This window comes from Schistocerca cancellata, chromosome 1 (assembly GCF_023864275.1).
Source record: "Schistocerca cancellata isolate TAMUIC-IGC-003103 chromosome 1, iqSchCanc2.1, whole genome shotgun sequence".
In the NCBI taxonomy this organism is placed as follows: domain Eukaryota; kingdom Metazoa; phylum Arthropoda; class Insecta; order Orthoptera; family Acrididae; genus Schistocerca; species Schistocerca cancellata.
Genome location: NC_064626.1, coordinates 622189834 through 622766549, shown reverse-complemented (window position 1 = coordinate 622766549; position 576716 = coordinate 622189834). Strand labels below are relative to the sequence as shown.

Genomic DNA, 576716 nt, shown 5'->3' with positions numbered 1-576716 from the left:
ATTCAATTATTTTAATGATAGTGCTTATTAGAACACAGAACTGCTTATTATCTATGCCTCGAAGTGAAGACATTACGATCTATGACTAAGGAATGACGTCATTGTTCAAAGCCGACGGGTTGTATCCCCTGCTGCACTAGACCCGACAACGCTGTGTTCACTAATCCCTGTATCCATTTTGATGCTCGTTATTTAACTAAGGATTATTTGTTGCTAAGAGGTCAAGTGTGTTTCCACAACCGTTTACTATTCGCTTGGGCTCATGAATTAACCGCTCGAAATAAATTTCAGAGAATGAGTTTAGCACAAATTTCAGATGATGTTTTACGCGTATCTCCGGAATTAAACATATTTTCGCCAACATATCGAGGGTAAGTTAAAGTCACCACCAACTATAATCGTATGAGTCGGATACATGCTTGAAATCAAATTCAAGTTTTCTTTGAAACTTTCAGCAACTGTATCATCTGAATTAGGAGGTCGGTAAAAGGACCAAATTATTATTTTATTCCGGTTGCCAACAATGATCTCTGCCCAAACTAACTCACAGGAAGTACGTACTTCGATTTCGCGACAAGATAAACTACTTCTAACAGCGACAAACACGCTACCGCTAACCGTGTCTGGCCTAACCTTCAGGAACACCGGTAGGTTCTTCGCAAAAATTTCGGCTGAGCTTATCTCCGGCTTTAGCCAGCTTTCAGTGCCTATAACGATTTGACAATCAGTGCTTTCTATTAGCGCTTGGAACTCGGATGCTTTACCAACACAGCTACAATTTACAACTGATCCTCTGTCGACTGATCGTGGTGTTTATTTCCTCATAAGATGTCGCTGTTTCTTTGTACGCATTTTCAGCTGCCGACGATCATTTTATAGGGCTGTTGTGAATAATATTATAATTTCCGAACCGTAATTGGGTTTGAACTTCGTAAACAGCAGGCATCGTACTCTTCTGGAAACCTATGTAGTATTCGTGTTACAAAGAATCGATGTTGTTTTTGGTGTGCAAAGTAGTTGTTTTATCATCTTACAGTTTGTCACCGTAGTTTACCGGAGAGAAACATGTATGGAGAATGTATTTCATGCGCTGGAAATATATTTTTTACATTGGAGTATTAACAGCATTGCATTGCACACGAATAATAGGTCAGAAACCGCACTGCTCCAGCGTTATAGCGTGTTTAAGTGCAGAACCGTGTGGCCTTTGTAATGCGTAAGTTTATGTTCCACGATCATTTCTCTCATGCCAATACTTAACATTGATCCCCGACTCTAAAACAGAACCTCAGAACTGATAGCACAGTCGATTTACGTAAAATGCTTCAAACTCCGTCCGTCTGGAGCTCCATCACACATAAATCAAACGTTTCTTCTTAACCGTCCGTGTTGTCACCACAACACTCCGATACCTACTTCACACCGATTGTTGTAACGGGACTTCCTCCTCTAGCATTACTTTTCCTCAAAGGTAGTTGTCGATATCAGTATTATTTTTCGAATTCTGGACAGGTCAGTATTATCTCAGTTGCTTTTCTGAAAACTTTCATGTAAGTTTACACACTGTATGTTATATTTCAAGCTAAAATTTATGAAAAGGAATTACTTTATAAAATAATTTCGTTTCGATGTTACAATCGATAAGTTCTAGCTCTGAATGTACAGTTAAAATTATTTTTCCTTTAGCAATTGAATTGCGAATTATTTGCGCACTTAAAATTTCTGTTATTAATTACGCAATCCTGTACTGTTTACTATGCTTTTTGTTGGATTCATTTATGAAATAATAATCGACGTTAATAACGCAACGAAAACTGGTAGGAATTCATTTGTTAAGAAAGACGGTAAATCCTTTGGAATATTGTCATTTCCGCGAAGTGTGAGAGTCGTAAGCTTGCTTCTGATGTAATCAGACGTAATCTTATAAAGGGTGTTACAAAAGGGTACGGCCAAACTTTCAGGAAACATTCCTCACACACAAAGAAAGAAAATATGTTATGTGGACATGTGTCCGGAAACGTTTACTTTCCATGTTAGAGCTCATTTCATTACTTCTCTTCAAATCACATTAATCATGGAATGGAAACACACAGCAACAGAACGTACCAGCGTGACTTCAAACACTTTGTTACAGGAAATGTTCAAAATGTCCTCTGTTAGCGAGGATACATGCATCCACCCTCCGTCGCATGGAATCCCTGATGCGCTGATGCAGCCTTGGAGAATGGCGTATTGTATCACAGCCGTCCACAATACGAGCACGAAGAGTGTCTACATTTGGTACCGGGGTTGCGTAGACAATAGCTTTCAAATGAAAGTCAAGAGGGTTGAGGTCAGGAGAGCGTGGAGGCCATGGAATTGGTCCACCTCTACCAATCCATCGGTCACCGAATCTGTTGTTGAGAAGCGTACGAACACTTCGACTGAAATGTGCAGGAGCTCCATCGTGCATGAACCACATGTTGTGTCGTACTTGTAAAGGCACATGTTCTAGCAGCACAGGTAGAGTATCCCGTATGAAATCATGATAACGTGCTCCATTGAGCATAGGTGGAAGAACATGGGGCCCAATAAAGACACCACCAACAATGCCTGCCCAAACGTTCACAGAAAATCTGTGTTGATGACGTGATTGCACAATTGCCTGCGGATTCTCGTCAACCCACACATGTTGATTGTGAAAATTTACAATTTAATCACGTTGGAATGAAGCCTCATCCGTAAAGAGAACATCTGCACTGAAATGAGGATTGACACATTGTTGGATCAACCATTCGCAGAAGTGTAACGGTGGAGGCCAATCAGCTGCTGGTACGGAAACAACTGGTTCTCCCGTAACATTCTCCATACAGTGACGTGATCAACGTTACCTTGTACAGCAGCAACTTCTCTGACGCTGACATTAGGGTTATCGTCAACTGCACGAAGAATAGCCTCGTCCATTGCAGGTGTCCTCGTCGTTCTAGATCTTCCCCAGTCGCGAGTCATAGGCTGGAATGTTCCGTGCTCCCTAATACGCCGATCAATTGCTTCGAACGTCTTCCTGTCGGGACACCTTCGTTCTGGAAATCTGTCTCGATACAAACGTACCGCGCCGCGGCTATTGCCCCGTGCTAATCCATACATCAAATGGGCATCTGCCAACTCCGCATTTGTAAACATTGCACTAACTGCAAAACCACGTTCGTGATGAACACTAACCTGTTGATGCTACGTACTGATGTGCTTGATGCTAGTACTGTAGAGCAATGAGTCGCATGTCAACACAAGCACCGAAGTCAACATTACCTTCCTTCAATTGGGCCAACTGGCGGTGAATCGAGGAAGTACATTGCATACTGACGAAACTAAAATGAGCTCTAACATGGAAATTAAGCGTTTCCGGACACATGTCCACATAACATCTTTTCTTTATTTGTGTGTGAGGAATGTTTCCTGGAAGTTTGGCCGTACCATTTTGTAACTCCCTGTATAATAGGTGCGAACAATGTAATTTCGGCCTTGTTAGTGTGAAAAATCAAAATACTCTATGGCAATTAAATTGTAAGATAATCGGTGGAAAATATATTTATATAAACATTCTGCAACAACTATCTTCCAATTTATTTATTTCGAACCAACAGTGAGGACTTAAAATTTGAGATTTTAAGCTTCAAGTGTCAGAGCCCTAGACAACAAGAACTGGAACCATCTTTACATGACAACCTAAGTAAAGTAGAAAGTTTATTGTAACCTTCACCCCTTTCAAATCTTCATAAAAGGCTTTGCTTATTACAAGTGTGGTTGTCGGTTTTATTTCATTGATTTTTGAAATTTATGAACGAAGTAAATTTCGATCACGTGGAGCAAAACTGAAGGCTGCCCAATAAAGGATCTTTATACCAACAGCAACGATGCACTACCAATATAATGATGGACCGGATCTAATGAAAGTGAGAAGGTCTTTACAACTACAACCAGGGATATCAAAAAGGATAAGGAGGTTAATTTGAATGTTGCCTCATGTGCTTGTTAACAAAATGAATAGGACGGAAAGCAAAAGTGAGGTAAAAATAAAAGCTACAGGATCCAGTTGGGACATACTTGAACCAAGAGAATCGTAGACAGTAAAGAAACAGTAAACACTGATGTTTTGCTATTAATTCTGGCAAAACTAGAGGAAATGAAGACAGATAACAATAGCAAAGTTAGTGCAGTTAATGAGCAGTTAACTGAAATAAGAACAGATAACAGTAGAAAATTTACTTCACTACAAGGGCAATTAAATGACTTGAAACCTGAAAATACTAGTAAAATGGACAGGGTTCAAGATAAGAGAGATCAACTTAGTAATCAAGTTTCAGAGTTAATGGGTTGTCAGAGCGGTTAAAAGGTGCGAATCAAAAGTTGGTCTTTTAGAAAATAAATTTATGGTTTTAGAAAATGAGCTTGTGGCTGAGTCAGAGAAACAATCAAAGAATGTTGGTGACATCAGAATTCAACAGCAGGCCACAGCAGAAAAGCTGTGTGAGATGGGAGCTACCATCCAACAAAATGTCGCTAATTTAAACCAAAAAAAATTCAAATGTAGAAAACAATATGCAAAATAAAGTAAATGTCTTAGATCAAAAAAATTTCAGCAGTTCAGGAAAGTTCTATTAACATAAATCTGTGTGTAAACAATGGTATTCCGTGGTTCAACACTCCTATCAAACGTTGTCCATCAGATAATTTACATCCAGTGGATTTTCTGCACCACTGCAGAGATAGCTTTGTGACAGGCATGAATGACAATCGAAAAATTAAATTAGTTAAAAGATTTCTTGAAGGCAAAGCTCTGTCATGGGTAAATTTAAATCAGTGGGAGACATACCAGAGTTTCGAGAAAACTTTTTTAAATGTTTCGGTCGGAAGCAGAACATGGAAGAATCAAAAGTGAATATTTCAATGGTCTTAATTATAAGAATACGAATGGCACTGCGAAAGAGTTTTGTAAGAACCAACTTAAAAATTAGCACATTCTGACAAATCATTTGAGGAAATGTCTTTGACAGATGCACTTAAAAAGAGATTACCAGAAAGATTGCTGTGGGATTTAGTAGACGGACCAGATGATTGTCCTGAACAGTTTTTACGATATGTTGACAGGCTGGCCGACAGAGGTGGCCGAGCGGTTCTAGGTGCTACAGTCTGGAACCACGTGACCCCTATGGTCGCAGATTCGAATCCTGCCTCGGGCATGGATGTGTGTGATGTCCTTAGGTTAGTTAGGTTTAAGTAGTTCTAAGTTCTAGGAGGCTGATGGCCTCAGAAGTTGAGTCCCATAGTTCTCAGAGCCATTTGAACCATTTTGTTGACAGGCTGGATAGGGCAACAGAAAGAAGTATGTACCATAATAATACGAATGATAGAAATCACAATAGGAGTAATCACAGAAACAGAGATAATGGTAACTTCCATCAGGATCAAAGTGTCAACAGTGAAAGAAATTCTGAACAGCTGCAGGATATCAATAATGGGAATAACCATGGGGGTTTTAATAGAAGAAGCAATCAAAGAAGTAAGTACTCAGGAAAGAACAGTTTGCCTAAATGAAAGTCCACAAGTTTGGGTTCAAACGGTTCAAATGGCTCTGAGCACTATGGGACTTAACTTCTGAGGTCATCGGTCCCCTAGAACTTACAGCTACTTAAACCTAACTAACCTAAGGACATCACACACACCCATGCCCGAGGCAGGATTCGAACCTGCGACCATTCCAGACTGTAGTGCATAGAACCACTCGGCCACCCCAGCCGGCACAGTTTTCAGGGGAGGAAACATAATAAGCACAGGACCCCCAAGTTACACTTACAATTAGAACACAATAACAGTGTTAATGATATGGCACGTTGTTGTTGTTGTGGTCTTCAGTCTAGAGACTGGTTTGATGCAGCTCTCCATGCTACTATATCCTGTAGAAGCTTCTTCATCTCCCCATAGCTACTGGAAACTACATCCTTATGAATCTGCTTAGTGTATTCATCTGTTGGTCTCCCTCTACAATTTTTACACTCCACACTGCCCTCCAATACTAAATTGGTGATCCCTTGATGCCTCAGAACATGTGCTACCAACCGATCCCTTCTTCTAGTCAAGTTGTGCCACAAACTCCTCTTTTCCCCAATTCTTTTCAAAACCTCCTCTTTAGTTATCTGATCTACCCATCTAATCTTCAGCATTCTTCTGTATCACCACCACATATTGAAAGCTTCTATTCTCTTATTGTCCAAACTATTTATCGTCCATGTTACACATCCTTACATGGCTACACTCCATACAAATACTTTCAGGAACTGCTTACTGACACTTAAATATATACTCGATGTTAACAAATTTCTCTTCTTCAGAAACATTTTCCTTGCCATTGCCAGTCTACATTTTATATCCTCTCTACTTCGACCATCATCATCTACATTTTATATCCTCTCTACTTCGACCATCATCAGTTATTTTGCTCCCCAAATAACAAAACTCCTTTACTACTTTAAGTGTCTCATTTCCTAATCTAATTCCCTCAGCATCACCTAACTTAATTTGACTACATTCCATTATCCTCATTTTGCTTTTGTTGATGTTCATCTTATATCCTCCTTTCAAGACACTGTCCAGTCCTTTCAACTGCTATTCCAAGTCCTTTGCTGTCTCTGACAGAATTACAATGTCATCGGCGAACCTCAAGGTTTTTATTTCTTCTCCCTGGATTTTAATACCTACTCCGAATTTTTCTTTTGTTTCCTTCACTGCTTGCTCAATATACAAATTGAATAACATTGGGGAGAGGCTACAACCATGTCTCACTCCCTTCCCAACCATTGCTTCCCTTTCATGCCCCTCAACTCTTATAACTGCCATCTGGTTTCTGTACAAATTGTAAATAGCCTTTTGCTCCCTGTATTATACCCTGCCATCTTCAGAATTTGAAAGAGAGTATTCCAGTCAACATTTTCAAAAGCTTTCTCTAAGTCTACAAATTCTAGAAATATAGGTTTGCCTTTCCTTAATCTATCTTCTAAGATAAACCGTAGGGTCAGTACTGCCTCACGTGTTACAACATTTCTACGGAATCTACATCTACATCTACATTTATACTCCACAAGCCACCCAACGGTGTGTGGCAGAGGGCACTTTACGTGCCACTGTCATTATCTCCATTTCCTGTTCCAGTCGCGTATGGTTCGCGGGAAGAACGACTGTCTGAAAGCCTCTGTGCGCGCTCTGATCTCTCTAATTTTACATTCGTGATCTCCTCGGGAGGTATAAGTAGGGGGAAGCAATATATTCGATACCTCATCCAGAAACGCACCCTCTCGAAACCTGGCGAGCAAGCTACACCGCGATGCAGAGCGCCTCTCTTGCAGAGTCTCCCACTTGAGTTTGTTAAACATCTCCGTAACGCTATCACGGTTACCAAATAACCCTGTGACGAAACGCGCCGCTCTCCTTTGGATCTTCTCTATCTCCTCCGTCAACCCGATCTGGTACGGATCCCACACTGATGAGCAATACTCAAGTATAGGTCGAACGAGTGTTTTGTAAGCCACCTCCTTTGTTGATGGACTACATTTTCTAAGGACTCTCCCAATGAATCTCAACCTGGTACCCGCCTTACCAACAATTAATTTTATATGATCATTCCACTTCAAATCGTTCCCCACACGTACTCCCAGATATTTTACAGAAGTAACTGCTACCAGTGTTTGTTCCGCTATCATATAATCATACAATAAAGGATCCTTCTTTCTACGTATTCGCAATACATTACATTTGTCTATGTTAAGGGTCAGTTGCCACTCCCTGCACCAAGTGCCTATCCGCTGCAGATCTTCCTGCATTTCGCTACAATTTTCTAATGCTGCAACTTCTCTGTATACTACAGCATCATCCGCGAAAAGCCGCATGGAACTTCCGACACTATCTACTAGGTCATTTATATATATTGTGAAAAGCAATGGTCCCACAACACTCCCATGTGGCACGCCAGAGATTACTTTAATGTCTGTAGACATCTCTCCGTTGATAACAACATGCTGTGTTCTGTTTGCTAAAAACTCTTCAATCCAGCCACACAGCTGGTCTGATATTCCGTAGGCTCTTACTTTGTTTATCAGGCGACAGTGCGGAACTGTATCGAACGCCTTCCGGAAGTCAAGAAAAATAGCATCTGCCTGGGAGCCTGTATCTAATATTTTCTGGGTCTCATGAACAAATAGACCGAGTTGGGTCTCACACGATCGCTGTTTCCGGAATCCATGTTGATTCCTACATAGTAGATTCTGAGTTTCCAAAAACGATCCAAACTGATCTTCCCCAAGGTCGGGTTTTACCAGTTTTTCCATTCTTCTGTAAAGAATTCGTGTTAGTATTTTGCAGCCGTGACTTATTAAACTGATGGTTAGGTAATTTTTCACATCTGTCAACACCTGCTTTCTTTGGGATTGGAATTATTATATTCTTCTTGAGGTCTGAAGGTATTTGGCCTGTCCCATACATCTTGCTCACCAGATGGTAGTGTTTTGTCAGGACTGGCTCTCTCAAGACCGTCAGTAGTTCAAATGGAATGTTGTGTACTCCCAGGGCCTTGTTTCGACTTAGGTCTTTCAGTGCTCTGTCAAACTCTTCACGCTGTATCATATCTCCCATTTCATCTTCATCTACATCCTCTTCCATTTCCATAATATTGTCCTCTAGAACATCTCCCTTGTATACACCCTCTATATACTCCTTCCACCTTTGTGCTTTCCCTTCTTTGCTTAGAAATGGGTTTCCATCTGAGCCCTTGATATTCATACAAGGGGTTCTTCTTTCTCCACGGGTCTCTTTAATTTTCCTGTAGGCAGTATCTATCTTACCCCTAGTGAGATAAGCCTCTACATCCTTACATTTGTCCTCTAGCCATGCCTGCTTAGCCATTTTGCACTTCCTGTCGATATCATTTTTGAGACGTTTGTATTCCTTTTTGCCTGCTTCATTTACTGCATTTTTATATTTTCTCCTTTCATCAATTAAATTCAATATTTCTTCTGTTACCCAAGGATTTCTACTAGCCCTCGTCTTTTTACCTACTTGATCCTCTGCTGCTTTCACTACTTCGTCCCTCAAAGCTACCCATTCTTCTTCTACTGTATTTCTTTCCCCCATTCCTGTCAACTGTTCCCTTATGCAGTCCCTGAAACTCTGTACAACCTCTGGTTTAGTCAGTTTATTCAGGTCCCATCTCCTTAAATTCCGACCCTTTTGCAGTTTCTTCAGTTTTAATCTACAGTTCATAACCAATAGATTGTGGTCAGAGTCCACATCTGTCCCTGGGAATGTCTTACAGTTTAAAACCTGGTTCCTAGATCTCTGTCTTACCATTATATAATCTATCTGATGCCTTCTAGTATCTCCAGGCTTCTTCCATGTATGCAACCTTCTTTCATGATTCTTGAACCAAGTGTTAGCTATGATTAAGTTATGGCACATGTATCTGAAATTGAACAGAAGGAACATAAAATTTCTCATTTATGTTTTGATCAAAAGTTTTAGTGTTCTGTGTTTAATTATAGTAATGAGAATTTTGGTGTCGTATGTACTAATGATTTCTTCTCTTGGATGTTGTTGATGTATTTAAATCAGGTGATGACTTAACTGGATCTGAACTAGGTGATATTTTTTATGTAGATGTGAATGAGAGCTATGAAGTAACTGAGGCTGGTAAATCTGAGGCTGATTGCTTATTGCAGATGAATGTAGGTGAGGTAACTGATTTTTATATAGCTGAGATTTGTAGCATCAGTGATGTTGCTGATGAAGTAATTGTGGAGAAATATGATGATGATGAATATCAGATACCAGTATTTGTGAGTTCATGAATAATGAAGTTTCAGAGTTATTCCTAAATGATGTTGACAATAGTGGTAAGGTAAGTGATGTATTTTATGTTGTGAGTGTAGGTCATGGAATACCAATCTAGTCAAAGTAGTTTTTCATTAATGTCATGCAGAGTAATAATCCAGACAGTGAAGGTGAGGTATCTGTGAGCCTGGAAAATAAAGGTGAAAAACTTTTGAAGTTTGTTTGGAACTAGATTGATGATAACTTAGATGAAGGTGTATTCTGGAAAAAGTTAGCTGTGGTTAGTCAGAATTTGTATCCCAATTGGAGGAATGAAGTGAAAGAGGATCTAAGCAGGAAGTTTAATTTTGACGGCAATGTGTTTTGTGTACCTTCTGTAACAAGTGATATTAGTTGTGCCATGGAATCTATTCATTGTGTTTAACCTTTACCTGCTGCCACGAGCAACCAAAGTTATGTTATGATATCTGTAAAGTCGATAAAATCATGTGAAGACAGTGTGCATGTAGTATTTGATGAAATTTAAAGTGATCTTCTGCATGAAGCGTCTGTCAACAGAGAAGATGATTCAGATTTTTGGTATCCTTACATTAAAATTAAGACTCATCAGTGGGAAGACAACTGTTTGATTGATACAGGTAGCCCGATTTGTGGTATATTTGAGCAATTTAGAGACAAGATCAAGTATAGTAAAAATTTTGTGGAAATGCCTATTGTAGGTGTAAAGATAAGAGGAGCTACAGGTAAGCAAAGCAAACTGGTAAAATCTCAGGTACTTTTAACATTTAGTATAGAAGATAAGAACTTTAAACATGGATGCTTTGTGATTCCTAGTCTGGAAGAAAATATAATTCTCAGTATGGATTGGATACTGAAAGTTGGGGCTTGATTTGGGTGGTGTGCTAAAGAATTGTTTATTTTGGAACCTAAAAGTAGTAGCTGCTGAGAATTCTTCCGGTATGGCCATGGTCCAGGGAACTCTTCTATCCCTGATGTTTTGTCCAAAGCTACATTGGACATTTTCGAGGTGCTGCTGGTTCTGCTGAGTCTTGCCGACTGACAAGTTGGACAGTGAAGAATGGCCTAAATACCTTGGAAAGTGGGTGTGGTAAGGATTTTACGTGATAGCAGAGATGAACCTTGTCAAGGATAAAATTTAGGCAGTTCATCGACGTCCCACTCATCAGTCGGCAAGACTAAGCGCAACCAGGAGCACCTCTGAAGATGCCCAATGTAGCTTTGGACAAAACGTCAGGGATAGAAAAGTTCCATGGACCATGGCCATACAAACTGCAACAATTCTCGGCAGATGAAACATCCAGTCATGAAAGCCTTCATTGTATGACTAAAAGTAGCACTTATGTGAAAACTAATTTTTGTATCTTAAACTGTGGGAATAGTTATAACTATCTGCAAAATATTGTGAACCAAGGTGAGTACTAGATGTTTTCTAACGAAATAAATTTTGTGAGATTGAGGATCAGAATTTTGAAAGTTTATTAGATTCTAAAGTGAGGGAACCAAAAACTCTTGAAAGACTATCAGTGCACACTTTACATTAGCAACCACTGACCTTTCTTTCTCAAGCTGTGTAATACATCATTTTCAAAAAGGAAAGATGTAGAGAAAAAAATCCAGAAAATGGAAACATAGGGAGTAATTGAGTAATCGAGAGAAGTAGGAGTGCTTGCAATAATCCTTTTGTTGTGGTAAGTAAGAGAAATGGAGGAGTGAGAATTGTTTTGGATTCTAGACATCTTAGTAAGTTTATTATCAAAGAGAATGACCATGCTGAGAACGTGGATGAGCTGCTACACAAATTTGATTACGTAAAATTCATCAGTAATTTGGACTTGACATCTGGATTCCACCACAGCCCACTTGAAATTAATTCTAGTAAGTATACTGCATTTTTGTATGGAGGTAAGTATTTTCAATACTGTGTAGTGCCACTTGGGGTAAACGTATTTGTAGCTGAATTCATAGGAGCTCTGGATTCTGTCTTGGGAAGTGCAGTTAGTTAATTAATTATATATCTTGATGACATTTTGTTCACTGAAAAGACTTAGAAACAACATTTGGATCTTTTAAGAGATGTGTTTTCAAAATTAGATTCAGGAGGTATGGCTAAAAATAGGTAAGTGTAAATTTGGTATGGAAGAAGTTAAATTTTTAGGACATGTTATATCTGAAAAAGAAATTGCACCTCATAAAGAGAAACCTGATGCCATTGCTAATTTTTATCCTCCTTGCAAGTAAAAAACATCTTAAATAATTTTTTGGGTGAACAGGATTCTATAGAAAAATTTGTAGCAGACAAGCTTTGAATACTTCATGTTTGTGGTACTTTTGAAGAAGACTGCTGTTTGGGATTGGAATGAGGAATGTCAGGATGCTTTCAATGAGACCAAAGGATAGTTGGGTCAAAGTCAGATATTGTTCAGCCTGGATTTGTCTCTTCCTTTTTGTATTATGACAGACAGTAGTGATGTTGGTTTGGGTGCTCATTTATTTCAGGAGCTTCAGGCTGAAAGTGATATTCAGTATAGTTCACTTTCATTTGCTAGCAGAGTATTGCAGAAGCATGGAAAGATGTACTCTGCAACTGAGAAAAAACTTTTGGATGTACATTAGGCATTCAACAAGTTTAAAAATTATTTACTAGGTCACAAAGTCATCATCTATACTGATCACAAAGCATTATGTTTTCTCCAGGAGTGTAAGCTGTACCATAACAGAATTACTTGTTGGGCCTTGTTTTTACAGCAGTTCAATTATGAAGTCAGATACATTAAGGGCACAGACAACGTAGTTGCTGATGCTTTGTCCAGGCTACCTTTAGGGAGTGACTCATGTAACAACTTTGGAGAAGGAGTTTAAAATTATGTACTTGAGAGGTATAAAAAAGGAAAAAGAGATCTAGAAAATTTATAAAGACGTCTGCAGGTATCAAAATCATGATCAAAATTAGAAACAGGTAAAGAGCATGTTGGATAAGAAAGAAGGAGAAAAGACTGAACACTATTATAAGGTACACAAGTGTATTTTATTCAGGAGACATAAGGCTGTCTCAGATGATTGGAAACAACGTTGGCCAGAACAATGTATTGACATTTAAATACTTATACATATGAAAGTCTTGGTCACTGTGGGTCAACCAAATGTACACAAAAGATTCAGGAAAACGTATATTTTTATAACATAGGAAGGAGGCTCAAGAAGAAGAATGCCAGCTGTGACAGATGTGAAAGATTGGAGGTAAGTAACCAAACAAGTAGAGCTCAAATGCAAAACATACAGCCTAATAGTAACCTAGACCTCGTGTCTGTGGACGTCTATGGACCTTCACCTAAGTCTAAGAATAGATTTTGTTATGTTTTTGTGGTGTTTGATGGTTTTTCGAAGTTTATAAAGTTGCCTCCTCTTAAGAAACCTAGCCGTAAGCAAATCATTTCAAAGTTTGAAAAAACATATTTTCATCAGTTGTGCATTCCTAAAACATTTTTATCTAACAGTGATACTGAGTTTACATCACAAGCTTGGAAAGATTTTGTTGACCATGCAAAAATAAGGCATATTCTAATCTCTGTGTACCATCCTTTGGGTAATCGTGCAGAAAGGTATATGAGAGAAATAGGAAGACTGTGTAAAACATATTGTAGTAAGAATGATATGAGTTGGATAGATGTCAGTGATTTTGAGGATATTATGAACAGCTTACAACATTCTTCAACAGGTTTTTCACCATTTGAAATCATGTTTAATCACAGACAAGCTAACTTTATTTCTGAGAATGTTGAGTTTCCACCATGTAAAATTCTGTCACCGCAAGAGAGAGAAGAATGTGACATAGAGATGATGAAAAGCAGGGAGATAGCAAAAAGTACAGACATGATGATAAAGGCAGATTTTCTAAGTTTGAGGTAGGAGATCTTGTGCTGGTGAAAGCTAAAGAAAATCTAAAGTGCTAACATATGAGATAAAGAAATTCTTCATTATCTATAAAGGACCATGCGAAATTCTTGAAAATCTGCATCCTAATGCATACTGACTAGTATACCCTAAATCTAAGAAGTTGTTTGCCTTAAGTAATATCAATGAACTGAAAGCTTACGGACATGTTCCGTAAGTATATAATTTTTTTGTCTTTCTCCTTTGTTAGGAATGTAGTATGAAGATTATGTGATTTCTAAGGTTCTGTCTTAGCTATTGTCTGTGTTTAAGTCTAAGCCACGCTATATTTGCAGGTTCATACAACTACCTAATTTTATTTTTTGATAGATTTGTGCTTTAGATTTTGATACATATATGCCATGTGACTATATGGGTAGATTCTTTTACAATTTTGAAATGTAACAATGCCATTACAGATCCAGTGATAGATTTCTTATTTTAGAATGCTATTAATGTTAAACATTATTATTATTCTTGTGTACTCTGCAGAGATTGATTTAATTTGTGTGTCAGGAACTCTTTTGGGTGAAGTTACGGGTGTTGTGGTAAATTGAGTGAAAACTCATTTTATTCGTGTGTTCTGTAAATATTAGGAATAGTATCTTGAAATTCCATATGTGCAAACCAAATACATGTATATGTTAAACACAGAATTCTAATGTCAGTAAATCATGGACTATGGTCCATACCTCATATTGTAGGCATTTGTCAGGCGCTGCATCAGTGCAGTCCAGCTTGTCTCCCTTGTTTACAAAATTTCTTTTAATCTGCTAATTGCCAAGTGAATGTTACTTTGAGATATCTTTAGTATATATCTGTATATTCTCTTACTAGATCGTTTTTCATTGCATTTAGCTCAGTTTATTAATGAATCTTGAATCTTGAATCTTGAATCTTGAATCTTGTATCATATGTGTGAACACTTTTTAATCTATTGTGAGGTAAACCCTGAATACTTATTTTTTCAGTATAGATAGACAAGACATATGCTGTGTGATGTGAGGGAGATATTGAACAGCATACTTAGTATATAAAACAATGTTTCAGGATCAATGTGAAAGTTAGACATGAAATTACCTATCAGTTTGAGCATGTGATGAGAAATCTAGGGAGGAAACTGAAAGATGTGGGTGGATTTACTCCCACACTCGTGTATGGCTGCACCCTTGTTGGTCCACTCGACTTTCAAAAGATTATAGATGCTGGGTAATGTAATCATGCATCTGTACAGCAGTCTTGTGTCTGAAATTTGTAAATTTGTTAGCTAAGAAATTATCTTATATGCAAGATTCTTGCATTTATATAAATTTCAAGGAACTATTTGTTTAGAAAAGAAGCCACTGCTATGAAAAGTGATATTCCACATAAATGTACATTTTTTCAAGTAGTGGGATTAACTTCCCAATACATTGTGTAACTTTAAATCTAGTTTGACTTGACTTGGGTATAATGCTGTGCAAGGTTGACGTACTATCACTGATGATTTGTTATACTCAGCACAAATGTGAAAACTTAAAAAGTGCAGGGGTATGTTCTATGAACCAAGTCATAAATAATTATCAGAACCTGATAAAATTACGCATTTCAATGAACTTTCTTGTCTCAACACTCAGTATGTATTTTTTAAAATTTTAAATGAATCTTTAAGCCTTCTGTGTATGTAGGTTAGTTTGTATGAACAATTAGTAAATAGTGTGGAAGACTTTTATGTTTGTGATCATGAATTGTGTATAGACTATATAATAAGACATATACTTTTCTGATTTCACACACTGATTTTGGTCCTCATGCTACTTGATTATGTCAGCATGTCTGATTACCTGTATTTATCCTGAGTACTCCATTACTGTATCTCATTGAAACTTGAGTTGTGTGCAAAGTCATGCTTAAATCTGTTTTGGGTACCCCTGGTCATCGCAGTTTTGTATATGTGTTTGTGTGTGTGTGTGTGTGTGTGTGTGTGTGTGTGTGTGTGTGTGTGCGTGTGCTCAGGCAGTGTGTGCAACTATTGATTGAGCCTAGAGGCTTCCTCTAATTATTCTTCACATATGATTGAACTTATTGATGTATGATTATGAACTTTACTCACTTTGTTGTGTTGAAACATTTCTGCTGCTGTGTACCCAGTGGGGTCTGGATTCAAGGGTCAGTCCCCACATCGTAAGCATATGCCCTAATGTTTTTTCATTATTTTTGCTTTTCATGAGTCAACATACTCTGGTTTATGTGGTTGATTGATTTTGTGCTATACTCCTGCTTGCAAATGAGTATATTCTTCTGGTCAGTACCTGTCATGAGTTTTTCGAGTCAGCCTACTCATCATAGACTAAGGCTCTGAAACTTTTTGCTTCTCTTTTGATGATTTTGAAGGTATGACATTATAGATGTAAACTTCCAATTTGTAATTCTAATACTTTACATTGCCTCTGCATTTATTTCTATAGTTTACTGTTGTAATGCTGTAGTTTTGACTTTGTATCATTTATCTTGGGACAGAATGTTCCACATATCTGAAAATTTGAGTGCCATGTCCTCATATATGTATAGATTTTGACTTGTGTGGTATATATTTTTCATACATTTCCTGTAATATGTTAGGTATCAGATATTTCTATACATCTGAATTCTGGTTAATATGCTTTTACTTGCAGTATTTACTATGTTTGCAGGAACAATCTTTCCATTTTGTATTACATTCATTTTCATTAGGTTATTATGGTAACATTTTTTTACAATAATTTATTATTCATTTCTATGTAACATTAAAATACACTTAAACCTCATTCATTGCAATGCTGAAAGAGACTTAAAGATTACACTAGATTACACCATTTTGTATGAAGCCAGATGTGTTAGAGTGGCTTCAAGTGAATTTTGTCCATAATTTTGGAAATCATCACCATATGGTAATTTTGCTGTTTCACTACTCAGGTTTGACACTTACTTGAACTACACACAAATTGTAAGCAAGAAGAACTCTATTTGTTGTAATCAGAAATTTGTCAGATGCTCTGTATTTCCTTCTATACCTTTTGCAGTTTTTTGAAAGTTAACCTATACTTATACTCATATGGAAGTGATGATCATACAACCTAAAATTTTCCATCCATTTTGGAATTTAACTTCTACAATCTGTATTCTATCTTTTGGCATCACTTTGTACACTGTTTGGCAAACCTTATCATCGGTCACAAAATATTGTAAACATGTTGTTTCCATATTATGTGAGGGGGATGTTGTAACATGACATCATTCTCTAGCATTACTTTACCCCAACGGTAGTTGTCGATACCAGTATTATTTTTCGAATTTTGGGAAGGTCAGTATTATCTCAGTTGCTTTTCTGAAACTTTCATATAATTTTATGCATTGTGTGTTACATTTCAAGCTAAAATTTATGAAAATTAATTACTTCATAAAATATTTTAGTTTTGGTGTTGTAATCGATAAGTACTTGTTCTGAATATACAGTTAAAATTATTTTTCTTTTAGAAACATTTGAAATTACAAATTATTTGGGCACTTAAAATTTATTTTATTAATTACACAACCCTGTGTTGTTTACCATGTTTATTGCTGGATTCACTTATGAAATAATAATCGAAATTAATAATGTAATGAACTTTAGTAGGAATTCATTTGTGAAGAAAAATTGTAAAGCCTTTGGAACATCGTTACTTCTGCAGAGTGTGAGAGTCATAACCTGCCTCTGATGTGATTGGACATATTTCTGTATAATAGGAACGAACAATGTAATTTCGGCATTGTTAATGTGAAAAAGCAAAATATTGTATTATTAAATGTGAGAAAACCACTAGAAAATATATTTATGTAAAAAATTCTGCAACAACTATCGTCCAATGTATTTAGTTAAAACCAACTGTGAGGACCTGATGTGAGATTTTCAGCTTAAAGAGTCAGACCCCTAGACAAGAAGAACTGGAGCCATCTCAACCTGACAAGCTAAGTAAACTAGAAAGTTTATTGTAATCATTGATCCTCGCAGATCTTTATAAAAGACTTTGCTTATTAATTACTTGGACTGGAGATTGTTTAATGCAGACAATAGAGGGAAGAAGGAAGGAGGGGGGAGATTACAGGGTGCTAACCTCCTTGACATGCATGCATCTGGAAAGATCTTGTGCACTTGGATGGGTGCCATGAATAAGATTCATGCAGAACAACTGAACAGCAGTTATGGACACAGCTTGTTCTGTTCCTCCACAAGAGTGGAATTTAGTGGGTATAGTATCATCCCACTTTTGGTCACCTGCATATTAAATCTCCCACTGTGCTGCAGCGAGCATTGGTCAAAGACAATACAGGGAGATCTTTCAATACCCAACTTCTTCTTATGAATGTGAGAATACTCTGTGACTCCCATCCACAAAGGGAAAGATGGCAAATTATAATTGTAAATTCTGCACTATGATGGAAGTGCTAGAAATACGTAGGTAAATTAGCTGCATTGGTGTAGGAGGCTGTCTGGTTTACTTTAGTGTATATGTCCAAGAATTAATAATGAACAGATGAACTGCACAGTCATCATTCACAATCTAGTATATGGTACACACAAGTAGTGGAGGGGCGGTTTAGTGATGACTGGGAGCATGCAACCATGTCAACAGTTGGTGTTGAAATTACAGAAAAGCTGATAAAATTGCTTAAACTGATTGCACTACCAACTGTGATGCTTAATACAGTACACTGCCCCATATTGATGGTGTCTTTTCCATCACATCCATCCACAGGTCTGCTGATTATTACCATTTAATGATTGAATGACACCACTTATCTGAGATGGAGAGGGTCTTGGTCCAAGCAACAACTTCTGGCAATGGCCAGCACCTAAATAGTAATCGCATACATGACTGAAATATGAAGAATCAATGTTCTTGGTCTCCTTGAAACAGAACACTGAGACATTTGATACCCTGTCACTGTGGAAGCCGAGATTAAATGTAGAGATCATCACCTTTGGACAGATGTTTTGAAATTCTTCATAATGCCGCAAACTCATCCAGTTTCCACACTTTGCAAAGTCTTCCACATTTTTGTCAAAAAAAAAAAAAAAAAAAAAACCAACCTCTGCCCCTGTCTTTTATTGCATACATCCTGTATCTTGTGAGAGCAGGATAGTTTACACCATGTGATGTCCAACTTTCTGTGTGACCAATGGACTGAAACGTGTTAGTGAGGGATTTCGAGAGAATTAACTGGGGTGTGTAACTTAGCAGGGAACTTCTCTTACTTGTGGAAATCATGTGGATTTATGCTGTAAATCGAAAATTGGAAGAAATCGTGAGAATACAGCAGATAAGAGATACTGTGACGAAAGGGGAGTTGAAAGGTGAGCTCTATACTGTTTCTTCTAATGCTGTGGTCAAACAAATTACAATTTCTAACATATATTTCGTTAAGTGCCTGCAATGTGAAAATTAGGGACTAATGCAAAGTTTTCTACAGAGAGACAATCTGTGGCACAAATTCCGTTTCTTTTTTTTCTCGTAAATAAGAGATAACATTCTTCCATGAGTTTTGTGTGCCTATAAATGGATGGACTGATATCTTAATGTTGTAGTTGTGGGGTCTTCAGTCCTGAGACTGGATTGATGCAGCTCTCCATGCTACTCTATCCTGTGCAAGCTCCTTCATCTCCCAGTACCGACTGCAACCTACATCCATCTGAATCTGCTTAGTGTATTCATCTCTTAGTCTCCCTCTATGATTTTTACCCTCCACGCTGCCCTCCAATGCTAAATTTGTGATCCCTTGATGCCTCAGAACATGTCCTACCAACTGATCCCTTCCTCTAGTCAAGTTGTGCCACAAACTTCTCTTCTCCCCAATCCTATTCAATACCTCCTCGTTAGTTACGTGATCTACCCACCAAATCTTCAACATTCTTCTGTAGCACCACATTTCGAAAGCTTCTATTCTCTTCTTGTCCAGACTATTTATTGTCCATGTTTCACTTCCATAAATGGCTACACTCCATGCGTATACTTTCAGAAACGACTTCCTGACACTTAAATCTATACTCGATGTTAACAAATTTCTCTTCTTCAGAAACGCTTTCCTTGCTATTGCTAGTCTACTTTTATATCCTCTCTACTTCAACCATCATCAGTTAGTTTGCTCCCCAAATAGCAAAACTCCTTTACTACTTTAAGTGTCTCATTTCCTAATCTAATTCCCTCAGCATCACCTAACTTAATTTGACTACATTCCATTATCCTCATTTTGCTTTTGTCGATGTTCATCTTATATCCTCCTTTCAAGACACTGTCCATTCCGTTCAACTGCTCCTCCAAGTCCTTTGCTGTCTCTGACAGAATTACAATGTCATCGGCGAAATTCAAATTTTTTATTTCTTCTCCCTAGATTTTAATACCTACTCCAAATTTTTCTTTTGTTTCCTTTACAGCTTGCTCAATATACAGATTGAATAACATCAGGGAGAGGCCACAACCATGTCTCACTCCCTTCCCAACCATTGCTTCCCTTTCATGCCCCTCCACTCTTATAACTGCCATCTGGTTTCTGTACAAATTGTAAATAGCCTTTCGCTCCCTGTATTTTACCCCTGCCACCTTCAGAATTTGAAAGAGAGTATTCCAGTCAACATTGTCAGAAGCTTTCTCTAAGTCTATGAATGCTAGAAATGTAGGTTTGCCTTTCCTTAATCTTTCTTCTAAGATAAGTCGTAAGGTCAGTATTGCCTTACGTGTTCCAACATTTCTATGGAATCCAAACTGATCTTCCCCAAGGTCGGCTTCTACCAGTCTTTCCATTCATCTGTAAAGAATTCGCGTTAGTATTTTGCAGCTGTGACTTATTAAACTGATAGTTCAGTAATTTTCACATCTGCCAACACCTGCTTTCTTTGGGATTGGAATTATTATATTCTTCTTGAAGTCTGAGGGTATTTCACCTGTCTCATAGATCTTGCTCACCAGATGGTAGAGTTTTGTCAGGACTGGCTCTCCCAAGGCTGTCAGTAGTTCAAATGGAATGTTGTCTACTCCCGGGGCCTTGTTTCGACTTAGGTCTTTCAGTGCTCAGTCAAACTCTTCACGCAGTATCGTATCTCCCATTTCATCTTCATCTACATCCTCTTCCATTTCCAAAATATTGTCCTCAAGTACATCGCCCTTGTATAGACCCTCTATATACTCCTTCCACCTTTCTGATTTCCCTTCTTTGGTTAGAAATGGGTTTCCATCTGAGCTCTTGATACTCATACAAGGGGTTCTTCTTTCTCCACGGGTCTCTTTAATTTTCCTGTAGGCAGTATCTATCTTACCCCTAGTGAGATAAGCCTCTACATCCTTACATTTGTCCTCTAGCCATGCCTGCTTAGCCATTTTGCACTTCCTGTCGATATCATTTTTGAGACGTTTGTATTCCTTTTTGCCTGCTTCATTTACTGCATTTTTATATTTTTTCCTTTCATCAGTTAAATTCACTATTTCTTCTGTTATCCAAGGATTTCTACTAGCCCTCGTTTTTTTACCTACTTCATCCTCTGCTGCCTTCACTACTTCATCCCTCAGAGCTACCCATTCTTCTTCTACTGTATTTCTTTCCCCCATTCCTGTCAATTGTTCCCTTATGCTCTCCCTGAAACTCTGTACAACCTCTGTTTCTTTCAGTTTATCCAGGTCCCATATCCTTAAAATCCTACCATTGTGCAATTTCTTCAGTTTTAATCTACATACAGTTCATAACCAATAGATTGTGGTCAGAGTCCACATGTGCCCCTGGAAATGTCTTACAATTTAAAACCTGGTTCCTAAATCTCTGTCTTACCATTATATAATCTATCTTAATAGTAAGACTAAATGATGGCTAAGACTATATGATGGCTTGAAATAAGCATATAGATGTAAATTTAGTCATATCTTAATAGTAAGACTAAATTTACATCTATATGCTTATTTCAAGCCATCATATAGTATGTGAAGGAAGGTATCCTGTACCACTACTAGACATTCCTTTTCCTATTCCACTCGCAAATATAGTGATGGAACAAAACTACCTGTATGTCTCACTATTTCTCGTATCTTATCTTTGTAGCTCTTTTGCGGAATGTATGTTGGCGGTAGTCAGCTCCAAATGTGAGTTCTCAATAATGTTCCTCGGAAAGAACATTGTTTCCCTCTAGCTATTACCATTCAAGTTCTCTAATCATCTGCCAACTAATCTGGTGGGATCCAATAGGAACACGTCTATATGGCTATATTCTGAGAGAAATCTGGGTCTGCACATTCGTACACTTTTGGTAAGTGGCAGTCAGTAGGCAGGTAATTTGTTATTCTCACTGCGTCAGCCTTTCCAGAATATTTAAAAAACACATCTCAGAATGTTTCGGTTTCCAGGAGTGATGAGGGGAAGCATATTGTTCAGCGTCCTAGTATTTACCCCGAGTGACATTTAAATACTCAGTCCTTCTGAGGATCAATTTTTGGGAGTCTGGACTCATTAACAACTGTCCGGCAAGTCGAGCGGTTTGTTGTTGGCTTGGACCAGTAAAACCCCTGACTTCCAGGTGGGGATTCACGATCTTGTGACAGCCGTTCACACGCGACATAGTGGCAGACGCGCATCAGAGGTGGACAAGAGAGTGAATCATCCCACTGCTCCCATACACCGAGATTTACTTCCACCAGTATGACAAGCACAACTGAGAGACAGAACACAGTTAACGTTGAATGCCTTGAGCTATTTACCAACAGTTTCCACCTATTTTGGTATCCGAGGAAGTGAGTATCTAGCCCATGGGAAGCCTCCAGAGATGTCACAGAAGCATCTGTAACAGTTGCTGAAATTAAAATCTTCTGGGTTATTAGGCCACGTCATATTTCTTGTAAAATGATTGATGTTTTGACCCCTCTGCTGGGATTTTCCTCGGGATCATCTGGTGTCCACTAGTGCTAGAACACTGTCAGAGATGAGTGTCACGTCCTCTTATAAAGGGGAGTTTTCTCGCGCTCATGCTGGAGAAGTGATAGTATTGGTGGGCCGTAGTCATAGGCTAATATTCCCCCTCTGGTGCAGAAGAAGGGGAATTGTTGCCTAAACTCCTGTAACAGTTACCTGGCAAGAGTAATCCAATTGTAGGATAAAATTACTCATCTTGAAATGGATGCTCATGCTCAAATTAATTAATTAGCCTATCAATTTGATATGAATGATACAGTGCCAGGTGGGTGGAAGCAAGGTCAAGAGTACCACGGTTATGATTTGAGAGTTGCAGCGGTAATCAGGCGTTTTTTCGTTGTGGTGAGATGGCCATCATAATAAAATCAGATGTATGACAGAATTTATAAAGTGGTACGTGGTATAAACCTGATACTTACAACTTCTCTGTGCTATTACCTTAAGATACTTCATTGTGGCGAAGCATTTCATTACTTTAAGAGGGTTAGAAAGTCAGGAGACATCTTTTGACAGGGGTGCATCTTAGCAATCCATCATGAGCCGAAAATGTCTAATATTGTAGTAGTGTGATGCACGATATGGTAGATAAGAACAGATTTTTCTACCTGATGAGAGAATACTTAGAAGAAATATTGCCTATGGCATTTGTTGTACAGGATTTTCACAAAAAGTAACGATGCTTTAGCAATGTGAAAATGTGTGTGTCTGTCTGTTTCCTTTTAACTTCGAAAATAACTAGTATAAGCCGAAGGAATCTACATTTCACGTGAGAAATTCGAGTTGCATTGACAAAGCAACGTCCCTGTTATGGATTTTTTAAACTAATAAGTCTATGTCAGAGATAAAACTATTGTATACCTCCCAGCCACTCGTACTTGAACCACAGCTCGCGTTAGCCAGTGGCATGAGTTGTCAGGAGGATGTCACGCAACAGTACGTCATGGACTAGCTTGACTTGTGACAGGCAGCAGCTCCTCAGCTGGCCAGGTCTTCAGGTGCACAATGCAATCGGTAGATTGCCCTGGACTAGGCTGGAGGTGACTGGTCAGTTTTCTTTTTCATCTTGACAGACTATGTTCACATAAGATAATGAGCACTACATTCATAAAAAAATATCATACAATAAATTCTCATGCTTCTGTTGGCCAGTACACAACATGTGAATCTTAAATAGGTGTAAGTGTGTGTCATTTGTAAATGATGTTGCTTCATGAGTCCTGTATATAGGAGCAGGATACTAGAGGCGGAGTGGAAACCGTGGGTTCCTGTTGTAATATTATTATTACCCATCCTTATGTTCCTCACAGCAGCAGCTATTTACTTATAGATTGGCAGGAGGCTACTCCCCTGTACTTCAGTGAAAGATTGCTGTCCCATCATTATTTCCCACACAGGGCTGTTGGCTGGAGCAATTTGCTAGTGTTAGACTAATTGCGAAAATGTCCTCTCCACACATAGCAGTAATTCACTTGTAGATTGGCAGGAGACTGCTCCCCTGTACTTCATTGACAGCTTGTTGTCCTATTATTATTACCACCCATCCTTCCCATAAACAGCTACTGACTAGGCTGGCCAGAGCAACTCTCCTGTGACTGATTAATAGTGAAAATATACACTCCACATCTAGCAGTTACTGACATAACTGGATTGAGCTACTGTCTACTGACCATAATGACAACTCAAATTATTTAAAGAAACAATATACCACAATGTGTACAAAATAAAAACTCATGTCCATCCTAGCCAGCTGCCCAGCACAAACTGATCCCTTCTCCCGCCAATTTCCAGATGGGGACAGGAGGGGAGGGGAGGGAAGGGGGATTGGGGAAGGACCAACTGTGCCCTCTGGTGGTGGTGTTGTGAACTAGATCAGGAGGTTTTCGAACCTCAAGGTGAACACATAAAATTTGATATTCCCACCAATAAATTTAAATTTTGTACCTTTTTTGCCTTTCCCACTGAAATTTCAATTTCCCGCCATTTCCAGGAGTCGGGATGGAGGGGGGTGGGAGGGGGGTGGAGGGGAACCAGACATGTGCCAGCTGGGAAATACCCATGACATCATCAGGGGGTGGGTGTGATTAATTAATTAATTTTATATCAATTTGATCTGAAGTGGCGTATAACAATAGGTTAAGAACATGTCAATCAAAAGAGAAAAATAGGCTAAGTGTCGATCGTAAATTTGGCAACCATGCTGAGTGGGGTGACACTGCCATTTCATCTTCAATAAATATGGCAACAGTGCAGAGTGGGGTGATACGAAACTTTCCCCACTGCTCTGCTTAACTATATCACAGGGATGGCAGCAGCACAGCGAAACCAACAACAGCATAATTTGCTTCATAATTTTTATGGTCAGATTGTAATACATACATTGTGTGCACAATGTAGTATATTTAATTAGTAGTACTAGTAGTAGTAGTAGTAGTAGTAGTAGTAGTAGTGGTAGTAGTAGTAGCTTACCAGAATGCAAGATAGAACTAATTAGCTAATTAGCAGATAGTACTCAAATATAGAACTATTTCAATGCAACAGCAGCTAAAACTACAAGAAGTGTAGCAGTAGCAATAGGTACTGCCCATCATCCCGCCATTTCAGCCATTTGATGTGGCTCAAACAGACTGGGAAACATACTAAAAAATCTTTGCACTGTATTTTCAAGCAAGTGTGATCAGCAGTGGGACTTTATGCTGGCTACAAATCCTCAGTAATTAATTTCCATTGTTGAAAAGTTGGGCTTACTGTCCGATCCATCAATGATACTATTCACTGAGTATATATTCTCCTTGTTGTCTGAACATTTTTCCAACAAAACGCATATGGAAGTGACAAGGCATAGCAAGTGAGATGCTGTAATTTATGTAGCTTTGATTGTGGAACTGCAGGGTTTACATCGAAAATGTATGTTTATATGTGATTATGTTGATTTGTGATAAAGTGATTCAATTAGCCTTGTATAAGAAGGACTGCATGTAAGCTTTAATACAGTCAGACCCCTCCCTGGCATAAATGCTGTGAACTGGAAGTTGTAATACGATTTAGTATTTAGTGAGGGGACACTCTATGAGCTGTTCAATACTGTCCAAGATATGTTTTCGGTATACGACCTGATCCACATTATACAGGAGACAGTATGTTATGAAACGTCTTTTGCTTCATAATTTTTATGGTCAGATGGTAATACATATGTTATGTGCACAATGTAGTATATTTAATTAGTAGTAGTAGTGGTAGTAGTAGTAGCTTACCAGAGTGCAAGATAGAACTAATTAGCTAGAACCTGTAATTGCCAGTAATGTGTTATTTCGAAAACAGCAATTTGATAACTGTAATGGGGAAATTAATTATGAAACTTCTGAAAACAACAACTGAAGATGTCATGATAATGTCTGCATCGAATTCCAGCTTGTAACCACGGTCTAACATAACAGTCGCAACACTCACTGCTGTAAAAATTATTACCAATTGACAGCTGGAGTGACACTAGCTCTTCAAGCACCGAGAAAGCAGAACATCTGATGAGGCATAAGCATAATATTTGTTTTACATCCGTTTCCTACGTGATTTACGAAATATTTGAATTTTTTTTTTTTTTTTTTTTTTTTTTTTTTTTTTTTTTTTTTTTTTTTTTTGCCCCCTCCAAGCGTTTGTCTATACATACACAGATTCACACATAAGAAGCAAAGACATACACCTCTACATGCAAAAGAGATTGACACCCCATTTGTCATTCCATAGGCCTACTGTGTTTTAGTCATCGTCACCTGTTGCCACAATTATGATCTACATCTTTATATTATTCTAAGTGGGACATGCTACTGCCAAATAGTAGGAGAAATATGGTGTGTGTGTAAACCCCAAGTCCTCAAAGCCAATAATACTGCTAGAAGTGCTGTCATATGTTACATTTGCCATTATAGACATTGCATCCAATGACATATTCACTATTTTATCAGTATTGGAGAAATGCTGTACCTTCTACATGAAAAGGCGAAATATATTGTCACTTATCCCACATTTTATTTGTTTGCTTCCACATAGCTCTGTAATGTATGCACTGATGGAAGCATAAAACATTCTGACAAAACCTGTATGTCTGAGTGCTATAATATAATAAATTTAGAGCAAACAGCTCATTTATGTCTTTCTGTTTTGAAGCACATTCCTCCTTCAATGGCATGCTAAACTGGCTTAACAAGTCAAGGGCATCTTTTTTTAAATATGATATCGAGATCCTATAGTCTTCAAAATTTGTTTGTCCTTCACTTGATCCTTCTGATACAGTTTCTGTTGCTGTCTGTTCTTAAAATAGGCACTTTCTTTATCCCGTAATAGTTTTGCACGAACTCTAGTGATCTGCACATTCTGACTGTAGGCAGCCGCAAAACACGCAGTAAATTCTGTGCTGCCTCACTCCTTCCACAGTCCAAACGAATGCATATCACTCATTGCAAAGCAAGGGTGTTTGAAACAAAAGTACAGGATTCACAAAAGGTAGACTGTATTTGGACATTACACTGTGAGACACAGCTACAGAATGTTCACACTGCTTGGCAGTCGTGGCCTGTCTCCCTTGTCCTGGCCAGTTCTGGCTGTGCATTGTGTGGACAGGCGGGCTGAAAAAATCCTTACCTGTAGTGAGCATCCGGTCACTGCTGTGCCCTTGTGGCATGTTGCACCAATACAGAACATTCCCCACACCTAATTTATATAAATTACACAAATACAAATAATCACATTGCAGCACAAGTTACACCAAAAAATCAAGGAATTAAAATGATTGAAGAAATTGGTCCACTGTAAACAAAAGAAAAACTTCAGTAGTAATTTGATTGTTGTGTGCACTAGATTCTATGTTTCCTGTGGAACAACATGGATCTTCGACAGTGGTCGTTTATAAGTTCCCGTTGCTGTGTGCACTGAAACAAGTTGTACCATACCAACAATGACCCCAGACCATCACACGAGGGGTAGCAAATTGTCTTCCTTCAGTAGGACCAATGTACTTGACTGTAGATTGTCCTTTGTTGATCACCACTCAGTTCTCTGTTATAGTTGTGATAGGTAATCCCTTGACCCCCCCTTTCCAGGTGTGCTGCTTGCAATGCTGCATGAGCTGCCATCTTGACAATGTGGATGATGGCTCTGAAAGTAAACCTGGCTCTGGGATAGTTGTTAAGGGTTCACCAAGAAAATGGCATGGAGTAAGGTATGAGAATTCATCTAGGTTGTCAGGAGGCTTGCTAACAGCAGCTGAGATCCTACATGCAACAAACAAAGATGCTCACTCATGATTATTAGTTTAATGACATGGTGCTTAGGAGGAAGAATCATGGGGTGCTTCTGACTGTAAGAAACTATTGATTGTTCCAATCTGCTGCCCATCCTTAACAATTGTTCCTTGTCCAGAAAGGGTTCAGTTTGCATTTCTTGGGAATTGGTCGGCCATGTTGTAATTCTTCAGTTACCTTGTTATAATCTTGCTGTTGCACCATTCTAATGACTGCCTTTGGTTCAAATGGCTGTGAGCACTATGGGACTTAACTTCTGAGGTCATCAATTGACTGCCTTTGATGCTATGTGAAGTTCTCCTGCTGTTAGGTTCCCACTATGCCTCTAGGTGGGCTGTCAACTAAGATTGTTTATACAGGGTGTGGCAGCATTTATAGTAGGATATTAAAAACACACCATCAGGCAGTAACAGTAATTTATTTATTACCTCTTATGTCAATTAATAGGTGAAGGTTTGCCATTTACTAATATGTAAGTCATTGTCCTTTGTGTGGATTACTTTTTGAATATGACTCCTGTCAAATGATGCCCCCTCTGCACAACACATTCATCTAGGTGGCATTGGAAGCTTTCCATAACTTAGCATAACGTATTCCCTGGGACGTTGCTGACAGCAATTCTGATATGATCCTTCAACTCAGGAACGGTGGCATAACGTGTTTGGAACACTTCTTGCTTCAGGTAGCTGCAAAGGAAAAAGTCTGCACATGAAAGGTCAGGTGAGTGAGGTGGCCAGGAAATGTCACCGATAGGGGATATTACTCTACCGGGAAATGTCTGTTGCAAGAAATCCATGCAAATTCTGGCTGTATGCAAGGTCGCTCAGTCTTGTTGAAACCATAATTGTTCCACATCCACATTGACCATCCTAATTGGGGAAGATCAAAGTCTTGCAGCACCTTTGGGTAGCATTCACTGGTGACAATTACAGCCACACCACTGTCATCCTCAAAGAAGTAAGGGCCAATAATCACGAAGGAAGCAACTCCAAATCACATTGTGACACGAGAACTGTGCAAGGGCTTCATGTGCAGTTCATGCGGGCTTACATCACTCCAATAACACATATTCTGTTTATTCACTGAACCACATAACTCAAAATGAGCTTCATCTGACATCAGGATGGTGGGCAACATTTGTGGATTTTGGTGAAGGAGACCATGCATGGTTAAGCAGAACGTTTTGCATGAAACCCAATCACGAGGCCTAATTTTGCCTTTGCAGCTTATATGGGTGAAAATGGAGATCTTCGTGCAATATTCTCCTGAATGAGAGATCAGACATATGCACAGCTTGCACATGATGACAAGCAGATCTTTTTGGGCTACGCAATAGTGCAGCATTGTCCACAGCTTCTGGTGTCCACACAGTTCTTTCACTTTCTTCCCATTTGCCATTGCAAATTTCTTTTTTGTGTCCATCACTATATATATTATAATTATATTTCTCATCTTCTTTATTTATTTATTTATTTATTTTCTGTCCATATAACAAAAAGTTTTCAGACATTGTCAGGAAAATTTAGATTACATTACACATATACAGTAAAATATTTACATTCTTTCATAACAACATATGGATCAGACACATGTCTGTACACATTATTTTTCAAAAAGGCACTACAAGTAGATAACTCTATAGTGTAACACAATTTAGCTTATATTTATAATAGTACAGTACACATAATACAGTGTATAATTACATTCTTTCATACCACTGACAGACCGGAGACATTGTTTATATACACTGTTTTCCAAGATGGTACTACAACTTAAAGTCCTCTATAGAGTAACAACACTTCTCTATTAATAATTGCTTCAGTCTACTCTTTAGCATATTTAGATTTACTTTCATGAGTTCACAGGGTAGTGCATTGTAGAAAATTGCTCCCACTCTGTGTGGGCTGTGGTCCGTTGCCTTTTTATTGGTCACAATTCTTTGAAAATTTTCCCTTCCCCGTGTATCATAGTTGTGTACGTTGCTGTTTCTCATATTAAATTCAGGATTTTGTTTCATGAACATGACTGTCTGCAGTATATACATGGAGTACACCGTAAGAATTTTATATTTTCTAAAGATGTCTCTACAAGGCTCTCTCTTCTTTACCTTGGCTACCATTCTTACTGCCTTTTTTTGTAATTTAAAAAGGCTATCTATATGAACTGCTGATGCCCCACCCCATATCTCAGTACCATATTGAAGGTGTGGATGAATTAACCCAAAATATATTTGCCTTAAAGTATCATGGTCCAAGAAGGCTGAGACCCGTTTTAGTAGATACACATATCTAATGATTTTCTTGCAAATATTATCTACATGGTCTTTCCGTGATAAGTGTTCATCAACAACGATGCCCAAAAATTTATGTGAATTTGCATGTGCAAGACCCAGTGGGGATGTAAATACAGTATCAGTTATGGCGGCATTATAACTGTGGATGAACTTCATTATTACCGTTTTGTCTTTATTTCCAAGAAGCTTGTTTGCTGTAAGGTATGCGGACAGAGTATTGAAACTGATCTCGGTACTGTTAGCTGCAGACTGCATATCACTGCCACAGCTGATGAAGGATATGTCATCAGCATAGCTTACAACCATGCAATTTTGGGGTTCAAATAAGTTATTTACATACATAAGGAACAGAAAAGGCCCTAGTATGCTTCCTTGAGGCACGCCACGTTGAAGTGTCCTGAAGTTTGATTTGGTTGTTAGGAGCTGTTCATTATTTTGATAAGTTAGCTGTACACACTGTTTCCTGCCTTTCAAATAGGAGGTAAGTAGTTTCAAGGCTAGTCCTCTCAACCCGTACTCTTCTAGCTTACACAGAAGAATGGTATGATTCACAGTATCACAGACTTTACTCATATCTAGGAAAGTGCCTATTACCTTGTCATTTTTGTCCAGCTTATTTAATATTTCATGTATAAAAGATGCTACTGCTGTTGTAGTAGATCTCCCTTTTCTAAATCCATATTGTAGGTTGTTTAACAGATTGTGTTTGGTGAAATATGATTCAACTTGATTTAGTATTACTCTCTGTAACAATTTGCCTAGTTCTGAGGTTAATGATATTGGCCTGTAGTTTTTAGTGTCAGTTTTTAATCCCTTTTTATGCACTGGTATAATTTCAGTAATTTTCAAAAGGTCAGGGAATACTCAATTTCTGAGGGAGGTATATATCAAGTGAGTCAGGGGTTTCACTAATTCATCCCTGCATTCCTTTAGCAGTTTAGATGAAATGTCATCCCAGCTACAAGACATTTTTGGTCAAAACACTGATATGATTGCTAGGACATCCCTCTCAGTAACGCCGTGGATATAAAAGGACTGGCTAGATTTTCCAAGACTAAAATTTTGTGGCTTGACATGAGCTTCATTTGTGCCAACTGTACTGAACTTTTGTATAAATTTCTCACACACTTCTTTTGGGTCATTTATTTCTTCACCATTTTCTTTTAATGTTATGTTGCTGTGTTCATAGTAATTCTGTTTCCCACTTTCTTTATGCATTTTTTTCCAGGCAGTTTTACTGATACAGCTAGAGTTCCTTATTTCAGAGGTATATTTCTGTGCTTTTAGTTTAGTCAAGGACTCTCTGTATATTTTTCTGAGCAGTTTATATTTTGTTGAGAAATATTGTAGTTTAGTATCTCTAAAAACTATGTAGCAATCTTTCATTTTCTCCCTCAGTTCAATTATTTCAGAAGGGAGATTCTCGGGAGCCATAGTAAGGGCTCTGAGATCACAAATGTAGTTCTCTAAGGAGTTTACATTTACTTACTCTTTTCCTACATTTGTGAGAACATGGTCAACACATGTCTTCGTATTTGCAGTGACTCTTGTAGGTTCTGAGTTCATTTGTTTAAAGTTATAACACTGTAATACATCCATATAGTGCAAATAGTTAACACTGTTATTTAATGAGTCTATGTTGATGTCTCCAGCAAGCAACAAGTGTTTTTATACATTGCTGTCCCCTCCAGCAAGTCCTCTAGGCAATTTAGAAACTCTTCTGTGTTACTTCCAGGTGACCTATACAATGCTGCTATAATAAGGCTGTTGTTTCCATACTTCAGGTTTACTGCTGCAACCTCAAATACCATTTCAGTACTCAGATCATCTATCCATTTAACTTCTGTTAATTTTGCAAAAATATGACTGTGGACTTTTTTTCTCCATTCCAATTGTAGATACAAGCAGCCAACTCCAGGGAATACCAGTGCCTCTCAAGATGATATACGAGGGCTATCCACAAAGTACATTACGTTTTCATTTGTGTCTGTTAGGGGCGGGGCTAGCGCGGCCATCTTGGTGTCATGGCATTCCGCCGCTCAGTCGGCATCCTGCCGTGCTAGTGAGAGGTTCGTGTTGTACTCCGTTGAGTTACTGTGACAGTTTGAAATGTGAGCGTTAATTGAAAATGCCGCGAAGTGTGAAGTGCGTGCTGTAATAAGGTTTCTGACTGCAAAAAACTGTACTCCAATAGAAATCTATCGACAGCTTTGTGAAGTGTATGGGGACAACATAATCACTGAAGGTGGAGTGCGTCAATGGGTCATAAAATTTGAAAATGGTCGAACTAACGTTCACGACGAAGAGCGAAGTGGAAGACCTAGCATAGTGACTGCCGAACTTGTTGAAAACGTCGATGCCGCGGTCTGTGAAAACCGTAATTTCACAATAACGGAACTCTCTATGAGTTTTCCACAAATTTCACGAAGTTTGTTGCGCAAAATCATTACCGAAAAGCTTGGTTACCACAAGTTTTGTGCAAGATGGATACCAAAAATCTTGACAGAGATTCACAAAAATCAGCGAATGGCTGCAGCGTTAAAGTTTTTGGACTCTTACAAGAAAGATGGCGACTCATTACTCGATCGCAACGTTACTGGTGACAAAACATGGGTTAAGCATGTGAACTGCGAGACAAAATTGCAGTCAATGCATTGGGGCACACAAATTCCCCCCAAAAACCCAAGAAACTCAAGCAAACAATGTCGGCAAGGAAGGTGATGGCGACTGTCTTTTGGGACAGAAAAAGTGTGATTTTTGTGGAAAGAGGCACTACAATAAACTCTCAAAGGTATTGCCAAACTCTGCACGACCTCAGAAGAGCAATACAAAACAAGTGCAGGGGAAAGTTGGGCTCAAAGATCTTGCTGATTCACGACAGTGCCCGGGCCCACATGGCAAATGCCACTCGTGAAGTTCTCGAATCTTTTAACTGGGAGTTGTTTCCTCATCCACCGTGCAGTCCCGACCTGGCACCGAGTGACTTCCACTTATTCCCAGCAATGAAGAAGTGGTTGGCTATGCAGCATTTTGATGACGACGCTCAGCTTCAAGAAGAGGTATCCACGTGGTTGAAGGCGCAGGCAGCCGAATTTCACAATGAAGGAATTTCCAAGCTCATCCATCGTTACGATAAGTGCCTTAATTTAAAAGGCAACTATGTAGAAAAGTAGTATTTAAGTGTGGCTTTCATCTGCATATAATAAAAAAATTTCAATACTTTATTTACTTTTAATTCCAAAATGTAATGTACTTTGTGGATAGCCCTCGTAGAATATGAAGGATTATTCTTAACTTGGTTCAATTTCACTTTAATAAAAATACTTAATATTGTTATTAAGTCTTCTCTTATTCAGAGACATATATGATACAAAACATTTGTAGCCCGTCATACACTGAGCAGTACAGCTTCATCAAATATCTACATACGAGTGAGTGAAACAAAATCATGAACAAAAAAGTGAATGATGTTTTACAGTTATTTCTCTGCACTTTATTGCATATTCATAACTAATGTCTTTGCTGATGCTTATAGTTGGCTTTTGATTATATCTTTATCATTGTTTTATTTTTTAAATAAATTTTACCATGTACCTACAGAGCTTCCCAATATTTACAGTCAAGCGATAGGAACAGAATGGGCACAATTAACAGTACAAGCATGTAACTCAGCAAAAATGAAATAATGTGCATGAACACTAGACTGGAAAAAGGCCAAATAAGTAATAGTATGGCATATAATCCCAAAATGTGATAGGGCAAAAATTATGCTCTCTCATATGAAGAGCTGAGTCCTCTCACCTATGAACAAATAGTAAATAACAGGAATGCATAGAAACCACTGTCTCTCAGAAAATTGGAAAGCATGAAAGATGTGATGAGCATGTGTAACTCAGAACCAACTGACAGTGAATCAAGCAACTACAGTGCAACAAAAAGTCTACAACTGCTCTATGTCTAAATGTGGAGCGGAACCACAAAAAATATGACATGGAGAACATACATGGAGAAAGGCTACCAAGTTGAGCACTAAAACACAGGAAATGAAATCCTGAAAACAAAACACCCTCATCATTTAAAAGTGTACTATCTTGCCACTGTTAAGATGAAATCATTATATAAAACAAGCTTATACCTCATCACCACTGTGCATCCTATTGTGAGAGGTGCAAGTTACAATGAATAGATGTAAACAGTGTAAATTTACTACAGAGTGCCTTAAGCAAGTACAACAGGAAACAGCTTCTAAAGTAATATTACTAGAGATTGTTCTGATCTGATAAGATTTGACACAGTAACAGTTTGTTGGATGTACAAGCCACACCTTCATAGCCATTGATTTGTCTGTCCTAAATTGGGTAGCACTGATGTAACCTGGAAATGATGGTATGCGGGTGCTGCCACTTGTGACTTGCCTACTGGTCTAGAGAACCATATCTGTGAATTTCCAATGTCAACTGTCTATTGAGTGATTGAATAGTGTCCTACAAAGCACCCGGCAGAAGAAGACAAAGAAATTGTGATACTGTCACGTGGCTTGTGGAGTTGAGCTAGTGCCAGTCATAACATCAGAGTATCTGACAGATGTGGCACCACCATATACCACAACAGCTGCAGCAAGCATAATGTGCTGCAGACATGTTGGAAACTTGGCAAACCATAGCACTCTGTTGTGTGCTGGTGGCTGGATTGAATTAATTACCACAGAACAAATAGATTCAATAATCTTTGTTCTGGGCAATATGGTATATGTGTATTTCATTCATTGTTAACTCAGCTTTATACTCTCCTAAAGGACTAATTGGAATCAATATCCAATAGGTTATAGGCCGAGAAAGAGATTAGTGAAGTTTCCACATCAATAAAGTAGCATCTGTTCAGAAACTGAAAATCAAAAGAACAAGTATTTGCATGGTATCAATAGTTGAGATTGTGATTTTTACTTGTGAGTTTGTAGGGACTCCATTCAGGAAGTACTCCAAATAATGTTGTGGCACTCCATTCATTGATGCACTTGTTTTATTTATCACAGTCTATAAGCTTCAATTTCACTCAGACTAGTGTGGATAGCAAGCATGGGAGCGGCTAATCAACTGAACAGAAGACAAAGATAAAGGATAATATACTTCATTGAAGAACTATGATTTCTGATAGCAAAATGTCCCACACAGGCCTCCCCATTTAGTGTGGAGTACTAGGGCAGGAGCATAGGTATCTACATTAGTTGAGGATGCAGTCATTGAAGTGAGATGTTAGTCGAGGGGTATGCCCTTGCCGGAATTGTGGGTGGTTGTCTTGTGGAGGGAATGGTGTACCTGGTGGTGGAGGTGGAGAAGCAGGTGGCAACAGCTCTAGCAGTGTCACTGAACAACAATGTGTCTTTGAGTACTGCTGAGCATCAATAGATGGGAAAATGCTGTCCGGGTCCTGAGCATCAGCAGTTTCCTGTAGATTACAGACAAGTTTGAGTCAGTGTACTGAAACAATTATAGGTTTAGCATCAGGGAGTACATCAAAGGTGTTAATTCCTCTATTTAAAACTTTGTGAGGGCCCGAGTATGGTGGCTGCAGAGCTGCATGTACTGTGTCATTATGCAGTGTTGCAAACCTGCAGTTTTCCAGGGGCTTATGAATGAAACTATCATAAGTTCTGTGGTGATGAGCAGGTGATGTGCTAATGTGTGAGATGTGCTTTTTCACATGGCTGACTACAGTAGGCTACTGATTGGTGATTGGAAGTTCTGTAGGCTTGAGAAACTCCACCAGTAGGTTCAATGGATCTCCATATAAAATCTCTGCCCATGATGCCTGCATGTCTTCCTTAAAAGCCGAACGACCACCCCCCCCCCCCCCCCCTGCTTCTGTACACTCATCCCTGTGGCATGTTAATGCAGCCTTTAAAGTGTGACCCATTGCTCTGCAGGTGACAGGCAATGGTGCAATAGCTTTTCACTCTGCACAGTAGTTTGCATATTTCTGACAATGAGGTTGACTCAAACTGGTGGTCCTGGACTGTGGTTATTGTGGCTGGACATCTGCAGGGTGAGACCTGAAGTTGCACAAAGGCTTAGTTGTGGTTTCTGCCATAATATCTGGTATGGGCTCCACCTCTACCCACCATGTAACATGGTAGATTGCAGAGATGTGTTTATATAATATGGACTCTAGGGAACAGACTAACTAGGTCCTGGTGAATGTGCTGCAGTCTTTCGTATCTCCAAGAGCTGGATTTGCAAAGCACCCTGTTTTGCATCACTGGTAGTCTTCACAAGCCTTTGTCCATAGTTTGCAATCACATTTCATGTGTGGCCAAACTAAACGGTCTGTCACTAGTTTGTTGTAAGATCGAGTTTTGGGATGTGACAAACAGCGGAGACTGCAGAAAAAGTGATGTTGTACTGAATGTGGAACCAGTGGGTGAAATCTCCCTTGTAATACATCACACCAGATCTGTTTCTCAGATCCAGAAAGATAGCACTATTTGAAAATCAAACCAGTTGCTTGATCCTACAGTAGTGCCTGGATTTGTGGGGCATCTTCTTAAGCTGAACTGAGGTCATCATTCATATTTGTAGACAAAGCATTTATTCAAAACAAGTGGTCCACCAGTAAGTTCTCAACATCCTTGATGTACTGAACATTGCTGGAAAATTTGGTGATGTAGTGAATGTGTCAACAACACTTGCGTGGCAGTCATTACTTGGATTTTGTATGGCATCCATGAGTGGGTGATGGTCTGTATAAATAGTAAACGGCCTAACCTCCACCTCCAATTTGAATTGCCAAACAGCCTTGTACAGCCAAAAGCTCTGGGTCAAATGCAAACCATTTGCATTGTAGGGGTGCGAGAGTACGTTTTGTGAAAAAAATTGTAATGGCTGCTGATGTCTGTTTACCAATTGTTGCAATACTGCTGCAACTGGTATTTCTCTGGAATCAGTTGTGATTGACAAGAAAGGATTCTTGACAGGGTGAGCCATGGTAACAGCTTTTTGTAGGTGCAGTTTGACATTATTGAATACCGTTTGCATCTTTTGTCCATGTAAAAGCTTTCTTGCTTTCTTGCTTTCTTGCTGGTGCGCCAGTAAGCGGAACTTGTACTTTGACAAGTCTTCTATAAAAGTTAATCGCTCCAAGAAATCTTCTAAATTACTTATAATTGCTTGGACATGGATCCGTTTTGCTGTAGGGCAGATTCTGGGCTGATTGAAGGAGTAACCAAGGAATGTAACCTCTTTCTGTTGGAGATTACATTTTTCACTACACATGTCGAAAGATAATATGCATCAGCCCAGTTCCCAGAACTCCTGAAGATAGACATTGACTCTGGATATTGTATCACAGGCACAGTCCCTGTTACTCTTCAGGGATGTCACTAAACCCACCCAAAGATGTAAACAACCATACATGAGCAGCACCTATTAGACAGAGGGGTCCGACAGCCAATCAGTTCCAGTCATTACACACAGGAAGGAGGTACATGACTCATGTTGTCTGTAATTCACCATGCCTAGATGGTCAATACTGCAGTTTGACCATTTCTGCATTGTTACTTTGTGCCAGGAACGGCTCTCAACACTTGAAGCATCCAGGCGTCTCAGAATGAACCAAAGCGATGTTGTTCAGACATGGAGGAGATACAGTGAGACAGGAACTGTCGATGACATGCCTCGCTCAGGCCGCCCAAGTGCTACTATTGCAGTGGATTACCACTATCTACAAATTATGGTTCAGAGGAACACGGACAGCAATGCCACAATGTTGTATAGTGCTTTTCGTGCAGCCACAGAATGTGGTGTTGTGACTCAAATTGTGCGCAATAGGCGGCATGATGCACAACTTCACCCCTGACGTACATGGTGAGGTCCATCTTTGCAACCACGACAGCATGCAACATGGTACAGATGGGCCCAGAAACATGTCAAATAGACTGCTCAGGATTGGCACCACATTCTCTTCAATGATGTGTGTCGCATTTGCCTTCAACCAGACAATTGTCGAATATGTGTTTGGAGGCAACTGGTTAGGCTGAACGCCTTAGACACACTGTCCAGTGAGTGCAGCAAGGTGGGGTTCCCTGCTGTTTTGGGGTGGCATTATGTGGGGCCGACGTACGCCGCTGGTGGGCATGGAAGGCACCATAACGGCTGTATGATACGTGAATGCCATCCTCTGACTAACAGTGCAATCATATTGGCAGCATATTGACAAGGCATTTTTCTTCATGGATGACAATTTGTACCTCATCGTGCACATCTTGTGAATTACTTCCTTCAGGATAATGACACCGCTCGACTAAAGTGGCCAGCATGTTCTGCAGACAGAACCCTATTAAACGTGCTGGGATAGATTGAAAAGCACTGTTTATGGATGATGTGACCCACCAACCATTCTGAGGAATCTATGCCAAATCATCATTGAGGAGTGGGACAATCTGGACTAACAGTACATTGATGAACTTGTGGATAGTATACCATGAGAAATACAGGCATGCATCAATGCTAGAGGACATGCTACTGGTTTTAGAGTTACCAGTGTGTACAGTGGTCTGGACCACCACCTCTGATGGTCTCGCTGTATGATTGTACAGCATCCAATGTGTGGTTTTCATGAGCAATAAAATAGGCCGAAATGATGTTTATGTTGATCTCTATTCCAATTTTCTGTGCAGGTTCCGGAACTCTCAGGACTGAGGTGATGGAAAACTTTTTTTGTTGTGTGTATTTATCACAACATGATGCTCTTCTAGACTATCAAAGATACGACTGAGATGTATTTCACGTTCTTGGAGTGATAATGAGAAGAACAAGATGTCATCAAGGCACAAAAGGCAGAATGGGGAACTGTAGTTGTATCTTGGCTATAAGACTCTGCCGTGTTTGGGCAGCATCTTTTGTTAGCTGTAAGGCCTCCTAAAGAGAAATACATGTAATCTGAATGATGTTATGCAGTTTTGGGTACACCTTCACTATAGGAGTCTCTGAATACGCTTTTCTGCTGTCTAAGACGTTGAAGGTGGTAGCACTAGCCAAAGCACGTGAAAAGTCCAGTACACTGAGGTGACAATATTCATGGGATAGCAATATGCACATATGAGAATGTAGGATTCCTTGGGGAATCTCGATGATAAAATCTTCTCGGGTTGACAGCTGAGTCAATGCATTGTTCTTCAGCAACGTTTCAGCAAGTTTTTTACTTGCCATCTTCAGGTCATCTTCACGTCTCGTCCAGATCTTTATAGCTTCTGGACCATGGACTTCTCTGCATCCTCATTGCCAGTCAGACCAATCAGGTGCGAGCAGAATCAGCGCGGCAGCATTTGGTGGGAGGAAGCTGTGGGTGCCAGTTCCTGACATCTTGTCTTGGTGTGGTCTGTTTATTCCATCTTTGTGTTTCGCTGACACAGCGGTTGTTTAGGAGTCTTGTTGAGTCATTGAAGTAGTGCTGATTTTGTGGTATCAAATTTTTTAACAGCCAGTGAGGCATGTGTGATATTGCTGATAATTTGAGAATAATGTGCAATACTGCTTAATAAGATCACAAATTTGGATGAGTCCACCATGATGCCATAGCTTTGTAAAATCAGTTCAGCAATTTGAAACCATGGTACAGCGTGCTAAGTTTTGAAAGCTGGCAATTTAGGAAGGCAACAGGACTTAGTGGAATGGCATTGAAGTCTGGATTAAAGTGTGAAGGCACGTTCAGTCTAAGCTCGTGGCACATTTGTGGAGTGGAAGCAAAATTTGAACACATCTCATGAGGTCCAGCTGGTTGGGATATGTACTGTGCATGAATGGATTTGTCAGGGGCAGAACTGATTCAGAAGTATTCTGAGTTGTACGTTGTTGATAAGTAGCACAAAGTTCTTCTGTTGTGACCTTGCCAAGTAGGTCTGTATTGCACGAATGTTGGCCATGTCTTTGCCCACCATCTGCATGGTTTTTGAAATGTTGCTTTGGCACAACACTTTCATTTTTCACTTCTACCGTGTGCTGTGCAAGAGGCTAGAAAATGTTTGTCTTTGCACTGGAGAATGGGTTTCTTTGAAGTACTTGTGTGAATAACAGGTGTTCCTGTACATTATCTGTGGCTGGTGAGGCGATGTAGCTGCAGAACTCTCTTTGAAGGTGGAGTCTACCTTGTTGCATTTTCTGGGGTCAGCACTGTAGGGACATCATTCAAGAAGTACTCTGAATAATTTTATAGTACTACATTCATTGATGCACTTCTTTTGTTTATCACTATGAATACACTTCAGTTCCACCTGGATTAATGTGGAAGGCAAACATGGATGCAACTAGACAATTGAACAAAATACAAATATAAGAAAAAGTGCATTATTAAATTAAGGACTATAATCTCTGATAGGAAGAGTTCCCACAAGTTACTGTGTTTCATCTCTTTGAGTGTGGTTTAATCATATTTTTGTTAGGAAAATTTTAAGATTTATTTGTTGAACTAGCTGAATGCATCTGAGATGGTTTTGGATGGACAATCACTGTGACTACTTATAACATTTCCTGGTAAAACATACTTTATAGCTGTGTAATTACAAAATATATATATATATATATATATATATATATATATATATATATATATATATATATATATATATATATAGGCACTGATTACGTCCATGGACTATGAATAATAATAGAATAGAATAGATTAAGTAATGGATCTGTGAAATAATATCTGTGTCGGCGATTTCTGAAACTGCCACCAAAAAGAATAGGTATCTTTCATTTCTCAAGATTGTAACCAGGACGCCATTAGGTGCTGATTATAAAGAAACATGTGTGAGCTTGCTATTATTCGATTTTTATTTAATGAGATCTCGCATGGTATTGTTAGAAAGCTTGTCTGGTATTTTACCCATTTATTTAAGACATTTTTAACTTTTTAAGTAGTTTTTGTGTTGCAGAGCAGCGACACGGCAGAACGAGCCGTGACAGATTCAAATCTAATAAAAAGGGCAATCACACCACAATAAGCGGTCAGTTAAAAAGTGAATTTAAAATTATTTCTTACTGCAGTTCAAGATCGGAGTACAAAGCAGCAGATTTTATGTTGTGTTTGACAGGCAGACGTGGGCTGCTAAGATTGTAAACTTTAACAGTGTAATTTCATGTTTCAAAAGGAAATCTTGCTATGCAAAAATTCTGGACTGATAAAAGTTATAGAAAAATCATTTTCTGGTTAATAATGGTAGTCTTATGCTCTAGTGTTAGCTGAGGCACTGATTAATAATTAATGTTGACTAAAAATCCACTGCAAGGTTTGAGGTTCTTTAAGCATTGCGTATGGTAACTTCATTATTTTTGATAACAGAAATAATTTCAGAACGTTTTTACGATAGTCGTAGCAGAGATGGATATTGTTGTGCATTCAATTGAGTCACAGTAACTAAACTGTTCATTTAATAAGAAGCCAGTTCCAGTATAATAATAATTAATCTCATTTGTTTGCAACATACAATTAACCGAAGTAAACCAGTGTACAGAAAAAATAGTGCAGTGCAAAAGACTTTCAAGATAGCGACAACTACAGTTATTTATCGGGGAGTTAATAATATGGTTTGCACAACTTTTAGACCAAGGGCTGATAGGGAATTTGACAAAGGAAAAAGTGGACCCACAAATGTTGGGTATGGCAATGAGTGCCATATGCCTTAGGAATCATTTGGGATCAGCCATTATGCAAATAAGGGAGGTTTCTTCCAAGGGTGAAATTTCATTAAAAAACCATTTTTGAATGAGTAAAATCAGTTTTTAATTCCTTTGGAGCCACATTTATGGGGGAAGCAGCTTCATGCAAGAAAATTAAAAGCCTTTTAGCTTTTGGAACTAACATGTACGCTGGTATGACAGTGTGCGTGTAGGGTGTTTCCACATTTAAGTTGACTTAAGGGATTGGTGGTGAGGAAATGTAGGTGTAAGTAATTGATGTTTGTGGAACCCCAGCTTTGGATTAAGTTTGTCATCATGCAAATGTGACTTTCAAGATGGTGGCAAGTGCAGTTATTTGTAGGGAGAAGCTAGTGTTATCCATAACTTATCAGTAAGCTTTGGATTTTACTTGAGTCTCCCTTATTCATATGGAAGTTAATATGGTCACACAGCTTTTAGCCGCAGAGTTTATATTTATGTTGATGAAGAAAAAAATGGACCCACAGGTGTTGAGTATGGAAATGGGTATCTCATAGAAATTGTTTGGAAACACTCAATACATTAATAAGGGAACTATCTTCAGAGGACAAAACTCTTTTTCGAATGAGTAAAATCAATTTTGTATTTCCTTTGAGCCACATTTCTGCCTCTATACAAAAATCTAATACATGTACCCGAGATGCCATGTGTAACAGCGCCTCTCGGTGTTGAAAAAACAAAAATAGCTCCCATATTAGCTCCCACGTCCTTAAAATATCAATTCACAAAATGACCCAAGTCTGTCCAGAAGTAGTAATTACGAAAAATAAATAAAAAACAAATAAATATAGGGAAATATCTAGTATAGAAAGCAAAAGAAAAGAAAAGGAAAATTTAATTATAAATTTTAGAAACATGGGAAGGGGGAAAAACAGTAGAAAATATTGAAATGTTAGTTATTCCAATACGTAAGAAAATCTATTATAGTCATAGAACGTAGGTCCGAGACACGAAAGATAATGTTTATTGAAGTATAAACACAGTCTAACATAACAGTCGCGACACTTCGCCTCGGTTTTGTTGCCTAATGGGCCAGCAGTGCCCCAAGCGGCCAGTAACTTAAACTGTGAGTTCGGCGCGATCGTAAAAGCGAGTAGTGGTTGCTTATTTTGATTTCTACAATGGTTTTTACAAGCGAGAGCGTTTCTAGCGCCATAAATTGCAGCAGCAACAGGAATAAGACACCACAGCTGCCTTTTTTAGGCTTTTAAGGATCCTGAGAGGTATATACCATCATGTTACTAAACTGTATTGTCAGGATTCACTTGCAAACTACAGGGTTATTACAAATGATTGAAGCGATTTCACAGCTCTACAATAACTTTATTATTTGAGATATTTTCACAATGCTTTGCACACACATACAAAAACTCAAAAAGTTTTTTTAGGCATTCACAAATGTTCGATATGTGCCCCTTTAGTGATTCGGCAGACATCAAGCCGATAATCAAGTTCCTCCCACACTCGGCGCAGCATGTCCCCATCAATGAGTTCGAAAGCATCGTTGATGCGAGCTTGCAGTTCTGGCACGTTTCTTGGTAGAGGAGGTTTAAACACTGAATCTTTCACATAACCCCACAGAAAGAAATCGCATGGGGTTAAGTCGGGAGAGCATGGAGGCCATGACATGAATTGCTGATCATGATCTCCACCACGACCGATCCATCGGTTTTCCAATATCCTGTTTAAGAAATGCCGAACATCATAATGGAAGTGCGGTGGAGCACCATCCTGTTGAAAGATGAAGTCGGCGCTGTCGGTCTCCAGTTCTGGCATGAGCCAATTTTCCGCGGTCTACGCATGAAACTTGCCCGCACGCGTTCAACCGTTTCTTCGCTCACTGCAGGCCGACCCGTTGATTTCGCCTTACAGAGGCATCCAGAAGCTTTAAACTGCAGATACCATCGCCGAATGGAGTTAGCAGTTGGTGGATCTTTGTTGAACTTCGTCCTGAAGTGTCGTTGCACTGTTATGACTGACTGATGTGAGTGCATTTCGAGCACGACATACGCTTTCTCGGCTCCTGTCGCCATTTTGTCTCACTGCGCTCTCGAGCGCTCTGATGGCAGAAACCTGAAGTGCGGCTTCAGCCGAACAAAACTTTATGAGTTTTTCTACGTATCTGTAGTGTGTCGTGACCGTATGTCAATGAATGGAGCTACAGTGAATTTATGAAATCGCTTCAATCATTTGTAATAGCCCTGTACATGTGTATTAATGATTAATGTTTCGTTTTAGGAGCAGAAAATGGCTACTTAATAGCATATGAGAAGACCTTATGAAAAAAGACCCAGTTTACCTGTATAATAATATTAGGTTTTGTTCGCTACATTTCGAACAAAACCAGCTAATGAACGCAGACAATAATAAACCCATGTGGAATGCGGTACCCATGCTGTTTGACATCCCAAATAAGCCACCTGAACTGACGATGAAGGGGAAACTGCCGCAAAGATTCGACAATCCATCTAAATCTGTAAAACAGTCGTATGACACAGAAGCAGCCAGTTCAGCTCTCCATGTATCAGTGCCAGAATCGTGTGAATCGTCAACACAGACCTGCTTTAACGTCGAAGTGGTTAGATTAACTGCGGTTATCCGTGTCTTACAAAAGCGTAATGTTTGGTTTGTATTTCATTCACTTCTATTGTTAGTCACTTAATTTTCCTTGCTTCCTTCATCTAATGACATTATTTTGCTAGCACCTTGTTCACTGACAGATTGTTTGAAAATTATTCAGATAATTGGTTTTGCGTGAAATGTAATGCAATCAGCTCATTATAATGTTTTCAACGTATTTCTCTCACTATTTAGCAGTTACTTATCCCGTTTAGAATAAGTTACTAAATAATAAAAAGGCACTTAGAGTAAATAAGGTCAAGGATGAAAAGGTGTTGAAGATCAAGAGGGGGTGTGATCAATATTATGACTGGTGTAGAAGTACAAGTTCTCAAGTATTTAAAGACATGCTCACAGTGAAAAAGAAAAGATTAAGACAGGCCTTAAAGGAAGCTAGGTGTAAAAAAAATGAAGATATGATACTAACATCTGAATATAAGACACGTGCAATGTGGAATATCATTAACAGTCAGTGCAACAGGAAAATGACTTCACAGGCTGAAAGCAGTAATCTGAATGCTGCACAGTTAAATACATTCTTCACTGTGAAGGTGCAAGAAATAATGAAGGTGATTGGCACTTCCAATATAGCTACTGACCATAAATACTACTTGAGAAACACCACAAAGCCTGGAAGAACATTTAGCTTTAAACTGGTCAAGGTACAGGATGTTACTAATATACTGAGGAAAATTAAGAACAGTTTTGGTAATGACGTTTATGGTTTAAGTTCAGCCATGTTAAAGTGCGATTCAGTTCAACTGCCAGAATTGAAAACACATGTAGTAAATACATGTATTTTGGAAGCTCAGTTCCCAAAGGCACTAAAGTTTGTTAAAGTCACTCCAATACACAAAAAAGGCAGCCTCTCAAGTTGTCATAATTTGAGGTCTGTTTCAATTGTGCCAATCTTGTCTAAAGTGATAGAAGCTATATTAAATAATCAAATAGTAAAATACTTTGAAGAAAACAAAATCTTCACTGATAGTCAATTTGGCTTTAGATCAGGGTTAGGAACTGTTAAATCTGCCTTATCACTTTTAACACAGTGTGTGAAGCAACTAGAAAGCAAGCTAGTGGTTCAGAATAAATTCTTTGATTTATCAAAAGCTTTCGACACTGTGTCTCATGAAATCTTATTGAACAAACTGCAATTCTACGGCTTTACAGGAAGTGCTCTGGAATTGATAAAATCTTATCTAAGTAATTGAGTGCAGAAGGTGGTTTTTAATGGTGCAGAATCAGATTACTTACCTGTGGGCATGGGTGTCCCACAAGGTTCTGTACGCGGCCCAATTCTATTTATTATTTATATAAATGACTTACCATGTAACATAGTTGGGCCATCAACTAGGACTTACTTATCTGCAGATGATCTTGCAGTCTGCATAACTGCAGATACAGCACAGAAGGTGAAATATGAAGCAGACCAGTGCACTATCGAAGTTGAAAATTGGTGTAAAGCTAATTCCCTTTGTGTCAAACAGAAAAAAATACAAGGCCTGTATGTATCGTGGAATAATAACACTGAACTTGAGCAGAGCTCAAATGCTGTTAATTTCCTTGGAATCTCAATTGATTCAAAATTATCCTGGGGTAGCCATATAGAAAAAGTGGGAAGCAGCATTAGCAAAGGAATATTTGCTCTAAGGAAGCTGTTTCTTTGTCTAAACATGCCAGGACTTAAAGTGGTTTATTTTACTTTAGTACACAGTCACATTTCCTATGGTAAAATACTGTGGGGACATCAAAGCAAGGCAGCTAATGTCTTCAAACTACAAAAGAAGGCAATAAGACTGATATGTAGCTTGGCACCCAGAGCTCACTGTAGGCCAAGCTTTAAAAAATTACAGATTATGACCCGGGCGTCAATATTTATACTACAGTGTGTAATGCATATTAAGGAAAACGATCCAAGTTATCAACAGTATGACATGCGACATAATTATAACACAAGAAACAAGCAGGATCTAGTTTCTTTCCGATGTAACTATTAAAAAACACAAAAGTGCTTCTTATACAAGTCCATAAAATTTTTTAATGCCATACTCCAACATATCAGGGATCTTCCAATTCAACAATTCAAAAAAAAGTAAAAGAATTTCTTCTTGAGCTCACCATTTATGAAACTGATGAATTTTTAAGGGAGGCAAAGAATATGGTATGACTACACTTTGTGACCAGTTTTTATATGCTTCTGTATATATATATATGAGTAAGTCTGTAATTGGCTAAATTTACTAAGCAATATAAAATTGTATCAGAAGTTTCTCTGTTTTGTATTTGTGTGAAGGTACCATAATTATTTGTGTAATATTTATATTGTGTAATATTTTCTTGTTTTTGTAATTATTTGTGTAACGTTTATACTGTGTAATATTGACTTTTGTAATGCCTCAGATGATCTCTGATGTCTCTACAACAATAAAAATCAATCAATCAATCAATACTTGTGGCAACAGGCGACAGTGACAAACACAGTAGACCTACAGAACGATAAATCAGCTGTCGGTCTCTTTTGCATGTAGAGGTACATGTCTGTGCTTCTTATATGTGAATCTGTGTGTTTATATTCTTTTCATATCAACGTGGTAAGCTGCAATTCTATCCAACGTCACAAGTGTTCCTTCACGATGTGTTGTAGCTTTCCACTGGATTCATGGTTTATTTCTATACTTGCGCTTATTTTAGAATCATTTTTAGAAACATATATGCCTTCTGATACTATACGAACCCTTGGAGGCAAGAAAATAACTCAAATATTTCCTAAATTACGAAGGAAATGGATGCAAAACAAACATTATGTTTACGACGCGTCTGACGTTCACCTTACTCGCCGCCTGGAGCGCTAGTGTCGCTCCATCTGTCAAACGATAACAACTTTTACACCAGTGAGTGTGGCGACTGTTATGTTAGACTGTGGTATAAATAGCCATACGTTGTAATTACGATACTCCAGTCTCTAGTCTGTTCTACTTTGGAAGTTATTTAGGACATACAGCTTTAGAGAACAACAATTGGGACTTTATTAAACAAGGATCAAGAATAGATCGTGACGAGATTTGAGGATTGTCAATTCAAGACTTTAATATTGATATTTATCAGATTTGATAAACGGGAAGGTGAATAGTAATCTCTTTGGCCTTAATGTCAATTCATGTGAATATATAAATGCTTTACTGAATTGAGAATTTTAACTGGATTCGGACTTTGAATTGTGATAGTGGGAAACTTTAACTTCACACGACTAGTGATCATAGTTAATGACAGTTTGCGGATATTAAATAGAAATAATTTATTTACCGAGAGTGACAGGATATTATGTAACATCTCAGATGCTAGCAGGAATCCTACATAATCTGGATTTACACTAGCAAGTCGCTTGCAGAAGTTATTGCTAGCCGCCTGCAGCTGAGTTTACACAGCAGCGCAAGAATTAAGGAAGATTCTTCCGCAAGTTCTTTGGCAAGAAACTTGCATCAACAACTTGCTGATACTGTTTACATATGCTTTCAGTACCACTACGACTGTCAGCCAAAGTGTAAAATGAGAAGTAGGTGGGTGAGATATGCTGCAGCTCTTGTAATTGTAATGCAAACATGAGAAAGAAAAAGAGAAGTATTTGGGTTAGAGAGTAGATAATGAGAAGATCGTAAAATGGTGCTGTAAGAACCTTTTGCAAGAACTTAGTATCGAGAGCATGGATACTTTTGAAAACTTTTGAAGAATGTCCTCAAATGATCTGGAGTATTTGTTGATGTTAATAGCGCCCGTCATATCAAAACGTGTCACAAACTTTGGTACTGCTATTTCAGCAAAGGAACGTTTGATAGTCACTCTATGATGTATAGCTACCGGTGAGCTATGAATAACATAGACATTTCATTTATTTATGTGAAACATACAACCAAAAAAAGTTTGAATTTTGAAATCTTTTCTTTGTAGGAGACTCTTACAAGTCCCTAATGTACTTGTTTCATATTCCCGTCAGCACGATTTCTCTGATCATACCCGATGTATGTAGAGCCATTTTTAACGTCTTGAAAAGGGAAAATTATTTGAAGGTATGTGAAAACACAACAATGAAATTAAATTTTTATTGAAATAAACTGCATTTTACAGAGTTATATGCTTATAAAAATGTTTTTTTTTCTAATGCTCAAAAAACAGAAAGTGACAAACTAAGTAAATAGAACATGTAATAATTACGTATCGTCTTTTTCTAGACTCCTAAAACAACAAGCGAGTGGATGCAGGTGACAAAGGGGTTGTGTCTTCAATTTATGCTACTTTCTGTGTACTTCTTTTATATCAACGAGATTTCATTTAATGCGCTCATCTTCTTAGCTCTATCCTTAAAGTCTCAGTTATGCACGTACCGTATTTCGGGGTAGCTCTTCACGGGTACAATAAAATGTTCTGTATCCTGCTTCACCCATTCCCGTTTCTCCTCCATTTCTGAAATTTGTTTGCATATAATACATAAGAGGGTTGCATAAAATTAAGTCACCACATTAAGTAAAATTTTAAATATGCGTGTCATGCAGACGACATACTTACTATAACTTGTGTTTCCTACTTACAGGAAATAGAAATAAATCCTAAAAGCTGCAAGTTACTTGAAGATACTTCTTGCATGGTGTTCACACTGCAAGTGGAAAACGTGCCGCAAGTCACTTTCGCAATAAATTGCTACAGTCGCAAGTCGACTTGGCGATATGTTTACACTCGCAAATCGTGCGGCAAGTTCCTCCGAGCAAGTTAATTGCTGCAATAACTTGCTAGTGTAAACCGAGCATTAGACATCTAATTAAAGAACTTCTTTGAATGAGATCGTTTGAGTGAATCTATTTATTAATAATTATTGTCAATAAACTGACATTGTTAATTTGAAACATAATACAAGTGTTGAACATTAATTTAACTTAGATTAATAAACATTAAGGTTACGTGATCTATGCCAAGAACAAACTAGCGATTCGTAACTAAAACAACTGAATGAAAGGTTAAAGTATCGTCGTCTGTAAACATTGGTAGTAAAGCTACTGAAGATTTTTCCTCTCAGAGTTGGGAAGACTATATGTGTAGTGACCCACATTTAACATTGGGTTTTAAAAGTAATCAAATTGATACTTAGCTAGGACAATATCAAATAAAAGTAAAACCCTTCAATGGCAGTAAATGTGTAAAAAATAAAATTAAACTTTCACTTATGAGACGAAAAATAGAAAATAGAAAAAGAGCTCCTACATGTATTTGGCGCCCTACAACGCAGGGCTCGAACAGAAGATTGGTAGAGCAAGATTTGAAGTTGCTACGGGTATTTAGGTTCTCTTATTTGGAAGAAGCACGTCATAGGCAGTTTGTTTCACAGGTTGCTGTTGAGTGCGAGAAACGTGGGTCTTTCCAACTGCTGAGGGAGACAGCTGGCAATGCAGAGGACGAGACCGTGCTAACAATAGGCGACAGCGCTGGACTTTGAGTCTATGAGAGTGCAGCCAATCACAACGCAGCTGATCTATGGAACCACGAAGGTACAGCCGACTGCTGTGCCACAGTACTTATCTCTACAAGAGTCTACTACTGCTATTACTAAGGAAAAGTGTCGACCTCAGCTATTTGATTATTATTTTATCCAAGGAAATCTTGATAGGGACTGTTTCTTTGTGTCACCTTTTGTAGTAGTGCTGTAGTGTAGGGACAGAAGTATATTTTTTTAAAAAGCGTGTGACGATTAATATTGATTTTTGTAAATGGCTAGGAGACGTAGAAATAAAATGGATGATGTGGAAGATTTACACTTAGGGGAACCTGATGTATAGAGAAACGTGGTAGAGGGATTAGATCCTGTTGATTCACAAGTAAACATTAGTGATTCAAATATTGCTCAGAATATAGAGACAACTACTGATGTTAATGTGAACTTGGTGGAAGCGCAGAAAAGGGGTACTGTGTTTGGTGATGGGAGTACATCTCAATCCAGTAATACCAATACTTTAGATGCTAATATGTTAATTAATATTCTTGCACAATTTAAAGAGGAATTGGCAAAAGATAGTAGATTAAAAGAAGCAGAGTGTTCTGCAAAAGAAGCAGAACATTTTGCTAAATTAGAGGAAAATATTTTAAAAGAAAATAAAAAGTTATCCGATAAATTAGACACTGTAGAATCACATTTTAAGAAAAGATTTGAAAAGGTTCAAGATGACATACAAGAGATTACTGAAAAGTACGATACCTTAAGTATTAAAGTTACACGTTGCATGGGGGCTTAATTAAAATAAATAAGAATGCAAATACTTTTTTTTGTAGCTGTATGTCCGATTACGCTGTTTCGTAAACGGCTGGCCCTGACTAGTTTTTGTACGCAATCTGACTGCATGTAACAACCACAAAGAATGAAATGAAAATTTCAGTTAATACACTTAATTAATTAAGTCCCCAGCAACTATAAAACCTACGAAGCCAACATAGCACAAGTGTAGCTGTTCTGTGTGTGGTAGTGTGACTCAACGCACATCTGGCACGGTTCTTCTTCAACAAAACAAGAATTTTTAAATACCAATTATACTGACGTGATAAAAGAAAATTAGAAATACTATAATTGCGTAAGGAAAGCAGAATTACACTCTAATACAAGAACGCAAGCCAGATGCTTTGTTGACTGAACCTGTAATGGCACATTATTCAGGACACACAAATAATAAAAGAATAAAAGAAAATACCTCCATATATTGACGAAATGCACTCTGACCATTACAATATCTCCATTAGAACAACATCTGCTATCTCTCCCATCAAACCAATGCATAAAACATGGAACAACACTCTCCACTACCACATCTCACTCTAACTTCAGCTACAAGCAGTGTCCACCACAACTTCTCGGCAAGCACTCTTGCCGCTACGTCTCAATAATCACTGCCAGTGGAGGCGGCGGAACAATGCTCTCTGGCTCGATTTCTGGCGCTGTGGCTCAGTGTAGCCACCTTTCAACATTTATAATCTAATCTAGATCAGATCTTAAATAATGGTAATAACTTGACTGATAGAATGAATACGTTCGAACTTAATACTAAAGAAGCCATTGATAATTATTTAGAGGAACAATCAAAGAGTGCTGAGGAGAGACTATCCCAATGGTTCGAAGAAAAATCCTCCAAAGTTCCTAATCAGGCTTTTGATATTGTAAATGATATTCAACAGTCATGTCAGGAAATTATTAATGGGTATAAGGAAGAATTTAAGATAATAAAGGAAAAAGCGTTAGAGGAAGTTTCAAAACAACAATTAAAATCAGATTCTAAAATTTCTAGTTGTGAAATTCGTATCGAAGGGATGGACAGATTGGATAGCGGAGTGATGCAAATCGATATCCATTCTGGTCACGATTTTAATTCTAGACTGAAGAAGGGTAAAATTTGGCAGGGAACTGTATGAAAACGACGAAATGTCTGGCTGGGATTCAGAACCACGAATGCAGCGGAGATATTTGCCGAACTTGAGAGTTGAAACCCGTATTTATAAGAGTAGACAATTCCCTACATTCTCAATCGAGAAAAATAGTGTTCATATACACCCTACGGTATTCATTAATAGTTTTAAGCGAGTATTTCCTCAAGGTTGGACAGAAAAAGATAAAATACAATTTATTGTGTCTAAAATGGTAGGAGAAGCGGCGATATGGGCTAATGACGTAAGCGAACGATGCAGTTCATGTCAAGAATTTGAGAGACTTTTTCTAGCAAAATTCTGGTTGTATAGAAAACAAGAGAGATTACGAAACGAGTTTTATAATCCCGAGATGTTCGATCCAAAAAAGGGTACTCTTAGGAACTATTTTGAAAAATACATAAATAAGACAAAATTTTTGTATAATCGTATTTCATATACAGAAGTAATAAATATTTTAAGATCTAGGTTGCCGATTTACATTTGAGAACGACTAGTAACAGTGCCAGATGACGATCTTGATTATTTTTTGTCTGTGGTAGATGAAGTAGGTATGTTATTAGAAGATGCTAGACACCAGAATAATAACAATAATTATTACCAATTTAATGCAGATGGTAGTAATGGTAACAACCACAACTATAACAATAACAACTTTGTTCGTGGAAATGGCAATCGAAATGGTAACAATAATAACAATAGAAGGCAAAATTCTAATTCTGGGCAGGTGAATAGATATTCTTTTGGGAATAATAATCCAAATTTTGGTAATAACCAATATTACAGTTCTGATAATAATTATGGGCATAGGAATGGTAATAATACATCGTACAATGTCTAGAATAGTAAGCGTAGATTTGTAGAAAATCAATCGCATAATTTTAATAGAGTAGACAATATCTCTGCACCAAATACATCTTGGATGCGAAATCAAATTGTACAATGGGAAGAACCATATAGTGATAATAGTAATAATAATTTCAGAACCAATACGAATAGTGCTAATAATTCGATACCATTACCCGACAGAAAAAGCTTTAATAATCCAGGTACTTCAGGTAACAGTCAACATACTGTGAGGATTGTTGAAGTACATGACGAACCCAAGATTACAACTGAAATTAGAGAGGTAAACTAGATCCAGTCAGCTTAGGTCGGTTGACTGGAGAGAAGCAGGAAAGCAAATTGTGTAATGCGTGTATGCTCAGATATAATAATGAGAATGATAATAGAGAAGAACTATTAAAGACATTGTCCGAAGGTAAATAGAGAAACCTTACTAGCCACAGTGGAGGTAAAAGTTGACACACTTCCTGTGCAGATATTAATAGATACAGGCTTTTCAGTAAATATCATGAGTTATAGTTTTTGCAAGCAGATTTGCCAATGTAAGATGACGCGGACTTTACTGGTCTTGGGTTGCATGATCTCAGGGGCTTTTAGTGCAAAGGCACAACGTGTTAGGATACAGGTACAGGTATAGTTTATGATCCAAGATGATCGACTAATATGCGGCTTCTTGGTTGTGGAGAAACTTTCAATACCATGTACCATGGGATTTTCTACGAAATCACAGTGCAAACCTAGATATTAAGGAAGGTACATGTAAGTTGGAAATAATTGATAAATTTGTTGAATTAAAATTTATGAAAAGATTTGATATTCATGGAACATACTGTAATAGCTTTAACATAAAATGTATGAATAATGACATTGTACTGCAAGAGTGTGATGATAATTGTGAGGGTCAGATAAGTGAAGTCAGTGAAAGTATTATTAACGATAAGGTATCTGAATCCAAATATCTCATGGAAATTCAAAGACAGGATTTACATAAGGGTCTATCCTCTTAAGAATTTTTGTAAGGTAAATTACTCTATACCTTAGTCGAAGAGAGAAGGTGTCCAGAAAGAAATCAGAAAGATGCTAGAATGGAATACTACTGAGCCTTCTAGTTCTGAATATTGTAGTCCATTGTTGGCGGTAGAGAAAGCAAATGGGGATCTGAGGTTGGTTTTAGATGCTCGGGATATCAACAAAATTCTGATACCAGTTAGAACCCGACCTGAAAATCTCGAAGAATTTGTCAAGAAATTGTACTACTGATTCTAAGGATGCTTTTGATAATATTCGCGATTCCTCATTACAAGCAGAAATTACTGAAAATCTCGAAGAATTGCTGCAGAAGTTCTATGGAGTCTCTTTTCTAACTTCTTTGGAACTCTGCACTTCCTACTGGCAAACAAAAATTACGGAGGAATCACGCAAATACACGGCATTTGTTTTCGGTGGCCGATGCTACCAATTTAAAGTCATGCCTTTTGGACTAAATATTAGTGGAGGAGTTTTTATAGCCACTCTAGATACAGTCTTAGGACCTGAATTACTCGAAGCAGTAACTGTATATGTGGATGACTTATTGATAGATACCCGATCTTGTGAAGAGCATTTATATTTATTGAATAAGGTTTTCGAAAGATTTAAAGAATATAGAGTTACTGCAAATTTAATGAAGTCAAAATTCGGGAGAAATAAGACAAAGTTCTTGGGGTATATCATTTCACCAAGTGGCACTATCCCCGATCCTAAGAAGTTTAAAGAAAATTCCTTATCCTAAGTCTAAGAAGCAGTTGAAGTCATTCTTGGAATTGGTTTCATTTTTTCGGAAGTTCTTAGCAAACCAAATTCTTAATAGTGAGGTATTATTAAAATTATTACGAAAAAATGTGTCAAGAAATTGTACTACTGATTCTAAGGATGCTTTTGATAATATTCGCGATTCCTCATTACAAGCAGAAATTCTAAAGCATCCTGACCTGGAAAAGGATTTTTGTATTGCAGCTGATGTGTCAAACACCGGACTTGCTGGTGTTCTGTTTCAAATGGAGAATGAGGATGATCCGAATACTATCTGGATAATCAGCTTTGCGAGTAGAATTCTGTCAGCATGTGAACGGTCATATAGTACTACTGAATTGGAAGTTTTGGCTGTTGTCTGGTCGTTAAAGAAATTAAGATATTTTATTTATGGTTTACAGACCATCTAATGTGTGTCATTCTTACTATCCAGTAATATGTTACGTGCCAGGTTGACTCAATGGGTATTACTATAGCAAAAGTATAAGATCGATGTCAAGCATGTAAAAGGTCGAGACAATGTAGTAGCAAATGCGTTGTCCCGACTGCCTAAAGGATTACAAGGAGATAATTATGATGATAGTAATAACAATTTTAAATTACTTTTTATTAAATCAACGCCATACAAAAAAGAATTCGAAGAAATGTGTAAAAACATCACTGAATTACAGTATGCCGATAAGAAGTGAAGCAATATCATACGATCTTTGAAACAAGCGAAGGGTAAAAGCACAAATAACAATAAATATCAGCTGGTCGGCGAGACCTTATACTATCGTAAAAATAAAGATTCCAACTGGTTAATATCTATACCTACTGGGTGTTTAACCACTTTTATTTGGTATACTCACTTGGTTTGGGGACATGTGGGTGTAAAGAAATGTGGGTATAAATTATTTTAATAATTTTTACCCGAACTTAAAGAAATCCGCTATACAATTTTTATCTAGGTGTGTTCTATGTCAAAAGACCAAACCAGTTAATGTAAGTCATACGGTAGAATTCCAATTATTCCATCTAGACCATTAAAACTGATTTCGTGTGATGTAATCAGGCCGTGGACGATCGTCAAGGGAATTTTTCGATATGTAATAGGTTTCTACGACGTATTTTCAAAATATATTAAGTTGTATCCTTTAAGAACTACGAATGTACGATCTATGTTCAGCATATTAGTTAAATGAATATAGTAATTGTGTGGGAAAACCAGAGAGAATAGTTACCGATAATGCATCATATTTCATTAGTAAATGTTGGAAGAAAGTAATGTCTGAACAGCAAATCCGAAATACTTTTTTCTCCAAACACAGACCTCAAAGTAGCCCGATAGAGCGTGTGTTTAAGGAGTTAAATAGATTTATGAGTACACATATATCCAAGAACCCTGTAAAATTGATTGAGATGTTATCAGTTTTTGAAACTATACATAACGACCTACCACATCTCTCTACCAAATGTATGTCTAACGAAGTATTTTTAGGGAAACAGGACTCTGGAGAGTGGTTGTCAACTCTTCCAACAATGACTGAATCTCCTATGAAGAGAGAAGATCTATGTATTTAGAGTAGTCCACCAGTCATACTGCATCAAGCTTGTATTAGGAAAAGACAATTTGACAAAACAGTGAAACCTATATCTTATTATAAGATTGATGATAAGGTATTAGTCTGTAAATATCCGAAGTCGTCGATATGGAAGAAAATCGATAGGAAGTGGAATTTGTTCAGCGGATCATATCAAATAATAGACTAACCTTTTCCATGTAGTTATGTATTAGCTGATGAAAAGAACCGTGTGAAAAAGAGTATTTATCATCATGCGGATGTAAAGAGATTTATTTCAAAGTAATAATTTTAATAATTTTTAGATTAATATTCTTTTTGTTGTTGAATGTCAATTATGTTTGAAGAAGTTATTTGATGTGCCTGCAACTTTATCCTACAAATAAAATTTTAATTTTGAAAAATATTAGTTGTGTAGGTAGGCTTTCCGCCTATTATAGATACTAGTTTTGTTCTGAATATAGAAAGTAGATTTGTTTGAGGATTATCATTATTAGAGGCAGGAAGGCTTCATGCATTTGGAAAAAAAATTATTTGATGATTTGTGTTAAATTTTCTTTAAATATTATTATGTGTAGGAAGACTTCACGCCTTTAAGAAGATTGATTTGAGAATTTATCTGAAGTTTTATTTAAAGGTTATTAAATGTTGTTTGAGGATTTGAAGAACACTAGTTGTAGGAAGGCTTTGCGCCTTTGGAGAGACTTGTTTAAAAAGGATTTGTTTAAAGGTTATTTTTTTTAAAAGGCTTTGCGTTTTTAATTCATCTTGTTTGCTGTGTTAATTTTAATACTTAGATGATACTAAGTAAAGGTGACACAACGAAATATCTCAACAGTATTTCTGATGGGTAGGAAGGAGTGTTTTCACATGATTGTCGACTTCTCTTGTGTAGTCCTTTAACAAGAATGGTTCAGTAAAAGGGGAACTTTGTGTGTTGAAAAAAGTGTTGTGTGAAGTGTTAGTGATCCAAGATATTAGTGAGGGGTGAAGTAATTCTTCATATGAAACTGGTAAACACTTAAAATGCAATTTCTTCATGAGTACAGTAACTTAAAACGATTTGGACTCAGGAGTTGGAATACATAGAAGGTACTGGAAGCATATAGACAATTGTGTGATTAACTGATGGCGTCTGACACGTAGGTTGAACTGAACAATGCTATAAACGTGGGGGGGGGGGGGGGGTGCATTCAAAAGAATATATTATATAACAGAATGTGCATGAATTAACTTAAAGTCAATGGAATTCGTCGAGCTTACTGTTCCAGTATAAAAACTAGCAGTAGTATTATTATGTTGGTAATCAATGTCGAAGATGCAGGTTTAACGGTTGGATGCAGCAGAACGTCGGACTTGAGGATGTAAGTCTCAGTCGCAAGCTAAAAGAAGAAGCGGCTGAGTGAAGAACCAAATCGTACAACGCTGCCTGGTACGATTTGGTGCACTGGTAGCATCTCTTTGGCGTGTTTCGTCAGTTGATGTCAGCGTATACTGTCTGTATCAAACAATGGTATACAGACAATTGTAAGTCTCGGTCGCAAGTTAAAAGAAGAGGCGGCCGAGTGAAGAACCAAATCGTACAATGTTGCCTGGTACGATTTGGTGCAGTAGCAGTTTCCTTTGGCGTGTCTTGTCATCAGAAGAAGATTCAAGAAATTGTTGAAGATCAAGTCTTGTAAAATTTGTTTTCGATAGAGTCATGATGTTTTTAAACAGAGCAGTGCGCTTAGGCTCTTTAGAATATAAGTGATATATTTAAATTGTGGAAATGTGCAGTGGCAGTTCGGTTAGGACAAAATTATTAATTTCACTATATAATATGTCTTGAGATATTTAGTGGGCAAACCTGTTAAGCCCGTCTAAATTTTAATGTTTGTCAAACATACTGTAACAAAATTTTGTATGATGTGCATGGAGTATGAATGAAAGAAAAAAGAAAGAAAAGTCACACCATTTGCTAGGACAATGATAAGCAAAGGCAGTTTACGCTTATCATAGTCCTGGGGGGGGGGAGGGGGCGATGTAACACCTACAGCGCCTCTCCGTGTTGAAAAAACAAAAATAGCTCTCAAATTAGCTCCCATGTCCTTAAAATACCAATTCACAAAATGACCCAAGTCCGTCTACAAGTAGTAATTACGAAAAATAAATAAAGAACAAATAGAAGGTATTATCTAGTATAGAAAGCAAAAGAAAAGAAATGGAAAATTTAATTATAAAGTTTATAGACATGGTAAGGGGGAAAAACCGTAGAAAATATTAAAATATTAGTTATTCCAATACGTAAGAAAATCAATATTATAGTCATAGAACGTAGGTCTGGGACACCAAAGATAGTGTTTATTAAAGTATAATTAGCCGTACGTTGTAGTTACGATACTCCAGTGTCTAGTCTGTTCTAGTTCGGAAGTTATTTAGGACGTACAGCTTTAGAGAACAACAATTGAGATTTTATTAAAGGGGGATCAAGAATAGATCGTGACGAGAATGTTTTTGAGGATTGTCAATTCAAGACTTTAATTTGGACAATTATCAGATTAGATAAACGAGAAGGTGAATAGTAATCTCTTTGGCTTTAATGTCAATTCGTGTGAATATTTAAACACTTTAGTGAATTGAGAATTTTAACCGGATTCAGACTTTGAATTGTGATAGTGGGAAAATTTAACTTCACGCGACTAGTGATCATAGTTAATGACAGTTTGCGGATATTAAATAGAAATAACTTATTTACCGAAAGTGACAGGTTATTATCTAACATCTCTGATGCTAGTGGGAATCCTACTTAGTAGTGATGGGCTAAACTGCGATTTTCCGATATTAGTGATTTCTGTGAATGCTACTTTTCAGTATCTGTTATTCTTAACTGTGATTTGTCGCAGTTAAGAGTCGCAGTTAATGAACATAGGTCGTGTATCTTTCCGCCACTGTTATTTCTGCTACTTCCGCGATTTATGCTACTTCTGCGATTTCTGTGACTTCTGCTACTTCTGCGATTTCTGCTACTTCTGCGATTTCTGTGACTTCTGCTACTTCTGCGATTTCTGTGATTCCTGCGATTTCTGCGACTTACTACCGTATGAAAAAGTTACATCTGTCAACACAGAAAATTGCATCTCAACAAACCTGTCATTGGCAAGTATGTTTTACGTTTTTTCTACCGTTGGCTTTAATTGTGTATTAAAGAAACAACTGTGAAAATATTAATAGTATAATTAATATGTAAGTAGCCGTACAGTACCGTAATAGTTCGCATTTAGAAAATGAATTCTAACATATTGTTATGTTCACAGGTACCTGAACTACATTTCAGTCACTCATTTATTTATTTATTTATTTAGCATATGGCAAGTACAAATCACGTATGAAAAATCTAAAAGTACATAACACACAAAACAGTTACAATATCACAAACAAACATCTAGGTTAGAAATATAATCGATTGCACTGTTAGTCGCATCCATGAAGTCCCTTGTTGGCCCAGGGTACGCCCTCAGAGGGCATTCTACCACGATATGGTGAACTGTCTGCCTGTCAGCGCAGCAGTCGCACTGTGGTGATGGCACTATGCTCCATTTGTACAAGGAGTCCGCACAACGACCGTGGCTCATCCTGATCCTGTTAAGGGTAGACCAGATTTTGCGGGGCAAGTCAAAGCCCCGAGGTCTGTTAGATGTTCCCAATAACGTGTTAACCTGAGGCAGTGTCTTTTCCTCCCATTCTTCTCTCCGGCGGTCCTCAAGAATAAAAGCGTTCTTTACCAGATCTTTGGCACTTGCGAGAGGGGGGTGTCTGGATTTCAATCTATTTTGCTCAATTCCATTACTCAGGGTGTGGATAGGAAGATCTGGGCTATTTTGGATTTTTCGACACTCCCTGACAAGTGCGTGTTCTCTGCGCAACTGTGGCTGCGGGATATGGCTCAATACAGGCAGCCATTGGACAGGAGTTGACCTGATCGTTCCAGAGATAATCCTCATCGTTTAGTTGAAGACTGCATCCACCTTCTTGATGTGAGCACTATTTAACCATATTGGGGAACAGTACTCTGCTGCAGAATAGACAAGTCCTAGTGCAGAGCTACGCAGAACGGAGGCAGTGGACCCCCAACTAGTGCCACAAAGCTTTTGGACAATGTTGTTTCTAGTTCTGACTTTTTCAGCAGTGTTTACAAGGTGTTGTTTATAGCTCAATGTTCTATCGAGTGTCACGCCCAGATACTTTGGTGTTCTATTATATGGAAGAATGCCGCCATCAAAGCGGATCTTGAGCTCTTTGTTTGCTAATTTGTTATTCAGGTGGAAACAAGTGGCCTCTGTTTTGGATGGGCTGGGTTGGAGCCTCCAGTCACGGAAGTATTTTCCTAGAGTGGTCAAATCGCTGGATAGTGTGATCTCAGTTTCCTCCATCACTCGATGTTGTGTGGCCAAGGCCCAGTCGTCCGCATATCCGAACATTTTGGATCTCGTCCTAGGCATATCGGCTATATACATGCTGAAAAGCAGTGGAGCCAGTACTGAACCTTGGGGCAGGCCATTATTAAGTTTCATGAATTTACTTCTGTTGTTACCGATGACAACCTGGAATGGTCTATTGCAGAGCATTTCGTTGATAAGGTTAGCCGTTTTTAGACATGGCACGATGCGGAGGAGCTTATAAATCAGGCCCTGTCTCCAGACAGTGTCGAACGCCGCCGTCAGGTCAACAAATACCACTGATGTTTTTTGCTGTCTTTGGAAGCCTGCCTCGATGTAGGTTGTTAGAGCGAGGACCTGATCCGTGCAGCTTCTTTCGGCTGGAAGCCCGCCTGTTCTACCGGTACAGCCTCCAGGATGACTTCGCTCATTCTGTTGTACATAAGTCTCTCCAGTAATTTATAGATCGTACTGAGTAAGGCGATTGGGCGGTAGCTCTGAGGTTGGTCACTCGGTTTGCCCGGTTTTAATATGGCAACAATTTTAGCCTTTTTGAGAGTGTGCAGAATTTTTCCAGTTTGCAACACGTTAGAGAAGAATCGCGCAAGCCATAATCTTGCAAATTTACCACAGTGGAGCAGAAATTCTGGGTGAATCCCATCAAACCCTGGGGCCTTTCCTGGTTTTATATCGTTCAGGGCCATATTTAACTCTTCGACTGAAAAGGGTTGGGAATAAGATGTATTGTTCTCTGCTGTCGATTTCAGCTCTTTAAGCTCCTTTTTAATTTTTATAGTATGGGCTCGTTCCTTTGGGGCCCTGGACGTCTTGCTGATGTGAACCGCAACTGTATTTGGGGACATAGCACTGGTCATTCGCAGATTTTTACCTCCACCTCCAAGTCTCCGAAGCAAAGACCACGCCCTTCTGCATGATCTTGTAAAATCCATTTGTTCCACGGTCTCCATCCACTTAGCACGAGAGGTTAGTTTCTAAGCGTTTCGATGGACTTAATTACTTCAGTGAGATTGTTCTTGCAAATGTGATATTCATTATAGCAAATATTAGCAATCTACTCTGTCAATTATATTGCTAGTAATTAATGACAGCAAAAATTGTTTAATAATCCTTGTGTTTTTGCAGACACAGTTCTGACTCTGATTACTGGTTGCTGTACGTATCTATCCACATCAAGGCTGTTTTTGAGAGAGACTCGTGAAGATTCAAGACAGCTCTTAGAGGATTTGCGGTTTAAAAGTGAAATAATTGTGAAATAAGTGTGTGAATGATTGAACTGTGTTTTATTGAAGTTGTTGTGCAATTTTAAAGGAATAATAAATGTCAAATACAGTGAGTGAATAATAAAAATCTCATTTTCCACATGTTCAAGCCGTCCTATACCCATAATTTTCCGCCACTTACTTATTGGTAAACACTTGTTGGAGAGTGACATGCCGCCCCCCCCCCCCCCCCTTTTCTCCACAATCTTGGTGTGACACTGACCTGTAACTTATCCCAAAGTCTACAATATGCATTTTGAGGCTGTTGATATGAAAGTGGGAAGTACAGATCTTCCAGTTAAATCAGGAATAGCTTAAGTGCATTACTTGAAAGTAACACAGGAAAAGCTTACTTATGTAGGTGGTAGTAGTGTCGGCAAAAAGTTCTTGTGTGTGAAGTTGCCATGTAGAACACCAGGTGTAAAACTTTTCTCCCAAGTCTTGAACTATGTCGGAACAAAAGTGAGGCATTCATATGACTGTTTTCATTTCTCTACACTTGTACAGATGTCTGAGTTCTGCTGTGTTAACATTGCAAAGTCCTGTAGGCATGTGGAGTATTAACCAAAACTGTCATATTGGAAGCAGAATCAAACACATTTGTTACATTACTTGATATTTTCAGGAGAAAAAGGCAATGTTGCTTCTTATTAATATAATACATTCAGAGTCGCAGCAGCATTTGACCAACCATAACTGATGCTGAATGTGCATGTTGTCATATAATATGAAGGGCTTATTTCAATAGTGGTACAAGTCCATTACCTCCACTTTTCTGTTTATAATGCTTCTGAAATTAGTGATCCAAACAAACATAAATAAAGGTTCATCTCTAGCAAGAAGCCATATGCTTGAATATTTCTGGTATCTCAAATGCAGATTTGTCAGCGCTCATTTAACTTTACGACTCTGTATCTCAAAATGAACAAAAATGGACTTGTACCACTATTGAAATAAGCCCTTCATATGCACACACAGCACATCGATCTCGTGAGGCACAAGGCTCTCATAACGAAGTACGTACGTCGGTCAACAGATGACACTAGGAAAAGTATGTTAACTGCGCTTTTTAGTTGCTACTTGCGACTTTTAGTTGCGATTTGTCACAGAAATCGCAGTTTGACTCGGTAGCGAATAGCGTAGTATGAACTTTGCTCAACAGATGGCAGTGCTAACTGCGCTTTTTAGTTGCTACTTGCGACTCGTGGTTGCGACTTGTCACTGAAATCGCAGAAAGCAGTGCTAAATTCGACCAATAGATGGCTCACGTCTTTGAATATGAAATACTACTTGCGACTGCTAACTGTGACTGAAATCGCAGTTAGATTCTGTAAAGTTGCTACTGTGATATCTGTGACTTCTCAGTCACTGTGATTTCTAACAGATACGCGATTTCCTGCCCACCACTACTACTTAGATCTAATTAAAGAACTTCTTTGAATGAGATCGTATGAGTGAATCTATTTATTAATAATTCTTGTCAATAAACTGGCGTTGTTAATTTGAAACATAATACAAGTCCTGAACATTAATTTAACTTAGATTAATTTAACTTAGATTTATTTACGTTAAGGTTACGTGATCTAGGCCAAGAACAAACCTAAAACAATTGAACGAAAGGTTGAAGTATCGTCGTCTGTAAACATTGATAGTAAAGCTACTAAAGATTTTTCCACTCAGAGTTGGGAAGACTATACGTGTAATGACCCACGTTTAACGTTGGGTTTTAAAAGTAATCAAATTGATACTTCGCCGGGACAATATCAAATAAAAGTAAAACCCTTCAATGACAGTCTACGTGTAAAAAATTAAGTCAAACTTTCACTTTATTAGACGAAAACAGAAAAAGGGCTGCTACACATGCCAGCTCACATTAAATTATAAGTAACATTGTGATATCTTGCAGCTGGAAACACATCCATTACTGCAATACATGTATCACATTCTGAAAAGAACTGTTTCTAAATTTTTATGTGAAATACTTGGATGCTGTCTACAATACACTGAAGGTGAAGAGGAAAGCAAGGCTTTGCCTCAGCGAGTCTGCTTTGTTTCTATCATTAGAGTCAGGTACCAAATCATGAGTTATAATCCATCCCCACAACTTTAATTCCTCCAGTGCCTCATCTTGTACCTCCCAAGCTCCATATAAGTTCTCCTGCATAACCTGTGGGAGTGGCACTCCTGGTGGAAAGGGTATTGTGGGGGCATGGCTTATCCACAGCTTGGAGGATGGTTCCAGAATGAAATTTCATTCTGCAACAAAGTGTGCTCTGATATTAAACTTCCTGACAGGTTAAAACTGTGGACCAAACCGAGGCCAGAACCCAGGACTTCTGTATTTCACAGGCAAGTGAGTCCAGCAGACAGTTTTAATCTGACAGAAGTTTGACATCAATGCACAATCTACTGTAAAATGAAAATTCAAAACAACCCCCCTCCCCTCCCAGGCTGTGGTTAAGCCATGTCTCCATGCCAAGCAATATCCTTTCTTCCATGAGTGCTAGTTCTGCAAGACAAGGACTTTTGTGTAGTTTGAAAGGGAGGAGATAGTGTACTTGTGGAATTAAAGCTGTGAGGATGGGTCATGAGTTGTGCTTGTGTAGCTCAGTTGTTAGAGCACTTGCTCATAAAAGGTACAGGACCCAGGTTTGAGTCCAAATCCAGCACACACTTTCAATATGCCAGTAAATTTTATACCAGCACACACTCTGCTGCAGATGATGATGATGATGATTTTGTTTGGTTTGTGGGGCGCTCAACTGCATGGTTATCAGTGCCCATACGAATTCCCAACCTTGGCTCAGTCCAATCTCACCACTTTCATGAATGACGATGAGGACAACACAAACACCCAGTCATCTCGAAGCAGGTGAAAATGCCTGACCCCACCAGGAATTGAACCCAGGACCCTGTACTTGGGAAGCGAGAATGCAACCACAAGACCACGAGCTGTGGACTCTGCTGCAGAGTCATAACTCACTCTGGAAAAAATCTGAAGGCTGTGGCTAAGTCACGTTTCTTGCAGGAGTGCTAGTTCCTCACTCTCCTGTGAAAGGCAAGAGTCCCATATGTGAATTCCTGTCTGATACACAGTTTTAACCTGCCAGCAAGTTATCAAGTCTGTGCACACTTCACTGGCAAGTGAAATTTCGTTATGGATCCTATATTACTTCATTACAAATAAGTGATTATAAGGAATTGCTGAATGCTACAATGAGATTCCTATTGCACTTTTCAAGAACATTTTGCCACTTTGCAAAGTATTTTTTCTATTTAGTTGAAAACAAGGTTCATTTGTTTCTCCTGAAACTAACTTTTCACATACATAAACAAATGATTCAAGACATGTACTGTCCAATGAACAAGAGCGTAATGAGTGCAGATCCATCTAGTGGCTGTTGTTGAAGAACATATGCAGTGGTGGTGCAAGCAACTACATCCAAGAAAATTAACTGCCTTTCAACTTTCATAACTTATGTATAAGTTGGCACAACAGTGTGTTTCCATATGTAAGTTCATGTATAGGAGAGCTGATGAGGACATGCATGTGTAAGCTATTCATGCTTGTGGAAACCAGCCTTTTCTGGAGGTACTGTGGCTCTGCATCTTTCAAAAATGTACTTTGACTAAAAATTTTGGAGATACCTTATTACATTTCATTGTTTTTAGTTGAATCTCTTATTTGACAGGCTTATATTAAAATGCAAGGCCTATGAATATGTGCTTTTTCAAAACACCAGCACATTGAGGATCTTCCAGAAATGTGTCAGGCCTGAAACAACTTGTTGTAATTAAATGTCAGGTAATGAGAAATCAGAGGTTAATGCCTTCGGAAGATCTATAACAAATTATACAGTTACAAGTTGCCAAAGTTCACTGTGATGCATTGGATACAGGTGTGGAGTTATGAAGTCTAAAGCTCCAGATCTGCAGCTTGCTGTCTGCAAATATTTTTTTATTCACCTTCAGATTTCTAAGAGATTCTGATGCTTTATTATTAATTAAATAAAAGTCTGTAGTGTATAATTCAATGTTGTGTACATATAAAAGTGCTTTCTCTCATGAATGAACTGCCACTGTCAGTAATTTACAAATTAAGCATGAAACATGCAAATGCAAGTAACTATTCAAAATCCACTGACCAACTGGCAAACCAAGCTATCACTCAGAATTAAAAGCATGGAAAAAATGGACACATCTGAAAAGGGATTAAAAAGTAACTTAGTCTCCGTCATGTATAAAGTATAACAGAAAAATCATAAGGTAGTTATTTTAGGAGAATTCTTTTCCAAACAAGAAAGTCTTTGATTTCATTTTACAAAAAAATTTAATTGGATAGATACAAAATTGACTCACCAAGCAATGGCAGAACACACACATAAAAGAAGATTATAACTAGGCAAGTTTCCAGAGCCAATGGCTCCTTCTTCAGGAAGAAGGGTTGAAGGAAAAGAAAGTGGGATGAACCACGGGTCAGGGGAGTCTTACTGCATGGGATGAGAAGGAAAGACTGATTGTTGGGGACTGCATCAGATGAGATTTGGAAACCTGAGAGCTTAAAGGTGGAAGACAGGGTAATATGCAAGAAAGAGATTACTGGTTAAACATAATGCCTGAGTTAATAAGAGTGAAAAGCTAAGTGCATTGTACTATGATGGTTCAGATGGCTCTGAGCACTATGGGACTTAACGTCTGAGGTCACCAGTCCCCTAGAACTTAGAACTACTTTAACCTAACTAACCTAAGGACATCACACACATCCATGCTTGAGGCAGGATTCGAACCTGCGACCATAGCGGTCGCGCGGTTCCAGACTGTAGCGCCTAGAACCGCTTGGCCACTCTGGCCGGCGCATTGTACAATGAAAAATGTAGAAAACTAAAATGGAGTGAAGAAAAGAGTAGTTACTGTGAAGAAATGCTGAAAGGGAGGAAATTAACATAAATTAAGGGCAGATGCCTGGCAAGAATCAAGGACATGTTGTAGTGTTAGTTCCCACTTGTGGAGTACTGAAACTGGTGTCTGAGGGAAGAATCCATATGGCACACATGTGGTGAAACTGGCACCGAGGTCACAATTGCCATGATTTGCAACAAGTTAGTGTGTGGTGCCAATAAACACCTTCTGCGTATGCCCATTCATCCTAATTGATAAATTGGTGGTAGACATTCTGATGTAAAAAGCCAAACAGTGTTTACATAACAGCTGGTATATGACATGTGTCATTTCACAGGTGGCTTTCCCTTTGATAGTACATATTTTGCCAGTTACAGGGCTGCTATAGGTGGTGGTAGGAGGGTGCATAGGGCAAGTCTTGCAGTGGGGATGGTCACAGGGAGATGGGTGCAGAAGGAGCATAGGGTTTATTGGATGGATCAGCAGTACCAGGATTGGATGTCAAACATTTCCTCCCATACAGTCTTGGTATTTGATACTAACATATTTGTTTGGAAGCAGATGTTTTACAGCAATACACCACCATTCTCACCTCAGTTTTCACAGCATGTAATTACCCCACAAGCCCAGTTCAAAAGCAGATTTTCCAGACCATCACATCCAATCCTAGTACTGCTGATCCCTCCAAGAAAGAATCATTGGAGCACACCACTGGTGACTCAGCATTATCCTGGTCTGGAATGTATTAGTCTGCTATTTCGACAGGGCCATGACTTCCTAAAATCATGCTCTGAAATGAGATCCATTATTAGTGAGATTTTGCCCACCAAACCTAGAATAGCTTTTCATTGCCCTCCCAGTCTCCACAATATCCTTGTCAGACCCTATGCTCCTTCTGCACCCATCTCCCTACCCTATGGCTCCTACACCTGAGACCGTCCCCACTACAAGACTTGCCCTATGCACCCTCCTGCCACTGCCTGTAAATGCCCTGTAACTGGCAAAACATGTAGTATCAGAAGGAGAGCCACCTGAGAAATGACACATGTTATATACCAACTGTTATGTAAACACTGTTCAGCCTTTTACATCAGCATGACTGCCACCAAATTATCAATTAGGATGACTGGGCACAGGCAGAAGGTGTTTATTGGCAACACACAATAACCTGTTGCAGAGCATGCACTACAACATGACAATTGTGACCTTGGTGACTGTTTCACCACATGTACCATCTGGATTCTCCCCCCAGACACTGGTTTATCAGAACTCCGCAATTGGAAACCAGCGCTACGACATGTCCTTGGTTCTTGACACTCATCTGGCCTTAATTTACTTTAATTTCTTCAACTTCAGCATTTCTTCACAGTTACTACTCTTTTCTTCACTCTGTTTCAGTTTTCTCCATCTTTCATTATCTTACCTGTCTATTTTTCACCGCCCCCTCCGAACTCTGTTATGTATGATGCACTTAGCTTTTCACCCTTATTAACACATGCATGATGTTTAAGCAATAATCTCTGTCTTGCATATTACCCTGTCTTCCACCTTTAAGCTTTCAAATTTTGCCCATTTTAGTGTCCAATAATCAGTTTTTCCTTCTCATCCCATGTGGTAAGTCTTCCCTAACATGCTTTCCCAAAATCTACACTTTTTTTCTAGACCTCACCAGTCCTTTAACTTCACCCTCCTTCCTTCCCCTTCGACCATTCTGCCTGAAGGAACCACTGGCTCTGAAAGCTTGCCTAATTATAACCTTCTGTTATGTGTGTGTTCTGCCACCAGTTGTTGAGTAAATGCTGTATCTATCCAATTAAATTATTTTTCAAAAATTGGTTGTTTCTATTTCATTTGATTTGATTTGATATTTATTTGGTCTTGTTGACTACATATTGTACAAGTAATGTACTATTAATATACGGCAGCAGTCCCTCACCATCACCCCAGTCAACTGGAATATGTGTGCTCATGGCAGGTTACTCTTCCATCAGTGCAACTGTTGCCCTTTCTGGCATATGATGAATCAGCTGCAGATTGGTGCTCCTAAGAGACACGGTTACACCAACATTTGCAGGTTTTTCATGTGGGCGATGCAAACTTGTGTAGGGTTTTCATTATTTCCTGGTTTTCATTGCCCATGTAACTGTTGCTGTGCCAACCAACTTGTGCCTTTGCAAGAAATGGCCAGCTTACCATTTGTCAAAATGTGCAAGCTTCTCTCAACCTATTATGCTGACAAAACGCATTTCACTGTGACACATATAGAATTTTATCATTGTCAGAAATGCGAAAACCAATCTTACGGAGACTGGGCTGCAGAATTAATGCATCAAGCCATCTTTGTAAATTTGTCACCAGCATCCATCATGAATCCTTTGCTGAACACATGCTGCATGATATTATCCATCTGGCCCCATATAGGGAAGTCTGCAAAAGGCAAAGTCCTGAATTTGAATCAAGATCTAGCACACAGTTTTAATCTGCCAGGTACCCTCGTATGAGCACATGTTCCATTGCAGAGTCCAAACGCATTCTGGAAACAACCTCCCAGGTAGTAGCTAAGCCATGTTTCTGCAATGTCCTTTCTCCCAGGAGTGGTAGTCCTGCAACCTATGCTGTTTGGAAGGTAGGAGATGAGTTATTGGCAGAATTAAAGCTGTGAGAATGGGTCATGGGTTATGATTAAGTAGCTCAATCTGTGGGGCATTTGCCTTTGAAATACCAAGGTTCTGGGTTCAGTACTGGTCCACCACACACTTTTAATACACCAAAGTTTCACATCTGTGTGAATTTCAATATAGAGTGAAAATCCATTTTGGATTGATCTCCCAGACCATTGATAAGCCATGTTTCCACAACATCCTTTCTCCTATGAGTGGTAGTTCCATAAGTTATGCAGGAGATCTTTTGCAAAGTTTGGAAGGTAGGAGATGAGTTATTGGTGATATTATAACTGTGAGGACAAGTTGTGACAAATGTTGGGTAGCTTACTCTATTGGTAGAGAATTGGATCACAAAAGGTACAGGTCCCAGGTTCAAATCCTGGCCTGGCACACAGTTTTAATCTGCCAGGAGGTTTCATATGAGAGCACGCTCTACTGCAGAGTCAAAAATTCATTCCGAAAATGGCTAAGCTGTGTCTCTGCAGTTTCTTTTAGACCAGGAGTGGTAGTCCTCAGGAGAACTTCTGTGAAGTTTGCAAGGTAGGAGATGAGGTACTGGGAGAATTACAGCTGTGAGGACAGGTTGCAAGTCATACTCAAGTGAGGTCCTGGGATTCAGTCCTGTTCAAGCACACTGTTCTAATCTTCAAGTAACATTGTATTATTTGACATGATGTACAGATTCAAAAAATATTGTAACTGAGAGTGTGGAATTCCGATTCTCATCTTTCTACAAAGCAACTAATGTTGTGAAGGCATTTTTCATTTCAGTATCATGATGAAAATGTTTTATTCAGTGTATTAATTTAAACTGTGCCTTTAAAGATTTGAAGCTATTGTTGACCCTAATTAAAATCCTTTGAGGCATGTTTAGCAAGTAAGTGTAATGTGATCATAAAAGGCTGTGGCTTGCAGGAACATGGTAGTACATAAACTCATTTCACAGTATCCAGTTGCATGAAAGATGTTGGTAAGAAATCCTGTCAAGTGCAAGATACATGCTGTGATCCGCTTCCTACTTGAAGAAGATACTATAACACATATTGAATTTGTTTGTGAATCATATCAGTTTACTGCAAAGATATTTTGAACAGAACTAGTGTGTTTAAGTAGCCTAGGGAATTTAGTGGAAGCAGAGAGATATTACTGATGAACAGAGAATGAGAAGACCATCCACTTTAGTGAAAAAATCAAGGAAACTGTTCATGCAGACTGGTGATTGGCAGTGGATGAAATTTCTTGCAACATGAATTGGAAGTTGAACATTGTCTGAGCCATATTATGACTGGATTGTGGATGGCTCATTACATACCTGAGACAAAAACACAGTCACCTTAGTGGTGTCATATCAGTTCTGCATCTGCCAAATAATTCACAACAATTTCAGAAAAAAGAATAATGGCCTTATTGTTTTGCGACCAAAAAGGCATCATTTTGGTCAAATTTCTGCCTCAGGAGGAAGCCATCAGTGCACAACTATATTGTGAGGCCCATAAAACTCAAAATGAACATTCTAAACAAAAGAAGAAGAATGCACATGCGAGGAGTGTGCTTGTTGCATGACAATGCCTGTCTTAACACAGCCTTAGCCAGCAAAGTGCTCTTGGTCTCTTTTGGTTGGAATGTTTGGTAAAACCCCCATATCCCCTGACTTGGCACCTTCAGATTATCATTTTTTCAGCTCTCTGAAGGTGCACTTGAGTGGAATTAAATTTTCAACCAACTAGCAAGTGCAGAAAGAGGTTTTGAACCTGGTGAAGGAGGTGGTGGGGGAATTCTTCACAGAGGGCATAAATAAACTTGTACCACAGTTTGCCACATGCATTAGACAGGATGGCAATAATGTGGAGAAACAGTCAACAAGTGTATAAACAATATCCTGTGATTTCTTTTTCAAATATTATTTTTCTAAAAAAATATAAAAATCTAGTTCACTCACTTTCTGAACTTGCCTTTTATGTAAGTACAACAGTCCCTGAGTAATGATTGCTCTGCATAGTAGTACAATATTTGATTACAAAATTAAGTATAATACTGGTAAAAGAACACTATACTTATGGCACCTGTGACCTGCCAGAATACTGACTACATAACTCTAGTGATAGAAACAAATCAGACTCGCTGAGGCAAAGCCTAGCTTTCCTATTTACCTTCAGTGTATTGTAGACAGCATCCAAGTATTTCACATAAAAATTTAGAAACAGTGCTTTTCAGAATGTGATACACGTATTGCAGTAATGAATGTGTTTCCAGCTGAAAGATATCACAATGTTACTTGTAATTTACTGTGAGCTGGCATGGCATTTCAGGTACATGTGTGGCGCCAATGAAATTGAAACCAACATCGATATGCACTCATCTTTGGAGTCTAAGCATTATCTTTGGCTGTTCTGCCATGTTCAGTTCAGTTCTTTGTGATCCTTGTATGTGTTAAGGTTAATAAATGAACTATTGCTAAATGGGTGTGATTATTGGTGCAACCAACCCAGTTATCCTCCTCACTGGTGACCTCAAGTTGCAACATCTTCCATTTTTGACGTTTTACTGTGTCTGTGACCTCCGCGTTAGTTATTTTCGAATGTATTACATCGACACAGCATTCGAACAATGACTTCAGCCCAGCGCCTAATGCCGGATTTTGCAATTGACATGCATTGGGTTGTGGGTGATGTACACCCGCCAGGACTGCAACATGATGCCCCTCACTTGATGATTTCGCTGATTTCGCCGGACATTTTTGAGCCTGCAACAATAAGTGAGGTTAGGAGTGCGCATGACTCCGGCTATCAAACATCTTTGTTCCTGCCACATGTGCCCTCCCTCCTCGACTGTGCAGTTACCTCTTACGGATCTCCATGCAGTGCAGGACCAATGCCGATTTCTGCAAATGCTTCGTCGGACAACCTACTACCACCAATACAACGACCTGCCACACCGCAATCCGTGCAGTACCATGCAGATACCTGCCACATGGCTGGAATTGCTTCATTCACAGGTCTACCTCCTCAGCATCCGACCACGCCCGCGCCTGCCTTGGTTCAGCATCAGCACATGCCTTCCTACTTCGATACCATGGCCTGCAACATGAACAATAATTTGTTATCTGTGCCTGACCTTCACCTCCATCCCACTGCTACACCTCAGTGTTTTGTGCCATGACATTCACCTTATCTGCACACCGTTTTGAGTGGAGTGACTACGAACAGTGAACATTCACACATTCCATTCCACGTTCGACATCATTTCCCACACTGTGCTTCTGGACAGCCCGCACCTCCACAGCCTCCCTGCAACACAAGTGGCCCCGGCTCTGATCATACGTCGAGCTTTCCGCGGACTAACTCACGTTCTCAAACTTTGAACTTTTTCTCACCTGTCGCCCCCGCGCCGGCTCCAGTCGAGCTTCCGCTACCATTCTCGGCACATCTCGGTGCCTCATCCTTGCCGGTCTTCCACAACGCGTCAATCCGAACACACCCGCAACGTGTTGAGCTTCCGCAACAGCAATCAACACATTACGGTGTCTCACCCACGTCGGCCTTCCGCGTCACAACAGATCACGCTCAACCAGAACATGTCACCTTCACGCTGCCACCCGAACAGCCATCGTTGCCACATCCCCTGGAGGCACACTCTCCTGGAATACTACAGCAACAACAGCTCGATTCAGGCAGCGCCCTGACAAACTCAAATCAACCTGTTCTTCCGAACATTCTACAACGCTTACTGACGCTGTCATCGTTTAATCCCGACAGAGCAATAACCTGATTCAGAATTGTGGACGAAGTGTTCGACCATTACAAACTCGACGAGTCAACCAGGTTTCTGTGCCTCCTCACCCACCTGCACGACCAGGAGGACTTGATTGCTGATCTGGTCGATGCCCCGGACTCATCTACCCAGTACACTCTAGCCGAAAAGACAGTTCTACGTCGGCTTGCACGCTCACCTGAGGCAGCAATACGGCAAGTGTTCCACATCCAGCAACTAGGCAATGACAAACCTTCCCAGCTCTGGAGATGGCTACGTGCCCTGGTCAGCGCCGATCTACTGTCTGACACAGCTCTCCTCGCCATCTGGTCAGATAAACTATCTCCTCACATCCGCTTTGCTCTGGCTCAAAGGTCCCCTGAACCTGTCGAGCAAAGAATGACAATTGCTGACAAGCTACACGATGCACCACTGCTCTATTTCGCCAGCCACTGCCTACCTGACAAGTCTCAGGTTCAGGCTCATCGCCCTGCGTCTGTACGTGGCCGGGGCCGTAGTGTGCCAACCGTTCCGGTCGCTCCGGGAAGCAGTAAACAAGTACCTGGGATGTCACCGGCTCAGCCCATGGTCATGCCCCCTCCTGCAACCAAACCTGGTGTGACCACTATACCTCGGCCACCGCCACTGTCAATGAATATTCTGCAGGAAATGCAACCACACTACCCATACTGTTACTTCCACACACGGTTTGGTGAGGTGGCACGTAACTGCAGACCACCCTGCTACTTCCCAAACGCCAATTGCAGGTAGGTCCGGGTGACACCTCCTGTGCGCAACATGACAGGCACCCCCCAGTGCTCCATTCTGTCTGGGAATGACCAGATAATTGCGGGCGACTTTACATTAAAGACATTGCGTCGGGATACCTTTTCCTAGTGGACACAGGCGCCAATGTTTCGCTGCTGCCTACGTCCTTAGCGTCGTCGAACATCCGCCCTCATCATACTTCACTGCAAGCCGTGAATTCAACTCAACTACAATGCTCGGGTTCAACTTCCCACATCGTCTCACTCTCCAAAAACTGCAAACTCGAGTGGACTTTTTTAGTGTGCGAAATTGACGAACCTATACTAGGCAGTGACTTCTTGTGACACCACAAACTTTCACCGGACCTAGTGCAAAACACCATGTTTCATCATCTGTCCAAGACTCACTTCCCCTCTGCTCCGTCGAGCAAACCCCTTCCCCCCCCCCCCCCCCCCCCCCCCACTCCCACCCCCCCACCGTGACACATCGGTCCGGGCTCATCTCATCTGTACATACTTGTCTCTGCTCTGTCGACGACGTTACGAGAAACCACGCACTAGTGCCTTGTTGAGCTTGAACACGTCGCTCGCCTATGCAAGGAAAACTTCGAGCTCTCCCTCCAGCTCCACAAAACACAGCTCCAGCTCTCGGATGCAGCAAAGGAATTACAGACACTACAGCGTGTGGCAGGTGGCAGCTGACGCTAAATAACGAAAAGTGTGAGGTGATCCACATAAGTTCCAAAAGAAATCCGTTGGAATTCGATTACTCGATAAATAGTACAATTCTCAAGGCTGTCAATTCAACTAAGTACCTGGGTGTTAAAATTACGAACAACTTCAGTTGGAAAGACCACATAGATAATATTGTGGGGAAGGCGAGCCAAAGGTTGCGTTTCATTGGCAGGACACTTAGGAGATGCAACAAGTCCACTAAAGAGACAGCTTACACTACACTCGTTCGCCCTCTGTTAGAATATTGCTGCGCGATGTGGGATCCTTACCAGGTGGGATTGACGGAAGACATTGAAAGGGTGCAAAAAAGGGCAGCTCGTTTTGTGTTGTCACGTAATAGGGGAGAGAGTGTGGCAGATATGATACGCGAGTTGGGATGGAAGTCATTAAAGCCAAGACGTTTTTCGTCACGGCGAGATCTATTTACGAAATTTCAGTCACCAACTTTCTCTTCTGAATGCGAAAATATTTTGTTGATCCCAACCTACATAGGTAGGAATGATCATCAAAATAAAATAAGAGAAATCAGAGCTCGAACAGAAAGGTTTATGTGTTCGTTTTTCCCGCACGCGGTTCGGGAGTGGAATGGTAGAGAGATAGTATGATTGTGGTTCGATGAACCCTCTGCCAAGCACTTAAATGTGAATTACAGAGTAGTCATGTAGATGTAGTAGAAGGACAAAGCAAAGTCATTAATTGCACTGAATCTGCTAGCAATCCCAGCAATCGAGCCTCCATGTGTTTACCTCCCGCTACCCCTCTCACAACTGTGCTATCAAGACTGCCATAACGTTTACTGACAGTTCCGCAGGGCCACACCCTCCTAACACAGCAGCATTTGACACTCGGCTGGATACAAGTGCGCATGTACGACGAGCGTCACATGTTCCCGAACTGACGGCTCCTACCCCGCCCCTTGTGGACAGCACCTCAAACTATGCAACTTCAGCTCCTGTGCACCGCCGTGTGACTGCCACTGCCACCGCCACCACAACAGTGCAATCGTGCCAAGCGTTTCGCCCATGACCGTGCTGCCACAGGCTGCGCCCTCAGACAATGGACTCACTAACGGCTCACAAGCTCTACCGAGCTCACCCGACCACGATGCCACTGCTTCGGGCTGGCAGCCATCTTGTCGCATTGACTCCTGGTACACTTTGCTGCCTCAGCTCTCATTGGATCTGCCAAGTGGCTCCAAACACCATGACCACACCTCACCTGCCCCTCCCCTGCCACACATTGTAAACAAACCACCTCCCGTGCCGCTGGCAACATTTCCGTCGTCACCAACGGCACGGTTCACAAGCTTCACTTCACGCCAGGTTCCCCAATCTCCAGTAAACCACATTGACTTTGTCCCAAGCGCGTCTCTGACCTTAAAAATCAGATTTCTGAACTACTAAGCTCCGGCGTCATTGAACCCTCTGCCACTAGCTGGTCTATGCCCATACAAATGACACCCAAGAAAGACGGGTCCTGGTGCATGTGCGGAGACTACCGACGACAAAATGCATGAACAATTATGGACACCTACCCCATACCCAACATTGCCGACTTTACCAATTCCCTCGCAGGTGTGACCACGTTCTCTGCCATTGATTGCAAATGGGCCTACCACCAGATCCCCATGGCACCCGAAGACATCGAGAAGACAGAAATCACCACTCCAGTCGGATTATTTCAGTTTCGATTCATGCCCTTCGGTCTGAAAAACGCAACCCAGACCTGGCAATGCTTCATCAACGAAGTGCTATTCGACCTAAAATTCTACTTTTCATATCTTGATGACATTCTTGTATTCAGCTCCTCCGTCGAGGACAACATTCGACATGTGCAAAGTGTTATGAACACTCTCGCAGCAGGAGGCACCGAGACCAATCAGGACAAATTGCAGCTACATCAACCCGTTGTCACTTTCCTTGTTTTTCGGGTCTCTGCCAGCGGCATTTCACCGCCACCTGAGAAAGTACAAAAAATGCTAAACCTACCCAGACCTTCATCATTCAAAGAGCTCCGGCGCTTTCTGGGGATGGTTAATTATTATCCCCGACATCTACCTGAGGCTGCGGAGATTCAGGCTCCACTGACGGATGCCTTGCAGACACCAACACTTCTGGATCTTGGCCCCTTCCACAGACCCCTGCTGTGACTGACTCTTCCACTGCCCTCAAAAATCTTCTTGCCGAGGCCTGCTCCATCCCACATCCTCATCCCAATGCGCAGCTTTTCATCACCACAGACGCAAGCGATACTGCCATTGGCGCTGTCCTTAGTCAAACAATCAGCGGGCAAACTTCGCCTCTGCAGTTCTTCCCGCGCAAGCTCACTAATGCACAACTGAAATATTCCGCGTTTAACAGGGAGTTGCTTGTGGTCTACGAAGCGATGAAGCATTTTAAGACTGACGTTGAGGGATGCCTTTTCTATGTTTTAACAGACCACAAACCCCTGGCTGCGGTCATTACAATCCGCCAGCTGAGCTGCCTCCTCACTGCTTCAGATACATGGACTTCATATCTCAGTTCATCACCGATGTCAGACACATAAAGGGTGCTGACAATATACTTGCTGATTTCCTTTCATGAGTCGACACCGTCCATTCGCTGTTAGACCTCTCTGAACTGCCTAACCTCCAACCCACTGATGAGGAAACACAAAACCTGATTTCAGACTCTACTTCTTCACTACACTTCATCCGCACCACCTTCCCTGGCATTTCTGGTGAGATCTGGTGTGACGACAGTACAGGCACGTTATGCCCCCTCATCCCAACAACGCTCCGTCGAGCTGTCTTCAACGCATTGCATAATTTAGCCCACCCTGGTGTTCGTGTGTCCGCCTGCCTCGTAGCGGAGCGCTTTGTGTGAAGAAATGTCAACAAGGACTGCCAGCAATGGGCATGCTCCTGCGTCATGTGCCAATGCTGCAAAGTACAAAGTGCACAAGCACACTTCATCCCCCCCCCCCCCCTCGGTGCCTTTTCGATCCCTCCTGGGCGTTTCCAGCATATTCACATTGACATTGTCGGCCCTCTCTCCCCCTCTAACAGCTTTCGTTATGTTCTCTCGTCTATCGACCAAACAAATTGCTGTGTCGAGGCTGTCCCCCTCCCCAATATTATGGCAGAAACTGTTGCTCAAGCTTTCATTGAGTCGTGGGTATCATGTTTCGGATGTCCAGCTATCATCACGACTGACAAGGAAACACGATTTGAGTTGGCCCTGTTCAACAGGATTTGTAACATTTGCGGCATCCAGCGCATCCCTACCACAGCATATTACCCGCAAAGTAATGGGCTAGTCGAGCACTGGCACCGCACTTTCAAGGTGGCTCTTCGATGCCACGAATCTCTATGGATGGAGGCCCTTCCCCTTGTGCTACTCAGCACTCATGCAATCTATAAGGAAGACCTCAAAGGCACAATAGGCGAGGTCGTATATGGCCAGAACATTGCTCTCCCTGGCGAACTTGTGAGCCCTTCCACTTCTCTCCCTTGGTCTGACTTACCTTCATTTGTGGACCATGTCAGATGCCACCTCATCAGCCTCCATATCCCTCCGCCCACCAGCCATTCCTGCCCTAAGGTTCACGTCCCGAAGTCTCTGGACAATTGCAAGTACGTCATACTCCGAGATGACACTGTCCATGCTCCCCTCCAACCTCCACACACCGGCCTGTACCGAGTTCTCCGGCGCTCAGCCGACACCTAAGACATCTAGGTGAAAGATTCAGCTGTTACTGTCTCTCTCAACAGACTTAAGCCTGCTCATGTCAAGCGTTCTTCTATCCCCCTTCAGGCCACGACCACACCACTCACTGTCGTGGCTCACGACACTCCGACCACTCCCTCCACGTCGGACTTACACACTCGATAGAGTGACTTCCAGCTCCAATTGTCGAGCTCTCCTCCGACCTCACCCTCTACTCCGGTCTCACGTACTCCATCGAGTGACCACATGGTCCCCACGTTGAGCTTACCTACGACCACACCCTTGCTGCCGGGCCCTTCACCGGTCCCTTCGAACTCTCCACCATTGCCTACCTCGCCCTCTCGAGGTTTCTCACACCCCCCTGTCTTGAACGTGCCCTTGCTCGAGGTGTTTGTGCCTGTCCCTCCGGACATAATCCATGACATCTCAATAATACTGTGCAATTATACACTGTTAGTCATGTGTTTCTCTTCATCCAGTGCTCATGACACAACCTCTGCCATTCCCTGCCACCTGGTGAAATGTGTTCCCCTCCCGCCCAACGTCGACCTGGACATGCTTCGTGTGTTCACCACACCCACTGGAGACATCGTCGTCATCGCTCCGTTCCACTCGCAAACCGCTGGCCTACCTGTCACCACACGACCAGCACAATGACTTCCACGTTCGGTGGCCGAAATGTCCTTCACGACATCTACCCACACAGCTCCCCGACAACACTGTCGAGCTGACCATGGTCCGGCTTCCGCGGACCAGCCCTGCAGATGCCATAGTCCCCCCCCCCCCCCCCCCCCCCCCCCAGCCTCTCAAGAGTACTCCGTACTGCCGATGAAATTGACACCAACATCGATATGCATCCATCTTTGGACTCTAAGCATTATCTTTGGCTGTTTCGCCATGTTCACTTCGGTTCTTTGTGATCCTTGTATGTGTTAAGGTTAATAAATGAACTATTACTAAATGGGTGTGATTATTGGTGCAACCAACCCAGTAATCCTCCTCACATGTATTAGATTTTTGTATAGAGGCAGAAATGTGGCTCAAAATAAATTCAAAATTGATTTTATTCATTCGAAAAAAAGTTTTGTCCTCTGAAGATAGCTCCCTTATTAGTGTATTGGGTGTTTCCCAACAATTTATATGAGATACCCGTTTCCATACTCAACACCTGTGGGTCCATTTTTTCTTCATCAACATCAATATAAACTATTTGGCTAAAAGCTGTGAAAACAATTTAACTTCCATATGAATAAGGGAGACTCAAGTGACATCCAAAGCTTACTGATAAGTTATGGGTAACACTAGCTTCTCCCTACAAATAACTGCACTTGCCACCATCTTGAAAGTCACATTTGCATGACGACAAACTTAATCCAAAGCTGGGTTTCCACAAACGTCAATTACTTACACTTACATTTCCTCACCACCAATCCCTTAAGTCAACTTACATGTGGAAACAACCTACACGCACACTGTCATACCAGCGTACATGTTAGTTCCAAAAGCTAAAAGGTTGTTAATTTTCTTGCATGAAGCTGCTTCCCCCATAAATGTGGCTCAAAAGGAATTAAAAATTGATTTTACTCATTCAAAAATGATTTTATAATGAAATTTCACCCTTGGAAGAAACCTCCCTTATTTGCATAATGGCTGACCCCAAATGATTCCTAAGGCATATGGCACTCATTGCCATACCCAACATTTGTGGGTCCACTTTTTCCTTTGTCAAATTCCCTATCAGCCCTTGGTCTAAACGTTGTGCAAACCATATTATTAACTCCCCTGAGAATAACTGTAGTTATCGCTATCTTGAAAGTCTTTCGCACTGCACTATTTTTTCTGTACAATGGTTAACTTTGGTTGATTGTATGTTGCAAACAAATGAGATTAATTATTATTATACTGGAACTGGCTTCCTATTAAATGAACAGTTTTGTTACTGTAACTCAATAGAATGCACAACAATATCCATCTCTGCTACAACAATCGTAAAAACATTCTGAAATTAATTCTGTTATCAAAAATAATGAAGTTACTGTATGCAGTGCTTAAAGAACCTCAAACATTGCAGTGGATTTTTTGTCAACATTAATTATTAATCAGTGCCTCGGCTAACACTAGAGCATAAGACTATCATTATTAACCAGAAAATGATTTTTCTATACCTTTTACTAGTCCATAATTTTTGCATAGCAAGATTTCCTTTTGAAACATGAAACTATTTTAACTTTGACACTGTTAAAGTTTACAATCTTAGCAGCCCACGTCCGCCTGTGAAACACAACATAAAATCCGCTGCTTTTTACTCCGATCTTGAACTGCTCTAAGAAATAATTTTAACTTCACTTTTTACCTGACCGCTTATTGTGGTATGATTGCATGATTGCCCTTATTATTAGATTTGAATCTGCCATGGTGGCGGCTCTTTCTGCCGTGTCGCAGCTCTGCACCACAAACACTACTTAAAAAGCTGAAAATGTCTTAAATAAATGGGTAAAGTACCAGGCAAGCTTTCTAATAATACCATGCGAGTTCTAATTAAATAACTATATTTAAAACTCGAATACTAACAAGCTCACACACCTTTCTTTATAATCAGCACCTGATGGTGACCTGCTTACATTCTTGACAAATGAAAGCTACCTATACGTTAAACATAGCGTCACACGTTTCTCCTCTCTACATGATTCCAAGAAGACAACAACGACATTATTATTCTTACACTACTATTTATACAATGGCTGATTGTCATGAAATCTCTGAGTTTTTCTTTACTAATTCTTTTCGGTGGCAGTTTCGGAAATCGCTGACACAGATACTATTTCACAAATCCAGTACTTAATCCTTGACAAATACAAAATACAACATAATTGTCTCTATTCTGTTATTGTTCAGAGTGCACATATGTAATCAGTGCCTATATATAAATAAAATTGTAATTGCACAGTTATAAAGTATGTTTTACCAGGAAACATTATAAGTAGTCACAGTGGTTGTCCATCCAAAACCATCTCAGATGTATTCAGCTAGTTCAACAAATAAATCTTAAAATTTTCCTAACAAAAATATGATTAAACCACACTGAAAGAGATGAAACTCAGTAACTTGTGGGAACTCTTCCTATCAGAGATTATAGTTCTTAATTTAATAATGCACTTTTTCTTATCTTTGTATTTTGTTCAATTGTCTAGTTGCTTCCATGTTTGCTATCCACATTAATCCAAGTAGAACTGAAGTGTATTCATAGTGATAAACAAAAGAAGTGCATCAATGAATGTAGTACCATAAAATTATTCAGAGTACTTCTTGAGTGATGTCCCTACAGTGCTGATCCCAGAAAATGCAACAAGGTAGACTCCAACTTCAAAGAGAGTTCTGCAGCTACATCACCAACACCAGCCACAGATAATGTACAGGAACACCTGTTATTCACACAAGTACTTCAAAGCAACCCATTCTATAGTGCAAAGACAAACGTTTTCAAGCCTCTTGCACAGCACATGGTAGAAGTGAAAAATGAAAGTGTTGTGCCAAAGCAACATTTCAAAACCCATGCAGATGGTGGGCAAAGACATGGCAAACATTCGTGCAATACAGACCTACTTGGCAAGGTCACAGCAGAAGAACTTTGTGCTACTTATCAACAACATACAACTCAGAATACTTCTGAATCAGTTCTGCCCCTGACAAATCCATTCATGCGTAGTACGTATCCCAACCAGCTGGACCTCATGAGATGTGTTCAAATTTTGCTTCCACTCCACAAATGTGCCACGAACTTAGACTGAACATGCCATCACACTGTAATCCAGACTTCAATGCCATTCCACTAAGACCTGTTGCCTTCCTAAATTGCCAGCTTTCCAAACTTAGCATGCTGTACCATGGTTTCAAATTGCTGAACTCATTTTACAAAGCCATGGCATCATGGAGGACTCATCCAAATTTGTGATCTTATTAAGTAATATTGCACTTTATTCTTAAATTATCAGCAATATCAAACATGCCCCACTGGCTGTTAAAAAATTTGATACCACAAAATCAGCACTACTTCAATGACTCAACAAGACTCCTAAACAACTGCTGTGTCAGCAAAACACCTTCTCAACTATGGTGACATCTGCGAGAGGCTGTCCCTCTAAGCATCATGTTGGACAATACTCTTTGGACAGTATGGTTTCTGAAACTACCCCCAGTAATTCAATGTGCATTTTTCTCAAAGGAACATGATCTGAAAGACAGTAATCTGTGTTCAGCTGATAGACTTTATGCTATCCCACAACAACAACACAGAGCAGATAACCGGAAATATAATGTTTCCTGTGCAAATTTATCAGCTGTATGGAGCTGTCACCAAACATGCAGGGGCTCTTAGCCCCATGCACTCACAAACACTGCTGACAGCACCTGACTGCTGTGCACTGACCTGCAGTCAGCTGGAGAAACCATGTCCACACTGGCTGTCAACACTTCACACGCCAATGAGATAGTGAGAAAACAATGGTGCTGGTTCCATGCCCATTTCAGCAAGAGAGCATGCAACTGCTCCCAACCATACGATTCCCTGAAACTTCAAAAGTAGCTCACAATAGCACAATAGCCACTCTTGATCACAACAGACAAAATAACCACTTAAGGATTGGGAGCAAGACCAAACCAGTTTGACTGCCCCAGCAGGACCGGATATAAGCTTTATGTGTGGGACTACACCTCTAGCAGACTCTTCCTAATAGATGCCAGCTGCACAGTGAGCCCCATACCTGTCATTCATTTAAACCAATGCATGAAATGTCAGAAGCACAACTAAATACCACCAATGACACACACATCAAATATTTCAGAACTGTGGAACAGACAGTAGATATAGAGCTACATGAAACAAATACTTGGCAATTCATTAAAGTAGAAGATGTGTGTGACTCTATAATGGGGGTGGACATTCTAAAAAAATTCCACCTTTCCCCCAACTTAGGAGAGGGGTTTCTTCATCAGACGATTAGTGGAGAACCCATGTGTCAGTACACTAGCTTCCCACAAACAGGTAAAACAATTACTACCCTTCTTGATATCTGGAGGAACATGACCTCCAGAACTTGATCATGAAATATGAGGAAATTAAAAGGGAGAGTGTTTCTGTTCTCACTGAAAAGTCTGTACTAAGGGAAAAATTGCATCTGTTGGTGGCAAACCTTGGCAACAAATGAGCTCCTCTTGCACAATTACAACAGCCGCAGCAGTTACAATGGCATCATATACACCCTCAGAATCAGCTAGTTTTTCAGTAATTGCATCATCAGCAACAACAGGAGAAGCAGCACCCACTGCTGACTCCACAGAAAGAGGATTCAGAATATGCAACCTACACATCACCGAGTGCCCTGGTCAGCACAGTTTACAATACTCCCACTGTGCATGCTACCTTCACCAGTGACACCCCTATCACTCATGCAGAGTGCGAGCAAACCACAAAACGTAGACTGATTCATGACACTATGCGTAGAATTGATAACGTGCCTGGACAGTCAGTTCTTTACAAAGCATAGTGTCTGGCGCAATATAGACTATGCGCCACTAAAAACATAACAGATGAGATGCTATGTGTTGATATAGTCAGGCCATTAGAGAGTTTATGGGCTTGACCCACCCACTTAGTGATTAAGAAAGATGATTCTTATAGACTCTGTGGCGACTATCATCTGCTGAGTACATGTGCGATACCAACCCCAGTTCCAAACATACAATGAGGTAACAAAAGTCATGGGATAGCTCCTAATATTGTGTTGGACCTCCTCTTGCCTGGCACAGTGCAGCTGCTCAACATGACATGGACTCAACAAGTTATTGGAAGTCCTTTGCAGAAATACTGAGCCATGCTGCCTCTATAGGCATACATAACTGCAGAAGTATTGCTAGTGCAGGATTTTGTGCATGAAGTGACATCTCGAATATGTCCCATAAATGTTCAATGGGATTCAAGCCAAGTGATCTGGTTGGCCAAGTCAACAGGAATAGTGGATTCCAGCTCAGCACCATGTGGAACACAACATTATCATGAATAAGATGAGAGCACACTGCTGGATGCAGGTCAGTGGTGGCAGATGGAATAAATGGACCGCACCAAGACAAGATGTCAGGAACTGGCACCCACAGCTTCCCCCCACCAAATGCTGCCGCGCTGATTCCGCTCGCACCTGATTGCCCTGACTGTAAATGAGGATGCAGAGAAGCCCATGGTCCAGCAGCTGTAAAGATCCAGACGAGATGTGAAGATGGCCTGAAGATGGCAGGTAAAAAACTTGCTGAAACATTTCTGAAGAACAATGCATTGACTCAGCTGTCAACCCGAGAAGATTTTAACATCGAGATTCCCCAAGGAATCCTACATTCTCATATGTGCATATTGCTATCCCATGAATATTGTCACCTCAGTGTACTGGACTTTTCACATGCTTTGGCTGGTGCTACCACCTTCAACGTCTTAGACAGCAGAAAAGCGTATTTACAGATTCCTATAGCAAGTGATGGTGTACCCAAAACTGCATAATAACACCATTCAGATTACATGTATTTCTCTTCAGGCCTTACTGCTAACAAACAATGCTGCCAAAACATGGCAGAGGTTTATAGACAAGATACAACTACAGTTCCCTTTCTGCCTTATGTGTCTTGATGACATCTTGGTCTTCTCATTATCACTCCAAGAACATGAAATACATCTCAGTCATATGTTTCATAGTCTAGAAGAGCACCATGTTGTGATAAATACACACAACAAAAAAAGTTTTCCATCACCTCAGTCCTGAGAGTTCCAGAACCTGCACAGAAAATTGGAATAGAGATCAACACAAACATCATTTCCGCCTTTCTTAATGCTCGTGAAAACCACACATTGCATGCTGTACAACCATACATTGAGACCTTCAGAGGTGGTGGTCCAGACTGCTGTACACACTGGTACCTCTAATACCAGTAGAATGTCCTCTAGCATTGATGCATGCCTGTATTTCTCATGGTATACTATCCACAAGTTCACCAATGTACTGTTAGTCCAGATTGTCCCACTCCTCAATGACGATTTGGCATAAATTCCTCAGAATGGTTGGTGGGTCACATCATCCATGAACAGTGCTTTTCAGTCTATCCCAAGCACGTTTAATAGGGTTCATGTCTGCAGAACATGCTGGCGACTCTAGTTGAGCGATGTCATTATTTTGAAGGAAGTCATTCACAAGATGTGCACAGTGAGGGTACAAATTGTCATCCATGAAGACAAATGCCTTTTCAATATGCTGCCAATATGGTTGTACTATCAGTCGGAGGATGGCATTCACGTATCGTACAGCCGTTACGGTGCCTTCCATGTCCACCAGCGGTGTACGTCGGCCCCACATAATGCAACCCCATAATAGCAGGGAACCTCCACCTTGCTGCACTCACTGGACAGTGTGTCTAAGGCGTTCAGCCTAACCGGTTGCCTCCAAACACATATTCGATGATTGTCTGGTTGAAGGCATATGTCACACACATCGTTGAAGAGAATGTGGTGCCAATCCTGAGCAGTCCATTTGACATGTTGCTGGGCCCATCTGTACCATGCTGCATGGTGTCGTGGTTGCAAAGATGGACCTTGCCATGTATGTAGGGAGTGAAGTTGTGCATCATGCTGCCTATTGCATACAATTTGAGTCATAACATGACATTCTGTGGCTGCACAAAAAGCACAATTCAACAGGGTGGCATTGCTGTCAGTGTTCCTCTGAACCATAATTCGTAGATAGTAGCACTTGGGCAGCCTGAGCGAGGCATGTCATCAATAGTTCCTGTCTCACTGTATCTCCTCAGTATCCAAACAACATCGCTTTGGTTCATTCTGAGACGCCTGGATGCTTCAATTGTTGAGAGCCCTTCCTGGCACAAAGTAACAATGCAGAAATGATCAAACCGCAGTATTGACCATCTAGGCATGGTGAATTACAGACAACATGAGTCATGTACCTCCTTCCTGTGTGTAATGACTGGAACTGATTGGCTGTTGGACCTCCTCTGTCTAATAGGTGCTGCTCATGTATGGTTGTTTACATCTTTGGGTGGGTTTAGTGACATCTCTGAAGAGTAACAGGGACTGTGCCTGTGATACAATATCCACAGTCAATGTCTGTCTTCAGGAGTTCTGGGAACTGGGGTGATGCAAATCTTCTTTTGACGTGTGTAATGAAAAATGGCATCTCCAACAGAAAGAGGTTACATTCCTTGGTTACTCCTTCAATCAGCCCAGAATCTGCCCTACAGCAGAAAGGACCCATGTCCAAGCAATTATCAGTAATTTGGAAGATTTATTGGAGCTATTAACTTTTACAGAAGACTTTTGCCTCATGTTGCCAAAGTACAAGTTCCGCTTACTGGCGCACCAGCAAGAAAGGAAGAAAGATTTCACATGGACAAAAGATGCAAACGGTATTCAATAATATCAAACTGCACCTACAAAAAGCTGTCACCATTGCTCATCCTGTCAAGAATCCTCCCTTGTCTATCGCAAATGATTCCAGAGAAATACAAGTTGCAGCAGTATTTCAACAATCGATAAACAGACAACAGCAACCATTACAATTTTTTTCACAAAACTTACCCTCGCACCCCTACAATGAAAATGATTTGCATTTGACCCAGAGCTCTTGGCTGTTACTATTTACACAGACCATCACCCACTCATGGATGCCATACAAAATCCAAGTAATGACTGCCACCCAGGTGTTGTTGACACATTGACTATATCACCCAGTTTTTCAGCAATGTTCAGCTCATTAAGGATGCTCAGAACTTACTGGTGGACCACTTGTATTTGATTTTCAAATACACTTTCTTTCTGGATCTGAGAAACAGATCTGGTGTGATGTATTACAAGGGAGATTTCACCCACTGGTTCCACTTTCAGTGCAACATCAAATTTTCTGCAGTCTCCGCTGTTTGTCACATCCCAAAATTCGATCTTCCAACAAACTAGTGACAGACCGTTTCATTTGGCCACACATGAAATGTGATTGCAAACTTCCCTAGAGTCCATATTATATAAACACATTTCTGCAATCTACCATGTTACATGGTGGGTAGAGTTAGAGCCCATACCAGATATTATGGCAGAAACCACAACTAAGCCGCTGTGCAACTTCAGGTCTCACCCTACAGATGTCCAGCCACAATAACCACAGTCCAGGACCACTGGTTTGAGTCAACCTCATTCTCAGAAATATGAAAACTGTGCAGAGTTAAAAGCTATCACACCATTGCCTGTCACCTGCAGCGCAATAGGTCACACTTTAGTAAAGGCTTCATTAACATGCCACAGGGATGAGTGTACAGAAGCACGGGGGAGGGGGGGGGGGGGGTCGTTCAGATTTAAGGAAGACTTGCAGGCATCATGGACAGAGATTTTATATGGAGAGCCATTGAACCTACTGGTGGAGTTTCTCAAGCCTACAGAACTTCCAATCACAATCAGTTTCCTACTCTAGTCAGCCATGTGAAAAAGCACATCTCACACATTAGCACATCACCTCCTCATCACCACAGAACTTACAATAGTTTCATTCATAAACCCCTGGAAAGCTGCAGGTTTGCAATACTGCATAATGACACAGTACATGCAGCTCTTCAGACACCATACTCTGGCCCTCACAAAGTTCTAAATAGAGAAATTAACACATTAATGTACTCCATCATGCTAAACCTATAACTGTTTCAGTACAATGACTAAAACTTGTCTTTATTCTACAGGAAACAGCTGATGCTCAGGACTGGGACAGCATTTTCCCATCTATTGATGCTCAGCAGTACTCAAAGACACATTGTTGCTCAGTGACACTGCTAGAGCTGTTGCCACCTGCTGCTCCACCTTCACCACCAGCTGCACTGTCCCTCCACAAGACAACCACCCACAATTCCGGCATAGGCACACCCCTCGACTAACATCTCACTTCAATGACTGCATCCTCAACTAGTGTAGATGCCTACGCTTCTGCCCCAGTACTCCACACTAAATGGGGAGGCCTGTGTGGGACCTTTCACAATCAGAAATCATAGTTCTTCAATGAAATATATTATCCTTTATCTTTGTCTTCTGTTCAGTTGATTACCTGGGCACATCTATTCATTGTAGCTTGCACCTCTCACAATAGGATGCACAGTAGTGATGAGGTATAAGCTTGTTTTATGTAATGATTTCATCTTAACAGTGGCAAGATAGTACTCTTTTTAATGATGAGGATGTTTTGTTTTCAGGATTTCATTTCCTGTGTCTTTGTGCTCAACTAGGTAGCCTTTCTCCATGTGTTTGTATGTCCTCCATGTCATATTTTTTGTGGTTCCACTCCACATTTAGACATAGAGCAGTTGTAGACTTTTTGTTGCACTGTAGGTGCTTGATTCACTGTCAGTTGGTTCTGAGTTACATATGATCATCACATCTTTCATGCTTTCCAGTTTTATGAGGGACAGTGCTTTCTATGCATACCTGTTATTTACTATTTGTTCTTAGGTGAGAGGGCTCAGCTCTTAATATGAGAGAGCATAATTTTTGCCCAATCACATTTTGGGATTACTGAGCGAGGTGGCGCAGTGGTTAGCACACTGGACTCGCATTCAGAAGGACGACGGTTCAATCCCGCGTCCGGCCATCTTGATTTAGGTTTTCTGTGATTTTCCTAAATCACTCCAGGCAAATGCTGGGATGGTTCCTCTGAAAGGGCACGGACGATTTCCTTTCCCATCCTTCCCTAATCCGATGAGACTGATGACCTGGCTGTTTGGTCTCTTCCCCCAAACCAACCAACCAACGAACATTTTGGGATTATATGACATATTATTACTTATTTGACCTTTTTTCAGTCTAGTGTTCATGCACATTATTTCATTTTTGCTGAGTTACATGCTTGTGCTGTTAATTGTGCCCATTCTGTTTCTATTGCTTGACTGTAAATAATGGGAAGCTGTGTAGGTACATGGTAAAATTTATTTAAAAAATGAAACAGTGATAAAGATCTAATCAAAAACCAACTATAAGTATCAGCAAAGACATTAGTTATGAATACACAGTAAAGTGCAGACAAATAACCGTAAAACATCATTCACTTTTTTGTACATGATTTTGTTTCACTCTCTCGTATGTAGATGTTTGGTTAAGCTGTACTGCTCAGAGTATGACAGGCTATGAGTGTTTTGTATCATATATGTCTCTGAATAAGAGAAGACTTAATAACAATATTAAGTATTTTTATTAAAGTGAAATTGAACCAAGTTAAGAATAATTCCTTCATATTCTATATCATCTTGAGAGGCACTGGTATTCCCTGGAGTCAGCTGCCTGTATCTACAATAGAAATGGAGGAAAAAAAATCCATGGTCATATTTTTTGTAAAATTAACAGAAGGAGAAGCTTTCAGAAGATGAGAAATATAATTAAAATATATATAGTGATGGACACGGAAAAAGAAACTATGCAATGTAAAGTGAATGAACAATAACAAAATTTTGTACACACAGAACATTTCATAATAATATAATTGTACTAATATTTTCTTTTCATTGGAAGTGAAAGGACCATTACCAATCACTTCCTTTAATTTTTCTTCCTTTAATTATTTTTTTTATTATAATACAAAGTCTTTTGTGAGTGTGAAGATTTGACACTATGTGTACAGTTTTTGCATTTTAGTGGGCTGTGCAGACATGAATTACGGTATGTTCTGTCTGCTATTGCTTCATGTTTTGGAGGTAACTGTCTGTAGTGTGATGAAACAATGTCAAGTGAGATGGTTCATCACTAGTAGCTGCTAACTGTTCTATGTTAGTTGACTTTGAGATTGTGTGTTTGTGGTAACAGATAGACTTTGCAACAGTTTTCAATTGCAATTGTAGTTCTTGGACATTATACAACTCATTAGTTGTGCATGAAGACCTGACTTAGTTAAATTGACTGGTATCATTTACTCATTTGTTATGGCTCATCCAGTGTCAGAACAGTTACAGTCTCAGTTCATGTAACAATGGAGACAGATTCACACCTTCTCTCATCTGATTCAATGTGTGGCAGCAGTGTTACTTCAGGTACGGGATATTTCATCACAGCTTCTGCTTCCATTTTGACTCTTACAATGTACCTCTAACATTCTCTTCTGGCAGCTTACCTGTCCTGATGCCACCTCATCCCCAGCATAGAAAACATGGACTCTGCCTCCTCAAGAGTGTGACAAAACGTTGTATTCATGGATTGCTTTCCTTGAACAGCTGACACACTTCCTTCAAGCCTCTGTGTGCTCCATAGATTGTCTTCAGGCCTCTTTTGGGAGACCGGCTCCCTGCACTACCCCCCTTGGCTCCAGTGCTTCCACAAACAAGAGGGCACACTTATCTGTTGACACTAGGAAAGTACTAGATGTTTAAGTTTTGAGCAAATTTTGTCATAGTTGTGTGGAGGGGATTCCAGATAGTGAACACAATATGAACTATAAAGGCTCATGTAGAGGTACAGAAGTGCAGAGATTTGTCAGCTTGTTTACCAGATCAGTTGGCTCCTGTAACCTGTTATATGTGAAGTATCTTGGTGACAGTGACAGTAAAGCTTTCCTTGAGGACAAAAAATGTGCCCCATATGGAACTGACGTTACTGTGCAGAAGTTAGAATGTGGGGGACATGTATAGAAAAGACCTGGCACTAGACTTAGAAAGCTGAGACAATATTTGTCAGGAAAAAAATTATCTGATGTGAGGAGAAGGTGACTGACTGATGCAGAAATTGAGAAGCTACAGATTCATTATGGCTTGGCAGTAAGAAGGAATACAGGGGACTTCAAAAACATGAAGCCAGTAAGTAGTTCAGGCCTCATACACCCACAAAATGTCCTCATACAGTAACCCTATCCACAACTCTCTGTATGTCCATCTTTTTAGTGATGGTTGTGGGACTCAGCTGTTTGATGGAGAATATCAAATTAAACGCCTTTCAGCCATCAATTTTCAACCTTATTTTATTGGGTAACCAGTTTCAGTGTTTTACTATGCCATCTTCAGGCTGCTGACTGATGTGTGGGAATAATCTACCTCACTTGTGATCAAAACAGGGACCAGCAGTACTATTATTAGTAGATATTTGTTGCAGTGATCACTTCAACCATCATCTGCCAACCAATTAGCCTGATTTTATTAGCAATGAATCTATGGAACTGTCCCATTGCCAGCTATGATACATCAAGTCTCTGTACATCCATCTTTTTAGTGATAGTAGTGGGACTCAGCTACTCGATAGAGGATATCAAATTAAACGCCTTTCAGCCATCAATTTTCAACATTACTTTAATGGGCAACCAGATTCATATTTTTTACTACACCATCTTCAGGCCCCTGGCCGACATGTAGGAATAATCTACCTTGGTTGAGATCAAAATAGGGGCCAGGTGATGGTTGAAGCAGTCACTGCAACAAATATCTACTAATACCAATATTGCTGGTCCCTGTTTTGACAACAAGTGAGGTAGATTATTCATACACATCAGTCAGGGGCCTGAAGATGGCACAGTAAAATGCTGAAACTGGTTGCCCATTAAAATGAAGTTGAAAATTGATGGCTGAAAGTCATTTAATTTGACATCCTGTATCCACAACTTATCTCCAAAGGGAAATGAATCAATGAATCATGGTGTGGCTGCCAAAGGTCAATTGCTGGTGGTGAAGAATATCACTATAGAAATTACCCACCAATCATTGTAATGGAAATCATCAAACCTACATTTAAGGTGTTACAGAGCATTAAATGGAAAGGCTGGGGGATGAGGAGGTAGGTGTAATACAACAGTTCTAAGCATAATTTTACTGTAATGACCATCCAAACTTTTAAAAACAACACAAAATAATTGATTTAGAACAATATGCCAAAAAAAAAACTTTACAATGAAGCTTTAACGCTTAATCTTGACCAAGAAAAACTTTACAGCCAGAAGTGAATATAACACCTGCATTCATCCTGTCAAAAATACTGCAGTTCCTCATTTGTCTATCACTGCTCAATGCAAACTGTTAAAAAAGAAAACACAACTATCAGAAGTTGTCTCTGGACAGGACATGAAAATACGAATAGCATGACAAGTTTCTGGACTCCACCTACCACCGAGTTCTCTGAACCACATTGAGCACACCCGGTATTGAGATCCCTGGGCGATGACCGTTCCAATCACCACAGCTCACTATAGCTCAAAAGGTTAATGATCAGTACTATCCTCAGTGTCACCAATACCGACCAAAGGCGTTGTCTCTCTGGAACATGTCGTGTAGCAGGTGACGCAATCTGGGGCTCTGCTCCTCCGTCTCGCTCCCTGGTTGCAACCGTTCCCCCTGTAGCTGGCGCCAGCCACCCCTCATGGCAGTCGACAGAGGGCAACACCTGAGTGGCGCTGGTCACTACACACTGTAGTATCAGTGCAGGAAGGTAGCGTGTGGCATTCAAAGGCATTGCACATGTGGCGATGATACCATCAACGCAAGGGACTTTCAAACTGAAAATTCTTGAGGAAACATCTTCATGAGGGTACCCAAACCCAAATAAGAGTTTTAATCAACTTGTATGGGAAAGACTGCCAAAAACCATTTTTGTGGGAAGCAATGCACTTGCTGCTGGTGTTTCATGTTTTAGTGATGGTGTGCAAAGCAGGAAACATGTTCTAGAGAACATAGAAACTAAGACCCCAGTAAAAGCTTTGTACGTGATAGACATAATGTGTGTAGTGAAAGCAGATAAATAATTTTTGGAGGTGACAAAATCAAGAAGAGTGCACTATAGGGATGTGAAAAGGAAGAAAACTGATATAGAAAACAAAGAAGAACCTGTGTATGATGCTGGATAGTTCTAACAGAATGCTAAGTACAAGCAGAAACTTTAATGGGCATTTTCCAAAGGCCTATTACTTTTAAACATCGTATGCTTATAAAACACACCCTCCTTAATGGAAAACTCTAGAATTTTGGAAATCTTTAAAAAAAGTGATATAAATTGAGATAATTAACTACAAATATTGAGTTTTGCTCTAAACATTAAGTTTAAAATATAAGTGCTAATTCATTTTTCATCAATTAAATAAATTCTAGAGTTTCAAACACCAGCAAGTATAATTTGTAAGGCCTGGAAAATTCATCGAAGAAGTTCTCTTACTTCTGAAGAAAAGTGTACCTGCATCATCTCAGGCATCCAAAAATTAGTGAAAAAATGAAGAGATTTCACATATAAAAAATTATTTTGGTATGTTTTGGAACTTTGACTACTATGAGTGTGAATCCTGAATCCTTCCTGGTCATGATGAAAAACTTTTCTGAATTTATTTGGAAAATTTTTTACAGTAGAAATTAAACTGTTCTGTGGTACCTCTCCTGCTCCCAGTCAACCAATTTGTCATCCTACCCCTTTAAGTCAGTAGCTATGTAGTATAACAGTGTGACTCAAACATCCAAAATACTGTCATTGTCTTTGGTGTCAAGGCTTATCAGGTCAGGATAATCTTTAGTAGTATTACTTCAGAAGTTGCTTTCTGTTGTACTTACTTGAGGTACTGTGTAATGAAGTTCTGTTGCTCTTTTGGCTACATGGACAGAACTTGACTCCTTCCCTTGCTAGCCAAATACTGAAATACAAATTTGTGCCTTCGCCAAGATTTTATCTTTTACTTCACGGTTGAGTATCACCACAACAGTATATGTCTGAGAGTTTAGTTGTGACAGCAGATGCCCTTGGTGGATACTTTTCATTCTAACCTAAGGGCATTATGCTCAAGGTATGGAGTTCAACAGACAAATGATAATCTTAGTCATGCAAGTTCGAAAATTAAACAACATTGTACTCAGTAAATTAAAAATGATTTGTGTCATAGATGAAATGTTGGTCATGCATTTGTATTTACTCTGATGATATGCGCTGAACAAAAATGAAGAGTCAAACAAAAAACTGTGCCCAGTTCTTGGAAAAGAGCACAGGCCACACCCTTATACAAGAAGTATAACAGAAGTGATCCACAGAACTACCATCCAAATATCCTTGACATTGATTTACTGTAGAATCTTACAACACATTCTGAGCTCAAACATAATGAGGTATCTTCAACAGAATGACCACCTCCACGCCGATCAGTGTAAATTCCAAAAACATCAATCGTGGGAAACCGAACTCGCAGTTTTCTCACATGACATAGTGAAAGCTTTGGATCAAGGCAGTCTTGATTTCTGAAGCACCTATGACTCAGCACCACACCTATGCTTACTGTCAAAATCTTGATCAAATGGGACATCAAGTGAGATTTGTGACTGGATTGAGGACTTGTTGGTAGGGAGGACACAGCAAGTTATCATGAATGGAGAGTCATTGTCATATGGTGAAGTAACTTTGGGTGTGCTCGAGGGAAGTATGTTAGGGTTGTATATTAATGACCTTATGGACAATATTAAGAGCAAACTCAGACTTTTTGCAGATGAAGGAATTATCTTTAATAAAATACTGTCTGAAAGAATTGCATGCATATTCACTCATATTGTGATAAGATTTAAAAGTGGTGCGAAGATTGGCAACTTGCTTTAAATGTTCATAAATGTAAAACTGTGCACTTCACAAAATGAAAAAATGTAGTAAAATGAGAAAATGTAGTATCAATGAGTCAATATCAAAGTCAGCCAACTCATACAAATACCTGTGTGTAGCTCTTCGTAGGGATATGAAGTGGAATGATAACATGGGCTCAGTTATGGGTAAAGAAGGTGGTAGTCTTCAGTTGATTGGCAGAATACTGGGGAAGTGCAATCAGTCCACAAAGCAGATTACTTACAAATTTCTCATGCGACATATTCTAAAATATTGTTCAAGTATATGGGACCCATACCAAACAGGACTAATGGGATATATTTAGCACATACAGAGAAGGATAGCACAAATAGCCATAGGTTTGTTTGATCCACAGGAAAGTGTCACAGAGATACTGAAGGAATTGAACTGGAAGATTCTTGAAGATAAACATAAACTATCTGATGGAAGTCAATTAACAAAGTTTTGAGAACCAGCTTTAAACGGTGATTCTAGGAGTATACTACAACCCTCACATATCGTTCACATAGGGATCATGAGGATACGATTAGAATAATTAGTGTATGCACAGAGGCATTCAAACAATCATTCTTGCTGTGCTCCATGTCTGGATGGCGTGGGAAGAAAGCACCTCACAGTGGTTTGCAGACTATACATGTAGATGTAAATGCAGAAGACAACAAGAAGTGTAGTTATCAGAATTGCATGCACTTTCTTCACTGCCAGAAGGCACTCATCACATAAGCATTTGAAGAAGGTATGAGATTAAGAATATCTTGATACCCTGATGTATGTCATCTACATGTTTTTCAAACAGTCCAAGAGAAGCTACAAAAAGATCAGCATCTGTGGGGTTTGTTCTGCCTTGATATCAAAGTGAAAGCCCACAAAGTGAACCATACTGAAGCATTTTTGAGGGCTACAAAGTGTACCTGAATTTAATATGTTATCATGGAACCATTCAGTATAAATAAATTAGGTATTATAGTAGTGTAGATAGTAGTTCCACATTGCTAATGAATTTTTTGAGTACAGGAAAAAAATTGTATGTAAAATTATAATGACTTAGAGAAGCATTCTACTTTATCTAGTGAATTACCTTTAGATGAATATAAAATATAGGACAGTGCACATAAACCACAGAAATTTACATACCAATATGGTTAGCTTCAATCTGCGACTATTTGCTGATAATACTGTAGTGTACAGTAAAGTATCGTTGGTCACTGAATGACTATTGAAGGATACAGCATGACTTGGACAGAATTTATATTTGTTGTGTTACTCTAAATGTGGAAAAATGTTAATTTAATGTTCATATACAACATTAGTAGTGTGCTGCTCGACAGAGTCACATTGATTGAATCCCTTCATGTAATGTTGCAAAGCAACATGAAATGGAACAAGCACATAAGATCAGTTGTAGGAAAAGGGAATGGTTTTGGGAGAATTCCAGGAATCTGTAAGTCATCTACAACGGAGAGTGCAACGAGAGTATTTTTGTGACCCATTCTTGAGTACTGCTAGAGTGTTTGGGATCCCTTCAAGGTCAGATTACAGAAAGAAACCAAAAAGGTGCACTGGTAAATTTTTACCATTAGGTTTGTGGCAGAACTGCCAGAAAATATTAATATCTTTGCTTTTTTGTACTTCATTTTACTTACTTTGGTTGTTGACTAGTTGGTGTGAGACATTCGTCATGACTGTTACCGTGATTGTCGAAAACTATTTCTTTGTGTTTTGATTTATCTTGTGCCAATAAAAATATTACATTGTGAAAGTAAATGGTGTTTTCTGTGTTATAAGTATAACACTCGCCATACTGGTGACAATACGTCCAATTCGACAATGTGGCCGTTTACTTCGACATCACCACATCGCTCACCTTCCACTCCTTTTGGACTACAACATGATACTAATGGTGCCTTTACACTGCCTTTCCATGGTTTCCTATGCACAATGCCACCAACAACTATGATAAAATTGGAAGATGAGTACAACGCCGTGGAGTTTTCTCCGTCATCAACAATGCCGTTGTGGACTCTTTCAACATCGTCAGTGATGTCACCTGCTATGAAATCTTTATCTACTTTCGTCTATAACAAACCAATCATGAGTGCGGTGCCTAAATTTGTGACTCACAGTGCATCGTATATACAACCTCCTGTGACATGTAGTGTGCAACAGTGCCCCAACACTATGAACCTCACAGACTTTACGAGCCCACAGATCACTTGGAGCTCCCCATATATTGCTAATAAATCAGTTTTGGACACTTTCTCTCCCCACCCACTACAAGACTCACTACAAAAACAGATGGGTGCAAATTTCAGTGGCAACAATTACTGGTTGGACAGTCGTCCCGCCCCGATTGTTTCCGCAGCCCTGGCTGCGGCTGCCACGCGAGCCGTGTTTAAACCAGCCGCTGCAAGTGACAGCTTCATAAACACTCCGCCATTCCCGTCCACTGTGCTATCAAGTTTGTTACATCCACAAAACAAGAGTGAGAAAATTCCTAAATTACCAAGGTTCACGATGGACAATCCGCATACGTGGTTTATTTTGGCAGAGACTATATTCACCACCATAAACATTGATTCAGACAGTGCTAAATTTATTGTGCTTATTAATGCCCTAGAGGACCATGCTGAGTGGTTACAGGACTTAGTGCTGTCGGCGGCCCCCACAAATCATTACGAACTGGCAAAACAACAGATCTGCGAATGTCTAGCTAAGACTATGCAAGAGTCTGTTTTATACATACTAAAAGATGTACATCTCAAAGACTTGACTCCTTCACAACTGTGGCGACTTATCAGAGCAGTCTTTGATAGCAAAACTATGCCAGATGAAGCTTTACTGTCTTTCTGGGTTGCGAAGCTGCCGCAAGCTATCCAACTGCAGCTCTTATCACACGATCAGGAACCTCTACAAGCGAAATTACTGCTGGCCGACGCCACATATAAGATAATCAACAGCAGTAATGACAGTGGCACATAAAGTGCCCTCCGCCACACACCGTTGGGTGACTTGCGGAGTATAAATGTAGATGTAGATGAAGAAAGTTATCTACGTGTGCCCCCCTCGATATTACGCCTCCCCTGTGTGGCAGAGGCCGATCTTTCAAAAACAACAGACAGAGTACACCAGCTGAGCACCAGATTCCACACCGTCCTTCACCATCCCATACCACAGCTTCAAGTGACGTCCTTCAACCGGTAACAACACAGGATCAGCAAGTTTATCCTCTCTGCTGGTATCACTCTGTTTATGGTAATACAGCCAGGAATTGCCGCTCACCCTGTGCAATACGCCCAAACACGCACGGCGGGCCGCTATAGGTGCACGGGTCCACACTGTGACGTCAAGTCGCCTAACAGATCACAGGCTAGTACTTCCAAATTATTCTCTCGGACGTTTGTATATCCAGGATATAGCTTCTCAGAAATGGTTTTTAGTGGACACTGGTGCTGATGTGAGTGTCATTCCACGTTCAATGGTCACTTCTACAATCACACATTCGCCTCACCAAATCAGAGCAGCCAACAATTCCTCATTAAAGGTTTATGGTGTAACGCAACTTGACATTCACTTTGATGATACACATAATTATGAATGGACATTTTTGGTAGTAGAAATCGACAAGCCAGTATTAGGATTGGACTTCTTAACTGCTCATAACTTTTCTTTGAACTTAATTACATCTGCCCTCTTCTATGCCGACGGAATGCAGCTTGAATACGTACTGTCAACAAGACAAAGAAACAGTTTCTAATCTATCTGAGGAGGTGAAAGCTGCCATAGTGAACTTAGTTATGCAATGCCTTGAAATCGACCAACTGTCTGAAGACAATGCAAAGCTACGTCAACGTTGTGATGTCCTGACAGATGAATTGCGTGGGTTTAGAGAGGAGATCAAGATTAAAAGTAATAATACGCACGAAACGACACAGGACCTGCATACCACACTGCTGTTTATACGCAGCCACAGCAGCGCCTGCCACGACCCGGACAGCGAAGACGGCAACCTGTCCAGCAACCCCACCTGTCCAGCAACCCCCCACCCTGCACTTCACTGTCCGCCTTTCATCAAAACACAGAAGTGACGGCTGTTACAGGCGACGCTGCACATGTGCGCGCAATGGTTCCTTCGTGCAATAACACCATAGTCAATGGAACCCCACCGGCTGTCGCACAGCGCAGCTCCGCGGACAACACTGCAGCTTTCACATATTTCAGGTTAGTTCCCTGTCATACTTACCGCGCACCGACGATAACGTCGCTCCTTCCTGCATCCCTCCACATATTTCGGCCACACCTATTCACAAAATCAAGGTCATTACTACGGGCATCTGTCACAGGCTTAGCACAACTGAGGGACTGCCTGTCCATTCTCGCCCCCAACACCTCAATGCAAAAAAACTTACCGCTGCCAAAGAATGTATTAATGAACTTTTACACTTGGGTGTAGTCCATCCCTCGGCCAGTACGTGGTCTTCCCCAATACATGTCGTTCCCAAAAAGGAAAATTCCTTTCGACTCTGTGGAGACTATAGGCGTTTGAATGCCAGAACAATACATGATAACTACCCTGTCCCACACCTCCACGATTTTTCAGAATCCATGTTCGGTGCCAATTTTTTCTCTGTGTTAGACTGCATAAAGGCATACCATCAGATTCCAGTGCACCCAGAAGATATCCCCAAAACCACTATCATCCCCCATTTGGACTATATGAATATTTGTTTATGCCTTATGGATTGAAGAATGCTGCCCAGATCTGGCAAAGACTCATTGACACCATTCTACGTGGCCTTAATTTTTGCTATGCCTACCTAGACAACATTATTATTTTCTCCACAACTGCCGAAGAACACAAACACCTCCAACAAGTTTTTGATAGATTGGCACGACACAAAGTTGAGATTAATCATGACAAATCCCAACTGGAGAAGCCAGAGGTTATTTTCCTGGGGCGTTTGGTCAATAATGAGGGCATTCGTCCCACCTCAGATAGAGTACAACAAATACTTGACCTTCCCCTCCCTCAAACCTATAAAGAGTTATGTAGATACCTCAGAATGGTAAATTATTTTAGACTCCACATTCCACATGCGGCATCTCTTCAAGCCCCTCTCACTGAGGCCTTAAAGTGAAAGAATACCACGGGTGACAGACACATAGAATGGGATCAGACCATGCAGCGAGCCTTCGACTCACTTAAGTACACCTTGGTGACTGCTACTACCCTGTCTCACCCTCACGCTGACGCCTCCCTGACAATAACCACAGACGCTAGCAATAATGCCATTGGTGCAGTTTTGTAACAGACCCTACCAACAGGTACTACACCCCTGTGTTTCTTTTCAAAAAAGCTCACCAAAACGCAAAGAAAGTGGTCCGCATTTGATGGTGAACTTTACGCCATTTATGAGGCCATAAAGTACTTCCGTACAGATATTGAAGCCCGACTTGTGACAGTTTACACAGATCACAAGCCCCTTGTCGAGGCTCTCTGCAAACCAGCATTAATGTACTGCCCAGAAGGTTTCGCCATATGGATTTCGTATTACAATATGTTTCAGACTTTCAATATATCAGAGGTAATGACAATGTTGCACCAGACTACCTGTCATGCCTGTCCTCCCTGAAGACAGCTATTGATCCTTTAAACCCATCTTTTATTCTACATGTTTGAAAGTTTTACAGTGTGTAGATATATACTTTAGGAACAATGTTTTCATTTCTCCACATAATTTGCGTCCCTCTCAACTGCCTTACACCATCTTAGAACCAGCGCCTGTCTACCTGCACAGTAAAATTCTGGACCATCCTGTTGGAGCCACTGTTTGGCAGCATGCGCAAGGGACTCATCATGTTCAAACCTTGTTCCACGAAGAGAGTCTTTCAGTTTCCCAAAGAGATGATAGTCACATGGAGCCAGGTCAGGACTGTAAGGCGGGAGTTTCAGTGTTGTCCATCCAAGTTTTGTGATCGCTTCCATGGTTTTTTGACTGACATGTGGCCGTGCACTGTCGTGCAACAGCAAAACATCCTGCTTTTGCCGATGTGGTCAAACATGACTCAGTCGAGCTTGAAGTTTCTTCAATGTCGTCACATATGCATCATCGGAATTTATGGTGCTTCCACTTGGCATGATGTCCACAAGCAAGAGTCCTTTGGAATCGAAAAACACCGTAGCCATTACTTTTCCAGCAGAAGGTGTAGTTTTGAATTTTTTTTTCTTGGGTGAATTTGCACGATGCCACTCCATTGGTTGCCTCTTCGTCTCTGGTGAAAAATGATGGAGCCGTGTTTCATCACCTGTCACAATTCTTCCAAGAAATTCATCTCCACCATTCTCGTACTGTTCCAAAAGTTCGCTGCATACCGTTATTCTTGTTTTTTTTGTGAGCCACTGTCAACATCCGGGGAACTTACCTGACACAAACCTTTTTTATCGCCAACACTTTCAGTATTCTGCAAACACTTCCTTCCCCTGTCCCAACATAGCATGACAATTTGTTCACTGTGATGCGTCTGTCAGCAGTCACCAATTCATTAACTCTCAGCACATAGTCTGGAGTGTGTGCAGTACGAGGCCTGCCACTGCGAGGACAATCCTGAATATTGTTGGTCCGTTACCGATATCTAACAACTTCCGTACCTTACTGACCATGATAGATCATACCACACATTGGGCCGAGGCTATTCCCATCGCAGACATTACAGCCGACACTGTAGCTAATGCTTTTGTCCACCATTGGCTTTCTCATTTTGGTTGTCCTACTTCACTTACCACAGACGAGGGGAGAGAGTTTGAATCTAATCTGTTTAATCGCCTCTGTCAACTGTGTGGTATCAACAAATTCAGAACTACAGCCTATCACCCGCAATCTAATGGCCTAATAGAATGATGGCACCTCTAACAACGCTAACAAGGTCAAAATTTATTAATGATTGTGGTGTTGCTCACGCTGCTAAATACTGCATTTTCGGGCAACAACAAAGTTATTATGTGGCAGGTGTCATTAGAGCACAGTTAATAAAGTCATTTCATGTAATAATGAATAAATTAGGCACTCATCTTTTTGTGTTTCCCACGCTGGTCTCATTGTAAAATCAAGGCTCAATCGTCGAAAATCTAGGTGGTGGTGATTTCAAGCTCGGATGCAAAGAGGCCTAGGTTTTATTCTGCTATATTCAAAAGTTTTGTAGATGCGCTTCACAAACCATTCTTGAAGATTAAAGCTTTCAAAGTTAGCACAATGGTGATGTAAAAAAATAATCAGCACTCTGAATTTAAGTTACACTTCCTTTTTATTGCTTTTGTTGCAATATCACGTAACACACAAAACATCACTTCACAATACAAAACATACTTGAAAACATATTCCTCACTGTTAAAGTTCACATTTTATAAGCTGACTACAATATGCGTCTTTTCAAGATGACATCCAAGACTTGACTTTCTCAAGGTCTGACTCTCTAACAAACTGCATTCGCACCCAAAAATCAAGAGTTACAAGTACGTCAAAGATCATAGTGACAAAAGAAAGAAATACATAAGAATAATATCATTGCAACATAAACATACTGATGTATCAAAGTACCTCTACATTAATGAAATCAAATCTGAATGTTGTCTCAGAAACAAGTTAACTACTTTACAGAAACACAGTAGAATATTGCTGGTATCGAGAGGTTCAGGTGAGCTGCCATAATGGTTACGTAATTCAAGTACCATTACACACCATACCCTGAAGGTAGCTCTCATGTGTCATTCTTCCTCTTGGACTGAGGCACTCCCCTGGGTCCTTTTAGGTTTGAGGACTATTTTCAAAGAAGACCTTAAAGCGTCAGTTGCTGAGATGGTATACGGAGAAAACCTCACACTTCTGGCGGATTTTCTTGATGATCCTCCTCTGCTTCCCAAGGATCATCTTCCTGAGTTGGTACGACAGGTTCGACAGCATATCACCAAGTTACGTTTCCCGCAACCTTGATCACATGCTACCTCTCCAGTTTTCATTCACCCACACCTCAGTTCTTGTAACTAGGTGATGCTTAGAGAAGACGCCGTGCGTCCACCCCTTGCTCCACCCTACAGTGGCCCATACAGGGTCCTGTCATGCTCTGAAAATACTTATACGATCCTCTTTAAGAACAAACCATCTGTCATGTCCATTGTGCACCTGAAACCAGCATGGATCTTTAACGACACCGACATACACAATAATGAATTTGTTTTGTAGGAAACTTCAGAGGCCTGTCCTCTCCCTTCTCCACAAGCTAATCAAACACTCTCTGCAAGTCAAGGTCCCCCTCTTCTATACTTCACGCCTCCGAGTGCCAGCAGTAATGAATTAGTGTTTCAAGTGAACTTGAGTGACTATGATGTGGACTCTATAAAAATACAACTTGTGGACACTTTTCTTTTTTTATTTGAAATTCAAATTAATTCTGTGCCATCTGACCAGAAAGACATTAAGCTATTACAGTGCTTCAATGTGGCTCCTGGTACTTCACAAAATGACATTTCAACCTATGTAGACTCCAATAAGGTTTTATTTATAAGAGTAACCCCCCCTTCTACTTCATCTTCCCCAAATCCTCCTACCCCTATTGCTATCACCTGTGCTGGGCGCACTGTACGGCCACCTCTCAGACTTCAAGATTACGTCATGCCTTAAATATTTACCTTCCCTTTATCACTTTCTCCTCATCACTCCTCCTATGTGCTCCGCGCTCCTTGGGGGAGGGGGGTAGGGGGGGAGGGGCGAGGTGAGGAGGGGAGGGGGGGCTCTGTGGCAGAACTGCCAGAAAATATTAATATCTTTGCTTTTTTTGTACTTCAGTTTACTATTTGGTGTGAGACATTCCTCATGACTGTTACCGTGATTGTCGAAAACTATTTCTTTGTGTTTTGATTTATCTTGTGCCAATAAAAATATTACATAGTGAAAGTAAATGGTGTTTTCTGTGTTATAAGTATAACACTTGCCATAGGTTCAATCAACACATGAGTATAACAGAAATGCTCTGTGGACTCAAACAGAGATCCCTAGAGGGTGAAGATATTCTTTTCATGGAACATTATTAAGTAAGTTTAGAGAACTGGCATTTGTGACAGACTACAGAATGATTCTAATGCCATAAATGTACATCTTGTATAAGGACTGCAGAGACAAGGTGAGAGAAATCAGGGCTCCTATGAAAGCAATTGCTTTTCCCTCATTCCATTTGTGAGTTGAATAGGAAAGGGATTGACTAGCAGCTGTACACAGCATCATATGGTGGCTTGCAATGTTTGTAGATGTAGAATTTTATGACACCAAAGATGTATGGTATTATTTGCATGGCAATGGACTCATTGATACTTATTCCCTATTCAAGTGGTATGAGTGGAACAAGCACATGAAATTATTTGCAAAATGGATGAATGAAATACTTCCATTAAACAAACAATGGAAAATCAAGGAATGTAACAATATTATGAATTTAGGGAGAATTCCAGGAAACTGCATTTCGTCCACAAAGAAGAGTGAAAAGAGAGTACTTGTGTGACCCATTCTTTAGCACTGCTAGAGTGTTTGGGATCAGATTATAGAAAGACATCAAAGCAGCTCAGAGGTATGTTGCTAGATTTTTACTATTCAGTTCAATCAACACGTGAGTGTAACAGAAATGCTTTGTGGACTCGAATATGAGATCCCTGGAGCATGAAGATGTTCTTTCATGAGACATTATTGAGACAGTCTGGATAATTGGCATTTGTGATATTTACAGAATGATTCTAAGGCCGCAAATGTTCATCTTGTATAAGGACTGCAGAGACACAATGAAAGAAATCAGTGCTCCTATGAAAGCAATCATTCTTCTCTCATTCCATTTGTGAGTGGAACAGGAAAGGTATTGACTACCAGTTGTACACTGCATCATGTGGTGATTTGCAATGTATGTAGATGTCACCTACCACCTTCCGAAGTCCCAACGTCCACCCACAGAGGAGCATTCTCCTTGTGACACAGTACCACTCAGGACTGGAGCAACTGAAACACATTCTCTCGCAGCGTTTCGACTCCCTCTTATTGTGCCCTGAAATGAGGAATGTCCTACCTACTACCCCTCCCACCCCTCCCATAATGGTATTCTGGTGCACACTGAACCTACAAACTATCCTTGTCCATGCCCACATAATCCCTGCTCCCAACACCTTGCCTTACGGCTCATATCATGTAATAGACCTAGATCCAAGAACTCTCCTATACATCCTCCCATCACCACCTACTCCAGTCCAGTCACAAGCATCACCTGTCCCACCAAAGACAGGGCTACCTATGGAACCAGTCATGTGATCTACAACCTATGCTGCAACCACTGTGCTGCACTCTACATGGGTATGACAACCAACAAGCTGTCTGTCTGCATGAATGGCCACTGACAAACTGTAGCCAAGAACCAGCTGGACCAAGCCATTGCTGAGCATGCCACCCAACGTGACATTATTCATTTCAATTTTTGCCTCACAGAATGTGCCATCTGGATCCTCCCCATCAGCACCAGCTTTCCTGAATTACACAGGTGGGAACTCTCCCTGCATTATATCCTATGTTCCCACAAATCTCCTGGCCTCAAGCTTCATTAGTTATTGTCGTTACCAATCTAGCTCCTTTCCTGTTCACATTACAGCAGTACGCAAACCCCCTATTCCACTAATGCACTCTCAGACATTTTATTTCTCTCCTTTTCCACTGCCCCTCCCCCCCTCCCCCTTGCCCTCTGTCTAACTTCCCGACTGCAACTAGCTGCCCTACTGTCTCTCCAACTCTCCCTTGCATGCTCCCACAAGCACCACTTTACTGTCCTGCACTCCTACCCTACTATCCTTCCTTGCCCCACCACCCATATGCCTCTCACTTTCTGACAGTCTTTTTGTTGTACCTCTCTGTGATTCAGCATCTCTGCTCTATGGTGAGTTTCAATTAATCATAAATATTCTTGAAAAAGGTAACACATATGTAAAGAAAAGAGCAGACAAATTACTTATGCAATGTAAAAATAATGAAAATTGCGTGATAGAAACAGTGGTCAAAAATTAGGAATATCATTTCAGAGGCTACTTCTAGGGTTTTCACGGGCCAGTTCACTTGCTGCAAGAGTTGTGGAAGTTGCATTGTAATCTCAGGAAGAAATACAACATAACATTATTCATTAGGATGACAATTTCTTTGACTACAATAACTGAAATGAATGTATGTATAAATGCCACTTTCCATCAAATAACAACTTTATTTGAATCATGTAATAAGACATTTTAATCTTGTAGATCCATCTTTAGCTGCTTCTTTCCCTATGGCATCAACATATGTATTTTTTAAATAGTTTTTGAACCAGCTGTTAAGAGTACAGATATTGTAGTGTATGACAAGGGTAAACTATAGTAGCACTGTTTTATGTTTTTGGTAGAAACATTTCTTACAAGGGTTGTCCTGCAAACTAGCTCCAGAGCTACAGAAAATGGTGTAATGTAACAAGATAATAATACAGCACATGACTTAAGGATATTACACATTTTAAACGTGTCAATAAACCAAAGATGGCAGCTGTGTACACATATCCTGCAGTTAAAATGCTCACTACAAGTAAAGGTATAAACATACACAGTATGTGACACTGTTACATATTAGTCTACATATATTTCTATTATTCTGAAAACCATATGTACAAACATATACCTGTTTAGTAGTCTTGTTCTTTAAATAGATAATTTTTATTTGCTCTCAAATATGGCTGTTTCAAAGATGGCAAACACAACATTTTCAAGTCACTGAATTACATGTCACACATTACGTCATAACTCTTACCATTACTGTACCCTTTACTCTTTTCCTATTGTCTTTAATAATTGGTGTTTTGTCACTGTTGAGCAGGTATTTGGTAGTAGAATAAGGCTACCTCCTGTAATTTGTTCCAATCCTTAACTCCTCTCCCAGATCAGAGTATTTACTTGCATTGTTGTTCCATGATTTCACACCTACTTTGAACCGATGGTTTCCCTTCCATTATACAGGGCCTCTCTCCTAAGAGTTGTCGAGCATATTTTTTCTGGAGCTCCAGCAGCAGATACTGCAGTTTCATTTTTCCATTGTGTGGTTGGAGTCAACCCAAATAATTAGTGCTCATCACATCTGTCATGTGACTCCCAGTGTTGACGCAAAGTGTTGGTTTGTTTCTCTTTATGAACAAAGCTCTTTTTAAAGCAGAATTTCATGTGTCCTTTCAATAACGCATTCCCAGATCAGTCTAGTATGATATTTGTTTTATCAGTATGTATTAACACGGACAGTAACTCAATGAATAACCAGTACTCCACCAGCAACTGCGCTGGCATGGCCCATGCTGACTGCTGCTGCCAAGTAGGTGGAGTGCTACTGAGTTACTGCTAGACTGTTGTTTATTCTTCATGTTTGACTGTCACTGTTAATATGTATCAATAAAATGAATATTGCGCCAGACTAATTTTGGAGCACTCAGTCAAATTAGCATATAAAATTCCATTTTAAAAATAATTTTGTTTGTAATGGGAAACAAACTGACGTTTTCTGTTGATACTGGGCATCGCATGAAAGACAAGATAAGCAGCAATTTTCTGGGTTGACTCCCTCTACATATTGCAAAAATAAAACAAATATCTGCTGAAACATTTGAGAAAATATGCCTGATGACTCTTAGGAGAGACACCCAGTGTACTCAGCCAGTGACTGGTGACCAGTTGTTGTCCAGTGTCTTCACATGCATTCTCACTGACTATGTTTACCCCAGGTTTAGCTCTCAGTCTTCTTTGCACAAAACTTTCCCATCTCAATTTCTTAATCATTCTGGTGACACTACTTGTTCTTCTGTAATTTTCCATCATCTAATTGGCTTTGTCACACTCTTTTTCTCTGCCTTTGACAGGCATCTTTGTTGGGGACCTCTTATCCCCACGGCCTACTTCAACTCAGGATTTTACACTGGACATCCATGTTTTCTCCTCTGAACCCTTGCTTGCACCCTTCAGAACACTCATTAACATGTGCAGAGACTTATACGCCTTGTTTACTTTTGAGCCTATTTGTAGTCCCCAGTGTAGTTTCCCAGCACTTAAGTGTCACACCCAGGTATCAAACTGTTGGTCTGCTGTGATGACATCAGGTCCCAGTTTGTACTCATATCTTATAGCACTCCTGTTATTTGAAAAAGTCATTACTTGACTCCTCTCAGCATTTGCCAACATCCCATTTCTCTGGATTTAGTTATTGATAATTTGGCAACGTCTAGATCTTTCTGCAGAATCTGTCTTCTTTAAGTTTTTTATTTACTTGTGAACTACTACATAATCATCAATCTTAACTCTGGGTTAATCCCTCCTCCAGTATCATTGACATAAATCAGGAACAGCAATGGCCCTAATTTACTGCCTTATGGTACATCTCTATCTTTGCTTTGTTTGATGTGAAGTCTCCTACACCCATTTTCTGTATTCTGACCCACAGACATTCTATCACCTAACATACTACTCTTTCATCAAGACCAAGCCCATGGAGTTTTGTTAGCAGTACCATGTGATACACTCTATCAGAAGCTTTGAAAAGATCATAGGCTATACAGACACATTGCTCTCTTGTGTCAATCACTTCTCATGTGTTCTGCTGAAAACCAGCAAGCTGTGGCTCATGTGAGAATCCTATTCTGAAGCCATGACTGTTACTATACCACCACTCTACTTCCTACAAACATTCTTGTATACAAGAGCTATTCAAGAAGTAAGGTGACGTTTCAAATTGCATGGGCAATGTACATTTGATTATTGATCTTTTTTTTTGTTACATTGGTACACATGTCCTGAAAATATGTTCACAGCTTCAAGTGTACAGCGTACTTCATTTGCTTTTGACAGATAGGAAGGTTAGACTTGTTTTAGTGTGCTTGGCAGTTTTCGATTATTATAAAAAATGGAACAAAGAATTTGCATCAAATTTTGTGTGAAAAATGGAATCAAGTGCTTTAAAACACTTGAAATGTTGACAGTGGCATACAGTCAGTCTGATCTAAGTAAAAAAAAGATGTTTACAAGTGATACAATCTTTTCCAAGATGGCTGAGAAGATGCCTATGATGAACCTCGCTCTGGACACCCCAGCATATCAACAACGGATTCCAAAATTGTTTTGGAAAATCATCAAATTACCATAAGAGAAGTTGCTGAGGATGTTGGCATGTTGGTCAGCTCATGTCATACAATTTTTTGGATGTTTTGGGAATCAGACATGTGTTAGTGATGTTTGTTCTAAAACTTCTCAATTTTGATCAGAAGAATCGTCGCATGAGCATCGCTCAGGATCTCTTAAATGACCTCAACGATGATCCTGATTTTCTCAAAAGGGTCATAACTGGTGACAAAACAAGAGTTTATGGCTATGACATTGAAACCAAAGCCCAATCATCCCACTAGAAGCACCCCAGAGAGCCAAGATTGAAAAAAGCATGACAAGTTTGATCAAATGTCAAAGTTTTGCTCAATTTTTTTTCAATTAACATGGCGTAGTGCATCATGAATTTTTGCCTCATGGTCGTACCATCAGTAAGGAGTATTACTAGGGTCACTCGAAAAGAAATGCACACTATATTTTTTAAAATCCATCTTTTATTCTACATGTTTGAGAGTTTTACAGTGTGTAGATATATACTTTAGGAACAATATTTTCATTTCTCCACATAATTTCCATCCCTCTCAACTGCCTTATGCCATCTTGGAACCAGCGCCTGTGTACCTGCAAAGTAAAATTCTGGACCGACCTGTTGGAGCCAATGTTTGGCAGCATGCACAAGGGAGATATCAATATCATCTTCAAACCTTGTTCCACGAAGACAGTCTTTCAGTTTCCCAAATAGATGATAGTCACATGGAGCCAAGTCAGGACTGTAAGGCAGGTGTTTCAGTGTTGTCCATGCAAGTTTTGTGTTCGCTTCCATGGTTTTTTGACTGACATGTGGCCATGCAGTGTCGTGTAACAGCAAAACATCCTGCTTTTGCCGATGTGGTCGAACATGACTCAGTCGAGATTGAAGTTTCTTAAGTGTCATCACATATGCATCAGAATTTATGGTGGTTCCACTTGGCATGATGTCCTCAAGCAAGAGTCCTTTGGAATCGAAAAACACGGTAGCCATAACTTTTCCAGCAGAAGGCATGGTTTTGAATTTTTTTCTTGGGTGAATTTGCATGATGCCATTCCATTGATTGCCTCTTCATCCCTGGTGAAAAATGATGGAGTCATGTTTCATCACCCATCACAATTCTTCCAAGAAATTCATCTCCACCATTCTCATACTGTTCCAAAAGTTCACTGCACACCATTTTTCTTGTTTCTTTGTGAGCCACTGCCAATATCCTGGGAACCCACCTGGCACAAACCTTTTTTAACGCCAACACTTTCAGTATTCTGCAAACACTTCCTTCCCCTATCCCAACATAACATGAAAATTCATTCACTGTGATGCATCTGTCAGCAGTCACCAATTTGTTAACTCTCAGCACATTGTTTGGAGTGTGTGCAGTATGAGGCCTGCCGCTACGAGGACAATCCTCAATATCGCCATGCCTGTTTTCATCACATAGCCTGCTTGCCCACCGACTAACTGTACTGCGATTGACAGCAGCATCTCCATACACCTTTTTCAACCTCTTGTAGATGTTTCCCACTGTCTCATTTTCACAGCACAGGAATTCTATGACAGCATATTGCTTCTGACGAACGTCAAGTGTAGTAGCCACCTTGAAGACATGCTGTGACGGCGCCACTCACAGGAACATAATTTTTTGTGGATAAGACGCAGCAGTGTTACAATTACAATGTTTCATTGGTCTCAATGCCTTCTCTGCTCCACAGTCCAAAACACGTTACTCGACCAGGTCCACGATATTTGTTAAATAGGTTGCTTTTTTTTACCCATAGCCGTTTTTTACATATTACACACTAACATTCCGTAGCTAAATGATAGCGTGGCTGACTGTCGTGAGAGGGGACTGAACTAAGTTTGAAAACAAGTGGGAAGGATGTATCTACATACTGTAAAACTTTCACACATGCACAATGAAAACTGTATTTTTACAAAAATAGTGTGCATTTCTTTTGGAGTGACCCTCGTACTTTGATGTTATGCCCTGTTTGTGAGAAGCAATACACAAAAAATGTCCGGAATTGTGGAGAAAGAATTCACGGCTTTTGCATCACGACAGTGCACCTGCTTATTCATCATTGCTTGTGAGAGACTTTTTTGGCCAAAAACAACATGGCAATCATGGCTCAGCCACCATATTCACCAGATTTGGCCCCCTGTGACTTTTTCCTGTTACCAAAACTGATGAGACCTATGAAAGGATTACGGTTTTCAATGATCGAGGAAATAAAAACTTCATCACTGGAAGTACTCAAGACTGTACCAAAAAGTGCTTATGGGAAGTGCTTCAAGGATTGGAAGGAGCATTGGCACAAATGTATTGTATCTGAGGGGGACTGCTTTGAAGGTGACAACATGAATATTGATGAATAAATAAATATTTTTTCATGAAGATATATAGTCACACTACTTTTTGAACACACCTTGTATATTTATTGTTGATCAATCCTAATATTTTACTTACATTACAGGTAAGAGTAATCAGTCTTAGTTTTTGCTATTGTCCCTTGCTCGTTTTTCACTTTTATACAGATATTATAGGAGCCCACTATTATTTATACAAACATCAGGTAGGAATCTTCATAAAGCACTATGCTGTAACCCTGGATTGTTAGTATTTTACCATTTGTTTTGTTCACCCTTACAAGGTTGCTTTGTTCTGTCACAAGGAGGTCTTTTCTACTTTTTTTTTTAAAAAAAAACCTTATCCCCTTCAAAATACTCTCCACTACAACTAATACATTTGTCCCAAGGGTACTTCCACTGTTGTCAGGCAAGTAAGGTGCACAGTCCAGCAGAACCATGCCATTTTTTGGCAAAAATTGTCTAACAGAAATGACTGTGCATGCAGGTGCATTGTCGTGATGGAAAAACCAGTCTCCTGTCTGCCATAAAGCGGGTCTTTCTGATGAACAATCTTCTTAAAACTCCCAGATAAAAGGTTTGACTGATGCTCTTACCTGGAGGAACAAACTCTGAATGAACTATGTCCTTGGCAGCAAAAAAGCAAATCACCATTGTTTTTATGTTTGATTTGACTTGATGACATTTTTTGGATAGGATGATGATGATGTCTTCCATTGGCTTGACTATTCCTTTGTTTCTGGGTTTTAACCATAGCACCATGACTCATCACCAGTAATGACATTTGACAGAAAATCTGGATCTGTTTCAAGCTGTTGTTTCCAAGCACAACATGTTTCAACTCAATGTATGTCAGTCAGAACCAAAGGAACAAAGTTGGCAGCAACCCTTTTCATTACCATATCTTCTATTAAAGTTCACTGAACAACAAATTATTTAAAAACACAACTACTGATGTCACAAGGAAAGTGGTACCTGAATACAAATATACTGGATCCAAAATTGTATAGTGTATGATTCACATAAAATCATTTTGTGACTGAAGGTGATATTATTCAAACTTCCATGAAAAAGACAACGTTCTTCTTGCAGAAGACAGTTATTTGGCAACTAGAGAGCTGGTATATCAGACAGCAGAACATCCAGGATTACAACATTTTAAGCTCTCACAAAGCTTAGCTGTATTATCAGACCCTATAAAAACTGCAAATAAATTTAATTCATGCTTCACATAGGTAGTAGAAAACATCATACAGCAAAACTCACAGTGTGCAGTAATAAATTAGTTCAGATGTACATCACATGATAAGACTCTCTTCCTATAGGTAACTAGTAAGAAAGAAGGTGTTCTTATGAAGAGTATTCATGCATGTACCTTTTTTGAGATTTAATTTTTGAATTGAAAAGACAGCTTTTTTATGTAAACTACTGTATTTGTAACAGCTGTACAGTTTACAATCATCACATTCATTCATGTTGTCTCATCTCATCTTCTCATAAAACTGACTTGCCCCACAACAGTTTGTATCTATTGTTGTAAGAATCATAAACATCCTAGTTTTATTCTGTGTTCTTATGAAGAGTATTCACACTTGTACCTTTTCCGAGATTTAATTTTTGAACTGAAAAGACTTTGCTTACAACTTTTTTGTATGTAAACTACTGTATATTTGTAATACCTTTGTAACTGTGTACAAAAATGATCAATAAAACAATACAACACTCCGCACAATGACTCTGCTACCTCATATATCTTACATTAGGACTAAAGATATCAGATGAGAGAGATTAGCACAAATGAAGAAGCATACCAACAGCTATTTTTTAATATGTTTGTCTTACCTCATTCCTTGTTCAGGAAAGAGTTACAAATGGCTGTGAATTACTCTCTATTATGCAAAACAAAAGAAAAATCGGAGTAGGAATTACAATCCATGGAGGAGAAATAAAAACTTTGATGTGTCCGATGACATTGTAATTCTGTCAGAGACAGCAAAGGACCTGGAAGAGCAACTGAACGGAATGGACAGTGCCTTGAAAGGAGGATATAAGATGAACAACAACAAAAGCAAAACAAGAATAATGGAATGTAGTCGAATTGAATCGGGTGATGCTGCGGGAATTAGATTAGGAAATGAGACACTTAAAGTAGTAAAGGAGTTTTGCTATGTGGGGAGCAAAATAACTGATGATGGTTGAAGCAGAGAAGATATAAAATGTAGACTGGCAATGGCAAGGAAAGTGTTTCTGAAGAAGAGAAATTTGTTAACATCGAGTATAGAATTAAGTGTCAGGAAGTCGTTTCTGAAAGTATTTGTATGGAGTGTAGCCTTGTATGGAAGTGAAATGTGGATGATAAATAGTTTGGACAAGAAGAGAATAGAAGATTTCAAAATGTGGTGTTACAGAAGAATGCTGAAGATTAGATGGGTAGATCACATAACTAATGAGAAGATATTGAACAGAATTGGAGAGAAGAGAAATTTGTGGCACAACTTGACTAGAAGAAGGGATCGGTTGGTAGGGCATGTTCTGAGGCATCAAGGGATCACCAATTTAGTATTGGAGGGCAGTGCAGAGGGTAAAAATCATAGAGGGAGACCAAGAGATGAATACACTAAACAGATTCAGAAGGATGTAGGTTGCAGTAGGTACTGGGAGATGAAGAAGCTTGCACAGGATAGAGCAGCATGGAGAGCCGCATCAAACCAGTCTCAGGACTGAAGACCACAACAACAACATACATTGTGAACTCATAAAATACATTTGTAGCTGTAGACATGGTATATTAGATTATGTGTACAAGCAAATTTCTCTTAAATAACACTACTACTTAAATAAAGACATAGCAATTTTGTCTCTCCAGCTTTGGTTCAACAATTTATTGATTTAGAATTGGGAGCTTGATAGGTTAATGTCTGTTTCATTAAAATGTACATAAGAATCTGATCTCAGAACATGATGTTCCCTGGTTGATGTAAATTCCTTCATCTCTGCCTGATACTGAAGTGTTTTCCTGATTTATGTTACTAGCTGGTTTAATTTTGTCCTTTACTCTCATGTAAGTCTTTGTAGAAGACAAATATATGTTGATTTCCCCCCCCCCCCCCACCCCCACCCCCAATCCCTCTCTCTCTCTCTCTCTCTCTCTCTCTCTCTCTCTCTGTGTGTGTGTGTGTGTGTGTGTGTGTGTGTGTGTGTGTGGTATGGTCTGGACTCTGTGTTAATACGGAATTCTTCAGTAGTAACTGGTAACACTAAAACCTCTAACAACACATTTTCAGCATTCACAAAATACAACAGAATGGGCTACTGGTCCTCACGTTAAATTAAAATTTTCCACTTCTGTCTTTGTCAGTCCCATCACATACTCTGACAGATAACAAGACTGGCCTCTTTATCAGCTGGACCCACCATAAGTGTTCCCCTAACCCTGGTGTGGCTGAGAGCTGTGATGTATGACATATCACTGTACATACACAGCTACTGATTGAATTGCAATGCTATTCCATTGATCACTCACTCTTTCCTCGTGTCTGAGAATACTACTTGCTTGCTGGCATGTAAAATTGCAACCATCTACCTATTACATTAATGAAGTACTAAATAATTATAATTATTTATCTATATTGAATTAAATTCAGAAAGCTGTTACAAAATCTTATTGTTTGTCTTTCTTTCTTTACATGTTAACAATGGACTGTTGTTGTTGTTGTTGTTGTGGTCTTCAGTCCTGAGACTGGTTTGATGCAGCTCTCCATGCTACTCTATCCTGTGCAAGCTTCTTCACCTCCCAGTACCTACTGCATCCTACATCCTTCTGAATCTGCTTAGTGTATTCATCTCTTGGTCTCCCCCTACGATTTTTACCCTCCACGCTACCCTCTAATACTAAATTGGTGATCCCTTGATGCCTCAGAACATGTCCTACCAACCGATCCCTTCTTCTGGTCAAGTTGTGCCACAAACTTCTCTTCTCCCCAATCCTATTCAATACTTCCTCATTAGTTACGTGATCTACCCATCTAATCTTCAGCATTCTTCTGTAGCACCACATTTCGAAAGCTTCTATTCTCTTCTTGTCCAAACTATTTATCGTCCATGTTTCGCTTCCATACAAGGCTACACTCCATACAAATACTTTCATAAATGACTTCCTGACACTTAAATCTATACTCGATGTTAACAAATTTCTCTTCTTCAGAAACGCTTTCCTTGCCATTGCCAGTCTACATTTTATATCCTCTCTACTTCGACCATCATCAGTTATTTTGCTCCCCAAATAGCAAAACTCCTTTACTACTTTAAGTGTCTCATTTCCTAATCTAATACCCTCAACTTCACCCGACTTAATTCGACTACATTCCATTATCCTCGTTTTGCTTTTGTTGATGTTCATCTTATATCCTCCTTTCAAGACACTGTCCATTCCGTTCAACTGCTCTTCCAAGTCCTTTGCTGTCTCTGACAGAATTACAATGTCATCGGCGAACCTCAAAGATTTTATTTCTTCTCCATGGATTTTAATACCTACTCCGAATTTTTCTTTTGTTTCCTTTACTGCTTGCTCAATATACAGATTGAATAACATCGGGGAGAGGCTACAACCCTGTCTTACTCCCTTCCCAACCACTGCTTCCCTTTCATGTCCCTCGACTCTTATAACTGCCATCTGGTTTCTGTACAAATTGTAAATAACCTTCCGCTCCCTGTATTTTACCCCTGCCACCTTTAGAATTTGAAAGAGAGTGTTCCAGTCAACATTGTCAAAAGCTTTCTCTAAGTCTACAAATGCTAGAAACGTAGGTTTGCCTTTCCTTAATCTTTCTTCTAAGATAAGTTGTAAGGTCAGTATTGCCTCACGTGTTCCAGTATTTCTACGGAATCCAAACTGATCTTCCCCGAGGTCGGCTTCTACTAGTTTTTCCATTCGTCTGTAAAGAATTCGTGTTAGTATTTTGCAGCTGTGACTTATTAATCTGATTGTTCGGTAATTTTCACATCTGTCAACACCTGCTTTCTTTGGAATTGGAATTATTATATTCTTCTTGAAGTCTGAGGGTATTTCGCCTGTTTCATACATCTTGCTCACCAGATGGTAGAGTTTTGTCAGGACTGGCTCTCCCAAGGCCGTCAGTAGTTCTAATGGAATGTTGTCTACTCCAGGGGCCTTGTTTCGACTCAGGTCTTTCAGTGCTCTGTCAAACTCTTCACGCAGTATCGTATCTCCCATTTCATCTTCATCTACATCCTCTTCCATTTCCATAATATTGTCCTCAAGTACATCGCCCTTGTATAGACCCTCTATATACTCCTTCCACCTTTCTGCCTTCCCTTCTTTGCTTAGAACTGGGTTTCCATCTGAGCTCTTGATGTTCATACAAGTGGTTCTCTTATCTCCAAAGGTCTCTTTAATTTTCCTGTAGGCAGTATCTATCTTACCCCTATTGAGATAAGCCTCTACATCCTTGCATTTGTCCTCTAGCCATCCCTGCTTAGCCATTTTGCACTTCCTGTCGATCTCATTTTTGAGACGTTTGTATTCCTTTTTACCTGCTTCATTTACTGCATTTTTATATTTTCTCCTTTCATCAATTAAGTTCAATATTTCTTCTGTTACCCAAGGATTTCTACTAGCCCTCGTCTTTTTACCTACTTGATCCTCTGCTGCCTTCACTACTTCATCCCTCAAAGCTACCCATTCTTCTTCTACTGTATTTCTTTCCCCCATGCCTGTCAATTGTTCCCTTATGCTGTCCCTGAAACTCTGTACAACCTCTGGTTCTTTCAGTTTATCCAGGTCCCATCTCTTTAAATTCCCACCTTTTTGCAGTTTCTTCAGTTTTAATCTACAGGTTATAACCAATAGATTGTGGTCAGAGTCCACATCTGCCCCTGGAAATGTCTTACAATTTAAAACCTGGTTCCTAAATCTCTGTCTTACCATTATATAATCTATCTGATACCTTTTAGTATCTCCAGGGTTCTTCCATGTATACAACCTTCTATCGTGATTCTTAAACCAAGTGTTAGCTATGATTAAGTTGTGCTCTGTGCAAAATTCTACCAGGCGGCTTCCTCTTTCATTTCTTAGCCCCAATCCATATTCACCTACTATGTTTCCTTCTCTCCCTTTTCCTACACTCGAATTCCAGTCACCCATGACTATTAAATTTTCGTCTCCCTTCACTATCTGAATAATTCCTTTTATTTCATCATACATTTCTTCAATTTCTTCGTCATCTGCAGAGCTAGTTGGCATATAAACTTGTACTACTGTAGTAGGTGTGGGCTGCGTATCTATCTTGGCCACAATTATGCGTTCACTATGCTGTTTGTAGTAGCTTACCCGCATTCCTATTTTCCTATTCATTATTAAACCTACTCCTGCATTACCCCTATTTGACTTTGTGTTTATAACCCTGTAGTCACCTGACCAGAAGTCTTGTTCCTCCTGCCACCGAACTTCACTAATTCCCACTATATCTAACTTTAACCTATCCATTTCCCTTTTTAAATTTTCTAACCTGCCTGTCCGATTAAGTGATCTGACATTCCACGCTCCGATCCGTAGAACGGCAGTTTTCTTTCTCCTGATAACGACGTCCTCTTGAGTAGTCCCCGCCCGGAGATCTGAATGGGGGACTATTTTACCTCCGGAATATTTTACCCAAGAGGACGCCATCATCATTTAATCATACAGTAAAGCTGCATGCCCTCGGGAAAAATTACGGCCGTAGTTTCCCCTTGCTTTCAGCCGTTCGCAGTACCAGCACAGCAAGGCCGTTTTGGTTATTGTTACAAGGCCAGATCAGTCAATCATCCAGACTGTTGCCCTTGCAACTACTGAAAAGGCTGCTGCCCCTCTTCAGGAACCACACGTTTGTCTGGCCTCTCAACAGATACCCCTCCGTTGTGGTTGTACCTACGGTACGGCTATCTGTATCGCTGAGGCACGCAAGCCTCCCCACCAACGGCAAGGTCCATGGTTCATGGGGGGGGGGGGACAATGGACTAAGAACAATAATAACATTTGTGACTACTCTGACTGCGATACTGTAACAGTGCAGCTTATTCAAACAATGTGTAATTCTATCTGACTGTCATGTCTCACAAAACAACTGCACTTTTTCTGTTACATGCCTCAATTATTCAATTGTCTTACCCTCAAGTAAGAGTGCCTATGTATAAAGTGCACTAACCACAAATTTATTTATTCATCCATAAACAATTCAAATGGTATGGATGTTGTCAACACTTAAATACATAAAATACAGGTACAGAGATACATAAACATACACAATTACACACGCAAATAGATGCACACATTTCTTGTCTTACTGAGTTACACATTTGGAGATTGTATTTCACTGATCTACTGAGCATATTGTAAATTGCCTCTTAATTACAGTAATTAATAATTAGCACAATTGTAAACAAAGTTTACACATAATATTAAAAATCCTTTACAGTATAAAAACACTTTTCTAACAAATAATTTTTAGGGTATTTCTGAAGGCATGTATTTCACTTTTGTCTTTGATCTCTTGTGGTAATTTATTGTATAGTTTAATTACATTATACGGTACACTATTTTGGGCTTTTGTTTTGTTATTTCTATTGAGATGTAAGTGTTGGCTGGATCTGGTTCCATGTTCCTGTAGAAACCTGTTCTTGGGTACTGATCATCTCCTTTTTTTTTTTTTTTTTTTTTTTTACTTTTTTATTTTTTTTTTTTTTTTATTTTAAATGTGGATCACTGTTTGCAAAACGTACTCACATGGAACAGTTAAAATTCCCATTGACTTAAACAACTCAGTGCAGTGACTTCTCTCACCACTTTTTGTCGTAATATGTTCAGCCCTTTTTTGTAGCTTAAAGATTGTTTGTCTGTTCTGCTCATTTGTTACCCAGAACATTATCCCATAACTCAACACAGAGTGAACATATGCAGAATATGTCGTTCTGGCGCATGAGGTAAAACACACTGAATTTACTATTCTCAGTGCAAGGCATGGTGAAGCTGTTCATTTACCAAGAGCAGTAACATGCTCAGTCCATTTTAGTTGTGCGCCAACATGCATCCCTAGACCTTTGTTTTGATACACATTCTAAGAGCTCATCTTTCCCTTTTAAAGAGCTATTTTTGGGTTTTCTTCTTATGTGGAAACTAATACTGTTGGCGTGTTTGTTTTTTCTTTACATTTAAAGTTAATTTGTTGTTGTCTACCCATCTGCATACATGCAAGAGTGTTTCTTCAGCTTTGTTCTTTAGCACGCTTGGTGACGTTTCACCGATTAGAATGTTACTGTCATCAGCAAACAATACTGTCCCACTGTGTTTGACACTCTGGGGAAAATCAGTGACATATATCAAGAAGAGTATTGAGCCAAGCAGTCTTCCTTGGGGGACTCCAATATTAATGTATTCTGGGTGCGAGAGATATTTCAAGGTACGATTAGAGTTTGTTTGAGAAATCTCTACACACTGCACTCTATTTTTAGGTATGAATGGACCACTTATTTGCTACCCCCTTATACCTAGAGTTTCCAGTTTATTTAACAGAATTGTGTAGTCTACTGTATTGAAGGCTTTGCTGAAGTCAAGGAAGATGACTGTGGTATGATCTCCTTTATCTAGTGCTTCCAGAACAGCATGTGTAAAATGTGCTATAGCTGATTTTGTGCTTTTACTGGACCTGAACCCAAACTGTTATTTACACAGCAAATTGTACTTTGCCAAGTATCCTAGGAGTCAAAGTTTCATTCTGGTTTCTGTTACTTCTGAAAATTATGACAGTAAAGAGATAAGCCAGTAAATTTATGTATTTTTGGGGTCTCCTTTCTTATGTAGGGGCAGGAGATTTGCATGCTTTAGTGTCTCTGAGAAGCAACCTGTTGTGAATGATTCATTTATGATGTGTGATATAGGATCTTTGATACTGTCTATATCTATACAGTCCTTCAGCAAGCACATAGACACTTCATCTATATCTGCTGAGGTTTTACTTTTTAGGCTCTGAACAACTTTGTTTATTTCTTCTGAAGTGGTGGGTCGCAGCATCATTGTGTTTGGAACATAGTTCAGTGTTTGTATAGGTTGTATTTTGTCAAATCTGTGTTGTAGCTTGGTAGCTATACTGCTAAAATATTGATTTCCAAAGTTTGCAATTTTTATTGGATCATGTTTTGTGGTCCATTGTGCTGTAATTGTGTGTTTACTTGTTTCGTCTTTTTCCTATTTCTCTCCTATTTGGTGACATTCCAGGCTACTTTTATTTTATTTTCTGCTTTTTCTATAATTTAATCATTTTGAGATCTCTTTACTGTCAGTAAAACTTTTCTGTATATGATTTTGTACGTTTTGTAGTATTTTTGATATGCAGTGTCATTTTGGTTGTTTTTTATGTTGCTGAAGTGTCTGAATGTTACAAAGGATTTCCTTGTTACGTCAGCCAACCAGTTACTTTTGTTTTGTGTTTTAGTGACTCATTGTAATTCTGGGAACTCTTATTTAAACCTGAATTTAAATTTCTATAGAAACTTTGCAAACTTCCTTTCTGTACTAGTCTCCATGTATACTTCTTCCCATGTTTCATTATTCATTTGCATGGTAAATTAAACCTTTTTTTGCTTAGAGAAGACCATTCTGTATGTATTTTACTTTTGTTTTCTACACCTATGTTTAATTTTAAGAGCTGACTGGAATGATCTGAAAGGCCCAGGTTACCTAAAACATCACAATTTTCTTTTACCCAGTCAGTTAATATATGGTCAATGATCATGCTGAATGCTTACTTACCCTTGTGGCTGTGTTAATCAATGGTGATATTCTAAAGCTGAACATAATGTTCAAAAATGTGTTGCAGAACCCATTTGGGTTCAATGTTGATGTTTAAATCTCCATAAATGAGGATTTTGCCCTTCCATTACTTGGGTTAGTTTCACTATGAATGTGTCTATGTCACCATTGAGAGGACGGTAAGTACATAGTACAGTTAGTCTTTGGAATGTATGTGGCTTTCTTATCTCTATAGCTGATATATCCAGAAGTTTTTCTTCTCTTCATGAAATTATGTCCTTTCTAATTTTATACATAATCCCTCCCTTTTCATATATACATGATCCGCCACCTCTCATAGTGGTTCAATTATAATGCCATGCTAGATTATATGAGCTTAGACCAACATGTGTCATTTCGGATCCCTTACTCCAGTGTTCTGTTATGCAAACAAGTGAACTATCAATAGCCTGCAGTTCCCTTCTAACTGTTGCAATTTATTTCTTATGGACTGGTTATTTTGATGGAGAACTGAGAAACACTGAGCACTTCTTATCATGGAGCATTCTCATTTTCCTTGTATTCCTCTTAACAAGTCATTTGGATGATGAGGAGCTACAGTTTCCTTGTCATTCACTTCACTATCCACTGTTGTTTCTGCTGACTCCTTGGAAATTTTTGTATGTTTTGTTATTACTGCTGATGGTTCTATCACTGCTACTTTTTTCAGGTGTTTGTGTTGTTCCTATTGGGTTTGGCATTGGCTTTGAGACTATGGGTTTGGTTTTGAAGTTATTTTGGTGTTATTTAAATTTCTTTGGTTATCAGGTTCGCCAGATATTGTTTACTCAAGGTGTAGTCCATGTTGTGTGTGGAATCTACATCCTAAATCACTCATGTCAATTCATTTCACATTTTTAAAATGCCTGCAGATTTTACCAAATTGATTATTGGCACACTGTCTCTCTTTATTAACACAATTGCCAAATGAGATCGTAGTGATGTGGAATGTTCACAATTACGACATTTGTATGTGCAAGATTTTTCAGACGCTGTTTAAGATCACTCATAGCGTGCCATTTTGTTTATGTATATGTCATTTTTTTAATATCACCAAGTTAGGCTCCCGGTTTCAATATACCATAACGAATATATGTTAGTTTCTTCTCTTAGTTTATTTGCAAGACCATGACAATGGCTCTCTGAAAGCACAGTTTGCTATTGGATTTTACACTCTGGAAGTCATTTTGTGTCATTTCACTAAACACTTCAGCACAACTTTGGGATCGACAGATTTGCACTGTAAAATTTTACACTTGGTTTCTTATTTGTCAGCATTGACAAACTTTCTTCTCCTGCTTTATTCACATTGTCCTTTTCCTCTTTACCTCATTCATGAGAACTGTATAGGACTGAATTTCCACATTCGCCAGTAGAAAGTACTTGAAATAAGTTTTCGGGTACAAAGCCTACGTTGCTTTCAGAGTTTTTTTCAATCTAACACTTTTTTCTTGCTGCTATTGTACGTCATGTTGTTCCCCTTTTCTGTAAAGGTTGCACTATCATGTGGGAATTTCAGCATGCTCAGTTCACTTTTTTCGAGCTGTAATTTCAAAACACCCATTTTTAAAGTATCAATAATAAACTCTTACACTAGTTATGTGTTCATTTAGTTTGCTAATTTCGTGGTACAGTTTTCATATGGTTTCTTTTTAACAGCAAAATTGACGTTATTTTGGGAAAGACATATGCTTAGCTTATACCCTTGCTGCCATCTTACAATTGTCAGTCCATACCTATTCCTTCACTATTGCTTCAGCTAACACAGTGATATGCGGTGTTGTCAGACATCCAAGTCAGCAGCACCTATATAAAATAAACAGCGAGCTATGTGAGAAAAAATCTTTGATCTGTGCAAGAAAATGACCCAGATTATGAGCTATCAGTACAATATCATAATGAGGCAGTAAATGAATAAGTGGTTGGATAGTATCTGATGCAGCTGCGGTGTTTAATGCTTTGAGTGGGTCATATGTGGAGTAACACTTGTATGTGGCAACAGAGTGATATAATGAACATTTATTTTGGTTTTGTTTAATTAAACAATGCTTTAGCTCATATAATGTTAGTTTGTTATATGATTGTTGAATTAAACTAAGAGTACACTGTGATTTTTCTTTACATGTTTACTTTGGAAACAAAGAGAGCTATTCTCTACATGTGTACAAAGAACACCACACATCTGCTTATGTTATGAAAAATTGTGTCCCCGCTACAGGGTTAATGTAATACAGCAGGTATCAAAAAAAGGTTCATAGTAAAAAATGTAACTTTATTCCAAGACTTTGATAAAATACAGAAATAAAAAAGAAATTTCAAAATTAAACTTACAAAAATAAACACTTTTCCATTATTTAAGTAGTTCCTATCTGCAGTAAAATGATTACACCACTGCAGTCACAAAATGTTTTATCTTTTTGATCAGGTATACACAGAAATAATGTGATTACTATACACCAAATGCAACCTGAGCTAATATTACAGATATATAGTTAAGACACAGGAACTATGAATTCTCAGTCCATACAAACTGGGGCAATCAATTTTATGTAAGTTAATTTCATAATAAAGAAGAGATTCCTCGAACTGAAAAAATAATGTGTACTGTATTAGCTATATACCTTACAGCAGCAATAAACACGGTCAGAAAAAAATAATATATGTAAAAATCAAGTATTATCATTGATGTTTCAGACTATTAAAATACACTCATGTTATAACATAAGCAAATAATCAGAATAACATTGACATCTTTTTTTTTTTCATTTATTAGTTCCCACATGCACACAAGCTCATCCTCTGCTGTACACATATTGTATGCCCACTTCTGTCAAACATTGAATATAATTATGAGCTACATACGCTACCTCTTCTATTATATTTAATAGCTGATTAACAAGCACTGCAATCATGGTAGATAATGCAATAAGTGGTATGAAGAAAACTGAATACTATACATACAATTACTGTAGCTTCCAAGCTACTATACAAACAGTTTGAATGAAAATTCTATCTGTAAATAGTCTTCATGGCTTTACCGCTGGATGACATTGCAAGGCTGAACCACATGAAGATGTCAGACAGTTGCTCAGAGGAAATATTGTGGAATTTGCACATCATCCAGCGGCAAACTCGTGAAGACTAGCTTGAAGCTGGAAAGCTTGAAGAGTCACAAAATATCTCTTTTAATCACAATGAAATATTTGCAGTACTTTATAATGATGAAAGGAAGCTAACAGGGGATATAAATATGAGTATTAAATAAAATTAAAAATAAAAATCTCCCTTATTACCAAGCCTGTGTCTTGAGTTGCAAATGAGGAAGAAGAGAAAGGAGTAAGAGTTGGGAACAACCTTCTTAAAATGTAGGATCTATCTACATTCTAGCAAGCAACAAGAGGTCCTTGAGCAGTTATAAGACAGGATCACTGGTCTCAAAGGCAGAAAGTAGGATATATTTCAGTGATACATAAAAAAGGAGCGAAAGATGAGTGTAAAAATTATAGGGGAATAACAGTGACCAATACCTTCAGTAGAGTATATGGAAGAATTATTAAATATTTGTTAGAACAAGAATACAAAGAAAAGGAGGCTGAAGAACAAGCAGGTTTTAGAGCTGGAAGATCAACAATTGATCATATCTTTTGCCTACAACAAATTATTGAAAAAAAAAATGGTTCGGGCACAACCTATACATTTAGTATTCATAGATATAGAAAAAGCCTATGATAGTGTGCCTTTATCCAGTTTATGGAAAGCTTTAATATCAATAGGAATAAATCCAAGAATAATTAAAGCAATTCAAAATTTATATCAAAATTCTATTTCAAAAATAAAAATTGGTAAATATCTATCACATGGATTCCAAGTCACAAAATACATAATACGTCAAGGATGTAGCATCTCACCTACATTGTATAAAATATATACAGAAGTAACTTTACAGAATTGGAAGAAAAAATGTCACGCTATGGGAATACCAATAAATGATAGAACAATATACTCGTTACAATTTGCAGATGACCAACTGATTATAGCCCAAGACTATGAGGACATAGAGTATATGACCAGAAAATTGATTCAAGAATATAAAAAATCAGGTCTAAATGTAAACATGAATAAAACAAAGTACATGGCAATTGGTGGAGTGAATGGAGACTTAATATTAGAAGAAGGGATGGGAACAATAACAGCTACTGAGGAATATAAATATTTAGGTGTGAAAATTACAAATGATGGGAAACAGGACAAAGAAATTAGATCAAGAATAAATTCTGGAAAGACGACAATCTGTTTACTGAATGGAATTCTCTGGGACAAACACATAACAACTGATAACAACATAAGGATTTTTAAAACAATAGGTAGGAGCATTATTACATATGGTTCAGAAGTGTGGACAACAAAATGGCACATGAAATCAAAATTATTAGCCACAGAAATGGATTTCTGGAGACGTTCAGCAAGAATATCAAGACGAGAAAGAATAAGAAATGAAGTAATCAGAGACAAGATGAAATGTAAAAATTCAATTATTGATTTCATCGAGCACAAACAACTTAAATGGTATGGGCACATCAGACGAATGGAACAGGAAAGGCTACCAAAATGCATAATCGACTGGGTACCAATTGGAAGAAGAAAAAGGGGACGACCACCTGATACATGGAAACAGGGAGTTCAGTCAACAATGAGGAAGAACAACATTCCTGAAGATTTATGGACAAATAGAGAAGAGTGGAGAACAATAGTTAGTGACTTACTGTAATCTAGAATAGGTGCTGGAAAAATGTACTCACATTGTAAATCCAGAATAATAATAATAATGAAACTACATGATAACCAAAGGGAAAATGGCCATCTTATTTATGCAGGAAAACCACTGAGAGGCATTATTTTGAAATTTCTCATGTGTAATAAAAAATTATCTCCCCTCATAATAAGAAGAGAAAAATGAGAAAGTGAAAGTTCAAAAAATGTAGTACATTATGCTTAAATATGAGGGTGGATCAAAAAATAATGCCTCCTGTATCATAAATAATTTGATAATGAAAATATAATAGTGGAATTAGTACAGATCATAGCCAGAACTCCTCTCCACATGATACTATCATTCAACATAGACACCATGCATTTGCACTTTTGCCCCAGTATTGAGCCCAGGCATCCAAACCAGTTTGTAAAAATTCAGAGTTTTGCTTCATGACTCAAGATTTTAAAGTTGTTTTGATCTCGTCCATGAAGGACGTGTATGAGGATGCTGTAATGAACATCAGCAACGTGAGTATTTGGGTGAATTAGTTTGGCAACAGAGAAACGGACATTGCAGATGAACCACACAATGGCTGGCCCACAGCATCCGTCACAGATACCAATCGAGGACGTGCTGATAAAATGATTCAAGGAGACAGACACATCAGAGTCCACAATCAACAGCGAAACATATGCAAGTACATTTAAGAAACTTGAGGTGGAAGTAACACACACACCAAACATAATTTTTCACAACTCAAGTGATAGGAAGAATTGGCTGGTGTCTCATGCACTGCACAGCTCTGATTTGATCCTGTCCAACTTCTACCTGTTTGAACCTATGAAAGACAACCTACATGGTTACAGATTCAGTGATGTGGATGAGGTTAAAATAACTTTAAAATGTTGGTCAAGAAGCAAAACACTGAATTTTTTGCAAACTGCAACAAGGGTTCGATGGCCCAAATGTGTACAGATGCAAGGTGACTATGTTGAACAGTAGTGTTGTGTAGAAGACATTTAAGGCTATCATCTGTATTTAATCTGCTATTATGTGTTCATTATTATTTTTTTATCACACAGGAGATATTACTTTTGGATCCAACCTTATAGAAAATGAAGTAACAAAAAACACACAACTAAATATTATAACATAATTGGAAAATTTCAGAGCACATGTAGACATTATAAAAAATATTAAATAAATTATGAATGTTAAAGTAAACAACAAAAAGATGAGATTGGCTATCATTATTACCTGTACTAAATTCTAATTAAATCTATGTCTTAAGAAAGCACACAATTATCACAAAAGTTATAAAATACAATACTTAGGCAGACTTAAAAGAACACAAAAAGCTAATGAAAATTTTTAAATAGAATGAAATAATCAAAAGCAAAAAAAAGGGAATAGCTCTTACAGGAATAAAAATGAGTGCAGAAAATAAATTATCCAGTATATAAACAAATGATTATAGTAATAAAGTGCAATGAAAAATCACATTTTGTTGCAAACAAGAAAAACTCACAAACATTACATTAAGTCATTCGTGTGAGAACCGTAATAATAAATTTTATAGTTACCATGAAACAGCCATTAACTTTTACATATACGAAGACAAAACTACCATAATTTAAATAACATTAAACTAATAATACTTATCTTATGAAATGCTAGAAAAAGTTTTAAACATTTAAATTGTCCAGAACTAATGTGTTAGATTATTTTCACAGCAATTAAATTTTACAAAAAATTGCCACTTCCATAAATTCTGGAAGTAATTAAAACACTGAAAATAATTGAATTACTTTTCAAATCATCATAACCAAAGGCTATAAAAATTACAAAAGAATGTAACTGATAAAGCTATATACTTTACCCAGGCAAAAGAACAAAATATTTCAATATCTTTACAATAATCCCTCTCAGCTGTCTCTAAAATGCTTAAAATTTTTTTAACAAAATTTAATTTAATAAATGCCGTATAGAGAAGTAAACATCAAAAGGGATTTAATGAAAATGGCAGATCTGTTTCAGAATTAATTAACTTAAATAACAATGTTAACTTAGGTTGACTTCAAAATTGTAACTGTATATAGAAAAATAATCTAGTTGTAGCATTAAATCTAATCCACAAAACAGATTCACACAAAACCATTAAAATAATGTTCATGGAAGCAATTTCTCAGCCCTTTAAGAAAATAATTCACATATAAGGCCACATTGGCTGTGTCCTTTGAAAAAATATATACAGGAAAGGATACAAAATGAAAAAAATTCAACAATGCAAAATGTTACCAATAATGTCTGAAAAAAAAAAATGCAACAAAGTACACAGTTAATCTTTCTACATTTTCCAAACACCTGCATATGTATAAAACAAATAAATCTCTAACATAAAAATATTAGGGAAACGTCCCGTGTGGAACATAAATAATGATACGAGGCGAGACATCCCATTCACCAAAACAAGAGGCTTTGAGCAGCAGACAGTCACAATAAGAAAGAAACAAGTACACAAATACACACACACACACACACACACACACACACACACACACACACACACTGACATAGATCATAAATTTGGTAGCTAAACAATGGTATTCAAAAACTGATTTCTATGAATAAATGCTCCACAGATTTTCAATCTCAAGATTTTAATGAAATGAAGGTCACTATGAATGTTGTTCTACCATAGCTATCGACATAACATCCAGTAGCATATGGAAGTTATGCAATTTCAAGACAGCTCCATAATGTAATCCAGCCCACTAAACAAAGAACTTTGTGGCCTAAAGACAAATCTGGTCAATGGCACTGAAGAAAGTTGTCAATGTGGCAAGAAATCTATGAAGGATTCATCCAAGAATGTCACCATGAAAATCTATGTTCTCAAACGTGTTTTGCATTTATTTATTGTGCAATGGTTCTTCAGCACTAAGAAAGGATGTCTTTTATCTTACTCTTGTTCTTAAAAATGACAGTCGGTAGAATAAAAATAGAAAAATCTGCAAAAGAAACTAAATTTAATATCAAGTTCACAGATCCACCAAATATTTTAATAAGGTACTAGAAAGTTCAAGATGGAATACACAGGATGGAAGAAGATAACTACTCACAAAAAGCTGAGTAATTGAGCAGTAGGCAGACACACAAACAAAACTGAAAACATTGCTAAGCTAATTAGGGTAAAAAGAAAAATCTACATTAGTGGTATCCCAGTAACTAATACACAAACATAAATACGCTACAATCGTCTGGACCAGGACAATCAGACTGTACAAGTATGTGTGATTTTGGGAGAAAGGAGAGGCAGGGAGGAGGGGTATTAGATCAATCAATTGAACAAGATTGTCCAAAAGATCTGTAATGTTTTTAGTTTTATTTGTGTGCCTGTCAACTGCTCAATGTGTCGACTTTGTGATGAGTTGTTAGCTTCACTCATTTCATTGTTAATATTTTTTGTTAAAATAAAAGGAATGTACTGAAAATAAGAAACAATTAAGGTTAGTAATGTTAAGACTAAGCTTTATTAAAAATGTGAATTTCTTAATAACAGAAAATCCAGCATGGAAACATCAAACACAATTACATAAGATTAATGATGAAAGGCAAACAGACAACCAAATAAAATCAAACAATCCTCTAGCTCTGAAGCCAAAGCACCACACATTTTCCAGTATAAAATATACAAATCCACATCTCCAGCTGCATTAGCACATACTGTCTATTACTGGTTGTCCAGCTAAGCATGGGAAAGAGGGCGAGGGGTTAGACAAGAAAGAATGTGGAGTGTAGAATTGGGAGATGTATAGGAATTATTTAAAATGGCTTGTTATAAAATACAACATTGGTGGATGAAGATAGGTTTTTGGGTGGATAATCCTCATACTTCATTGTGATAACAGATAGTCATCAAACCACTAAAGATGGATGCAGTTGAGGTATGTTTGTATGAGCTCAAGCAATATCAGCCAATTTGGTAACTTCTGCTTCCAAATGCGTATGGGACACAAATTGATGCTTGGCCCATAGTGGAAAAACTTTTCACATAGGATGGATAGAGGTTCTGTTTTCAGTAGGCCTGTTTGGTGTGGAGAAAGGCATTAACACAGAGGTCCCTCACCTCACAAGGTAGGTTACGGAGCTAACAAAGACCATCTGAAACATGTTTGTGAAGAGCTGCAGAGCTGTTCTACATTTTCAATATCAAAATCCTACATTTTCAATATCAAAACCCATGACAATGAAATACCTTGCTCTTTCCATCAGAACCTCAACAGCTTCTCCTAAATCCTCTTCACAATGTCTCCTCAGTGAAATGACCAACCTCCCCACTTAATGTCTGTATGAAAATATTTATTTAATATACCAATACAACCTCAACTTTGGCAGAAGTCAGTTGTTATACATCACCTGTGTGTGCCCATTTGCAGTGAGAAGTAAACAAAATATCCAATATCCAAATATGTTCATAACTCCTCAGGAACTTCGGCGGACAAACATGATCCTATACAGTCAGTTCAGAAACAGATTTTCGGTGTTATTTGTTCTTTAATATCATAATCTCATAAGTAGTCTGTGTAATCTCTGCAAAATAGCTACTGACAGTACAGTACTCTACCCAGCACCTATTTCCACACAGGTCTTGAATAACTTATACAAGTCATGTCATGGCTTAGACTACTACTTGTCGTGCCTTGATATAAAAGACCTCCTATCCAAAATCACACCTGCAATCCACAGCTCCTGAGAGACACTATTTGCTACTCATATACTTCCATTTACTACTGTAAGCCCACAATACCACACAAAACTTTGTCCTTCTGCCCCTTCCAGATGCCCAATCCTTACCTCTCTCCCAAACCAACCCGCTCAGACAGCTGTCCATGAATAGTCAGGGTTACCATTGTGTGTATGTGCATGTGGGTTTTGCTTTTAGCGGACTGTTTGTTTACAATCAAATATGTATATTGGAAACTAGGTGACAGACCATAAGCTTTTATAGTAATTGTAATATTATATCAGTCTTTATATCTTGTAAATTTTCACACAATCATCTGAAAAGCCTGTCAGTTGCCTCCTTCAGGCCAGAAATGAGAATAAAGTGAAGTTGGTGGAACCGTCCTCATGTGCTCTGTGGTGAGAGCACAAGAAAACTTCAGATTAATACTACAAACAATGTAGGGAAATGATAGATTGCTACTGATCATAAAGATGACATGTTAAGTAGCAGACAGGCAAAACCAAAAGGCACTTATACATTAGCTTTTGGCCACAGCCTTCATCATAAAAGGAAACAAACATTCATTCATACAAGTAAGCACACCTCATGCACACAACTACCATTTCTGGCAGATTGGACCGGAATTCTGGAATTCCAGTCCGAGCTGCCAGACATGGTGGTGATGTGTGCATAAGGTGTGCTTACTTGTGTGGATGAATGTGTTTTTCTTTTTTTGATGAAGACTGTGCCCGAAAGCTAATGTATAAGTGTCTTTTGGTTTTGCCTGTCTGCATCTTAACATATCATCTTTACAGAAAGTAGCAATCTATCTTTTCCTTACATTACTGATATTCCAACCTGGAGTTTCCACTGTTAGATTAATATCATAGTAATCCAAAACACCCTGTAAGTTACACATCAAAATTTTCTGTGGGCAAGCAAAAAAATACCATCAATGTATTTTTCTGATGAGTACTCTACATAGAATACAGTATTATGGTATATGACTTCCATCTCTGGTACAACATTTTATTTATTTTACATTGTGTTTTGGGACAATAACTTCTAAAAACTAAACAAGAACTAAAATATTTAAGATTTCATTAACAAACCACTGGTCCACTGTATCATCCAAGATGTAACATAAAATAAAAAATGGGAACTAATTAATTGTCATATTTTGTACTAAGGTTGAGACTTAAATCTAACTGATGTGACTTAGGGCTACAAAGAAGATCATGTTTTGCAATACACAAAATAATGTCCTAATTTACCTAGTTCAGAAATATCATGCTGTAAAATGGCAAGAGGGACAAAATAACTATGAACAACCAACAGAGTTCACTTTGTCATAGTTTTTCTGCTTGGAATTCAACATCAAAGAAACGACCATAAACTTTTGGAAAAAGTCTAAAAACTAAATCTGTTAGGCTATACATAAAATACTGGACTAATTATAGAAAATCTACTGGCAAAATCTTAAATGTATTCCTTTATATTCCTTATTACCTAATTACTATTCAGGGCTGGAAATTTATCATATCGCTTAACCAGATCACAAATTCACTTGATGTGAAATTCTACTTCCTGGTATTATAAACATGTCCCATTCGAGCTGACATCCTGGTTCTGGTTGGAAAACACAGGAATTTTAACGTTATCTTAAGCAGAACTTTTTTAATACTGTCCCTATTGGCCAGATTTGGGTCCAAGTGATTTCGATCTTTGCATGTACATGAAAAAGTGCATAGACTCCTAAAGCTTTGATCCAATAAATAGCTTCAAGATGTTACTGTGGATTAGCAATAAATTCAGATGGCACTAAATTTTCAGAGAAACATTGTCAACTAGTAGAGATATCATAAATGGTAAACTCTTAATTGACACTGTAGAAAAGTAATACAAAGATGATGGTTTCAGATTTTTCTAACTACATATTTATTTACAACTGCAGCATTTTATTGATAGTGTATTGAAGGTAACTTCCTGGAACTCCTCATAAGAAAACAACAAACAAATGTTAGTTGCTCTCATTGTTATTTTCTAAAGGAGAATATTTGTAAGATAGTTATCTCTTATGGACATTTCTAAGAACTGCATAACAGTGAGTTATGAAATTATAAACTAATTATTTCTAAAAGCCTACTAATGAATATAAAACTATGAAAACCATGTAGTCTTCCTCCTCCCCAACAAATAATTTTAGTTGCTTTTTAGTTCCTCAATACACTATGCCACCACAACTCATGAAATTAGTGCGTGAATGTTATGTATGAAAACTAATTACTATTTGGCAAAATACCAAAATGTGCTGTGCTGACATGACATGAAGTATTTACAAGTTCAAGAAAAATAAAAAACATGAATACTGAAAAAGTCATTACACTATTCTTGCTAGATCACTTTGATTTTTTTTTTTTCACTATACTAACAGAGGATACTGAATAAAAAAAAAACAGCATTGTGGGAATGTTCACAAAAGTAAACATTAGATGCTCCCCAGAAAAACAACACATACAAATTACCAAGTTTTGCAAATTCCATTTTATGAGGGAAATGAGAAACTTAAACTTGAGCCTGGATACATTCACTGTTTACTAAAAATACTACTGATAAAAAGTACTATCTACCAGTTGATGGAACTAAAAACACTTTATCATGGCCAACACATGCATAATTTTAAAAATTAATTCATCTAGAAAAAAAATACTGATATGAAAGAAAGAAAAGAAAGGGCACCTAACAGGTCACATTTGTCAGCCGAAATTAAAAAAAAAAAAGGGCAGAGAACACACATGTAAGAAATGAAAAATATGGACAAAAAGATGGTACAGGTGTGAGTGGAATTGATGGTGGAAGGGGAGCTAGTAGGAAAGCTATTATTGATGGCTCATTATTAGTAGTATGAATATTTGCTGATAATCTAGCACCACTGTCAAACTCTTTTCTACAACACATCTTTTACCAGAGAGCTTATGACAATTGTTACTTTGCATGAGTACCTGTAATCCTTCCTACTTTTTTTCTACTTTGGTTGAACTACAGTCATGCTTTATTTATGAAACTGCAACATTTTTCCCAGGCAAAGGAGGAGACTTAAATTCACTCACTAATTTCAGAAGTGATATACACACAGCCATTGGAGATGCACAATATAATGGTGACATGTAATACCTTGAATTAGAAAAAAAAATCACTAGCACAACATTATTTCACATGAAAATGGCAGAGGCTGATATTTCAATAGTGGGCTTGTAAATACAGTATTTGTACAGCTAAATGTGATGATCATGCCTTTTGAAAAGAAAGGATGCCATCTCTCTTCTAGACTTTTAGAACTATATTTAGTGACAGAATGTGATAATAAAAAAGAATCAAAATTTTACTAATAAACTTACATGTTGATAAGAGACAAAATAACATTGTTTCCTGGGCTGAGACTAATAGCTGCCTGTTTCAGTTTAATGGATAACTTATTACCAATCACTCTATCCAAGCACATCTGATGGGCTGACTCAAATCTCCAAACTGCCGTAGGCTTCTTCCCATTCTCTGTCATTTGCAGTTAGTACAACCCATAGTGCACTGCTTGAACAAGGCAAATATCTGATTTAGATTCAATGTGCTTCTTGAAAAAAGGAACAGCTAGGGATGGTATACCAGCTAAATTAAAGGCAGCTGACTCTCAGAACAACTGAAAAGTTACTTTATAACTATTAGATATTACAGAAATCTGGAAAATGGTGTTGTAAAGACACCTGAAGACAGAAGATGATACATGAGCAAGAGGATGGGCACATAAAGACAAAGTATCATTCTGATAAAATTTTTACATCTTCAGGGGAAGTCTGGAGGCAGCTTGTGAACATGACAGTTCTACTATGGCCATGTATTGAAAATCCAGCTTATGGAAATATAAAAACTATGTTATGGGAATGATGCTGAAAATTTCAACATTTCATTCTTTAGAGCAATACAATACACCAAGTTCTCTGCTCAATATTCCTATCAAATTCCTACACTTAATCCTATGAGAAAGTAGAACTAGCAGATGCATACCATAAAATTATTGTATATCTTCATAAATTTGTTCCTTAGGAAGATGTAACAGTGTGTTAAAAAAATTACACTGTAGTGCACAAAGGATATTTACTGATAAAACTGGCAACTGACTGGTTCCTACAGTAGATAAGAGAAACAATGAAGTTGAAGCATTTATCAAATCCACTGTATGAGGCACCAAATATGTAAGGTCTTGTTCACCATCTTAATACAAACAATGTCACAAGTGTCTGTCAGAAACAATAACCAGTCAGGACAAAAAATATAAAAGAATACTAAAGGAAATATCTGCTACACTTGACTGATAACACATAAAATACACCATTTCTTGTTATCTGAAATACACAGTCTTCAATGTAACACTGCCATTTTTAAAATCTGTCTCTTTTCAGTTGACATTATAAACCAGAAAACAATAGTTTCATCTATTAGAGAATAAACTATAGTGAATTTTGCAGATTAGAAAATGTTACTGATAACAGAAGTGCTTTTTCACTTATTTAATCTGTCAGACATTGACCATCAAAGGAAGTTGTACTCTCCAAAACCATATGTCCACAATTAAACTTCAAAATGCAATTTATCATGAGTAATATAATAAATATACTTTACTCTAAGGCAGCACATTATGGTAAACATTTTATTGGACTGTTGAGTGTTTTATGAATACTGTAGAAACCACCTGAGAAAATTCCATAAATGAATAAATCTCACACTTCTTTCTTCCTGTGGTATTGATAATAATGTACTCGCAAACAACTCTGATTTTTCATTGTTCTACCACAAATGCTACATATGAAACACCCTTGTGCACTGTGTGCATCGCGCACATGAACTTTCAGGTTGAACTTGTTTGTAAATTGTTTCTCGCACCACTGACAGCTATACTTCTGTGGCCACACTAGAAAGAAAATAAAAGAAGGAAATTAATACAATAACTAAGGGGCCAACACTAACAAATAAAAGTAATTGTATAAACAAAAACCATATTTAGACAGAGATAGAAGAGTACAGGAAAGTATGAATCTATCACAGTTCAACCATGCAGGTCCAAAACCAACATATTTTTGAATGTAAGAGATTTCAATATTTGCAGTCAAAAATGAATGGAGACAATTATTTTCTCTTGTCCAATAATTCCACTGATCTAAATGCTCAAGATTACTAATCACCCTGAACAATCCTCACATTTTGTGTTCAAAAGTTATCACTGTTTGCCATTTATCTTCCAGTGACTATCTTTCATTGCAAATCTATAAGGATGCAGAATAAGGACAAACAATGGAAATGTTCAAGGGACATTAAAGATGGACAAGAAGTCTACAAAAAAAGGTTTTATTGAAGTACTCACTGTTATACAGGAAACACAACCAGCAATAGGAGATTAATTTTAAATAACTTTTCATGTCTCAGATTATTACATACTTTTAAACTAATCTCTACAAATACACAGTATCTTTATTTCATTAAATACATGTCAAACTCATAACACTATTACAGTAAAGATGAAGAAAAATAATATTGCAATTTGTAGACATAAAATATTTAAAAGTGTGTTCTGAAGGAATGAGACACAAAATTCAAAATCACTAGAAGCAAAGCAGCTATTGATGTTCCTAATTTAAAGTGTATTTTAAACATTTGTACATGGCTGGAGTAGCAACCATAGAATGAAATCTTCTCACAGAAATAATGAACAGCCAGTCAGTTGCAAACTGGAAGGTTTATTAAAACCATTTTACCATGGTTTCAATGTTTATAAAAACACCTTCTCAGAAGGAAATATTGATATCTGTACTACATGTTGTGACAGAGGTATGTTAAAATATAGCCAAAATACATCAGTCAAATATAATATTAGAATTAAAAATATGCACTTGGTTTTTATCATTTGATATTTCCTTACCAATGTAAAGCTAGTGCTAGTGCTCTAGTCAAATAAATGACAACAGCCATGTTGTGCATGTTTTAATTTATTACAGAGGTGAAATTTCATATTCGAGTGACACCTTTCAGCTATACTTTAATGGACCTCTGCCACGTTGTGTAATCCAGTTGTTAATATGTCCTTCTGAACAAGACATTTTGTTAAATGTTGAAACCATGGAAACGGGTTTTAATAAACCTTCCAGTTTGCAACTGGCTGTCTGCTTACTATTTCTACAGAAAGATTATACAGCGTAATGTGAACAATAATCCATGCATTGAACTGGAGGGACATTTCCTTCTCATCTATAGGAGTGGATTATCTTTTTAAATACATATTTAAAAATGATCAACACCATACAAAAATTCAATCACTTTATTTAGTCTTCCATCATACTAGCAATTAAATTACATCTTCACAAAAGACATTTGGAAAAATGCGTGTTTTTTGAATTACAGAAGTCTAATGGTCTTACTCCAATACACTAGTGGTGAGAGTTTTGGAAATTACATTTGTTCATTACATATAAATAGACAGCTTTGGAAATAATCATTGTTACTGTGCTTTCCTATGTAAACTACAGCACATGATGAATCATATATATGGACATACCACAGAGAAAATGAAGGCCTAAAATTAATATTGTTCATTTTTGGTACTAAAAATGACAGAATAAAGAGTTTCTGAGATAAGCATACAATAAATAAGATCATGTTACAAATACTATTACAACATTTTAGGAAAGAGCGTATCAAAATTGAAATGCTGCACTATTGCTGTTCTTCATCATAAAAATGTATAATTCTGAGACATGAATTACATGTCAGCACAAAAAATATATTTTACATTAAAATACATACATAAAACAAACCATATTAAATCATATTATTGATTCATTAAAAATTTTTTCCAACATTAGCAGTTCTGCTTGCAAAGCAATACTATAAAAATGGTCGTAGCTTAAAATATTTTATCAGCCACCGAACACTTACCGGTAGATGTTAATGTAGCATTATGTGAAGCAAACCTTAATTTCTTGTACAAACACAGTATCCATCCAACAAAAGCCATGTACTTATCTCATATTGACAAAGAATCAATATAAAAGAGACTACAATAGTGTTTGAAATAAATAATAATATATTACTGACAATATATTTTATTGGCATAATTATGATTGTAACTTTTTCAAGATAGCGCTCTATTGTGTACAAGTGTAATTCCAGAAGCAGAGTCATTATGCTTCTCATGAAATGCTGATTCTAGACAATGTATTACGTTTTTTTTTTTTTACTTTTTGATTCATGATAATCTTAGAGTAACTATTTATAAGAGTAACCATTATCCCTGAGAAAATACTTATTATAAAAGGATAAAAATGAGAATGATGTGGCAACTAGTCACAACTGTGTTGAATGGATAGCTTATTTTCCTGTTATTTATCTGCTGGACAGCAAAAATTATTAATGTGTTGGAGGTGTGACTGGGTGTCGTCGTTGTATTTTCATATCGTAATGGTGTCCTCAGGCCATCAAGGATAACACAAAAACTTGAGCACTCTCAGTGCTCAGCGCATGGTATTAGACCAATCATCTTTCTCTACTTTACATTAAGCACAAATTGAACTAGGCAAAAAACAATGTTTGAGGTATGTTCAAACAAGTTTTCTGTGAGAAAGTTCACAAAAATAATTTCTCTTCATACTGGATTGCTAAATACTCTTAAAATTGTTGGCAAATTATTTTTGCTGTGTACATTGTCACACTAAATGTTCATGTACAATTATTGAATGGATGAGTCCAATGTAATGGAGAACAATCAGAGCATACGTACTATGAACAAATAACAACAGAATACCACAATAAATAGGAGACATGAGAGGAGACCAATCTACAGAAACAAGTGGTAGAAAGTTGCAATGTTTCATGGTCCTAAAGCAATTGATTCCTTTCATCTAATTCTCCACTTAATATGGTGTAGTTATGAGTGTCTAGCAGGTTAAAAATACCCTTATGCTGTTTTAGCACACTAATTCCCATGTTGTTCAGCCGGCCACTATCTTAAAATAATGAGGGTGGTTTGAGAAGTTCTTGGGATCACCATGAGAGGTCAGTGCTAGCAAAATGAGTTGTTCACATGATATTCATTGGACTGCTGCCTGTAAACATTTGCCACCTCAGTGCTCTTGGAAGAGAGCTGTTGTGGTGATGTGGCTCTGTTGTTGTTCCTGTGTAGTGATTTGTGAAGATGGAAAAAATCGAAATTCGAACAGTGATTAAATACTTAATAAAGAAAGGTATGAAAGCAAAGGACATTCATGCTGATTTCCAGAATACACTGGGGGACTCTGCTCCTTCATATTCAACTGTGGCCAAGTGAACAAACGAATTTAAATTTGGTCGAGGGAGCTTAGATGATGATCCGCGCAGTGGTCAGCCAAGATGTGTCACTACTCCAGAAATCATTGCAAAAGTGCACAAAATGGTCATTGAGGATCGCTGATTGAAAGTATGTGAAATTTCTCACACTTAACACGTCATCTGAAAGGGTATATCACATTTTAACTGAAGAATTAGAAATGAAAAAAATTAACTGCAAGATGGGTGCTGCAAATCTTGATGCTGGATCAGAAATATGTGCCATCGCTATGGCAAAATTACACGAACTAAGGTATGAATTGTTGCCACACCTGCCTTATCCACCTGACATGTCTCCCTCAGATTTCCACCTTTTCCCAAAACTGAAAATGTTTCTTGGTGGATGAAGATTCACTTCAAATGAAGATATGATAGCCAGAGTTGACAGCTATTTTGCAAGCCTGGAGGAAACTCATTTTCGAGATGGGATCAAGGCACTGGAACATCATTGAACTAAGTGCATTAATCTACAAGGAGACTACATTGAAAAATAAAAAAGTTTTAGTGATGTACATTTTTTTTTTTCTGTTACACCCCGAGAACTTTTCAAACCACCCTCGTAAAATTAAACTAATACCCCACTGGAAAACAAAAACAATCCAAAATAGTTGCGCCACTTTCAGCTAAGTCTGTGTGCCTTGGTTACTTCAGTAGGAGTGCTTCTAGTTGCAGCTTCTCTTGTTTGGACTTAAGGGAATGAACTGAGAGATGAATGGTAAAAATGCAATAGAAGAAACAATTCTGTACAACCCCCTCCCGCCCTCACATTGCATTCTCCATATCCACTTATTAAATTTTCACATAGGTTTTAAACAAACTACTTAGTATACAAAAACTCAAAATTCTAAATCAGCATCAGTATCTTTGGTTTGCGGAGACAATGCACACCGACAAGATGCAAGTCATAAGACAACATTGGTGATACAATATCACAATTTCTTTTTGATGTGCAGACCTGTCTCACTTGGTTAAAGAATTGCATGAACATATTGAACTTAATACAGTATGCGCCCAATCCAAGGAAAGTAAGCTTCAAGATAGGTTTCATGGACATTCTGGAAAATTTAGCACAATTGTCCAGCAAATCAACTGAGCATTTATGAAACATGGGAGAAAGATCTGTCTGCAGCCAAGATTATCCAACAAATTTCATGGAACTTTGTGTGGGTGATGAAATAGTATGACTTAGTCTCTCTCCAGTGGTTTTCTATCACCCTGTTTTTGAGCCAATCAAAATTTTTGCAATTCACTGAGCTAAGATGGAGTTATAGGAATTATAAATGAAACTAGTAATCTACCCTCACATTTTTTATGCTTTCTGTTATTTTTGCATCTGTTGTCTCTATCTATGGCATTTTAAATGAAAATCATCATAAATATCAAAGACACTTTGGGAGTTCACAACACATGTGTGCTGACATGGACCCTATCTGCATAACAATGTGTCATTTTGATGGCAAGGTTTGGACACTTTGAAGAAGAGAATTTCAGTTCTTGACACACACACACACACACACACACACACACATTTACAAACAATATCAGAGTAATGATCTGATGGATAACTTGAAATGGTAGTCTACCATGAAAATGACAGGTAACTGAAAGAGGACATGGGCTATGGCAAGAAGCTAGTAGTTGATGAAAAAAGAAAGGGAACAATGTCTCTAGAGAGAATGATGGTGAACAGAAGATGGACAGAGTTGTAAGAAGTTAAACAAAGGGATTAGAGAAGCAAGGAATGTGATACCTCATGTAAGACAAGAACTGGGTGTTGTAAAAGTGAAATGAGAAAGGAATGGTTAAGATATTTTGGAAATTAGTATATACATGAGGGACAAAAAAAATGTTTTAGTATTATTACTCTCATTATATTTACCTTAACCATAGCTTTGATGTCATTTCTTTTTCTGTTCACTCTAACATATAAGGCAAACTTCTTCAGTCTCTTGTTGAGTTTTTACACCAGTCCCTTCACCAAAAGTGGTTCTGTACACCATCTATATCATGTCTACAGTTTCTGGTTCCATCTCTAGTTATCTGCCCACATCCTCTGTAGTATTTCGCTCTCCTGCATGCTGTCAATACCCCCTCTCCTCACCCTTTTTACCATCTACTCGCAATTCTAATTTACCAATAACATATGAGTGGAATACTTTAGATGAATTATTCAGATAAGAAAAATATATGTCTATTGGCTATAGGTGAATTCAACTTTTCCAAAATTAGAAAATCCCAACAAGTGCTTGATGCACTTTTCAGAAAATAACATACATTTTTAATTTTAACTTCTTTCAACAACCAATGAATAAGTGATTTACAATTATGTACATTTTTGTATAAGGAAGGGCAAATGAAGTTAGGATTTATTTTTACAATGACAAGATAATTAAGACAGAGCATAAGCTTATGGTAACGAGTGCATATGAAGATTGGCCATGTTCAAGTCAAAGGACAATTATCTCATTCACCAAAACTGATTTATGACAAAGCAAGATGGGGATTTGAACTCTCTTTATTATCAATGTGGATCTTGTGCCTTTTGCCACTCCTGTAGAAGTCACTCTTAAATTTATAGTTATCTTTGATGTGTTCACTGTCAAAGGGACACTAAAGCTTTCCAACTTGTACTGTGCTATTATCACTGAATGGTAAATTTAAATATATAACATGAGTCTTAACTGTCTTCATATTATATAAATAAAGGAAGAGAATATTATCTTAGAAATACTGTATCTCATATACAAGTAGATACTACTTATATAAGCATAATATGTTTTATTACAAGCAAAGATATACCTTTCAGCAGAAATAAACAGAAAAAAGATAGTGCCAGTAAGATGTCATGATCAGTAATTAAAACATAAACAAAAACTAATTAAAAATACTTCTGTTACTAATAGGAGAAATACTAGTTTCTTTTTTAAATATCAATGGCATTCCCTCCTCCTAATCCATAAAACAGAATTTTAATTCTGATTTTTTTTTGTACTGTTGTTAGTTATTCTTTAGCCAAGGATTCCCTTTGTTGTTTCTGTCAGATCTCACTCCTCATGCTAAGCATTCAATACACAACCAGCCCACCTACTGTGTGTTTCATTAGAAGCAATGTGTGCATTTGTTACACACCATATAGGGCATTTTTCTGTTGTATTTATTTTCTTCAGGTACTTTTTTTCTATGACACGAAAACAAAAAATAAATCTACAGTTGTGAACAAATATTTGATTTGCACTGAGTATTTTGAATCTAAAACTGCTCATGGAAGCTAAAGATTTAACTTCATTTTACAAAATCTATTGTCATCTATGTGACGGTTCTATTACACTATTGCTATATTATGGGAGTTCATTCTTCCCCCTATAGTCTATATTTTTTCGCTCTCTACTCTCTCCACACACACACACACACACACACACACACACACACACACACACACACACACACACACACACACACACACATTCATTTTGTTTATATATTGAACAGATACACACATATATTTAAATACAAGCATACAACTTGATTGTAGAAATATTAAACTTTTTGCCAGTCTTCATTTGTTGCCACTGCCTACAACTTTATCATATTGCAGTCTACATTGTTCTTCTGCTTGTGGCATTAGAAATCTTTTCCGGTTCACATTATCTTTGTTATGATATCGATACACATGCATCCGCAAACAGCTCTTATTTTTTACTACCCGACCACACTCTTTACATGTAAATGGCCCTTGCTGAGTATGTGCATCACGCATGTGGATTGTAAGATTCCACCTGTATGTAAATAGTCTTCCACACAAGGGGCATCTGATCTGTCTCATAACACCATTATACCACAGAAGATCTGGAAAAAAAGAAGATCTGAATGTAATTATCTACTGTGATCTGTAATGATGTTTAATTGCTAAACAAGACAGAAAATCTTGGTACTGGTTTTGGCAATAAATCATCCATGATGAGGATATGGTGATTTAACCATGTACTTTGATAATCTGAATATACTAGCAGAACAAAGGCACTGTGCACCACACAAAATATTGTCATGATAAAACTGATCCAATTCTTTCACAGTTACAAGAGCTTATCCATAAAAATATCAGTCTCCATCTTTATGATTTCTGTATATGTGGAATACACAGAGGAAATATATACTACTACTTCTTTTGCAGTAAAAAACAATTGCTATGCAACATGCTCATAACCCAGCATTTCATGCATCATTCATTCTCAGTAAATTTATTGACATTTGATTAAGCTAACTACTCCATCCTAAGATATTTGCTTATAACACACACTCTATTAAATCCACAAATGAGTAAAAATCATGCCACATACAATGTGCTCAAATGCTACTTGTTCATTTAGCAACAAAAGGAAACAATGTTTACACATGAATAATGTAATATCACATATTATCAGTTATTCTGCTGCAGAATACACCCACAAACAGAAAGTTGGCAACAAGGCAAGAACAATAAAACAAAACTGTACCAAGAAAGAAAATCACCTTTTAATTCATATATTGTTATGGTGTGTGTGTGTGTGTGTGTGTGTGTGTGTGTGTGTGTGTGTGTGTGTGTGTGTGTGTGTGTATTCTAATGTGTTTAATGCAGAATTTCTCACAAAAACAAATACAATGTTTCCAAATCGAACAATGTTTGTTTACAAAATTAGGACATTTCCTTTATCGTAATTTAGTATTCAGAAGGTGGTCAGCCCGCGCTCCTCTTCTGCCAATATCTCAGCTTCTTAAAAACTTTGCTTCTTCTTTACTTTACCCAATGATAATCTTTTGCAGTTCATAATACATTAAAACCACAGAACATACATATCTGAGACTAAACTGGTCAGCTGCAGGGTGATATTTCTTGTTTTCCAGTTGCTAAAGTTAAGAGATTTCTACTACATGTTTCCTCGGCTTTTTTATTTTCCTTAGTTCCACTATATTCAGTAAAAATATGTCTCATGTACACTAATAAAGCATTATTGTCTGTAACATAAGAATATTTAACAGCACTTTTCATCTGAGCAAAGCAGATATAGAAAACATCCATACAAAAACTTACTAGTACAAAGAAAAACAGAATTTTGATACATACCCAGATGGGGTATAGTAATTTTAAGACACAGCATTTTTTGTAATTGCATATCAGACTCTCGTCTCTCCCCTCCCTATAATAATAATAATAATACTAATAATAAAGAGGTCATTAGGATATGAAAGGATATTGAAAGGGAGCACTACATCATTATCCTTATCCCCTGTGGCCACATGGGAATTTGAGCCGCACTCCTGAATGCAAGTTCAGTGTGCTAACAACTTTGCAACCTTACTTTCACTTATAATCAAGTATGTCTACAGAAATTCTCTGTTAGAAAAAATGATAAGCCTACTATCTTAACAATCTAATTAATCTTTCCTTCCCATCCCGTACGGTAAGTCTCCCCTGACCTGTGGTTCTGGGTGACTTTCTTGAAGTCTACGCCTTTCCCTAAACCTCTCCAGTCCTTTTCCTTCACCCCTCTTGCTTCATCTTCAACCCTTCTGCCTGAAGAAGGATCTACTGGCTCCGAAAGCTTGCCGATTACAACTGTCTTCTATGTCTCTGTTCTGCCACCATTTGGTGAGTAGATTTTTTATCTGTCCAGTTAAATAATTGATCTTAGTGTTTTCTATTGCGAAGGAATTGGGTATGTTGATTATTTCTTCTGAAGAAACTTCAAAAAGGTATATATGACAAGTTAAATCTTTAATTTTCATATGACACTGTGTCTTGTGACATCATTTAAACTAATTTATTCAGAAATAAACTGTAATGAAGGCAGTCACAGATTTCTATGGATTTTCATAAACACAGTTTGTAACTACACTACTTTCCATTTTTTTTCCTTTTGTTAAGAACATATTGTCGGTGTATTGAACTTGTCTTTATCCATTTCTAAGAAATATATGATGCCAATAATGTAATGTAGTTGTAAATAACAGCACATTGCATCTATTTGAATGTTTGTTCAGTACTATTATGAGAGTAACACTTCACAACAGTTGTGCTATTTAACAAAATTTCGCACTATTTCACAGAAATTTGTCAGATTTATCAGCTCAGCCTCATTAAAAAACATTTTCCTGATTTGTATATAAATTATGTTGTGGATTTCTTTGCTGGTCATGATTCTATCATTACATTAGCATCATAATATGAAATTTCCATTCTGGTACAAATCACACTCACACATTACCAAATACTTGTACTAATGTTAGATTTATAATATTAAAATAATAAATGTATTTTCTCCGCTTTCAGCTCTCCGGTTTCCTGTCATCTCAAGAACCACTGGCAGTTGAAGCACCAGGCAGTGTACCATAGTAACAAAGATCATATTTGCAGTTTCTTAACAGAACAAAACTTTTAAATATTATGCAACCACTTATGCACTCAATAGTTGGTAATCACTTAAAATTTGTTCAAAATATTCTTAATACTCATACAAGTGTACCTACGGTTGAGTCATTACATTTCTTTCTCCACATCTTTCACACATGCATTTTATAGGGCACTCACTTATAAATCTGAAGTACTTTTGTAACTATGGTTTAGGAAGATATTACACTATTTAGAAGGGGGAATACTTGTTCAAAGCTAAGCAGATTGTTAAGTAACTGAAGTTACCAATTCCACAGACAGAAAAATTCTGTTCTACATTTAGAAATTTGTCAGTAACTGTTCAGCATTCTGTTACTCAATTTTCAAAAGTGTGCATCCCCTGTTGCGAATATCTGGTAGACAGAAAGCACCTATATACATCCATTATTTATCCTGCATTACATTGTTACATTCTTGTGTTTTGTTTGGAATGATTTAATATTTGAGAATGGTTTATTAAAATTTCATCATATACCATTTAAAAGAAAAAGCATATCTCTTTCAATGAAAATCATAATTATAACACAACAATGTTTGCCTTGGCTTTTCAATACACATTCATTACTTTCCAAACTCAATGTCGATTTACAATAAAATATTACAACTCAAAAGTACAATAATAAAAAGCCAATAAAAGCAAAAGAGCTTTTAGTGATGATATAAAGGTTGTTACCTCAAAGTTACAAAACTGAAGTACCAAGAGCAGCACAAAATCTGAATAAGGTGATATATTAGAATGAGAAAATACTCTTCATTGGGAGAAACTGGCTTCAAAATCTGAACCAGTTGATTTAATTTAGATTCTGACTGTACTTACAATAATGTCAAGTAGAGTCTGCAATGGGTTTTTCCAAAAATGGTTACCACTAGGCCATTAAACTACTGTTAATTATCCCCTTTCAATAACATAAGTGTTTCATTATTTGAAATCACGAAGAAACCAAAAGAGAGCAACTTATGATAAAAGAAAGATTGGGTTTTTGAACAAATCTTCAATTCTTTGAAAACAATATGAGAAAATGGAAAACCAAAGGATGGCCGTCATAATATGTTTGATGTATAGTGATTTACCTATCGGTAAATAACAACTTCCTCTCTTTACTACACTGTATCATTGGAAATTTGAAAGGTGCTTTGACCTGATCTTACCTGACTATATGGTGACTAAGTAAACTATTGAAAATTTCACCTCAATAGGTTTGACACGACTCACTAGTGCATGTCCTTTGATCACAGAAGAGAACCCGACTTTTAAACACATACATCCCAGTGACATTTTCAACAAAACGTAATTCCTGGACTCACAAAGAAAGATATTGTGATGGAGAAAATAAGAGAAGTGAAGTGTACTGAATTTGGAGTATCACCAAGATAATATCAAGTCTTAAAAAAATGAAACTAGTTTTAAGAATGAAGAGTAAGATGGAGACAAAGCAAATGAGAAAATGACAGGCAAGTAAGAAATAAAACTGCAGGAAAAAAGGTTTAAGCTCTGTTGCACACTGAAAATCATCCACCTCAGTGGTTAATTTTGATTTACTAGGACCATTACCAGTAGATGACTTCTAAATGGGGTGGATAGAGATTTGATTCGTAACATACAACCTATGACACCAGTAGAAATGATAGAAAGAGAACACATTAGAGAACTAGAATGAACAGGTGATGGGATTGACTGTGACTGAAGCACATATGTTGAAAATGCTCAAATTCCTGATAGTCTATGCAGTGCAAGAAGGGTAGAGAAAATTTCAGTAAGCTGTGATACACAGGTAAAAACTCATGGAGGAATACAAATACACATTGTACATGGTAACTGTGTGTATTATTTTACTTTTTCTGGAAGTATACTTTATTTTACAATAATGAAGAGTGAATTAAGAATAAAAATACATATTTCTTCTGTACGAAAACAGTGACCATGCTTACATCACACTTTCTTGAGTCATTCAGTACAGATCTCCATGAGTCATTCACTGTTTTGTATCTTCTTTGTTGTTTTCTCTCTTGCTCTAATACATTATGCAACCAACAAACCATGTGCTACTGCTTCTTTTTCCATCCTATCTTTGTTCACTTCCATGACTTTGAAGTTTACTTTCTTCAATATGTTCAGCCACTTTGTGCAGAAACATACACAATAAATTAACCAAAGACTTCCCTATATAGTCAGTTTCATTTTTGGTTGGAGAATTGAAAACACTGTCTGAAACAGTTATTAATTATGACACATTACTGTGTGATCAATCTGTTGAAACCCATTTATTTTGCAATCAGTTTTTGACTGGCATAAATATGCAGTCAACTGCCATGATAGTATCAATAAATGTATACTATTCTGCAAATGTAAGAAGTAAAGCTGTGAGGACGGGTCATGAGTTTTTCTTTGAGTAGTTCAGTTTGTAGAGCACTCGCCTGCAAAAGGCAAAGGTCTTTCAAGTCTTGGTCTGGCACACACTTTTAATCCACCAGGAACTTTCATATCAGTGCACACTCCACCGCACAGTGAAAAATTCTGTGTACTCTGCTTCTTTGGTGTAGGCTGTACCAAGTAAAACAGAACACTTGGAAAATTTGACCAAGCTGACACTCAATTTTTTACTGCAGCCGTTACTTCCAAAAGAAAATCTATACTGCACTCTCAGGCAGAATTATATCTTCTGCCACAGGAAGATCCTGAATTTCTGGACCACACTTAGGGTTCCACATCACGTTGCTGTTGTTCCAAAAAGGAATTATCACTAAGCCATTTTATATGCTCTTTCACAAATTTTTGCAATTGGTAATAACTTTGAGTTCAATATATCGCAAAAAATTTCTTCTTTGCTAAAGAAACACCATTAACAAATCTGCCATTGTCTATAGCTCCTCGCACTCCTATACTGATAAAACAACTGAGGTGGCTTATGAAACTGCATGTCATGACTCTCTTTTATTCAGTTTTATTAACACTAAAACACAAGTCCCATCTTGTCAGCAGAGGGGAAGTCATGTTATGCAATACATGCAACATACAAGTTTAATGGTACAGAACTGAGGTGCAGCTCAGAAAATGCTGCAAGTCACATTAATTGGTAGTGCCTATGGTGTCAGTGTTGAGATTATTAGAAACACAGCACTAGTTCAAAATGCAAAAGACAGGAAATGAAGTCAGCAGTGTCCTTGCTGCAGAAACTGTCTCAACATTCACTTCAAGTGATGGAGAGGAGCCACAAATAACCTAAATCTGGATAGCTGATTGCATCTGAATCCTGCTCCTTCCCATACTCAGTCCAATATCCCAACCACTGTGTTACATTCCTTAGCACAAAATTCCAAGTATGGAAAGAAGTGTGAAATTTTGACACAAGAGAATGTGTTACAATACATGGGTAAAATTAAAATAAAACATTGCAATACAAAGGCAAAGGAAATGCTTAACATCATTAAACAAATAGCAGCTTTAACTGAAAATACAAAAAAATAAAATATAAAAGAAAGAAAAAAGATAATGTTGGGACATAAGAAGAAACAGCATGTTTCAGATAGCAACACAAAGAAGGGATGTTATGTTGTTTTTGCCTATCATTAATAATGTTGGGCACATGACTTATTTTCAGCAGATCTAAAAAGCTCATTTTATTTTTATCTTGTTTCGCTCTTTTTCTACATAATTCTTGTAAGTTTGACACACTTTTTGGTTTTCCATTCTCTTATACTTAATGAACAGCTAGCACACATATTTTAACCAGACCCCTACCTATTTTCAGCTCATCATTTACTTTTTGATTCCATACCAGAAGTTTTTACTCTTCTTGCTGTGTGTAAGCTTTTTTGCATTGAAGGTGAATGCACAAGAGGCTTCAACTCATTTAACTTCATCAGCAGATATTAGATCAAATTTGTGTTTTAAACTTTTGCTTTTTTATTAAATAATGTAACATTTCTAAAATTTTAAAATTACTTTTATTTCTTTTGTTATTCTTCAAACAAAATAGCAGATCTCTGATGAATAAGTGGGTTTTGAAATCTTTAATTTGAAAACTGGTAGGGGATTGATTTTCTTAATTATGCCTAGATTTGCCCTATGTCATATTGTTCTATAGGGTGTGGCACAGGAACTTCCTTATTTGAAACGTGCAACACACAGCAGCTGTTACTCATTGTTGCGTGGGTTTCAGTGCAATCAAAAGTGTGAGACTTAATGTCTTTTTTAAGATTAGTTCAGTAACAACCATGTAGTGGGCAAGAGAGGAGCGCGTGTGTGCATTGCGGCCTACTTTTCAAATAGATGTTTGGTCGTCAGAACTCAGCGTGCATTCAGGAAACAGTTCAACATCACACCTGCAGGTCATGTGCCTGATGGAAAATCAATCGATATGTGGGTAGACACCATTATGGATACTGGAAGTGTGCAGAAAAAGAAACCAGAACTTTCAAGAACGACCAGAATGCCTGACAACATTGAGAGGGTAAGGATGCCGATTTTGAATTCCCCAAGCGATCTGCACACAAACATGCAGCTGCCCTTGCAATTTCTGAATGCACAGTGAGACAAATTCTTCATGAAGAGTTGAAGTTTCATCCATATAAGCTATCAGTAGTGCAGACACTTCATCCGCGTGATTCTTTTTCATGAAAAAATGCGTGTGAAGCCTTGATGAATGAACTGCCTCATGACGCCTTACTGTTCTTCAGCAACAAGGCACATTTCCATTTGTCTCGCTGTGTGAATAAACAACATATGATGCAGATTTGAGTGACCCGAACACCCGAGAACTTCATGAGCATATAGAACATGTGAATGTTTGGTGTGGTCTATCTAAAGTTGGCATTATTCGCCCATGGTTTTTGAAGAGAATGATAAGGCAGTGACGGTCACTTCTGAGCATTATGTTCAGATGATTGAAAACTTTTTTTCTTGAACTTGAAGAAATGGATGTGGGTGATGTCTGGTTCCAACAAGATGGCACCACAGCTCACACATCATGAACATCGATGATCATGTTGTGTGAACAGTTACCCAATCATCTCATCTCTTTGAGGGGCAATATCCAGTGGCCAGCACACTCCCCAGGTTTAGTGCCATATGACTTTTTCTTATGGGGCTATCTCAAATCCTTGGTGTATACCAATTGTCCGCAGACCCTAGCTGAGCTACGGAACAATATTCGTGTTGCTATTGCCGAGATCAACAGAGACATGTCAGAAAAAGTGGACCGAAACTTCCAATTTCGATCCTCCAAATGCATCAAGCAGAATGGAGGCCATCTTCAAGATATTCATTTTCAAAACTTAATGGAACAAAACTTTAGATGTTACTCTTTGTGGAAAAAAAAATTAAATTGATGTTTCTAATACTTCTTGATTAATGATTTTTTTTTTAAATAAGGAAGTTCCCATGCCATGCCCTGTATTTGAATGATTAAGAGGCTCAAATTTTCTGAGAAGTGAACAAGTTCACTAAGACCTGACAGTGAAGAATGTCACCTATCTTCATATTAATCCTTGAGGAAGTGTCACAGGATTACGAAATAAAGTTGTAATGCAGTAGCCTTTATGTAAAAAGAAAAAAAAAACAATGTAATTCAAAAAAGAATCACAGTTTAATTAATTTCATTTCACATCAAAGGAAATAATACAATGATCAAGAGAATATAAATATAAAAAAGTCAGAATGCAACAGATTTTACGGTAAGATACTATGAATGCTCTGATTACTATGGCAACTAAAAAATAAGTACATATTTGGGGTTACCACAGTGTTAAAAATTTCCTGCAATTTTGTGATGATAATTTTGTATCTACTAAATACAAACAGTTCCACACATCATACTCATCTACATACTCCAACTATATCAACGTGAAACTGAAGATTACAAAAAAATGCTTCCTACAGCTGCCTCCAGACAAAGGGAAGTTGGCAAAAGCACTTGATTAAATGATATGTTGTTCTCAATATGTTTAGGCAGTATTTTACAGTTTCTTCTACATAAACATCCTGTTACAGAAAAGGCGCAAAGGTCATTATATCAATTCATTTGATGTAGTTTCATTCTTTTTACAACTTGATGGCTCAGTTAAATCCTTATTGTGCTGTCTGTATAGATGAGTTCGTAAACTACTCTTGTTCTTCATTTTCTTGCCACAGTGAGGACATATATGAGGTCCTTGGTGACTGTGTACATCACGTATATGGATTGTCAAGTTTCCTCTGTAGCCAAATTGACGATGACAGTAAGGACACGAAATGTTGTTATTATCAAAACCCCCGTATTTCCATTTTACACCTGCAGAAATGCATAAGAAGCATACAGTAAAACAAATTATGAAACAGTTACAGCAATAACACTATTTACAAATGTAAATGACAATTACTTTATCAAACTTGTACACAGAAAGGTGAGAGACAGGATAAAAAAATATTGATCACATCAAGACACAAAGTCACTGCAGCTCTCATAAAAAATCATAAGAGTTACTATGTTAATTGTTACATTCAGAATTTCATATTAATTGTAATACAAACTAATATTGTAAAAAGAGATTTTCCTTTCTTAAATACACAAATGACACTAAACAATAAAAGTGGTTCTAAACAATGATATTTAAAATCCATTAATAGCTAGCAAATTTTGCAACTGAAGGTTTATTTGATGCCTTCACACCTACAGCAGAAAGTTAGACCGTCTGAAAAGAAAATATATAAAAGAAATATACACACAAGCAATTACTTGAACTCTTGACATACATATTTCAGTGCGTTTGTACATATGCAGTATGGAAATATGAAATTCCAGATGGAAATATGAAATTCCAGATATCACTGTTGTACCATTAATATTAAACACCTAACCAGGTGGAATCAGGATGGATGAGAAGCAAAGAAAATACATAGCAATGGACGAACAAAAGTTATTTCCAGGATGAATCAATGTGGCAACACCAAATATACAAAGTACTTCTGAAAGAAAAAAATGTACATGGTGGCTGGATTACATGGAGGTGAAATTCCACCATTGTTTAGTGTTGCACGTTCACCTAGAGCACCTAAGTATGCAAAGTTTCCCTTTTTGTATATCAGTGCAGTGTGACTGAACATAGGTAACAGGTATGTATAAAAGGGAGTGCATTACCTACTCTTATGTATTATACATAACAATAGTAGAGAGTGAGGGGGGAGGGGGGGAGAGGGATGGGGAGGGAGGGAGACAGAGAGAGAGAGAGAGAGAGAGAGAGAGAGAGAGAGAGAGAGAGGTGTATATGATCACGCAAATTGATTGCCAAGAGGTTTGTTGAAGTATTTTTGAGACAATGTTTATGGAATGGATAGGAGGTGTTGCTAAATTTTTAAATTACTTTTATGTGAGTGTTTGATGATTTGATAAACTGGGGAAATATAGAAAGTCCAACCAGATGTAAGTCTGCAGTGGTGAAGATGACTATTTATCCAATAGAAGTTTAGCTGCTATTAGTAGATTCAAAAAGTATATATTTATGATAATTTTTAAATATCTTTATTAATTTGTTGAACATCACAAAATTGATGTGATGGAGGTAAAACAGTAGCAGCTGGAATGTAAAAAGGAAATCAGCCTTAAGCAAAATTTGTACCTTGCAAACTTTCCAAGAACACTTGCAGTTTTCAATTAACCTTACAACCAGGATGTGGTGCTGCTTCATGGACACATTTACTTTACTAACCTTTTATAGTATTGACATTCATCTAACACTTAACAATGAAGGATTTACAAGTGGATATATGCATCAATGCGGACTATTATCCTCAAATACAATTACTACTACTACTGGTATCTGCAGATATATGTACATCTGGGCACATCTGTACCTGCGGATACTATTAATTGCTTGTTGTCCTAGCAGAGACACATCACATTTATCAGCATGGTACATCAGTTGCTTTTTGGTATAATTTGCAGTCACTGTGGATTGTTCTTCTAAGTCATTATTTTTATGATTTGTGAATACAGATCTGGCTGACAACTGTACTATGAATGGTGACTGGTGATGCCACAAGCTCTGCAATACTACTGGTTATGCTCAAAATCTGTAGACTTTAAAATGGGATATTGTATTTATTTGGCATTGCAAATTATGTGGGTTAATGCAGTTTTGTCGGGAGCAGTACAGTTTATCATTAATTTATGTAAACTAATTACTGAGGTGGGTGTTTACCAATGCAAGCTATTAAAACCATTAGATGCTGTATACTGGGAGTTTCAGGAGGAGTTAGCGTATTTTAAAAGATTATGTATAGCCATGTGTTCTGTTTGCAATGTTTTTCAAAATTCAAGACAATGAAGGTGATTAACATATTGTTACTTGTATTTATTGTCCATTTCTTTTCACAACTCATCTTAAAAAGGGTGCTCAGAACCTTAATGCATTTTGCCATTGCTTTATTGGCAAAAAGAAATTCTTTTTAATTTAGTCAAGCGAACGAACATTTCTCTAGTGCAGTAATGTAGAGAGCCAGAATTTGGCTGAGCAGCAACAACATTTCAGTGCATCTGAAGTCTGGGCATGTTTATTTGTTGGGTGCAGCATACATTGCAATATTGATGTCAATACTGTTTACTGATGAAAGACAAAAGATATCAATAGTTGTCAGACCTTTTTATTAATAATTATATTGTTATTATGTGTCTAATTAAAATTGCAATATATTGTATATTATTCAGGAGGTAAAAAAGTTCAGCAGAATCTGTATCATATTGAATTAGTGCACTTGATTGAGTTAAAGCAGATTCCATGTAATAACAATATCACCATAATAAATCTAATATTAATCACATGATTCTTGTGTAGAAAGTTCATTACAGTTCATAACAATGAAACTGAATGTCTGTTACCACAATGACTTTCCACAGCTCAGTGAATATATCAAACATGAAATGCTACAGGACAAAATGTCAGGTGTGTAACTAGTAAGGATCAGTCCTTCATGGCGGAAGTCACAATTTGTTACTGTCAAACTCCACCTCCTCCTCAATCCAATTCTAGATTGCTGTCACTCCCTCTTGTAACATACCTCATATGCCTATGAGAATGATGATAATTTATATGTACCAGTGTTAAGTACATTGGTTTAGCATAATTTCTAAGATATTTTGTGCCATGCAGCTGCTTTAAAAGCAATAAGCAATAACAACAACAAATTCTCATAACTTTAACAGAATCTGTATTTATGCAATGTAAAATCAAAGTGTGCATTCATCACTATCAGTACTGCACTTAGTATAATGACTGCAAACGCAAGTCTGCAGCCTAACCATTCATCATAGCAGAGGTGTAGAGGAGTCAACAGGAGAGAATATTGTTTCTTTGTTATTTACTCCTAAGTTGTGAGTCTGATATTTTCTTTTACTTTTCTTTTTACTGGGGAGTGAAGGGGTTCTGTCTTTCCCTATCACATTCCATGGATTGGCTGCTTCTATTGGTTTACTCCTGAACTAAGTCAAAATTGTTGGCAGGAAGTGCAATCAGAATATTGGTTTTCATGCCACATTATTCTACAAAATTTTGTTTACAAATGGAATTGACACATAATATAAATTCTTTTGTTAAAATGTTTTTATTTCTTTATTTATTGGGTGGTTATCAGTTCACTTTCTCTATTATCGCCAGTCTCCTCAAGCCACTACTTCAGTTACTTCACGTCTATTAAATTTTGACTCTGTACAATTATTTATTATTATTATGCGGTCACTATATCATGGCAGTTTTGGATGGGGAGTGTTTTGAACAGTGGTTGCGTAAGGTATTAGTAGAGGTTTAGGCTAAACTACCACTGCCACCCACTGCAAACAACTGCACAGTAGCCACTAACGAATAATTTGTATACTCCAATTTACGTTGCCTTATGGAGTGCTTGTTTTCTTTTCTCATTTTCAGACGAGTGAAAAGACTAATAGCATAAAGAGATTCAAATGCATCTCTCACCACAACAAAGTAATTAGCAAATCCTATGATCTTTACATTAGTTCTGCTTCTGTGGAAGCACAGAACACAGACATAGGATGGCAGCCCTTCAAGAGGGAGGCAGGGCTTATTATCCCACACTGCTCCTCACCCCTCAGGCAGTCCCAGTTCTCATTTGTTTATGGTCACTCCTGACTGCCATGATATACTGTCAGCATAATACTTCCCTCTTATTGTAAACACACTGAGCAGGAAAAGTATATGTGACTTCAAATCTTTTACCTTAAGTCAGCATTTTTCATTGTATTTTTGTCACAGTTAGTTCACCAAAGGAATAGCATCAACTACTGTTCTGTAACAGTTACTACACATCGTAATATTCTTTGTCTGTTAACAAATGTATACATCTGCAATTAGCAAAAAAATTCGATTGAAAATTTTGTTATTTTGTGTATATCTGCTATTTTTAGATACACTTTAACTGCAGTTCTCCTACCACATGCCTGTACATAACATGCCCCTCTACAACAAAATGCTTCTGCCATAGCCCTCACACTGGTTTGCACACTATAGATGCAGATTTGAATGTAGTGGGTGCAATACAAATAATGGAAGACGAAAATAACCATTAACACAGCAAAGGTGTAGAGATGTTGACGCGCACATAAACAGGATTGTAAATGTTGCTGAACTTTCCAACAATGTCCATCTTCACAGCTAACTGACTATCTCATACCTTGCCTCACACTGCTACCTGTCCATATTTCTTATCTCCACCCCCTTCTTGCCCTCCCCACTTTGTTGTCTTCTCTTCGCTCCAACTGACACTATCGCTCACCCCAGCAGAGCTGCAGCAATGGGACAATGTGGCCAGCTGGTACAACATAGCTTTGTGTGTGTATGAATGTGTGTTTCTGTTGGTAATTTAACGCTGAAGAAGGACATTGCCCAAATGTTTATCAGTGTTTTCAATCTTGCTTTATGTGCTCATCACCAAGTAAATGGTGAGTTACATTTATTCCTTCAATTAGTTGATTTACAGACCCTACCAACATTATTTTCTCTAACATATCAAACTCATATAAATCATTTCAGGGCTCAGTGCTGGAAATAGGTACTGAATAAAACATGAGATTATCAAGAGTGGAAAGTAACAATGAAAGAAAAAATAAATATGGGATAGTGATAAAAGAATTTGCGAGGAAGAAGAATACTTCTGTCCTCAAGACATTTTTCCAAAATAAACCAAATAGACTTCAAAAGATGCAAACATGCAAAAATGAAATAACCTATATTTTATAAAATAATGAACATATTTCACAGTAACTGCCAGTCCTTAACAACTTTCAAACTGCAAATGATCATAAACTTACAAGATGCAGAATAGAAAGTAGAAACAAAAGTTGAAAGAAACACACTCTTCAAACAGAGTGTCAGAAATGTAGATTATGAATATTTATTATGAACAGTGAAATACACTATATTAAATTAGACATCAAATTCTACATCTTATAGAATGAAGATATACATGAATAGACAAAAATGCCAATTATTTAACATATGCACTACCACAAAAACAGATGTACCTAGAAAGAAAAAGATAAAAATCTCAAACAGAATAAGGCAACTATGAAAGAGAATGTAAGAGTTTTAAGTAAATCATAATAAGAACATGAAAGAATATACTGAATTTATGAAAATCATTTAAAAATGATTTCAATAGTGTGTGAAAAGACACAACAAAAATTTGGTAAAAGAGACAAGTGCGTGCAATAAAAATATAAAGAAATGGAAACAGGAACAGAACCGATAAAGAAGTGAAGTAAAGAGGATCCATATATGAAAAATTATTCTTAACAGTCCTAGGTGATTTTTTCAGATAGCTTAAACTGGCTAAAAGGAGAAGCAATGCACGTTAATGCAACATACCTGAGCCACATTTGTTTTGCTGAAGGCATTATACTTACTGCTTCTAGCACAACTGACTTTCACAACAAATGGAAGAACTAAGTGGAACAAGTTTGAAATTAAGACAAAAATCGTTTATAATAAGATATCAACTGTCTTTCTATGGACATATTAAAAGTATGGAATCAGAGAGGCTCACCAACAAGATTCTTCTCTTCCAGGAGAACAGGAAGACACAAGTTCCATGGGTGAAAGAAGTACACTGGGATCTAGAAAAATGTGATCATGGCAGAAGAAATTGTGACAGGCAAATCTTTAAGAAAAAGGTTGCAGAGGTGAAGGATTTCTTCGAGGACAAAACGAGGAAGAACAGAGTATTCTTGGCAGAAGAACGTGCACGAGTGAGCCAACGGATGAAGGAGTACTGGCGAAAGAGGAAGGAAGAGAACTTTAGAAAGTGAGGGAAGTTGTGTAAACGCACTCAGGGAATTAAAGGTTTTAAGTTCTGTCTTTTATTTCCTTTCAAAATGCATAAAGTACATATCACACATAAACAACCTTAGGCCTAATTTTTCGGGTATACAAGTTTTGATTTTTTAACATTAGTTTAACTGCATTAAGTTACTATATTAAGAGTATACACATATACTGGTGTTCCACATAACTTTAGTGACTCTTGTGATCTGCAGTTAATAGAATATTACTGTTATTGCCTAGATAAATTTTGTAAAAATATTGTAAACAACCATGAGCGAGAAGTGTTTGAGCTGCTGTAGGAAAGTCAGTTCTGGGGTTCTGTGCAGCTGTAGTGACAGATGGTTACACTGGGCTGAATGTAGTGGAATGGGAATCGGGGAAGTAAATGGGTCTCTTCCATGGTATTGCAGATAATGTTCAAGGGATAGGAAAATAGTGGAACAGGAAGGGAACATTAGAGCCCTTCAGGCTGAACTGCATAGTGCTAGGGAGGAACTGTTGAGGTTAATGGGGGAGAAGGGTGAAGACAGGTGGGAAGTGGTAGCAAGGAAGAGGGGCCACAGAAAGAGAACAATATCTAACAGTTTCATCATTGGCACAAACAACAGATTTGCCTTGCTACCTTAGTCAACTAAGGAAGAGGCTCAAGTAGATGCAAGTGTAGTCAGCACTCAACAGACTTTTACTAGGAAACCAACTGTTGCAAAAAAGTAGAAAGTAGGAAGAATGTTTTGTTGTTAGATAGTAGCCATGGAAGACATGTGGGCCAGATCTTGCAGGAAAAATTAGGTGACAGGTACCAGGTCACAAGTATTTTCAAGCCCAGTGCATGTCTTAGCCAAGTGATAGAAGATGTAGGATCATTGTGCAAGGGTTTTACAAAGGATCATGTTATGGTAGTGGGTGGAGCAGGAAACTGTATTGATAGGGATCAGGGCTACAATATTGAGCGTGACCTGGTAAAAAAAGCATCTGCAATTAATGATACAAATGTTGGCTACGTTCCTGCTTTCTTGCAGTATGATCGGCCCCAACTGAACAGCTCTGTCACGAGGGTCAATATGGAGCTAGATCAGCTGCTTCAGGCAGCTACTTTTTCAGGCATAGGTTCGGTTCCTGTTGATGGTATTAGTAAGTAGGTGGGACTTCACAAGACATGACCTGCATCTCAATAGGAAAGAAAAGGGTAAACTGGTTATGACGATAGCAAAATTTTTAAGGGGGGGGGGGGCACTGAAACTCATGGGAGTACTTTTTGTAGGCTAAGATCAGTGTCCAATCATCCTACATTGATTGAAATTAAGCTTAACGAGAAGTTCAGACAGGCGGGTACTAGAGATGTGAAAATATCACGATTCCCACTACAGTACAGTGAAAAATAATGTTAGTATGTCACAAAAGTCACATAAAAACACATTGAAAAATAATGTTAGTATATTGCATTAGAATATCAAGGGGTTAAAAAACAAAGTAGATGAGCTTCTTGTTTGTTTAGAAGATTTAGAAACTGCGGGTGGAATAGGTGGACTATGCCTGTCTGAACATCGTACAGTCACAGGTATGGAAATGGAAAATGTAGGTGGATATAAGTTTTCAGCACATGTAAGTAGAGAGACTATGGAGAGAGGAGGAGTTGCCATATATGTTAAAATCTGTCATAGTGTGAAAAATTTGGAAACTAAAAAAAATTGCATAGAGCAACATACAGTAGTACCTATGTAATTTGCATGTGAGCTTAAACTAAATAATGGCACTTTTATAATTGTAGCCGTGTATGGGTCTCCATTGGGAAATTTTCAAATATTTTTGAAAAACTTGGATTCTTTATTGCGGTATCTGTCAGACAGAGGAAAGCAAATTATTATCTGTGGGGATTTCAATGTACATTTTCTGAAAGAGTCTGATATAAATCTTGACCTTGGAGTATTACTTGGTTCTTTCAATCTGATATCAGTTATTGATTTTCCTGCTAGGGTGCTACAGGAAGGCAGCACACTGATAGATAATGTATTCATAGACCAAGATAAATTTAATCAAATAAAAACTGTTCCTGTTAAGAATGGTCTGTCTGATCATGATTTACAGTTAGTTACAGTATACGATATAGCTCCAACCGAGCTAGGTTAATAGTAGGCTCCTTTTACCAACCTCCCGACTCAGCAGCATTAGTGGCAGAACAACTGAGAGAAAATTTGGAATACATTTCACGTAAATTTTCTCAGCATGTTATAGTCTTAGGTGGAGATTTCAATTTACCAGATATAGACTGGGACACTCAGATGTTTAGGACGGGTGGTAGGGACGGAGCATCGAGTGACAATATACTGAGTGCACTATCCGAAAATTACCTCGAGCAATTAAACAGAGAACCGACTTGTGGAGATAACATATTGGACCTACTGATAACAAACAGACCCGAACTTTTCGACTCTGTAAGTGTAGAACAGGGAATCAGTGATCAAAAGGCCATTGCAGCATCCCTGAATATGGTAGTTAATAGGAATATAAAAAAAGGTTTATCTGTTTAGCAAGAGTAATAGAAGGCAGATTTCAGACTACCTAACAGATCAAAACGAAAATTTCTGTTCTGACACTGACAATGTTGAGTGTTTATGGAAAAAGTTCAAGGCAATTGTAAAATGCGTTTTAGACAGGTACGTGCCGAGTAAAACTGTGAGGGACAGGAAAAACCCACCGTGGTTCAACAACAAAGTTAGGAAACTACTGCGAAAGCAAAGAGAGCTTCACTCCAAGTTTAAACGCAGCCAAAACCTCTCAGACAAACAGAAGCTAAACGATGTCAAAGTTAGAGTAAGGAGGGCTACGTGTGAAGCGTTCAGTGAATTCGAAAGTAAAATTCTATGTACTGACTTGACAGAAAATCCTAGGAAGTTCTGGTCTTACGTTAAATCAGTAAGTGGCTCGAAACAGCATATCCAGACACTCCGGGATGATGATGACATTGAAACAGAGGATGACACGCGTAAAGCTGAAATACTAAACACCTTTTTCCAAAGCTGTTTCACAGAGGAAGACCGCACTGCAGTTCCTTCTCTAAATCCTTGCACAAACAAAAAAATGGCTGACATCGAAATAAGTGTCCAAGGAATAGAAAAGCAACTGGAATCACTCAACAGAGGAAAGTCCACTGGACCTGACGGGATACCAATTCGATCCTACACAGAGTACGCAAAAGAACTTGCCCCCCTTCTAACAGCCGTGTACCGCAAGTCTCTAGAGGAACGGAAGGTTCCAAATGATTGGAAAAGAGCACAGGTAGTCCCAGTCTTCAAGAAGGGTCGTCGAGCAGATGCGCAAAACTATAGACCTATATCTCTGACGTCGATCTGTTGTAGAATTTTAGAACATGTTTTTTGCTCGCGTATCATGTTGTTTTTGGAAACCCAGAATCTACTCTGTAGGAATCAACATGGATTCCGGAAACAGCGATCGTGTGAGACCCAAATTGCTTTATTTGTTCATGAGACCCAGAAAATATTAGATACAGGCTCCCAGGTAGATGCTATTTTCCTTGACTTCCAGAAGGCATTCGATACAGTTCCACACTGTCGCCTGATAAACAAAGTAAGAGCCTACAGAATATCAGACCAGCTGTGTGGCTGGATTGAAGAGTTTTTAGCAAACAGAACACAGCATGTTGTTATCAATGGAGAGACGTCTACAGACGTTAAGGTAACCTCTGGCGTGCCACAGGGGAGTGTTATGGGACCATTGCTTTTCACAATATATATAAATGACCTAGTAGATAGTGTCGGAAGTTCCATGCGGCTTTTCACGGATGATGCTGCAGTATACAGAGAAGTTGCAGCATTAGAAAATTGTAGCGAAATGCAGGAAGATCTGCAGCGGATAGGCACTTGGTGCAGGGAGTGGCAACTGACCCTTAACATAGATAAAAGTAATGTATTGTGAATACATAGAAAGAAGGATCCTTTATTGTATGATTATATGATAGCGGAACGAACACTGGTAGCAGTTACTTCTGTAAAATATCTGGGAGTATGCGTGCGGAACAATTTGAAGGGGAATGATCACATAAAATTAATTGTTGGTAAGGCGGGGTACCAGATTGAGACTCATTGGGAGAGTCCTTAGAAAATGTAGTCCATCAACAAAGGAGGTGGCTTACAAAACACTCGTTCGACATATACTTGAGTATTGCTCATCAGTGTGGGATCCGTACCAGATCGGGTTGACGGAGGAGATAGAGAAGATCCAAAGAAGAGCGGCGCATTTCGTCAGAGGGTTATTTGGTAACCGTGATAGCGTTACGGAGATGTTTAGCAAACTCAAGTGGCAGACTCTGCAAGAGAGGCGCTCTGCATCGCGGTGTAGCTTGCTCGCAAGGTTTCGAGAGGGTGCGTTTCTGGATGAGGTATTGAATATATTGCTTCCCCCTACTTATACCTCCCGAGGAGATCACGAATGTAAAATTAGAGAGATTCGAGCGTACACGGAGGCTTTCAGACAGTCGTTCTTCCTGCGAACCATACGCGACTGGAACAGGAAAGGGAGGTAATGACAGTGGCACGTAAAGTGCCCTCTGCCACACACCGTTGGGTGGCTTGCGGAGTATAAATGTAGATGTAGATGTAGAATGTGACACAGTCCTTCCAGAATAGTGCATTCAATTAACAATTTAACCATTCAAAATTTTAGGGAAAGCTTGCAACAATTAGACTGGGACGAGGTGTACAGGGAAGAAGATGCTAATTTAAAATTTAATCTATTTCATGATACCTTTGTGAGTATATTTGAAAAAAGTTTCCATAAGAGAACAGTGAAATATAATTCTAAGAAACCATGCAAAAAGCCATGTCTTACTAAAGGGATAAAAATATTTTGTAAACGGAAAAAGGAAACGTATCTTATAGCTAGGAGGAGTAATGATCCCAAAACAGAGAAACATTATAAAAACTATTGCATTGTATTAAGAAAAGTTATTAAAAAGTCCAGGAGTAAGTGCATTATGTCTGAGATTAGCACATCTGATAATAAAATTAAAACAATTTGGAATATTGTTAAAAGGGAAACAGGGCAACCGAGATCACAGGAAGACTGTATTTCTATCAAATATAATGAAAATTTTGTTAACAAGAAGTCAGAAGTAGAAAACATTTTTAATAATCGTTTTTTAAATAAGACTCCAGCTATTCATTAGAAAATGTAAGACAGTATATGGAAGAGGCAGTACCTATGCAATTTGATAAAACTGAAATTCAACCCACCTCTCCTCCTGAAATTAGGAAAATAATAAATTCACTCAAAAGTAAAAGCCCACATGGAATTTATGGCATTTCCAACAGAGAATTAAAAGCTTGTTCCCAAAAAATAAGTAGGATTCTCAGCCACATATGTATTAGCTCCCTGAAACAGGATAGACTGAAATACGCTATTGTTAAACCATTGCATAAAAAAGGGGATAGATCTGATGCTAACGACTACCACCCAAACTCACTTCTGACAGTTTTATCCAAAATTCTTTAAAAAGTAATGTATTCAAGAGTAGCATCATGTATTTGAAAAAAATGAAGTACTAACAAAATGTCAATTTGGCTTTCTGAAAGGCTTTCCAACAGAAAATGCGATATCTGCTTCCACTGGTCAAATATTAAATGCTCTGAATATCTAAACATCACCCATTGGGATATTTTGTGATCTCTCAAAGGATTATGACTGAGTGAATCATGAATTTCTCCTAGATAAGCTTAAATATTGTGGTATGAGTGGCGCAGTGCACAAAACTGGAAGAATGCAGAAGTTTGAAATTAACAGTACAGATAGCATTCAAAAACCAGCAGAGTCCTCTAACTGCGGAGGTATCAAGTATGGTGTCCCACTGGGTTCACAGGGTTCAGTCTTGGGTCCCTTATATATCAACAATTTGTCACTCTATATTCATGAAGATGCAAAGCTAGTTCTTTTTGCTGATGATACAAGTACAGTAATTACACCCAACCAGCAAGAATCAGCTGAGGAAATTGCAAAAAAACGCCTTTCAGAAAATTATTAAGAGGTTCTCTGCAAATGGACTCTCACTAAATTACGAGAAAACACAGTTTATACAATTCTGTACAGTAAACAGCATAACATCATTGATAAACATAGACTATGAACAGAAGTCTGCTGCTAAGGCAGAATACTCAAAATTTCTGGGTGTGTGCTTTGATGAGAAATTTAATTGGAAGAAAATTACTGAAGACACAGCTTGCACAAATTAATAAGTTTAATAAAATTTCAACTTTATTTTCATCTCCTGTCTTCTATTTATTCCTTCTTTACTGATCCTCCAAATATATTCATTTAGGCGAAGTTTTTAGTGATATATCAATGCAATGAAATATTCTCACATTGTGTGACAAAGCCACACTGAAAATGTGAGGTGAGAACATTTCTCCCAAAACATTGTGGACACCCTACAGATTGACATTGTAAGGAATCCACAAAGCTATTATTGCATTTTTATTTAATTCATAGGAAGGTACATAAGGTATTTTTAGCATGCAGCTGAAGATGTTTGACAAGCAGTGTGGAACAAAAGCAACCTTTGGCTAAAACATTTTGAACATGTAATGCCAATGACTAAGCTGTTGTATGTCACAGAAAGTTCTGAAGATTAAAAACTGTTTTATAGGAGGATGCTCACACAGACTGAAGAACGCAGTGACTTGATTTATGATTCATTCCGAACTGCCTTCACATATTCACAGAATAGAAGAGGTACAAGTAATAAATGGAGTGCAGCAAAGCAGGAAAGGAAGAGCATGAAGAAAGTGAGTTTAAAGGAAAGAAACAGGATATCATTTATACTAGGATTATCTGCAAGATATTTTATTGAAGGGCTGCAGTCTTTCCATTTCCATTATTTTATATGTTGTAACAAGTTACAAACATATAAAAATTTTGTGCTGAAAGGTATTCAATTCATAATTACAACAAATAAAATGTAGCCACAATAAGCTAACTCATACCAAGTCTGATAGGTGATGTAACCTGCAAACAAAAATGTGCAGACAGATATAGGAATGCAAATATGCATATTGTTTGACTACTGCAGTTTCAGAAAAATGATGACTACCATAAGTATTAAAATCAATTGATCTGCAAAACAAATGCCTCCTTTTCTAAATTAGTGTCCTTGAAGTATGAAATACACTGACAGAAAAAAATCACAACACAAAAAAATAATTAATGTATAGTAATGAAATTTTGGGAATATATTTGTCTAGTCATATTGAAATGATTAACATTGGAAGATTGGAGATTAATGTAAGTGTAAGATAAACCATTGCAAATGTGAAATTTTGGTATATTAATAACTGCACTAACCATCAGAATATTGAATGCAAGCATGCAAACATACATGCATTGTGTTGTATAGGTGCTGGATGTTAGTTTGTGGCATGGAGTTCCATGTCTGTTGCACTTGGTCGGTCAATAGAGGAACAGTTAATGCTGTTTGTCAATAAAGCTGGAATTGTCATCCGATGATGTCCTATGTGATCTCCACTGGAGATCAAAAATACACACACACACACACACACACACACACACACACACACACACATACACACACGCGCGCGCGCGCGCGCGCGCGCGCGCGCACGCAAACGCAACTCACACACAAACGACCCCAATCTCGGGCTACTGAAGCCAGACAGTGGCTTCAGCGGCCAGAGACTGTTGCCGTGTGTGTGTGATTTGCGTGATTGTGTGTGTGTGTCTGGTGCCTATTTTTGAAGGAGGCCTTATTGGCTGAAAGCTCATTTTCTGACAGCCTTTTCGTTGTGCCTAGTTATGTTTAGTAGTGAAGTTGGACCATAACCTAAACTATGTAACTGAGGATGATAGATAGATGAGAATGCTCTTTGCACTAACTTGACAACTTCGTCGGTCATAGAATAATAGGGCAAGCCTTGGGTGACTCATTCTGTTGAATGTGTAAATGTAAACTTGCAGGATTTGCTCATAAGAATGAGATGATCACAAATAGGTGTCACTGATGCATTACCCATCATAGTTACACCACACATGGTGTGTCCTACATATGAATGTTTCCTGCAAAGCTGATCAAACAGGCTTCAGTCACCTGTGAGTTTGTTGCCATAGTGTTCAATACTTGCAGTCACAAATTGGAATAGGCCAAGAACTAGCTACAGACATCTGGAACAAGTCTACACATTTACTCCATTATCGTACTGCTCATAAGACTCATTGACAGTCAAATGCCAATTTTCACTCCCACAACAGTGGTTAGATAATAAAGGATTATGTTTTATGATGTTAGGAGATTTCACTTAAAGAAGAATCAATTGCTAAGACACATACTGAGACATCAGCAGATCATCAACTTAACAACAGAAACAAGAGTGGAAGGTAAAAATTGTAGGAGGAGACCAAAACTTGACTACAGTGCACAGGTGTAAATGGATATACATTGCAGTAGTTACACACACAGACTAAACTAGCATGGAGAACTGCATCAAACGAGTCTTTGGATTGAAGACCACAACATACATTCTACAGGACATGTCGAGAATGAGCCAAAGTAGTTTCAGATAGAATAATTTCAAGGTATTCGTTGTTTAAATATGTTAGGAATTTCAGCTATTTCATGAATGAAATGGCTAAGTCAACCTTATTTTGACAACTCTTTCGGTTTATGAACAGTAGCGTAACAAAATTATAAAAAATGATATATTTCTTTCTCTTACTATCTTCTGTAACTTAGAATATATCTGTTACACACAAATCTAGAGAGACAAACTTTGGATCATGCTACAAGATGTCTAATTAGAGAGAGAGGTGGAAGGGGGGGTGGGTGGGGGTGGGGGGGGGGAGGGGGGGGGGAGAACTGAACAGCAAAGAAATACATAAATAAATAAATGACATATTTAGAATAGTGTTCTTTTGATTTCATCAAATAATTTTAATAATGTTCCTTATTTGCCAAAGGAACTGTGAATCATATTTCAACTTATGGCTTTTCTGAGTCATCAGTCTTCTGACTGCCACGAATTCCTCTCCTGTGCCAAAATCTTCATCTCAGAGTACCACCTGCAACCTATGTCCTCAATTACTTGCTGGATGTATTCCAATCTCTGTCTTCCTCTACAGTTTTTGTCCTCCACAGCTCCCTCTAGTACCATGGAATCATTCCCCGATGTCTTAAACAGATGTCCTGTCATCCAGTCTCTTCTCCTTTTCAGTGCTTTCCACATGTTCCTTTCCTCTCTGATTATGCGCAGAACCTCTTCATTCCTTACCTTATCAGTCCACCTAATTTTCAAAATTCTTCTGTAGCACGACATCTCAAATTTTTCAATTATCTTCTGTCTCGGATTTCCTATAGTCCAAGTTTCACTACCATAAAACGCTGTGCTCCACATGTACATTTTCAGAAATTTCTTCCTCAAATTAAGGTCTATGTTTGATGCTAGTAGACTTCTCTTGCCCAGGAATGCCCTTTATGCTACCGCTTGTCTTCTTTTGATGTCTTCCTTGAACCATCCGTCATTGGTAATTTTGTTGCTTAGATTTATGATTTCTTAACTTCATCTATTTTGTGACCATCAGTCCTGATGTTAACTTTCTCACTGTTATCATTTCTGCTACTTCTCATTACTTTCGTCTGTCTTCGATTTACTCTCAATCCATATTCTGTACTCATCAGGCTGTTCATTCCATCCAGCAGATCATGTAGTTCTCCTTCACTTTCACTCAGGATAGCAATATCATCAGCAAATTGTATCACTGATATCCTTCCACTTTGAATTTTACTCCCACTCATGGAGCTTTCCTTTATTTCCATCCTTGATTTTTTGATGTACTGATTGAACAGTAGGGGGTGAAAGATTACAGCCTGTCTTACATCCTTTTTTTAAATCCAAACACCTCATTCTTGGTCTTCCACTCTTATTTTTCCCTCTTGGCTCTTGTACATATTATATATTACTTGTCTCTCCCTATAGGTTACCCCTATTTTTCTCAGAATTTCGAACATCTTGCACCATTTTACATTGTTGAATGCTTCTTCCAGGTCTACAAAACATATGAATGTGTCTTGAATTTTTTTAGTCTTGCTTCCACTATCAACTGCAATGTCAAAATTACCTGTCTGGTGTCTTTACTTTCCCTAAATCCAAACTGATCATCATCTAACACATCTTCAATTTTCTTTTCCATTCTTCTGTATATTTGCTTGTGAGTGACTTGGGTGCATGAGCTGTTATGCTGACTGTACAATAATTCTCACACTTGTCAGCTCTTGCAGTCTTCGGAATTGTGTGGATGATGTTTTTCCGAAAGTCACATGGTATGTCACCAGACTCATACATTCTAAACACCAATGTGAATATTCATTTTGTTGCCACTTCCCTCAACGATTTTAGAAATTCTGATAGAATGTTATCTATTCCTTTTGCCTTTTTTATTTTAAGCTCTCCAAAGCTCTTTTAAATTCTCATTCTAGTACTGGATCCTGTATCCCTTTTAAATCAACTTCTGTTTGTTACTCTATCACAGCAGATAAATCTTCCCCCCTCACAGAGGTCTTCAATGTACTCTTTCCACCTACCCACTCTCTCCTCTGCATTTATCAGCAGAATTCCTGTTGCACTCTTAATGTTATCACACACTTGCTTTTGATTTCACAGAAGTCAGTCCTTCTGATAATCATTTCTTTTTCAATGTCTTCACATTTTCATGTAGCCATTTTGCCCCAGCTTCGTTGCACCTCCTATTTATTTCATTCCTCAGCGACTTGTATTTCAGTATTCCTGACTTTCCTTTAACATTTTTGTACTTCTTTCTTTCATTGATCAGCCGAAACATTTCTTCTGTTACCCATGCTTTCTTCACAGTTTGCTTCTTCATACCTATGTTTTTCTGTGACTTTAACAGGAATATTCACAACAATTGTGTGTTTGTTTATTTCTAGCATTGTAGTTTCAAAAAGTTTTTGCCATTATTTTAATAAAGGTAGGAGAATGAGATAATAGCAGTATCTGACAGAACCAGTCAGTATTTATTAATGCTATTTTTAATTTCAGATAGTAGCTAAAAAAGGTATTGGTTGTCCTGGGGTTATATAGGTTGCCAAAGACAGGGGTTCAAAGCACTACTCATATATTTAGAGCACAAGCACAATAAAACATCAAATGTAAAAATATCAAATATTTTATATTCACAATTATTCCTATGAGTGATAGAGGGATGGGGAATGTATGTGCTAATATGTGTACTTATATGGCTTTTCTACATTGTCTGTGGTGAAATTTTTATTAATCTTTCCCTCGCTGAGTGCTCAAGAGATTTTGCCTTCTCCAAGAACTGTGTGTCAACCTATTTAGGATATAGTCGCTGAAGTGAGCTATTGATAAGAATAAGAGTTCTATGATGTGTGATGTTTGCTCTCACAATTACCACAAAATAGATCAGCTGCACAAATATTTTAATTTTGTTTTGCTTGTTTCAACAGATTAATCTGTCATCTTTAGAAGCCTACAAAATTTGGGATATTATAAATAATTAGAACTTAGCCGTATACTTACGCAAAGTATAAAAAGTGAATCACAAAAACTTTCTTAATAGTGGTTCAGCAGAATTGATTATCTTCTTCACAGAAGCATAATGCCATGATACATCCAAAAATTTATATATGTGATAATTATAAAAACAAATTGATAATTTACAATAAATGAATCACATTTATGTACATAGTCAAGTTGTTGTGCTAGGAGCAAGAAATATATAGAAGAAAGCATATGTAAGGAGTGTAACAAATGTATATAAACAAGTTATATATAAAACATCTGAAAAACAAACAATGCTAAGTCCAGGATGAAATTACAATAATATTATAAAAAGGATAAATTGTTACTCACAATACAGAGGTGACGTTGAATCGCAGACAGGTGCCACAAAAAGACTGCTGTACATTTAAGCTTTTGGTGAGAAGGTCCTCTTCTGGAGTACAAAATACACACACTTTCACACAGGCAAAACTCAATACACACGACAACTGTCTCTGCCCACTGTGTCTGGACTGCAGCCCCTTTACGCACAAATTGCCTATCTTTCATGCTGTGATGGGCTATATACTTGAGGCCCCCTAACCTTTTCAGCTATCGCTAGTGACCTTAATAACCTAAAGTAAATTGCAGTCAAAAATGGATATCAAGAAAGCCTTGTACAAAAACTTTACAAAAATAAAATCAATAAGAATATAAGTTCCTCTACACTCAATAAAAATAGTCTTTCTGACACTACAATCCCATTGACATTTCATATCATATAGATAATTTGTTTAAAAAATATGACTGTGTCTTTCACCAACAGTAATGTCACCAAGCTGCTCTTTATACAAAATAGGAAACCACCAAACGACAAATTTCTCAAATCTGGGGTACATAAAATTCAATGCAATATATGTCCACATTTTATAGGACAGAGGCATTGTCATGAGCACTTCCTCAACAAAGATGGTGAAAATTCATATAAAACAACTTCCATAGAACATCTCAGAGTTTAGAAACATGGACTTCCTCTTTCATATCGCTCAGCACGAAATTTTGTGTAACTGAAAAACACTACAAAATGAACCTCTTATAAGATTTTGAAATTTATAAACATTCCTACCCCAGTTCCAAAGATTTGTTGAACTATCAGCTTGCAGTGACATATAGACAAAATTCTGATTGTATAACATCTTACACAATGGTGAAAATTAGCCCATTCCCTTTAGGTATTGATGTCAGCAATAGGTTATGTGGAACTATGTGACACATTTTTTAAATATATTATGTATAACTTCCTTTATATAACTATGTTATACTTCTAATACATGATTTTACATACGTTCCTTGCTGCTAACACAACAACTTGACTATGCACACAAATGTTATTCATTTACTGTCAATTAGCAATCTGTTTTTATAATTATGACATTCACTACTCGCATATTTGGATGTCATGGCATTACACTCCTGTGAAGAAGATATTGACATCTGTTAAACCAGTATTAAGTATGATTTTATAATACACTTCTTTTACTTTACATAAATATATGGCCACATTCTATAATATCCCAAATTTTGTATGCTTCTGAAGATGACAGATTAATCTGTTGAAACTGGTAAAGCAAAATAAAAATAATTGTGCAGCTGGGAACTGAATTTAATTCTGAAACAAGACACATTATTTTATCACATCCGGTATTATTAGATTCTGACGACAGACCTTACAAAAATGACTTGACACTTTCCAACAGGATTATATGACAAAATGTAATAGCCACTCTGGAATTAAGCTGTCAACATCTGTAATGGATCAATGTCCGAACACAGAAAAAGATCTTCAGCACTGCTAAAGTCTGCATTACACAGTGCATAGCATTAAGGTGCAAAATGGATAAAAGTCCCTTACTGAGCAGCTGTCTCATATTTATAACTCCATGCAAACAGTACAAAGACCAGTAGGATATATGAAACAATCTAGTTTGATGGCAAAACTAGAAAAAATCTTACACCAACATGTTCTATTTAAATGGAATACCACCTACACAAAGATAGATCCATTAATCTGCAACAAAATAACACTTAAAGCCTGCTATTTCAGTTAAACACGTGGGAAATGGTATACCATGTCAACCTGATGTAGTGAACAACATAATTAACTTCATGAAAAGTTTTAAGGAGACCTTGAGGATAAAACAAAACCAAAGCTGTCTTTTGTAGTGCCTTGGATATTTGGTTCACTATATTCATGCCAAAGTGAAGATGACAAATCAAAACCGATGTTGCTGCAAGTACATGCGAAAACTTCCTAAAGAGAAAGTCATTAATGAACTAAAAGGTTCTCATTTCTCGAATACAACTTCTTCATTTCAAGGAACTACTCATCCTGAGTGAGAAGAAAGAACATATTCACCCAAGATTTTGTTGGAGGCTAGAAAGCATAGTTGTGGTAGAAGTAAAATAACATTCTATACGCTCTCCTACAATGAAGTTTTGGAGCTGCTGTTCATCAACTTCTAAGCATAAAGATGAATCTGAGACGTATCTGGACACTTCAGAATTTTGCTGTCTTGGTTGAATGCCAATTCCTGTGCTTTCCTCAAACTCTCCAAAAAGTTGCAAAAGAAGTCATACGAATTCCCTCCAGTACTATTGTGCATAAAAGAAATTTTGTAATTGTATAAGGTAAGTGCAGCTGTATCAATTTATGTCATGTTAATGACATTTTGTTAATGCATAACAGAACTAGTGGCAAGCGAAGTATGTGATGACACTTATAACACAGGGCACCTATTTAATTGTCATATAATTTCATAATGTACATTTAATATTTAGGTTAGTGTTATGAAATTTATAAGTACATTTTTTAAGGCACATAGTTGGCTTATGTTACTTTATCTTCAACTGCTACTGATTTTAAAATCTCTTATGTAACCCAAATATTTTGTATTTTTAGTTTGAGCTACATTTAGATATCTTAAGGAATATTATTTCTTTAAATGAACAGTCTGAAACACTTTCATACAATGAGTGTGGTTATAGCAGCCAGGATTTTGTATCTGGGCACATGCTCAACGAAGGAAAAAATGGCATTATTCTGATATAATAATGATTGGAAATTAGAGAGTATGAAAAAAGGAAATATGAAAATATTATGATGATGAAATAATCTATCCATTGAGCACGTACTTGTCATGTACGCAGTTTTTATAGTGGGTCAAATATTATCTAACTTCACTGGTAGCCTCCAGCTGTGAGTATAATAGAGTCGCTTGGTTCATGAGCTCTTGTACTTGAGCCATGAGTTTCTTGTTACCCCACACCTGAACGACAGCTGATGCCACAAGTAACTGGTGCTGACTGCCTCATTTTTCCAGTAAGAGTTTACTTGGATGACTAATATCCAGAAGTATTTAGTGCAAGCAGAACACTGTAAACTGTATCTCAGTGATTTATAATATTAACAATAGGCCAATTTTAGAGTAATTTACAATACACAAAGCTGCTAGATAACTATATAAACAGTAGCAGCAATTAGTGAAAAAATAAAAAACAGCAGCTTGGACAGCACAAATGATAACCATCACATTTTCGGACTGTCAAATAAGAAATATTAGCATCACAGATCACTACAGGAAACAGAAAAATCTTAAAAGTATTTCAGTATGTGTGCTATGCCTAACAGAACTTAATTTAGAAGTCACAGAAATTAAACAGATGCATCTAGAGTGAGACAAGTTAGTATGCCATTACTGTCTGCAGAAATGGAGTGTCCCAACATACACAGAAGGTGGAATAAAGTCGGAGGTCATAGAGCTAAATGAGTACTTCATTCAGTGACTCTTTGAGTTCTGTAATTCCTAACTTGTTAATCAAGCTAAGCAACTATGACAAGTGAGAAAACTCTGCCATATAAAGTAAGTTTTGATTTTCTCATGCGAATTGGAAGACAAAACATGGACATTTCTACGTTGTTTTTTTTTTTAAATTTACTTTTTTATCTGTGAGTTTCAGTGCAATTAATGGAACATGGACATTGCAGACATGCATTATTAATACACTGCCTCTCAGTATACCTGCAACAATACTTTCATAACAAATAATGTAACCCTAAAGAGGTGCAAAACAAAATGCCTAATAATAAACAAATTAGGGCATGTTATGCATCATCACTCAAGTGTGAGAAGCACAAGCACTGTGACAATAGGTGATTACAGCATACATGTATGTTCATGGTTACTTAAACAGTTCAACATTTCATTTAGAGATGTCACATTGGAGAAGGAGCATTTTAAATTGCCTTGGTTGACAGGGGAATGGAACTATTCCAAAGGCTTGTAGTCTCCTTTTCCCGTCATTTTTATTTGAAGAAACAGAACTGTGAAACTATGTTCATGATTAATTATTTGTTTTCAGATATCAACAGAATTTTTAATTATCTCCAGAGATTGAAGGAGAGCTCAAGTTAAGGATACTGGTATAAAAGACAAAAATAAGTATAAAAAAAGTTAAGCATTAAGAAAACAACCCCCCCCCCCCCCCCCCCCAATTCCACACCTATTCAACAAACATTTGCAACTTTCAATATGAGAAACATTGCTTACTGATATTGTGCATAGCTTGAAATAAATCACTAAGCATGGGATCTTCAGAAAATATGCATTATTCCTGTTGCCTAGCACAGAAAATGTAAACATAGACATATTGTTTTAAGTACAAGACTTTTAGATTTTTATTATAATTATGAATAAATGAAAACTGATATTTATTTGAAGTATTCATAGATAACCAATCATTAAAAAATGACACAGATAAACATGACATTTATTACAAAACAATAAATGACAATCCAACTCCCACAAACAGTTACAAAATATTAGCATCATTTTACAAGATATATTGTATACAATACTAAGATCTACGTACAATTAACACAAAGAAGTCCAAATCTGTACTAAAAATTAACAATTTGTAATACATGCTCTAAATTTACATTCTTGTATGCTAACTAGGTTGACTAGTTCCTGTGTTTGTTCTGTGATATCGATACATATGAATGCGCAAAGAACCCTTATTTCTGCTGCCAGCACCACACAATTCACAACGAAGACGCTCCTGCTGTTTATGTAGGTCTCTGATGTGTACTTTCATGTTTCCTTTTGATGTAAATGTACGATCACACCATGGACACAGCCATAGGGAAGGGCAGACAGTTGATGAAAACTTCCCTACAAGAATTTTTTATACTTAGTAGCAATGCCTACCACAAATATAAAATATACATCAAAAATTTAGAATGAGTAAAATATGTATAGTTCATAAATATTTCATCATGAATTTCATAAACATTCCACTAAAGAAGATTGTAAATAGTATGCCATTTAAATCAACCATTACACACACACGTGTGTAACATCAAGAAACTGAAAGTCAGTTCAATATACATGACATTATTAGTGGTAATAATGATGTAAAATCAGGCCATAACTCACAAGCCAATGAAATGAAATATTCAATAGACTATAGCTCAAATAGAATATTATAATATATTCTGCCTCCTGTAATGAGGTGGTGAATAGTTAAAGAGAATGTCATTTTCCTTATACAGCACCCACGTATTTTGCCTCACAGTACAAAAGAAAGTGAAATTAAGTATGAACAAATAACATCTCTTGAGAAAATGGCACTGATTCAACCCCATGTTACTATACTGAAGAATGAATCCTATCTTTTACACTGGATTACATCAATATAGTAGGAAATTCAAAATTTGAAAAGAGCTGGGGCAAGGAGTCTTCATATAACTGAAATTATTCTCAGTAATTGTAGGGGAGGTTTTCAGATCCTTAAACTGGGAAAACATGGAACTAAAGTCTGTTGATGTAACGTATTTGAATCACCTTAGCTCTGCTATTGACATTGTAAGCTTTACCCTAATGCAGCTATTTTTGAACAATGAGTGCTAGAACATAAACAGTGATTTTGAAAATAAGACATAAATCCAAAATGAAGTTTCACTCAGCAGTGGAGTGTGCACTGATTCAAAACTTTCTAGCAGATTAGAACTGTCTGCCAGATCAGGACTCAAATCTGAGACCTTTACCTTTTGCTGGCAAGGGCTTGACTAAGCTCTCCAAGTATGACTCACAACCTGTCCACACAACGTTTGCTTTCATTGGTACCTCATCTTCCACCTTCCAAATTTCATCCAACCCCAGGCTGTTGTTGGGCTACATTTCCACAATATCATTTCTTCAAAGAGTACTAGTCCCACAAGTACTTCTGTTAGGGTGATTCATGCATCGTTCTGGGGTAGCTCAACTGGTAGAACACTTGCCCACAAACAGCAAAGATCCCAGGTTCACATCCTGGTCCTGCACATTTTCGTCTATCAGAAAGTTTCAAGACATAAATCAATTACAACTATACAGAAATAATACATAACCAACACACAAAAAATCAAATTGTGGAAGCTAATAATGCAGTCACAGATGCAGTTGATGAGTGTTTGCATTTAGGGCAGTTAAAGAAAATTACTGGATGAACAGGAAAAGAAATAAACAGCAGGGGAAAAAATTGTTTCGAGCAGGGATTTTTAAATTGAAGAGGGTTCATAAAACTAAGTTTTGATATGTTTCACAAAGAAAGTTTACAAATGCCAGTGAGGCAACGACTTTTGAATGAAGTTGTGCAATCGGGCTACGAGAAGCTGGATGTTTCTTCTGCAATACTGCAGAAAGACTTGGCAGGAATATAGCCACTGCAAATGAATGCTGGCAAAGGTGGTCACAGGAATGTACAGTCGCAAGAAAACTGGGTTCCAGATGGCCCTGTGGCACTATCGAGAGGGAAGACTATCATGTTCGGTATATGGCTCTGGTGCATTGTACTACATCTGCAGCACCAATTTCAGCTGCAGTTGGAACCACGGTAACAGAATGAACTGTTACAATCAATTACTTCAAGGAGCACTCCAAACCAGATGCCCTGTAGTGTGCATTCCACTGACACCAAACCACCATCATTTGCGACTTCAGAGGTGTCAAGCAAAAGCTAGTTGGAGGGCAGGATGGAGGTCTGTTGTGTTTTCTGATGAATGTTGCTTCTGCCTCATTGACAGTGATGTTCATCTCTTGGTTAGGAGGAGGTAGTTGAGAGCCTGAAACCAACCTTTCTGCGTGCTAAGGCGCACTGGACCTAAATCTGTAGTTATGGTCTGGAGTGCGATTTCGTATGACAGCAGAAGCACTCTCATGGCTATCCCATGCACCCTGACTGCTAAGTTGTACATCTATCTGGTGATATGACATGTCATGCTACTATTCATGAACAGCATTCCAGAGGGTATTTTCCAACATAACAGCACTTGCATTTGTAACCCAACATGTTCCACAGATCGTCAACATGTTGCCTTGGCCTGGTTGATCACCAGATATGTCTCCAATGGAGAACAGAGGGGACATCATCTGACAACAACTACAGGGTCATCCACAAACAGTATTAACCATCCCTGTATTGACCGACCAAGTGCAACCCGCATGGAACTCCATCCCACAAACTTGCATCCGACACCTGTACAACACAATGCATGCATATTTGCATGCTTGAAATCCACTTATTAATGTACCAGCACTTATTTGCAATGGCTTATTTGCACTTACATCAATCTGTGATCTTGCAATGTTAATCACTTAAATATGTTAGCTAGACAAATATATTCCCAAAATTTCATTATTCTACATTAATTATCTTTTGGTGTTGTGATTTTTTTCCATTAGTATATTTACTTGTTTGGTTTCCCGCTATGATTGTTGCAAAGAAACTGCTATAGTGAGCCATTATCATAATTACAAGAAACTGTACAAAAGAAATCAAAAACTTGTAAAATATTTCTGCAGCAGAATTATCTGCACTAGATATAAGTCACAACTGTTACCAATCCACCTTGATTGTACATAATTCACACCAGCAAAATTCACGACACATTCTATATCCATCTACAGATCTCAGAAATATTCAACCAAAAGTTTGGTGAATACATACTTCTAACACAAAGACACTATAGCAATAGGCAGATAAAGTTACCTCTATTTTCAATGATAACAGCTACATTCAAATTCCATAAGTATTAAATTATCCAATATAATGTACTGGAAATATATGGATATATGATAAGCTATTCCATTTGGTTCATTTAATCCTGAATTAACAATAATATTATTCTAGGCATACTACATATTCAACTGGTTTGGCATAAATCCTTATATGTCTCAGAAGTTGATTTTGAGACTTTTCAACTACTTCGCAAAAGTCTCAAAATCAAACAACAACAAAGATATTGACAGCTATTCATCAACTCAAATAGTAATAATATGGCAGTCTTACCACTGTAAAAATCTGTGCAATTCTGTGTACGTCCTTTTTTGAAAACTGACTTGTATATTTAAACAATTACAGAAACCATAATAATAAGTGATAAACATTTTCAACCTTGCATACTTTACAGATGTTCTCCTGCATACCTTGGGAGACGCGCTCCTGTGAGGAAGGATGTTGTTGTTGTTGTTGTTGTTGTTGTTGTTGTTGTTGCGGTCTTCAGTCCTGAGACTGGTTTGATGCAGCTCTCCATGCTAATCTATCCAGTGCAAGCTCCTTCATCTCCCAGTACCTACAACAACCTACATCCTTCTGAATCTGCTCTGTGTATTCATCTCTTGGTCTCCCTCTACAATTTTTACCCTCCACGCTGCCCTCCAATGCTAAATTTATGATCCCTTGATGCCTCAGGACATGTCCTACCAATCGATCCCTTCTTCTAGTCAAGTTGTGCCACAAACTTCTCTTCTCCCCAATCCTATTCAATAACCTCCTCATTAGTTACATGAGCTACCCACCTAATCTTCAACATTCTTCTGTAGCACCACATTTCGAAAGCTTCTATTCTCTTCTTGTCCAAACTATTTATTATCCATGTTTCACTTCCATACATGGCTACACTCCATACTATTACTTTCAGAAACGACTTCCTGACACTTAATTCTATACTCGATGTTAACAAATTTCTCTTCTTCAGAAACACTTTCCTTGCCATTGCCAGTCTACATTTTATATCCTCTCTACTTCAACCATCATCAGTTAGTTTGCTCCCCAAATAGCAAAACTCCTTTACTACTTTAAGTGTCTCATTTCCTAATCTAATTCCTTCAGCATCACCCGACTTAATTCGACTACATTCCATTATCCTCATTTTGCTTTTGTTGATGTTCATCTTATATCCTCCTTTCAAGACACTGTCCATTCCGTTCAACTGCTTTTTCAAGTCCTTTGCTGTCTCTGACAGAATTACAATGTCATCGGCGAACCTCAAAGTTTTTATTTCTTCTCCATGGATTTTAATACCTACTCCGAATTTCTCTATTGTTTCCTTTACTGCTTGCTCAATATACAGATTGAATAACATCGAGGAGAGGCTACAACCCTGCCTCACTCCCTTCCCAACCACTGCTTCCCTTTCATGTCCCTCGATTCTTATAACTGCCATCCGCTTTCTGTACAAATTGTAAATAGCCTTTCGCTCCCTGTATTTTACCCCTGCCACCTCTAGAATTTGAAAGAGAGTATTCCAGTCAACATTGTCAAAAGCTTTCTCTAAGTCTACAAATGCTAGAAACGTAGGTTTGCCTTTCCTTAATCTTTCTTCTAAGATAAGTTGTAGGGTCAGTATTGCCTCACGTGTTCCAACATTTCTACGGAATCCAAACTGATCTTCCCCGAGGTCGGCTTCTACCAGTTTTTCCATTCGTCTGTAAATAATTCGCTTTAGTATTTTGCAGCCGTGACTTATTAAACTGATAGTTCGGTAATTTTCACATCTGTCAACACCTGCTTTCTTTGGGATTGGAATTATTATATTCTTCTTGAAGTCTGAGGGTATTTCGCCTGTCTCGTACATCTTGCTCACCAGACAGTAGAGTTTTGTCAGGACTGGCTCTCCCAAGGCCATCAGTAGTTCTAATGGAATGTTGTCTACTCCCGGGGCCTTGTTTCGACTCAGGTCTTTCAGTGCTCTCTCAAACTCTTCACGCAGTATCGTATCTCCCATTTCATCTTCATCTACATCCTCTTCCATTTCCATAATATTGTCCTCAAGTACATCGCCCTTGTATAGACCCTCTATATACTCCTTCCACCTTTCTGCTTTCCCCTCTTTGCTTAGGACTGGGTTTCCATCTGAGCTCTTGATATTCATACAAGTGGCTCTCTTTTCTCCAAAGGTCTCTTTAATTTTCCTGTAGGCTGTATCTATCTTACCTCTAGTGAGATAAGCCTCTACATCCTTACATTTGTCCTCTAGCCATGCCTGCTTAGCCATTTTGCACTTCCTGTCGATCTCATTTCTGAGATGTTTGTATTCTTTTTTTGCCTGCTTCATTTACTGCATTTTTATATTTTCTGCTTTCATCAATTAAATTCAATATTTCTTCTGTTACCCAAGGATTTCTGCTAGCCCTCATCTTTTTACCTATTTGATCCTCTGCTGCCTTCACTACTTCATCCCTCAGAGCTACCCATTCTTCTTCTACTGTATTTCTTTCCCCCATTCCTGTCAATTGTTCCCTTATGCTGTCCCTGAAACTCTGTACAACCTCTGGTTTAGTCAGTTTATCCAGGTCCCATCTCCTTAAATTCCCACCTGCGGGGATATGGCTTAGCCACAGCAGGAATGATTGGTTAGAACATTTTGCTGCGGAATGCAAAGGTCCTGGGTTCCAGTTCTGCTCTGACAGTTTTAATTTGTCGGGGAGTTTCATATTAGGGAGCACTCCACTGCAGAGCAAAAATCCATTCTGAATCAATCCCCCAGGCTGCCTCTGTGATATCCTTTCTCCCAGGAGTGGTAGTCCTGCAAGTTATGCTGGAGATCTTCTGTGAAGTTTGGAAGGTAGGGGCAGAGCTGCAGAGTGGGTCAAAGGCCACAATTGGATAGCTCATTTAGTAGAGCACTTAACAAAGATAATGGTGCGAGGTTCAAGTCCCTGTCCAGCGCATAGTTTTGATCTACTAGAAAGTTTCAAATCAGCACACACTCCACTGCAGAATGAAAATTCATTCTGGGCTTTCAACATTCCTCGCAAATTCTCCTTTAACTAACTGTTATGACTTCACGGCTGAAAGCACTTTTCTAATGATAACATTCTGCTACTTATAGGTAACAAGCTAATATGCTGGAATATTCTCTGATGATTAAATGACAACAGTATTTCCCTATCTTATACATGTCTTGCATGTGTGCAGAACAGCTAAGACATTCTTGCTTTTGGTTTTACAGTTTTCATAAATGACTTTAGTCTGTTGCTGTGGCCAATTCTTTTCTGTTCACATATCCAACTAATCAAACAAGCCCAATACTGACTGACTTAAAACCTAATCCCCCCCCAACATTTTGCTGTACACAGTCAGTGCTCAATACCCAACAGCATCAATGTTGAATCACTTAAAGCATAACATTTCTCCTCCTCAACTTAACACAAATGTTGATGCATGGTGTCTCACCCATTCTCACTTTCCTCTTCCTGCCCACCAACGCCATTGCTAAAAATTATGAGGATATAAATGGAATAATGTTAGCTCTACGATGGGTAGTCATACGATTTTGTTTGCATGTAAATGTCTGCAGTCCTGGTACATACTGAAGTACCTGCACCACAGTACCATACCATACTGCTAGAGAAGACATAACAAAATGGCATAGTCCATTAATATAGTGGAATATTGAGCAATCACTTACTTTCTATGTTTGAGGAGGAACAATGTTGCGGAAATGCTTGCACAGTAGGTGGAAGCATATGGTGACAATGCTCCATCTTGTGACACAGTGGTTTTGTGGCACAGGTGCTGCCAGAGGGGCCCAAACAAGTACGAATCATGGAGAACAAAGTCGTAGATGATCTCTCTGTGAAGAAGCAGAAATCGCAGGAGAAGTGGAGGTCATGATGTTCAAATATCAGTGTATCAAATTGAGGCAACAGTGAAAAACTGAAAATTTGTCATGGACCAGTTTCCAGCATCTTGCACAATATTTTGAACATGACAAATGTCACTACCCACTGGGCTCCACAACTGCTCACATTAATTCAAGCAGCTTGCCAAACCGAGGCAGCAGCAGAAATGTTGGAGCTGTGTCAGGCCAATCCAGCAAGTTAGAAGCATGTAGGTTCTCCACTGCAGAAAAAGACGAAGACCCCAACCATCATCAGGTAAGGTGTGCTGAATGTTTCTTAAAACTGGTGTGCTGAGGTGCTAAACATTACAGGAGCATTCTATCGAAATCTCCTCACCAGCTTATAAGAGGCTGGCAACATGAAGCATTTGGGAAGCTGACTGAGGGCACGTTTTTGCTCCACAACACCGAAGCTCATGCTGCACAGGATCAGCCAAACATGCTGCTTTTTTTCAGCTATCAAATTATGCCTCCTCCCCACGATATTTCTCCAATGTGGTACCCTTTGGCTTCTACCTCTTTTTCAGATAAAAAATAAACAATTGCATGGGAGGTATTTCCTGAATGGTGACAAGGTGATTATTGAGATGGAATATTTCCTGAAAAGCATAAATGTAGAGTTCTACAACCAAGGCCTGTGCCAAATCTTCCACTGTTGTGAAAAAATTCTTGTAGTGAAGAGTAAACACATAAAGAAGGACTAACACCATCACAATGAATCACGGTATAAGATTTTCTTTCCTTTGTTACTTCTCAATGACTGCACCTCATATAAGAGCTTCAAAGAAACAGAACACTAAATATTCAAATAGAAAAGACTAAAGCCTAATCCAAATGGTGTAATGAATAACAAATGTGTACATTTAGTACATGATATAAAAATATTAGAGATATATCTGTAACATGTATGCCATTTGTAGTTATTTATATGACTATGAGTTAATACCAAATTCTATTTGCACAAAATTTCCATTTGATAAATTTGCAGTTCACTCAAAATGTGGTTAAATGCAAGGCAATCGATAAACAATCCCCATATTATCCTAGCCTAATGTAGCTACCATCATCTGTGCTTTTTTAATGAAATATGTAAGGATTTTTAGAAGTGATTTGAAGTGGAAACAACATAAAATCAGTTGTACAGACAGTAAGTGGGTTAGATTTGTTAGGAGAATTATCTGAAAGTGCATAGTATTTGTAACCCAGAATTCACACAAGGCTTGTCCAATCCATTCTTCATTACTGCTCCATGTTTGGGAAGCTTATTATATCAGCCCAAAGGAAGAAGTCAAACAAATTCAGAGATATATTGTTAAAGCTGTGAATGGTCAATTGACACACTCCACCATAAGATGACTACAGGAACAGCATAACACATAGCCTCTCTGCTGTTAGAGAGTCAGCATTTACCTCCCAGTGCCAGCTACTCATGGTTCTGTTCCAGTGCCAGCTGCATACTCTTGTTTGCACTGCCATCAAATTGATTTTCTAACCACCCTGACCTACAAGATCTTTCAAGACGCCTGTGAAGCATTTCATAGTATGATGCTTGGTGCAGGCCAAGTATGAAACCTAACCCAGGGGTAAAACTGGTAAGACATCCTGGTTACTGAAATGGCCTACTATTTAGAAACCTGTGACTTCAATTTCATAACATGTCGTCTACCAAGTAGTTGGAAAGAGCACGCTTAAAGTAATCACTTTTTGAGCAAAGAAACCTACTATTTCTGTATACTTCCAGGATGACATGCTGTCAAGGTAAATAATAGTAGCAATTATTAATAAGGTTGATATGATATTTTCACAGAAGTGTAAAAAAAACCAGAGACATTAACATTCTCAGTTAAAAAATAATTTTAAAATACTGCAGTTTCTCATAAGCTGTAATTTTATATAAATGAGTTAAATTACTCATTCATGATGTTTTTTCTGCACCCCAATCCCAAGAGCAGAATATGTACGTTACGAGATGGATAAATCACAATTCACTTGTCAATATTTCTTGATGTCAGAATAATTTCTTCTAGTTCTCTTTCATCAAAATACAGTAAATGAACATTTATCCTACCACTTATAGTGCTTTCCCTTCATTTCCCAGTACAAGTACTGTCATCAACTAAAAAATATTTTCTTTTATACAGTCTCCTGAATAACCTTTCGTATTCTTGTGAACTAGAACATGATTCTTTCATTTTGCAATATATGAGAAGGAAAAATGCTACTCACCATATAAAGGAGATGCTGAGTCGCAGATAGGCACAACAAAAAGACTCTCACAATTAAACCTTTTGGTCATTAAGGTTCTTTGTCAACAATAGATGCACACACACACACACACACACACACACACACACACACACACACACACACACACAAGCTAAAGCAACTTACACAGATGACTGCAGTCTCAGGTAACTGAAACCACACTGCTAGCAGCAGCACCCGTGCATGATGGGAGTGGCGACTGGGTGGAGGCAAGGAGGAGGCTGGGGCAGGGAGGGGGAGGTATAGTATGGTGGGGATGGTGGACAGTGAAGTGCTGCAGGTTAGATGGAGCACAGGGGAGAGGTGAGGTGGGGAGGGGGGAGTTATGCAACAGGATAGAAATAAAAAGACTGGGTGTGGTGGTGGAATGACAGCTGTGTAGTGCTGGAATGGGAACAGGGAAGGGGCTTGGTGGGTGAGGACAGTGACTAACAAAGGTTGAGGCCAGGAGGGTTATGGGAATGTAGGATGTACTGCAGGGAAAATTCCCACCTGCCTGTGCAATTCAGAAAAGCTGGTATTGGTGAGAAGGTCACATATGGCACAGGCTGTGAAGCGAAGCAGTCATCAAAATGAAGGATATCATGTTTGGCAGTGTGTTTCTTGGCCACAGTTTGTCGGTGGCCATTCATGCGAACAGACAGCTTGTTGGTTGTCATGCCTACATAGGATGCAGCACAGTGGTTGCAGCTTAGCTTGTACACCACATGACTGGTTTCACATGTAGCTCTGCCTTTGATGAGACAGGCAATGTTAGTGACCGGACTGGAGTAGGATTGGGAGCAGGGGTTATGTAAGTATGGACGAGTATACTGTGTAGGTTCAGTGAACGGTGGAATACCACTGTGGGAAGGGTGGGAAAGATAGTGGGCAGGAGATTTCTCATCTCAGGGCATGACGAGAGATAACTGAAACCCTGGTGGAGAATGTAATTCAGTCCTGTGTGGTACTGAGTTATGAGGGCAATGCTCCTCTGTGGCCAGATGGTGGGGCTTTGGGAGGTGGTGGGAGACTGGGAAGATTCCACCACCACACCCAGTCTTTTTTTTATTTCTCTCCTTTTCTGTTACTCCCCCTCCCCCCCTCTCCCCTCCTCACCTCTCACCTGCCCTCCTTCTAACCAGCAGCACTTCACTGTCCACCAGCCCCAGCATACTATTCCTCCCCCTCCCTGCCCCAGCCTCATACTTATCCCCACCCAGTTGCCACTCCCATCTTGCACTGGTGTTGCTGCTCGCAGTGTGGTTTCAGTTGCCTGAGACTCGTGTGTGTGAGTCACGTTTGCGTAAAAGTGAGTGAGTGTGTGTGTGTGTGTGTGTGTGTGTGTGTGTGTGTGTGTGTGTATTGTTGACGAAGGCCTTAATGGCCGAAAGCTTTCATTGTGAGAGTCTTTTTGTTGTGCCTATCTGCGATTCAACGTCTCCACTATACGGTGAGTAGCAACTTTCCTTCTCATATATTGTTACATTCCATCCTGGATTTTCCATTGTTTGATACTTTCATTTTGACATTATTCGATTTGTATTCTTTAGTCACAAACCTTCACAGGTGTCATAGCTTTTATTTAGGATCCATTTTTTAACAACTCTACAGTTTAGGTAATACACTGATACAACTGATTTTACATAGGCATGGATCCCTCACAACTGTGAGAAAGTTTTACCATTACTTAAACATATTCACAAAACTTCACAGGATTTACTACTGTGTTGGACAAGAGAAAACTATCTTTAATTTTTCTCTTTATCCACCTTCCCCAAAGTGTTCTTTCAAAATTTCTGAGTTCAAAGAAAATAATACTGACGTTTTCAGATAAATCAATTGTTAATGTAGATTATTATGAAAAATGTCTGGATCGAGTAGAGTAGGAAATTTACTAAAGAACTTTTAACAATTCAAACCACACACAGAATTTTCTTAACACAATAAAAATTGCTAAGTTAATATCTGAACTGGCAGCTTTTACCCCACTTCCTGTATTTCCTTCTAGAATTTATATTTCCTTTAACTTGACTGAACAGTTACTATGACAATTACTGTCCATTACTATTACCTGTTTTAACATGTCACCTCTGGGTAACACTCCAATTGTTAAATCCACAATTTTTCCAAAAACGATGCCCTCAGTTTAGCTGCTAGTCTTCAACTGACTAGGTGACAATTGACAGTTCACTATTGTACAGTACAGTTGCTTTGGCAATCAATGGCATATACAGAAAAAAGTTTTTATTCGCATCTTTAGCCATCAAAAATCACAGATCACAGTATTTTTGTTGATACATAGACATGTAAATGACACACAGTAATTTTATACCAATTTCTAGAATTATACATAAAGGGATATCTGCAAGTGTGCGAAAATCACTGCTTAACATTCAGTGAACACAAGGAATGATCACTAATGAATAACTTAACAATTAGCCTATAATGTTCAATCTCAATCTGTTTTATGTGCCATATCATGGGGGAAGCATTCTTTCTAACACAGCAAAATCTTAATGCAAATATTCTGATATTTCAAAATATTACTAACAACAAACTCCTTTCTTTCCTTCCTTAATGCAATCAGGGTGAATATCATTTCCACACTTCTGGAATAATCAGGATAAACTAAGTAATGATTTAAATATGATGTGTCAATCAGGGGACCAAACACTGTTAGGAATCTAGTGAAATGCATTGAAATTGGAGCATTAGAAAAGATAGCAAATAAAATTTTAATTATTGTGAATATATGTGGAGTAGAAAGAATACTCGATTAAATTTTATAAGTGTATAATGTGGAAAATGTAATATACAGAGCTGCTACCTTTGGAAGATACAATGACTTCAAACAGAGCTTGCATGACTGACCAGGGTGGCTTCTCAGACTCGAAGAAAAAAATCAACAATCCCCATGGACTGAGCATCTCACGAGGACTTTTCTTTCCTCTCAGCTGTAGTTTAACTTTAGTTTTCAAACAACAATAATTTATATTGATTAATATTCAAATTAACAAACTTTGAAATATCAGCTATTTTAAAATTTGTGATTTATAAACCTCAATAAAATTAAATTCCGATATTAGGTTAAAAACACAGAATTCCCTGACATGTAGCAAAATTACTGAGTGTCTGATTTTTCTAGGTAAAATGTAATTCCCTGAGAATTTAAGGTTTTCGAGTAGAAGTGCCAATCAGCTGACATGGGTATGTCATTCCATGCTACTTCAACTTTATGCCAAGAATTCATCAATGGTAGTGGCCAGTGAGTGATGATGAGTAGTCTCCAGGCAACCCATGACCTTATGCTTTCAATGGGTCAGAGATGTGAGAACATGCTGGCTAGGGCAACAGTTGACAGCCTCTGAATCACAGTAGGCCAAGACAGCATGGACAAGTCAGTCAGTCTTGCAATATCTTGTTGAAAGATAAGACTGCTGAGAGCTAAAAGACAGGGCACAGCCATAAGCCTTAACACGATATAAATGTAATGGCTGATGTCCAAAATACCAGCTATGCAAGGGTGCCCACACGACAGTTTTTGGAGGGGCAAGAACAAGGGGTATGGTGTATAACACAAATGGCACCTTGTTTCCTTTCCCTGTGAGTTGGCTGGGAGGGGGTTGTCGCAGGGGAAAGGGGGGCCTTGCCCATAGGTATGCATGCCCTTGTAGCTACGTGAACCAGGGGTGATTGTGTTTGGTACCTAATGGCATTCTAGCCCATCATGCCAGGTCTCCTGTAACAGTGACAAATTCTATATTGCAACATACAGTCTCCTCAGAGACCTACAAACAAGGCTACATTCATGAGAATTCTGTACACAGAACTGGATCTCATCTAAAAAGATGTCAAAGTTCCACTCCTGTGTTCAGTATTATCAGGTGCACCACAATCTGTGCATCAATCTCTGCCATCATGCTAACGGACACTGCAACAGTGGTCACCAAGCTGACAGTCCATGGTGCCTCACAGCTGCACTATTCATGTGGGTGCGTATCTTGCTGCAAACAAGCCCATATCCTGCCTGATTCAATATACTTGATGATCCTGTATGGCCGAGCAAATAATATGTCTGTCCTAGTTGTATGGGCTCTCCTGACCCACTGATTCCATATTTGAAGGACAGTTGTGGGATACCAACAAGAGCAGCAACAATGAGAAATGATAAAAGAGAGTCTTGATCCTTCCTTTGTCAAATTCCCCATGTGCTCGTAGATATTTTCTCCTCCTTACATGAGGCATAACAAGATTTTGCAAACAACCAAAATTCAAATGTAATTTCTGACTGATAAACCTGCTGCATATTATTTCCTTAGATACAGAACAAAAATGATGTAACAGCTATCTAGTTTGGCTGATTGCACTGAAATTCTAATCCCAGCATTCCAGGGCAATTTTAATGGCCACCTGTGTATTCTGTTTTCTGTTAATAGCCGAAATCTATATGTGGTGAATAATCTTAAAATTCTTGTTTTTGAAACAAGAATATTAAAATTCTTATATCCCCACATGAAAGCCCACCCTTCTCCCCTCCCCTCTTCCTTCTCTCTCTCTCTCTCTCTCTCTATCTCTATCTCTCTCTCTCTCTCTGTGTGTGTGTGTGTGTGTGTGTGCGTGTGTGTTTGAAATATTGTGAAATAACATGAATTAGTCTATCTTTAACATACAGGAAGCTGAAAGTGGCAATAAGGCAATATAATTTACCTTCAAAGAAACTAAAAATCTCCATGAAATTTTACACGTACAAGAAAAGTTACAATTACTCTACTGCAAAGGCAATGATGACTCTAGAATCACAACTATATCTTAATAATCAATGCGCTGTAGCAAGTTTGCAGTGACATTAACAGGGTATCAACTGCTTTTATGAAGGAAAACATTATAACAGTTTGGCCGTTCTGAAGATCAATAATAATAATAAATCTCCAATCATATAACTAAACTAAACAAAATACTTCATATATATTATCATTCATAATTATCACATAGTGAAAATAAGAAGTATTAACTGGAATCTCAATCAACTAATCAACATTCCCGTGTTCAAATTACGACACCGTTCGAAAGCTGAGATTCTGTGAAAAATCCAGTTCCCCAGAATAATAACTACACATAAATGATGAATGTTCTTGACATCACAAATGTTACATTCCTATGCTAACATTATTTGGAATGTAATTTGTTACACAAGCCCAACTTCAGGCGCGATGTTGGACACCAAAAAACTACATAAAATAGCAGTTCACTGTAACAATTCGACCAGTTAAATCGCTTAAATAAGTGTACTGGCATTACACAATCTGTACTGTGTTTTTCAGCGTCGACAGATCTATAGCACACCGATTTCTCTTTAATGAAGGTATTCACATAGTAAAACTGTCACTCACTACACACACAAATGCTACAGATTTGATATTAGTCAATCCCCCATGCCGAATAGTAACAAAACTGTCATATTTTTGAACAAAACATTTGGACTGTCAAGTTACATTCACTTGTTTTTCATCTCGATCTCACTGTTACCGGTAAATATCCTCACTCTTACTCAATGCAGCTAAATTATAAGAACAGTGCAACATGCCAGCCTTATGTTTTCGAAACACGTGCATTCTCAAAGCACTTTTGCTAATTACTTGTAAACCACAGTAGTTGCAACTGAAAGGACCATGTCGATTATGAATATCCTGTATATGTACTGACAGATTGAACTTTCTTGCAAATTTTTGCTGGCAGATCGGGCAGCTGAATTCTCGATTTTTGTTGCAGCAGGAAGTACCTGAAAACAAACACTGTAGATTGATGACATATATTTCAAACAAAGAAACATGAGTCTGCAACAGAAATTATACTTTACACAGACTGAAACCAATCAACTGAAGATCCTTCTGTTGTAGATATTTCAACACAGGAGAGAGAGAGAGAGAGAGAGAGAGAGAGAGAGAGAGAGAGAGAGAGAGAGAGAGAGAGAGAGAGACTACAACTACGGGTGTAAGGCAAATTGGAATGAAAAAAAAAAAGAGGTGCTTCAACAGTGGCAGACCTTAGGGTACACTTTCAAGGAACAATATGCTCATGTGAATCCCAGGTGTCATTTACTACCAATGAACTTTTACAATTAGAAAAAAGAGTCATACAACCTCATTTACATCCTGTTTCTTTCACTTATGTGTGGCTTATTCATTCTTGCAATTAATAGTTAGAATGGAGGTTGGAAAGCTATAGCACTGCTTGGCAAGGGAAGTAAAACCGTCACGACTGGCAAATTAATGTGCATTTTCTCCTAATAATACATAGAAATTAATGTGGGATTCAAATTGACATTGAGGATGACATATGCTTCAGTGTTCTTTAATGTTCTGGTTGGTATTAAAACAAAACAGAATGCTTCTTATTTAGTAATTATCATAAAAAAAATTAAAGTCAGAATGTAGTTCTTTTCTGAAAGTAGGTGTCATTAATTCCACTCATAAATAGCAGATCTTATAAGAACAAATCTGCATTTGTAGTCCATGTGCCACCCTACACTGTAGGGAAGAAGGTATTTGTGCTATCACTGTCATTCCCCCCCTTCCCCCTCCCCTTTGAAAACACTGTGCTAACAGATGACTGTTGGTAACCTTCACATGAACTCAACTCTTTATGTACATAGAAGGAAGGTAAAGTGATACCTAGCTCTTCCTGGAATGTACACAATCAGATTTTCAACAGTACACCTCTCTCTGATGTACAAACTCTAAGACAGAAAACTGTGCTTACTAAACACATATGTGATGGAAAATGCTATTCTTCTCTGGGTCTTCTCTATTTCCTATATTATTATTTCCTGACAAGGCTCTCAGATTGGAAAGTGGTTACAAAGGAGTTTTGTAATATACTTCTTTTGCAGGAGTTTTGTATGTGCTTAACATTCTTCACAAGAACAGTCTAATGCCCGTTTTTCCTAAAAGTAATTTAGACATCCCTTGGGCCTTCATCATCTCGTGCAGAGCTCATTTTTAATTTTATGTGGTTATTTGGCTTTAGGGTTCTCTGGATGTATGCTCATAAATCTTTACACTTTTTGTTTACATAGATTAATCACCAATCACATACTTGAACAATAATGACCGTGACAAATTTAGTTCGTAGCACTTTAAATAAATACAATACAGATACTATATGATTCTGAAAGCCCCGGCATTTCATACATATTTTTGTTTAAATCTAATCTTATTAGGCCTGATTTCATTTACTAAAGTGACAGTTATTACTGGCATTCTGGATAAGCACCACAAAACCATGAAAACAGATGAGTAAATGTCACAGTTACTGTCGTTCACTTTCTTTTCATTTAATATACTTAAATCTCTCCTACCACCTGCTATAAGTAGCTTCATATGCTGAGGCACAGTCAATAACACAAAGACAAATAAAGGTAAGATTATCACCAGCCATCTACTGTAAGTGTATATATTGAATTACTTCATTTAAACTGATTGTATAAGAGCAAAAGCAAGTGCATAGTTCTCTTGATATTTTACAAGACAGTACAAATAACAAAAACAGAGGTATCTTTCATTCACATTGGTCATTTATTGCACGATTTTCTGAATAAAAAATACATCCAGTTCCTGTATAGTCAATACAAAGCATGCCAATATTTATCCTATATGGAAGAACTGTAAAACGATAAACACCACACTAGATTAACCAATGTTTTCCACCTATAAAATGGATGTTAGGCATAAAACATAACACAGTCTGTCTTTAAAGCATTTTGTTATTTATTAATTGCCTCTTCATTAACAGAATATAACACTTCATACTGCATACTGTAATAACAGATCTGAGGCTACAATCCTTCATGTTTTACATCAATAAGCGTAAATACATTGGTATCAAAGATAACATTTTGTAACTGAATAAAACAAAATGAAGTAGCCTGTTACAAATACTCTTTATTCCGCTGCTACTTTTATTTGGCGAGAAAAAGAAAATTTGAAAAATATATATTTTATTGAGACCATCACTTCAAAAATACATGACTAATTGTGTTCCATATTAAATTTTAGTGTGTTCTATTGGCATTAGCATTTATTAAATTTCACAATTATTGTAGAACTTCACATAACACAGCAAGAACAGTAACAAATAATAATAATAATAATAATAATACCACAAATAATAAAAATAAATTAACAAACACAGGAACTTTATCAGGTTTTATCAAGAACTTGCAGATTTACAATTAATTACGATACAAAAAGGAGTCTGACAGTCAATGAAAATTTCTATTTCTCTTAGTCAGTGAAAAATGATCAGTTATAATATCTTTCAGAGAGTTGTATAGATAGAGATATATAGCTACAATTTAAAGACACTGATTCTCTCATACTGTAATCCACTTTCTAAGTTTACATAGGCTTTCATCAATTTTTGCTGAATCTTTCCATAAAATTACTTTTTTCTTATACACAATACTGTGTGGTTCTCATCATTACACGTGAAAATATTACATCTCCAAGCATTGTGCAAATCAAATGCACTTATCAATTTGTAATAGTGAAGTTGAAAATATGAGAGAAATGGACACATAAAGGGACTAGGCCATATCCAATGAGTTACTTAGAACAAGAAGCAAAAATGACTTAGGGAAATTACAACATTTGTCTAATTTCTCATTCTCGAGTAACCTCGAAAAACTTTTTTCAGTTCCACAAAGTGCATCTGAAACGAATCACAAAACTTCACTGAAATAATTTGAGTAGTACATCCAAAGCCCTCTTCTGGCTTGTATAAATAATAGTAACAAACCTATGAGGGTGAGTCAAATGAAAACCTTAAATTTATAATAACAAATCGAAATTTCGCGCCATTATCCAGTAAGGTGGTAAGCGTGCTACAAACAGCGTGCAGAACGGCCTGTAGGTGGCAGCATAGAGCAGATGCACACATACCACTGCAGTATCAGTATAAAGATGGCTGCCCCACTTGCGACTTGCACCAGGGAAGAACAGTGTCCTGTTATTCGGTTTTTGCGTCGTGAAGGTGTGAAACCTATTGAAATTCATCGATGAATGAAGGTTCAGTACAGTGAATGCATGTTTGTCATGGCAGCAAGTCTACAAATGGAGTAGGAAGTTCACAAATGGTGTGGCTTCAGTGGAAGATGCTCCTTGTCCAGGTCAGGCACAACGAGTTGTGACTCCAAAGAACATTGCAGTTGTTGAAGCTATAGTGGAGGAAAACTGCCCAGTGACGCTGAATGACATTGCAGCATGTTTACAGATTAGTCATGAGTCAGCACACCACACTGTGCATGATGTGCTCCAGTTTCACAAAGTGTCTGAAAGATAGGTGCCATGGCAGCTGACTCCTGAAATCATAGAACGACGTGTTGATGCTTGTGAAGAACTTCTTCGGTGCTTTGAACAAGAAGGTGATGGCTTCCTTGCAAGAATCGTTACTGGGGACGAAACCTGGGTTCACTTCCACCAACCGGAAACGAAGGAATGGCGCCATTGCTCATCACCAAAACCAAAGAAGTTTCGAACAGAACCATCAGCAGGGAAGGTTATGCTGACTCTCTTTTGGGACGAAAAAGGCATAATTTTGGAGCATTACATGCCTAGAGGGACCACTGTCACCAGTGCATCATACACATATCTCCTAAAAAATCATCTGCGGCCTGCAATCAAATCAAAGTGACGTGGATTGCTGTCAGCAGGTGTCCTTTTGCAACATGACAATGCAAGGCCCCACACTGCCCGTACAACAGTTGCAACAATCACATACCTGCATTTTGAGTGTCTTCCTCATCCACCATACTCACCAGACCTTGCACCAAGTGATTTCCATATGTTTGGACCACTCAAAGATGCAATGGGAGGAAAGAAGTTCTGTTCTGGTGAAGAGGTACACCACGTGGTGCATGAGTTGTTGCGCGGACTACCAAAACAATTTTTTTCTAAAGGAATTTATGCACTTTGTAAGCATTGGAGGACTTGCATTGAGCATGGGGGAGATTATGTTGAAAAGTGGTACAGCTTTGTACCACTTCTGCACAATAAATAATATTTTTTAAAAAAATTTAAGGTTTTCATTTGACTCACCCTTGTATTGAATAAGGCAACAGATTGATACAAATGATAATGCAGAATGTAAATAGGAAAGAGTTGGAAGAATGAAGAGAGAAACAGCTGATGAAAAATATGCTGTAAATTACAATCAGGTGAATGGAATGAGCGAAGAATCAGCTAGAATGAAATTTCTCATATCTGGAGGACAGAAACACTTGTGGATGGGACACTCAAATTAGACCAATTGTGAGTTCCAGTCTTTATGTTTCATAGCACTCAGATAATTCCAAAAGCTATAAATGACCACATTTTTACACCCTTGTTTGTTGGTCCTGTTATAGTTACTTGTGTTTTAGCTATTGGTATGTATATACTATTCTTATGTCAAAAACTGTTAGTAATTGATTTAATTATCAGTATGAGTATATTATTGAAATCTATCAGCACAACTCCTACTGTATTTTATTGAATCCCCATGAATGAAATTTTAAATTTCTATACTTCCCAATAAAACTATTAATATAACAATTGAAAATTTTGGCGGAAAGTAAACTCTGAACAGAGGAGAGACACGCAATACAGAGGAGACATTTCAGTTTTTTCTTGAGACAAAAGGTGTACCATCTGGATCAGGTCCTCTCGTACTACCAGCACCACAAGTATTCCCTCAAGAAGCACAAAATTTCTAAAGCTGAATTACAGTAGTCTACTTCTTGTGCATGTACTTATCCAGTTCTTGGCATCACCTATGTACAATGAGTGGTTGCTTTTACTCATTCAAGTGTTCTACATACGAATTCTCTTGTTTACAAATATATAAAAATAATAGAAATTCATGGGTGGAACAAAATTTAAAATTCACACTCACTACCTTTCAAGTTCTTGTTCTTTTTCTAGTAAAAGTACACACCTTTACACACACAACCACACAGACACCCAAATGTACAATTCAGTGGTCACTGTGTTTGAATGTGTGTACTTTTACTAGAAAATGAGCTAGAGCTCGAAAGATAGTGTGAATATTTTTTTCTGTCATATATTTTTATGCTCCACACATCAGTCCGCTATAGGTGAGTGATTGCCTTTCACTTACTTTACATCATGATAACTTATTTTAGATGACTGTTGTTTTGCCTATAACTGCAAGAATGGTGAAAAACTTGATCTCAATTTTAAAACAATTTTTAACATGCTGTAATGTTTCTCATGTCAGACATCAAAAACTCCCCATTTAAAGAAGGGACAAAATCTAGTGATTATAGACAGAACAGCAGCTGCTTTCCAATTCTTACAGAACTGACTTGATCCTCAAAAGTTGGTCTCACTGTTTCAGCTACACCTACTTCACCTTTAGATCTTGTTTATGATGATATCTTTCCATTTGGTATGTACAAAAAGTGGCAGAATACAAGACACTGTCGTAGTCTGAGCCACACATGAAGTTGCCAACATATTATTTGGCTTAAACTTACTAATCACAATATATAAATTCCAACAGGTTACAAATATTTAACCAGTATATGGACCACAAACACACATCTTCCAAATGTAACTGGATTTAGTACAGTGAACTGTAAAATCTATCATCAAAGGCATTATACTAGGGAGAAGTGAAAGCACTAATGAAAAGCTCTCGATCTAGCCCAGCTTGGTTCATGACTCAAAGCCCACACTGACGGCACAGTATCATTTCTGCCACAGCTGCAATCCAAAGAGTGTCATAAGACGCAATGACAATCAAATGAACATCTATAGTTAACTGTGTTAATGAGGCAATATTGTGCTTCATTCATGCTGCTGTCAGCATAACTTTGCTACTTTGGTGCTATCCAGCATTTGCTTATGTTTTCACTGTCTGGGACTGTTGCACATGTGTGAAGAAATCAGTGATTTTTATCACACAGTATTGCAAATTTTGTTTTTGAGATAAGATGGCTGGGTGTCAAGACACACACAATCAAACAAAGGAAGTCATACACAAGGTACGCAAATTTCTGAGATTCAGTTGCAGAAACTGCAATGATGGAAGGCAAATTCTGATGGAGGGATCTGACATGGTAACAGGTATGGCAACGTTTCTGAGTAAAATGCACAACATCAAAAAGAACTATCATAGCAGAGTGATTTGAAAAGTTCTCGGAATCACCATGAGAGGTCAGTGCTAGCGCAATGAGTTGTTCACGTGATATTCATTGGACTGTTGCCTGTAAGCACGGAACACGTCAGAGCTCTTGGAAGAGAGCTGTTGCGGTGACGTGGCTCTGTTGTTGTTCCCACATAGTGATTTGCGAAGATGGAAAAAAGTCGAGAATCAAGCAGTGATTAAGTACTTCGTAAAGAAAGGTATGAAAGCAAAGGACAGTCATACTGATTCCCAGAATACACTGGGGAACTCTGCTCCTTCATATTCAACTGTTGCCAAGTGGACAAATGAATTTAAATTTGAGCTTAGATGATGATCTGCGCACTGGTCGGCCAAGACGCACAAAATGGTCATGGAGGATCGCCGATTGAAAGTGCGTGAAATTGCTCACGCTTGCCAGGTGTCATCTGAAAGGGTACATCACACTTTAACTGAAGAATTAGAAATGAAAAAATTATCTGCAAGAAGGGTGCTGCAACTCTTGATGTTGGATCAAAAACGCATGAGACTGGACATATTGGAACAATGTTTGGCGCATTTTAGGAGAAACGAAGAAGATTTTTTGTGCGAGCTTGTGAACACAGATGAAACTTGGGTGCACTATTATACCCAGAGACATAACAATAGTCAAAGCATTGGAAACATGCTGGTTCTCTGCCACCAAAGAAAGCAAAGACAATTCCTTTGGCGGGAAAGGTCATGGCATCAGTGTTCTCGGATGCGAAGGGGATTCTGTTCGTAGATTATCTCCCCACTGGACAAACAATTACTGGAGAATACTATGCTAACCTCCTCGACAAATTGCAACAAAAGATGCGTGAAAAAGGCCAGGTTTAGCAAGGAAGAAAGTCGTCTTCCATCAAGACAATGCGTACTCATACACATCTGCCATCAGCATGGCAATATTACACAAACTAAGGTATGAACTGTTGCCACACCCACCTTATTCACCTGATATGGCTCTGCCAGACTACCATCTCTTCCCAAAACTGAATTTTTTTCTTGGTGGATGAAGACTCAGTTCAAACAAGGAATTGATAGCCAGAGTTGACAACTATTTTGCAGGCTTGGAGGAAACTCATTTTTGAGATAGGATTAAGGCACTGGAACATCGTTGGATCAAGTGCATTAAATTATAAGGATACTACATTGAAAAATAAAAAAAGTTTCAGTGATGTAAGTACTTTTCTCTATTCTGTTCCAAGAACTTTTCAAACCATCCTCGTACCAACTTATTATTTATCTTGATGAGACCTGTCTAAATCAAAATCACTCCAGAAAGCACACCTAGCAGAATTCAAAGGGTAATGACAGTTTGAAAGTACCAGTTGGCAAAGGAAACATACTTACTGTCTGTCATGCATGATCATCTGAATATGGCTTCATCAAAAGTGCAAAGCTAATATTTACATCCTGCAAATCCAGTGATTATCATGAAGAGATGAAGAGTGGTGTATTTAAACACTGGTTTTTAGATTTATTACTTAGTTTATAAGAGAACTGTGTAACTGTTACAGTTATCACCAGTCATCATTCAAGAAAAAAAGGAGACAATTCCTAAGTCAGATATAAAGAAGCAAGAAATTGGACACTGGCTAGAAGAATTTTGGGCTACTATGCAAAAGCAGAAATGTTGGGAGGAAGTCAAGCACCACAAGCACATTCACAGTCAATTTGAACTTGACAGCTTAGCAACAGAAGTGTGCCATGAGATTGTGAAGCTGATCCTTATCAACGCCAATACAATCTGATAGCAAATGTATGGACCCTAGTGAAAGGAAAGGTCATATCCAGAAACTGCACATTCAGAAAAAAATGTGTATAGAATTTATTTGAGGAATCCATTGATGATGTCGCAGTGAAGACAGCGTTAAGTGTGTATGCCGTGCTGAAAATGTGCAAGAAAACAACTTCCTGAATCAAGACATCTGAGAAATGCTTGTTGATAGCATAGTCATTGCTTCAAATGTGAAAGGAAAGGTTGTATCCCAAAACTGGACATTTAAAATGAAAGATGTGCAGAATATACTTGAGGAAGCCATTGATGATGTCACAGTGGAAGACTGAATTAAAAGTGTATACAAAAATTATGCCTGTCTATTGCGAAAGGGTGCTATAGCAACCAGTTTTAAATTATTTTAGAATAATAACAGTCTTGGTTGCAAAATCATTTAATATCTACAAGAACATAATTTCGCAAACAAGACTGTTTTTGTTCTAAAATGTGTATGCCATGCTGAGAATTTGCAGGAAATCGATTTTCTGAAGGAAAGAGTCCAAGAAAGTCCATTGACAGCATTGTCGTTGCTTCAAATGCCTCATCAAACAGAGTGTCTTCAGAACAGGACAATTAAACAACTATAAACTTTTCCTGTTCCTTCCTCTTCCCAAAATTGTAAACACTATTCCCTCTCCCCCCTCCCTTTCCAGTCACCTTGCCTTTCCACTTTCTCCCAAAATAATAATAATAATGTAAGACACAACAGCTGCCGGACATAAACTGCCTGTGCTGGCATGTTTGTCACTGTTACTTGTGGGTAGCAGAAGACTTGTTTTTCCTGCTTTGTAGTGAGGTTAAAATTAACAGGCAAAACAAATGCTTAAATGTTTGCTTAATCAAAACTGAAATAGCTTTACAATTTAACAGATGACCAGTAAAAATGTGTTTGGCTGTAATATACCTCCTGAACCACACCAGAATACATTAACATGGAAAGGCTGCTGTTTCACTACAGTATTTTCTAAACTTTTCTTGACATTTGGTTTTACAGTCGCAAATTATTTTAAACAAGTCCATTTCTGGCGAGAAAATCTTCATTGCAATCTGCTGTCTGCCAAGTACAGCTTTCATATCATTTTCAAGTTAGTGCCTTGTAATGTATGTGCCAGACAGTTTAGTTTGCCAGTTTAGGCTCTACACATGCAGGTCACAAGCTTCTGACTAGTGACAACTGAAGTGTGTCGTGAGGCAACTAGTGGGGGGAGCATGCAGAAAAGGTAGTGGGGCTACCTTCTGCACTTGTCCCTCCAACCTGCAGTTTCACTGTTCCCTTGTGTAATTCAATATAAGTCACACTGATAAATAGATATGTCGAAGTTAGAAAGATTGGGAATATGTGAAGTAAGATGGCAGGAAGAACAGGATTTCTGTTCAGGTGAGTACAAGATTATGAACACAAAATGAAATATGTGTAATCCAGTTGTGGGTCTGATAATGAAACAGACAATGAAAGTACATGTGAACTACTATAAACAACGTAACGAATGGACCATCATAGTCAAGACAGACAGCAAGCCACAACTTATCACAGTGCTGAAGTATACATGTCTACTAGCTCTGAAGATGATGAAACTGAAAACAGTTTGATGACACAAAAGAAATTTGTTAGTACTTTAAGGCTGATGAATATTTAATTGGGATGGGGGACTGATATTCAAGAGTCAGAAAAGGAAGGGATGCAAAAACACCAGGAGAGTATGAACTAGAGGAAAGGAATAAAAGAGAACACTTCTGGTAAAATCTGGGGAGAATACTGTGTAATTGTTTAAACCCTTGATTTAAAAATAACGAAAGAAGGATGTATATGTGGAAGAGAGCTGGAGACTCTGGAAAGTTTCACACAGAGACAGAGACACAGAAACTAGATTTTAAACTCCAAAGCATTACCAGCACCAACTGTAAAGATCCACCATAATTATTATTTATGAAATGTGGACTCAAGCTGAACAAATTGGAAAAGGGTAAGAAACTAAGGTGAAGGGGCCAGGATAAGTTGAAATAATCTGGATTTTTGAGACCTTCAAAGGGAGCATTAGGTAATCACTAACTGAAACAGAGAGAAGGAATACAACAGCAGATAAGTGAGTAGCTTTGGAAAATGAAACAGCGAAGGCAACAGAAAACAAAATTAGGGAAAAAGAAAAGGCCTATCAGAAAGCCTTAACAAATGAGATAATAAATTATTTAATTTAATGGAGGAGAGATGTTTGATGTACCTTCCACCGTGCACTGTACAGTGTCTTGCTGAGTATTTATATAGATGCAGAAAATATAAAAATGTAGCAAATGAAGCAACAAACAGGAACAACTCGTGACATGAAAGAATAGCTAAAATGACAATGAAGTGTATGTGGAGAGTAACAATAGCAGAGGAAGAAGGAAGGAAGGAATATTAGCGTCATGTCCACTTGGGAATCAACTCAGGATATGCCTTAAGAAATTTAGGGATACCACAAAAAATTGTCACCTTGACAGCCAGGCAGGGATTACCACAGAGCTACATCAGTTAGTGTATACTGGAAGACCAAGGTCTGAATACAGTAAGCAGGTTCAAATAGACGCTGCTTACAGCAGTTGCGATGAGACGGAAACACTTGGACACAACAGACTATCATGGAGAGCTACATCAAACCAGTCTTCAGATTGAGGAACATTAAGAATATGAACTATATAGCAAAATTATCTAAACATTATCAGATCTTATTAAGGAGTACGAAGAATTGAGAGATTTTGTCCCCTAGTAACTACAGGTCTTTACGAAATATATACAAAAAAGTGTTATGTGAACATTAATATGGTTGTATTATCAGCTCTACCATCACTAATCAGTTTATATTTAACACACAAAAGCTGCATTAGAGATAAAGGAACCTGCATTTTTTTTCTACACACAATGTACTCTGCCTCATATACTCCAGTTACTACTGTCAAGATTTGTACCCTTAAATTTGCCCATTTCAATAAAGTTTATTTCCATTTTGGTAAAAATCTCTAAAATTATCAGCATACATATGCCATTTTATGGTGATACTACCTTTCCATGAACTTCTAAATTCCTTCAGCTATACTTCAGTACTACTGGGCATAGTTACATATGTAAACATTTTCAGTAAGAGTTATAATGCTTCAATAACTGAGGCCATATATAGAAGTTGTGAATAGCTGTATTAGTGATCAAAACTTTTCTTCAGCATTGTACAACTAACATTTTGCCTTTTCTCAGAGATAAAGACAAAAGCCATAGACAGTTGTAAAAAGTCTTTACATTCACACATTCATTATCCACATCCATTTGTATCAAGGCATAATTTTCTGCCTAATATTTTGTCTTTCACTGCTGGAGACATCATCAGAGGCATTAATAACTCAGAAAGCAGTTACAATACTCAACAAGCTCAGCAAGCTGAATTGTTTATAGGTAATTACACAACTCTCGGCTTGTGACATCATCAGACTGTTGTCTAAGATTGTGGAGCCACGCCAGTGTATGATAAAGAACTTGTAGTGGGGAAAAGTTGTCACTGTTTGTTTAATTAGCAATAAGCCCCACAGCTTGTCTAATTTCAATCCTTTTTATTTTCTGTTGAAAATGTTGTTATGTTTATGAATTTCTATGGCCTGTTTGTATATTGTAGTGTAATAATTGTTAGATCTCACTACAACCAAAGTGTTAGAGAAACAAATTTGATTATTTCCTGGTCCTAGTGCAAGCTCTGCTACTGCTGATTTATCCGTCTTGCCTAGGTGACAATTGCCCGTGTTCCGTAAGGTGGTGTCAGTGCTTCCTTTTTTAGTTCCTATGTACACTTGGTCGCAAGTGGAAGGGATTTTATGTACTCCCACTGTAGCAAGCATCAGTGTTAAAATATTCATGCACCTTTCTTGTTGGTTAAAACACTGTATCAATAGCAAGTTTTTTGCGTACTTTTCTCATACGATCTATATCACTTTTTACAGATGGAAGGAAAATTTTCCCATTAGTTGGTTTAGAATTTCTAAATTTTCTGAATAATGTTAATTCTAAAATAAAGTACACAATGGAAAATGAGGTAGACAGTCAGGTTTCATTTTTGAATGTGAAGGTACTTAGAAAATGTGATGGAACTTTAGGGCACAAGGTCTACAGAAAGCACACTCACATGGACAGATACCTTCACAGAAATGTCAGTCATCATTCTAGGCAGAAAAGAGGAGTGATCAAGACATTGGTGGACCAGGTTAAACGAATATGTGAACCACCATACTTGGAGGATGAGCTTGATTATTTAAGAACAGCCCTCATATGAAACAGCAACTCTGACAAAGAGATAAATATGGCACTAAATCCAAAAGATCTAGTCTTACAATGAAAATGAACCAACCAAAGGGAATGACTTCCTTCCATTTGTAAAAACTGCCACAGATTGCATCACAAAAGTACTTAGAAAAGTTGGTATTGATACAATATTTAAACCAACAAAAAAAGGTACATGAATATTTGCACACTGAAAAGGACCTACACCGGTCACTTCCCCCAACAAGAGTATATAAAATCGCTTGCACTAGGGGTCAAGTGTACATGGAACTCAAAAAGAGGCATTAACAATTGCATTAAGAAAGATAACAGCAACTGTTGCCCACGCAAGATGGATAAATCAGCGGTAGCAGATCGTGCACCAGGACCTGGCAACCACCAAATTTGTTTCTCTGATACTGTGGCTTACAAGATCTAGTAATTATTAAGCTATAAATTCCTAAGCACAAAAATAATTTCAATAAGAAATAAGAAGAATCAAAATGAAATACATTGTGGGCCTTAGTGCTAAATAAAACAAACAGCACCAACATTTCCCCACTAGAAACTCCTTTTTAGAATTGAGGGCTATTTTCACAAAACTCAACAACTGCAAAATCTGCAAAAGTGTGTTATACACATATCAAAGAAAGTTTTGCATCACCCCGGTTCCAAGAACTCTTGAAGAAAGACGCTGACTGTGGGTATTGTATCATAGACACAGTTCCTTTGACTATTCAGAGATGTCACTAAACCATGACTGCCATCTTAGGCAGCGGTCTGTTACCATTAAGAACCGACCATTGCATGGATTTATATGAATAGTTCAGCTTGATGAGCTTGTTTGAGTTCTGTACCTGCTTATTGAGTCATTAAAGCCTCTGATGATGTCTCCAGTAGTGGAAGATGAAATGTTTGGCAGAAAAATATATATCTCGGCCTATGGCCTTATGCTCATAAATCATATATCAGCAATAAAGCAATTACGGTTGTGAAAGCCTGTATTCAATAAACAATGACAAGTACAGTCTAACTACACATTTAAGAAATGTTTGGTTAGAAAATTCTTGCTACTCTAATATTGATTTGTGCCTCACTTTCAACCTAGAACTACACAAAAGCTCTAAACATATGTGAATATCAATGACCTCATATGCCACGTGTTTTTCTTTCTCACACTAGCATCCCAAAGATACACTAACAACTGCTTTACAGATATATCAAAATGTGACAGCAAGCATATCTCCAACAAACAAATAATGACATCAAGTTGTGAAATATTACATTATGTAGAAGGAAGTATCTACTTTTACTGATAAAGAACATGTGCAAGTGTGTGTGTGTGTGTGTGTGTGTGTGTGTGTGTGTGTGTGTGTGTTGTGTAATAAACTTCCAAAATCTATTTACTGTTGCTAACTCTAATTACCTACACAAAGAGAATGTTTCAAATTCTGCATACATAATGGAAAAATCAGACCTGGTAGATCTTTTAGGACTAGCATAAAACCAAAGACTTGTCCACAGAAACTAAGTAATACACTATCATTTCAAAATTATATTTCCTTACACTGTAACAGACAATTATTTAGTGCAGAGGTCATCAGTAACAGAAAAGTTTCATATTTCTGTAGTACTTTTCTGATACTTTATGCAAAATTAATATGTGACGAGAAGACAATTTTAAATGATTGAAGTGAAATTGCTGATGAACAGTGGAGAAATAAACCAGGAAATGAAACATAGCAGCTCAATATAAATTTACGTGCAAGTAAATATGGGTGAGGCAAGTGGCCTGGATAGAAAAAGGAGATTATAAAGCAGGAAACTATAATTGCTAGAAATTATAAAAGACACATAACAATGTCAATGATGACAGAAAGTGTACCGAAAATATGGGTGAAATATAGAAGGGCGTAGAACTGTATGACACTCCAACATCCAATTACCATGGCTCTAGAAGGAAACTGGGAATGGGTATTGAGGTCAATAGTACTACTTGAAATCTGTATAAATCTTATTAATTTTTATTAGAACGTATAACAACGAAATGGTAGTCACCTGATTGTTACAGTTGATTTTTTATGACACGAAGATTTCACAACAGATCAATGGAATTTGACCTATGTTTCTTCCTGGTGACTGTATCCTTTCTATAAGCTTGAAAGATCTATCACAATCATTTTGCTAACTAAATATATGTCTTTGCAGTATCAAGCTCACGTCATGTAGTCTACATACAAAAGTTTTCACGTAAAATCTCTTATTGCACTCATTCTGCCAGTTGAAAAGCAAAATTCTTCTTTGTCAAAACTGGCACACAAGTGTTATTGCTTTAGTGATATTCCATTTGCATAGATGAAGGCTTACAAGTGTAGAGGGCCTCATTAATAAATTGTCTCACAGGCAGTGGGGGAACATAACATGTTGGGTCCAACAAGGACCAATAGTGTGGGGTCACACCTTTTCTTACTCTACATAAATGATCTTCCAGAGACACGTGCAGTTTAAAAAATATAATGATTGCTGATGACAGAAGTATAGTAATCACATACAATCACAATACAAGATAGAAAAATAATTTTCATGTATACTTTTCCTCCTTGTCTAGGGTTAAGAATGGTGTTACAAAGTATGAAGGGGAGGTATTCCACACCCTCCCATACCATGAAGCAAGAAATTGGAAATCTCTACCAGTTCAATAGAAAATTAAGAACATACTTCACTAACCATTATTTCTACAAATTATCTGAATTTCTAGATTCAAGGATTGAATAGTTCTGTTAGTTTCATGCCAATTTACAGTGCTCATTATAATAGGGTTCAGTATCTACACCTAGTTTCTTTGGAAAATGCCACTGTAGTCAAGAAAACATTACACCTACTCATACAGTGCAACATACAGCACTCTGGCTTGCGAGACAGAGAGAAGAGCCGAACCAAGATCGAATCCAAGCAGCAAATCAATGACCATGTGAACGAGGAACTTACTTACATGTCTGAAACAACGGACACTGTTGACAACCCACAGCTGTACAAAATATTTCTGAAATTAATTCGCCAACAGCAATTATCAACAGTGTCTGTTCTTTCAGGCATATACGCAAGTTCAGGTTAGAATACAAACAACTATGGAAGGGACAGATTGCTGCTCACAACACACGACACATTGAGTTGCATACAGGCACAATGAGAAGACTGTGACACATTAATCTTTTGGCCAAAGCCTTCATCAGAAAAGAGAAACATACAAGCATTCACACAAGCAACCACACCTCAAGCGCACCCCCCCCACCTGCTATCTCTGGCTGCTCACCCCAGACTGTAATTAAAACACTTCACATGGGAGAAGCAATCTGACGATTGCTCCCTCCAGCATCCTGACACTACACTGGGTAGTTTGTCTGAGAACTCTTGCCACATCTCCACCAGGCAGCACTTCTTCTTCTCACCCACCCTTACCTTGTCATCCCCTCCCTTTCCTGCTACACTAAATATTTTTGCTTCCATTTGACGCATTTCAGTTCAGTCTGGCCTGAGCAGCCAGATATAATGGTCATGTGTGTGTGAGGTGTGCTTGATTGTGTGAAAGCATGTGTGTTTCTCTTTTCTGATGAGCATTTTGGCTGAAATCTTAATGTTTAACAGTTTTTTCATTGTGTCTGCCTAAAACTCAACGTGTCACCTTTATGGTGAATAGCAATCTATCCATTTCATAATTGTAGACATGTAAATAAATATTACAAGCCTAGGCAGGTACACAATGATAACAACATTAGTCTCAATTCCACATGGTCTCATTCTCTCTGTTGCAGGAACCAAGTAATGTTGTAAGCATAGGGTGATGAATTTAGTGGGCTACAAAACGTGGCTGGAGATAGTGTGACACCTGGAAGTTTGTCTGATCCCGGAAGCATGCACAGAAAGCTGAAGTCATTAAGGCAACAGCTCAATGTAAGTGGGAAGTAAGGTTTTGAGTCCCAATCCGTAACAAATTTTCAGATGTTACTACTGGGTAGTAGTTCTATAATACAGTTGATGTTAACAATCAATGAAAAGGATAGTTGCTACTCACCATATAGTGGAGATGCTCAGTCACAGAAAGGCACAACAAAAAGACTTGGAAAGTTAGCTTCGGCCAACAAGGCGTTTGTCAAAAAAAAGACTACACACACAAACGCACACGGAACTCACACACACATGACCACCGTTTCTGGCAGCTAGAGAGAGAGAGAGAGAGAGAGAGAGAGAGAGAGAGAGAGAGTGAGAGTGTGTGTGTGTGTGTGTGTGTGTGTGTGTCCACTCACATGCGTAGGGGTTGTCTTTTTTTTTTTTTTTTGATAAAGGCCTTGTTGGCCGAAAGCCTTTTTTTGCCTTTCTGTGACTCAGCATCTCCACTGTATGCTGAGTAGCATCTATCGTTTTCATTAATTGTTACATTCCATCCTGGATTTTCCTTTGTTTGATACAGCTGATGTTAAGGAATTCACAGTCCGCGAATAAATTTTGCATGTGTTTTTAACAAATTTCCTGAGTGGAGATAGGACATGGAAGGAAAGAAGCAAGCTCAGAATCAGGAAGGTTGAGGAATGAAACTGGTCGTGTCCTTTTACGCAGAACTGCAGAAAACAGTAAGACGAAATTTAGAACTGTCAGAAAGTGAATCCACTGTCTTAACCACTGTGCCACCTCGATCATGACAGACATGAATGGTGCATAAGACCAGAAGTAAAACAGTAGTCCATGGCATGCATTGTTTATGACCCCTCAGAAACCTTGTTACACATTATTCTGTGGCAATGTAGACTGACCTAGAGACTAACGCAATTATCAGTGCCAAAACCTACTGTGACAAATCAATAAATTGTAAAGTGCAGTTTAAAAAGAATGATGTGTCACCTAGCAGAATTGTGTTATTTTCATCCAAAACAACAGGGATCTCTAAACAGCAGCTTCAGCTTCAATGCAATCAATATTAATAACAGACTTTGACAGCAAAACATTTTTTCATCATATGGGTCTTGCTTAGTCCCATATATTTCGCATCTATATCCGCTCCCAAAAACTTTCCTCGCTTATGAGAGAGTCCAAGATGATGATGGTGTCAGACAAACTGATTGATTATGATTAAAGCAACACCACTCTTCAATACAGGAATACAAAATATGGTATCCAATTGTGACAAGTGTCTCAGCTCAGATGGTAGTAATATTGAAATATTTTCCAAGGTTTATACTTCAGTTTACAATAAAGTTGTTTTTCCTCATAACATTTTGTGTTCTAGCAATTGGCTTTTGGAATTTACTTCATGGACATCTTTGTCTTCAATAATACATTACTGTAATGCAAAGTATGAGTTGAACATCATTCCAATACAGGTTCTGATCATACTAGTGCTGTGTAACTGTACTTATGAAATCACTCTCTTCATATTTATAGTCAAATACAACATTCAAGAACAAAATATCAAGGCAGATTTGTAAAAAGAAAAATTCATGTTGGATCTACAGAATCACGGGAAAGAAGCAGAACAGACAAGACAAAGGAAAAAGCTTGCCACTCTTTCCAATCTGCATACAGTCTGACTTGTTCATACATTTGCTTACATCTTAATCAGTATCTTACCTCAAAATTATTTTTTTCTGACGATATTGGAATCTTTCTGCTCAAGATTAATATTTAGAATTTCTAATCTTCTGTCAGCTCCACCACAATTGCCTTTTTCATTTGTACTGAATAAACAGTGCTATCAATATGCAGTACTGTCAAACTGAAGGCAAAGGTAACAAAATTAAGGAAAAGATTTAATAGAAGCAGAGGCCTTATTAGGAAGACTATGCTTTTCATATACATGAGAGTTCAAACTTCTTTTGTTTTTTGACATTTTACCACAAATTTGACATCGAAAAGGCCCACGTAAGCGACCATGTATGTTGGCTACATGAGATGATAAGCAGTCTTTCCTAGAAAACACTTTTTCACATTGGTTGCACGGAAACATCATTTTCATTGTGTTACTCACACTCTCAGTTATATTTCTTCGGTGGTGAAAATCTGCAACAGTGTAATACATAAATTAACATCAATGTACGAGGCTCACAATAACAGAAATTTACAGTACAGGCATAAAATGGCACATGTACTTTAATAAAATGTGTTATGTAACCCTATGAGTGCGTACAAAATCAACATATACTACTGCTGGTGAAAATTGCAATGCCAAGGAGACACATAATTACAATGCAATTTATTCCAAAGATTACGTACAATGACAATACACAAATGACGAGAATCACAGAACTGTATATGAACTTATACTGTAAGAATGCAGTACACTGTGAAGCCACCACGTGTTGAAATCAGAGCATCTAAACATTGTGGCACAGAATCAAACAATGTCTAAATTTGCTACTGGGGAAAATACTGCCACATAATTTGTAGGTGTATAAACAAAGCACTGACAATGATTGCAGGATAGCCATAATGAACAAGATGATGACTGACTACATCCGATGCATTTCCAATGGATCTCGTGTCAGGTGAAAGTGCAGGCCAGGGAAAAATATCATGATGTAGTTGGTGCTGTTCAGACTGCCCTCAATACATAGGAAGTGAGGTCACATTACAGCCAATGTTGCCACAAAACATTACATCTGATGTTTGTCTGCTATGATGCTTAACAATGCAGTCTGCACGATTGTGTTCACCACAGTAGGGTCCAACATATTCACAGCCATTACTGTAGGGCAAAATGAAGGAGGACTTGTTAAAAACACTAAATTTTTGAACTAAGCTTGCCAATAAGATGTTCATGTGCCCATTGCAGTCTGACGTGTTGATGTCTTCCGGTAAATGTAAGTCAATGCAATTGCATGTATGCCACTGGCACAGCACTCAGTAGACATTGTTGACTCACTGATGCAGACATGTCATCACTGGCTGCAGTGCTGTAACATTGAGCCAACACTGTGGAAAAAATTGTTCTGTCAGTTAGAGCCATGTATATAAGATAGTGATCATCCTGCACTGTCGTTACATTGTGTGGTCCAGTACCTGATTGTTGCTGTCTACAACCCTGTCCTACTGAATAGTCCCACATCCTCAATCCATAATGTCATGGTATGACAAATTCATTTCCCAAAGACCAATCATTCTGTTCCATTAAAACTGAATCACATGCCAATGTTGCACCCCTTGCAATCAACAAGGCATATCAGAATTTGCTTGTATATTTACACTTCAACAGACAAGGCTGCACCAACTGAGCATAGTGTAAAATATTGGCATGTCTGGTAAAACAAAGAGGCTGCTGCTAGGCCTACATGCACTCCATATCTCTGTAATCTTAATCAGTTCCACTTTTCTACAAATCCTCCACTTTTGGGGTGATTCAGCCCAATCGTCCTGGGTGTTGCAATTCTTACACACAGTTGTGTGTAATAACATCACATATCACTAGAAACTGAACAGCTAGTTTGAAAAGTTTTACTTTTAGCATCTACATATTGAAAGCTTAATAACTTGCTCCAACAAATCTTAATGACACCTGAAGATACAGTGGAATCTCGCTTAATAAGTACCTCCCATAACACGCAATTTACATAACGGTCAAAACAAATTGTAAAAAAATGACTCACTTAACAAGCGATGTTTCACATAACGAGTGACAATGATTTAGTGTGACATTACAAGCCCTTCGTGTGCGGCGTCTTTAGTATGTACTGCAGTCTGGGTTTTGCGCTCTTTCTGTTACCATCTAATTGCACCTTGTGTTCACACATTTTCCTAAACTTGTGTTCACACAGTCTTCGTTTGCAAATTTTAATAACCTTCGTAAAAATAGTTCTGAAGAAAAATCAGCAAGAAGACGACCATAAGAAAAAGAAAATAACCTTAGAAATGAAATGTAAACTCATTGAAAAATGCTAATGTGGTGTGAGCATTGCTGATTTAGCATGCACATACAATCGGTCTACATCAGCTATTTGCACTTTCTCATGAACAAGGACAAGATTAAAGATATAGATGCTTTAAAGGGATTGACTAGAGTATCTAAACAACGTTTTCGTGTTCTGGATGACACTGAAAGGTTGCTCCTTGTACAGATAAACAAAAAGCAATTGCATGGTGACACTATTAATGAGAACATCATTTGTGAGAAGGCATGAATAATTTTTGCCAACCTGGTTAAGAAGAATCCAGAATCCTCAGAGGCTGAAGAAAGGTTTAAGAGAAGCTGTGGGTGATTCAAGAAGTGTAAGAGAAGAACTGGCACTCACAGCACTGCGAGGCATGGTGAAGCATCCAGCTCTGAGACAGTGGCAGCAAAGATCTTCATCAGCAACTTCAAGATGCTCATAGATTCTGAGGGTTATCTGCCACATCAGGTTTTTAATTGTGATGTAATGGGTCTATTCTGTAAAAAAATGTTGAAGTGTACCTTTAGAACAGCAGAAGAGAATGCATTGCCCAGTCACAAGCCAATGACAGACTGTCTCACACTGCTATCCTGTGCCAATGCAAGCGGTGATTTGAAAATTAAACTGCTGCTTGTTTACCTTTCAGAAACTCCATGAATCTTCAAGAAGAGTAAAGTCCAAAAGAGCAGGTTAAATGTGGCGTGGAGGTCCAACAACAATGATGACATGTGATCTTTTTTGTGATTGGATAGATGAAGTGTTTGGTCCTTTGGAGAAAAAATATTTGCTTGAGAAGAATCTGCCACTCCATGCCTTGCTTGTTATGGAGAACACTCCTGCCCATTCTGCAGGCCTACATGACCATCTCTTTGCAGAATTTCAATTCATCAAGATCCAATTTCTGTCTCCCAACAGCACTCCGTTACTTCAGCCTATGGACCACCGGACTATTCCTAACTTTAAGAAGCTCTGCATTAAAACATTGTCCGAGCCTTGCTCTGAGTTGACTGAAGCTACCAATCTCACTCTCAGATAGTTATGAAAATATCATTTCAACACTGCTGTCTACGTCAAGATGATCAAAATGGCGTGGGAAGGTGTTACCAAGAGAACTCTCACTTCTGCTCGAAAGAAGCTTCGGCCGGCATGCATTGTCAAATGTGACTCTTAGCCATTTGAGTCAGTACCTGTGGAGCCGGTAGTAACAAGATTGTGTCGTTGGCCACGAGGATAGGACTAGAAATGGATAACAATGATATCGGTGAGCCTGTGGAACATCACAGCCAAGAAATAACCACTGAAGAACTTATGGAATTGCAGTGTGTTTCAAAGCAGGAAGTTGTGGAAAGGAGTTCTTCACAGGAGGAGGAGGAGGAGGAGGAGGAGGAGGAAACAGCAAAGCAGTGATCTTCTGGTGCAATAAGAGAAATGCTAAAAGCATGGGAATCGGTTGCACTGTACATTGAAAATCATTATCCGAATAAAGCAGTGGCTAGGCGTGCTACAAATTTATTTGACAAAAATGCTGTGTCACATTTTTGCCAAGTGTTGAAGCATTGGCAGAAACAAATGACTATATACAGCTTCCTAGTAAAAAATAATTAGTTACGTATTGTGAATAACAGAGTTCATAATATGGTATGTATAATTTTCTTTGAATAAATGGCACGAATAAGATAAAACTTTTAGTACTTGTCTGCAGGGAATGCATTATCGTATTTCACATTATGAGTAATATTCTGGAATGAATTATGCTCATTATGCGATGTTCCACTGTTTTAACAAAACAAAACTGTCCACAGAATTGTGGCCCAAACTTTTTGATCATTGTATTGTGAGTAATACCAAATTATTTTGGTTAGGTGATGAATACTGTCCACCCTATGGGTTCATCCATCTTCAGGTGTTGCTTGAAGTTATAGCACACATATTAGCTTTTAGTAATTCCTGTGTCTGTTACTAATTCACTCACATCAAAAAAGTTTTGCATCATCTTGGTTCTGAGAGTTCCGGAACCTGTATAGAAAATGCACTGTTGCATGCCTGTATTTGTCATGGCATACTATCCCCAAGTTCATTAAGACACTGTTGGTCCAGATTGTCCCACCACTCAATGGCGATTCGGCGTAGATCCTTCAGAGTGATTGATGGGTCACGTTGTTCATAAACAGCCCTCTGCAATCCATCCCAGACATGTTTGATAGGATTCATGTCAGGAGAACATGCTGGCCACTCTACTCAAGCGATGTCATTATCCTGGAGGAAGTCATTCACAAGATGTGCACGATGGGGGTGCGAATGTCATCCATGAAGACGAATGCTTCGCCAATATGCTGCCAATAAGGTTGCACTATCAGACGAAGGATGGCATTCACATATCATACAGCCATTACGGCACCTTCCATGACCACCAGCAACATACGTCATCCCCACATAATGCCACGCCAAAACAGCAGGGAGCCTCCATCTTGTTGCACTCCCTGGACAATGTGTCTAAGGTATTCAGCCAGACCGGGGTGACTCCAAACACATCTCTGACAACTATCTGGTTGAAGGAATATGCGACACTCATAGGTGAAGAGAACATGATGCCAATCCTGAGCGGTCCATTCTGCATGTTGTTGGGCCCATCTGTACCGCGCTGCATGGTGTCATGATTGCAACAATGGACCTCGCCATGTACGGAGGAAGTGAAGTTGCACGTCAGGCAGCCTATTGCATACAGTTTGAGTCATAAAACGACGTTCTCTAGCCGCACGAAAAGCACTATTCGACATGGTGGTGTTGCTGTCAGAGTTCCTCCGAGCCATAATCTCTAGGTAGCGGTCATCCACTGCAATAGTAGCACTTGGGCGGCTTGAGTGAGGCATGTCATCGACAGTTCCTGTCTCTCTGTATCTCCTCCATGTCCAAATTACATCGCTTTGGTTCACTCCGAGGGGGTTGGACACTTCACTTGTTGAGAGCGCAAAGTAACAATGCGAACATGATCAAACCGCGGTATTGACTGTCTAGGCATGGTTGAATTACAGAAAACACAAGCCATGTACCTCCTTCCTGTGAGGAATGACTAGAACTGATTGACTGTTGGACCCCTTCAGTCTAATAGATGCTGCTCATGCATGGTTGATTACATTTTTGAGCAGGTTTAGTGACGTCTCTGAACAGTCAACTTTTTTTTATGTGTGTATTATTAAGTTTTTACATTTAATTTATTCACATCAATTTAAAGCATACTTTGCAGATATTTGAACATATAGCTGAAAGTAGACTACCTTTAAAAAAAGAGCTAAGGTGGATTTTATTCGGCACTGAACTGTCAGATACAGTAACACCCTTTGTAACAATTTGCCTCACAGATCAGATGAAACAAAACTGTTAGGTTCTCTTCTGTCCTGTCCTAATCAGTAGCTTTCCTGCCCATCCTTTCTCTATCCCTTTTGATGGATGGCGAAATGTACTCAAAATTGCATCGCCCTGAATATAACATACATCACACACAAAAGAAATTTAGTCTGTCTAATTTTTTATTCTACATTGGACTCATAAGATGCAGAGTAAAACAAACACAACACTAGAATGAAAGACTCATCATGCAGAAAGCCAGAAATATTGACTATGGGAATTTTTCAAAGAATACGGAGGTATACGAGGTTTAATTAAACAATGAGTTCAGCATCTTAGCCCTTGAGAGTTCTACTAATATAGATGAAAGGCATCATTATTTATAAATGAAATTATGCAAAAAGTAAAAGATGTTTCAGGTATGAAGAAAGCATAAAAGAAAATCTCAACTAGAAGAGGCAGATATTGAAGGGAATGTGATAATTTCAGGTAAACATAACAGGTATGTTGGAGAATTTGCACAAATAAAATAAAGTTATTCATAAATGCCTACAAGAAGACCTGAGAAAACAGAATGAAAATCTGGTCCAATAAACAACTGAAAATTATTAAAGTATGAAAAAGACAAAGCCTTATCTTATGTTGGGTTGTCACTACATTTCACCAGTTCAAATGGCAAAGTAGTAATTGGGCTAGTGTAACACAAGCTTTCCAAATGCCTTCAAAATATTTTTTTCTGTTACGCAGTAAGCACATATGCACTAAAGTAGGTCTTGAGGCTTTCCTGGCAAGACTTTCTCATCTTGGGAAATAGGGTTTTCTGGCAGTAAATCTGCATCATGCTTGCACGATTTTTTAATCGCATAACCCGCAATCTTCATCAGGTGCTCCCTGTGGCTGAACCCAGTGTGGAGCGAGTCCAAGATTTATGTCTATGTTGGGATAGGCAGTCCATCATCCATCCATGCCATGTCAGGCGTTCCGTCCAAGGTACACACCAGTCAGCAGCAACCATAGTATTTTCTAACCGTAACTGTTCTTAATACTGTGTGCATACATTTTGGCTATTGTCAGTTGATAATTTTGTTATCTGATGTTCTGTTCCATATCCATGTTGTACTGGGCATGCAGTCTTCTGACTGCCATCATTTAAGATTTTCTGTGGACTTTACTGTCCTATTACCATAGCTGGCCACGTCAGGTGCTCTGTACGAGGTCCAAAATTGCTAGAGGTGGCCGTCAGATTATTTTTGATGCTCAAACTGCCATTCATTCTTGAAATGAACATCTTCAGGTACTGGATTTGCAATCTGAAGTACCACCGTCTGTGCATCCTGGGTTGGTTGCACTGGGTTATTTGCTCTGTGACCATTTCCAAAGTTATTTCCGCCTGGAGTTTAGATGTTGCCTCCATTGGGTTTTGAAAAGACCGAGAGCCAGGTTCCAGGAGGAGCTAATCTGATATCCCGTGTCATAACTGATAAAATTCTGTGTGACCTTTATTTCTATGGATCCTGTATGTACTGCTTCCTGCACCTCTTCATTGGAAGTGAATTAACGGTCCCTTCAATCATCATTAACTGGACCAAACAAACGGAAATCCAATGGATCAGTATCATGACTGTATGGAGGACGTTCCAACACTTAAAAGCATATTCCAAAGAACATATAGGCAGCAACATATAGACACGTGGTGTCAAATCAAAGAAAGAACACCGTTGGACAACACACTTTGTTGTTAATTTTGAATCGCAAGCTTTGACTCACAAAATAATCACCATATTAAAGCTGACTTTTACTGTTGATCCTTTTTCCAAGAACTGATCCAGAATTGGCCCCTTATGGGTGACAATATATGCAAATGCATGACAAATATGTATCTGGTTTGCCACTTCATCAACAATCACTCGTCTGTTAGTCGGTTACATCATGGGCTTGTTCAGTTCTCACATGAGTAGTGCACATGAGTGGATGTCCCACTCTTTTCTTGTCTTTCACACTTGTTTGGGTGCTTTTGAATTTTTCAATCCATTAGTAAACACATTGTCACGCTACAACACTGCCTCTATGTTGCACTCAAGAGTCTTCGATGGATTTCACCTTCCGATACACATTCAGGCTATAAAAACCGATTACAGAACACTTTTCTTCATTGGTGGTATTGGAAAGTGGCACAGCCACACTACTTCACGAGAGCAGAAAGCAAATTGATGTGACAATGCTGAAACCTACCACAAGAGATAGGAATGGTACCATAAAGACAATTAGAACAAAAGTTCAGATACTTGCTGATTCAATTCATATAGTTTCAAAAAAAAACAATATCATCTCACAAAATCTCACTGACATTAACGTGGTCAGCCAGCTGTCACAGGATGACTATTAAATACAACATAAGGTACAATGAACATACAAAGAAAAAAGTAGCACAGAATATAGTAAGCTGCACTTCATTAGAAGAGTTCACTTGACAATGCAAGAAGTCCATCGTATTTCTAGATCTTTGATAACTGATTTTCTTTGCAATGTGTTATTCTTCACAGGAGAAGAAAAAATAAAAAAAATTCACAGGAGAAAAAAAAATTAAAAAAAAAAGAAACTAAGAAAATTTGAACAGAAGCTGTATGATTTGCAGAAGATGGGTGAACCAGGAACAGTAATACACCACAGATGCCTACAAATTGGTTTGAAAATACTACCAGACATATGCATCAAACTCATCATTTGGAATCACAGACACTAAAAGAATAAAGGCTGCAAACAAGTAGTTATTTTTCCCATGTTATTCCACAATGAACTGAGCAGCTCAAATAGATTTCAAAATGTTCTGACGGGTTCTCTCCTCCTCCTCACTCTTTCCATCGTTTTCTCTACATTCCTCCATGCATCTCACCACTCAATCAAACACACACACACACACACACACACACACACACACAAACTAAAATGTGTCGAATTTGTTGCATTTACAAAGCTAAGCAATAAGAGAAAATAAGATAACAAATAAAGGATACTAAACACTGTTTTCATACCAAATGCAAGCAGAGGCAGCTGAAAAATCACAATGATTCTATACACTGCAGGTTCAGTTTTTTTGAATGATTGCCACTGATATCATTTGTTGTTGCTCCTTTTTAATTTTTTTGATCTGTGTCAGTTCCCCACTTTTCATATCAGCAAGCTAAATTCACTATATAATTACGAATAGATTGAACATGGACCTTACCACAGCTCACTGAAAAATGTTGTTATTACAAACAGGGGCAGTGGCAAGGGGGAGGGGGGCTATGGGGGTATAGCCCCCCATATGGAGTATCATATTACACTGGATAAAATGACTTCAGAAATCAGCGAATATATTATTCCAACACATCCAATCATTTTTTTATAATTAACATAGCAATATAGGTTGCAATGTATTCCATTAAAAAAAAAATAAGAGCGGCAAATAGCTTACTACCTAAACCAATAAATATCATTTAACTTAAAATAGGCGTCTTATTACTTATTAATATTCATTATTTACCCTGACCTCCAAAACAGTTACCAAAAACTACTTTAAGGAACACCAAATTTTACCAGTTTGTCGGTAGAGGACCCCAACTCTCCTTTTCTTAAGCCATATTCCATTCCCCCCCTCCCCTTGATCAATTTCTAGAACCACCCCAATTACAAAGTGCAATGAGTGGCAAGGGGAAATAAAATTTGACTCCAATATTGAACAACTAGCCCCCCCCCCCCCCCCCCCCCCCCTCCTCTAAAGAGACGGCTTACACTACACTCGTTCGTCCTCTGTTAGAATATTGCTGCGCGGTGTGGGATCCTTACCAGGTGGGATTGACCGAGGACATCGAAAGGGTGCATAAAGGGCAGCTCGTTTTGTATTATCGCGTAATAGGGGAGAGAGTGTGGCAGATATGATACGCGAGTTGGGATGGAAGTCATTAACGCAAAGACATTTTTCATCGCGGCGAGATCTATTTACGAAATTTCAGTCACCAACTTTCTCTTCCGAATGCGAAAATATTTTTTTGAGCCCAACCTACATAGGTAGGAATGATCATCAAAATAAAATAAGAGAAATCAGATCTCGAACAGAAAGGTTTAGGTGTTCGTTTTTCCCACGCGCTGTTCGGGAGTGGAATGGTAGGGAGATAGTATGATTGTGGTTCGATGAACCCTCTGCCAAGCACTTAAATGTGAATTGCAGAGTAATCATGTAGATGTAGATGTAGATGTAATGCAAATGGATAGATAAAACGTCTACTCACCTAGCAGCAGCAGGGGAACACACACACAAATAGGTGTGCCAGTGGTTTCTTCTTCTATGCATAAGAACTGAAGGGGAAGGAAGACGTGTGAAGGAAAAGGACTGGAGAAGTCTAGAGAAAGGGGTACAGTTCGGAAAAGTCACCCAGAACCCCGGGTTAGGTAAGACTTACTGGACAGGATGAGAAGAAAAGACTGATTGTTGGGGACTGCAACAGACGAGATTTGAAAACCTTAGAGTTTAAAGGTGGAAGGCAGCGTAATAAACAAGACAGAGCTTACTACTAAAACATTGTGTATGAGTTAATAGGAGTGAAAACCTAGTGCACTGTATGTAACAGAGGTGGGAAGGGGAGGCCAAAATTTGACCAGTTGGAAAATGAAAGATGTAGAAAACTAAAATGGAGTGAAGGAAGGAGTAGTTACTGTGAAGAAATTCTGAGACGGAAGGAATTAACATATATTAAGGCCAGGTGGGTGACGAGAACCAAGGACATACTGTAGTGCTATTTCCCACCTGCAGAGTTCTGAGAAATTTGTGTCTGGGGGAAGAATCCAGATGGTGTGAATGGTGAAACAGACATCGAGGTCATGACTGTCAGGTTGTACAGCATGCTCTGACAACGATATTGTGTGTTGCCTTTATACACTCTCTGCCTAAGCCCATTCATCCTGGCTGATAATTGGGTGTTAGTCATGCCGTTGTAAAAGGCCAAACAATGTTTACATAAGAGCTGGTATGACATGTGTTTGTTTCACAGGTGGCTCTCCCTTTGATAGTATATATTTGACAGTTACAGGCCTGCTATAGGTGGTGGTAGGAGGGGTGCATAGGGCAAGTCTTGCAGCAGGGACAGTCACTTGGGTAGGAGGCATAGGGTAGGGCGATGAATGCAGAAGGAGCATAGGGTCTGACAAGGATATTGTGGAGACTAGGAGGGCAACGAAAGCTGTTCTAGGTGTAGCAGGAAAAATCTCAGAAAGAATGGATCTCATTTCAGGGCACGATTTTAGGAAGTCATGGCCTTGTGGAAGTAGCTGATTAATACATCCAAGACCAGGATAATACTGGGTGACAAGTGGTGTTCTCCAAAGTTGTTTTTTGGGGAGATCAGTATTGCCAGGATTAGATTTGATGGCCCGGGAAATCTGCTTTCTAACTAGACTGTTGGGATAATTATGTCCAGTGAAGGCTTTGCTAGTAGATGATGGGTACAAAACTCATTGAAACGTTGTGATAAGACGATGCCTCCACTCGGCTGATAACCCGAGAAGAATTCCTCAGTGGAATAGGCCAAGAAAGACTGAAATTGCATATATCACACCTCTACGGGGATGATGGTGTATTGCTGTACAGAGTCTGCATCCGAACAAATATGTTTGACACAGAAATGATGGCAACTGTCAAAATGTAAGTACTGTTGTTTCTTAGTAGGTTTGATGTGGACGAAAGTGTGTAGCTGGCTTTTGGTGAAGATGAGATCAATATCAAGGAAAGCGGCATGGGATTCGGAATAGGACCACATGAAATTTAATTGGGAGAAGATATTTAGAGATTCCAGGCATTGTAACAGGTCAGCCTCATCATGAGTCCATACAGGAAAGATTTCATTAATGTATCTAAACTTTTAATTATTAAGTCTGATATTCCAAAGCACAGAACAATTTTATGGCAGACTCTACTTTTCTTGACTATTAGAAAATTTTCGTGCCATTCTACAGAGTGCCGATTACAAAATGCAAACGATGGTTTTATAACTGATTCAGTTTGTGATCAGAGATTAATTTTTAGGTTCAATCCAGCAGCAGTCCTGGATGGAGAATGGCCATCATAAGCAAACACAATATGCCACATGCTCAGTGAAATATTTAGTTCACAATATAACCAAATGAAATTGTAAATAATATCACCAATTCTCTAAGGCCAGTCACAGAAAATACTGTCATTTACTAAAGAGCTACATACTGACAATAAGGAAGATTTGTAGGAAAATGATGTTTGGTGCTACGACAGGGAGAGATGCATGCCATTTAACTGAACATTAATGCACACAAGAAGATGAGAATATTGTGTTTTTAACACATTCAGTGGTTTTGCATGAAGAAGTGAACCACTCTTGTGTTACTGATAGTATTTAAAAATGGCAGTTCACAGCACTTATTGAGATTTTATATTATTTTTGTACTGCTTAGTTCTGAGATGTCTAATAACAGTATGAACAGCAATTCACAAAGCCCCAAGTTAAAGTTATTTTTAAATCCCCACAAGTCAAGTTCATAACAGTGCTCCCAAAAAGTTATTCAACCTATCATTCTGGTACACAGATGACCTTCCTCAGTCATCTTGGATGGCATTCTGATTGTGTGCCAGAAATGTTAAAGTCATACCCACATGAATGTCTGGATGGTTACCATTGGCTATTGGTTGCAGGCATAAAAGATGTCAACATCCCCAAAGTAAAGCATAAGAAAATGACAGAAACTAGGACATAGTCGTTGAAGGTCCCATAGAAGAAAAGAAACATGCATAGTGGCTAAACTACCAAAAACTGAAAAGAGAGATGCTAGAGAAGAATGAACAATATTCAGAGAACACTAGTGAAAAAAGCCCACAACATCTCTGGAAGAACAAGTATCACACACAGAGAGAGACAGTATCATCATAGTAAAAGGACCAAGTTAAGACAGCAGTAAAAGAAACAAACATGTTAAAAAGGAATTTCGATACTGAAAAACAGAAAACAAGTGATTCACAAAATAAAGTAGAAACTGAACATAAAAGATGAACATCTATCACAAAAATACTGGAAGAAAAGCTGGCCTTGAGACAGGAAGAAAAACAAAAGTGCTGGAATTACTTCACTATAAAGATAGTGGAAGACTGCTAAGAAATACGACACTCATACATAAAGTAATAAAGAAAGGGAATATGTAAATATTGTTGCACTGGAAACTGATGACGCAAACTTAATAATAACAGAAGGAGGAATCAGAGACATTATGATTTGTTGGTAAACGTAGATGGGGACAACACCACCACAACCGAATTGCAGTAAATGACACGCAAATTGAGAAACATCCTCTAAGCTGGCTTAAAGTTGAAATTTCACTAAAGCATACACAAAATGGCAAATCTAGATGTCGTGATGATCAAAGCTCAGATGTGATGAAGTCAAGCGGAATAACAGGCTTCAATTGATTATATAAACTGGGAAGAAAATAGAATAGCCAACTGGAAAAAGGAGTCATCATCCCACTGTTCAGAACCTCTACTTGAGGTGGAACAACATGAGTTTGGGAAGAATTGCAATAGTGTGTATTTCATTTTTGCTGTAAGAATGTTGACAGAAAAGTACTGGGAACATAGAAACAATACTGTGGTTACAGTTTTGGACATTGAGAAAGCCAATGAAGATGTTCCTCAAAACAAGATCCGTAAATACCTGGAAATCTCAAGGTGCCCAAGTATTTAATTGGAATAGCAAATGTATAGGCAGTGGACGATCAAAATGGTTGAAGGTAAAGATAGGTGCCAAACAAGGAAGGGTCCTATCATCAAATTTGTTCATAATAGTACTGGAACTGATTATAAAATCCATCAAGGAAATGAACAATGAAGCCAATGCCCCACGATTTGCTGACTATGTTCTGCTATGGCGAAAAAGAGAAGCTAAAGTGCAGAAAAAGTAGGCAGAATGGAACAGTATGTTTGAAAATTTTGGACTGAATATAAGCAACACCAAGACCACAGCATTGACAATCAACAAGAAAGGAATAAGTTCAACTAATGTCTGGAAGGGCCACAGTTAGAATCACTTCCCAATTACAAATAACTCTAAAGTAAAACTTCTGAAGAAAATGCCATTAACTAGAAAATACTCAGTAGGACACAGAAAACATTCAATTTTCACAATCAAGTCAGAAGCCTTCTATGCAAATGAAAATACCACAAAAAGCAAAAACCACCACGTGCCACAAATATTGTGCTTTGTGCCAATTCTCACTTACAGTTTAGAGACATGTACTCTACTGAAAAAAATACATCAGAATTCAAGCAACAAAAATGAGATTTATAAGAACTGTGAATCAAACTACTAGAAAGAACGACATCAAAAATGAGGTGAACAGAATGTAGTCCCTGTTACTACTAGAATAAGGAAATGTAGACTGCAATGGTATGGGCACATTATGAAAATGAATGAAAAAAGACAAGCCAGGAAATATTTTGAAATAAATGTCCAAGGTTACAGACTGTGCAACAGGTTTCGAAAACGATGGGTAGATAGAGTGAAATCAGAGGTAGAGGAGAGAGGATTTAATGGGAAGACGTCCTGGAACAAAAGATCTAAGAAGACAGGGGAAGATGGCAAACACTTATACTTCACACCCAGAAAACTGAATCTGGTAAATGATGGTTCCATGGCGGTCAAACAATATTTTTCCATCCTCCACTGAAAGCATTGTAAAACCTTGAATTTTTATGTATCTTGAGATGAAATTTTGCACAACCCAATTTTACCATATAGCAAACACATAGAGGATCTATACAGGGGAGATGTACTTGAAGACAGTATTATAGAAATGGAAGAGGGTTTAGATGAAGATGAGATGGGAGATATGATACCGAAAAAGAATTTGACAGAGCACTGAAAGACCTAAGTTGAAACAAGGGCCAGGATTAGATGACATTCCATCAGCACTACTAACAGCCTTGGGAGAACCAGCCATGACAAAACTCTTCCTTCTGGTGAGCAAGATGTATGAGACAGGTGAAATACCCTCAGATTTCAAGGAAGAAAGTGCCAACAGGTGTGAGTATTATCGAATTACCAGTTTAACAAGTCATGGTTGCATAATGTTAACACAAATTCTTTACAGAAGACTGGAAAAACTGGTAGTCTTGGTAAAGATTAGTTTGGATTCCAGAGAAATGTAGGAACATGTAGGAACAATACTGACCCTATGACTTCTCTTAGAAGGTATGTTAAGGAAAGGCAAACCTATGTTTATACCATTTGTAAACTCAGAGAAAGCATTAGACAATGTTGACTGGAATTCTGTCCTTGAAATTCTGAAGGTAGTAGCGATAAAACATAGAGACCAAAAGACTATTTAAAATCTGTACAGAAACCAGACAGTAGTTATAAGACTCGAGCGGCATGAAAGGGAAGCAGTGGTTGAGAAGGAAGTGGGACAGTATTGTAGCCTATCCCTGACATTATTCGATCTGTACATTGAGCAAACACTAAATGAAACCAAGGAAAAATTTGGAGTAGGAATTAAAGTCCAAGGAGAAGAAACAAAAACCCCGAGGTTTGCCAGTGACACTGGTTTTTTGTCAGGACATCAAAGGAATTGGGGTGGCCGAGCGGTTCTAGGCGCTACAGTCTGGAACCGAGCGACCGCTATGGTCGCAGGTTCGAATCCTGCCTCTGGCATGGATGTGTGTGATGTCCTTAGGTTAGTTAGGTTTAAGTAGTTCTAAGTTCTAGGGGACTGATGACCTCAGAAGTTAAGTCCCATAGTGCTCAGAGCCTCAAAGGAATTGGAAGAGCAGTTGAAAAGAATGGACAGTGTCTTGAAAGAAGGATATGAAACAGAGATCAAAATAAACCAGGTGATGCTTAGGGATTTCGATTAGAAAATGAGACACTTAAAGTAGTAGATGAATTTTGCTATCTGACAGCAAAATAACTGATGATGGTTGAAATAGTGAGGATATAAAATGTAGACTAGCAATGGCAAGAAAAGCGTTTTGAATAAGAGAAATTTGGTAACACTGAAAATAAATTTAAATGTTAGGAAGTCTTTTCTGAAAATATTTGTGTGGAGTGCAGCCATGTATGGATGTGAAACATGGACAATAAACAGTTTTGACAAGGAGAGGACAGAGGCTTTTGAAAAGTGGTGTTACAGAATAATGCTGAAGATTAAATAGATAATCATGTAACTAATGAGGGGTACTGAATAGAAGTGCGGAGAAAAGAAATTTGTGACACAAGCTGACTAGAAGAAGGGATCAGCTGATAAGACAGTTTCTGAGACATCAAGGGATCACCAGTTTAGTATTGGAGAGAAGTGTGGGGGTAAAAATCATAGAGGGAGACCATGAGATGAATGCAGTAAGCAGGTTCAGTAGGATGCGGGTTGCAGTAGTTATTCAGAGATGAAGAGGCTTGCATGGGAGAGAGTAGCTTGTAGAGCTGTAACAATCTTTGGATTAAAGACCAATCCCACACCAACATGTTTGGTGGTGGTTACTCCTAAAATGAGTCTACTTGATGTGGTATGGCCCAGTATATAGTGAGGAGGAAATGCATTTTTGTTGACTTGAATCTAATAAGGTACACACTTGAAACACTAAAGAACAAGGTACTGTATTTTTTCAAGAAAAACTGTTATAAATCAAACGTTCACTACAATTTCACTAACAATACATCTTCAATCACACTGAATACCATTCTGACCTAGTAAACACAGCATCAATAATGTCACTCACCTCCATTTGATGGGTAACAAAAGCAGTAGTCAAGAAACAAGGCTGACAGGAATCAATTGAAAGATAGTGCCATCTCTACAGAAGAGTATTCAGGGTGTACATAAAGCCTGGAAACAGTTTCAACTATATATTGCACAAAAACCAAACATTGTACAGATATCATACATATGTCATTTTGAAGAGAAAGCCTGCCAATAGCCAGCACTAGTCACAAAAATGGCGAGTTCAGGTGTGGAGCGAGCTTTATACGTGTCTGAGTTCGACAAAAACAAGTCTGTTACAGCTGTTCAACAGATGTTTAGAAACAAGTATGGTAAGAAAGAAGGCCACTAACCACTGGCACAACAAATTCGTTACATGGGTTGCTTGTGCCCAGCAAAGAGAAATGGACGTCCCAGTGTGAGAGAAGTGAATGTGGAGCGCATACGAGATACATTCATAACGAGTCCAAAGAAATCGGTGTGTCATGCATCCCGTGAACTTGAAATGGCTCCTCCAGTGACAGTGTGGAAAGTCTTGCAACAGAAGCTGTCTATGAAACCATTCAAATTGGAGCTAGTGCAGAAACTCAATGCTGCCACATTGATGGATCAGCCCTGCTACAGAAGAGGACAGCTGATTCATGAAATGGCCTCCCCGATCACCAGGTCTCACTCCGTGTGACTTTTTTCTGTGGGGACACATTAAAGATCCACCACAAGCCTCTACCACGTGATGTAGCAGAGCTCTGGGAGTGAATACGGGAAGTGACTGCCACAGTCAATGATGCCATGCTGGGACGGGTATGGCAAGTATTTGATTACTGTACTGACATCTGCCTGGTCACTCATGGTTCGCACATCAATTGTTTGTAAAAAAAACTTTCAGAGTTTCTCATCAAAATGCAATATGTATGATATCTGTACAATGTTTAGATCTTGTGCAATAAATAATTGAAAGTATTCCCAGACTTTATGTACACCCTGCATATAGACATATACCTTTCACTACATGTTAGAAAATGAATTAATGAGAGGATGCATGGCATTTCAAGGCTCACAACCCTTAGTATATAAATTATAATGGAAAACAAAGTTATTGAACAAGTTGGCTCACAATCCTTAAGATATAAATTCATATTAGAAGACAATGTTACTGAACAAGTTCTCGGGCTTTGACATATCCTATCTCAGCAAAGTAGATTATTAAAAAAAGATTGAGTGATCCAATATAATGTGTGATGTTCACTATGTTTTAATCATAAATCTGATGGACGCATGTCATACGTTCTTCACTTCCGACTTATTTATTTTTTATTTAAATGCACGTTTTACGTTTGTAAGTGGTGAGACTAATTGTTTGGCTTGTCATAAGTACGTTGTTGATGGATAGCATGCACCAGTCTCTCGTGAATGGTATCAGTGCCATGGTTAACAGACATTACTTGTCAAACTTAGAGATTGAAGAAATCTTGAACAATGGCTCAGAACTTGATGATCTTTCAGATGACATTGGTGATTTTTCAGAAGACAACGATGACTCACGTGAGCTGGAGAGCGAAACCTGTGCTGCTGACAGAAACGATGATAGTGAGTATGAAGAAGCTAATGCACAAGTTTGTATTACGTTTGTCATTTAGTTCAACAGACTGCCCTTCATAATTAATGGTGTCATTTTGATGCACTCCCTGAATTACCTGCATTTGAAGAAATGAGTGGATTTCAGATTCCTGTCGATACATTATCAACAGAAATAGACTGTTTGTTGCAATTTTTTGATCACAGCATGTTCCTAAAAGTAAAGTCAGAGACAAATATACAGGGTGTCCCATTTATCTTGACTAAATAACTGTTTGTCCAGATGCAAATTACAGAATATTTCAAGCAAATGTTCTTTAGCCATCAGGGGCACATCAATCAGCATGATTGCCTTCATTGTAGCTTTATTTTTACAAAGATATGAAAAGCGGTATGACTTTCTTAAATGGTTCCCTGTATTTTTTATTCAGTAATTCATTTCCTCTCCTAAAGACATATTCAAAAATGTATCACAGTGTACCATTCACTGAAACACAACATTATTAATTACATAACACAACATTCACTTTGAGCCCGGGATCACAAACTCGGCACTTGCTGGAGTTGTCAGAAAACAAATGAAAACCTAGTAAAAACATAACACAAAATTGACTTTGACTCTCCTGTACCACTGCCCAGGAGTAGAACATTCAAAGGTGCTTAAAGTCGTGACCCTGGACACCAATACACTGGTGCAAGGCACTTGTTGAATGAAAGAAATATTTATTGCTTCCAGTCTTGCCTGCTGAACAGAATTACAAGCAAGCATAATATGTTCCTGTATGGCCTCTGGAGTTGTTGGAATATCACGATAGACAACGTCTTTAAAGCATCCCCAAAGAAAAAAGTCCAGAGGATTTAAATAGACCTAGCTGGCCAAGTAACTGTTCGTCCTTGACCAATCTATGTGGCAGGATACCTTTGGTTCAGGACATAATGTGCACGCAGGGCATTATGTGCTGGACATCCACTGTGTTGATGCCACATAAGCATTCTGGTTCTCAGCAGCACTTCTTCCAGAAGAGGAGGAAGAATTTGTCTGAGGAAGTTGGCATACACTGTGCTGTTCAGACTGCCATTGACGAAATAAGGGCCAATACCAAGCATCCCACTCCAGACGTTAACTCTCCATTGACCCTGATGTTGCACCTGTTTAAGCCATCGTGGGTTGTCTCTGGACCAATAATGTACGTTCCTTGTATTTATCTGTCATTTGTTTGAGAAGGAACATTCATTAGTAAATAGAACATTGGAGAAGAAGTTCGGGTTGGCGAGGATTTGCTACTGTGCCCACTGCCAGAACTGTATATGATTCTGGAAATCATTCACATTAAATTCTTGATGTAGGTATACATGGTAAGGATGGAACTGGTGACATGTAAGAATACAATGTACACTGGTTTTAGGAATGCCAAGCTTGTGTTCAAGCTGTCATGTGCTCACATGTGGATTCATAGCAATGGAAGCAAGAACAGTAACTTTGGCAGCTTCATCTGTGCGAGTGCTACAACAGTTGTGTTCTCATGGGTTGAAACTCCCCGTTTCCTGAAGCATCAGAACAAGATGAGAAAACATCTGTCGGGAAGGTGGGTTGCTGTCAGGATCGCTCTCTACACAGTTCCTTTGCCTGTGTAGCATTTCGCCTACCTTGAACAACAACAACAACAACACTAAAACAAACGTTATGGCGATGCAGTTTGCAGGAAGGACAGCCTTTAATGTACGCCTACTCTACACAACAGTATTTAAAAGGACTAAACTACTGTACTAAATGTACCCGCAATAAGAAAACAGTATTGCAATTACTGTTCTGCTAACTTACATTCCCCATAGAGGAGTAGCATTTCTACCTTCTCTTCATTGGTGTACATTCTACTCACACAACTCTTTAACTGACGATGGTTGATGGAATTATGGGTGTGCATTCTATTTATGTTTACATTTGTTCTCTATCAACGTCGGCACGTGAATGTCTTCCATTACCCCGAGTACCTGCACTAAGCGCAGGGAACTTCAACATCAGTTTTGTGTTATGTAATTAATAACATTGCGTTTCAGTGAATGGTACACTGTGATACATTTTTGAATAGGTCTTTAGGAGCAAAAATGAATTACCAAATAAAAAATACAGGGTGCCATTCAAAAAAGTCATACCGCTGTTCATATCTTTGTAAAAAACAAAACTACATTGAAGGCAATCATGCTGGTTGATGTCACCCTGGTGGCTAAAGAATATTTGCTTGAAACATTTTGTAATATGCATCTGGCCAAATAGTTATTTAGGGTGGCCAAGATAAATGGGATACCCTGTATATGCTACTGATACTATTTCTGAACTTAGTTGTCAGAACAGAATTAAACCAAAATCGTTATGGAAGAAATGGAGAGCAGTGAGGATACATGAAGTATATCAATTTTTTGCAATATTTTGCATGTGTGTATGTGGTAAAGAAACCTAAACTTAGGGATTACTGGTCATAAAATTAATATGTAGTTTCTACTTTCTACATTAAGATCTCAACAGCTTTAAACTTAACATAATCAGTAAACAAAAGAAAAGACATTTCAAATGAGATAATGACGGTGGGAGACAGGGCAATAACAAATGATTATATGTTATGCCATGCACAAATTTTTAATCTCAGAAAAAGTCACTTGATTACACCATGGATAGCGACATAAGCTACTTACAAACTATTAGGCACACCTGCTAAGGAATAGATAAAGCAGTGTATTGAACAAATCATAATGCATAACAACATAGTATAAATAAAGTAGAGAGAGAAAGAGACCACTAAAATATGTTTAATATGTATGACACATGCTATTTTTGATAACATATGTAATGTTAATAGCCTTTTCTGATGAAACTTTCATGCTTCTGGTTGCTTACAAAAAAACTAACTAGATAACTGCTGCTGTAACTTTAAGCATCACATAAAGCCACTTTCAACATTTTACAACCTGGTTCTACAGTAAAAGTCGGTGACCCCAGTTGTGCGTAATGGAGCCCTGGTATTAATGTGTTGAAATACCATTTATGTTTTAGAGTTTACAAACAAATGTTAATAGTAAATGAACACAATACATATGTTTAATTTGGTATATCTTTGACATACATGGAAAATAATATACACAAATGCAATAGTACAATTTAATTGACCTTTAATTAAACAATGAAGTCTGCCTAAAATGCTTTACTTAATTACTTCTTTGGTACATGCTGTTCCATTCTTTCTCCCCTATACCAAAATTAACCACTGGAAAAGAATTTTTGGTGTATAACGCGTCCTACAATGAAGCTGGGGTATACTCATAGTTCAAACCCACTAATCCAGTTACTGGCTGACTCTTCACATGTTGACCAACCTATTTGTTCTCTTAACTTAGCTCTCCAAAGAGCATATAGTAAATGTGGCCTCATTCATCATTAAGCGCCTATGTCGCCGAGAGAACATTAAAAAAAAAAAAAAATTAAAAAAAAATAAAAATTGCAATGTGCACGCACCTTTCTGCCCCTCTTCCCCCCTCTCCCACCCCACACACATACGGACACACAATTACTGTGGAATATATCAGAATTATGTTGCTCTTCAGAATAATTTTGTGTCGAAATCACCTTTTAATAGTGTGTCACATCAAGTCCAAATCTGAAAGCAGTGATACCAACGAAATACAATACTTAGCACTGAAAGCATATTTCTCACCAACACAAACATACAGGCAGAACAGAATTGTCCTCCTGGACTGGAAGCACAGCTATTTATACAAACATTGAAAATTCCAGAAATAGAAAAACATTACAAACATGAAAAATTTCGAGAACCTTCAGAAATGATATGTAGTGAATAGCAAATAATTGCTAGTGGCCAAATTTGAACGGGTAACCCACAGAATGCCAGTCAATGATGTTAACCACTAGGTCACACTGCATGCAGCACAGTTCGCAGCAATATAATCTGGCAATCTTCTTCATTATCATGAGTCACCCAGCAAATTCATTACCTCACTTAACTTGTACAACCAATAAAACAGCACTCAATTGGTTTTTTGGCAGACTGTAGTATAAACCTTGCTCATATTTCAATGTAAAATCATTTAGAGTATTCCATTAGCAACAGAAGAACATGGCACCTCCTGTTCTCTTTCTGTCTGTCTGTCTCTCTCTCTCGCTTCTTTCATTTCTGTTTTCTTGGAAGGCAATAGAGAGTTTAAAAAGTTAGACTGGTTAACGGGAAGAAGATGTGGACTTCCGAACATCAGGCTGATGATCTAGGCAACCTTACAGTAATGAAAACACTACCAATAATGAGAAAACATTGTGTTTATTATCTATAAATTTCAAAACACAGCAGGAAACATCATTTTTTGGATCACTGAGTAAGATTCATATGAAAACAATGCCCAGGTTGATGCCTTCTTCGTTGACTTATGGAAACTGTTTGAAACAGTATAGCATTGTCACCCAATGAACAAAATACGAGCATATGGAATGATGGACCAACTTTGTAATTACATTTAAGACCTACTAGCAAACACAACTCAGTGCATTAATTTTCATGGATAAAACCCCTCAGACGAGAAAGTAGATAAAAGTGCAGAGACCAGTTATCAACTGATAACATAAATGGTAATCACTGGAAACTGTCACAACATTCAAATATCTAAGCTTATTCAACTGAAGGTGTAACAACTACATAAAAATAGTTGTAGCAAAAGCTGATGCCATACCATAATCTCCTGGAAGAGTGATAAGAAAACTTAGTTCATCCATAAAGGAGGTAATACCACATTCTTTCATGATACACACAGTGTTAATTGACTAATACTCCCATAACTGTATAAAACAATTTTATTTTCGAGATTCACTTTGACAATGGGGGGGGGGGGGGGGGGGGCAGACAGCAAGGTCATCAGTTTCATCAGATTACGGAATGATGGGGAAGGAAGTTGGCCATGCCCTTTCAATGGAACCATCCCGGCATTTGGCTGGAGCGATTTCGTGAAATGTTGGAAAACCTAAATCAGGATGGCCGGACGCGAGATTGAACCGTCGTCCTCCCAAATGCGAGCCAGTGAGATAACCAATCTGCCACCTCGCTCAGTCCATTGTCACAAGTCAAAACTGTCCCATAGTAGAGTGGAGCTCCCAGGATGTCTGGGCATTTCCAATGAAACTGTCAGTCTGCTCTAGTATAAGCTGCTGGTATCTCTGGTGATTTTTGTGGACTTGTTTGCTGAGGCGAGGGCGACCCTCAGATTGAGAGACTAGGTCGACTACTGGGTTTGTTTGAAGTCATTGAAGTGGAGGCCCAGATTTCCTGTCATTGTGATGGGGTGTCTCGTGTGTGCAAATACGTCATTCTGACCCCTTCCAGTGCAATCATTAGAGGTCTGCCATTGCACATTATTTACACCACATGTTCACTGGGTTTGAGTACTTGGAAAAGTCAAGAGTATGGCAGTTCTAATGGTGGGCGCACTGCATTTGTTGTGAGAAACTTGGTTATAACGCACTGCACGGCAATGATGTTGCGATTATCACTAAGGAAATGATACAACAACGTTCTAGCTGGAAACGAAAGCAACAATGAGCAGAGACTGAGCTGCTCTCCATGTACAAAGAAGTGTTTTTCACAAACCGTTTTGTATTTGATTCCTCCTCATATTAACTGTATTTGCTTCACCTAGAAATCAGTTGTGAATTGCTTCATAAATACTCCTGTAGTGGTTTGGTTCTGGTTTGCACTGCACTGAGATGATTGTAATTTATTGTATAAGAGATGGCACCAATCCTGGAGAAAAAAATCAGAAACTAAATTTTTTGCCCCTCTTATACGCCTGATGTCCATTGAAATAGAACAACGAATTCTAGTTTACCAAGCTGTTGGAGAGAACAATCCTCCTTGAGCTTCTTAAAAGTGAATGTAATTGACTTAACCACCCAAACAGACTACAAATGGTCTGGCTTCTATATAAGGGTAAAAGTGGTGCACAGCTTCATAGGTGGCCAACAGTGTTCAGTCTTAAGCACTTCCACTGGTTTCTGTCTCCAACAATTTAAGGGAGGAAAAAATCTACAGGTTTCCAACACTTCTCAACATATTGATCAAGAGCTGTTCCGACAGTGCACTGGCTAGCTTCTACCACTACTGCAAACAGCACAACTTATACCAGGTGAGGCAAGAGAACTGCTTTTTGTGAGCTGAATTTTACCTTTTCAGAGGAATACTGCATCATTGGTGTCCATGGCAGAGAACATTAGCCTGTGGAGTTGTTACCTGTCAGTGCTGCTGTCAGTTGTGGCTGAATCTCTGGTGCATCGGTAGATGTTGACACTAGAGGTTAACAATTCCCTGAATCTTCTTAAGTGGTGAAAATCTGCACGGCATGCGATATTTTTAAAAATCTCTACCTCGTCTCTGAGTGGACAAATGAGCCGCAAAAATTATATGGCCAAGGACTATTACTTGTTTTTGGTCCTGAACACATTTTATTTCATTCACTATCAAACTTAATTCTCTTGTTCTGTTGAACACTGCACTGACGTGTTTCTCACGCTGTGCTGCTGTCTAGAAAAACACCAAAATATCTTCTAGATAGATGAAACAGAAATTCAGTTCCTGTAGCACTTCATCTATAAAACTCTGTCATGACTAGATACTTGAAAAAACGGAAATGTGTTATTACTGTGGTCTTGGGGATTCTTCTTCTGCCACTGGAATCTCGTTATAAGTCTATTTACAGTCAATCCCACTAAAAATTGTAACTCCGGCTAATACATTTGCAAAATCCCTTATATTAGGGGACTGGGTAGCAGTTGGGGATGGTATATGCACGCAAAGGATGATAATCTCTTCAGGATCTCCAGGTTCTTATTCATCGGATGTAATGGTGATGCCCATGGAATGTCAGATCTGCATACGACACCCATTTTTAACATTCTTCAAATTCTGCTTTTGCTGCAGAAAAACAAGCAGGTGCCAAATTTGATACCGATTGAGAGACTGGTCGGCTGGGTATTGTCTTAATATGGTGCACTGTGGGATACTGTACTTTACTAGCAGCTTCCTGTCTTGCTTCTGTACAACAGAATTATATGGTGAGATGATGGTGTTGCCTATTTTATCTGTGACCACCTAACTAGTCATCTCAATCTGTGCTGTTCAGAGGATTATTTCCACATCTCAATGGTGTATGAATTCCATTCCCAATATTGGCTCAATAATATCTGCTAACATGAACCTCCATTTGGACTTTCAACTGATGCCCATATCAACTGTCACTTCACGTACACCGTATGTTGTAATGGACCAGTTGTTGCTGCAAAAATTTGGAGAGGTGTGCCCAAAGGCACAGTTTCATTCTGTCTGTCTGGTGTGCAACTACATCTGAATCTGAGTCAATAAGATAGCAGTGGTTTACTTGACTGTCCATCGCACACAAACAGTGCGATGTTATAAAGAAACATGCTGGATTCACTGTGTGTGCAGCTGTGGTCAATTTTGTCACTGGTAATTGGGCCAATTCTCTGTATAGTGACTTGGTTAATTTTTGTTATGTGGTCGGCAGTGCCTCCAGGACTAATGATGGTCTTTCAGTTGTGATTTGGTGCTTTTGTGGAATAGTGCTGCTTGCTATGCCTACTGCTGACACCTTTCGAATGTGGATAGAAACATGCACCTTGTGGCATGATCACCAGGACACCTGAGGTGTCACTACATGCGGTGATATGTTCCTCTTGTACTGGTTGATTGTTCATTGGGTTCTGCCAGTGGAACAAGCGACTATGTTCTTTACTTTGTCTGATGTGTGCTCGCTTCCTTATCATCAGCACCAGTAACTGCTTATGAAGTATACCCATTTGACACTGCAGACTTCAGTGTTTATTAATGTTATGTTGTTGCTCATGTGTAGTAATGACCTCATCCAAGCTGATGTCATTACTTGCTTGCGCCACCACCAAAATGTTTGCCTGTTCCATCATCATGCGAATTTCATCAGCTACTGATAATAAAGAATTAATATCACTTTTTTACACATCACCACAGCTGTTTTCACTGATTAACAGTAGTTGTGTTAGCCAAACATAAAATAGTGTTGAATCTGACATTGTTTCTTCCTCTATGTTTTTCAGGTGGCACCAGATTTCTGATGGTGAACTATCGCAGATACATTCAAACTGGAATAATTGTTGCATGCATTGGTCCACTGATTTACACATTCAGCTGATTAAGGTGTCCCTCAATTGGGGTTATTTCTATTGTGAGGACAGCTTTAATTTAAAGCCTAATAAATTGTTACAGCTTAGGTATGTAAGCTGCTAACTGCCATGCCATATTTTGCGAGATCACTATCATCATGCATTTTCACAATTGCAAGTAAACAAGGAACAGCCAAAAAACTACGAGAAAACAAAAACAGCAGCAAAGTTATAATGTAATGTCATTCGACCAAAAGACAGCATATGCACTTTTAATTGTTGTCAGAAGTCAGTGTTTCCCACATTTAATTGCATAGTCTTCATTTGATTGATTCTTAAGTATTGTTATCAGTCTAGCAGACTTACCAAGTAGAATCAATACTGAAGTTGCAGAAGATCCAACGAAGTCCAGCAAGTTTAATCTTGTACCCATTTAATAAACATAGAAGCATCAGACAGGCAAGTTTCATCTTGTACCCATTTAATAAACACAGAAGCATCAGAAAGATCTTCATCCAACCCCTGTGGCATATTCTATAACATGGGAGTAATGTATCATTGAGTGATTGACTGTTATAGCTCTGTAAGTGTACGTTCCATGAAAATTCAAGCAACTTATTACTTAATTTCACATAAATCTTGCAAAATTACCACAGTTGAAAGCTCCTGGAACATAAACTCTTAGAATTGCAACAGCAAACCTCTCTATGATGCACAATACCTCTCTTGTCCTTCTGCCATTGGAGTTTGTTGAGCATCAGTAATATTCTTGTGTCAGCTAAGCAATCCCATGACCAAACATGTCTCTCTTTATTATATCTTCCCTAGGATTACTAACAAGCAATACTCAAGAATTTGTCAACAAGTGTTTCTCCAAGCTACTTTTATGTGGATGAAAGATTCTCCCAATGGTTTTCCTACAATGTGTGTTATGAGGTCATTCCACTATAAATGTGGAGTGTTCTGCTCCCCAGTATTAAAACAGTAATTACTGTTTCCAATAATTTGTCACTAATGGTTTAACTGAGCAGTAGCAGATTACATTTATTAAACAATAACAGCACTGTCACACTCTCTTAGCCACTAATGATAATAGCTTTAGATCTGTCGATTTTGTTCAGTTAAAAGCAATGTGTTGAATTCCATACAAAAGACTTGTATTCAGTCATAAATGTTGTTCCATATTCAGTAATATTGTATTTTGTTAACTAAATAACAGTGTGAAAATGTATCAAATGCCTTCTCAAAGTTGAGGAACATGGCATCAACCTAGGAAATGTTGCCCAGATTTGTATTTCGGAGTTCACCAAACACAATTTCCTCTCTTATGTCACTCTCTCCCCTAATATACATGTCATTGTTTCATCGAATCAAATAATCAGGTACATCTGTTTCTTTGCCAGTCACTCGCAAATTGTGTAAGAACTGTTTGAGGACACTTCATGGACATAAGTGTGCTTCTGTGGTCCACAAGTTATATAACCTCAATACCCTTGTGCATTCCTTGGACACCATCAAGTGATTTATGGATATCTTGGACTTCCAATTAGTTGCGTTTGACAGTTGAGGAATCATGCATCAGCAAGGAGGGAAAGTATATGTGAACATAAAACGTGTTCTAATATAGATTGAGGCCAGGAATATAGACCTATCAGTTTTTGCCACTTTACAAAGATCATTATTGAATATATGAGTGATTTGGTCTTTTTTCTAATCGAGAGGGACTCTTTGTTGCTCCAGTGACCTACAATAAATTATGACTAGAAGAGGGAACAAGTCCTTTAGCATAATCTCTGTAGAATCTCATGGGTAACTCATCCAGTCCACATGTCTTTCCACTATTTAGTGGCTGACGCTGCTTTTCTGTTCCTTCATCACATATTTCAATATCTGTATTTTTACAGTTTGTGTGATGACTGGAAGGAGGAACCATCATATGATATTCCACAGTGACACAGTTTCGAAAGATTGAGTTCAATATTTCAGTCTTCTGCCAGTTTTCTTACATTTTGGTCCCAGTATGTTACTGAATAACGAACAGATGAGTTTTATCTGCTTACAGACTTAGATGACACCAGACTTCTTACAATTATTTTGAATTCACTGAATCTTTCTTGCATTGCTCTTCTTAAGCTGATTTCATCTTGATTCAGCTTTTGTTTGTCATCTAGGCTCTGACTTTGCTTAAATCTGTGATGAAGCTATGACAGCTACTGAACGAACATTATCTTTCTTGTCCCTTAAAATCTCACTCAGCACTTACTGATCTAAAGCATGTTGAATAACACTTTCAAATTTTATCCATTTGTGCTCCACCTTTTGGTCCTCAGAGTTTAATATTTGATTTTGACTACTAAGATACTTTGTACTGTGTCGCCCGAACAACACACAGCCAGGGCAAAAACACTACAGGCGCAAAGATGCTAGCCAGTGTCAGTGCCATAGAGACTCTCCACTTGTGCAAGTTCCACCAGCACCTTGGGCGGCACTGAGGATGAAGATATCGACTTCGCCTCGGCCATTTGCCGGCCGAGTACAATCTGCCAATGACCAGATGAACAATGGACAGAAGCCTACTCGGAATATAGAAGAGCAGCTCTCGCGCACTTGGTTACAGATCATCGTCCAGGGCTGACTTACACAGGGAACAGTGTTTAGTGAACTCTTAGATGTGAACAGACAGTTGTAAATTGCATTTGCTATGTACTGTGAAGTTTACCTACAATTATTTTCATTTAGCCATTGTGGGCCTTTATAAGTGTTATATTACGTGCAGTGTTGCAGACTTCATTGTTCGACAAGTCACAAAGATAAGTACACCTTTTTAACTCATTTGTGTGATTTTGTTCCTTATTTGTTGGACTGTTGCAGAACCTTTGTTCTCCATACTGTTACCTGACCCTGTAGCATAGCTGTGTAATAGTGGCAGGGAGAAACTGTCTTAGCTGTGTACTGCACCAGAAGCCATTTCACGAACTCACAAACTCAGCCTACCGTAACAACAGTGGCAACTCAGCCTCCACAGCAGTAGCGACGAGGCCTTTATACAACTGGTGACGAGGGTTTACAAAACTCTGCAATTTGTAGCCTGTTATTCTTGCTAAGCAAAATATTTTATTACTTTTCTTAATGTTCCTTGTGACACCCATATTCATTGATGTTATAACAGTGTTATGATCTCTGTTGTTCTTCTCTGTGTTAACTGATTCAAAATGCTTGGTGTGTTAGTTAGCAGGAGGTCTAAGAATGGCTCACAATCAGTTAGAAGTCATTTTCAGACAAGAAATTCAGAACAATCTTGCACAAATCCCTTTTATTTATGTAGCTAGCAAATTAGTCTCTGCCTATTGCGAAAGAGTGATCAGAAAACTTAGTTGCAATATTTGCAAGTTTTTCTCTGACATATTCTACCATTAAACCTCCTAAAGCAGATGGTGTATAAAAGCATGACCTGCCTTTGATGCTTCAACTCCAACCAGATTATTTCATCATGGAATCCATAATAATCCAACTACACATTATTAAGTTTACAGCAATAAATACACTGCCAGCATTTCATTTAAATATGCAGTAACAATATGGAAATGATACATTGCTACTCACCACATACAGGATGTCTTGAATCGGAGACAGGCATAATGAAAATGAATGTTAGAAATATTTCACCTTTCAGACAAAGTTCTTCTTCAGGAGCAGAAAATTCAAACACACAACACACATATACAACTCATACATGGCCCCATGCACTAAGACCTGACTGTGGCTGCGACTGATGTGAGCGGCAATCTAGCTGTCTAGCTGGGGTGGGTAATGGGGTAAAAATAGATGTAGATCAAAGAGGAGGAGGGATAGCAGGCATGAGGATGATGGGGGAGGGGGGGTAGAGGCAAGTTCTGGTGTGGGAGAGTGCATACAGGATAGCACTGCTAGGTGCACACTGGGAAACTGTTAATGGGTGGGGCAGGATAGGATGGTGGGAGAAGTAGAGAAGGTGAAAGGACTATGCAGGTGCGTTGGCAAAATAAAAGATGTTTATAACATTGGAGTGGGAGCAGGGAAGGTGACAGGCAGGTGGAAGACAGGGACAAGTGAAGGCTGAGGACAGAGGTTTTACAGGAATGAAGGATATGAAGTAGGGAGAATTCACACATGCACAATTCAGGAAAGCTGGCATAGATGTGAATCAGATGTTAAACCGAAGCACATCATGTTGGCCAGCATGTTCACCAACAATGTGGCAGAGCTGTGTCTTAGCCACACTTGGCAGTGGCCATTATGCAGACAGACAGCTTGTTCTTGATAGTTGTCAGGCATACAAAAAATGCGGCAGGTGGTGGCAGCTAAGATGGTAGATCACATGGCTGGTTAGACAAATAGCCAGCCCTGTGTTTGACGGAGCAATAGATGCAATTATGACAGGACTGGAATAGATGGTAGTAGGACCATTTTTCCATTTAAGGGTTGAAGGGAAAAGAAGAGGGGTGAAGGAAAAGAACTGGAAAGGTCTAGGAAAAGGTGTAGATTTCACGAAATTCCCCCCTTTTCCTAGACCTTTCCAGTCCTTTTCCTTTACCCCTCTTCCTTTCCCTTCCACACTTCTGCCTGAAGAAGGAGCCACTAGCTCAGAAAGCTTGTCTAATTTCAACCCTCTTTTGCATGTGTTCTGTCGCTGCTTGGTGAGTGGATTTTTTATTCATCCAGTTAAATTATTTTGTCAAAAATTGATTGTTTTCGCTTTTCTTCCATTTAGATCCATTGTAAGGATATGGGGCAAGGAGCAAGGGGTTCAGAGGAGGGGTGCAGTAGGGGCACATAAGGATATTGCAAAGATTGGGTGAGTGGCGAAATACCACTGTGGGAGGGTGGGGAAGATATTTCTCTTTTCAGGGCACAAAAGAGGTAGTTGAAACTCCAGTGGAGAAAGTGATTAAGTTCGTCCAGACTTCGGTGGTACTGATTCACAATAGGGGCGATCCTTTGTGGCCCGACAGTGGGTATATGGAGGATGAGAGATGACTGGTGAGACAAGGCACAGGAGATCTGTTTCTGGACAAGGTTGGGAGGCTAAAATTTCAGTCTGTAAAGGCCTTAATGAGACCTCTGGCACATTTGGAGAGGGACTACTTGTCACTACAGTTTCAATGATCACAGATGGCTAGGCCATATGGAAGGGAGTTCTTTGTGTGGAATGGATGGCAGCAGTCAAAGTGGAGTTATTGTTGTGGGTTGGTAGGTCTGATGTGGAGGAGGTGCTGATGCAGCCATCCTTGAGATGGGGGTCAACATTAAGGAAAATGGCTTGTTAGGTCAAGGAGGACCAGGGGAGGATAGTGCAATCTGGGAAGTTAGGAAGGATTCCTGTAGACGGCCCATGAACAGATTAACATAGGATGGTGACATTTGCGTACCTACTGCTGTACCACAGATTTGTTTGTAGGAGATACATTTATAGGAAAAGTAATTCTGGGAGGCAGTATAATTGATTATGGTGACCAGGAAGGTTGTAGGTTTAGGTTCTAGGTTTGGGGTCAGTGGGGCATTGGGAAAGGTGATGTTTGATATTGGCAAGGCCATGAGAACTGTGAATCTTAGTGAAGAGGCAGATGGCATCAACAGTGACAAGCAGCCTGCTGGGTGATAAAGAAAGAGGAACTGTGGAGATTTGGTGGAGGAAATGGTTGGCATCATTTATATAGGAGGAAGGTTACAGGTAATAGGCTGAAGGTGTTGGTCCCATGAGCAGAGATTTTCCCTGTGGGGGCACAGCATTCAGTGACAGTGGGACATACTGGGTGGTTGGGTTTATGAACTTTAGGAAAAATGTTGAAAGTAGAAGTGTGGGAAGTGGTGGGGGTGAGGGGGGAAAGAGGGAGAGGGACGGAGAGAGGGGGGATGGGGGAGAGGAACGGAGAGAGGGGGAGAGGGAGGGAGGGAGGAGTGAGGTGAGAGGGAGACTCCAGGAAGAGGTCTGGGATGAATCTACAGATTTTAGGAGGGGCTGGAGATGCTGTTGGATTTTTGAATGAGGTCACTACTGTCAGGCTTGTAGGTGGACATATCTGACAGCTGGTGGAGTCCCTCTGCCAGGTGATCCCTACAGTTCATAAAAACAATGGTGGAGCCTTTGTCGGCACATAGGGTTATAAGATGGCCATAAGTATGTGAGATGTGCTTGTGAGAATGTAAGTGAGTTTTTTGTGTCTGAAGAAGGACTTTGTCCAAAGGCTGAAATTTTTTTCATTGTGACTCCATAATGTGGTAACTAGCTACCTGTGGTTTCCATATTGTTATTCCGTCCTGGACTTTCCACTGCTTGATCAATCCTTGCAATATAGATTCCAATCTGAATTCAAGATTTTGATGCTGTTCACTTTAGTTTTCTGCTGCTTTCTCTTCCTAATATTATGTGGGCCTTATTATCTTTAATAAGTAATATTAATTCTGGAACATTACAATGGATGCTCTTCCAGTTTATTAATATCACATTAAAATTTTTTATTTCCATTCTGCAAGGACAGAAGTTCTATGAGTGTAGTGCAACTTATCTATTTCAAATTTAGCAGAAACTTTATCATTAACCCTAAGGAGGGATTTCTGTAGCATGAAAAAGAAGTATTTCATCACTGACAATAGAGAGAGGTTTTTCTCAGCTAAAAAAGAACCATGTGCATGAATTTTTATTTTATTTATTTTACTGCATCAATTTCACAAATATTACTCATATTCGTAGCCTTTCAGATACCTTTCTTCTTTGTTTGTCAATAATGATTAAGAAATAATGCATCCAAAAATTCCAATGCAATATGAGAAACCTCAGATAGTGGTAGTTTAGTAGCAGCACATAAAAAATAAATACTAATTTAACAAATTTCTGAAGCCACCAGTAAATCCAGTTACTGCAGTAAATCTGGTTTAAAAATATATGAATGAGTATTAATAACAACCAATTTCTTTGATTGGTACAAAGTAACAACATGAAAACATGAAAGTAGAAGCTGAAAATAACATTTGTAGCAAAGATTAAAGGAATCTTACTCACCTAATAGAGGGAGGATCAGCATCAGTTTTGCAAATATATATCTCATCTGATGTAGTCCATTCTTGCATACTTTTCACTTCACGCACAATTTTTCTCTTGATTTTGGAATGTTGCCCACCTTATTCTCTTCTTTGTGATCTCTGGAGGTTTATTTTTCTAGTGCTCTTGTTCTGCATAACAGCTGGAACAATTCTCTACCATTTCTTAAAGTTTCAGATTCCGTGTAGTTTTGTAGATGAGCTGCTCAATTGCTTGACAATTCGTCCTACATTAACTGAATGTAGCGTCTCTGTACTCAGAATGTATTTCTATTAAAAAGAAGAGGTGGATGCTAAGGATTAACTCTCTTCTTAAACAAAAATTGTTTACAATACTCAGTTTTGAAGCTTGCAAATTATTTTTCTCCAATAATCTGCAGACAACAGAACACATCATCTTTGTCAGATCTGACTGCTGAGTACCTTTAACCAGGGTACAACTGTCAGTTAAGCATAAAATTACGATCTAGCAGAGAGTCAGTCTACAATAAAGTACTTATGTACATAATGAAATAGTGATATTGACACATCTGTACATTAAGAAGGTCTCAAGACACGGTAAGGGAAATAGTTCTGTTTATGCACCTGTTCACGAAAGTATCACATAAAAACAACTGCATGGATTTTTATGAAATTTTCACTGGTGCATTCAATGAAATTTTGAGTACTGTAAAATCTTTGTTTTATAATGATTGGTCTGCAAGAAGAAAAGTTACACTTTTCTGAAACTGTCCCAGACAGATCCAAAACACTCCTTCACCTTTAAGAAAAACATACAGCACTCTATGTTTGCTGTCTCTTTAAATGAGATGTTAGTTTACCTGTGTGTAACTCTTCAAATGTACAAGCAAAAGTGTCAACTGAAATTATTTACTAAACCTGAATACCGGTGTCAGGGTTGCCACAAGTTTCCCCAAGTGAAATTCCCTGATATTTTGCTGATTTCCAGGCAAATTTTAGCATTTTTCCCTGACAAATTTTGACATATCAAAGGTCAGTTAAGAAGAAAGTAGACAGTCTGTCTTTGCAGTTATGATAAAGAAACAATAGTGCAAATAAAGAAATATCTAACAAAAACTTGCAAGCAGATGATGTTTACTGATATGAGCAAACATATATATAAAGTACTAACCATCAACATCTTTTGTAATGAACTGTTTTAGATGGAGAAAGCATGCCAAATGGTGTATGTTTTTAATTTCACTAAAACAAAACACATTTGGTGACAAAAATATGGATTTCCTTGGAGTCGCAACATAGATGTAAAATACTTTCACTCATTTCAGAAATACCCCAGAAAAAAGTATGCCTCTTGAAAGAAGAGTATAAGGTAGGAAAGAATTGAGTAAACCAACACTGTAGGTGACCACAGTAAAATGTTGGTTCTACTACGTTCATTATTGTCAGTTATTACTCACTATGTTATATCTATTATTTTACAGGTATTTTGTGATCTTTCTTTCAAGAAATCTAGGAGTACATAGTGTACAAACTGCCAGCGACTGACACAATTTTCTTCTTCTTATAGTCCACACTTTCCAACATATAAATTACTTTTGAAGTGCCAAAATGTACTAGAACAAATAAAATGCCACACAGTACAGTGTACTTGTGGCAAGACAGTTTCAATTCCTGATGGCGATGGCACCCATGGCCTCTGGGATGCTGATGAGCACCGTAGTCCTGGGCCCATGGATAAGCCATGAAAATCTGCTGCTTTACGCCACACACAAACAGACCCGGCCTGGAGAGTTATCTGTGAGACTACATCTGACGCGCAGGGTTTGCACATTAATGGGAACCGAATGGTTTCAGATCAGCAGGCACGATCCATTACAGATACCCGTAGAAACAGTCTACAATTTTGGCCTGTCTGGGAAATCCACTCATGTGGTCAGCTATTCATGAGCCACAGACAACATATTGATGAAATGAGACCACAGTGATCATTCTGTGCAACAGATAACTTGTTCAAATACGCTGAGAATCAACAATAATGAGGATAGGTAGCAACTCACCATAAAGACTACTGCTGAGCCACAGACAGGCATGTAGAAAAGACAATTACACTCTCACAACTAAATTTTCAGCCATAGCTTTCATCAGAAAATGAGAGCACACACAGGTTCATACGATCACTTACACACAACTCATGCACATGTGACTGCTGTCTCCAACTGCTGCATCTACAGTCTCTGAGGATCAGATCCAAACAAACCACTCCTCATGCCTCCCTGTCTCTTGTCAGCAGCTGCTAGGCTAGTGGCAAGAAATGGTGGCAGCACTGACTGCAAGCTGAGGGGAGTGGCAGGAAGGAGAGAAACAGTAGTAATGAGGCAGTAGGCAAGTGGCACATGAACTCAGCTGCACCCAGCTAATGGTGATGCATGACACATCAGCAAACAAACCATTTCATCTACTGATGCAAAAATGAGATTTTCCGGTCCCCCCCCCCCCAAATTTCCCTGACGTGTTTGAAATTCTGATATTCCTCGATTTCCAGAACCTGTGGCAACCCTGAGCATGTTCTTATTCCCATTAAACAGAACCTGTGGCAACCCTGGGTGTGTTCTTACTCCCATTAAACATTAAAAGTAACTTCCAGTCACGTGATTCTTACAATGTTTTGACAAATTCACATGGCTTTTTCCATATGACTCTTAACATGACTGCTGTAAACCTTTTGAAATAACATTCATTATCATTTATCAATTCACCTTTATATTCCGCATGATAGGTGCACAAGTAGAAACACCCCAAGCAAACTAAGAAGGGGACATCAGAAGTGTAAATAATGGATTTTGACGGGTCTCAGATATGTTGTAGAGGGACACGCCCTGAGTATGGGGCTATCCGCTTTTTTAACGATGGGCCTTGGTTTTTGAGACAACTGATTTTGAAGTTCACTGTGAATTTTAATACGCATAACATTAGCATGATGCAGCAGTTAAGGTATATAAACAACAGTCTAAATCGTGTGAAATTGTGTAGGCTTGGTCAAAAAGAAAGCGGACTGTCCACGCGGACATCCCGTCCAAACTCCGTGTATTGTGACAGTGTATTGCCTTGGTCACCGCCTTTTATTTCACTACGGCGACATAATTTCATACTACACAAAGTTCGCACAGACTGTCCTCTGTGAATTATGAACATGTATCGCCATGGTCAAACAAATGCCGGTGACCCAGCTCCTAAACTGCTAGTTTACATTTGTGTTCAATGTCCGTTGCTTGCAATGCGTTGTTAGTGCCGTGCGTGTTCGAAGCATACAGTGAAATGAATGACCCAAGCGTGTCCACAGAAGTGCAGTCAGAAGAAGATACATCAGAGGTGGAGGAGTTGAATGAACAATTGAGAGGCGAAATCACTAATGCCATCAAATACGCCGAAAGTTGCTTCATGATTTAAATCTTCTAACAAACGCACCACCCAGCACAGTCTCTGCTAATTCAATTGCAATTGGCAATGACATAAGTCTCACAATACAAGACCTGTTGGCCAAAAGATGAATCATCAATAGCGATGAATTAATAAACATCAACTAAGAAGACAAGGTGCACGAATACGAGTTGGTAAGTTTTCCTTTGTATAGTTGTTCTCCTTCTTGTGGATGAATCATCATAATATAAAGCTATTTACTTTGCAGCATACAGGAGTAGAGGGAGTTGGTGATTTTGTCGTCGATGAATTCGCACATGAATCAGCAAATTATGTGCCTCTATCCTACAGAGAATGAGCAGTCGCTCTTGCAGTAGCTCATTCAAAATGGAGCCTCAAGAGTGTATAGTCCCAGGTGGTGTCTCTCAATTAAAACATAAATCAATGCTATATTGATGGAAGAGGATGTGAAATGAGGTGGAACTCGTCGTGATAAGTGCACACTATCGATCGTGAGACGTATGAACGATTTGTCAATGTGAGACACAATTTGGAACAGGTAAATCATATCAAAATACATGTCAAATACATTGTAAGAAAGAGACTGGCTTGTGAAAATAATATATTTCTTCCACAAGCAGGTGACAGCCAGAACTTTACAGCAACGAGCGATGAATGCTGCTGTTCCACTTTTATCTGATACCTTTCACTTCGTGGCCACTCGGCATGGGTCAAACGATTTAAACAAAAGCATAAAATCAGGCAAAGGAAGATTATGAAGTTCATCAGTTCTAACGAATGTGCAACAATGGAAGAAGTATTAGTTGCTGCGGAAGAATTCCGCACACAAATGAAAATATTTATTGGTAAATTTTAACCTTGACTACATAATCAACACCGATCAACCGGGCTGTCAATATCAATCAGCTTTAATTAGATCCCTCATCAAGAAAGGGGGCGAGTACCATTCACATGCAGAGAAAAGGTTTAAAAAAGATAAGTCATTCGTACACAGCACAGTACACACTGCATCACGAAATGTGATACTGTAAGTTGTTTTATGTATGCAGGAACTGTCGGGAAAATTTGGCCCTCATGTTCAGAAAAGAGTAGATGAATTAACCCTCAAATTTAAAAATGTAACTGTGTCCTACATGGAATTAGGGAAGTTCACAAAACTAGTGTACATACACTTTTTAAAATCTGTGATTCTTCCGTATGTGGGACAAGAAAAATTTCTATACATCATTGATACATGGGGAGGGCAGACTGATATGACTGTATACGATCACATCTTCATGGATGAGAGGAAAGCATGCACCTGCACTGTAAAACTTATCCCTCCAAAGTGTACTCCACTTTTATTGTATATTTATGTATTATGTATATTTTTAGTGACAGATTAAAATTTTCATTAAGAAAATTCAGAATGCTCCCGATTTGTTGAAGACCAACAGAGCAATCGTGTCCAGGGAAGATTCCATAAAACTACACTCATTAATTTTGCATCAATCCAGGGCACCAGCTTTTTGGAATATGATAAAATATGCATGGTTCGCATCAAAGTTAACGGATGAAAGAGAAATCTTTTTGAATGTAAATGAACAATGTTTTCTGGTATCACTCTTAAAAACTCGGTGCCCCTGCAAGACAGTAGCTTTTATGAATTGTGCTTGGTGCTGTAAACCACTGTGTTTCGGTTGCTTTTACGATAAATATCATCCAGATTTCTGTTGCAGCAAAGCAAGTGATGCAGGTGATAGCAAGTAAGATTTTGTAATAATAATGTCAAAATTAAATTACTATGGCAAAATTGAATATTTCTTAATAATTTCACACAATGTACACTGCCTGTCGATATTCTGTAAAATAAAATGGAAAAATGTCGGACTATTCTGATTAAAAAAAGCAAAAACACGGAAATGACCCGAACATGGTACCTCCAATGTGGTAGCTGTAGACCTTAACTGCTGCGTCACGCTGACTTGGTTGGAACATGGCTAATGTTATGTGTATACCGCATGCGGTGAACTTCAAAATAAATTTTCTCGAAAACTAAGGCCTGTCGTTAAAAAAGAGGGTAACTTCATACTCGGGGCATGTCCCTCTACAACATATCCAAGACCCATCAAAATCCGTTATTTACACTTCTGATGGTCTCCTTGTATGTCACAAGCAGAGTTAGCTAATTATATGCTGAATCTTATCAAAATTAAAAGTTGAGATCAAAAGTGAGAGGAATCAGGTAAATGGTTGTCAGCTTGGTGTACTATGCTACTTGAGAGCTGTAGTAGTTAACTTTTTTACAGTGAGGGCACAGCATCATGAAGAACCATACAGAAAGTTAACATATAGAAGACGCAGAGTATAGGACAACTACTACATTGTTAATACTCGGTATATGATAACGCAGAGTCTACTAAGTCCAATTTCCACAGTTTCAACTGAAGACCGTATTTGTAATACCCAGACACTATTTCAGCGGTAGAAGAAGGGCGGCAGTAATGTTCCCGGAAGTGTTAACATGCCGCATGTCCATTTAACACTGCCTAAATTGGTCATGGGCTGGAACAGGACTGCCACCCTTCTTCCACCAATAGATCAGTGTCTGAGTACTACTAATACCTAAAGCAGATATCGTGGAATTTGGATTTACATCCTTTACATCTCACATATGAATATAATTTCCCAAAACAAAGCAATGAAATGCCATAAATTGGTACAGCAATGACTTGCTTGCAGAGCCAAATACTGATCACAGGCAATGACAGCTTGAATGTTATGATTTGTTTACCACAGTGCAACTGATGTTGTAGTCTTCTCTCCCCTCCCCTCTGTGTCTTCGATTCAGGATAGACGGGACTAACAAATGCTTCTACTGTGCAACACTTCAGCATTACTTTCATTCCCCTTTCCTGATGCTAAAATAATAATCTATATACAACTAGTTGAAAATGATCCTCCACATCCTTATAAAGAATTGGTTTGAAAAATTTTTATAAACAAGTAATGCAATTAATAACTTTCATCAAAGTATATCCAGATGAGACAACTCCCTGTTTTCACAGCTCTCTAACACAGTTTGTGGATCCTAACTGCATTACTTAACATGTACTGCCATTGACAGTTCACCACATGCTTTCGCAGTAATCAAGATCAGTAAAAATATTTCTTTCACATTAAATGTGACCTTCCAGTTAAGTGACAGAAGATCTGTAGTCTATCAATAATCCATTTATAGGCATGTTTTCCACATGTAGTCAATTTTCTGTACAACTTATGCATTACACTTAGCATCTGAATGACACAGCAAAATTCATTTGGAGAATATTAAAATGGCAAATACACTGTTAACACAAGTAATTACTAAAATACAACAATACATTTCTTAATCTCTATGTCTGCTGTCAAACATTATGGATATTCAGCATTCATGAGTTTAAATTAGATATTTAAGATGCAAGAATGCTTGTCATGATTGATAAACATTAAGCATTCACTTAATAGCCTGTGCCTCTAGTATTGTGGCCTAGTAAAAAATAGCTTGCCAATTTATGTCACCTACAAGCTTTTTCTTTCCAAAGACGTATCTGAGGATATAGTATAATAGCTCAGCTTTCACATTGTGCCGTTCGCTTCAGTATTTGAATATTGAATGGCAGACAAAGAAATCATCTCCATTATAAAATGATTTTCAGATGAGATCACTAATTTTTTCTTGTTTTATGGGGAAGGATATGTTCTAGCAACAACTGCAATGAAATTCTGAAGAATATTTGTATTTTATTGTGAGTAATTTCCACCTTTCAATTAGTCTAATCTTTATGTTAAATGAATAACACAAATACAAATGAAAACCAAGCAAAAAGTTAGATAGCTTTACAATAATGCACATTTAACCAACAATTAATTTGAAATAATTATCCAGTACTTTATTTAAAGTATTTGATTACAAATTTGGTATAAAATAAATACATGTACTATAATAATATAAAATATAAAATATTGTGCAACAATAAATTTTAAACATACTATGTTGTTAAAAACTATTAAAACATGAAGCAAACAAGTTTTGATTCAAATGTAGTAACATGTAACACTACAGCAAACTGAAAACTACAATTACTTTTGCATCAAAAATTCTATCAAGTGAATCACAATGTACCTCACTGAACATACTTAAAAACATACGACAAGTTATAAATTTTGCAGTAAAGTTCTTGTAGAACATAAATACTTTAGTATTAACAGAGACCACTCAACAAAAAGTAGAAGCATTGTCCGTAAGTCACACACAGAAGGGAGAAAACTTACTAGATTTCAGATTTTATCTGCGCACACACATATATGCTTATGTAGCTACATGATGCTAGGCTGACAGTCCCAACGCTCCTTTGTGGTAGGTGGACTAATAGTGTTGGAGTTGGTGTCAGGTGTCAGGCTGGAGGGAGAGGGAGACAGGCATTGTAGCTCAGGTTCATTGATGATATCTTCATGGTCTGGACTCAGGGCCAAGATAGTCTATCCACTTTCCTTCAAAACCGCAACACGTCTTCTCCCATCCCCTTCACTTGGTCCTCCTCTGCCCAATGTGCCACCCTCCTGGACATTGACTTCCATTTCTCTGATTGTTCCACACACACCACTGTTCACATTAAATCCAGTGACCAAAAACATTATCCTAATTTTGACAGTACAGCCAAGGCACCCTTGGACGACATATCTTCTGTGATGAGAACTCCCTTACTCAATGTGGTGAAGATCTCTCAAATGCCATCACAGACAGGCAATACTCTCAAACCTAGCCCACAAACAGATTTCTCGTACCATGTCATCACACAGCCCCATTCATCCCATCATCTCCAAGAACAAGCTACAAACAAGCACCCCCCTCGTCAATGGGTGCTGATGACCACGCAGTTGAGTGCCCCACAAACCAAACATCATCATCATCATCATCACCCCTCGTCACCCAACATCGATCCAGACTGGAACAACTGAACCATATCCTTCAGCAGAGCCTTATCTCCCACCCTCTCCTGAAATGAGGAACATCCTACCCAATATGTTTCCCATCCCTCCTAAAGTGGTGTTTCGCCCACCCAACATGATTCCTAAGGCAGAACAAGGTACAAGACCTGCCCAATCCACTCACCCAGCACCTACTACAGTCCTGTCACAGGCTTATCCTACCACCATCAGCGGCTGGGCCACTTGTCAAAGGAGTCATGTCATATAGTCTACCAACTCTGCTGCAAACAATGCACAGCCTTTTATGTTGGTATGGCTACCAGCCACAGATGTCCACCAGAATGAATGGCCACCGCCAACCTGTTGTCGAGAACAAAGTTGACCAGCCGGTGGTGTAACATGCAGCTGAGCACAATGTGCTCAATTTCAATTGCTGCTTCACAACCCAAGCCATCTGGTTCCCTCCCACCACCACCAGCTTCTCTGAACTACGAAGATGGTGGATACACTTACAACACAGTCTGTTCCTGTAAGTGTCCTGGCCTCATATCTCGTGTAACCCACTGTCCCTGCACCCTCCACTCAACAGCTTCCCCTTCCTCCATCCTGTCACCCCCTCCCATTCACATTCTCATGTTGCCTTCAGCGTGTACTGTTTCCCACCAGCTGCTACCATCATGCCAGCCCATAAACCTCCCACCCCTCCCTCCTGCATTCCTAGCCAGCAAACTGACTGCCTCCCTCTGAACCACTAGCTACCCACTGCCAGTCCTTCTCCCTACCTTCTGCCACTGTCTCCCTCCACCCACCATGCCTGACACTACCGCACCACAACTAGTCCACCTGCCACACAAGAGCATTGGCACCATCTGTGTAGCTGGCACCATGTAGTGGCATACACATGTGTATTTTATTCTAGCTCATCAAAGGATAAAGCCCAATAGCTAGCAAGTTTTCTTCCTTCTGTGTGTGTCTATTGGCAATTCAATGGTTCTGCTATTCGGTGAGTGGCCTCCTTTAATGCTAATGTATTTACAGATGACCAAGTTATAACAGAAATATACTATTATTGGCACTGGACTGTCATTTCCAGGTTACATGCCTTCTATGAAGCAGTGTATGTTATCTTTTAGTTGACATAAATAGTACAGATTCACAATATGTACTTATCATACACATTTTCTTATTTATTAAGATAGAGGGATGTAACAGTGCAACATTCTCACTGCAAATTACAAATACACTCTTTTACCTATGCTAAGGCACTGATCAACAGTTTGGAATACAGAATTTCAATTAGGAAAAGCCTACTGAATGAAATTATGTTGCAACAATAACCTCTAAATCTATTGTGATTCTACAAAACTGACACTTTTCTTTCTTTCTGTCAGTATTTGAACTTTGCCAAATATGTATTTATACAGGAGAACTCCAATTATCTGATCCACAGCTATCCAGGCCACCAATTATCCAGATTAGAGAAAAAAGAAAATTTTACTATATGACTAAAACTGTTGGTTTTGTCTGATAGTTACTATAAAAACTGTATCAGTTTAAAGCCAATCCACAGCAAATGTATTAAAAGACAAAATCTTCCAGTGAACTGTGAACACAGTACATGCACTGTTGTGTTTCTAGTACCTCGTCATTCAGTGCAGCCTACATAGAGTATACATTGATTTGTCACGATAAATTTCATCTTCTGTGTCTTGTTTTGTCTTGTGTGTTTTAATGTACTATGCAGCATATGTCTTCTAAAAGGAAACATGTTGTCTTATCTAAGGCAGAGAAAATAAAAGCCCTTGAACAATTAAACAAAAGCATGAGTAGTTAGCAGTTAGCTGAGATATTTAGTGTGGAAACATCAACAGCTTCAGACATAAAAAAGTCCTCTTTTAAACTTGTGTGTCTTCCTTGAGCATGACGATGGGAGTTCATCAAGAAAAGCAATGAAAACATCAGAAAACAAAGAGTGTGAACAGGTTACATTCAAGTGGTTTTTGCAGCAGCAAGCATTGGGAAACCCTCTTTTAATACTAACTGTTCATGAAGAAGCAAAATTTTTAGCCAAGAAGAGCAGCAGTTTTTTCATTTAAAGTGGTGAATGGCTAGCTCTGGAATTACAAGACAAGACACTTTATTCGTGAGTTGGATTTAAGTGGTAAAAAACTATTCGTGAGTTGGATTTAAGTGGTAAAAAACTATAAGTTGACCCAGAGACAGTAAACAATTTTTACTGAAAAATTCAAAATTGAAGAAGAATTATTTGGAAGACACTGCCGGAAAGAAATTTACCTTCTAAAAGAAAAACTAATGTTCTTGGGTATAAGGTTAGTAAAGACCATGTTACCCTGTTGAATTATGCTAACTCTTTGGGGAACATAAAAAATACCCTCTCCATTGATGAGAAAATCAAAAACCCCAGGCTTTCAAAAATGTTAAAAACCTCCCATCTTTTACAAGAATCAACCAAAGGCCTGGGTGACTACTACTTTGTTTTGCGAATGGTAGGATTCAATCTTCATAGCTTAAGTAAGTAAAAAAAACACATAGTGCTAAGAAGGCAGTAATGTGATGTTAATTCAGGACAATGCACCTACCCACCAAACAGAAAGGCTTATTGACAAAGAAGATGGACATTTCAAAACACTCTTCCTGCTGCCAAGCATAACAACTTTGTTGTAGCCAATGGAGTAAAGGTTACCTAAACTATAAAGCGACATTACAAAGACGACTGTTGAAGGAACTTCTGACAGAACATGGAAATCAAGAAGGCATTATGGCTCATCACCAAAAACTGAACCTAAGGGATTGCTGTTGCATAGCACTTGAAGCGCAGAATTAGGTGTGGACAGTCACATTAAAAAGATCTTGGAATAAACTGAAAGGCATTTCAGTCAGGGATGATGTATAGAAAGATGAAGATGAGAAGAAGAAATGTGAAAAGGAAGAGTAAGAGCAAGAAGTGGCAGAGGACAAAGTATTACTTGGGGACATAAGAAAGATCCCCTGGATGTCCCAAATGCAGTACAGAGGATACTGGTGAGTGGCTTGTTTGTAATTCTTTAGACATTCTCAGTGATGAACTCATTCAAAGTGTGATAGAATGTAACAGTATTGCGAAAATGAAAGTTTCTACTCACCATATAGTGGAGACACTGAGTCACAGATGGGCACAACAAAAAGAGTGTCACAAATAATAGCTTTCGGCCAGTAAGGCTTTCATAAAAATTAGATGATACACACATGCAGTCTCAGGCAACTAAGGCCGTGAGCAGCAGCACCGGTGCATGATGGGAGGGGCAACTGGGTGGGGAATAAGGAGGAGGCTGGGGTGGGGAGGGGGAGGGATAGTAGGGTAGGCATGGCGGACAGTGACATTGGGAAGCTCCCCAACAGCACGTCACTGTTCGCCATGCCTACCCTACTATCCTTCCCCCTTCCCACCCACCCTCCTTCTTACCCCCAGTCAGTCACCACTCCCATCATGCACTGGTGCTGCTGCTCGCAGTGTGGCCTCAGTTGCCCGAGACTGCAGTCGTGTGTGTGAGCTGCATTTGTGTGAGTGTGTATGTGTGTGTTTGCTGTCTAAATCTGACAAGGGCATTCTTGGTCGAAAGCTATTATTTGTGAGAGAATTTTTATTGTGCCTATCTGCGACTCAGCATTTCCGCTATATGGTGAGCAGCAAATTTCCTTTTCACAATATTGTTATATTCAATCCTGGATTTTCCACTGTTTGAAAGTGTGAGAGAAGAAAGTGATGGCCAGGAGGGTGACATTGTCACTGAACCAGATGTAGGACCATCAACTAGTGAGGCATATGCTGTCCTGACTCCGCTCCTGGCATGGATGGAGCATCAGCCTGAGTATGACCATATACGGCTTTAAGTTAAAAGAATAATTTCACTAGCAGCAATCACCTTGAAAATACAGTCCTGAATTTGTAAATCTGTAATTACAAGAGGAGTATGTATTTGAAAGATCTTGTTCATCAATCAGCGTTCTCACAATATAGTTAAACAAGCTAAGAAAACGAAGTTCCATGAAAAAAGGAATAAATTAATAGAGAACATGATCCATCAACTGTGTTGCTTCAGTTTGTCTGGAAAGTAAAACTAAAACTCATGGTGACATCTATACATGATAAACTTAGAACCATTACATAACTGATAAACCCCTGGGTTCATTTTCAATTCACTGAGAACAAGACACAACTACTAATTTAACACCGCGAAATGCTTAATGTTATGCATATGTGGTCGTGCAGAATGAAAAATGTATGATCTTAAGTTTTCCAGATGAATAAACTGTTTGTATTGCTCTCAAGTGTCAAGCTGAGTGCAGTCATTTACGAAACAATGCACCTGGCTGGACACTCAAGAGCGATACAAACAATGAAAAGTATGCTGAGGAAATAACTGCATGGCACTGATAAAAGCCAAATTAAATACAATACAAAATATAGACCCCTTCAGCCTGCTAGGGAAAAGAAACTACGATATACTGATCAACAACAAGTGTATCATTTTCGAAAACATTCTTTCAGTGCAAAAAGGTGATTTTCTTGAAAGACACTGTAATCCATTGGTGAGTCATGACCGATTTAAATAAAGAGATACTGAAACAATAACATATTTTTTCATGCTTAGCATAATGTGTTTTGAGAATTTACTCTCATTGCCAAGTGCAAATATTTACGTAAGTATTCAGTGTTTCTATGTGCAGAACAACACACATGTGAACATTACACAGAATACTAATGTAAATATTTGCATTAGGTAACAAAAATAATTTCTCCAAACGCATCATGCTATGTGTGAAAAAATACCTGGCTGGTGCAGTATTTCATTATTTAAGTCATGCATAATACAGTTACAGGCTTGCCAAAAACATCGTTTGTGGTGAATGAAATTAAGACGATTCACAATGTTTGCCTGTGGTGGAGTGACAAAATGATAAATGTGAAATGGCAATGAGATACAGCCCTTCCAAGCCTCCAATATAACAATCTAAAAAATATGAGTGAAGAAGTACTGACAATTATGATCAGTTCTTGTTTTAGAGTTACAACGATTAAATGATTCTAACTAAATAGATGACAGTATATGAAGAACTTCATTCTGCATCAGTGATGGAAGAGATTTTGGCTAGTGACAGCAGCCTAGTTATAACTCAAAGAATATGTGCCTTTTCAAGTTGGTGAACGACACAACTGTAAAGAACTTTTTGATAGTAGATTAAAGCTCTTTACTACCTCCAGCTTTATTCATCAGATCAAAAGCACAACAGTTGTGGTTTCTGATTTAAAGCACTAAAGCAAATTGACGATGTAATCACAACAAAGTTTTGCAAAATATTTCAAGAATTTCTTCACTACAGGAAAAAATAAGTCAAAGGGTCACACAGTCAAATGTAAGAGACATGAATGAACATTATTCAAAAGATAAATGATAATGTTTGAAAACTAACACCATTTCAACGTTTTAGGATAACATGTCATAGAAGTGTCTGGAAAGGTACTGGGCAATGATAAGATCACAGTTTATTGACATAGTGTTATGTTACTGGTATATTTTAGTTTTGGTTGAAACACATCTTTTTGGCATTAACCATATGATTTTGGCTTCAGCTATCTCTAAGATACATGATACAACAGCAATTCATGCTTTTTTACACAGAACTGCTTAAAAAAATATGGAAGATATCACTAGAGCTTATGCTGACTCTACATCTTCTACACTGCACTTCAGCTACTGAATAAAACAATTAAAATGGGATCTGTCATTTGCAAGGTTATGAGAAAGCCCATACCATCACACTTACTAAGGTTGTAATCAATGCCACAGGTAAAAACATGTACTTAAACAACTGATTTCCATCAGAGAAATAAAAAACATTCTGAATAATCATTTATATATTTCAGGGGTGTCTTAATAAATGGTGAATCCTAGATGAAGAGGTTTACCAAAGAAAACAAATATGCACAATTTTGAAATTGTTTGTATACTGTTTCAACTCATAAATGATGGCAAGTAAACTGATAAAAAGTCTGCTGAAAAAGGCGTTCAATCACAATACAGCTCACAACCAGAACATGCAAATAACATAGTGGTGTTCACAATGTTCTGCAAACAATGGAATAATATTACCACACAAGTCCCTAAAGGTTCAATATATTCTTATCACTACATTTGTGTGTCTTTTCGAAACTGATGTGAGGTCACATCCACTGAATGAAAATAAAATTAATAGGCAAAGAAAACCCTGTGTGACAATCCCCAGTATGATATGTTTTACAGTGGTTATGTTTCTTGTCCAGAAAGATTTCTAACAGCCACAAAAACATTACATCAGATGGTGACAGTTTAATCTTTAGAATAATAAGGTGAAAGTGTTAAATCCGACTTTAAAGCACTGACTGTAATGAATTTGTTTATTACTAAATTTTTATGGCATTAGTTACTGCAGCCTTACTGAACATACCTTTTACAGAAATCTGAAATAAGCTTATTACTTAATAGAAAATTTTACTAGTTCAGGTTCTAAGTGGGGCTTTCAACGTAATTTTACTACACAATTTGTGTTATGGAGAGAGGGGGAAAAGAAAAATAAATCAGTGAAATAAAACTGGCTCCCCTCATTTCTAAATTCAGGAACTGCTATAAAAATATCTATAAAGAGTTGCATTGTCATTATGGAGAACTCTGCTTCTGCAAAATATATATATATAAAGTTCCAATCATTCAATATAAAGCTATACAAATAGGAGAACTCTCCTTCTTAATGAGTACAGCAAGAGCATACTTAACTTCTGTACAGCAAATCATGTAGTACTTTATCTGGTGTGTGTGTGTGTGTAAAAATATATAAAATCAAATCTTGTACTGCTGTACACCTATACACTCTGCAAATATGACATACTAAAAATAATGTAGAAATGTCTAAATTTTTATTTTTTTAAATGCTTAAAATTTTCAGTAATACTGCCTAGCCATGTCATTGCTATTATTACTATCAGAAAAATCTAGTATCTCCCACAGACCTGAGACATTTGTCATGTTCTTACAATCCATCTACTACTTGAAGATTCCAGATAAATGTGTAGTTCACCTTTGTTACACAAGTGTAACATACACAGATGAGTCACAAAAGTACACAGAACTTACAGCACCATCTCAGACTGGACTAAAAATGACCTGATGTGTTGTCTGTATACGGGGAACTTAACAGTCCATTATTCTGCTGAACACATTCCTTCAGAGAAGGACGGGGCTGTCTAGCAGATCTGTGCTTGTCATACATGTGGGCGTTCAAACTGTTCTTATTTTTAAAAACACCTCCACAAAACTGGCAATGAAATGGGCCACAAGCCTTGCCATGGATATTTGCCACATGTGATGCCAGAGATGATTTCTTATTAAATATTTTTTCACATTTTGTGCAAGGAAATTTCTCTGGCTGAATACTGGAACCCATATCTGGAAAGGAAAATAAAGGATGAAATAAATTTTCTGATTTTGAAAGTGACACTTCCATAGGTAACAGTGAAATAATTGTATCACTGTTTATATAGGCTTGTTATCAAACTATACTCCATTATTCACTGACTTCTTGTGGTAAAATTAGTTCAGTAAAAGCAATTTATTGGAAACAAATACAATCTGCCTCACTTACACTGATTAACATAACAATCTGATAATTAATTGTGAAATAACTTATTATGTTTGAGGACACAGGCAGACTCCAACACACTGAAGTCAAAGCCATGAGAATTAAGTCTCTCTATAATACTGCATTGATTATATGTGACGGGTCAAAACTGTGTGCCACAATGGGATTCAAACTTGGATCCCTGCCTTTTGTGGGCAGTGAGTAGCCAATTATGCTGAGCATGCCTCATTGGTTGATTCAAAGCTTTAACTTCTTACACGCTGTTACCATTTCCTTTCAATCTCTGCTGTGGCTCTCCCACAGTGTTGCGTGACTACTAGCTGGTGAGAGAAAGGATATAACAGGGAGGATACAGATACATCAAAACTCATTGCTATATCAGTTCTCTCAGAGGTGTTTGTCTTATGGTACCATGGGATAGCCTCTGCAGAGATCAAAGGTAAAAGTGTGACATGATGGAGCTTTGAGCTTATCCCTGAGAGAAGCCTGAATGGTGTTGATTAGTGGTGTGGACTGCAAACAGGTACCTATGTTCAAATCCCAGTCCAGTACAAAGTTCAAACTTGCCACATATAACCTGTTCCTTTTTAGTAACATTTAACAATCTCATTCACAACACTTGTTCTCTCTCATGCACACACTCTGTGACTGTGATGGTGTTGGTGGTGGGAGAGAGAGAGGGGGGGGGGGGGGGGGTGCCTGAAGAACCAAAGCCTCTAACAAGCACACCGACTTTTTAGATCACTTCATACCTGTTAATGATTCGCTTCAATTACACTGATTCTCAACCAATGTTGTATGCAGTCAAGTTACAAGCCTTGGCAAATGACGATCAGCCCTAATGTAAATTGTGAAGAGTTCTACTAAAATCAACAGTCTCAATCTATTCCCAGTGGCAAACCGCACAAACTAATACGTTGCGTAGCCAGTCAGAGCACTAGAATTTACCATATGGTCTAACCAATATAGTACCTGCAATAATCATAATATTGAGGCTTTTGAAGTATCTAAAAAAGAAACCTGATTTTGATACTGAAAATGTCACAACGTAAAAATAGTTAAAATGAAGAAATTCTAATCAATAAGTTTGTTACTGCACATTTTATTTTTCATGTTTTCTTCGTACGGCCATTCCCACAGGTGGTTCCAATTATATACATGAATACCCCCATTTCTCACAAAGACAACAATTTTTTGATTGTATGTTTGTTATATTTAACATATGTTGACACTAGTTACTGCAGGTACGACAGAGAAATTAAGTATTACAAAATTGGATATTATGAAATAGTGAAAACTAATAGAAAGACTTGCTCATACAGGGTGCGGCACTTAAATCTGGCCAACTTCAACTCCAATTTCCCACCATGTTGTAGTTCCACCAGAGGTTGTGATTGGCATTCTTGAAAGCCATAGGTGTGTAGTACATAGTCAGAACCTCAAAATGGCTGAGATGTTATGGACAAGTGTGAAGTACAACCGAAGAACCGCAATTATTGAAAGTCTTCATGTGCGGCGTTCACCCACTGAAATAGTTCGATTCTTCAGGTACCTGAGATCAACTGTTTAGGATCTTGTGGTCAAGCATAATGGTTCGGAGAAGTCTGGGGGAGGTTCTGCTAACACAGTGAGGAAAACTCATTCAAGGAAACATGTGTCACAAACAGTGGCAGTCATCGATATGTCTCAGGCACTGATTTAAGAGGACCTGGAGCAATTGGTGAGGAAATTGGCTTCAGTATCAAACGTCAGTGAGCAAACAATGTGGCGGATGGCAGAGGAGGACCTCATATGAGCCATTTAGACCGAAACTGGCTCTCGGATAACACTGACATGTTCTGGTGAAAGGAGTTCAGGCCCCCGAATACCCCAAATTTGAACACCGTTGACTACTATGTTTGGTGCATAGTCGAAAGAGTTACCAATAAGATGAGGCACCCTAACGTGACACATCTACACACTGCTATCAAAGCAGCATTCACAAGTATGAACAGCACTATTTTAAGGAGTCCATGCAATCGTTTCAGGCCAAGATAGGAGGCAGTCATTGCGGCTGAAGGGGGTTACAGGGAGTAATGTTACTATTGAAAGATACTACTACTTATATGTGAACAGATTTTCAGTTTCATTTGTATTTTGTTTTAATAAATTTGTTTCTAAAAAATGTTTCATTTGTCTGGATTTAAGTGCTGCACCATGTACAGCATAATGTATAGCTCAATAGCTTGCCAAGTGAGCCAGACCCGGACTGAATCCATGTGGTGTATTAACAACTGTGGGCTCTCACACCAGCCAGCCTTAGTGTGCTTGACCTGTTTTCCATGCCCAATTAGGTAAATGTTGGGCTGGACCTCAAATTCCACCTCAGTAAATACGAACAGTTAAAATAAGTTTGCACAATTCAAAGGAAAAAAAGATGGCTCACATAGCTTCCCTCTCTTAGGTTAAAATGATGACTGGTGTAGGGAAGGGCATATGACAACAAAGTTAAATAATAAAATAAACTTTGCTAAATACAAAGTGAAAATAAATAGAGATGAAAAGTTAAGGTAACACTGAGAAGTTTATTGCACCAACAACTACCACTTTAAAATTTCTGAGTCAATTTATGAGAAATTGCTATCACAACAGTAACTGTGCCCTTAGAAATCTTTGCCACTAAGAGTATAAAATTAATATTAATGACAAAGCAAAAAAGTCCTTTGAAATTGTTTCATAAAATTTTCAAGTTGCACATGTTCAATCCACATTTTTACCTATCTGTGACACATCATACTTTGTCTCTACAGCACTAAGCAGATACGTGAATACATTAACTCATATCAAATATATCATTCACTATATGATGCCAAAAATCTAAAGCAAATGTACCTTTTGCAAAATCCACATACATGTAAAATAAATATCCAGAAGTATATATTAATGAGTTGATTTGACAGAACTCCGTGTAAGGATACCTCTTCACGATCTGTATTTTAGCTATCATCCTGAGTGACTTAAATATCGACAGGTTATGGTATCATCTGTCTTACTAAATTATTAAAAGCAGGTTTATGAAAACCAATCCTACTTGACTAGAAAGTTGATAAGACACATTTGCAATGTCAGGTACTGTGAATTTCCCATGTGTATTAATCTTTACAAAATTTACATTGTGCTCTTTAATTGGAAACAGTATTATATCGATGATATATGTGCATATGGACACGAAGTGTATTTCTATTCTTCACACGCCGACCACATACTGTGCAAAGAAATGGTCCACGATCGGCTCCATGTGCATTCTTCACATGGACTGTCAAGTTGAATTTATTACAAAAACTACGGTGGCACAGTGCGCAGTCCAGTCTTCCTGATTCTGGAACGTAATGGATTCATTGCAGTCTTCAACTCCAAAGCCATAAGACAAAATGTGGTGGGAAAAAAAAACAACAACAACGTTATACATCATAAAATAATGAAATTCGGAAATTTAAGTCATTCTCACAGTGTTCCTGAATTAAAGGATATGTTACAACAATTTACACAGCAATAAATTTTTAAAAAATGCAGCACAATTTTTATTGTGCTTATTGTATTGAAACAATTCTGCATTTTACTATAATAACCATACTAAGTAAGCAACACATAGGGAGATACTAACTACTAAAAGGCAGAAGTAAATTGTATAACTCCATTTTAGCTCTTAGAAATGGCCTGTGTGGGGGTTTTGTTTGTTGTAAAACAACAGTTGCTGCTGCCAGGTATTATTTTCCAATATTCACTTTTGGCACTTTGGAAATAAGTCCAATTATCAAGTGTGTTTTTATGTTTTTTTAAGACATTTTGAGCATGATATTAACAGTGTGACACAAACATCAAACCTAAAAAGAGTCATTAAACTTCAAAAACATCCTTAATAATGGGAATTATCTGCTTGCCTCCTAGTCAACAATGCATATGATCATTTCATTTAATTTCATCTGCTTATAAACAGAAAATGTTATAATACAACAAAGAAAACCATTGTATTACTATGCTGAGTCCATGTGTTAGAAGAGTTGTGTCAGAGACTGTACAGAATGTGCAACTATGCATCATATCAAATGAATCTTCCATAAAATAATGAAATGATAAGATGACAGATTATTATACCATTAAAAACTCTTTAACAATTCACAAAAATGTTGTTAATAAAGGCAAATCCATATTTTCACTTCCCATCACACTTCATGATGAATAACTATTCTTTGGCATTATGCTACCTAAGGATTTGAGGAGGTAATGGATGCTGTGCTCTATTTATGGAAAGAGGTCTCTCTCTCTCCCTCTTCACTCCCACCTCTCCTGGCACCCCTACCTCTATGTGCTTTTAAAAGCTATTAAAATGAACACCCAGAATGCCCCATTGTGGTTGGTTAATGCGTCCCCAAAGAGAGAATCTCTGCTCTCATGAATGAACACCTACCTTCAGGCCATTTCATGTAACCTGCCATCCTATCACAAAAGCCACCAACCATTTCCTCCACTGACTCTTCACCGTTCCTGTTCCTTTACCACTCATCACACAGCTCATCAATGTTGATGGCACCTCCCTCTACACTAACATCCCTGAAGACCATGGTGTCACCGCTACTAACACTACCTTTCCCAACACCCAACTGACTCCATACCTTTAGCCTAAACCACAACTTTCCGGATCACTGTGAGCAGCTATACCATCACCCGCAATTACTTTTTCTTTGAAAGCATCACCTATAAACAAACATGCGTTACAGCGATAGGCATCTACATGGCACCACCTTATTCCAACCTACTCATTGGCCATCTGCAGAAATCCCTCCTAATCACTCAGAATCACAAACCCTCCCGTGGTTCAGATTTAGTGATGTCATCTTTGTGATCTGGACTGAGGGTGAAGACACTCTCTTCACATTCCTCCACATTCTCTACCACTTGCTTCACTCGATGATCCTCAATCCAACAAGCCACCTTCCTCAATGTCGACCTCTACCTCAAGGATGCTTACATCAGGCCTTCACACCAAATCTACCAACCACCAACAATACTTCCATTTTCACAGCTGCCACCCATTTTGCACAAAGTTGTATCATACATATGGCCACCCGTAGTCACCTGGAGTGACAAGCAGCCCCTCTTCGAATATGACAAGTTTCTCACTTCGGCCTTTGCAGACTGAAATTACTGCCCCACCCCTGTCCAGAAAGAGATCTACCATGTCTTGTCTCATCATTCATCTATAATTCTCCATATACCCACTGTCTGGCCACAAAGGAGCACTACTCTCATGACTCAGAACCATCTAAGTCTGGAGCAACTGAGTCACATTCTTTACCATGGTTTCAACTATCTCTCATTGTGCCCTGCAATGAGAAATGTCCTCCCCACTCCTCCCACAGTTGTATTCCGCTGCCCACCCAACCTACACAATATCCTTGTCCATACCTACTTCTCCCCTGCTCCGAACCCCTTGTCTTGTGGCTCACATCCTTGCAATAGACCTAGGTGCAAGACCTTCCCCATAAATCCTACCACTACCTACTCCAGTGCTGTGACATGTGTCTCATATCCCATCAAAGGCATGGCCACGTGTGAAATATGCCATGTGACTTACCAAGTAAGCTCCAACCACTGAGCCATTTTCTACATGGACATGACTAACTAACAAGCTGTCAGTCAGTCAGTTATCATCAAACTGCGGCCATCTCTACAACATATCCTTTGATTGCATAGCCCAACCAGATCTCAATCTTTGCTAGTCTGTGTCTTCCACCTATCTAGTATCTATTCCCTTCTCTGCTCCCACTGCAGCACTACACACCTTCTACCATGATAGTCTTCTCCCATCCTCAATTTGCCCTCCTCCTCCCCCAATTAAAATCAGTCAACTGAGTGGTAGTCTGAAGTAAGCTGCTCATACACGGCATTAAACAGTTCAAGGTAAGAAACCAGATGAGCACTAATACTACACCATGAAAAATTGTTCTTTAACAACATAAGCACTTTTGTTGCTTTTGGATTGCAGTAGGAATAAAGAATTAACTGACAAGGAATTCCACTGCAAGCTCATAGATTATAGTTCTCAAGTTACTTTTGATTCAGAGTACTAGTTCATTTAGAAAAGTGTGTGTGTGTGTGTGTGGGTCCTTCCTTCGGAATCAACAAATATCATGGAAATTGAGTAGAATGTAGCATTAGGAGAGAAAATGCATTATGTCACATATCATTTCTGAGTAATTTTCTCTTCATGCAGTACTTAGAATTATTTCTTTTAGTTCACAATGCATTTTAAGCCCTGTGTGCTTGTGTTTAGGTACTTGATCCGTGTAAATATTTTCTGGCATTCTGGCCTGAGACGCTGGAGTTGGTAGTCATGTGTGCATGAGGTGTGCTTGCTTCCTTGTTTGTGTGTGTGTGTGTGTGTGTGTGTGGTTTACTGACGAAAGCTGTGGCCGAAAGTTTTATGTGACTGTCTTTTAATTGTGCCTGTCTGCAACTTGATGTATCTTCTTGTGGTTAGTAGCATTCTGTCTTCTCCTACATTGTTGATATTCTTATCTGGAGTTTCCACTGTTTAATATATATATTTTACGTTAATACTTTTCCTGTTGGGATTAACAGGAATATTATAAGGAGGCACACTATAACTACAATTTTTACAAAACTAAGACAAGATGTAAAAATAAGTTTCTGTGTCCAGTGGCAGTTTTTACGAAGGGCATGAGAAGGTGCATATATATAATGAAAGCGCTGGCATGTTGATAGAAACACAAACAAACACAAACATACACACAAAATTCAAGCTTTCGCAACCAACGGTTGCTTCATCAGGAAAGAGGGAGGGAGAGGGAAAGACGAAAGGATGTGGGTTTTAAGGGAGAGGGTAAGGAGTCATTCCAATCCTGGGAGCGGAAAGACTTACCTTAGGGGGACAAAAGGACAGGTATACACTCGCACACACACACATATCCATCCGCACATACACAGACACAAGCAGACATTTGTAAAGGCAAAGAGTTTGGGCAGAGATGTCAGTCGAGGCGGAAGTACAGAGGCAAAGATGTTGTTGAATGACAGGTGAGGTATGAGCGGCGGCAACTTGAAATTAGCGGAGGTTGAGGCCTGGTGGGTAACGAGAAGAGAGGATATACTGAAGGGCAAATTCCCATCTCCGGAGTTCTGACAGGTTGGTGTTAGTGGAAAGTATCCAGAAAACCCGGACGGTGTAACACTGTGCCAAGATGTGCTGGCTGTGCACCAAGGCATGTTTAGCCACAGGGTGATCCTCATTACCAACAAACACTGTCTGCCTGTGTCCATTCATGCGAATGGACAGTTTGTTGCTGGTCATTCCCATATAGAAAGCTTCACAGCTTGAATTTTGTGTGTATGTTTGTGTTTGTTTGTGTGTCTATCAACATGCCAGCGCTTTCGTTTGGTAAGTCACATCATCTTAGTTTTTAGATATATTTTTCCCAAGTGGAATGTTTCCCTCTATTATATTCATACAATTTTCATCTCACTGCATACTAGTAAACAAAATGCAAACAAGTCAATGAATATCCAAATGTAAAGATGTTACAATTTGTCATATAAGCATGTGTTTTTATTTCTAATATGATACAAAGATGTTACATTATTATTTATGCACAGGTATCCTTTGCAAGACAATTATTTGTGTGGATATTAAATGTGCTTATGTTGTGAAATTGTTACAACTACTCAATATTTATTTCCTTAGGAAAAAATAAACTTTTGAAATTCCTGAAAACGCTGTGGCTGTTAAACGCTGTTATTCATTTAACACATTTTTAGAATTTTTCTATGTGACAGTATTTCTAATTGTTCTAGCAGATCAAGTTTTTTACACCTAATTTCCCTGTGGAGTAGAGTTCGCCTGTTGTGGATGTCATTTAGAGTGTATCTATTAAGGTACATATTGTTAGCTGCTGAGAATTTATCAAAGTGGTTGAGACAAGCATCATTGTGGTTGTTGTATCATATATGAAAATTTCTTCCTGTTTTGTCTCCGTATGGCACAGGGTCTATTACACTCTAATACAGGCTGGTCAAAAACTGTCTGAAAAGCCTGTTAGGGCCTTGCAGGGTAGGTTGTGCAGAGAAATAATCGTTAAGGAAAAAAAAAAAAAAAAAGAAAAAGAAAAATTCTATACCTTACAACATTTCTGAGTCAATTATCACTGAAGTTAGACAATCAAGCCACTGTGCATGCAAATTTAAGAAGCCCACCCAATACAATTAGTGTCAGTTGCGTGCATGATAGTGCATGAGACTGCTCAGCCTTTCACTCGGGTTCGATCCCTACCACTGTCCCATGCCAATTTTTGTAGCTCTTTCTTGTTCAGGTTTAGGAAACTGAATGAAGAACATATTTGGTGATTGTGTGCACACAATGATCTGACTGCGTAACTTCAATTCCAATTAACTTGGAAATGGTGCAACATATTGAATTTTTTTTCTTCTTAACATCACAACTTACCCTGCGATACCCTTAAAAGCAGACTGTTTCTGACCACCTTGTATATATTCCACTGTGTTCTATTACTGGGGTGTTTATGTCCTCTGTATGAGGGAAGTGACATCCCAAGTTTGTTGTTTATGGGAAAAAGTATTTTAATATTGGTATTTCTAAAATAAGTTGGCAATTTTTTTTTAATTTACTGTGTACTCATCTTTCACTGCCATTGATATTTCTTGTGTTAGTGGTTTCAATTTGAAAGGTAATGTGTGGTGCCCATGTTCATAATGGTTCTAAATGCAGCATGCTTGTGTGTGTGTTTGAATGGTGTGATGAAAACACCATTACTGAACTGAACCATGTTCCCTAAAATGCTTAAGCAATGTGATCCTACCATATGACAAACAAATAAAATGTTGCACACTGATGAACACCAATGCCCTCAAACACATATAAACACCAAAAAATCTACAAACCTGACTGCACACATTTTGTCAATTCCAAAAAAATACATCAACATGCAAACATTCTCAACTATTAAATAATATCCTCAGGGAACTTTACATTTTCAAATTCACACATTCAATAAAATCGAGAAATGGAAAATCAAGGATGGAATAATGACAATGGTCTGAACTTGGCAGCCAGAGACAGTGGTCATGTGTGCGTAAGATGTGTTTGTGCGGATGTGTGTATGTTGTTTATTTCAGAAGAAGGACTTTTTGCCAAAAGATAACATGTTTTAGTAGTCTTTCTGTTGTGCCTGTCTGCAACTCAACATTTCTGTTATTTCGTGAGTAGCAACCTACCCTTTTCATAAAATTTTCATATTCAGTAAAAAATACACAAGAGTTAACAACTTTCATCAGAGATAAAAAATCCCCAAATAGAAGATAGATTTGCCTCATTTGACATTATTAATCTGTTCACAAATGTACCTGTCAAATAGAAAACAGAAATTGTGACAAAATTCTTATCAAACACAGGAAATTGATCTTGCCGGAGATTTCAGAGTCAGTCCATTTACTTGAACTATTACTGTTTCACAACTATTTCTCATTTAATGATAAGATCTGTCAACAAGAAGTAGTCTCATCAAATGGTTAACAACATGGTGAGCCTCCTGACTGACACATTCATCAACCACTCAGAAAATAAAATTTTTAAAGGGAAAGACAAACTTATTGAAAAAAAAATAGTTTCTTGCAGGAGCTATGTCGATGACACTCTACTCCTATTTGATGCTACAAAAGTGTACTTGATGAACTTCTTGCATTATAATTCACTCCATGTCTGGTCTCAGCAACCAGAGACCGTGGTCGTGTGTGTGTGATCTATATGAAACCAACTTACACTGATGTCACAACATCCAACTCATCACACCATCCAAAGATATATAAGTAAGCTGAATTTAGATCCATTCTGAACAGGGGCACACACATCACATTTAAAACTGTAAAACTAACACAAGAAATGTCACTAGCAGTGAAAGATGAGTACACAGTAAACAACTGACAAACTGCCCAACAGGATAGAGGCCTATAAAAGCACAACAGGAAAAACACCTGACAACAAAAAATGTTCACAGGCATTCCCTACTTAGGTGCAGTAAACATAAACACCCTGATAATTAACACCGTGAATTATATAAATTACAGTGTAACAGTTATTCCTGCACTGTGCATAAATAAAAGAGAAAGCACTTTCCACACACACTACAAAGAGTACACAGATGCTTTCACGCTCAACCACAAATCCTCAGCAGCCCACAGTATGTACCTCAACAAACACAAACTAGATGACATCCACAACAGCCTAACTGCACTCCTCTAAAAAATAATGGTAGAACACCATATGCTAGAACAAATTGAAATACTGTCACACAGAGAAACATTTCTGAAAATGTTTTAAATGAAAAACAGTTCAACAGCCACCATTTTTTCACCAAGTTTATTTTTTTGCTAAAGAAACAAGTATTTAATGGTCGTAACTATTTCATAACATATTATCACATCTGATATCTGCACAAAAAATTGTTTTACAAATGACATCTATGTGTAAATAATAATGTTACATCTTTGTATCATCACCTACAACACCTATGTATACCTGGAAATGTTAACGTCTTTATATCTGGATATTCAGTGACCTTTTTGCATTTTGTATACAAATGTACTGTAAGGTGAAAAATGTGTTTTAAGTAAATGAGGTCCCCCAGAAGGCGTGATCAATATTCAGGGAGATGACGGCAATGGTCATATAAAGCAAAAAGTCCAGGAAAAATGGGCCCTAAAATGCATAACTTAAGAGCTATGAGCTCTTCTTCATATTCAGTACTTACTGTGACATGAATCTCTTTTACTGCAAGTGTTTTGCTCTCCATATTTTTGCAGGGTGTAGTATAGACCGAAACAAGAAAAAAAGTCCAGCAAATGTGGGCTCTAAAGTGCATTTCTGAAGAGCTATGAGCATTTGTTCATCTTCATTACTGTGAAACACATCACTTTTACTGAATAATGAATACTAACCATTTCTACTCAGGCAGCTTGTATAAATATGTCTCCACACATCCTGCTTGAAAATCATGTTACCGCCACTGGATACAGTAATTTATGGGTTTTGTCTTAGTTTTTTAAATTGTAGTCAAGATGTGCCTCCATGTTATATACCAATAGACTCTTCAACAGGATCAGTAATAACCTAAATTAAAAAAGATGAAGTAGACTGAACAAGCACCCGAAGATGAAACCAAACTCACAATCTGAGACTGGAGGCAGTTGGTTTTCTTTCTTACGAAAGTAATACAGTTGTGGAAGCAATACTGACAGCAATGGACAAAATTGAGTTTAATCAATTCTTTTTTCCAAATCAAGAACAACAATTAGGTATTAATCAATAAAATAATTCTATACTAATGCAGTATACTGTAGATGTATTCCACTTTTAGTTTTAATGTTCAAGTTTCTAAGTCTAAAACAACAGTTGATATCATCTTATGCACTTCAACATTTAATATTAACTTTAATTTTTCAACAATGAAATCAGTACATTGGTTGTTTTACCACTGCAGTAAATAACCAGCTTTGTTTCGATGGCTGTTATGTGTTTATAATTTTCTATCACTCTTCAAGAACAGAAGACTTCTTTTGGGGTAACTGTAAATATTAGGCCAGCAATCTGTATCGGCCGAACAATTTTTTTTTCTTTTTTAGCAACAAATTGCATTGGCTGTGTTTAGAATAAATTTCCCATTTACACAATGAAAAATTTGAAGCACGTATTCGATCATAGAACTTAGTAGACGATAGCAAGTCTAAAATTTCTTCTTAGAACATGGTGGAATATTCTAGAATCACTTAAACATACTCTTAAAATGATAGTTAAAGTACTTGTAAGTTGTTTACCCAAGAACACAATTTTTGCCTACTTTTATAACCTTTTTTATCTTACTCAGCACATGGCCATGTAACCCAAAACCCAACACTGTTACTGTTCAAACACTTTATTAATTGACATACAATAAGAAATATAAAAATGTTACACAATAAAATAATAAAATGGTTTCTCAAGACAATCTATACATCAATCACAATTATATATTTGTGTCTTAAGTTAGCATTTCACTTCTGCATAGCTGCAAACAAAAATCATGCTTCAAATCACAAACAGATGTAGTAGGCAGCAACTCATCCTGAAGCTACCATGTTAATGAGGATAACATATTATTTTGAACATTAATTTACATAACAAGCTTTTCATTTGATATCTGTAATGTTTTACAACTGTCTTAACTTTCTTTTTCAATTTAAAGAAAAAAATGTAGTCACTGATAGCAACATTTCAGTTACGGATCAACCTTGAAGTCAATAAGGGTAAAGTAAAATACTGTCAATATTTTAAACTGAAACAGGAGAACACAAATCAATAATTGTAATAAGTAATTTTTAAAAATAAAAGCTAGCCTCTATTTCCATCTGCAGATCTGAAAACACATAGAGCAAGCTATAAACGGGTGTAGATAGTTATACAACTTTTCTTCACAAAGAAAATAATCACATACTTTTCATAGTAATTTTGTGATATATCAACAGTTCTCCTGTGTTGAATACAGCTTCATGACTCTGAACTCCTTCACTATTAAGGTATATGTCTAAATTATTCCTTTGGGTGTACTACCTACCCACCAGAAACAGTTACAGCTGCTATGATAAAGTGCTCAACATAATATTAAGTATCCTACCATTTGTGAAAGAAGATCACTGCTGCAACAATGATGGATAGAAGAGGGTTGCACACAATAACTATGGCCATTGCATGGAATAAGCACAGTCTTGTCTGGACGATCATAATGACCTGGACATTTTTGTTCGAAGTGTTAGTTTGATACAACAGCATGGCAACAGATGTAAACCTGACTATCAAGGTAACTAATGTTCTATCGTGTGAGCTGGACTGGTGGTTCACAGTCTCTGCACCAATTACTATTGTCCACAAACCACAAATGCCTCAGTCTGCAACGGGCAGCAGAACACCTTATTTGATGTGTAGAGTGACAGTTTTTGAATTGTTCTCACCTAAATCTGTCATTAGGTAAAAGGATGCTAGAATGGTGGCTGCTTTCTGAGAGAGTGTGATGATCTGGGCTGCCACAGGAGAAGACATACAATCTAATCTGTGAAGTATCGAAAGCAATGCAAACCACTAACTTATGGTTGGTTGCATGTATAGGGCAATCAAAATTGAAGATTTGTACAAAACTAACATAAATTGAGGCAAACATAGTTAAAACTGTTCTCTAAAAGGTAAAACACGGAAATGAATTCTGGTCCACACTACTCCAGTCTCACACCTTCAGACAGAAACGCAAAATCAGTCTATACATCAAGATGGTTTAACAGCCAAACAACTTGTTCTAATGGTACCCTGCCAATGAGTTCTCTTCAAATGTCATATATTTAACATGTCTTGAATATGTTTTGGTGGCAACATTGTTCAGAATGGCCAAGCAACCATAGTTGCTGCTTTGTGAATTCTCAGGCAAACCACATGGAGGGGGCATTGCCAGAAACATATCTAGGTCCTCTTTGATGTCCTGTCATCACTGTAAGGGGTTCTGGTTACAGCTCACTGTGGGTTAACATCGGTCAGATGTTGATATACAGTAATGTAATCTTTTATCTGCATAGAGTTGTGCACCTAATCTATAGCATGAAGTCTATTTCAGCTACATGTGTTATTCTAGGTTATATATTTTTCACAAAAGTGTATCAATAGGGTAATACTGAATTGACAAGTTTCACCAAACAGATCTTGTTAAACATCTTCATAAATCAGGTAAAAAAAAAAATAATTACAGTTTTGTCGAATTTCCTTACATGGATATTTTTTTTTCAAAATGTTCATGAATGTAATGTACTCAAGAACAGTCACATTCCAGCAGAAAAGTTGTGCAGAAAAATTTGAACAGTACTGGAAGGAGAGAAAATTTTATTGCTTTGGGAGAAAATCATGAAGTGAGATTCACAAGCTTCAGTTTTGGGTTCACTCTCATTCCTTATATAGGGAATGATTCCATTACCATACATTGAGCAAAGTTTGTAATTTTTGAAGATATCCCACCTGTTATAATTACTGCTGTTAGACAAAAAGTGACAGAGGAAATTGTCAAAATCAAACAATGGAAAATCTGGGATGAAATAACATCAATATAAAATATAAAATTACTCAGCAAACTGATGAGGCACTGACAGAGGACACACGTATTGAAAGTACTTTCAATGTGCCTGTCTGATACTCAACGCCTGCTCGTTGTGTGAGCAACAAATTATCCTATTTCATATAGAAGAAGTTGTTAAAGTTTTTCTAATAATAATTGTCTCATCCTTAATTTTGAAAACTTCACATTACATTTTATTATGTACAAAAATAGAACATCATCAACCATTAATGCAGCATGTGTACAGGAAACAATAAACTGGATAGAAAGTTCCAAATTACAGGTGTAGATATCGATGAAAACTTAAAATGGAATAAATATATTACTGAGCTACTGCAATTATAAAGTTAAGCCACTTCTGCTATTTTTCGAAAGAAACAAGTCAACATCTTAAGACATTTATTTCCACTCATTAATTCCTTGAGGAATAACATCAATTAGAAAAAACTACTCATACAAAAGCCAACAAACAGCTCATAACAACACAACGAGACTTGAGAAGAATAATGATGCCCACAGTTACAACACTAGAAAAATAGATGGCTGATTTACTCTTTACTAATACTAGTTCAAAAAACAAAAGGAACAAGCAGCCAAAAAATTCTTTGCTCATATGTCCAACAAACTTAGTCTGTGAAAGCAGTTGTAATATACAGTGGTACTGCTGTAATTTTTGCACAGCATTTCTTGTGTACATGATGACCATCCAGCTGTCCACCCAAATTAATGGCCACCACCATACTGTGGCCCAGAGTGAAGTTGATCACCCACAATTTATCAGTAACTAATGCCTAACCATATAGTGAGTAGTTACTCTTACTCCCTTTATATTTATATTCCATCAAGAACTTTCCATTACCATAAATGAATCTGCAGACAGAATGTGGTTGAAGAGCACTGAGAGGAATGAACAAACTTTCATGAGAAAAGAGTACTTTGGCCACAAATTTCTGATCTTCAGTGGCATTTTGAAGTGTCAAGACACAAACAGAAGTAATTTACACTACCCTCCTATGCTGTATGCACAGTGATTTTCATAGGTAAAATAGACCACCTCACATTTCAAGCATCAATGGTGGGTAAAATTCGATAGTCTATGGCCTATTTCCTCCTCATATGTATCCAACTGAAACTTTTACTCCATCTAAGTTAAGAAATATCTTTCTTTTTTCATAATCATAATCATCATCATCAGCAGCAGCTTCTGACGCCCACTGCTGCATAAAGGCCCCTGCCATATTTTTTCAATACTGCTCCCCATGCCTGGGCCCCATCATATTTTACCATTCTCAATATGTGGCTTGCGGGCACACACTCTTGTCAAATGAGAATATCAGTGACACTAAGAATGATAACTTTGTATGGAACTAAAACACAACTATATTGAAAAATAAACATTGAGTCATGATAATTAGAAACATGAATGAACCTAAATGAATTGGCAGTAAAAAAAGGAAACAAAGAAACAAAACTTAAAACCACTATGAGGTGTTAACTGCAATTTAAAATCATGCATAGTTTCTAAACCATAATTTCACTCTCTGCACTCTTTTATTACAAAGAGAAAGAAACAATATATATCAAACAATGAAAAACAGACCACAAAACATTCCCCTCCAGACACATTTACTGATAGTTGACTAGCAAGAGACTATAAGTAATTCTAGAGAGAAACTGAAATGACCCATGATTTCACTTGGATTACACACGATTTTATCTAGTTTAAAAGATACTGGAGGACTAGCATGATTCTGATTATTTGGGATACGACTCTGAGGAACATACGTGAAGAATGTAACCAACAAAATCATAAAAAAGACCAATTCTGGCATGATTAAAGCTTGTAACGAAGAAACACATAAATGAAAAACTGAAACTACTTCACCTTTAACAAGAAATTCATTTATTCACATAAATTTATTTTGTACAAAAAGTTAAGCTGGATTCTAATTAACACTATTTGGAATCATCTGTATCTGACAATGTATGGTTTCCTAATGATATCATCACACATATGGGTCTGTCAGTTGTGCATGTTTGTGATGATATTGGTTTATATGAGTACACAAGCTGTTTGATGTTTTGAATATTTTACCACAGAGTTTGCAAGGAATATGTTGATTAGGTAGGTGCACATCCTTTATGTGCCTCCTTAAGTTTGTCTTGCGCACCACTTTACCACAGACATGGCAAGCTGCATCTTCAGTGAACTTGCCTGAAACATATACCCTTGCTGTGGGATGGAAACAAAACCATAAACACACTTCACAGCATAGTAAGCTATTAACACAGACACCATTGCTACATTACCAGAACATGGAAAACTTGTTTACTGAGTGTCTTACACTGTTACTTTGATAGCATATTATGTTCTGTTTGATGCTTCTGTTCTGTTACTTTGCCAGTTTTATGCGAGATGAATTTATGTGGCAAAATATTATCTCACTGAAACAGGCTAACTTAATGTGACTACGTAGGCTTTCCCGGCGTAATAAGTCTTGAAAGTCTCTTCGGGTTTGCTGCCGGATCCTAAAATCAACTTGACTCGATATTTCGGCAATCCAACTGTTTGCCATCTTCAGGAAATGCTGCTTCTGCTCAGTGGGACTCATCAGCAGAAGCAGCATTTCCTGAAGATGGCGAACAGTTGGATCGCCGAAATATCGAGTCAAGTTGATTTTAGGATCCGGCAGCAAACCCGAAGAGACTTTCAAGGCTAACTTAGTTTAAAAGCAGAAAAAAGACAGTGGAAACCATTAATGCCATTTACTACATTCAACACCAAAGTCTCAAAGTATCTTCATTACTCAACGTCAATGATCATTTGAGAATAACGGCAATACAGGATCATTTGAGGATAACGGCAACCTATTGTATGTATAGTTAGTGCATGCGAACTGTATGGATGACTGTCATAAAAGTAGGTGCCAAACATTAACAAACAAAGAAAATGGTCATCAGTAGAAAATTATGACCATCATAAAATTGACTTAAGTACTGGAACCTGAATCTGAGCTTTTAGAAATGGTGCTTCCTATGAGGGTCCAATAAAGAAAGATAATTCAGCACAGATATATACATAACAGAGGCTTCTTTATCATCCTCTCTCTTACTGTTCATTGATTTACCAACTGAGAGCTTTTTCTGCCAGTGTTTAACTACAGTACACTAATGCTCATAAATTAACGTAGCCAAAAAGTGTTCCAACAACTTTACTAATTTATTTCGACAGTGATGCTAAATCGAAAGCACCACTGAAACAAAGTATCGTAAAATGAGGTGAATCAGATCAGATGGTGTCAATCCGATCATTTTCTGGTTTTTCCATGTTAGGATAACAGAGCACAGCATTTTAGCAATTACATTGCAGCTGACCATTGTCATAAATTCTTAACTAAGCTATCAACAACAATGGTGTGTTGGAGTGTGCACAACCAGCAAATCGCAATGTCAGTAGGTGTGCGATTCTTGTGCTGCACTCATGTAGCCAACACAACAGTGCGAAAACTTCTGCTGGCGACTGTTACTTCTGAAGTGTAACTGGTAAGTTGCAATATTACTGATTGCATATGAACATCTTAAGTGATACAGTTTCATATTTATTTATTTATTTATTTTTTAATACTGCTTAGTCAGTATGCAGGGCGAATCTGATCATGTGAGTATACCAAAAGGTTCTGGGACCAACACGGAAATCTAACTACAAACCAGAATTTCTTCTAAATGCGGTGAAAGCTGTCAAATTAAGCATCTGGAAAGCTTCAGAGCAATATGTAGTTCCATATACCACGTTAAATGACAAACTCAAGGAAAGGTACCAGCATTAACCAGTAGTGAGGAAAAAGGCCTGGTTGAAGGATTATTTTGTTGTGTGAAATGAGGGTTTCCTTTGAGGAATAATAATGTTAGGGACATTGTACAGGCATTTCTCAATTGAGCAGGAAAGACTGAAAAAAAGATCTCATGACAATCGACCTGGGCACAACTGGGTAAAATCTTTCTTTGGGGGGGGGGGGGGGGGGGGGGGGGGGGCAGAGGAAAAATTAACCACCACTAGCAAATAGAGTAAGTGAAAATGTGAAGAGGGCAAAAACAGCAGTTGCCCGAGAAACAGTGATTGATTATATTAAAAATCTTGAAGTACCTTGAGTAGTGTCCCTCGCTACAACATTATAAACCAGACGGGCAAATTTTTATGATGATCCTGGACAAGTGAAAGTAATAGTGAAGCGAGGCACAAGACATCCTGAAAGAATAGTGGATAGTTCTAAGTCAAGGATCAGTGTGATGATAGCAGCAGCTGCTGATGGCTCAGTCCTCCCACCATACACAGTTTATAGGGCAAAACACTTCTACGATACTTGGACTCTAGGGGGCATAACTAGTGCAGGTTATAATAGGAATCAAAGTGGTTAGTTTGACATAACAATGTCTGATCATGGTTTGTTGAAATTGTCTTGCCTTATGCCCGGCATTTAGATGGACCTAAAGTGGTTATAGGTGACAATCTCTTGTGTCATCTGCCATATAACGTAATTAAACTGTGCCAGGAACAGGACATTCAATTTGTGCTTCTACCACCTAATTCTACTCATTTGTGTCAGCCACTTGATGTGGCCTTTTTTAGACCTTTAAAACTTGTTTGGAGAAACCTGCTAGATGATTGAAAAAGGAAGAATAAAGGAGTGGTGCCAAGATCTGAATTTCCTAGGTTGTTGGGAAAAAAAAAAAGAAAAAAAAAACTTTAAAAATACAGCTATCACATCCAAATAAAATGTAATATCTGAGTTCAGAAAAGCAGGAATTTTTCCTTCCTGCCCAATAAAGTAATTTCACAGATTCCACAAGCAGCCGATAACAATGCACATGGCACCAGTTCATAAGAGTTAGACACCAGGTCATAAGTGTTTCTTGAGCAGCAGCCTTCGAAATGCAATTGAAACAGGTTCGCTCTAATGAAACAACAGGAAAGCCACATCAAGCAAAGCGTTTAGCATTAACTCCAGGAAAAGGAATTGTTATCAGTGACTTCCATGAAAATGATAGTGATGGGGCTGCAAGTAAGGAGTCCCAACCCGGAACATCTAACAGTGATCTAGAACAGCACGAGTCAAATGAAAATGAAGAAATGGACAAGGAGAAGGATAAAGATTGACATGAATTTAAAGAAACTGATTTCACCACAGAAAAATTTCCTACAAAAAAAGTTCAGTGTTTTTTTTGGTAAAATTGAAAGCATCTCTAATGACACCTATGAAATGACATTTCTGAGAAAGAAAGTTGTTGATGGTAATGTTTATTTTGTCTTTCCAGAAACTCATGATGCAACTGAGGTAGAAAGAGCCCAAATTATTAAAAAAAATTTGTTCCAGAACACAGAAGGTGAGGTAAATTTATTTTGAAGGGATAGATGGTTACGACTTTGAGTAAATACTTTTCATATTGATTATGACATACAATAACTAAAATTTAATATCTGTTTTTCAAAATTCGTGAATGAAAGTGTTTGCTATAAAAACAAAAATTTCAAGTTCAAAGTGCTTGTAAATATTTGTTTAGTCTAGAAATTGTACAATTTTGTTGCAAATACAGAAATATATTTCTTTAAAATCAAAATAGTGATCAGATTCACTCCACTGGAAGTCTGATTCCGTTCCTGGATACAAGATACAATGGTGATCTTTGCCCCAACTGAGGAGGTGAAACCGATCAGTAATTAACTTAAAATAGTAACAGCAGTTATAAACCAAAAATTATGTAATACATGAATATATCATTATCAAGGTTGTGAAATTAACATACGCAAATTGTTCCAAAACCACAACAGTAAATGGACAATAAAAAAAAAAAAATGCCCTTTTTAATCGGATTCACCTCATTTTATGGTACTCCTCAAAGCCATTACTGTTAGCCCATAACACAAAATCATAACATACAAATAATTACAATCTTTCAATATATTGTGCATACAAGAAGTAAAATTGTTCATGTAATATAATTGTTGCAAGCACAGAAAACAGTGACATAAAGAATACCGGCAAGGGAAGTAAGGAGCTGTATATCTGTTGCATATCAACGGAATAGCCTTAATATCATTCACAGCTTTGTTAATTCGAACAATAATGGGATCTTCAGCTACCTTCAATGTGGGTTGCTTCATTTTCAGCTCTACTCGAAGTTGTGACAGCCATTACTTTGACAGCACAAATAAATTAGTCCAAAGAGTATTTTATTAAAATTTTATTAAATAACCACACCTTCCAGTCCAAAAAATAATAATCACACAGAAAATCATCATGATGAAGCAGCAAGGCTGTGAACCAGAAACCGCTTTCAAGGTGATCACTCCTACAAGAATTTGCAATCATTTGATTTGAAGTGTGTACATATACATATTGTGTAATTACATATTGTACTGACATACTGACACTGTCTGATTTTTGGCACAACAGGTGAGAAAAGAATATTAAAACAGAATGCTGAGTGTGGCAGTGTTTTTAGAAGTTAATGTGACACATGCAGCTGCGTTCTTCACTGGTTGCAGGATGAGGTACAGGAGATGATATGCTGCATCTACTGCACAGTTACATATGAGAAGAATGTTCATCCATAATTCAATGAATTTCTTACAAATTAAATAAGAGGTCAGCAAAGTCTAGAGATGTAAATTTTCAGCAGCTTTAATGCAGTTACAATTAAGCTTCACCTGAGTTAAATAGCATAGTGTCTACATAGTTGAGAAGGGCATTAGCATGGCAGATGTACAGTTTTTGTCTTTTTTTGTACAGATTTTATTTTCTTGAACTGGGTACCTTCTTGCTTCCTACTGAACAGACTGTCAGCATGGTCATCAACAAAAATATTATAATGATGTTAATAGACAGTTCCAATGAGCACCTCTGACTAAGAATTTGGAGACCAATGATAAATTTTTTTTGTTAGCATTATGGCCTCGAGCGAATTATGTAAATTCCATGCTCAATAAGGTAGGATTCTAGGCAGTTATTTCGAGTGGTATGTTCATAGCACTGAGGAAGGTAAGAGAGAAAATCAGAGGAAATTGTCAGAAAGGAAAATTAGCACAAATTTTAGAAAACAGAAGAAACAAGAAGCTTGATGATGTGAAAGTGTCAAACAAGAAAATTGACAGATGTGCCTGACACGCAACATGACTGGAGAAGATCTGTCATTAAAACTAGAATATTATGTAGCAAAAGTAGAGAGCATTTTGGAAGTCTCACTAAATTTGAAGTTAAAGGTTCTAGAATATTGGCATCAGATCAGTCCTCCAAGCCGGCATTTGGGCAGATATTGACTCAGTGGGCTATTGTTGGCACATCTACCAAAGAAATTAAATTGCCATGTGCAAAGACTAACTCCATGAAAAATCCTGCACATTTTGTGGAGAGTTCTGATATTACATTGTTATTCACAAACCTTCTTACACAATAAATTTTGTTGTATTCTTCCCGCAGTGCTCTTTTCGACATCACTGGAAGCTAAATTAGGGCTTATTATAAAGTGCTATTTAAAACATTTGGCATCCTACTTCACCAAATGAGTATGTTCCAATCTGTGGTGGATATTGGGGAAAATATTACTAAATACTACACAAATAATTCTATACATAATCATTGAACAAGAGCCAGTTTGGATTTACAGTTACCCAGGAAAAACCTCAAAACAGCATTTTATATCAGGGGATAAAATTGTATAACAAAATGCCAAAGGAAGTGAAAGAGATTACTAAAACACACTTGTTTAAAAAGGCAGATAAAAGGTGCTTCATAAGTAAAGCACATTAAACAAGTTAAATATTACATAGAGGACTCTGAGTAATGGGTAGTAATGAAAGGGGATAACCACAGCACATTGTCCTTTTTCAACATTACAGTTTACTGCCTTCACAAGGCAATCATGTGAAGATGTAACAAGCATGCTGGTAATGTCCGTTGGGTTAGTCTTTCAGGTGGACAATGGCCTACAGTTGGATATGGAGATAATGGACTCTGAGTTGATGCAAGGCCACATAGCAGCAGCTTCACAATCCAGGAGTCATCAGTGGGTGTTAGGCTGTGCACAGTGGAGAGCAGAACTATGTTTTACACTGCAAGTCACCAGAAACAATCCCAGAGTAATCAGTGGATGTCCTCAGTGTACTTGGCACTGAAGAATGAAACTATGTTTTATTGCAAGTTAGCTGAAACAAACTGTGTGTAAATCACGAAACACTGTACAATAGGGACTTATCGAATGAGACTGTTGCTATTAAAGGTACTGATCTAATATCCGGGAGGATGCAGTTGCTCTGTCTGGCCATCATGACCTGGGTTTTCCTGGATCGCTATGGCAAATGCCAGGACAGTTCCTTAATCAAGGCCATGGATGACCGCCTGTTCTGTCTGCATAAGCTACCTTCCTATCGTCATAAAGCATGTTATGTTTGTTGTATGGTGTATATTTGGTCTACTGGTTTGCATTGTATTACCCTGACAAATCCTGCATAATTGTGAGACGATTCTTGGATGAATAAACATAGATAATCAAAAATATATAAATCTTATCAGTAACTTCGTTTATGGCAATGGAAAGATTGCAATGGAACATAAATATAGGAGGAATACAGGCAACAAGTCACCAAATTGTTAAGGCACTGAGTTGTTGACAGGCATACAAAAAATCTTCCTTCAGAGTTATACATGGTGTCTCAAGAGGAATTGTTGATATTCAGGGATATGACAGGAATGAACATTCAAAGCAAAAACATCTAGTAAACAGGCTCTAAAATGCATACTTAAGAGCTATGTGCACTTGTTCAGTAGAAGAGATGTGTTTCACAGTAGCAAAGACAAAGGAGTGCTCAAAGCACTTAAGGTACGCATTTCAGAGCCCATGCTTACTAGTCTTTTTTGCTGCAAATGATCGTTCTTTTCATTTGCCTGAATACTGATGATTACTCCTGGGACACACTGCAGCATGCACCCCCCCATACTGTTCAGCTTATTTGAGCAGTATTTTGTGATTAACTGTGTGAAAACCCATTGGCAGTTCTAGAAATATGCCTGTCACGAGTATTGTGTTTATGCAGTCACATAGATTTATCTGCGTATATTTTTGCATCAAAATTCATGCTGACATATGCTCAGTATATGTTTTTCCATCAATGATGCTAATCAGATTTTACTTTTTTTTCCCCAAATACTTTAGATTTTATGATATTCTGTTTTTTGTTCATACCTTTTTTCTGATTTCTTTTGAAAACAGGAGTTATTCCACAATGCTGCTGGGAGTGTGACAGCAATAAAAGCATGAAGGTTGCTCTTAGCAATTTGTTCAGTAACAATGATTTAAAGCCTTTTCTGTACCAAATCCATCGCACTTGCTGAGAAAGGCCATTTAGTGATCTGTTGGCTTCACTATGCCTAACTGTGTAATCCACCGAAAACCTACCGTAATTTTTTATTTTTTGTGACTTAGCTTACCTATGTTAGTCCCTTACTTGATACAGCTGTAGACTGTTTGTCTCTAGAAGATTACACAGCACTTTTTAAACATAACTCCTTTCATTTCTCCAGTCTTTTCATTATATCTTTCTTTCTGGTATCTTTAGGTTGGTAGAACATAAAAAATGGTTGAATCAAAGCTAACAACTCACCTTGCAGTTAAGGGATTGGTTAGTTAACGGACACACAAAGAATACTGGAAATTTCGCTTAACTTTAGAATGATTTTTGCCTTCAGAGCTAACTACAAAATAAATATTCTGACAGCAGCTGCATTGTTGGTTCAATGCACTCACCTGGGATGATGTGCAGGTAGAGTTTGTGTGTGTGTGTGTGTGTGTGTGTGTGTGTGTGTGTGTGTGTGTGTGTGAAGGAGAGAGTGTTCCATGAGTGGACAAACTCTTTAGATTTGTGATTTCAGTTTTCTGGTCCCTTACTTGTTACAGCTGTAGACTGTTTGTCTCTAGAAGATTACACAGCACTTTTTAAACATAACTCCTTTCATTTCTCCAGTCTTTTCATTATATCTTTCTTTCTGGCATCTTTAGGTTGGTAGAACAAAAAAAAAAAAAAAAATGGTTGAATCAAAGCTAACAACTCACCTTGCAGTTAAGGGATTGAATAGTTAACGGACACACAAAGAATACTGGAAATTTCGCTTAACTTTAGAATGATTTTTGCCTTCAGAGCTAACTACAAAATAAATATTCTGACAGCAGCTGCATTGTTGGTTCAATGCACTCACCTGGGATGATGTGCAGGTAGAGTTTGTGTGTGTGTGTGTGTGTGTGAAGGAGAGAGTGTTCCATGAGTGGACAAACTCTTTAGATTTGTGATTTCAGTTTTCTGAGTGTCTCGCAGTATACCGACATCATTACGATACACACCACCATGGTACATGCTACAATTCAGAGTCCTCTAGTGGCACAGAATTCAGAGGGTTTCGACTTTCATCAGTGAAGTGGGAAAGCTGACCAAGTAAGATGCACAACATGTAACAGCTCAACAATATTAGTCCCCATGAAAGGCCACCAACAAACTGTGATCAAGAAACAGCTGGACCACCTGGTTACTGAGCATGCTGCCCAACACAATGTTCTTCACTTTAATGATGGCATCATAACCTGCACCATCTGATCCTTTCTACAAACACCAGCTTTTCTGAGTTGTGCACGTGAGAACTGTCTCTCCAATATATCCTACATTCTCATAACCCCCTTGGCCTCAGTCTTTGTTGGTCACTGTTCTTCACCTATCTATCCCCTTCCCTGTTTCCACTCCAGCACTACACAGTCTTCTATTCCACCAAAACACCCACACATATTATCATGATGCCAGAAGAAGTAGATAATATGCTGTAAGATGCAAAGAATGTACAACCATTCATGAGGTAGTTATGGCACATGATACCTGAATACATACGTTCTGAAAATCAGTACTCTCCCTTCCTTGCAACTTATTTTTTTTTTTTTTAAGTAGTATGCCTTACATTCAATGAGCTGGAAATTTTGAAGAAGTTCACGATTACCAAAAGGGGACACTCCTTGGAACCATAACTGACAAGGAACTTCTCCACTTCACAAGACCATGACATCAATTACTGAACATATAAAGGAAGATTTATTGGCACTGTCTGAATTCATTTTACAGAGCATTATGTGCTTCACAATAGTATTAGATCCTTTAACTTGCTCATGTAAATTTCTATTCATTCAGCTTTTTATTATTAACATGGCACATTATAATTTACATTATCCAAGTTCCATGGTTTCAAATGAGAATTGTGTGTTTTGCTACCAGTTTATACAACCAAAATTTCCTTCCTGACAAACATTTTTCGCTTCTCCAGTAACAATCTGCCTTTTTGGACATACATATTTTCCCACATCAATATCTCAATTGCGAAACTGTGAGGTGTATACCAATCTGTAACTTGAAAAATTACTAGATGAAGATAAGAAGAGGACAAAACATGCAAACAGCATTGAACAAATTAAAAAATCTGGTATTGTATGAAGTTTAAATTGTCCCATGGATAACTCTGTTGATGACGTTGTATCTATTAAAGTGTGTTGCTATCTACTTCTTAAGAAATTCTATCATAAAATTCAGTTTCTAATGTGAAATACATTCCTTTTTGTTAAACAGCTTAACGTATGATCAAAAACTTTATGAAATCTATGTATACAGACTACATCTGGGTGTCAAGTGTTACAGAACAAGTTCTTTCCTTTCACATCCAAAAGCCATTACTTTTTTCCTCAAAATAGAAAAACTGACAAACCTGAAACAACCAGCCTTTGTCAGGACTTACGAGAAGTAGGTGCAGCTACAAAAGGTCACACACGACTCATTACATTTCTAAACAAAGTTTGCAAGACAGTTGTATAAAACTACATATACATAAATTGACATCCATCTGATAAAAGAATAATTGAACAAACTTTGTGCTTGCATGTACTGACTTTTCTGAGGGAGTGCAAAACTTATATTAAGAATCAACACAGATTCCTTTAAATCTGCAATTGTGGAACTCAGTTTGCAGTATTCCTTCATGAGAGACTGTAGTCAATAGTATTCAGGTAGACACCATCTTTGTAACTTTTGAAAAATATTTATTATGATTACATTTTACCACTTAGAAAGCACAACATTCATTCTAGAATCAAATTATACAAAACATCATGATAGATACATAACTGGATTGACTAGCAACCAGAACTCAATTCATTGCTTCCAAAGGGGTGTGACACAAGGAAGTTTAGTACATAAATTACTAGCCATGATACATCACAATGCTAGACTTTGGAACACTGTTTGCAAAAAACAATTGATGAAGAATGGTTATAAAATGGGAGAGAGTTACTCTAGTCATCATTTGACACAAACAATTACCATACCCATATAACATAACACGTTTTACTGGGGAAAGATACTCTATAGTGCCAGATTGAAAGACTAAACCTTATGCGATAAATTGTTAGAGGCAGTCAAGACTGTCTAACGTATTGCTGTTACCAGCCACATCATTTCAGATGAAACAACCATAAACTTTTCCAGGGAATAAATGTTACTGTTTCTGCACTAAGATTCATTAGAAGAATTAATAGAAAATTTAACTCATAAAACCACTGCTCCCACTAGCTATCTTTATCCACAGCGGTAATGCAACGGAGACGGTTCGAAGGTACAATTTGTTACATGTATTCTGACAATAAGATTTTGGCTGGTATACATAACAAATGACCACAGCAGTCAATGAGAGCAAGATATGATGAATTCAAACATGCAAAGAGCCCATCTTGAAAGTTGAGTCAAGAAATATACCACTCAAATCAACATTTACATCATGTACTCACCACAACAGTAAATTTAGAAATATCCAAGTACATACGGAAGCCAATGGGAAGTCTTTCTTCTGACTAAAGACCAAAACAGTAACAACAAGAAAATTCTTGCTAATGGCAGAAATTCACACAGTAGAGGATTATAAAAACTGATGAACATGGAATGATGTAATCTCTTTGATAAAATAAGCTGTTTATGCATCATGAACAATACACATTATATGTAAGAGTTATCATCATGATAATGGAAAGCACATCTCTTCCCCAACAATACTGAAACATCATTAGGTGGTCGTATAGAGAAAGGTCAGCAAACTCCCAACATTTTCTGAGATGTAGATTTTGTTCAGTCAGCGACCTCAAGTTTTCATTTTTCTTTTCTCTTAGAATTTAAATCAATGAATCAGTATCATCTGCAGGGGAACAGGTTTTCTACACACTAGATCTGTACATTCTACACCTCCCCTTGCATGTCCTCTCTCCTTCACCATACTTTTCTACACAACGTAATAGATTCTTCATAAAGAACGTTTAAGTGAGAAAAAACTGTGAATCTTTTGCCCACTTTGAGTTCTTATGAAATACAACAAGGCTGTAACATAGAAGAGAAAAATTGTTTTTCCTTTTCAGCAGTGTTTCTGACTAATATTCCCATATCAAATAAAGCAGCTTCTGGGCCAAATAAAGCTTCACCAACTACATTATTACACTGTGTAAATGATATATTCCTCAGGAAACAGAACACAAAGCAGCAATTTTCTTTTAAGTGCGTCTGTTATATAAAGTGACAATCATATGAAGTAGAAGAATTCTAAAAGATTCACAGCAATTTGTTTTATTGCTTTTCAATAGCTAACTATGATAACACAATTAAAAAGTCACTTTTTTTTATACCCCTTAGAAATTTGGCTCAAAGGTGGCTATAACCTTCCTCTGTAATGATGATAAAGTGTGGTGACCTGCAATGTCACCCTTGGGCTCGGCAACACTTCAAACGAAAAGGTTTCAACACACGCAAAAAAGAAGACCAGAGCTCAGAAGTTCATGTGAGGTTTAAGGTGGGTGTGTGATGTCACACTTGTTGCTTGTATAGATGGGGAATGTAAGCTGGCTGAAGAGGTTGCCTGCCTTCATGTTGTAGAGCAGCTGTGAGTGCGACTCAGTTGAGTGGGTATTGAAGCCTCTGTACAAGTGCATTCTTAAAGTCATCAATGAAAGTGTGGCGATGGTCCTGTGAGGGTGTTGTCAAGATGATGGTGGTGGCTGGGGGGGGTCTGTGTTTAGATGGACTGTGTCACATTTTATTCTCACACGTGTCAATGTGGCACAGGAAGGTGCAAAACAGGAGGGTTGAAAAAGCATGAACATCCTTTGCTGTTTCGGATTACGTTAAAAAATTTTTGAATGATCCCTGGTGTTTCCACCCCGTGGGTAAAAATTGTGGTAATATACTCCAAATGGTAGAGAAGATTTGAACTGTCAGGGAGGAAGGGAGGCTCAGCAATGTCAAATGGTGTCAAGAATGTCATCTCATTGCTCATCACACTGCAGTAATTTTCAACTGTGAAATGTGTGGGAATCAATGCCACAAGGGAACAGGAGGTTAAAATACGGCCCTTTATGCTACCTCCTGAGGCCTTTTTGTATCAATTCTGAGTGTCAATGTGTTTGAAATATTTTTCTTGGCCACTCATATGGAAACGGTGCAATATCAACACTGGGCGTTATGGGTCTGATCTTCATTGCTATGACATCAAAAGAAGAGATGAAATATGGGTAAGATGGGGTGTGATGACCTTCCCATCGAGTGAGTCAACCACAGTGGCGTTTCACAGAACTGTGTTGATATCTGCTGCCAATGTAACATCATTAACTCACCTTACACCTCATGTAAACTTTTTTTTTGTGTTGACACCTTGCTGTTTGAAGCATCACCCAACCTGTGGGTGATGTTGCAGGGTGCCACACTTTTGCACAATTACAGAGGAAGGTTGTAGCCACTTTGCAAATTTCAGAGTTCTGCACCACAATGGAAGACAATTATGGGATTTCAAAAAAGTAACCCTTTAATGGTGTTGCGCATTGTATATGACTTTGTTAACTTCATTCCCACATTTGATTAAAACTACTGGGAGAGCGGTGTGCTGACCCCATGCCCCTCCTATCTGCATCCCCCACTGAGGATGACACGGCGGTCGGATGGTCCCGGTACACCACTCGTGGCCTTAAGACGGAGTGTGTGTGTGTGTGTGTGTGTGTGTGTGTGTGTGGGGGGGGGGGGGGGGGGGGGGGGGGGAAGGGCCAAGTCATCTGCGGATCCGAAACCATTTAGGTTTATATCATCTTTCTTTGTTACAATTGTTATGTTTTTAGGATTCTCTTTGTACCGTTCTCTCATAAAGTACTCAAGAGGACAGTTGAAGAGCAGTGGTGATAGACCATCACCTTGTCTTAAGCCTGTTTTAATCATAAATGGCTCACATAGTTCTCCTCTGAATTTTACTTTGGACTTGTTTGTAAGGGTTAACTTTATCGTTTTTATTAATTTGGGATGAAGTCCAAAATTTCTAAATATGTCCAGCATAGAAGATCTGTGGATGCAATTATACGCTTTTTTGAAGTCTGCAAAGGTCATTTATACCAAAAAAATAAAATAAAGAAATTCCATTAAAATATTAAAAGGTTAGACTATTGGATGCGTAAAACTGTAAAAGGGGATAAAATAGAAAATTATTAAAGTGATAAAATGTAACTAAAACAGAATTACTGTCTTAAAATATTAAAATGGTGAAGCTTTGAAGATAAAGGTCTCTAAACATGTACCAATGGAGTCACAAATTGGACATTTGTAGCCATTGTGACTGACCCACAAACTCTAAACATCACGTAGTTAGGACCACCTGACAGGTGACCATTCTCTCCAACAAATTGTGCTGTGTGCAGTACTGTCATGCCAATCACCCAACAAAAGTTCATCTTTCACCACTGCATATGGAATTATATGCTGCTCTAATGTACAATGTACGAAACTGTATAGACAGAACATCTTAAGAAATTTACAGACTGTAAATGTTTGTGGGACACATTGTGTGAGATGCACAACAACAGCGACGCAAGAAATGAAGCACTTTTTATTCATTTTTTTAACAAATTAATAATGAGAACTTGTCTGTTGGCTTCTGTCTTGGGCCCTTTGGCCCACATTTGTTTGATAACTTTAGTGACATTTCGCCAGCATGAGGGGTTGGCATTGTCTTAGCTGCACGTTCATTGCTGTTGGTGGGCTGGAGTCATGCTCAAGGCCGCTGGTTATATGTACCTGGTGTGCCAACACCCAAGGGTTTTCCCTTGGTCACTTCCAATGGGGTTCTCCCCCTGCTACCTGCTGCAACTGTCATTCTTTGCAGCACGGGAATCCAGAATCCATTCACTGTGAGGCTTTCTTCTTTCTTGTTGCAGCTTTTGTCATGTTTGTGTATTTTTATAGCTTCTCTGAACAAATGAGTGGTGCAACAGATCTTCTCTATAACATGAATGTCCATGTTGATGGTTTTCACTACGCTGTCAGTCTCACACAACATGTGCTCTGCCACAGCTGATTTCTCTACCAGCCCCAACCTGCAATGCTGGTTATGTTTAGTGATCCTGGTGTTGATTGATTGACCAGTAATACAGAGGAATCTGAGCAACACAGAAACGCTACCACCCCACCTGTATGTATCACCTAAGATACATATGAATACTATTCCATTAAGACTGACTGTCAGCACTCTTGGCTCACCGAGGTACAACCACTTGGTCTCTCTGTTCCAGCTGCACACAGGAAAGACTGAGACATAGCGGATTCAGGAGATTTCACTAAGAATCTGTTGAAACTAAAACTTGGTCCAAACGACATCCCAGTCAGCTTTGATGTTATTTCTTTGTATACCAAGATATCACTCAACGATTCTCTGGAGCACATTGTTTCCGTTTTCCCACAAGAGATCACCAAGCTCTTTCATGCATATCTCACCACGAGCTACTTCATGTGAAATCAACTTCTGGGATACAGCATACATCAAAAACCGACACATGTGGACCAATACCTGCACAAACTATCAAATCACCACCCAAGCCAGAAAGAGGCATGATTAACAGGCTCATAGTTTGAGGAAAACAAGTATGTGAGCTCCAGCAACTCAGATGCAAGATGCAACAACTGGAAAGTGCAATGGTTTCTTCACCAGTTACATAAGAAGTGTCACAGAATCAAACACCCAGCACACTGACACATCGGAAAAATAAATGTTGAGTATGGCCTTTCTACCATACATTCCTAGAGTGAAGGACAGATTCTGTCATACATTGCACAAACACATTGTAAGCACTATTTATAAAACAACAATGAAGAGCAAAGAGTGTCTCAGATCAGCAAAGGAAAAAAGGGGCCTATTACAATGTCAGGAATATACCAAATACCATGTACATGTGGAAAAGTCTATACTGAAATGAATGGACACTCCAACAATGATAGGAATGTAAGCAGTATTGCAGGCTGAGGCTCACAGAGAAATTGGCAAAAGTGTAGCACACGCTGCGTGAGACTGACCACATAGTGAAATTTGCTGATACGGACAGTCTTGCTATAGAGAAGAGCTATTACACCCTCTTGTTCACGGAAGCAATAGAAATGAGCAAACATGACAATAACTTCAACACAAAAGAAGAAAGCTCCACGTTGAATGGATCCAGGATTTCTGTGCTGCAGAGAATGACAGTTGCAGCATGTTGCAGGGGGAGAACCACAGTGGGAATGACCTCGGGAAAGCCCTTGGACGTTGGCATGTCAGGTACATATAATCTGCAGTCGAGAGCATGACTTCAGTCCATCACCAGCAATGGAGGGTGAAGCTTTGACAAGGCCAGCCACTCATACTAGCGAAACATCAGAAAAGTTATCACACAAACGTGGGTTAATAGGCAATTCGTCATTATGGATTTGTTTAAAAAAAAAAAAAAAGGTGCTTCATTTCTTGTGCCTCTGTTGCTATACTCCTCACATGATGTGTCCCACACTGCAGTCTTTAAATTTCTTCAGAGGCTCTGTCTTTGAAGATTCGTCTGCCACTCACTCTGTCACATACATTAGAACAGCATTTAATCCCAAATGCAGTGATGAAAGATGAACTTTTGGTATGCGTGGTCCTATCCACTCAACATGTGAAGTTCGTCGTCCAGTCACCACGGCTACACATGTCCAATATGTTGCTCAGTTGTTGGGTGTTTAAGGATCTTTACTTTCAAAATTTCACACTTTTAATATTTGAGGACACTAATTCTGTTGTAGTTATATTTTATCACTTTAATAATTTTCTTTTTATCATCTTTTACAGTTTTACACATCCACTGGTCTACCAATTTAATATTTTAATGGAATTTTTTTTACGTAACTGTTAAACTATTAACATCCCTGCCACTATCCCTCCCTTTCCTCTTTCTGCCTTCTTTCCCCTCCACTCTCATTCTCCCTTCACTCATTTAGTAATTTTACTATTTTATGCTGTTTACAGTTTACACAGCCACTGTTCTACACCATTAATATTTTGATGAGAATTTTTACATAACTATACTTTTTATAATTTTAGTAAGACCCGTCTTATTAAACTCATGACATCCCCAACACTCACCCTCCCTACTTCCCTTTCTGTCCTCCAAAAACTCTCACTTCATTTTCCCCCTGACCCCTCTTTTCCCCTTTCCCCTCCACCCTAGCTCCACCAGACACTTATTAAAATAAAATGACAGCTGTTGCAGGAATCTCATGCAACATTCTGAAAGAGAAGACAGGTTGCTAACGCCACTCCTTAGGTAAAATCTACATTTATGTACTTTCTTTTCTGCAGAGTAATCAAAACATGTCATGTCATAATGTGCAACTGAGACTGAAAAATAAATGAGAATTATTTTAAAAATTTTAATAAGCTCTTGGAAATTGCAGAAAACAGTATTTAATTAATGATTTGTAAGGTCAATGATAAGCATATTGTACAAAAGACAATAGCACAATAGAAGTGGTAAGTAAAAAGGAAATTTATCATGAACCTGAACGTTGGTTTGAACACCAGAGTTTTACTAGGCATGGTCCTGCTGGTTGTGGTATACCACGCCTTCCTCCAATTTTTGAAATGGCTTACCCAGCCAAGGACCTACAGTTTAATGTCGACTCTGAACCATAAAGCAAATTGGAATTTTTCACATTAAAAAACATTCCCAGAACAGTAACTAGTGATAAATAACAAAAATTCTTCAGACAGAATGGATAAAACCTGACACCTTCAAATATGCAGCTTGGCACTTCACTGCTTAGCTACAGAGGAGTGCATGCATTCTTTACGTCCAATTCATGGAGACAAATCATTAAAATTCTTTGACATGTGATTATAACAGTTGGTACCAGAGGTGTGATCTGAGAAGGTTAGTTTTCAGTCAGTGGTGGTTAGTAATGAATCCCTGCCAGCAGACATCATAATGAGCTGGCAGGGCTACTGTGGCAGAATAGTGTGGATAACTGCATGGCGGGGGTGGGGGGCTCACACAACATGTAGTATGGGCAAACCCACTGATAAAAGTGTTTATTTGCAGATGTCAGCAAGCCGGGTGGGGCACTTCTGATGCTGAGGTCGACCACCACACACCTCGCATTACGCTTCATGCTGTGTACCATGTCTGTGTGCTCAGTATCAGCCCCCCACACTTGTCTTTATCCCTGTGCACATCTGTTAGCAGTTTGACACTAACTGATTCTCCACAGACTGACTTGTGCCCGGTGAGTTTCACTTCCTTTTGGGGGGTTCTTTTGTTCCTTGGCTGGCAATCAAGCTACAGTTAGTTCCTTTGTTACCTTGTGCCAACAGCATTAACAACTGGCTTACAAGTAGCATAATCATCCAGTTCATACACACAGTTTTTTTTTAGAATAGAAATGTGCTCAAATGCCCTAGTTAAAGTACTGTGAAATAGATCATCATGCTGTAGTGTTAGTACTCAGCATCAATGTTTCACACAGTTTCTTTTCTACCAGAAACAAAAGTAAAATTTATTTCCTGGTACACCTTTTACCATTACGGATAACACAAGCCAACAGTTATTTTGGTGCTGTGGTATTTGGAGTGGATTTCAAATGAATTTGATGGCCTGAATTTAAATATGGCATTAACTTTTGCCAAGGACTTTAAATTTCTAAGATGTAACATTTTTGTGAAAGATACATTACATTATTTTAAGTTAAATCTTTGGACCAAAAAGTTTACAGTTTTTACTATTACGTTATATAAATATTATATGACCCAACAATAAAGGGAAAAGTCACTGATGAAACCAACTAGTCGGTGAACACTTTGGAAGCTTCTTTTGCCCGACATTCTAAAATGTATTTTGGAACAGTCTCTTCTTAAATTCCAGCATATCCGTATGCCATCCTCCTTGGTAGCAGTCCTCCATAGTTTTAACATCCTGGTGAAATCTTTCACCTGGTTCCTCATCAGTGTCTCCTTAGTTTTCAGGAAAATGGTCTAAATGGCTGTGTAAATAGTCCACCTTAATAGACATGTTGCAACCATGGGTTTTGAAACTATTAGGCATCTTGTTCATCAGTTCAACATAGTTTTCAGCTTTGCATTTGCTTGATAATTTATGACAAGTGCAACAAATATGTTCCAGGATTTTTACTCAGCCTCATTCATCGAATTTATGAGAGTAGGATCCTTAATGTGTTGTCTTATTTGTGTGCCATCAAATACAAATATTCCTACATTAATTTTTTCTGTACTCCATTGAAGAATTTTTCCCTGTACTTGCAAAGCATGACACATTCTTCTCAGGAGTCTTTAGAAAGTGTTTTAAAAGCCAGCTTGATATGCAGTGGAGGAAAGAAGATTTTCTCTCATTCAACTAAAGACCGAGTGAGGTGGCACAGTGGCTAGCATGCTGAACTCGCATTCGGGAGGACGACGGTTCAATCCCGCGTCTGGCCATCCTGATTTAGGTTTTTCGTGATTTCCCTAAACTGCTCCAGGCAAATACTGGGATGGTTTCTTTGAAAGGGCACAGCCGACTTCATTCCCCATCCTTCCCTAATCCCATGAGACCAATGACCTCGCTGTCTGATCTCCTGCCCCAAACAACCCAACTAAGGGGTCGTTGATGATGTTCTTTTCCCTGATGTCCACGTTTTCTAACCCATTGGTGTGTTTTGTCTCTGCTGTATCAAATGCAAAAAAACATGGATACTTGGTGTGGCCACTTTGCTGTCCAAGTAGAGTTCCATTTTCAAGTCCACACAAATCACCCAAAAGCTATGGCATTATGTTTTTCTTTAGTTTTCGTTGAGTGAGTAGTTAGTATTGAACCATATTTGTTCCCACTGTGTAGGAGGACATATTTCAAACTTTGTTTTGAGCTGTCAATAACTAGGTGCCAACCATCTGGGAAATATTCAGGAAGATATTTTTTTGTTTTACAGGAGAGTTCTAATTCTGGATAGAATACAAAATAGCCTTTTGAGAGAAGAGTAGCAGAGCCTTTTCTATAATACAGCAAAAATTAATTTTGGTTCCTAGTTCCAGTAAATTTTTTCCAACCTTGATGTCAGTAATTCAGAAGCGTCTTTTGAGAGTTTCAGATCTCTGGTGAGGTCACCGTGACCCATCCTGGTTGAAACAATAAGAAGTGATGACATCCTCTCATAATCACTGTCCCCTTTATTACGGGCAACATTACTCCCCACAAAGCTCCGGCAACCAGTGAAATGCTGGGATTCACACTCCCTCTGAGTGAAGGATTGGGCATCTTACAGAGACTTAATAAGGATAAGTCCACTTGCTGCGGATGTTTTGATTTAGGCAGAAATAACAGTCATCAAAAAGGCATTTGAATTCTCTCCAAATCATTGGTACGCCGAATTTCAGACTTTTTCTATTCCCAGTCTTCAACTGACATAAATGTTCTGTATGAGTTCTACAGACCTGATGTGGTGCTCAGCCTTTATACTGATCATCAAGGCTAACATCACAGTACCAATGATAGGATTTCTTTACAAAGCCACTTACATTTTTTTTTTCTTTCAACACGTATTATCTGCACATGAAGCAAAACACATCAGGATGACTTAAACATCTTCTACTTGAACTCATTTTATTTCTTTCCATCAACACAAATACAACGATCTGCAATATAGTATAAGTTTCAGGTTCATTTTATAACAACTCTTTCCTAAACATAGATATCATGTGAGGCCCATTTTGCTCTACCCTGTACGGTGAGAATTTACAAACCAATCTAAACTCTAGCACTTCTGGCATCCTTAAGATACCACATGCTTACTCTGTTTGGTGGATTTTCCTGGAACTAAATGGACAGCAGACCAACACTAGGGCAAATATACAGGAACCAATCCTTGTTTATGTGATTTATAACTGCACAAAATAGTTAGAACTGCACATTTTGTACAGCAGATAGAGAACATTTGATTTCATATGTAGCTAATATCAGTTTTAAAATCCAAGATTGAGAGAGAGAGAGAGAGAGAGAGAGAGAGAGAGAGAGAGAGAGAGAGAGAGAGATATTCTTGTAGACCTGTCTAATCTAACTGGTGCTACACTGCTGGGAAAAAAATCAACAACTGTGCTCAGTGTTTCAGCACGTTTTCTGCAGTGTGATCAAATGCAAACTGTATAACAATATACAGCAAAAATATCCATATTTTAATCAGAACTGGCACAACTGTTCATTCGGTTCCCTAATGCATAAGACATAAATTACATCACAATAATTTCATTACATCAGAGTGTAAAATCCAAATCAAGGCTGCATTTAAACACATACAAGTACTGAATAAGTAGGTAGGTGCTATACAGCATTAACCACACTACTCAAAGGAAATTGAGTATTAATACACAGTTAAAAAAAAGGCTACTTAATCTTTTAGTGTACACTAATTATCTGTGCGTGTATGAGTGTGTGTAGCTGTAGCTTTAGTTCTCAGATATTAAATACTGCAAAGATAAATGCACATTTTACTCTTTAGAAAGTCACAATAAAAGCAACAGTATGAAACTGTTATTTCTGTACTCTCACCAGCACAAGCAAATAATAGTATGCATTCAGTTGAAAAAACATTTTCATTACAAATACTTCAGCAGTGGTAATACACACAATGCCATACACCTTCATAATATGAGCTGTTCTTATGTCATCACTCTGTATTAGTCGACCAGAATATTATTTCACCTGGGAGTGAAACTGCTTCAATCAGCTTATCATGAGCTTTTATTGTGATATTTTATGAGGACACATTTAACCGCTTGACATTATATGAACAACTGCCTGGTGATCATCCACAGTGTGATGCACTTCCCTTAGTCACTGTATTTGTATATTGTACTGTCATTGCTTGTTTCTGATAACGGCCACGGGAGGCCATGCGTAATAATGTTGTGGTCAGGTATTTGTCACTATATCCAACCATAAAAAAACATTTTAGTTGTATACGGTCCTGTCCCGTCCAACCCCTCTCTTTTCCCACACACCAAACCTTCTCTTCTCTTAAGAAGTTGTGATGAAATCCCTTTTTACAGATCTAAGTTCTAAAATATTCAACATTATTATTTTCTCTATCCTTTGGATTTCTTCTCTCCCCACTGATCTCCTCGTGTGTGGTCCGGTGCATTCGCCATTGTTCATAATGAGAGTAAATTTAATTTTTTGGGTTCTCTACTTCCTTCTATCAACTAAAAGCAACTTTGACTCATGACATATTTCTGAAATGCATTGTTTCACAGCTGTAGTACTGACTTCTAACAATCCTGTAGAAGGTTTTGGCTAGAGACTATAGCCCGTTTCCTTTAACGAGTCATTGTCTTCAACTGAATTATTACTCTCAATGAATCTGGGTATCCTCCCATTACTTCATATGCTTTTGATGATTTATCTATGACTGCTTTTCAGCAGTAGGCACTCCCTTGACTCTTGTAAGAAATACTCTTGTTTTCCTCTTAATGTAATGTTAACTCAGCATGTGTGTGCAGGTTAAATGGTCTAAAAAGCATAATAAATACATACACCCTTTGTCACATAAAAAAAAAACAACTGTGTTGCCTGTGACACTCTACACAGATTTTTTAAATTTTCAAGGTAAAGTGTACATCATGTACTTATTTATCTGAAATTGTATGACTGTTTATTACGAAACACAAAAAATTCATAGAAATAGTGAATATTTGTAGTGTTAAATGAAATACGGAAAATGTTTGGAAGATATTCATAAACACAAGGCTCTGGTGCTGTATGAGTGAGTACACTTGCTTGGAAATTGCCTCTTCGAGAAATGTGTTGCCAGAGGCAATGACACAATAGACAAACAGCAGACATCTCATCGATAATGGAGCGATACCATGTGGTTTTCACAGTTGATGTAAGAGAGCAAATTGCAGATTAAGCATCCTTACAAACTGTTTACCACTTGAATAAGAAAAAAGATCAAGTAATAATAGATAACAAACACCTTTTCTGTCATTACACACAGGCATAATGCCTGGCCAAAGACTGTCTTCCTCCATGTGGAGTCAACACAGAACAATCTAAAGTGCGTACTCTTACATGATTCATAACCTTGACCTAACTTACCTTCTGTCAAGCTTTGGCACAGTGCTACTTGACATGGACTAAACACAATGCCCGTATATACAAGACGCAGATGGAAGTTCCTGTTTTATCACCGTTAAGCACTAAATTTATGTTCCACATAAAAGACATGGAAAGTCAATTCATGTCAAAGAATGTGGGTGACTCTTGCTGCTTTTTATTTTTGTGAATGTAATTCATATGAGTGGAGAGACTGTTTTGTGTTTTGAAAAATTTGCCACAAATTTGGCAAGGAACCTGCTGATTAGGCATGTGCCGATCGAAGATGTGTCTCCGTAGGCTCGTCTTGCGCACCACTTTACCACATACTGAACATGCTGCATCCTCACTGCGGTCTCCTGCAACATAGCACCTCTTGCTGTGTAGCGATCAGGTGGTATTCTTCACACAGTCTGCATACAGACAATATGACAACCTACAATCCTACAACAGAAGTACAGAACTGTAACAGAAGCAGCTTATCTAGACATGAGCTGCGTACAATGAAAACTGTTATCTCCTGAAGTGTCTAAATTCTCATTAATGAGTAAAGAATAAGTCCTCTGCTAAGTAAAGATCAAAGCACACACATAAGGTTTTTTTTATGTTGTGTACGTCAGCGTGAACGCATTTCATCCTGTCAGATATGAGACTCTTATTAAATAAATAATCAGATGTTGAAATTATTTGTTTCAAGTAATTTACGATTATATTATGAAATGCTCTTACCGTTTAGTAACAAGAAAATGTAACTCCTTCCAAAAATTGTATAGCCTCAATGTTTCTCTGTCCTGTTTAGTAAGTCAACTGTTGTTCTACTTTCATTCTAGAATCAGAAATTTACTACAGTTCATATTTGACTAACTCAGCAATACAGACCTATTTAGTCCTTTTTGCCATTATACTGCCAAGGTTAAATTGCAAAATTGCCGAAATTAATGGAAAAAGTTATCTTGTATGCAAACAATGAAATCATTTCTGACATTTTTGTACACATTGCATGGAGCTTAAAGATGCAACATATTAAAAGAAAAGGAAAAAAGGGGGCCATCAAGCTATTCAAAATGTCCACTGCAAAGATCTGACACGAAGAGTCACTGCCAGCCAATATGAGAGAATCAAGATTAACATCATATGATGGTTTCTATCATGTAGCAAATTCGATACTAGTTTAGTAAGAGTAACAGTAGCATTAGTAATAGCTGTTCTTGTTTTCACCTCTGTTTTTGTCATATTCATTTGCAGATTAATTTTTAATTGCACCTGCAGTGCTTACAACACAGCTTTCATAACACTTCGCATCATGCACAAGATGACAAATAGAGAGAGCCACAAACTGCTTGTACAGAAAGCAGTTTAAGAGTGTGAAGCAACCAATTGGAATCTGTAATGTAATAGAAATGTTCACTTAAAACACAGGAAAAAAAATGAAGAGGATCAAATTCAAGCCTGATAATTCATTCAGAAATAATAAATGCTGATGAAAAAAAAGGCCATTGACAAGCCACAGAGCAGTGATTAATGGTGATAGACTAAAGGGTAGATGGAATCTGCAATTTTAAAGGTAATGGGAGAAATGGGCAGAGGGGAGGGGGTTGTCAGGGAGAGACAGCCTGAGGTAAAGCCGGACATGAGAAGAAGGGAGGGTATGGAAAATAGGGAGACAGAATTAAATGTTGGTTGAGGGAAGATTGTAAGTGTGGAGGGGGGGGGGGGGGATATGATGGGGTCAGAGAGTGCTTATGTACAAATAAAGTCTATAAAAGCCATTTAAAATTATGAAAAAGTAAATGTAATCAAATGAAAATTACGTTAACATGAAAGAAAAAGGGTTCACAGAGACCACATCCAAGTAGGCTACAGAAATAATGAGGAACACAATTGACAGAGCATTAGGAGCATAGCCTGTAAGAATTAATCAATAAAAACAAAAGCTTTAACTATTATTGTATTTATCTTTAATAACACAGCATTCTTAATTCCTATGTTGTGAAAAATCAGAGACCGAATAAATATCATCAAAAATTACTTCCATTTTCTTCAGCATGAGAAAACTGACAAAATCTTGAGCCAGCAAGTGATCTGGACAGTAATTGCAAACACATCTACAAGTAGATGTGCTATTAGCATGTTCACAAGTTTAATGGTGAAAATAAACACTCTTCCTACAGCAGAATGAAAGAACATGAACCACAGTAATCATTAAAATTTACCTTTGAAATCATTTGATACTGATGACCCCCAGTCCACTTAGTAAAAGACACAACTATTGTTAAAATTACTGCCACTTTCTTTTAATTTGTTTCTTATGTCAGCTAGTGCCCCTTCTAAAGCTGTGGTTTGCTAGATGCATGTCTGCAAGTTTAGTAGTGAAAATAAATAAACACTCCCCCTAGTGAGCAATAAAATATACCTTTGAAATCATTTGATGCTGATGACCCCCAGTCCACTTAGTAAAAGACACAATTATTGTTAAAATTACTGCCACTTTCTTTTAATTCGTTTCTTGTCAGCTAGTGCCCCCTTCTAAAGCTGTGGTTTGCTACACCTGATTTGTCATATATACATTTTTTTTAAATAATGCAAAACCTAAAACACAAACTTGGTGAATGCTTGGGTGGCATGTTCAATAACATCATTATTTCATTAATTGACTGTTGGACCATCTTCCAAGAGAGCGGTCAGTCCTGACAAGCATGAAATAGCATCAAATGTACTCTCTTACAGAATTTCTTGTTAACAGAAATGCAGTGTTAAAAGGAGAAATGACTTACATTATCCTTTACTCAGCCTTGTGTAGTACAGAAAGGAGAGAGGTAGTACAGAAAGGAGACACAAAAATATTTGACCACTTACACATTGATTAACTTCAAACACAAACTGAAATCATACCCCCATACCCCCCCTCCCTTTTCCCCTTAGAATTTGTAAATCATACACCGAGATTGTTATGGATGAATAATTAACTCCTTTCTATATTATGCTGAGGTTGAGTGTTGGGCAGCGCAATTCATATTTCCTTCTAGTGTTGTGTTAATGAATGTCACATGTGACCATTGTTTAAATTGGTAACAACAAACTACATAGTGGAGTAAATGTACTGTGGGCTCAAATGGCTCTGAGCACTATGGGACTTAACATCTGAGGTCATCAGTCCCCTAGAACTTAGAACTACTTAAACCTAACTAACCTAAGGACATCACACACATCCATGCCCGAGGCCGGATTCGAACCTGTGACCGAAGCGGTTGTGCGGTTCCATACTGTAGCACCTAGAACCGCTCAGCCACCCCAGCCGGCTGTACTTTGGGGTCATTCTTCAGGTGCCAACAGTTTAAATAGCTATTTACAAGAGATTATGAAGTCAAAGAGTTGCACAGGGATATGATACTTTGGCAAGCTGGTGAGGATGGAATGTGGTATAGGGGTCAGCATTACTGGCTGGTGGGCCGCAAGTCGGCAGTTCAAACCTAACCACCAGCAATAAATTGTTATGCAGTATTTCACTTCTTAAAGGTTTTTGAAATATTTTAGTTTGTAATATCTGAGTATTCTGAAATATCAGATGATTGTATAAATACCACCATTCTGGAATATCTGATTTTTATATACGTAGTTGCTCTCTCTGTCCAAGAGGTCAGTTCTGTACAATGGTGTTCATAATAAATATGCTGCAGTGCTGTTTCATTTCATTGTGATCCTGGTTTCAGATGTGGACTTGCGTGATGTGACACTGCTTGGTGGAGACACAGGATACTTCAAACCATCTACATCATAATGGCTGAAATTGTGCAAGGTAAAACCATTGCCAACACTGACAGGACCGAGCTTACAAGAAGGGCAACATTCCCACAATTTAGGAGACTATAGATCCCAAGCCAGCCATAAGTCAGCTGCACATCAGGCATCTATAAGTGTTCTCCAGAGATACTGGTCAGGACCCAACAAAATGGCCGAAAGAATTACAAAAGAGTTGCCAAATACAACAGCTGGGATGACATGACGTGTTTGGCAAATGTATACTTTCATTTGAATTGGTTAGCCCAGCAAAGGCTCAAGAATTATGAAGAAAACCTAAATAGCTGGGATAAATTCCAGCCCAAAATGAAGAAAATGTTTGGCAACAATCAGCAGCTGGTGTTCCACTTGTGGAAGAATAGGGCCCAATGTCGTCATGAATCCAAATAAGGCAGAAGCTGATTAAATCTCAAGTTTGATGAAAGGAGTTGCAGAAGACATGTACCGGGCTCTTGACGTAAAGGATATCACAATGACCAAGGAATTCCTCAAGTGGTATCAGCACATCAAAGAAATGCAACAAAAATGAACTGGATGAAAGAAGTGAGACCATCCCCTGGATGACCACCATGACCTCATCCCCCTCATATGCCATGTAGTGAAAGAGAAGTTACAGCATTCTATGCAACCACAACTGTTGGACCAAGTAAGCAAGAGGTAGCAGCCATGAAAATCAACCCAAATATGGGATCATCCACCAATTAGTCAGTGCTCATGTTGGGTGTCACCAGCTGAGCAACAGATAATACATGAGGAAGTGAAGAAGATGCTGCAAAATGGCACCATTGAGGCCTTAGACCCCTCCTTTGGTCCTTGTGAAGAAGAAGGAAGGCACATGACATATCCATGTCGACTGCCAACAACTGAACAAAATCACGAAAAAAAGACAGCTATCCACTACTGCTTATTTGTGATGCGCTATACTGGTTGAGAGGAGCCAATTTTTCTCTATTACGGGCATGTAGACAGCTAACGATGCATTATACTACATGACATGGGCACCAATACTAACAAGTAAAAAAGTGTGAATATGTCAAGATGTTTTGATTTCAATATCTTTGAAACTGCGGGGTAATTCAAAAAGCTAGTTCTCTTCTTTTACATCCCTAACTCTCCCCAAGACATGTTCACCTTTTTCTCTCCTATAATAGGAGCATTTTTCATTCTGGTTCCCAACTTTTACTCAATCATAATTTTGACATTAAACAGCCATAGCATGGCAACTGATGTAGATTTTTGTTGACTCGAGCAACAGTTGATCCTGTATAGGTTTTTTTAATCTCTTTCGAATCATGTTGCCTATATCTTGGCAATGGATAAAGCTTTCACAAAACAACAGTATGACCATTAATTACATCTATCTGTTTACCCTCTCACAAATTTCACACAACTTTCAAACATAGATGTACCGTACCTATAAAAACCTTACAAAAAACCTGTTTTCTGAGCGTAAAATCTGAATGCAGCTACATTTTTGAAAGCAAGTTTTCAATTTTATCATAAAACAGCATTTTTTGTTTATCTGATTCACTTCAAATCATTATTGCACATTCAGTTCATATGAGAATGAATTTCATTTGTTACATTTAGTTTTACTTCAAACAGTCGTATCTCGACAATAGATAAAGACTATTGGAAAAAAGAAATTTCATTTATACTTTATCCATTTAACTACCTAAGTGCAAAGTTTGAATCAATTTGTGTAAGTTTAAAATACGGAAATTGCTTGATTCAAAAACCTCCCCGAAAAAAATTTTTGTTTGGCACATAATCCAAACCAGTGCCCTTATAAAAGGTGCCATACCCAATTAAAATCTTCTGCAAAAGGAATTAATTGATTTTGCCTGGGCTTCATATCCTGTAACATAGTTACAGTAAGACAGACATTTGGATAATGGAAAACCCAGAATGGAATGTAACAATGTTATGAAAACAAAAGTTGCTACTCATCATATAGCAGAGATGCTGAGTCACAGATAGGCACAACAAAAGTACTGTCACAATACAAGCTTTCGACCATCAAGGCCTTTGTTGAAAATAAACGACACACACACACACACACACACACACACACACACACACACACACTGATTTTAGAGCATACATTGTGTTCGAACATTATGAATTACCTTGAAGAAAACGGTCTATTGACACAAGGTCAACATGGGTTTAGAAAACATCATTCCTGTGAAACACAACTAGCTCTTTATTCACATGAAGTGTTGAGTGTTACTGACAAGGGATTTCAGATCGATTCCATATTTCTGGATTTCTGGAAGGCTTTTGACACTGTACCACACAAGCGGCTCGTAGCGAAATTGCGTGCTTATGGAATATCGTCTCAGTTATGTGACTGGATTTGTGATTTCTTGTCAGAGAGGTCACAGTTCATAGTAATTGATGGAAAGTCATCAAGTAAAACAGAAGTGATTTCTGGCATTCCCCAAGGTAGTGTTATAGGACCTTTGCCGTTACTTATCTATACAAACGATTTTGCAGACAATCTGAGCAACCATCTTCAGTTGTTTGCAGATGACGCTGTTATTTATCAACTAATAAAGTCATCAGAAGATCAAAACAAACTGCAAAACGATTTAGAAAAAATATCTGAAAGGTGCGAAAGTGGTAGTTGACCCTAAATAACGAAAAGTGTGAGGTCATCCACATGAGTGCTAAAAGGAACTTGTTAAACTTTGGTTACACGAAAAATCAGTCTAATCTAAAAGCCATAAATTCAACTAAATACCTAGGTATTACAATTACAAACAACTTAAATTGGAAGGAACACATAGAAAATGTTGTGGGGAAGGCTAATCAAAGACTGCGTTTTATTGGCAGGATACTTAAATGTAACAGACCTACTAAGGAGATTGTCTACACTACGCTTGTCTGTCCTCTCTTAGAATACTGCTGCCTGGTGTGGGATCCTTACCAGATAGGACTGACAGAGTACATCGAAAAAGTTCAAAGAAAGGCAGCACGTTTTGTATTATCGCGAAATATGGGAGAGATTGTCACAGAAATGATACAGGATTTGGGCTGGGAATCATTAAAAGAAAGGCGTTTTTCGTTGCGATACAATCTTCTCATAACATTCCGATCACAAACTTTCTCCTCTGAATGTGAAAATATTTTGCTGACACCAACCTTCACAAGGAGGAACCATCATCACGATAAAATAAGGGGAATCAGAGCTCGTACGGAAAGATATGGGTGTTCATTCTTTCCATGCACTATACGAGATTGGAATAATACAGAAGTGTGAAGGAGGTTCGATGAACCCTCTGCCAGGCACTTGAATGTCACTTGCAGAGTATCCATGTAGATGTAGATGCAAAAGCAATTCACACGCACAACTGCAGCCTCTGGCAGTTGAATCCACACTGCGAGTAACACAGCAGTGCATGATAGGAATGGCAACTGGGAACCACCCAGTTGCCACTCCCATCATGCACTGCTGCTGTTGCTTGCTGTGTGGCTTCAGCTGCCCGAGGCTGCAGTCGTGTGTGTGTGAGTTGCATTTGTGTGTGTGTGTGTGTTTTGGTCTATTTTCAACAAAGACCTTGATGGCTGAAAGCTTGTATTCAGACAGTCTTTTTGTTGTGCCTATCTGTGACTCAGCATCTCCGCTATACAGTGAATAGCAACTTTCCTTTTCATAATATTGAGATGTTTGAATAGTTACACAAATGGCTGCCTGTCCAGATGAAACCAAAAACTTTTTAGCCCATGTTCATAGCTCAAATATGAGCTGCGCATCAACCCCCCCCCCCCCCCCCCAAAAAAAGCATTATTTCTAGCAGAGATGTCAGGCCTTGTGCAGTACACAATTGCGTGAACTGTGTTTTATCTAAGTTTATTAAAAAATAATGACTATCACAGAAATAAACAGTTCAGATGAATTAAGAAACCTATGTATCAACATGTCTCTCCCTTTTTTATTTCTCCTGCGCCCCCCCTCCACCTTGCCATTACCCACTTTCTTGTTTCTTAACTTACAGGACATTTTGAAACATATGTTTTACTTACACTTTTTTGTTATACCACATGTCTTTATTAGTTTTTATCTGCATGATAAATGGAATTTCAATTAAATTTTGTGATTGTGTAGACACTGAATCACATATTATTCTAACTCAATAAGCTAGTGGAACTCAAAAACAAGTTTCTTAAATAATTTTATTGACAGTTTCAAATATTTGAATGGACCTTCTTAAACTACAACTCTCTTCAATTACGCCCCCCCCCCCCCCCTTTATTTCAACTGTGTCCCCCCCTCCCTGTCACTGCCCATTTCCTTGTTTTTTCACCTACAGGGCCATTTTACATATATGTTTTCCTTTGACTTTTTATCATACCATATCTCTCTATTAATTTTTATCCGTGTGATAAATGGCATTTCAATTACAGTTTGTAATTGTTTAGGCATCGGATGACATATTCTTCTGACTAATGTGTAATAGTTCAGATGTATAACATGTTTCTTCAAAAATAAGTAAGTAATAAATAAAACATAAAATGGTTAGATTGCCTAACATTTTAGATGTTTTACATTTACACAATCTATGTTCCTTTTGTTTTCCTTCACTCCTAAAAACTAATTAATTTACTTTAATGTGTATTTTTGACAGATTAGGCTTGACTGATTGCAATTTCATGGATTGTTCATGCTTGTATTTTACATTTTTGAATGGAGCGTAAAATATTGTATATTCTTACATTCATCAATCCCATTATTCTTTTACTTTTTATTTATTTTATTAATGTTTTCATGTAATATCAATCAAGTGCAGAATTGTGATTTGGTCAAGACTGCCATCTTTGACTTGCATTGCTACTCATCAAATGCTGCCCTTTTTGTCAATGGGCCATATTGTAATCTTGTTAAAATTTTTCATTTTTATTGGCAATTATGGTTTTCAGTAGTAACATATGTCAAAGCACGTATGACATGAGATAGATATGCGATAATTTTTGTGAGTATTTCCACTAATTTAATGGTTTTTTCCTGTTTTGATCTTATTTTGTTTACATTGTCACATTATACACTTTTTTATGTTGTGCAGCTGCCGTTGATGATGGTTTAAGACCGAAACCGGTAACAGAATATATAACATTGTCAATGACAGTACAGTGTTACGCATTTTGTAAAATATTTTGATGTAGCGGTGCCTGTGGTCTTATTGCATGTCTTGAGAACCTTGCTTTCAATGTATGCACCAATTAAAATCATTCATCATCTATAGCCTTTGCTATGCATTAAAGTGTCAGGTGATCCATCAGAAGAAAGTAAGTACTGGTGTCCCAGAGTTATCTAGTGAGACACACAGGTGGTAGTTGTCATCTGTGAACACTGTATTCAACCAAACACATGGAATGTGGCATCTTAACGCAGTGCAAGTTTCAAGGGCCGTCTGCCTGATCTAAAAAGGATGGAATTTCCGTTATGGTGGTGGAGATGCCAACGCGTCTCCATGTGCAACCCATAGGTTGTGGACATGATACAGGGAAACAGGTCAGTACACACGATGAGTTCAGCAAGGTCACCAATGCATTACAACCTCAAGTGAAGATTGATATCTGGTCATTTGTGCATTGCAGCATAGTATGGATACCGCCAGAGGACTGCAAGACTATCTCAGAAGGACCACTGCATCCAATTAGTCTGTAATGAACAGGTTATGAGAAAGGACCTTATTACCCCGATGTCCTCTTCAAGTACCCAAGTACCCCATTTGTCACAACAATATTTTGTAGTTCGCCTTCAGTTCTGTCATTCCCATTTCAACTGGCAACTTCATCACTGGCGAAACATTGAACAGAACCTGTTGCACCATGTGGTCACTGCTGCATATGGTGGTGGGCTCTAATTCCTATGCCAGGGCGTATGTAGCAGGCATCAACTGCGATGTCATGCGAAGCCTGGACATTGGAGTAATGGAATGACCGGCAGTGAGTCCTGATCTAAACCCCGTCATGTATATGTGGGATTTACCCGACAGACATATTTGTGCCAGTCCTATTCCACACGCAGTCTCCAAGAATTATCATGGACTCTCATTGAAGATTGGGAAAGGACACCACAGGGTGATCTCTATAGACTTAAACAGAGCATGCCACATAGGCATCAGATAGTGATAAATGCTCATGAAGGGCATACAAGTTACTGTAACTCTCAAAGTCCAATGAAAAGCATCCAGGGTGACGAGATGAATGATTGTTTCCACTTCATTTTCAACATCTGTTGGACATTTCAGTTCTTTCTATGTAAACGATCAAGAATGTTATGATGTTTGGTTTATCTGGAAGATAAATGCATATATAAATATACCCAGTCCTGAATTATTGCTCAATGGAGTAAGGCAGACACTCAGAGTAATGTTCCCATGATTCTTTTGAGCAGTGTAATTCCCTAAGGCCAGTATTACACTATCATATTTCTTTGACAAAGTTTTGAACAAAGATGTGATCAAATATTCATCAAATTTGTTTGACAAAGATATCTGACGTGGTGCTAAAAAGGGGTACTACACTGTCGTCATATTTTTTTATCAAATTTCAAGATGGCGGACAACAACCTCTTATTATGCACTGCAGTTGCTAATGCCACAATTGCACTATGTGTGTATTTGGAAGAAAAGCGGCAGAAAAAAAGAAAACATGCTTGGATGAAGCCATAGGTATTACGTCGATATAGTAAAAGCATTCAGCAAAATGTGTTACGAGAGATGCTTGTGGAAGACGTAAAATACTTATGAATGATGAGAATGTGTTTCAGTATTGCTCAGTAAAGTGGGTTCTCACATTACAAAAGAGAATACTCTTTTGATAAATGCTATATGTGCAGAAGATAAGCAAACTGTGACACTGGGATTTCTTGACACAGGAGAGAGAGCTACTCTAGTTTACAATATAGCATTCAAATATCACATTTTACATTAACCAAAAAAATTCCAGAAAGGTGTGAAGCAATTTATAAAGCACTGAAGGGGAAATATGTGAATTAAAATAAATGTTTAGTATACTATTTGCGTGATAAGACCTATTTTTATTTCTGAATAATTTAATTAATGGAATTAGTGTCCCAACAACTACAAAATTAATAAAAAGTACGAAACAGATGACACGCTTTTTAACTTGTGGCATCTAGAGTTCAAGAATAAACATAGTAGAATGGAAACCTAAGAAAGAATTTCTTTTATTTTCTATTCTCAATTCCAGCTTGCTGAAAAGCTGCCTGGATGTTTCCAGATGTAGAGGTGAATGGCTATATCTGTGATTGTGGACATGAAGTCGCCTGCAGCATATTCCACTTGACCATCAACACACAATTAATAGTGCACTGTGCCCCTTCCTCACCCCCAACCTTGTTGAGGCAAGTTTATGAAAAAAATACATAAAAAAAAAGCACACCAATTTTGAAGCCATATTTACAAACACACTACAGAGATGTCAAATAGCTGCGGTGACGCCAGCACTCCTGCGGTTATATTTCACACTGCAGTGAACAGAAGATGAACAACTTTTGTGATCAAATCTACGGCAAGGCATGAGATTTTATTATATTTATTTGATGACAGGTGACATTTGACAAAGTTCCCTATTACACCATCAAATTTCTTTGACATAAATATTTGACATATCAACTTGACAAATAAATATGATAGTGTAATACCGGCCTAACAAGGGTGTGATGATGGAAGATATTGGAAATCATTAATCTACAATAGATTAATGACTAATTCAATATAGAATATAATGATGATAACAACTGTTATTGGAGTTTCAAACTAATGTAAAGGTCTTCTTCCCTGGGAGTTTTGGAAATCTCATTGACGAACATATATATGTTACGGCCAAAGCCCAAAGACCGCCAGATAGTGAATTGGACAGCCATTTCGCACTCTTGCCAAGAGGATTGGCCAAAGTCCGATTACTTAAAAGAATTGGCATACATCTGACTTTGGCCAAGCATTTTGTGAACTGGCTGGAGATTCCTGGCTTAAATGTGATGTGATTGCACATAAGCTGGGAAATCTCTGGCTATATCACAGTGCATGCTATGATCACACAACAATGTGTAGTAGGCAGCACTTCTCTCACTTTCAGTGTTAACTGTGCCGTGCACGTGATAGCTGCTGCTTTGGAGAAGGTCCTGCCTGTGCACCTTATTTTTCTGCCTGACAAATTCGATTAATTGTGAGTACTGTTACGTTTTCTGGTATTTTTGCTTGTATTATTTGTGCGTCCTTCAGATGTGGTAAGGGAATGTCGGTTAATTATGTGAGCTGCTTTTTTGTTTTATTTGCTCCCACTTCACCCATTTGTGAAGTGTGATGTAACATAGTGACAGATAAAGACATTAGAAAGTCGAACAAGAAATGGAGGATGCTATAAATGTAGGGAATACGCTAACAATGGAACTGTCTTTGTAGAGGACAAACCATTGGAAAGTTGGGACCAGTTACCTGACAATAACAAAGTGAAAATATTTTGGGTGGTTTATGAAGAAGAGAGTAGTGCAGCTCAATGTTGTATACCCTGCAGCAAAGATGTGCGTGCAATCTGTGAAAGAAGTAATGAAGCAGAGGAAGGATATGGAGGGAAAATTATTTGCAAACTATGTTGTAATAAGCAAGAAATGAGGAAGATGAGGAGAGGAGCATATGACAATTTGCAAGTACAAGATGCAAAGATGTTTAAAAATTCATATGCAAGATTACCACCTGCAAAAGTTGGAGACAATGTTCACATCTATATAAAAGATGTTGACAAAGGTCGCAGAGATCCCAAAAGTGTTCTTTCAGTTCTCATGGATGTTGAAAGCACTTTCTACAAGCTGGGAACAGAACATGGTGTTCTCAAGCAACTATATTCCAGAAATTCTCTATTCTGCACGAGAAACTGCTCACGCTGGTATCTGTGGCCAAAGAAGAAACATCATTACAAACCCTATCGTATTTACAGTCACTGACCAGTGGCCAAGGATACAATCGATGCAATATCTCTTGCTCCGTCTTCACGCTATGAGTGGCCTACCGGGATCATCCGACCGCCGTGTCATCCTCCGTGGAGGATGCGGATAGGAGAGGCATGGGGTCAGCACACCACTCTCTCGGTCATTATGATGGTATTCTTGACCGAAGCCGCTACTATTCGGTCGAGTAGCTCCTCAATTGGCATCACGAGGCTGAGTGCACCCCAAAAAATGGCAACAGCACACGGCGGCCTAGATGGTCACCCATCCAAGTGCCGACCACGCCCGAGAGCGCTTAACTTCGGTGATCTCATGGGAACCGGTGTAACCACTGCGGCAAGGCCATTGCCAAGAAAACACTATGCAATTGCAAATGTCATAAAAGCTTAAATTGTTGTAGTAAGTGAATACTGGCTGTATTAGAGAAGATTTATAAAGTGAATAGATTGTATCAAGTTTATACTTTTTGTTAGTGAGATTGATAAAATAAACAGATTGCATACAGCCTGAAATTATACATAGTCATCCACTCTTTATTTACTTTCAGATTCTGGCCAATCTGTCAAAACACTTCGCAAACTGGCCAGCCAGATCTCAAACAAAAAAAGATCAGACAGTGGCCGGTCAATTTACAGCAATGTTGGCTGTTTCCTGACTTACACAATTTGAAACTGTTCAAGCAAATCTGATTTGTGTGTTTCTTAGCAGTTTTGTCGATTGGTCCGAACTGGCCGGCTGAATCTCGAACTCAGGAAAAGATTGGACACTTGCTGCCCAATTTGAAACGACATTGGCCACATATGACTTGGTTGGCCAGTTCGCCCTTTTGCCGATTTCAGGCTTTGATCATAACATATACATATCAATCAGCTAATTACTACTACAGAAAATTATTTCATAGTAAACAGTGTCTTCATGAACAGCACAATACTGATGCACCATAAACAATGATTAAGGATGTTTGAAATGCTGATAACATGTCTGTTAAGCAGAATTGTGTGTATAATAAGCATTACTTTCATCAAAGTTAAAACACATGTGCAGAAAGCACTATGTACTGTGGATGTATTCGTACTTAGTACAATGATAAACACAATTCTTTTTGTAATTTTGTTAGTGGAAAATAAGAGTTCATTATTTTATTCCAAGCCAAGGTCTCCTTAATAGGTCTGAGACTCCACTACTGTTGGTAGTGCATCAGAGGCCAGGAACATCCTATAGCTTTGTTTTCCTATGCACAGAACATATCGAACTGTGCTTTCCACACAGTTCCATATGTAACAACAATTACGGGGACATATTGCTACATCCTTTTAAGACACCATGTTGAGATGCTGATAAGCACATAAGAAGTTGAAATGACTGCTATATAGGCAAACTTCCATTCCACATCAACCACCACATAACCATTTGAACAATATAGCAGATCAACCTCCTAATTTTTTTTTTTTTTAAAGTAACAGGAACCAAACGCATAGTACAAACACATTAGGTTTTAGATAAGAACACATGTAACTCATTTTTGTGCTGTAAATCAATCTACAACAGTCATTAACATTTACAGCCCATGAAGTCGTCGTCATTGTCATCATCATCATCATCATCATCATCATACTGTGAAAATCATTCCATAGATTGTGTGTACGCAGTTTACACACATGCACAAAGCTAAGAAATTAGTTACATAACATTTTCCCCCACTTTTCACAAACTAAGAAGAAATTGAAATACTATGTTCCATTGATGGTTGCTAAGATATTAAGACTATATATTCAGAATTAATAAAGCAAAATGCTGAGGACTTGTTAATTTAGTTGCTTTTTACTATTCTGATATTTGAATACTACCAGCAATACGTCTGAAAATATTTTCACACTATACGCATGAATATAATGTATACCAGTCTATTCTGTTCTCAAATAAATACATACCACCAGAAGAAAATATATTTTATGCTGGAAGTACAATCACGTAAACAGACAGAGACCAAGAGGCTACTTCATTTTGTATTCTCATTACAGGAAAGTTCACAGTACAATTCAGCTTTGCTCTGTTAGCACCAATCCTTACTCCCTGTTAGAGCTAAATAGATCCTTCCACAGCTACTTACAGATCAAAAGCTTTATCAATTGACCTTATTCATGACACTATATGAGGACTTTACCCTTGCCCTTTGCTGCTCTCCCTCCCTCCCTCTGTGTGTGTGTGGAGGGGGGGGGGGGGTGTTGGAGGGCGGGGTTGCTCAGAAGTCAGTCCAGTAGCAAGAGAATATTTGCTCTGAAAGATATACACTTGGATTAAAATAATACTGAGATTGAGAATTCAGTGAGTCATGGAGTAATACTTTCTTGAGCCCCACATGCTTATAGTGTTGCGGGTGCTGTAAGCAGTGCAAAGACTCATCAAGCATTACTGGCTGCACACTGGTAACAATGTCTCCCTCCACTGCAATCTGTCAGTCACAAAGTTTATTTGAATTGCAGTTTAATATCAGTAACAAAGTGCATTTTATACATATGCTCTGACACTGAACAATTCAAATAAATTTTAACAGTGTTAAAGGCTTTTCAACATTTGCTCATATATACAAGTAAGAAGCTGTTCACTACACAAATATTCTTAATTATTTACAATTATATGTGGGTGCCACTCCACTATAAAGCACTTTGTAAACTAAACAATCCAAACTGCTTCACCTTCACTTTAACAATAGAAATTTGACTGAGTCAGCAAATTCTCCTGATCACTGTTGCATCTTTTGTAATGCAACTGATTTGAAATTTAACCAGAATTACCCATCCTTATAGCCTGCTTCCCAGTCACCAATTCATATCCTCTTACTTTCATTAGTTTCATCTCATTAACATCATATTATCATACAAAAAAGAAAATTAAATGTTAGGATCACAAACAGACACAAAGACCAACCAGACTACCAATTTCTTGCACTGCTAAGCATAAAAAATGATTACAGCACTCTAGCTTTCAGAAAAATAGGTATTTTCTTTCAGAAACAAAGAGGAGTTCTTTGGGGAGGTTGGGGAGGGGAAGAGGATTAGTTCATTACCTTCCTCTTCAGAACAGTTTCCTTTTGCTTCCTGATAGATAAAGGATTTATTGTTATGAAAGCCAAGAGTGCTGTGGTCTCCTTTTATGTGTTTTATGGGCAGTACTGGGAGTTGCATCCCTGAAAGGATTGGCCATCCATTCTCTTTCTTTTTCATTTTTAAGTCATATTGTAAGATATATCTCAGACTTCATGAAGTAATATGACTATCTTTTTCAAAATTATTTAGGATGCAACAAATGAAGTTTGAGACTTTACGATGGGTTATTGCCACTGACTAAAATCTCTCAAATATAATGTGTAAGCACATTTTTTCCCTAAAATTATCACACATTATATTATTTGGCAGTGCACCGAGATATGATCCACAACTGATATTTCAAAATCTGTTGCTGGTTGTAAATGCCCTGTATTAACAACTGTGGATTCAGAAAGAACAGCTCAGAGTGGAACAAGTAGTCAGAAACCCATATGTCTGTCATAACAAAATCTAAGAGAAGATTGAGGGAAACTGGGTTGTAGTATCTTTTTTGTTGCATAGTAGAACCCTTAAAAGTAAAGAACTGAGTGACTCTATTGCAACACTCATTGAATACCAGTAAGCGGAATTTCAGTAGTTCTCCCATTAACTTAATATACTTAAAAAACAAAATATGCTAATCCAGATAGATCATACTCAACAATTTCAAAGCCATTAAAAATTGATGATACTACAACAGTCAGAGAATTTACAAGGAAATACAAAAATAATTTTTTCATCTTTATCAAATGGCACATGAAAAAAAAATTCTGACTGAAAATACAAAAAAGGTGTTATTACACTAATAAATACACTAGAGTTCACGTAGAAGAGGAAGAAATGTTTCTATGAAAGGAACATATTTAATTTAGGTACAATCCCTACACTGCCACCAATAAGAGTCTGACCCAGCACAAATAAAATCCACTGTTTGTTCTGCAAAACAGTTGACACATTCTTATCAAGTAGTGGCAGGAGGATGATTATGGGAAGAACATGTCAGTACAACATTTGAGTCAACTGACACACAACGGCCTCTGCAACTGAATGCACTGTACTTAGAACAACGCCAAAAGATCCTGTTCCTATTTTTGCGTTCGCAGATAAAGGTGTAACCACTCATTTTCAGCTGGAGTTTACCTCTTCGACTATATGTAAGCCTTCCAGAGCCTGAAACAAACGTACACATCAGTACTGCGTAAAAGTGAAGATGTTATACTGGCTACTGCTGACCAGCTTCTGAACCGTTTCCAAGCAAAGTTTTCCAGTCACAAAAACTATTTCATAAAATTCATCTCACTCAAAAAACAATACAAATGCAACAATATCTTCTGTGATTGTAGCATATTTTTTAAATAAAAAAAGTGAGAAAAACTCACTCCGAATTCTAGTGAAGTACTTTCATGTAGGTCTGATGGGAGAAATTTTAAAATCACTGTTCTCAAGCTAAAACTAAACTCCGCAACCAGGTTCTGTAGACCATGCACACAATGTCAATAAACCGCTGTGTCATCTTCTGCCATTGGATGTGGTGTGGAGAGGCAAGGGGTCAGCATGCTGCTGTCTCGACTGTTGTCGACTTTGAGACCTTGGAGTCCCTACTTCTCATTCAAGTAGCTCTTCAACTGGGACCAGGACGACGACTTGTGCCCGTTTCAGACCTTCCACCATGAAAAAGACCCTGGAAGTATGAGGAATTGAACCCACACCTTCCGCACGAAATTCAGATGTGCTGCCACTCAACTACAGAGGCAGATCCACTATTCTCAAACTAAGTTAAATTTACTAATTATAAATCCAATACTATAAGCACAATTTAAAAAATAAAAAGTAAAAAAAATGGAATTTTTGTTAGAGATACTATGTTTGTAACATAGGATCAATGATCTAATAGATCAGCTTTTCCAAATAGCACACGAAAGACTACAGCTGATATTTTCATCCATTTGCCTGTAAAAAAAGAAGAAAAGTCAGAAGTTATCATGGCAAACATGTTGTAATCTCAGTTCACAACCAATGGTTAACAAATATTTCAGTAACATACCTTGAGAAATATATGTCCATCAGGATTACTTCACCAGCCGCTACATGTTCTGCCGGCAGCAACAATTGATTTTCAAATGCAGTCCAATTTCATGAGAAAATGACGCTCCTTCATAATTAAAAAATTGTAACAGTTGTGCCGTAGCTTCACGCCAGCACAATGTGAATATATTTTCTCTATGAAAACATCATGTGGTCGAGCAATATCTGTTTATGCTATGGCATTCATTTTGTGTTGGTAACATAAATCTTCAATCGTTTTTACTACAGAAAATGTAATCCAGCAGTAATGGTTATACCATTACATGCAAATGAGAAAGCAGTATTCACACACTAATGTCTACAGCTCAAAAACAACCAGTTTATCTTCTTCTTTGGTCATAACATATGCAACCAGAAGCTTTCTCTTCAGGAATGACATTTAGACTTCAAAGACAGGAAACTGAAAAATTTCCAATTTGTACACTTCCTATTAGACTCGCAACACACCCTGCACGTTTAGCTGATCATATGAATATCTGAATCCTACGCTTTACACAAAACGTCAACTTCTAGGAATAGATGAAAGGACATGTTGAGTTGCATATTAATTCTACTTTTACATATCTATAAGGATGTATGATCATATTCTCACTCACTTCTTGTGACATGTTTTTGAAAGTAAATGCCAAAAGAAAGGGAGCGATACAGAAGGAAGAGCATTCTTTGGATCACTGGCTGACATCATCATATTTTGTTTCAACCTTAAACATCAACATGATATGAAGTGTACACAGAATTAATCCATATTTTTACTATACACTAAAGTACAATGTTTCATTAACAATGCAGTTATGAAGGTTTATAAAACTGATACAAAAAGCGAGAAAGTGAAAATCGTTTACATCATTTACTCCTTAAAACGTTTGGGAACAAATATTACAACTGAAAAATTGGTGGAATGCAGGAAATGGGAACACAAAAAATCTCCAGGGAGATATAAATATTACCATGAACAAAGATCATTCAGTAAGATTAATAACATGCACTTTTAGTTTAATACACAAAAGAAATGTCATTTAACTTACCTGCAACAGTTTTCTTAAAAGAATTTATTTTTACTTAAACACTGCTAGTAAGATTCTAGCTGCACATTAGCGCACTTAGAAAGATTACTAGTCCAGTTTCTAACAATATGAAATCAATGGAACAAAACTGACACACTTTCAGAAATGCAGTCTGTAACAGTGCCAGGACAGAAACTAAATATGCGACTTTTACAAGTTTATTAATAATGGAATGATCTCAACGTCTCTCTCTCTCTCTCTCTCTCTCTCTCTCTCTCTCTCTCTCTCTCTCTCTCTCTCACACACACACACACACAAACACACACAGGGAGGGAGATGAGGAGGTGGGGAGGTGGAAGGGGAAGATGGTGGGGGGACAGGGAGCAGGAAGGGGGGGGAGGGAGATAGAGAGAGATAGAGAGAGAGAGAGAGAGAGAGAGAGATAGAGAGAGAGAGAGAGAGAGAGAGAGAGAGAGAGCCAACAAACAATTTTTCTTGTACAAATCATTAATTCATGAATGAAGCAAATGGAATACTTCAGAAAATGACTGAGTTTTTCATGATAGTTTTATTTCAGTTGCTTAATAAACAGGTAAACCAGCATTGACTTTCAATAAAATTATAGTTTAGGCTAAATACGGGAAAAAGTATGAAATCTGAGAGTAGTTAAAATGCAGAAAATGAAACTTGGATATTATGCACGCGGAAAATTTTGTAGAATATAAATATTTATTAATTTTTAGCACATACCAAAATGTTAAAATGCAAAATATTTGCTACTAAACAACTGAGCTACCCAAGCACGGCTCAGTATGGAAACATTCCTCAGGCTGTGGCTAGCCATGTCTCCACATCATCATTTCTTACAGGACAGCTAGTCCCTGAAGTTTCAAAGGAGAACTTCTGCGAAGTTTGCAAAGTAGGTACTAGTAGAAGTAAAGCTGTGGGGATGGTTTATGAGTCATGCTTGGGTAGCACAGTTAGTAGAGCACTTGCGTGTTAAAGGCAAAGGTCCTAGGTTCGAGTCCCTGTCTGGCACACAGTTTTAATCTGGCAGGAAGTGTCCATATTAAATGCCTTTCTGAAGCCAAGGAATAGGTGCCAATGTCTACAGGCCTCTAGATATCGCAGATGAACATAGAGCACCGAGTTTTACAAAATCTCTGTTTACAGAATCCATGTTGATTTATAATGAAAAGATTTTTGTAATCCAAAAATATCATCATACATTAGCACAAAACACATTCCATAATTCTACAACAGATTGGAGTCAACAACATAGACTTGGAATTGTGTACATTTGTCCTGTGACCCTTCTTGAAAACAAGAATGATCCGCATTTTTTTCCAACTGGTGGGTACCATTTGGTGCTCCTGTACCAACAATAAACTACTGCTAGAAGAGGAGCAAGTACTCTACACAAACAGAGATGTCTCATCCAGTCCACAGGTGCAACCATTGTAGATGCTTTTCTATTACGCAATCACTAAGCTCAGAAACTGACATTTCAGTGTTGGTGAAATGATTAAAAGGAGGAACTGTCTTACGACCTTCTGTTGTGAAACAGTTTCAGAAGACTGGACTCAGTATTTCTTTTGATTTGGAGCCAGTACCATCACTGAGTGACTGAACAGATGATTTCGTTCTGCTTATTGATTTGACAGGAGGCCAAAACTTCTCAGCAATTTCAGTTAGCAAAATCCTACTTTCAAATTCATTGAACATTTCTTGTTCTCTTAATATTTATTTTCTTTCTATTCAGCTTTTGTTTGTCAGCAAGACTTGAGCATCCTTGGTAGTGTTCCAGAATTAGTCTTGCTTATTAAAGGTAAGAATAATCTTATAGTATTAGGAGTGGAAAGTTGGCTGAAGCCAGAGGTGAACAGCAGCAAAATGCTAGTTAGATTTGAATATATATCCCATGGATAGGCTACGTGACAATGGTGGTGGCATATTTATTGCCATAAAGAACTCTATAGTAGTAAAACTGTGATGAAGCTCTCTTTGATTTCACAGTACTGAACCACAATAGGTCTTTCCCAATCTTTAAATTTTCCTGAGGAACTTACTGACCTAAGGCGTATTGGGCAATGCTTTATAATTTTATACACTTCTGCTCCACATCTCTGTTCTCAGGGCCAAATATTTGATGTTCACTACTCACATACTCTGCAATTTGCATCCTACCATTATTTTTCTAACCTTCTTAACCTTTCTTGTAACACTATAGTACGATTAAAATTACTTCTTCGGTGACGTCTGTCACTTGCCAGTATGGTGTTTCCATATCGGTCGCTGCTCGGTTATAGGCAATACACAAACAGGATGGGTCACTTCACAAGTGCTGTTACCTATGTGTAATGTGGTGCAATGTTGGCAGCAGCGCCATGATGCATGATTGGAATGCGAGATGCTCTGTTGACAGCTGAACTGGGACAGATGATGCACTTTGTAACCCTGAATTTAAACTTATGTTCTAACCAATCACAACCTCGTGACATGCAACATATCCAAGAAAACAGTGGTCAACAACCAGCAGTGGGACTATCAATCACATTCCCTTTGTTCACAGCTATTAAAACAAACTTCTACGGGTAAACTCAAGATAGAAAATTTTCAGTTTCAGCACTAAAAGCAAGCTGTAATTGCTCATTTTCATTGGTTACTGGAAACTATCCTCACACTGGCTATACAAGCTGATGCATTATCAATTGATGAACTGTCTTAGTTGGCACTTCGTTGCAGGTTACAGGCGAGGCAGGCAGGTTAGAAAAGAAAAAAAGACAGATAGGAAGAAAAGTAAGAGCAAATAACACAGTCAATACAACGATGAAAGTGATGAGGGAAAGGATTACAAATAAAAAGTAACATTTGGACCAATTATCCGAATAAAAATAATAACCAGTCATTTTGATAAATATTTAAAAATAAAAAAATTTAAAGCAGTTGATTGAGATTTAAACCCATGATCTTCTAGGCATATGGCATGTAACTTAAACCACTATGCTACACCACCACTCTGCAGTGCAGCGTTATGTTTATGTTTCTAAAGACCAGTAGCAACTGTGATTTGCTACCTGCAAGTAGTTCGGAAACAAGTAATGTCGTACATACCTTATCTAATGTAGACCAACTTCTGTGATTATGATAATTGTTCATATGACTTAAATTGTATCTTGTGCGAAAGGATCCAGTAGTGTTCCGTTACTGCATATTTCATTACCATCAATTTGTGTGTATTGCTTTTGGTGTGGTTATCATGTCTCATGAAATGCGAAATAGAAGGGGCATACCCACTATTTGGAATCCTAACACATCAACAAAGAAAGCTGTACAAGGAACTGACCATTCACTGTGCCAATGTGGCAATTGTGAACAGTGCAGACATACCATTGAGTGCCCTCATTGGAGGAAACCAGCTCCAATGCGTGAAGAGTCAACCAACAAGTAACTTTATCAGACTATAGCACTCATTGATGCTACCACAGGCTTATGACCACTGATACCCACCCCTTTTTTTTTTTTTTTTTTTTTTCTGATTCGAAGCGTTCAGGTCTGTTTCTCGATGTGACATCTAAGACTGTGTCCTCTCTAAAAATCTGCCCAAAGTAAGTTTTGGGCAAGACATTCAGAACAATCTCACACAAATCTCTCTCCGACATTAGTTTTGATCACGACTTTTCAATTCTACAGCCGGCAACTTATGTCTCACACTGTTACAATAACATGATCAGGAATTTTCCCCCCAATATTCTGCAAGTTCTCTCAGAAGCATTCTGTCACTACAGCTCCTGATGCAGGTAGACGATATCAAGATCCAATGTTTGACCCACGTTTGATGCACTTCAGTCTGGAACCGCGCGACCGCTACGGTCGCAGGTTCGAATCCTGCCTCGGGCATGGATGTGTGTGATGTTCTTAGGTTGGTTAGGTTTAAGTAGTTCTAAGTTCTAGGGGACTGATGACCTCAGATGTTAAGTCCCATAGTGCTCAGAGCCATTTGAACCACGTTTGATGCTTATGTTTACCTAGACTAATTCACATTCATAATCTGTAGTGACAGCAGTAGAAACTATAGAGTTCTTTATGGCAATAAATATGCCACCACCAATGGAATGTAGCCTATCCTTGTGATATACATTCCATTCTAACTTTAGTTTTTTGCTGCTGTTCACTTCTCGTTCCAGCCAACTTTCCATTAGTAATATTATGTGATTATTCTTATCTTTAATAGGCAAGACTAATTCTGGAACATTACAAAGGATGCTCTAGCAGTTTACTAACAACACATTATCATATGGCTGACGTGTATTTGATTTCAGCAGGCATTTCATCATAGCACTTAAAAGAAGACCAGGTGCACACCACAGGAGGCACTCCACTACCCGAGTAGCAGCCTCCTTTACGTAGTGCGCATCTGTTCTACTGAGGCAGACCCTAAAATTGTCCACTCGATAGTAGAGGTTGAGTTGGGGCTGGGTTGATTGGGGAGAAGACCAAGAGAGTGAGATCATCAGTCTCATTGGATTAGGGAAGGACAGGGAACCATCCCACCATTTGCCTGAAGCGATTTTAGGGAAATCACGGAAAACCTAAATCAGGATAGCCGGACACGGGATTGAACAGTCGTCCTCCCGAATGCAAGTCCAGTGTGCTAGCCACTGCACCACCTCGGTCAGTGTGGAGGTTGACAAATTTGCATCTGAGCCTCTGTGTTAGACCTTCCACTCAGAAGCAAACCAAAGGGCCATTATCAACTCTACATACTACACAGTAAACAGTGAGCTCGGCTTGCACCTTGCATGGTTTGCTAGCTCCTTCACCAATTCAGTTATCTGAGTAAGGGAACCTATGATAGCCTCAGAACTTAAGTGGCAAGTGTCATTTGTGGTGATGTGAGCTACAATTTGTATTCTGTTGCACCTGTTAGCAGATCCCACTCCACATCTGAGACAAGATCTTTCAGCAAACATATGAAGTGCACACTTGCTTTTTTCTCTATCTGTCTGCTATTTCCCTGAAGGGCTCCATTAACTGCCTAACACCTGAGCTTCAATGAACACATCCCCAACCTATGTAATTGCACAGAGTTAAAAGTGAAGGGAAAAGATCCAGAAAGAGCTTGGAGGAGGTGGGGTGGGGGGGTGGGGTGGGTGAGGTCCAATTACACGAGTTCAGCCATCTACAGAAAGCAGAAAGTAGCTCTTCCTAACTTCATTAACTACCCTTAGCTCTCTCTTATCTGTTGTACAAGTGGTAACTGAACAGTATTATAGTTTTCTACAATAACACTAACTTCATTGAGATGGCAGGCAGTCCAATGCGTGCAATGCATTCTATCCCAGTATCACATTTTCAACATACTCAAACAAAATGTCCAGTTTTGAAGCTGCAGCTGATTATTACCTATTTATTGCTACTAGTATCTCGGAGGTGGTTGTCATTTTATTTTTTCCGCCACATAAACATCATCATATATAGGTAAACACATTTCCATGATGTACAGGGTGTGTCCGGAAAGTAAGTGTCATATTTTTTGTGATGTGACTATTTGTCACAGAGCAGGCAGAGCGGTTGACAGGGCCTCAGCTTCTCAGAGATAGGTTACTCAATTGCATCCGTACTCTTTGAGTGTTAGGACAGCTTCTTCTTTGAATCTCTACATAGCAGTTGCGTCAAACTTATTATGATGGAGAGAACTTTAGGGCAATGATATGTGATTAAGTTTTGCGTATGGCATTTAGTGAAGGTCAGGAGGAGGTCGCTGAAGAGACCTATGCAGGACACCCCTTAGTATCATGAATGGGTGACCATGGGACTTTTGTGTGTCCCTAACTGAATTCAGACTGGCAAACGAGTGTTTGCTTGATGTCGGAATTAATGGACTTGCAAAAGACAATTGTTCACAAGATTGTATTGGAGGACCTGGCCATGTGGAAGATCTCCATAAAATGTGTGTTCAGAATTTTGATTGACTCGCAAAAGCAACACTGAGTGGAAGCGTGTGAAGAATTCAAGCAAGTCTGTGAAGATGATCCAAATTTACTGGACAACATTATCATTGGGCATGAGTAATGGGTCTTTCAGTACAGTCCAGATTCAAAGAGGCAGAGTGTAGAATGGCACACAATGTCATCGTCGCACCACAAGGAGGCTCGCATGAGCAAGTCCAGGATGAAGTCCATGCTCATTGTTTTATTGAGACAAAGGGGATAGAGTACACCTTGAGTTTATAGCTCTTGGCCAGACTGCCAACACTCAATTTTATAAGGAAGTGCTCCACAGACTGAATCACAAGGTCACTCGCTCTCCAAAAGGAGTTCTGCGCTTCGTGGGAACTGCACCAAGACAATGCATCAGCTCACACTGCCTTTGTTGTCTTGGCTTACATGACCTGGATCAGTGTCACAACGGTGTCGCAGGCATCCTACATGCAAGCTACTTTGACAGGTTCCCTGAAGAGCATCCCGATAGAGGAGTTACAGAAAGCTTACGAGACATGGAAATCACACTGGCAAATATGTAATGATGAAGAAGGGCCATACCTTGCAGAAGAGCTTTCTATTAAGCATCACTTCGGTGCATTTTGTTTACACCTTTATTCCCAGTTCTTCCCTTTTTGCCATTCTTCATTATCTTGGCTGCTAAATGAACTTATCCAATTTCTAATCACATTTTCTGGCAATGTTCTCTTTTGTTTTGTTTCTTGTACAATTTTTTAAATTCAAATATCCTATCATCATACCATTTTTTTTCCTGTCCGTATTTCTTCTTTCAATTTCTGAAGAACTTACCTTCAGCCCTAACAATATGAGATAAAGCCTTCTTTTTTAAAAAAAACACCACACACAGAAGCATTATTCTACTGAACATACTAATTCAAATTCATGATGAAAAAAATTCTTTTAAGCTTTGTTCTAAATTGTCAAAATACCTGCACTGTTAACAAGTACTGCTGTATTGTTTAAATTACGTCTGTGTGAATCAACTGTTTGCAAAAACTATACACTTATTCAACAATGTACTATCAGGTAGATGAGATGAAAATAATCAGGTAAGCATTTAATTTGGTACCAACAGATACACAAGAGCATGCAATGCTATTAACAATATTCATTCTGCTTTTACATGCATTCTACGCCTGAACCTGGCACACCAAATGGGGATATCCAACAAATATTCTTGAAATGTCCATCTAATATTTTATACCTACCTATATCTAGATTTGTTATAATAGGGATTATTTACTACCGAATGTTCAAGGAAACAATGCTTCTTTCACAAAGCTATTGCTGAGTTAGTCAATACCATTATTAAATCAACTACATGCAATAAATAAAACTAAAAAGATATCTGGAAGAAGAGGCATAAATGTGAGATTTTGAGCACTTTGTAAGAAACCGAATTATGTTATGTGTGAAATTGATACACAGAGGCAAGTTATCAAAACACCAAGTTAACACAAGGCTTTCAGCTTCAAAAGTACACTTTACATCAGTAGTTCCAGAAGCAAGAAGCACCAGTTCCACATGCTCAATATCCAACATCTAAGTGGGTATTCTTGAGACTACCACAATTTTCACATTTTGCAGTACACCATCTTAAATCTTTACACACTGCTCTGCAAAACTTAAGGATGATACAGATATAGTAACAAAATTTTTTAACTACACGGTGGGAATGAATGAAAGTGGAGGATCATGTTACCATACGTCTCCCAGTTGTGTAAAGAAAAGTTTGACTCCCATGGTGTGAGAACTAATGCACTAAATGGGGCTGGTCTTGAAGGAATGGGGAAAAGACAGTGTGCGTCAATCAGTAAGCAGATATGATGCACTGTGGTGGTAGTCTTCATTACTAATGGCCCAGGTACAATGTTTGGATAGCTTCAAACAAAGTAAACTCCAGGTTGGAATATCAAAAATAATAGGAGATGAATAGATTGCTATTACCATAAAGATGACCTGTTGAGTTGCAGACAGGCACTAAGAAAAGACTATTACACATACACTGAACAGCCAGAACATTATGACCACCAACCTACTACCAATACAAATCTGTCCAGACTATAGCAGTCACCTGGTGAGGAACGACTGCTAGTCAGACACATGCACGGTGCATGTACTATCAGTGAGCGTGCAGTCCGTGTTCAGAATGGGGAAGGGAATCAATCTATCTGTGTTCGACCAGGGGCAGATTGTGATGGCTCATAGGCTTGGCAAGAGCATTTCAGAAACTGCATGACTTGATGGAGAAACCAAGGTGAAACCACATCCAGATGTTGTGGGGTTGGGCAGTCAGCCCTCATTACATATGTCGAACATTGTAGGCTGGACAGGCTTGTAAAACAGGACAGGCAGCAAACTATGAAGGGTCTAGCATCAGAGTACAATATGCCTGAACACAGGGCACCAAACACTCCTAAAGATGGTCCTCCACAGTTGATGACACATGCATGTGCCAATGTTAACAGTACGACATCGGCAACTAGACCTGAAATGGGCAGTGGCAGAGCATTGCATGATCTCACAAATACCCATACCTCCTTCATCATACATGGCTGGAAGAACAAAAATCCATCATCTTCCAGGGCAACAGCTCCTTGAGACCTGTACTGTGGTACAGAGACGAGCTGGTGACGGTTCCATTTGCTCTGGGGAACATTCATAGGGTCATCCCTGAGTCCAGTGTGGCTCGTGCATGACACTATGATGACGATTGAGTATCATACTAGTTGCAGACAATGAACACATCTTCATAACAACCATGTTTCCTGATGGCAGTGACATTTTTCAACAAGATAATATGCCGTGTCACAAGACCAGAAGTGGCACGGAGTGGTTTGAGGAACAGAGTGGTGAGTTCCAATTGATTTTCTGGCTCCCAACTCACCACATATCAACCTGATCAAACACATATGGGATGTGACTGAATGTGGCATCAAAGCTCACAACCCCATCCCTGGGATTTACAGGAATCAGGTGATTTGCATGTGCAGATGTGGTGCCAATTTCCTCGAGCAACCTAAGAATGCCTCATTGCTTCCACGTCACACCATGTTGCTGCTGTTATCCATGCCAAAGGTGGACATACCAGCTATTAGGTAGGTGGACATAATTTTCTGGCCAATCAGTGAGTAGCTTTCAGCCAAAGCCTCCTCCAGCAAAGAAAAACACACACACATTTACACAATCAAGCACATCCATGCACATATGACAGTTCCCACTGGCAGCTCCAATTGGAATGCGACTGTTATGTGAATAGCAATTTGGAGTGGAGCAGGAAAGGGGGAGGAGGGATGGCAGGGTATGAGTGGGGGGATAAAAGATCACTATCTAGGGGAGGCATGCAAGGAATAGGGACTGCTACACACAATATTGGGAGGTGGAGTGTGGATGAAAAAAATAAGAACAGAAAAGGAGAGGAATGGAGAAGGAGAAAGGATGAGTGGGTACATTGACAAAAGTTGGCACACAAAGATAGTGAGAGAATGTGAAAAGTGAGGAGCTTACAGGATGAGGGGGCGGAAGCTGTTTGGTGGAGAGTGAGAGCACAGTATGTTACTGTAGATTGAGGCTGGGAAAGTTTCAGGAGTGGAGGTTGTGTTGTTAGAAAAATGCCAATCTGCACAGATCAATAAAGCTGGTGGTGGAGTGAAGGGTTCAGATGGCCTGTTTTGTGAAGCAGCCACTGATATCCACCATATTATGTTCAGATTCAGGTTGTGCCAGAGTGGTCTATTCTGTTCTTGGCCACAGTTTGGCGGTGGCTGTTTATCCTAGTGGACAGCTGTTTGGTAGTCATACCAATATAAAAAGCTGTGCTACGGTTACAGTGCAGCTGGTATACAACATAGCTGCTTTTACAGGTGGCCTGGGCTTCGATGGGCAAGGAGATTTGGATGTGGCATAGGGATGCACTAGCATGATGTGGAGGTTGGATGGGCGATGGAACACCACTTTAGGAGGGGTGTCTTGGGTAGGACATCCCTTATTTCGGGGCATGATATAACATAATCAAGGCCCTGATAAAGTATGTAGTTCCATTTTCCAATCTGGGGTGGTATTAGGTGATGAAGGCAGCACTCTTTTGTAGCTGGCTCTCTAAGGTTGGGGGAGGATTGGGTGCGTGCGGAAATGGCACTGGAAATCTGTTTGCAGATTAGGTCTGGGGGATAGTGCCTGACTGTGAAGGCATTGGTACGAGCTTCAGCAAACTGGTTCTCACCAAGGCCTCCACAGACATGAAGTATCATATGGACCTAGTCCACAAACAAATTTCCCATACCATTTCCCCCATGCACACATAGTCCTCCCACTATCCCCATGGGCCAGCTACAAAAGAGAGCCCCTTTCATCACCCAATACCATCTCAGACTGGAACAACTGAACCACATACTTCATCAGCACTTTGATTACCTATCATCATGCCCTGAAATGAGGACCATCCTACCCAAGCTCCTTTCCCACTCCTCCTAAAGTGGTGTTCAGTTGCCCATCCAACTTCCACAACATCCTAGTCCATCCCTATGCCACTCTCAATCCCAACTGCTTGCCACATGGACCATATTACTACTGAAGAACCAGGTGCGAGACCTGCCCATTCCATCCACCCAATACTTCCTATTACATTCCTGTCACAGGCTCATCTTACACCATCAAAGGCCAAGCCACCTGTGACAGCAGCCACGTTGTATACCAGCTCTGCTGCAACCACTGCACAGCATTTTTGTATTGGTATGACTACCAACCAGCAGTCTACCAGAAAGAATGGCCACTGCCAAACTGTGGCCAAGAGCAAGTACATTACCCTGTAGCACAACATGTAGCTGAACAAAATGCTTGCTTCACAACACGAGCCATCTGGATCATTCCCTCCATCATCACCTTTTCTGAATAGTGCAGATGGGAGTTACCCTTACAACACATTCTCCACTCCTGAAACTGTCCTGGTCTTAACCTAAGGTAATCTATTGTCCCCATAATCACCAGCCAACAGTTTCTGCCCCCTCATCCTATCACCACCTTCCTTTTCACATTTTCTCACCCTCTTTGGGTGCCACCCTCTGTCAATGTATGCACCTGTTCTTTTGCCTTCCCAGCTCCTCTCCCTTTTCTGCTTCTCTCCTTTTCTGCTCCCCATTCCCTGCCCCTCCCCACACAAACAAGCAACCTCCCAATGCTGCGCATCACAGCCTCTAGTCCCCACATGTACCGCTGGACAGTGCTCTTTTCTCCCTCCACCCATACCCTGCTCTCCGTCTCCCTTCCTTGCCCCACTCCATGACAGTCTCATTCCAGTTGGACCTGCTGGTGGTAGTGGTCTTGTGTATGTGAAGTGTGCTTGCTTGTAACAGTCTTTTTGTTGTGCCTGTCTGCAACTCAATGGGTCATCTTTATGGTGAGTAGCAATCTATCGTTCTCCTAATATTTTGGAGGACTTCACATGGAGAAGAATCATCGAGAAAGCGGAAGAAGTTCGAATTATGATGAGCGTAGCCCAGGAGTTTGGAACTGCTCACATCATTCTTTCAGGTGCAGGGGAGCATTCTGAACCATAGGCACTGCTGCCCAAAGGACAGGAAGTGGTCGGTCACAGCTAACTACAGCAGCAGATGCATCAGGCAAGAAGGGATTCATGTCAAACAGTGGGTGCAATTGACACCACAACGAAATATTCATTCTGGTGCAGAGTATGTGCTAACATGAAACTTGCTGGCAGATTAAAACTGTGTACTGGACTGAGATTTGAGTTCAGGACCTTTGTCGTTTGCAGGCAAGTGCTCTACCAACTGAACTATCCAAGTATAACTTACAAGCCATCCTCACAGCTTTACTGCTGCCAGTACTTCATTTCCTACCTTCTTCAGTGAAGTTTGGAAGTCAGGAGATGAGGTACCGGTGGAAGTAAAGCTGTGAGGATGGATCATGAGTTGTGCTTGGGTACCTCAGTAGGTAGAGAGTGTACCCACGAAATGCAAAGATCCTGAGTTCAAGTCTTGATCTGGCAGATAGTTTACATCTGCCAGGAAGCTGCATTTGTAACGAAATTTAACAGGACTTCAAGACACTCAATCTCACGCTGCACAATAGTCCAGTGACTCAACTCCATGAAAGTGGTTTCCTTGCCTGACAATCAGTACACTATGTTCCATTTACACCCGCACATTGGGGGCACTATTTGTGGTGGTGCCAAGGACAGAGGGAATGGACCAATGAGGAATGGGTCACGTGATCTTCTCAGATGAGAGCACATTCAGTCTGAATAGTGATTCAGGATGTACCCTCATATGGTGTGAGGTGAAAACACGTAATGCACCCAGGAACATCGGCAAACCTGACCATTTTGGAGGTCCGCATGTTATCATGTGGGGAGGCATAATGTAGCATGTGTGTACTAACCTCAAAATCTTTGAACATGGTACACTTCCTGGTGAATGTTATTGTGACACTGTACTCCCCTCCATGTGTGTCTTTTCAGGATGCATTCAGCCTTTATTTTATTTTTAAGGCTGACAATGTGCAACCGCATCAGACGGCACAGGCGGAAGAGCTCTTCGAACATTAGGATATTCAGTGAATGACCTGGCCTATCTGTTCCCCTGGCTTAAAGCCCATCAAACACATTTGGGATGCTTTGGGGAAACATATCAGCATATCCATGTGCACCAAGGATCGTTTGGCACTTATCAACTATGCTGGTGAAGGAATGAAACACTCTATCACAAGATCTCCTTACTAACCTTGTGGCCAGCATGGGAGCATGCTACAGAGCATGCGTTGCAGCCCATAGTGATAACACACTCTATTAAAATCCATGTACCACCTTTTGTAACATCCGGGGGACCATCATAAATCAGGGAGACTTAGTGCAATTATTATCTTTGAATAAACATGTCATTCCTGTTTGTTTTCTTGTGTATTTCTTTCAATTACCTTCTGTAATATAGCATAGTGGTTCTTCCTATGTTTGGTCTCAGTTTCATCAATCTGTGTTGCTTGGCAGTGACACTTCATGCAAAAGTTATCTCCACCATTATGTTTTGCACACCAGAGTATATGAAAGACTACCGCTATGGCTATCAGGCTCCAATGCGTATTTCGGAGGCACTACTAACTGCAGTAACTGTGGTAATACATATTCCACAGACGCTACTCAATGTAGCCATTGGAATAACTTTATTTGAAAGGCCGCTCATATACTGAGAGTATACAGAAGAGCTGGTAACTGTCTGAATGTATTTTAACATGTTTTTAAACTATCACTACATAAATACTTCAAAATTTATTTCCTGACTGTGAATTTTTTGACATCATTTATATTAGGTATGACTATACTACCCATTAGTGATATATGAAATTTTGTGCCGGCACAGGATTTGAATCCTGATTTAGCTGTCACCTTAACCACTTCAGCTATCCATGCGAGTTCCCCTGATTGACCAAAACTTTCATGTGTCGCTCTGTCTACATCCTTATATCATGTTTCACTTCAGCTATCCATACAAGTTCCCCTGATTGACCCAAACTTTCATATGGCAATCTGTCTACATCCTTATATCATGTTTCACTATTTTCATAACCCAATGTTCACAACGCTACTTGGATTCCGGCAACAGGGAGAATGAGGCTTTATGCCCCCATAGCTTGTAATGTTTACTTGCATATCTGAATGAGCAGACACTGTTCATGATCCACAGCTGTACAAAATATTTCAAAATATATTCAAGTCCCAGTCTGGTAAAAATTTTCAAATGAGTAGTATATCTATTCCTAATACAGCTTATATCAAAGAATTCACAGTTAGCAAATAAATCTCAAGGTAGCTGTAGATTGTCAACAATGTCACTTCATTCAGACATGTAAAAACAAACATTTACTACTCTGTGTCTTTTTGATGCAATTCATTCAATTATAGTTCCACAACTTTGTATCAAATGATGTAACACACACCATAACTAGCAAAGCAGATTCGTTTAGGTGTGCAAGGAGGAATTTCCTCTCTCTGCAAATTGACCAATAAGTATCTTCATTTTGTAATAAGACAATAAATCTCTAAAAGAACATGTACAACACAATTATGATGGAACTGCTTATTTTGTTCCAAAATTCCCAAAAGGCTCAGGGAATTCTGTTCGGCACTGGCTGAACCAATGTCAGTTGATTACCATAGCTTCGTAAATGTTGCTCAAATTAAAAGTAAAAATACAACCACATGTTTAGGTATTTAGTAGTGATTATGGATGGTGCACATAAGGAGTGAGTTACTTTTTATTATGACAGTTACACATTAGTAAACAGTATTATGTCACTTTTATCTATGTTCACCCAAACTAGTTAGCATCAACTATCATTGCATTCAGTACTCAGGTTTCTGGCGATCACCTGAATGTATACAATCATTGCATTCAGTACATTCTTAATTAAAAGATCTAGTTAGCTGGTGGTCTGTGTTCATTAACTGTATAACTTATGTGACTGTACGGAGTAAGTGTGCAATGTGATAAAGTCAAGTTAAAGAAAACTTGGTCACAGCTTGTGAACTTCTTTGTTTTGTTTAATTTTTTTAGTATCCTAGATTGTTGCCTATTTGTAAATCACTAACTGTAAACAAAAATTTAGCTGTAAAATGTAACACAAACTGGAATTTATCCATTCAAATGCCAGAAGTGAATTAATACTTGTAATTGTACCTCTGTAAATATTACTGTAGGGACATGAATGAGAGATCAACAGTCCCTGCTGTATTAATTACTCATAACATTGATATCAATGACAGCAATTTGGAATAAATTTTGACAGTTTCCATAACTACTTTTCAGTCATACGATATGATTTCAAATAATGGATACAATATGAAAAACTGATCAAAAGTTTGAATAAGGTATCAAGTGCCTGGCAGTGAAGAGTTTTTAAAATTCTACAAAATAATCTGCAGAAATACAACTTTATCCTCAATGTCTGTTCAGTATATTCATTAGTTGCATGATTTGCTTCTATTTTAGCATCACATGTGTACTTCACAATCTTTTCTCTGTTTGTCCCACATGTACCACACATAGCGTAAAATTTTAGAAAAAAATATACACTTTAGATATGTACTCAAAATTAAGCATATAACTTTTCTTTTAATACAATATGAATCTTCTAAATATTACTCTCATACGTCTGTTACAAATGGTTAAAGCTAAACAAGATTAATCAATCAGGTAAAGAGCCCCAACATACAAGCACACTTAAAATATTCTTCATAAGGCTCCGCTAAGGAGAGAGCTGAAGTGCAAATCCCTACAGTGAAAATATGTCACTAAATGAATAAATGTTGTTTCATCACACAACAAAATGTTGGTCATTATATTCAGTTCTTAACTGGAAAGATTTTAATAACAGAAAAACTTTTAAGAAAATATCTTATGTGGGTCAATTACAAACTACCAGAAATTCTACTGTGTGTATTGCAAACGAAGAGTAACTACACATGGTAGAAAATATGTAAACTGCGTGAGTAGCTCAGTTAATACAATAAGTAGTAAATTTCACTATAGTCAGCAACATTTGATTTGCACTATGTGAAATATAGAAGTATTCAATGTCAAAATATGTTTCTTGGGTAAAGAAGTCCAGTCTTCGTTTCATTACTCTATTTAAGATTATGCCCCAGTAATGAATGTACAGTACTAATAATAAAGCCTAGGAGAAAAAACGTATGAATCTAATAAATGTAGAAACTCCTATTAGAATTTGTGATAAGTTAGCTATAGGAAACAAGATACTCATTACGCAGGCTAAAATATAAAAATTTTTTCTTGAACATAATGTATAACAGCTTTCTGTACTTCTTGCATTAATGACCTACCTGAATGCTAACAGCGAAGTGTGTGTAAAACACACACACACACACACACACACACACACACACACACACACACACAAACTAACTTAAGCCCTTTCATAATCAATGAGGTAAGCAATTTCAAATGAAAGATGAAAATTTATGAGGGGGGGGGGGGGGGGGGGGGGAAGTGAAAAATAAGATGTATCCAAAAAAATGGTCAAGCAGTTCCCCAGTTTCATAATACACGATGAGAAATCGAAGTAGTATTTGGTGATTTAAGGTGATTAGGTGATTTAATCTACACTGAACCAAATCAGACAAAATTATAAGTATCCAAAACTGTTACAGCAGGTTGTAATTAAGAACACACTGACTACATAGCCAGAGCTATAGTTTCAGAGACGTAGGACACAAATTTCACAGCATATGCATCTGAAGAAAATGAAGTAAAGGTAAGATGATAATTTCTAATAAATAAAATCTCAAAAAGAATAAGTCACAACAAAATTCTATGAAGACACAGAGCAAATGTGTACAAAGGAGAAAACTTGACATCTGAACAGAATGAGCTACTGATTAAACTACAGATAACAATTACTATAAAACTAGTTTCTGAAATTCCCAATTTGCCCCCCCACACACACACACACACATAGACACACACACATTCCATTCTATCTTCCTGCCTTATATTGACAAATCAAATTTCTCTTGGAAATTCTGAATTAACTATTAATTAACTCTCTAGGCATGTCTCCCATAAATAACTCCCCTCCCATTCTTATCAAAAACAAGACTCCTTTAGCTACAAAATCTTACAACATTATTAACAGAATTTATATCTTCTTATTTAGTTCAAACTCTTGGTTAGAAGGTAAGAAAGATTTATATTCTTCTTCTAAGACAAAATTATCTTCCTAAGACATAACAATTCCACTTTGTGAGTTAGAGGCTTCTGACACTGAACCCGTGGCAATTATTTTATGGTTTGAAAAATACAATGAATGTGCTGTAAAAATAATAATTGGATACTAAACTATGACTGATGCTGAGAAGTTTGGCTAGATCATATATTTAGTAATGTCTGCTACATAACTGCAAAATTTCCTATTTTGCATGTACTACTGTCGAAAAGAGGTAATTTAACATTAATTATGTGAAATTATGAACATTATGTATCCCTTCTTAATGTCGGTTAACAGGGGAAAAAATAAGAATTTAGTTTCATACATCAACAAGTCACAGAAATGTATGGAAGGGCAGACACACTAAAGCGATAACCTCTCCGGCAGTTTGAAAAAGTTAGTTTAATGAAGAGTGATCTGCATTTTGTTTAACCACTACCGTCTGACAAACACATCTGACACCCTACTCTTCAGTGCAGCAGCCCACTATAGATCTGAACACCTCATTAAATTCTCAGTAAATCCCACCACCCCATTTCAAGCACCCCAATGCTCCAACACAAAACAGCAAGTAAATCTAACTGCTAAATTAAATATTTAAGATCTCCAGGTAAAACTGAAAAACCCTTTCATAGTATGAGATATTCCTCATAGCGATTAAATTAAACAAATAATCTTGCAACTTCTTGCTCATGCACCCATCAGCAAAAGAATTCAAATTTATCACTATCAAAGTATTCAAAAACTGGTTAACAGTTAAAGTTTACTTTCCATCCAATATAAAATTTCATGTACAGATCAACAAATTTTTGACACCTTAAAAAAGAGAAGCTACACTGAGCAATTATAATTTCTTCCTCTTTATACAGTGTAAAGGTTTCCTTTTTTGAGATAATAATTTATTGGGGAAAATATTCCTCATTCACTCACAACATAAATGTCATTAATGTACACATAGAATAAACCTTTTAACCAGTGTTTGAATACTCCAAAATAAATAAAAGAATGATGTATCTTACCTTGAGCACCATCCTGAGAACTGCCAGAATCTTGTGAAATCCCAGTTAGTGAGGCGAATAAATTTGATGAATCTGGAAAAGGAGAATCAATTAAATTATGAGCCAGAAACACACTCCATTTTTACTATGAATCTGAGAACTTTACTCTTCATAAGTTTTTCATCAAAATTATGTTTCAAAAAATAGGTAATACAAGATTCTTACTACTTATTAACAGTGACACACATGGTGTATCACAAATGCTTGGACAAACACTGGAGATGGGTTCTTACTATAAAACATGAAAAAATTTCAGGTACTTGCATGTCTGGGTTCCAAGAAGTGTCGAGGTGAACAACCATCCAATTAGAGAGAGAGAGAGAGAGAGAGAGAGAGAGAGAGAGAGAGAGAGAGAGACAGAGAGACAGAGAGAGAGAGAGAGACAGAGACATCAATGGTGGAATGATGAGTGTGATAACCTGTCAGAAAATGTTCAGAAGCTTAGAAGAAGTCAAATCCTACTAGAGAGAACTGTGAAGAATTCAAGACCAAACGCAGAACAACAGACAAGACCTTAAGAAAAGCCAAATGAAAATTTGGAAAGGCTGACTATGGCAAATGGAACAGAATTTCAAGAAAAACATCACTTATTTCTATCAGACCTTTAAGTAAAACCAAAAAGGCTACTTATCACCGAGCATCGGCTTTAAGAATTATCTCAATAATAAAATTTTTAACAACAAACAGTCCAGTGGTCATCTGTCTAAACATTTCTAATACCTACTCAAATGTGAACCTCTGTATAATAATCTTACACTTGAAGAATCAATGATTAAACTTACTGACAAAATACCACCAGATAAAAAGGAAATAAACAGAGATAAAAAGAAATATAAAAACTAACAAAACATCTGGCAAGAACACAATCACTGAAACACTTCTTAACTATGCTGAGATCAAAACTTCGACAAAATCCTGATCTTTGGAGAGGTGCCATCATTCACCTGTTAGACAAGAAAGGGGAGATAACAAATGTCAAAGACTACAGAGTAATAGAAGTTGTTCCAGTCACATACAAGATACATCACAATACTGCAGAATAGAATAGAATAGAAAGTTACATAGAAAAGTATCAAGCAGGATTTAGAAAAAGGGATTACAACTACACTAATAGAATTCCCAAAAGAAATACAGAATTCCAAGATGAAGTAAAAGACATATCTGCAAAAGATCCAATCTTGACAATAAAAACAAAGTGTGGTGAAACCAAAAAATATGAAAATTCACCAATTAGAAGGAAGCAGTTGAAAAAAGAAAAAGCAAAATGGAGACAGCATTCACATTGTGTCAAAACACTAGCAAATCCATTATTTCTAGTTCATGAAGGGGATACACACCATCATGGCTACAGCTTACTTATACATAGGCCATGAAGGCAAATATAATTAGTTTCATAGCAGTTAGCGATAGATTGTGTTCTTTGAGATTAAAGGCAAATTTTTTTTAATGTTGCCATGATGTTTGTCTATGCTGCTATGGAGGATACAGATGAAGACGAGATGGGTGCGTTTTACTCCAAAAACAGGGAAAGAAGAAATTTACAGAAACATAATAAAAAAACTAATGCCTGCATGGAGTCAGTAAAGATAATAGACTCAGGCTGACAAGACTTCACGAATGAGGAGGACTTGATAATAGAGCCACAGGGCACCCATCAAAAGATACTAAGAAGTATACTTGGGCGTCACCATACAGAGCTACAAGAAAGCAAACAGATCAAGTAATTATAGATAAACGGCATGAATCAATGGAAGTTAGTAGCTGCAGATGGAGACAAAGCATTACTTACCGCAATCAGATATAGACAGAAGATAATTTTGGCAAGAAACAAAAGGAAAGAGGAAAAGTTAAATACAATACACAAAGTGAAAAAAAAAGGGATCAGAAGATTTTTTGGGACAAGAAAGAAGGCAGGGAAGGCAGGGAATGTTGAAACTAGATGGAAAATACTGAGAACAGCCAACAGTGTGGCCACAAAAGAAGTAGTACTGGGGAGGGTAGAATGCAAAAGAACAGATAAATGGTTCAGCATGTAGTGTTTTCAGGAGTGCAATCCGTGACAGAAAGGAATTATGGCAGGAAGCAGTAAAGGAAAACAAGACTAGCAGCAGACGAGTGCAGAGGGAAGAGGAAAAGAGTGAACACACAATGCAGAGTAAAGAAAAGGCAGTATGAAAAGAGGAAGACAGAACAGTTAGATAAAATGGGAGACAAAAATGAGACACAAAAGTACTGTAAAAGACCTAGACAACTGAAGAGAAGATGCAAACTGAGAGCAGTCTTCTGTAAAGATAAAGATGTAAACCTAAGTGGAGGTAAAAGCAAAGCTTTGGGAAGAGTTACTCAAAGAAAAGGAGGGAGGTAACAGAGAGGAAGCCTTGAATGTGGAAGAGGAGTAACCAGATTTGGCACTGGAATTATAATTAGAGTCAGAATAGCAAGAAGTCAAACCACCAGACTCAGAGGAAGCGAAAAATCTTAAATGGTTCAAATGGCTCTGAGCACTATGGGACTTAACTTCTGAGGTCATCAGTCCCCTAGAACTTAGAACTAGTTAAACCTAACTAACCTAAGGACATCATACACATCCATGCCCGAGGCAGGATTCGAACCTGCGACCGTAGCAGTCGCACGGTTCCGGACTGCGCGCCTAGAACCGCGAGCCCACCGCGGCCGGCAGTCCAGGCAGGAATAAGGTTCTCCAAAGTATTAAATATTTTAGAATCCCATTAAAATTGTTAAGTTGATGGAAATAACAAAGTAACAGCTTGCGTGGTCAGAATAGAACATCAGTTGTCAGGAGAATTCCATGTAGAAAGCGGGTTCCAGCAGGAAAATGTGCCTCTGTGCTACTTTGTAATGTAGCACTAGAGAAGGTAATCCAGCAAATGGCAGCAAATTCAGGAGGAACAATATTTAACCAGCAGATCAATGTGGTGGTATACTCTGATGATATAGCATTAGTTGCAAGGAGAGTCACAGTTATGAAGGTTAATTATACTGCATTAGAAGGAGCCGCGTGGAAGTTAGGACTGGAATGAATCTAGGCAAAACAAAGAGTATTATCATAAAAAAAAATGCCTCAGTCACAAACCATGATTTTCATTTCAATGCATGATGTATTTCGAGCCCTGGGCGCTCATTTCAGGTGCTTGATCAATCTACATCTTGTTAAGAGAACACAGATGTATCACTAACTGTCATATTGTGACTAGGGTTAGGTGACATACATATGGCATAAAATCACAAAATTTGTCTGTATTTTTGAAAAAAAAAAAAAGATTAACTGATATTGTATTTAATTCTTTAACATTATAGAAGTATACTAGAAAAAATAAAAACAATGTATCATTTTTTGGACTGAACTTCTCAAATATGATATGGCTGGTCTAAAATATGACGTACACTGAATGTAAAAGATTGAGGTTTTAAAAAAACACTCACACAATGATACATATGGTTAACTGTTTTATTTTTTCTGTGGGGCATATTTCTAGGATATTTATGGCATGAAAGATACTTCAGAGTGAACTACAGAAATTTTGTTATTTGTTTCTCTTATTTTTAATACCATACAGTCAACCAGCAATAGGCAGGAACTGTTTACAATAATACTTCATATATTGAAACTAATACAGAAATAAAAGAAACACAGAAGAGGATCACTGCCTAAACTGGCCTCCTCTCAGCCCTGCGAACATCAATACAGTTGTTAAACATAAAGCAGATTCCTCATTTGATATTTCCCACTTCAAAAGCAACATGAGGAATTGGCCATTTTCTTGTCACATCACTCATAAATAAGAGGGATGTCTTTTTCATTTCATGTAAAAGCTATTTTGTCACAGTCCACAGACCCTAGAGTCATAACTTTTTGGTCATTTCCTAGTGCTTTTTGTATGGTGCAGATAAATCTGTGGCTGAATGACTTCCTCTATACTTATCAAAATTTAGCCAAGATGTAATCTCCTTCATCAACACATGCTGGATCAGCTATTACAATAGGACCTAGTGTGGATTTTCCGACAATGATTACCAAAGTGCAAAGGGCAACAAAGACAAGCAGAAAGGTGTAAATGTTCAATAAACAAGATACAAAAGGTAGTAGAATCATATCTCAATGAGGAACTTGCAGCTTTCAGTACAGGGCAGGTGCCTGCAAAGGAACTATGGCTCACATTTACAAGAACAGCTGACTGTGCACTGGATAGATACGTACCATGCAGAATAGTTCATAATCTTTCTTGCTTTGCTATAAATTCACTAAACAGAAACTTTTAAAGAAACTGACACTACTGCATAACAGGTGTAAAACAAAGCATAGGGCTACTGGTAGAGAGATGATGAATGAAACTCGTTTGGCTCCCAAGAGTGCAATGCATGAAGTCTTCAACAACTACCACAGCAGAATGTTGTTAATTGATCTTTCAAAAAACACCCAGGAATTCTGGCCATACGTAAAGGCTGCTAGTGGCACCAAAGTTAGTGTGCAGGCCATAGGGAAAGAGACAGGAACTGAAATTGGGGGTAGCAAAGTAAAAGTCGAAATGCTTAACTCTGTTTTCAAATGTTCTTTTAGAAAGAAAAACCCAAGAGAATCACCCCAATTTAATCCACGTACAACTGAAAAGATGAATGAAATAAGTATTATTGTCAATGGTGTTGAGAAACAGCTGAAATAATTAAAATTGGACAAAGCTCCAGAGTCCGATGCAATTCCAACCAGATTCTATACTGAATTTGTGACTGAAATATCCCCTCTTCTCACTATAATATATTGTAGAGCTCTTGGACGAAAAATTATGGCCAGTAACTAGAAAAAAGCACAGGTAACACTCGTCTACAGAAAGGGTAGTACAAATGATTCATGAAACTACCATCCAGTATCCTTCACATCGATTTGTTGTAGAATCATATAACATACTCTGAGCTCAAACATAATGACGTATCTCGAACAGAATGATTTCCTTTATGCTAACCAGCTTGTTTCTAAAAACATCGAGCATGTGGAACCCAATTTACACTTTTCTTACATGACATACTGAAAGCTTTGGATGAAGGCTGTCAAACAGATGCAGTATTTCTTGATTTTCGAAAAGCATTTGACTCAGTACCACACCTATGCTTATCATCAAAAGTACAATAACATGGTATATCAAATGAAATTTTTGACTGGATAGAGGACTTTTGGTAGGGAGGACACAGCATGTTATCTTGGATAGAGAGTTATCTTCAGATGTAGAAGTAACTTCAGGTGTGCCCAGAGAAGTTTGTTCGGACCCTTGCTGTTCATGTTGTATATCAATCACCTTCAAGACAATTAACCTCAGATTTTTTTTTTTTTTTTTTTTTTGCTTATCATGCAGTTATCTTGTTTTGTTATGGTCTTCAGTCCAGAGACAGGTTTGATGCAGCTCTCCATGCTACTCCATCCTGTGCAAGCCTCTTCATCTCTGAATAACTACTGCAACCAACATCCTTCTGAATCCACTTAGTGTATTCATCTCTTGGTCTCCCTCTACAACTTTTACCCTCCACACTTCCCTCCGATACTAAATTAGTGATCCCTTGATACCTCAGAACGTGTACCAACCGATCCCTTCTTCTAGTCAAAATTCCTCTTCTCCCCAATTCTATTCGGTACCTTCTCACTAACGGTAGTTACATGATCTACCCACCTAATCTTTAGCATTCTTTTGCAACAACACATTTCAAAAGCTTCTATTCTCTTCTTGTCTAAACTAGATATTGTCGATGTTTCACTTCCATACATGGCTACACTCCACACAAATACTTTCAGAGAAGACTTCCTGAAACTTAAATCAGTACTCGATGTTAACAAATTTCTCTTCTTCAGAAATGGTTTCCTTGCCACAGCCAGTCTACATTTTATATCCTCCCTACTTTGACAGTCATCAGTTATTTTGCTTCCCAAATATCAAAACTCATTTACTACTTTAAGTGTCTCATTTCCTAATCTAATTCCCTCAGCATCACCTGATTTAATTCGACTACATTCCATTATCCTCATTTTGCTTTTGTTGAGGTTCATCTTATATCCTCCTTTCGAGACACTGTCCATTCCATTCAGCTGCTCTTCCAGGTCCTTTGCTGTCTCTGACAGAATAACAATGTTGTCGGCAAACCTCAAAGTTTTTATTTATTATGCATGGATTTCAATTTCTACACCAAATTTTTCTTTTATTTCATTTAGTGCTTGCTTAATATACAGACTGAATCACATCGGAGATAGGCTATAACCCTGTCTCACTCCCTTCTCGACCACTGCTTCCCTTTCATGCCCCTCGGCTCTTATGACTGCCCTCTGGTTTCTGTAAAAGCTGTAAATAGCCTTTCACTCCCTGTATTTTACCCCTGCCACCTACAGAATTTGAAGGAGAGTATTCCAGTTGACATTATCAAAAGCTTTCTCTAAGTCCACAAATGCAAGAAACATGTGTTTGCCTTTCCTAAACCTATCTTCTGGCCTAAGTCATTGGGTCACTACTACCAGTTTTTCCATTCATCTTTAAAGAATCTGTGTTATTATTTTGCAACCGTGACTTATTAAACTGATAGTTCGGTAATTTTAACACCTGTCAGAACCCGCTTTCTTTGGGATTACGATTATTATATTCTTCTTGAAGTCTGAGGGTAGTTCGCCTCTCTCATACATCTTGCTCACCAGATGGAAGAGTTTTGTCATGAATGACTCTCCCAAGGCTATTAGTAGTTCTCAAGGGATGTTGTTTACTCCCAGGGCCTTGTTTCCAATTCCATCTACATCCTCTTCCATTTGCATAATATTGTCCTCAAGTACATCACCCTTGCATAGACCCTATATATACCCATTCCACCTTTCGGCTTTCCCTTCTTTGCTCAGGACTGGTCTCCCATCTGGAGTGATATCCATACAGGTTGTTCTCTTTTCACAAAATGTCTCTCTAATTTTCCTGTAGGCAGTATCTATCTTACCCCTCATGATATATGCTTCTACATCCCTGCTTAGCCATTTTGCAGTTCCTGTCGATCTCATTTTTGAGAAATTTGTATTCCTTTTCATCTGCTTCATTTATTGCCCTTTTATATTTTCTCCTTTCCTCAATCAAATTCAATATCTCTTCTGTTACCCTAGGATTTCTACTAGCCCTCATCTTTTTACCTATGTGATCCTCTGTTGCCTTCTCTGTTTCATCTCTCAAAGTTAACCATTCTTATTCGACTGTATCTCTTTCCCCTGTTCTTGTCAATTGTTTCCTAATGCTCTCTCTGAACTATCTACAGCCCTGGTTCTTTCAGTTTACTCAGGTCCCATCTCCTTAAATTCCTACATTTTTGCAGTTTCTTCGGTTTTAGTCTGCAGTTCATAACCCATTAATTGTGGTCCGAGTCCACAAATGCCCCTGGAAATGTCTTACAATTTAAAGTCTGGCTCCTAAATTTCTGTATTACCATTAGAAAATCTATCTGAAACCTTCCAGTTCCTCCAGGCCTCTTCCACATATACAACGATTCTTCAACCAAGTGTTAGCTATGATTAAGTTATGCTCTGTGCAAAATTGTACAAGGCAGCTTACTCTTTCATTCTTTACCCCCAGTCCATATTCACTACTACTTTTCCTTCTCTTCCTTTTCCTACTATCGAATTCCAGTTCCCTGTGACAATTAAATTTTCATCTCCCTTAACTATTTGAATAATTTCTTTTATCGCATCATACATTTCTTCATCTGCGGAGCTAGTTGGGGTATAAATTTGTATTACTGTGGTAGGCATGGGCTTAATGTCTACCTTGGCTACAATAATGCGTTCAATATGTTGTTTGAAGTACCTTATCCACGGCCCTATTTTTTTATTCATTATTAAATCTACTCCTGCAGTACCCTTATTTGATTTTGTATTTATAACTCTGTATTCACTTTACCAGAATTCTTGTTCCTCCTGCCACCAAACTTCACTAATTCCCACTATATCTAACTTCAATCAATACACTACCCTCTTTAAATTTTCTAACCTGCCTGCCCGATTAAGGGATCTGACATTCCAGTTATCTACAATGAAGTATTATCAAAAAGAAGATGCATAAATATATCGATCTTAATAAGATTCCAAAGAGGTGCAAAGACTGACAATTTGCTTTAAAAGTCCAGAAATGTAAAACTGTACACTTCACAAAGTGAAAAAACCTAGTTTCCTATGGCTATAATATCAATGAGTCACAGCTGGAATCAGCTAATTCATTCAAATACCTGAGTGTAACACTTTGTGGGGATATGAGATTGATGATGATGATGATGATGATGATGATGATGTTTAGTTTGTGGGTCACTCAAATGTGCGGTTATCAGCACCCATACAAATTCTCAACCTTTGCTCAGCCCCATCTCGCCACTTTCATGAATGACGAGGACAACACAAACACCCAGCCATCTCGAGGCAGGTGAAAATCTCTGACCCCATCGGGAATCAAACCTGGGACCCCGTGCTCGGGAAGCGAGAACACGACCGCGAACCACGAGCTGCGGGCACTATGAGATAGAATGATCACACAGGCTATGTTGAGGGTAAAGCAGATGGTAGACTTCAGATTATTGGTAGAATACTGGGAAAACGCAGTCAGTTTACAAAGGAGATTGCTTGCAAGCCACTCGTGCAGCCCATTCTAGAATACTGCTCATGTGCGTGCAACCCATGGTACCAAATAGGACTAACGGGGGATATCAAACATACACAGAAAAGTACAGTATAAATGCTGAAGAAACTAAACAGGCAGAGTACTGAAGACAAATAGAAACTATCCTGAGAAAGCCTACTTACAAAGTTCTGCAGCCCACCCAACCTACAAAATATCATTGTCCATACCTACTCTTATCCCACTTCCAATGATGACTCTAGGAATATACTTCAACCTCCTAATTATCACTGATACAGGGATTGTGAGGACAAGAGAAGATTAAATTACAGCATGTACACAGTCATTTAAACAAACATTCTTCCTGCACTCCATACATGAATGGAAAATAAAGAAAGCCTAATAATTGGTATAATGGAACTTGCCCTCTACTATGAACTTCACAATGGTTTGTGGATGTAGGAGTGGGAGTCAACATCACCCATAATGTCATCATTCTTCGAAGGAATGTCAAAATCACAATCAATCTTCTCCATTTCCTATCTATTTGTGTACTTGCTATAGCTTTGGCCACAGGCATAGCATTCTGGCTCTCCTACTTTTGTCCTACTCCTTTTCGGTTTAGAGGCTTTTCTTTTCCTGCAATTAGTGTACTGCTGGAGGTATGGTCTCCCGCATTTGTGTTGCTGGTGTACAAGAAGGGCCACAACCCACAGTACACCGCTGTGTGGCTGGACCATTAGCGACAGTATCAACAATAATCAACAGTATCGTATTTTGGAGTGGAGGGTAAAATATTTAAGGATTATACTGATTGTTTAATAAGTATCACCATATAATAAATGTAACAATAATAAATAATTCAGCAGATAAGAGCATAATTTTCTGTGTATGTAGCACAAATTTGGTACATATATAGTAAATACTGAAATGGGAATATTCAGAAACCTCCATGTTATTTTTTTGACAAAACTGAGTTACCTATGATTTTGTACTTTAAACATACAGCCCAATGATGGTATAGAGTAATCCCATATGTTCTGGCTTTGTATTTTTTACTGTTATGCAGCCACTGTATCACCTTAACTGAAGAGAAACCCCCCAAGTACAAAAAATATGGGCTTTCTCAAAAATTTAAGTTTGATGTACTGTTTTAAACAGAGAGAATAGTAAATATTGCCTCTTACTATTTGACTGAATCGATTTATATTGTTATCAGTGGTAAAATGTCAGACAGTGATGATGCTTGTGACTAACTTCAGGAAGTAATGAAAAAACGAAAAGAAAAAAGAATGCAGTGGGATTTCCAGAACATATAACTATAAGACAAGCAAGAGCAAAAAAAGAAGCATATACAAATTGGAAAGGGAATAGAGTTCAACCGAAACATCACAGTAATGACTGCAGGTGAGTTCTAACCTGAATTCTAATATTGCTTCCAAATTAAGGTTTAATTACCACAGTGGACATTATAATGTAGAGCATTAAATTCAACTGAAAATGTAATTTTATTCCCAACTGTCAGATGAAATGTATTACAACTAAGATAACGAAGGGCAGGACGGATGGATTCCTTCAAAGTCTCATAGAAGTAAAACCACTTGCAAGAAAGAAGCCTAGAAGTGACAAGGAATTTGGGAGCAAGAAACCGAAGGACATTCCTACATTTATTGATTATTGTAGTCTGAAGGTAAGAGTCAGGTTTGTAAAACTGCCCTCCAAAGTGTTTTTGGTGTCAGCAGTGACCGAATAAGGCACCTGTGCAATCTGTTGAAAGAATGTAAATCTCCACAAGATAAGAGAGGGAAATGTTGTCCTGGAAATGCAAAACCAGTGGCTTCAATATTGGAAATAAAAAAATCACATCAACTTGAGTCCAGTGAGGAAACAACATTACACCAATGAAGAATGGAATTATCTTGACACTAAACTTAATGAAAGATTATATGGCAGATGTTAAGAAACATTAAACATTCAATTGACTATCAATATTATTTCAAAATTTCCCATGGGCATTTTAATTTAAAATTTGGGTAACCACAAGTGGATATGTCTTGCATATGTGAAGAGCTCGGTGTAAAAATCAAAAGTCCTTCTCTGAATGACGTTGCTAAAAGGGCAACAATAACCGAGTTAATGGTGCACGAGAGGTGTGCTAATAAATTCTTCAGGAAACTACATGCAATCAAAGCGAAAACTGAAACTGTTTCTATTATTACAGGCCTTCTTTTCTTGTGACAGAGTTCAGCATGGTGAAAAGGAAGTCAGAAAGTTGGACAGGATACATTGCTAAAAGAATATGCAGAATTAATAATAGACTCCAACACTAAACGAGTTTTGAAGTGAAGATATCAAAACCAGAAGAAGTGCTAAATTTTAAGCAATGGTGGTCGAAGTTATACCAAAAGAACAATATTTTCATTGAAACTCGAGGAAGGGCCACACATGGAAATAACAAACAGTACTCTCATGTAACACAATTCATGTAGTTCTGCTGTTCACACGAAATGCCTGGTGTTGTTAAAGTTAGGCCATTCATTCAAGTGGTAGAAGACCACATGTTCCAACTGGCTGATTGAACTGCAATTCCACTAAGCCCTCTAAGTCAGGCTAATCAAGATCATGCTCTCATAAACAAGAAAAAAATGCATGACCTAAGGCAATTTCTACCATTACTATCAAAAGAAGAAATCAGCAACAAGCTCTATTCTGACATATATAGTTGGTCAACATGTATCAAAGAATGAACCATGTGTGGAGCATAACACCAAAGAGATTGGAAAATAGCCACAATATGTTCCATTTTTGTCCATATTAGCAACAAAGTATTAGTTAAATATTGATTTATGATTATTACAGAATATTGAGAAAGCCTACATGTTCGCTACATAAATTTTAACATAATGCCAAGAAAATATATTACAATTGCCTACCAGAGCATTGGCATTCATCCCTCTGCATTCGTTTTTAAGAAAAAGTTAGAAGATAAATGAAATGTTGACATAATTTTAAGATCTGGAATTTTCTTTGTAACTCCTGAAAAATATTCCCTTTTATTTTTGATCATATAGCAAATGTTCTAGAACAGTGTGCACATTTATTTTCAGTCTGAAAGTGTCATTTGTCAAAAACATTTTTTACCTCCAGAGTGAAGTTTCTATTGGAAAAAAACTATAACTAACTATTCCTAAACAATGTCAGCATAATTAACAGTATTAACATTTGTGATAATTATGGTTTCCTTATGAATGGACTAGGTGCATAATTTTTTGGAAAGTTTTGGTTGTATCAGTTTTAGGACACTATACCCCACAATTTTTATGAAACTAAGACAACACTAAAAATTTGTTTACTGTTTCTAGTAGTGGTTACAAGGTTTTTAAGTACAATATGAGTAAACATTCTTAAATACGTATACAAACTTTTCGTCCTACTGCACATCTGTAAACACAGATCAAACAAATCAAAAAATATCCAAATGAAAATGTTCTACACTTCTACATACACACAGGTGTTATTTCTAGGGTCACACAAAGATGTTACATTATTATTTGTAGACAAGTATGTCATTTGTAAAACAGTTACTTGTGTAGATATCAGATGTAACACTTTATTATGAAATGGCTGCACTGTTAAATATTCATCTCTTTAGGAAAAACTAAACTTTTAAAATTGCTGAAGAGCTTGTAGCTGTTAACCTCTGTTTATTCACTTAACATGTTGCTGTAAATTTTTTCTTTGAGTGACAGTATGTCCAGCAGATCAAGTTTTCTACAGTTATTTTCTCTGTGGAGCTCAGGTGGTACGTTGTGAATGTCCTATGTTTATCTATTTATGTACATATAGAATGCCACAGAGGATTTAACAAAGTGGTTGAGATGGAATGCATCAGTGTTGTAATACCACAACCCTTTTTGGGAGCCTGTATCCTTTTCCAGTCTCGTCCCCACTCTCCTGAAGAGGGCATATGTGTATTATCAGTAACTTACACAAATTTAAATTGCTGCTTTGATTTTGTCTTTTCTGGTTATCTGGATTCAAATACAATGACGATTTTCTTTTACAGAAAATTAGTAATTTGCACCAATTTAAGCTATTGTTTTGACATTGTTTACGTTGGGCCTCACCAATATGCAGAACGAAGGAAATATGTTGGATTAAAAGCTGATGGACCATCATAATTTGTACATTATACAAACTTCAGGCACACGGTACAAACAGTTTTGCTATTTTAATTATGGAGTAATTAACAACTTAAGTTCCAGTATTTCTAGTCATTGAAAGACAGCTATTTTTATGTATTAAAGCTAAGAACAAATTGTATCCCTAATACAAATGTGACATGATAATTTTTCAGTCAGAATTAAAGATACTCACGTTTTAATTTGTGTTAGGTAAAGGAACTATAATTACGACTATATAGAAATAGAAAAATTTTACTCATACAAAATTTAATTAACTGGTTCTGTCAAGTTTGTGTAAGGAGGCTTCCCGACGGAGTGCACAAACGACAAGTTCATCGATATGCTTCCGGTGCAGGGTGCATACGATAATCAAGCTGCTGCTGCTCCTTGTGCGTATGCTGGACATTACCCTCAAATACACCATCCCTATAAGAATTTTTTTGTTGCCTGAAGCAACACCTTTGGGAAAACTGTAATCTTAGTCCACAAGCAATGAACACAGGTTGTCCAAAGACTGTCTATACTCCACAAACAGAGGACATGATTCTCAACGCCATTCACCAACCATCTTGGCGAAAAACACATGATACTGCAAGACAGTTCCAAATATTTAAAAGACTGGTTATGAAGTGCTATACAATGGAGAACTGTATCCATATCATTACACGTTACCTCCATACCAGCAGCCAGAAGACCGCATTCAATGAGTACAGCTTTATCAATGGCTTTGGAACCAGCGGAAAATAACAAAAATTTTATAAATAACATGATATTGACTGACGAATCTAGCTTCACTTGTGAGGTACTTTCAACCAGCACAACAGTCGTTATTGGTCAGAACATGACCCAGCTGCCACTCCAGTGTTATGGTGCACTGCCTCACCTTGAAATGAATGTGCATAACTATTTAAATGAAACGTTTTCAGGGAAGTGGATTGGTCGTGGAGGTCCAACGTTCTGTTCTTCAGAATCCACTAGATTTTTATTTGTGCAGACACTTAAAGCATCACTTTTATACTACTCCACCCACAGATGTATATAGCCTAATAGCTCATGTGCACACTAGAGATGGGCAAAACTGTTCTTTTCAGAGATTGGATCAGAACTGTTCACTCCCTGAAATGAATTAGCTCTTTTTCATGACTCAACACTCAGTCACAATAGAAAATAAATGGAAGGCACATTGCCTTTAAACTTGGTCTATTCCAGTACTATATCTGTATTTTGATCTTATTTGATCCTATTTTGAAGTAACACAAATAATGAGTAAGAAATTTGTATTGTTTATTGAAATTTCCACGATATGACAAAGTTTTTGATTATTGATTTATTTTGCACTATCGTGGTTTTTTGGGTGATCGGAAAATGTTGTAACTTGAGATTTACATTAACAATATATTTGGCTATAATGTATTAAAATTCCATTAACCTCATACAAATACATCGCAAGCCGTATATTTTTAAAGTGAACGTTTCCTTCCGAAGACGCCTAAAATCGCAAAATCCGTACCAGAATAAGAAAAAAATATATAAATTTGACTGTAAAACGAAAGTGCTGCATATAGCCTTACGCAGAATAAAACAAGGAAAATCTTGGTGTATCACATTTTGCAATACGTTTATCGGTTCGCTCGTAATTAAAGCGTAAATTCGAGTGTCCATAATAAAAATCCTATAGTAAGAGGAGTCATCAGGAACCTAATCTAATCAGTTTAAACAAATAAAAATAAAATAAAAACAATTGATGTATACATAACATAATAATGTAATATACATAGCGGTATTACTACGAAGAACAATATCCAGTAGGGACGAACTCCGATGCAGAGGCGCTGAGTCGAGCAGGTCGAGCCGCGAGCTGTATTACTGCGTGAGCTGAGACCGCAGAGACCAGAGTGACACCTGAGTCGCTTTGCTCAACGCTCTGGCTAGAGTCGAGACGGTGGGGTGAGCGTTGAGCGGGCGAGTTCCGAGGGTGGGGGGAGCGGTGAACTCACCCGCTCCGAGACAAATCGTCCGTTCCCTTGCGAGCAGGTTGTTGCAAGTAGTTCCTATGTTATCCGCTAGGTGGCTCTCTGTCCTGTTGCTCGCATCAACTGCTCAGAGGGCAGGACGTGCGACTGAAACGATCGCCGACAGAGTGCGATGCGAAGTTGAGCTGCGCCAAGGCCCTGCACGCGGCAGACGACGCACAGAGACGGCACGGCATATGTGAAACACAAAATCCAATGGGGCACTGCACAATGCAGGCAGCCAAGGTAGAAGCAGGGCAGAGGCCGGTGCTGGCTGTGTTGTGTGGCGTGTACTGTGCTCTGACCAGCAGAGGCGCTGCTGATATGCTCTCTCTCTCTCTCTGCCGTGGGAAACGTTTGGAGCTACCGTTCTTTTTTTCTGAATCACTGATTGTTCACTTCTTTGAAAGATTCAACTCTATGAATTAGTTCAAGAGCGGATCCCCCATCTCTAGTGCACACTGCTTCAGCAATGGTGGAGACAGGTGTGTCACGAACGGTCTAGCAAGGTATGATACAGCAAGTGGAAATATGTCTGGAAATGGAAGTTGGTTGCCTTGAACACTTTCTCTAAAGTGAGTGCTGCTTGTTTGTGTATGTACTGACTCAGTGAAGATAAGCCTGGATGTCAAATGTTACAAAATGGAATTACTGCGCATAGCATAATGTGCAATCTAGTGTAGCCTGCCTACTGTTTTGTCTGCATTTCATTGGATACAGACAATGTTACCATATCCACTATTATTTTCTTTTGGTTTTATTTGTGTCATGGAAGAAAGAAAGTGTTCATTTACGTCTGTAAGAAGTTCATGTTATGTTGTAATGTTTAGATAAACGTAACAGTAGCAGAAAGAAATACACAAGATACCACATTGTGGAGGTGTAAACTGGATAAAATTTGATGCTTTAACTCATAAAAAAAAGTTTGGCCTGAACCAGTGTGTCTAACATTGGCTGGTCTGCACATTTGTTACCTGCAGCTGTGGCTCCCTCACCTTAATTAGCTAATGGGACAGCTCTGGCACAATGCAGAGTTCATGTTAGCTGTTCGTGGCCACACTACATCCAGTTACAGTGTTGCCAAAGCCTAGTTTTTTAAATCATATTTTTGTTAAACCTACTGGTGGTGCTTGGTTTTTCTAGATACACTTTTGTCTTGAACTGGAATGAGGAATCGCATGCCGACCACCAAGTGTGGCTTTTTTCTTCACCCTGTATAATTCACTGTTTTCTATTATTGTGGGCTTTATGTTTTCTGTGTGAGGCAAGCAGTGTCCAAGTTTGTTGTTTGTGGAGATAGATATTTTTACATTAATAATGGAAATTCCTGGTTGGAGCAATATCTCTGAAAGGCAACCATTCACCTGTAACGGATCGAAGTGTGGACAGTAACACATAGCTGGAAACACCATTCATACTAGCTTCGAAGCACTAGCTCATTTTCCAGCAATAGTACACACATTCACACACACAACCACACAGACACCCACATACACACTCCCATGACCACAAAAAGACTAATTATTGACGCTCAATTATTGAAAGCAGTTGTGTAATGTGATGGTGATGGGGATGGGATAGAGAAGGATTTAAGGAGGGGGAATGGGAAAGAGGCAGCTTTGGACTTTGTAGCCATACAACAAGACGAAAAAAGTACATAAGGTACAACAGAGATGTAAGAAGAGAGTGATGGGTGAAATGAAAGAAGAGAGAAAAGGAGAAGGAAAAGGGAGAGAAAGGTGAAGATAAAGAGGCAGAAAGAGGGAGAGGGAGAAGGAGGGGGAGAGGGAGAGAGCGGAGAGAAGAGGGTTTGAAAAGGGGGAGAGAAAGAGGGGGCAGAGGGAAAATGCTCACATGAGGGTCGGGGAAGAAGAGTGGTGTGAGAAGGTGGTGTGTGATCTAATGGAGAAGGAGTAAAGTGCACAGAAGAAAGAAGAGAGGGGCAAAGTGAGGCAGTGAGAACAAGTTAGCAGAGATTCAGGACAGGTGGAGTGTGAGAATGCAGGATATGTTTGTGACACAATTCCCATTTGCATAGTTCAAAGAAACTTGTGATTGAAGGGTGTATCCATATGGTCCATGTAGTGAAGCAGCTGTTGAAGTTATTTTTGTTGTGGTGTGCAGCATATCTGGCAATTGGATGGCTGAGTTTGTGGTTTGGTAGTTGGCCATTTATGCAAAAAGACAGTTGGTTACTTGTAACACCAACACAGGATGTTGGTAAGTAACTGTAGCTTAGCTGATAAACAACATGACTGTTTTTACATGTGGCCCTGCTTTTACTGGGCAGCAAATGCCTGTGACTGGACTGTGGTAGGAGGTAGCGGGTGAGTGAATGAGAAGGTCTTGCACTTAGGCAGACTACATGGGGATAACCCATGGTGCGCTGGATAGGGAGCAGGGATTGACTAGGAGTTTCTGTCTGTCCATATCCCAAGTCAAAAAGTAGGCACTACATGTGCAATGGAAAACAGAGTTGTTGAAATATACCAATAACCTTACCAGAGTCTTCACTAACAGACAGTATCCTCAAAACTCACCCATAAACAAATCTTGTGTACCATCTGCTCCTCTAAAACCAATAACCTGTTTCCACTGCTCTTCTTGCCTTTCAATTCTTCTGCCTGTACCATAGCTTCTCTATCCAGATCATGCACTGCCTTCTCCCACCACTCTTCCTCCCTTCCCCCTTCACCATGTGGGCAGTCTGCCTCTCCCTCTTATCTCCTCCATCTTTGAACCCCTCTCCCTTCTCTCCCCTTCCTTTCTTCCTCTTCACCTTAACTTTGTGAGCGTATTGTCATATTGCTGGCTTGGTTTGGGAGTATTTTTGTGAGCAGCTGGAGCTGCTATGTTGTGTTGTGGGTAGCTCTGCATGGAAAAGGCATTATTATGGAAGTTGAAGTGTGGCTGCAAGTACTATTATTGTGAAGTAATGAGATATGGCAGTGCATTCAGTGAAAACTGCATAAACAAGCAATTACAAATGAAAAGTGCCATTGATAACGTATTTGAGTATCCGCCCGTTCGCGTCTCATATTGTACAACATCAATCATCTGTGTTGTGTTCGGTCTTCCTGAATGAACTAACCTGAATCAGTAAAATAGTTTACCACAAAGGAGAGCAATCCAGTGACCGTGTCGTGTAGCAAGCTTAAGAATATACTTTCGGTCATTGCGTTTCCGCTTCATCAACAATCACCCGCATCGTGTCGGTTATGTGTGTGTTCATCCAAATGATGACTGCGGACAGATAATCATCATCACTGCCTGTAGATCTATCGTCAAAGGTTTGGCCAGAGTAAGACTGTGGAATATGTGTGACGGCGTGAAGTACTACTCCCCCCCTTGTGTCTTTCCCTACCCCTCCCCATCACCATCACCTCACACACCTGCTTTCAATGACTGAGCAACAATAATTAGCATTTTGTTGGCCACAGGAACATGTGTTTGGGTGTCTGTGTGGTTGTGCTAGTGAATAGGTGTAGTAGTGCTGGAAAAAGAGCTAGTGCTTGAAAGCTATTGTGGATTCTGTTTTCTGTTATTTGTTACTGTGCTCCACGTATCGATCTGCTAGACATGAGTGTTACTTTTATATTGGTACTGTCAATACCATTTACACTGATGTCGATTTTAACGACTTACTGGCTATAACAGTGAATAACAGTCCTATCTAAATCCTATGCAAATGCTATATTTAAAAAATCGCTTAGTACAACATCATTTATTGCTACTTATTGCAAAAACTGATGTATTTCTTATCAGAGTTTGAGAGATGACGATAATGATTGATTTGTGAGGCGCTCAACTGCGCTGTCATCAAGCGCCCGTACAGAAGTCCCAATCTTTTCGCACTCCAATGTTTTACGTAGTCCAATCTAGCCACTATCATGAATGATGACGATGAGATGATGAGGACAACACAAACACCCAATCCCCGGAGTTTTGGAGAAATACATCGGCTGTAGGGTCCAATGTTCATCTTTGTTTATTACATCCATGGGGATTACTAACAATGAAGTAATGTTTATTTTCTATTTCATGTTTTCTGTAGACTGTTAGTTTCAAATCAGTATGTGGGTTAAACAGTTAATACAAGCATTGCTACAAAGATGTTGGGAAAAAAAGAAAAGTATTTAATATTGAAGACAAGTTGCACATAATATGAAGATTGGAAAAAAAGGGAAACAAATGTCAGCATTGCCAAGAAATGATGTGCCTCACACTAAATGATTTTTACAATTTGGAAGGACAGAGAGAAAATACAGTCTTATTACAAACACAGTTCTTTAAAAATCGAGCAGGTGAGATCATCTTGAATACAAAGATACTGAAGAAGTTTTACATCCATAGTTTAAGCGACAAAGATCAAATAATAGACCTGTTTTTCAACCCAGGATAATTTATAGCGAAGCTCCACTCTACCAGATGGCATAACAGATGAGTAGCTATCTAAGAAGTGGCCTATTTTATGTGAATGTTACAAGCCAGATGATATATTCAATGCAGATGAAATTGGCCTGTTTTACAACATGACCCCAGATGAGACAATGAAATTTGAAGGTGGACAGTGTTTGCAATGGAAAATGTCCAAGACAAGAATCGCAGTTCTAGTTGCTGTAAATATGACAGGATCATGTAAAGAAAAGCTTTTGATGATTGGAAAATAGAGAAACGTAAATATTCTAAAGACTTTCTCTCCCTACCTGCAATTTTTGAAAACAATGCAAAATCTTTTACCTTCAAGTAAAAGCAAAAGGCTACTCACCACCAAGCAGGAATATAGAGGCCAATCAGAAAGCTCAGTAGCTGTTGCTGCAAGTTCCAGTGTTCTGGAATAACAAGCAACCACTCCTAGGTATACATGGGGAGGTAGCAGCTCAGGTACCAGAAGTGTGATTCGTGGTGTTAACAGGAGGCTCAACTGAAGGGGTACCTAATGACACCATGACTCAGACTGGCTGGCTATAAAGCATTTGAGGAAAAGATGAAAGAGGCGGTTAAGGCCACACGCCGAAGAAGCTGTGTGAGGTAATCTTTCCCTGCTGGCTCACACTACAGACACAAAATTTAGAACGGCAGGTCAAACCCCAAAGAGGGGAAAAAAGGAGCAAAACCATAAGGGGTAGCTAAAACCAGGAGCATAGCTGTGCTTATGAAAGCAAGGACACCGAAATAGGGAAAGGGGGGGGGGGCAGAGGGGAAGGACTAGGGGCTAGGAAGGGAGTAGCATGGGGAAGGGAAAGCAGCCTGAGAAGGAAAAAAAAGGCCTGCAAAAGCTGGGGGTTGCATGTGTGCCACATATGAGAAGAAGAAAAAACACAAAACATTTTATAAGATAAAGCAAATGAGAGACATTCCAATAATGAAGGTATGTTGGTAAAAGAAAAGCGTTGAAGAATTGAAAGCAATTGTGTGTGCACAGCCTACTGGCTGCCGAAATAATCAAATACATTGACAAAAACAGTCAACCAGTTATAGAAATCTCCAAATGTTCAACAACACATGCTCCATGTAATAAGCCATTTATGAATCAAGGGGGCTCCAGAATATGTGAAATATATGTACAACCCCATTGGCCAACATCTACCATGGTAGACAGGTTAGTAGGGGAGGATCAGTTTCATAGCCTGCACTTCACATGATGTCAATCCTTCGGACTTTTATCTACGTGTACATTCATACTCTCCAATGGCAGAGCAACATGCCAGTGCAGCACGCATTATGGTTCTACCCCATTCCTTTCTCATATGGCTTGCACAAAGAATGACTGCTTAAATGACACTATGTTCGCTTAATTGGTCTAAAAGAGCGATAAATACAGGGTTGTAGCAGATTCCTCACTAGATACTGGTTGCTGAAGCTTTGCAAGCAGCTTTCACAGGATAGATGGCACCTGTCTTCAAGCATCTGGCAGTTCCTGATTTCAGTATTTCTGTGAAATTGTCCTATGAGTCAAACAAATCTGTTACCATTCTTGCTGTTCTGCTTTCTACAGCCTCAATGTTCTCCGTTAGTCCTATCTGACATGTGACCCCCTAATTAAAGAAATATTTTAAGACTGATGACGTGAGTGTTTTCATAAACAATTGCCTTTATACTGATAATATCTTTTAAGTATCTTAATAACTGACCAAAGTCACAATCTGCCTTATTGTCATTGAGCATATGCGATTATTCTATTTGATACTCCAATAAATTATTAACCCCAAGCATTTTGTATCAACTGACTGATTCAAATTGTATTATTAGGTATGGCTATTACATTTTGTTATTTTGTGAAGTGCACAATTTTACATTGCTGAACAATATGAGCAAACTGGCAATCTTTGCACTACTTAGAAATTATATCAAGATTCATCTGGACATTTGTTAACTTTTTTCAGATAATACTGCACTATAGATAGCTGCTTCATCTACAAAAAGTCCAAGGTTACTGTGATATTGTGTGTCCGATCATTAATTCTCACAATGATGTTCCATCCAAGATAACAAACAGCATTCCCCCAATTAATAAATTCTCAGCCCAGTGCCAAATTTCTTTTGATATCCTGTATGAGAGAACTTTCATAAAAGGGAGAGAAAGGAGGGAGGGAGGGAGAGAGAGAGGAGAAGAAGTCGAGAGAATGTCCAACAAGATTGGTACATGCATCAGACATTCCATATACAGAAAGATTTAATCAATGTACCACAGATACCTGTAAAATCTTGCAACATAATCTGAGAGTTTTTTTAAACAAAGGGAGTGTCTGCCCATGACAGGATAAGTTCATACATGTGTAGAAGCAATAGGAGGATGTTTTAAAACTATGAGCTTTTTTTGGACTGATAAATTTTCAAAAAAAATTAAGAGTTCACAGATGGGAACAGATGAGTCACCATAAAATTTAATGATATTTCTATACTAATAATGAAATGAAAAATTTGCAGGTATATTGTCAATGGCATGTTTTCCTTGTTTTAGTCTGGCTTATTTGTCCCCAAAGTTTATCTAAGAATTCTTGACACATTATGTATAACCAAAAATGTCCTTTTATGTTACCATGGCTTAAGTGAACATTTCAACCTATGTTCCATTTTATGGTTATAATAGAAGGAAACATTCCACATAGGAAAAATATACCTAAAAACAAAGATGATGTGACTTACCAAATGAAAGTGCTGGCAGGTCGACAGACACACAAACGAACACAAACATACACACAAAATTCAAGCTTTCGCAACAAACTGTTGCCTCATCAGGAAAGAGGGAAGGAGAGGGAAAGACGAAAGGATGTGGGTTTTAAGGGAGAGGGTAAGGAGTCATTCCAGTCCCAGGAGCGGAAAGACTTACCTTAGGGGGGAAAAGGGACGGGTATACACTCGCACACACACACACACACACACACACACACACACACATATCCATCCACATTTATACAGACACAAGCAGACATATTTAAAGACCAAATATGTCTGCTTGTGTCTGTATATGTGTGGATGGATGTGTGTGTGTGTGCGAGTGTATACCCGTCCCTTTTTCCCCCTAAGGTAAGTCTTTCCGCTCCTGGGACTGGAATGACTCCTTACCCTCTCCCTTAAAACCCACATCCTTTCGTCTTTCCCTCTCCTTCCCTCTTTCCTGATGAGGCAACAGTTTGTTGCGAAAGCTTGAATTTTGTGTGTATGTTTGTGTTCGTTTGTGTGTCTGTCGACCTGCCAGCATTTTCATTTGGTAAGTCACATCATCTTTGTTTTTAGGTATATGTTCCATTTTACATTGACATGAGCCTAACCTTTGCTAACAGTGTTCAACCAATAATAGTAATCTTTGCATATGCACTGCGGCACCAGACCATCAGTGCACTACACTTTGAATATTCCGCCAACAGCATCTGTGCACACCGGTCATCAGAAGCTGCCTGCGGTGGGTCACATGACTTGTGCGCTCGGCATTGTATCCGCCACACCATTTACCATGCGCTCGGCATTGTATCCGCCACACCATTTACCAGAGCCCTCCTCTTTATAAGTGCAGTGCAGCAGGCACTTGTCTTCATATAGTGTTCACGCTTACTGTCGGCAGCTGCTTGTATTAGTACCTGGATTGTTTCTATGTTTATGCCTATGTTCTCAACTGTTCTTTCCTTGTATGTGGAAGAAGAATAAATTCTTCTTCATTGTGGCCATGATGTTGTTTGTGTCTTACAACACAGCACAATTGGCGATAAGTCTGGTGTTCACTGCCATATGCACAGTCTACCTGGTTGATCTTTAAATTCTTCTGTCGATGGAGGCAGTGCTACAGGCTCTTATGGTTGCAATCATGAACTTGTCAACCACATTGACTATGTAGCTGTGCCTGCTGCCCTTTCTCCCTTACGACGATGTGACCAAGATCTGAGAGGCTTCCAAGAAGCAGCTTCAGCAACACTTCCTCACTTTTGGTATCACTGATGTGAACATGTGTAAGGTTTTGTTCCTTTCTTGGATTTCTCCTTGGATATACCAGTTGTGCCAAATACCCCCACTCCAGGAACCTGCATCACTTTTGTTTGACAAAATGTGTAAGCTGTTGTCAAACTATCACCATAAATGAATGTATGTCACTGCAGTGCATGTAGAGTTCTATCACTGTCGTAAACAGCCCCACCAGTCCTATTGGGCTTGGGCAGCCAAACTCCACAGCCTCAGTCACAAATGTCAGTTTATTACTGAAACTCATTATGATTGCTTCTCTTGTCCCTGACACCATCATTCAGTTGTCTCCTGATGAGGAGGTGTGTCAATGTGCACCACAGTGCGAGAATTCATGTTTGGCTGAGTTAAATACTGCAAGATATCTCCTGCTGCTGGTGATGAGATTGAGGCTTGGTGTGACATCACCGCTGACAACACTGAGGCTTGGTGTGACATCACTGCTGTGGATCCTGTCCCTCGCTGTCTGTCACTTCTTGGGGGGAGAGGGGGAGGGGTGGCAGAAGTGGCAGCAGTACAAATGCAGCCTCTGGGCTATACTGGACAGTGACATGTCAAACAACTACCACAGCAATGGCAGCACTCCCATCTTGCCCATACTGTTTCTGCAGTATAACAGGGCCATGTGGCCTAAGTGCTGGGCGACTTGCAACAACTGTAGGCAAAAAGGACATATAGTGTCTGTGTGTCATTCCCAGCCCCCAGGCTTTCCTGGCAAGGCACTGTCATGTTATACAATTGGGTTGCTGTCGGTTATTCCAGTCTTTCTTGTGCAATATTTCAACTGTGTGATTCAGTCTTCTTCAGGTGCTGTCTGATATTTGTTCAACTTGGACATGGATGTTAATTCTGTGTCTCCAGTGCTTACGAATCACAATGAACTATTTACTGAAGTGCGAGTGATGGACAGTGCTCAGATTGCAAGTGGACAGGGTGCAGCCATGACTTTACTGAACTCACAAACTTATGCAGATTTGGGATCTAGGCCTTTTCTCCGGTTACTCAACATCCAGTGATTTACAAAAAGCTGCATATTTGAATTTTGTGGCAATTTATGGCTTCCACTATGTTTAAATCTGTGGTTCACTCCTTGACTATTTTTGGTATTGGATGATGCTGGTACCACAATTTGTTCAGTCTGGATGCTTTTGGCATTTATATTTCTTATGTGGTGCACCCTGTTTCTGACCAGGTCCTTCACCAGCTGTTAGAGATTCTCTGTGTTCCAAGATCTCCTCTTTCTTCTCAGATGGGTCTGGTTGTGCAACTAATTTTGCAGCCCACATTAAACCGAAACCTTTGATGCAGGTGCACTTTTTCCATGCATGCCCTATTCCAATGGTTTTGTGTGATCAAATGAAATCAGAATTGGACAGGTTAAAGTTGTAATGCTGTTGGGAGCCACACAGCCCATTACATCAAGTGAGTGGTCTACCCCCGTTGCTATTGCTTACAAACTGACTGGTCAACTTCGCCCCTGCAGCAACTTTAAATAAAGTTTCAATTAATGGTCACTCTATCATTGACATCTACCCTCTGGCCCCTCTGCACGAGTTATTGGCTAAGCTCCAAAATTGATTTATCTGAATCCTATTTCATGTTCTGTAAACACTCTCTGGGTTGTGGCTAGCACCTCCGTAATTATTCAGTGTTTCTTGCAACAACTGACAATATCCATTCCGGTGCATGAACTACCTCAATGATATCATCACGAGGGTTGTAGCCATGGAAGAGGATTTATGCAACTTGTCCACTGTTTTACATATTGCAGAGTTGAAATGCAACTTGGCCAAGTCACACTTTTGTCAGGCTTACAGTGTGTATTTGGGATTTGTAGTGTCCTGGGTTGGTGTTAAGCTTTACTTCATCATGTAGCAACAGTTACAGCTCTGCTTGACCTACAAATGTCGAAGAACTCCAAGCATTTTTGGATAAAACTGCTTACTATCACAAACTCATTCTGGGTCTGGCCGTGTTGGCCCAAACCTTCCACAAGCTGCTCGACAAGAACATTTGTTTTCAGTGGGCGATGGCCTGCGAGCATGCATCCACACTTTTGAAATTTAAATTACATTCTACTCCTTTTTTGGCTACTTTTCATCCTTGCCATCATCTGGTTTTGGCTATGGGTACCTCTCACTATTGACCTAGGGCTGTTGTTACACATCGACATGAGGTCGTCTCCAACATCTGATAGTTTACGCAACAAAAACGCTCAACTCCACTCAGCAGCACTACTTCCAAGTTGAAAAGGAAACGCTTGCTACTGTGTATGCCATAAAAAATTTCCATGTGTTCTTGTATGGATGGAAGTTCCATCTCATTAATATTGCAAGCACTTGGTTTTGTTGTTTAATCCTTCCATTTCATTGTCCGACAACTCAGCATATCGCTTCCAGTGTTAGACCTGGTTTCTGTCTCCCTACAACTATGAAACACATTTTTGGCCTTAAGTGCAACAATCAAATACCAATGTGCTGTCCCAGTCTCTGATGGGCCAGATCCTACAATTGATCATGATGAACTCTACTGTTTTTACTTAGATGCTGAGGCATGACATACAATGAAACGGTTTCTTATTAAGGGTTCCCAGATCACAGCTGCGGTCACTGTCAACCCGGTTTGAATCAAATTGTTCACCTCATTCAGCACAGTTGGCCAGACTGGGTTTCTGATTCTTTGCATAACTGGCATAGTCCATATCAATTCAGGCAGTCTAGGAAAAATTCTTACCTTCATAGTCTTGGATGTTATTGAATTTAGCATATTTTAAAATGAAGGACTAAGTAAGGAACAACTCTTTGTTTTTTTGTTTTCTCCAAACGAATTTCTGCTCCGAGATACAGCCCTCCAAAGGTGACACTGCACATACCATTCTGAAGATGCAAATTTTGTAAAAATATTTTAAAAATGCTGTATCTCTAGAACAGTACTAAATATTTTGTTGGGGTTTTTTATTTGAAAGATAATTGCTTTATGATTACAAAGAAATCCTCCATTTGGACTTATCCATCAAAGTTCATTTACTATAGTGTTCTGAACATTTTTTTATAATTTATGGAAAAAATGTTTTGTTACAAAAATCACAATCCATAAAATTTTGATTTTTTTTCTGTTGATTAGGACCATATAGTTCTACTTCCCTGAAAAGGAGAGCTTCCACTTTTAGGTTGAACAGGTTTTATAAACAATTGAAACTTTTGCCATTCATAAAACCTGTTTTATTACTACATCATCACATGACAGGCTCTCAAAAATCAAAACCTAACCTTGTTGTTGTTGTTGTTGTTGTTGTTTTGGTCTTCAGTCCTGAGACTGGTTTGATGCAGCTCTCCATGCTACTCTGTCCTGTGCAAGCTTCTTCATCTCCCAGTACTTACTGCAACCTACATCCTTCTGAATCTGCTTAGTGTATTCATCTCTTGGTCTCCCTCTACAATTTTTACCCTCCACGCTGACCTCCAACGGTAAATTTGTGATCCCTTAATGCCTCAGAACATGTCCTACCAACTGGTCCCTTCTTCTTGTCAAGTTGTGCCACAAACTCCTCTTCTCCCCAATTCTATTCAATAACCACCTCATTAGTTATGTGATCTACCCATCTAATCTTCAGCATTCTTCTGTAGCACCTCATTTCGAAAGCTTCTATTCTCTTCTTGTCCAAACTATTTATTGTCCATATTTCACTTCCATACATGGCTACACTCCATACAAATACTTTTAGAAATGACTTCCTGACACTTAAATCTATACTCGATGTTAACAAATTTCTCTTCCTCAGAAACACTTTCCTTTCTATTGCCAGTCTACATTTTATATCCTCTCTACTTCAACCATCATCAGTTGTTTTACTCCCCAAATAACAAAACTCCTTTACTACTTACGTGTCTCATTTCCTAATCTAATTCACTCAGCATCACCCGACATAATTCAACTACATTCCATTATCCTCATTTTGCTTTTGCTGATGTTCATCTTATATCCTCCTTTCAAGACACTGTCCATTCCATTCAACTGCTCTTCCAAGTCCTTTGCTGTCTCTGACAGAATTACAATGTCATCGGCAAACTTCAAAGTTTTTATTTCTTCTCCATGGATTTTAATACCTACTCCGAATTTTTCTTTTGTTTCCTTTACTGCTTGCTCAATATACAGATTGAATAACATCGGGGAGAGGCTACAACCCTGTCTAACTCCCTTCCCAACCACTGCTTCCCTTTCATGCCCCTTGACTCATAACTGCCATCTGGTTTCTGTACAAATTGTAAATAGCCTTTCGCTCCCTGTATTTTACCCCTACCACCTTCAGAATTTGAAAGAGAGTATTCCAGTCAACATTGTCAAAAGCTTTCTTTAAGTCTACAAATGCTAGAAATGTAGGCTTGCCTTACCTTAATCTATTTTCTAAGATAAGTTGTAGGGTCAGTATTGCCTCATGTGTTCCAGCATTTCTACGGAATCCAAACTGATCTTCCCCGAGGTCGGCTTCTACCAGTTTTTCCATTCGTCTGTAAAGAATTCGCGTTAGTATTTTGCAGCTGTGGCTTATTAAACTGATAGTTCGGTAATTTTCACATCAGTCAACACCTGCTTTCTTTGGGATCGGAATTATTATATTCTTCTTGAAGTCTGAGGGTATTTCGCCTGTCTCATACATCTTGCTCACCAGACGGTAGAGTTTTGTCAGGACTGGCTCTCCCAAGGCTGTCAGTAGTTCCAATTGAATGTTGCCTATGGTACTCCTGGGGCCTTGTTTCGACTCAGGTCTTTCAGTGCTCTGTCAAACTCTTCACGCAGTATTGTATCTCCCATTTCATCTTCATCTAATCCTCTTCCAATTCCATAATATTGTCCTCAAGTACATCGCCTTGTATAGACCCTCTATATACTCCTTCAACCTTTCTGCTTTCCCTTCTTTGCTTAGAACTGGGTTTTGATCTGAGCTCTTGATATTCATACAAGTGGCTCTCTTTTCTCCAAAGGCCTCTTTAATTTTCCTGTAGGCAGTATCTATCTTACCACTAGTGAGATAAGCCCTTATATCCTTACATTTGTCCTCTAGCCATCCCTGCTTAGCCATTTTGCACTTCCTGTCGATCTCATTTTTTAGACGTTTGTATTCCTTTTTACCTGCTTCATTTATTGTGTTTTTATATTCTCTTGTTTCATAAATTAAATTCAATATTTCTTCTGTTACCCAAGGATTTCTACTAGCCCTCGTCTTTTTACCTACTTGATCCTCTGCTGCCCTCACTACTTCATCCCTCAAAGCTAGCCATTCTTCTTCTACTGTATTTCTTTCCTCCATTCCTCTCAATTGTTCCCTTATGCTCTCCCTGAAACTCTGTACAACCTCTGGTTTAGTCAGTTTATCCAGGTCCCATCTCCTTAAATCCCAACCTTTTTGCAATTTCTTCAGTTTTAATCGACAGTTCATAACCAATAGATTGTGGTCAGAGTCCACATCTGCCCCTGGAAATGTCTTACAATTTAAAACCTGGTTCCTAAATCTCTGTCTTACCATTATAAAACCTATCTGATACCTTTTAGTATCTCCAGGATTCTTCCATGTATTTAACATAATTTTAGTTTTGGAAGACGAGTAAGAGACTCATTTTTCAAGCATTTTAAATGGTTCTAAAATGTATGTGTAAGGTCCAAAGACTTAAAGCTTTCAATTTATATAACTTGTGTGCACTCTGTTTTGTACTGAAATTAGCCAGTCAATGAACTAAAAATGTGTTCCACAGCTTCAGTATCTTCCTTTGATATAGAGTGATGCCTTCCTGTTGAGCCAATTGGAACTGGAGCACTTACAATCTTCAAAACATTGTGAACAGGAGGTGAGCACTGATGGTGTTGTTGCTGTCCTTCAGCTGGAAACCTATATCCAGCAGCTGGTCCATGTGGTAGCATAAAGTTCACTACAATTTTGTTTAACTCATAACTGATGTCTATAATCTCTGCAATCCACCAGTCTAGTAACTCTTTGTAGTTAAGCTCACTGAGTTTTGCACCTGCAATCATCAGTTTGACATTTTGATGATATAAACAAACATATACGGAATGTGCCCCTGAGGATCCAGCCAAAATACACCACTTAGGGCGGAGGTCACAAAATTTTGACCTTCCAATTTTGCATTCAGGATGAGAATTTTTGAAAGCTACATAAAGTTCATTTAAATTTGACAGCACTAGTCGTTTTGCTTTGTTACTTTAACTCCATTTATAACTACTCTTTTGCTATCTTTACAATCTGGGCACATTCTACTGTTTTTATCATCTTCAAAAAACTGCTGGATATTTTTAATTGTTTCTTCACTTATACCTACTCCATTTTTCCTTCCTAAAACTGGAAGAATGCCTTACTCTTTCACTAATTTTTGGGTTAGTTTAACCAAACGATGAGAAATGTTGAATTCATGAACTATTTTTTCTCTTGACCACGAGTCAGGAAGCAAAGTTCAAAATTTTAACTTTTTGCACTTTAGATGTCACTGAACATTTAATTTTTAATTTCTCTATTAAGCTCAAATATTCAGTGTCAGATGATGCTCATGGTAGGTTGTAGAGTAATGTGAATTATTTCCACATTTTCAAAAATTCATATCTTTGCTCACAGTCAGATATCAATGTTGAAATTTTTACAGTATGTTGCTATCATATAGGTGTACAAACTGTGCAAAAGTCATATTTTTATATTCAGTCCCACCTATCACTGGCACACTTGATATGGATTAACCCTACAGTAGTGTACATCAAACTTCTCAAACCTCTCAAGTTTCCCCAAAACCAGTCCACTGGATAAAACTAAAGAAAAACCAATCAGCTATAGTCACGTACATCAAACCTTTCATGTTTCCCCAAAACCAATCCACTCGATAAAACTAAAAAAAAAAATACCAGTCCATTGGATTAAACTAAAGAGACTGTAGAAGCCAATGCACTACACCTTGATGTGAGATTCATTGCTTTGGGAAGATGTTGACCAGAAACCAGAGTATATCCAAAGTTACAGTTGCTTGAGCTATATCACACATCAACTGTCAGGGTCACATCTGCTGGTAGTTCAGGCATCATACTCTTCAATATGATACGATGGCCACTCAGCCTTTGGGCATTGCCTAAACATTGTTACCGAAACATGGTAGGACATACATTCATAAGAAGGTTTGAACCTAATAATCACTTACCGATGTCTTTAACATATGTGTATTAAAATGGTATACAGCACCAAGTATATTCCAGAATGAGATTTTCACTCTGCAGCGGAGTGTGCGCTGCTATGAAACATCATGGCAGATTAAAACTGTGTGCCGGACTGGGACTAAGAACTCAGGACCTTTGCCTTTCACAGGCAAGTGCTCTACCAACTGAGTGACCCAAGCACAATTCACAACCCGTCCTCACAGCTTTAATTCTGCCAGTACCGCGGAGTGTGTGTCGATATGAAACTTCCTGGCCGATTAACACTGTGTGCCAGACCGAGACTAGAACTCAGAACCTTCGTCTTTCGCGGGCAAGTGCTCTACCATCTTAACTATCCAAGCACGACTTATGACCCGTCCTCACAGCTTTAATTCTGCCAGTACCTTGTCTCGTACCTTCCAAACTTCACAGAAGCTCTTCTGCGAACCTTGCAGAACTGGCACTCCTGGAAGAAAGGATATGGCGGAGACATGGCTTAGCCACAGCCTGGAGGATGTTTCCAGAATGAGATTTTCACTCTGGCAGATTAAAACTGTGTGTTGGACCAAGACTCCGCTCCGTGAATCGTGCTTGGGTAGCTCAGTTGGTAGAGCACTTGCTCACGAAAGGCAAACGTCCCGAGTTCTACCTCAGCCCAGCACACTATTTTAATCTGCCAGGAAGTTTCACCAAGTATATTTATCTGAAGAAAAAATCAGGCAATTTACAAATATTTAATATTTTTCACTTCTGTCATTATTTTTGCTCACACACAAAATCTCATTTTCTTACTGCTCACTGCAGTAGGACATAGGGTGGATGAAGAAGCAGGTCAAGTAAGTAAATACAGACGCTATCAAAAGATTTTGACAGCAGTTTGTATATGTATACTCTCAAGAAGAGGTCCCTAGCAGTGCGACCAACATTTTGAAACTGTCTATACAGTGATGTAGGTTAAGATCCCAGGGATCACACACTGCACCCATTCACCCCAGCGGGCCCTCGTTTGTGACTAATTGATGAAAAAAGAATTCGGAATTTTGTGTGATACTAAATAGCATTATAAAAGTTACATTATGTAGTCTGGTTGTATGGTACAATAAGTTGGATAACAGCTCCATATGCAGGTGGTTGAGTGTTCGAATCTCATCCGGCACAGATTTTTTTTTATTTAATTAATTTATTTATTTTTTATTTTAAAATCTTTATCAAAATTACTTCAATCATTATTTTTATTCCATTAATTGGTTTAAAATTAACTTTTTATTTCTATTACTTTGTCACATCATTTTAATCACTGTATGAACTTTTTCATTTGTTTCATTTTTCTGTATATCATTCTTTTTCTTCATTTACAATTTTTGTGAATATGAACTATATTTATGAATTATAATATTCAATTATTTGAAAATTCCTATCTACCAGTAAAAAACAAAAGATGAAATAATCTATTTATATTTGTGCAATGGTGAGAAAAATGTACTTTTTTCCCCACAGTAACCGCCATAGAAACATTTAAAACATAACCTAAACACTTAATGCACTATGCAGAAAATAACACATGTGAAAATTTAAATGAAAGATGGGTTTATAAACAAAACACAACTCAAGCAAAATGAGAGATCAACAAAATGAATGCAATAATGTGGCTGAAAAAAAAAATGATAAAACAATGGAAATTAATACAAAAAATTAATTAAAAACACATATACAAAGATTCAAGTGAAGAAAGAATGTTAGGAAGAAATATGGGAGCAAATGAAGAAGTTGATATTATGATTACAATTATGTGGCAAAGGAATGGAATTAAAAAATTACTTTTAAATCAATTAATTGAATAAAAAATGATGATCGAAGTTGTTTTAATTAACATTTAAAAATAACCTTCTACATGCAAAGCTGTTACCCTATCCACTGCATTATTTTTTTTTCTTCGTTGCATCTGCTCGGGGTGGACATCATAAGACATCCGTTTTAAGTTCGTTGTCGATCGATTAACTCAGTTTTTTTATTACAGAGGGCAGCTAACCCTCTGACCGAACATGCTGAGTTAACCATGCCGGCATGTGATCAGACTACGCAACGCAACTTTTTTAAACGCTATTAGAGTGTCACACAAAATTCTGAATTTTTTTTTTCCTTCACTTACATGCAAATGAGGGCCCACCAGGGTGAATGGCTGCTTTGTATTATACATAGGATCTTAATCTACATCAATGTACAGATAGTTTCAAAAAGCCAATCACACCACAGTTGTTTAAACAAAAGTTACTATAGCAACAACCAGTCAATGAGTGAGCTAGGTCGCAATTTCTGTTGTATTCACTGTTATGATATCACTCTGCTACCACGGGTTCCAGTTATCACATGCAACTGTGAGTGAAAAACTGCAGCCACTAATGTAGCTATTGTGATTTGTTTTAATATTTTGCTTTGTTTCTCTATAATGAGTTTATTTTATTTTTCACAACAAAAGTCTGAAGTTAGGAGCAGAGAAGTGATTACATCATTACAATCCTGTAATGCAGAACCCACACTTTATTTTAAGTAAAAACATGAATTTCATTACTCAATTGCACAGCTGTTACTGCTGCAGCATTACTGTGGATACACATAAGGCAAAATCCATATTAAAACCTCCATCTTTGCTGAGCTATTGTCTGCCAATTACTTTGTTATTGTGAACTAGGCATAGCAGCACTGATATTCTTTTCTTCACAATGATGCATTGGTAGGTGGTTTGCACCAGCACAGGTACGGGGGTCACTGTGGGAAGATCTTTAGTAGATGAGAAGTGTCTGTCACCTGAATGTAATGTGATACACAAAGATGCAAAGCCTGTGAGTTACAATGCATTGGGATGTATACTTGATCTTGTATCTCAAGCTTTCTGGTCAAAACATAACTGCAACCATAGCCATCTAATTTGAAATGTGCTGGCACAGACTCACTAATAAAAGAAAACATGAAGTAAGTATTATTGACACTTACAGCGTGACACTTCTCAATATGTTACTGCCATCTCTTCATGTGGTCTGTTATACTTAAAAGTTGCATTAAGGTTCTAAGGTTTCCCATTTTTTCTGGTGGTTGGTTGCAGAAACATACATGCACTTACACTTCAATGTGTTCAAGTTCAAGGCACGAATCCTACTGACATTCATTGCCAACTGAGTGGCACATGCAGTGATTCTGTAATGGATGTGCAAGATGCCCTTCATGGATGTGGCAATTAAAGGAAACCAATGTCATGTGACAATGAACAAAAGCTGGAAACAGGCAGACCAACACTATGATTGTGCAACTGAGCAAACTGCTATAGAGGATCATTAATTAGGTGCGAGAGACATAATTTCCAAGTGTTTAGCGTTCCATGCTTCAAAACAAAACCCTCATAGGATTACTTTGTTGTTTATCTGTCTGTATGTCTGTCCAACTGTTAAGCAAACGTTTTTCCACGAATTAAATAATATATTGAGTTCAAATTTGTGTTGCATATTAAAATAAATGGTCCCTTGACAGCATAAAAATCTTAAGCTTCTAAGTCAATGCAATCAAAAGATATGACCATTTATGTCACATATTTTGATATTCGAAAATAGACTCACCAAAACTTATAACGTACTTCTCTTTGATTGGGAATTATGAAATTTGGCAACAAGCAAGGTTTCACAGTAAAATTAAAGGAAAAAAAATCCGAAAACTGTTAATCTGTAATTATACGATACAAAAAATTTTCAGTCAGTCAGTCCGTCCGTCAGTCCGTCCGTCCGTCCGTCCATCCATCTGCTACAACCCCTTTTTCTCATGGCAAGCTGACATATCAAATTCAAAATTTATGTCACGTACTAAGGTCTGCAGTTCCTTGGCAGAGTAAAAATTTTAAGCTTCTAAATTTAACACAATCAAAAAAATGAGGCCATTTATGTCAGAGATTTTGATACTTGCAAAACTGCTTATCAAAACCTGATGCAGAATCATAAAGTTGTATTACATCACATAAAAAATATCTTTCTGCCATTAGAGCATACCTTGCATTCATCATCCACCAAAAGCATAATAGATTAACATCACTGCATGCAAATGCAAAATGTAAATTGTAGGCATGTTTTATTAAGAAAATAAAAAACATTTTATTAAATCTTCTATATCTACATATATATACTGAAGACCACTGTTCACTTCTTTTTATACTTCCAAGACTAGTCTGAGGAACTATTGTAGATATTTTGATACAGTCTTGGAATTTTTTCTTCACAATATTTGAACGGTCAACACAGTCCTCATCTTCAGGTGCCATAAGCTCACCTCCAACCAGACTGCAAAGTATTCGTTGATATTCAGCTGTTGTTTACAGCCGGGTATGATTTCCAGCAACTGCTACATCCTTTGGTGATCATTTATTGGAGTCTTCACAGTTATTCTACAAAATGCATGTTTTCCAAGTGTTTTCTAGCTTCAACGGATCAGTTAACTAGTGAGATCTTGACCAAGATCTAACACCCTTCTAGAAGGACGATGTCACTCTGCACTGAAATTATTTATTTCCATGAATAGTACATTGTTGCAACAGACTGTGACGCATATTTAAATGAAATACTTTGAGTCAGCGCAGTGCGACTGTAATTTTGGCACTATCATTTGCAGTTATTGAGAAATTGTGTCTTGGGTATCTATATTTCCTCTCATATTGTATCAATACTTCTGATACTATAAATATAAGATCTAAAAGGGACAAAATGTATTATTTATAAGGTTATATTACAACTGGAAGTTTTTGTCAACTGTTATTCAATGACATTTTCAACCACACTTCCAGAAGGACATAAGGCTAATATGTTGTCATTTTATATTCTGAGAATGATGTACACTGTTTGTTTGAACTTGTGGATATTTTAGAAGCAAATGATCAAGTACCAAATAGTGCTGTGAATGTAACATTAGGCTTTCCTCTTAATTCAACTGATAGCGTAATATGAAGATTTGGGTGCCAAAGAAAATCCACATGTGGGTAAATCAGCAGTAAATCAACTCAGTGCTTTTGTGATTTGACCATTTCTGCCTATCAGTATGTGGTGAGTATAGCACAACAACAATCTTTAACCTGTGATGTGGTTCCAGTACTGTCCAGCAGTACCACAACAAAAATAACAATGAACAAACCAGCAAGGCTATCAAGGAAAAAAGTTGAAAACCTCAACAAACATAATAGGAAAAGTGGAGAAATAATTATTCAACCCTGAATGGACTACAGTAAGTTGGTCATGCCCTTTCAAAGGAACCATCCCAGCATTTGCCTGAAGCGATTTAGGAAAATCACGGAAATCCTAAATCAGGATTGTTGAACATGAGATTGAACCGTCATCCTCCTGAATGCAAGTCCAGTGTGCTAACCACTATACCACTGGAATGTTTTTGGAAAACTAAATAGGATTTTCAAGGATAAGTCTCCAATGTGTATCAAAATGAAAGTTTAAAATCAATGTGTATAGCCAGTTTTAAATTAAGACGTATTTTTAATGGGAGTACCATTCAAAAACACGAGTTGCTCAGCAAGCAATGGAACAATGCATTTTAGATATTATAGCAGGGTATATAAGCGGACAAGGAAAAAAAAAGTTCCAGATTTTTCCCGGATTTCCAGGTTAAGAATACACTCCTGGGTGAAAATACACTTCTTCCATGTTAAGTGACAGTATACTTTCCCTTGGAACTGTAAAATTTATCAGTCCTTTGAATGGTTATTGTTTTATACAGCAATGTAGAATTTCCCAGAACTTTAGAAAATGAAATTCAGGGGTAAAAACATGTTTTGGAAAGATCTTTAATGTGCAGCAGCAGGTACGGTGCATATTTTCATATTACGAAAGTATAAATTTGAATTCCACCAAATACCACATGTTACTTTCTGAAGCATTGACGCGTGTTTGTAAGCCAGTCATAGCTCAAGTCACGTGATCTCGCCAGCCAATTGCAGCAGATATTCAGAGCATAGGATACGTTATGTATTCAGCCAATAGCAACATCACTGTTGAGTGGCGCAAACAGAAAAACAGAAGAAAGTTAATGGTTTCAATAAATATACATAGTGCTGCTGCAAGAAAAGCAAAGCTTTCACATATAATATTTGTCTCAAAGATTAATAAGCTACAAGAGAAGCTAAGCTTTCACATATAATGATGATCTTTTTTGCACATGTTACACTTTAAGATACATCACACAAATGTTACAGTAAAATCTGTAATAACGACATAAATGTCTGCTCTTCTGGCCTTGAAATTATTCTAAATCGCTCGTCAAGAGTTGATTTTTAAACGAAAGTCAAATGCTCTGTGTTTTAAGAAATTCATTGTACATTCTCTCAGTAGTCCATCTTGCGTAAAGGGAAATTTACTTTGAAAATAATGCTTTTCAAACCACAGTTCGCAACATTTTCCCGAGACCTGTTAGAAATAGGTTTGTTTCAACAGTTGCCAGAGAGTGCCAGATAACAGGCATCACCGCACTTGCACAGCTACGATGATGTAGGAAGCCCGTATGTTCGTAGATGTAAAACATTAAAAGATCTTACATTATGTCATAAAAGAAACAAGACATCAGAGGATACTCTAAGAACATCAGAATTCCATGAACCATACTAAAAAGCATAATTCGGGTTAAAGTACAAATTCGTATGTCCAGATTCCCATTGAAGTAGGCCTCGACCTGATATTAAGGTTTCCTATGTAGTATTCCAGATGTAAATTTTGCTTGGAGTGTGAGTACTGCATTATCTCATGTTTGGTTCTTTATTATGGCATAATGCCATAAGGGCTCAAAGATGAAAATGTGCACTTGAAACGCAGCGAATATTTGAAACTAGCCAATAGTGTGGAATTAAACATCTCATTTCAAATAAATTCACTATCTCAGCAGACAAGATTAATAAAATCCAATTTATTTAGCAAACCAACAAAAATAACTTCATTATTCTGCAAGGTGATTAATGCTTGAGTGTTAGAAAGGTGGAAATAAAAAAAAATCTGAAACTAATAACAAATTTTAGCCTTCTGTAGTTATGTGAATGTATTTAATTTACTTGACAGCTCCTGGCCACAGGAATTTCGTTTACTTTCATCCGACGTGAGAGCAGTAAATGATGAGGAAACAGCAAAATCACTAACTGTAAACACTGGTCACGTGGAGACTACCCACCTCCCCACTATAACACAGACTGCTCTGTGCATCGGCCCCAGGTCTATGATATTTCCAAACTGGGGCAAGACAGGATCGTGGCTCCTCCCCCCTCCCCTTCCTTGAGCGTTTGAGACAGGACGTAAAAAAAAAATAAAATAAAATAAAAAAATAAATAAATAAAATATATATATATATATATATTTAAAAAGAAAGATGATGAGACTTACCCAACAAAAGCGCTGGCAGGTCGATAGACACACAAATAAACACAAACATACACACAAAACTCTAGCTTTCGCAACCAACGGTTGCCTCGTCAGGAAAGAGGGAAGGAGAAGGAAAGACAAAAGGATATGGGTTTTAAGGGAGAGGGTAAGGAGTCATTCCAATCCCGGGAGCGGAAAGACTTACCTTAGGGGGAAAAAAGGACAGGTATACACTCGCACACACACACATATCCATCCATACATACAAGACACAAGCAGACATTTGTAAAGGCAAAGAGTTTGAGCAGAGATGTCAGTCGGGACGGAAGTATAGAGGCAAAGATGATGTTGAAAGACAGGTGAGGTATGAGCGGCGGCAGATTGAAATTAGGAATTAGCGGAGATTGAGGCCTGGCGGATAGCGAGAAGAGAGGATATGCTGAAGGGCAAGTTCCCATCTCCGGAGTTCTGACAGGTTGGTGTTAGTGGGAAGTATCCAGATAACCCGGACAGTGTAACACTGTGCCAAGATGTGCTGGCCGTGCACCAAGGCATGTTTAGCCACAGGGTGATCCTCATTACCAACAAACACTGTCTGCCTGTGTCCATTCATGCGAATGGACAGTTTGTTGCTGGTCATTCCCACATAGAACGCTTCACAGTGTAGGCAGGTCAGTTGGTAAATCACGTGGGTGCTTTCACACGTGGCTCTGCCTTTGATCGTGTACACCTTCCGGGTTACAGGATTGGAATAGGTGGTGGTGGGAGGGTGCATGGGACAGGTTTTACACCGGGGGCGGTTACAGGGGTAGGAGCCAGAGGGTAGGGAAGGTGGTTTGGGGATTTCATAGGGATGAACTAAGAGGTTACGAAGGTTAGGTGGACGGCGGAAAGACACTCTTGGTGGAGTGGGGAGGATTTCATGAAGGATGGATCTCATTTCAGGGCAGGATTTGAGGAAGTCGTATCCCTGCTGGAGAGCCACATTCAGAATCTGATCCAGTCCCGGAAAGTATCCTGTCACAAGTGGGGCACTTTTGGGGTTCTTCTGTGGAAGGTTCCGGGTTTGAGGAGATGAGGAAGTGGCTCTGGTTATTTGCTTCTGTACCAGGTCGGGAGGGTAGTTACGGGATGCAAAAGCTGTTTTCAGGTTGTTGGTGTAATGGTTCAAGGATTCCGGACTGGAGCAGATTCGTTTGCCACGAAGACCTAGGCTGTAGGGAAGGGACCGTTTGATGTGGAATGGGTGGCAGCTGTCATAATGGAGGTACTGTTGCTTGTTGGTGGGTTTGATGTGGACGGACGTGTGAAGCTGGCCATTGGACAGGTGGAGGTCAACGTCAAGGAAAGTGGCATGGGATTTAGAGTAGGACCAGGTGAATCTGATGGAACCAAAGGAGTTGAGGTTGGAGAGGAAATTCTGGAGTTCTTCTTCACTGTGAGTCCAGATCATGAAAATGTCATCAATAAATCTGTACCAAACTTTGGGTTGGCAGGCCTGGGTAACCAAGAAGGCTTCCTCTAAGCGACCCATGAATAGGTTGGCGTACGAGGGGGCCATCCTGGTACCCATGGCTGTTCCCTTTAATTGTTGGTATGTCTGGCCTTCAAAAGTGAAGAAGTTGTGGGTCAGGATGAAGCTGGCTAAGGTAATGAGGAAAGAAGTTTTAGGTAGGGCGGCAGGTGATCGGCGTGAAAGGAAGTGCTCCATCGCAGCGAGGCCCTGGACATGCGGAATATTTGTGTATAAGGAAGTGGCATCAATGGTTACAAGGATGGTTTCCGGGGGTAACAGACTGGGTAGGGATTCCAGGCGTTCGAGAAAGTGGTTGGTGTCTTTGATGAAGGATGGGAGACTGCAAGTAATGGGTTGAAGGTGTTGATCTACGTAGGCAGAGATGCGTTCTGTGGGGGCTTGGTAACCAGCTACAATGGGACGGCCGGGATGATTGGGTTTGTGAATTTTGGGAAGAAGGTAGAAGGTGGGGGTGCGGGGTGTTGGTGGGGTCAGGAGGTTGATGGAGTCAGGTGAAAGGTTTTGTAGGGGGCCTAAGGTTCTGAGGATTCCTTGAAGCTCCGCCTGGACATCAGGAATGGGATTACCATGGCAAACTTTGTAAGTAGTGTTGTCTGAAAGCTGACGCAGTCCCTCAGCCACATACTCCCGACGATCAAGTACCACAGTCGTGGAACCCTTGTCCGCCGGAAGAATGACGATGGGTTGGTCGGCCTTCAGATCACGGATAGCCTGGGCTTCAGCAGTGGTGATGTTGGGAGTAGGATTAAGGTTTTTTAAGAAGGATTGAGAGGCAAGGCTGGAAGTCAGAAATTCCTGGAAGGTTAGGAGAGGGTGATTTTGAGGAAGAGGAGGTGGGTCCCGCTGTGACGGAGGACGGAACTGTTCCAGGCATGGTTCAATTTGGGTAGTATCTTGGGGAGTTGGATCATTGGGAGTAGGATTAGGATCATTTTTCTTCGTGGCAAAGTGATATTTCCAGCCAGCTTCATCCTGACCCACAACTTCTTCACTTTTGAAGGCCAGACATACCAACAATTAAAGGGAACAGCCATGGGTACCAGGATGGCCCCCTCGTACGCCAACCTATTCATGGGTCGCTTAGAGGAAGCCTTCTTGGTTACCCAGGCCTGCCAACCCAAAGTTTGGTACAGATTTATTGATGACATTTTCATGATCTGGACTCACAGTGAAGAAGAACTCCAGAATTTCCTCTCCAACCTCAACTCCTTTGGTTCCATCAGATTCACCTGGTCCTACTCTAAATCCCATGCCACTTTCCTTGACGTTGACCTCCACCTGTCCAATGGCCAGCTTCACACGTCCGTCCACATCAAACCCACCAACAAGCAACAGTACCTCCATTATGACAGCTGCCACCCATTCCACATCAAACGGTCCCTTCCCTACAGCCTAGGTCTTCGTGGCAAACGAATCTGCTCCAGTCCGGAATCCTTGAACCATTACACCAACAACCTGAAAACAGCTTTTGCATCCCGTAACTACCCTCCCGACCTGGTACAGAAGCAAATAACCAGAGCCACTTCCTCATCTCCTCAAACCCGGAACCTTCCACAGAAGAACCCCAAAAGTGCCCCACTTGTGACAGGATACTTTCCGGGACTGGATCAGATTCTGAATGTGGCTCTCCAGCAGGGATACGACTTCCTCAAATCCTGCCCTGAAATGAGATCCATCCTTCATGAAATCCTCCCCACTCCACCAAGAGTGTCTTTCCGCCGTCCACCTAACCTTCGTAACCTCTTAGTTCATCCCTATGAAATCCCCAAACCACCTTCCCTACCCTCTGGCTCCTACCCCTGTAACCGCCCCCGGTGTAAAACCTGTCCCATGCACCCTCCCACCACCACCTATTCCAATCCTGTAACCCGGAAGGTGTACACGATCAAAGGCAGAGCCACGTGTGAAAGCACCCACGTGATTTACCAACTGACCTGCCTACACTGTGAAGCGTTCTATGTGGGAATGACCAGCAACAAACTGTCCATTCGCATGAATGGACACAGGCAGACAGTGTTTGTTGGTAATGAGGATCACCCTGTGGCTAAACATGCCTTGGTGCACGGCCAGCACATCTTGGCACAGTGTTACACTGTCCGGGTTATCTGGATACTTCCCACTAACACCAACCTGTCAGAACTCCGGAGATGGGAACTTGCCCTTCAGCATATCCTCTCTTCTCGCTATCCGCCAGGCCTCAATCTCCGCTAATTCCTAATTTCAATCTGCCGCCGCTCATACCTCACCTGTCTTTCAACATCATCTTTGCCTCTATACTTCCGTCCCGACTGACATCTCTGCTCAAACTCTTTGCCTTTACAAATGTCTGCTTGTGTCTTGTATGTATGGATGGATATGTGTGTGTGTGCGAGTGTATACCTGTCCTTTTTTCCCCCTAAGGTAAGTCTTTCCGCTCCCGGGATTGGAATGACTCCTTACCCTCTCCCTTAAAACCCATATCCTTTTGTCTTTCCTTCTCCTTCCCTCTTTCCTGACGAGGCAACCGTTGGTTGCGAAAGCTAGAGTTTTGTGTGTATGTTTGTGTTTATTTGTGTGTCTATCGACCTGCCAGCGCTTTTGTTGGGTAAGTCTCATCATCTTTCTTTTTAAATATATTTTTCCTACGTGGAATGTTTCCCTCTATTATATATATATATATATATATATATATATAAACAAAGATGATGAGACTTACCAAACAAAAGCGCTGGCAGGTCGGTAGACACACAAACAAACACAAACATACACACAAAATTCAAGCTTTCGCAACAAACAGTTGCTTTGTCAGGAAAGAGGGAACGAGAGGGACAGACGAAAGGATGTAGGTTTTAAGGGAGAGGGTAAGGAGTCATTCCAATCCCGGGAGCGGAAAGACTTACCTTAGGGGGAAAAAAGGACAGGTATACACTCGCGCACACACACACACATATCCATCCGCACATACACAGACACAAGCAGACATTTGTAAAGGCAAAGAGTTTGGGCAGAGATGTCAGTTGAAGCGGAAGTACAGAGACAAAGATGTTGTAGAAAGACAGGTGAGGTATGAGCGGCGGCAAATTGAAATTAGAAATTAGCGGAGATTGAGGCCTGGCGGATAGCGAGAAGAGAGGATACGCTGAAGGGCAAGTTCCCATCTCCGGAGCTCTGACAGGTTGGTGTTAGTGGGAAGTATCCAGATAACCCGGACGGTGTAACAATGTACCAAGATGTGCTGGCCGTGCACCAAGGCATGTTTAGCCACAGGGTGATCCTCATTACCAACAAACACTGTCTGCCTGAGTCCATTCATGCGAATGGACAGTTTGTTGCTGGTCATTCCCACATAGAAGGCATCACAGTGTAGGCAGGTCAGTTGGTAAATCACGTGGGTGCTTTCACACGTGGCTCTGCCTTTGATCGTGTACGCCTTCCGGGTTACAGGACTGGAGTAGGTGGTGGTGGGAGGGTGCATGGGACAGGTTTTACACCGGGGGCTGTTACAAGGGTAGGAGCCAGAGGGTAGGGAAGGTGGTTTGGGGATTTCATAGGGATGATTGAAGAGGTTGCGAAGGTTAGGTGGACGGCGGAAAGACACTCTTGGTGGAGTGGGGAGGAATTCATGAAGGATGGATCTCATTTCAGGGCAGGATTTGAGGAAGTCGTATCCCTGCTGGAGAGCCAAATTCAGAGTCTGATCCAGTCCCGGAAAGTATCCTGTCACAAGTGGGGCACTTTTGGGGTTCTTCTGCGTGAGGTTCCGGGTTTGAGTAGATGAGGAAGTGGCTCTGGTTATTTGCTTCTGTACCAGGTCAGGAGGGTAGTTGCGGGATGCGAAAGCTGTTTTCAGGTTGTTGGTGTAATGGTTCAAGGATTCCGGACTGGAGCAGATTCATTTGCCACGAAGACCTAGGCTGTAGGGAAGGGACCGTTTGATGTGGAATGGGTGGCAGCTGTCATAATGGAGGTACTGTTGCTTGTTGGTGGGTTTGATGTGGATGGACGTGTGAAGCTGGCCATTGGACAGGTGGAGGTCAACGTCAAGGAAAGTTGCATGGGATTTAGAGTAGGACCAGGTGAATCTGATGGAACCAAAGGAGTTAAGGTTGGAGAGGAATTTCTGGAGTTCTTTTTCACTGTGAGTCCAGATCATGAAAATGTCATCAATAAATCTGTACCAAACTTTGGGTTGGCAGGCCTGGGTAACCAAGAAGGCTTCCTCTAAGTGACCCATGAATAGGTTGGCGTACGAGGGGGCCATCCTGGTACCCATGGCTGTTCCCTTTAATTGTTGGTATGTCTGGCCTTTGAAAGTGAAGAATTTGTGTGTCAGGATGAAGCTGGCTAAGGTAATGAGGAAAGAGGTTTTAGGTAGAGTGGCAGGTGATCGGCGTGAAAGGAAGTGCTCCATCGCAGCGAGGCCTGGACATGCGGAATATTTGTGTATAAGGAGGTGGCATCAATGGTTACAAGGATGGTTTCCGGGGGTAACAGACTGGGTAGGGATTCCAGGCGTTCGAGAAAGTGGTTGGTGTCTTTGATGAAGGATGGGAGACTGCATGTAATGGGTTGAAGGTGTTGATCTACATAGGCAGAGATGCGTTCTGTGGGGGCTTGGTAACCAGCTACAATGGGACGGCCGGGATGATTGGGTTTGTTAATTTTAGGAAGAAGGTAGAAGGTAGGGGTGCAGGGTGTTGGTGGGGTCAGGAGGTTGATGGAGTCAGGTGAAAGGTTTTGTAGGGGGCCTAAGGTTCTGAGGATTCCTTGAAGCTCCGCGTGGACATCAGGAATGGGATTCCCTTGGCAAACTTTGTAAGTAGCGTTGTCTGAAAGCTGACGCAGTCCCTCAGCCACATACTCCCGACGATCAAGTACCACGGTCGTGGAACCCTTGTCCGCCGCAAGAATGACAATGGATCGGTCAGCCTTCAGATCACGGATAGCCTGGGTTTCAGCAGTGGCGATGTTGGGAGTAGGATTAAGGTTTTTTAAGAAGGATTGAGATGCAAGGCTGGAAGTCAGAAATTCCTGGAAGGTTTGGAGAGGGTGATTTTGAGGAAGAGGAGGTGGGTCCCGCTGTGACGGAGGACGGAACTGTTCCAGGCAGGGTTCAATTTGGATAGTGTCTTGGGGAGTTGGATCATGTCTTGGGGAGTTGGATCATTAGGAGTAGGATTAGGATCATTTTTCTTCGTGGCAAAGTGATATTTCCAGCAGAGAGTACGGGTGTAGGACAGTAAATCTTTGAAGAGGGCTGTTTGGTTGAATCTGGGAGTGGGGCTGAAGGTGAGGCCTTTGGATAGGACAGAGGTTTTGGATTGGGAGAGATGTTTGGAGGAAAGGTTAACTACTGAATTAGGGTGTTGTGGTTCCAGATTGTGTTGATTGGAATTTTGAGGTTTTGGAGGGAGTGGAGCTGGAAGTGAGAGATTGAGTAGATGGGAGAGACTGGGTTTGTGTGCAAGAGAGGAGGTTGAGGTTTGCTGGAAAGGTTGTGAAGGGTGAGTGAGTTGCCTTTCCGGAGGTGGGAAACCAGGAGATTGGATAGTTTTTTAAGGTGGAGGGTGGCATGCTGTTCTAATTTGCGGTTGACCTGTAGGAGGATGCTCTGAACAGCCGGTGTGGATGTGGGAGAGGAAAGATTGAGGACTTTTATTAAGGATAGGAGTTGACGGGTTGTGTTCATTGGCTGAGTTGGTGTGTAGGTGAAGGATTAAGTGGGTGAGGGCAATGGATTGTTCAGTTTGGAACTGGTATAGGGACTGATGGAAAGAAGGGGTGCAGCCAGAGATGGGAACTTTAAGTGTGAGGCCTTTGGGGGTGATGCCAAATGTCAGACAAGCCTGAGAAAATAAAATATGGGAGTGTAATCTGGCTAGGGCGAAGGCATGTTTGCGGAGGGAATGTAAATAAAACTTAATGGGGTCGTGGTGGAGGTGTTGTGAGGGTGACATGGTATTAGAAGGTGGAAAGTGTAACATGAGGCTGAAATGAAAATGAAAATAAAAATAAAAGTATATGGGGAGAGATAAAGGTGAACTAGAAAGCAAATGGAGATCTGGTGTGAAAAAAAAGCGAAAAAATGTTGGTTAGAGCTGGGCTATGTTGATCCTGTGGTGAACTTGTGTAGGTAGACAACGATGTGCATAAAGGTTAGGTGGTTGTGCTGCCGCCAAAACACGTTAAAGGGTGGAGAAATTCGGGAAAATTTCGAAAAAACTACGTGTAGATGTATAAAGAGGAGTGGTTTGGTGGTGGCAGATTATGGAAATGAGGCTAACAATTGTCTGATGAAGAAATAATGACGTTAAAACCTGTGGGAAGCGGCTAAAAATGATCGGTGATGTGAGAAAAAAGGAAATGGAAATAAAGCAAAAGTTATTAGAACTAGCCGAAAAGGTTGTTTAATAGGTGAAAGGAACTGTTTGTGAACTAGAAACGGTGGATTTTATAGCAGCGGTAGTGTTGAAAGCGGAAAAAAATTTTTTTGTTATGGTTTGGAAGTGGGTTACGTATTATTACGAATTATGTATTATTGAGTATATATCGGCAGGATAAAGTTGTATAGTAGATTACGGTAAAAAGGAGAAGGTGAATACAAAGTGAAACTACTGGCAAAAACAGGAGGAGGAAATAAGACGACAGAAAAGACTTCGAAATGCAAAAGTGACAATAACAAACGTAATTGTTGGGTTCAAATTAATGATATGAATATAATAGAGGGAAACATTCCACGTGGGAAAAATATATCTAAAAACAAAGATGATGAGACTTACCAAACAAAAGCACTGGCAGGTCAATAGACAAACAAACAAACACATACACACACACAAAATTCAAGCTTTCGCAACAAACAGTTGCTTCGTCAGGAAAGAGGGAACGAGAGGGACAGACGAAAGGATGTGGGTTTTAAGGGAGAGGGTAAGGAGTCATTCCAATCCCGGGAGCGAAAGACTTACCTTAGGGGGAAAAAAGGACAGGTATACACTCGCGCGCGCGCGCGCACACACACACACACATACACAGACACAGACACAAGCAGACATTTGTAAAGGCAACGAGTTTGGGCAGAGATGTCAGTCGAGGCGGAAGTACAGAGGCAAAGATGTTGTTGAAAGACAGGTGAGGTATGAGCGGCGGCAAATTGAAATTAGAAATTAGCGCAGATTGAGGCCTGGCGGATAGCGAGAAGCGAGGATATGCTGAAGGGCAAGTTCCCATCTCTGGAGTTCTGACAGGTTGGTGTTAGTGGGAAGTATCCAGATAACCCGGACGGTGTAACAATGTGCCAAGATGTGCTGGCCGTGCACCAAGGCTTGTTTAGCCACAGGGTGATCCTCATTACCAACAAACTCTGTCTGCCTGTGTCCATTCACGCGAATGGACAGTTTGTTGCTAGTCATTCCCACATAGAAGGCTTCACAGTGTAGGCAGGTCAGTTGGTACATCACGTGGGTGCTTTCACACGTGGCTCTGCCTTTGATCGCGCACGCCTTCCGGGTTACAGGACTGGAGTAGGTGGTGGTGGGAGGGTGCATGGGACAGGTTTTACACCGGGGGCTGTTACAAGGGTAGGAGCCAGAGGGTAGGGAAGGTGGTTTGGGGATTTCATAGGGATGAATTAAGAGGTTACGAAGGTTAGGTGGACGGCAGAAAGACACTCTTGGTGGAGTGGGGAGGAATTCATGAAGGATGGATCTCATTTCAGGGCAGGATTTGAGGAAGTCGTATCCCTGCTGGAGAGCCACATTCAGAGTCTGATCCAGTCCCGGAAAGTATCCTGTCACAAGTGGGACACTTTTGGGGTTCTTCTGCGTGATGTTCCGGGTTTGAGTAGATGAGGAAGTGGCTCTGGTTATTTGCTTCTGTACCAGGTCGGGAGGGTAGTTGCGGGATGCGAAAGCTGTTTTCAGGTTGTTGGTGTAATGGTTCAAGGATTCCGGACTGGAGCAGATTCGTTTGCCACAAAGACCTAGGCTGTAGGGAAGGGACCGTTTGATGTGGAATGGGTGGCAGCTGTCATAATGGAGGTACTGTTGCTTGTTGGTGGGTTTGATGTGGACGGACGTGTGAAGCTGGCCATTGGATAGGTGGAGGTCAACGTCAAGGAAAGTGGGAAAGTGATATATATATATATAAAAACAAAGATGATGAGACTTACCAAACAAAAGCGCTGGCAGGTCGATAGACACACAAACAACCACAAACATACACAAAATTCTAGCTTTCGCAACCAACGGTTGCCTCGTCCGGAAAGAGGGAAGGAGAGGGAAAGACAAAAGGATTTGGGTTTTAAGGGAGAGGGTAAGGAGTCATTCCAATCGCGGGAGCGGAAAGACTTACCTTAGGGAGAAAAAAGGACGGGTATACAATCGCACACACACACATATCCATCCACATATACACAGACACAAGCAGACATTTGTAAAGGCAAAGAGTTTGGGCAGAGATGTCAGTCGAGGTGGAAGTACAGAGGCAAAGATGTTGTTGAAAGACAGGTGAGGTATGAGCGGCGGCAAATTGAAATTAGAAATTAGCGGAGATTGAGGCCTGGCGGATAGCGAGAAGAGAGGATACGCTGAAGGGCAAGTTCCCATCTCCGGAGCTCTGACAGGTTGGTGTTAGTGGGAAGTATCCAGATAACCCGGACGGTGTAACAATGTACCAAGATGTGCTGGCCGTGCACCAAGGCATGTTTAGCCACAGGGTGATCCTCATTACCAACAAACACTGTCTGCCTGAGTCCATTCACGCGAATGGACAGTTTGTTGCTGGTCATTCCCACATAGAAGGCATCACAGTGTAGGCAGGTCAGTTGGTAAATCACGTGGGTGCTTTCACACGTGGCTCTGCCTTTGATCGTGTACGCCTTCCGGGTTACAGGACTGGAGTAGGTGGTGGTGGGAGGGTGCATGGGACAGGTTTTACACCGGGGGCTGTTACAAGGGTAGGAGCCAGAGGGTAGGGAAGGTGGTTTGGGGATTTCATAGGGATGATTGAAGAGGTTGCGAAGGTTAGGTGGACGGTGGAAAGACACTCTTGGTGGAGTGGGGAGGAATTCATGAAGGATGGATCTCATTTCAGGGCAGGATTTGAGGAAGTCGTATCCCTGCTGGAGAGCCAAATTCAGAGTCTGATCCAGTCCCGGAAAGTATCCTGTCACAAGTGGGGCACTTTTGGGGTTCTTCTGCGTGAGGTTCCGGGTTTGAGTAGATGAGGAAGTGGCTCTGGTTATTTGCTTCTGTACCAGGTCAGGAGGGTAGTTGCGGGATGCGAAAGCTGTTTTCAGGTTGTTGGTGTAATGGTTCAAGGATTCCGGACTGGAGCAGATTCATTTGCCACGAAGACCTAGGCTGTAGGGAAGGGACCGTTTGATGTGGAATGGGTGGCAGCTGTCATAATGGAGGTACTGTTGCTTGTTGGTGGGTTTGATGTGGATGGACGTGTGAAGCTGGCCATTGGACAGGTGGAGGTCAACGTCAAGGAAAGTTGCATGGGATTTAGAGTAGGACCAGGTGAATCTGATGGAACCGAAGGAGTTAAGGTTGGAGAGGAATTTCTGGAGTTCTCTTTCACTGTGAGTCCAGATCATGAAAATGTCATCAATAAATCTGTACCAAACTTTGGGTTGGCAGGCCTGGGTAACCAAGAAGGCTTCCTCTAAGTGACCCATGAATAGGTTGGCGTACGAGGGGGCCATCCTGGTACCCATGGCTGTTCCCTTTAATTGTTGGTATGTCTGGCCTTTGAAAGTGAAGAATTTGTGTGTCAGGATGAAGCTGGCTAAGGTAATGAGGAAAGAGGTTTTAGGTAGAGTGGCAGGTGATCGGCGTGAAAGGAAGTGCTCCATCGCAGCGAGGCCTGGACATGCGGAATATTTGTGTATAAGGAGGTGGCATCAATGGTTACAAGGATGGTTTCCGGGGGTAACAGACTGGGTAGGGATTCCAGGCGTTCGAGAAAGTGGTTGGTGTCTTTGATGAAGGATGGGAGACTGCATGTAATGGGTTGAAGGTGTTGATCTACATAGGCAGAGATGCGTTCTGTGGGGGCTTGGTAACCAGCTACAATGGGACGGCCGGGATGATTGGGTTTGTTAATTTTAGGAAGAAGGTAGAAGGTAGGGGTGCAGGGTGTTGGTGGGGTCAGGAGGTTGATGGAGTCAGGTGAAAGGTTTTGTAGGGGGCCTAAGGTTCTGAGGATTCCTTGAAGCTCCGCGTGGACATCAGGAATGGGATTCCCGTGGCAAACTTTGTAAGTAGTGTTGTCTGAAAGCTGACGCAGTCCCTCAGCCACATACTCCCGACGATCAAGTACCACGGTCGTGGAACCCTTGTCCGCCGCAAGAATGACAATGGATCGGTCAGCCTTCAGATCACGGATAGCCTGGGTTTCAGCAGTGGCGATGTTGGGAGTAGGATTAAGGTTTTTTAAGAAGGATTGAGATGCAAGGCTGGAAGTCAGAAATTCCTGGAAGGTTTGGAGAGGGTGATTTTGAGGAAGAGGAGGTGGGTCCCGCTGTGACGGAGGACGGAACTGTTCCAGGCAGGGTTCAATTTGGATAGTGTCTTGGGGAGTTGGATCATGTCTTGGGGAGTTGGATCATTAGGAGTAGGATTAGGATCATTTTTCTTCGTGGCAAAGTGATATTTCCAGCAGAGAGTACGGGTGTAGGACAGTAAATCTTTGAAGAGGGCTGTTTGGTTGAATCTGGGAGTGGGGCTGAAGGTGAGGCCTTTGGATAGGACAGAGGTTTTGGATTGGGAGAGATGTTTGGAGGAAAGGTTAACTACTGAATTAGGGTGTTGTGGTTCCAGATTGTGTTGATTGGAATTTTGAGGTTTTGGAGGGAGTGGAGCTGGAAGTGAGAGATTGAGTAGATGGGAGAGACTGGGTTTGTGTGCAAGAGAGGAGGTTGAGGTTTGCTGGAAAGGTTGTGAAGGGTGAGTGAGTTGCCTTTCCGGAGGTGGGAAACCAGGAGATTGGATAGTTTTTTAAGGTGGAGGGTGGCATGCTGTTCTAATTTGCGGTTGACCTGTAGGAGGATGCTCTGAACAGCCGGTGTGGATGTGGGAGAGGAAAGATTGAGGACTTTTATTAAGGATAGGAGTTGACGGGTTGTGTTCATTGGCTGAGTTGGTGTGTAGGTGAAGGATTAAGTGGGTGAGGGCAATGGATTGTTCAGTTTGGAACTGGTATAGGGACTGATGGAAAGAAGGGGTGCAGCCAGAGATGGGAACTTTAAGTGTGAGGCCTTTGGGGGTGATGCCAAATGTCAGACAAGCCTGAGAAAATAAAATATGGGAGTGTAATCTGGCTAGGGCGAAGGCATGTTTGCGGAGGGAATGTAAATAAAACTTAATGGGGTCGTGGTGGAGGTGTTGTGAGGGTGACATGGTATTAGAAGGTGGAAAGTGTAACATGAGGCTGAAATGAAAATGAAAATAAAAATAAAAGTATATGGGGAGAGATAAAGGTGAACTAGAAAGCAAATGGAGATCTGGTGTGAAAAAAAAGCGAAAAAATGTTGGTTAGAGCTGGGCTATGTTGATCCTGTGGTGAACTTGTGTAGGTAGACAACGATGTGCATAAAGGTTAGGTGGTTGTGCTGCCGCCAAAACACGTTAAAGGGTGGAGAAATTCGGGAAAATTTCGAAAAAACTACGTGTAGATGTATAAAGAGGAGTGGTTTGGTGGTGGCAGATTATGGAAATGAGGCTAACAATTGTCTGATGAAGAAATAATGACGTTAAAACCTGTGGGAAGCGGCTAAAAATGATCGGTGATGTGAGAAAAAAGGAAATGGAAATAAAGCAAAAGTTATTAGAACTAGCCGAAAAGGTTGTTTAATAGGTGAAAGGAACTGTTTGTGAACTAGAAACGGTGGATTTTATAGCAGCGGTAGTGTTGAAAGCGGAAAAAATTTTTTTTGTTATGGTTTGGAAGTGGGTTACGTATTATTACGTATTATGTATTATTGAGTATATATCGGCGGGATAAAGTTGTATAGTAGATTACGGTAAAAAGGAGAAGGTGAATACAAAGTGAAACTACTGGCAAAAACAGGAGGAGGAAATAAGACGACAGAAAAGACTTCGAAATGCAAAAGTGACAATAACAAACGTAATTGTTGGGTTCAAATTAATGATATGAATATAATAGAGGGAAACATTCCACGTAGGAAAAATATATCTAAAAACAAAGAAGATGAGACTTACCAAACAAAAGCACTGGCAGGTCGATAGACAAACAAACAAACACATACACACACACAAAATTCAAGCTTTCGCAACAAACAGTTGCTTCGTCAGGAAAGAGGGAACGAGAGGGACAGACGAAAGGATGTGGGTTTTAAGGGAGAGGGTAAGGAGTCATTCCAATCCCGGGAGCGAAAGACTTACCTTAGGGGGAAAAAAGGACAGGTATATACTCGCGCGCGCGCGCACACACACACACACACACACACACACACACACATACACAGACACAGACACAAGCAGACATTTGTAAAGGCAAAGAGTTTGGGCAGAGATGTCAGTCGAGGCGGAAGTACAGAGGCAAAGATGTTGTTGAAAGACAGGTGAGGTATGAGCGGCGGCAAATTGAAATTAGAAATTAGCGCAGATTGAGGCCTGGCGGATAGCGAGAAGCGAGGATATGCTGAAGGGCAAGTTCCCATCTCTGGAGTTCTGACAGGTTGGTGTTAGTGGGAAGTATCCAGATAACCCGGACGGTGTAACAATGTGCCAAGATGTGCTGGCCGTGCACCAAGGCTTGTTTAGCCACAGGGTGATCCTCATTACCAACAAACTCTGTCTGCCTGTGTCCATTCACGCGAATGGACAGTTTGTTGCTAGTCATTCCCACATAGAAGGCTTCACAGTGTAGGCAGGTCAGTTGGTACATCACGTGGGTGCTTTCACACGTGGCTCTGCCTTTGATCGCGCACGCCTTCCGGGTTACAGGACTGGAGTAGGTGGTGGTGGGAGGGTGCATGGGACAGGTTTTACACCGGGGGCTGTTACAAGGGTAGGAGCCAGAGGGTAGGGAAGGTGGTTTGGGGACTTCATAGGGATGAATTAAGAGGTTACGAAGGTTAGGTGGACGGCAGAAAGACACTCTTGGTGGAGTGGGGAGGAATTCATGAAGGATGGATCTCATTTCAGGGCAGGATTTGAGGAAGTCGTATCCCTGCTGGAGAGCCACATTCAGAGTCTGATCCAGTCCAGGAAAGTATCCTGTCACAAGTGGGACACTTTTGGGGTTCTTCTGCGTGATGTTCCGGGTTTGAGTAGATGAGGAAGTGGCTCTGGTTATTTGCTTCTGTACCAGGTCGGGAGGGTAGTTGCGGGATGCGAAAGCTGTCTTCAGGTTGTTGGTGTAATGGTTCAAGGATTCCGGACTGGAGCAGATTCGTTTGCCACAAAGACCTAGGCTGTAGGGAAGGGACCGTTTGATGTGGAATGGGTGGCAGCTGTCATAATGGAGGTACTGTTGCTTGTTGGTGGGTTTGATGTGGACGGACGTGTGAAGCTGGCCATTGGATAGGTGGAGGTCAACGTCAAGGAAAGTGGGAAAGTGATATATATATATATAAACAAAGATGATGAGACTTACCAAACAAAAGCGCTGGCAGGTCGATAGACACACAAACAACCACAAACATACACAAAATTCTAGCTTTCGCAACCAACAGTTGCCTCGTCCGGAAAGAGGGAAGGAGAGGGAAAGACAAAAGGATTTGGGTTTTAAGGGAGAGGGTAAGGAGTCATTCCAATCGCGGGAGCGGAAAGACTTACCTTAGGGAGAAATAAGGACGGGTATACAATCGCACACACACACATATCCATCCACATATACACAGACACAAGCAGACATTTGTAAAGGCAAAGAGTTTGGGCAGAGATGTCAGTCGAGGCGGAAGTACAGAGGCAAAGATGTTGTTGAAAGACAGATGAGGTATGAGCGGCAGCAAATTGAAATTAGAAATCAAAATCACCCTCTCCAAACCTTCCAGGAATTTCTGACTTCCAGCCTTGCCTCTCCATCCTTAATCCTACTCCCAACATCACCACTGCTGAAGACCAGGCTATCCGTGATCTGAAGGCTGACCAATCCATCGTCATTCTTCCGGCGGACAAGGGTTCCACGACCGTGGTACTTCATCGTCGGGAGTATGTGGCTGAGGGACTGCGTCAGCTTTCAGACAACACTAATTACAAAGTTTGCCAAGGTAATCCCATTCCTGATGTCCACGCGGAGCTTCAAGGAATCCTCAGAACCTTAGGCCCCCTACAAAACCTTTCACCTGACTCCATCAACCTCCTGACCCCACCAACACCCTGCACCCCTACCTTCTACCTTCTTCCTAAAATTAACAAACCCAATCATCCCGGCCGTCCCATTGTAGCTGGTTACCAAGCCCCCACAGAACGCATCTCTGCCTACGTAGATCAACACCTTCAACCCATTACATGCAGTCTCCCATCCTTCATCAAAGACACCAACCACTTTCTCGAACGCCTGGAATCCCTACCCAGTCTGTTACCCCCGGAAACCATCCTTGTAACCATTGATGCCACTTCCTTATACACAAATATTCCGCATGTCCAGGGCCTCACTGCGATGGAGCACTTCCTTTCACGCCGATCACCTGCCACCCTACTTAAAACCTCTTTCCTCATTACCTTAGCCAGCTTCATCCTGACACACAAATTCTTCACTTTCAAAGGCCAGACACACCAACAATTAAAGGGAACAGCCATGGGTACCAGGATGGCCCCCTCGTACGCCAACCTATTCATGGGTCACTTAGAGGAAGCCTTCTTGGTTACCCAGGCCTGCCAACCCAAAGTTTGGTACAGATTTATTGATGACATTTTCATGATCTGGACTCTCAGTGAAAAAGAACTCCAGAATTTCCTCTCCAACCTCAACTCCTTTGGTTCCATCAGATTCACCTGGTCCTACTCTAAATCCCATGCAACTTTCCTTGACGGTGACCTCCACCTGTCCAATGGCCAGCTTCACATGTCCGTCCACATCAAACCCACCAACAAGCAACAGTACCTCCATTATGACAGCTGCCACCCATTCCACATCAAACGGTCCCTTCCCTACAGCCTAGGTCTTCGTGGCAAATGAATCTGCTCCAGTCCGGAATCCTTGAACCATTACACCAACAACCTGAAAACAGCTTTCGCATCCCGCAACTACCCTCCCGACCTGGTACAGAAGCAAATAACCAAAGCCACTTCCTCATCTACTCAAACCCGGAACCTCCCACAGAAGAACCCCAAAAGTGCCCCACTTGTGACAGGTTACATTCCAGGACTGGATCAGACTCTGAATGTGGCTCTCCAGCAGGGATACGACTTCCTCAAATCCTGCCCTGAAATGAGATCCATCCTTCATGAATTCCTCCCCACTCCACCAAGAGTGTCTTTCCGCCGTCCACCTAACCTTCGCAACCTCTTCAATCATCCCTATGAAATCCCCAAATCACCTTCCCTACCCTCTGGCTCCTACCCTTGTAACAGCCCCCGGTGTAAAACCTGTCCCATGCACCCTCCCACCACCACCTACTCCAGTTCTGTAACCCGGAAGGTGTACACGATCAAAGGCAGAGCCACGTGTGAAAGCACCCACGTGATTTACCAACTGACCTGCCTACACTGTGAAGCCTTCTATATGGGAATGACCAGCAACAAACTGTCCATTCGCATGAATGGACACAGGCAGACAGTGTTTGTTGGTAATGAGGATCACCCTGTGGCTAAACAAGCCTTGGTGCACGGCCAGCACATCTTGGCAGTGTTACACCGTCTGGGTTATCTGGATACTTCCCACTAACACCAACCTGTCAGAACTCCGGAGATGGGAACTTGCCCTTCAGCATATCCTCTCTTCTCGCTATCCGCCAGGCCTCAATCCCCGCTAATTTCTAATTTCAATTTGCCGACGCTCATACCTCACCTGTCTTTCAACAACATCTTTGCCTCTGTACTTCCGCCTCGACTGACATCTCTGCCCAAACTCTTTGCATTTACAAATGTCTGCTTGTGTCTGTGTATGTGTGGATGGATATGTGTGTGTGTGCGAGTGTATACCCGTCCTTTTTTCTCCCTAAGGTAAGTCTTTCCGCTCCCGGGATTGGAATGACTCCTTACCCTCTCCCTTAAAACCCAATCCTTTTGTCTTTCCCTCTCCTTCCCTCTTTCCTGACGAGGCAACCGTTGGTTGCGAAAGCTAGAATTTTGTGTGTATGTTTGTGTTTGTGTGTCTATCGACGTGCCAGCGCTTTCGTTCGGTAAGTCACATAATCTTTGTTTTTAGATATATTTTTGCCACGTGGAATGTTTCCCTCTATTATATTCATATCATTAATTTGAACCCAACAATTACGTTTGTTATTGTCACTGTTGCATTTCGAAATCTTTTGTGTCGTCTTATTTTCTCTTTCTGGTTTTGCCAGTAGTTTCACTTTGTATTAACCTTCTCCTTTTTACCATAAGGTCTGTGTATGTGCGGATGTATATGTGTGTGTGTTCGAGTGTATACCTGTCCTTTTTTCCCCCTAAGGTAAGTCTTTCCGCTCCCGGGATTGGAATGACTCCTTACCCTCTCCCTTAAAACCCACATCCTTTCGTCTTTCCCTCTCCTTCCCTCTTTCCTGACGAAGCAACCGTTTGTTGCGAAAGCTTGAATTTTGTGTGTATGTTTGTGTTTGTTTGTGTGTCTATCGACCTGCCAGCGCTTTTGTTTGGTAAGTCTCATCATCTACATATATATATATAAAAACAAAGATGATGTGACTTACCAAACGAAAGCGCTGGCACGTCGATACACACACAAACAAACCCAAACATACACACAAAATTCTAGGTTTCGCAACCAACGGTTGCTTCATCAGGAAAGAGGGAAGGAGAGGGAAAGACGAAAGGATTTGGGTTTTAAGGGAGAGGGTAAGGAGTCATTCCAATCCCGCGAGCAGAAAGACTTACCTTAGGGGGAAAAAAGGACGGGTATACACTCGCACACACACACACATATACAGACACATATATATATATATATATATTCATTTTGTAGCACACATCTTTCTGAAGAGTCTGATACATAAAACATGTGTTAGAGAACACGTAAGACATGTTATTTGGTCTTCTGTTAAAGTGCAGTGCCACGCCACTTCACACAGCATTTTTGTGTAGCATGTCACTATATATCATTCTGTGGGACTCAAAACGTGTATATTTTGTAGTGGATGCCATCAAACTATATTCAGGACGGTGAAAATTAAAAGTCCTCCGGTGCCTCTACTGCTCCCAGTCAGCTGGTTTGACGTCCTGCCCCTTTACAAAAAAAACTAGCAATTAATACTGAATAGGATTATTTCTAACCAGGAGAATAAGAACTCTTCAAAAAATTTGCACCCTTGATTGCCTATTAGCTAATAACTTGCTGTTTTGTGTGACATAAAATTAAATATAGAATACATAAAATCAGTAAAGACAAGATATGAGCAAGACAGTACACATTTCTTCAATCCTTGGGTCCTAGCATTTTTCTCTCTCTCATCTTGCTACAGTCTTACATGGCGTGCTTCCCTTTCTGCAAACAAATCTATTACGTCATCCAAGTCCGTCAAACGTTTTGCTACATGAAAAATCGAAATGTCATCGTTAAATACTTAAAAAGCTGTTAATGCAAATAGTACTCACGACTGGTGTGGTTTCTCGATCTGATTACATCTATTTTATCACTGTCTGCTAGGTACAATAAAACAGGCCTTTCAAATATTGCAGCAATTGTAACACCCACTAAATAAGAGAGACTGACTTAGCACTAATGGTCATTTTTATAACACGACAATATCTAATGCCTATTTGGCCTACTACAAGCAAAAAGCTTCATGTCAGGAAATAGTTCCACATTTCATTCATACGTTCCAGTTTCTGAAGCTTGCAATCGAAAAGTAGTAGTACAAAATTTTTGTATAAATTTTGATTTGTAATATTCCTCCAAACCACATAAACAAACAGTGATTGGCATTCATCCATTCGGCTTTATTCTGCTCAGCTCGTATAGCCCTTTCCCCTTTTGTCTGCAAGAAAGTTTATTTCCAGATGTGACGAGGATTCCCCTGGCAGAGACATCACATACACTAAGCATGCATTCAAAAATCAACTTATGATTCATTCAGAAATCAACTTATAATGTGAATGAGAAAGGCAAAGGTCCCGAGTTCGAGTCTCGGTCGGGCACACAGTTTTAATCTGCCAGGAAGTTTCAACTTATGTGTTCAAAAACCAATAGGGATGTGTTTCAAAATCATATGAATAATCAATAGACCAACGTGTGCTGGATGCTAGGCACTTTGTGAAACAAGATTTTTTTCCTCAAGAATATGAGTTTGGCGTCATCGTCATCGTCCCCCCCCCCCCCCCCCCCCCCAATTGCCAAATGGTTCACATAGCCCTGTTTGCCCCCCGCCCAGATCCAGGCCTGATGTGCATGCATGAATCTGGCAGCTTGGGCGCACCAGTAAAATTTTTCTGGGTAGCATCTGGCTTCTTGCTGCTCACATTTCTGTAGCCATAAGTGGGACAAGATACAACTAATATGCAACTCAACTGCGCATTCGCATGAGCCCGCTCGTAACTGCTCAAACAAATCTAATGTAAACAGTTGTGACATCAAGATCATTGGAGGCAATTTGTTGTTATGAAGCACTGCATAGTCTTCCTAAAGCCTTTGACACATTTTGTTGTTGGCAGACCCTTGTATGAGCACCGCGTTTTATTGTTTTATATGGCACATTTCCTTTGCAGTTTAAGTTTTATTTTCGTTTTGTTCTTTCATTCATGTTTTACTGCTGCAGTATTATTCTACAGCAGCGGGATACAGTAATATCCTTTGTTGGAGTATCAGTTCGTATCAGTCAAAATTACAAAAATTTAAATGAAAACTAAAACAATGAAAAAATCTCAGATTCTAAAAAATTCCTGGGTTTTTCCCGATTTTCTCCCAGATGAATAAATTCCCAGGTGTTCACCAGATGAAAAAATGTCCACATTTTTCCTGGTTCTCCTCATTGCGCTGGTTCGTATATACCCTGTACAGGAAATACCAGGACCACTAATAAGTGGGTCAGAGAGCAGACTGGAGTGGAAGAAAGAATTATGACTGCAATTAAAATGAAATTGTGGCGGGCATCACACGCAGCAAGGAGATGGGCCAAGAAAATTCCTTATTGGATTCCAAGAGTGAACAAAATAAAGAGATGCTAACCTACCAGAATGGTATCAGAAAACATACCGGAGCTGCACGATACATACAGCTGAGGTACATAATGAAAGGAAAACTGTAGGTAATACCTTAAACTAGCAGTGGATGTTAAATGGCTGACTTTTATATACAAGACTGTTATGAATAATATGCATTGTCCACTATACATTATAAATGGTTTACAAGGTTTGTAAAAACAATAGCTCCAGTGTATAAGGCAACTTAAAATGGCCTCTAAGGAAAAAGTCACATATACCAATGGAAACTGTGCTACATTGCTTTTGATTCACCAATAACACAAGGTATTCGTATGTGAAGCACATGCTGTGTCAAGCATTGCACAGGAACCAATACAAAGCAGGTAGGCTCTGATAAGCAGATAGCCTCTTCCCTGTAAGGTGGATTTCAGTCTATTGCATTTAGTTGGAGTATATAAGCTAGCAGTGGCCTTAAAAACAAATCCAAGGAAACATTTCAATATTTTAGCACTTCAGAGTTGTATGTCAGTAGCATCTGCTGACAGGACTGTGTACAAATTAAAACTAAAACCCTGTAAAGTAATGTTTGATGTCAGTACTGTAAATGGATATTGCAGTATGTGCATGATGGAGAGGCTGAACCTGAAAAGCTCTTTTCTTCAGAAGAAGAATGGCTGCACTTACTGAAGAACATGAATCCTCATAACAATGACATTGGTCTTCTGAAAATCATCATCAGTTGTATCAAAAGGCCCAACATAACATGTTAACAGGAGTGCAGTGTGCAATCAGTGCAACGTAAATTATTGGATCCATATACTTCCACCAAATCTTAATTTCTAACAATTATGTCAACAATATACCATAAGCTTTTCCAGGAGACTAACAACTAACAAAAATACCTAGGGTTACTTAATGAAGGACAATGTACGGCCACACATTACCAATCCATCTATGACAGTATTACATCTTCCAGAGGAACAAGGAAATGGACTACATTATGCGTTTGCCTGTCAGGCAAAAAAAGGAAGCAGAGAGTAAAATAACAGTCAGTTATGAGATAGAGCAACACTATCTGGTTATAAAAGTATGCATAATTTTAATATTTGTATTAAAAAAAGCTTGAAACAAGTAACAAACATTATTTACTTCTTATATGAAATGACATGTCAGTGATAATACTTACTCTGTGGAGAACCTTGACTCAGCATACTGCTCTCTCCATGCAGTAATTGGTTCAGAGAGCTGCTACTCTGTACCACTTTGCACTCAATTTCTTCAATGTCTGATTCATAATCAGCCGGTTCTTCCTTCGGTCTGTGTTCATCGCGCATATCAAATGGAAGTGACTCTTCTGCAATGGTTTCGGGACTCGGTGGTGCTACTTTTGGAACACTAACTGGATTGGGAGCTGCGGCTGAAGCTGGAGGCGGTACTGGAGCTTGTACTGGCGCCGGTGGCTGGGCTGGTGTTGGAGGCTGAGTTGTCACTGGAGGCGGAGCCGGATGTGGTGCTGGTGACATGACACGAGACGATGTGTTCGGTGGTGTCCTCATAGCACTCTGCACAGGCATTTCAGTACGCTGACGTTTGTAGGCACGAGGTGCATTTTCTTCTGAGCTGATGGGAGGATCAGGTTTCATGCGCATCCTGGGTGTTGGTGGTACATCTTCCTAAAAATTAAGTCCTTACAAAAAACTGTACAGAACAAAAATATAGAGATATAGACAATCACACACACACACACACACACACACACACACACACACACACACACACACACACACACACACAAATTGAGAAAAATGCAGAATCGAGAAAAATGTTAAAGCCCCACAAAATATAAGCAAAAATACATCTAACTGGCATACACGATTAAAAAATCGCAGTCCTCTCCAATACTTTGTATAAAATCTGTGGTAATGAATTCCATCTGATCTTAAAAAATCACAGATGCATAACAGCAAGTAAAAACTTATCAAAAAATTGAAACTGGTATCTGAGTACACGGTAATGGAGCTGTTTTCGGACATGCTATGACCACAAATTACATGTCCAAAACACACATTTTTGAGAGATCATCCTTTGTGCTCACCCAGAAAAAAGCAAAAACTGATGAACATGTTGAATTAAACCAAAAACATCATAGCAGTTACGTGGTTAAACCATAAGTATAAATGCGAACATTTGCTTAATGACAAACTTTGGCACCATTGCTGTTGTTGTTTAATGCATTTTTACGAGCTGTACTTCAACTGCTCATCACCATTACTGTGTTACTTTAGGCTTGATTGGAGAAACAGAGATGTGAAAAAATGAGTTTACTTCCCCAACTGATGTTAGAAACTTCTTAGAAGTTGGCTCAGTGAATTGCTGTAAACTGTGTAAAATGTAAATTTGAAAGAAAGCTCAGGTGCTACAGTTTTGCTTCATGCCCTCTATCACTGCTGCCAATCTTTACAATCTACAGTGTGGGGTGCATGTGGTGCAAAGTATATACATGAGTAGTGTATGTAGTTGTTGCAGCTGTATAGTGTCAAATTTGAACATGAAAGTCTTTAAAATGTGCTGTTGCAAAACCCTTTTTCTATTTCCGTGTCTGTCATACCACATCATCTGCATGAAAAGTATATTTTTTTCAACACTTCACTAAATGCTTTCACAGCTACCTGCACTCCCATCATGGAATGGCAACCCCCTATCCACATATCCAGTAGGTGATCTCATTTTACGTGTTTTAGTGTGGTGTGGCGGTTACATTGCCTATTGAGTATCACCAGCCAATAATAGTTCATTGGCCAGAAATGGGCGACATTTCCTCAATTATGACCAAGCATATTCTTCGAGCCTAAGTGTTTGAATTTAAAAGGTTGATGATTGATACTGTTGCTGAATACAATACATGTGAAGTACGTGGGAAAATGTGAGACTTGAGTTATAAGTGGCACAAGAAAAGGCGGTGGCTAGACCCCTTCATCACATATTGGCTCGGTCCAGAACACTTTGCATCAACTGTCTTGTTTTTCCGTTACCACTGCAACCTAATGGTAGTTGTATCATAACTGTGTCGTGAAGCTAAACATAACAAGTTGTGCTGGCAACACTGACTGTGGATTACGTCAGCATTTCCTCTCTCGTCTCCCCTATCCATAACAATCTAAAATACTCCCTTAAATCCCCCACCACGCATGGTATGAACCATCTGTATTTTGTGCCACTAATAACTTCTTCAGTCACGTCATCCAATTTCAATAGGAAGGAAACAGGACGAAATCAAGCGAGACTTGGAATAAGTACTTAGAATTGAGGTAAATCTTACTAGGAAGAAATGTAAAATTGCAGAATGTTCAGCATTGATCTTACGTGGTTTTTCACAGGGGCTACAAATTTATGGTGTGGAATAGCAGAAAACTTAAAATCAGTGAACGTAAAATTGAAGTTCCACTATAATTGCTTTTATATATACACTGATTGTTCAGCTGTAACCTGTTGTTGTTTTAGCAAGATCACAGCTTACAGAAATGCATAAATGTAGGCAATTCTAATTTCACATTAATAGTTTTCCTAAAATTTGTATCTTAAAAGATATACTACATCTTATAAGTTCACATTTTCCACACTAAAGTATTCCCTGAATTTGTATTTGTTATGAAAAAGTATATAAATTTTTAAGATATCATGATAAGATTAGAATAGAAATGCATTTGTCATTTACCAACTGGCAATGAAAAGGTAACTAACTAGTAATAATCTGATAGAGAATTTTGTAGAGTACACAAGCATTCCATGAAAGCAAATGTTTCCTGACACCCCAAATTTCCAAAAGCACATAGAAGTTGACTTTTATATAATATGTCTGATTTGCATCCTGACCAGATACAGAAAATTTAGATGGCCAGATATAATTCTACAACCTATTATCAGGGTGGCACAACAATTGTGCTGGTGGAGCTAATTTCGTGAACTCCATGTTTGATGGGTGATCCCCACAGCTCATATTCATGCATAAAAAGATGTTACAGTTAGGCAACAGGAGCAGTCCTCTGAATGATGTATTATAAACTTACAAACTTGTAATATGAAACAGATTCTGAATTTGGTTGCCCATCATACCTGTACCTTAATGGAGATGACTTGACTGTAATCAGTCTAGTTGTCATTATGCATCTTTAGGCTCTGTATATGTCGAGTGTAATTTATTATGAGGGGCTGAAGCAACAACATGCTGAAAAGATGTAGAAGTGGTGATGATAATTAAGAAACTTCTCCATGTGTAACAAACATCATGTATCCTGCTAGCCTTCAGTTCATCAGGCAGCATGAGAAAAGACATCAACAGCAGATGTAATTGCAGCAACAACTGCGTAAACAGCAGTCCCAACTGCTAAAGGAGTACATGGACAAACACTGTCAACCCAACTTCACAACAGCAGTCCCAACTGCTAAAGGAGTACATGGACAAACACTGTCAACCCAACTTCACGACTGCCAGAACTGTGGCTGCTCCGTAACTCTATTACATCATTCAGTATGTTTAGCAAAACAACGGTGGAATGGGAATCACACATTCACCAACTATGGCAATTCTTCATCGTTCACTGGTTGAGCACCAGACTATGTGGATCCAAAAGTCTGGGGTTCAATTCACAGATGGTGTCGGGATTTCTACAAGTCACTTATCACTTCAAACAATGGAAAATCCAGGATGGACCGTAACAATACAGAGAAGGAAAGTTGCTACTCACCATACAGCGGAGATGCTGAGTCGTGATAGGCACAACAAAAAGATTCACACAATTATAGCTTTCGGCCATTAAGGCCTTTGTCAGCAGTAGACACACGTACACACACTCATGCAAACGCAACTTGCACACACGTCTGCAGTCTCAGAGAGCTGAAACTACATTGTAGTGTATGTATGTCTACTGCTGACAAAGGCCTTATTGGCCGAAAGCTATAATTGTGTGAATCTTTTTGTTGTGCTTATCGCGACTCAGCATCTCCGCTATATGGTGAGTAGCAACTTTACTTCTCTGGTATTGTCACTTATCACTTCTTCTTATTTTTGGCAATGTCTGTTATTATGAAAAATGACAAGTTGCACTGTGGCTTGGAGTCCACCATTGAGCTTGAAGTCCACCTACAAGTGGTTGAGTAAGACAGTTCAAATATTATATGAAGACAAGCACATACCACCTCCAATAGGACCATGCCTACTAAAGTATTGTGCTGCTCAAACTAACTTTTCGAGTTCATTATGCCTTTAACCTTCAGCACATGCAAAGCAACAAATTCTGTATTGAAGAGAGTATTTGGCTAATCTTTGTTTGATGTCATGATTTTTCAGTTTCTTGGAAAACTGGCTCCAACTGCTGATCCAATAACCTTGCAATTCAGTGGTGTCTGGTCCACTCATTTATCACTATTACCAGAAAAGTTGCATCCTTGCAGCCCATATATAGTTCCAACAATAACAAAAGCTACCTGGTAGCTTGCTTAAGTCACTCAGTGATCTCAGTCATTACTAAATTTGAAATGCCAAAACCCAGTCCTTCACTCATCCATCAATCAGGGAAATGATTCTCCCCAACTGCAGGCTACTTGCACTTGGTGCCAGATACAGGGTCATGTTGGTACTGGACTTCATAATAATAAATCCTGCTCACATGACGTAACAGTACCAGATAGTATGGCAAAAAAAGTATAATGGCAAACTCCACCTCCAGATTCTTACTATTCAGTACTTGAATGTAACACTCACCACAGGAAATCAACAAATCCAGTTTAGACTGGAATAGAGCAGGTCTTTATTTTCATTATTACCACTGTATGTAGTCCACTGTTACTTGGGTAAGTTAGGGGAATCAATTAATTTCTTTGAACGGTACTTCCTACTCAAGGCGTCCATCAAATAAGTATCTATAACACACTCAAATTTTGGTAGTCAACACAGCTGCATTTCTGAGTATTTCACTAAAAGATACTTTATTTCTGTTTTCATATTCAAACTGATATACAGTATTATGTAACTGGATAAATAAAAAATCTACTCATGAAGTGGCAGTAGGAAGATACACACAGAAAAAAAAGGTTTTACTTATGCAAGCGTTCAGAGCAAGTGGCTCTTTCTTCCGGCAGAAGGATTGAAGGGGAAGGAAAGAGGGGTGAAGGAAAAGGACTGGAGATATTTAGGAAAAATGCAGAGTTCGGGAAAGTCACCCAGTACCCTGGATCAAGAGAGACTTACTGGATGGGATGAGAAGGAAAGACTTTCCTTTGCATCCTGTCCAGTAGGTCTACCCTGACCCAAGGTTCTGGGTGACTGCTTCTCATCCCGTTCAGTAAGTCTACCCTGACCCGAGGTTCTGGGCAACTTTTCCAAACTCTGCCCCTTTTCCTAAAGCTCTCCAGTCCTTTACCTTTAACCCTTCTGCCAGAAGAAGGTGCCACTAGCTTCGAAAGCTTATATAAGTAAAACCTTTTTTTCGTGTGTTTTCTCCTCCTGCCACTTAGTGAGCGGATTTTTTATCTGTTCAATTACATCACATCATCAAAAAGTGACCCACAATTCTGCCCCATTTAATCCACCTTGTTTACATTAAAACTAACTTTAAAAGCAACTAAACAACTAGTACAACAAGGAATTACCAACAAGTTTCACGTATGCCTGGGTATGACATTCTGTTGTAATGTATTTCTGATGTTTGTGTGGAGTTCTGAGAACAGCAATGAACATTCATGTTATAGTTAACATATATTAAATATCTAAAATAAAAACATTGTTGTCAACACTGAACTGGAGTGACTGGTTTTCCAAAATCGAAGAATCTGTGTTCAGTTTATCGTTCTTCCTTTTCTTGATTTTCTCCTGGTCAACTTAAGACAATACTAGGATGTCTCCCATCACTACCAACAGCACTGCCAATGGCATGTGAACACTAATATCCTAATCTTCTGTTAATTCCTTCTTTACTAATCCATCTTTCCTTCAATATTTAGCTTTTTCCAAAACTTTGTTTATTTCTGTATGCAAACTATATTACTTTATCCTATTTTCAAAAAGATGTCTTAGCAATCACCTAACACTGACAGTACTTTCACAGCCTCTTTAGCACGCTGACACATCAATTAATAACTTTAACATCATTTAAACTAACAATTCAAACTTACATAGTTTCCTTCTCTACAAATAAGATTTAAGACACAACAATAAAATGTCTCACTGGCCCTCTCATTTCAGTTGTCATGGTGAAAAAAAAAGGTTAAATTAGAATTAATTTTAGTATTAACATGCATTTTTGTATTCTTCTTTCCGGAAACCTTCTGCCTTTCTTCCTTCTTCTCTATGATTTTTCTCACTTAGAAAGTGTGTTAGAAAAGCAATGAGACTGGCAACAATGTGCATGAACCAATAATGCTGTTGCCACCTCCACCTCCTCCTCCTCCTCTTCCAACCAGCAGTTACCGTATATACTCGAATCTAAGCCGCACTTTTTTTCCGGTTTTTGTAATCCAAAAAGCCGCCTGCGGCTTAGAATAGAGTGCAAAGCAAGTAGAAGTTCTGAAAAATGTTGGTAGGTGCCGCCACAACTAACTTCTGCCGTCGAATATATGTAGCGCTACACGGGCATGCTTTGTAGGCTCAAAGATAAATACTGGCGCCATAACCTCCGCGTCATTTACAAAAAAAAGGAGAGGTGGAAGACGAGCATTTTTTCTCCGCCCCGAGTTTCGACCACTGCATTTTCATACATTATCCAACGAAGTAAATACAAATTCCGTATTGTTCATCTTCGAATGTAGCAGAATTTCAATGTACTATGAAAATCCGACATGCAAGACTGTTTGGGATGTTTGTCAATATGGCCAACTCTACTTTCTGAATTTTTTCCTACCTGTGAGAAGAGATGGTTGCTAATAGGAACCTGATGAAATGTGAATCACATGCAGTATTCTCTTCACCGTAAGAATAATACGAATATCAACATTTTGTCATGTATTCTTTCGTGTTTGCTGCTATCTCATTTAAATCTTGCGTGCCCAATAAACTACGAAACTACAGTGAGACAACAGCAAACGCGGAAGAATATACGTATCATGTCATGTTTATATTCGTATTATTCTTACGCCTAATAGTGATACAGTCAGAAATGAAGCAAGGCCACTGACTAGATTTTTAATTCTAAGATGACTCTAATTTCTGTGCAGAATTTGATGTACTAAAGAAGCGGCCGCAAAGATTTTCAAACGGAGAAACATTTTCGCCTAACTCTCGTTCAGAACATGTTCTATCATACGCAGTCTATTATTTGGTTCTTGTTGATCATTATCAAAGAAAGCAGCAGTGTAAGTAACAACAAATAGCAGTCTCTTGCCATTGTTTCGCTAATGAGACAATTACTCTCTCTTTTTTTTTTAACTGTAAGCGGCGGTAGCGCGCACAAAAGCAAGCCATGCCGCGAGCGGCGACAGGCCGTAAACACGCACTATCAGAAGGCGACAAACAATGCGTGACACAGTACAGTAATGCATTTTCAGCTTAGAGTGACGGAAACACCTATAACAAAGAAAACAGCACTTATCAGATCAAAGCAAAATAAGCAATCGATTCAAATCAGACGAAGCACGTGAAAAAGGAAGGGTACCCATATAAATACGGACAGAGCACCTGACGCATAGCAATGGCTACCTGGTAAAGCTTAATTGCTAAGCTTCACGACTCGAACCAAACTACTGTAGCTGTATCGTCATTCATTCGACCTAAATTGTGTCTCATATTACAATGGACCAACTTTGTTTCGATTTGAAGGTGCGGCCTAAAACTTTACTCTCCCCTTGAATTTCGAGTCTCAAATTTCCGGTGCAGCTTAGATTAGGGAATTTTTTTTTCCTTTATTTCGAGTCTCATTTTTCAGGTGCGGCTTAGATTCGAGTGCGGCTTAGATTCGAGTAAATACGGTAGGTTGAAATGTGCCCTTACTCAATATTAGTTTGAATTTGCTACAGTTGCTGGAAGAGTTCTGAGAGCATCTGAAGCAAAATTGTGTTGTTAAGTGTATTATCAATATGGAACATGAGAGGTACAAGCAACACACTCTGCTATCAAATTTTGACTAAGTTTGGTGAAACCGCTACTGAGATTCAGAGATTTTGTGGAGAACATTCCATGTCCAGTGTCCAAGTGTTCAGAGGGTACAAGTTCTTTCTGGTAGGCTGAGAAGATGTGGAAAATGAAGCTTGTGTGGGGTGACTTTTAACCTCAAGTATGGATGACAATGTGGAAAGAGTGAAGTGTCTTATGAGGTTTGATAGTAAACAGATGGTATGAATGATCAAAGTTTAAACGTGTTTGGTATCCACTGAATTTCAACACATGGTGTGAACATGGGGAAAGTGTAAGCAATGAGTGTTCCAGGGAACTTCAGAATTGGACAGAAGGAAAATCATGAGAATGTGTGTCTTGCTCTTCAGGACCACCTCCAGAGAGACTCAGAAATTTTGAGTCACACAAGAAATCATTTACACCCAAATATCATGTAATGCACAGCTGGGAGCAGCATATTACAAACTCTCCCCATCTTAGGAAAGGGAGACTGTTCAAAACCAAACTCAAATGACTGGTCCTTTTTCATTTATTCATTTATTTTTAATGTTGAGGGGAAAAAATACATGTGCAAAAAGACACTGCATAATCTTGGATGCTGCAATATGAGAATTCTCCCTGTCACACAGTAATTTCCATCAATGAATTTTTGGTGCTAAATAGCATTCCTGCGATTTCTCAGTATCCCTGTTCACAAGTAGTACCTGTGACTACTTTTTTTTCCCTAGTGCTCAAGAATTATTTTAAAAGGGGTAATTTTGGTAGTTTGAATAAAATTCAAAAGTGATGAGCTGAGAGGTATTCAAAGTATAGGCCTCCCACAACTACTATGAAGACGGGGGGGAGGGGGGGGGGGGGGGATAAAATAAAATCATCTTCATGACAACTTTATAACTATGACATGTAAAAACTACAAAATTCATAGTTACAAGTAAGTCAGTCTTATTACTTTTAGAGCTTGCAACCCGTACACCTATTTCTAACTACCGTATAATCTTTAATTAAATCTCTGTTCATAACTCACTGAAATTTAATCCTGTTCATAATTCACTGAAATTGAGTCATCTATCTACTAGATGGTTATCCTGGTTCATGGTCATGGTCCCAGTTGCAAGCTGTCTTTCTAATGGCTTCCAGGGGGCAACAAAAATTTATTTTCAATATTTTGTGTTTCTACAACTGAATTTAGAAATTCTGTATTCTGAATGGTTTGATGCAGCTCGCCATGAATTCCTCTTCTGTGCCAGCCTCTTCATCTCAGAGTAGCATTTGCAACCTGGGTTCTCAATTATTTGCTGGATGTATTCCAATCTCTGTAATCCTCTGCCATTTTTGCCCTCTACAGCTCCCTCTAGTCCCATGGAAATCATTCCCTGATGTTTTAACAGATGTCTGATCATCCTGTCCCTTCCCCTAGTCAGTGTTTTCCACATATTCCTTTCCTTTCCTCTCCCATTCTGTGCAGAACCTCCTCATTCCTTACCTTATCAGCCCACCTAATTTTCAACATTCATCTGTAGCACCACATTTCAAATGCTTCTGTTCTCTTCTATTCCAGTTTTCTCACAATCCATGTTTCACTACTATACAATGCTGTGCTGCAAATGTACATTCTTAGAAATTTCTTCCTCAAATTAAGGCCTATGTTTGATAGTAGAAGATTTCTCTTAGCCAGTAACGCCCTTTTTGCTAGTACTAGTCTGCTTTTGACATCCTCCTTGCTCCATCTGTCATCGGTTATTTTGCTGCCTAGGTAGCAGAATTCCTTAACTTCATCTACTTTATGACCATCCATCCTGATGGTAAGTTTCTCACTGATCTCAGGATAAGGATCAGAATTTGACTGGCTCATAACATACATGTTACATCATTGATTTAGTGCACAGGAGGCTTGTCAAGCTTGTAACTATAATAGATTGTGCTTGGAATACAACATTTACTAGAACTATAAAATATCTGAATATATATATATACTATAAATTTTTATCCTGCTCCAGTGGTCAGATCATCATTAAAAAATTCATCAATAGAGTAATAGCATTTTGGCACCAGAGTGCTATATAATTTTCTTTTTATTGAATCAGTTTCAATCTTCTGAAAATTCGTCTTTTTTAACTTGGTGCATATTTTCGTCTCCATATATTGTCATCATGGTCTTTCTTCTGGGCCTCAGGATTTGCCAGAGGTGAGCACCAGCAACATACATTGGTTTTAACGAGTGAGACTGGTGAAGTGGTATCACCATTAGAGCAGGCAAACCTATTTAAAAAAAAAAAAAAATGTTTAGAGTGTTTATTGGACTATGGCAGCCCAACAGTGTTGATAACTTAGATATAGGTCCAATTTGGTAGAGAGGAAACCCCTAAACTATCAGAGGAAGAAATCAGTGTTGCGCAAAAGGCCCTCAAGAACAACAAGGCTCCAGATGGTAGTGGTATCACAGCTGAGATGCTACGCCTAGGGAGTGAAGCACTGACGGAGGCACTGAAACGATTAATATGTACCATCTGGACAGTGGAAAAAATTCCTGAAGCATGGAAGGGTGTAGTTATTCGTCTCATCTTCAAGAAGGGAGATGCCACACAAGAATCCAACTACCGCGGGATTTCACTATTTGGAATCGGGTACAAAGTATTTACAATGCTGCTCCTAAACTGCTTGAAACCATTGGCTGAAGAAATTATAGGCCCTTATCAATGTGGCTTCATCTCTGGATGTCAACTCTTGATCACATATTTACCTTGAGGCAGCTAACAGAAAAATTTTTCGACTTTCATTGGGAACTACACTTCATCTTCATTGATTTTAAACAAGCGTATGACAGCACTGACTGCTCTATGGTAAGGAAAATGGTTGTGAAACCTGGGAAACTTCAACAACTGAAGAAGCAATTTGTGCGTTCGAGAGGAAGGTATTTCGAAAGATATATGGACCCATCTACAATACCACTGAGGGTAAATGGGAACAAAGAACAAAAGAAGACCTTTACGAAACATCGGACGAGTATCAGGGCAGAAGAGGATACAGTGGTTTGGCCACATCTTCTGAGCTGGTGGATCCCTCCATAACTGTGTTCTTCTTTCCCAATCTGCTGGGAGATGCCCACAGGGACGACCAAGGACACAATGGAAGGCTCAGGTACTGGCAATAGTCAAACAAGTGGAGCCAACAGCGGTATAAGATGAGGCTGGGGACCACCACCAACAGCAATGTACCACCACCTGCAATAAATGTTTCCTATACTGAGACTGTGACTAACTGGTGCTTTTTTCTTTTTGTAATGTGTAACTTTGCAAATTTTTATAATGTGCAGTTTGTTTGTCTTCTTTTTATGTTGTGTTCTGCATCCTTTTTATTGTGCTGTAGGCATAAAGGCCCGTAAATGCAATAAATGATACATACTATGGGGTCTGCCCAAAAAACTTGAGTCAATGTGTAGGAAACATGAAACTTTCTTTGTTTCTAGTTTCATATCCATACCGGTAGTCATCTGGAGCAAACAACTCTGGATTATTATTTGTGAAAAGAATTATTTCATACAAATACAGTGAGTGAACACTCAAGGGGACCACACCGTGGTTCAGGTCGAAAAAAATTGATTTTTGTTTTCATCATATTTCGATACATTGAGGTTTTATTTAAGTACTCTGAAAAAGATTTTGCTGGAATATTTTTTTTAGTATTTAAAGAGCATTTTCCTACCACGTGTGTTTATGTGCCACACCCACTTTTCTGTCACCCACTTTTCTGCATATATTTTAGATCTTTATATCCTCTACATTGCACATTAGGGATTTTTTTTTTACTCCCGAGTGTGTTGGCTATCCTTGGAATGCAACGGTCGGTATTCTTTTTTTTCTGCTGTTTGTAAACAACACGCTTTCATACACGCAGTTGGTTTTGTTCAAGTGTGGTTACGAGTAGTTACGATACTTACATTTGCAGTGCTTGTTTACGTGTGTTTAGTTGTGTTTATTGAAGATGATGAAACATAAAGGCATTTTCAAGAAATGACAATTTAGAGGAAACACGTTTAGAAAGCTTTCTGTACAAGAGGTTATGTCACCTGGCAACGATGTTCCCAAATGTAATTCTTCAACAAGTGCAGCATCAAAGAAGTCATAAATTTAAGAACATAGACATTCATAAATTTTGCCTAGAACAGCATATGGAAGCATGTGCAACAGAATTAGATTTTCACAAAAAATCTTTCATAATATTAAGTGTATATCGAGCACCTGCAGGTAACTTTAATCGGTTTGTAAACCACCTTGAAGCTGTACTGGCCCATTTAACAACCAAAAACAAAGAAATAGTGGTTGCTGGTGATTTCAATGTAGATTTCCTTAAAGACTCTCCCAATAAGAACTTATTTGAGTTAGTAACACTATCATTCAACTTAATTCCCACAGTAAAGTTCCCCACTAGGATAGCCACTTGCTCACAAACAGCCATTGATAATATCTTTATAGAAAAGTCAAATGAACAAAATTATATTACAAAACCAATAGTCAATGGCCTCTCAGACCATGACATGCAGTTCCTTCTGTTAAATGTTAATACTGAACAGGATATAAAATCTGTTAAATCTGAGCTCAAGAGGGTAATCAGTAAGCCAAAAATTGATTATTTTAGGACACTCCTCAGAGACATTCACTGGACTGATGTTTACAGTGCTCATGGCATGAATGAAAAATATAACATTTTTGCTAATAAAGTGCTTACCTTATTCGAACACTGCTTTCCCCAAAAACTTACCAAGGTTAGAGCAAAGTCTACAAAGAAGCCATGGATTACTCGAGGAATAGGGGTATCTTGTAAAACCAAAAGAAAACTGTATCTGTCAATCCGAAACATTTCCAATGTTGATGCTATAGCACATTATAAGAAATACTGCAAAATATTAAAGACTGTAATACGGATGTCAAAGCAAATATATTACAAGGAAAAGATAGTCATATCAGATAACAAAATAAAGACAATATGGGATATAGTGAAGGAGGAGACCGGTAGAACCAGACATGAAGAGGAACAAATAGCATTAAGAGTAAATGATGCATTGGTGACAGATGTGTATAGTGTTGCAGAACTTTTTAACAAACATTTTATAACTGTTACTGAAAAGATGGGGTTGTCAGGTTCGGTAGATGCTGCTATGGATTACCTTAGACCAGACATTTCAAGTAACTTCCATAATATGAATTTGACCCTCACTACCCCAACAGAAATAATGTCCATCATAAAATCTTTAAAATCAAAAACATCTAGTGGGTATGATGAAATATCAACAAAGTTAATTAAAGAATGTGATTCTGAGCTAAGTAACATATTAAGCTATCTGTGTAACCAGTCGTTTATCAGTGGAATATTTCCTGAATGGCTGAAATATGCTGAAGTTAAGCCACTGTTTAAGAAGGGAGATAAAGAAATAGCATCAAATTTCCGTCCAATTTCACTGTTGCCAGCATTCTCAAAAATTTTCGAAAAAGTAATGTACAGTCGTCTTTATAACCATCTTATCTCAAATAACATACTGTCAAAGTCACAGTTTGGATTTCTAAAAGGTTCTGATATTGAGAAGGCTATCTACACTTACAGTGAAAATGTACTTAATTCATTAGACAAAAAATTACAGGTAACTGGTATATTTTGTGATCTGTCAAAGGCATTTGACTGTGTAAATCACAATATCCTTTTAAGTAAACTAGAATATTATAGTGTAACAGGAAATGCTGCAAAATGGTTCAAATCTTATATCTCTGGCAGGAAACAAAGGGTGTTATTAGGAAAGAGACATGTATCAAGCTATCAGGCATCATCCAACTGGGAACTAATTACATGTGGGGTCCCACAAGGTTCTATTTTGGGGCCCTTACTTTTTCTTGTGTATATCAATGACCTTTCATCAGTAACATTACCAGATGCCAAGTTTGTTTTGTTTGCTGATGATACAAACATTGCAATAAATAGCAAATCAAGTGTAGTCTTAGAAAGATCAGCCAATAAAATATTTGTGGACATTAATCACTGGTTCCTAGCCAATTCTTTGTCACTAAACTTTGAAAAAACACACTACATGCAGTTCAGAACTTGTAAGGGGTGTCCCAAGAGTATACGTCTAACATATGATGACAAGAAGATAGAAGAAGTGGACGGTGTTAAATTCTTGGGATTACAGCTTGATAATAAATTCAACTGGGAGGAGCACACCACAGAACTGCTGAAGCGTCTTAACAAATCTCTGTTTGCAATGCGAATTTTGTCAGACATAGGGGATATAAAAATGAAAAAGCTGGCATACTATGCTTACTTTCATTCCATAATGTCATATGGGATTATTTTCTGGGGTAATTCATCAAGCCAAGCTAAAGTTTTCCGGGCACAAAAACGTGCAGTAAGAATTATATGTGGTGTGAACTCAAGAACATCCTGCAGAAGCCTGTTTAGGGAACTAGGGATACTAACTACAGCTTCCCAATATATTTATTCCTTAATGAAATTTGTCATTAAAAATATATCACTTTTTCAAACCAACAGCTCAATTCATGGAATCAATACTAGAAATAAGAATAATCTTCACAAGGATTTAAAGTCACTTAGTCTTGTACAAAAAGGTGTGCATTATTCAGGAACACACATTTTCAATAACTTGCCAGCAGCCATAAAAAGCTTAACAGCCAATGAAATTCAGTTTAAGAGAAGCCTAAAGGATTTATTGGTGGCCAACTCCTTCTACTCCATTGATGAATTTCTTAGTAAAACCAACTGATTTGTATATAAGTACAACATAACTTCTGCACAATTTCAGTGCAGTAATGTGTTCACTGAAAATTTGTGTGTGTGTGTGTGTGTGTGTGTGTGTGTGTGTGTGTGTGTGTGTGTGTGTGTGTGTGTAAGAATAATCTAACTTCTGCACCATTTCAGTGCAGTAATGTGTTCATTGTAAATAAGTATTACAGTAGTTGTATTATATGTTTATTACCTTATAAATAAATAAACTTTTTTATTTTACTTTCAGTGCATTAGTATTTGTAAAATGACTCTTAGTGTTCATTAAAAAATGACGATCATTCCACTTGGGACCTGTGGAATGGTACATTAGCTTATTTGTTTTAGTTGTAAATATTTGTCATGTATTGTTGTTTTTCTGACATGTTCCACATCCTGGAGGACCTCCTCACTACGGATCAATTGGAATGAAAGTAAATCTAATGTAATCTAATCTAATCTCACCATTTCAAGAGAGTTACAACGAATTTACTGTAAGTGACAAGAGGTGCAGTAACATTATTATAAATTTGAGAATATTATCAGATGTAATTTCTAAATTTGTACAATGTAGACAGTGTGGTGAGTCACAGAGTGTGAAAATTTGTCAGAGTGCCAGTGGGAGAAAAGGCCTAGCAATTGCTTTGAATTTAATTTACACTAAATGCTCAGCTGTTATTTCATTTACGAGTTCTTCAAAAGCAGATGCAAGTCGCCCTCATGAAATCAATACTAGATTAGCTTAAGCCTTACGATCCATTGGCAAAGGCATGGCTGCAGGGAGAACATTTTGTTCAGTGATGAATAACTACCAAATAAATTTGAAAAACTGACTGCAATATTAGAGAAAGCTGTATGTGAGATCAGTGAGGAAAGTATGAAACTGGCTGCTAGGGAAGCAGTGGAAGAAAATGATGGATGTTCGGATATTGCAGTTGCACTTGATGGAAGTTGGCAGAAAAGAGGACATACTTCTCTGAATGGAGTAGTGACTGCCATGAATGTAGACAATGGTAAAGTGTTATATGTGGAGATAATGTCTAAATATTGCAAATGTAGTAAAGTCAATGACCATAAAGAACACAACTGTGTGGCTAATTGTGGAGGAACAAGTGGTGGTATGGAAGTTCATGGAGTACAAATATACTTCATCACTCCGTAGAAACAAGAGGCGTACGGTACACCAAATATTTGGGTGATGGTGACAGTAAGGCATACAACAATGTGGTGAACTCTAAGCCATTTGGAGATGCCATTATTAGCAAAATAGAATGTGTAGGCCATGTTCAAAAACGTTTGGGAACAAGGCTAAGAAAACTAACTGTTGATATGAAAGGAAAAAAAAAATTAGAAGATGGAAAATTGTTGACCGGACACTGTCGGTTAACTAAAACTGAAATAGAAAACTTGCAGGTATACTATGGGCAGGCAATTAGAAGAAATAAAGAAAATCTGGAGGGAATGAAGAGAGATGTTTGGGCCATATTCTTCCGTAAGTCCTGTACTGATGATAAGCCATGTCATGGATTGAGTCCATGAGGAGAAAATTCGTGGTGCAAATACAGTAGGGCTCAGGTAGCTGGAGAATCTTATTCTCACCAGCATTCTCTTCCTGCTGCTGTCATTACAGCAATTAAACCTATTTTCACAGACTTGGCTCATCCTGACCTTCCAAGGAAATGTCTGCATGGGCAGACACAGAACCCAAATGAATGTTTCAACAGCATAATTTGGAACCGCCTTCCTAAAACTGTATTTGTAGGCATGCATACAATGAAACTAGGAGTTCATGATGCTGTTATTATAATCAATTGTGGTAATATTGGAAAGTGTTGGGTACTGAAAAAGCTGGGAATTAATCCTGGTGAAAATACGATCATTGGGCTCCAACATTGTGATAAAACGAGGGAGGATAGCCGACGCAGACAGGTCTGCATTTAATAAGGCCAAGAAAGCAAGACAAACATCCAGGAAGGCGAAAAAGAAGCTGGAAGGCCTGCTATAGGCCAAAGAAGAGCCATCATATGCAGCAGGACAGTTTTAATTAACTGTAAGTAACAAATTTCAAAAGTTTTTTCTTTAAAGTCAATTTCCCACAAACTAAAATTTTCAGTACATATGCCCCATTATATCAGAAACTATCACATATAAATGAATGAAATTTTCAGAGACTCTGCATAACATAAAAAGCCACCTCTGGTACTACATTCATTAATATTCCCCCATTAGGAAGTTCACAAAAAATATTTTCTGCAGAAAAAACTTAATATTTTTTGTTAATAAATTTTTCAAAAGTATTTCTTAAAAACTATAAAATGGATAAAGTAGATTTTAGTACAACTGACTCTATTAGCATCATGTAACATACAGTAAAAGTATTAAGGTCCTGCATCAAATAGTTTTTTTCACAAATGGGTCAAATACTTGCCTAAATTAACATGGGTTAGATAGGCAGGGTGTGGTCCCCTTAATATGTTTAGGTCTCTTAATAGTGGCCGACAATATTCACTTGACTTTGCACTACACATGTTCCTTATGATTTCTTTCTGTAAATTTAATATTCTTGTCAAATTGCTAGCATTTGCCAAAAAGACAATGCCGTGTCTCACTATTGCCTCAAAGTAGCTATGGTATGCTACCTTCTTCAAATACCAGGCAGATCAGATTGCTTTTTAAATAGTCTATGTATGAGGACCGTGTTAGATTTCTGTCCAACTGCATTCCTAAAAATTTAACATATTCTACTTTGTTTAGTTCCAGCTTATGTGCATAATTTGAATATTATTTATTCAAATAATTTTAATATCTTTTTTGTCTTAAACTACATAAGCTATGTTTTTGAAAAATTTTGTTTTAGGCCATTTAGATGGAACCAGACACCTAGATTTTCTAGAGTTTTAATGATATTTTCATGAACTTCTGCATTTTTATTTTCTATCAGTTCTGATGTTTCATCAATGAATGAAACTGAATGATGATTTATATTTATGGGTAAGTCATTTATGTATAAAAGAATAAGTATTGGGCCTAGAATTGATCCTTGTGGTAATCTCTGTCAGATAGTTCTCCATTTTGAGGAGTACTTTCCTTTGTCTCAGTTTACGACTATCCTTTGCTGTCTCTTTGTCAAATATCACTTAAACTAGTATAAGGCACTGCCCATAATTACTAATTTTTGCATTTTATATAATTTGCTTTGGATAAATCACAAGAAGATACCCATAGCTTTTTGTGATTTATCTAAAGTGGACCTAAGTTTATTTATGAACTCATTAATTGCGCAGATTGTACTTTTGCCTTTTGGAAACCCAATTGATTTTCTGATATTCCATTAAATTTGTGACAGAAATTTTGAATTTGGATGGCAACAATCATTTCAAATATTTTAGAAAACACAGGAAGAAGGGAAATTGGAAGGTAATTTCTCATATCTTCTTTGGAGCCTTTTTTAAATAATGATTTCATTTCTGCATATTTTAGAATGTCTGGAAAGTAGCCTTCTTCAAGTGACTGATCAGTTATTCCAGACAGTGGGTGTGCTATTATAACTGAAGCTGCTTTGATTACTTTGGCAAGTATTTCATCCACTCCCATAAAATTTTTATGTTTTAGTTTTAATATAGATTTTTCTACATCTTTTACAGTTGCTTTGTGAAATTTTGACTTGACCCAAATAAACGTACACATCTTGATAGGAGTCTGCATCTGCATCAACATCAGATTTTGTTACCGTTACAAAAAATTGTTAAAATTGTCTGATATTTGAGCAGGATTTATAATTATTTTGTCTTTTAGGAATTTCTTGGTGGCTAGGATTGATTCAAAGTTGAGATCTGACAACTGTGCTTTTTGATAAATTTAGTATTTGCCATTTCGTTTGCCACTTTGACTACCTTCTTAAATACAGTATTTTTTAATATGATTTAACATAGTTAATGAACTCAGTACTGTTACTGGATTTCAGCTCAGCATGTAGCTGCTTCTTTCTATTACTAGATATTACTATGCCAGTAGTAATCCACTTTAGTTGACTACTTGCCTTTCTGTGACAGACTACAGGTGGAAAAGTTTAATTGAAAACATGTGGAAAGCTGTTTAAAAACTTGTCAAAATCTTTTTGAACATGAGCTTTCATGCTGCAATGACCATTTTACCATGCACAGTCTACAACAGAACATTTGTCAGCTTTCTTCACTGAACTGTCTTTTCATCAAACACCTCCTTCCACTTTCTTTATTTATTTTTAGTAATTCAATAAGCAAAGCCAAGTGATCTGAGATACCTAGGTCTAATGAGAATTTGGTAATATCATTAAATGTATTTTTTGTTACAATATTGTTTTTACACACTGCAGTTCGCTCACTTACTTTGGTGACATCAGTTAAATTGAGTCTAAAGCCATATTCTTGAATTCAGTCAACAAACTTGGTTGACAAGCTTGTTTCACTAGCTGCATCTATGTTAAAATCAGTAACAATTACAATTTTTTTTTCCTCTTTTCATTTGTGGGTTTATGTAGGAGACACTGGAATTTCTCTAAAAAATAATTTAGTCGCATCACTACCCAGAATCCTGTACAATGAGGTGATAATAATAATATTATGTTGTTATAGCTCTACACAGCAACTTTCAAATATAAGTTCTTCGTTAAGTAAATTAAAATAGTGTCTTTCTTTACATTCTAACAAGTTATTAACCATGATACAGGAGCCACCAAGGGTTCTGTTTTTCCTACAAAAACTGTTAGCTATTGCAACGTTTTCTAATTTGTTAAAAATTGTGATTTAATCTTTCAAAGGCCAGTGTTTGCTGAGGCGCATATATAAAAAACAAAGAAGATGTGACTTACCAAAAAAAAATTGCTGGCAGGTCGATAGACACACAAACAAACACAAACATACACACAAAATTCTAGCTTTTGCAACCAACAGCTGCTTCGTCAGGAAAGAGGGAAGGAGAAGGAAAGACGAAAGGATGTGGGTTTTAAGGGAGAGGGTAAGGAGTCATTCCAATCACGGGAGCGGAAAGACTTGCCTTAGGGGGAAAAAAGGACGGGTATACACTCGCACACACAAACATATCCATCCACACATATACAGACACAAGCAGACATACTCAAAGGCAAAGAGTTTGGGCAGAGATGTCAGTCGAGGCGGAAGTGCAGAGGCAAAGATGTTGTTGAATGATAGGTGAGGTATGAGTGGCGGCAACTTGAAATTAGCGGAGATTGACACCTGGTGGATAACGGGAAGAGAGGATATATTGAAGGGCAAGTTCCCATCTCCGGAGTTCGGATAGGTTGGTTTTAGTGGGAAGTATCCAAATAACCCAGACGGCGTAACACTGTGCCAAGATGTGCTGGCCATGCACCAAGGCATGTTTAGCCACAGGGTGATCCTCATTACCAACAAACACTGTCTGCCTGTGTCCATTCATGCGAATGGACAGTTTGTTGCTGGTCATTCCCACATAGAATGCGTCACAGTGTAGGCAGGTCAGTTGGTAAATCACGTGGGTGCTTTCACAAGTGGCTCTGCCTTTGATCGTATACACCTTCCAGGTTACAGGACTGGAGTAGGTGGTGGTGGGAGGGTGCATGAGACAGGTTTTACACCGGGGGCGGTTACAAGAGTAGGAGCCAGAGGGTAGGGAAGGTGGTTTGGGGATTTCATAGGGATGAACTAAGAGGTTACGAAGTTTAGGTGGACGGCGGAAAGACACTCTTGGTGGAGTGGGGAGGATTTCATGAAGGATGGATCTCAATTCAGGGCAGGATTTGAGGAAGTCGTATCCCTGCTGGAGAGCCACATTCAGAGTCTGATCCAGTCCTGGAATGTAACCTGTCACAAGTGGACCGGAAAACAGAAACACAGCAAGCGAATGAGGGAAGTTTGGGCAGCAAGGAAGGCAGCAAAAGGAACTGGCCATGTAGTTTAGTCCAAATGCACTCTTAAGGGCAAAACACCAATATATATATATATATATATATATAATAGAAGGAAACATTCCACGAAGGAAAAATATACCTAAAAACAAAGATGATGATATATATATATATATATATATATTAGTTATAATAGAAGGAAACATTCCATGAAGGAAAAATATACCTATATATGTCTGCTTGTGTCTGTATATGTGTGGATGGATATGTGTGTCCGGCTTTCAGACAACACCACATACAAAGTTTGCCAAGGTAATCCCATTCCTGACTCCAGGCGGAGCTTCAAGGAATCCTCAGAACCTTAGGCGCCCTTACACACAAATATTCCGCATGTCCAGGGCCTCGCTGCGATGGAGCACTTCCTTTCACGCCGATCATCTCACACCTAAAACCTCTTTCCTCATTACCTTAGCCAGCTTCATCCTGACCCACAACTTCTTCACTTTTGAAAGCCAGACATACCAACAATTAAAGGGAACAGCCATGGGTACCAGGATGCCCCCTCGTACGCCAACCTATTTATGAGCTGCTTAGAGGAAGCCTTCTTGGTTACCCAGGCCTGCCAACCCAAAGTTTGGTACAGATTTATTGATGACATCTTCATGATCTGGACTCACAGTGAAGAAGAACTCCAGAATTTCCTCTCCAGCCTCAACTCCTTTGGTTCCATCAGATTCGCCTGGTCCTACTCCAAATCCCATGCCACTTTCCTTGACGTTGACCTCCATCTGTCCAATGGCCAGCTTCACACGTCAGTCCACATCAAACCCACCAACAAGCAACAGTACCTCCATTATGACAGCTGCCATCCATTCCACATCAAATGGTCCCTTCCCTACAGCCTAGGTCTTCGTGGCAAACGAATCTGCTCCAGTCCGGAATCCCTGAACCATTACACCAACAACCCGATAACAGCTTAAGCATCCCGCAACTACCCTCCCGACCTGGTACAGAAGCATATAACCAGAGCCACTTCCTCATCTACTCAAACCCGGAACCTCCCACAGAAAAACCACAAAAGTGCCCCACTTGTGACAGGATACTTTCTGGGACTGGATCAGACTCTGAATGTGGCTCTCCAGCAGGGATACGACTTCCTCAAATCCTGCCCTGAAATGAGATCCATCCTTCATAAAATCCTCCCCACTCCACCAAGAGTGTCTTTCCGCCGTCCACCCAACCTTCGTAACCTCTTAGTTCATCCCTATGAAATCCCCAAACCACCTTCCCTACCGCTCCATTAAGTTTCGGGAATGCAGCCGCATGCGGCTGCATTCCCGAAACTTAATGGAGCAGTCTTTGCGCCGTGAAAACCTGAAGATTCACACCTTCCCTACCCTCTGGCTCCTACCCTTGTAACCGCCCCCGGTGTAAAACCTGTCCCATGCACCCTCCCACCACCACCTACTCCAGTCCTGTAACCCGGAAGGTGTACAAGATCAAAGGCAGAGCCACGTGTTAAAGCACCCACGTGATTTACCAACTGACCTGCCTACACTGTGAAGCTTTCTATGTGGGAATGACCAGCAACAAACTGTCCATTCGCATGAATGGACACAGGCAGACAGTGTTTGTTGGTAATGAGGATCACACTGTGGCTAAACATGCCTTGGTGCACGGCCAGCACATCTTGGCACAGTGTTACACCGTACGGGTTATCTGGATACTTTCCACTAACACCAACCTGTCAGAACTCCGGAGATGGGAACTTGCCCTTCAGTATATTCTCTCTACTCGTTACCCACCAGGCCTCAACCTCCGCTAATTTCAAGTTGCTGTCGCTCATACCTCACCTGTCATTCAACAACATCTTTGCCTCTGTACTTCCCCCTCGACTGACATCTCTGCCCAAACTCTTTGTCTTTACAAATGTCTGCTTGTGTTTGTGTATGTGCGGATGGATATATGTGTGTGTGTGCGCGCGAGTGTATACCTGTCCTTTATTCCCCCTAAGGTAAGTCTTTCCGCTCCCGGGATTGGAATGACTCCTTACCCTCTCCCTTAAAACCCAAATCCTTTTGTCTTTCCCTCTCCTTCCCTCTTTCCTGACGAGGCAACCGTTGGTTGCGAAAGCTAGAATATATATATATATATATATATATATATATATATATATATATATATATATATATATATATATATATATATATATATAAAGTGCTGGCAGGTCGACAGACACACAAACGAACACAAACATACACAAAAAATTCAAGCTTTCGCAACAAACTGTTGCCTCATCAGGAAAGAGGGAAGGAGAGGGAAAGATGAAAGGATGTGGGTTTTAAGGGAGAGGGTAAGGAGTCATTCCAGTCCCGGGAGCGGAAAGACTTACCTTATGGGGAAAAAAGGACGGGTATACACTCGCACACACACACATATCCATCCACACATATCCATCCACACATATACAGTCACAAGCAGACAAATGTCTTACACCCTTTTTAATTTGAGTACTTCATTCTTGGTCATACACTCTTATTTCCCTTCTTGCCTCTTGTACATACTGTATATTATCCATCTCTCCCCATAGCTTACATCTATTTTTTTTTTCAGAATTTCGAACATCTTGCACCATTTTACACTGTCAAATGCTTTTTCCAGGTCGACAAATCCTATGAACATGTCTTGATTTTTCTTTAGTCTTGCTTCCGTTATCAACCGCAATGTGAGAATTGTCTCTATGATGCCTTTACCTCTTCTAAAGCCATACTGACTGTCATCTAAGACATTACCAAATTTCTTTCCCATTCTTCTGTATAATATTTACTTTTCTGGAAGTCAGATGGTATGTCACCAGACTCATATATTCTACACACCAACGTGAATAGTTGTTTTTGTTGCCACTTCCCTCAATGATTTTAGAAATTCTGATGGAATGTTATCGATCCCTTCTGCTTTATTTGGCCTTAAGTTCTCCAAAGCCCTTTTAAATTCTGATTCTAATACTGGATCCCCTATCTCTTCTACATTGACTCCTGTTTCTTCTTTTACCACATTAGACAAATCTTTCCTTTCATAGAGGTCTTTGAAGTACTCTTTCCACCTATCTGCTCTCTACTCTGCATTTAACAGTGGAATTCCTGTCGCATTCTTAATGCTGCCACCCTTGCTTTTAATGTAACCGAAAGTTGTTTTGGTTTTCCCATATGCACAGTCAGTCCTTCCAACAATCATTTCTTTTTTGATTTCTTCTCATTTTTCATGTAGCAATTTCATCTTAGCTTCCTGCACTTCCTATTTATTTCATTCCTCAGTGACTTGTATTTCTGTATTCTTAAATTTCCAGGAACATTTTTGTACTACCTTCTTTCATCAATCAACTGAGGTATTTCTTCTGTTACCCATGGTTTTTTCACTGTTACCTTCTTTGTACCTACTATTTTTTTTTTTCAAACTTCTATGATTGTCCTTTCTAGATATGTCCATTCCTCTTCAACTGTATTGCCTACTGAACTATTCCTTATTGCTGTATCTATAGCCTTACAGTACTTCAAGCATATCTCATCATTCTGTAGTACTTCCATATCCCACTTCTTTGCTTGCATACCGATTCTTCCTGACTTATCTCTTAAACTTCAGCCTACTCTTCATCACTACTACATGGTGATATCTGCTTCTAGGTATGTCTTACAATCCAGAATCTGATTTCGAAATCTCTTTCTGACCATGATGTAATCTAACTGAAATCTTCCCGTATCCCCTGGCCTTTTCAAAGTTTACTTCCTCCTCTGTGATTCTTGAACAGAGTATTTGCTATTGCTAGCTGAAATTTATTACAGATCTCAATTAGTCTTTCTCCTCTCTTATTCCTTGTCCCAGGACCACATTCTCCAGTAATCTTTCTTCTACTCCTTCCCCTACAATGGCATTCCAGTTCCCCGTGATTTTCACCTCCCTTTACATACTGTATTACCCTTTCATTATCCTCATACACTTTCTCTATCCCTTCATCTTCAGCTCATGACTTCAGCATGTATTCCTGAACTATCATTGTCAGCATTGGTTTGCTGTCAATTCTGATAAGAATAACCCTATCACTGAACTGTTAACAGTAACGCTCTTTGCTGTGCCTCCCTAGCCACAACAAATCCTACTTCCATTATACAATTTTCTGCTGCTGTTGATATTACCATATACTCATCTGACCAGAAATTCTTGTCTTCTTTTGACTTCACTTCACTGATTCCTATTATATCTAGATTGAACCTTGCATTTCCCTTACCAGATTTTCTAGCTTCCCTACCCCATTCAAGCTTCTGTCTGTTACTTCACACCCCAACTTGTAGAATATTATCCTTTTGCTGGTTATTCAATCTTTTTCTCATGATCATCTCCTCCTTGGCAGCCCCCTCCCAGAGATCCGATGGCGAACTAATCCAGAATATTTTACCAATGGAGATGATCATAACACTTTTTCAGTTACAGACCCCATGTTCTGTGGACATACATTACGCATCTTTAATGCAATGGTTTCCATTGCCTTTTGCATCCTCCTGCTGCTGATCACTGCTGATTCTTCTGCCTTCAGGTGTAATTTCCCACCCAAAGGACAAGAGAGTGCCCTGAACCTCTGTCCACTTCTCTGCCCTGTTTGACAAGGCCTTTGGCAGAATGTGGACATCTTATGCCAGAAGTCTTCGGCCACTAATACTGATTATTAACTAAAATTTAAGTGGTGACAGGTTTCGAACCTGGGACTGAGGACACTTCGATTACTAATTAAAGACACCACCTGCCCTCCCACCCCCCCACCCTCCACCCAAATTTTTTCCATTATTGTTTACTGTATTTGCTCAGGACGGATGTCCCATGACACCCGTTCTAGTTCATCATTGATCCAACCACTCAGTTTTTTTATTAAAGAGGGCAGCCATGCTGAGCTACCATGCCGGCTGCCCCTAGACCACAGGTACTTACTATGAGGTTTAATCCTATGTTATGGTTTAACAAAATAACACAAGTAACACAGTTAGAAACTGTGTATTTGTCTAAGGCAGCATAACCCACAGCACGCAAATATCCAGATCATATCCTTCCAGTACTTGAGAACGAGAGCACTTAGTGACATGTATCAAAACTTACACAATTTCAAACCTTTACAAAACTTTTTCTCACTGAAACACCTCCACAAAATGGTGAATTTCCCTGTTCATGCAGTGAAATCACGACATCAGGTATGCCAATTTAATTTAGTACTTTCTTACTACAAATTCTACTGAAAGCGCCTGCAAAATTATATAATCGTACAACACAGTTTCCAGGAGATATACCATCATAAATATTGAAGTGAATGAAAAGCTAGCTGTTTCTTACAATGGAGTGCCAAATACCCAGGCTAAACTCATCCAGTGTTTGATAATTAATTGGCAACTTCCAATGAAGTTTAAACAAATTTTCAAACCTTCTCTAAAGTTTCTCGCACTTATATACTTAATATCAAATATTTAACACATTAACTCATTTGTAAAGTAATCAATCATTCAAAACTAAACTAAACTCTCACTAATCTGGCCCTCAGTACTCCGGCCTGAGTTATTGTGTGCAAAATGTTGTTGGTGAATTACAGTTTTAAACAATGCTGTACATATTTGAAACTGTGGCATTCTTTACACTTCCATATCTTCTAAAAGGAAACATGTTACCTTAGACCTCAAGCAGAAACTCTGAATTTTAGATAAGTTAAACAGAGGCTCTTCGCAGAAAGCCATTGTTGCCGAGTACAATGTTGGAAGAGCAACTACTTATGACATCACAAACGAAGATGTTTTTCGGCAGTATGTAACCCAAATGGATCGCGAATTGGGAAAACAGAAGGTTATGTCGAGTAAGAATGAAGATCTGGACACAGCTGTTTATAGATGGTTCATACAACACAGTAAAGGAATTCCAGTCAGTGACCTGATAATAAAGGAAAAGCATCTGCATTTAACAAATGATTTGGCAATAGTAACTTGTTTGCAGAAATCGAGGGTTGCTATCAAACTAAAAAGAATGCCATGACATTTGGCAGCTGACAGTCACTGTGTGAAGTTGCTCAGCTAACGAGAAAGATGCACATGAGTTTGTAAATAAGATGCAGAAGATAACAGAGGAAGAAGATTTAATTGCTGATGCCTTATACAATGCTGATGAAACCTGACTCTTTTATGAGATGCTTCCTTCAAAAATGTTAGCTGCCAAGAACGAGAAGGGATGTCATAGGTACAAGCAACAGAAGGAATATTTCACTTTAATGGTGTGTTGTAATGTAAATGGGAGTCATAAACTACTGCTCGTGGTGATTAGGAAATCCCAAAATCCATGTTATTTTCAATAAAGTGACATAAATATGCCATTAGTCCAATATTGGGCTCAAAAGAAGACCTGGATGGACAAAGAAATATTCTCTCAGTGGTTTCATAAAACATTCTTACTTGCCATGACGTAGGAGCTGAAAAAGAAAAAGCTTTTACTGAAAGCTATCATTACTGACAATGCTCCGGTCATCTTTCCAATGTGACTCTGAAGTCCAATGGTATACAAGCACTCTTTCTTCAGTCCAATGAGACAGCCCTGATCCAACCCATGAACCAGAGAATTTTGAAATCAATTAAACATCTTTATTGACATGCACATCTTGTCTATTTGCTGAAGGAATGTGAAGATGACTATACCAAGACACTGCTGAAGGCTTGGAAGGAAATCAACTTACATGATGATGTTTTCCAAGCATATGAGGCATGGGTTGAAGTGGAAAATGCTATCATAATGAAGAGCTGGAGAAAAGTGTGGCCATACATTGATGTAAGTTGGATCCAATACTGATTGCAGTAATGAGCCTATCAATTCGGAATTATCAACTGCTGACACCCTGTACTCTGACACATTCCACAACTTTCAGGAGGAGGAAAAACTGATGATGATGATGCTGATAAGTAGCTGAATGAGAAAAACTGTGAGACAGATCAAACTTTAGCAGGTAAAGAAATAATCAAAAGTATGTATTAAAATATTGATGGAAGTGATGAAGAGGACATAGGAAGAGAGAGCATGAAGATGTCTCACACTGCTGGTGCTGAAGCTATGGGCATCTTCCTGGAGTACATTATGCAATAATCAGATACATACAGTACTGAGGTAATGCTTGTAAAGCATTCCCATGACAAAGCATGCCGCTGTTGCATATCAGTGTTAGGACATTAAAAAATTCGAGACATGTTTCACAGTGAGTGATACTACTGTATACTTATGTAAACACTAAAGGACAAAATTTTCTTCAAAACTGAATGTATCTTTGGATTTAATAAAGTTTATCCCCTACATTTTTAAATAAATTTCAGATATTCTCAATAATCTGGGACTGCCACTAATCTGGCACCCACATGTGCAAGGAATGGCCAGATTAGCGAGAGTCTAGAGTTTTTTTTTCTACAAGGTAGTTGGATTCTTCAAAGAATTGGAGGTTTACTGGTATCAGCTAATGGAGCAAGAGAGACAATTGTTAATTAATACTGCAGATGTTTCTCCTTTTCTGTGGAAAAAGGAATCTAAACCTCAACCACCTGACTGCATAGAGTACTCTCACCTTTCTGTAGCATACTGACAACATTTGGTATCCAAGCCATCTTTCTATTAACAATAACTCAATTTGTTTCTAATGTCCACCTGTGTGAGAGACTTGCAGGAAGTTACATATTCATGAGGAAAGTGAATTTTTTTATTGTGTATGGAGGTCAAATACATCATTAGTTGACGAAAAGTTAAGTTTGTATGTCTACTTATTTCATAAGTAGAAAGAGTATAAAAATTTCTGTAGCTAGTGTTATTCGACAGAGAATTAGTCAAGAGGATTTGCAGGAGCCGGCTATTCAGTAAAGACGAGCGGCTGCAAATTCCAAGTAAGTCGCCTCTTAAAGAAGTGGAAGGTGGTTTGGGGGAATAAGCCAATATAACCCAGATCAACACTCACACTTTAAGTCATCAGAATGTTAGAGCCTGTCTGTTTTCTCCATCTCCCACTTATACCATATACAATGCACTTAACTTTCCACTCTTACTTACTCTTGCACAATGTTTTGCAAGTAATCTCTGTCTTGCTTACTACCCAATCTTCCACCTTTAAGCTCTCAGGTTTTCAAATCTCATCTGATGCAGTTCCCATCAATCAATCTTTCTTTCTCATCCCATCCAGTAAGTCTACCCAGAACCAGGATTCCAGGTGACTTTTCCAAACTCCCCCATTTCCTAAACCTCACCAGTCCTTTTCTGTCATCCCCCCTCCTTCCCCATCAACCCTTCTGTCAGAAAAAGGAGCCACTGGCTCTGAAAGGTTGCAAATATTCTTAAGCTTTTATGTGTTTTCTCCTGTTGCCACTTGCTGAGTAGACTTTTTATCTAAAAATGTTATAGAATTTGTAACACCTGAACTGCATGTGCTTGGTTGATACTGTCATTCACTTACTGAAGGTGGTTCATTCCCAGTGAGTCCCTTGATCTGCAGTAATTCTGCAGTTTTCAAGAAAGCTCCCAGTTCTTCTTGCCTCACATTCACCTCTCCTTGGTACATGAACTGTAGTATTGCCACTAATTCCTTGTGGCAAACATCTTTGAGTATTACTATTGGGTGTTTGCATGGATTGACCTAAAAAAAATCATGCATAAAATGTAAAAATGATTCTCATAAGCATATAAGTGAAAAAAGATTATTTTTAGCCTTTGGCTTACCTTAAATAGCTCTTTGAAATATGGGCTGGAAACGGACAGCACTATCTTATGAGCCTGCACAAACTGTCCCTCAGCAGCTATAGTAACATCAACGAGGTCAACTTCTTCTAACAGAGCATGGAAACCAGTAGCTAAATTGCTATGAAAATTATTCCACCTAAGAGAAAAGTGTTCAGCTTCAACTGCACTCATGACTGTAATCTGCAAGCAAAGGAAAAACAGGAACATATAAATTTCAAATATTTTGTTCACAATCTGCATATGTAATAATAAAATTGGTAGTTATAAAATGTCCCCCCCCCCCTGCACAAAGGATCATTTCACATCATCAAACTACAAAAAACAAACGCAGGTAACACTCAAGGGTGGATTTGTACTTGCGCACCACTTACACAATGAACAATAGCACACTGACAGTAAATGTCTTAAGGAAATCTCTCTCTCTCTCTCTCTCTCTCTCTCTACACACACACACAAGACATATAACACAGGAATAACAAGTTGATCAGAACGATTAGAACATCGACTGCTTTCAAAAGAGTGATTAGAAAATTTTAAACCTCATTAAGGCTAGCTCAAAGCAAAGATTTACAAGTCTGCAATGCTTCGAACATCTACTAGTCTAGTCATTTTCAAGTCATAATGTAAGCTGTTAGCGAAAACCATCAGCCCCCGGTATCTGAGTGGTCAGCGCAACGGAATGTCAGTCCTAAGGGCTAATGATCATCATTTCATCCCCATTGACACGCAAGTCGCTGAAGTGGTGTCAAATCTAAAGACTTGCACCTGGCGAACAGTCTACCCGACAGGAGGCCCTAGTCACATGACATTTATATTTTAGTGAAAGCCACATGCAGGCACTACATGTCATGAGAAATGATATCCACTAGCACCAAGCAACGATTCCTGAAACTTTTTATTTAAGGACTAGCAAACTTTTGTTCCATACAGGGTGTTAGAGGTCCATACTGCTGGATTTTCGACTAAAAGAGAAGACTGTTCAATAAAAGCATCAAAACTTTGCAAAGCATTTAAAGCATTTTAAACCATCTTAGCTATTACTGCTGAAAGGCAAAGCATCAAAGCATAATACTTACCCTGAGGGGACAGGGAGGCAGGCGGGGAGTGAGAGAGACCTAATCTTACACCTCCACAACAACAGTATTGGTACAGAAGTACTGAAAGGCAGAAAAAAAAGAGTAGTTTTTACAATCAGCACAGGAGGTAGTCTTCAAGTAATAAGATGATGTAACAAAATTTCTAGTAGGCTAGGAGAATGTCAGAACTCTTAATTAAGACTACACCCATCTAAAATAAAAGAAAAAACTTATTTTTCTGATAGACATATTTTCCTGCATAAAGTAATGATATAAACTACATGAAATTACTGCAATATGGAATAAATTATCATCTCAGTGTAATCATTGAAGTACAGTGTTACATTCTTTTTTCTTTTTTTAGTTCTTAATGTAAAATTGGCTTCAATGTGAAGTTTCTTATTGATTACTCCACACCTCCCACCCCCCCCTCCCCCCAACTCTCTCTCTCTCTCTCTCTCTCTCTCTCTCTCTCTCACTGTCTCTGTCTCTCCTTCTCCTACCTTACACAGATAATATTACACTGCTGGTGGAAAATAAACTACAAACATGGATTGACACAAAACATACACTCCTGGAAATGGAAAAAAGAACACATTGACACCGGTGTGTCAGACCCACCATACTTGCTCCGGACACTGCGATAGGGCTGTACAAGCAATGATCACACGCACGGCACAGCGGACACACCAGGAACCGCGGTGTTGGCCGTCGAATGGCGCTAGCTGCGCAGCATTTGTGCACCGCCGCCATCAGTGTCAGCCAGTTTGCCGTGGCGTACGGAGCTCCATCGCAGTCTTTAACACTGGTAGCATGCCGCGACAGCGTGGATGTGAACCGTATGTGCAGTTGACGGACTTTGAGCAAGGGCGTATAGTGGGCATGCGGGAGGCCGGGTGGACGTACCACCAAATTGCTCAACACGTGGGGCGTGAGGTCTCCACAGTACATCGATGTTGTCGCCAGTAGTCAGCGGAAGGTGCACTGCCCGTCGACAAGGGACCGGACCGCAGCGACGCACGGATGCACGCCAAGACCGTAGGATCCTACGCAGTGCCGTAGGGGACCACACCGCCACTTCTCAGCAAATTAGGGACACTGTTGCTCCTGGGGTATCGGCGAGGACCATTCGCAACCGTCTCCATGAAGCTGGGCTACGGTCCCGCACACCGTTAGGCCATCTTCCGCTCACGCCCCAACATCGTGCAGCCCGCCTCCAGTGGTGTCGCGACAGGCGTGAATGGAGGGACGAATGGAGACGTGTCGTCTTCAGCGATGAGAGTCGCTTCTGCCTTGGTGCCAATGATGGTCGTATGCGTGTTTGGCGCCATGCAGGTGAGCGCCACAATCACGACTGCATACGACCGAGGCACACAGGGCCAACACCCGTCATCATGGTGTGGGGAGCGATCTCCTACACTGGCCGTACACCACTGGTGATCGTCGAGGGGACACTGAATAGTGCACGGTACATCCAAACCGTCATCGAACCCATCGTTCTACCATTCCTAGACCGGCAAGGGAACTTGCTGTTCCAACAGGACAATGCACGTCCGCATGTATCCCGTGCCACCCAACGTGCTCTAGAAGGTGTAAGTCAACTACCCTGGCCAGCAAGATCTCCGGATCTGTCCCCCATTGAGCATGTTTGGGACTGGATAAAGCGTCGTCTCACGTGGTCTGCACGTCCAGCACGAACGCTGGTCCAACTGAGGCGCCAGGTGGAAATGGCATGACAAGCAATTCCACAGGACTACATCCAGCATCTCTACGATCGTCTCCATGGGAGAATAGCAGCCTGCATAGCTGCGAAAGATGGATATACACTGTACTAGTGCCGACATTGTGCATGCTCTGTTGCCTGTGTCTATGTGCCTTTGGTTCTGTCAGTGTGATCATGTGATGTATCTGACCCCAGGAATGTGTCAATAAAGTTTCCCCTTCCTGGGACAATGAATTCACGGTGTTCTTATTTCAATTTCCAGGAGTGTATAAACAATACGATTTAAAAGGATAAGACCAATGCAAAGAAACATCTTTCTGGGGAAGAAAAGATCAAAGACCATAAAATTTCTGAAGCATACAGGGACTGGTGAATAGGTAACTCCACATACCTCCACCGCCTAGAAAACAGGATGGCAAAATGGAGGATACGATCTAACCCAACCAAGACACAGACAGTCCTCTTCAGACACAGATACTTAACAAAAAAGAAACAACAGAACGAACATGACATCTGACTAACCCTCTGGAATAGCCCCCTACAACTAAATGACACAGCTAGAGACCTCGGAATATACCTAGGCAAACATCTCGAACTGGAAAACCTGCCTGACGTACCTCCTTAACAAAACAGACAAAACCTAATACGACAAGTGCAAGGATGCTTCCATGGCTGCAACACCCAAACAGCAATACAAATGTACAAAACCTTCATTCGTCCAGTTCTGGAGTATGCAGCAGCCCCCTGGGAGGCATACATGCACCGATCGCAAAAAGACTGTTCAGCACGGAACGCAGACTCCTACGAAGTGTCACAAGGCTACTGTATATAACACCCAGCAACGAAGTATATGAGGCAACCAGAATGGAGCCACTACAAACCAGATTAGCCAAAATGAGAGCCAGATACGGAAATCATATCTTAAACAAAAGACCGGACACGGAGGACATTATCACAGACCACCACAGAACAAACAGGAAACCTAAATTCAAATACACAACATGCTCCCACACAATCGCTCACAACACAAAAAAGACGTACCCCGATCTCGCCCCAATCCTATCACCACTAACAACAAATACTACCATCCTCCCACACCTACACGAAAGAACTCAAGACTAAAACACAAACACCACCAAGCACACAAGAACATGGCCCAAAAAAGAACCACCAAAACATTACTAACCCAACTCCCTTTGCTCTTCCTCCCTCGCTCTGCACACTAAATAACAAATGTAAAATAAATGCATATGTATGGTAGCATAAGTAGTTACCTGTATTATAAAATATCTGTAATTATAAACTATTAATGACAAAGAACAAACTGCATTGTAAAATTAATTGAAGGAAAACGAAACTGTAATGTAACAAAAAAAGTTAAAATATCATTGTAATTGTTAAAATATCATTGTAAATGTTAAAATATCAAAGTAATTGTTAATAACCAAAAGAAAACTTGCACTATGTAGCAATAGAAATGTAAAAAATTGTCTAAAAATGGCTGAAAAGGGCAAATAGCAAGCCCTAAAACAGCCCGCTCTGTCCCCTCAGGGCAGAGAATGAAAAAAAAAAAAAAAAAAAAAGAAGAAGGTAACTCAGGAAAAATGAGTAAAAATTAAAAGTGGGAAAACAATAATATCTGTTTGAGCGGAATTACAATGATATGAATTATAAATAAAAAGGACCAGACAGCCACGTTCAAGTGTTTTGATTAATATTTTCTAGAGTAGTAAAAGGACATTTACTAGCCAAACAAAGAAAGAAGGAGGTTAGAGAGATCAGTAACCTAACAGATCAAATTCAAGTCAGTAAATGAATACATTAAATGAATAATGGTGAGATAGATTAGCTCAAAAAAGAAGAGAGAGAGAGAGAGAGAGGAGGAAAAGTCTAAGCAGCCAATAGAGGCAAAAAATATCATAACAGTCACAATATCCTAATAATGTGAACTGAAGTAGACAATAATAATTATTAATACTCATTCATTTATTTGTTTGTTTTCTTTAGCATTGGGACCAACGACAGAGGTCTGCAACATTATTTATTATCTTATAGGGCACAATAAAAATTATGCTGAAACATGAAAACGAGGAAATTTGTGGAACATTCAATGGCAATACCATCATATCATGCAAGCACATAGCAACTGGCTAAATATACTGGGAATTGGAAATTATTAAAATACCTAACGTGCTTTGTGTGTCACAGTGTCTTTCGATAGAAAAGATACCAACTGACAACAAATACATCAAGACGTTACAGCAGACATGTGTCACCTGCAACGCCAACCATTAGTAACCAGTACAAGCCTATTTGTCATTTAAAAAAATCAATGTCCCATGTCATGCAAATTAAATGATGACTTTTATACATATCACTGGCCAACTTTTGTATGCAAATATATTCCAACAAAGCTTCATGAAGATGGCCCATGTTGCGAGAGACCTAAATTAGAGGTGAAAATAAAAAAGTAGCACATTAGCATTTAGTATCACTATAAAGGACAGATAATAAGATGAAGACAGGGCACCGAGGATAGCATATTACTCAATGAAAGCATACAGCTTCTAAAGGATGATGTCTAGGGTTGTCCTGTTAGCCAATTGTACAGAAACAAAAATAAATAATTTTCCACAAAAATTGCTTCTCAAGACAAATAAAATAGTTAACCAGTATTTAAAATAGTAAAATATCTGAGTAATTGTATGCCAAAAATATAAATTAAATCTGCTGAGCACTTGGAATATCTTGGCTGACACTAAGTTGCCCTTCCTATCCAACCCTCCAGAAAACCTCCAAGAATAGTAAACTTGATGCAAATAAGGCTCAGATTGCTTTGCATTCTTAATATTGGTAATGAGCATCATTTTGACACTTATATTGTCATTATCAGAGATCATCTTCCTCACCAGACCTTAACAACAATCCTTGTTTCTGAAGCCAGCTTTATAAAAACCTTTTCTGTGAATGATGTTAATCTGTGTAACTTTTTCTCGTAATTTTGTAATGTTTTCATAATTCAGTTCTATGATAGATACACTATGCTTGTCTGAATTTGTTATGTTTATTGTGTATGTTGGTTTTCACTGGCATTTGGGCTATATTGTCATGACATAACAACAATGAAAATCAAATCTGAAAGCAGGGCTGTCAATGAAGTACAACACTCAGCACTGGAAGCATGTTTATTATGAACACTATCAATTAGCCAGAACAGATCACGAACTGACTGCTGGATGGAGAGTCCAGCTATTCGTACAAATATCAAATATTCAACAATATACAAAAATTACAAACATAAGAAACTCCCCCCCCCCCCTTAAACCATGGACCTTGCCGTTGATGGGGAGGCTTGCGTGCCTCAGCGATACAAATAGCCGTACCGTAGGTGCAACCACAGCAACCACAACGGAGGGGTATCTGTCGAGAGGCCAGACAAATGTGTGGTTCCTGAAGAGGGGCAGCAGCCTTTTCAGTAGTTGCAGGTGCAACAGTCTGGATGATTGACTGATCTGGCCTTGTAACACTAACCAAAACGGCCTTGCTGTGCTGGTACTGCGAACGGCTGAAATCAAGGGAAACTACAGCCGTAATTTTTCCCCGAGGGCATGCGGCTTTACTGTATGGTTAAATGATGATGGCGTCCTCTTAGGTAAAATATTCTGGAGGTAAAATAGTCCCCCATTCGGATCTCTGGTCGGGGACTACTCAAGAGGACGTCGTTATCAAGAGAAAGAAAACTGGCGTTCTACGGATTGCAGCGTGGAATGTCAGACCCCTTAACCGGGCAGGTAGGTTAGAAAATTTAAAAAGGGAAATGGATAGGCTAAAGTTAGATATAGTGGGAATTAGTGAAGTTCGGCGGCAGAAGGAACAAGACTTTTGGTTAGGCGAATACAAGATTATAAATACAAAATCAAATAGGGGTAATGCAGGAGTAGGTTTAATAATGAATAAAAAATTGGAGTGCAGGTAAGCAACTACAAACAGCATAGTGAACGCATTATTGTGGCCAAGATAGACACGAAGCCCACACCAAATACAGTAGTACATGTTTATATGCCAACTAGCTCTGCAGATGACGAAGAAATTGAAGAAATGTATGATGGAATCAAAGAAATTATTCAGACAGTGAAGGGACACGAAAATTTAATAGTCATGGGTGACTGGAATTCGGTAGTAGGAAAGGGGAGAGAAGGAAACGTAGTAGATGAATACGGATTGGGGCTAAGAAATGAAAGAGGAAGCCGCCTGGTAGAATTTTGCACAGAGCACAACTTAATCATAGCTAACACTTGGTTCAAGAATCATGAAAGAAGGCTGTATACATGGAAGAAGCCTGGAGATACTGACAGGTTTCAGATATATTATATAATGGTAAGACAGAGATTCAGGAACCAGGTTTTAAATTGTAAGACATTTCCAGGGGCAGATGTGGACTCTGACCACAATCTATTGGTTATGAACTGTCAATTAAAACTGAAGAAACTGCAAAAAGGTGGGATTTTAAGGAGATGGGACCTGGATAAACTGACTAAACCAGAGGTTGTACAGAGTTTCAGTGAGAGCATAAGGGAACAATTGACAGGGGTGGGGGAAAGAAATACAGTAGAAGAAGAATGGGTAGCTTTGAGGGATGAAGTAGTGAAGGCAGCAGAGGATCAAGTAGGTAAAAGGACGAGGGCTAGTAGAATTCCTTGGGTAACAGAAGAAATATTGAATTCAATTGATGAAAGGAGAAAATATAAAAATGCAGTAAATGAAGCAGGCAAAAAGGAATACAAATGTCTCAAAAATGAGATCGACAGAAATTGCAAAATGGCTAAGCAGGGATGGCTAGAGGACAAATGTAAGGACGTAGAGGCTTATCTCATTAGGGGTAAGATCGATACAGCCTACAGGAAAATTAAAGAGACCTTTGGAGAAAAAGAGAGCCACTTGTATGAATATCAAGAGCTCAGATGGAAACCCAGTTCTAAGCAAAGAAGGGAATGCAGAAAGGTGGAAGGAGTATATAGAGGGTCTATACAAGGGCGATGTACTTGAGGACAATATTATGGAAATGGAAGAGGATGTAGATGAAGATGAAATGGGAGATACGATACTGCGTGAAGAGTTTGACAGAGCACTGAAAGATCAGAGTCGAAACAAGGCCCAGGGAGTAGACAACATTCCATTAGAACTACAGATAGCCTTGGGAGAGCCAGTCCTGACAAAACTCTACCATCTGGTGAGCAAAAGGTATGAGACAGGCGAAATACCCTCAGACTTCAAGAAGAATATAATAATTCGAATCCCAAAGAAAGTAGGTGTTGACTGATGTGAAAATTATCAAACTATTAGTTTAATAAGCCACAGCTGCAAAATACTAACGCAAATTCTTTACAGACGAATGGAGAAACTAGTAAACGCCGACATCGGGGAAGATCAGTTTGGATTCCATAGAAATATTGGAACACGTGAGGCAATACTGACCGTATGACTTATCTTAGAAAATAGATTAAGGAAAGGCAAGCCTACATTTCTAGCATTTGTAGACTTAAAGAAAGCTTTTGACAATGTTGACTGGAATACTCTCTTTCAAATTCTGAAGGTGGCAGGAGTAAAATACAGGGAGCGAAAGGCTATTTACAATTTGTACAGAAACCAGATGGCAGTTATAAGAGTCGAGGGGCATGAAAGGGAAGCAGTGGTTGGGAAGGGAGTGAGACAGGGTTGTAGCCTCTCCCCGATGTTATTCAATTTGTATATTGAGCAAGGAAACAAAAGAAAAATTCGGAGTAGGTATTAAAATCCATGGAGAAGAAATAAAAACTTTGAAGTTTGTCGATGACATTATAATTCTGTCAGAGACAGCAAAGGACTTGGAAGAGCAGTTGAACGGAATGGATAGTGTCTTGAAAGGAGGATATAAGATGAACATCCACAAAAACAAAACGAGGATAATGGAATGTAGTCGAGTTAACTCGGGTGATGCTGAGTGAATTAGATTAGGAAATGAGATACTTGAAGTAGTAAAGGAGTTTTGCTATTTGGGGAGCAAAAGAACTGATGATGGTCAAAGTAGAGAGGATATAAAATGTAGACTGGCAATGGCAAGGAAAGTGTTTCTGAAGAAGAGAAATTTGTTAACATTGAGTATAGATTTAAGTGTCAGGAAGACATTTCTGAAAGTATTTGTATGGAGTGTAGCCATGTATGGAAGTGAAACATGGACGATAAATAGTTTGGACAAGAAGAGAGTAGAAGCTTTCAAAATGAGGTGCTTCAGAAGAATGCTGAAGATTAGATGGGTAGATCACATAACTAATGAGGAGGTATTGAATAAGATTGGGGAGAAGAGAAGTTTGTGGCACCACTTGACTAGAAGAAGGGATCGGTTGGTAGGGCATGTTCTAAGGCATCAAGGGATCACCAATTTAGTATTGGAGGGCAGCGTGGAAGGTAAAAATTGTAGAGGGAGACCAAAAGATAAATACACTAAGCAGATTGAAAAGGATGTAGGTTGCAGTAGGTACTGGGAGATGAAGAAGCTTGCACAGGTTATAGTAGCATGGAGAGCTGCATCAAACCAGTCTTGGGACTGAAGACAACAACAAGAAACTTCCACAACCTTCCGGAACTGATAAATACTAAATGACAAATAATTGTTGGTGTTCGAGTTTGATACGGGGACCAACAGCACACCAGCCAGTGACGTTAAGCATTTTGCCAGAGTGCATGCAGCACAGTTCATGGCACCGCTTCCTCTCCTGGAAAAACAATGATCTGGATTCTCACATTATGGTGGTGTTGTCACATTCTCTTCACTATGACAAGCATTGAAAGAGGCCCCTCTCACCAAAACTTTGTTGTGATCATTGGGTCTTCAGTTTCCTTGAACAAGAAGCCCTTACTGTCACTCTGCACCTCAGGACTGTAGTTGTGCTTCATACACAGAGCATGGACAATGTCTCTGAGCTGGCAGAGTCCACTCTTCCTGGCACATTCTAATGGTGATACAGACTAGTGCTAAAGATTGATACTTCACTTCCGCAACAATCTCTATTTCCTTGTGCCTTCTGGGGTAACATTCACAGCTCCTATCTTCTGCTTACTCAGTCTGACACTTCTGGCTGCCCAAAAATACTTTATCTCTTCTCTTACAACCAGGTGTATGAGAGAGGTGAGGTCATAATGGTTTTCCACAAGTGCCACAGGGACCAGATTTGGGAGCCAATCATGCCTCTTTCATCTGATTATTTTCTGTTCCATTTTGTCAATTCACTGGCACCACTGTATGAGTTTTTCTGCTGTTGCATAATCATTTTCCAGAAGAGCGTGGTATATGCCTTCTTGTGATTTATTTCATCAAGTGTAACATTTTGTCAGTATCTGTAATATTTAGTTTCAAAATGTGGCCCACGGCCAAAAAATTCTGTATGTTAGGACTGTGTTGTTTCTCCATGACACTGCATCCTGTTCTCCAACTGGTCTTCCACTAAGTGGGCTTGATGATGATCATCGCCAAATGTTTTCTTCATTTTGGCCTGGAACTTGTCCCAGCAATTGGGCTTCTCTTTGTTGTTCTGCAACTACTGCTGGGATGTGCTGTCCAAGTAAAAGTACACACTTCCAAGCACATCGTCGTCAAGTCATCTCACCTGTTGTATCTGGTGACTTATTCAAATCTGTTCAGCCATTTTTTTGGGTCCTGGACTGTTTCTCCAGGCAACACTAATGATTGCCTGATGTTAGCTGACTTAGTGAAATATAATGGTCTCCTGAATAACCAGACCGTGGGAAAAATGCAATGCTTATACTACAGTTCATGTCCAGTACAGTTGTTACCTACATGGGCAGGAACTGTAATACATGAATTACATTGCTCCCATGGTCCGTATGTTCAGGAGACCACTGTATTCCAAAACAGCAGTAAGTCAGCTGTACATCAGGGAACGACTCTTACATTGCTTAATTGGAGTCACGCTAATGTAGATGTTTTGAAGCAACCAGAATCAAAAGTCCAAATCCAAAAGCAGAGCCCCCGATGATTACAACACTGGTTACTGAAAATCTTATTTATTACAAACATCAATCTACAGCTGGAACAGTACAGAACTGACACCAGCAGAGAGAGGGCATCTAATTATACAGAAATCAAAATTTCAGAATATAGAAACGTAAAAGATTTTGAGAACCTTACCAAACAGATAAATACCACTTCAAAATTAATAAATAACTGCAGGTAGTCTGGTTTGAAGTGATGACCAGCAACACACCAGCCAACAACGCTAACTGCTATGCCATACTGCATGCAGAACAGCTCACAGTAATAAAACCTGGTACATATTTAGGCCCACTTGCTGAATGATTTATACAAATATTTCAACCAGTGACACAAGTTCCTTGTATGAAAAGCACACAAAAGACATTTTTTGTTCACTCTGAAACTAAAATGTAACTGCTGTAATTAGTGCAAAGCAAAGCTTAGTGTTCTGGGTATGATGGGTCAGTTGGGACCGACTGACCACCGTTTCATCCTCTGCCAAAGCCATCACTTGATGACGTATGGAGGAGCGTGGACTCAGCACATTGCTCTTCCGTGCACATATTTCTTCGCCTTGGGGCTGCTACTTCTAACTTAAGTAGCTTCTCAGCTGGCATCACAAGGCTGAGTGCACCCCGTTCCACTCCTCCCATGAAGGAAAAGTCCCTGACAGTACCAGAATCGAACCTGGGTTCAGCCAGACACTCTGACAACAGAGCTATGAAGACGAACATCGTTATACGTGATTGAGGAAAAAATTCTCGTGTTCTCGTTAATGTTACAGAATTTTCATATTTAGAAATTTCCTTGTTAAATATCCCACATACAGTGTGTGCTGCTATGACAATACTTCAGAATGTTTGTAAACTGAAAGATGCCATTATTAATGCCTAACTAACAAAATTGGTCACTTCTCACTATTTTCATGATCACTGATCATACTTTCCTCCTAAGCACACAGTAAATTGACTGCTGATTTTGCAAATTTATATTTAAAAACATACTCTGCAAGTCAACATATGGTGCTTGGTGGAGTGTACCTTGTACCACTACTACTCATTTTCTTTCCTGTTCCACTAGTAAACAGAGTGAGGGAAAATGCCTGTGTAGAATACACCTCTGTACAAATCCCAATTTCTCTTATCTTATATCCATGGTCCGTATGTGAAATGTATGTTGGCAGCAGTAGAATTGTTCTGCAGTCTGCTTTAAATGCCAGTTTCCTACATTTTCTCAATAGCGTTCCTCACAAACAACATTGCCTTCCCTCCAGGGATTCCCACCGTATTTCCCAAGCATCTCTGTAATACTCACATGTTGATCGAACCTATCAGAAGGAAATCTGGCAGCCCGCCGCGGAACTGCTTTGATGTTTTCCTTTAATCTGACCTGGTTGAGATCCTGAAAACTTGAGCAGAATCGAAGAATGGGTTGCACTAGTGTTCTATACATGGTCTCTCCTTTACAGACGAACCACACCTTCTTAAATTCTCCCAACATACCAAACTGACAGTCCACATTCCCTACTACAATCTTTACATGCTCGTTTCACTGTTTACTGTGCAGTGTTACACCTAGATATTTAATTGATGGTGAATGTGTTAAGTAGCACACTATTAATGCTGTATTTCAACATTACAGGATTGTTTTTCTTGGGCCATTCCATGAAACTTTAAACCAGATGGAAATTTTTTTCTGTAAGTGAAGTTTGGTACGTATTAAATTTGAAGTAAAATAAATATAACTCTGAGAAATTCTACAAACAATAACTGGCAACATTGTTACATCTGTATTATTATTATATTACTGCAAGGGTGACAACGATTATCGAAAGAACTGTTTTGGCAGCTTCTTTTTAAGAAGATTCCTTTACATAAGCTTTGAATAATTTTGAAAATTAATCTTTTTTTACTTACATGTAGACTCTCACCTACATTTGCTTTTAATTTGTCATTGTTATTTCATATTATATCTCAGATAGGAACTTTAATTATCATGGTTTATGTGTCCCATTCCATCATAGAAAAAGTGGATTTTTCTGTATTACATTGAAACAATAAATATTTATTCAATGCTGTTTTGTATGATAAGTGAACTTTATATGATTAACATACAACAGCAACAAAACCTCAAATAACACAAAACCATAACACTCCAGAAAGCTTTTAACAACTGCCCATTACAGACCAGTATATGTGGATCACTAAGCTGAACATAGATTTTTTTTTATTTTTATCCACTGTGTGTGAGAAGATGGGTAAAACTGCAGCAGAAAGCCAGAGAGGTAGAGAGAGGGGGGAGGGGGAGGGGGAGGGGGAGGGGGAGGGGGAGGGGGAGAGGGAGGGGGAGAGGGAGGGGGAGAGGGAAGAAAATATTTGAAAGAAAATACTGAAGAATATCAGAGGTACAAAGCGAACAGCATTGTTAGCTGAAATAGGCTGAAGACAAGATAAACTCAGGCTGCAGTGTTCTTCTTTGGCACGCCAGTATAGAAGTGTGCACTGAATCAGTTAAGTGAAAAGTCCATGCAATATGCACGTTCATTTATTCATAACAGCCGACTTAGGAATTTTACCTTGTGCAAGACAGCGTGTACAATATTGTGTACCGATTTAAAGTTCTAGATCTGCCTACATTACTGTTCACATAAATTTTCATTGATTTTATCAGTACCCATCTGAATTGACAATAGTATGAAATTTTGAACATTCACAAGTGCCATGATAAACTAGTACTGTTATCAGCAATTGTAGGCCTAAACTAAACTGTGTTCCTTTAAAAAAAATTCAGAATGGAAGGCCTAACTTGGTTCAAACCAATCATTCTCTTATTTCATTGTACAAGTCAGTGAGAAACAGGTTAATTTGAGACTTTTTGTACGCTTAAAAACTTTCATAAGTTACCAGAGCAAGAGTTTCAAATACATACTTTATTTCGTAGCAAATAAGTGTTTGTGGTTTACAGTTCAGCCAAAGAATAGGATCACCCGTGAATTTCCTTGTACATCAGTGCAAATAAAATTGCATAACCTACAAGCGATTTGATGCAAATTGGTGTTTGTGATTTAGATACCGTAGCAGATTTTCTAACAAACATATTGTGTCACATCTAGTTTCCCCTTAAAGAGGAGTAGCCCTATATATTATCTGCATTTATTGTAAATTAATTCTGTTTTCAAGTTTGCTAACAACTATAATTAACATCAAAACTTTTTAGGAAACTACTGTAGCAATTTTTACCTCAGGTTCTTGCGTTGCCTTAACAGAAATCTGATTTTTGTGTATCTGCTTCAGTTCTTAAAGGGAATTAGCAACTTTTCAACTTAACAGATTAAAAGATAATCAGCAGACTTAATTTAATGTTATTTGTTCACTGCCTTGTAATACATTACACCAGTCAAAATGCAACCCCACTGTGAATGCTGTTCTCAAATACGCAATGAGTTTGTTGACATTCGTAAGCAGCAGGAAATCGCCCGGACTACTGTTACACAATCAGTCTGTCAGAAGGGCTCACAAGTGTCACGTACCTGTGATACCCATACCAGAGGTATCTCAAGTACTGTCTCCTATGGATCCTGTGTCTTCCGCAAAAAGTACAGGATCTGTCATTACCCATCCATTTAACTATGAGTGGCGTGTCAATGGAAATCTAGGCATCCTACATAGGGTGGACAGGGATCTCGGAGGACTCAGGATGTTGTACCGATCCCCCTAAGCAACAAGTTTGAGGTGCTGTCTGTCACTGAAACTGAGCCAGAGGGACTCATTTCACCTTTTTGGGGGACACCTGTTTTGTCTGATGTCAGGAGGGGGCAAACACAAAAGGGCAGGGGTCTATTAATTTTCGGCAGTTCAAACATATGGCGAATGATGGTACCCCTTAGGGAAATGACATGAAGGGACAGAGAAGGGCAACAGATGCACTCAGTGTGTATGACTGGGGGCCACGTTCAGCACGTTGAAGAGACTATTCAGGCAGCCACTGAGGGAACAGCATGCAATCAACTGCAGATTGTGCCACACATTGGAACAAATGATGCCTGTCATCTGGGCTCTAAGAAGGTGATTCATGGGTCATTCCTGCAAATGGCAGAGAAGGTTGAGAAGAACTGCCTTGTGCATGGAATTTCAACAAAGCTCATAATTGCACAACTTTCCCCAGAACTGATTGTGGCCCTTTGGTTCTGAGTCAAGTGGAAAGACTGAAACAGAGATTTCAAAGGTTCTGTGACAAACTAGGCTGCAGCTTCCTGGACTTGCACCATAGTGTTGAAATCTGTAGGGTTCCCTAAATAGGTCAGGTGTGCATTAAACATCAGAGGCTGCTACTGAGGCAGCTGACTGTGTGTGGGGTGCACACAAGGGTCTCTTAGATTAGGCGACTCTCCATCCAATCTAGAAAACGGTAACTGTAGGAAACCCAGCAGTATCAGGTAAGATCGAAAGAAATGCCTCCCACAGGTGAGAATATTAAAATCCTAATGGTAAACTGCTAAGGCATCCACAAGCAAGTGCCAGAGTTTGAAGTGCTCATTGTTTGAGCATTAGTCAGTGTCAGGGATGGGCATAAAATGATTACTGGATCCTTATATCTGTCCTCCGAGTCTTTCACGGCGGCACGACTAAATAAAGTCTTCTCAGTTTTCAAGTTGCATCAATTCCAATATAATTCTTGAGCTTTCGACGGCTACCTCTGCCACCATTGTCAGGAGTCCTGGCGATGTTGGCAGAGCTATCCATCGATAGTTTGAGAATTTTATTGAAACTGACACATCTTGAAAACCGGGAAGATTTTATTTAGATTCTTCTATTGCCCACCAGACTCATCTCCTGATATAACCAAAAACTTTAGAGAACACCTCAGTTCACTTGTATGTAAGTTCCCCAATCATACTGTAATCATCGGTGAAGACTTAGACTTATTCAACAATTAACTGGGAAAATTAGTGTTGTTAGTGGTGGGTGTGATAGGACATCCGATGAAACTGTACTAAATGCCTTCTCTGAGAACTACCTAGAATAACTATATTGGATCTAATGGCAACAAAGAGACCTGACCTCTTTGAAGATGTCCACATCGAAACTACACTACTGGCCATTAAAATTGCTACACCACAAAGATGATGTGCTACAGACGCGAAATTTAACCAACAGGAAGAAGATGCTGTGATATGCAAATGATTAGCTTTTCAGCCGGTGGCGACACCTACAACGTGCTGACATGAGGAAAGTTTCCAACCGATTTCTCATACACAAACAGCAGTTGACCGGTGTTGACTGGTGAAACATTGTTGTGATGCCTCGTGTAAGGAGGAGAAATGCCTACCATCACATTTCCGACTTTGATAAAGGTCGGATTGTAGCCTATCGCGATTTCGGTTTATCATATCGCGACATTGCTGCTCACATTGGTCGAGATCCAATGACTGTTAGCAGAATATGGAATTGGTGGGTTCAGGAGGGTAATACGGAATACCGTGCTGGATCCCAACGGCCTCGTATCATTAGCAGTCGAGATGACAGGCATCTTATCCGCATGGCTGTAACGGATCGTGCAGCCATATCTCGATCCCTGAGTGAACAGATGGGGACTTTGCAAAACAACAACCATCTGCACAAACAGTTCGACAACGTTTGCAGCAGCATGGACTATCAGCTCGGAGACCATGGCTGCGGTTAGCCTCGACACTGCATCACAGAGAAGAGCGCCTGCGATGGTGTACTCAACGGCGAACCTGGGTGCACGAATGGCATAACGTCATTTTTTCGGATGAATCTAGGTTCTGTTTACAGCATCATGATAGTCGCATCCGTGTTTGGCGGCATCGTGGTGAACGCACATTGGAAGCGTGCATTCGTCATCGCCATACTGGCGTATCACCCAGCATGATGGTATGGGGTGCCATTGGTTACACGTCTCGGTCACCTCTTGTTCGCATTGACGGCACTTTGAACAGTGGACGTTACATTTCAGATGTGTTACAACCCGTGCCTCTACCTTTCATTCAATCCCTGTGAAACCCTACATTTCAGCAGGATAATGCACGACCGCATGTTGCAGGTCCTGTACAGGCCTTTCTGGATACAGAAAATGTTCGACTGCTGCCCTGGCCAGCACATTCTCCAGATCTCTCACCAATTGAAAACATCTGGTCAATGGTGGCTGAGCAACTGGCTCGTCACAATACGCCAGTCACTACTCTTGACGAACCGCAGTATCGTGTTGAAGCTGCATGGGCAGCTGTACCTGAACACGCCATCCAAGCTCTGTTTGACTCAATGCCCAGGCGTATCAAGGCCGTTATTACGGCCAGAGGTGGTTGTTCTGGGTCCTGATTTCTCAGGATGTATGCACCCAAATTGCGTGAAAATGTAATCACATGTCATTTCTAGTATAATATATTTATCCAATGAATACCCGTTTATCATTTGCATTTCTTCTTGGTGTAGCAATTTTAATGGCCAGTTGTGTAGTATCAGTGACTATGACGTACTTGTGGAAACAATGATTACCAAAGTACAAAGGACAACTAAAACAAGCAGAAAGATATATATGTTCAGTAAACTGGATAAAAAATCAGTAGTGTCATATCTCAATGAGGAACTTGAAACTTTCAGCACAGGGCAGGAGCATGTAGTGGAACTCAAGTTTAAAAGAATAGTTGCCCATGCACTGGATAGATATGTGTCCAATAAAACAGTTTATAATGGTAGGGAGCTCCATGGTATACATTCATCACTGTAAAGAAACTTCTAAAGAAACAGAGATTGCTGTAAACAGACAGCTGCTGAATGAAACGCATTTGGCTGTCAAGAGAGCAATGTATGATGCCTTCAATGACTACTGCACCGGAATACTGTCAAGTGATCTTTCACAGACCCCAAAGAAATTCTGGTTGAATGCAAAGGCTTTTACTGGTACCAAAGTTAGTGTCCAGTTCCTAGCAAATGAGACAGGAACTGAAATTGAGGGTAGCAAAGCAAAAGCTGAAATGATTAACTCCATTTTCAAATGTTCCTTTACAAAGGAAAACCCAAGAGAATTGCCCCAATTTAATCCTCATACCACTAAAAAGATGAATGAAATAAGTATTAGTGTTAGCAGTGTTGAGAAACAACTGAGATCGTTAAAACTGAACATAGCTCCAGGCCCCAATGGAATCCTGTCAGATTCCATACTGAATTTGTGGCTGAGTTAGACCCTCTTCTAACTGTGATCTATTGTAGATACCTTGAACAAGAAAATGTGTCCAGTCCTTGGAAAAAGGCAAAGGTCACACCCATCTACAAGAAATGTAGTAGAAGTGATTCACAAAACTACTGCCCAATATCCTTGACATGGATTTGTTGTAGAATCTTATAACATATTCTGATCTCAAACATAAAGAGGTATCTTGAACAGAATGACCTTCTCACTGCCAACTAGCACCGATTTAGAAAACATCAATCATGTGAAACCCAACTCTCACTTTTCTCACATGACATACAGAAAGCTTTGTATCAAGGCAGCATTTGACTCGGTGCCACACCTAACCTTACTGGCAAAAGTATGATCATATGGGGTATCCTGAGAAATTTGTGACTGGATTGAGGATTTTTTGATAGGGAGGACACAGCACGTTATCTTGGATTGAGAGTCATCAGTTCTAGGATATTGCTCAAGTGTGTGGGACCCCTACCAAATAGAATTAATATGGGATACTGAATATATACAGAGAAGTGCAGCACAACTGCTACAGGTTTGTTTGATCCATGGGGGAGTGCCACAGAGATACTGAAGGAACTGAACTGGAAAACTCTTGCAGGTAGACGTAAACTATCCTGAGAAAGTATATTAACAAAGTTTCAAGCACCAGCTTTAAATGATTGCTCTATGAATATACTACAACCCCCTACGTACCACTCACATAGAGATCATGAGGATAAGATTAGAATAATTAATGCAAACAGAGGCATTCAAACAATCATTCTTCCCATGCTTCATATGTGAATGGAAAAGGACGAAACCCTAATAACTGGTTCAGCTGGACATTCCCCCTGCCATGCACCTCGCAGTGGTTTGCAGAGAATAGGTGTCGATGTAGATGTAGGACACATGAAGAAAGCATGCTAAGCCAACAAAAGACACTGAAAACTCACACTAAACAATAAAGCAGCAGTTTTAAGGGAGAAGGAGAGAAGCTGAAAAAGAGGAACTGAGAAGAAACTAAATGAGAAGACATTAGAGCCTGCAGGACTTCATTCACTTTCTTATGTTGCACCTGTTTATTCCACCCCTCAAACTACAGAAAAGGATGTCAAATTGGCATTGAAGTCACTTCCTGTAAGTCTAAGGAAGATTCGGTGTGTGATCACAGAACTCACCAATGTTCATTGCGTCTCTATAACCCCAGAAATAAAAAAAATAAAAAAACGGAATAGCAATGCCCTGTGTGAGATTAATGATTTAGTCAAGCAATTTTATCAACGGGATGATATATTACTGCAAGTTCCTCAGAAGAAGATTGTTGTGACAATATGAGTGAACGAAGAAAAGGAAAAATTTCAGAAGATATTTTTATGTACACCACTATTTCAGCGTCATATCAAATATTTAAAAAGGAAAGCCCTTATAAGAATGTGGGGAAATCAAAATTCTTTTCACTGCAACCAAATATTGTCCTTCCAATCAGTAAAATGCCTCATCATAGCTGTTGTGTCACTATCATGAGAAAGTCAATTTACTCTTGACTGCACTAAGTGGTTATAAGAAGGATATTCCTAAAACATCATCAGAACTAATCACTACTTTAGTATCCAATCCTGAAAATGAAATCTGCATGTCAAACACGTGTCAGTTGTGGTATTAGAAATCCGCTCAGTCAGCTTAATTCTTCAACAGATGATACAAATGATTTAGCATGGTTTGTTTGGGTAACTATTGAAGAAAAAATTGAAAAGGTTCTGAAGGAAAACATTGTCTCTGAAGCATTTGAAGAACTTGCTGAAAAAATATCCCAGTTCCTAAAACACTGCTTCTTGGTGAAAACTCAGGATACATATTTTCAAGAAAGATAGGTGCTGTAGATGGTACAGAAATCTTAGTACAGATAAATTTTGCCAAAAATTACACTGCCAGATTTCAAAACGAAATTCAATTACATACTGGAACTCTTCGACAGATTACAATCTTCACAGCAGTTGCCTGGATAAGTCCTGAAATGGTACAAAGTTACATAATTGTTAGTGATGAAATGTCACAGGATGAATGTGCTGTCCACATATTCCTTTGAAGACTGATTTCTGTGGTCAGTGATACTTTCCCAGAGGCATCAATAATAAACATTTTTCAGATGGTGCAGCAAGCCACTTTAAACAGAGTTATTCTATGTTGTGATTCGCCGATCTTTCAAAGTGCCGCCGCGCAGTTACGCGCGTCCTCTGCATACGGCGTTGTCTGCCAGCCATGCAGCAGCAGCGCCACCTAAGCGGCCAGCCAGCCAGTGGTCGCTAGACTTGGACTCAGTTATGATTTGACTGTTAAAGTGTACACACGTCTTACTCTGTTTACTTGATCCATGACTTTCATGTATTGCGTCTTCCTTGAAATATATTTGTTCAACTTGAAGTTATCACAGTTGGCGTGAGGTAGTGATTTTTCATTTCCATCGTTGACCCACATGTTTCCATGGCTACTTTTAGAGCAACTATTGCAAGGTCTCATAGAACAACAAACGCTTCTCACAAATGCGATTCGTGATTTCATCGCGGCATCCAATGCGGGGCATCTCTCGTCGTTGTGTCTACCTACTTTTCCTCCTTACCACGGGACGGCGGAAGACTGGTCTGATTACGAAAAACTTCTTCGACAGCACTTCTTGGCATTTCATGTCACGGACGAACAAACATGTAAGTCTGTTCCTTTCATGAATTTCACCTCAAATGTATTGGTTGTTGTCGCAACTGGCTCCCTTGAAAGATCCTACATCTTTGTCCTTTGCTGGAATGTGCTCACTTCTGTTCGTCTCTTTTCAAAAGCAAACGCATGTGGTAGCCTCTAGTGTTGCCTTTTATCATTGTCAAAAACAACCGAATCAATCCTATCGCGCTTGGGTTGCTGAATTCACGGCCTCAGTAAAAGGTGTCAATTTGTTACTGAAGTTCACAAAGAATCCTATGCCGATTCCATGGTACGGGATGCTATTATCCGATCGGCGCCCGACAATGAAGTTAGGCAACGTGCCCTTCAGTTGGCGAATCTCCTCTAGATGAAGTCCTATCCATCGCTCAGTCTTTTGAAATTTCTCGCGCCGCTGGAGCGCAAATAGAGGCATAGGGTGATGTCGGGGAAATACAACCTCTGGGCGATGTTGACGAAGCGTGTGGCATGTCCCCGCCGGCCGACGTGGCCGCAGTACGCTCCCAAGCGCAGCCTCGGCCTAACCGTAAACAAACCTCTAAGAAACTGCAGCAAAACCCACGGCAACTTCCTTCATGTCCGCGGTGTTTTACAAAACATTCACGAGAAGATTGTCCACAACGTTGGGCCGTGTGTCACAAATGCAAAAAAAAGGTTCAAATGGCTCTGAGCACTATGGGACTTAACATGTCATCAGTCCCCTAGAACTTAGAACTACTTAAGCCTAAGGACATTACACACACCCATGCCCGAGGCAGGATTCAAACCTGTGACCGTAGCGGTCGTGCGGTTCCAGACTAGCGCCTAGAACCGCTCGGCCACTTCGGCCGGCGCAGAAAAAGGGTCGTGTGTCATCCGTTTGCAAACCGATCGCATACATGATGTTCACGAACATGACGCTGATTGATTGTGTTGTCTGTCAATTGTACTTCTTCCCTTTTGTCAATTGTACTTCTTCCCTTTTGTCAATTGTACTTCTTCGCTTTTGTCAATTGTACTTGTTCCCTTTCAGGGAAGTTATTCCTCACTGTCCAAATACTTGGTCGAGATGTTCTCATGCAGGTGGATACTGGTTCTGCTGCCACTATCATCAATTCTCAGACGTATCTTCAGTTGGGGTCTCCAATCCTGTCACCTGTCACTAGGCAATTACGGACGTACAATAAACAGAAGATTTCTCTCTTGGGACAATTTGATGCTGAGGTAACTTACAAATCTGTCGTTCGCACTGTTCCCATATTTGTGGTCGACCATAGTAACACCGAGAATCTTTTTGGTTTCGATGCCTTTCGCGTTTTTGGGTTCTCCATAGATGACTGTCAATATCGTCTCTGATGCTATTCCTTATGCTCAATTGGATTCCTTGTCAACGACATTTTCGTCCCCTTTTTTCTCCTGGGTTAGGCCGTGCAAACGACATTGAAGCTCATATCACGCTCAAACCCACTGCTCGCCTAAGTTTTTTCGGGCTCGTCCCATTCCTGTAGCCCTTCGTGATCAGGTCAAACGGGAGTTGGATCGTCTCACTGCTTCAGGGGTCTTGCTTCCTGTCACTTCTAGTGAGTGGTCCTCTCCTCTCCTGTCGTTGTCGTTGCTAAGCCAAATGGTGAATTCGTCTCTGTGGCGATTTCAAAGCCACTGTAAATACTCAATGCCTTATCGACACTTACCCTATGCCTCGAACTGAAGAATTGTTCACTAAACTTGCTGGAGGCCAGTATTTTTCTAAACTTGACCTGTCAGAAGCTTATCAACTTCCTCTCGACGCTGCTTCCCAGCAGTTTCTAGTCCTTAACACGCCTTTCGGCCTCTATCAATACCAACGATCGCCATTCGGGGTTGCCAGCGTCCCTGCTCTCTTTCAGCGATTCTTGGAACAACTATTGCTCACTGTCCCTGGGTGTATAAATTACCAGGACATTGTCACTGGCTCCACCACTGACGAACATCTTCAAAGTCTCCGCACACTTTTTCATGTCTTAAAGACTGCCGGTCTTAAGGGTAATCTTCAGAAATAATTTTTTTTTTTTTTTTTTTTTTTTTTCGGGCATCTATCACGTACTTGGGGGTTTCAACAGGGTGTATACGTGGACAAGGAAAAAAATCCCGGATTTCCCGGTTAAAAATACTTTCTCCCAGGTGAAAACATTTTCCCTGTTAACTGACAGTTTCTCTTGGAACTGTATAACTTATCAGTCCTTTGAATGATTATGGTTTTATACACGGGCGTAGAATTTCCCGGCGCTTTATAAAACTAAACACGGGGAAAAACCACGTTTCGGAAAGATCTTTGATGTGCAGCAACATATACGCTGCATATTTTCGTATTACGAAAGTATAAATTCGAATTCTACCGAACACCGCATGTTACTTTCCAAAGCATTGAAATCGAGACTGCGATGCGCTTTTGTAAGCCAGTCATAGCTCATGCCACGTGATCTCGCCATCCGATGACAGCGGGTACTCAGGCCTTAGGACACATGATGTAGTCAGCCAATAGCAACATCACTGTCAAGTAGCGAACACAAACAGAAAAAGTTAATGGTTTAAATTAATATACAGTGTTGCTACACAAAACTAAAAGCTTTCACATATAATATTGGCCTATAAGATTAATACGCTGCAAGAGAAGCTAAGCTGTCACATATAATGTTGGTCTTTTATGCGCGTCTTACAATTTACGATACATCACACAAATGTGCCAGTAAAATTTTTAATAACGACATAATGATCTTCTGGGCTCGAAATTCATCTAAATGGCTCGACATCAAAGAGATGATTTTTAAATGAGTCAAACGCTCTGTGGTGAAAGAAATTCATCGTACATTCTCGCACATTGTTCAACTTGCGTAAAAGGAAATTTACTTTGATGGTAATGCTTTTCAAACCACCATTCGGAATATTTTCCCACGACCTGTTAGAAATAGTTTCGTTTCTGCAGTTGCCAGAGAGCGTCAGATGACAGACGTCACCTTGCTTCCGCAGCTACAATGCATTTAGGGAGCCCAATTTTTGTACGTATAAAACATTAAAAGATCTTACATTATGTCATAAAAGAAACAAGACATCAGAGGATACTCAAAGAGCATCGGAATTTCGTGACCCATACTAAAATGTGCACATTTAAAGTGCACATTCGTATGTCCAGATTCCCAGTGAAGTAGGCCACACCTGATATTAAACGTATCAATGTGTTTTTCGGGATGTAAATTTTCTTGGAGTACCAATACTGTATCTCATGTTTGGTTTATTATGGCACAATGCCATACGTGCTAGAAGTTGAAAACGTGCACTTGAAATGCAGCGAACAGTGTGTGGAATTACACTTAGTTTCAAATATATTTTTTGCCTCAGCGGAAAAGGTTAATAAAAGGAAATTTCTTTAGCAAACCGGCAAAAATGTCATTGTTCTGCAAGGCAATTAATGTTTGACATTCAGGAAGGTGGAAATAAAATAAAATCTGCTACTAACAACACATTTTAGTCTTCCATAATTATGTGAGTGTATTTTAATTCACTTGGTAGCTGCCAGCCACAGAAATCTGTTTTGTTTTCATTTGACGTGAGAACAGTAAACGAAGAGGAAATAGCAAAATCACTAAATGTAAACACGGGTCACGTGGAGATTACCCACTTCCCCACTATAACTCAGACTGCTCTGCGCATCAGCCCCGGGTCTACGATATTTCCGAACTGGGGCAATACCCCGCCACTCCCTCGAGCGTTTGAGATAGGACGTCCAAAATTAAAAAAAAAAAAAAAACTAATTTTCAAAAATATATTCATTTTGTAGCGCACAGGTTTCTGAAGAGCCTGATGCATAAAGCGTGTGTGTCCGAGGAATTGTAAGACATGTTATCTGATCTTAAGTGTGCCAAAGTGCAGTGCCTCGCCTCCTCACACATCATTCTTCTATCGCACGTCACTGTATTTCGGTCTGTGGAATCGAACCGTGTATATTTTGTACTGGATGCCATCAAACCATATTCAGGACATTAGAAATTAGTAAGTCCTGTGGTGCCTCTCCTGCTTACAGTCAGCCGGTTTCACATCCCGTCCCTCTTTTTCATTTTTTAAAAGAACTCTTCAGAAAATTTGCACTCTTTATTCCCTATTAGCTAACAACTTGCTGCTTTGTGTGACATATAATTATATATAGGATACATAGACCCAGTAAAGACATGAGACAAGCAAGGCAATACACATTTCTTCAATCCTTAGCTCCTAGAATTTTTCTCTCTAATCTTGCTACAGCTTTATTTGGCGTGCTTTCCTTTCTGCGAAAGAATCTATTACCTCAAAGTTCGTCAAACGTTTTGCTAGACGAAAACTCGAAATGTCGCTGTCTAATACTGAAAAAGCTGTTAATACAAATAGGACCTAAGACTGGTGTGGTTTCCCTATCTGATTACGTGTATTTTGTCACTGTCTGCTAGATAAAACAAACTAGGTCTTTCTAATACTGCAACAATTGTAACACACTAAATAAATGAGACTGTTTTGGCACAAACGGTCTTTTTAGTAACGACAGAATATAATTCACAATGTACCAATATCAAATGCCTATTAGGCCCACTACAAGAAAACAGTTTCATGTTAGAGAATAGCTTCACACTTCATTCATACGTTTGTTTCTCAAGCATGAGATCGAAAAGTAGTAGTACAAAATTTTTATATAAACTTGGAATCGTCATATTGTTCCATAATTTGTGTGATGTCCCCGTTTCTTCTCCTTCCTCGTTCTAGCAAAGTATTGTTATCACTAATTCTGTAACTATTCCTACCAGTATCAAAGCTTATTCACAGGTTAACTTCAATAACCCCTCCAGAATCACCGGTTTAGTTATCCCGCGATTATTCTCCGGTTAGGCGTTGTTACATGTTCGTACAACGCGTTTTCCGCGCGCTGTTTCCAGAATAGAACTTAAAGCGGCTGTTAGCTGGGGACTGTACAACTGGCCCTTACTAGTATAGCGATCTGTCCAAAAATTTTCCGTCCAAATTTAATTTTCTTCGATACACCGAGAAGGTAATATGTAATCTTTCTTATGTTATTCGTTTATTTCCACTCCTGCAGTCTGAATCTATGGATTTCGCTAGTAATTATAACAACGCTCATCATTCGCAAACCCAATCAACCACACAGGCAGCAGTTGGCATTCAGCCGTTCGGCTTTACTCTGGGCAGCTCGTATAGCTGCTTTTGTCTGTAGGAAAGTTTGTTTCTACATGCGACAAGGATTCTCCTCACAGAGACATCATGTACACTACGCGCGCATTTACAAATCAACTTAAGATTCATTCCGAAATCAACTTAGAATGTTTTCAAAAATGTTTAAAAACCGACAGGGATGCGTTTCAAAGTCATATGAATAATCGATAGACTAACGTGCGCTGGATGCTAGTCGCTTTGCGAAACAAGGTTTTTCCCCTCAAGAATATGAATTTTCCCACCCCCCCCACCCCTAAATCTGGACCTGCTGCGCATGCATGAATCTGGCAGCTTGGGCGCGCCAGTAAAATTTTTCCCAGTAGCATCTAGCTGCTTGCTGCCACTACTTACACAACCAACAGCCACATTTCTGTAGCCAGAAGCGGGAGAAGGTACTATTCAACTGCACATGCACTTGGTCACACTCGTAACAGCTAAAATGAATCTAATGTAAACAGTTGTGACGTCATGCTCATACGAGGCATTTTCTTACGAAGCACTGCATAGTCTTCCTATAGTCTTGGACACATTTTGCTGTTGGTAGACGCTTGCATGAGCACTGTGTTTTGTTGCTGTATCTGGCGCATTTCCTATGCAATTTAAGTTTTATTTTCGTTTCTTCTCTAGTTCCCGTTTTATTGCTGCAGTATTATCTGCAGTAGCGGGATACAGTAATATCCTTTGTTAGAGTATCGGTTCTTACCAGTCAAAATTACAAAAATTTAACTGAAAACAAAAGCAATGAAAATTTCCCGGAATTCTAAAAAATTCCCGGGGTTTTCCGGTTTTCTCCCGGATGAAAAAATTCCCGGATGTACCGGGTCGTATACACCCTGTTCAATTCTCTCGGGATGGTATTCGTCTGCTTCAGCGAACTGTCGCTGCGATTGATGCCCTTCCTCGCCCTACATCTGTTAAGGAACTGCAGGCCTTCTTGGAGAAAATAGCATACTATCAAGTTTTTACCGTCTGCTGCTTCGGTGGCTCAGCCGTTGCATCGCCTGTTGCATAAAAACATGCCTTTTTACTGGTCCGCGTCATGCGATGCGGCTTTCCAGAAATTGAAGACTATGCTGAAACAGGCCCCGTGCCTGGCTACTTATCGACCTGGTCAACATCTTGTTCTTGCCACGGACGCCTCTCAAAACGGGGTCGGTGCAGTCCTTGCGCACCGTTTTTCTGACGGTTCGGAACAACCCATTGCTTATGCCTCCAAAACGCTCACGGATGCCCAACAAAAGTATTCTCAAATGTAAAAAGAAGCTTTAGCCATTATTTATGCTCTTCATAAGTTTGGTGTTTTTCTCTATGGCTCTTTCATCTTGTTACGGATCACAATCCACTTGTTTCCTTGTTTCATCCATCAACGTCACTTCCCGACAAGGCTGCACACCGCCTCCAGCGTTGGGCTCTTTACTTGTCTCGTTTCAATTGAGATTCATTTCCGGCCGACGGCTCACCATGCGAATGCTGATGCACTGTCTCGCCTTCCCATGGGTCCTGATCTGGCATTCGATAGGGACAACTTTTGTGTTTCCACGATGTTGCCGAGCAGCGGGTTGTGGACGGGTTCCCCATCACCGGGGACCGACTGCTACCCTCTCCCTGGTTTTACGCTGTATTCAAAAGGGTTGGCCAGATCGTCCGTCCGCTAAGACTTCTGATCCGTTGCGGAACTACTATGCTTTGTGTTACCGCCTCACGACTAGGGATGGTGTTATCCTCCTTTCCACCAAAAATGCTTCAGTGTGTTGTGGTACCTGCGTCTTTGCGTGCTTCAGTCTTGCGCCTCCTTCACCAAGGGCACTGGGGTGTGCCTAGCACAAAATCTGACGCGCTGTCATGTTTACTGGCCCGGCATCGACTCTGAAATCACACACATGGTCGCTGCCTGCAGCCCTTGTGTGTCACAGTCGCCGCCCCGAAGTCATCTTTGTCACCGTGGCCTTCGCCTGACCTTTTTTTAGGTACTTATTGGCTTCTTGTTATTGATGCCTACTGTAACTTCCCTTTCATTGACCGTTGCACGTCGCCTACCACCACGGCAACGACCAATGCTCTAGCTCGCATTTTCTCTTTGGAAGGCCTTCCCTCTACTCTTGTTACTGATAATGGTTCGCAATTTGCCTCTTCCGATTTTGCGTATTTTTGTGCCCGTCGCGGCGTCACGCACGTCACGGCCCCTCCGTTCCATCCAGTCAAACGGTGAGGCTGAATGACTGGTCCGCACACTTAAGGCTCAGATGAGGAAACCCCTGAATTCTTCTTCTGCTGATGATGCACTTCTCCAATTTCTGGCTTCTTACCGTTTCACCCCCATGGGCGACCGCAGCCCAGCTGAGCTCTTACATGACCGAAAGCCCCGCACGCTGCTTCATCTTCTGCGGCCTTCCAGCTCACGGCCGCAGGTGCCTTCGCTTGGCCGGTTCACCACTGACGACCTTGTATGGGTACGGGGATATGGCAGGCGGCCAAAATGGAGTCCTGGCCACTTCTTAAGTCCCCGTGGCCACGCCTGTTTGAAATCCAGGTGGACACGGGTGTTGCAGTGCGTCATTCAGACCAGCTTCGGCTTCGTGTGCTGGCAACGCCTATTCCGGATGCTGCTACATCACCTTTGGCTCTACCTGACGCTCAGGATACTGGAATCTCTCATTACTCACAACGCAGTCCTCTCACCATCATATCGGTGCCAGCACAAGCACTGACGCCACCAGGAGACGTGCCCATGAAGGAACCACATGACCATCATCTGTCGGAGCAACTCTACTCGCCTCTTTCTCCTATGGACGCGTACACATCGCCCATGTCTCCTGTTATAACAAACGGACTTGCCGCAATGGGCAGATTGGTGCACAGGGCCCCAGCAGATTCGATCCGTACGTCTTGTCATCTCAACCTGTTATCGGGCACACTTCCGTCCGTACGGGAAGCCGCCTCCTTGAGACTTTAGGGCCAGTCAAACACCACCTATGGATGTTAGCAATCTACAGGCCACCTCCATCAAGACCTGTGCAAAAAATTCAAAGGGGGGCAAAGTGTTGTGACTCGTCGATCTTTCAAAGTGCCGCCGCGCAGATACGCACGTCCTCTACATGCGGCACTGTCTGCCAGCCATGCAGCAGCAGTGCTACCTAAGTGGGCAGCCGGCCAGTGGCCGCTAGACTTGGACTCAGTTATGATTTGACTGTTGAAGTGTACACACGTCATACTCTGTTTACTTGATCTGTGGCTTTCATGTACTGAGTCTTCCTTGAAATATATTTGTTCAACTTGAAGTTATAACATTCTCTCTGTAATTTAACTCACCTTCAGGAAGAGTTCAAAGTTCTGTTAACATGGAACTTTCTAGCTACAGATCACGGGACAAGCAGTGTCAACGATGGTGAGGAACTGAAGAAATTAGTATGGCATTGAGTATTAGGTGGAAAACATCTAGTTACCGATGCAGTCTTTTAATGGTGTGCCAAGAAAGTGTCAATTATTGGAGATGATATTTTGTTCTAAAGATGAAGCGGATCAACAGAAGCCACAATCTGATGCCAGTGTTAACGACATTAAAGTGATACCTGACACTCACTCTAAACACTACACTGAAGGTGTATCCCCAAATAATGTGGTTTACTAAGGGTATGCTTCATCCAAAAGAAAGTTTCAACTTTAATTTTATGACAAGCACATATGTCCAGATCGAAACATGTTCAAATACATGCTTTTGTAGTGGTGAGGTTCTGACAAAAATGACAACTAAAAATTTCATAGGACAAATCTTACAACTTGGCAATACTGAATGTGATATACTTCATTCCTGATATTTAAAATTGCCAGAGATTCTATTTCCCAGTGTAGATGTCACTTATGTATCATAATGGAAGTTCTGATAAAGAATGCTGAAACTGTGACACTAGTGAAGTAATTATTTTATGAAAGACAAAGCTTTAGAAGTTTTCATTTGGTAGCTGTCACACAAATAAAAAAATAACTAAAAAGCAATGATTTCCATATAGTTCGCCAGTCTTATATTAATACTTGATATGTGGCTATTAATTACTGAAATTATGAGACAGCACATTTGAATAGTTTCATATAACTTAAGAGATGTTTTACCTCACCCAAAACTTCGATTCTGCATGTATCTCTTTGTCACAGGAGAAATACTTCATATTTTTACTTCAGTTAACAAGATATTTTATCTTTAATGCTTTTGCATTAGCCTTAGGACTCAATTTATCTGTTAAGAATAAAAGAAACATTTATAATGTTATTTTTATAACAATACAGAATGAACAAAACCTTTCAAATGCCCCATTCCATCACATGAAATGGCCCTCCCACTCATCAGCATTAATTTAAATTTTCCTATACTTAAGAGCTAGCTGCCATTCATCACTCACGCTGGAAATTTTGTCAGAGTCATCTTGTATCCTACTACAGTCATTTAATGATATCTTCCTGTACACCAAAGTATTATCAGCAAATAGCTGCATATTGCTAATCACCTTCTCCATCAGATGTGTGCATACAGAGAATAACAGTGATCCAATAACACTTCCCTGGGGCACTTCTGATGATAACCTTGTCTCTGATGAACACCACTGTTGAGGGCAACATATTGGGTTTATTACTTAAGAAGTCTTAGTCTCTCACATATATGGGAACCTATTCCATATGCTCAGAGCTTCATTAACAGTCTGCAAGGGTGCACCATGTCAAATGTTTTCTGGAAATCTAGGAGTATGGAATGAACCAAAACTTTAGTTTGGCACAACCAAGTCCATCCTGCATGCTTAATCCAAGTCAAGACAACTTCGCTTACAATTAAATGAGATTTTTGTCAGCTCCTAATTCCTAGCAATTATTTTGAAGGATTTATTCAATTGACTTACTAAAATATTGAGGTATGCTGTTGGGATTCACAGAGCAACTATCTTTGACTTTGGTAAGTACACTGAGGCGACTGTGTCATGGGATAGTGATATGCACATATGCAGATGGAGGTTGTCACAAACACATGGTATAACTGGGCAGTGCATTGGCAGAGCCATCACTTGTACTCAGGTAAGTCACACGAAACGATTTCCAACGTGGTTATCGTCACACAATGGGAATTAAGACTTTGAATGCAGATTGGTAGTTGGAGCTACACGCTTGGGACATTCCATTTTGGAAACCATTAGGGAATTCAGTATTCCAAGATTCATAGTGTCAAGAGTGTGCTGAGAATACCAAATTTTAGGCATTACCTCTCACCACAGACAATGTAACAGCTGACAGCCTTCACTTAATAACTGAGAGCAGCACTGTTTGCATAGAGTTGTCAGTACTAACACACACTGTGTGAAATAACTGCAGAAATCAATGTGGAACATATGGTGAACGTATCCATTACGAAAGAGTGCTGAAATTTGGCTTGAATGGGCTATGGCAGCAGACGACCAGTGTGAATGTGTTTACTAGCAGCATGAAACCGCCTCCAGCCCCTCTTCTGGGCTTGTGACTACATCAACTGGACCCTCGACAACTGGAAACCTAAGAAGGAAAACGATGACCTGGTCAGATAAGTCCCAATTTCAGTTGGTAAGAGCTGATAGTTGGTTTTGAGACCCCATTAAACCATGGGCCCAAGTTGCCAACAAGGCACTGTGCAAGCTGTTGGGGACTAAATAACGGTGAGGACTACATTTACACAGAATGGGCTGGGTCATCTAGTCCACTAAAGCAACAACTGACTACTTGGAGACCATTTGCAGCCATTCATAGACTTCATGTTCTCATGACAATGCGCCTTGTCACCGGCACACAACTGTTCGACTGGTTTGGAGAACATTCTGGACAAATTGAATGAATGAATGATTTGGTCATGAGATCAACTGACATGAATCCCATTAAAAATTTATGGGAGATGAGAGGTCAGTTCGTGTACAAGATCCCGCACCTGCAACACTTTTGCACATATAAGTGGCAGCATGGCTCATTATTTCTGGGAGAGATTTACAACGAAATGCTGAGTGCACGCCACATCGAGTTGCCAAACTATGCTGGGCAAAATGAGATCCGACAATATTAGGAGGTAGTGCACAACTTTTGCCACTTAGTGTATTTGTATATAGGTGCATCCATACAATGCCTTTCTTCTGTTCAACTTTGTGCATGCACTTAATTTCCAACAGCACAACTACGCATATGCATTTGTGTGCGCATAATTTTCTAAAAATGAGGCCATTTGTAATGGAGCATTGCTTCCTGGGTTAGGTGGGAATCTGTTGGGCTGTTTAGCAGATGACAGGCAACTGAAGTCCACTTGCTTTCTTATATAGTATGTTGTGGTTATGCTTTAAGTATAATGTCTGTTAAATCCAAATAAAGCATGCTGCAATTCATGCATCTACAAATTTCACCAGATAAAGCGAAGCCATATGGAACACCAATTCAGTAGATCGTCTGAATGTGATATGTTAAGTATTAGAAAAAAAGTCTCCAATCATATGGCTATATACAGAATGTTACAAGTCTAGAAGAGAGAAAACAGAAGCAGCAGCCTACAAATGTATGGAAAGCATATATGAAAACAATGGATGTATATTCATGTTATGGTGACGTACTGCACAACAACTGAAGAAACTCTGAACAAAAGCAAAGATGGTATGTGTGCAGCTCCTCAGCAAATTAATAGAAATTGAAAGAGCGCAATTATATGCAAAAAGTATGAAATTGGCAAATGGAATATCCATTTTAGTGGATTCCAGGGTCTGTAACATTCCCAGATTTGCCGAGTCAGAGGATGATAACCTAAGAATAATCTTTTATAATTAAAGCTGCATAAACAACTATTTTATAAAATAAAATACAAATGACATACTGAAAGACAATTATCCTTCATATAACAACTGAGGACATCCATTACATACTTCAAACTGGCATGTAAGTCACCAGTTACCAGCTAATGAAATGTTCTTGCCAGCTTCATTGCTACAGTTTCCCAAGCAGAAAATCTAAAATCTTGCCGTGACCACCTGAAATTTTCAAACAAAGATGTCAGTGTCACTTTGTATTTCTATTACCTCTGTTAACACATCCCCTGTGGCTCAGTCCACCACATGCCCCGATGCAATTCTTTCCATCCGATTGGAATGAATTTGTGACTTCCCAAAATTGCAGAAGTGATTATTATGTCCAATTCTAAGCTGCAAAAGGCTCAAAGGTATATATTTATTTAGCATGAGCTAAATAACTGAAATATGTTACTGCTTCAATTCAGTCCCGCCAATGACCTGATTGATAACACTTTCTTGTGTGTGTGTGTGTGTGTGTGTGTGTGTGTGTGTGTGTGTGTGTGTGTGTGTGTGGGGAGGGTTTCAACTTTTAGGGCCACACTGTGTCCCAATTGCTGTGCTGCACTCTTTTAGCACCAAACGCTACAGAAAACTGGTCACTTATTGTTTTACATTAAAATACACACACCGCCATTCATTAATGTTAGTAGGCAAGAATAGTCGCTGTGAAAGGCATGCATCCTCATTTGTTAGTGCTAGCAGCCAAGAATAGCTGCTTTAAGGTATTTAGTAAAATTTTGTTTATGGTTAAGAGATATTTATCATCTACAACAATTATAGCTGATACCAGTTGCAATAACATTTCACTGCACTGTTCGCTAGAAATGGATCCATCTACTTCTGGGGTGCTAGTAACGAAGAAACAAAGATGTAGTGCACCATTAGTCGAGGAGGGACTGCTCTACTATCTGAATTAGTGCCAAAACAAAAGTGACTCCAGTGACTATGACATTTCTCCCGCATCAGACAATGATCCAGCTTACAATCCACAAGATTCAAGATTGTTTTTGGATTTAAATGTAAGTGATGACGACTCCTGTTCTGATGAAGTTCATGTTATCGTATGTAACTCTGATAATGGCAATGTCATAGCTGAAAATGATATCCCAATTTGGGAACAAAATGGACAAAATATAATACGAGTAATTTTTAACTGGGATTCTGAACTTAATATTTCCATTAATTTTGATATCCCTTCCTATGTTCAAAAATGATGATAACACAAAATATATTACCAACATGGTATTGGATACAAACAGATAGGCAGCACAGAAACTGTTGAAAATACTGGGCAAAAAAGAGGTCTCAACTAGCCAACAGGGTTGACGCTTATGAGGAATAAACAGGCAAGTTTATTGGCATAATACCAACAAGAGCCCAGAGAAGTATAAAAACCACTATGAACTGGGACAGATTTCTACCATTATCTTGACATGTCCTGCTGGCACTTCGTTGATAATGATGCCCCTAGAAATGTAAATGACACAAGTTACAAAGTACAGTTGTTAGTTGAACATCTGCCCAGTAACTTTCAAAATGCTCTGACCCCTGGAAGACAAGTGGTAACTGATGAATCTATGTTTCCTTGGAGAGGAAGATTGACTTTTAGGCAAAAGGTCCCTAACAAGTCTCACAAGTATGGTGGAAGACTGATCAAAATTTGAACAGAGGAAGGCTAAACTTTCACTTTGCGTATCTATCAAATGATAGATGACAAACTGTAAGGTGCAGTGGTGCTGGGGCATCACTACAAAAATGTGAGAGCATCTTTTTGGAAAAGCTCAAATTCCTTTGTTGAAAATTTCTATACAAGCATTTCTCTAGTACATGACTTGTTGGATAAATTTGTGCTTTTCTGTGGAATAATTCATCCAAATACAGCAAGACTTCCCAAAGATATTGTGTAGAACAAACTTAAAAAGGAGGAAATATCTGGAGCAGAGAATAATAATATTCAAAATTTTTAACTGTGCGGATAAAAGGAGAACACTAATGCTTTTAATGGTTCCTGAAGGGGTGAAATGGTGAAGTAAAGTTGCAACAGTACTTCTACTAGGGGCCTCTGTAGTAAATTCTTGGATTCTGCATTGTAAAATGAGCACTTTGGGGTGAAAAATGTCATTTCCAAATTTTCAGAGTCCATTGCCTTGCTCCCTGTGCCATTCCTCCAACAAGAAAGCAAGCTCATACTTGGGGAAAAATTGAGGGACCGGCAACAAAATTTTGGCAACACTGCACACTGTGTTACAAAAGGATTTTTGCTAAGGAAGGCAAAAAAGCAGCATGCAACAAAACTAGAAAAGTTACAACCTTCTCCAATGATTGTCCAGGACATCCTAAAATGGGTGTCAATACTATGACAAGGAAAGTTACCACTCACCACATAGCGGAGATGTGGAGATGCAGAGTCGCAGATTGGCACAACAAAAAGACACTCACAATTAAAGCTTTCAGCCATTAAGGCCTTCGTCGACAATAGACATGCATGCACACACGCTCGCACACGCAACTCACACACACGACTGCAGTCTCAGGCAACTGAAACCACATTAAACCACACTGCGAGCAGCAGCACCAGTGCATGACAGGAGTGGTGACTGGGTGGGGGTAAGGATGATGCCAGGGTGGGGAGGGGGAGGGATAGTATGGTGGGGGCAGAGGACAGTGATGTGCTGCAGGTTAGACAGAGGGCAGGGGAGAGGTGGGAGGAGGGAGGGGGGGGGGGAGAGAATTAGCTGAAAAGAAGAGAAATAAAAAGACCAGGTATGCTGGTGGAATGACGGCTGTATAGTGTTGGAATGGGAACAGAGAAGGGGCTGGGTGGGTGTGGACAGCGACCAACAAAGGTTGAGACCAGGTGGGTTATGAGAACATAGAATATATTGCAGGAAAAGTTCCCAACTGTGCAATTCAGAGAAGCTGGTGTTGGTGGGAAGGATCTATATGTCACAGGCTGTGAAGCAGACACTGAAATGAAGGATATGTTTGGCAGTATGTTCAACAACAGGGTGGTCCACTTGTTTCTTGAGCACAGTTTGTCAGTGGACATTTATGCGGATAGATAGCTTGTTGGTAGTCTTGCCCACATAGAATGCAGAGCAGTGGTTGCAGCTTAGCTTGTAGATCACATGACTGGTTTCACAGATAGCCCTGCCACTGATGGGATAGGTAATGTTAGTGAGCGGACTGGAGTAGGTGGTGGTGAGAGGACATGTGGGACAGGTCTTGCTTCTACGTCTATTACAGGGGTACGAGCCATGAAGTAAGGGATTGGGAACTACGGTTGTGTAAGGATGGACAAGTATACGATGTGGAATCCAAAATTTTTGGGACTGGTGCTGCCATCTGGAAAGTAGAAGTAGCAGATCTTTGCACTGCTAGGTGGCAAGAGCTGCATATCTGATGAGTCAGTGTGCGGAGTGGCATTCAGCTAGGAGGACATGTTGTGTGTCCACAGTGATTTCCATAATATTCTGTATTTGGGGTGTGGCGATTTTACGATAGATCCACTAACAGAACAGCACGTCTGTATCAAATTCCGTGCGAATCCTGGGAAAAGTGCTACGGAGACCCTTGCAATGATTCAACTAGTATTTGGGGGACAGAACATGAGCCATACGCATGTGTTTGAGTAGCATGATCAGTTCAGGGCCAGCCGTACAAACGTCGAAGATGATGCTCACACTGGAAAGCCCGTTAACCGCGCAACACCGACATTGTTGGCGAACTTCCAACAACTGGTTCACACGGATCGACATCAAACCATTCAAGACATTGTGGATGAAGCGGGTATTGGTTATGGGGCATGTCAATGAATGTTGACTGATGAATCGGGCATGCATCATGTCGCCGCAAAATTTGTGCCTAGGATCTTGACTGCCGATCAGAAGGCACAGCGTGTTGAAGTGTGCATGCACCTTCATCAGACCGCATCTGATGCTCCAACCTTCTTGTCATTGGTTATCACCAGCGACAAGAGCTGGATTACGGTTATGACCCAGAGACAAAGCAACAATCGTCCCTGTGGAAGGGCCCGGGCTCTCCAAGACCCAAAAAAGCGAGACAGATGAAGAGCAAAGTGAAGAGCATGATCATTGTTTTCTTTGATACCAAAGGAATTGTGCACAAAGAATTTGTCCCACCCAACCAAACAGTGAATTCCGCATACTACTGTGGCATTATGCGATAGCTCCATGAAAACTTGTGGCGATGACAGCCTGAACTTTGGCATCAAGGGAACTGGCTGCTGCATCACGACAACGCGCCCTGTCACACGTCCTTGCTCACCAGGACCTTTTTGGCAAAAAACAACATGGTGGTTGTACCCCACCCACCATACTAGCTAGATTTGGCACCTTGTGACTTCGCGCATTTCCCAAAACTGAAACTCAAGCTGACAGGCCGTCGGTTCAACACTCTAGAGAGGATTCAAGAAGCTTTGCTGGCGGTGATAAACACCCTCAAAGAACAGGATTTCCAGAAAACATTTGACCAGTTGCAGAATCGCTGGGACCGGTGTGTATGTGCAGATGGGAACTATTTCGAGGGTGATGGTGATCGTTAGGCCAAAGGTAAGGTTTTCAACAGATGGCAGCACCAGTCCCGAAAATTTTGGATAGCTCCTCGTATTGTGTAGGTTCGGTGGATGGTGGAATACCACTGTGGGAGGGGTGGGAAGGATAGTGTACAGGACATTTCTCATTTCAGGGCACGACGAGGCATAATCAAAACCCTGGCAGAGAATGTAATTCAGTTGCTCCAGTCCTGAGTGGTACTGAGTTACAAGGGAACTGCTCCTCTGTGGCCGGATGGTGGAACTTTCGGAAGTAGTGGGAGACTGGAAAAATAAGGCACGGGAGATTTGTTTTTGTACAAGGTTGATGCTTCAATTACTGAATTCCTTTTTCTGAATAAGATTGTGTCTTGGAATAAGAAGTAAGTATTACTTTCTGTCGCAACAGAACACACAATTTTTAAGAGTTTTGATTGACTGTAACGCAGAAGTGCTGAAATTAATGATACAGGTTAGCCACAAAATGTAATTCACTATTATGGTTCCTATCCTAGTTTTAATTGTGTGTTACGCATGTTACGCTAGGCAGAACAGTCAATATAATGGTTTCTTCTTTCTCAGGGACTATGTGTGAAATCCTGGCTATTTTGAAGGTGGAGGAGGAAGAAGATGCAACAGATATATTTATTGAGTCTCCTGAAGCTATTGTGGAGTCAGATGAAGATTCTGGTGAAGCAGATGGGGGTGGAAAGATAGCCAATCTTGGACTAAGCCAACTTCATTCTGGTGCAGGAGAAGATTTGACCAACTATAACAGGTTACGTTGTGAACTTTAGAGTGATTGCTCTTCTGATAATCAAGAAAACATCAATTAAAATGGAACCAAAAAGCTACAGATTTAAAAACTGTAATCAGAGACTGTAGGAGGGAGGATCTGAAAAGTGATAACACTTTGCTTCCTGAGAGTTATCATAGTAAATACAGGAGCTTGTCTCCAGTTCGGTGCTTTGAACTGTTCTGTAATGACAAAACAATTAAAGTTTTCGTTACCAAACCAACAAAATATGCTTTATTCAAGAACTGTCCAGAGCCCAAAATAACACATGAAGAAATAAAAGGTTTTCTAGGATTTCTAATTCTCTTGGGCTATAATCCTCTACCAAGCAGAAGATGTTGCTGGGATTCAGGGCTGGATATGAGACATCAAATGGTGCACAAAATGATGAGAATAGACAGATTTGGAACAATTATGAGATTCATTCATCATTTGATAAAACACAAATCAATGTAAATGGTGAAATGTGCAAACTTTGTCCATTAATAGATCTACTGAGAAAAGTGTTTTCTCTCCACTTTCAACCTGGGCAGATTTGGATTATGATGAGAGCTTGATGAAGTATTTTGGCAGTCATGAATGCAAACAATTTCTGAAAGGTAAAACCATTAGATATGGGTACAAAGTGTGGTGCTGAAACACAAATATGGGATACCTAGTGGATATTCAGATATGCCACGGAACTGATCGCAATGGAACAAAGTATACGAGAAAGCATTTGTAAAACGTGATTGATTCACTCCCTGAAAAAAGTAAAAATTGACCCTACACATTTTATTTTGACAACCTGTAAACATCACCGACAATGTTGGCTCATCTAAAAGAACAAGTTTGTGGTGCAACAAGCACTATTTGTGAGAATACCGGTAGTCTGCCAAAGGAATGTCTACTTGTAGCCTCTAACACAATGTTCCAAAGGAATGAGAGTGGTGATATTGATGAAAAGAGCGGCAAGAAAGTGGAATGATTATTACCAGGTGGCTAGATAATTCTACAGTAACAATTACTTCAACCAGCTATGGAATCAATTCAGTAAGCTCTGTGCACTGATATTCCAGACAAGAGAAGAAAAGAATCCTTGCACTCCAGCCAAATGTTATTGGCGATTACAACAAAAATGTAGAGGGAACTGACCGAATGGATGAAAATATAGCCCTATACAGGGTGAGCATCAGAGAAAAGAAATGATGGTGGTTAATTTTTCCATGGCTACTGGATGTGTCTATAAATAATCCATGGATTCTCTACATAAAGACAGGTATGAATATGCCACAGCTGCAATTTTGACACAGCACTGATATCCAATGCAATAATTCCTAGAGGTCCTGTCGCCCTGCTAATAATTCATACAAAGGTAGACTGTTGCATGACATCAGACACAATGAAAAAAAATCACCTGGTAGTTTGGGAAAAAAGAAAAAAAATTATGCTGCACTGAAGAAAATTGGAAAGGAACTCTTAAGAACAATACACAGCAAATGTGATGTGGGCTGCACATAGAATGTCTTGTACCATATCACAAAGCAAGTGCTGTAGCCTATTTATTTACTGTCACATATTTCACTTACACACCTGGGTTCTGTCTAGTGTGACATATATTTTACACCCTCTTTTGCTTAAATTATTAATATTTTTGTTTATTTTGTTGTAGTATGTTTACTGAAGGCAATGAACAAATAAATATCTAATTTGTAAAATTCAGAAGAGAAAACTAATTCAAATGGAACTGGGTTAATTTTTATTCTCTCTCTTACACTGACTGGCTATCCCATCTCCCAATTGACAATAATCCACATACGCCTAGTTCTAATTTTATTATCGGCCTTATTATGTCAGGATGTGCATACTTCTTGACATTTGATGACTTTACTTAAATATTACAGTAGTTTTTGGAGTATGGAAGTAATGCAGGACCTTGACTCACTCTGGCCTTTATATATTTCCCTCTTTCGTCTACCTGACATTTTAATTCCTTTAGTTACCCATGACATACTTTTTTTTCCCTTGATGGATCTTCTGGATAACTTTTTCGGAAAGCAAATTTCAAATACAAATACAACTTTACTGTGGAATAAATTGAATTTGGTGACAGCATCTCTTTCTATACACACCTCATTCCAAACCACCTCTTTTAACTTTATCTTGAAACATTACAGCCTGTTGTCATTAATAAGTCTTACTGCTTTGTATGAATCTGACTCAGGGCTGCAATGTGCAATATTGTTTATTTCCATTAATAGCACATCATGATCAAATAGTCCTGTGGCATTTTGATACACATTAATTGTTTCAGACTGAGCAGCATCTATAAAAATGTTATCATTCAGTGTCCTACTATCCTGCTGTACACAAGTTAGAAAACTGACAACTGAAATTGACTGAAACACCCAAACAATGATTCTAGTTCACTTCTGCTGTCTGTACTTACTTACATAACTTAAAGTAGGGTTTACTAACAAAAGGAAACAACACCACCTTGCCAAATTACCATATATGATCACAGCGAAATGCTTTTAACATGAAAATAACATGCCCAAGATCTATACTGTATAATTAGTAATGTCTGTCACTGTCCTGAGTTCAACAGCTGACTCACGACTCAGTTTTCCATGTGGGCTGGAGGGGAGAAATGGAGATGTGCATAGCACATGACAGCATGTTTATGGTCCTGAACTCAATTTTCCACAAAGACTTATAAGAATGCAAGGGACATAGCAGCAAGTTCATGGTTATGGAGTTACTTGTGGTCCAAAGTATGTGCAATGATGGCACAAATAGATGCAAAGAAACAATGCAAAAGTATCTTTTATGTCACAACTCCTCTTGCGCAACTTGTGTATGAACAAAATAACATTGTACCATAGGCATCAATCGAATGACACAGAGCAGTTTTTAAGACACTGGCCCCATGTTCATGAAGATGGAGTTTGCTCTGTCCAGCCAACTTGATTATTCAGGTTTCCCTTAATCATTTCATGTTCCTTCAGCAAGATCACAGCCAAAAACCTGTCCTATCCCAGAAAAGTTGTTCTTATACATATTTTTATTTTCACTTTATTATGAAGACAAATGACATACATTATAAGCTGATTCCTAGAAGAATAATTAAATAAAAAGATATTTGCTAGACATTTGGCAGGCACTAGATTTCACAATTTCTGTTAACTTTTTTAGGTGAAACATAAAGGAAAAAAACTATTTTATAGCCACTAGTTCATTAATTTTTTTTTTACCTTGGATTTAGATTATCTGTTCATTTCCTAGAATTACAGGCAAAGATGTTTTAACATTTTTGCGCCGCGAGGGATTAGCCGAGCAGTCTAAGGCGCTGCAGTCATGGACTGTGCGGCTGATCCCTGCAGAGGTTCGAGTCGTCCTTCAGGAAAGGTGTGTGTGTTTGTACTTAGGATAATTTAGGTTAAGTAGTGTGTAAGCTTAGGGACTGATGACCTTAGCAGTTAAGTCCCATAAGATTTCACACATTTAACATTTTTGCCAGTAATGCTAGACAATGCACTAATAACACAAAACCTTGGTGGCAAAAATAAATAATTTGCAGAACAAAAAAAAAATATATATATATATATATATATATATATATATATATATATATATATATATATATATATATATATATATATATATAACAGAAGGAAACATTCCATGAAGGAAAAATATACCCAAAAACAAAGATGATGCGACTCACCAAATGAAAGTGCTGGCAGGTCGACAGGCACACAAACGAACACAAACATACACACAAAATTCAAGCTTTCGCAACAAACTGTTGCCTCATCAGGAAAGAGGGAAGGAGAGGGAAAGACAAAAGGATGTGGGTTTTAAGGGAGAGGGTAAGGAGTCATTCCAGTCCCGGGAGCAGAAAGACTTACCTTATGGGGAAAAAAGGACGGGTATACACTCGCGCACAAACACACACATATCCATCCACACATATACAGACACAAGCATACATATTTGTCTTTATATATATATATATATATATATATATATATATATATATATTATATATATATATATATATATATAAACCAAATTTAACCAATAAATTATTCAATAATGGCTAACTTCAAACAGGGAAACGAAAAAGAATCACTGACAATCTTTGGACTTCTTAAACTGAGAAATAACAGGGTAGAGCAACAAGAGACTAACACAGGGTGCAAACCCAAGTGCAAAAATCTTTCTAATATTTGTGACAATGAAATGCAATAGGCAAGTACAATTCACAATTGTACATTCAGAACCATAGTACTTACAGTATATGCTATTGAGCTTTGAATCAATTTATGTCGCAAGATTTCAGATCACTGGCATTTTGTGTTAGGTCAAAGCCCACCTTATAAAATGGTGATTAACTGTTTCCAATCACCCACCACACTCATATCCGAATGTAGCCAAAAACATTAGAGATAACATCAGTTCACTTGCATGGAAGTTCCCCAATCATACAGTAACCATTGGTGAAGACTTTAATCATCCAACAATTGACTGGGAAAATAATAGTTCTGTTAGTGCTAGGTGTGGTAAGACATCATATGAAACATCACTCAATGCCTTCCCTGAAAATTACCTAAACAGATAGTTAGGATCTAATGGAAACTAGGAAACCTGATGTGTCTCAGGGTGCTGACATCAAAACTGCTACCAGCGATCTTGAAACAGTTGTGGCAACAATAATTACTGAAATACAAAGGCCAACTTCGACAAGAAGGAAAAACTGTAAAAAAATTGATAGTGTCATCTCTCAATGAGGAACCTGAAACTTTCAGCACAGGACAGGAGCATGTAGATGAACTATGGCTCAACTTAAAAAAAAAAAAAATAGTTGACCATATGTTGGATAGATATGTACCCAGCAAAAAAGTTCATAATGGCAGGGCCCCGATGGTATACAGTCACTGTAAAGAGACATCTAAAGAAACAAAGACTACGGCCTAATAAGTGTAAAACAAAGAATGGGACTATAGAAAGAGAGATGCTGAATGAAATGTTTCGCTGTCAAGCGGGCAATGCATGAAGCCTTCAATAACTACTGTAATAGGCCTAGAATATTGTAAAATGATCAATGTACATCTTCTTCTAATTTTTCCTCTCTGACTGCGTGAGACATCTTCACAGGTACAGGGGTGAACTGCAACAAGAACTTGAGAAAGTGCCAAATATATGCATGTTATAAAGGGCGCCAAAGTCCATCGTGCGACGTCGACTATGAGATTATCTCTGGTAATGCCAAAATTCTCAACTGAAAGTGATCGACTGTCTTCCTTATGTTGCAATGTTGACATCCAGATTTTATTTTATTTAACACCTTCTTTTCTGATAAAATTATTATGGTGTTTATAAATTTCAATAGCCTCTCTATACATATGCACATGACAATGCGATGTTTTCAATATGACGCTCATCTCGGTGCATTTTATTTCATGGTCACCCTCTGGCAAAGGTATTTCACTATGGCCAATTTATCCGTATGTCCCATGCAAGAATTCCTCTTGTGCTCAATCACATTGTATATTAATGACATTGCAGAAGATGTTGCTAAAAACCTCAGACTTTCTGCGGATGATGCAGTTATCTATATTCAGTCAGATCTCGACAAGATTTCAAAATGGTGCAAAGATTGGCAATTTGCTTTAAATGTTCAGAAATGTAAAATTGTGCACTTCATAAAATGAAAAAAAAAAGTAGTATCCCATGCTTATAATATCAAAGAAACAAAGATGAAATTGACCAACTCATACAAATAAAATTAGATGTAACACTTTGTAGGGACACGAAATGGAATGATTACAGAGGCTCAGTTGGTAAAGCAGGTGGTAGGCTTTGGTTTATTGGTGGAAGACTAGGGTAGTGCAATCAGTCTACTAAGGAGACTGCTTATAGGTCATTTGTCATTTGTGTGAACCATTCTAGAATACTCCTCAAGTGTGTGAGACTGGTACCAAATAGGACTAACAGGAGATATTGAACACTACAGAGAAGGGCGGCAAGAATTATCACAGGTTCTTTTGACCCATGGGAGAGTGTTACAGTGATGATGATGAAACTGGACTGGTAGACTCTTAGAGATACAAATAAACTATACCAAGGAAGTCTACCAACAGTTTTTCAAGAACCGACTTGAAATCATGACCAAAGAAATATAGTACAATGCCCTATGTATTGCTCATGTAGAAATCATGAGGATAAGATTAGAATAATTACAGTGCACACAGAAGCATTCAGACAATCATTCTTCCTGGGCACCATATGTGAATGGAACGGGAAGAAACCCTAATAACTGACACAAAGGGAAGTACCCTCTGCCATGCACTTTGGGATAATTTACAGAGTATGGATGTACATGTAGATATGGACAGCACAACTGTATAAAAAAAGGGAAGGTAGAGATGCAGTTAACATCCTACTGATAATGAGGTCATTAGAGGCAGATCAGAAATTCAAAGTGGGTGAGGACAGGAAGAAAACTGGACATACTCTTTCAGAGGAAAATTCCCAGAACTCATACTCAACACTTTCCAGGGAAATTTTGGAAAAGATAAATCCGGAAGGCCGAAAGGGTATTTTAGTTGCCGTCCTATCACACACAAGTCCAGTGTCTTAGCATTTGGCAGCACCATTGTAGTACTCATTAGAAATTTAACGTTTCACGTTACTCGACCGCAATATTTAACTTATAAGGCCAGAATTCTCCTACAGTATGGAATGCACACACAATGTAAAACTACCACCACCGAAAAACAAAATGATGTAAAGAACGGATGACTTCCAAGAAACTCGCCTGGGTTTGTTTGTTGTACAGAGTTTCAGGGAGAGCATAAGAGAACAATTGACAAGAATGGGGGAAAGAAATACAGTAGAAGAAGAATGGATAGCTCTGAGGGATGAAGTAGTGAAGGCAGCAGAGGATAAAGCAGGTAAAAAGACGAGGGCTAGTAGAAATCCATGGGTGACAGAAGAAATATTGAATGTAATTGATGAAAGGAGAAAATATAAAAATGCAGTAAATGAAGCAGGCAAAACGGAATACAAGCGTCTCAAAAATGAGATCGACAGGAAGTGCACAATGGCTAAGCAGGCATGGCTCGAGGACAAATGTACGGATGTAGAGGCTTATCTCACTATGGGTAAGATAGATACTGCCTACAGGAAAATTACAGAGACCTTTGGAGAAAAGAGAACCACTTTTATGAATATCAAAAGCTCAGATGGAAACCCAGTTCTAAGAAAAGAAGGGAAAGCAGAAAGGTGAAAGAAATATATAGAGGGTCTATACAAGGGCGAAGAACTTGAGGGCAATATTATGGAAATGGAAGAGGATTAGATGAAGATGAAATGGGAGATACGATACTGCGTGAAGAGTTTGACAGAGCACTGAAAGACCTAAGTCGAAACAAGGCCCTGGGAGTAGACAACATTCCATTAGAGCAACTGACAGCCTTGGGAGAGCCAGTCCTGACAAAACTCTACCATCTGGTAAGCAAAAGGTACGAGACAGGCGAAATACCCTCAGACTTCAAGAAGAATATAATAATTCCAATCCCAAAGAAAGCAGGTGTTGACAGATACGAAAATTACCTAACTGTCAGTTTAATAAGCCACGGCTGCAAAATACTAACACGAATTATTTACAGACGAATGTAAAAACTGGTAGAAGCCCACCTCGGGAGAGAGAGTTTGGATTCCATAGAAATATTGGAACCTGTAAGGCAATACTGACCCTACGACTTATCTTAGAACCTAGATTAAGAAAAGGCAAGCCTACATTTCTAGCATTTGTAGACTTAAAGAAAGCTTTTGACAATGTTGACTGGAATACTCTCTTTCAAATTCTGAAGATGGCAGGGGTAAAATACAGGGAGCGAAAGGCTATTTACAATTTGTACAGAAACCAGATGGCAGTTTTAAGAGTCGATGGGCATGAAGGGGAAGCAGTGGTTGGGAAGGGAGTGAGACAGGTTGTAGCCTCTCCCTGATATTATTCAATCTGTATATTGAGCAAGCAGTGAAGGAAACAAAAGAAAAATTCGGAGTAGGTATTAAAATCCATGGAGAAGAAATAAAAACTTTGAAGTTTGCCGATGACATTGTAATTCTTTCAGAGACAGCAAAGGACTTGGAAGAGCAGTTGAACGGAATGGACAATGTCTTGAAAGGAGGGTATAAGATGAACATCAACAAAAGCAAAAAGAGGATAATGGAATGTAGTCGAATTAAGTCGGGCGGTGCTGAGGGAATTAGATTAGGAAATGAGATACTTGAAGTAGTAAAGGAGTTTTGCTATTTGGGGAGCAAAAGAACTGATGATGGTCAAAGTAGAGAGGATATAAAATGTAGACTGGCAATGGCAAGGAAAGCGTTCCTGAAGAAGAGAAATTTGTTAACATCGAGTATAGATTTAAGTGTCAGAATGTCGTTTTTGAAAGTATTTGTATGGAGTGTAGCCATGGATGGAAGTGACACATGGATGATAAATTGTTTGGACAAGAAGAGAATAAAAGCTTTCGAAATGTGGTGTTACAGAAGAATGCTGAAGATTAGATGGGAAGATCACGTAACTAATGAGGAGATATTGAATAGAATTGGGGAGAAGAGGAGATTATGGTACAACCAAATTAAAAGAAGGGTTCGGTTGGTAGGACATGCTCTGAGGCATCAAGGGATCACCAATGTAGTATTGGAGGGAGAGTGGTGGGTAAAAATCTTAGAGGGAGACCAAGAGATGAATACACTAAGCAGATTCAGAAGGGCGTAGGCTGCAGTACGTACTGGGAGATGAAGCAGCTTGCATGGGATAGAGTAGCTTGGAGAGCTGCATCAAACAAGTCTCAGGACTGAAGACCACAACAACAAAACAACAACAACAAAAGTGAAATGATACTGCTTACATTTTAAATCAATACTGAACATTATCAGTACCACACAATGAGGATTAAGAATACTTAGGAGTGAATCAGAAACTTCATCCTCTCTCAGTAAAAATACAAAACAAATAACATGCCACAATTATGTACAGCATGAAAATCATGGAAAAGTTCTAGCAGTCTAAAGAGATAGCAACTGTATCAACAAAATAAAACCATATGAAACACAAATCCTTTCAGAAACCTGTAGACTGAGCTGAATTTGAAACCACCACAGAACAATACGATGAAAGGAACTTTAAGAACTGACATCGAACGTTTGTGCAAAATGCCTCAGACAGCCATAGTTAAAACAATAAAAAACCTCGAAATATGAAAAGTATTAATCATCAAAGAATTAAGTATATCAGGAAAAAAGGACATTTAGTACCACAATCGAATTAACTCAATACTTCAATACTGCTTCAGCTAATCCCTACCAAACTGTCAAATTTGTTGTCTTCATCAACTCGCAGTCAAATTATTACCCTTCCAACCTAACCTATGCTATGGACTACGCTACAGATCAATCTGTCACCCCAACCAAAACTCCCAAAACTAATATAAATGCAAAAAATGTTGCCATTGCCCTGCTCTCTTCATGATTGTGTATGTGTGGTATCATATGCCACAACATCTTATGTCACGGGACGAAGCTGTCTCTATAGGCCATTAAGAACCACAAAATACATTGCACTAGTCAAACATGCCCAAATAACAATAGCAGTTCAGAAGAATGTAGATTTAAAAATAATGGATTTAGAAGTGAAAGCACAAGTCTGAATCAGTTCTCAATAAATATAAAAACCTTTAACAATAAAGTATGTCGAACTACATCATTAATTGATTTGTGAGAATGTTCAGTTATAAATGTTACAACCTATGCCTCCTTATGTTAATTATATCATTCACTCTCTTTCAAGTATTCAGTTATACTATTTATTACAACTTAAATTCATTTTTACTGATCTTTCAAAAAATCACTGCTCTATTGGAGCTCACCAACAACAACACATAAAGCAACAGTAGCGGGATGTGGATACTACGTAAATAAAATTTACCAACCACAATAGTTACTTCGTGTAAGTGCTATGTAGGCACCGGTAGTAAATTTTATGATTGATTACAGTATATATTACATTCCAATACTGATGTCAATGATGAAACAATGGTGTAATTTGTGACTTGTTACACCTCTAAATCTTCATACTTTCTGCTTCATTCGTTTTTTGACAACATCAAAACATTTCAAATTCATGCTCCGAATCCAGTGCATCTACTACTGCGTTAATCTGAAAGACAATGGGTCCCGCTGCTCTTTCGCTCTTATCACATCTGTTGCACACAGAACATTTTCATTTAATATAATAATACACGACAGAATGAGATAGAACCTAACTGTAGCACACCCTAAATTCGTAAGATAAATAATATATCTACAAAGCGCCCATTAACCGACATCTTTAAACATTTATTTTCAGTCCTTATACTCACATACAAAATCCAGAAATCCGAGGAAATCCAACGGAATTCTTTAAAGTGTAACTATCCAAGTAAAGCTGTTCCCCTTGTTCATATGCACTCATAGGAAAATGTAAATAGAAAATATAAACAATATTCCGGCTGAGAGCGAAGGCGTCCCTCTCTTCGTTTCAACAACCAGTGCAGCCAACTCTGGTCCTCCCCCCACGGCAACAAACGTCAAAAATTGATGTGATACACAAGCAATAATGGTGTAAGCTGCAATTATTTGAATGTTTTATAATTTTCTGGTTTCCAGCTAATACATATTTTCTATAAATGGGTATATTTTCTTAGTAGCAACAGAAATAATGCTTAAGAACGAATTAGTATCCGAAAGCAAACTGCATCATAAAAATGGTCCTGCACCCCTGCAGAAAGACTATTTGTAGTGGTTCTGTGGACTGAGTACTCTCTCAACGAGGAGATTCAAGACAACATTGAAAGTAATGGGTGTAGCTTTTCGGCCTGCATTTGTTGTCTACGATAGATGTGTCGTTGCTTTGTGGTAACACATAGTGTCTCCTTTTTTCATTCTGTATGACGTATTTACATTTAATGATTATTGAACGTGTCCAATATAAAACAAATATTTTCCTCCAACATGATAAAAATGACTTATTATGCAGCTATACAAATATTATTTAAAATATCAATTGCTTGGAAAATGCTTAAAAGATGGATCAATAAATAAAATAATAACAAGACGGCAGTTACGAAAAGAAAACAAGTACTTAGGCGTGTCGGAACTGTGCCAACGAACTATCAGTTTCATGAACAAGATTGCAGCGATTTACAAGAGTATAATTAGCTTCTATCTACACATCTTCTGTATTTCTAATTCTATACCTGCCTTCGTTGTAGGTCGCAAAGGGAAAGATTAAATAAACCTGTATAGGCCCAATATGTTTTTACCTAGCCTATCGTTGTAGAACATCGATATTGAGTATTTACGTTTCTAATAATCCTACGTATGTGTATGAAGAATCTAGAGAACCGGTGCATACATGACAACTTCTGCAGAAGTTATTTCTATGATGTTAAGAATATGCCGTGCAGTTTTTTTTTTTTTTGTTTTTTTTTTGGTTGATCTCATTTTGTTATTTAGTGTTCGTTCTATTTGTTTGGGGCAGACGTCCCATGATGCTTGTTCAAGTCCATCGTTCACCCTTTAACTCAGTTATATATATATTACAGAGGGCAGCTAACCCTCTGACCGAAGACGCTGAGCTACCGTGCCGGCAAACTGTGTGCCGGACCGAGAGTCGAACTCAGGACCTTTGCCTTTCTGTGCTCTACCCACTGAGCTACCCAAGCACGACACACGCCCCAGGTTATTTCTATGATGTTAAGAACATACCGCGTATGCTAGTTGGTTAATTTGGAGGAAGGGTCCAAACAGCGAGGTCGTCGGTCCTATCGGATTAGGGAAGGATGGGAAAGGAAGGCGGCCATATCCTGTTAAAGTAACCATCCCGGTATTTGCCTGAAGCGATTTAGGGAAATCACGGAAACCTAAACCAGGAATGTGCTAACCACTGCGTCAGCTCGCTCGGTGCCATGTGTATGCGCAAAGCTGACACTCGGCACCGCGGCTGATGGGAGCGACTGTAAAGGCATTTCGCATTTACGTTTTACAGTCGCTCCCATCAGCCAGCGCGCTGAGTGTCCACATTGTTTGCCCGAGTACTACCTTTTACCCAATACTCTATCACTTTTTCCGAACCTTCGCTTTTTGTTAAAACTATTAGGCTCCTTTCAACTTACGGTACAAGATTATTGGTTACTCATCAAAACTGGGAGACGAATTATTGCAAAGGGCTAACTCCAACGCAGACGTAAGTTCGTGCATAATTTGAGAATGGTAGAAAATATTGTTTGATAGTTCAACAGGCTATCAATTTTTGGTTTGAGCGTTAAGACATCAATAAGATCCCAACAATGTGCATTCTCCCTACTTCCTACAGTTTGCAGATGAGGGTACTTCCGCTATTAACATTGAATGTTCCATTATGTAATTGAACGTGAATTTAGCGACTTTCATGTAGCTTCATTGTCTTTCAGTATTTCCATCTGTTCTTAAATATTAGTCATTTTGATACCATTTTGGAATGTTACTTAGTAGTATTATGATCCATGGATGATTTATCTATACTCTGCAAACCACCATGACATGCATGGCAGAGGGCACGTCCCATTATAGCAGTGATCAGGGTTTATTCCTGTTCCATTCATGTATGGAGTGTGGGAAGAATGATTGTTTGAATGACTTTGTGTGTGCAGTAATTATTCTAATTTATCCTCATGATCCCAATGTGAGTGATACATAGAGGGTTGTAGTAATGATTTAAAGCCAATTCTTGAAACTTTATTAACAGAATTTCTTGGGATAGTGTACGCCTGTCTTCAAGGGTCTTCCAGTTCAGTTCCTTCAGGTTCTCTGTGACACACCCCCACAAATTAAACAAACCTGTGACCATTCATGCTGAATGCATATGTTAATATGACTACATGCTGACCATTTACAGATTCTTTTTTTACAAAATTCCAGTGTGAGTTAGTAATTCCTACCCCCGACCTTTTACACAATACAAAAATGGAACCTCTTCTTTGGAATAGAAAGAATTCTCAGGGGTAAAGGTTTTCATTTCATTTTCAAATTTATCTTTGCTGTTCAAAAAATCATGGGGTAAGATGTTCAAAAATTGTGGTGTTAGCATGTGACACCCCTTTTTGTACCAAAGACGAAGTTAATGTGGAATAATGAATATCATTCATTTCTTCTGGCACTATTATTATAGTAACGCATCAGTACATCATTGCTCCTTTTGAATTTTAGTGGATTATTTACAACAGATTATTTACAACAAATTTCCTGAGGGAATAAATTTGCTGTGAAGAGCAGTCAAAATACCTAGCTCCTTAAACAGATGGCTACAAAGATGAATGTGGATGAGCACCACACAGCATGTATTTGGACAGTGAAGCTCTTTTTTCTTAAAGATTTTCAGGACATTATTCCATATGACGTTATTGAATGATAATATGCAAAATATATCAGCTTACTGATTTGTTTCTCTCTCAGATTGTAATAATTTGAAGTACAAATGTGGCTGAATAGTTGTTTTAGGAGTATGAAAAGGTGTTTTCCCCAACATTAATTTCTCATCAGTTTGGAGCCCAAACAATTTTAAAGTTTCCACCACAGTCATTATTTCCTCACTATGTGATATTCTTATCACTGGTGTAGTACCATCAGATGTGCAGAGATGAAAATGTCAAGTGTTTTTGAAATTGAGAGTGAGACCATTGGCAGTAAACAATTTAATACTCATTTCAAGTACATAATTTACCTTTGAAACTTCCTGGCAGATTAAAACTGTGCCGGGCCGAGACTCGAACTCGGGACCTTTGCCTTTCGCTGGCAAGTGCTCTACCAACTGAGCTACCCAAGCATGACTCGTGCCCCAACCTCACAGCTTTACTTCTGCCAGTACCTCGCCTCCTACCTTCCAAACTTTACAGAAGCTCTCCTGCGAACCTTGCAGAACTAGCACTGCAGAAAGAAAGGATATTGCGGAGACATGGCTTAGCCACAGTCTAGGGGATGTTTCCAGAATGAGATTTTCACTCTGCAGCGGAGTGTGCGCTGATATGAAACTTCCTGGCAGATTAAAACTGTGTGCTGGGCCGAGACTCGAACTCGATCTTTGCCTTTCACGAGCAAGTGCTCTACCAACTGAGCTACCCAAGCACAACTCACACCCTGTCCTCACAGCTTTACATGGTAGAGCACTTGCCCGCGAAAGCCAAAGGTCCCGAGTTCGAGTCTCGGCCCGGCACACAGTTTTTATCTGCCAGGAAGTTTCATATCAGCGCACACTCCGCTGCAGAGTGAAAATCTCATTCTGGATAATTTACCTTTTCTTCTGTTGCTGATTGATTACAACACCAGTGTCAGCTGAAAAGAAAAAGACTGATTCTGGTTGTTGTTTATTGGATAGGTCTTTACAAGTATGAGAATCAATGGTGGACCTAAGAATGAGACTTCTGGTGATTCTGGTTGTTGTTTATTGGATAGGTCTTTACATGTATGAGAATCAATGGTGGACCTAAGAATGAGACTTTTGGCATCCCATATGTGATTTCTCTTCAGTCAGAAGAGTCTCCTGAAAACATTGGTTGCAATATTAAGTATCTACAGCTTCCTGCATTCTTTTGGTTAGATACGATATGTATTTGTTGAGTACACCATCAGTTCCACAAAATCTAAGTTTATCTAGGCTAACATTTTGATTGACACAGTTTACAACTGCTATTTTCTTACTTAAGGCTCGTAAAATTGGTGAATGAACATTTAAATGGCATTCACAGTTGAACAACTGCAATGAAATACAAACTTTGATTTACTAAGAATTTTATTGCCACTAAGGTGGGATACTATTCTAGAATCCTTATGGATAGTCATCTCAAAACTCATATTCTGGTATGCAAGCAAATGGTAATTCATCTCAAATGGTGCTATGCTAATTAGTTTCAAAGTATTCATTTTTGTTGTACAGGAGACGTGTAATTTTAAGAATTAGTCCTCATTAAATGAGTGGGAAGTAGAAAGTTATAATTCTTTCTTTATTTACTAATTTAACAGGATCTGATAAGGGCCATCAGGCCCTCTCTTACATCACACAGGGTTTGACAAACATAGTACCTTTTGTACATTAAGTTACTTAAGGAATAATAATTTTAATATTAGAAAGAAAACTACAATAATTTGGTCTCATTTTCTGGTCAATTTGTTGGAGGCTGTGTTGTTGTTTGTCATTATGATGAAGCCTCCATGTATTTATTTTGAACAAAATTTAAATATGAAGGTACAGCTTAAGGAACAGAGTGGCCAATAGGTAGGACAACAACAACAACAAAACAGAGATAACGTAACTATTTTGAATTGCTCCTGAAACCACAACATGGGAAGGATGTTGCCACAGCACTCTCTTACTACCGACCTATTTGCATTCTTCCTGCATTGTCCAATGTCTTAGGACCAGCTAAGGAACTACCTGACAACAAACAACCTACTAGATGAATACTAACCGGATTTCTGTAAACATCACAGCAGAACATCTAATTAATAAGGTGTCAGATGACTTAAAGATTGCCATGGATGCACAAGAGGGAACTAATATGTGCTTCTTAGACTTCAGCAAAGGCCTTGACACTGTCTATTTTGACATTTTACTTGCCAAATTCAACAGCTTAAGTTTCTCATGAAGCTGAGAGCAATGGTTTCACATATACTTGACATCCCATTAGCAATGCATCGTGTATGGTACCATAAAGTTACAATGAAGGCAGGTGTCCCCCAGTGCCAATAATGTGTCATTAGTTTTGTCCCTTCCTGAAAATAGCACATGTATGCTAATGACGATTGTCATAGTGACAATGTCGGTAAATAATCCTGATTGTGAACTAATAAGGTTAATACTGGCAGTAATTCTACTGCTGCTGCTGCCCCTAATAATGATAGTAATACCAATAATAATAATCAAACAATGGAAAATCCATGATGGAATGTAATAATATTAGAGAAGGAAAGTGGCTACTCACCATATAGCAGAGATGCTGAATCGCGATAGGCACAATGAAAAGATTCACACAATTATAGCTTTCTGTCATTAAGGCCTTTGTCAAGAACAGACACACATACATACATACATACATACATACACAAACACTCACGCAAACACATAATAATAATAGTACTGAGGAAATGAGATTTAAGGAGACTGCATCAGCTAAGAATACTGAGAAATGAAGAAAATCTTTTTGGAAAGAAGCATGTACAAGGATAACGAGTGTGTACATGGACAGTGTTATCATTATTGTTGCTTTAGTAGATAAGTCATTAACTGTTTTTTGAAGCTGGATATGTTACTTATTTCTCTAATATTATCCAGAAAGTTATGCCAGTGTAAGATTCCTGCTACTGAGAAGGACTTCGAGAAAGTGGCTGAATTATGGAGTGGGACAGAAAGGATTTTTGCTCTGAGGGATACGGGTCTTTCTTTCATGTTGTTCAGACAAGTGTGCTAGGTTCCAGGAGAAATATGAGGGATGTTGTATGTTGATAAGACATTAGAGAACACAGAGGGTATGGAAGTCGCTGCATTTGTTTGCATCCAGCCAGGGTAGCTGTGCATATGATGGTGAAATATGATCAAAGGGTCGGACATCGCAGATATAATGCATTCATAACACGTTCCAAATGCCATGAGCTTTTCTGAGAAAGACTTTGTAGGGTAACATTGGTGTAATAAATAATCAGAAGTATAAGTGCTAGGAAATGTTTCTTTTTCGGTTTAAGAGGGAAGAGTGTTTTTATACAGAGTCCGCCAGAAGAATGTACACACACTTTAAGGAACAAAAAGTATTACTTATGTGTTTATTTTACATTTAATAATTGATCATTCATGTTGTACAACATTCAGTTCAGCACACGGTTGCTTTAAATGATCAAAATATTCACCATTGGTGAATAGCAGTCACCGCAATTACGTCAGTCATTATTACAGTGGAGATCGCTGCACATGTCGCTGTAATCTCCTGGCAAAGTTCCTCCAGTGGGCATGGCTTACGTCGATAGACATTATCTTTCACAGTTCCCCACAAGTAGAAGTCCATAGGTGTTAGATCTGGTGACCTTGGAGGGAACTCAATGCATGTTCTTTGTCCAATCCAATGCCCCATAAAATTGTCATCCAGGTGGTTAGTGTTTTGACACCCCATCCTGTGGGTAGAATACCTCTTCAGCAGCTCCATAAAGTGCACACATACCTGGCAAAATTGATGTGCATAACATTTCCAGGTACACTTCTCCAGTGACAGTAGCATCAAAGAAAAAGTGTCCTACTGAGCCCCTAGATGATACTCCACACCACACATGAACCCTTGGGAGATTGACCACTTTATCCACATAAACATGCAGATTTTCCGGTGTCCATTACACACTGTTATGGTGATTCATGGTTCCATTAAGTTTAAATTGTACTTTGTTGCTCCACACTATCTTCGTCACAAATTGTTCATCATCAGCTACCATTTGCTGATACCATTCACAAAATTGCATTTGGCCATCAGAATTGTCATAGTTAATTGTGTATAGTAATCATGGAATGCAAACTTTCCATTTTGCAGCCTTCAGAATTCTTCGTACACTTATACTGCTAACCCCCGCTTCACGTGCACATTGCATAGTAGACTTCTGTGGAAAATTAACAAACATTTCCAACACAAGAGTCAATGAAGCAGAATTTTAGCTGTACACTGTCTTCCTGATCTTCCTTTGTGAATATCACAAATTGTTCCATGCAATTCAAACTTGTCAATGATGTGATTAATTGTTAGGGAGGTTGGTGGTTCTGTTTCACACTCTCGTCTTCACTGATGTTGCACTTCAATAGCATTATCAAACTTGGAAAATCAGTTCACAATACATTTTCGTTGATCGAATGTTAAGTGTGGTCCAGCCATCTTGTTTGCTCAGTACCGATATGAAAGTACTAACTTCTGCTGAGCCAAAGACAGCACTACAACACACTTGTAACCCAAATCGAACAATGATATTAGCATCCCAATAGAGCCTGACAAAGAGTGTATACATTTTTCCGGTGTATTCTGTATTTTGTAGGATGTGAGACACTGATGCCTCCTTATACACTGCAGTCACCTGCTCAATGAGATTTAGATTTTGATCTATTATTAGTCCTAGACTCTTTGCTGAGGGAGAGAAATTGGTATTTGTTCCATTTAGGGTTAAGGGTGTTAGGGATTCTCAATATTTGTGGCTAATTTGCCTTGAGTGTCCACCCTGTACCACTTGGGTTTTGGATGGGTTGAGCTTTAACCCTATATGCTGCAATCATTTTGTAGTGAACAAAGGTCAAAATTAAGATTCGGTGGTTTGCCGTTTGCCATTAGATGCAACTGGAGGTCAGTAGTGTACATTTGGATTTTCAGTGGGACTAAACTAATGACATATTAGTGGTGCTAGGGCACCTGATATTGCCTGCCTTCATTGTGACTTTATGGTGCCATACATGACACATTGCCGATGAGATGTCAAGTATGAGCAAAACCATTGCACTCAACTTCATGAGAACTTCAGGCTGCTGAATTTGGCAAGCAAAATGTGAAAGTCTACAGTGTCAAGGCCTTTGCTGAAGTCTAAGAAGTACATGATACCAGAATGAGATTTTCACTCTGCAGCGGAGTGTGCGCTGATATGAAACTTCCTGGCAGATTAAAACTGTGTGCCGGACCGAGACTCGAACTCGGGACCTTTGCCTTTTGTGGGCAAGCGCTCTACCAACTGAGCTACCCAAGCATGACTCACACCCCTTCATCACAGCTTTACTTCTGCCAGTACCTCGTCTCCTACCTTCCAAACTTTACAGAAGCTCTTCTGCGAAGTTGTTGTTGTCATACCTATTGGTCACTGTTCCTTAAGCTGTACCTTCATATTTAAATTCTGTTCAGAATAAATAAATGTAGGCTTAATTATAATGACACACAACAACACAGTCTCCAACAAATCAACCAGAAAAAGAGACCAAACTGAAAGACAGTTGTCAGTTCATTGGATCAAAATTTCTTATATCAGATGGTAATGGAAATCATTTGTTGCTTGTTATGCGAATAGCTCTAAAGAGTATCATACTCTAACATACAAATGACAGGTTAACATGAAAAAGTGAACAGAGCATTGAGCAGGTTTCTACCGGTAGTAAGCTTTAAGAACTAAAATGGTAATTAAGAAAGAAGTTGTTGACTCAAATTATTCAGAGCTGCATATATCAGAAATGGAAACAATATGCTTGGAAAAATATTTATTAAAAATGATGACAAATAGTATCTCTATATGACACATATGGTTATGTACTTAATCAATGGTACACTTCACTTAAAGATGAGACTCTCTATGTTCTGCACATCTGCACAACAACAAAATAAATAACTACTATCAAATAATATACTATTATCATTCTGTGGTTATTTTATGTAATGATGACTGGCAACTACATGTACTCTGATCCTTGTGCCATGGGAGGTAATGAGTAGCAGCTGAGTGGAGAACGCCTTTTTTTTGCCAAAGACAAAATTAATGTGGAATAATAAATATCATTCATTTCTTCTGGCACTATTATTTTAATTAAGTACCAGTACATCATTGCTGCTTTTGAATTTTAGTGTATTACTTACAACAAATTTCCTGAGAGAATAAATCTGCTGTGAAGAGTAGTCAAAATGCCTAGCTCCTTAAACATATGTCTTACAAGTTGATTGTGGGTGAGCACCACACAGCACATATTTGGACAGTGAAGTCCTTCTTTCTTAAAGATTTTCAGAACATTATTCCATATGACATTACTGAATGAAAATATGCAAAATATATTAGCTTACTGATTTGTTCTTCTCTGATATTTGCAATAATTCAAAGTGCAAATGTTTTTCCCCCCACATTAATTTCTCATCAGTTTGGAGCCCAAACAATTTTAAAGTTTCCTTCATAGTCATTATTTCCTCACTATGTGATATTCTTATTATTGGTAGTACCTTCAGATGTGCAGAGATGAAATTGTCATGTGTTTTTGAAATTGAGAGTGAGACCATTGGCAGCAAACAATTTAATACTCATTGCAAGAACATAATTTACCTTTTCTTCTGTTGCTGATTGATTACAACTCCAGTGTCAGCTGAAAAGAAAAAGACCTGATTCTGGTTGTCGTTTATTAGATAGGTATTTACATGTATGAGAATCAATGGTGGACTTAATAATGAGACTTGGAACCCCATACGTGATTTGTCTCCAGTCAGAAGAGTCTCCTGATCACAGTAGTTGCATTATTAAGTATCTACAGCTTTCTGCATTCTTTTGGTTAATATGATATGTATTTCTTGAGCATCAGTTCCACAAAATCTAAGTTTATCTAGGCTAGTATTTTGATTGAAATAGTTCACAACTACTATTTTCTCATTTAAGGCTTGTAAAATTTGGCGAATGAACATTTAAATGGCATTCATAGTTGAACAACTCCACTGAAATACAAACTTTGATTTACTATGAATGCTATTGCCGCTAAGGTGGGATACTATTCTAGAATCCTTATGGGTAGTCATGTCGAAATTCTTATTCTGGTATGCAAGCAAATGTTAATTCATCTCAAAAGGTTCTATGCTAATTACTTTCAAGGTATTCATTTTCGTTATGCAGGAGATGTGTAATTTTAAGAATAAGGCCTAACTAAAAGAGTGAAAACAGAAAGATTTCTTTCTTTATTTATTAATTTAACCAGATCTATTTAGGACCGTCAGGCCTTCTTTTACTTCAGACATGGGTCTGACACATACAGTACCTATTGTACATAACAGTTACTTAAGGAATAATAATTGTAATCTTACAAATTGAATTACTTAGTGACATTATGGTGCCTTACATGATGCATTGCTGATGAGATGTCAAGTACGAGCAAAACCATTGCACTCAACTTCATGAGAAATTTAGGCTGCTGAATTTGGCAAGCAAAATGTCAAAGTCTACAGTATCAAGGCCTTTGCAGAAGTCTAAGAATCACATGATAGTTGCCTCTTGTGCACCCATGGCAAGCTTCTGGTCATCTGCTACCTAACTACACTCCTGGAAATTGAAATAAGAACACCGTGAATTCATTGTCCCAGGAAGGGGAAACTTTATTGACACATTCCTGGGGTCAGATACATCACATGATCACACTGACAGAACCACAGGCACATAGACACAGGCAACAGAGCATGCACAATGTCGGCACTAGTACAGTGTATATCCACCTTTCGCAGCAATGCAGGCTGCTATTCTCCCATGGAGACGATCGTAGAGATGCTGGATGTAGTCCTGTGGAATGGCTTGCCATGCCATTTCCACCTGGCGCCTCAGTTGGACCAGCGTTCGTGCTGGACGTGCAGACCGCGTGAGACAACGCTTCATCCAGTCCCAAACATGCTCAATGGGGGACAGATCCGGAGATCTTGCTGGCCAGGGTAATTGACTTACACCTTCTAGAGCACGTTGGGTGGCACGGGATACAAGCGGACGTGCATTGTCCTGTTGGAACAGCAAGTTCCCTTGCCGGTCTAGGAATAGTAGAACGATGGGTTCGATGACGGTTTGGATGTACCGTGCACTATTCAGTGTCCCCTCGACGATCACCAGTGGTGTACGGCCAGCGTAGGAGATCGCTCCCCACATCATGATGCCGGGTGTTGGCCCTGTGTGCCTCGGTTGTATGCAGTCGTGATTGTGGCGCTCACCTGCACGGCGCCAAACATGCATACGACCATCATTGGCACCAAGGCAGAAGCGACTCTCATCGCTGAAGACGACACGTCTCCATTCGTCCCTCCATTCACGCCTGTCGCGACACCACTGGAGGCGGGCTGCACGATGTTGGGGCGTGAGCAGAAGACGGCCTAACGGTGTGCGGGACCGTAGCCCAGCTTCATGGAGACGGTTGCGAATGGTCCTCGCCGATACCCCAGGAGCAACAGTGTCCCTAATTTGCTGGGAAGTGGCGGTGCGGTCCCCTACGGCACTGCGTAGGATCCTACGGTCTTGGCGTGCATCCGTGCGTCGCTGCGGTCCGGTCCCAGGTCGACGGGCACGTGCACCTTCCGCTGACCACTGGCGACAACATCGATGTACTGTGGAGACCTCACGCCCCACGTGTTGAGCAATTCGGCGGTACGTCCACTCGGCCTCCCGCATGCCCACTATATGCCCTCGCTCAAAGTCCGTCAACTGCACATACGGTTCACGTCCACACTGTCGCGGCATGCTACCAGTGTTAAAGACTGCGATGGAGCTCCGTATGCCACGGCAAACTGGCTGACACTGACGGCGGCGGTGCACAAATGCTGCGCAGCTAGCGCCATTCGACAGCCAACACCGCGGTTCCTGGTGTGTCCGCTGTGCCGTGCGTGTGATCATTGCTTGTACAGCCCTCTCGCAGTGTCCGGAGCAAGTATGGTGGGTCTGGCACACCGGTGTCAATGTGTTCTTTTTTCCATTTCCAGGAGTGTAATTAGATGTTCTGCTGTGATGTTTACAGAAATCTGATTGGTTTATGCCCAGTAGGTTGTTTGGTTTTAGGTAGTTCCTTAGCTGTTCCTAAGTCATTGGACAATGCAGGAAAAATGCAAATAGGTTGGTAATGAGAGGAAACTGTGGTAACATCCTTTCTACATCATGGCTTCAGGAACAATTCAAAATAGTTATGATTTTCTCTGTTTTTTATTGTTGTTGTCCTACCTATTGGTCACTATGTTCCTTCATTTTAATTTTGTTCAAAATAAATATATGTAGGTTTAATTATAATGTCATATAACAAGAATTCACCCAGAAAATGAGACCAAACCGAAAGACAGTTATTAGTTCATTGGATCAAAATTTTTATATATCAGATGGTAATGGAAATCATTTGTTGCTTGTTATATGAATAGCTCCAAAGAGTACCATACTCTAACATACAAATGACACGTTAACATGAAAAAATGAACAGAGCATTGAGTAAATTTAAACAAGTAGTAAGCTTTAAGAACTAAAATGGTAATTAAGTAAGAAGTTCTTGACTCAAATTATTCTGTGCTGCATATGTCAGAAACGGAAAGAATATCTTTGAAAAAATATTATTTATTAAAAATTATGGCGGATGGTATCTTTATATGACATATAGAGTTATTTAGTTAATCAGTGGTACACTTTGTTTAAAGATAAGACACTTTATTGGTCTGCACAACAACAAAATAAATAACTACTATCAAAAATATACTATTAACATCCTGTGGTTATTTTATGTAATGATGACTGGCAACTACATGTATTCTGATCCTCGTGCCATGGGAGGTAATGAGGAACAACTGAGTGGAGAATGCAGTTTTCTAACAGTGATCTTTTGTTATATTTCCAACGGAAAGTTGTGGAATGACTTATGAGCTGATGTCACTCTACCACCCCCAAAAAGAAAATAGAAATTAAAAATAACTAATTTGCTCTGTGAAATATCTGCTGGATTGAAATAGATCTGCACTTTTCATCCATAATGAATTTTACTTCTTGCTGGATGCTGGTAGGTTGGCTGCTTTTACAAGGTGACTGCCACATCTGGGTTGGTGGCTGCCTGTTAGTTGCCATGTGGGTGGCACTACTATGGATGACACTTCAGTGTGGGTAGTTGCAGTGTGGTGGGTTTTCTGTCTCTGGTGGTGGCCTTCGTATTGGGGGTGTCTTCTGCACATAGATTGGCTCACTTGCATCTGTCAATGGACACTACTGTATCTACTGTTTTAGGGTGGAGTTTGAGTGTTTTATCATTTCATCCCATAACTGTGTATGGACCTTATTAGGGCAGCTCCAGTAAATTGTGAAATTGGCACTTCAGAGGAAAATGTGCTTCATCATTGCATGCTCTTTGGAAACAAAAGCAGCCTGTTTTCCATGCTGTGCAGTTCCACTCAGTACATGGCGACAATCTGGCTTTGGACTTCCATGAGAAAATCTTTAGCAAAACATCAGAATTTGGGTGGGTGGGGGAGGGGGGGTTCTTGTTTCAAAAACTCTCCTGGTAGACACAGAGGTTCATCATACATCAGCTACATGTGGATGACTGCAGATCTTCTGTTAATGTAAAATACTTCCACTCGTTGCCTGGCTGATTTGTTTCATGTGATACCAATTTGCATCACTCTTATAGAGAGAACGAATATGGAATTCAAGGATAACAAAAATGATTGAAAGAGAGGAGTAACTGGTATCTTTCATGTCCCAATTTCTAATTGCAATTTGGTCCCTCTAATCGTTAATAAAGTAAGAGAGATTTTTGCTCATAGTTTAATTTTGTTCTGGCCAGTGCTCCAGGGGTAGTGAGCCTGGGAAACTTATAAAGCCTGCTGGACAGTTTGGTAGCCCTAAATCATCCTGCATAGTCCAGCAGGAGAAACTCAGACTTAATGTAATACACCAGAATTTTGGTAGTCTTAAAAACAAGCACAATGATCTGGATATTATTACATGTCTTGATAAACCTGATATTTTAGTCATAACTGAACACTGGTACATGGAAAACGTAATTAGCATTAGTCAACCACTCTCCATGAAATTTTGTTCTGCCTTTTGTAGGAAAAAAGACTGGGGGTGGCCTAGAAATGTTCACTGTTAAAGCAAGTAATTTCAGTGTTATTGATATTAGTACATTCTGCATATAAGGAATCATAGAATTTGCTGCAATAAATCTAAAATGGGGTAGAGAAAATGTAGCAATTATCAGTGCGTATAGGCCACCTGGGGCATGTACAGATACATTTTTCAAAAATCTATCTGACCGGCTGAGATATATATATGGTGTTACAAAAAGGTACGGCGAAACTTTCAGGAAACATTCCTCACACACAAAGAAAGAAAATATGTTATGTGGACATGTGTCCGGAAACACTTACTTTCCATGTTAGAGCTCATTTTATTACTTCTCTTCAAATCACATTAATCATGGAATGGAAACACACAGCAACAGAACGTACCAGCGTGACTCCAAACACTTTGTTACAGGAAATGTTCAAAATGTCCTCCGTTAGCGAAGATACATGCATCCACCCTCCGTCGCATGGAATTCCTGATGCGCTGATGCAGCCCTGGAGAATGGCGTATTGTATCACAGCCGTCCACAGTACAAGCACGAAGTCTCTGCATTTGGTACCGGGGTTGCGTAGACAAGAGCTTTCAAATGCCCCCATAAATGAAAGTCAAGAGGGTTGAGGTCAAGAGAACATGGAGGCCACGGAATTGGTCCACCTCTACCAATCCATCGGTCACCGAATCTGTTGTTGAGAAGCGTACGAACACTTTGACTGAAATGTGCAGGAGCTCTATCGTGCATGAACCACATGTTGTGTCGTACTTGTAAAGGCACATGTTCTAGCAGCACAGGTAGAGTATCCCATATGAAATCATGATAACGTGCTCCATTGAGTGTAGGTGGAAGAACATGGGACCCAATCACCAACAATGCCTGCCCAAACGTTCCCAGAAAATCGGTGTTGATGACGTGATTGCACAATTGCTTGCGGATTCTCGTCAGCCCACACATGTTGATTGTGAAAATTTACAATTTGATCACGTTGGAATGAAGCCTCATCCGTAAAGAGAACATTTTCACTGAAATGAGGATTGACACATTGTTGGATGAACCATTCGTGGAGGCCAATCAGCTGCTGATAGTGCCTGCACACACTGTACATGGTACAGAAACAACTGGTTCTCCCGTTACCTTGTACAGCAGCAAATTCTCTGACACTGACATTAGGGTTATAGTCAACCGCACGAAGAATTGCCTCGTCCATTGCAGGTGTCCTCGTCATTCTAGGTCTTCCCCAGTCGCGAGTCATAGGCTGGAATGTTCCGTTCTCCCTAAGATGCCGATCAGTTGCTTCGAACGTCTTCCTGTCGGGACACCTTCGTGCTGGAAATCTGTCTCGATACAAACATACCGCGCCACGGCTATTGCCCCGTGCTGATCCATGCATCAAATGGGCATCTGCCAACTCCACATTTGTAAACATTGCACTGACTGCAAAACCACGTTCGTGATGAACACTAACCTGTTGAAGCTACGTACTGATGTGCCATGTACTGTACTGATATACAATGTACTGTAGAGCAATGAGTCGCATGTCAACACAAGCACCGAAGTCAACATTACCTTCTTTCAGTTGGGCCAACTGGTGGTGAATCGAGGAAGTGCAGTACATACTGACGAAACTAAAATGAGCTCTAACATGGAAATTATGCGTTTCCGGACACATGTCCACATAACATCTTTTCTTTATTTGTGTGTGAGGAATGTTTCCTGAATTGGCCGTACCTTTTTGTAACACCCTGTGTGTGTGTGTGTGTGTGTGTGTGTGTGTGTGTGTGTGTGTGTGTGTGTGTCTATATATATATCAATAGATTCAATCTGATACCACTTATCCATGAGCCAACTAGAGAGAGTGGCAACAGAAAAACATGTCTGGATAATATAATAACAAACATGACCCATCTTCCCAATAGTACAGCTATTGTAAAGCTAGCCATCTCTGATCACCATGCAGTACAGCTTCAATTGGAGGCAAGTGAGATGTCCTTTGCTACTAAAAAGAAACTATATGTAAGCAAAAGACATAGCTTCACTGAGCCTCAGGTATGCTGTTCTGACACCCACACAGCATGGCAAAATTCAGTAGGCACCAAATGGAAAAGTAGTGCGACGCTAAGAAGAATTAAAGTGCCGATACATCAAGAACCATAGCTGTGGTTGTATGTGTGCTCTGTGCCTCGCCATCTCGCCGCCTGCCAATCGCCGCATCGATACTAGCAGGTTGAAACTTTTAGTACCGTATTCGTGTCGATCAGTGAGTAAACTGTGTTTGTTTGGGTGCAATAATAACGTAAATTTTACCAGAACTTTTCCATCATTTAATTATCCTCACAACTTACCTAAACAGGGTCCTTTCCAAATGTCGTGCAATCCAAGTGTCCCGAAATTAAAATTAAAATTTGTGTTAATAATAATTATTTGCAGAACTAGCTATATTAGAATTGTGTTTAAAGAAATGTTTTGTTAATGAACCAGTAAATGAATGACGAAGGTCTGACGAAGTTGAAAGCTAACTTTAGTATTGATATAGTAATGAAGTTTATTATTTCGAGACAGATTTAAAGGCATTTAAATGAGCAGTAAATACGATGAAAAGAGTAGTAACTTATATACTGGAAATCTCGAACACATAATAAATTCAGTAATCATTTTTTTAAATACAGCGATCATAACAGTTTCGGGATCCCCCCTCATTCATTTGAATTCTGAAGCGTTCTAAATTGGTTTGACCAGCAAACGTTAAAGCCAATATAAAAGTCAAAATTTATCAGTGTTTTATCTTTATCAAAATTGACATTTTGTGTGTGGCACGAAAGTGCAATTTATAGGGTAACCTATGCCCGATTTTAATCAGATTAATAGACAGTATAAAGTTTTGTAGTATACGTTATAGTGTAGTGTTATGTATTCATGGTTTTCCACATCAGTACAGAACGTGAAACTATCAGTTCAATAGATTTTCTGTTTCTAAAATTCTACTATATTATGCAGTGTTACAACTTGTTGTTTTGCATGAATATATACCAACTTGTACAGGGAAGAAACTCAGTTAATGCCTAATTAGGCTGGCGACCGTATTACCATCAAATTGGTAGCATCTTCTGGGTTGCTTTTGATCCATCCTGACGTGTAATTGCATTTTGAACTTACTTGACGGATCATTGTTATTACAGAGTGGATGTAAGTCTGATTTGCCACTACTCAGGTACACGCGGTCGATATCTATACGATAATCCTTTCTCATAAGGTGAATCCCACTCAGCATAGCACAGGCTTTAACGAGTGCTGTGTCAGGGGTTACAAGTGTTACTTCTGGTGTCTGGGGAATGATAAACAGTTTTAGAACAGACAGAGACAAATGCTGTATGGGCTTTAATATTGACCACAGTGGGATGGTAGCAAAAGATCAACTCGAAATTGCTAATATATTCAATGAATAATTTTCTTCAATAGGGGAAGCTATCAGTCACGAACATAATAACCTGCAGTATAATTTTAAAGACAATCATCCATCTAAGCATAGCATATATTTAGCCCCCACAAATTGCAAAGAAATAATTAACATCGTAAGCTCTCGCAAATCTTACAGTTCCACTGGGTAGGATGGCCTCTGTATTAATGTATTAAAAGTGTGCAGAGAAAGTGTGTCTGTACCTCTGTCTGTAACAGTAAATATTATAATAGTCAGGCACCTTCCCAGACAGACAAAAAATAGCTCAGGTAACACCAATCTTTAAAAAAGGAGACAAACTCAAAATTCAAAACTACAGACATATCTCAGTACTTCCAGTCTTTTCCAAAATAGTTGAAAAAGTCATATACAGCAGAATTATAAACTTTATGCAGATGCACAACCTAATGTTTGAAAATCAAAATGGATTCTTAAAATGTAAATAAACCAGCACAGCAGCTGCTCATTTAATTGAAGAGATAATAAGTGGCATTGAGAACAAGCAACATGTTGCAGGTATATACCTTGACCTTGAGAAGGCTTTCAACTGTGTGAACACCACAATCCTATTAGAAAAGTTATGGAAAATTGGCATCAGAGGCACTGCTCATGACTTAATAAAATCTTATACAAGTAACCGAAAAGAGTTTGTACTGCTTAACTCTGAAAGTGGTGTTCAAAAATCCAAAATCACTAATATAAAATATGGAGAGCCCCAGGGCTCAGTATTGGGTCCTCTTCTGTTTTTGACTTATGTAAGTGACTTAAGATATTGCACCGAGAGTTCCAAAATAGTTCTGCATGTGGATGATACATCCATTGTGTGTAAAAAAAGGAATTGCGACAAATGAAATTGAACAGTACTTTAATGAAAGTCACTTAAATGTACGCTGTAGTAAAACATGTCTCATGGAGTTTAACAACAGTATTTTTAATGATGAAATTAAATTATACATAGCAAATAAATTACTAAAATAAGAATTTATTGTAAAATACCTTGATTTAACAAGTCAAAGCAATCTAAAGTTGGACACGCATGTTGACACTCTAGCAGTAAGTTTCTAAGAATATATTTGCAATTAATATGATTAGCAAGTTCTGCAAAGACACTGTTGTGCTAAAGACTGCATACCATGTTTTATTTTCCTCTCACCTGAATTATGGATAGGTGGATGGAAGGAGTACAGCCGCAGCAAATCTAAATAAGCTATAAAAATGATCTGTGGAGCAAAATATAACGAATGATGCCGTGGCTTGTTTCCAAACACTGGTGCACTAGCCGTAGTAAACATCTACATTCTAAAAGCCGTATTACTTGTTAAAAGACTGCAGCCCAACATTTGTTCCAATTTGTATCAGTACAATACTAGAAATAAAGAAAAATTTTACTTTAGCAGCCACAGAACAGTACTCTATGAAAAGGGTCTGCAATATTCAATTTTAAAGATAGCCAATGCACAGCCCAGTAAAGTTATGACCCTACCCACAATGAAGCTTAAATTTCATCTAAAGAAATTCCTCTTACAAAATCCATTTTACACATTAAAAGAATACCATACTTACTTGCAGAATAAGAAGTGCTTCAAAAAAATATGTAAATAGTGTTAAGCAAACCATTTTATTTGTAATTTTATCATTTTGTTAATCAATGATGTATTCAGAAGAATGTATTATTGCACTATGTATCAAGAATTGTAACCTGTTTTTATACATATCCACCTACTCATTTGATGTTGAATAAAGTATTATTATTATTATTATTATTATTATTATTATTATTATTTCTTTTCTTTCTCAGACGTTATGTCTGGTTAAAAATGGAAAGTGACGCAGACCTTGATCAAGCGTGACTTCCTTTTATCTGTACGGTATAGGTACATTGCATTTAGGAACTTTCAGGTAGTTGAACATGTATCTATAATTACAGATTTCTGTAGTTGTATATATATGTTTGAATGTAGCTGTATTGCATTGATGTACTGGTGGATATTGTGTGGTATGACTCCTGTAGTTGATAGTATAATTAGTATAACGTCAACTTTATCCTGATGCCACATGTCCTTGACTTCCTCAGCCAGTTGGATGTATTTTTCAATTTTTTCTCCTGTTTTCTTCTGTATATTTGTTGTATGGGGTATGGATATTTCGATTAGTTGGGTTAATTTCTTCTTTTTATTGGTGAGTATGATGTCAGGTTTGTTATGTGGTGTTGTTTTATCTGTTATTATGGTTCTGTTCGAGTATAATTTGTATTCATCATTCTCCAGTACATTTTGTGGTGCATACTTGTATGTGGGAACGTGTTGTTTTATTAGTTTATGTTGTATGGCAGTTGTTGATGTATTATTTTTGCTACGTTGTCATGTCTTCTGGGGTATTCTGTATTTGCTAGTATTGTACATCCACTTGTGATGTGATTTACTGTTTCTATTTGTTGTTTGCAAAGTCTGCATTTATCTGTTGTGGTATTGGGATCTTTAATAATATGCTTGCTGTAATATCTGGTGTTTATTGTTTGATCCTGTATTGCAATCATGAATCCTCCCGTCTCACTGTATATGTTGCCTTTTCTTAGCCATGTGTTGGATGCATCTTGATCGATGTGTGGCTGTGTTAGATGATATGGGTGCTTGCCATGTAGTGTTTTCTTTTTCCAATTTACTTTCTTCGTATCTGTTGATGTTATGTGATCTAAAGGGTTGTAGAAGTGGTTATGAAATTGCAGTGGTGTAGCCGATGTATTTATATGAGTGATTGCTTTGTGTATTTTGCTAGTTCTATAAAGAATTTTCTTAAATTGTCTACCTGTCCATAATGTAGGTTTTTTATGTTGATAAATCCCCTTCCTCCTTCCTTTCTGCTTAATGTGAATCTTTCAGATGCTGAATGCATGTGATGTATTCTGTATTTGTGGCATTGTGATCGTGTGAGTGTATAGAGTGCTTCTAGGTCTGTGTTACTCCATTTCACTACTCCAAATGAGTAGGTCAACATTGGTATAGCGTAAGTATTTATAGCTTTTGTCTTGTTTCTTGCTGTCAATTCTGTTTTCAGTATTTTTGTTAGTCTTTGTCTATATTTTTCTTTTATTTCTTCTTTAATATTTGTATTATCTATTCCTATTTTTTGTCTGTATCCTAGATATTTATAGGCATCTGTTTTTCCCGTTGCTTCTATGCAGTCGCTGTGGTTATCCAACATGTAATCATCTTGTTTAGTGTGTTTTCCCTTGACTATGCTATTTTTCTTACATTTGTCTGTTCCCAAAGCCATATTTATATGATAGCTGAATACTTCTGATATCTTTAGTAATTGGTTGAGTTGTTGATTTGTTGCTGCCAGTAGTTTTAGATCATCCATGTATAGCAAATGTGTGATTTTGTGTGGGTATGTTCCAGTAATATTGTATCCATAATTTGTATTATTTAGCATGTTGGATAGTGGGTTCAGAGCAAGGCAGAACCAGAAATGAATTAATGAGTCTCCTTGGTATATTCCACGCTTAATCTGTATTGCCTTTGATGTGATATTATATGAATTTGTTTGGATATTAAGTGTGGTTTTCCAATTTTTCATTACTATGTTTAGGAACTGTATCAATTTAGGATCTACTTTGTATATTTCCAATATTTGTAGTAACCATGAGTGGGGTACACTATCAAAAGCTTTTTGGTAATCAATGTATGCATAGTGTAGCAACATTTGTTTAGTTTTAGCTTGATATGTCACCTCTGCATCTATTATCAGTTGCTCTTTACATCCTCGTGCTCCTTTGGAACAACCTTTTTGTTCTTCATTTATAATTTTGTTCTGTGTTGTATGTGTCATTAATTTCTGTGTAATGACTGAAGTTAATATTTTGTATATTTTTGGTAGGCATGTTATGGGGCGATATTTAGCTGGGTTTGCTGTGTCTGCTTGATCTTTAGGTTTCAGATAAGTTATTCCATGTGTAAGTGTATCAGGGAATGTGTATGGGTCTGCAATGTAACTGTTAAATAATTTAGTTAGATGTGAATGTGTTGAGGTGAACTTCTTTAGCCAGAAATTTGCTATTTTATCTTTTCCAGGGGCTTTCCAACTGTGAGTAGAATTAATTGCTTGGGTGACTTCATGTTGCAAAATTATAACTTCAGGCATTTGTGGTATCATCTTGTATGTGTCTGTTTCTACTTGTATCCACCGTGCATGCCTGTTATGTTGTACCGGGTTTGACCATATGTTGCTCCAGAAGTGTTCCATGTCTGTTATGTTTGGTGGATTGTCTATTTTAATGTGTGTGTTATCTATTGTCTGGTAAAATTTCTTTTGGTTTGTGTTGAATGTTTGGTTTTGTTTCCTTCCATTTTCACTTTTTTTGTATCTTCTAAGTCGTTTGGCCAGTGCTTGTAATTTTTGCTTCTTTTCATCTAATTGCTCTATCGCTTCTTGTTGTGAGATTTTACCTAACCTTTTTCGCTTTTTTTCTGACATTTCATTTCTTATAAATTGTGTTAGCTGTCCGATGTCTTTTCTTAGTTTTTCTGTTCTGATATGCAGCCTGTGTTTCCATGCTGGTTTTGTGGATTTCGTCTGTGTGTTGGTTGGTTCTGATCTCTGCCTAGTGTGTATATTTAGTGTAGTGAGCGCTCCTATATAAACCAGTAGTTGTAACTCTTCCATAGTTGTGTTTTCATTTATTTTGTTGTGTATGATTGTGTTGATAGTTTTTATTGTTATTTCGACTTGTGGGTTATTTGGCGGTCTATGCAAGAATGGTCTAATGTCTGTATTTGTTTGTAATCTACACTCCTGGAAATGGAAAAAAGAACACATTGACACCGGTGTGTCAGACCCACCATACTTGCTCCGGACACTGCGAGAGGGCTGTACAAGCAATGATCACACGCACGGCACAGCGGACACACCAGGAACCGCGGTGTTGGCCGTCGAATGGTGCTAGCCGCGCAGCATTTGTGCACCGCCGCCGTCAGTGTCAGCCAGTTTGCCGTGGCATACGGAGCTCCATCGCAGTCTTTAACACTGGTAGCATGCCGCGACAGCGTGGACGTGAACCGTATGTGCAGTTGACGGACTTTGAGCGAGGGCGTATAGTGGGCATGCGGGAGGCCAGGTGGACGTACCGCCGGATTGCTCAACACGTGGGGCGCGAGGTCTCCACAGTACATCGATGTTGTCGCCAGTGGTCGGCGGAAGGTGCACGTGCCCGTCGACCTGGGACCGGACCACAGCGACGCACGGATGCACGCCAGGACCGTAGGATCCAACGCAGTGCTGTAGGGGACCACACCGCCACTTCCCAGCAAATTAGGGACACTGTTGCTCCTGGGGTATCGGCGAGGACCATTCGCAACTGTCTCCATGAAGCTGGGCTACGGTCCCGCACACCGTTAGGCCGTCTTCCGCTCACGCCCCAACATCGTGCAGCCCGCCTCCAGTGGTGTCGCGACAGGCGTGAATGGAGGGACGAATGGAGACGTGTCGTCTTCAGCGATGAGAGTCGCTTCTGCCTTGGTGCCAATGATGGTCGTATGCGTGTTTGGCGCCGTGCAGGTGAGCGCCACAATCAGGACTGCATACGACCGAGGCACACAGGGCCAACACCCGGTATCATGGTGTGGGGAGCGATCTCCTACACTGGCCGTACACCACTGGTGATCGTCGAGGGGACACTGAATAGTGCACGGTACATCCAAACCGTCATCGAACCCATCGTTCTACCATTCCTAGACCGGCAAGGGAACTTGCTGTTCCAACAGGACAATGCACGTCCGCTTGTATCCCGTGCCACCCAACGTGCTCTAGAAGGTGTAAGTCAACTACCCTGGCCAGCAAGATCTCCGGATCTGTCCCCCATTGAGCATGTTTGGGACTGGATGAAGCGTCGTCTCACGCGGTCTGCATGTCCAGCACGAACGCTGGTCCAACTGAGGCGCCAGGTGGAAATGGCATGGCAAGCCGTTCCACAGGACTACATCCAGCATCTCTACGATCGTCTCCATGGGAGAATAGCAGCCTGCATTGCTGCGAAAGGTGGATATACACTGTACTAGTGCCAACATTGTGCATGCTCTGTTGCCTGTGTCTATGTGCCTGTGGTTCTGTCAGTGTGATCATGTGATGTATCTGACCCCAGGAATGTGTCAATAAAGTTTCCCCTTCCTGGGACAATGAATTCACGGTGTTCTTATTTCAATTTCCAGGAGTGTATATATGTCAGCTGAAATTTTTCTTCTATATCTAACATGTGTGTCACTTCCTGTTCTATTTGTGCTTGTTCTGGTGGCTGTCTTAAGATTTAGTTTTCCTCTGATTGTTTAATTGATGTGTGGTGGTCTTTATTATTATTATTATTATTATTATTATTATTATTATTATTGTTACAAACCATGTGAACTCAGCTCTGTCATGTCCAAAGCTGGCTGCAGACTGATGGTTGACGTCTGTTTGAATTTCATTCAGAATTATGGCTTGTTATGCTTTCAACTGCAGTGATGGTGGAGAAGTGCAGAAAAAGCACATATTCTGGCTGTAAAGGCCAGTTCTATAGTGATTCACAGCACTTTTAAGATATACCATCCTCTCGTGTACTGGTCAATGTGTTGCTACAAATAAGGGAATTATCTGCACATGGGTACATCGTGACTGTGCAGTGCCAGGAGTGATCATTTACTTGTAAGTTTTCCCTTATTTCTGTAAAGACTTGCCCAGTTACAGCATGAATAGCTGGAGTGAGGAGCGCAACCCTTAACTGGCACCATTTCGCAGGCCATGATCAAGGTGTTCACATGGTGCCTGATGGAATTTCAAAGCTTTTTGAGGAGCAATACACAGCAACAAGCTGGCGTCATACTGGTCATTAAAACAGCTCCCTCTCCCTCTGTTGTGCATGGAAACTTCCACAGGTATATTTTCAAAATGTTTTGTTAGGAGAGGGTTTCAAAGTGTGGATCTCTGCTCATCATTAGCTGACCACTAGTAACCTGTTTTGGTTGGCTGAAGGAGTTTAAATGGAGCTGTTTTACACAGAACGTTCAGGAGAGCGGAGAAGCAAAGTTTTTGTGGCACTTGGTCTCCAACATCAGATCTTGAAGGGTGCTGATGTTCTGACAGTGTGGGTTCAGACTTTGATCAGGACAAGCATTGCACAGTGGGCCATCGTTGGGTGCAGACTCACGGTCTTGGGTAGCGTCTTTGAAGTAATCAAAACATCCTTGATCTCAGGTTCAAAACCCACCACCACTTAAATTTTGATTAATAATCAGCATTGGTGGCTGAAGACTTCCAGCATAAGAAGTTGCTCTCATTCTGCCAATGGCCTTGCTAAACAGGGCAGAGAATCATACAGAGGTTCAGGACACTCTCTTGTCTTTGAGGTGGGAAACTGTCCCGAAAGGTGGAAGAATCAGTAATGATCAACTACTTGAGAATGCAGAAGGCAATGGAAACTACTACATTAAAGACACATAGTGTGCGTTCATAGGACATGTGTCCTGTAACTGAAAAAGTGTCATGATGATCTTTCCATTCCCAAAAGATTCCAGAATAGTCTCTCATTCGGATCTATTGGAGGGGATGCCAAGGGGGAGGTGACCTTAAGAAAAAGATCGGATAATCAATGAAAGGGTAATGTTCTAAGATGCAATTTTGTCATATGATGACATGGTGGAGACCGAGGCTGTTGTTTGAAGACAAATGTTGATGGTTGCTGGCCTAACACCATCAGTGTTCTAAGAGTCGGGGCATGGAATGCCAGAAGCTTGAATGTGATAGGGCAGCTATAAAAGGGAAATGCAAAGGCTCAATCTAGATTTAGTAGGTGTCATTGAAGTGTAATGGAAAGAAGACTTAAGGATTTGAGGGCAGATGAATAAAGGGTAATATCAACAGCAGCAGAAAATGGTACAGCAGGTGTAGGATTCATTATGAATACGAAGGTAGGGCAGAAAGTAAGTTATTATGAGTAGTTCAGTGATAGGGTTGTTTTCATCAGAATTGACAACAAACCAACACTGACAATAATAGTTCAGGTGTGCATGCCGATGTCACAAGCTGAAAATGAGGAGTTAGAGAAAGTGTATCAAGATATTGAAAGAGTAATACAGTTTGCAAATGGAGATGAAAATCTAATAATCAGGGGGGACTGGAATTTGTAGGGGAAGGAGTAGAAGAAAAGATAACAGGAGAGTGGGCTTGGGACAAGGAATGAGAGAGGAGAAACACCAATTGAGTTATCTAATAAATTTCAGCTAGTAAAAACTGCTTACTCAGGAGCAGATATAGACTCAGATCACAATCTAGTAGTGATGGAAGTAGACTGAAGTTTAAGAGATTAGTCAGGAAGAATCAATACACAAAGAAGTGGGATCAGAAGTACTAAGGAATGATGGGATATGCTTGAAATTCTGTAAGGCTATAGATACAGCAATAAGAAATAGCTCAGTTGGCAGTACAATTGAAGAGGAATGGACATCTCTAAAAACGGCAATTACAGAAGCTGGAAAGAAAAACATAGGTAACAAGAAGTAACTGCAAAGGAACCATAGGTAACAGAAGAAATAGTTCAGTTGATTGATGAAAGAAGGAAGTGCAAAAATCTTAAGGTAAATTCAGGAATACAAAAGTACAGGTGGCTGAGAAATAAAATAAATAGAAAGTGCAGATAAACTAAGATGAAATGGCTGCATGAAAAGCGTGAAGAAATCTAAAAAGAAATCATTATCAGGACAGTCAAAACAAACTTCAGTGAAATTAAAAGAAAGGGTCATAACATAAAGACTGCAATGGAAATTCCACTGTTAAGTGCAGAGGAGAGAGCAGATAGCTGGAAAGAATATATTGCAAGCCTCTGTGAGGGGGAAGCTTTGTCTGATGTGATAGAAGAAGAAACAGGAGTTTATTTAGAAGAGATAGGGGATCCAGTGTTAGAATCAAAATTTAAAACAGCTTTGGAGGACATAAGATCAAATAAGGCAGAAGGGGTAGATAACATTCAATCAGAAGTTTTGAAATCATTAGGGGAAGTGGTAACAAAACGACTATTCACGTTCGTGTGCAAAATGTATGAGTCTGGCAACATACCACTTGACTTTCAGGAAAATGTTATCCACACAAATCCGAGACAGCAGGACCTGAAAAGTGCGAGAATCACTGCAGAATCAGCTTCACAGCTCATGCATCCACGTTGCTTACAAGCATAATATACAGAAGAATGCAAAAGAAAATGGAGTAGGCCTATGTGTTAGATGACGATCAGTTTTTCTTTAGGAAAGGTAAAGGCAGTAGAGAGGCAGTTGTGACGTTGCAGTTGATAATGGAAGCAAGACTAAAGAAAAATCAAGACACCTTTATATGATTTGTTGACCTGGAAAAGCATTCTACCATTTAAAATGGTGCAGGATGGTTGCAATTCTGAGAAAAATTGAGGTAAGCTAAAGGGTGAGATGGGTAACATACAATGTGTACAGGAACCAAGAGGAAATAATAAGAGTGGACGACTGAGAACGAAATGCTCAGATTAAAATGGGTGTATGACAGGGATGTAGTCTTTCACCCTCGTTATTCAATCTATGCACCGAAGAAGCAATGATGGAAATAAAAGAAAGATTCAGGGGTAGGATTAAAATTCAAGGTGAGAGGATATCAGTGATACGATTTGCTGATGACATTGCTATCCTGAGTGAATGTGAAGAAGAATTATATGATCTGCTGAATGGAATGAACAGTCTAATGAGTATATCATATGGATTGGGAGTAAATGGAAAAAGATGAAAGTAATTAGAAGTAGCAGAAATGACAACAGTGAGAAAATTAACATAAGGGTTGATGGTCACAAAGTAAACAAAGTTAAGGAATTCTGTTATCTAGACAGCAATATAACCAATGGCGGACGAGCAAGCAGAGCATCAAAAGCAGACTAGCACTGGCAAAAGGGGCATTCCTGGCCAAGAAAAGTCTACTAGTATCAAACATAGGGGTCAGCTTGAGGAAGAAATTTCTGAGAATGTACGTTGATAGCATAGCATTACGTCCTAGTGAAACATGGACTGTGGAAAAACCAGAACAGAAGAGAATCCAAGCATTTGAGATGTGGTGCTACAGACGAGTTTTGAAAATTAGGTGGACTGATAAGGGAAGGAATGAAGAGGATCTATGCAGAATCGAAGAGGAAAGGAATATGTGGAAAACACTTACAAGGAGGAGGGACAGGATGAAGGGACATCCGTAAACACACCAGGAAATTACTTCCATGGTACTAGAAGGAGCTGTAGAGGGAAAAACTGTAGAGGATTACAGAGATTGGAATACATCTGGCAAATAATTGAGGACCCAGGTTGCAAATGTTATTCTAAGATGAAGACATTGACACAGGAGAATTCGTGGTGGGCAGCATCAAACCAGTCAGAGGCCTGGTGACTCAAAAAAAGCTTGACTCCTGTCCTGAGTTTCTGATGGGAGGAGAAGTAATGGGGCATGGCTGGTGTCAGCAAACATTTTGGGTTGCCTACACCAGGGATAAGCACACATTCAGGGGTAAACATATTGGTCTGCTCCATATCAGCCCTTAACCTATTGTTCTGTTAGGTGGTGTTAGTCACCAGCACCCCTACCCTCCCCCCTCGGAAACCTAGCCCACTATTTTTATGAAATTAATTGACTAACTAATTAAATTGATTGAAAAAATTGGCAGGAAATAGCTCAGATGTACCACTTTCGATATTCATGAGCTACTTCAGGTTATTCGAAGACCCTTCCCCTCCCACTATACTGGTATCAAACTGATGGACTAATTAATTAAATCAATATTTTTCAATTTTTCTTGCCCCTCCCTTCTGGAAATATTGATTGATTGCATGGAATATTGTTTAAACAATTCAGACAGTGTGTGGAATATTGTTTATTTAAACAATTTATGGGATTCTTGGCTGTGTATGGAGTATAGTTTACTTAAAGAATTCGTCAGGAAATCGATTGCAGTACATGGAATATTTGCAGCACTTTTGCATTCTAATTGCATAAGGAAACGTGTAATTAAACTCTCACAGACCACTTAAACGTACTGAAAAACTTTCTCGCACCTCACCGTCCATGCAGCCTGCCCCAGCAGCATGCCCCAGGGCCCATGAGAGCTGTTGGCTGCCTCACTGTGCAGGCCTCTGCAAGTAGCAGTGCGCTTGGGATTGTGTGCTGGGGCCTTGGATTTGCTGGTGTCTGTGCTGGCTGCTGCAAATAGCAGGGAGCTAATTCCTGGGAACGAAAGCACAGTTTCTGTCAATATCTTCTGCTATCTCAAATAACCTGTATGCGTGAATCAACTTGTTGGGTACCATAGCATGGCCGGCTGGTGTGGCCGAGCGGTTCTGGGCGCTTCAGTCTGGAACCGCGCGACTGCTACGGCCGCAGGTTCAAATCCTGTCTTGGGCATGGATGTGTGTGATGTCCTTAGGTTAGTTAGGTTTAAGTAGTTCTAAGTTCTAGAGGACTGATGATCTCAGCAGTGCCCACTAGAATAACTGAGTCAAGCAGCAGTTCCATAGATCATGTGATGACCAATTATGAAAATGTTGTTTCGGCACAGACTGTAAACGGGCACATATCTGATCATCTAGGACAATTATTAGTGATTGGTTGTCTTAATAAACTTAAACAAAACAAAAAATTTGAGAATAGAAGATTATTTTCTGAACACAACATCACCTTGCTAAAGAATACTTTGGGTCAAGAATCTTGGGAATCTGTTTATAGAGAAAGGGGAGTTGACAGCAAATGGGAAGTATTTTTAAAAATTTTAACTAGACATATTGATATTACTATCCTGGCAAAGAAGAGGAATGTAAATAAAAATAAACCTCCAGTAGTCAAACGTGTAAAACTCGATGAAAAAACGAAAAGACTCAAAGAAGGAATGGAGTATATGTATAAGCTACACAGAGAAACCAGTCTTGATTCATATAAAGAGGATTATAAAAAATATAAATATGAGTATCGCAAGGAAGTAAGGAGAAGGAAAGTAGAACATATTAGTAAACAGATCCGAAATTCTGACTGTGTCTCACAGTCGTGCTGGGCAGTAGTTAATGATATGAGGAACACTGATTCAAAAACTAAAATTAATAATATAGAGTTAAGTATACATAATGATAATTTTTCTGATCCTTATATAGTTAGCAATATATTGAATGATTACTTTATAGATGCTATTGAAAATGATACTTGCATGAAACAGGAGAGGCCGTTTAAATATGATAAGGAAAAGGAAAGGGACTCTTGTATGCTACCTACAGTAACCATCAAGGACGTAACAGAGCTAATTGACAACCTAAAAAATAAAAGATCAGCTGGATGGGATGAATTCTCTCCTTTTCTACTGAAAAAATGCAAGGGTGAGTTAGCCAGGCCGTTAGTCCATCTAATAAATTGTGTACTTGAAGAAGGTGTGTTTCTGAAGAAACTGAAACTTGCTTTAGTTAAACCTTTATATAAAAAAGGGGAAAGAAAACAACCACAGAACTACAGACCAGTTGCCTTAACGTCAGTGTTTGGTAAATTAATTGAAAAAATAATGCTAGAAATCCTAATTGAGCACTATAATATGAATAACTTAATAGGAGATTTCCAACACGGCTTTAGAAGTGGTCGGAGCACCATATCTGCAGCAGTACAGTTTGTACACTGTCTGATGGAGAAAATAAATGAGGGATACGAAACGGCAGGAGTGTTTTTAGATCTTTCCAAAGCATTTGACAGAGTCCATCATGGCGCTGTTTTAAGTAAACTTGCTTATAATGGTGTCAGTGGGAAACTGTTGCTTTTAATAGAATCTTACCTTAAAGATAGACAACAATGCACAGAAGTTGTGTATGATAATGGAGAGGTAATTGCAAAAAGAAGATCAAAGATAAGGAACATAAATTTTGGTGTGCCACAAGGCTCTATCTTGGGCCCCTTCTTGTTTATTTGCTACGTGAATGATTTCCCAAAAGTATTAGACACCAGTCATCGTATTACTATGTATGCTGATGACACCTCTGGGGCTTGCTGGGCATGTAGTAATGATGACCTAAATTCAGTGGTACAGAATTTTGTTGAAAAAGCCCAAACACATTTTGAAAAAGAAAACCTGAGGGTCAATATTAACAAAACTAATTTAATTTATTTTAAGACAAGTAGTTCAAATAAAAATACTGTTCTAAATGAGGACATTCAGGAAAATACCTGTTCAGAATGTAAATTTCTGGGGATATATATAGATGACAGACTTTCATGGAATCAGCAAATAGATCATGTCTGTGGTAAAATAACATCTAGTCTGTATTTACTAAGGAGATTAGTTCAATATTTAGATATCGAAGCAATAAAAATAGCGTATTTTGAGTTGGTGTATCCCCATCTATCTTATGGAATTGTATTGTGGGGTGGGTGTACCCAATACAATATAAAAAGGATATTTGAATTGCAGAAAAGAGTAATAAGAACTATGGCAAAAGTAAGACCCAGAACTTCATGTAAAAACCTGTTTATTAAGTTTAATATTATGACTATCTATGCAGTATATATGTTTCAATCAATATTATTAGTGAAAAAAGACAAAAAAGTGACAAACAGGAATATGGAAATCCATGATTACAATACAAGACAAAAATCAGACTTTCATATGGTGAGCAGACGATTGAATCTAACAACAAATACCCCATTCATTAAGGGAGCAATATTTTATAATTCTCTGCCAAACAACCTGAAACAGCTTCCTGGTAGAATTTTTAAAAACGAGTTGAAGAAATGGCTTGTATTGAAGTGCCCATACAGTATGGTGCTGACATGATTTGACCTCAGGAATGCTATATTAAATATACTTCAATGATATTTTACTTAGTAGCATGTAATCTATTTATATTGTGTATCAATAATCTGAATGTAATTATTATAACATTGCCCATGCATGTTAAATACATGTTTCGAGCTGTAAGATAAATAAATAAGTTAAGTCCCATAGTGCTCAGAGCCATTTTGAACCATAGCATGCGAGACTCCTTCCTTCCAAACCAAATGCCTGACTGGTAATCGATCCAGAAATACTTTTGATGTCAAAAAATAATTAATTTCCAGTCACACGATAGTGATTAGGGGATATATGGCGGATGCAGCAGCTATTTCACTCACACAAATTAACATTGTCACAAAACTAGAAGCAGGCTGACTCAAAATACACTTTAATAAAGATTGGGACTAAAAGTTGGGTACAAAGAGAAAGAGAGAGAGAGAGAGAGAGATAGAGAGAGAGAGAGAGAGAGAGCTGTAGTTTGCTTTTACACTTTTTCATCCTGCCTTTGACTCTGGACTCTAAACCACCCCAGTCTTGGCGCACTTTCTTTATGGTACACTTGCCGTTGAACATGAACTGCTTCAGGAGATATTAAATCTGGTGTTAGACAATGTACGCACACACATCTTGAAGCTGTCAGAAAACTCTGCCAATGTTTTCAGAAGATGTGCTACAGGAAACATTAATTAAATGGTTAATATATGCATTTAAACAACTTGATTCACACTCACACACAGTTTAAAACTACTAGAAAACGGAAAAAAGTCGATACTGTACAATAGTTTGCCAGCATAAACAATAGTGTTATATTTCTGACGAGAAATTTCTATTATTTGGTGTCATGACTGGAAGTGGTGATGTAAAAAACGATAGTTGGAATTTTTCAGTTGCACCAGGACGAAGAATAAGAGGGAAAAGGGTCTGTCATGTGATAAGATAGTAAGAACAAAAACAACATTAAATACCACTGTGATGTATTGAGAAACACGATCCATTCATGGCTAGTGTCTGAGATTGCTGAAGACACTCATGCATCCCACATACTAACCTTCTGGACATATACATCCCACATACTAACCTTCTGGACATCCACTCGCAGTGTGTCCATGCACCTGTGCAATTGCGCAGACGCAGTAGAAACCGTAGATGTAAACACAGCCCTTATCTGCAGCTGCAGGAGCACAGGTAAGCCAGAGAGAGAGGACCACCAGCCACGGAGGGTCTCCAGGAAGGGTGGGGTAGTAGGAATAGAAATGCTGCCAATACTTCCAGTGCCGACACTTGCCAGGTTTGATATTGAATAGTTCAATTTCTCGCAGAGTATACTCGCAAAACACTTGTTCGAAAAGTCAGTCCAACGCATACTGAGTAATAATCATCCAGTGTAAACACCTGTCATTTTGAATCTTCTCACGCATCACAGACATGCTTTTTTGTCACTGCTTACCCAGCAGACTGGCTACTTCGCTATACATCCCGACAGCGTTGATGGCCTCTCGGCCGACGATGCGCAGTAGACAGCTGCGCAGCTGGCCAGTGAGCGCTTATTCGGTTTCTGCGCCTTGTGCTGTTTGAAGCTCTGTCATGGGAAAGTGCGGTTGGCCGATTTCTGTTGTATACTGGGTCTTCTCTGAGTTTTGTCGTAATAGCTGAAACACCTAAACGTCATCAAGTGTTTCACAAACAGACAAGAGACCTTATTTTTAGAGTGTACTCTTTCCTCAAGCGTGAGGCAGTTTCAGGCGAGCCGATCTGCGAGGTTGCCAAGGTGCAGGAACGCACTGCAGCGGCGAGTGGCGATATTGGTGTACGAACTGTCAGGCGAGTTATACAGGAGGCGAAGCTGTCACAGCAGGCAGTTGACAATGTGGCGTTCCGGTCTCCAGGGAAGAAACATAGCATACCAAAGAGGGTAACAGGAATCGACAACTTATATCAAAATGTGTTACGTCGCAAGGTTTTCGAATTTTATGAAAGAGGCGAGTTCCCCACAGCAGCGAAACTGTGCACTGTTATGCATGAAGCTACTGGATTTGATGGAAGTGCAAGATCACTGCAAAGAATGTTGAACAACATTGGATTTAAATATGTTAAGTCCAGTGATGGGCGCAAATTTTTAATGGAGCGTAATGATATTGCTGCTGATAGGATTACGTCTCTAAGAAAATTGCATGACATCAGATCAAAAGGAACGTGAACTGTCTATTACTTGGATGAGACTTGGGTGAATCAAAACCATACTAGAAAATTTATTTGGCAAACAGCAGATTGACAAGGCGGTTTGAAAGTTCCAGTGGGAAAAGGAGGTCGTCTTATAATATGCCATGCTGGTTCTGCTGCTACCGGGTTTGTGCCGAAAGTAAACTTATTTTCATATCAAAATCAAAAGCTACATCTGACTACCATACCGAAATGAATGGAGAAACATTTCGAGAATGGTTTCAGAATCAGCTGTTGCCTTATTTGTACCCAGACTCTGTCATTGTTATGGACAATGCAAATTATCACTCTGTTGTTCTCAACAGGCCTCCCACTACAAGCACAAGGAAAAGTGATATTGTTTCTTGGTTGCGAAATAATAATGTAATGCACAGTGAAACACAAACAAGAGCAGAGCTTTTGGAAGTGGTGAATATGTCAAAGACCAGCGTTAAAAACTACGAAATTGACTCTATAGCTAAGCAACATGGACACAGAGTGATACGAGTACCTCCTTATCATTGCCATTATAACCCCATTGAACTGGTGTGGGCATAGGTGAAGAAATACGTGGCAGACAAAAATACTACATTTAAAATTGACAACACTGAAAGACTCACCCATGAAGCGCTAGAGAAAATCACCGTTGCTGATTGGGAAGCTTGCGTGCGTCACACTGACAAACTGCAAGAAGAAGATTACCAGGAAGAAGCTGTAAGAGACGAAATAATGGATCCGTTGATCGTCAGTCTAGCTCTCATATCCAGCGACTCCAGTTCCGAAGGCAGAGACAATGAAAGCTCCAAGTAAAAAGGTGTGTGAATGGGATGTAAACTTACTCTGTAATTATCATGAACATTTACTTTCTTCTCAAGCTGTCTGTGCCGTAGAAAGTAGTTCAGTGGAATATCTATCTTGTAATGACAATTTTATTTTACTTCGTTTCTTCTTTAAATTAAGCGCTTTTTCATGCTGCAACCTGTTTTATTAATCCAGATGCGTTTAGAATTTTATTTTAAGGCATCATCGTTGGATATCATCTGATGTAGTACACTGTAGTTATTATATGCAGTCATGTAGATTTGAAAACAGTTTACGCCCTTATCTTTGCATAAATAAATTATTACTTACGATTATATGCACAGGATGCTTCGTCACTACCATGAAGTAAACAGATGCATCACCACACACAAAGTCTCTTAAGGTAACAGCACTGTGAAGTTGTAAATATCACTTTTTAAATTCAGTATTACAGCTAACTTTATTACGATAGTCGTCTCTTCCTGTGAGGGTGGGAGATCGAAATTTCGTTAAAAGATATCGCTGCAACGAAAAAAATGGCTGATTACTGCTCTAACTCAAGGATCATATTGTTGTACTCTAATCATCATTTCCACCCACCAAGCGACACATTTAAGTCAAATTTATAGACTAATTAATTAAACTGATCATGAGAGTCACATTGCATGGTGAGTAACTGTTTACTTTTCAACTATTAGATTACACTCACTAGGTAGCTCAAATGGGAATCGCTGGAGGGAAGACAATGTTCTTTTCGAAGAACGTTATTGAGCTTTAAAGCTGACCGTAGAAGAATTCTACCCTTGGCACATACAGTAGGCCTACGTTTTGTGTAGGGACCACGCTATTAAAGACATGATCACTACGACTGTGTTACTGTCACTCTGTATAAAAAGTTGTCGTGGTTCTGCAGACACACGTGAATCGCTGATGCTGTTACGCTTTCTGGTAGAAATGCTGTATGCAATTTGCAGTCAAGTCTATCCACTCAACTATCTATGGAGATGTCTTCATGATTACAGCCACTAGTGAATCATATTCGTGCCACTCTCATATCTCAAAATGGGTCACCTTTCTCGAATCTATCTGCTAAGGACCCCGCACAGCAAAACGCCAGTGACGTTTTTTAGGCAGTCTGTATCTTGCAACTTTTCCTCAGCGTCTGCCCTACCCTCCCTGCAGCTTTGTCCACGTGACCATTCCAATTTAAGTCAGAACTGAATGTTGGAGAGTGCTGTATGTAAGACCTTCTGCGTTCCATGAAGAAACAGGGTGAACTGAATTTATGTGACAGGATCATGTTTTGACTACTTGGTGTAAATGGAAACATGTTGCCGTAGCTCTGCCAACCATGTACAATGTGTAAGGCCTGCGCCAAACAAAACTTTCTCTTTCAACATGAGGTAGTAGAAAAGACAGTACAAGCAGTTGTGGTGCTTTTTATTATGGGTAAAATTAAGAAGACTCCAAATCGTACAGGAACTGGAAGAAAGATGAGGATTTTGCTACTGCTTTGCAGTTTATCTCCAAACTACATACACGTACATACAGTCTGAAGGAGATCTGAGTCTCTCAGGGTGCATTCGTGTCTGCCACCCAAACAATGTACCAGTGGATGTATGGGATGGAAAAGACGTTGTCAATATGGGGTGATATACTGTAATAAGCACCACAGTTTACAGTATGACCAATTTTACCGGTTTTTCTGTAATGTCAAAGCTGACCAATGATACAACAGCATGGTTCCCTGTTTCTATATCATTGCTAAACTACCACTCTCCTACATTCCATGTACTATATAGTACTACATAGTAGACTGCAAATGTACATAGATGACTGTACAGTATGTGCTTGTGTGGTTAATTCTACAACATGTACACTAAAGTATACCAGACAGCGCCCTATACTGATGCAATTAGGTTATCTACACATTTCTTACACTTCACTCAAAGTGTATAATTTATGATTATGATTGCCCATCCTTCCCTATGTGGATGAAAGTCAGAGCATTTTCGCATTCATAGAATAAAGCTGGAGATTGAAAGATTGCCCCATATTATTTCTGACCAACCCTCGCTACAACATTGTCCTCGATTTAATTTACAGCTGATTCTACAGTTTCAGTGCATTTACTCTGTTTTCTGTATGTCTGTGTTGGTGTGTGTCTCACAGATGTCTCCCCTGACCCAGAATAGACTCAAATTAGTGCTCATGTGTGGATCCATCACACGTCATATAAGGAGCGACATTTGGACGTGGATCCACAATATGCTATTCCAGGATATGGTTCGAAGGTGGATCCACCACGCATTATGTCTGGAGATGTGTTCTATTTCAGTAGTTGGGTCCATCAGAAGGAGGATTGGGTCACAGTAGCCATCTGCGACACATGCACAGACACAATTACACAGAAAACTGTAGAATATGTGGTTGGAGGTGACGGGATGCATTTGAGTACAGTGTCAATTGTGATAGGTGTAGATAACTATAGTACATGTACAAACAATTTTAGAATAGATGGGGAAAAGTCATGTAATGATCACATGGGCAGAAGTGACATAAAGTAGATGTAATTACGAAAAAATTACGGAAAATATATGTCAATGGAGGAAAAATACGCCATAATGCGAGGGGAAATTGAGGGGGAATGAGTGAATGCTTGCATGTCTTCTGCTTGGTGCACATAATATAATGACTATTCCACTGAACTGACTCATGGAATTCCTTCTAAGTATAACACCAAATATGTGCAAAACAGTTATTTTAATATTCACTTTAAATTCTATGCAACAGTGGGCACACACCCGTCAGATGACCCACACAAATGCAAAGAGAAACCAATTACTAGGAACAGGGGATGCACCTTGGTTTAACTCGAAGACTCTAACGACAGAAATACCCAAATAATAGTGAAAAAAATACTCAATTTCTGTTAACTACTGGGGTGAGCAGCGACATTAACAGAATGCAGCCAAGTAGTGTGGAGCATCACCAAAACGTAGCTGACCGAGCTAATGGCGTCCAAACATGTTTCATCCAAGGCACTTCCCCTTGCATTGGTCAATCCGGAACTGGTTGTGGCTGATGCTGGTAGTATGCTGGACCATTTTTTGAAACAAAAGAAGGACAGACAACCAAACCGAAAGTGCCAACACAAAACACCAATTTAAAGGTTATGCCCCCTTTAAATTTAACACCCTTAGCAGAAAGAAAACCTCAAATAAATGACATGGAAAATTATTCACTTCTTACAGTTCATAATTCAAAATATTTACAGGCAGCCACCTCCATTAACGAGCATAAAGTCAGAAGAAGTTAACGGTCTGCCAAACCAAGAATATTAAAACTGTAATACAAGACATGAAGGTCACAGTCCTTTCAAATGGAGACCACAGTATAAATTACAAGATATTTAAGTACATTAGAAACTCGCTGTCTTAATACAAAACATGGCCTGTGCGCTGTGTTATAATGACTCATGCAGGTTTGACACTACTCATGCTTAGTACTCTTGCCACTGAGAGTGTTTTATACTCTGAATACTACTATTCAATATATATCTGCTGGAACCAAGAGTGAATTCCTTATTTCCACCTCAGTGGGGATAATCAGTCAAGCACTATTTCTGTCTGTGAATACAAATTACGATAAGATTGATCACCAATGCCACTTCAAAGAAAATTGTGGGTGGCCACCGTTAGTAGCAACAAGCGACAAGATCCACATAGCTTACATAGGCATCCAGCATCAAGTCATACTATATACACTCTTGCTAGTACATTAGAGGCCATCACCATCAATCTGGCGCCGACACACTTCTCAAATCATAACACGGCACCGCGAGCAACCAACGCTCCACGCAACGATCACTGCAAGACTCCACAACACAACCTATGCCCATGCCATGACCAAGCACGACCTCTATCGCCCCAAAGTGGAAATCAAGACTCACATCGATTTTTTTTTCTTTATTGATTTTCAATTCCCCCCCCCCCCCCCAAGGGGGCGGGCTGGCAGCAGCTTAGTACGCTGCTCTACAGCTGACAGACTTTTTTTTAAAAAAGGAAGAAGAAATAAACAATGAAAAACAGGCGATAAAATGGTGACTTAAAGTGTAAAATGGCGTAAAAATGCGGGGAAAGCAAAAGGGGGTTGGCAATGTTGATAAAATACACAGGAATCAGACAAGTAACATAGTAGACACACAATTAAAAAACAGGGCGACAGTCTGGTTTCTCTTCGCAAGAGATAAAAAATCACACCCAGCGACAGTATGATGGCTTTTCGCTACACTTCCCAAAAGACACAACACGGAACACTCACTGTAAAAACACACACTGTAAAACACTGCATGAAAATGCGGCACAAATATGGCAATCCCGAGCCAAAGGCAGATGGGGGGGGGGGGACCTGGAGGAGGGGGAAAAACAATGAGGGAGAAGAGGAAAAAACGAAAAGGGGAGGGGGAACCAAGGAGGGAGAGGACTAATAAAGGGGGAGAAGGGCAGACGCAAGAGGGAATGAGAGTAGGCAGAGGAGGGAAATGTAAAAGGACTCAGGGGAGAGAAGGGGGCAAAGAGAGGGGAGGTGGGGAAGAAAGAGGATGGAAGGGGGGGAAGAGGGAGCCCAGGAAAAGGACAGAGGAAAGGAGGGGGAGTGAGGATCAGAGTTGATAGGAGGGATAAATGGAGGGAAAGAGGGCATCATCCGGGAGGAATGGAAGCCACCTCGGGAAAAGAGATGACATCGCTGGAACTGCCACGCTTAAATAGTGGCGAGAAGATGAAAAGCAAATAGGAAACATGCATGCCAGAACAGCCTGGATTGCTACCCTGCTAGAAAGAGAATCATTGGCGCCAGTGATTCCCCCATAGTTCAACCTACACCACTCAAACACGAACAAGGGGGTAGCTCTGTGGAGAGCCCACTACTTGGTCCTGTCCCTGCCCTTCACCTGACTCAGGTGGACCCAAAAATGCTTGCCAGACGCCAACTCTCTAACCTCAATATTCACTGAGGTAAGAATTTTAATAATGTGACAGGGGCCCTGAAAGTGTGGTTCCAATTTTACCCCTACCTTCTTGGCTGAAAGTAATCGCAATGTTTTTAATAAAAGACCATATCCCCTATTTTCCCCCAAAAAGGACACCGACCTCTGTTATATCTGATGAACTGCCTTTTCTGAGCCAAGTGAATATTGTGCTTTGCCTGTGCCGAATTCTCCCAAAGTGTCTCCAGAGTAATTGCGAGGGGCAAGATGATATTGAAGTTCCATAGACTGGATAATGGAGAATTCAGGGTGTAGGCAAACATAAGAGAGCTTGGAGCTGACCCAGTTGCCTGATGTCTGGCCGAATTAAAGGTCTGGTTAAGCCAAGGCAAGGTAGTATCCCACTGGGTGGGCATTCTAGCATGATAAATGCACAGGGAGGCCTTGACGTTACTGTTAACACACTCGATGCCTTGGGGTAGTATGGGATGATTGTAATATGTTTAATCCCATTGTTAAAGCAAAACCCTTTAAAATTCTTGGAGAGAAAAGCCGGAACATTAGGGCCCACCAGGTTCTTTGGGGGACCAAACCAAGAAATGATCTTAGCTAGTTGCTGGACCGTGATCACAGCAGTGACTCCCCACATAGGTAGCAACCATGAAAAATGGGATAAGGCATCCACAGCAACCAGGATATACTTATTGCCCTTTCTGGTACGAGGTGGAGCACTGATATAATCACTAAATGTACGATCCAGAGGGTATTGCTCCCGTTCGGATTGCAGGAATCCTCTACGCAGTCCCAAATCAGGTTTGGCTTGTTTGCATTGGTCACAGTTACTGACAAAGTGCTGAACGTCCCGGTACAACATAGGCCAGAATGAAGTTTCATAGACCCTGTTCACAGTGCTATACAGGCCCAGGTGTCGACCCACTGCTGAGTCATGGAAGCAGCAGAGTACCATCCCGACCAGTTCCTCGGGAGACACATCTTTCACTCTTAACCAGCCCCATCTTGCTTACAAAGAACACCTTTCCATAGAAAAGACCTGGGTAGCACCTCTCCCCCTTCCAACTGGTTACAGAGCAGACCCCAAATCGGATCCTGGGACTTTTTGGTACTAAGATCGCAGTAGAGCTGGGATGTTTCAGAGTGAATAGCGTTAAACCAGAGGTACGGGTCGGTATTACTTTCCCCTTCCTCCAATTATTCTGCAAACATGCGACTAAGCACATCGGCGACGTAATTATCAGTTCCCCTTATGTGACGCAATCGAAAACGAAAGGCTGAGATGCTTAGCACCCAGTGAGCAATACGACTGATCTTGTGGGGCCTGGCCAAGACCCAGCTCATAGCCTGGTTACCCGTCTCGAGTATGAATTCTTGGTGTTCGAGATAAAAGCTGAATCTTTCCAGGGCAAATAGGACCGCCAGAGTCTCACATTTGTAAATGGAGTAATTTACACTTGGGTCGGTAAGTCGCCAGGAAGCATAGGCCACTGGGTGTCTCTCACCACGTTGTTCTTGGAGGAGGATGGCAGCAATGCCAGCATGAGAGGCATCTGTTTGAACAATAAAGGTACTGTTGAAATAGGGAATGGCCAGGACCGGGGGATTAGCAACGGCGGTTTTGAGAGCTTGAAAGGCCTCCTGTTGCTCCTGTCCCCAGGACACACTGCCAGTGCTTCTTATGCAAGTCATTAAGAGGAGCCCCTATTTGGGCAAAATATGGAATGAACTTCCTAAAAATATTTGCCATTCCCCGTCAATACCCTGTTTATCTCGAGGGGGAGGAAATTCCGTAAGAGTCTTGGTCTTGTCCTGGTCAATACAGATCCCATCATCTGAAATCAGATGGGGCAGGAACTAAATACGAGACCTACACAAGGTTGTCTTCGATGGTTTGCAGTAAGGCCCACGAGAGCAACTGAGCAGAAACCTGGTCCAAATGATCCAGATGATCAGAGAAGGAACTACTGAAAATAACCAGGTCGTCGAGGTAATTGTAAACTCAGGCAAATTTACGGTCACCCAACACATTGTGCAAAAGACGAGATGGGACCGCCGCCCCTGGGGCCAGACCGAACAGAACGCAGTTATATTCAAACAGGTTCCAGTCTGTTCAAAAGGCGGTGACCGGCTTTGACGCCTCCACGAGAGGAATCTGGTAATAGACCTGGTTTAGATCCATGACAGTAAAAACCACAGCCTCGAGAAACCACATGAAGCAATTATGGAGACCAGGTAAGGGCACAGATTCTAAGATTGCCTTCTTATTCAGGGCCCAGTAATTCGTCACAGTTCGAAAATCCCCCCATTTCCCGTTGGGAACGAGAAATATCGGCGAGGCGTAAGGAGACGTGGAGCACCTAATGACTCTGTCCTGCAGCATCTGATCAATCTTAGTGCACAATACCTTCATCTTCGGAGGAGAGAGCCTGTATGGAGTGTGACGCACCAAAATGTTATCAGTTAACTGGATGTTGTACTCCACAGATGCGTAACCCCCAACCTATCCAATAGAACGTTAGGATAGCGGTTAAGTAGCTGTCTGACTTGCCTAGTTTGTTCTGATCTGAGACTACTAACATCAACCTGAATCCCTTCCTGAGATGCAGCGTTAATGCCACCCGATGCCTACAGGAGCAGAAGACAAAGTTCTTGTCAGGACAGAACTTGAAATATAAACTCCCCTGGGCATAGTCAAGAATGAGGCCAGTACGCTGCATAAAATCGCATCCCAGAATCAGGGGAGTATTCAACCTCTTAGCTATAATCAGAGAAACTAGCTATGAAAATTCGTGTACCGAGAAACTACCCTGCACCTCCCCTAGCAGGCCGGCCGTGGTGGCCGAGCGGTTCTAGGCGCTTCATTCCGGAACCGCGCGACGGCTATGGTCGCAGGTTCGAATTCTGCCTCTGGCATAGATGTGTGTGATGTCCTTAGGTTAGTTAGGTTTAAGTAGTTCTAAGTTCTAGGGGACTGATGACCTCAGATGTTAAGTCCCATAGTGCTCAGAGCCATTTGAACCATTTTTTCCCCTAGCAGAGTTAACTATTGCCCACCAATGAGCTGACATTTCTGCTCAACAGAATGCGGGGCAGACAGTCTACATAAATGGCGAAATTCAAGATACCACTGTTGGTCAATTAGGCAGACAGAACTACCTGAATGAAGTAAAGCTCAGATGGCTTCTTGACATAACTGGGTGCAGATGTAGGGGAAGGAAGTAGTCTTCGGTACACAGACCCTTTACAATTCACTGGCCAATTCCTAGGACGAAATTATCTGGGAGCCACAACAGTGACACTGACACGGTTGCGCCCTGTGTTGGCTAACCTGGACAACCTGCTGTATGTTTCCTTCCCCAGGAAGCTGCGTGCATGACAACACCTCTCGTTGTTCGTCCCCAAAAGCTAAAGCTTCAGCTGAGTCAATGAGTTCCTGAAACTGCTGTAACGATTTGGGCCGCCTTGAAAAAATGAAACGTGACTGGTCCTGGGGCCGCATTCCTTAATCATATGTTCGATGCAACTCTCTTCCGACACTTGCATATCAAGGGCTACCTCAGATGTGTGTACACGGTCGAAGTACTGAGCTAGGGTACATCTGGTGCCTGCACACGCCAATAGAAATCCTGTTTTAATTTCACGCGCATCTGCTCTGACAATTTTCTCCCCACTAATGACTGCCAAAGCTGCCTGAGATCGCAAAACTTCAGAAAAAATGGTACTGAGAACTCATTTAGTAAGAGCTCAAAATAAGGGCCACTTACAACCGGATGCGGCATCTGAAGGGCAGCTGCATGAAGTTGCAGATGAACAAGCAACCACAAAACAGATCTAATCTGACCTAATGTCTCCATTGACAACTCTTTCACTTCCTTCAATAAAGCGGCAAGAGGATTAGGCAGTTTAGCAAATTGTTCTGATAATGTAACCAGGGAAGGAGACGCCGTGACAGCAGCTGGCACAGAAGTGCTGGGTTCAGAATCCAAACCTCCCCCCTTTAAATGAGACGCCAACAGGCGAGATTGCAAAACACGTACGGTGTCCGCTAAGCGGGTATGAGTTTCTAAAAGGGACTGTGGCAAGCTAAGTGAGGTGAAACCAGCTAAACAACGATTATAATGCGTCAGATGTTCTTGAAATCGGCAAATTTGCCGATAGGTAGGTTGAGCGGATTCTGATAAGGTTACAGTATGAGAGAGCCCATCTATAACAGCAGAAAGACGTGATATGAATTCACCACTATCAGTGAAGATGTCATCTGGTATCGTTACAGGAACGTTGGTTGCTGCATGGAGACAGGGTGCAAGGTTTGCAACACTTCCATCACGTCAATGGCCGTGCACGCACAGTTCAAAAATGGTTCAAATGGCTCTGAGCACTATGGGACTTAACTACTGAGGTCATCAGTCCCCTAGAACTTAGAACTACTTAAACCTAACTAACCTAAGGACATCACACACATCCATGCCCGAGGCAGGATTCGAACCTGCGACCGTAGCGGTCACGCGGTTCCAAACTGACGCGCTTAGAACCGCACGGCCACACCGGCCGGCTAACACAGTTCATATACCAGATACTTGCTATGTAAATATGCTATTCCCCAGGCATGTGTGCGTGTGGCTGTGGTGGTAATGGTCTCCTGTAAACAAGGGACAGAGATAAATATCTGAGAAATGATTCAAATGGCTCTGAGCACTATGGGACTTAACTACTGAGGTCATCAGTCCCTTAGAACTTAGAACTACTTAAACCTAACTAACCTAAGGACATCACACACATCCATGCCCGAGGCATGGCTCTTAACATCTTAGGTCATCAGTCCCCTAGAACTTCGAACTACTTAAACCTAACTAACCTAAGGACATTACACACATCCATGCCCGAGGCAGGATTCGAACCTGCGACCGTAGCGGTCGTGCGGTTCCAGACTGAAGCGCCTAGAACCGCTCGGCCACACCGGCCGGTTATCTGAGAAATAACTAGTAAAATTGTAAGGAGAAAGACAAGTGAAATAGAACTACCAGTCCTGTGAAAACATAGGAGGCCTGTCCGCAGCTTGTGGTCTTGTGGTAGCGTTATCGCTTCCCGCGCACGGGGTGCCGGGTTCGATTTCCGGCGGGGTCAGGGATCTTCTCTACCTCGTGATGACTGGGTGTTGTGTGTTCTTTATCATCATTGACGCACGCAAGTCGCCGAAATGGCGTCAACTAGAAAGAACTTGCAATACAGCGGCCGAACATCCCCACATGGAGCCTCCCGATCAACAATGCCATACGGTCATTTAATTTCATTTCATTTCATAGGAGGTCTCACCACTCCTGTAGATAAAACTCTGCTACCAGGTGGGACATGATGTTCTTCAACAGTCACCAAGAGCAATCGTAAGAAAACACCAACACAGGCTTGTAGTACACAATGGTTTATTACACATATCCCCAAAACATTTTTACAAAATCTTTTAAAAAACCGGATCTCCAACAGCCACCAATAACAAGGATAATCAAAACCCTTATACAGTCTTTACATGAGTAAATAGAATGAAACAGGTTAAGTAAAGATATGTCCTTTTTAATTAAACAAACAAATGGACCCCAATGAATATGAATGACAATCGCAATTCCCCACAAAGGAAACAGCAATTTACTAGTACAAAATCCCCACAGGTGCATAAGCAAGAGTATAGAAAATTTAATGACAACTTGTTAAAGAGCAGTTTCAGCAATGGGAAGCTTAGTCGATTAAACAGATCAACCGAATTCCATTAATAATATGGCGACTGTTACACTGAACTCAGTCGTGGAATCCTAATCAACATATAACGCCAAATATATGCTATACAGTTATTTTAATAGTCACTTTAAATTCCACATAACAGGGGGCACACCTGACGGATGACCCAGACAGATGTATGAGAAACCGATTACTAGGATCAGGGGATGCACTTTGGTGCAACTCGTACACCCTAACGACAGAAATCCCCCAAATAATAGTGAGAGAAAAATACTCAACTTCCGTTAACTACTGGTGCAAGCAGTGACATTGACAGAATACAGCCAAGTAGTGTGGAACATTATCAAAATGTAGCTGGCCAAGCTAATGGCAACCGGACACATTTTGCCCAAGGCACCGCCCCCTGTATCAGTCAATACAGAACTGGTTGTGGTGGCTGCTGGTAATACAATGTAGCATTAAAAAAAAAGGTCAGAATATCAGACCAAAAGTGGCAACACGAAACACTCCAATTTAAAGGTGATACCACCTTTAAATTTAACACCCTCAACAGCAAGAAAACCTAAAATAAATGACATGGAAAATTATTTGCTTCTTACATTTCATAATTCAAAATTTTTGAAGACAGCCTCCCCCCCCCCCTCCCCCCATTAACGAGCATAAAGTCAGGGGAAGTCAACAGCCTGCCAAACCTAGAATATTAAAACTATAATACAAGACACAAAAGTCACAGCCCATTCAAATGGAGACCACAGTATAAATTACAAGATACTAAAGAACATTAGAAACCCACAGTCTTAATACAAAACATGGCCTGTGTTCTTTGCTAGAATGACTCACGCAGATTTCACACTACTCACGCTTATTACTCTCGTCACTGGGCAGTGTTTTATAGTCTGAACACCACTGTTCAATATACAGTATATCTACTGGAACCAAGAGTGAATTCCATATTTCTGCCTCAACAGGGATAATCACAGTCAAACACTGTTTATGGCTATGAGCTCAAATTGCGATCAGCTTGATCACTAACGCTACTTCAAAGAAAATAGTGGGTGCCCACCATTAGTAGGAACAAGCGATAAGACTCTACATAGTATAGCATCCATGATACATATCGTGGATGTTATACTATGTAAGCTATGTAGAGTCTTATCGCTTGTTCCTACTAATGGTGGGCACCCACAATATAAATATAAATATAAATATATATATATATATATATATATATATATATATATATATATATATATATATAACTTATAATGTGACGAGTGGAATATGAACATGTGGAAAATTATGTAACTCAATAATATTCATTCAATTATGTAATTACCTCTTAAAAAGATTTTATTTCCTAATGCTCCACTAACCTTGCAATTTGCGACGGGTAAGATCGGTAATTTTCCTAGTTGCGAAACCTTCTTGAAAAATTGCATATTAATTACGGATACATTTGCGCCTGTATCGAGCAGAATTGTAGTTGGTATCCCATTTATACCCCCGGTGGCACTTGAATTATTTCCTTTTCTATCTTATCATAAAAAACAGGTTCTTGATATAAATCATCTTCTAATTTATTTCCATCCTGATATCGAATCATGTTTATATTGTGCTTCTTCGACCTAATGCCTTCCTTGTTGCCCTCGGTCACCTGGCGAAGGCCTACAGGGAACGCAATTAGTCTGTTGGGTTCTGTGAATTTTGTCTGGTATCAAAAGGTAACTCTGTTATTTTCACATTTTATGATTTTTCTGTTGGAGTTGGAGGTGGCCTGTTTGTATCCCACCACGGTGGATATTGGCTGTTTGACATCGGAATAGCTTGGACATAGCTTATCGGCTGGCCTGTATTAAAAGAACCTTGCGACGGTTGCCATTGGCTTGGTCCTGGTTGCCGCCAATATTCGTTATCTCCGCGCATATTCTTTGGATTATCTTTGTACGGACTGTATGGTCTGTGGTCATTCCGTCTTTTTCGGTTATTAATGTCACTATGAAAATCTGAATTCTGTTTGTGATGCTGCCTTGGATTACCATTCGGCTGTTGGTATTCTTTGGCTTTCCTATAATCCTTGTTATTATTATCGTTGTACCCACAATCTTGGTTGTATTGGTTTCTATTACTGTTATTGTTGTAATTGCTGTTTCCATAAGATTTATTTTTATTTTGTTTAGGACTAGCTTCACCTCTATTTCCCCTGTTTGAATTCCATGAATTCTTTCCGTTCGGACTGTTTGTATTGCTGGTGACATCAGAAGTTTTTCGGGTGTCCTTCTGCACAAGATCCAAGGAATCGATTACAGACAGAAAATCTTTAAGTCGGTGTCTGTATCATTGAACAGTTTCTCTCTAATGTGGACTGGAAGTCTGGCTTTTAGTACTCATAACAAATCTCTAGTGGTAACTGGCTCATCCCAGTATCTGGTCATATTAATATATTTTTCAAAATATTTCCTTAATGAACCTGATTTCGGATTATAGACTTCGCCATCGTAAACTATATTACGAAGATGCTCTTGAATAGACGCCGACCAAAGTTGATCTAAAAATGCCTTTTCAAAATCATGAAAGGTTTTACAAGTTTCTGCGGCATTTAATGCCCATAATGACGCATCACCAGAGATATGTGATACCACAAATTGTATCTTTTGTTCTTCTGACCATGATTTTGGGAGAACACTTTTGAAATTATGGATAAATACAACAGGGTGTATGTTTCTTTTGTTTTCTTCATTGAAGATCTGAAACTGCCGATGCTTGATGAGACTCTCTTCATGCATCACAGTTGTTAGTTGCATTGAACCGCTATCATTTGCAGGTGTTGCATTTACCTTTTTACAAGTACACTCTGCTTCGTTATCATGATTGTTTCTTGTTGTCACGCATTGCTGTGGCAAAATCATTTGACTACCAATGTCTGGTTTTCTTTGCGGTACAACAAGACTTGGTGTAGAATGTTCTGTGTACGTTCGCCTGTCAGCATGAGTGTTGTTATTGCTGCATACTGACAGATTTTGTGGGTTGCAATTTTCAGGATACATCGCTCTGGCTATCTCGGTTTTGACTATGAATTTGGGAAGGAATATCTTCCTGCAATGTTTCGACTTCTGTGGCTAGAGCTTTGAATCTATTTTCAAGTTTATCCACATCAGTTTGAAGGCTGCTAATCTGAACTGGAATTTTCACTAATGGTTCGATCTGGATTTCACTGCATCGATCTCTTGTTTCACATGATTAGTAATTGCACTACCCTGTTCACTTAAAGTTTGATTGATCTAGTGGACAATTTCCTCATCTCTTTTAAGAAATATGTTGTTTATATTTTTAACTAATTTCCTTTCCCTTTCTTGGTCTTTAACTTCTTTTTCCTGTCTCTCTCTAGCCCTTTCTTCCCTCTGCTGGATAGTAACTTTTTCGAATAATGCTTTTTGACATTCCATCTCTCTAGCTCTTTCTTCCCTTTGCTGGATAGTAAACTTGTCGAATAATACTGTTAACATATCCTGTAACGGCATAGATTGTGCATTGTGCACTTGTCCCCCTGGGCCGGTACAAATAGTGTCTCTATTTTCTAACTGATTGACTGGTGGAGCGCCAGTTCGCTTTGGCAGCTCTTCAGTCTCACTACCTGTCGGAACATCATCTACAAAATTGTCATCGGTAATTAAATTCTCTAATGACTGAGTAGAAGTGTGAACAGATTGTTCTACTGGAGGATCTGATACCATTTCTGCCTCCGTATCCTCACTAGGTTTAACCAGTTTCCTTGGCCTAACCCTTTTATACACAATATAATATAACAAATCTACATATATCACTTGCACATATACATCAACACAAAATAATCTTATAACTAACACACACACACACACACACACACACACACACACACACACACACACACATATATATATATATATATATATATATATATATATATATATATATATATATAAACAAACACAGAAAACTCTTTAGATCTATGTAGAGAATCTTTTGTAAACTGTTCTGCAAATTAGTTTAACACAAACCCATGATATTTCGACCAGAAGTACAGACGAAGTTGCTATATAATCGCAACTAACAATGGCTGCGTTTCTTGCAGGTATGATAAAACAATTAATACAAAGTTATAATTAAAAGAGGAAGTGATTTTTCAATAATTTATCATAAATAGTTTTAACGCATTTGGCTCTATTTGTTTTTTTTTTTTTACCAGCAAATGAACATAAAACTACAATAATTTTACGTTAAATGTTTTTCATTCAACAGACCTCAAATCGATTCGCGTTTTGCGTCGGCGACGTACATCAGAAGAAGACGACAAAAGGGTACAAAACAAAAGAAAAGAATGACATAGATTAACAAAATTATTATTAACAAACCATAAAATTCCAGACACAGGCGGAAGTTACCTTAGGAAATAATCGCTTGACATGCAAGTTCCTATTGATAGATAACTTATCCATACCAGTGCTACTTGGACTTGAGTTCCTTCGGGAAAAGGAAGGTATAATTAATCTCGCCCGGGGGAAGTGTGATCTTAATCACCAACAGCAACTGATAGCTCTGATGTTGAATTGGGAGTTTGGTGCAAACCTTCCATTAATGCAAAAGGTACACCTTTCTGTCACTAAAGAGAAGTTGTTAATGTTGAACCAAGAGCACCCGCAGATATGTAGTCAAAACCGAAATAACGATGTACCCAGCAACGCGAAAGACATCGTGGCAACAATACAAGAATAAAGAAACTAGACAACTTGCATTACTACTTCTGAAGCTAAGCAATTGACCGAATTATTGTCTGAATATCATGAAGTATTCGCTGAACAACCTGGTATCATAAAAGATTATCAATATAAAATGAATGTATTCCCGCACAAGACCTATTGTAGAGCAGCTTACTCGGTTCCCTGGACTAAGAAGAACGAAGTCATGAAAGAAATACGCAAAATGCTGGATTGGGGAGTAATTGAAACATCTGATTCCCCATATAGCAGTCCTCTATTAGCTATTACAAAAGCAGACAAGAGTATATGCCTCGTCCTCGACGCACGAGACGTCAATAAAATTATAGTGCCCGTGCGGACGAGACCAGAGAATTTGGACGAACAAATCCAGAAGTTCTTTCGAAGGAAATATTTAACCACATTGGATTTGCGTTCTTCGTTCTGGCAAAGTTTGCTGTCAGAAGAATCTAGGAAATACACAACTTTTGTATTAGGAGGTCAGAGCTATCAATTTCGCGCTCTTCCGTTTGGATTAAACATCAGTGCTGAAGTTTTTATAACAGCCTTAGATGTGCTGGGACCTCAGTTATTAGATCGAGTCACAGTGTATGTGGGCAATCTACTGCTAGCAATAGAAACGTGGGAAGAACACCTAGAATTAATACGAGATGTGTTAGACAAATTCCAAGCAAGAAGGGTCACAGTAAATTTAAAAAAAATCTAAATTCGCTAGAGAAGAAATCAAATTCCTTGGATATGTAATATCACCGCAAGGAATAAGACCAGAACCCAGCAAACTGGAGGCAACAGAAAATTTTCCACGCCCACTCACGAAGAAACAGCTTAAAAGTTTTATTGGATTGGCACTTTTTTCAGAAGATTTTTAACAACTCAACAACTTAATAGCGAAGCATTATTGGGTTTACTAAAGAAAAACGCACAATGGTGTTGGACCTCGAAATGTGAAGAAGATTTTCACAGCATCAAAAGAGCACTTATTAATGCACCAATTTTACACCAACCAGATATGTCAAAAGATTCTTTATCGCAACTGATGCATCAAACTATGGGATCGGAGCATGTCTCTTTAAAACAGAAACCATCAACAATAAACTCAAGATCAAGATGATCGGTTTTGAAAGTAGGATTTTAACTAAATGCGAATGTGCTTACACCATGACTGAACTTGAGGCACGGGCTGTGGTGTTTGCATTTTAAAAAATTAGATATTATGTTTATGGGAAACATGTTAACGTGTTATGTGATCACCAAGCTCTGAGTTTCATGTTGACATGTAAATTACTACACGGGCAGTTAGCTCGATCGATTCTTGCTTTGCAAGAGTAGGATTTTGAGATTAGACATGTTCATGGACCAGCTAATATTATTGCTGATACATTATCTAGATTACCACAAGGGTTACCAGCATTTGCAAATCTAGTTGAAAATTCAACAGAGTAGAAAATTCTACTTATGAAGGACAAAGCAAATAGGCAAAAATGTTTAGCATTGTGGAAAAAGCTGAAGCAATGTCAAAAGAAGGACCCGATGTGAAAAAATATCAGGGACACATTGAATCAGCAAGCTGATAGTGCCTTCCACAAATATTACCAGCTGAATACTGAAATTTTATTTTTCAAATCTGACCATCCTAATAGTAGATGGCAAGTATGCATTCCATTAGACCTGCTCAATGATTTAATCTGGCTGACGCATCGGGCATGGCGGCACTTCAGTATTAATAAATGTTGCATGAAAATAAGTCGAAATTGTTATTATCTTTATTTAAGAAGAAAGGTGCAAGAACTTATCAGAAGCTGTCAAATTTGTCAAAAGGCCAAACCGAGCAATATTTGCAGGGAAACTGAGCTGCATCCTATTATAGCAATACATCCGCAACAGATTGCAGTCATTGATATCGCAGGACTGCTACCAACTGCCAGAGGGGGAGTAAAACACTTGCTTGCTGGATACAATTTATTTTCCAAATACGTGAAAATGTACCCACTTAAAGCATTGACTGCCAGCGCTATTGCAAAGAGACTAGCAAGCGATTACTTCAAATCTGTCGGTTGCCCATCCATTGTCCCCCCACTTAAAGCATTGACTGCCAGCACTATTGCAAAGAGACTAACAAGCGATTACTTCAAATCTGTCGGTTGCCCATCCATTGTCACAACAGATAATGCTGCTTACTTCACTCGTGAAAGATGGAGAAACCTCATGAACGAACAAAATGTCAAGCATATTTTAATTTCACGCTTTTCACTGAGTAGTAACAAGGTTGAAAGAATTTTCAGGGAATTCAATCGATTTATAAGAAAGTACGCCCACAACAGGCATACTAAGTGAGTGGAAAAAATGAATAGTTTCATGCAAGCCTATAATAATTTGCCACACATGACAACTGGATTCACACCTTGTGAATTAATGAATGGAGAGGAGGATGAAGAAAGCCAATGGGTTAAACCGATTCCGAAGATTGAAGATGAACAGTTAAATTACCAGCAGAAGCTTATTACAGCTCTGTAGAATATAAATCGGAAAGCGGAGATCTGCAAGACGAAGTTTGATAAAAAAAACCTCACTAAAACCCAACAATACTGTGTTGTAGAGTTGGTATTATTGCAGACACATCCCAAGGCATCAATAACAAAAAGAATTAACAAAAAGTGGCGATTACTGTACGAAGGACCTTATAAGATAGCTAACATCCCACATGAGGGGTGCTACATACTAGAGGATGTGAATACAGGGAAGAGGAAGGGGCTATATTGCCATAAAGACATAAAAAATATTTGCAATACAATGTTTGTATTTAGAAAGGACTAATAAGAGGTGCTAATGTACCGAACATTAATAAATGTGATGTTTAGTTTTAGTAATTCAATGATGTTATATGTTTGTTAGTTTGTAGGTTTACACATCAAGTGTCACAATATAATATTCTTGAATTATTTGTGCAAGGAGTAAAGAATCTCCATGATAAACACATTTTAATAAAAGAAATCAGTATCGTCATAAAAGTTCACTTAAATATTATTGTATTAGATGCAATAAATTTTATTATTTTTTTGATTTAGCGTACATATAAATGAAATGCATAAAATATTTTAAATGAGATTGCGCCATATAGTCCCATACATGCAACGAGTGTTGGTCATGTGTGATCATGTCAGCCACCTCTCGTGTAGTATCTGACTGTGTACTAATTAACGTACACATTTCAGTATGAAGTCATATAAACTGACTTATCAGAGACATTCCAGTTAAAAGAAGTCAAACATGGATCTCTGTCCCAAGAAATGATAAAATATGTGTATTTGCCATGAACATGGAAATGTACTGTTATCTCGATTGAGAATGATCTAATTATCACAACAATGTAGCAGATTCCTAACGTTTTATACTGTATTATGTTTACATAACTGGATAAAATTTTGATCTTGTTATTCAGTTATTGTAATGCGAAAATATGTGGAAATGTTCCAGACCTCTTTTCATGAAAGGTGTCGTTTGCATATAGACTCTGTGTAAGTACTATGGACATGTACTCATAGCAGTCAGAAAGTAGATCTGTGTCTTACAAGAACTGCTCAAAAGTCTAGTGGACACTGACGTATTTAGTGAAAAATGTGAACTGTGCTCAAGAAACCTTAAGAACACTCATGTAGTGTCGAAGGTAACAGCAACGCTATGGACGTTAAATTCTGTTGCCAATAATATCAGTTAAAAGGAACTCGTGACCTCTAACAATTCGATTCGGAGCATATTTTCAGGTAAAATATTATGTGACTGACTGTAGAGCGAGCCGCGCTGCTCAAAAACAATGCAACATTGGTTTCGCAGCGTGTCGCGAGAGAGAAAGTGTAACTACATTCTCCGAGTGTACACAAAGCACCCTATGGACAAGTGTGTGATTAACAGTGCCATGATTGAAATGTGCATATTGTGATGAATTCCTAAATGAATCACTACATTGTGTTGAACAGTGCCAAGATACAGGACATACTCCAAAAAAATGGGGCGACATGGAAGAAATTTTTATAACGTCAATGACACATTGTCATGTCATACTGAAGAAATATATAAGACTGTTAAAAATCATAAAACTTCAATGTATTTCACACATACGACACGAACATAAAATCATGTTCCAGTATGTACAATCTCAACTATGTCAAGCCTGACTGTAAATAGTAGGTGAGTGTATTGTCTTCAAGCCACTTGGATGGTTTTGATCCCGGTTTTCCAATTCCAGCTAAACCGAAATAAGATAATCCAGGAAGTATCCGAAGCAATTTCCGAGGCAATACAGTCAAGGAGTTTTTTTTTCATTGCTCAATTCAAATACAATTTTTTGTGTCAAGTTACATTGAAATCAAATATTCAGACATTAAAAACAATGACTCAAATATATATATATATATATATATATATATATATATATATATATATATATATATATATATATACTTATAATGTGACGAGTGGAATATGAACGTGTGGAAAATTATGTAACTCGATAACATTCACTCAATTGTGTAATTATTTCTTAAAAAAATGATAATTATGTAAAACAGAGACAATGTTTGTCTCACATTCTTTGTTAATCTATGTCATTCTTTTCTTTTGCTTTATCCCCTTTTGTCGTCTTCTGATATACGTCGCCGACTCAAGACGCGAATTGATTTGAGGTCTGTTGAATGAAAAACATTTATAGTAAAATTATTGTAATTTTATGTTCATTTGCTGGTAAAAAAACAAATAGAGCCAAATGTGTTAAAACTATTTATGATTAATTATTGAAAGTGTGGCCATTGTGAGTTGCAGTTATATAGCAACTTTGTCTGCACTTCTTGTCGAAATATCAAGGGTTTGTGTTAAACTAATTTGCAAAATAGGATTAACAATTTTTTTGGTTGCATCAATTGAAATGATTAATTATTTGTTGAGCAAATGAAAATCTTAATTAAAAAAGAAATCCTCTATCTTTTGTTGTCCGCTATCTTAACTTTTATCTCAACGGCAAATTTAAATTACTTGAAACTGCAAACAATATTCTGATGTGTAAGAAATATATGTGCACCGGTGGTACTGAACTCAATTTATAAAAAAAATTAATCGAATCACACTGCATCTTCTAAGAACAGTGCTGATGGTAGTTATTGTTGAACAAGATTTCATTGCTGATGTATGAGGCCAAAATTAAACTATGCATGAATAAAGGAGAAAAACATTTCTGGTACCATACCTCAGTGTTGAATTAAGTCGGGTGATGTTGAGGGTATTAGATTAGGAAATGAGACAAAGTAGTAAAGGAGTTTTGCTATTTGGGGAGCAAAATAACTGATGATGGTCGAAGTAGAGAGGATATAAAATGTAGACTGGCAATGGCAAGGAAAGCGTTTCTGAAGAAGAGTAATTTGTTAACATCGACTACAGATTTAAGTGTCAGGAAGCCATTTCTGAAAGTATTTGTATGGAGTGTAGCCATGTATGGAAGTGAAACGTGGACGGTAAATAGTTTGGACAAGAAGAGAATAGAAGCTTTCGAAATGTGGTGCTACAGAAGAATGCTGAAGATTAGATGGGTAGATCACATAACTAATGAGGAGGTATTGAATAGGATTGGGGAGAAGAGAAGTTTGTGGCACAACTTGACCAGAAGAAGGGATCGGTTGGTAGGACATGTTCTGAGGCATCAAGGGCTCACCAATTTAGTATTGGAGGGCAGCGTGGAGGGTAAAAATCGGAGGGGGAGACCAAGAGATGAATATACTAAGCAGATTCAGAAGGATGTAGGTTGCAGTAGGTACTGGGAGATGAAGAAGCTTGCACAGGATAGAGTAGCATGGAAAGCTGCATCAAACCAGCCTCGGGACTGAAGGCCACAACAACAACAACAACCACCTCAGTGTTGTGTGCGGGTGGTATTCTGTGGATCTTTTTCATGATCAATTTGCTAAGAATAATGAAATCCATTGAAGATAAAAATTGTAAAAGCTCTGATGTACGATCTGTAATTTTAATGATATGAACACAACTTACAGTCAACATTATTACACTACATCAAGTGGAATTCTAGTGCAATTTGAACAAAATAATTATCTGGGAGAAGTTGTAGTATGAATATTGCATTATACATGTGTATAATATTGTTAGTATCATTTGCAAAATCAAATCAATGTAACTGCTAAATATCAGAGTGAACTCAAACCGCAGAATACCATAGAGTATCATATCATCCATATTCATTGCATTTGTCCATGTTGATGATACGTATTGCCACCACAATAGGCATCCGGCAGCAAGCCATACTATATATATTCTTGTTAGTACATTAGAGACCATCGCCATCAGTCTGGCACAGACACATATTGCAAATCATAACACGGCACCACGAGCAAACAATGCTCTATGTAACAGTCACTTTGAGACTCACCAACAGAATCCACTGCTATATCACAGGCAAGCATGACCTCTGTCGCCATGGAGAGGAAAACCAAGACTCACCTCACTGGAAGTGAAAAAGAATATACTAAAGGAGGAAAAAAGGAAGAGACAATTTTTGTTAAACAGGAAAATATCAAGGATCTGAACATCTAGATTGTAATCTTAATTGTCAGAATCTTAATTTTATTCCAGTTTGTATTCATAATTTAGAAAATTATGTTGTTCATTTGTTTATCAAAGAATTAGCAATAAATAATTAAGATATTAATACTATTCCAATTAATAAATAAAAATATATTTATTTTAGTACAAAGACTGAAGAAGTATTATGTTAAAATTCTTAGATATGTTTAAATTTATGGCCTGAAGTATTGATCAATTAACTTAAAATCTTACAAAAGAATAATTTAGGGAAACTGCAAAATATTTTAAAGGTAAGCAATTAGATTTAATGATTAGGAAAGGAGTTTTGTCCTTAAGAATATATCAATTGAAAAGAACTATTAAAAGAAACAAAATTACATGATATAGAATATCTTTATTCAAGACTTGACGAATCAAACGTTTCTGATGAAGGCTATAATCCCGGCAAAACAAGACTGAAAAAAAATTCAGTAATAAATATTTATATGAATACACAAAATCTGATGTTTTAATACTAGCAAATATTTTTGAAACGTTTAGAGATACATCTATCAAATCATATAAACTCGATCCATCTTGGTATTTTACAGCCACTAGTTTACCTTTGGATTCTATGTTAAAAACAACAAAAGTTGAATTCGATTTATTATTATGATGTGATTTTATATCTTCAAAAAGGAATTCGAGGTGGAATTTCTCAAAGTATTAAAAGATATGCTAAATCAAATAAAAAGTCTATGAAATATTTTGAGTCAGAAAAACATTCAAATTGTATTGCATATTTAGACGTAAATATTTTATATGATCGAGCAATGTATCAGTTTTTACCATTTATTGATTTCACTTGGTTAAATCCAAAATGTTCCATTTCGAAAAATACTTAAAATACCAGACAATAATAAATATTGTAATATTTTGGAAGTCGATTTAAAATATCCAAAAAATTACATGATTTACATAAAGATTTATCATTAGGACCAAAAGGAGGAAATAATACACTAAGAATATCATTAACAACATTAAATAATAAGAATAATGTGTATTTCATTATAGAAATCTTGAACAATGTTTACATCCTGTTTTAAAACTAACGAAAATTCACAGAATCTTATCATTTGAACATCCTATTTGGTAGATAAAATACTATGATTTTAAGAGATATATGAGAAACGATGCAGCTAACAAATCTGAAACAGATTTCTGTAAATTAATGAATAATAAAGTATTTGGAAAGTACTGCTCCATCTCCCACCATTCTATTGCTGATTAACTTTTTCGATTACCTCTTGGACAAGACTTGCCATTCAATGAAGATCCCTGCTTGTGTTTCCACTTAGACACTGCAGCAGAAGAAGTGGTCGCCAACCTGCCACTGGACGCCAAGCTCGTCTCCCAGTCCTGTGGGAGATTCTCCACTGGATGCACATCAGGTAGCCGGTTGACCAACAACAATGCATCACCTGGAGCTGCAACCTTATTGGTATTGCCAGTATGAGTTATCCACCCTACAGGGGGATCCTTCTCCTCCAGAACAACACTGGGCGGACCATGGTCATCATCTCCATGGTTATCCAGCAGCAGGTCCTCACTCACCTCCAGGAGGAACATTGGGTGATGGTGCTTATTAAGGGATTGGGCCACTAACGTGATTATTGATGGGGCATGAACACAGATAGCATCACAATGATTACTTCTTGTCTCATGTGTCAGAGTAGGCAAGCAGCACACCTGCATCAGTTCCTTCCTTGGCGTGATGCCTCAATCCCTTGATTCCACCTCCACATCGATTTTGCGGGGCCATTTCTTGGGTGCTCCTGGCTCTTCTTGGTGAACGCCAATACCGGGTATCTGTTCATCTCGCAAATGTCCAATACTCCCATAGGCGCACAGCTGCATCTTTTCCATCGAAGGTTTGCCTGAGACTATTGTTACTGTCAATAGGTCTCTATTCACATCAGAAGAATTTACAGCTTTTTGCTCCAAAAATGGCGTTGAACTTCTCCACATAACCCCATTCCATTCTTCTTCCAAAGGCCGAGGAGAACGGTTCGTTTGCACACTTAAAATGCAGATGTCCAAGCTGATCTGCTGCCATCCTTTAGAGACAATGTTGTCACTCTTTTTGGCAAGTTACTGGTTTACTCCAAAGACAGATCTACGCTGAAGAAAGCTTACATGGGCATGCCCATCGGTCGTTGCTTTCTTTGATGCACCTTTCCCCTCCTCCATCCCCAACCAGCGGGCCTGAGTCACTGACTTTCCATCCAGGACCCAATTATCTACCCAATAGGTCGTCTCCATTGAGTCCTGGTTTTTATCTCCGCTTGCTAGGGGAGGGGATGGTGGAGGTTACCTTACTAATGGGCCCTACATGTCGTAAACATGTTAATCAGTTGTGAATCCACCACAGGGGGATACCAGTTTAATGTGACTTACCCTCCTCAGGCCTCCATCTCCCTGGGAGCGCAAGATGCTCGCTCTACCAGGGCCTGGCATTGCTGACAAGCCCACAGCCTTCACATCTCCTCAACCATCAGTGCGACCAACAACATGGACATGGAGTCCAACATCCCATCTGCCCCGACCACTGACACAAGTCTGGTGGAACCATAGGACATTGAGATCCGCTGGGCTTTCTCCACCCATTTGGAGAGAGGGAGGGGGCGGGGGAAGGGGCAATATGTCTAGACCCAGCACTTGCAACACCGGCCACCTGCTGAAAAGATTCCTAAGGTCGACCCTGTACTGAGTGCAGATCAGCTTTGCTGGTCTTGCTGTGCAGCAGTATCTCATCGGCGGTCACCAGGCAGCCTCACATGCGCCAGAGGCGATCTCGGTGCACATGAACTAATTTTTTTCCACACAACATGTAATTGGAAATAGTTCAGATGTATCATGGAGTGAGCGACCTATATAGGCCTGTGACAAGGCTCAGAGGTGTTTACACCGAGTGAGCCACCTCAGAGAGGATCTGAGAGCTTGCGTTCTTCATTAGTTAGGCGCTCTTTCCAGTGCCATCGTAGCAGCTGCGGCGCTGTCCACCATCAGCTTACCGCCGAGACGTCGACTGACCTGGAGCTCTCCACGTCATCGCGCATCCATTAAAGTTACGCGGTTTTGACACCATTCATCAAAAAGAACCAGAATAATTGTTTTGTTGTTTAACTTTTTCATCTTGGCCTAGAGATACTTTTTTGTTGTATAGCAGGAAAACTGGTTTTTGTATTTCTTCATTCCTCATCACGGGCCTCAGAATCGCCCAGCAGATCAGTTCCTTTGTATGTCAGAAGAGACACTGTTTTCGCAGTTTAGAGTTAATGAAATCCTTACAAGTGACTTGGAACTTTTTCTTTGCCTGGTGAGTAAATTGCTCAGTAAGTGAGCAGACTTATATTCAAAGCTTTGCATGTCTATTCAACGGGTTACGTAGTTTTAACATAGACCTTAAGACGTACGGAATATATTCGTCTTTCCAAAGGATATTATTACAGACGCGGATTTGAGGCATATTGCTTCTTAATGCGAGTTCACTGTGCTGACCACCGCACGACCTGCGTTGTAACAGACTTTAATTCCGTGTATGAAGCTCGAGAAAAAATCAGCAATTTATGGAGTGAAACTTTCCTCGAAGAAGCGTACGCTCGCTGTCTCTGGGGAGTAGAAATATAAATGCATAAGATCTTTTTTAAGTGGCACTCTTTTTCTCCATGTTCCCCGATGTCTGCCCGCCGATGGCACTCTTGGGCAACTGCAGTCGCGACCGCCGCGCTGCGATAGGTTACTTACGCTGGCACTGTTCCATTTCCGGGCGCAGTGCCGCACAGCACACGACCTCCTGAAACTGAGCGTATGCGCACAGCTAGCTAAACAACCTGCGGTATCCGCAAGCTGACTGAAAAAGAAGACTGGTGATGTGATTCGAGTTCTGAAATTATACTTTTGCGCGATGGTTGCTTTCAAAAGTCGTACATTTTTTTTCCCTTCGTTGAACGTTTTGAGATGATGAAATATGCAGTATGCAGCCCAGTTGCTCCTCACCGTCCATGTAGAAACACATCGCGCAGAGCATTTATTACATAAGACCGGTGTTTAAACCACTACACAACCGCTGACAGATAGATTGATAATACTTCCTTCGCGGGGGACCATATTCATTTAAAATTTTTTGAAAGAAATTCCCGCCATTTGACTGTTAATTGTTCGTTTATTTTCCACAACCATGATTCCGGCTTTGTAGCCATTCTCAAGTGCACGTTGAAATGTTCTAATATGCCTGACTTGTCTGACGATGACGATAACACGTCACAGACAGGTCACGCATATTTTAACATTTCAAATGCCCTTGAGAACGGCATAAAGCAGAAATCGTGATTGTGTGAAATAAATGAAAAATTAATAGCCAAATGGCGAAAATTTCGTTTAAAAAAGATGATATATTGCGTTTGCTACAATGGTTCTCGTATGGAATATTTGTTTTGACAAGATGGGACTCACAAAGCACCTAGTCAGTACTTTTAGCCTTTTTTCTTATATACAGCACATTAACCGTGCTTTTAGGGACTAATTACTCAAGAAGTCAAACTGCAGAAGACCACACATAGACTGCCGTTTAACTGTATACAGTGTCTCCTGCCGTTTAACTGTATACAGTGAGTCTCCCTACTGGAATAGAACAACATGTATGCACTGAGGTGCCAAATTCATAGGATATCGATATGCACATATACATATGGCGGTAGTGTTGCGTACACATGGTATAAAAGGGCACTACTGTGGCGGGACTGTCATCAGGTGATGCAAGTGAAAAGGTTTTCGATGTGGTTGTGGCAGCGCGAAGGGAATTAACAGACTTTGAACGTGGAATGGTAGCTGAAGCTATGTGCGGGGAACATTCTATTTCGGATATCGTTAGGGAGTTCAATTTTCCGAGATCCAAAGTGTCAAGAGATCCAAAGTGTCAAGAGTACTCCAAGAATACCAAAGTTCAGTCATTGCATCTCACGACGGACAACACAGTTGCGGTTGGCCTTCACGTAACGACCGAGAGCATCGGCGTTTGCGTAGAATTCCCAGTGCTAAAAAAAAACAAGCAACACTGCGCGGAATAGCCGCAGAAATCAGTGTGGGACGTACGACGAACGTATCAGTTAAGACAGTGTGGGGAAATTTGGCGTTAATGGGCTATGGCAGCAGACGACCGACGCGAGTAGCTTTTCCAACAGCATAACGTCGCCTGCAGCGCCTCTGCTGAGTTTGTGACCATATCAGTTGGGCCCTAGACGACCGGAAAACCGTGGCCTCATCAGAAGATTCCCGATTTCAGTTGCTAAGAGCTGATGGTTGGTTTCAAGTGTGGTGCAGAGCGACCCCACGAACCCATGTCCCCAAATTGTCAACAAGGCACTGTGCAAGCTGTTGAAGGCTGTGTTTACATGGAATGGACTTGATCGTCCGGTCCACTGAAGCGGTCAGTGACCGGAAGTGTTTATATTCGGGTACTTGGAGAACATTTGCAGCGATTCGTGGACGTCTTTGTTCTCTGCACAATGCGCCATGTCACTGGGCCACAATTGTCAGTGACTGGTTTGAAGAACTTTCTGGACAAATCGAGCGAATGATTTGGCCACCCAGAGAGCTCGACATGAATCCCATCCAACACGTAAGGGACATAAGCGAGAGGTCAGTCCGCGCACAAAATCCTGCACCGGCAACACTTTGGCAATTATGGACGAGCCGGCCAGGGTCGCCGTGCGGTTCTAGGCGCTACAGTCTGGAGTCGAACAAGCGCTACGGTCACAGGTTCGAATTCTGCCTTGGGCATGGACGTGTGATGTCCTCAGGTTAGTTCTAAGTTCTAGGCGACTGATGACCTCAGAAGTTAAGTCACATAGTGCTCAGAGCCATTTCTGAATTATGGACAAAGTAGAGGCAACATGGCTCAATATTTCTGCAAGGGTGTTCCAGCGACTTGTTGAGTCCATTCCGCGTCGAGCTGGTGCACTATACAAGGAAAAATAAGGTTCTACACGATATTAAGAGATATCCCCTGAGTTTTGTCACCCCAGTGTATATTCCTTAATGCAGTAAACGGCCTCGATTCCCACCTTTCTCGATCAGTTCTCTTCTGCAGAACCGACGATTCTTCATTGACCTCCAACAACAGCGCAGCCTTTAGAGGCTATAGAAATATGGTTTTCCCCAGGGAAGTATGTTGGCTCCAGTTCTGTTCAATATACACTACTGGCCATTAAAATTGCTACACCAAGAAGAAATACAGATGATAAACGGGTATTCATTGGACAAATATATTATACTAGAACTGACATGTGATTACATTTGCACGCAATTTGGGTGCATAGATCCTGAGAAATCAGTACCCACAACAACCACCTCTGGCCGTAATAATGGCCTTGATACGCCTGGGCATTGAGTCAAACAGAGCTTGGATAGCATGTACAGGTACAGCTGCCCATGCACTTCAACACAATACCACAGTTCTTCAAGAGTAGTGACTGGCGTATTGTGATGAGCCAGTTGCTCGGCCACCATTGACGAGACGTTTTCAATTGGTGAGAGATCTGGAGAATGTGCTGTCCAGGGCAGAAGTCGAACATTTTCTGTATCCAGAAAGGCCTGTACAGGACCTGCAACATGCGGTCGGGCATTATCCTGCTGAAATGTAGGGTTTCGCAGGGATCGAATGAAGGGTAGAGCCACGGGTTGTAACACATCTGAAATGTAACGTCCACTGTTCAAAGTGCCGTCAATGCGAACAAGAGGTGACCGAGACGTGTAACCAATGGCACCCCATACCATCACACCAGGTGATACGCCAGGATGGCGATGACGAATACACGCTTCCAATGTGCATCCACCACGATGTCGCCAAACACGGACGTGACCATCATGATGCTGTAAACAGAACCTGGATTCATCCGAAAAAATAACGTTTTGCCATTCGTGCACCCAGGTTCGTCGTTGAGTACACCATCGCAGGCGCTCCTTTCTGTGATGCAGCGTCAAGGGTAACCGCAGCCATGGTCTCCGAGCTGATAGTCCATGCTGTTGCAAACGTCGTCGAACAGATCGTGCAGATGGTTGTTGTCTTGCAAACGTCCGCATCTGTTGACTCAGGGACCGAGACGTGGCAGCACGATCCGTTACAGCCAGGGGGATAAGATGCCTGTCATCTCAACTGCTAGTGATACGAGGCCGTTGGGATCCAGTACGGCGTTCCGTGTTACCCTCCTGAACCCACTGACTCCATATTCTGCTAACAGTCATTGGATCTCGACCAACGTGAGTAGCAATGTCGCCATACGATAAACCGCAATCGCGATAGGCTACAATCCGACCTTTATCAAAGTCGGAAACATGATGGTACGCATTTCACCTCCTTACACGAGGCATCACAACATTTCACCAGGCAACGCCGGTCAACTGCTGTTTGTGTGTGAGAAATCGGTTGGAAACTTCCTCATGTCAGCACATTGTAGGTGTCGCACCGGCGCCAACTTCGTGTGAATGCTCTGAAAAGCTAATCATTTGCATATCACAGCATCTTCTTCCTGTCGGTTAAATTTCGCGTCTGTAGCACGTCATCTTCGTGGTGTAGCAATTTTAATGGCCAGTAGTGTATATACTACAATCCAACCTATATCGCCAACTACAGCAGTTTCTTGTACGCTGATTATCTCGCGCTGGCAACCCAAAGCACAAACTTCGATTCACTGGAGATCACCCTAAAGAGTGCTCTTGAAGATCTGTCAAAATACTACGGAATAAACCAGCTTAAACCAAACCTATCAAAGGCACAAGTGTGTGCTTTCTATCTAAGAAATAGGGAGGCCACCCGCAGATTAAAGGTAGAATGGTCAGGAGTGAAATTGGAACACTTTGACACCCCCAAAATACCTTGGAATGACACTCGACATATCTCTGACGTTCAAAAAACTCTGCATGAATTTCAAATCAAAAGTCTCCACCAGTAACAAATACTGAGAAAACTGGCTGGATCACAGTGGCACAGCCAAGCCCAAACCGTCCGAACTTCTGCAGTGGCATTATGCTACTCTGCTGCGGAGTATGCCTATCCTGTCTGATATAAGTCATCAAACAGGTGAATATTGCTCTAAACAACACTTGCATAGTTACAACAGGTCGCTTGAAGTCAGCTCCAGTAGAATGGCTCTACCATCTCACAGGAGTTGCAGCACTCCTGTTCGAAGAGGTATTGCAGCAGCCTGGGAAAGAACGAAATTGGAGTAGGAAAAAATGCATACATGCATGAGCGGCAACCATACCCACAACGGCTAAGTTCAAAGAAAAGTTTTCTCAGAACGTCGGAGACACTAACAACCACTAATCAAGAAGCCAGACTGCAACTATGGAGGGCTTAGACATCCCACCCTCCTGGTTGGAAAATATTTTCACAATCTTTACCCCCTGGTTATCATGAGAACTGGCCAATCCAGTAGTCCTTGGATAGGCTGAGGTCAGGAGTGGGCAGATCGTGAACTAGCCCGTCAAAATGGGGATACATTAAAAAAATGTGACTGTGGGAAAGATCAGACTATTCAACATATGCTTCAGTGTCGACTGTGTCCAGCGCTGCACAGAAGGTTATTTTCACCTGGTAACAGAAAATGCACTGAAAGTGGCCAAATTTGGGTCAAAGATTATATTAACTGTGTTGATCTGTCAATAATTGTATAAACTGTGTGTTATGTGTGTTTCTGACATGAGAATAATAAAACTGACTCCAGGGCTAACAGTGTACTGTTTCTCTTGGGTGGACTTCGGTTTTAAAAAAATGTAAACTAAATATTACGGTAAATTTTATAAATAATCGACAAGTACTCCAAAGAAAAAGAGATAGAACTATAATGGACATGTTATTCCATGGATTCATGCGCTTATATGCATGAACTGTCTTTCCTTTGTCTTTTACTTATCTGCTTGGATTTGGACCGAAGAGGACGTTCTTGTGTAAAGCTCATCTTGCTGTACCAGCTGATAATGTAAGTTGTACTTAAAACCCGAAATATATAATGGTTATATTGTCAAAATAATTTATGTATGTGGTCAATAAATTGGTAGTCTGATATATGGATTGTCTTAAGTAGATATGAGCCTTAACAAAGAATTTTCATTGTTAGGCCCCATCTTAGAAAAATCTTTTAACATTTTTCTTTTAGCTCATCTACGAGACGTGCCGTCGGTTAGAACAATTAACCTTATTTCAGATCCCACAAGACCGGAGGCAACAACTAATAATTTAACAATTTTACTTACACATTTTCTTTATATGACGAGATAACATCCCAGGTAAAAAAGGTCTGGTCACAGGATCCCATTTCCATTACAGGATTTCATTAGTAGATGCTATTCTTGTTATCTCATATTGGGGAATCGAGACGAAACCACGATGTTAAGTTACGTATTGCAGTAGTGTGCATCGAAAAAACTTGGCAAATATTCTCTGGTGTAGTAAGTACACCACTTCTCACGAGCCTGGAATAATATCTGCAGTGTTAGGTAAATAAGAAAAGGACAATTAATTATCGACGATTTCATAACTACGCTGAGAACTGAGCTAGTTTACTGAGTGCTTATACACGTTAGGCTAAATTAAACAACATATTACACGGTTATAATATTCCTACATTAGTTATTTCTCTTTTATGCTGAGCCATTGCATTAATGTGTGTTTGTTACACATATAAGTCACGGCTCATATTGATTCTATTGTATTACGCTGATAGCAAAGAAAAAGTCACAAATAATTTTTATTTTATTACATTACAACAGTCAGCAGTCAGCACTCAACAATCAGACATTTGTTAGGAAGGGTGGTGCATTTATGTTGCCACTTCTCGTAGGCTTTGAGGCTGTTGGGATGCCTATGACATCACGTGTCTTGGTTTTCCCTCCCTGCGCTGGTTCGGCACCTGAATATTTATCGTTGCCTTTTACCTAGGCTTCCTTTTATATTGCAGTTACTATGGCTGGCAAAAAACACTAGCCTCCCATTCGTTTTCCTTGCTCTAATTGCAAAACATATCTTATTTTTCCTGTAGACTATCTTCTGTAAACTCTCTCTCTTGGCTATCGTAATTTCATTATGCTTTGCTTGATGACTAACGCACTCGGCCGTTCCTCCACGCTGCGATAGCTTCTACGTTTGCCTCAACTAGCGGAGCATTTCCACCTAGCTGGGTGCCTACTGGTCATTGACACAAGCTGTTCGGCTTCCAGGAGCTGCCAAGGTAGAACTTGGACGAATGTTTAGTGTCCGCTGTGGATACTGTCAAGAGACGCAACAATACTAGAGATACGCTCTACTGGTGCCTTAATGTGCTGGTTTTTACGACATCTATCCTGACGGGGGGGATTATACTGAAAGGTATTGTAGTGAAATATTTACTACAGAAAAGGATAGAACTTCAGTCACACACGGGGGACAATATACTGAAATTTCTCTGATTCTTTATTTAAAATAACTTTTGTTTTAAATAACGGAGCACCGTCTTGCTACGGATGCGTGGCGTGAGGCGTCTTAAAATGTTACACGTAAAATTTCTACGTGATCTATGGAAAAGGCAAACTTCTCAGGCTATGAAACTCCCCTCAGGCTATATTTGATAAACTTAACCCTCGAGCAGGTGCGGCGTTTTTCATAACATGAGCGGGCATGCGGCGCACTTTGTACACATGAAAATTATAGGTTTCCCTATGTTACCAAGGTAAACCAAGTATGATAGAAATCATACTTTGATCTCGGTTTATTTAAACAAGGAGAAAATAAACTTACATAATATGAGCTAAACGACTGCTTTATTACACAATAACGAAATAAATTTTCACTATAACTCTCTGTTGCCAAGGACAGGTGTTAACAGAGACAGTAATGACGCATTCGAAGCATTAAGCAGTTCATTTGCATTAGATCTCGGTCAGCTGCTTATTCGAGCACTATTTATCTCGTAGGAAACTGCCTCAATGTGGGATTATGTTACTAGTTGATAACTGGGGTCATTTTTTGAACTGATCGTAAATTTTTTCTCGCCTAGCTCTCTTCGTATTTTATATTACTGCTGCTCACTTGGATGTACGACAACATAATTTATCGCTGTGTTACGTGAAGCAATACTGAATGAATAGGTGTAGGTTTGCAGTTGTGAAACAAAAATAGAACGGCACAAAATCATTTTATTTTTGGTTGGCGCACTGTATACACAGGCGCGCCCGATCGAGGGTTAAGAATGAGAAAATATCATTAATCGCGAGCGACGCGTGGCGAAATATTGTCGTCTCTTCCTAAGGAAACGTGTATTATTTGTTTTTTTTTTTTTAACTTCAAAATATTGTCTTTGAAATGGTAATCGATAGCCGTGAATCGGCATATTTGAATCACACAAATTACAATAAATACTGCAACTGGCTTAAAGTTACTAATACTTGTAAATTCATAAGAGGCCTTTCAAAGGTAAATTATTTATGCACTCACAGGCGTTTACCCCACCGGGAGTCTTCAAATTGTTCTCACTTGAGCTTTCGGAGAAAATGAAATTGCGTCTAAACACAAGTGAAAGTTTATGTTAGTATACTCTCAGATAGCAGTTATGAAGGCATAAACATTTACCTTTAATGCCTCTTTAATGAAATAAAATTATCTTTTGTATTTTGCAACTGTGCTTCACATGCAAATTGTATCCGTAATTTCATAAACACATATTTGAAAATTTAAAACATAATTGTCCTCTACAAGAATAAAGTTTTGAAAATTCTTCGCCGAGAGACTTAGCACTTTTTTCAGTTTACAATTCTGGTTAATACAGTTCATTCGAACAATATTTTTGTACTGTAGATCGATGCTCTTCGACGAGTGACGTTGCTAGGGTGGCGGCGCGATAGTCAGGGAAACCCCTTCCCCCTTTGGCAGGTCGTTGGCCGACGGACTGCTGCGCTGCGTCGCAAGTTTATTTAAAAGGGCTGTGTCGGCTTGAGGAGCGAATCCCGCCCCCTCGCATCGATAATCTGTGATTGTCACTGTGTTTTGTCTGTCGGCACGCCCGCGTATGTGAACATGAAACAACCGTCGAACTAGCATCAGCTTTCTCATCACACACGGTTGTTAACATGATAGCTGGAAAGAGGGTGTTATTATTAGTCATTCGCCCTCCAGCCATCCATGTATGTCAAAAACTGTTTCTGTGTGAGTCGTGTTGAACGTCACTAGCCAAGTACTTTTAAAACTCAGGTCGTAGACTACTTGCTGTAATCACAGTCTTGCGAAACACTGTGTTTCATGGTTTGATTCACACTAGACTTCACTTGCACGCACTGCGTATGTTCACTATGGCGACTGTTCTACTAGTGGTGGGCAGAAAATCGCGTATCTGTTAGAAATCACAGTGACTGAGAAGTCACAGATATCACAGTAGCAACTTTACAGAATCTAACTGCGATTTCAGTCACAGCTAGCAGTCGCAAGTAGTACGTCATATTCAAAGACGTGAGCCATCTATTGGTCGAATTTAGCACTGCTTTCTGCGATTTCAGTGACAAGTCGCAACTAAGAGTCCCAAGTAGCAACTAAAAAGCGCGGTTAACAGTGGCATCTGTTGGCCAAAGTTCGTACTACGTCCATCTCTGCGGTACGCTATGGAGTCCAACTGCGATTTCCGTGACAAGTCGCAACTAAGAGTCGCAAGTAGCAACTAAAAAGCACAGTTAACAGTGTCGTCTGTTGGCCAAAGTTCGTACTACGTCCATCTCTGCGATACGGTATAGAGTCTAACTGCGATTTCCGTGACAAGTCGCAACTAAGAGTCGCAAATAGCAACTAGAAAGCGCGGTTAACAGTGCCATCTGTTGGCCAAAGTTCGTACTACGTCCATCTCTGCGATACGGTATCGAGTCTAACTGCGATTTCCGTGACAAGTCGCAACTAAGAGTCGCAAGTAGCAACTAGAAAGCGCGGTTAACAGTGCCATCTGTGGGTCAAAGTTCGTACTAAGCCCATCTCTGCGATACACTATTGAGTCCAACTGCGATTTCCGTGACAAGTCGCTACTAAGAGTCGCAAGTAGCAACTAAAAAGCGCAGTTAGCACTGCCATCTGTTGAGCAAAGTTCATACCACGCTATTCACTACCGAGTCAAACTGCGATTTCTGTGACAAATCGCAACTAAGAGTCGCAGGTAGCAACTAAAAAGCGCAGTTAACATACTTTTCCTAGTGTCATCTGTTGACCGACGTACGTACTTCGTTATGAGAGCCTTGTGCCTCGCGAGATCGATGTGCTGTGTGTGCATATGAAGGGCTTATTTCAATAGTGGTACAAGTCCATTTTTGTTCATTTTGAGATACAGAGTCGTAAAGTTAAATGAGCGCTGACAAATCTGCATTTGAGATACCAGAAATATTCAAGCATATGGCTTCTTGCTAGAGATGAACCTTTATTTATGTTTGTTTGGATCACTAATTTCAGAAGCATTATAGACAGAAAAGTGGAGGTAATGGACTTGTACCACTATTGAAATAAGCCCTTCATATTATATGACGACATGCACATTCAGCATCAGTTATGGTTGGTCAAATACCGCTGTGACTCTAAATGTATTATATTAATAAGAAACAACATTGCCTTTTTCTCCTGAAAATACCAAGTAACGTAACAAATGTGTTTGATTCTGCTTCCAATATGACAGTTTAGGTTAATACTCCACATGCCTACAGGACTTTGCAATGTTAACACAGCAGAATTCAGACATCTGTATAAGTATAGAGAAATGAAAACAGTCATATGAATGTCTCACTTTTATTCCGACACAGTTCAAGACTCGGGAGAAAAGTTTTACACCTGGTGTTCTACATGGCAACTTCACACACAAGAACTTTTTGCCGACACTACTACCACCTACATAAGTAAGCTTTTCCTGTGTTACTTTCAAGTAATGCACTTAAGCTATTCCTGATTTAACTGGAAGATATGTACTTCCCACTTTCATATCAACAGCCTCAAAATGCATATTGTAGACTTCGGGATAAGTTACAGGTCAGTGTCACACCAAGATTGTGGAGAAAGGGGGGGGGGGGCGGCATGTCACTCTCCAACAAGTGTTTATCAAATAAGTAAGTGGCGGAAAATTATGGGTATAGGACGGCTTAAACATGTGGAAAATGAGATTTTTATTATTCACTCACTGTATTTGACATTTATTATTCCTTTAAAATCGCACAACAACTACAATAAAACACAGTTTCACAATTATTTCACTTTTAAACTGCAAATCCTCTAAGAGCTATCTTGACTCTTCACGAGTCTCTCTCAAAAACAGCCTTGATGTGGATAGATACGTACAGCAACCAGTAATCAGAGTCAGAACTGTGTCTGCAAAAACACAAGGATTATTAAACAATTTTTGCTGTCATTAATTACTAGCAATATAATTGACAGAGTAGATTGCTAATATTTGCTATAATGAATATCACATTTGCAAGAACGATCTCACTGAAGTAATTAAGTCCATCGAAACGCTTAGAAACTAACCTCTCGTCTGACGAAAACGGTCTAAAGACGCAGTGGCAATTTCTTCAGATCTGTTGACAATGATATTTTGAGTTATCACTTTACTGAGTGGCTGAAAAGTAGTTCAGGTACCTGTGAAGATAACAATATGTTAGAATTCATTTTCTAAATACGAACTATTACGGTACTGTACGGCTACTTACATATTAATTACACTATTAATATTTTCACAGTTGTTTCTTTAATACAAAACTAAAGCCAACATACTTGCCAATGAGAGGTTTGTTGAGATGCAATTTTCTGTGTTGACAGATGTAACTTTTTCATATGGTGGTAAGTCGCAGAAATCGCAGGAATCACAGAAATCGCAGAAGTAGCAGAAGTCAAAGAAATCGCAGAAGTAGCAGAAATCGCAGAAGTAGCAGAAATCGCAGAAGTAGCAGAAATCGCAGAAGTAGCAGAAGTCACAGAACTCGCAGAAGTAGCAGAAATCGCGGAAGTAACAGAAATCGCAGAAATAGCAGTGGCGGAGGGATACACGACCTATGTTCCTTAACTGTGACTCTTAACTGCGACAAATCACAGTTAAGAATAACAGATACTGAAAAGTAGCATTCACATAAATAACTGATATTGGAAAATCGCAGTTTAGCCCATCACTATGTTCTACACAGACATGAGGAAAATTAGTAAGTTTACATTTTCATGTTGGTACCCCTGTAGTCTCAACATTCAGGTGTTTCGTAATAACGTGCGGCTTGCTGTCGTAAGCGAAGCACACATTACACAGTTAATGTGTTTATATGGAAAGTTCAACCGCAACGGTCGTATGCTTTTAACTTATAAAAGTATTTATACCAAACAGTCATTATCATTGTTCAGAGTTATTTATCTGACGTTCACTGTGGATAAGTTCAGTTTTCGTCCACGGCAACATTTCACAGAATTTTCTTTTCACTCTGTGAGATCGTTCGCACATTTCCATCGCTTGCATGTCATCCCTGATTTAAACACTTATATTGCTCTTTTACTCACACAGTTCGTACATCGCACATGGAGAAAGTTCACTCTAAGTGCTATACATTAATCTGTACATACAGTACATATTTCTCGACAACAATCTTGTTATGTTTTGAGCTTGTATAAGCAACCAGCTCTTCCCTCACCCATAAAACTAGGACCATTTGTTCACCTGGGCTACTCAGTTCAGTCCGCAACTCGTGGTCGTGCGGTAGCGTTCTTGCTTCCCACGCCCGGGTTCGATTCCCGGCGGGGTCGGGGATTTTCTCTGCCTCGTGATGACTGGGTGTTGTGTGATGTCCTTAGGTGAGTTAGGTTTCAGTAGTTCTAAGTTCTAGGGGACTGATGACCATAGATGTTAAGTCCCATAGTGCTCAGAGCCATTTGAACCATTTTACTCAGTTCATGTAAGTTTACAGACATTGTTACATTCAACAGAAAATCATTCTGTAGTTTCGTTATTACCTATTCATGATAGTATACAATGTCATAACTCCCAAGTTTCTTGTTTACGATCGATCTTGTAATTTTCGCGAGGAACGACAACTGGGTTGCAATATACTCTTGACAAATTTTTCATGAAAAGTAAATTATCTCTGAACTCATATCTATGTTGTAGACCGGAAACAAGCAACAATTACACTGAGAACCATACAGTTTCCTTATTTTCCGATCATATTTTAACCTTCATGGTCCTCTCATGCTAATGACAAAGTCATTACCTTCACAATACAGACTTCCTTTCATGTGACATACTTGGACACATTTCAGTTATACAACAAATCATACATACTGATACACAATACTTAAAGGCTACGCATAAAAATACACATACATACCGAGCGAGGTGGCGCAGTGACTGGACTCGCCTGCGGGAGGACGTCGGTTCAATCCCGCGTCCGGCCATCCTGATTTAGGTTTTCCGTGATTTCCCTAGACCACTTCAGGCAAATGCCGGAATGGTTCCTTTGCAAGGGCAAGGCCGATTTCCTTCCCCATCGTTCCCGTATCCGAGCTTGCGCTCCGTCTCTAATGACCTCGTTGTCGACGGGACGTTAAACACTAATCTCCTCCTCCTACACATACATGGCATTAAGATAACTATTTACAAAGTTAGAAGATTAGGCTTCACCTTTAAATGAAACCTATTTCCCATCTCTAAGTATGAAAGGTTTTATATCTTTATGAGGATATAATCCTCTCAACCTCAATGTCTCAGGATGTGCCAGCAGGTAGCATCCTTCATAAGCTATTTTTATGATCAGATATGGGCCTATATGTAACAATTGACAGGTTTTGTTAATCCTTTTAACGCTGGCGGCCTTTGGATGTGTCCTAAGCAGGAACAACTCTCACTCCTTGTATTCGTGCACAGTTCTTAACGGTTTATTATCTTTTCTCATGAGCGGAGTAGCGCAGTGGTTAGCACACTGGACTAGCATTCGGGAGGGCAACAATTCAAACTCGCGTCTGGCCATCCTGATTTAGGTTTTCCATGACATCCCTGAATTGGTTAAGGCAAGTGCTCGGATGGTTCTTTCGAAAGGGTACAGTCACTTTCCCTCCCCATCCTTCCCTATTCGAGCTTTTGCTCTGTCTCTAATGACCTAGTTGTCGACGGGACGTAAACACTAGTCACGTCACCTCACGTATATTTTATCTGCCTCAAGTCAACATGTTTTTTTAACCATATACACACTTGTATCTTTTCTTCTTAGGTGACTTGCCTAGTTTCTGTGGCAAGAGCTTCACCCATTTGTCTGACTCTACATCACAATTTCAGCTAGAGTTTAACCGGTTCACTCGTGTGGTAAATATTCTGCGCATTTGATGTATTGATTAGCAGAATATGCCCTCACAAACCTATTAAACACACAAAACGTCATCTCCATGCGATTTGCACTTGAGCTTAGTCAGGACATCAGTATGATCAGTATGTGTCTAACATTCTCTTCCCTCAGCAACTGCTTTCACTTACTACTTTTAAAGTAAGCAGCATTGTATGACAGCAGTGTAACTAGCCTCCCGTCACAGGTTTATAGTCAGTTACCAATTTTCGTATTACTGTAGTTGACGTTGACTTCCTGGTGGGATACAACTTCTAGTACTTTGAAAATATATCACACAGATTAACCAGATGTGTATCATTTTTCTGACATGTTGTTGTTGTTGTTGTGGTCTTCAGTCCTGAGACTGGTTTGATGCAGCTCTCCATGCTAATCTATCCTGTGCAAGCTCCTTCATCTCCCAGTACCTACTGCAACCTACGTCCTTCTGAATCTGCTTAGTGTATTCATCTCTTGGTCTCCCTCTACGATTTTTACCCTCCACGCTGCCCTCCAATGCTAAATTTGTGATCCCTTGATGCCTCAGGACATGTCCTATCAACCGATCCCTTCTTCTAGTCAAGTTGTGCCACAAACTTCTCTTCTCCCCAATCCTATTCAATACCTCCTCATTAGTTACGTGATCTACCCACATAATCTTCAACATTTTTCTGTAGCACCACATTTCGAAAGCTTCTATTCTCTTCTTGTCCAAACTATTTATTGTCCATGTTTCACTTCCACACATGGCTACAGTTCATACAAATACTTTCAGAAACGACTTCCTGACACTTAAATCGATACTCGATGTTAACAAATTTCTCTTCTTCAGAAACGCTTTCCTTGCAATTGCTAGTCTACATTTTATATCCTCTCTACTTCGACCATCATCAGTTATTTTGCTCCCCAAATAGCAAAACTCCTTTATTACTTTAAGAGTCTCATTTCCTAATCTAATTCCCTCAGCATCACCCGACTTAATTCGACTACATTCCATTATCCTCGTTTTACTTTTGTTGATGTTCATTTTATATCCTCCTTTCAAGACACTGTCCATTCCGTTCAATTGCTCTTCCAAGTCCTTTACTGTCTCTGACAGAATTACAATGTCATCGGCGAACCTCAAAGATTTTATTTCTTCTCCCTGGATTTTAATACCTACTCCAAATTTTTCTTTTGTTTCCTTTACTGCTTGCTCAATATACAGATTGAATAACATCGGGGAGAGGCTACAACCCTGTCTCACTCCCTTCCCTACCACTGCTTCCATTTCATGTCCCTCGACTCTTATAACTGCCATCTGGTTTCTGTACAAATTATAAATAGCCTTTCGCTCCCTGTATTTTACCCCTGCCATCTTCAGAATTTGAAAGAGAGTATTCCAGTCAACATTGTCAAAAGCTTTCTCTAAGCCTACAAATGCTAGAAACGTAGGTTTGCCTTTCCTTAATCTTTCTTCTAAGATAAGTCGTAAGGTCAGTATTGCCTCACGTGTTCCAACATTTCTACGGAATCCAAACTGATCTTCCCCGAGGTCGGCTTCTACCAGTTTTTCCATTCGTCTGTAAATAATTTGCGTTAGTATTTTGCAGCTGTGGCTTATTTAACTGATAGCTCGGTAATTTTCACATCTGTCAACACCTGCTTTCTTTGGGATTGGAATCATTATACTCTTCTTGAAGTCTGAGGGTATTTCGCCTGTCTCGTACATCTTGCTCACCAGATGGTAGAGTTTTGTCAGGACTGGCTCTCCCAAGGCCGTCAGAAGTTGTAATGGGATGTTGTCTACTCCCGGGGCCTTGTTTCGACTCAGGTATTTTCTGACATGCCTCCGCAAATTCGGAAAATAGCAGAATGTCTCTATCTCACTCGTAGACTTTTTAATCCAGAAATGGCCCCAACAATGGAGAGTGCACCGTATTACATTGTCAGTGGTAACTGGTGGGATGCACACACACACCATTGTTCAGATTCTGTCTAATTTCGGTGAAACAGGAGTCTGTTTGCAGTTTACAATATTTATTTATTTTTGCTTCCAATGTAGCTTTTATTCCCTTCTACAACTGGCCCGCCTCTTGCAGAATTTGCATATCTCTACACATTCTCAGATGTGCCTGCCACCAGCAGTTGCATCCTTGACCAGCAGAATCTTGCATTCTTCATATTGTTCTAATAATTCCGTGAATTCGGACAGCTCTTTGAACAAGAGAGACAATACATCTGCTACTACATTGTTCCTTCCCTCCACATGCCTAATTTGAAAGTGATAGTCCTATAATGCTAACACCCCCTTTGTTAATGTTGTGTATAATAGGTTGCATGAGAGCAATTAGACAGCACTCGGTGATCGCAGAAAACTACTACATATTTTCTATAAACATAATACTGGTATTTTTTAAGAGTTCAAACTATGACCAAGGCTCTGAATATGCACATTCATATCCTGTTAATACTTGGCTCTCAAAGCCTATTACTTTCCCTTCAGTGTGTTCGTAGTTTCATCCTGTTGGAACAAACATGCGCCTAATCCACAAAATGAAGCATCCATTGTCAGATGAAAATCTTTAGACATGTTGGGATGATATAAGATCTCTAGAGTTGACTAGAACATCTCTAATATCATCAAAGGCATTCTCGCATTTCTCCGAGAAAAACCATGGTTTGTTTTTCTGAAGTAGACTTACCATAGTAGTGCATCATTACTGAGCAATTGTGCTGGCACAAAATGTCGGAAGAATGATGAAATGCCAAGAAAAGCTTTCAATTGTTTTTTCATGCTGGGGTGTGGAAGCTGTTGTATTTCTTCCAACTTATTTGGCTGGGGCTTTATCCTGATAGGCGAAATAATGTGACGTAGAAACTGTGTTTCAGCAGGGACGAACTCCGGTTTTCTGAAGTTCGCCGCAACTCTAATCTAGGCAAACTTTCTTAACACACAGTCCAACAATTCAAGGTGTTCTTCCGAGGTATTCAGACTATCAAAATGTCGTCGACATTGAGTGTTACTTTATCTAGTAAATCCTGATCTAGAATAGTGTCCAAAGATGCAAAGAAAACCCCCACACTCACATTGAGCCCAAATAGTAACACTCTAAAATAGCAGCTATGGCCGGCAAATACAGAAGTTGTGTTCTTCCATGGTGTCTCCGACAAAAAGACATGCCAGTACAAATCCTTCAGATCTATGCTAATAAGAAATTTCACAGCTTGAAATTTCTGTATTTGTTCTTCAAGATTAACTGGGCAAGTGTGCATGGAATAATGATTTTGTTAATATCACATGTGTCAAGAATGAGGTGTATACTGCTATCTATCTTAGCTACTGCTAGCAGTGGATTAATATAAGGTGCAAAGAAGTCTTGATTATTTGGCATCTGAGTACCTTTTGGCTCTCTTTCGATACTGCTTCTCTTTTTGACCACAGCACAGAGTATGTGGCACGACAAAACGTTTGGTGTGGCCTTACTTGCATATCATAAGTTTACCCTTTAATGATTCCAGATTTGTCTGAATGCACTCAGGCATATTTATTTGGAAGCTGAGTTAATTCATGTTGCTGATTATTGTCGTGATAACTCGACTCATCAACTTTGACCACTACTTCCTGTTGAATTTACTTCAGGCTCATAGTCATCAACCATATCATGGTAACCCTCCATGAAGTAGTTACTCCCTGTGTGCAATATGCTCGGTTTTGCAAATGTCTCTTTGACATGTCTGCAATAATTGTTATGTATTGCAGTACTCTTTATTAGCGCCAGTTCTACTAACTTTCCATTGTCTATTTATGGGCACTCAACACGAGAATGGTCTGTTTCTGCGTCCCTTTCTCGCAATAGATCCAAACCTAGGATACGTGGAACAGCCAAGTAACTCTCGACCAAGAATGAGCATTTAATCACTTCGTTTTCTGGGTCTGTCACTACCTGCATCTGGGTCTTGATCAACTGTACACGACCATGTATTGCCCCCACAATTTTACAGTTTTGAATCGACAGTATAGGTAACCTTCTTACCTGATTGACACATTTATAGAACTCAGGGCCCATAACCGACGCACTAGCTCCAGTGTCAATTATTACATTGACGTTATATTCCATTTATGTTAGCTTTTATAGCAGCCTGAATAAACTCAGTCGACTGTTGCCTACACTGCTGCAGGTCAGCAATTAATTGTTTTCTAAAAACCATGCCCTCATTATAGCATAACATGTATGCTTCCACACTTAGTGTGCCTTCCTTCTGCGCCTTACCGATCAAAAATGCAGAAGGCTTACTTCGGTAGGTTTAACTTTAACGCATTAGTGCATTAGTGTCCATGTTGTGATCCGTCTACAGCCTTCACAATGTGTACAGTTTCGTGTTGTTGTTTTAGAGGTTGTACATATTGTGCTGATTAGGCGGCGGCATTGGTATTACATTTGTATTGTTCACAGGCACATTCCTTTCGGAAGGGCTTTGCTGTGCTCGCTGATTCGCAGGGCCAGGTTTCTGCCACTGTTCATTGGCCGTCCGCCTGTTTTATTTGCAAAGGAAGCGCTATAGCTCCCCTCCATTCGCCTTTTGCGATTGAAGTTACCGTTGTTACCGTTTTTAATTGAGGAGCTATTCGCATTGGTACTTGTGTTTTACCCTGACTGATTACCATGCCCGTTTTGTTTGTTTACACTGCTGTAAGTGTGGTAATCGTTGTCTCTTCAGTAACCGTCCTTTCGTGAGCTATTCTCATTTTGGTTTCGTTGCTTATGACTATTATTTTGTCCTCTGCCACCATTTCCGAACTCAATCTGCTTTGCGTCTTCCTGTATCAGATCGAGTGAGTCTATGGTAGCCATAAACTGCTCGAAGTCCGTATCAGTGACATGTACTAGTTTCTCGCGTATCGAGATCGGTAACTTCCCTTTCTGTATAAGGAGCACGTCTTTTGCCAACACTGCCTCCTTCAAAAACCGCGTTTTATTTAGGTACCTCTCGAAATGCTGTACAGGGTGTATCAAAAAAAATCATCCGATTTAAAAACAACCGCAACTATTATGTTATTTGAGATATCAGCGCGAACAATATACTGTTGGGAAGAGCAAATTCTCGAGTTTTACATGGTTCCCGCTAGGTAGCAGCAGTGTGCGCCCACTTCAGTTCTAGTAAAAACTGCCAGGGCAACAGAAAGCGTTTTGTGCTCTACGTTTTGCGAGGTGCGGATCAGTAATAACTGTTCAGCGTGACCTTCGTACTAGGAATGACGTGGATCATCCCACAGCACAGAGCATTAGACGGTGGTATGAACAATTCCGAGCTATAGTTGTTTGTGTAAAGGCAAATCGTTGGGCTGTCCCCGTGTGTCTGACACAGACGTCGAACGCATCCGCCATATTTTCAGGAGTCCGCAGAAATCCGTTCGCCGTGCAGCTCGACAGCTCCACATGCCCCCGATGTCCGTCTGGTGTGTGTTGTGTGGACGTTTACACATGACACCATACAAAATTCAGCTACTGCAAACTCTTCGTGAAGATGATAAACAACAACGTGTGGAGTTCTGTAACTTCGTTCTCGGCAAGGTGGAGGGTGACAATTTTTTTCCACGCTTAGTGTTTAGTGACGCGGCAACATTCCATTTAAATGGAAAGGTGAACCGTCGTAATGAGATAATATAGGGTACGGAACAACCACATGAAGTTGTACAACATGAGAGGTACTCTCCAAAATTTAATGTATTTTGCGCAGTTTCAAGGGAAATGGTGTATGGTCCATTTTTCTTTGCTGAGAACACTGTTACAGGAAGCACATACGTCGATATACTTGAGAACTTTCTTTTCCCACTGTTGGAGACTGATTCGAATGACTTCATTTACCAACAGGATGGGGCACCGACACACTGGAATTTGAAAGAGCGGGAATTTTTAAATCAAGGGGCTTCTGAACGATGGATTGGTCGCACTGGACCAAATGATTCAGCCTTACATTACTGGCCCGCAAGGTCACCGGACCTGACTGTATGTGATTATTTGTTGTGGGGATTTATAAAAAGAGTCTGTTTGTGTGCCTCCGTTACCAACAACAATGAATGAACTGAGACATTACATAGAAGCAGCTGTGGAAGCTGTAACTCAAGATATGTTGAAACTTCCTGGCAGATTAAAACTGTGTGCCGGACCGAGACTCGAACTCGGGACCTTTGCCTTTCGCGGGCAAGTGCTCTACCACCTGAGGTACCCAAGCACGTCCCGTCCTCACAGCTTTACTTCCGCCAGTACCTCGACTCCTGCCTTACAAACTTTACAGAAGCTCTCCTGCGCAGGAGAGCTGGCGGAAGTAAAGCTGTGAGGACGGGGCGTGGGTCGTGCTTGGGCAGCTCAGATGGTAGAGCCCTATCCCGCGAAAAGCAAAGGTCCCGAGTTGGAGTCTCGGTCCGGCACACAGTTTTAATCTACCAGGAAGTTTCATATCAGCGCACATTCCGCTGCAGAGTGAAAATCTCATTCTCAATATATGTTCACTGCAGTGGGGGAACAATTCGAATGCCACGTTGACATAGGCCGTGCATCTCAAGAGGGCATATTGAACACCTATACAAAGATATGAAAAAAAGCCTTTTTGGGTTTCCTGTTCATCAAAAAAACAAAGTTTAGTGTATATGTTTATTTGTTTCAGAAATATAGACATGCCTAATCAGATGGTTCTTTTTGATAAACCCTGTTGTCTTCGTAGGTTTCCTTGGTTGAGGTTGTATGGTTCACAATTGTAGATTTGTTTTCTTAGTCTTTACCGTACACAGTGAGATCAGAAGCGCAAAAGGAACATCATTTCAAACGCCGCATGCGTTTGACAAGTAACCTCCATTGCCCATAAAGAGGCATCACCATTTATGAAAGAAACGAAAAATTTTATTTTCTGTCGTTCTATCCCTGAAAGGGGTAAACCTTCCTGAATCTTTTGTTGAACATTACGGGGTGCACTGATTTCCGCTCCTATGTGAGCGTTTCGAACTGTATGTTTAATCAGTGATTCTTCATGTTTTACTTGTGCAGCAGTTGGTAACACAAAAACTTCTGTGGCACCAACAATACCTCATTACTGCACGGACTGTAGTTGCACATATTCTCGCAACAGCGACATAACTGGTCACTGTTTACGGCCTTTATCGGCACATTGCCAACATTCGGTTAACTATTCTGTTCCTTTTGCTTGCTATCCATTCCCAAATCTGAAATGCGCTGATATATTTCGTTTAATTCTGGCGACAGTCATGTTTTCAAATCCTGACTTTCTCGTTCCACACCGATATTTAATCTCTACCTTAAGCTCGATATTACGTTAATAGTGAGTCTCTTGGCTTGACTCTCCAGTGCCTTCTGTGTACTGTCAAGTTTAGTCACTTTCGAGTCAAAGTCTTCCACCTTTTTTTAAATATCTTCATTCCGATGAACCAATCCCGCAGCTTGATCACGCAAGTTATCCATTTCTTTCTTAAGATGATCAGTAATAGCTTTACCATCTAAGATTTTACTGACCTTATCAACACAACGATTGTCCCTTTCCGTTTTCCTTTGTTGTCTCTCTCTCTCTTTTCCTTTCTTCTTTTCCAGTTTATCTACTCTTTCCCTTTTCCCGCTTTGACATTCCCTTACTTCAAGTTAAGCTAACACCAACGAACAAAAATCGTTTGCAGACGCCTGCAGCGACAGAACATCATCAGCTGTAGCCACAACCGACTTTGTCTTGGGTGTCAGCTAATCTGACGCCTGTCTGCTGTTCTAGCATCTCAGTGCTAGATCCACGCAGCACATTTTCTATTCTCATGACTTAGTGTTCCAATTCATCAAGTTCGGTATATGGCATTCTTGCACATCTTCAGTCATCTCGGGCTCTGATGTTGCATCTGTTTCTGCTTTATCCTTCCTACAGTGTCTACCCATGTTTAAAACAATACTAATTCAAAAGGACAAAAACACGCAATGACACTGGATATATGAAAACACACAGTATCACAAGTAGCTCAATCCATTGTAGCCTAACCAACAAATACAATAATGTTCAATTACTTTTCAGAACTTCAAGTAATTCTTGAAAAAAAATTAAAACTACGATACTGAATAGCTGATTATACAGTTCTCCACAGAAATTATTCGTTTTTGTGTATTAACGTTATCTAACTGTGAAACTTCAACACTTCTTTAGCAGTAGAGACTTTACTCATTCTGCACAGTTGATTGTACAGATTCAGCAAAAATTATTTAACTGTAGCAGTTTTGTAATAACAAAGATTAGCTTTCTGTGTAGCCCCCAGGTATCTGTTGCTTAATATGTTGAAACTTGGGAGTGCATGCAACCGTATCCATACGTTTAGTGTTAAGCAGATAAGGGATGCGTAGCTGCAGGTATATGTTGCGACGTCGAACTTTCAGAGCTTATTCCACAAATTATTTATTTTCTTGCTTAAATTGCTCGGGTCATTTATGGTCGTTTACTCAGATTTTACATGTTGTTCAATTTTAAGTACATGAAAACGAACAAATCAAATGTTACAATACGTACAAATATTGAAAGTTCGGCAAGAATTTTTTGAGCCTCATGGCGCTGTGGTTCAGTGTACTAAATCTAATCCTATGCAAAAGAATATAACTAGGTAGGGCGTCGCGTTGGGCGCCAATGTACTGGTGCCTTAATGTACTGTTTTTACGGCAACTACCAAAAAAAGGGGGGGGGGATTATACTGAAAAGTACTGCCGTGAAACATATTTCACAGAAAAGAATAGAGTTACAGTTACAAATGGGGGGGCAATATACTGAAATATGCTGTTTCTTTAAGTAAAATAACTTTTGTTTTAAATATCGGCGCACAGCTGCTTCGGATGCGTAGCGTGAGGCGCCTTAAAATGTTACACGTAAAATGTTTACGTGATCTATCGAAAAGCTAACTATGTGTTTGGTATACTTAAACATTAGAAAATCCGTGGTTGTCGTGTGGCGAAATATTGTTGTCTCTTCGTAAGACAACGTACATTATTTATTATTTTTTACCTCAAAATATTGTCTTTGAAATGGCAAACGATCGCCGTGAAGCGGCCTATTCGAATCACTGAACTGATGGTCCACAAATCACGGCAAATACTGCAAATGCTTTTAACCCTAGGACGCCTAAGGGAGGGGTTCGTTGAACCCACAATTTTTTTATGTCCCCTGCTTTTGTCCAAGTAACTTTCATACTACATATACCCTTTGAGTTATTGTTTGTTGGCTATTTTATAAAACGTTAGTGTCAATATATTTTATAGAATATTCCTGCTTTGAAAGAAAAAATAAAGAAACTTATTATTGGTCCAACAACCCCCCCCCCCCCTTAGGCTTCCATGCTATAGAAAATTTCCCTTAGTAGGATTTCGTATTTCTCATCTCTACAACAATGCAAGTTAGTTTCTTGTTGGTTGGTATTCTTGATATTCACAACAATCGGTTTACTTTCAGAGGAAGTGATTGTTGATGTCAGTCAGCTGTTATTTATCTTGTAAACTTGCAGTGAGTTAGTGCAGTTCCCAACAAGTAGGCCCCCAGTAACTTTGGTGTCCTATACAGTAAAAACGAAACCAAGTCAAAACTTACTGATGTTTGGCAACAGTGCACCAAGATAAAGGCACTGTTGGAGGAGAGAAGAATAAAACCAAGATAAATGCACATTATAATTCCACAAAAGGTGGAATTGATACCATTCATCAAATGGCGCGTATGTACACCTGCAAGAGGGGAACAAAGAGATGGCCTCTACCTGTATTTTACTCTCTCATCGACATTTGTGCTATCAATGCAACCACCATATTCATCCAGCAACATCCAAGATGGAATGAAAAGAAACGCAACAAACGTAAACTTTATCTTCTGCAAGCTGGGATGGAACTAGTGAAATTGCAGGTAGAGGAAAGAAGTGCCAATGCAAGAGGGTTATCTAACCAAATTGTTCAATCAATGGAGACTATTCCACAAAAGAAAATCAAAGAAGTGACAACAGAAGCACGTCAGCCTCATGCAGGGAAAGGTCGGTACCATATTTGTGTAAGAAAAGCTAAAACAAAGAAGCAGAAGTACAACAATCTAAGTAAACCAAAACAGTATTGTGGACAGTGTCATAAACATATGTATAACACACATTCAGAAAAAAATTGTGAAGTGTATCTCTTGCCTTGAAGTTGAGAACTCAGAGTAGTCTATTGTATATGAACACATCTGTATTTTGTATTGCAATATGCCAATTTTTTATTCACTCAATCCAATATTTATAACAATTAAGAACATTTATAAACCGATGCCTTAGTTAAAATACATAAAGCATTTTGAAAGTTGTAATTTTTCGTCAGTAAACTTATTTAATACCTGTGAGCTCGCCGAACCGTCCCCCCCTCTCCCGCCCTTCGGCATCCAAGTTAGAAAAAAAGGCTTGGGCGTCCTAGGGTTAACTGACTAATATATTCATGTAAGGTCTGTGAAAGAGAAATATTATAAGAAATGTTACTGCCGGTAATGGAGGCCAACAATGACTCTTATTGGCCCGACTTTTCTGTGCTGCTGGTGTCACTGGAAAACAGAAAATCTAAGCTTCCTGCATGGGAAAGGACTGCCTACTTAAATGTGACAACAATAACTCTTTATGTATACTTTACCTATTATTAAATTATTACAAACTTGCAATGTTCCTAATGGCCGACCATTCCAGAACAAGAGAAGCCTAATAGTGAATTCTTTGTTCTTGTTCAGTAATTAACAAATAAAAGTTTTTGATTGTAGTTACACAGAACAAAAAGATTCTTTATTATTATACAATTTCCATGCCGATGTTATCGACATTATTCTTAAATTAATTTTAGATCCTTTTTTTATGCACACCACTCTCAAAGTCATTGCGTATACTCAAAAATGTTTCAGCAAATAAAAATATTCACCTTATTTAATGTCATCAGCAGGTATCGGTGCAATGCGATCGCTAATGCATATCCAACCGGATATTTAATGTAAATAAGTAACATGGTCACGATTTTTATGGAGAGCTTACTGAAAATCTCCAGTACTTTTCTGACAGATACAAAATGCGTTATTAAGCTAATATTAGCTGCAACTACATTTAGGTTCAACGGCACAAACAATTCAACTACAGGACTAAAATTTAGAGTAGATTCGTGCACATAAAATTATGTTAAAATATCTTACATCAATATTTAAAAGCATTTTGCGGAATACGCTATGACGTCACATACGTACTGCAGCACCAAAGTATCTCACTTCAACATTTTTTAAACTCCAAATGGATCATCTCCTTGGTGTGTAGTAAAAATTCTAGTGGAGGCACTATATTATATTATTAATCTTAATGTTAGACTGGCGAGAGGAGAGGGGGAGAGAGGGGGGAGGCTTGCTACTCTAAAGTTGTGGCTATTTGCAGTTAGTATGGCTGGCAAAAACGCACTAACTACCTTCCCAGCAGTTTTTTGCTCAAACTGCAAAACTTATCTTATTTTTCCTGTGAACTATCTCTTTCTGCGTTTAACAATTAGTTCTATTCCTAACTGTAAAACCTTCTAGTCAAGAGCAGCCGATGCTTAATTTTACCTCTTACTGTCATGCATTACACTGCTGTTACAACACTCCACATCTGTCTGATTATACGTTGGCAGTTTGTCTGCTGCACATTCTGGTGCAGTTTTCGTGTAGAACTTCAAGTTGACTACTTTTTGCCATAAAACAAAATACCCGCAATTACTCCTCACATTAGATCCAACCTAAAATTGTAGGACATATACATTTGCAATATACTACTTGCGTCGTGTCTGTGGCACTGGGAGTAGTGGAACAAGGGCCGTGCGACCCTACACTCCATTTATGCTAAATTTATTCAAGATGGCGGATCCAAGATGGCGGCAATAGATATGGCAACATCGCAATGATGTAATGGTGGGAAGTCCAAATTTTGGTGGGAAGATAGGTCAATTGGGCTACCTCCAACAACCAAACCCACTCCCCTACCCCCTCCCACCTCCACCCCAGAAAATCGCGGGAAGTTCAAAATCCAGCAGGACAATGTAACACACCACGGCTATCTTCACTAAACTATGAAAATTGCGGGAAAATAGGTAACTTGGACTACCTCCACTAACCTAGGTCATCCAAACACCACCTTTTCCTAGGAATTGATGGGAAAAGGACTCAGCTTGTGCTGTATAGGATGGACATAAGTCTTTGCTTTGCAGGCAGTCAGTATTTAAACAATTTGAGGCAGTAGCTCCATCCAGTGTGTCCCCCATGATGTCTGGAGTCCAACTGACATAGTACACAGTACTACCACCAGAGAGTGCTGTCATCCCTTCTGTGATGTAATCCAAGATGACGGTCTGGGGAGGAAAACTGGTGGGAAAAGAACTCAGCCTGTGCTGGGCTACTGGATAGGATGGACATGAGTCCCTATTTTGCAGGCAGTCTTTATTTAAACAATTTGAGTTAGTAGCTCCATCCAGTGTGTCCACCATGAGGTCTGGAGTCCAACTGCCACCAGAGCGCGGTTTCATCCCGTGGTGATCTGGGGGAAAATGACTCAACCTGTGCTGGGCTGCAGGAGTGAGGAAGGTGTGTACTTTATTTATTTTGGAACAATTTATTTAGGGACAGATTTCACATACTTTGTTTATTACACTGATACAGAACACACTCTCTGACGTGCTTGGGGTCGCAATTCACAGCCTACAAACCTGCAAATTACTCGTAAATTACCGAAATAATGCAGTACACCGATGTACAGACATGTAAATAACTCGAAAATTGTCAAAATAATGCATGTATAATGCTCTGAAAAAACACTTGCTAATCGTCATCTGTCGAAATCATGCACTGCACAGCCTGCACACCTATTCATAAAATAATGCAACAGACACGAAATCACTCGTAAATTGTCAAAAGACAACGCTGCGCAAACATGCCCTCAGCGGACCGAAGTCACTCTCATTACTGTTCTACGAATTTGGGGTTAACTCCCCTTGGCACAAAGGCGTTACTGTTTCTGACCCCGACTTGCTTTCCTACACCCATCTCCAGACACTGGGATTACAAGAAGATATGTAATTTCGCATGGTTTGCCAGAATATCATACCATTTTCACGATACTTCTCGATATCAAACACATAGCAATATCTCTTGCGTAGCAGTATCGCTCGTGCAACATAATTCCGAAGATATAGACTGGAAATTATATCTCTAGAAACCCGAAACTTTAGCGAGGTGGAGTGTGCTGTAAACCACTGAGTAACTAGAAAGTTAGCCCGTCTGTGAAGACCTTGACATGAAAACTCGACAGAAAAGTAAAGGAAACTCGTATTTCCACTCGTGAATACCGATGTAACAGAGTCCAAATCATCCCTATAATTTACAAAGTCAACTAAGGTGTTTCTCATGTCTAGAGAACCAGCAAACGTGCCTTCCACCTGTCTTCCACCTGTCTTCCACCTATCTTTCACCTGCTAGATGTACACACCACAATCGATGTTTCCTCAACATGTGCAGAAATAGTCAACGGGACCATTTACATGGGAGGGAATAATGGTTCAGCGCAAACCAACGTTCATATCGAATCTTCTCAGATTTCCTCTCGATCACGAAAGCTGTCCAACACATACCAACTATTAGTTCGCTATTTGACAGTCTAGAGGATGACACAGGTAAGTCAGCTACATTCCTGCACCCCAACAGGCCTCTACATTCGGACAGCTCCTATAGTTAGCCGGAAATGTGAATCATTCCCACCACAGGTGGCTGAATGGCAAGCACGCATAGACAGTGTCATTGTCGTAGGAAGCTGACCACATATATATTTTATCATGGTATTTACAATTAAATATTATAATCGCGGTCGCAATTGGACGACATTTGACAACGAGCGAAGTATCGGAAATACAACCTGCTGACGGCTGTGGCTCTGTAAACAGAAATATCTGTACAATTCTTATTAATTGACATACTCTTCAGTTTGCTGTCACAGTATTCCACGTCAAATCCAGACCTTCCTTACTATTGGACATAGTCATTTCCTTTGCACATATTGGGACACATACACACACATACTTTATAAGGCTGATGCTGAAATCGAACCTATCACGCTTCCCCTATTACTAGGTATAATACTTACCATATTACTATCACCCTCCCCCCATGAACCATGGTCCTTACCGTTGGTGGGGAGGCTTGCGTGCCTCAACAATACAGATAGCTGTATCGTAGGTGCAACCACAACAGAGGGGTATCTGTTGACAGGCCAGACAAACGTGTGGTTTCTGAAGAGGGGCAGCAGCCTTTTCAGTTGTTGCAGGGGCAACAGTCTGGATTATTGACTGAACTGCCCTTGTAACACTAACCAAAACGGTCCTGCTGTGCTGGTACTGCGAACAGCTGAAAGCAAGGGGACACTACAACTGTAATTTTTTCCGAGAGCATGGGGCTTTACTGTATGGTTAAATGATGATGGCATCTTCTTGGATAAAATATTCCGGAGGTAAAATAGTCCCCCGTTCGGATCTGTGGGCGGGGACTACTCGGGAGGACATCGTTATCAGGAGAAAGAAAACTGATGTTCTACGGAATGGAGTGTGGAATATCAGATCCCTTAAACGGGCAGGTAGGCTAGAAAATTTAAAAAGGAAAATGGATAGATTAAAGTTAGATATAATGGGAATTAGTGAAGTTCGGTGGCAGGAGGAACAAGATTTCTGGTCAGGTGAATATAGGGTTATAAATACAAAATCAAATAGGGGTAATGTAGGAGTAGGTTTAATAATGAATAAAAAAAAATAGGAATGCAGGTAAGCTACTACAAACATCATAGTGAACGCATTATTGTGGCCAAGATAGAAACGAAGCCCACACCTACTACAGTAGTACAAGTTTATATGCTAACTAGCTCTGCAGATGACGAAGAAATTGAAGAAAAGTATGATGAAATCAAAGAAATTATTCAGATAGTGAAGGGAGACGAAAATTTAATAGTCATGGGTGCCTGGAATTCGGTAAGAGGGAAAGGAAGAGAAGGAAACGTAGTAGGTGAATATGTAATGGGGGTACGGAATGAAAGAGGAAGCCGCCTGGTAGAATTTTGCACAGAGCATAACTTAATCATAGCTAACACTTGGTTTAAGAATCATGATAGAAGGTAGAATACATGGAAGAGGCCTGGAGATAGTAGAAGATTTCAGATAGATTATATAATGGTAGGACAGAGATTTAGGAACCAGGTTTTAAATTGTCAGACATTTCCAGGGGCAGACGTGGACTCTGACCACAATCTATTGGTTATGAACTGTAGATTAAAACTGAAGAAACTGCAAAAAGTTATGAATTTAAAGAAATGCCACCTGGATAAACTGACAGAACCAGAGGTTGTAGAGAGTTTTAGGGAGAGCATTAGGGAACGATTGACAAGAATGGGGGAAAAATACAGTAGAAGAAGAATGGGTAGCTTTGAGAAATGCAATAGTGAATGCAGCAGAGGTTCAAGTAGGTAAAAACACGAGGGCTAGTAGAAATCCTTAAGTAACAGAAGATATATTGAATTTCATTGATGAAAGGAGGAAATATAAAAATACAGTAAAAGAAGAAGGCAAAGAGGAATACAAACGCCTCATAACTGAGATCGACAGTAAGTGCAAAATAGCTAAGCAGTGATGGCTTGAGGAGAAATGTAAGGATGTAGAGGCGTATATCACTAGGGGTAAGAGAATACTGCCTACAGGAAAATTAGAGAGAAATTTGAGAATATTCAATATGAACGTGTGTTTGCGCTGAACCATTATTCCCTCCCATGTAAATTGTCCGGTTGACTACTTCTGCACATTTTGCACTTTTATTTAGTTGAGGGAACATCGATTGTGGTGTGTACATCTAGCAGGTGAAAGGCAGGTGGAAGACACGTTTGCTGGTTCTCTAGACATGAGAAACATCATAGTTGACTTGTAATTTATAGGGATGATTTGGAATCTGTTACATCGGTATTCATGAGTGAAAATACGAGTTTCCACTACTTTTTTTCCAGTTTTCATGTAAAGGTCTTCACAGACAGGCTAAATTTCTGGTTACTCAGTGGTTTACAGCACACTCCACCTCGCTAAAGTTTCAGGTTTCTGGAGAAAATGGTATGATATTCTGGCAAACCATGCGAAATTACATCTCCCCTTGTAATCCCAGAGTCTGGAAATGGGTGTAGGAAAGCAAGCAAGCAAGGAGGTTGGGGTCAGAACAGTAATGCCTTGGTGCCAAGGGGAGTCGACCCCAAATTTGTAGAACAGTTCTGAGAGTGACTTCGGTCCACTGAGGGCGCTCTGGTCAAGCGTTGGGAATGGATGACTGCCTGATCTTGTGGGAAATATCTAGTGCAGCAAGGAGTATATCTATGGTGGATGTGCTTATGCTGTCTGTCTTCATGGTTTATGTGCGAGTGTCTGGCAGGCGATAGATATATGAATAATGTAAAAGGGGCGATTTTGTATGGCGCAGGATACGAATTATATGTTTACTACATCGACACGGTACACGGTGATATATTGCCGGGTTGGAGATTGGTTTCACACTCTAATATTCAAGTTTCTATCCTCAGTGGCAGAGCAGTGTAATTGAGTAAGAGTCTTCCCGTATTTGACGATCTTTAGGCCACTTTGCAGGGTTTAATTGTCGGTGCAATATGATGATCTGTACAAAATAGTTTTTTGCAACTGATAGTCTCGTCTGCTGAAAGAAAAAAAAGGCACACATTGCTTCCACACCAGCGGCATCAGTAATTTGGCGGGTAAATTCAATAACAGCCAATCATAATTCACATGACATCCTTTGTGCCAGGACATAGGAGTCTCTACAAGACAGTGAGAACGTTTGTGTTTCGGTAATGTTTGTTGATTTTCAGGAAGGGTAACACATGACAGATGGGATGCCACGTTAGGAGTATCTGGAGGAATGCATTCGGCGTTATTCTGCGCTGTTTCGTAAACAGGTACTGTTAGGACAAGAATTTCCATGCAGACAAGCTGAAACATCACGAAAACTCCTGCAAAAGTGACCGTTAACTATTTATAGGGCACTATACAATTCCTGAGAGGTCGACTTGGCTCTAATTTTACATAGATATGTGACATCAGTATAACATTGAGAACCTTTTAGATGTGCTTCCAATTGCGTGTAGCTATGTGAGCATTTCGCTGCGATGCATCACCCACACTTTGATGGTAAACCCGTGCACTGCTAAATGTAGCTCACATGTCCTGTTAGGATTGCTAGGAACAATGCACCCTGTGCTGTTCTGTGAAGCACTGGAACAGATTTCTATAGCTCGACCTGTGACGTCAGTATCCACAGGTAGAGAGGTATTACACCAGCAATGGTAAACATGCATAAACGACCCAGAGGCATCTTGAATATGGGATCGGCGTGATCGCTCCATCTGGCGTGGGCGCCTTGGATTTCTGTAGGAGGGCAGTTCGCTGAAAAGTCATGGTTGATGATAGTTCGAAAGCGTTTTTTATGTGCAGTGAGTGTTTGTGCACTGCTTTATTTTCAGATATTTAAGCACTGTGAGCGTGTTTGTACAGCATTACACATGCATTATCTTTTGACAATTTGTGAGTGATTTCGTGTCTGTTGCATTATTTTGTGAATAGATGTGCAGGCTGTGCAGTGCATGATTTCGATAGTTGAAGATTGGCAAGCATGTCTGCAGAGTATTTTACATGCATTATTTTGACAATTTACGAGATGTGTGCTTCTCCTCATATTAGCATACTGCATTATTTTGGTGATTTACGAGTAGTTTGCAGATCTGTAGACTATGTAATGTGACCTCAAGCACGCCAGCGTGAGTGTTTTGTATCAGTATAATAAATAAGCTACTTGAAACCCATCCCTAAATAAATTGTATACATTATTTCAACAGTTTGTAATTAGTGAGCATGTCTGCACATCAGTGAACTGTGATTCATCAGTAGTTTGTAGTTCTTTAGGATGTTCAATAGACTATTTCAGCAGTTTACAATTAGCAAGCTTGTTTGCAGAGCATTATACATGCATTATTTTGACAATTTACGAGTTGTCTGCGTGTCTGTACATCAGTGTACTGCATTATTTCGGTGATTTACGAGTAATTTGCAGGTCTGTAGGCTGCGAATTGCGACCCCAAGCACGTCAGAGTGTGTGTTTTGTATTAGTGTAATAAATAAAGTATGTGAAATCCGTCCCTAAATAAACTGTTCCCAAATAAATAAAGTTCACTACTTCTTCTCTCCAACAGCCCAGCACAGGCTAAGTCATTTTCCCTCAGACCACCATGGGATGAAAGTGCACTCTGGTGGCAGTACTGTGTACTATGTCAGTTGGACTCCAGATCTCATGGTAGACACACTGGATGGAGGTATTGCCTCAAATTGTTTAAATAAAGACTGCCTGCAAAAGAAAGACTTAGTCCATCCTATCCAGCACAGTCTGAGTCCATCAATGCCTAGGAAGAGGTGGCGATCAGATGACTTAGGTTAGTGGAGGTAGCCCAAGTGACCCATTTTCCCGCCATTTTGTTAGTTTAGTGAAGGTGACTGTGGTGTGTTGCATTGTCCTGCTGGAATTTGAACTTTCTTCCATTGGGGTTAGGTTAGTGGAGGTAGCCCAATTGACCTATCCTCCTACCAAAATCAGAACTTCCCACCATGATGTCATTGTGACATTGCCATATCTGTAGCTGCCATCTTGGATCAGCCACCTTGAATAAATTTGGCAACACTGGAGAGTTGGGCCACATCACCCTTGTTCCACTACTAATGAGTGGTGATGGTGATAGTGATGGTGATAATGTGTGTGTGTGTGTGTATCTACAGAAAATGTCATGACATCTTTACTTTATAGAAATTTAGTTTCCTGTCCCACTCACAAAGTTAGCTGATGGAAATACATCTGTTTCCATACTGAGTGGCGTGGCTGTGCCTTGGTGGGTGCTGAGTAGTATTCCTCAAAACAACTGTGAATCGACTTCCGAAAATTTACAGCATGCTGTATTTGCATCAGGTGATGCAGCTACATGTGTGTAGGGATGCCACAGCACCTCACGAAATGCGCTCAGTATAGTGATGGTCAGCAGTGTGGCATCCTGGTGCTGTACTGTCTCCCTCTATAGTAATTTAAAGGTATGTCTTAAGACGTGGTGCTGAAACATACACAGATGTAGGACACATGTTATTTCAGCATTCTCGCGTTATCTTTTCTTACACCTCTGGATAGCTCATCTGGCAGTTTTGGCTGGCGAATCCATTGTGTTTGGTCTGGGTGCCACATGACAGGGCGGATTATGTTGTAAAGATGGACGATTGTCATGCTTACAGACTTGACAGATCATAAAATAATGTCTTTCTTTATAATGGATGTAATGCACCCATTCATATTATCTTAATGTCAGGCAGCTAGATTTTCTATGCTTGCATGTTGGTCTGTTCCATCACTTTTTTCTGCTGGTTCCACTAGAGAAGGACGAAACGTGGACATGCTAATGTCTTTATTAATATTAACTATGTTCTGTCTGCACACAGCTTTAACAAACGTGGTCGAAACTTTTGGAGATGGCAGTCATGTATGTGTGAGGTGCACTTGCTCGTGTGAATGAATGTGTGTGTGTTTCTCTTTCTTCTTGTGACGAAAGCTGTGGTCGAAAGTTATTTGTGTAAGTGTCTTTTAATTGTTCCTGTCTGCAACTTAATGTGTCATCGTTACAGTAAGTAGCAATTTATTTTTCCTTTCATTGTTAAATATATATATTTATTGCTATACTTTATTTATTTCTCGCTGTTTACTGAGTGTACAACTGTATTACTGACATGGTAGATGGGTGAATCAAATGTAGCACTCATCTATTGAACTGCCACAATCTGCTGATAAAACTGTAGAGTTTTAATTGATATTGCATCTACTAGCAAAGTGGAAGAGTGCAGTTACAAGTACACTGTCAATATAGTGTGAGAACATGTATATAATAATTTACAGAAATAACTAGAAAAGGTAAACCTGTCAAATGTTGCATCACAGTTCCACATGTAGTGTGCTTGTAGCCTGGGTGGAATAGAGTTGGTCAGAATTCATTGGCATCACCGCACTAATCAACGCATCAACCTTCACAATACACCACACATAGGGCTCACCACTTCCAGCAAGCCCATTGTACCACTCTCTGCATAGTGTCTCAAGAGAACACAATACTTGTCTAAGTCACATAATTCATCTCAGCTTTAAAGCATATCACTTTAATGCTTTAGATATACATGCTGCAGTGACTTCTGCATTTAATTTAACATAGTACCACCAAACACATCGACTTTTGATGTTTTACTGCTTTCCTAGATGTATGTCGTAGAAACATAATAGGCTGCAGAAAAATGTAACTCATCCCTCATTTGAATATTCGAGCACTCTCCACCATGCACTGTACAGCAACTTCAGGTATTTATTCAGAAGTTGGATATGTCTGCAAGAAGTCAGTACGAACTCCACGAGACCTGAGTGTAAGTAGGACTAGACTGTCGTCGGAAACATTAACTACAGTAAAAAAAAATAATTTGTTATAGTAAATAACTGATAATAGGATACAAGCAAATGAAACATTATTTTGTAGAATTTTTTTTCCGCACAGTAATTCAGTTTTACAATATTGCTGAAATAATTCTTTTCTGTATCTCATACTACACAGATTCGCATCACCCTTGCTGCACTCTAGCACCAAGACGGTGAACGTTCTCTATTTCAGTCACCCTGTGAAACTCAATGTGAGGTGCTAGGCCTGCATTCACATGCTTAGATACACCTACTCTATCACGTTGTGAGTGTTGGCCAGTAGTAATATTCTGCTAACACTTAGCTGAGGTTCACGTTCCGGTAGCTACTGCTGTTGCTTTGGCTGTGTTACAATGTATTCGAATGACACCAGGTCCATAGACACACTGCAGACAGTGACTGCCGCTGCAGCTGCTGCTGATGCTTCAACTGTGGTTCAGGTGGGAACTTCTGCCTGTCCTTATCTATAACACCAGCAACAAAAACGTAAGTATGAACGTTATTAACTTATCACATAAGGTCAGAGAGTCTGTAAAGTTAGCTTATAACACTGGAGTGCTATGTTGCACACACGCCAATAACCAAATTGTTACAGCAAAAGAAACTGAAAAGTTCTTACTGATAGGCTACTTCTTCCCAGATGATTGGTGCTACTGGTGGCACTTCATGCTGGGTGGACGTGCAGACGGTAAATGTATATATTAACACCGAGCACAACAGAAAGTATTGACAAATACCCACAAATAGGTTTCTTCTTCCCAATGGATCGCTACTGCTGGTGGCACTTCATACTGAATGGATGTGCAGATAGTAAATGACAGTGCTCAAACAATTGAACTATAAAGCCACCCCATGTTTACACAAAACATATAATGCCACTGGCTACAGACAGATGGGGTGGACGAATAATGTCGTTGCCTCAATACCACCGAGAGAGGTGGCGCAGTGGTTAGCACACTGGACTCGCATTCGGGAGGACGACGGTTCAATCCCGCGTCCTGCCATCCTGATTTAGGTTTTCCGTGCTTTCCCTAAATCGCTCCAGGCGAATGCCAGGATGGTTCCTCTGAAAGGGCACGGCCGACTTCCTTCTCCGTCCTTCCCTAATCCGATGAGACCAATGACCTTGATGTTTGGTCTCTTCCTCCAAACAACAACAACAGCCTCAACACCAGGTGTTGTCGTCAGCAATTCTGGGGAAAGAACTGATGCTGATGTTAGCAATTCCAGGAATGCTGAGCCAATTTTGAAACTTTTGGCCCTGTACTACAGTTAATGTTTCTGATGATGGTGTAGCCGTATTTACGCTTAGATTTCCATTGAGTTCGCTACTGGTTTCTTGTAGACAACACCTTACATCTGAGCAAATACCCCAGAAGCTTTTGTACAGCGCATGGCACCTTATGTGCAGTGTCTTGTTGGTGTCAAAATGGCGCAATGTATCACGATGGCGTCACACCAGCATCACGATGGTGTCTCAGCAATGTCTGGTGTCACAATGACTTCTTGTTGGCATTCTGATGGCGTCACACTAACATCACACCGATGTCACGTTGGCTTCACAACAGTCTCACTGGCGTCACTTTGGCGTCACGACACCGTCACGATGGCGGGGTGTATTCTTGAGGTAACAACTTATTATGCCTAGTATCAAGAAGATTTAAAATGTGACTGATGTGAAGCTTCTCAAACTTGTCTATGCTGACATTTGTTATGGTACTATCGAATATGTGCAAATCATTGTTCCACTGAAATCCAACCATTCTGGGTAGCAAGAATTTGGTCCAGAGAGGTGGGAAGTGTGAGCATATAGTTCAGATAGGTCAGGTTTTCACTTGAAAGATTTTCGAAAGGAAGTTCAAGTAGATGGAGTAACTGAATAGGCAGTATTTACAGATGTGGTTCCAATAATGCTGACAAGCAGCCGAAACGAGTGGCCTGATATATCACAACAGGTGTCACTGAATGTTAGATCTTGTCCTTGTAGCTCTAACTGTTGCATGATAGATAACCGTTGCTTGTTTTAGCACGTGTAGATAACAATTAACAGGTTTGCCATCTAAAAGAGCCGATTTGAACGCTGAGTATCTGGTGTAGCGCCGCTATTATTGTCTGGGCATTACCACAGGTGGGCAACAGCCTTGCCGCAGTGGATACACCGGTTCCCGTCAGATCACTGAAGTTAAGCGCTGTCGGGCGTGGCCGGCACTTGGATCTACATCTACATCCATATTCCGCAAGCCACCTGACGGTGTGTGGCGGAGGATACTTTGAGTAGTTCTATAGGTTCTCCCTTCTTTTCCAGTCTTGTATTGTTCGTGGAAAGAAAGATTTTCAGTATGCCTCTGTGTGGGCTCTAATCTCTCTGATTTTATCCTCATGGTCTCTTCGCGAGATGTAAATAGAAGGGAGCAATATACTGCTTGCGGCCGTCCAGGCCGCCATGCGATGTAGCCATTTTTCGGGGTTCACTCAGCCTCGTGATGCCAATTGAGGAGCTACCCGACCGAATAGTATCGGCTCCAGTCACAGAAAACCATCATAACGACCAGGAGAGCGGTGTGCTGACCACACGTCCCTCCTATACGCATCCTCAGCTTAGGAAGACATGGCGGTCGGATGGTCCCGATGGGCCACTGTGGCCTGAAAACGGAGTGCTTTATTACCACAGGAACTAGCCATTCAGTAGCAGCTGCCGGAGGCACCACTTGGGCACTAAAATGTCTACACACCAGCTGCAGCGTCAGGGCTGTTCATACAGCACGAGGCCAGTTGAGAGAGTTAGTTCATTCTGGTCATCCTCAAGGTCATTTTCATTTTAACTGACCTTTCACATCTGGGCAATTGGCCTCCACTGTCACAGTAAGTGTTACACAATCTAATAACGTAAGTGTCTAAGGGTACATGATGCCACAAGCTCTGTAGCCTAAGGGTTTTGGGTTCGAGCCTCAGCATGTGCAATTATCTTAATTTTCATATAATTTAATGGAAATATCGCAAGTCTCTGCATATGTAAGATAGTTAATTAATTAATTAAAACAAAATACCGTAATTTCAAGCAAATTCGCGTAAATGTTACAACAAAACTGTGATGTCATACATAAGTATCTCTGTCATGTGTAGCTACAAATCAATACTGCAACATACTTTACACCCACGTTCAGTGTGAAGGTTCAAACCCACAGGCCTCCTTCCCTCTAGGCCTTAGGTTCGATCCCTGCATATGTACATTAATGAATACAAAGGATTGTAATTTCATGCAATTTCACGTAAATGTTACACCAACAAAGCTCCGAAATATCATAAGCACCTGTGGCCTGTATAAATGCAAATTAATCCTGCTCGGGCCCTGAGCCCCATCATAATTATGTCACCATGCATAAATAGTTTAATATCTCGAATTGCATCAAGTTTCAGCAAACACCACAAGCCTAATGGTTTGTGTGATTTAAAAAGTTTTCAGAGCTGAAGCTTATGTGCACAAGATCCCAGACAGCAAATAGTTTAATTTTGATAGCTTGATAAGAGCTGTAGCCTCATCCACATTTATCATCTATGAGACTATTCTAATATGGGCCCTATTATTTTTCATACATCTTCAATATGCTTCTGAAATCTAAATCTATCATATGCGAATTGTTCTCATAAGCTGACCCATGCAGCATAATATGTGACTTCAAATTAATCGATTTATGAACAACCGTATAATGTTCAGCGAAATGAACTTCTCTTTTACTATTTGCAGCCGTCACGTTCTATTTCTGAGCAGCTTTGCAATCGGTTTCTGTTTCACCAAACAGTAATTTCTACTTCAGCTTATATGATTTGTTTTCTGTCCTCCTGTCTTGCTGCAAAAGTTTTGATGGGTACTTAATGACACTTCTCTTTTGGACACAGCCTGTGGTTGGGGGTGTGTCCTGTTTCACAAAATAGTAATTACTGAGTCAGCTGCCTGAATAGTTTTCTGCCCCCTTTTCGCGATCCAAAAACCCTGAGGCATGTTTCTGCACAGCCATGAGCTCAAATGTTTCATACATTACTAATTGCACATGTAGGGGCTCAAACCCAGGGACTGGTGGCAGGGAGCTGGAGGAAGGTAGGGTAAGAGGTAAGACCTCAAACTGTGAAACTTCTTGTAGTTGCGAAGTTACTTGAAAATTAAGATGACTGCAAATGCCAGGCCTTGAACCTGGAGTCTTTAGGCTCCAGAGCTTGTAACGTCATACACCCTTAGACGCTATTAGATTGTGTAACACTTGTTACGATAGTGGAGACCAGTTGCCCGGATGTAAAAGTAAGCAGGCCCAGAAGTGATGGGGCCAATCGTCTGGGTATGATAGTAGGTTGGACCAGAGTGCCAAAACCCCTGAGGCAGGCTAGGCAAAGCCTCACGATAATGCAACACAATAGTAAAACGGAATCCTTGCAGAATAACTCAAACTGATTCCACACCACCAGGCCATGAATTCGTTTTGGTTAAAACAACAGTAGAGATCGTAATAACATTTGTTTATTATTATTAGTGATTTCGGGTTATGTTAAAGCTGTCCTCAGATATTTTTGGACCCCCTATGGCTGGCGTTGGCGGCTTCCCGGTTTTTCACATGATACTACGATCGTACACTGTCACAGTACGATGATGGTGTCACATGAAAAACCGAAGAGCCACCAGCACCGACCATAGGGGACCCAAAAGATCTGAGGATGGGTTTAACATAAGCCGAAACCGGTCATAATAACGTGTGTATTGCACCAGACCACTTTGCTCCATGGAAAATGTTGTCTAAATTCAAGGATTTGTTGTTCCGAGTACAACTGGGAAAAATACGTTGGCACAAAAAGGGGACCACGAATCAGTATAAATAACCATTAATTTTAGCAGAGGGATCAGCAGTCTATCAGAGCCTATGGGACGAGATGACTACGCCAGGACACCAGGTGATATGGGTCAACACGCAGCCACTACAAGTTTGGGAATCCACTGCTGCACCATCTACTAGGGCCAAGTCCTTCTCCTTGGTACTTCTCCACGCCTTGCCCACTCCAGCAGCGACCAGAGAACTGCCCTGGAGGAAAGCAGAGCCAGACAAGGGCAGCACAGCTGCTGACCCTTCCATGTGGATGTGAGAGCCTAGGCGCCACACGCTGTTGCTCACAGGGGGGAGATTCAAGCTTATAGAGTCAGCATTCTTGGTCGCCAACGTGACTGTCAGATCACTGTCACCATGCACCATCTTCGTCACATGCTGCAATGGAAGTGTGGCTGCCACATCCACTGAGATTCTATGAGTGTAGTCAAAGGAGTGTTAACAAAATGTTTTGCCTTTGATGCTATTTGTCTAAGCAACCAGCGGCCTATTCCCTCACCTCATCACACTGCACACAAAAGTAGTCCTATACAGCTAGGCCATTTCATCAGTTTTAGTTATAATCATTTCCTGAAGCGACTCATATATAGGTTTCTCTGCATGGAAGAGGTCGAGTTCGCAAGACGATGACACTGTAGGCATCAGCTTTTAGAGGACACTGTGACAGCCTGACGCTGCAGCAGTTCTGAGGCGGAAAGAAGCATATGGGACTTCTGATTGGGTACGACTAGTAGTACATCATGCATCTTTAATCGTATCAACTTCTTCAGAGTCCCCATGTCAAAATCGGCCATATGGTAATACAAGGGTGAGCACCTATCGTCTAGTGACACTAGCAATTCCAGAGGTGCCGCTAAACCTTCCTAAATTCACTACAGTCCCTTGAGAAACTGTCCTAAGGGTAAGAGGACTGGGGTCGGGTGCCCACAAGTACCATGTTTGAGCGTTTCAGCAGCTCAGTAGCCTCAATGCAACAATCAGTGATACTATCTGCAAGAGTCTGAAAAGCCTCCTGACTATCAGCTGGGTGTCAATAATGACCAGGTAGGCCCTGACAACGGCAAAGTCTTGGTTTACTGGATGTCAGGAGAATGTGATGTCCAAAGTATGGCTGGAGCTGGCGGCTCCTTGGTTGTGCACATGATTCTATGATCATACTCTGTCACAGCACTGCCAAAGCATGAAGATGTGGAGTATTATTTACTACATCCTTCTTGAGGTTTAATAACTGCATAGTGTAAAGCTCAATTATTAGCCTCTACATTGGTATGTACCTGACGCAAAAGTGACTTTACTTTTCCCAGGTCTTCCGCATCAGCCACAATAAAGATTGTTTTCAAAATCCTCCCCCTCTCCCTACAGCTATACAATCTCTCTTCTGCCCATGCTGGACTCATGGTAGAAGTTCTACAGTTTGTTGGAGTTACATCTTAAGGCATTTGAAGGAGGACCATAATATCTGATATTGCGCTTGAGTGTCCTTCGGCACGATTTGTCCGGACATGAGATGCAACTTCTCAAAAGTGTCATCCAATTGCCGTATTTCGCTTTTTGGTGTCAAGATACTGAAATACATCTTCGACGCCCATTGATGGTTAGATAATACCACAGCTGATTGCTGGGTGAAAAGCATGTGGCTCTTCAATGGATGTACCCTAAGGGACCCTTATATACAATAGTTGCTAAACAGACCCGTGAACGTCGCTATAACGATGGCTCTTGCTCTAACAATTCCTTTTGCCTGTTACTAGGTGGCCTAATGCAATGTTGCCATCTGCTGTCCTCGGAAAAGTGACCCTGGCTTGGGTCTGTGCTGAGCCCTGGAGCAACAGGAAATCCTCAGTCAGTTTGCTAAACCACCCTGTGTCCTTATGGTGTACAGAGAATCTGGAATAAACATAGGCGCAATTCATTCATTACATTGCGTCTTATCTCTCTGCCATATCGCGGTACTGTCCCCCTTTCGAGGAAGCTGTTGGTAACTGAGGCAGGGCTTCAGATGAGATGCCCTCTTAAATTGAGGGATTCGTCCCATATGCACCAGAGTTAGTTAGTTCGTTACTTAATTAGTTACATGTTCCATTGATCAGTCTCATGGTAATCTTTATGATGTGGAATGTGTCAAGTGCATAAGAAATGCACACATGAATATAACTTCTTTTTTTAAGATTAAGATTTTTATTACCTACCCCATTCTCTTAAATGGCAAAAATGCATATATTAGACCTATAGGTTTATTTATTTCTATTCAAGAAGTCATCTATGGTACAGAATGGTTAATGTTAAAATGCAGTACCACTACACTCTCAAAGATTGCATTTATTGTATGTTCCATTTTCTTGCATTTTCCAGCATTTATTTATTTCTGTTTATCTTACTGATATTGCTTAAGTTCTTTATGTATCCTGTAGCTACGTTTCTTCTTTTAATTGGTTTGCATATCACTCTCCATGTTTTATACCTTCTGATGTAGCCTTGTCAAGTACTAATTTTATTTTATTTTATTAATTTTTGTTTATTAATAGAACCTGTTATGTAGGCATGCTTTCCTATTTTGTGATAAAGTTTTTCCTGTCTACCCCATTTTTATTAATTTACTGTTCAATTTTTTACTTTTTCATTGATTACCACCACTCTGTCAAATATGTTACTTAGTGTATGTTTGTGATTCAGTCTAGACGTGTTACTTCTCTTCCAATGTTGTTTGCAAATATTGTAACTTCTTTAGTAACAATACTCAGTAAATGTCTGAAGATCGCCTTGTAAGCTGAAAACCAGTTAACAAAATAAATGTAATATTGCAGAACAAAAGTAAACTGGTGCTTTTCATTTACTATAATGTTGTTCTACCAAGAACCGATGGAAGATTCTGTTAATATTGAACGTCACTGTTGTTTCTAAAATGATCCATATTGTTGAGAACAAATTTCATTACTAAGAACATTTACTGTGAGGATGCTGAAAGAATTCCTAACCTTTAGTGTTATGGCAGTCTAACTGGTATTTGGTTGAAGACTTTACAAGTTTTATTTTGAGTGTGCGTGCTATAATGCTGACTACTTGATACTTATTCACAGGAAATAGTGCAGGAGTTAATGCTAATGGAATTATGTATCTCATGTTGAGGAACGTTATATTAACTTCTGTGTTGGTAAATATTGTCGCAAATTAGTGTTTAACTGTTTTGATTACTTTGTTAAATATGAGCCTCCTGCATGACTTTATTCCATAATGTTAGTTAATACACACATGTGTGCAGTGAAAAGGAATTGTTGTTCTTAGAGTTGTTAGCTAGTGTTGCATGTGTACACATTTTATGTACTTGAACCTTGAACTTTATTTATTCCGTGCAATTTTAATATTAGGTGTGGAGGCAATATTAGGGATTGTAATTGGGTGTGTGTTTGAAGTGTAGTTTTATTCTACAGTACTTTCAATTTTTGTAATTAAGATTTCTCTCAGTAAAGATTTTTTACTTTTATCTGTGAATTATACAAAGGGAATCAGCTTAGGTTGTTGTGGCTACTGCACTCATTTTAATAAATCCTTGTGATATTAAATTTCCTGGCAGATGAAAACTGTGTGCCAGACTGAGAATCGAACTTGGGAACTAGGCCTTTTGTGGGCAAGTGCTCTACCGACTGAGTTACCACAAGTAAGACTCATGACCTGTCCTCACATCTTTAATTCTGCCAATACCTCATTTCATACCTTCTACACTTCACAAAGGTCTCCTGCGATATTGTTTTGCTTAATGTATGTCATAATTATGACCAGTCAAAAGGTGTTCTCAATAAATTATGTGTGACTGATAAAATATATTTGCGCCCTCATGACCCCAAGCCACTTCCTTTCCACAGTAGAGATGGGCAGTTAAACTCTGATCTGATTCAAAGTGCTAAATCCTTTCACAGAGTGAGCGATCAGTGACTTGGGAAAATTGAATGGCTGCTCTTGAGATCTGAAATGCCTCTCCAGTGAATCACCATGTGGGTTGAAGATTCTAGGACAGGCTGCTGCAACAGCATCCCATCCAGCATGCTGAATTAGTCGCTATGACATAGACCACAATGCAAAAACAACTATACAGATGTGTTAAGTATGTTTCTATTTCCCTACTGTTGTGAACAGCCTTGTCAACCATGAAAAGAACGAAAAAAAGAAGCGTCACTCCCTTAGAACACTGAATCAATGCAGAAAACATTCTCACCTTTTATTTTTGCTTTTGATTTTAAAAGGTAGCTTGCAAGGAGCTCCCATGTCAGCCCATTTAATGCTTCACCACGAGAGACAATGCTGTGTGAAGGATAAGCATTTGGCTCTTCTAAGGTTACGAGCTCAGCATGGACTGGATCACAAGTGGCTTGTGAGTCACTGAAGCCTTGGATCACTCACTTATGGGATCAAAAATAACTCATGAGTCACTGTGCTCTTGGTTTGGCTCCTGACACCCGCTCACTGCTCCTGACACTGTGCAGAGTGAGCTGCATGCGATTCATTCAGTGATTCAGCCCACAGTGCTCTTGGCTCATTCACTGATTCAGCTTGCAGTTCGCCTTGAATCTTTACTAATAGAATATGCTGTGTGTACATTTGTTCTCATTTTAAGTTTTTTACAGTTTAGAAAGTACCTCTTCATAGGAAGTATTTAAATTTTTCTATACAACATATTTTTGGAAGCTGCATGACCATGTTGCCTTTGCATGTTTTCAAGTGATGTATATCATTTTACCATAAAAAGAAAATAACATTACTACCAGCAATAGCTTCCTGTTCTTCTGGTTCCTCATCAAATGTGAAGGTACATCAAAAGTTCAACCATCCAACAATACCTCTGGAAAGATGTGAGTCAGGAAGACCAACAAGATCACAGTCAACCAATGAGTCTGCTGCAGAAATTCGAGAAATTATTTAATTATTTCCTGCAAATCATCCACACCAATGTCTCCCACTTCAGACAAATTTCTCAATACAGGAAATAAATACGAATCTCAATCTGTCTGCAGCTTGCTGTTGTCATATGTCTCGCAGCCAAATTCTGGTTTAGTTCCTTTTGTGACATCCTCATTCTCAACTGATTTCCATTTGAAACAACATATAATTAAATCTCTCGATGTTATAAAACCAACCACAGTAAAATGAATTATTAATTTCTTCAACTTCGCACCTACAGCTTATATATTTTTTTAAAGTGAAATCATATCTTCTTTTAGCTATTACTGTTTTTATTTCACTATAGCAGTTTCTGTATTTGTGCCATTTTCAAGCATCTACTAAGCATAATACAATGTAATGAGGACAAACATAGCATGAGAGCAACAGTATGTATAATCAATTTTTGCAGTTTCTTAACATTCATATACTTACATAATTTGATGTTGTGTCACAAAAATAGATTAAAAATAACGTTATTGGTTTGTGTTACTTTTTTGGTGGTAACATTGCCATAGTTATTAGTGGCATTAGTAAATTTCTTATTGGTGACCAATGTCAGGTGGACAGCGGTAAATAATGTTTGTTTGCATGCACTCACATAACATGTTGTAGATGACAAGTTTCAGTTAAAGTTGTATGTTACAGAGTACATCCCATCTGAAGAAAGACACACTGCAGGAAATATTTCAAATTGGGTAACGGCTGTTACAACCAAATAAATTATACTCTCAAATTTAAAATCGCTGTCATAATAATGGATAATACTTCAAACATCAAGTCAGGTGCAGAACGTTTCGTATGTCTCATGTTTTGTACAGTCTTTAAAACACATTGTGCAATAATCAATGCGAAAGTCAATAGATAAAGCTGTCGATGATGTCAAAAGAGCAGCTACATTTTTCAGTAAACTTTCTGAAATATAAGGAAATTAAAAGAAAGACCAATTACAAACAAATTACTGTCATAAAGTGTGAGAAATGTTCAACTGGGAAGTTGATCAATGATACCAACAGTCAGGTCCATGGAGGCAACGACCCAGAACCTATAGAAATTGTCAAACTTGATACATATCATTACATTCATTGTAAATGACAAATGCAAATAATTTCAGGAAGTAGAAACTTAATTTCTGTTACATTTCAGTTTTTATATTACTTTTGTTTTCTATAAAATTATGAAAAAGTGACAAGAATGAGTCACTTTTGTAGTCTACCAAACCCATATTCAGCACTTTAATCTGTTATTTTTAATTTTTACTGAAGAAGAAATTTAAAGCTACAAGGGACATAAAGGGAGATTATTAGTCTTCTTCCCATATTCTTTCAAAAATAGTTAAAATAAGGTAAAAATACAAATGCATTGACCTTGAATTAAAAATGGAAGATACGTTTCTTTCGTTTGTTTTTGTAAGTGAATGGTGAGTGATGAGTCATGAAAAAGAGCTAGTTCATTCCAGTGAGTCATGGTTCTGATCCTAACCCATGAAAGAGTCGTTTTGCCAATCTATAAGCTACAGCCTATGTTGCATCTACACTATTGTTTTAAGTCACATTCAGACTCAGATATATGGAAATCTTCAATTACATGTACAAAAAAGCTCACTGTTTGATCAGATGTAATCTCAGTGAAATAGGTAGCAAGGAGAAGTCAAGTTTTTGAACATGAACATACGATAAATCAGTCCATCATACTCAGTCAACTGGAGAATACAAATCGTGTCAAATAAAGAAATTAGGCTTGTGTAAGACATAACGTCACATAATGATACAACAGGAGTACAACATTCAGATTTACCTGAGTGACAGCATGGACGACCATGTGGCTCAGTAACGATATACTTTCGAGTTGTCATCATTATTTTAGCTAAATGAGTGGGCATGACAGCAATGAGATGATGAGCACGATTCTCTTTTGAAAACCAGTAGCCATTCTTAAGCTTCTGATGCTTCAGCACTCAGGTATACTTGTATAGTCACTGTAACTAAACTGCAGGTCCGTCTGCTCCAGGCACTGAATATGTCGTTCGTGATGTATGTGTCGTTTCCTCTAGGACCAGATGG

The 576716-nt window shown here is 39.2% G+C and overlaps 1 protein-coding gene, 1 non-coding gene and 1 pseudogene across 11 annotated transcripts; all 3 read right to left on the bottom strand.

Moving 5' to 3' along the window:
• Positions 1–151483: 151483 nt before the first annotated feature.
• LOC126183133 (broad-complex core protein isoforms 1/2/3/4/5-like) lies at positions 151484–470664 on the bottom strand. 10 transcript variants are annotated; one of them, XM_049924950.1, is made up of 8 exons: positions 470296–470664; positions 422834–422914; positions 421737–421937; positions 421474–421653; positions 392405–392891; positions 332543–332614; positions 189621–189763; positions 152029–152162 (listed from the first exon to the last, which is right to left on the bottom strand). In XM_049924950.1, the coding sequence occupies exons 3-8, from the start codon at positions 421926–421928 to the stop codon at positions 152157–152159; spliced, it is 1080 nt and encodes a 359-aa protein (XP_049780907.1). In that variant the 5' UTR covers positions 421929–421937; positions 422834–422914; positions 470296–470664; the 3' UTR covers positions 152029–152156. The 10 variants fall into 10 exon arrangements, 9 of the variants coding, with proteins under 9 accessions (XP_049780868.1, XP_049780907.1, XP_049780869.1 ...); XR_007536700.1 differs by lacking the exon at positions 189621–189763 and adding an exon at positions 207864–208292 and having other exon boundaries at positions 152076–152162; XM_049924911.1 differs by lacking the exon at positions 189621–189763 and having other exon boundaries at positions 151484–152162.
• Positions 308842–308959, bottom strand: LOC126095505 (5S ribosomal RNA; annotated as a pseudogene).
• Positions 470665–478631: 7967 nt separating the features above from the next.
• Positions 478632–478706, bottom strand: Trnal-caa (transfer RNA leucine (anticodon CAA)). The gene has a single exon. It is a non-coding gene; the product is annotated as a tRNA-Leu (tRNA).
• Between the last annotated feature and the right edge of the window lie 98010 nt (positions 478707–576716).

Coding starts and splice junctions, on each gene's coding strand:
- LOC126183133 (XM_049924909.1), bottom strand. CDS start 421,928: ATGAGTGCAGTTGAAGCTGAACACTTTTCTCTTAGGTGGAATAATTTT. Junction 392,892..421,473: donor CTGGGAATGAACCACCTTCA/GTAAGTGAATGA, acceptor CTTAATTTTTAG/GAAGATGTACCACCAACACC. Junction 256,937..332,542: donor TTCTCAGGATGGTGCTCAAG/GTAAGATACATC, acceptor TTTCCTTTCCAG/ATATGGGTTCCAGTATTCAG.